At 37.1% G+C, this 508440-nt stretch overlaps 31 protein-coding genes and 1 pseudogene across 61 annotated transcripts; 18 read left to right on the top strand and 14 right to left on the bottom strand.

Moving 5' to 3' along the window:
* Positions 1–5053: 5053 nt before the first annotated feature.
* On the bottom strand, positions 5054–18485 carry LOC127934458 (brain acid soluble protein 1 homolog). Of its 2 annotated transcripts, none has more exons than XM_052531851.1 (2): positions 18322–18485; positions 5054–7336 (listed from the first exon to the last, which is right to left on the bottom strand). In XM_052531851.1, the coding sequence occupies exon 2, from the start codon at positions 7327–7329 to the stop codon at positions 6757–6759; it is 573 nt and encodes a 190-aa protein (XP_052387811.1). In that variant the 5' UTR covers positions 7330–7336; positions 18322–18485; the 3' UTR covers positions 5054–6756. The 2 variants fall into 2 exon arrangements, with proteins under 2 accessions (XP_052387811.1, XP_052387821.1); XM_052531861.1 differs by having other exon boundaries at positions 5054–7341; positions 18322–18475.
* Positions 18486–20369: 1884 nt separating this feature from the next.
* Positions 20370–28342, bottom strand: LOC127934428 (tripartite motif-containing protein 16-like). The gene is made up of 6 exons (XM_052531804.1): positions 22941–28342; positions 22650–22745; positions 22206–22439; positions 21927–22080; positions 21771–21830; positions 20370–21589 (listed from the first exon to the last, which is right to left on the bottom strand). The coding sequence occupies exons 1-6, from the start codon at positions 23529–23531 to the stop codon at positions 21036–21038; spliced, it is 1689 nt and encodes a 562-aa protein (XP_052387764.1). The 5' UTR covers positions 23532–28342; the 3' UTR covers positions 20370–21035.
* Positions 28343–30217: 1875 nt separating this feature from the next.
* LOC127934436 (tripartite motif-containing protein 16-like) lies at positions 30218–42245 on the bottom strand. Its single transcript, XM_052531815.1, has 6 exons — positions 41444–42245; positions 41155–41250; positions 40711–40944; positions 40427–40580; positions 40236–40295; positions 30218–30988 (listed from the first exon to the last, which is right to left on the bottom strand). The coding sequence occupies exons 1-6, from the start codon at positions 42023–42025 to the stop codon at positions 30435–30437; spliced, it is 1680 nt and encodes a 559-aa protein (XP_052387775.1). The 5' UTR covers positions 42026–42245; the 3' UTR covers positions 30218–30434.
* Positions 42246–44321: 2076 nt separating this feature from the next.
* On the bottom strand, positions 44322–53991 carry LOC127934402 (tripartite motif-containing protein 16). Of its 4 annotated transcripts, XM_052531778.1 has the most exons (7): positions 53293–53991; positions 53039–53134; positions 52595–52828; positions 52332–52491; positions 52102–52161; positions 51558–51694; positions 44322–45067 (listed from the first exon to the last, which is right to left on the bottom strand). In XM_052531778.1, the coding sequence occupies exons 1-7, from the start codon at positions 53881–53883 to the stop codon at positions 44651–44653; spliced, it is 1695 nt and encodes a 564-aa protein (XP_052387738.1). In that variant the 5' UTR covers positions 53884–53991; the 3' UTR covers positions 44322–44650. The 4 variants fall into 4 exon arrangements, with proteins under 4 accessions (XP_052387738.1, XP_052387759.1, XP_052387752.1 ...); XM_052531799.1 differs by lacking the exon at positions 51558–51694 and having other exon boundaries at positions 44322–45204; positions 53293–53973; XM_052531792.1 differs by lacking the exons at positions 51558–51694; positions 52102–52161; positions 52332–52491; ... (1 more) ...; positions 53039–53134; positions 53293–53991 and adding exons at positions 47750–47809; positions 47938–48097; positions 48224–48457; positions 48668–48763; positions 48961–49668 and having other exon boundaries at positions 44335–45204.
* Positions 53992–56246: 2255 nt separating this feature from the next.
* Positions 56247–94207, top strand: LOC127934447 (unconventional myosin-X). The gene is made up of 41 exons (XM_052531839.1): positions 56247–56756; positions 65033–65131; positions 67334–67492; positions 73277–73464; positions 75007–75144; positions 75236–75360; positions 75501–75514; positions 75633–75717; positions 76165–76268; positions 76561–76690; positions 76826–76944; positions 77717–77863; positions 77954–78054; positions 78181–78247; positions 78343–78435; positions 78631–78699; positions 79303–79385; positions 79485–79593; positions 79908–79988; positions 82375–82499; positions 82833–82947; positions 83383–83489; positions 84303–84530; positions 84635–84674; positions 84902–85834; positions 86817–86937; positions 87166–87409; positions 87639–87734; positions 87856–87949; positions 88026–88081; positions 88438–88580; positions 88724–88915; positions 89011–89168; positions 89258–89381; positions 89461–89761; positions 90332–90539; positions 90635–90771; positions 91185–91302; positions 92019–92474; positions 92557–92748; positions 93488–94207. The coding sequence occupies exons 1-41, from the start codon at positions 56736–56738 to the stop codon at positions 93587–93589; spliced, it is 6222 nt and encodes a 2073-aa protein (XP_052387799.1). The 5' UTR covers positions 56247–56735; the 3' UTR covers positions 93590–94207.
* Positions 94208–94609: 402 nt separating this feature from the next.
* Positions 94610–100328, bottom strand: LOC127934444 (E3 ubiquitin-protein ligase MARCHF11-like). The gene is made up of 4 exons (XM_052531826.1): positions 99510–100328; positions 98064–98219; positions 97280–97472; positions 94610–96416 (listed from the first exon to the last, which is right to left on the bottom strand). Exons 1-4 carry the CDS (start codon positions 99861–99863, stop codon positions 96106–96108), a joined length of 1014 nt encoding a protein of 337 aa, XP_052387786.1. The 5' UTR covers positions 99864–100328; the 3' UTR covers positions 94610–96105.
* A 2211-nt stretch (positions 100329–102539) lies between these two features.
* On the top strand, positions 102540–133750 carry LOC127934384 (disco-interacting protein 2 homolog C). Of its 4 annotated transcripts, XM_052531767.1 has the most exons (39): positions 102580–102889; positions 110548–110619; positions 110703–110807; positions 111989–112114; positions 112190–112369; positions 112757–112891; positions 113662–113799; positions 113997–114116; positions 114511–114708; positions 115796–115887; positions 116494–116604; positions 116786–116909; positions 117035–117144; positions 117402–117504; positions 117614–117678; positions 117805–117898; positions 118099–118218; positions 118348–118462; positions 119236–119375; positions 119556–119692; positions 120544–120752; positions 121895–122009; positions 122282–122483; positions 122572–122672; positions 123393–123473; positions 123603–123726; positions 124219–124340; positions 126377–126488; positions 126571–126680; positions 126830–126960; positions 127075–127243; positions 127611–127781; positions 127985–128011; positions 130378–130442; positions 130778–130835; positions 130925–130999; positions 131096–131270; positions 131374–131497; positions 132582–133750. In XM_052531767.1, exons 1-39 carry the CDS (start codon positions 102811–102813, stop codon positions 132832–132834), a joined length of 4788 nt encoding a protein of 1595 aa, XP_052387727.1. In that variant the 5' UTR covers positions 102580–102810; the 3' UTR covers positions 132835–133750. The 4 variants fall into 4 exon arrangements, with proteins under 4 accessions (XP_052387709.1, XP_052387727.1, XP_052387719.1 ...); XM_052531749.1 differs by lacking the exon at positions 127985–128011 and having other exon boundaries at positions 102540–102889; positions 130381–130442; XM_052531759.1 differs by lacking the exon at positions 127985–128011 and having other exon boundaries at positions 112235–112369; positions 130381–130442.
* A 556-nt stretch (positions 133751–134306) lies between these two features.
* On the top strand, positions 134307–158061 carry LOC127934375 (extended synaptotagmin-2-A). 2 transcript variants are annotated; one of them, XM_052531716.1, is made up of 23 exons: positions 134308–135122; positions 142776–142817; positions 142938–143072; positions 143240–143316; positions 143408–143480; positions 144045–144134; positions 144949–145004; positions 146529–146649; positions 146735–146911; positions 146994–147076; positions 147197–147245; positions 147690–147779; positions 148246–148341; positions 150762–150824; positions 152004–152078; positions 152342–152428; positions 152857–153006; positions 153805–154184; positions 154291–154389; positions 154484–154615; positions 154737–154842; positions 154995–155044; positions 156668–158061. In XM_052531716.1, exons 1-23 carry the CDS (start codon positions 134742–134744, stop codon positions 156708–156710), a joined length of 2655 nt encoding a protein of 884 aa, XP_052387676.1. In that variant the 5' UTR covers positions 134308–134741; the 3' UTR covers positions 156711–158061. The 2 variants fall into 2 exon arrangements, with proteins under 2 accessions (XP_052387686.1, XP_052387676.1); XM_052531726.1 differs by lacking the exon at positions 150762–150824 and having other exon boundaries at positions 134307–135122.
* A 469-nt stretch (positions 158062–158530) lies between these two features.
* LOC127934350 (receptor-type tyrosine-protein phosphatase N2) lies at positions 158531–179815 on the top strand. Of its 2 annotated transcripts, none has more exons than XM_052531679.1 (23): positions 158531–158825; positions 162597–162647; positions 164068–164181; positions 164322–164412; positions 165523–165640; positions 165971–166265; positions 166783–167115; positions 167192–167235; positions 167484–167806; positions 168474–168560; positions 171382–171461; positions 171574–171638; positions 172169–172381; positions 172468–172665; positions 173502–173649; positions 173792–173865; positions 174436–174513; positions 174707–174826; positions 175105–175271; positions 176284–176337; positions 178184–178248; positions 178355–178428; positions 178514–179815. In XM_052531679.1, the coding sequence occupies exons 1-23, from the start codon at positions 158750–158752 to the stop codon at positions 178583–178585; spliced, it is 2940 nt and encodes a 979-aa protein (XP_052387639.1). In that variant the 5' UTR covers positions 158531–158749; the 3' UTR covers positions 178586–179815. The 2 variants fall into 2 exon arrangements, with proteins under 2 accessions (XP_052387639.1, XP_052387629.1); XM_052531669.1 differs by having other exon boundaries at positions 167481–167806.
* Positions 179816–180726: 911 nt separating this feature from the next.
* On the top strand, positions 180727–183811 carry LOC127934366 (endoribonuclease LACTB2). Its single transcript, XM_052531703.1, has 7 exons — positions 180727–180944; positions 181102–181265; positions 181418–181544; positions 181940–182118; positions 182205–182353; positions 182935–183022; positions 183128–183811. The coding sequence occupies exons 1-7, from the start codon at positions 180823–180825 to the stop codon at positions 183166–183168; spliced, it is 870 nt and encodes a 289-aa protein (XP_052387663.1). The 5' UTR covers positions 180727–180822; the 3' UTR covers positions 183169–183811.
* Positions 183812–184651: 840 nt separating this feature from the next.
* LOC127934359 (solute carrier organic anion transporter family member 5A1-like) lies at positions 184652–197578 on the top strand. Its single transcript, XM_052531693.1, has 10 exons — positions 184652–185673; positions 188656–189099; positions 189261–189393; positions 189489–189694; positions 190272–190436; positions 190830–191028; positions 191117–191276; positions 194053–194288; positions 194367–194431; positions 194509–197578. The coding sequence occupies exons 1-10, from the start codon at positions 185292–185294 to the stop codon at positions 194952–194954; spliced, it is 2436 nt and encodes an 811-aa protein (XP_052387653.1). The 5' UTR covers positions 184652–185291; the 3' UTR covers positions 194955–197578.
* Positions 197579–198422: 844 nt separating this feature from the next.
* Positions 198423–204094, top strand: LOC127934329 (GTP-binding protein 4). The gene is made up of 16 exons (XM_052531640.1): positions 198423–198588; positions 199199–199369; positions 199481–199584; positions 199735–199871; positions 200128–200228; positions 200317–200409; positions 200502–200693; positions 200792–200857; positions 201618–201707; positions 201820–201930; positions 202044–202173; positions 202249–202349; positions 202550–202747; positions 202977–203042; positions 203137–203271; positions 203639–204094. The coding sequence occupies exons 1-16, from the start codon at positions 198541–198543 to the stop codon at positions 203789–203791; spliced, it is 1896 nt and encodes a 631-aa protein (XP_052387600.1). The 5' UTR covers positions 198423–198540; the 3' UTR covers positions 203792–204094.
* Positions 204095–204500: 406 nt separating this feature from the next.
* Positions 204501–207584, top strand: LOC127934338 (B-cell lymphoma 6 protein). 2 transcript variants are annotated; one of them, XM_052531651.1, is made up of 3 exons: positions 204501–205015; positions 205119–205197; positions 206275–207584. In XM_052531651.1, exons 1-3 carry the CDS (start codon positions 204698–204700, stop codon positions 207096–207098), a joined length of 1221 nt encoding a protein of 406 aa, XP_052387611.1. In that variant the 5' UTR covers positions 204501–204697; the 3' UTR covers positions 207099–207584. The 2 variants fall into 2 exon arrangements, with proteins under 2 accessions (XP_052387611.1, XP_052387619.1); XM_052531659.1 differs by having other exon boundaries at positions 204502–205015; positions 206278–207584.
* A 2169-nt stretch (positions 207585–209753) lies between these two features.
* On the top strand, positions 209754–282016 carry LOC127934313 (apolipoprotein M). Of its 2 annotated transcripts, none has more exons than XM_052531615.1 (7): positions 209754–209922; positions 210025–210164; positions 210395–210468; positions 211751–211858; positions 212090–212188; positions 212287–212327; positions 282007–282016. In XM_052531615.1, exons 1-6 carry the CDS (start codon positions 209797–209799, stop codon positions 212313–212315), a joined length of 576 nt encoding a protein of 191 aa, XP_052387575.1. In that variant the 5' UTR covers positions 209754–209796; the 3' UTR covers positions 212316–212327; positions 282007–282016. The 2 variants fall into 2 exon arrangements, with proteins under 2 accessions (XP_052387575.1, XP_052387566.1); XM_052531606.1 differs by lacking the exon at positions 282007–282016 and adding an exon at positions 212415–212542 and having other exon boundaries at positions 212287–212325.
* LOC127934303 (transmembrane protein 71) lies at positions 213104–219870 on the bottom strand. The gene is made up of 10 exons (XM_052531594.1): positions 219761–219870; positions 217367–217417; positions 217220–217268; positions 216880–217089; positions 216246–216436; positions 215986–216168; positions 215807–215873; positions 215611–215669; positions 215056–215105; positions 213104–214962 (listed from the first exon to the last, which is right to left on the bottom strand). The coding sequence occupies exons 2-10, from the start codon at positions 217395–217397 to the stop codon at positions 214939–214941; spliced, it is 864 nt and encodes a 287-aa protein (XP_052387554.1). The 5' UTR covers positions 217398–217417; positions 219761–219870; the 3' UTR covers positions 213104–214938.
* Positions 224711–227534, bottom strand: LOC127934296 (caveolae-associated protein 4a-like). The gene is made up of 2 exons (XM_052531582.1): positions 227010–227534; positions 224711–225546 (listed from the first exon to the last, which is right to left on the bottom strand). The coding sequence occupies exons 1-2, from the start codon at positions 227388–227390 to the stop codon at positions 224938–224940; spliced, it is 990 nt and encodes a 329-aa protein (XP_052387542.1). The 5' UTR covers positions 227391–227534; the 3' UTR covers positions 224711–224937.
* LOC127934174 (zinc transporter ZIP6-like) lies at positions 230437–238094 on the top strand. Of its 4 annotated transcripts, none has more exons than XM_052531394.1 (12): positions 230437–230453; positions 230553–230703; positions 232159–232854; positions 232981–233125; positions 233228–233326; positions 233704–233873; positions 234319–234495; positions 234982–235069; positions 235158–235499; positions 236770–236850; positions 236934–237124; positions 237570–238094. In XM_052531394.1, exons 2-12 carry the CDS (start codon positions 230578–230580, stop codon positions 237720–237722), a joined length of 2268 nt encoding a protein of 755 aa, XP_052387354.1. In that variant the 5' UTR covers positions 230437–230453; positions 230553–230577; the 3' UTR covers positions 237723–238094. The 4 variants fall into 4 exon arrangements, with proteins under 4 accessions (XP_052387354.1, XP_052387347.1, XP_052387363.1 ...); XM_052531403.1 differs by lacking the exon at positions 230437–230453 and adding an exon at positions 231432–231683 and having other exon boundaries at positions 230504–230703; XM_052531387.1 differs by lacking the exon at positions 230437–230453 and having other exon boundaries at positions 230503–230703.
* On the bottom strand, positions 237959–246064 carry LOC127934243 (cytochrome P450 7B1-like). Of its 3 annotated transcripts, none has more exons than XM_052531494.1 (6): positions 245700–246064; positions 243155–243291; positions 241810–242412; positions 239907–240113; positions 239605–239783; positions 237959–238966 (listed from the first exon to the last, which is right to left on the bottom strand). In XM_052531494.1, exons 1-6 carry the CDS (start codon positions 245771–245773, stop codon positions 238649–238651), a joined length of 1518 nt encoding a protein of 505 aa, XP_052387454.1. In that variant the 5' UTR covers positions 245774–246064; the 3' UTR covers positions 237959–238648. The 3 variants fall into 3 exon arrangements, with proteins under 3 accessions (XP_052387454.1, XP_052387472.1, XP_052387464.1); XM_052531512.1 differs by lacking the exon at positions 245700–246064 and adding an exon at positions 244948–245323; XM_052531504.1 differs by lacking the exon at positions 245700–246064 and adding an exon at positions 245061–245323.
* On the bottom strand, positions 247698–249332 carry LOC128022843 (E3 ubiquitin/ISG15 ligase TRIM25-like; annotated as a pseudogene).
* Positions 251367–256123, top strand: LOC127934270 (E3 ubiquitin-protein ligase TRIM63-like). Of its 2 annotated transcripts, none has more exons than XM_052531551.1 (10): positions 251367–251672; positions 252175–252347; positions 252708–252885; positions 252990–253085; positions 253200–253345; positions 253443–253530; positions 253658–253680; positions 253778–253902; positions 253977–254242; positions 255831–256123. In XM_052531551.1, the coding sequence occupies exons 1-10, from the start codon at positions 251553–251555 to the stop codon at positions 255909–255911; spliced, it is 1296 nt and encodes a 431-aa protein (XP_052387511.1). In that variant the 5' UTR covers positions 251367–251552; the 3' UTR covers positions 255912–256123. The 2 variants fall into 2 exon arrangements, with proteins under 2 accessions (XP_052387511.1, XP_052387502.1); XM_052531542.1 differs by having other exon boundaries at positions 252705–252885.
* Positions 256288–256728, bottom strand: LOC127934321 (corticoliberin-1). Its single transcript, XM_052531628.1, has one exon. It carries the CDS (start codon positions 256726–256728, stop codon positions 256312–256314), a length of 417 nt encoding a protein of 138 aa, XP_052387588.1. The 3' UTR covers positions 256288–256311.
* On the top strand, positions 259732–270144 carry adhfe1 (alcohol dehydrogenase iron containing 1). Of its 2 annotated transcripts, XM_052531523.1 has the most exons (18): positions 259732–259864; positions 260257–260306; positions 260378–260430; positions 260727–260780; positions 260955–261109; positions 261186–261382; positions 261566–261643; positions 264012–264117; positions 264666–264818; positions 264976–265074; positions 265482–265560; positions 265902–265998; positions 266202–266359; positions 266658–267912; positions 267995–268035; positions 268128–268286; positions 269406–269491; positions 269567–270144. In XM_052531523.1, exons 1-14 carry the CDS (start codon positions 259812–259814, stop codon positions 266739–266741), a joined length of 1416 nt encoding a protein of 471 aa, XP_052387483.1. In that variant the 5' UTR covers positions 259732–259811; the 3' UTR covers positions 266742–267912; positions 267995–268035; positions 268128–268286; positions 269406–269491; positions 269567–270144. The 2 variants fall into 2 exon arrangements, with proteins under 2 accessions (XP_052387483.1, XP_052387491.1); XM_052531531.1 differs by lacking the exon at positions 267995–268035 and having other exon boundaries at positions 259758–259864.
* On the bottom strand, positions 271587–278189 carry LOC127934170 (deubiquitinating protein VCPIP1). The gene is made up of 3 exons (XM_052531373.1): positions 275447–278189; positions 275237–275323; positions 271587–274295 (listed from the first exon to the last, which is right to left on the bottom strand). The coding sequence occupies exons 1-3, from the start codon at positions 278028–278030 to the stop codon at positions 273658–273660; spliced, it is 3309 nt and encodes a 1102-aa protein (XP_052387333.1). The 5' UTR covers positions 278031–278189; the 3' UTR covers positions 271587–273657.
* LOC127934282 (alcohol dehydrogenase 1-like) lies at positions 280605–291548 on the top strand. 2 transcript variants are annotated; one of them, XM_052531570.1, is made up of 10 exons: positions 280605–280708; positions 284634–284671; positions 286971–287072; positions 287158–287299; positions 287508–287595; positions 288149–288368; positions 290458–290718; positions 290822–290954; positions 291052–291190; positions 291275–291548. In XM_052531570.1, the coding sequence occupies exons 2-10, from the start codon at positions 284654–284656 to the stop codon at positions 291303–291305; spliced, it is 1134 nt and encodes a 377-aa protein (XP_052387530.1). In that variant the 5' UTR covers positions 280605–280708; positions 284634–284653; the 3' UTR covers positions 291306–291548. The 2 variants fall into 2 exon arrangements, with proteins under 2 accessions (XP_052387530.1, XP_052387523.1); XM_052531563.1 differs by lacking the exon at positions 280605–280708 and having other exon boundaries at positions 284522–284671.
* Positions 291549–292503: 955 nt separating this feature from the next.
* Positions 292504–304832, top strand: LOC127934227 (guanylate-binding protein 1). Of its 3 annotated transcripts, none has more exons than XM_052531481.1 (11): positions 292504–293709; positions 299842–300059; positions 300144–300271; positions 300358–300467; positions 302027–302229; positions 302356–302601; positions 302705–302853; positions 303336–303467; positions 303703–303915; positions 304000–304102; positions 304272–304832. In XM_052531481.1, the coding sequence occupies exons 2-11, from the start codon at positions 299870–299872 to the stop codon at positions 304664–304666; spliced, it is 1869 nt and encodes a 622-aa protein (XP_052387441.1). In that variant the 5' UTR covers positions 292504–293709; positions 299842–299869; the 3' UTR covers positions 304667–304832. The 3 variants fall into 3 exon arrangements, with proteins under 3 accessions (XP_052387441.1, XP_052387431.1, XP_052387428.1); XM_052531471.1 differs by lacking the exon at positions 292504–293709 and adding an exon at positions 298603–298851 and having other exon boundaries at positions 303336–303471; positions 303707–303915; XM_052531468.1 differs by lacking the exon at positions 292504–293709 and adding an exon at positions 298604–298851.
* Positions 304833–311829: 6997 nt separating this feature from the next.
* Positions 311830–337064, bottom strand: LOC127934208 (guanylate-binding protein 1). 3 transcript variants are annotated; one of them, XM_052531459.1, is made up of 11 exons: positions 336996–337064; positions 335640–335836; positions 316675–316802; positions 316372–316481; positions 316074–316267; positions 315400–315642; positions 314989–315266; positions 313956–314168; positions 313216–313318; positions 312805–312998; positions 311830–312567 (listed from the first exon to the last, which is right to left on the bottom strand). In XM_052531459.1, the coding sequence occupies exons 2-11, from the start codon at positions 335830–335832 to the stop codon at positions 312346–312348; spliced, it is 1878 nt and encodes a 625-aa protein (XP_052387419.1). In that variant the 5' UTR covers positions 335833–335836; positions 336996–337064; the 3' UTR covers positions 311830–312345. The 3 variants fall into 3 exon arrangements, with proteins under 3 accessions (XP_052387419.1, XP_052387410.1, XP_052387402.1); XM_052531450.1 differs by lacking the exon at positions 336996–337064 and adding an exon at positions 336071–336159; XM_052531442.1 differs by lacking the exon at positions 336996–337064 and adding an exon at positions 335998–336149 and having other exon boundaries at positions 311831–312567.
* On the top strand, positions 337032–345358 carry LOC127934195 (guanylate-binding protein 1-like). 2 transcript variants are annotated; one of them, XM_052531429.1, is made up of 12 exons: positions 337066–337172; positions 337791–337836; positions 337992–338188; positions 338301–338428; positions 338569–338678; positions 338760–338959; positions 339386–339631; positions 339823–339971; positions 341173–341304; positions 341619–341831; positions 343027–343129; positions 343255–345358. In XM_052531429.1, the coding sequence occupies exons 3-12, from the start codon at positions 337996–337998 to the stop codon at positions 343662–343664; spliced, it is 1884 nt and encodes a 627-aa protein (XP_052387389.1). In that variant the 5' UTR covers positions 337066–337172; positions 337791–337836; positions 337992–337995; the 3' UTR covers positions 343665–345358. The 2 variants fall into 2 exon arrangements, with proteins under 2 accessions (XP_052387382.1, XP_052387389.1); XM_052531422.1 differs by lacking the exon at positions 337791–337836 and having other exon boundaries at positions 337032–337172.
* A 998-nt stretch (positions 345359–346356) lies between these two features.
* Positions 346357–364134, top strand: LOC127934158 (helicase with zinc finger domain 2). Of its 2 annotated transcripts, none has more exons than XM_052531352.1 (19): positions 346357–346491; positions 348028–348593; positions 349065–349172; positions 349285–349805; positions 351347–351991; positions 352920–353712; positions 354889–354961; positions 355145–359225; positions 359417–359502; positions 359934–360071; positions 360217–360372; positions 360447–360591; positions 360786–360905; positions 361031–361223; positions 362003–362137; positions 362214–362435; positions 362613–362778; positions 362894–363061; positions 363225–364134. In XM_052531352.1, the coding sequence occupies exons 2-19, from the start codon at positions 348078–348080 to the stop codon at positions 363335–363337; spliced, it is 8379 nt and encodes a 2792-aa protein (XP_052387312.1). In that variant the 5' UTR covers positions 346357–346491; positions 348028–348077; the 3' UTR covers positions 363338–364134. The 2 variants fall into 2 exon arrangements, with proteins under 2 accessions (XP_052387312.1, XP_052387320.1); XM_052531360.1 differs by having other exon boundaries at positions 346368–346457.
* Positions 364135–382278: 18144 nt separating this feature from the next.
* Positions 382279–385219, bottom strand: LOC127934153 (outer dense fiber protein 3-like protein 2). The gene is made up of 4 exons (XM_052531339.1): positions 385171–385219; positions 383867–383977; positions 383109–383219; positions 382279–382787 (listed from the first exon to the last, which is right to left on the bottom strand). Exons 1-4 carry the CDS (start codon positions 385217–385219, stop codon positions 382300–382302), a joined length of 759 nt encoding a protein of 252 aa, XP_052387299.1. The 3' UTR covers positions 382279–382299.
* A 2242-nt stretch (positions 385220–387461) lies between these two features.
* Positions 387462–409486, bottom strand: LOC127934142 (cytokine receptor-like factor 1). 3 transcript variants are annotated; one of them, XM_052531333.1, is made up of 9 exons: positions 407696–409486; positions 401775–402297; positions 396876–397154; positions 394807–394936; positions 394068–394237; positions 392283–392440; positions 390823–390991; positions 389341–389526; positions 387462–388574 (listed from the first exon to the last, which is right to left on the bottom strand). In XM_052531333.1, the coding sequence occupies exons 2-9, from the start codon at positions 401914–401916 to the stop codon at positions 388558–388560; spliced, it is 1251 nt and encodes a 416-aa protein (XP_052387293.1). In that variant the 5' UTR covers positions 401917–402297; positions 407696–409486; the 3' UTR covers positions 387462–388557. The 3 variants fall into 3 exon arrangements, with proteins under 3 accessions (XP_052387293.1, XP_052387277.1, XP_052387287.1); XM_052531317.1 differs by having other exon boundaries at positions 389345–389526; positions 407696–409484; XM_052531327.1 differs by lacking the exon at positions 407696–409486 and having other exon boundaries at positions 389345–389526; positions 401775–402523.
* Positions 406874–422019, top strand: LOC127934133 (kelch-like ECH-associated protein 1A). Its single transcript, XM_052531304.1, has 7 exons — positions 406874–407283; positions 415425–416025; positions 417080–417436; positions 418281–418957; positions 420811–421016; positions 421188–421364; positions 421483–422019. The coding sequence occupies exons 2-7, from the start codon at positions 415816–415818 to the stop codon at positions 421656–421658; spliced, it is 1803 nt and encodes a 600-aa protein (XP_052387264.1). The 5' UTR covers positions 406874–407283; positions 415425–415815; the 3' UTR covers positions 421659–422019.
* Positions 422020–443175: 21156 nt separating this feature from the next.
* LOC127934107 (single-stranded DNA-binding protein 3-like) lies at positions 443176–508223 on the top strand. Of its 4 annotated transcripts, none has more exons than XM_052531276.1 (18): positions 443177–443406; positions 456430–456502; positions 457820–457881; positions 461392–461476; positions 491081–491170; positions 496273–496356; positions 498297–498356; positions 499848–499914; positions 500010–500077; positions 500826–500890; positions 501021–501066; positions 501313–501348; positions 501934–501988; positions 502467–502537; positions 503579–503657; positions 503770–503798; positions 503897–503998; positions 505059–508223. In XM_052531276.1, the coding sequence occupies exons 1-18, from the start codon at positions 443351–443353 to the stop codon at positions 505218–505220; spliced, it is 1290 nt and encodes a 429-aa protein (XP_052387236.1). In that variant the 5' UTR covers positions 443177–443350; the 3' UTR covers positions 505221–508223. The 4 variants fall into 4 exon arrangements, with proteins under 4 accessions (XP_052387239.1, XP_052387236.1, XP_052387251.1 ...); XM_052531285.1 differs by having other exon boundaries at positions 443178–443406; positions 504877–505201; XM_052531279.1 differs by lacking the exon at positions 496273–496356 and having other exon boundaries at positions 443176–443406.
* The last annotated feature ends 217 nt before the right edge of the window (positions 508224–508440 follow it).

The following is a 508440-nucleotide window of genomic DNA, read 5'->3' as shown; positions in this document are numbered from 1 at the left end:
ATTATTGATGTAATGTTTCAACTGTTTTTTTCTTCTTCTTCCCACTCTCCTTACGTAGGTGTTGTCTCCATGGAAACAGATCTCCTCATGTTGTCAGTCGGACATGATTCTTCCGAGTGTATTTCTGACGGGTGGGCGGGGCTAATTATCACATCACTCTTGTCACACTCTTGACAGCCAATAAGGGATGTTGGGATTCTCGGACCTGTTTTATTTACCTGCCAAATACAATTGAATGGAAGCAGTTTCCATGGTGAACAGTGCAAACCTCTGATATTGGGGAAACAGAGATAGAAGAGGGAATGAAAGCGTTAAAACGCTTGAAAACTGGCACAAATACAACCTCAGCTGTGGCACTGTAGGGTGTGTGTGTGTGTGTGTGCGTGTGTGTGTGTGTGTGTGTGTGTGTGTGTGTGTGGAATGACGATGTGTTTGTTACTTGACAAGCCATCTGTGAATAGTTTGCTGATTTTTCCTCAGCACTGGATGCTCACACACGGTTAGCTGACACACAACATGTCTGTCAAGACTTGTTTTTTATTTATATATAATTTAAAATATATAAGGGAAGTGACTGGGGATAGTTGTCACCCTTTTATTATTAATTCAGTGAATATTTCTGAGGGAAGGTTTATTTTTGAAAGCTAATTTCATTTCTGCACATGCTTTTTTTTTGTAATTGACATTATATGGAGTGAGTTGTCACAACTGCCCAATCACTTGTTTACCGCAAAACTATAGCATAAATGAAACAATTCTGAGTGCAGTTTTACACAGAAGGTAACATGTTTTATTTGTAATACTCTCTCTTATTGTTCCTTTACAGTCACAATCCTGAGAATGGTGTATCAAGAAACACCAGTGAAAGCCCCTCCCCCACTAATGTGCAGCTGTTGTGGATGTGTATGTATTCCGGCAGATGGCAGTCCATATTGATCATTCTTATGACATTCTTAATCACAAATTCAGATTTAATTATCATGTTTTCTGTGATAGGAGGAGGGAGGAGCTGCCTCCTCTCAGCAGCCTGGTTCACCACTCAGGTACTGCATTATTCATGAAGCCTTATGAATATTTAAATACTGTTACTGGGCTAAAGACAGGATGTGTTTAATGTAGGTGAGGTACAGTATTCATCATAACTGTCCTGCTTGTTTTTCAGGAGATGATCATTATATTTTATGGTAACCTGCAAGCAAGTAGCAAATTATGGTATATGACTGTGATATTACTAATATTATTGGCTACTTAAAAAAACAACAACCACAAACTCTTAAATAAATCCTTCTCAAACTTTCAGTTTTAACAGTAAATAAGTCAACACATGACAGAAAACAGGGTCAAATAAATGTAATTGGGTCATTAAAAGAATAACAAAATTCTGTCATCATCTACTAAACATCAAGTCGTTCCAAAATTGTAAAATGTTGTTCTTTCTACACAAAATGTGAAATTTGGTTCGAACTTTTGTAGACTGCGTACAAAAACACCTTTGAAAACAAAAGTTTTGAAGTTTGAATATATGAAAACTTAAATGATATTTGAGATCTAATTTTCTTACAATTTATTAGTTTCCAAACAAAAAATAGGAAAAATCTACAGAAAAAAAAAAAAAAAAAAAAAATATATATATATATATATATATATATATATATATATATATATATATATATATATATGGATACATAATATTAATTTAAATTATAAAGAATTATGAAAAAAATAAAATCTTGTTAATAATAAAAATAAAATGTTGTTTTATTTATTTATTTTTTACATAAGCGATTCTTAATCCATTGAAGTTTTGGGATTCTTCCATCTTAACAATATTTAGCTCACACGAAGCTAATGTTTGGCTTCGGAAGATTTAAAATATAATGCACACGATGTAGTTTTGCTATTTTTATAGTGCATTGTGGTGATTTTGTCCTTTTTTTGTGCTTTTTAATTCCTGAAATGCTGTCCTCAATAAAGCAAGACAGGATTTTGTGCCCAAAGATTCATGGCTTAATGTGTTCCCGACATTTTTAGAAATAATATCTATACCCCTGGCCATAGCAGCCTTTGAATGTGTGCACTTGGCCTGCCTCATCAGAACACCCAAGACACCTTCCATCTTCTTCCATGCCATTTCTTGTATTAGGTATACATCAGGCAGTTCTCTGCTGGTGGTCATTCCAGGCACTGATGTGTCAAACTGTCAACTTTGTCATCACCCAAACAAAATCTCTTTTTTTTGTTTCACTTTTTCGGTCTCTTAAAAATAAACCAAACTTAAGTCTTTGCTCCAAAGCATTCAAGATTTAAGATTGTTTAAGTTGGAAAATTTAATTTTGCTAAAAAAGTAGTTAACAGGTAATGGAGCTTAACTATAACATAATTATAATTTAGTATCATAAAATCCTCTAAAAATACAAAGAAAAAAATATAGAACTAAAATATATTACAATTATTTCATTCAAATAAAAATAAAAATCATTTTTGACTGGCACAACAGCAGCACAGTTATATTTAAGCATAGTTTATGCATTTTGTTTATTTCCTAAGAGAAAGAGACATATTTTGTGGTAATCACAACCCACTACAAAAGTTTAAGTTTACCTATAATTTTCCTTTAACTCTTTAAGTCTCCTGAGTTATGAAGGGCAACCTCTGAACAAACTGAAACATATTTTCTTAAGGTCGCAGCCGTCGATAGCTTTTAGTTTGAGCCTGAATATAAAATTTAGCTGACATGCTGTAGAGTTGGAATAATATTTGCTAAGGTCTATTTATAGCAACTAAACACACCTGCACAGGTGACTAAAGTGAACTCTCATCTCAATTTATGTGACACCATTATAGGCTGGAACGAGATTTACACACACTGTGTTTCTCTGTCACTTACATGAGTACAGCTGCATCCGCGTCACCATGGAGATGCAGTCAGCCAATGACAGGCGGCAATTTTCCCTCCAGGGACCCTGCTGATTTGAGCTGGGGGGATCATGGGGGCGTAAACAGGAAGGAAGAACAAGAGGTGGGTGGATAGTGACAAATAAGAGACCGTGTGTAAATATATGCATGTATGTGTGTGCATCTGTGCAGGTATGTGCGTTCTCTCAGCTTTCTTTAGGTAGGCGGGGTTTACAGCGTATGCATTCTAGCTTGTTGCTAGGCAAAAACGGTATCCGTGGTTACCTTCATATCCAATCAGGTGTTAACCCATCTCTTTCATGTATGTATGTGCGTAAGTGATGAAAATATAAGCTTTCTTTCACGGTTATCGCTCCTGGGTTCTGAACGGTCTATATTTTCTCTGATAGTTGGCCACTAGAACTTAAATCTGGTCGTAGAAACAGAGCTCTGGTTTAGATTTAGATTTAGATTTAGGTTTAGGTTTAGGTTTTGGATTTGCAGAACTCATTCTTTAAACTGTAGGGAACAGAACTGTGTAGGCCATAGTCAGTTCATCTGTCAGAACTGTAGGAGTGTTACATTTGGTTTGATATGTGTGTTAAGTGTGTGTGCGTGTGTGTGTGTGCGTGTGTGTCCTCTCCTTCTGCCTTACAGAACCAAGTGACCGGTTGCTATGGGATCAGAGGCTTGACGACTGTTACCAAGGCCCAAAGGCAGTTATACATGAACCTAGTCAACCCAGAGACAAGAGACACAGAGAGAAAGAGAGAAAGGATGGTAAAAGGAAAGAAGATCTGTAGCTCAATTGGTAGAGCACTGTGCTATTAAGTGCAAGGTTGGGGGGTTCGATTCCCCGGGAACACATGATCTGTAAAAATTGATAGCCTGAATGCACTGTAAGTCGCTTTGGATAAAAGCCTCTGCTAAATGCATAAATTTAATTTTTAAATTAATTTTAATTTAAATGTTTAAACTTATAACCTCAAATATATATTCAGGTTCAGTATTATAAAATTCTCTACAAAATTTTAACTGTAAACTTTAAGTTTATTTATTTTTTTTTAAATCAAAATCATCCAAAACGGGCATGGATAAATTAATAATGTATCAAACTAAAACTAAACTAAGTTTGGATAAACTTATTACATACTGTAGGCCATGAGTGTCCATACAAAGAATTAATTACGATTAAACCATTATCAAACACAAATAACACTGTATAAAGAAAACATTTTTTGATTCTACAATCACAAAAGATAGTCAACCAGCAAAATTTAGCATGTCAGAGTCATGAGCTCATTGGTTATTTATAGATCTGTTTTTTTTTCTTCCTCACACAAAATTCCAGATTGCACTATGCACCTGCACATATACATGTAGACTGAACATGTAATACACACGATGCCTCCATATTCACAAATTCACATTTTTGTTGTTTACACATAAACGGCAATGGCATTGTGTTCAAAGACTTGCACTTTGAAACCCCTTTTCAAAAGTTTGCATTATCAGGCCCTCAGAACGCTGTTGTCATATAAACAAACAGGCAATCACAATTTTTAGTTGAAAACTGTCATGTAAATGGCCCATCAATAGATTTGCCGACAGGGTTTATTTACGCTAATTGTTTAATGCTGTAGAGATCGCATTTATAATTAAATTTATGTTTAAGGTATGAAATTATCAATAAATATATATTCATATTTTATATATATTATTAGAAGCCAGTCTAATAGCTTCCAAACGGGTAGTTTGATTATAGTTTAACTAATTTAAATTATTAGTAGCTTGTACAGTGTCAGATTTAGTGGTTAGCTGTACAAGAACATTAGCATTTCTCTTTCAAATCAGTTTCTTCCAGCAGTTGTGAATGCTATGCAAATACAATTCTTCTTCCCCTGTGCCACATAAAAAACTTTGTAAATGCACTGTTTTTAGTTTATATCCTCCAGCAAATGTGTCTGTGCCTCTATTGCAGCATAAAGATGGATTACATAAGAGTTTGGATTTGTTGCAGGTAAAATATTTCCAGATATTTGCTTTGGATTTTTGATTTGTTTGAACCGTTATGAGCATAAAAATGTAATCGGATGTGTTGGGGAAAAACACTGAAGCTGTGAGTTTATGAAAACACAGAAAATCAAGACATTTGAGCTGATTTTCAATCTGTTTCTTTCATTTTATTAATGTTGCTCCATGTATACAAGTACATATATCTCAATTCTTCCGTTTTATTTGTATTTTTTTTCATTTACCAGGGAATTTTTGGAAAGAAAAAGAATGATAGAGAAAGAAACAGAGAGAGAGAGAGAGAGAGAGACTTGGTGTGTAAATTCAAATGAAAAATCACCTGTAGCAACATTATTTCCACAGTAACCAAAAATACACAACAATGGGGCCAACCACTGACATGCAAAACACACACAGCCTCACGCATACCGATACACACAACGCTCACATTGTTCTGTCAGCATGTTGAGAGATCGGTGTGTGTAAAGTGTGTCCTGTTTGGTGAGTTTGGAGGTCTGCGGTCTTTCCCTCTGTCTCTCTGACTTCATGAAATCTGCTGCTTTCAAAGTACAGAAAGACCAATACTCCATTAACACACACACACACACACATGCAGAAAATACATGCTCATACCATGCATAACTCCATACACACACTCACTTCATACTCCCGGATCCCTCCACACATGTTCACACTTTAAATGAACTTTTAAACATCCAATTAAAGGGACAGTTCACCTTAAATTAAAGTTCTGTAATAATTTACTTATCTTCATGTCAAACCTGTATGACTTACTTTCTTACATCTAACACAAAAGGAAACATTTTGAAGAATGTTCACGCTGCTCTTTTCTTAGTAAAGTGGATGGGGACCAAAGGCTGTCTAGCTCCAAAAAGGACAAAATAGCACCATAAAAGCTTCACAAAAGGAGTCCATACGGCTTGTACACTATATTCCAAGTCTTCTTTGAATTTTAAATCGCTTTTTACTCAAAACCTTGCTTGACAGATCTAGTCCCCATTCACTTTTGTGCACGGAAATGAGCAGCTCATTCAGCTAAATTTCTTTCTTTTTGCATTCTCTGGAAGACAAAAAGTCAAACAGGTTTAGGTCATTTTTAGGTGAACTGTTCCTTTAAAAAAAAAACTAATAATGTTAACATTCAATTTTGTGCGTGTGTGTATGTGTGTGTTTGATGCATTATGCATTAACACTGATTTAGTTTCCACTGATATGTGAGAAAAAGAGAGAGAGACAAATGAATAAAGTAGGAAAGTCGGGGGATAAGCAAAGACACAATGCCAATCACTAACTAGAAAGCAGAAAACAGGAAATATGAAACGTATCGGAGGCTGGACTACTACTATTACTACTACTGTCACTCTCTCACACACACACACACACTCACACACACACCAACACACACACACACACACACACACACATATATATTAACCCCACACACTGCCATCACACTCAAATGGAGGGAAGTGAGATTTGGAGGGTGACAATGAATAAATTCCATGTTTTTTTCCACCCCTCACTGAATAGAGGTAGACAGAAAGGTGAGGAGAGATAAAGAGAGAGAGAGATGGGGGCTGGTGGTTTGTATCAAAGTTCAATTGAATATTAAAGATATCATCGTAACTGCCAGTCTTATTCACCATGATCATGTCCATCGCCAACACAATGATCAACGTCCAGCCTGTTAAAATCATTATTGTTACTAATATCATTATTCATAACTATAATTGATTATATAATTTAAAATGGGCGGGCTAGTTTTATTATTTAGATTTGATCTTGTTTTTCATTTGTCATTAATCTTGTCATTAACTGTTCCTTCTGTTAATCCTGCACAGTGACTGCTTGCTCCTTATTGGGGGCGGGGCTGGTCTCCGTGGTGATTGGCTCTGCAGGGGTCGATTCTTTTGCGGGCGGAGCCTCAGTTTTTTTAGACTCGGCGTCGGGCTTGCTCTCCGTCACTGTAGCTACAGGAGGGGCGGGATCTTTTGCAGCCTCTTTTTCATTGGCTGAAGCTGCAGAAGGGGCGGATTTATCTTCTGCTTTGGCAGGAGGGGCATCTGGACTCTTGGCGGGTTCTGCTTTGGCAGCTTCGCTGCTCTTGGCGTCAGAAGCTTTAGGAGCATTAGCGTTCGCCGCTGGCTCCTCCTTCTGCGCAGGGGCGGTGCTTTTCTCCTCCTCCTTGGGTGCGGTGGAATTGCTATCGGTGGTGGGTGTGGCTTCTTTGGCGGCCGCCGTGTCATTGGTTGTCTCAGTGGCAGCAGGAGCTTCCTCCTTGTTCTCCTTAGGAGCTTCTCCCTCTTCCGCCGACGCTCCCTCCGTCTTTGCGTCCTTCTCTTTTGCCTTCTCATCGTTCACATTGTATCCCTTCTTCTTTTTGCTCAGCTTCCCTCCCATTTTACCTCTGACATGTGGAAGAGAGAAACATGACAATCAACACTGGCTGCAATGACTCAGAATGAGTTGTTGAATTCACTAAAGGGTCCACTTCATTTTAACTCTAAAATCATAAATTAAATCTTTCAGCTACCTCTGTTGTTTCTCAAACAGCAGTGTGATTAAGGGTTTTTAAGAAATGGACCCTAAAACATTCAGACTTCTCCTTTAGAGTTTCAGATCTCAACAATGTCTCAGACTGTGTTCAGCTTTGCCAATATGCATGTACCAGTCTACAAGATGAGATTGTAATAAGAACTCAATAAGAATTTTTCCAAATTATTTGGGCTATCATAAAATATTTAAGAATAAACTCTATAATGCTATACCAAAAGGTTTTCAATCTTCTGGATGCCACAGACCCCTAAATATGACCACTTTTAGGGAGTCCCCAATGCTAAAATGTATCTATGGTTCATCTATAGTTTCTTTTATAAAGATCCAATTTATTCTATGAAAATATATTAGCATAATAAATATGCCTCAAATGGTATTTGGAAATAATTCTATTACATTGTTTTTTTTGTTTTTTTTTTACTTATTATAGTACTTTGATTGATTGATTGATTGATTTAGTGTAATTAAGTTTTAATTATTTAGTTTTTCTCTAAACCTTTCTACATAACATCTAGCATTCCTTTGCAGGCTCCAGATTCAAGACCCCTGATCTATATTATACTATACTATAGTAGATAAAATATCTTATGCTGTAGTGTGTTACACTATGCAATGCTATATTTTTAATACTGTACTATGTTAACAGTTATCTAATTTGTTTGTGTTTTTGATTCCGCAGGAATTTTAAAAGAAACATCAAAGACAAAGATTTAAAAGAGTTTTCTATAAAGCAATAAAATAAAAGCAATACAAATTTCTTCTGGGATTATTTGTGAAAATTCAAGTGTAGCATGTCACACACTACATGTCTTGCATAATCAGAATCACATTCGAAGAAAAATCTAATTCTTTTCTTTAAAAGGTACTAGGAAAAAAAAGCAAAAGATGGGATGAATATACTTCTGCTCTGGATTTATTTTAGTAAATACCCCTTAATCCTGAAACGGAGAGCTAATAAAAGCTCAGTAGGCTAATCTCAAATCTCTGAAACAGTCTGTCAGGGTTTCTATCATATTATGCATCAAAACTAGATCATTAATCAGTAATCAGACTCCAGCGCTGATAGTTATCTAGATAGATGGAGGGGGTTTTAGAGGATAGCATCTCTGAGCCTTACTACCTGCAATTCAGAACTGCAGTTACCAAGGCAACCGGGTGCTCACGTGACCGATTCCGAATATGGAGCTGTGCAAAACACATTCTCGCTCTCTCTCACTCCATTCTCCCTGTTGGCTGCTTTAGCGTTCCTGAGCTCAACAACCATCTGTGTAATGACACACTTGCACACACATACAGTTATTCTCCAGACAGAAGGAGAGCAGTAATCAAGTGAAACCAACATGTGAGTTGAGTTCGTGCACACACACACACACACATATGACAATGGAAACATGGAAAGTCTTCCCTTGCAATGTATAAGAGAACAATAGGCACTATCTGTCCCGTCTCCACTGAGTCAAGCAGACAGCAGCACGCTGTTTCAGCTTTAAACAATACGCTGCAGTGTGTGTGCGTCTGTGACATGTCTCATCTGTACAGAAAGCTTGAAATTCACTTCCTGTGTGAAACCTTCTAATTGGTAGAACATTCAATCCTGGTGTTGCTTGTAAACTGTCTATGCAGTGTGTACAAGTAGTAATCAAAAGCCCCATTGGCAAATTCAAACTAAAAGCAAAGGATGAACTGCACTTTTGGCTTCTTCTCCAGTACAGAGCCATGCAAAAAAAATGTTTGGGTTAGTGGAAGATTTGGATTTATTCTGCAATAATTTGAAATGCTCTGCTGTTTTTTTTCTTTTCTTTTCAGAATTTCTTGTGTGTTTTATTGCATGTTATTTTGTATTGTTTAAATCTGCACTTTATATTATTTTAAGTATTTTTTTGAAAAGCTATGAACAGCACATTCGATCAGTTATTTGATTTTATGTCACTTGTATACATTATATATATACACAAGAATACATTAAAAATAGTAATATTGTGAAATATTATTACAATATAAAATAACTGTTTTCTATTTTTTATATATTTTACATTTTAATTTATTGCAGTGAAGAAAAGTTGCATTTTCAGCAGCCACTACTCCAGTCTCATGATCCTTCAGAATTGATCCCTCTTACTATTATCAATGTTGAAAACAGTTTTGTTGCTTAATAATTCTTGTGGAAACCGTGATCCTTTTTTCAGGATTCCTTGATGGATATAAAGTTAAAAATAACTTGTATGATAGTGTAGCTGCACACACACATATATATATATATATATATATAGCTAGCTGTATTGCCATATAAATGTGTGTAGCCTTGAATCCCAAATTGCTTATGTAACTCTAAAACTCCAACACACACACACACACACATTAGGCTAAAGGCAGAGGAGGGGGTTGAGAACTGGAGCAGAAAATCTGACCCAATCACTGTGCTGTAACAGCAGCAATGCATTTTGGAAGCAAACACACATTCATGGTTTCATATTCAAATACAATAAACTAACTTTAGATATGGACAATGGCACGTATATTACCTAATTAAGACTACATATTCAGATATTATGCTTTTTTTCCCCAGTATGTTGGTATTATTAGATGCCTCTCAGTCAGTATTTTAATCATTTATTGGCTTGTGTTGTGTCGTGGCTGAACACCTGTTTGTGTGCAATGGACTTAATCTTGCTAATCTAAATATTATGGACCCTAAATATCTATGTGTACATTTCAGAAAAAATAAACACAAATGAGTAGAAGATAAGTTAATAAAACATATCCTCATTCACCCTCGTAGTATAATCTGTTTTATGTGCATTTGTGTGCTTGTATATTGAATACAGACACTGTTCTTTTAACTCCACATCAACAGGAGGCAGTGTGGAGCCACATCTTTGAGATGTTTTGTTGAGGACTGGAGAGGATAATGTGATAGGTCAAAATTTATAACATGCTATAATAACTTTAGATCTGTCCTCCAACCTCAAATACACACATACACACACAAGCTCTTAACCCAAGAGATGTACTCAAACAAAACGCACACACACACCAGCACATTGTTGGCTAGGGCTCAGGCCTCTACGTAAACAGCAGCTCAGGCTAATGAATAACTCCAGAACACTGAGTAGACCGGGAAACTAGAAGCTCCTTTTTGTTTGATGGGTCGAGATGAATTGAAGAATAAATATGCAGTGATGAGTCATATGATATTTACTGTGATTGTGTTTGTTGAATTGATTATTCTTGTTAACACAGAGCAGGAGTTAAAAGCCAAATGTTGGATGTGCTTTCAGGATGACAGACAGTGTGACTGTTGAGAGAAAGAGTCGGACATATTTCACTCCAGGTAATTGTTTTGTTTAATTTCTAATCCCCCCCCCCCCCCCCCCAAAAAAAGACCATAACTGTGTGTGTCCAGTAAGTGCTACTTCCTTCTTGATTCTTCCTGATCATTGAACATGGTTTAGACTGTTATTAACCATCAGAGAACCATTAACTGCACACTGTGGAACTAAAATCAAAACAGGAAACATGAATTCCACCTGCTATAAGCAGTTTATTTGTATATTTTTAAGTCCATAATTCACTAAAGGAATTACTGTGCAAATTAGTAAACAGCATGAATGCTTGTTGTGAAGGACAAGGCGGACTACTACAATTTGTCATACTTTATCCAAGCACTTTATTTGGCACTTTTAAAATATATTTGACCACACCACCTGTCTGAGTGCCTTGTTAAAGCACTCATATCTGTTATTTATTAAATTATTGCTGTCATAATCATTTGAAAATGTACACAAACATCCTAAAATTTGATTTAATTATTCTGCAAGAACTCTGACATTCAAAAGTTTGTGGCCAGTATAATTTTATTTTAAAGAAATCCCAAATTGTATTGATCAAAAGGGCACAATTCCATTCCATTTTAAAATATACATTTAAATATACATATTTAGAATAAATTCTATTCATTTAAACTGACTATTCATAAGACAGAGAATCTTGAAAAAATTTGTCACGGGTTTCCACAAAACTATCGAGCAGCTGTTTTCAACATTGATAATAATAAGAATTGTTTCTTGAGCAGCAAATTAGTATATTTGTTAATTAGTAGGTACCAGCGATTGCAACACTGAAGACTTAAAATTCATATTTTCCATAAGGAACAAATTACATTAATGACATATTTTTCAAATATATTACAATAAAAAAGTGATTATAAATCATAATATTTTTTTCATAATATTGTATGTTCTTTAGTGTATTATGGAGTGCATTATTCATCAAGTAAATGTGCATGAGAGCATAAGAGACAAACTGGTCTTAAAATCTTACGAACTCCAAACTAGATAATGAACTAAAAAAAATGTGTATCTTGAATAAATGTGCTGTTTACATCTGTTTGAACCCCCAGTAAATGGAAAAAACTTCCAGTTTATTGAGTCTAAAAAATATAAGATAAACCTAGTATTATGACAAGAATGTGCCTTGAGCCTTGATTATTCACATTGTATTGTTTTTACAAGGTCATAATTTTATGGTTATTTTGTTGAATGTGAAGAAAGTATCAGGACCGTGTGTGTGTGTGTGTGTGTGTGTCAGTCCATTTAACTTTGACTTAGAAATGTCTACTTCAGGAACATAAACAGTAGAGTGAGGGAAGATTTGAAATGAACACTACTGCATTAAAACAGTCTCACAACCAGTACTAAGATAAATAGAGTTAAAATGGACAGACAGAGAGAGAGCAAAGAAGACACTGGTTCATTCCAAAATCCCTAAGTGTGTTTCAACAAGAGTGTTTGGAAGTGCTGAGGAGGTTTACTACCTCATTTGGACAGTGTCTTGAGAACTGTGAAAACTTTGACCTGGTAAAATCCTTCATCCTACACACACACGGCCATCGCTCAGGATGGAAATTGCTCTAATGAAAACAACGGCGAGGGAACATAAACACCGCTGGCAGACAAAAACACGCTCGCACACACAAAGACCTTGAGATTCTTTCTTGAGTAGTGCACAGACTCCACATTATTCTGATGACTGTTTAGCGGCTCACTGATGGTAAAATGCACTTTGACTTTGAGTGTGTGTGTTTGTGTGTGCACGCATGTGTGTTTATTTAAGGCTGTCATGTCTCCTAAAAACTGGAGCCAGTCTGAGATAGAAACACACACACACACACACACACACACTATCCTTGAGCCTCACCCTGAGTTGCAGCCTTGTGTCTATGTGTGTTTCAGGATAGTGGGAGATTTGATTGTGTCTTTCGAATACAAACATCCATAAATCACATAACTGACAGATGCCTAATGAATGAAATGAAATGTGAGCTTCCTCACTTGAGCATACACATAAAAATGTATACTGCATCTTTCTTCAAGTATCTTAATTTGTTATATCTTAATAACTTAATAATATCTTAATAATTTTAATAAAACAAGTATGCTAATTCTATTAGTGACAAAACTGTCGGTTGTGATTGAAATGATACCACAACCGAGGGATAGTATGGAAATTATTTATGGATAACAACATAAATAATTTCTACACAATAAATGTCAGGCTTTATTTAGACTGTCATAGTTTCACAAACTGTAATAATTTATGATTGATTTTCATAATTTAAATTTGAATGTCCAGCTTAGGTATAAAGATAAAACAATAAAATGTATATATAGAACACATTTCAAAAACTGCAAAAAAAAATAAGAAGAAGAAGAATAAAAATTTAAAAAAAAAATGAAGTTTTCAGTAAACAGTAAAAAAAAAAAATTGAAATCTTTAATAGAAATGTTTGCACATATATGTGGTGTTTTTTAAAAAAAAAAACATTAACTTTTGTTTCATATATAGGATTTCATATATGACTTCATGAAGTTTAAAAAAAGGCCATATATTGTCTTAAACATCTGAGATTTAGGCTTAGTCTAAACATAACCCACAGGAAACCAGAAAAAAAGGACACATACAAATCCACACAGTGTTTAATGTTTTCATTCTTGTGGGAAATTTGCTGGCCAAACAAGAAGCATCTGCATTGTTCATTAGGCCTTGATTATATAGTCGATGTCCTGAACACAGCACAAAGGTTTTTTTTAAATATGCCTTTACTCCTGTCTGTTCCTTTACAAGGTTCTATACTGTAAATACATAATGATACCAGACTACATTTAACACTCTCAGACAGCTGACATGTATTAATATTTGATGTCATTTATACATTTATGTGTTTTGGTCATTGTCATATTTAGTTCAATGCTCTCATCCAGCACTAATGCTGTGTTTTGTGTGTATCTCTCTCCAAGGGAGTGTAACAGACAGGTGGGGTCAGTGGGGGTCAGGCCTTTGATTGGCTGTTGCCGTAGGACTCATAGGAGAGCTGCCATTCTGGCTCATTCTTACACTTTCTTCAGGTCATCACCATGGCAACCCAGAGAGAGATTCCATGATGACACACACAATATCAGAATCAAGGAATCTCAGCTGCTGCTTACCCAGGTAACAGATGATCATTAACACATAACCATAGAAAGAAATGAACACGTGAAGTTACCCTGCATCTTGTGGGTTGATATGAAGATATTTAGAAAAATGTTTCAACTTTTTTATCCATTCAATACTATACTATAAATATCTGGCAACACAAACGAGTCAAAATCCTGTGATTTCTTCCTCTGCAGATACAGAAAAGACACAACTCTTAAATGCATTTAAATACATTATTAACAACCAGTCGTTCAGTTTGGTTGCATACAAACTGTGTAGAGCTTCTGTAAATGTAGTTGTCACTACCTGCTTTTTGAGTCAATTCGGTTGCTGTCACTGTGTGTATACAGAACAGGATTAGGCACTAAATGACAACCGATTGAGATGCAATGTGTACGTATAGGCATAATTCTAAAAGCCAAATAATTATTCAACAAAAATGGAAAAGTGAAACAATACCAAACTCAGTGGCTCAGTTCTACTGCTCCTCATAAAGCCACAGATCACCTTCAATACACTGCACACAGGCCGCAATGCATGATGGGACAGAACCTGACTAGTGACTGACACTAAAACTTATCAAGTTCTGCAAGCACAACTAAGGCTGCCTGAGGAAAACATCAAATAATAAAAGGATGCTCCACTAATCTGAAGTAGTTAACAACGGTGTGACAGAATGGGTACGTAGACTTTGAAAATCTTTTTTTAATTTTTTATTAAGTGACAAGTCTAAAAATAACAGTGATTTTGAATGCATCTCTAATTCGGGACCGTCTCAGATGTTCTTGAGTTATCTGTCCCCTTCAATGATCTTCCTCAAACAAACACACAGACACACACTCAAAGCCCTGTTTGGCTAAACTGTCTCTGTCTCTATCTCTGTCAATGCCATACTGTCTCTCTGCCTCCTTCCTGTCTCTCTCTTGCTTTCAGGTCTGTCCTGCTCTTCTTCTGACAAACACTGAAAACTGTGATCGCAATCATCTAAACATTCAGATGAAAGCACCTGGTGCACTGAATTCAGAATTAGATTTTAGAGGGCAAAAAAAAAAAAGATGTTGATTTGTGGCACACTTGATGTAAAGTACTTATACATATATTCGGTTGCCATGATGTTTCTAGTTTTGCCTGATTGCTAGGATGTTGTGAGCTATTGGCCAACAAGGATCCAGGTTCAAATCCAGCCCTGTTTGGTTCTCTCTCTCTCTCTTCCACTTTCCTCAGTGATGTGATTTTTCCATTTTCCATTTTCTGACCAATGAATTGCCAAAATGTGAGGGGAAAAAACGGTGGTGTTTTCAAGTGCATTTACTTCATTTCAGCCAGGGTCAAAAATTATAACCCAAGAAGCACTAAGCAAGTGTTGGCAAGTATATGTGGTGAAATTTGCTAGCTGCCCAATAACTGGCTCCTGTGTGTTTTACAGTGAAATGCGGCACTGTGTTTATTTACACATGACCAGCTGAAGATTCAGAATCCCTCAGTGGCTCGGTTCACAGTGAATGCTGCATCAAGCATACTTCATCTCTGAAAGTTTGGGTCGCTTAAAACGTGCATTTTAAAACGCAACATCCTTATCTTCCCAAATTTGTAATCAGAAACAATTATAAATCTGTTTTCAACATTATTATTATAAAATACTTTTTAAATTATTATTTTGTTTTTTTATTCACTATATAAAATAGTATTGTATTATAATTAACAATAATATTTCTTCATTAAATTAATTTTTACAATATAAACTATATATTTTTATATATATACAGTACAGACCAAAAGTTTGGACACACCTTCTCATTCAAAGAGTTTCTTTATTTTCATGACTATGAAAATTGTAGATGTGTTAATTCACATGTGTCAATTCATAGTTTTGATGCCTTCAGTTTGAATCTACAATTTTCATAGTCATGAAAATAAAGAAAACTCTTTGAATGAGAAGGTGTGTGCAAACTTTTGGACTGTGTGTGTATATATATATATATATATATATATATATATATATATATATATATACACGTTGTTGTTGAATGGTCAAGAACTGGTTTTCCTTCTTTCTTTCTTTTCTTCAGATGCTGAACACATGTCTGTGTCCTTCTGCTCTGTAAATATATGCAAAATAAATAAATATCCATTCTTTCTCAGCTCTTTGACTGAAACCTGACTGTAAAATTCATCTTACAATTATTTGCAATCATGAACTACCCAAGATAATACAGGTCATTCTCACTCTCACTGCTTTCTCAGTCTTGCTCTCCTCTGCAATTGCAACACAAAAGTCCAGCTGAGCTTGAAACTGGGCGTCTCGCACTGACATGAATCACCGGACTGCTCTTTTTGTTTCTGTGGGTGACCTAGTCCAGGGAATCTCACTCATTTTAAAACACACATTTAATCAAGATAATTGCTAATTCAACTCATGAGCGCTCAGAACCAAAACTGCAGATCTGTAAATGTTGGCATTTAGTCATGCAGGTTTAATAATGTTTTTGGTGGCTGAGTGGCTCCTGCAATAGTTGCCTTCAGGCTTTTTTGGCTTATTCAATTGCACTGGACATATAAATGAGACCTGGAATGATGTAGACATTCATTTATCTCTCTCTCTCTCTTTCTTTCTCAAGCTTGCACACAGAGAGGGAGATATGCTGTTTCCATAGTGTAGCAACCATTATAACAATGTTTTATGGCATCAATCCAGTTCACGGAAGTTCAGTAATCAATAACAAATATGTTTGAAATAGTTTTACACTGTACATTTTTTTTTATTGCGCTAACACCTAACTATTTATTTTGGTAGGGTTCTGAACATTTAAATCTCAACAATTTGGCAAATGGATACCTCAATTATCAGGCAAAATCAGCGCTCAGTTCTCTTGTTGATTTGATATTTCCAGGTTATAACGCGTGACTCATTCAAGCGGGGGTTTATTGGTCCGTGTGAACGTGAGGATTATGATCACACCGCCCGCTCTTTTTCTCAAATGCACCTCCATCCCATAATATCGACTCTTATCCAGAAGGGGGGGGAAAAAAGCATGGACGCCATTTGGGCGGAGACGTTTTGCACAGTGTGATTTCAGTGTGCGGGGATCTGAACGCTAGATCTAACACATCCCAATCCACCCCCCACCACCACACGAACCCTCCTCAAGAGAGGCGAGCACGAGCGCACGGTCACTCGGTTCATTGTCTGCACCATCGCCGTGAAAGGAAAGTAGATTCCTCTACAAACAGAATTTTGATGTTGAACACATCTGCAGGAAAATAATATTTCAATCATAAATACAATTTGTAGAAAATGTGAGAGATAGAAGGTAAAAGCATCAGTTGTCTATCCACACCCTACGCGCAATGCGCATGTGCTCTGCAGAGACAAAGGATCAGGCAATTACGATTGTAGCTTAAAATAATAAATAAACTAATAAAGGCGCGTTGATATCGAGATAAAAAACCCTGTTCACTGTACATTAGAGACAGAGTCTCTTTGACATCGTATAGCATCACAAATGGTCTCTATCTATCTGTCTATCTGTCTGTCTATCTATCTCTCTCTCTCTCTCTCTCTCTCTATATATATATATATATATATGTGTGTGTTTATGTGTGTATGTGTGTGTCTGTGTGCGCGCTCGCTCGTGTGTGTGTGTGTGTGTGTGTGTACAAAGAGTATAATTAATTATAAGGATTTATCTTGTGCATATTATTTACAAGCTCTCCGACATTATGTGTGTGTGCGTGCGTGTGTGGGTGGGTGAGTGTGCGCGCACGCGTGTGCACCAGTTAGACAGCGCTGCAAAATGTGTGCCAGCTCTGACAAAAGAGGACGGTGGGCATAAATCAATAAATTGTAAAGAGCAGCATTTACTTTGGAAACGTAACCAAAACCATTACTATTACCACACAGTCTACAAAACATGGCTCGGAAAATCTAAAATAAACGTATGCATACGCAATATTAGAATACTCCTTAATTCATCTTATGAGCAATTTTCATTCAAATCTTTGCTTTTAAATAATAATAAACAGCGAGAAAGCTGCGGCATGAAGGTGCAGAGACCGCTCTTGTCTGTTCAGAACACGCCCCTCTCCACTCATCTGCGTAAATTCCGTGGCTTATTTATTGAAATCTTTGCGTGCATCTCAAAAATCATATAAGCTCAGATAATTAATACTCCATTCACCCGCTGAATGACGTGCTGAAAGTACACTTGATTTCGATATTGCCCCGGTTCATTACCGTGAGCTCTGTCTCTTCGATTTGGAGCCGCTCTTATTAATCAGAGACGCTCTAACTAGACAAATTCTTCATGTAACTGAGGCAGAGAGTTTATTTAATCTACTAAAGGATTGAAAGACTCTTACCGTCGGCGGTGGGCTTTCCTGTCACTCCTGTCTCAAGTGTGGGCTGTTTTTCCCAATGTCTTTTTTTCCTGTGCGCGTGGTTTCGGCGGGGTTTAACGGGGCTGTGCGGTGTGTGTCTTGCACTGCATTTCTCGCGCGCACACTCGTATTCGGTTTGGGGGACGGGGGACGGGGGCGCGCGACGCTCTGCGAGCCACTGAGGACGAGACACGGCAGCGCGCCGCACCGTGATCAAATGTGTTGTGACTTATCAGAAGAATAAAAAGAACAAAAATAAAGTTACAAAAATAAGTTGTTGTTTTTCTGTTTTAATATAACTGTAATGTTCCCTTGTGAATCTGGTAGTTATAATTCTGGTCAATGTGTGAAGAATTCAGAATTTTTCATTCTTAATTCACACCAGCAAATATGGAAATATAACCCGTTTACGTTCACGCTCGTGCGAACGGGACAGTAAAATGCTCTTTCATTATTATTATTTTTTTTTTTACTTTGCGCGCCCTCTGGCGGCATCAGTTTATAATGTAACGAACATAAACAGAAAATTATGAGGTGAATACAGAGTTGTAAAAATACAACAACAACAAACAACAAAAATTTCCTTTTTCTAATGATAAATAAAAAATGCTGTCTATAAATATACCTTAATAGAAAATAGCAATGGGAAATATAATGTGCTTAAATAAGACTGGCTCGTATAACTCAAGTGCTTAAGAAACCCACCCTCAACCCATCTCTTTTAGAGAACTACAGACGAGTTTCCCTTCTTCCTTTCATTGCAAAACCACTTGAATGAGCTGTTTTCAACCAAGTCTCTGACTTTCTCACACAGAACAACCTTCTTGACAGCAAACAATCTGGCTTCAGAAGTGGGCATTCAGCTGAGACTGCCTTGGTCTCAGTTGTTGAAACCCTAAGACTGAACAGAGCAGAATCCAAATCTTCAGTACTTCTTGCTTGATCTGTCTGCTGCTTTTGACACGGTTAACCAACAGATCCTCCTGGCCACCCTACTGACAAAGGGCATCTCAGAAACCGCACTCCAGTGGTTTGAGTCTTACCTATCAGATAGGTCCTTCAAAATATCTTGGAGAGGTGAGGTGTCCAAGTCGCAACATCTATCTACTGGGGTGCCTCAGGGCTCAGTTCTTTGGCCACTTCTCTTCTCTGTCTACATGACATCAGGTTCTGTCATTCAGAAACATGGCTTTTCATACCACTGCTATGCTGATGACATTCAACTCTACCTTTCATTCCATCCTGATGATCCGACGGTAGCTGCTCACATCTCAGCTTGTCTAACAGACATTTCTTGCTGGATGAAGGACCATCACCCCATCAACTCAACCTTGCCAAGACATAACTGCTTGTGATTCCAGCAAACCCATCGTTTCATAACAATTTCACCAACAAGTTAGGCACATCAACCATAACCATAAAAAACAGCCAGAACAGCTGACTTTCTCAAACCACATGTTTCTTTTCGTGTATTAACTATAAAAAAGACCCCTAACATTAGCTTGCTCAATTCTTTTTCTATTATGTTTTATTTGTATTTATTATATAATTTAAAAGCCCTTGCTATGTGTACTGTGCACACACATCCGAAGTGTGCGCGCGCACACACACACACACACACACACACACACACACACACACACACACACTGTGAGCACACACCCGGAGCAGTGAGCAGCCATTCATGCTGCGGCGCCCGGGGAGCAGTTGGGGGTTCAATGCCTTGCTCAAGGGCACCTAAGTCGTGGTATTGAAGGTGGAGAGAGAACTGTACATGCACTCCCCCCACACACAATTCCGTCCGGCCCGAGACTAGAACCCACAACCCTTCGATTGGGAGTCCAACCCTCTAACCATTAGGCCACGACTTCCCCAATCTTCATTATCTTCATTTGTAAGTTGCTGTGGATAAAAGCATCTGCTAAATGACTAAATGTAAATCCAAGTAATGATTGTTTTGCTCAGATACTGTAATTAAAAGTCAAATCAACTGTGTAAAATTACAAAATGTTCATACGTGGGAAGGGCATTTCAAGTTGAGTAGTTGTTCTTTCTTAATCTTTTTATTGAACTTTTACAATATTAACATGATAAAGGTACAGGTGAGTAGTAAAAATAAATAAATAGAACAACTCCCACTTCATGAGTACTTATTTTAAACACAAAATAAACATAAAACCATCAATACATGCAAATAATTATTTACATGCAAATAATTGACATATAATAATTGTAAACTTTGTTCACGAACCTTTCTTTTGAAAAAGCTACATTACATACAACAGTTAAAAAAAAGTTAAGTGTTTAAGGTTCTGTAGTGCTCAGGGTTTGTACTGTATGTAGACTAGTGCTTCATGATTGAGATGAGATTCTCATTCTCACTCAATAAATATAGCGTTACAAATCATCTTTAATTTAAGTTTTTATATAATTAAGTATAAATGGTGTGCACTCCCTCTGTTTTGATAATGATAATTAGAGGTTGTTTGTTTATGCAATGGGATCTCTAGAAATTGCTGTAACCAAGAGAATACGATTATGACAGCCACCAATGGATATGATGTGATGTTATTTAACAGAGTTAATTTAAATGCATTTAAATACACAATTTCATACACAACAAATAAGCATCATTGCAAGTGATCAATAAAATCAGTGAATAAATCAATTAATATTGTATTGAAAGTTTGTACCATCTAGATTGTTAGATCACAGAGTGTTGCTTTTGAAAAGAAAAACATTAGTCCTTTCAAATATTTGTTAGCCCAAAACCCAGCATAGAGAGGCTGAGTGAATGTGGTCTGGACTCTGTGGATGAGGGTCATTGTGTCAGAGACGCTGTAGAAGGACAGAGTTCCTGCACTGTGATCCACATACACTCCTATTCTAGAGGAGCTGGACACTACAGGGAGTTTAGTCAATCCGTTATTGTGCCAGATCGACCAGCTGGAGTCAGAGCAGTACAAACTCCAGGACTGATCATTACAACCAAACTCACACTCCTTTACCCATCCCTTCCTGCTGATTCTCTTATATGACACTGATATACCCACCCAACCACTCCACTCAACCTCCCAGTAACAGCGTCCACACACACTCTCTCTACACAACACCTGAGGAAAACCATCAAATCTGTCTGGATGATCAGGATACAGCTGTTCTTGACGAGTGTATTCAATCACTCTGTTCTCTTCAGACAGTACCAGGTTTTTATTCACTGTATTTGGATCCAAAGTGAGCTGATGGGAATCTGATGAAGATAAAACACATTATCTGCATATATCAAGTAATACAAGACTTTCAAACATAAAAAATAAAACATGTAAATCAAGAGTGTTGTGTAGAGTTCAGCACAGTTCATTCTGATTGACGAAATGTAATAAGAATTAAAGTCTGCCTCTTTATATGCATGTATGATTATAGAAACTTACATTTGAGGAATTCCTCACGAGTCTCGGGTTCAGAGGTGGGTATGATGTAGATGTTTCTCACTATGAAAATAAACAGACACTTATGGTAAATATAGTAAAATAAAATAATTCTCTTTTTACATGATATCATTTTATGTCAGGAAATTTAAAGCTCACCTCTACCAGATAACATTTCTATTTCCTCTCTGAATAAATGCTCCAGTTTCTCTCTCAGATGAGACACAGATTTTTCAACATCACTAAAAGAGAGATGAGAACTGATGCTGGGTGAGTTAGGAGATGCAGGAGGAACAGAGAGAGACTTGAAACTCTACACAGACCAAAAAAAAAAACACAAGAGAAACACCAGACACATAAGCATTAGAAACGCAATCTCTGTACAACATATTCTTCCCTTCATGAAGATCACTCTCCTGTCTGTCAGATCTCTGTTACCTGGAGGAAACGGATGTGATTGTCTGTGTGTGAAAGCTGCTCCAGCTCAGCGTCTCTCCTCCTCAGATCTTCAATCTCCTGCTTCAGTTGCTCCAGTTGTCCTTCAGCTCGACTCACTTCAGTCTTTTCCTGATCTCTGATCAGCTGTGTCACCTCAGAGCGGCTTCTCTCAATGGAGCGGATCAGCTCAGTAAAGATCCTCTCACTGTCCTCCACTGCTGTCTGTGCAGAGCGCTGTCAGGACACACAGAGAGAGAAGCATCAGAATCAGTCCATTCACTCAGCTCTTCCTGCTACCTCACACAGTCTGTTCCCCACAGTGGACTTCAGTGGGACTGAAAGAGCTCCAGCACTGGCTCCTCACTGACTGACTGGAGGAGAGTCCTAACTGAGTCTGAAACAGCTCTTCAGCAGCCAGCAGCTGTTCTTCTGCTCAAAACTCACCTTGTGAGACTCTACAGCCTCTCTCAGCTCCTCAATATGCTTCTGTCTCTCCTGGATTCTCTGCTGGTTTGTCCTCTGCGTCTCCTCCAGTTGTCTCTGTATATAGTCAACATACAATTCATTAATCCTTGTAGAGAATGTCGCAAAGAACAGTTAAAAAAAAAACAGCAAATAAGCGGAGAAACTACATTTTCTGTAACTAGTTATAACTGTTTTAAAATGATCTTCCATTTTGCACCTATTACGTGATTACGAAGAGACATTTATTATTCAGCATAATTGAGTTTGTACCTGTTTCTCAGTCCTCTCTGCAGTAGCTGATACAGTGTCGTGGTCTTTGTGTACATCTACCATACACATATAACATATACACTGCTGATCAGTACGACAGAAAATCTCCAGCAGTTTATCATGTAGAGGACAGATCATCTCCTGCAGTTGTCCAGTGGCATCAGTCAATTTGTGTCGCTTTCCAGAGTGAAATTCTTCATGACGTTTTAAATGATTTCGACAGTAAGATTCCAGACACACCAGACAAGATTTGATGGCTTTACATCTTCTCCCAGTACAGACGTCACACTCCACATCTCCAGATCCAGAGTAACACTGAGCAGGACGAGCAGCTTGGCGTTTTGTCTTCTTGAGTTTCTCCAGCACTTCAGCCAGTATTGTGTTTTTACCTAAAACAGGTCTTGGAGTGAAGGTCTGTCTGCACTGAGGGCAGCTATAGACTCCATTTTGATAATCCTGATCCCAGCAGTCTGTAATACAGCTCATACAGTAACTGTGTCCACAGGGTATAGTCACTGGATCCTTTAGTAGATCCAGACAGATTGAACAAGTGAACTCATTCTGAGCCAAAGAAACACTGGATTCTGCCATTTTACTGCACGCACTCACAGCTGGAGAGACATTCGCAACAGTTCGACAGCAGTTTAATTTCGATTTCGCTGAACTGAAACATTTCCTGGTTCCGAAACGTGTGCAAAAGTCATAAAACAGGAGCACTAGATGGCAGTCTTATACAGAAACTCTCTATAAGAGGTAATGATATGGGGTCAAAATAATGCCGTATATATACAAACATTAAAATAAAATAAAGAACTGCATAAGAAAATAAAGTTTTTGGAGAAAAAAATGAAGTTTTGCAAACAAAAATAGAGAATTGAAAAACATAAATGAAACCGCACGAAAGCAATGATTTTGCAATACATATTTTCCATGGTCATATCTATTAATTTATTTGCAACACTGCTTTTATTTTGCGTGTCAGTGTAGTTTGAGCTTGTGATACCGTTTTCCCTTTGTGCTTCACTTTTCTGCGTGTCTCGATGTGTTGCACTGTTTTGACGTGGGGGCGGGGCCAAGGGACGGGGGCGTGTACAACATGACTCCCTGGAAGTGACGCCATCGGCCCGAGACGCAGCTCACTGTTTTGTTGAGCACAGGGGGCAAGGAACTCGACCGGAAGTTGAAGTCGGGTGGGGGCTGCCATCTTTTAGCAGAACTTCACTTCATTTTGGCGTCACTTTGACAGCGAATAACTTTACATCTGAGGCGTTTAAAGACTCCGTTTGTCCATTATTTATTTCTAAAGATACACGACAATGTATAAAGGGCTCCATTACCTTCTATGTTACATTATGGCCCCGTATAAACAGTTTTTGTAAAAAATAGGCTAATATAGCCTAATAGGCTCGTCTCTCTTTCGCATTACCGTACAGACAGGAGGAGAAGCTCGCAGGCAATTAACTTAATATGGCGTACTGGCGTTACATTTTAAAATACTATACAAAATAATTAATCAGAATACTTAATCCTGCTCACTCACGACAAAGAACTCCCCGCTCAAGCTCGCCGTCTCTGCAAGATTAACGATGGCAGTTTGCACGCACAGCCACTTAGAAGATTTACATCTGGCAGACAGGTTGCTGACGTCGTCAAGCTTCGTTTGAGTCTGTGCGTCAGAAACAGAAGTGCTAAAAAACGCTAAAAATAATAATAATAATAATACATTTTATTTAAAGGCGCCTTTCATGGCACTCAAGGACACCTTACACAATTCATTAAAAAAAAGACATTACTCAATCAAACCAGTACAACAACAAACATTAAATCACATAAAAGCCTGCCTAAACAGATATGTTTTAAGACGAGATTTAAAAACTGAGAGACTAGAACTGTTGCGAACTTCTACAGGAAGAGAGTTCCATAAATGGGGAGCAGCAAAGCCAAAAGCTCGTGACCCCAGAGAAGTTGTCCGAGTGCGTGGCTGAACAAGTGTAAGTGCAGAAGCAGATCTTAGAGTGCGGGAAGGAGTGTGTATATGAAGAAATGGGCTTCACTTGTCTCAATTGAGTTCCAATGGGGTCGCTGTGTCCATTTCTTTTACTGTCTATGGTTGAGCAGAGGCTTGCGAGTGGATCGTTTCCTTTTATTCAGTAGCATTAAAACATGCATGTTTTCGTTTTATTTACTTTATTAACAAATGTATATGTGTATTAGCACTGTTTGTTCAAGTTAAAGAAGTTGTTACCATGAATATCTGGCGTTTATTTCTCTCAGTCTGCACACTTTAATAGCATTAAAAAGTGTTTGGATCATTTGGTTAACTGCTTGTGTATTAACAGTGTTTGTTTAAAATCTCTTAACATGTGGGATGATGCCAGCACACAGAAGCGTTCTTTGTTCACATTAGTTCAGAGTTACTGCTATTTTTAATGTAAAATAATGCAATTAAACACTTCATAAACTATAACTTCCATCGTTAAAAAGGTCTTCGACTCAAGTTTCATATTGATCTCGACTTCATTTTTCATTTACATAACTCATGGCATAATTTAATAAATGACTGTCACTGTAAGATAAAAAAAAAGAAGCTTGAGTCTTTTTGGTTTAGTTTTGTTGTGGCCACGAGTTTAAAGAATAAACAAACCCGCCTGACCAGAGCAACCTGAGGTTATCAAAGATTGATCAAATATTTTTATCCATCCCACAGTCCGTTGATAATGTCTTTTTATGTAATTAAAAAAAGGAAGTAAGAGGAAGCAGAAGAGGGGTGAGCGTGGAGGTATCTGGGCTAGGCTAACGGCTAACCCACACAAGCCATCTATCCCCACCATCGTACTGGCTAACGTACGCTCTTTGGACATTAATCTGGACTATATCCAATTACTACGTTCAACTCAGCTGACTGTAAGAGACTGTTGTGTTTTTTTGTTCACGGAAATATGGCTCAGCAACAGCGTTCCAGACTGCGCTATTCAGCTTGACAAGTTGATGTGCTATTGAGCAGACAGAGCTCTCTCGGCGGCAGTCTTTGTGTTATCAATGACATGTGGTGCAGCGATGCTGTTGTGTTCTGCAAACACTGCTCACCCCTGCTGAAGTTTATGATCATTAAGTGTTGGCCGTTCTATCTGCCGAGGGAATATACTGCCATACTGCTCGTTTCGGTTTACATTCCCCCAAACAACATCAACTGCAACAGGAACGATGCACTGCACCAGCACATCAGTGAGCAGCAGACAGCACACCCTGATACTTTTCTCATCATAGCTGGGTATTTCAACCATGCTGACTTAAAGAGTGTGTTTGCAAAAATACACCAACACATTAACTTTTTAACACGAGGTAATAACATTTTAGACTTTGTTTACACCACACAGAGAGAAGGTTACAAAGCCCTCCCCATCCCCCACCTCGGAGCCTCAGACCACATCACTATCATGCTAATGCCTGCATACAGTCAACTCATTAAAGTCACCAAACCAGTTCAAAAACAGATTCAAGTGTGGCCTGAAGGATCGTCAGGGGCTCTTCAAGACTGCTTTGACACAACTGACTGGAATATGTTTAAGCAGGCTGCCACATACAATAACACCACTGACCTCCAGGAGTACTCAGAGACTGTCACTAGCTATATCAACAAGTGTATTGATGATGTAACAGCCACAAAGACAATCAGTGTACAGGTCAACCAGAAGCCGTTGATGACAGGGAAGGTCTACAGGTCCTGAAGGTCTACAGGTCTTGAAGACACAGAACATTGCCTTCAGAACTGGATATGAGGTGGGCCTGAGAACAGCCAGGGCCAACCTGTCCCGCAGCATCAGAGAGGCTAAGAGACATCACTCCAGGAGGATAGCCCATCAATTCAGCAACAGCAGAGCCTGTGGCAGGGGATACAGACCATTACGGACTACAAGCCCCCACCACAGACCTGTGACAGCAACATCTCTCTACTGAACGAGCTGAACACCTTCTTCGCTTTTTGAGCAACAAAACAGCACCACTGCACAGAAGACTCCACCTCCTCCCATCAAACGGAACATTGGGGCCCCCCAAGGATGTGTGCTGAGCCCCCTCCTCTTCACTCTGCTGACCCACGCCATGACTGCATACCGTCACACAACTCCAACCTCTAAGTTTTTGGATGATACGACTGTGGTGGGTCTCATTAGCAATAAAGATGAGACAAACTACAGGAGCGAAGTGAGCCACATGGCCGGGTGGTGCAGTGACAACAATCTTTCTCTGAATGTGTGATATGTGCTCTGTTTCATATGTGTGTATGAGGACTCTACTGCAAACAAAATCTAAGTCAAAGTCCTTTCAGACAAGTCGTGCCACTCGGCCGCCATCTTGGCAACGCCTCCGGGCAGCTATTTCAGAATAACAAGACCAGCTCCTATCTAAATGAATGGGCAGAGAGTCAGAACTGCACTTTCACTGGTCACCGGGACATAAAAACAAGCATGTATAGAAACAGCAGTGAAATATGATAAAAATCGCTGAAAAATTTTGATGACGTTACCCCAAAATAAGGTTTAAAACGCCTTTTTCACCACAGGTTATACCTTTACTACACATGCGCAAAGGTTCCTCAACTGTGCGCAAACGTCAGTGGAACAAGACGATAGGCTAAAATGTTTCCCGGCTTGACTTTTAAAAACTTTCCAGCGGGAGGGGCGGGACATGTGCACACAACCGGCATCTTTGCCGTTACGGATTTTCTTTATATAGTTGTATTGAGGATTGAGGAAGTGGCATGTCTCTTATAAACTGTCCCTGGTATATAATAGAATTGGGATTGGGCCTTAATACGGAGTGGGAAGGCTCTCCGTAGACAGGCTCTGGTTAAGCAAAAAAATAAAGATGGCGTCTGAAAGTTGCGGTCGGTGGTCAGTTTGTGTATAAATGTATGTTTTTGATCAACGTTTTTCTTTTTTTATGCCATTTCTAGCGAGAAATTAATATTGCAGTAATGAAATATACACCTAGTTATCACCAAAGCTCTCTATTTTGCTGTAGATCATTAAACCATTATACTGCTTCAGAAGCCTGTCCGAACTCAGTTATATGAGGTCCCTTCGTGCAAAAACGCTGCCTTCAAAGTCATTGCCTGATTAGACAGCATGTCACCTGCCTAAGTTTTCGGATGCAGCAGTACCTGGATCAGTGAGCTGTCTCAGGCAGATGACGTCACTTCCAGGGAGGCATGTTGTACACGCCCCCTTCCCTTGGCTCCGCCCCCACGTAAAAACAGTGCCACAAATCGAGACGCGCAGAAAAGTGAAATGCAAAGGGAAAACCCATAGACAGTAAAAGAAATGGACACAGCGACCCTATTGGAACTCAATTGAGGCAAGTGAAGCCCATTTTTAGCGTTTTTTAGCACTTCTGTTTCTGACGCGCAGACTCAAACGAAGCTTGACGACGTCAGTAACTTGTCTGACAGATGTAAATCTTCTAAGTGGCTGTGCGTGTAAACTGCCATCGTTAATCTTGCAGAGACGGCGAGCTTGAGCGGGGAGTTCTTTGTCGTGAGTGAGCAGGATTAAGTATTCTGATTAATTATTTTGTATAGTATTTTAAAATGTAACGCCAGTACGCCATATTAAGTTAATTGCCTGTGAGCTTCTCCTCCTGTCTGTATGGTAATGCGACAGAGAGACGAGTGGTTATGACGCAATCGTTAGCCTATTTTTTACAAAAACTGTTTATACGGGGCCATAATGTAACATAGAAGGTAACTGAGCCCTTTATACATTGTCGTGTATCTTTAGACATAAATAATGGACAAACGGAGTAACGGAGTCTTTAAACGCCTCAGATGTAAAGTTATTCGCTGTCAAAGTGACGCCAAAATGAATGGGAGTCAATGGGAATGCTAACGCAAGTGAAGTTCTGCTAAAAGATGGCAGCCCCCACCCGACTTCAACTTCCGGTCGAGTTCCTTGCCCCCTGGGAAAACCAGGGGGGCAGGGTTTCATATTTTATTGAAGCAGCCCTGGACGCCACCATTGGCTAGTGGAACCACACCTGCTGTTAACATTCCATCGACTACCATTAATTTTTTGCATCACTTTGACAGCAAATAACTTTACATCTGAGGCGTTTAAAGACTCCATTTGTCCATTAATTATTTCTAAAGAACCACGAAATTGTATAAAAGGCTCCATTACCTTGTATCTTATACGTTATGGTTCCGTAGAAGCAGTTTTTGTAAAAAACGATTGCATCATAACCTGCGACTCTCTGTCGCACAGTAGAGAAATTACCGTATGGACAGGAGGAAAAGCTTGCAGACAATCTTTTACTGTTTATGAGGCAATCGGGGGGACGTGGAGGCATAAAGTCAAGGGAGATAAGTTATCAAAATACTTACCAAAATCTGCTCCTGTTCACATTCGCCTTCTCTGCAAGATTCAGTGGGTGATTCAGATTTCTCTTGGCACAGCGATTAGAAGACTTACAATTGTCAGACAGGTTGCTCACGTGACATCTACGTCATCAAGCTCAGTTTGAGTCTGCGCAGTACGCCGGACCCCCAGGAAGTGCGTACTTCTAATTAGGTGTTTCTCAAAGTCAAGGAAGGATCCTCGGAAGCCAGTATTTCGAGGATGCTACGTCATCGACATCCATCGAAGGACTGTTCCAATGTCGAGGATCCTCGGAATTTCAACCAAGGACTGAGTCCTTCGTTCGAAAAATATCCTATACACAGGAAAGGATGCATATGTGTATCCTTCGCGCTCTCAAATCACCCACAATCCTATGCGTGCAGCTTTGCTTTCTTGTTCAAAAATTCAAAAATGTCGAATGAACTTGCTCAAACTAGACTGACAGGCAAAATAAAAGTAGCAAAATTATTGCTTTCGTGCGGTTTCATTTATGTTTTGCAATTATTCATTTTTGTTTGCAAAACTTCATTTTTTTTCTCCCAATACTTTATTTTCTTTTGCAATAATTTATTTTTGTCAGCAAAAAGCACATTTACTTTCCTCAATATTTGATTTTCGTTTGCAAAACTTTATTTTATTTTGCAATACTTTATTTGTTTGCGTATATATACATCATTATTTTGACTCCATATAGTGATATTGATTTAAATTCTATAATATATATAATACAAATATGTTGTTTATGCTGATTGTAACACTCATCTTCTTCTTTTTCCACAGGATTATCAAGATTTTGAAGCCTATTATGCTTTTATTTGTGAATGAGAGGCCTTTTAAATGTGAGTTACATTTATGCACTGGGTAGACAGCCACAAATAGATGTGATGTGATTTTACACAGTTTATTTAAATGCAGTTATTTCAATTTAAAACACAATTTCATACATAACAAATAACAAGCATAATTGCAAGTGAATAAATCAGTTAATATTGTGCTGATAATATTCGGAGTAAATAAGAATAAATGTTGAAATTCAAAACATGGCTATGATATCTTGCAAATATTTCTTACTATAATATTTGTAGAAAGTTTGTACCATCTATATTTTGAGATCACAGACTTTTGCTTTTGAAAAGAAAAACATTAGTCCTTTCAAAAATTTGTTAGCCCAAAACCCAGCATAGAGAGGCTGAGTGAATGTGGTCTGGACTCTGTGGATGAGGGTCATTGTGTCAGAGACGCTGTAGAAGGACAGGGTTCCTGCACTGTGATCCACATACACTCCTATTCTAGAGGAACTGGAGACTACAGGGAGTTTAGTCAATCCGTTATTGTGCCAGATCGACCACCTGGAGTCAGAGCAGTACAAACTCCAGGACTGATCATTACAACCAAACTCACACTCCTTTACCCATCCCTTCCTGCTGATTCTCTTATATGACACTGATATACCCACCCAACCACTCCACTCAACCTCCCAGTAACAGCGTCCACACACACTCTCTCTACACAACACCTGAGGAAAACCATCAAATCTGTCTGGATGATCAGGATACAGCTGTTCTTGACGAGTGTATTCAATCACTCTGTTCTCTTCAGACAGTACCAGGTTTTTATTCACTGTATTTGGATCCAAAGTGAGCTGATGGGAATCTGATGAAGATAAAACACATTATCTGCATATATCAAATAATACATGACTTTCAAACATAACAAATAAAACAGCAGAGGTTTATTACATTCAGGTTCACAAATTCTGCCTCATCAACATCATTACACGTTGGTGAGCCTTTGAGTGTTTGGAGTTGACCAGCAGAAATTATAGATAGTACATTTTTTTAATTGAAATGTCAGTTCACATTTCAATTTATTTTCCTTTTCTTTTTAGCAGCTCTATCACAAGGTTAGTTTTAAGTAACATGTCTCTGCAAAAACAGAACCTAGCAGTGAGTGAATAACAGAAGTGACAAGATCAGGAAAACCAACTAACCCAGTAAGTTAAATCGGTTATCATGAGATTATTCCTGATTTGGGTTAGTAAATTGTACTACATTAGCAGGTGTTTTTTTCTTCTTTGAATATTAACAGTTTAAATACAGTATATGTCATGTGAACCAAGAGTGTTGTGTGGAATTCAGCACAGTTCAGTCTGATTGATGAAATATTATAAGAACTAGATGAATAAAGTTTTGCTAGGCCAGAAAGGTTGAAAACATTGTAATAGCTTTAAGTACAATAGCTTTAACAGTTTTAATGTTTTGAAGGCCATATAAGATAGTAAGACAGACATAGACAGATAGAAAAATCAGGCAATAGTGTTCAGACAATGCAAGTCAATTATTATTAACGTCTTGTTTAATGAACTGTTGAATTAAATCAATATAATTTGCGAACTCCCTTAGCCTAATCATTAAAAGCTGCCACTCTGCTTCATTCATCGTGATCTCACTAATTTCCATTATAATCAACGCAGCTCTCTATACTGCACGGTGAATCTCACACCCTATCTATACTTTTGTTATAAAGAGAGGATTTGTGAGCTTAAATAACTCTCCACTGAACAAAATGGCATTTTGAGCAGTAAGTGGATTCTGATTCATTTAATACTCTGTTCAAGAAATTAACATGTCTGTGATACATTACTCACCGCTCCAAAAACATATTGTAAGTACTATAGAAACCTTTGAAACTCCCCTTACTGCAAACACAAATGTGCTGATTTGGTCATTTGCACTGGTGTTCCTAATTATTTGTTCAAAGTCGCACACAGTAGTTTTCAGTTGCAAATACACTGCTTCTCCATAGGTTCAGGCAGGGATGCACAATGTGCACATCAGCTCGCATGCTGAGATTTTTTCTCATGCTACCCCATCTCCACCCCAGTCATTAGTGCTGTTTCTGTTAGCCTTTGACAGTGCATATAGGAACATTTTTGTAATAGCACCACTCTACTAAACAAATTTTATTTCAAATTTATTTCACTTTCAAGACCTATATTTGTTTTTAAGTACTTCCCAGGCCTTGAATCCATGTGTCTGATATTCTAGTACTTTTAAGAAGCATAGGAACCCTGGATAGATACTGAGCCTGGCCCTGGCCCGAGATGCTTAGGCCCAAGCCCGGCCTGTGTCTGACAGTTTATCAGAATTACCTGCCCGTGCCCAACCCAAGCACACCCCTTCTCTCAAAACAGCTTATACTACTGTTTCAGCTATTAAAAATAGTAAATTTTTGTCTGTAACGGCAAAGTGATTCTATTTCTTTTCTTTTTTATTAAGTTAATTTCAAAAACATGTTTGGAGCATTTTGATCATTAAATACACAATAAGTTTTAGTTTTTTTAAAGTAATGACCAAGTGCCCAGCAGCAGACAGTAATCTGATCATATATGTTTGATCAATTTAGCCTTCTCAAATCATTACGACTTGCCTAAAATTAAATCTATAGATAAACTCAAACAGTTCAAGCATATAACAATGTTTAAATATTAAACCTAGATAAATGTGCGCTATATCCAATAGTTTGTGTGGAGAGTGGAAGCTATGCAAGCTTTGCAGGTCATGGAGGTGCCAGCGTGATCACTTGGATGTTTTCCATGGATACGGCGTAATTTTTTCTCATAAGGTAAGAGTAATTCATCATTCATAAGTGTCTACTTTTATTTTGGTTCACTCACAATATCAACAAAACGTTGTGCTTTTATAAAATAAAGAAAACAAACATGATGCGCATTTTGCCATCTGGTCTTGAATGAGAGCGCTTCACAAAAATGAAATGAAACTCAGTGGATACATGCCTCACAGACATGATAAATATATCTATATTAAGCTTTCAATTAGTCAACTGTCAGTGGTTTCCTAATGCATGTGTATATATGTGTAATATTTATAATAGCCTATAATCATTAAACAGTATTGTCACGACCGGAATACAAGGAGACACGGTGAGAGATCCAAATGCGAGTACATCTTTTATTAAGGGCAATCCAAAGAATAAACAGTCCAGGCAGGGGCCAATACCAAACATATCCAACATAAACAAACAAGGACACAAGGTTAGAGCATGACTAGAGACGGACGTGAATTAAACAAGGACTCCAATTAGTTTGTTGTTGGCGTCTGTACTGCGTTTGAGCTCCGTCACTATAATTATTTTTATCGACTATTTTTAACTTAAAAATCTATTTTATACACCATCGTTTCTGCTTATATAACGTGTGAATATATCCTCTATTGTATTCTACAACAAAAACAATCAGAGCGCCTTGTTATCACTAGTTTTATTTTGATCTCCCAGGTCCGCTATTAGCTTATAGCCCGTTAGCATCAGCAATCGTGGTAACTATTTATGCACTGCGCTTACATTGCTAATACTCTATTCACACAGATTACCACTGCTGTACTCACTGTTACTTGCTTTAATGGCAGATGAATGTCTACCTTTGATTGCAGGTGGGGTCGAGGCCGTGGGGAAGCAGATTTGCGACCTTGAGGTGAGGCAGGCCCAGCTGAGAGAGCGGAGAGCCGGGTTGGAATCATCCCGGGCTGACGCTCACAAGTCCGGGGTAAGTATACAGCATGCTATTAACAGTCCCACCACGTCTACTCCGTGTGTTTCTCTGCACAGGCCCGGTGCACCCAGGACGCAATCTTCCCGGATGTCCTTCACTCCGACGCCGGGACACCACGGAAACTGGGTGCATCCACAGCGGAGGACGCGAGCCGGGCCCCGGGCGACAACTTCTCCCCCTCCTGCCTTCGAGATCTCCATCCGGAACCGCTTCGCTCCCCTCCGCGAGACAGGACGCGACGCTGTGAACATCGGAGACTCCATCGTCCGACACGTCTGTGCTACGTTAGCCAAAGGTAAAGTGCACACTCGTTGTTTCCCTGGTGCTCGTGTTCTCGATGTTTCTGCGCAGTGTGGCGAGTGGGGCGTGGCCGAGAGGCGTGGGAACGAGGAGTGAGGCCAGGTGTAGTGATTGGAGATGAGCTACACCTGCGCCCCACCGCCCGTATCGAGTCCCACGTAGGAGATGGAAGGATATAAAACTGGAGTGACGACCGTGAAGGACGAGAGAGGACCAGGCCTGGGACATTATTTTATGTTTTGGCTTTGTGCGCGTCAGTCGCCGTGAGGGGCTGACGCGCCGTTTTGTATTTATTTTGGATTATTAAAATATTTTGATTGTGCGCCGGTTCCCGCCTCCTTCTTCCCGATGAATAGGAAGTCTTTATCGTTACACGCAGATACCCGCGATCCTGAAGGCCGACGAGAGCCCCAGAGCGGTCGTGCTTCACGCCGGGGTTAACGACACCACGCTGCGGCAGACAGAGACACTGAAGAGGGATTTCAGCAGCCTGATCGAGACGGTTCGCAGCACGACGCCCGCGGCGACGATCATTGTGTCAGGACCACTGCCCACGTATCGACGGGGACACAAAAGGTTCCGTAGATTTTTTGCTTTAAATGAATGGTTGTTGTCATGGTGTAAAGAACAGAAACTGCTATTTGTTAATAACTGGAATTTTTTCTGGGAGTAGCCTAGGACACTCCCAGAAAAGATTCCAGTTATTAACAAATAGCAGTTTCTGTTCTTTACACCATGACAACAACCATTCATTTAAAGCAAAAAATCTACGGAACCTTTTGTGTCCCCGTCGATGGATTGCACCCCAGCAGAATCAGAGCAGAGCTGCTTTCTGACAACATCTCCAGGACACTTCGCTCCATGTGACTTGTAAGACAATTCTCAAATAACCATTATGATGAGTTTTGTTCCACCCGCTTAAATGATAAAAGTACTTGCACTGTAAAAACTATTAAGACTGTGTCTGTTCCCCGAATAGTGAGGTCAATATATAAATATAATGTAGGATCTAGAAAAAAATCTTATCGTAATTAAACCAGAAACATGTAAAGTAAATAAACAAAAACAGTTCTTAAAGTTTGGGCTCATAAATATTAGATCACTCACACCCAAAGCAGTTATTGTAAATGAAATGATCACAGATAGTAATTTTGATGTACTCTGCTTGACTGAAACCTGGCTAAAAACAGATGATTATTTTGGTCTAAATGAGTCTACTCCACCAAACTACTGTTATAAACATGAGCCCCGTCAGACTGGTTGTGGCAGAGGTGTTGCAACAAAATATAGTGATATTCTCAATGTTACCCAGAAAACAGGATACAGGTTTAAATCTTTTGAAATACTTCTGCTAAATGTTACACTGTCAGACATGCAAAAGAAATCTAATGTTTCTAATGCTCTGGCTACTGTGTATAGACCACCAGGGCCGTATACAGAATCCGGTAACACTTTAGAATAAGGTTCCATTAGTTAATGTTAGTTAATGTATTAATTAACATGAACAAACAATGAATAATACATTTATTAATGTATTTATTCATCTTCGTTAATGTTAGTTAATGAAAATAAAGTTATTCATTGTTAGTTCATGGTTATTCACAGTGCATTAACTAATGTTAACAAGCACAACTTTTGATTTAAATAATGCATTAGTAAATGTTGAAATTAACATGAACTAAGACTTATAAATGCTGTAGAAGGATTGTTCTTGCTTAGTTCATGTTAACGAAAGTAGTTAACTAACATTAACTAATGGAACCTTATTCTAAAGTGTTACCAGAATTCCTAAAAGAATTTGCAGATTTCCTCTCAGACCTTCTAGTTACAGTTGATAAGGCGATAATCATCGGAGATTTTAATATTCACATTGATCATACAAATGATACATTAGGACTTGCATTTACTGACCTAATAAACTCTTTTGGAGTCAAGCAAAATGTCACCGGGCCCACTCATCGTTTTAATCATACACTAGATTTAATTATATCTCATGGAATCAATCTTACTGCTATAGATATTGTACCTCAAAGTGATGATATTACAGACCATTTCCTTGTATCGTGCATGCTGCGTATAACTGATATTAACTATATCTCAGCGTTACCGTCTGGGCAGAACTATTATTCCAGCCACCAAAGAAAGATTCGCAAATAACCTGCCTGATCTATCTCAACTGCAATTTGTACCCAAAAATACACATGAATTAGACGAAATGACTGACAACATGGGCACTATTTTCTCTAATACATTAGAAACTGTTGCCCCCATCAAATTGAAAAAGGTTAGAGAAAAACGTACTGTGCCATGGTATAACAGTAATACTCACTCTCTCAAGAAAGTAACTCGTAGTCTTGATATCAAATGGAGAAAAACTAACTTCGAAGTTTTTAGAATTGCATGGGAAAACAGTATGTCCAGCTATAGACAGGCTCTAAAAACTGCTAGGGCAGGAAATATCCACAAACTCATAGAAAGTAACCAAAAAAATAATTAACTCGTCGTTATCTTTAGGTTACGACCCAAAACATTCAAGCTGGTGGTTATCAAGCCTTTTATTAAGAAACCAAAACTAGATCCTAGTGTACTGGCAAATTATAGGCCTATTTCAAATCTTCCATTTATGTCTAAAATTTTTAAAAAAGTTGTGTCTGCTCAATTGAGCACCTTCCTGCATAAAAATGATCTGTATGAAGAATTTCAGTCAGGTTTCAGGCCCCACCATAGCACAGAAACTGCACTTGTTAAAATTACAAATGACCTGCTCGTTGCATCAGATCAAGGCTGCATCTCATTTCTAGTCTTACTTGATCTTAGTGCTGCGTTCGACACCATAGATCATGACATACTCATAGATCGATTACAAAACTATACAGGTATTCAAGAGCAGGCTCTAAGATGGTTTAGATCCTACCTGTCCAATCGCTACCATTTTGTTTACTTAAATGGGGTGTCATCTCATTTATCATCAGTAAAATATGGAGTGCCACAAGGATCCGTCCTAGGTCCCCTTCTATTTTCAATATACATGTTGCCACTTGGTAATATTATTAGAAAATACGGAATTAGCTTCCACTGTTATGCTGATGATACTCAGCTATATATCTGAACAAGACCAGCTGAAACTGGGTGTTATATTAGACAGCCATTTGTCTTTTGAAAATCATATTTCCAATGTTACAAAAACTGCATTCTTCCTTCTTAGAAACATTACCAAGCTACGAAACATGTTGTCTGTTTCTGATGCAGAAAAGCTAGTTCATGCATTTATGACCTCTAGACTTGACTATTGTAATGCACTTCTAGGTGGTTGTCCTGCTTCGTCAATAAACAAGCTACAGGTAGTCCAAAATGCAGCAGCTAGAGTCCTTACAAGGTCAAGAAAATATGATCATATTACCCCAATTTTACAGTCTCTGCACTGGCTACCTATTAAGTTCCGTATCAGTTACAAATTATCATTACTTACCTATAAAGCCCTTAATGGTTTAGCTCCAGCGTACCTAACTAGTCTTCTACCATGCTACAACCCATCACGCACCCTAAGGTCACAAAACGCTGGACTTTTGGTCGTTCCTAGGATAGCAAAGTCCACTAAAGGAGGTAGAGCTTTCTCACATTTGGCTCCCAAACTCTGGAATAGCCTTCCTGATAATGTTCGGGGTTCAGACACACTCTCTCTGTTTAAATCTAGATTAAAAACGCATCTCTTTCGCCAAGCATTCAAATAATGTACCTCTTAAATTGTGATTGTAGTTGCATCTGATCAAATGTGCATTTTTATTCATTAGCTTGGGTTAAACTAATTTTACTTTGTTGGATCAGCAGCTATGCTAATGATGTCTCTATTTTGCTTCTATGTTTTGCCACGGGATAGGATTTACACAAGCTCCAGTCTGGATCCAGAACACCTGAGAAGAGATGATGCTGACCCTCAGAGGACCTCAGATGATGCTAACCCTGAATCAACAAACAGAACTAACAAATATTGCTACAAGTGTGACTGCATCATTTAATAATTATTAATTAATAATATTAATAATGTTCATCGTCTAGCTGACTACGTGTTATATAAATGTTTTCTAAAAATCCTTTCAAACGTGCACAAACTGACAGTCACCACCATAAGCTACTACTAAATATTGTAGAAACATAATTTTCTGTAAAGTTTGTATTGTAAAAAGCGCTATACAAATAAACTTGAATTGAATTGAATTGAATTGAATTGATCTCCATGACACATACTAAGACAGACCAGGTATAAATACACAGGGAGAGACAAACGCTAATGGGAATTGACTGAGTGCAATGATTATTGACCAGTGACAGCTGAGTGCAATGATTAGACAGAGAACATGAGGAATGTGGTTCATGAAGTGGCAGACACCGTGGGGAAGGAGGACATCTTGTGGATACCCATGGAACACAAACCAGACACTGTGACAAATATTTCATAGGGTAGCCTATGTGTGCTCTGTGCGTATATGGGCACAATAAAAGGAGAGAAGCTAAATGGTCCGAGCCCAGCTCTATACAAGCACCTACCCACTGGCCTCTGTTACACTAGCAAGTTACAAGCATGTTACTAGTATGATTAGCAAGTAACTATCATGATTCTAGCATTATTAGCATTTTAATAGCATGATTAGCAAGTTACTAGCATGTTGTTAGCATGTTTCTATGCTGTAAAAAAAAAGTGACCAAAACCACTTTTAAACCAGTTTGGGAAACCAGCCAATCAGCTTATGATGGTTTTAGCTGTTTTTTATTGTTTTTTTTTCATTAGGGATTTTAAAGGGACAATAAGTAACTTTTTAGGTATTTTATTATCTAAAATCAATATTTTTATTCATAAATATGCCCTCAATGGTGTACAAATACCTATGCCAATGTTTAAACTAATCCTTGTAAATGAAGAATTTATTATCTTTATATACATGGGACGGGTAGGTCGACGGAGGCTTCCATGTAGTTCCGCCATCTTGCAAAACTATAATAGCAGAGAGGGACAAAAAGTACTAAGCCAACGCGTTTCCACAGCGCGTTTTCGGTCAGAGCCAGAAACGCAGGTGCAGAGCAGTGAGAGGCGCTTGAAACTGCACCGGCAAGTTTAAAAGTCTGGATTGCATTCTTATTATGGACCATACATATGCCGCGCCACAGGAGAAGAAAACATCGTCGCCAAAACAGTAAAAAATAGAACGTAAAAGGAAACGTGACCGTAGATTACAGAAAACAAGAGTTAATGTCGGGGAAGCTTTTTCTAGGTGGAAAGAGCTAATGCTTGATAAAGATTTCAAAAGAGACTCTGAAGTGGCCAGTTTTCTTCTCGACAGGTAAGTCAGTGTTACAATCTATATTATAATATTTTTTTTATATCTAACAATGCATATAATTCAGAAAATATAACGAATAAATTAGACATAACTACTAATTACAATATTTCATGTTTTCCACAGTCAGTAATTCATACTGTAACATTCGTTTGTTAGTTGTCATGTTGCTGTTTGTTTGAAATAACACACCTGTTCACCTGAAGGAAAACTCGACGAAGTGCTATTAGAAGACATCCCGTCAAAGCTTTTTGGTACATATCGCCTACCGTAGATGCAACGCGCATTTGAAAAAGCGAGGCGCTGGAGAGCAAAATTAGTTTGAATGCAAAATACAATTTCACCACTAGATGGGAGTAATTCCTACTTAGTGTCCCTTTAAGCTTTGCTATAGCAATAGAGAGCTTAAATACACCATACATCTTTTTGTATAAAAGTTTTCACCCCCTCACTTTTAGTCTATGGGATTTTAGGTGGTTTTAATATTCTGGTTTTCGAAAATCATAAGTCGGATCAGTTAGAAAAGATATAGCACACAGAGTCAGACCAGTCTGAAGGCCTGGGTTGAGTTTGGTGGTTCTAGCCTGAAACCTCTAGGAGATAGGTGTCGAAATTTGGCTCAAAAGAAGAATAATAATATGTTTAAATAGGAGATTAGTCTGCCTCTTTATATGCATGTATGATTATAGAGACTTACATCTAAGGAATTCCTCACGGGTCTCGGGTTCAGAGGTGGGAATGATGTTGATGTTTCTCACTATGAAAACCAACATACACTTTATAGTAAATATAGTAAAATAAAAATGAATGTAATTATAAAACAGTTTATATTTACGTATACATTCTTTCTACATGATATCATATTATGTCAGGGAATTTAAAGCTCACCTCTACCAGATAACATTTCTATCTCCTCTCTGAAGAAATGCTCCAGTTTCTCTCTCAGATGAGACACAGATTTTTCAACATCACCAAAAGAGAGATGAGAACTGATGCTGGGTGAGTTAGGAGATGCAGGAGGAACAGAGAGAGACTTGAAACTCTACACGGAGAAAAAGACACAATAGAAACACCAGATAAAAACACAAAAACATTTGATAGAAACACAATCTCTGTAAAACAAGCTCTTTCTGTCCTGAAGATCACTATCCTGTCTGTCAGATCTCTGTTACCTGGAGGAAACGGATGTGATTGTCTGTGTGTGAAAGCTGCTCCAGCTCAGCATCTCTCCTCCTCAGATCTTCAATCTCCTGCTTCAGTTGCTCCAGTTGTATTTCAGCTCGACTCACTTCAGCCTTTTCCTGATCTCTGATCAGCTGTGTCACCTCAGAGCGGCTTCTCTCAATGGAGCGGATCAGCTCAGTAAAGATCCTCTCACTGTCCTCCACTGCTGTCTGTGCAGAGCGCTGTCAGGACACACAGAGAGAGAAGAATCAGAATCAGTCCATTCACTCAGCTCTTCCTGCTACCTCACACAGTCTGTTCCCCACAGTGGACTTCAGTGGGACTGAAAGAGCTCCAGCACTGGCTCCTCACTGACTGACTGGAGGAGAGTCCTAACTGAGTCTGAAACAGCTCTTCAGCAGCCAGCAGCTGTTCTTCTGCTCAAAACTCACCTTGTGAGACTCTACAGCCTCTTTCAGCTCCTCAAGCTCCTTCTGTCTCTCCTGGATTCTCTGCTGGTTTTTCCTCTGCGTCTCCTCCAGTTGTTTCTGTATATAGTCAAAACACAATTCATTAATCCTTGTAGAGAATGTCACAAAGAATAGTTAAAAAAAAGAGCAAATAAGTGGAGAAACTACAGCTTCTGTAACTAGTAATAACTGTTTTAAAATTATCTTCAATTTTGGGCCTATTATTTGATTATGAAGAGACATTTATTATTCAGCATAATTGAGTTTGTACCTGTTTCTCAGTCCTCTCTGCTGTAGCTGATACAGTGTCGTGGTCTTTGTGTTCATCTACCATACACATATAACATATACACTGCTGATCAGTACGACAGAAAATCTCCAGCAGTTTATCATGTAGAGGACAGATCATCTCCTGCAGTTGTCCAGTGGCATCAGTCAATTTGTGTCGCTTTCCAGAGTGAAATTCTTCATGACGTTCAAAATGGGTTTGGCAGTAAGATTCCAGACACACCAGACAGGACTTGATGGCTTTGTTTTTGTCCCCAGTACAGATGTCACACTCCACATTTCCAGATCCAGTGTAACATTGAGCAGGACGAGCAGCTTGGAGTTTTGTCTTCTTTAGTTTCTCCAGCACTTCAGCCAGCATGGTGTTTTTACCTAAAACAGGTCTAGGAGTGAAGGTCTGTCTGCACTGAGGGCAGCTGTAGACTCCCTTCTGATCCCAATAGTCTGTAATACAGCTCATACAGTAACTGTGTCCACAGGTAAGGGCCACTGCATCTTTTAGTAGATCCAGACAGATTGAACAGCTGAACTCATCCTGAGCCAAAGAAACACTGGATTCTGCCATTTTACTGCACGCACTCACAGCTGGAGAGACATTCACAACAGTTCGACAGCAGTTTAGTTTCGATTTCGCTGAACTGAAACATTTCCTGGTTCTGAAACGTGTGCAAAAGTGCCAGTCATAAAACAGGACCACTAGATGGCAGTCTTATACAGAAACTCTACAAGAGGTAATGATTTTGATTCAAATTCTATAATATACAGGTGCTGGTCATATAATTAGAATATCATCAAAAGTTGATTTATTTAACTAATTCCATTCAAAAAGTGAAACTTGTATATTATATTCATACATTACACACAGACTGATATATTTCAAATGTTTATTTCTTTTATTTTTGATGATTACTAAGGACAACTTACTGACAACTAAGGAAAATCCCAAATTCCGTATCTCAGAAAATTATAATATTTTGAAAATGTTCAATATTGAAGACATCTGGAGACTCAGCTAATTAACTCAAAACACCTGCAAAGGCCTTTAAATCGTCTCTCAGTCTAGTTCTGTAGGCTACACAATCATGGGGAAGACTGCTGACTTGACAGCTGTCCAAAAGTCGATCATTGACACCTTGCAGAAGGAGGGCAAGACACAAAAGTTCATTGCAAAAGAACTCTGTGTCCAAGCACATTAATAGGGAGGCGAAGGGAAGGAAAAGGTGTGGTATAAAAGTGTACAAGCAATAGGGATAAGTCGTGGCCTAATGGTTAGAGAGTCGGACTCGCAATCGAGAATTGTGGGTGGGGGGAGTGCATGTACAGTTCTTTCTCCACCTTCGATACCATGACTTAGGTGCCCTTGAGTAAGGCATCGAACCCCCAACTGCTCCCCGGGCGCCGCAGCATAAATGGCTGTCCACTGCTCCAGATGTGTGTGTGTGTGTGTGTGTGTGCGTGCGCGTGCATGGGTTAAATGCAGAGCACGAATTCTGAGTATGGGTCATCATACTTGGCTGAATGTCACTTCACTTCATAATCACTCGCCTAACCTGATTTTACCAAGTGAGACATGTTCCTGGGACAACATCGTTGTTGACCCTGGAACAACATTGTGATTAACCAATCAGATTTGAAGAACCAGTTTATAGATTTTGTGAAGTTTACGCTTAAAATCAGTGTTTTGTGCTTGTACATCAGTGTCATTCATCTATCATTTCCTCTGATTTTAGGGATTACTCATGGTTAAGGTTAGGTTTAGGTGTAGGGATATGGTTAAGAATATTTTTTTGGAGTAAAATGTTGTTCCAGGGTCAACAAAATATGTTGACCTAGGAACACATCGGACTTGGCAAAATCAGGACGTGCTAATCACTCCCTGGAGAAGATTATGAAACAAAACACATTGAAAAATGTGGAGGAGATTCACAAATAGTGGACTGCAGCTGGAGTCAGTGCTTCAAGAACCACTACGCACAGACATATGCAAGACATGGGTTTCAGCTGTCGCATTCCTTGTGTCAAGCCACTTTTGAACAACAAACAGGCGTCAGAAGTGTCTCGCCTGGGCTACTGACAAAAAGGACTTGACGGCTGCTGAGTGGTCCAAAGTTATGTTGTCTAATGAAAGTACATTTTGCATTTCCTTTGGAAATCAGGGTCCCAGAGACTGGAAGAAGAGAGGAGAGGCACGCAATCCACATTGCTTGAGGTCCAGTGTAAAGTTTCCACAATCAGTGATGGTTTGGGGTGCCATGTCATCTGCTGGTGTTGGTCCACTGTGTTTTCTGAGGTCCAAGGTCAATGTAGCCGTATACCTTGGCATCTGCACATAGTGCCAAAACTACCAGTACTTATTTTAAGGACCATGGTATCCCTGTTATTAATTGGCCAGAAAATCTATGGGGTATTGTGAAAAGAAAGATGCAATATGCCAGACCCCAAAAATGCAGTAGAGCTGAAGGCCACTATCAGAGCAACCTGGGCTCTTATAACACCTGAGCAGTGCCACAGACTTATCGACTCCATGCCACGCCGCATTGCTGCAGTAATTCAGGCAAAAGGAGCCCCAACTGGGTATTGAGTGCTGTACATGCAGATACTTTTTATGTTCATACTTTTCAGTCAAGATTTCTAAAAATCCTTTCTTTGTATTGATCTTAAGAAATATTCTTATTTTCGGAGATACTGAATTTGGGATTTTCCTTAGTTGTCAGTTATAATCATCAAAATGAAATGAAATAAACATTTGTAATATATCAGTCTGTGTGTAATCACAGTGCAGTTTCACGTTCCAGCACCTGTATAATGCAAACATGTTGTTTATGCTGATTGTAACGCTCATCCTCTTCTTTTCCCACAGGATTATCAAGTATTTGAAGCCTTTTATGTTTTTATTTGTGAATGAGAGGCCCTTTAAATGTGAGTTACATTTATGCACTGGGTAGACAGCCACAAATGGATGTGATTTTACACAATTTATTTAAATGCTGTTATTTCCATTTAAAAGACAATATCATACATAACAAATAACAAGCATAATTGCAAGTGATCAATAATATCAGTGAATAAATCAGTTAATACTGTATTGATAATATTTGGAGTAAATAAGAACAAATGTTGAAATTCAAAACATGGATATGATATCTTGCAAATGTCTCTCACTATATTATTTATAGAAAGTTTGTACCATCTATATTTTGAGATGACAGACTTTCACTTTTGAAAAGGAAAACATTAGTCTTTTCAAAAATTTGTTAGCCCAAAACCCAGCATAGAGAGGCTGAGTGAATGTGGTCTGGACTCTGTGAATGAGGGTCATTGTGTCAGAGACGCTGTAAAAGGACAGGGTTCCTGCACTGTGATCCACATACACTCCTATTCTAGAGGAGCTAGAGACTACAGGGAGTTTAGTCAATCCGTTATTGTGCCAGATCGACCAGCTGGAGTCAGAGCAGTACAAACTCCAGGACTGATCATTACAACCAAACTCACACTCCTTACCCCCTCCTTTCCTGCTGATGTTCTTATATGACACTGATATACCCACCCAACCACTCCACTCAACCTCCCAGTAACAGCGTCCACACACACTCTCTCTACACAACACCTGAGGAAAACCGTCAAATCTGTCTGGATGATCAGGATACAGCTGTTCTTGACGAGTGTATTCAATCACTCTGTTCTCTTCAGACAGTACCAGGTTTTTATTCACTGTATTTGGATCCAAAGTGAGCTGATGGGAATCTGATGAAGATAAAACACATTATCTGCATATATCCAGTAATACAAGACTTTCAAACATAAAAAATAAAACAGCAGAGGTTTATTACATTCAGGTTCACAAATTCTACCTCATCAACATCATTACACGTTGGTGAGCCTTTGAGTGTTTGGAGTTGACCAGCAGAAATTATAGATAGTTAATTCTTTTAATTGAAATGTCAGTTCACATTTCAATCTATTTTCCTTTTCTTTTTAGCAGCTCTGTCACAAGGTTAGTTTTAAGTAACATGTCTCTGCCAAAACAGAACCTAGCAGTGAGTGATTAACAGAAGTGACCAGATCAGGAAATTCAACTAACCCAGTAGGTTAAATCGGTTATCATGAGATTATTCCTGATTTGGGTTAGTAAATTAACAGGTGTTTTTTTTTCTTTGAATATTAACAGTTTAAATACAGTATATGTCATGTGAACCAAAAGTGTTTTGTGGAGTTCAGCATAGTTCAGTCTGATTGATGAAATATAATAAGAACTCACATGAGATATACTGTATTTATAACAAAATGAACAATTTGTCTAACTCTCGCATGCTTTTTAAAACATTTTCCTCACTTCTTTGTCCTCCTCCTCCCACTCTTGCTTCATCTCTAATTGCTGACGACTTTGCCACATTTTTCATTAATAAAATTAAACACATCAGTGCACAATTTTCCACACCACAATCAGTCAAGCTCATATCACCAACAAACATACAATCATTTACATCCTTCTCTTCACTCTCTGAGGCAGAAGTCTCAAAACTCATCCTTTCTAATCACCCTACTAATTGCCCGTTTGACCCTGTTCCATCTCCTCTCCTGTCACTCACATCATCAACACATCCCTCCACACTGGTGTTTTTCCCTCATCATTTAAACAGGCTCATATAACTCCACTACTTAAGAAACCCACCCTCAACCCATCGCTTTTAGAGAACTATAGACCAGTTTCCTTTCTTCCTTTTATTGCAAAAACACTTGAACAAGCTGTGTTCAACCAAGTCTCTACATTTCTCAGACACAACAACCTCCTTGACAGCAACCAATCTGGCTTCAGAAGTGGACATTCAGCTGAGACTGCATTGCACTCCGTTGTTGGAACTCTTGGCAAGAGTGGAATTCAAATCTTCAGTACTTATCTGCTTGATCTGTCCACTGCTTTTGACATGGTTAACCACCAGATCCTCCTATCAACCCTACTGACAAAAGGCATCTCAGGAACCACACTTCAATGGTTTGAGTCTTACCTATCAGATAGATCCTTCAAAGTATCTTGGAGAGGTGAGTTGTCCAAGTCGCAACATCTAACTACTGGGGTGCCTCAGGGCTCAGTTCTTGGACCACTTCTCTTCTCTGTCTACGTGACATCATTAGGTTCTGTCATTCTGAAACAAGGTTTTTCATACCACTGCTATGCTGATGACACTCAACTCTACCTTTCATTCCATCCTGATGATCCGACAGTAGCTATTCGCATCTCAGCTTGTCTAACAGACATTTCTTGCTGGATGATGGACCATCACCTTCAACTGAACCTTGCCAAGACAGAACTGCTTGTGCTTCCAGCAAACCCATACTTTCATCACAATTTCACCATCAATTTAGTCACATCAACCATAACTCCTTCAAAAAGAGCCAGAAGCCTTTGAGTTATGATCGATGATCAGCTGACTTTCTCAGACCACATTGCTAAAACTGTCCGATTCTGCAGATTTGCTTTATTCAACATCAAGAAGATCAAGCCCTTTCTTTCGGAACATGCTGCACAACTCCTTGTTCAAGCTCTTATTCTGTCCAGGCTGGACTATTGCAATGCTCTCTTGGCAAATCTACCAGCCAGTTCTATCAAACCTTTACAATTGATCCAGAACCCGGCAGCAAAATTAATTTTTAATGAGCCAAAAAGAATACACATCACACCTCTTTTTATCAATTTGCTCTGGCTACCAATAGCTGCTCGCATAAAATTCAAGGCATTGATGTTTGCCTACAAAACTACCACTGGCTCTGCACCCATTTACCTAAATTTGCTACTTCAGACTTAAGTGACCTCTAGAAGCTTGTGTTCTGCAAGTGAACGTCGCTTGATTGTGCCATCCCAAAGAAGCACAAAGTCACTTTAACGGACTTTTAAATGAAACTCAATCCCAGCAGCTTAGCCATCTTCAAGAATCGGCTTAAAACTCATCTCTTCCATCTTTATTTGAGCCTCTAACTTTAACACTCACTATTCTAATTCTATTGAGCCTCTAACTTTAACACTCACTATTCTAATTCTAATCTTTTTGTATTCTATTTTCTTTTCATTTATTATGCAGTTGTGTTTGTATGTGTGTGTGTATATATATATGTGTGTGTGTGTGTGTGTGCGTGTGTGTGTGTGTGAGGTTTTAGCTTGAAAACTCTAGGAGATTTAGCTCAGAAGAAGAAGAAGAAGAATGTTTAAATAGGAGATTAGTATGTTGGCTTTCTCAAGCCAACTAAATTAAGGTCTGCCTCATTATGTACATGAATGATTATTGAGACTTACATTTGAGGAATTCCGCACAGGTCTCGGGTTCAGAGGTGGGTATGATGTAGATGTTTCTCACTATGAAAACCAACATACTCTTTATAGTTAATGTAGTAAAATAAAAATGAATGTAATTATAAAAAAATTGTTTGCATATCCATTCTTTCTACATTATATCATTTTATGTCAGGAAATGTAAAGCTTACCTCTACCAGATAACATTTCTATCTCCTCTCTGAAGAAATGCTCCAGTTTCACTCTCAGATGAGACACAGATTTTTCAACATCACCAAAAGATGGAATAGAACTGACAGTGATGCTGGGTGAGTTTGTAGATGCAGGAGGGACAGAGAGAGACTTGAAACTCTACATGGACACAAAGACACAAGAAAAAAACAGATTAAGAGATAGTTTTGATAGAAACACAATTTTCTGTACAAAATGCTCTTTCTGTCCTGATGATTGCTCTTCTGTTTGTCAGATCTCTGTTACCTGGAGGAAACGGATGTGATTGTCTGTGTGTGAAAGCTGCTCCAGCTCAGCGTCTCTCCTCCTCAGATCTTCAATCTCCTGCTTCAGTTGCTCCAGTTGTCCTTCAGCTCGACTCACTTCAGCCTTTTCCTGATCTCTGATCAGCTGTGTCACCTCAGAGCGGCTTCTCTCAATGGAGCGGATCAGCTCAGTAAAGATCCTCTCACTGTCCTCCACTGCTGTCTGTGCAGAGCGCTGTCAGGACACACAGAGAGAGAAGAATCAGAATCAGTCCATTCACTCAGCTCTTCCTGCTACCTCACACAGTCTGTTCCCCACAGTGGACTTCAGTGGGACTGAAAGAGCTCCAGCACTGGCTCCTCACTGACTGACTGGAGGAGAGTCCTAACTGAGTCTGAAACAGCTCTTCAGCAGCCAGCAGCTGTTCTTCTGCTCAAAACTCACCTTGTGAGACTCTACAGCCTCTTTCAGCTCCTCAAGTTCCTTCTGTCTCTCCTGGATTCGCAGCTGGTTTGTTCTCTGTGTCTCCTCCAGTTGTCTCTGTAGAATATATAGTCAACATACAATTCATTAGTCCTTGTAGAGAATGTAACAAAGAACAGTTTCAAAAAGAGCAAATAAGCATAGAAACTACATTATCTGTCCCTAGAAAGAACTGTTTTACAATTTTCTTCAATTGTGTGCCTGTTATGTGATTATGAAGAGACATTTATTATTCAGCATAATTGAGTTTGTACCTGTTTCTCAGTCCTCTCTGCTGCAGCTGATACAGTGTCGTGGTCTTTGTGTTCATCTACCATACACATATAACATATACAGTGCTGATCAGTACGACAGAAAATCTCCAGCAGTTTATCATGTAGAGGACAGATCATCTCCTGCAGTTGTCCAGTGGCATCAGTCATTTTGTGTCGCTTTCCAGAGTGAAATTCTTCATGACGTTTTAAATGATTTCGACAGTAAGATTCCAGACACACCAGACAAGACTTGATGGCTTTGTTTTTGTCCCCAGTACAGATGTCACACTCCACATCTCCAGATCCAGTGTAACATTGAGCAGGACGAGCAGCTTGGAGTTTTGTCTTCTTGAGTTTCTCCACCACTTCAGCCATGTGTCCATCTAAAACAGGTCTAGGAGTGAAGGTCTGTCTGCACTGAGGGCAGCTGTAGACTCCCTTCTGATCCCAATAGTCTGTAATACAGCTCATACAGTAACTGTGTCCACAGGTAAGGGCCACTGCATCTTTTAGTAGATCCAGACAGATTGAGCATCTGAACTCATCCTGAGCCAAAGAAACATTAGATTCTGCCATTTTACTAAACACAGTATATACAGCAACTCAACGGATTAGAACATAGAAATAGAATTATTCAAAAACTAAGAAAAACATAACACAAGCCTGCTGAATTTCACTTCAAGGCTGAGCAAGAAGTGAAAAAGATGGTAATAAATCACACCAAAGGTAGGAGTGGCTAGACTAAAGTTCACACATGAAGAAATTTATGAGCGACCTTTGCTCCCTCACCTTATCATAAACACCATTCAAAGTTCATCTGTAAAAGTAATGGTACAGTTTCTTGTTCCTGGTGAAATTTTCAGTGCCCCTAAAACTTAAAAACTTCTCTTCCTTCAGATAGGACTCTCTCTTGGATGGAGAAATACTCTGTGAAGTACCCTATTCTTGGCACTTACAGTTGAATGGAATGCACTTAACAAGAATACACATAATGGATTCCTTTTATTATGAAACATCATTTAAAGGATAAACAGAGGAATCAAATAGCTATTTTTTTAAAACTAATTATTTGTAAGTACATGGAAAACAATCAACCATCCTTTTAAACCATCCATAAAAACAATTTTAAGCTTTACTGAAACTACAGAAGTAAAGTTTGTCAGGACCAACTTTGATGTTGCTTTATCTGAAATTTTCAAATACAGTTTAAAGGCAAGCAGCTGAACTCTGGCCCTTGAGGTCCACTTTCCTGCAGTTTTGATTCATCTTTGATCCTACTCACTTGTCTGTAACTTTCCAGTGATCCTGAATATGTTGAATAGCTTGTTCAGGTGTGTTTGATTAGGGTTGGAGCTAAACTCTTGAGAGCCAGAGTTGAGAACCCCAGGGTTAAAGTCTGTTTATTGTTTATAGCATGATACTAGAACATTTTAGCATGTTATAATATGTTTTAGCGTGTAGCTAATATGTAATATGATTTCTTTGTCATAGGAATTCTGCCTCTGTAATGCTTTGTGTCATATGTTCTTACAGAGTAACCACAATTTAACTGTGGTATTTGTATGGTAGTAAGACTGCAGTAGCTAAAGGTGTGCATTATACCATATTAACTTTATAAGTATGAGACCCAAAGTGCTAAAACTTGCTAGGATCATGCTAGGAGTATGTTAAAACATACTAGCAAGGTCATTTACTAAAACATGCTAGAAAAACACTAGTATTATGCTCACTAGAAACACATTTTCAACATGATAAATCATACTAGCATTGTGTTAAACCATGTTAGAATCATGCCAGTAAAATGTCAAATCATGTTAATATGTGCTGTGCTAGCTACAAGGTAAACAATGCTAGCAAGAGGTATTCGGTTCCTTCTCATCAAAACAGATTGTTTTTCTCTCTAATAATATTGGTACCTCATTTTCACCTCATTTCCTATGTTTGATGAAAGAAATACAATGCAACAAACTTGTCTGTAAACACTTTATTTTAGTGTCTGTTACACAAATGATAATAGGCCCTATTGGTTGTTATAACCAATAAAAAATCAATCTGATTAAATATTTCAGCTCTAATTATATTGCGTGAACTTGTTTTTAATAATGCAAGTTCAGCTGTAGTACATTGATTGACTGATTAAAGCTGTTTGACAGAATTGTTTTGCAGTCTACTGTATGTATCATTTATTCTGATAATTCACACAGTTTCACAAACGAGTCACCATAAAAGCCAAACCCAGCATAGAGAGGCTGAGTGAATGTGGTGTGGACTCTGTGGATGAGGGTCATTGTGTCAGAGACGCTGTAGAAGGACAGGGTTCCTGCACTGTGATCCACATACACTCCTATTCTAGAGGAGCTGGACACTACAGGGAGTGCAGTCCCTTCATTATTATGCCAGAATGAGCAACGAGAGTCAGAGCAGAACAAACTCCAGGACTGATCATTACGTCCAAACTCACATGTGTCACAACTGTCATCATTATCATCACCCCGTCCATTCCTGCTGATGCTCTTAAATGACACTGATATGTCCACTTCACCACTCCACTCAACCTCCCAGTAACAGCGTCCACACACACTCTCTTCACTCAACACCTGCTGCACAGTGTCAAATCTGTCTGGATGATAAGGATACCTCTGTTCTTTAGAAATGGATTTTATCACTCTGTTCCACTTAGACAGACGGAGGTTTTTATGTACCGTGTTTGAATCCACTCTGAACTGGAAGAAATCTGATGGAGACAAAACACAATCTACATCAAAATAAGAAATCTCATTTTAAAATATTAACATAAATCAATTGTGTTAAATCAATAAAAACAAAACAATGAAACAAGGTGCTGTGAACATTGTTAGGTGTTTTGCAAACTGTTTCTAACCATATGCTTCTCTCTAAACTTCTGCCTCAAAAGATGCACCCATAATTAGCCTGAAGTGTTGGAACAAACAGCTCACAGTCACTTGTGGGGGCATTTTATGTATGGTATTCAAAACGACAATTACCTATAGCACCAAAATTGAATGGAAAACTGTTTTACTATTGATATCAGATGATGAGTTTTCATTGTGGCAAATCTTGAATATTTATATATGAAGGAGTGTGTCTTGTGAGTGTGTGCTTGCTTGTTTAGTAACTTACACTGTAGAAACTCGTTCCTTGTCTTGTATTCAAGGGTGGGAATGATCTCAATATATTTTGCTATGGAAATCAACAAACAACGTTGTGTATATTAATATATACATTTTAATACATGTTGTATTTCAACAGTAGATTATGCATTGTCTCGGCCTCAGACTGCAGAGCTCGAATCAGCTACATTCAACATGGGAGGCAGGTGTGGTTACAAAAATGAATGATCATTGCTTTACCTTTATCATGAATCTTTTCTATCTCCTCTCTGCAGAAATTCTCCAGTTTTTCTTTCAGATGAGACACAGATTTACTAACATCATCAAAAGAGAGGCGAAAACTGACAGTGATGCTGGGTGAGTTTGTAGATGCAGGAGGAACCGAGAGAGACTGGAAACTCTATAAAGACACAGAAAATGTCAAAAGAAACAAAATCTCTGTTCATGATACTGTACTCTTCCCTTTCTGAAGACCACTGTCCTGTTTGTCAGATCTCTGTTACCTGGAGGAAATGGATGTGATTGTCTGTGTGTGAAAGCTGCTCCAGCTCAGCGTCTCTCCTCCTCAGATCTTCAATCTCCTGCTCCAGTTGCTCCAGTTGTCCTTCAGCTCGACTCACTTCAGCCTTTTCCTGATCTCTGATCAGCTGTGTCACCTCAAAGCGGCTTCTCTCAATGGAGCGGATCAGCTCAGTAAAGATCCTCTCACTGTCCTCCACTGCTGTCTGTGCAGAGCGCTGTCAGGACACACAGAGAGAGAAGAATCAGAATCAGTCCATTCACTCAGCTCTTCCTGCTACCTCACACAGTCTGTTCCCCACAGTGGACTTCAGTGGGACTGAAAGAGCTCCAGCACTGGCTCCTCACTGACTGACTGGAGGAGAGTCCTAACTGAGTCTGAAACAGCTCTTCAGCAGCCAGCAGCTGTTCTTCTGCTCAAAACTCACCTTGTGAGACTCTACAGCCTCTTTCAGCTCCTCAAGCTCCTTTTGTCTCTCCTGGATTCTCTCCTGATATTTTCTCTGCATTTCACCCAATTGTATCTGCAGGAAAAGAAAATAATCATAAATCTGACAGATGTTAACGCATGCAACAAACAATTAAAGCCTCATGAGATCATAGTGAGAACTATTTTAAAAATATTTTTTTTACTATGTAGCGATTATGAAGTCATTATGTAGCATGCATTCTGAGTTCGTACCTGTTTCTCAGTCCTCTCTGCTGCAGCTGATACAGTTTCATGGTTTTTGTGTTTATCCAACATACAGAGATAACATATACACTGTTGATCAGTACGACAGAAAATCTCCAGCAGTTTATCATGTAGAGGACAGATCATCTCCTGCAGTTGTCCAGTGGCATCAGTCAATTTGTGTCGCTTTCCAGAGTGAAATTCTTCATGACGTTCAAAATGGGTTTGGCAGTAAGATTCCAGACACACCAGACAAGACTTGATGGCTTTGTTTTTGTCCCCAGTACAGATGTCACACTCCACATCTCCAGATCCAGAGTGACTTTGAGCAGGACGAGCAGCCTGGAGTTTTGTCATCTTTAGTTTCTCCACTACTTCAGCCAGCATGGTGTTTTTACCTAAAACAGGTCTAAGAGTGAAGGTCTGTCTGCACTGAGGGCAGCTGTAGACTCCCTTCTGATCATCCTGATCCCAGCAGTCTGTAATACAGCTCATACAGTAACTGTGTCCACAGGGAATAGCCACTGGATCCTTCAGTAGATCCAGACAGATCGGACAGCTGAACTGATCCTGAGCCAAAGAAACACTGGATTCTGCCATTTTACTGAACACAGACACAGCTGGAGAGACATTCACAACAGTTCGACGGCAGTTTAGTTTCGATTTCTCTGAACTGAACCATTTCCTGGTTCATTGTCTGAAACGCATGCAAAAGTGCCAGTCAAATAATGAATACGACCACTAGAGGGCGGTCTTGTACAGAAACTCACACCAACATTTATTTTTGCACGCAGAAATCATCTGAAGGGAATGCAAGGGGCAAGGAACTCGACCGGAAGTTGAAGTCGGGTGGGGGCTGCCATCTTTTAGCAGAACTTCACTTGCGATAGCATTCCCATTGACTCCCATTCATTTTGGCGTCACTTTGACAGCGAATAACTTTACATCTGAGGCGTTTAAAGACTCTGTTTGTCCATTATTTATTTCTAAAGATACACGACAATGTATAAAGGGCTCCATTACCTTCTATGTTACATTATGGCCCCGTATAAACAGTTTTTGTAAAAAATAGGCTAACGATTGCGTCATAACCACTCGGCTCTCTGTCGCATTACCGTACAGACAGGTGGAGAAGCTCGCAGGCAATTAACTTAATATGGCGTACTGGCGTTACATTTTAAAATACTATACAAAATAATTAATCAGAATACTTACTCCTGCTCACTCACGACAAAGAACTCCCCGCTCAAGCTCGCCGTCTCTGCAAGATTAACGATGGCAGTTTGCACACACAGCTACTAGAAGATTTACATCTGTCAGACAGGTTGCTGACGTCGTCAAGCTTCGTTTGAGTCTGCGCGTCAGAAACGGAAGTGCTAAAAAACGCTAAAACTGGGCTTCATTTGTCTCAATTGAGTTCCGATGGGGTCGCTGTGTCCATTTCTTTTACTGTCACTAGCCGTGTTTCCACTATCGAGCTAGGACCGGGCGTGCTAGTGCGTGCCAGGGCCAGTCGCGTTTCCACTGTCACTTCCGGGGCTTGATCGTGCCTCGCCGGGGCTTCCTCGGGGCCAACGGCCAGGGTTTTTCGGCCCGACGAAATCCTTGGGCCAAAGCGGGCCAGCTGGGGCTAGAGGAGGGGTTACGAACAAAGGCGGAGTTTCTCCGTGTCTGGAGAGCGTCAGCGCGGATCATTTCAGAAAGAAAACAACTTTAACACCAGCATTAAAGACTTTTTAAAATCAGTTGAGCTCAAAACTCACTCTTAGTCAGCAGCGAGTGATTGAAATAACTTGATCCGATGTGGATTACAATCACTAAACAAGGCAGAAATATTTATAAGCGATGTAAAAGACTGCACGATAAACATTAACATTACCATGGTAAATATGACCGCTTGGAGAAATCAGACGTCACAATTGTGTATTTATTAAATAACATTTTATCTGTCGTCTTGTTTCGTGAGTTTAGCTCCACGTTGCATATCATCAAAATATAATAATGATATTTGTTCGGGAGCTTTTATAAAAATAGAGAGTCTGCGCTGTGGATCATTTCAGAAAGATAGCCGCTATAACGCCAGCATTAAACGCTTTATTTAAATAAGTTGAGCTCAAAACTCACTTTCAGTCAGCAGCGAGTGTTTGAAATAACTTGATCCAATGTGGATTATAATCACCATACAGGGCAGAAATATTTATAAGCGATGTAAAAGACTATGCACGCTGGGCATTAACATTAAACATGGAAAATATGACCGCTTGAAGAAATCAGACGTCAGCTTCTTATTCTCTATCACAATCGTGTATTTACTAACTTATATTATCTATCACAAGCCTCGTCTCGAGAGTTTAGCTCATGTTGCCTATTATAAAAATATAATAATGTTTTTGTTCGGGATCCTTTATAAAAATAAAGATATCATTCATTCTTAATGTGACGTACAGGCCACTGTGACTACAAATAAACAGAAACAGACTCTACTGAATAAGCAGGCTATTTTCATAAGCGTTAAAAATAAATAAATAAAATATAAAGTGTATTTATGTGCGATTAATTTTGAGTCTTGATAAATTAAATCATTATGATCAATGTATCACTTATTCTATAGTTAAAACATCCATGCTTTTGAATTTGAATAACAAAGCATGCAAACAAACGGCCGCTTTTATCATGTTCGTTTTGTGATCGCGCATGTTCCAGTGACTTATTTCTTAGTTTTCTGATAACTTCTCTTTGTTAGTGAAATAATGAGGTTGCATGACGTTGTTCTGAGAGGCGTGTAAAGGGCGTGTTTTAGTGACGAGCAGCGGAGCTTCAAGCTCCCCTGTGGAAACCCTGCGCTACTCTGGCCTCGGTGCTACTGGCCCGAGGCTATGAGCCCCGCCCGGCCCGCTTTAAGCCCTGGCTCGCACTGGCCCGACAGTGGAAATGCGGCTACTGAGGGAATGCCGGGCGCCCTCGCCACGGGAACAGCAGGAGGAGCGCGCGAGCGAGGCCAGGATCTCCAAAAGTTCCAGTAGTTTTTGCCGTTCAACCCGCGCGGGGGGCGGAGTCAACATACAGCGAACCGACAAACTCTTGGAGTCACTGCAAACTTGACAGGAGACGAAGCTCTCGCTGTTTACCGAGGCGCGTGTCACACCGGCATACAAAGTGACTTCGCGCCGCGTCTTTACGTCTTTACCGTTACGCTGCGGCTTTACGAGCTCCAGTGTCACTGCGCTTGGGAAGTATTCAACTTTTTCTTACTTTCGTGACTGGCAGGGGGACATATGATAGTTTCCAACATCTGTATGGTCTGAAACAAAAGACGTGTCGCGAGAGAGAAACAAACTGGCTTCAGTGGTCAGCTTCTAGGCTGCATGACACTTTTCGCTCTGTTGTGTTACACTAATGGTTCAGATGGTTGACTTATATGAAGACCTCGGAGATTCATAATTATAAGGTCAATGGATAACTTTTTCACCGAGGTAAGTTGGATATGAAAATACTTTTCATGTAACAAGGACGTTCTGTTTCGGTTCTAGAGAACAAATATATGATAGACACAATACCAAACTGGCGGTATATTTCTATATTCTTTCATACTTCTCAGTATTTGTATGTTTATGCGCTGAAGTTGCTTAAGTTGATGTAATTTATTTAATGTTCAGGACTGTGTGTGTGTGTGTGTGTGTGTGTGTGTGCACTGCACGCGCTCGCGACCTTGCATCTCTCCCATTGGCCCGGTCGAACTGTTGGGTCGTTCCCAGCGGAGCTCACAGACATTTCCTTACCTTTCGTCTCGTTTCCTCCTTTTAACATAAAAGTGCGTCATCTGGTGTTAAAATGTATGTTTTAATGTAAACTTTTTAATTTAAATATTTTGGTCAGTTTTCAAATAATTTGTCAGTTTCATCTTATTTATTTTATAAGGAAAAAAGCAGTTTCATGTCTTTTCTTGTTTTGTTCAACTGGTTGATGGTAATATAGGATTTAGAAAGTAATTAGCATTAAGAAATGCATTGCGTTTTAGAGAGTAATTAGTATAGTAACCTAATTATACTGCTGAAGATCTAATTAGTAGCTAGTAATCAGTTGCTTCTTTAGAGTAACTTACCCAACACTGATAATAATATACATTTAAAAATTTTACGATAGTTCTATAAATTACATGAAGAAATAAATAGAAATTAAGTAGCCTATTTACATTATTAAAAAATTAAAAATTCATTTTAAGCTTTAAAATTGTCATTTTTAAATAAAGTAGTTAGTTAGTAAAAGTTTTATTAGCTGTAACATTCACTAAAATAATAATATTACTTTTGTTATATTAAATATATACACTGAATTTTTTACATACATTTATTAAATGAAAATATAATAAGGCAAATCCATGAAAGTATTGCCAAAAGGTCATTTTGTGTAATGCTCGTCAGGACTGATGTTGATGGAAATGAGAATAAATGCATCCCTTGTGACTTGACTGTGTTATAAGTGTGAGATGAGGATCAGTAGCACGAGTACCTCCCTTAAGCCAGCGTCTCATGAGTCACAAGTGAAGGCTTCTAATGTTGCCTTGAGGTGGATCATTAGTCCTCTGGATTGCACTTTTCACCTGTGAAGGCGTAACACTTATGAAATAAATCATTTCAGTAAAACATACTCACCTGTACTGGCTCTGAAACATGGATTTTAGGACATTATAGTTTTTAGATGGTTAGAGAGGGAAGCACAAAAGCAATGGGCTGCAACTGCACCAGCTTCACACAATAGTGTCAAATATCTGCCAGTTGCTGTGTATCAAGCCTGCGAATCGGTTCTGGACAAAAGGAGCAGTCTTTAAAAAGAGACAGAGTTGTGTGTGCGGAAACAGATTCAGCCGAAACATGCGTGCGGAATGTGGGGAAGAGCGGAGCTCGTGAATGCCTGTCTCACACACAACTCTTTTACATGACTGAGCTCAGAGAGGGAGAGAGACTGCGTGATTCCTGTCTCACACTCTGCTCTTCTGCATGTCGAACCTCTCAGAGAGAGAGTCCACATACTAATCTGCCATTTTTTTTTCAGCTTTTTGTGTTTTTGGTTTAGCATGAATGCACATGCATTTCTGTTTGCAGTTATGGTTGCAAGCCTGCATATCCGTTTTGTTTTAGCTATGTTTGTGAATGGTTGTGTTTGCACAGCAGCGTCGCTGAGGTTATTGCCTCGCTGCAGTCACTATAGGCGGAGTGTATTCAAAGGTAAAGCTCTTTATTTTCCTGTGAACTGGCCAATCAGAGTCGCAGGGACTGTTTGACAGTTGTGTTTTAGTGCAGAGGAGCGTGACTCTGGGAAAACAAACAATCCAGGTTATTCTTTTTTCCTGAAACAAATGTCCTATAGAGGATCAGAGCTACTTTGGGTGCAGTTGTGAGGTCTCAAAAATACAGAAAAAGATGCAATATTGTGAAATATTTTGATGATAAAATAATCAATCAATTGATAAAATAATCCTTTTCTATTTTAATATGCATTAAAATGTAATTTATTCCTTTCATGCAAAGCTGAATTTTCTGTATCATTACTTCAGTCTTCAGTGTCACATGATCCTTCAGAAATCATTCTAAAATGATTAAGGTATTTATTATCAGTGCTGGAAACTGTTGTGTTGCTTAATTTTTTTTTTTACTTTTTTTCAAGATTCTTTGATGAATAACAAGTAAAAAATTATTTATTTATAAGAGCATTTATTTAAAATAGAAATCTTTTCTAACCATGTACACTACAGTTTTTTATTATGTATTATGTTCTTTTTAAGTTTTTATTCATCAAATAATCCTGAAAAAGTTTAGCAGTATCCAAAAAAATATTTGGCAGCACAACTGTTGCCAACTTTGATATTTCTAATAATAAATTGGAATATTAGATTGATTTCTCGAGGATCATGTGACACTTTATAATGGCTGATGGAAGTTAAGCTTTGCATCACAATATATATATATATAAAATTAGAAAACATTATTTTAAATTGTAATTACATTTTGCAAGATTACTGTTTTTTTCTGTATTTTTGATCAAATAAATGTAGCCGTGATGAGCATAAAATACTCCTTTAAAAAACATGACATGTTTTACTGATCCCAAACTTTTTACCAGTAGTGTATTATACAATGCATAGTTATATGTGTTTTATAATAAAACTTTCTAATATAATCTTCACTAACACCCCCAAAGGGAGGTTTTGTCACATTTAACTTACTTCTGGGGACAGTTTTGTTCTCAAAGAGTGGAAAAGTAAACCTCACACAAACTCGGTTATGTACCCCCACAGGTTTCTTCATCTACTTTGTGTCAGGTCATCCTTCTTGTTATACATACACACACACACACACACATGCATTAAATCTTGTGAGTAGCTTAATGATTACACAGCACAGTGATTCAACGTAGCCTTTAACAAGAAACTCAGAACAGGAAAACCCCTTATGCTGATAAAGAGAAATACTGGAAGAGAAAACCGTTAGTGGATTTTTTTTTTTCCCGTTTGTGTTCCATGTTTCTGTTATGAAAAGTAAACCAAAAAATAAAAATAAAATAATTTACTCAACCCTCTATAAGACTTTTTTTGCTCCTTGAAACTCAAAAAGAGAATTGTCAAATGATGTCCTGAATGAATGGGGACTGGAACTTTCAAGCTTTAAAAAGAAAGCAAAACTGCCATTAAATTGCTTTGTATGACTCATGTCTGATATTCCAAGTCTTCTGAAGTCATAAAATAGCTTTTCGGTGAGAAATAGATAAAAATGAAATAGTTTATTTTACTGATAATCTTCTCGAGTGAGCTGTTGTGACTGTATCCAGGCAGTGAACTGAACTCGAATCGAATCACTCTGATTTGTAAATGAATCATTTATACATTTTTTAGCCAGATCCGTTGATTCATTGAAAAGATCTAACTGAAAAGAACTGTTATTTTGCAAATAGCCATTTCTTCTTTCAAGGAGATCTCGATTCAAGGTTTGAAATATTATGCACATCTTCTCGACAAGTCAAATGGACTGTCACACATTTTCAATCTTGAAAACTTCAGTTCCCAATTTATTGTAATTGCATGGAAAGCATTTCCCAGGTCATTCTCCCAAATGTCCCTTTTGTGGTTTATAGAAGAAATAGTTAGAAGTTAGAATGAGGATGAGTACATGATGACAAATTTCCTTTTAGGCTAAATATTCTTTTAATGTTGAGTCATGTCAATTAACACGCAAAACTAAATGTTTAATTTGTTCCTGAATGACTAAAGCATTATAAACACCAAACAAAGGGGAAGAAAACAAGAGGACTTCCTTTTATGATTCATAACAATTACAAACTATGAGGCTTCCCCTTATGAAACAAAAATATATTGCAGTATATTGGAGAATATCATGTAATATATTAGGCATATATTCTTATATATATTTATTTTTTCCAATATATTGCGATATATTGAAAGCGGCAATCATTTGTATATTTTGCAATATATAATTTAATGTATGTATCATCAATATATTATTAAATGTATTCAAATATATAAAATATTAGAAAATAAAAAGGGAAAATAATATATTACAATATAACAATATATTTTAAGAAATATATTGGTAAATATATTTTCCTTTCGTAAGGGTCTAAACTGTGACCAGGTACAAAGTACACCTGCATACAAATACATGCATGCACGAAAATGGTCTTTGTTCTGTGTGAATTTATACAGCTCTCTCCCGCGTTCACTCTCGTCATGAAGTATAAACACACATTTTTCATTCTGCAGAGAAAGAGAAAAGTAGGTCAGGCTGCAATGCAGTGTATATGAGTGTGTTTGAGGGGGGTTGCTTGGTGAAAGAAGTTTGGTTATAAGTTTAGGAGAATGAACTGTCTGAACATCAACCCCAGCATGTGAGAGAACTGAAGTTTAGGTCTTTGGGTTGGAAGTATGCAGGAATGCCCTTCATCACAGGCCTGCCTTCGTGTTAACCCAAACGATATCTGATCCCTCACTTCCTGCAGCCAAATGAGAGAAAGAAACGGGGACAGCGAAAGAGCAGTGGAGAAGAGTGTGTGCATGTGTGGTAAGCTCTAAACATGCTCCGTAAGCAGCAGAGATTACAGAGTAACTCTGGTCTGTTTCATCCTTTACTCCGCCCAGCCTGCTCGCCCTCCAAAACTCTGATTTTATTTTAAGATTTAGTTTAGATTCACAATACAAGGACATGCATGCACACACTGCACTTTTTAACTTCAAAGTGAGGTTTTTCTTTCATCGGAACATGAAACAAAATTAGGAAGGGTCAGTGATGTTTGATTTGGGTGTCTTTGTGCATCAGTTATGTGCATGTGTTGTTTTAGTTGGATTCTTGGTACCTGTTTAAATCCGTGATTCCCTTGAGTCATCTGTTCTAGCACAGGAAGTGAATATTGGCCAGAAAACCTGGCAGACATGTGCAGTACCATTCAAAAGTTTGGGGTCTGGAAGATTTTTTTGTTTGTTTGTTTTTCTGAAAGATAGTAATACTTTTATTCAGCATTGAATTGATCATAAAGACTTTCTATTATTCAAAGAATTATTATAAAAAAAATTTAGGCTTTCATGGTTTGCACAAAAAAAGTTAAGCAGCACAACTGTTTTAAAACATCAATAATATGAAGAAATATTTCATGAGCAGCATATAAGCATATTAGAATAATTTGTAAAGGATCATGTGACGCTAAAAACTAAATGGGTTCTGAAAATTCAGCTTTGACATTACAGAAATAAATTCAAATAGTATTCTGTTTGAAAATATATTAAAATAAAAAAACAGATATTTTAAATTGTAAATAGTGTTTCACACTATTACTGTTTTTATTGTATTTTTGAGAAAATAAGTAGAGGGTTGGTGAGCATCAGAGATGTCTTTCAAAAACGAAAAAAAAAAAAAAATCTTACTGACCACAGACTTTCTTTTTTTTCTTTTCTGTCAATGTTTCTTTGCTCTTCTCTCTTAGTGAGTTACAGTGAGGGTTTTGTGTAGTCAAATAACACCATGGGTATTGAAATATAATTTTAGATCTGTTGGTTAAACCTCACAACAGTTGGACTGAAGCGTTTACATAACATTTAGGTTTTTGTGTCATTTCAAAAGGTCTACATCTAAGCAATAAATTTGACTCAAGATATTTCTGAATGAAATATGACTGGAGTATTTTTAACTGTGAAGTGTGAGCATGGGAGTGTTAAAATCATAAACTGATTACAGTTGTAATCTTCTAATATTTGCAGATAAAGACGAGACGAGGTCAAAGCTGCTTAACTCAAAATATGCTTCTGTCCATGAAAAACACACACACACACACACTCAAGTTCAGTGCCTCAACCACCACGCACTCCTGGATGTCCCCAAAGTGAGGATTTGTAAGGTTTAGCAATCTTTGAGGGGCATTTTTGTTCTCCACACATAAAAAAAAAAAAAACATTGATCAATTCAAAAGTTTCTTAACATTCATTTCTAAACTGTATCTCTAGAGATGCATTACACATTAACCAATCATGTGGAGATGAAATGTTGGGAAGCATCCTGGTTTACTGCAGAGATGGTGAATTGGATTAGAAGTCCTGAATTCCTGAGATAAATTTGGTTTAGGGAGGAAAACAGCTTCCTGTTTGTTTAGGTTAGAGATGCGCTAACTTGATGGGGCTGACTTTGAGTGTTGAGGATTTAAAGTAATTTGAGACAAGAGCAAATCCAGTACAGAGTTGATTTCTCTTGAGACAGTAAACATTGACTGTTAATACTCAAAATGCTCCATGCTAAATTATTCATATTGTAACCTTTAAAAGTTTCATTTCCTCTATAAGTGTATTTCTTTCTTTTTTTTTTTGGCATTTGACATGAGCACATCATTGATAAAATCACTTCCTGTGGCCGAGCTGCATAGACTAGTTAAAAGTTGGTTACATAAAAACGTACTGTAGCTTGGTCTAACTTGAATCTGCAAAATAAGACTTCTTACTCCTTGCCTAACTGCTAGTTAGTTAAACTAGTTCATATAAGACACAGTCTTAAGATAGTGGCAAATTTATGAAACTAGCCTTGTCCTATTTTTTTCTGTTCTGTCTTTCTCAGTTTGTCTGTATTTGTTTTTTGTAGCTACTAACTTTAGCAAACAAGTGGTAGGTTAGCGAAAAGCCTGCATATGTGCATAGTCTGTTAGAAACCATGAAGATGTGCACATGAAAGTAATCAGAGAGAAAATAACTTAAATTGTCTATTTCCTCTACAGACCTTTGTCTTTGTCTTACCAAACAAAAGTGTTTCTGTGATTACTGTGGCCTTTCAGGTTGGAGTAAACTGTGGATTTCTATTAGAATAATCTTTACACTTGGGCTCCAGCTAACAGCTAATTTAACCACTCAAACTGTTGATTAATTTGATCAGTTAATCGGACAAAAGGCAAATTTTATTTCCTGTGTTGCATTGAAATAATTTCAAATCTTGCCAAGTGCTCTCTGTCAAATAACATGCAAACTGAAGGCCATAAAAAATACAAGCCAAAAAAACCTCTCCTGTCCTAAACTCTTGCCAGTAGTTGCGTCAGTATTGCTCAAAACCGTGTTGTTTTGACACTCTTTCCGGTGGAATCAGTCTTAGAATGGTTAAGTTACTTATAGTTGTTTCTGGATATTATGCTGGGTTTGGAGAAAATGTTCAACTGTGTGTGTCCAGCTGCACAGCTGTTCTGTTGCAGTTTAGTCTGATCATTCAGCAGTTCTGTGTCTGTGTGTGTGTGTGTGTGTGTGTGTGTGTGTGTGTGTGTGTTTCCGTTCTTCTAAACTATAAAGGACTGTTGAGTTTATACCACTGCCTGCATTAGAAGTTGAGAGAGGATGACAGGTTAACAATGATGAATTTGAAAGATTTAATAATCCAAATTAACGTTTTTAAGAGTATTTATTGATATTCAAAAGGCTTTCAGTGAGTTTTTCACAGTCTAAATTTAAAACTTGCATGTTAAAAGTTGTTGTTTGTACTGTGGTCAGACATAATCATTTTGTTGTGTTCATGTTGTATTTGATTTATACTTTCAGTCTGATGTTTTCAATGTGGAGAATTTAGTGGTAAATTATATATGTAGTACATTTGAACTAGTATATACAACTACTATACCCATAACGCAATGTAGCAATGGACTGAAGTTCTGAACACAGCGTGTGTGTGTGCGTGTGTGCGTGTAAGTGTGGAATGGAGTTAAAGTTCAGATGTGTCTGCTTCATTGGGGCCTCACAGCCAGTCAGGCCTGTTCAGATCACCATGTGTTTCTTCCATCAGCATGTACACTTTTAGTGTGTGTGTGTGTTTGGCATATGAGAGAGAGGGAGGAATTTGCTATAATAAGGTACAGTTATTGGTAATTATTGGTCTTAATGAGGAGAGCCTTCCAAAAAAAGATATTGCTCAAAGGTTTATTTGGAGGTCTTTTGGAGACCCATGTGAAACTAAAACCAGAGATCTAAAACTAAAAACACCAAGATGTTAAGATCTATAATTAAAAATACAGCATATTTTAACTCAAAAGTTGTCTATTTGATTGTTTCTGCTATTTGTTAGGGATTTTTCTGTATCACAGAATGCTGTTAAAAAGATCCTTTCAAAATTTCTCATTTCATTTCAAGATCCACAATTCCATCTAATGCATGGTTTTGCAAACAGTTGTTGTGTTTCTGCTACTGTTCAAGCATTTTGCCAAACAACATTTGTGTGTTTGATAGGGTTGTCGTGTATGGCTCTGGGTGGAGGATCGTTATGTCCCCAGTACTGTGGACTCATGTTCTGGTGGAGTGGTGGTCTTTAACACCGACTATGGACAGGTAAGTGGGGGTGGGGGTGTATGCATTACACAGGAACAATGGCTTAACATCTGCTCTGTGCACCTTAGATAAAAAACACACTGCTGAACAGGTGTCATGCTCTCATTTTACACAAACACACACTTCTCTGTGTACACGCCTGTTTAGAAAAGACCAGCAGGCTGCTTGTCGTCATGGAGCCCATCAGGTACACAGAGATGACCAGATACTCAGTTAAGCCTGTTTCTTAGCTGAGCACCGTCTGTGTTTGTGTTTTAATGTGTTTTTTAGTCTGTTTCTCATCTTCCCACATGTATATTAAAACACACACAACTTGCTTGTGTTTCTGGCTTTTGTTTCTGGTTTATAGGACCATCAGTGGCCCATCTGTTACCTCCAAGTTGAGATCAGAATCTACATAGCTTAATAAAGCAATAAACACCTTCTGTTTCGTCTGTGCATTTCAGTGTTTTAAGCATTGGTTTTAGTTGTATTGTTTTAATAAAAACAGCATTAATAACCACATGCTAAACAAATATTTACACATTTATTATTAACAATAACTTTGTTATAATAATCAGTTAGCTGGACTTACCAGGAAGAAAATTAAATAATAAGTGACTAAGTGATGTGACATTCAGCCAAGTATGGTGACCCATACTCAGAATTTGTGCTCTGCATTTAACCCATCCGAAGTGCACACACACACAGAGCAGTGAACACACACACACTGTGAGCACACACCTGGAGCAGTGGGCAGCCATTTATGCTGCGGCGCCCGGGGAGCAGTTGGGGGTTCGATGCCTTGCTCAAGGGAACCTCAGTCGTGGTATTGAAGGTGAAGAGAGAACTGTACATGCACTCCCCCCACACACAATTCCTGCCGGCCCGAGACTAGAACTCACAACCCTTCGATTGGGAGTCCAACCCTCTAACCATTAGGCCACGACTTCCCCTAAAATAAAATAAATGCACATTATATATTGAATATACTGCTGAAATAACTGCTTAAACCAGTCTGAGATGGTTTGCTGGTCTTAACTGATTTAAATAAGTGCCCAGCTTGATCAAACTGGTGCTCAGCTGGTTTAGCTCATCAGCAAGTTGGTCTTCTAGGTCTGACCTGTTGAAAGGAGTCTAAAACCAGCAAACAGACCTGCTTGCGCAGACTAGGTGACCAGCTGAGACCAACAAACCATTTTAGGCTAGTTTAAGCTGCTTTTTTCAGCAGGAGAAAAGAAGATAGAAGATATTTGTCACGCCCCTGGACTGTTTTGTTGTGCTCCATGTCCCAGTTTCTCCCCAGTCTGATTAGTTTGATGGTTAATTTGATTCCAGGTGTGTCTCCTTAGTTCCCCGTTATCCTGAGTTTAAAAACCCAAGTCCATTCTGTTTGTATTTGTTGGTCTCCTTGTTGAATGGGCTCCTTGTTCTCCGTTTTCAATGGATTATTAAAGACTATTGTTCGTGATTACTTCAGCGACTGTTCGTTCCTCGAGAATGTGACTATGATATGAGAGTGTTGAAACTTGTGCAGCTATCTATTAAATTGGTTGGCTGGGAAGTTTTGAAAGTCATTGTAAATATTGCCAAATAACTTTGCATCAGTGTGCATTAATATAGAATTCAGTTGTTGTGCCATCGTGGATGAATGCAGTATAATTATCGATTATTCCCTCCAAATTGTGATTATTAATTATGATTATAACAGTTTACATTGAATAATGTAGATACCATTGTTTGATGCAACTGCATGCCGTATTTTTATATGAAAATAAACAAGCTGAAAACACTCTAATTGAAAACTTTTAGTTTCATGTTAAAATATGAATAGTATTATAATTTTATTCTAAAACAATTGAAAAACCCTTAATATATCATGTAGAAAAAAGACATATCTTAAAGGCCTTGATATACTTCAAACGAAATTGAAGAGCGAACTGATATGACTTCATTTCGAACAATCAGGCCAAAACAAAGTTCATTTTGACATTTCAAAGCAACTCCCCCAAGCAAACTTTCTGGGGGAGTTCGTTTGGCTCCTAAACACCTTTAAGTTTCAATTGGTCTGTGGCAGTTACGCAATCGATGGATGTTTTACATTTTTGTTTTACTTTCTTTGTATATTGCTCTCTTTTTTTGTTTCTCTTATGAAAACATGAATACTGTGAACAAAAGACAAACGTACTGTTAACATGTGTTGCAAATGTGTGTTTTGTTCAGGTGTACACCTACAAACAGAATGCCGTGAGCAGGCAGAGGGTTTACCCCATGCACAGCAGCAGTATCAATGGGGTTGAAGACATGGCAACCCTACTGGACCTGCACGATGGGGCCATTCTACACAACCTGCAGCTCCGCTACACACAGAAGAGTATATATGTGAGCAAACACACACAAACACAGCCATCCACACACACATACTCCGTATATTATAGTCTGTTGTTTATTGAGTGTGCATTTGTGTGTGTGTGTGTGTGTGTGTGTGAATGTTTCAGTTGTGGTAAAAGATGCATTTGTCAAGGATACAAGGTTGTTGTGCAGGTGGCTGGATGGCTTTCTGGTCTTTAATGTGTCAAAGTAAAATATATTTGTTTAATTACATGTCTCTCTCCCTTTCACTCTTTCTTTCTTTATACTGCCTCTTTGAGCATTTCCTTACAACAGTGTACTGTGTTCTTCTTTGGGGATGGTTCAGCTGTGTTAGGTGTGTGTGTGTGTGTGTGTGTGTGTGTGTGTGTGTGTGTGTGTGTGTGTGTGTGTGTGTGTGTGTGTGTGTGTGTGTGTGTGTGTGTGTATGCACTGTCGGGATGTGGTCTGTGCCAAAAGCTTTTAGTCCAGTTCCAGATTTCCAGACTCACTCTAAGGAACAGAGTTAACATGCTACTGCTACTCTCTAAACAAGATCACCACTCTGAATTCAAGTCCAATTAATACATAATGATTGTTTGTGTATGGACTCAGGGGGACTTAACATCTGTCAGGTTAACATCTGTCTACACTACTCAGTAGTTGTATTTAAAGGGATAGTTCACTCAAAAAAATTTTTTTGTCAACATTTACTCAACCTCTTGTCATTTCAAACCTGTATGACTTTATTTCTTCTGTGGAGCACAAAGATGAATAACATAAATATCCTGGTCACTCTTTTCAATATAACGGAAGTGGATAAGGTCTGGGTCTATCATACTTCAAAAGGACACAAATGCTCCATAAAAATACAATTAATTATTGCAGAACTAGATCAATGATTCATTGTAAATATCTGATACAAAAGAATGATTTGTTCACAAATCGAACATGACTGGTTGTCTCATGAATGTGCCAAGAAGAGCTAGGGCAGATGTCAGGACTTTAAGTGAAAAATGACTTGAATTTCAGTCTGTTCCCCATACAGTGCTATTGTATGACTATCGTATGAAGTCTATATAGCATACAAAACTATTTTTATAATAATTGTATGGCCACTCTAGCACTTGACAGCCCAATCCCTCATTTACTTTCATTATATTCAAAAGGGTGGCAATGCCATGACTTTTCAGAAAGCATCTTTTATGTTTCACAAAAAGAAGAAAAAAAGCATTTGGGTTTAAAATAAAATTAGGATGAGTAAATGATGAGAATTTTCATTTAGTGCTGAATTGTTCCTTGATATTTTAAACATTTTCAATACACTGGTTTTACAGTCTGATATTATGATGTACTATATGTCCTGTCATTGATTTGTAAAGATATTTTAATTGGTCAAACATTATGATAAAAAGGCTATTTTTTTCACACAACCTAATAATAATAATAATAATAATAATAATAATAACCCTTACATGTCCATGCTCTTATACAGTATAGTAATAACCTGTCATTGAGAATTCTAAAATAATGAAATAGCAGTCATTCCAGGTGGTGATTCACACCACTCTCTCTCTATCTTTGTCTGTCTGTCTGTCATGTGAGGCTGGATTAGATCAGTTTGAGTGTGAGATAACCAGTCAACTATGCGAGTGTTTTTGGTCTGCAGGTATGTGATGGTTATCACAGTAACGTCAGAGTTACTCACTTATAGAAAATACACACCTCCTGTTTCAACATGACTGAAGACCTTTCCCACACCTTATTAGGAGTTGAGAAAAAAGGCCAGAAGGACTTAATTATGTTTTAATGTGAATCTGTAATGCCAAAAAGGTGTGTATTACGGTTAGGACTATCTTAAAAAACAGACGTGCACGTTCTTTATATAAAATCTGAATTCATAATTTATTAGGATCATTATACAGAACAGTTTAAAGGGGGGGTGAAATGCTCGTTTTCACTCAATATCCTGTTAATCTTGAGTACCTATAGAGTAGTACTGCATCCTTCATAACTCCAAAAAGTCTTTATTTTTATTATATTTATAAGAGAAAGATAGGCGGAGCTAAAGAATCACGAGCGCCAGTAGGCTTTTGGGCTGAGAGCATGTGGAAGCTGTGACACAGATCCAGAGGCTGAAATTTAACAAGAGCAGCATCAGCAAAGGCGGTATGCTATGTGGTATGTACTGAAACTGTATATATTTGCTTAGCGGTTTTGGAAAAGGACTAAGTTCCACTTTATGTCGTCTTTTTTTTTTTTTTTTTTTTTTTAAACTGTACATGTGGAAAGTGCAGTTTGATGACAACATTGCATGTTGTTTACTTGATGTGCTTACGCGCTGATAGCTAAGTTAATAACACAGAGATATTTGAAGCAGTTTTACTCACCGCATGTGGTTCCAACACACAATCCTGACCCTTTTCCGTTGGGACTGCATTATCCTTAAGAAATAAACGACGTGCAATCCGAAATGCAGGGAACAAACAAAAACACTTGCACAACTCCGTTGATGCTCTGTAAAAATAAACTCCATCCACTGGTCCCTTAATGCTGTTTCTCTTTTGGTAATCTGTGCAGGGTTGTCTTGCCTTGGCAACCAAAAACACACTTCTTTTGTGACTTTTCGCGACGCTCTCGCTCTGATCAGGCTGTGCTCAGCTCTCAGTGCTCTGCTATACGGGAGCGCGCGCTCTTCCGGCAGAAGAGCGCACACTTAGGACCCATATAAGGAAATTCCGCTCCATCTAACGTCACACAGAGCCATACTCAAAAAAAACTTTCCGAAACTTGTGACAAACCGGAAGAGGTTTTTTTGGAACAAAAATACTCCTTCAAACCTACAACTTAATTTTTGAAACTTTGTCCATGTTTAGCATGGGAATCCAACTCTTTAACAGTGTAAAAAAACTCAGTATGCATGAAATAGCATTTCACCCCCCCTTTAAAAATCATAAACTGTTGACACAAAAAGTGTCACGTTTAAATTTGTGCACAATAAACCAATGCATTCACCAACATTGTGACAGATTGAAAACACATTTTTTTTCATCGTCTTGTGTTCTACTATTAGCTAATTTTTTATATCCATTGCTAAATGTTTTGAATTAAATCTTTATTTTAGAGTAACATTTAATGCAACTAGTGGGGCGCAAATGACACACTTTATCATTAAAATGTTCTCATATAAAATCGCATTACAAAAAATCCCCACCCATCCATGTTTGTAAATCTAATAAATTGATTGGCTAATTAGAGCAGCCGTCCCAGGTCTGCTAACTGATTGGCTAATTGGTGACATATTGGAGCAATCAGGACGAATTAGGGTGTTATTTGTATGTGGTTAGTTTTTGGTGGTCTGTCAAATGTCAGCCTATTTCTCAGGCAACTTTAATGTTATATAAAAAATTAATGCACAAAATCACAGAAAAGTTTATTTTTCTGTTTCCAAGAGGTGATTAGACTAAGTACAAATAAACAGTAACATTCGCCATGCCATTAAAAACACATAAGTCATGATGAAATGAAAAGTGTATGGTTGAGTGTGTGTGTGTGTGTGTGTGTGTGTGTCTCGTCTTGTGGAATGTGTGTGTCTGGCTGAGATCCGATTCCACAGCATTTAAAACACAAAGACAGTTCTCTCTCTCTTGCTCCCTCTCTGATTATAAACAGCTGTGGACTTTTTTTGCCTTACATTTGGACAGAAAATACTAGGCCAGCTTCCCACATCAAAACACACATACACACACAAGGGGGCTGGTGATCCAGAAAATGTCTTTTGCATGTGAGGTTTACCTCTTTTTCATAGTATTGCTCCCTCTCTATTTCTTTTTCAGCCCCTCTTTTTTTGCTGTAGTGTGAGCGTGTAGCAGGAAATAGTTCTGCTTCAGTTGGGCCGGATCATGTTTCAACTGAGTTTAACATTGAGAGGATGTGTGTGTGTAATGTGTCTGAGTTCATTATGGATCACTATGCATAGCCGTCACTCTCGGTTGTCTCTCTAGACTGCAATCTCATGACTGAATCTGTCTGTGCATGTGGAACGTCATATAAAATGTGCTTTCTGCATATTTTAACTTACTGTACTGTGACTGTAGTCTGCTTTATGAGTTCTTTACTGTGAAGGTCTTAGTAGCACCATTGGATTGAGCCCAACAACAACAGAGCGATACAGATGACGTCCAAGCCTCCGTTCCATATGAGAATGTATATTATAGATTTCAGGAAGGGTTACAGTCATTATTTTTCAGGAGTATTTGAGCACAATACATGCTATTTTTGGCAAAGTAGTATTTAGTAGAAAATATGCCTACTGTGATTTTCTCAATCAATTTGACTCAGACTCATATATATAGTTAGATTAAACTCAGATTGAAACCGAAATCTTGATAATCTTTTATTCCGTATTATGATGTAGATCCAAGCTAAATGGCTTCTAGTATAGAAAAACTAATTGCTGACTGGCACTCCATTTATTTTTTCTATTGGAAGTGGATTAAATTGTTAGATTTGTTGTAATTTGCTAATTACTGTCATCTCAATGTGAGTGACAAAGTGTAAAAAGTTTTAAAACACCATGATGTCCACAAATAAATTATATATTGTATTATAATTAAACACTGCAATATCGTGCAACATAACCACATTTCCCTTAAAAAATCACTGGAAATAAATATTGTTCTTATACAGTTTTACATACTGCTTTTTAAACAATAGATGGTATATAAAGTGCAGTATTTGTAGTTAGCAGTATAATAGTATTCCATTCCAGGCATAGATGCTGTCACCTAGATTCTGAGACAGCAGTGCACCTTGGTTTTAAAATGGGAAGGTTTTTTTTTTTTCTCAAAGAATGACTTCATTTTTCCTGTTCTAAAAAAAGAAGGGAATCCCGCCAGCCCATTCTGAGCAAACTGATAACACCTGTGACTCAATAAGAAGGCTTTCCCCTTCTGAGGACCACAAACTGACAGCTTAATGTCTGCTTTAAAACTTCTTACTCACTGTGTCTCTGTTTCCAGCTGTTTCTCGCTGAATTACAGTCTGACATTAATATTGCTATAAAACCTACTGTGTAAATTCATCTCGATGATTTGACTGAACAAATCTCATAAACAAGACATGCAAAAATTCATTTAAACCATCATCTTTTATTGATTCTTTAGGAGAAATTTGATTTTGACACACATTGTATTCAATTGAGACATTAGCATGAAACCGCAAGTGATGAAAGCTTTAATAAATCTGTAATGTTTCTTTCTTCTGTAAAACACAGAAGAAAGATCATTTGAATGTTTCAACTGTTTTTTTTTTTTTATATAATGAACGTCAGTAGAGTCCGAAACAACATTGGATCCCATTGGTTTTTATTGTATGGACAAAAAAACTGACATTTTTAAAAATATTTTCTTTTATGTTCCTGAGAAGAAAGTCATACACGTTTGAAATGACATTTTTTTTTAATGAATTATTTATTTTAAGTATCTTTAGAATGAACTGAAAATATATGTTTTTTACATCTTGTTTTATATCATGTAAATTCAAATTTCATCTTCAGCCATACATGTATTCATGATCATGCATATGGTAAGAGAATTACAGGAGTGTGTCCTAAACCCTGAACATTTGACCGTTAAATGTCAATTTGCACTTATTTGACATTCAAATCAACAGATCCAGATCTCAACAACCAATCCAATCTATTTGCATCAGTGGTTAGAAAAGTTGGTCAGGAGATACCAAAGCACACACGGACATGTGCGCATGCTCATGGTTATTAATTTTTATTTTTACTATTCTTTTCCTATCTGTTTGCAGACATATATCGGCTCTATTTTAGCAGCAGTAAACCCTTATCAGAGTCTGTCAGATCTGTATGATGCCACAGCCATAGAACGATACAGTCGACATCACCTGGGCGAAATCCCTCCTCACATCTATGCCATTGCTAACGAGTGCTACAGATCACTGTGGAAGCGCTCCAACAACCAGTGTGTGCTCATCAGGTATGTTTCTGTATTGCATTGCACACCGTTATGCATTTAACTAACCAGTGGTTCCTGCAGGCTTCATTTCAACTGCTCTGTTTTTTTTTCATTTTCGACTCTCTAATTTTCTTTTAATTATCAGACAGTCTGACTATATAGTTTTCTGCCGTGACTTTAACTCTCAAGTCTGACCTCTTGCTAAGGTGTGAGGTCAAACTCATGGCTGCCCGGCAGCACTCATTACACAAGCATGCATAGGTTAAAGGTGGCAGACTGCTGTTTTTGTTCTTTGCACTGCAGATTTCTCATTGGCTTTAGTGAGAGAGAGCCAATACAAATTGGCAGAATACCTGACCGCTGTGGCCAAGCCTAGACTAAGAAAAGCCCTGAGCATGTACAGACTCAGCAAACATGCGACATTGATAGGACTACCAAAATGAGACAGGCTTTTCTATTACTGCACAAAAATCGAGCTAGAAACCGAAGTGTACTTCTTAACTACAGCTGTATCTACAGTACACACAATGTGAGAATGCTTTCTTTTGCGATTTTTACAAACTTCAACAGAATTTCAATGGAAATCTAATACTTCCTAACTCCCAGACCTGCAGGATGAAACCACAGCAAGCACAAACAAGCCTTGCCTCATGAAAAGGGCAAGCAGTAGGACACAAACAAAACACTGAAAGTAACTTTGCACAGGCAAAAAATATTTGTATATTTAGGAACAACAATTTTTCAGTGATATCTTTACTTTTCTATAATATGGTACATGTCCTGTGACATTTCCATAAGGCACAAATCTCTTTCTCTGTTGTTAAAACTATGAGATAAACTATAATATTTAATAATTTATAATTAACCTAGAATGAAAAATATCAAATTTTACACACTTTGAATGTCTCTATTCCCCTTAAATGATTTATTTATTTATTTTGGTCTGTCCCACAGCAATTTATAAAACAAGTCTGTTGTGCTCAACAAGGCTGCATTTATTTAATTGAATAATAAAACAATTTAAGATAACATTTTTCTGTTGTAATATATTTTAAAATGCGATTTATTCCTCTGATGGCAAAGTTGAATTATCAGCAGCCATTACTCCAGTCTTTACATGATCCTTCAGAAATCATTCTAATATGATGATTTGCTTCTCAATAAATATTTCTTAATGTTGTCAATGTTAAAAACAGTTGTGCTGCTTAATATTTTTGTGGAAATCGTGATACTTTTTTTTTTTTAGGATACTCTGATACATTTTTTGTAACAATGTAAGTCCTTACTCTCACGTTTGGGTCAATTTAATATGCCCTATTAATTTCTTAGAAAAAAAAGAACAGTAAACTTCTTGAACAGTGATGTTCATGTATTTGTATATGGAATATTTATTGCTTGAACAATGTGTTAGTTCATTATTGGGCCAGTAAAGCTTGAAATTATCTCGAAAGGCTCCTTGAATAAGAGCCAGAATGTAACAGCCCTCTGCTGGCGACATCAGCTCATTACAACTTTCAGCTAATATTCATCAACCAGCACTGATATTTTCTTTGTGTGTGTCAGTGGGGAGAGTGGAGCAGGTAAAACTGAGAGCACGAAGATGATTCTGCGCTTTCTGTCTGCAATGAGTCAGCAAAGTGTGGCTCTCTCAACTGCAAAGAGAGCATCATCTCATGTAGAGGAGGCAATTCTGGAGAGCAGGTTTGTACATATATTAAATAACTCAAAACACTCCATATAAACAGTGTGCTCACTCATATGCATGAATGCATCTGTCTCTCTGTCTCTGTAGTCCAATAATGGAGGCCTTTGGAAATGCTAAAACAGTTCATAATAACAACTCCAGTCGCTTTGGGAAATTCATCCAGCTTCATTTCAGCCAGCATGGAAACATCCAGGGAGGAAGAATCACAGACTGTATCCTCTGTTTGGATTGTTGGATGTGTTGTTTGGATGTGTCAACTGTTAGTTCACGTCTTTAGCTTTATTTTATTACCTGTGCTGTGATAGTGTCTCTTTCTTGCATTTGCCTTGACTTCATTTTTTTCATCAACCAGACCTTTTAGAAAAGGTGAGTTTCTTATATTCATGAAACTTTTGCATGTATGATTGTGTCCGGGCATCTGTGTCATTTATGTGGGTCACTGATCATGTCTTTGTTTGACTCTTATTGTCTGTGTTTCTCTCAGAATCGCGTTGTGCGTCAAAATCCTGGGGAAAGAAATTATCACATATTCTACGCTCTGCTGGCCGGAACCAGCGCAGAACAGAGGGGTATATATCTGAACAAATTAATTTATGTTTTGTTGACACCAGTTTTATTTTAGTATCATTGAGGCAGTGCTATAGTATTTGGATTTTGCAGTTAGCTGAAATAGAAAAAGGTTACGATTATATTTTATGTTATTTCAGTTAACAATATTTAATTTCAAGTAATAATTTTTTTTGGTTTTAGTTACTATAGATTAATACAGCAATCCTGGTTAAACACTAATACATAAATTAGCTTTCAAGTCCAAATTGTGATAGATGGCTTTGCTATCCTTTTGTTTGCAAAACTGTGTTGAGATTTCTTTTCAGTTTAGGCACCTTTTGGTGCTGTCACGGTCAGATGAGACAGAGGTCAGGAGGTTATAGTATCACAGGGAATCAGTGCTGTTTGTTACACAGTATCAGTTTGTTTAAGATCTGTGTTTGTCGCTCTCACTCATTTTCTCACAGAGTCGTTCTCCCTTTGCCCTCCGGAGAGCTTTCACTATCTGGGTCTGTCTGGATGTGTGAAGGACAAAGCCATTAATGATACAGAAACTTTTCAGGAAGTGCTGGTAAGACAGTCACAACATCATATGATTACTATTAAGTACCATTTACATTTTTACTATTTTCTCAGGATACTTTCTACTTTCTCTATTTTTTAAGGATTATTTAATGAATCAAAGTTCAAAGAAACAGCATTTCTTTGAAATATACATTTTTGTAGCTCCCTGAAAGTCTTTACTAAAAGTATAAATTTCTTTAATAAAATTGTATTGACCTCAAACTTTTGAACAAGTGTATAAATGTATTAATACTGTTGTCTTGTGTTTTAATGCTGGTTGACTGTGTTTTGTGTGTTAGAATGCTCTGAGGACAATGCAGTTTGGAGAAGAGAACATCAAGGAGGTGTTGAGGCTCCTGTCAGGAATCCTGCATGTGGGAAACATTGAGTTTTTAACAGCAGGTGGAGCACAGGTCTGCTCTAAATCAGGTAAGCGCTCCTCCACTCTCCGCTCTGTTTTTCTTTGACCTGATTGTTGAACTTATGATTGATTAGTATAGATTGCTGGTATGAACTGCATTACATTTATATTAATATGTAAATGCAAAATATGTATATGTTTAGCTCTCAGTAAAGCTGCAGATCTTTTGGGGTTGGATTGTGCCCAGTTGGCTGAAGTTTTGACCCACAGATCCATGATCCTCAGAGGAGAAGAGATCAGCACACCTCTCACTGTAGAACAGGTGGTTTCCCATCAAACACCACAACTTAACTTCTTAACACAATATTTACAAACACTTTTCAATTCAGTACCAGCATATTACTGCTAAGTGTAAGAAAATCACTGAGAGAATGAGTAAATAAATAGTATGAGATTGAGAAAATCAGCAAGATAATACATGATACCAACAGTCAAGTCACACTTGAAAATCAGGGTTACAAATCGGTGGAAAACGTTTGGTAAATTTCCGGAAACATTCCATAATTTTGGAAAACTTTTGGAAACAGCACAGATATCATCAGAATTATTCTGTACTCAACAAAAACATGTCTAGAAACTCTCTCTCCCTCTAGAGGACTTCACGTGTAACTGCATTCTGTTAATAAACATTTCACCTTTCTCACTCCACCTTTTTATCACTGTATGCATAGAGAGGACAACATCTGTATAAGGTCTCACAAACATCCCATCACAAGATGTGTTTGCTTTATTTAATTCATATTTGAATAAATATATAACATTTATAATTAAACATAACTACAGAGCTTTTGACACACACACACACACACACACAAAACAAGTAAGTGGAAGACTGAAATTGACTGAAGTGGAAGTGGAAGACTGAAACCTTTATATATATATATATATATATATATATATATATATATATATATATATATATATTTCCCCCCAGATTAATCAAATGTAAACCTTAATTAAGTATATTTAAGTAAAGTAAAGCTTTATTCTTTGTAGTCAGAATAATAACACAAATATGCCTGTGCGTGTATCAGGCAGTGGACTCGCGGGACTCTATGGCGATGGCTCTGTACTCTCAGTGCTTTACTTGGATCATTCGTAAATTGAACAACCGTATCAACGGCAGTGAAGACTTCCGATCCATCGGCATCCTGGACATCTTCGGATTTGAGAACTTTGAGGTGAGAGCCATTATGATGAGTTTTGAACCTGCTGGTCATGACGAGTGTTATTCTATTCTTTCTGCTTGATGTTTTTCTTCCTCTTCTCAGGTGAACCGGTTTGAGCAGTTTAACATTAACTATGCAAACGAGAAGCTTCAGGAGTATTTCAACAAGCACATTTTCTCTCTAGAACAACTTGAGTACAACAAGTAAGTAAGGTCATTACAAATTTGAACACTTCACCGACAGCAAAACTCACTTCGAAGGCAACCAAGGCACACGGCAAACATCTAATTCTCTGCCATTTATTTCTTCGTGTTTGTTTGTGTTCATAGAGAAGGGCTGGTCTGGGATGATGTCAACTGGATGGACAACGGAGAGTGCCTTGATCTCATAGAGAAGGTAAAAACACAAACACAGACCCATTTAGAATTAAACACTGTCTACATTCTGACGCTATGTATCTGAGTCTGTCTGTGCGTGTGATTTCTCTGCAGAAGTTGGGTTTGCTCGCTCTCATGAATGAGGAGAGCCATTTTCCTAAAGGCACTGACGGCACGTTGTTGGAGAAACTCCATAGCCAGCATGCTGTAGGTCATACACAGACATCATCATTTTTCTGAAGGGCAGCAGGTTTACATGAATAAGAGCTGTAAGCAAGAATGTAACCAAAGAGCCAAAGCAAACTTTTAACCCAACACAGATTTGAATATCGGGCATAAAATCACCCTGAATATTGGAACTGCTGTGTAATCACTAATCTATATCTCTCTCCATCTTATTAGAGGAATCAGTTCTATGTTAAGCCTCGTGTTGCAGTTCACCAGTTTGGAATCAAGCATTATGCAGGAGAGGTACAACACCCCCTTTTTTATTTTTTTATTTTTTTTACTTTTTTATGATTTATATATGAGTAAATTAGCATTTGTAAGCATCTTTCAACAACCAGTGACATTATACTCAGATATCAAGTTTCATAATAGTTTCATATTAGATCATATTTCATAATATGCAGGTACAGGTACAGATGCTGCTTATAAAGTAATATAGCTTGTAATTTTAATGTGCATAGTTTTTTTGTATTTCTTAAGAGTCAAGAGGCATTATTATTTATTAACATAAGCAGTGTTTTATTAAATATATGATTAAATAGACTTTTAATTTAAATAGACTTTTTTAATTACAGCCACTAAGTTGTTGATCATATTAATATACATTAATACATACAATAAATGTAGTTATGAAATGATAACTTTTGCATTTTTAATAAGATAAGTGCATAATTTGGATATTTCAAAACATTTATATTATAAAAAACATTATTTGTACGGCAAAGTTTCATTTGGAAAAAGAAAGATAAATTGTAGTCTCTTCACCTGTAGTGCGCTGGATATATCATGTGTTATGGTATATAATAGAGACATGTCTCAGATTAACATCCTGCTTTTTGTCTCCAGGTTGTGTATGATGTCAGAGGAATCCTGGAGAAGAACAGAGACACTTTCAGAGATGATATTCTCAATTTACTCCAAGAGAGCAGGTGTGTGTGTGTGTGTGTGTGTGTATGCACTGTATGTATGTAGTTGTGTGATTGTTCTCTGTGAGGTCATTTGTTCACATGCTCCTGTTCCATGCTCAGGTTGGATTTTGTGTATGATCTTTTTGAGCGAGTGAACACCTGGACTGGACAGGACACAGTCAAGTGCGGCTCAAAGTATCGCAGACCTACTGTTAGCTCCCAGTTTAAGGTAAGAAACTACAACTCCCATAATGCTTTAGAGTAGGTAAACAGTAACTAAATTTAAATGTTAGTGAAGGTAACAAGATATTTGACTGAATATATTTTACTCTTATTTCTGCAGAAATTTCAAAACATTTATTTAAAAAGTTTAACAAGTCTGTTTATCTAAAGAAAATTCAAAAACTATTAGAGTATTGTCTGTCCATCTTTCAGTTATAATAAAATAATAAACTAACTAAAGGTATTATTTAGTAGATGAAGTGTATTAGGTATAAAACATTTTAACATTTTGTAACAGATTATTTATTTCTGTTTACCCAGAATTCATTGCACTCCCTGATGTCTACCCTTAGTACCTCCAATCCATTCTTTGTACGCTGCATTAAACCCAACAATAGCAAGGTATGTGTCTCACACACAAATGAATGAACATTAAATGTCTGCTTCTTAACCCAAGAAGCAGATTTTGTGTCAGTTTGTGTAACTTTGTATTATGTTCAGGGTGGAATTAATGGTGATATCCAGTTTTGAGTGGTTTCGTTTATTTTGAGAATGCCAGTCGGCTCACATTTATGGGACAGGTTCCAGTGCAGACATCTACAACATATCAAATAGACCCGCACACTATCAGATGGTCATCATGTGTGTGGTTGTATATCTCTCCATTTTCAGTAGCGACAGAAGGATATTACACATCATTTACTCGATGTGAAGATTTAAGTCTCCTTTGAGAGACACAGACACATGCTCTGCACACTTTTCTATTCAGACTGCATTGGACTCGAGGCCATTCAGCAGGCTGCCTATTAACTCTACAGCAGATGTGTGTTTTGTGTATGTTAGATTCTCTTTGTTCACTTGTTTGAGGTCAGTGTAGTGGTGTTAATGGGACGCATCAATTCTTTTGCTTATACTTTTGCTTTCAGATCATGCATAAACTAATCTACGCTGAAGTAAATCAATTTGCAAATTCAGCCTCATGCAGAAGTCAGAAGTATATACTATATCTCAAATTTATATTTACTATGTATACATTATTTAAATTATATATATAAAAAGCACCTCTGGTAAACAAAATAATAATAAGAGAGTAATAATTATAATAGTTAAAAACTGAAATAATTTAAGAGAAATCAAACAGACACGTGATAATTTTTTTGACTTATTATTGTTTCCCTTTTTTCTTTTCAAATAAACTTGACTTATAGTAAATAAAAATATAGATAAAATATAAGCTAAAAATTTATAATTTTTTTAAATTATGTCTATCATGTATAGCATCTATCAATTTATCTGTTTTAAATTTTTAGCGATGTATTTCATATTCAATTCTTATTAAAATAGTTCTTCAGTAAAAAAGGATTATTATAATCATTTATAATATAAATATACAATGTTTTGTTTATTAACTAATTTACAATTATGTATGATATCTCTTTATAAGTCTGGCTTTCTGTCAATTATATTTTAGTTGTATGTCTATGTCTATCTCTCTCTCCGCTGTTCCCCCACTTTATTTGAATGTAAACAGCTGGGGTGGCTTCTGCCCCTTTTCTACCCACAATGCATTTTCTCTCCAATGTCCCCTTCCCTCTTTGAACACAAATTAGCCCAGCATGGGTCTGATCTCCAAGGCAACCAGCAGTGTGTGAATGAGAGCGGAGAGGTTGGGTGTGTGTGTGTATGTGTGTGTGTGTGTGTGTGCGAGCTGACCAGTTGATCACTGGCTCGTTGAGAACATACAGTCGCTCAAAGCTGCTGACGGTCACAGGATGAGAAAGGACACATTACTGTACAGTAAGCTTTCATATATCATTAAACTAAACTGTCAGCCAGTTGTTGAAAAACAGAATTGATGTAGTGATGTTTAGACAGATGCTTAGAGTTTTTCCAGATGTTTGAATATCCATTTGACTGTGACATAGTCTTCAATTATATGAGTGGTCAGATATCTGTTTACCTGTTGAGTAATGAAGATGCTTATTAAAGAGGAGAATTATGAAAACTGTTTGCACTATTCTGATGGTTTGTTTCTTAAAGGGATAGTTTTAGGGATACAGTGAAAGACATTGGGGTCCAAACAACATTGGACCCCTGTGACTTTCACTGTTTGCACAAAAACACTGACACATTTTTCAGAATAACTGCTTTTGTGCTTCTAAGACAAAAAATAGAGAATCCGGTTTGGAACAACATGAGTAAATGAAGATAGAATTGTCATTTTGGGTTGAAATATCCCTTTAATATGTTTTATATTTAGTAGTATTTGTTTTTCTGGGAGACGATTAAAGAGACATGTTGTCCCTCCCCCCATGAAGCACTCTGACATTGATCCTGTCTGCTTTCTCTGACTTGTGCTGCATGTATCAGTATGTTAATGTGCCTCTGACTATAATGAATGATTGTGTGTGTGTGTGTGTGTGTGTGTGTGTGTGTGTGTGTGTGTGTGTGTGTGTGTGTTGGTATTGACCTTAGGCTCACAGATCTCATTCACCACTCATCTCCTCATCTCACTTTCATTCTGGTTCATTCCTCCTTCCACAGAGATGACATTTAGAAGTGGGGATCATAGTGCCCCATTTCCGACCTCACCCCCACACAGGGTCAAAGGTCAGGAGGAGAGGGGGTGGTGATGTCCTATTAAGTGTGTTTGAAGAATGAATCCACTCAAAGCTCAGCCAATCTATATTTGACAGCAGAATAAATTCAGCTAATTTAGATTTTTTTAGAAGGGTGAAGAAACTGTAGAAATGTAAATTGTTACAATGTTTCTGTCTTTCTTTTGCAGATGCCCAATCAGTTTGAGCAGTCTGTAGTCCTCAACCAGCTGAGATATTCTGGGATGTTGGAGACTGTTAAAATCAGGCGTTCTGGGTTTCCGGTTCGGAGAACGTTCAAGGATTTCTGTGCCAGGTTTGTCCCCCAAACACAACAAACTCACATATTTCTGCTAAAAAATGTATTTGTTCTGAAACTTTTTCATTCTGGTTTCCTTTTTTTTGGGAAAATACACAGAGATTTTATTCAAGTTTATATAAGTCTTTACAATACCACTTTTGGCATAGTTAAGTCATTATCCTTTTTTTCAATCCTAACAAGCCTAAATTTTTGGACACATTTTGCACCATTTCACATTTTTCTATTTCTATTGAAATCAATAGATTCACAGTATTCACTCACTTAAAGTCTTGTGTTTAGACTCTTTTGCAGGACAGTTTAATCACCATTTTATTTTTTATTTGTCAGGTACTATGTGTTGATGAGGGGTTTGGTTATGTCAGATGACCCAAAGGGGCGGTGCCTCCTTCTTCTGCAGCTCTATGACAGCAGCAGTGCTGAATGGCAGCTGGGAAAAACCAAAGTGAGCAACAATGTGTATCTTTGTGGGTAGCTGGCATTAAATAGTTTATAATTTTCACAATGCAGTTGAATAAGACAGGTTTAGCAGCATTGCATATAGTGTTCCAATGTATTGTGCATGAAGTTGTATTATAGACACTGAATATTTTTATTTGAATATATATATTTTAAATAAGCTATTGAAGGCAGAAGGTGACTAAAATAATAAATAAGTGGTGATCTTGGTCCTGAGATCACTTTCTCCCTTTTACATTTGAATAAATTCTAACTTGAAAAAAATGTCTTTAAACTTTTTTTGAATGCACCAGCTACCCAGAATGCTGAATAGAATAGGTTTTGTTCAAGTAAAACAGTTTGAGAGATACATTCCTGTACATCTAAACTTAATTTATTGGTTTTCTGGTGTGAATGATGCCTATATATCGGTTGTTTTTAGGTGTTTATGAGAGAAAGTTTGGAGCTGCGGTTAGAGAAACAAAGAGAAACAGAAGTGCTCAAAGCGGCTTCAATTATTCAAGCTCATATACTGGGCTACAGAGCACGGTAAACACACTTACACACAGTGTTGGGGTTAACGCATTACAAGTAACGTGAGTTATGTAATCAGATTACTTTTTCAAGTAACCAGTAAAGTAACACATTATTTTTTAATTTACAAAAAAGTATCTGAGTTACTTTTTCAAAAAAGTAACGGCAGTTACTTTGTTTTCCCATTTATTGACTGACAAGTCTCCTGTCCCCATATTGGGAGAAATTGGAAAAACAGAGGCATTGTGTGAGCAAAATGAATTACAACAGTGAAATGCAAACTCAGAATATGACGCAAACCTGCAATAATTAAATATGTTAAATAACACAAATGTATCTAATCCCATTTTGTTAACTAATGTCTTTGCTGCTGACCTTTATGATCCAGTTCATCCGTACTAATAAGCACAAATTACTTTAGATAAACTATCAGTTGTGCTTCACTGTTTTTGTTTTTACATTTTTTTTTATTTTTATTAATTGCTGAAGAGTGTTGAACCTGAATTTACTTTTCCTTCATTGTTTGGTTTATTCATTACACTTTTTGTTATAAAAGGGCTTTTACATTTGTTATAAATAGAACTTCTTATATTAAAAAAACAATCAAGCCCTGCTCATATTTAAAAAGTAACGCAAATGAAACGCAAAAGTAACGTAACGCATTACTTTCCAGAAATAAAAGTAACTAAGTAACTGAATTTAGGGAGTAATGCATTACTTTTAAAAGTAACTTTCCCCAACACTGCTTACACGTTTATTCACACACTCACTTCCAGTTAGTGCCATCTCTCATGTACTCCCTCTGTTTCTGCTCTCTGCTGGTTATAGGACGCAATACAGGCGGTTGTTGCAGTGCATTGTTGTCATTCAGAAAAACTACCGCGCAATGTATTGGCGGCGGCGTTTCCAGATGATGCGCTGGGCCACCGTGACCCTGCAGAAGAGACTCAGAGGGCAAAGGGCACGACGGCTCTACATTCACCTTTTAGAGGAGAAGAGAAAGAGAGAAGAAGAAGAAGAGAAGAAACGAATAGAAGAGCAGGAGGCGCTAGAGAGGTAGGCAGTTAAATGGCCTGTATTATCTACATTTATGGTTATATTGTTTGTTTCTTAGTTTCTGATTTTCTTGTGATGTTTTTTTTTTTCTTTTTTTTTTCCAGAGAGAGACAGCGCATGGAGTTGGAGCTCCTAGCACAAGCAGTTAGTGAAACAACTGTTTATCAGTCTATCTGCGGAGAAACAATACAAAAAAACTGATTAAAAGAATCTTGTTTGACATGATTATTTATTGGTTAATTTGGATAAAAATTGGTTAATTTTCATTTAAATTACTTTTGGTTTCAGTGCAACATGCATGTGACATACACGCGATAGTCTGTTTATGTAGAAAGTTGGGTAATGCTGTCTTTTCTCTCTGTTCAACACAGGCAGAGGAAGCGCGAAGATTAGAGGAAAAAAATAAAAATGAGCAGATTCAAAATTTCTTGACCGAGAGTGCCACACCAGACAGTATTATACCAGAGAGTAGCCCACTTCAGAACGGCCCACCTGAGAACCCTGAACCTTTCTCTATGGCAGAGAAGTCACTGGTGGAGCAGGTGTTTGATGAGGTGTTCGAGGGAGAGACAAACCAGGCATCACAGGTGGAGGAGATCTTGCGTTTGGAACGTGAGATTGAAGGCCTGCGGCGACAAAAAGAGGCTCAGGAGCAGAGTCTAACCACACAGTCGCTGCATCGTCTGCAGTGGCTGCGTGATCAGGAGCTGCGCAGGCTAGAAGAGGAGGCCTGCAAGGCTGCGCAGCAGTTCCTCACCTCACTTAACTTCGATGAGATCGACGAGTGTGTGCGTAACATCGAAAGCTCGCTGGGAGGGTCCGGAGGCTCACAGCAGGAGGGAGCCAGAGGTGAGGAAGATGAGGTGGATGAAGGGCTGGGAGTGGACGAAGATGGGTTTAAAGACTCTCCTAACCCCAGCGAGCACGGTCACTCTGACGGACAGCGTACAAGCGGAATCCGCACCAGCGATGATTCCTCAGAGGAGGATCCTTATGCAAACGACCGTATGCCTCTGCCCCCTGCCCTGCCCATCATCATACCCTCAGCCTATCATGCTCCGCCCTTCAGCAGTGGCTTCACCTATTCTCACGCTGTTCAGGAAGAGGAGGCGGAGCTAATCCCTCCGGATGAAGATTCGGATTATGATGCAGATGATTGTGATGAAGGAGGCATCATCATGCGGCCTCCCAGCCTCCCACCTCACAATGACCACTGGTCACGTGACCACCGCAGCTCCTTGGCAACCAGCACCAGTGTTAGCTCGGGGGCATATCGCTTCAGCTCAGAGGGGCCACAGTCTTCTGTGAGTTTTTTTTACATGTTATGTAGAGTAAATTTAGGTTTCAATTATATTAGAATAAATATTTTATTAGATTTTTCAATTGAGCTTTTTTATGATTTTTAGTAATTATTCGATTTTCATCAGTTTGGGAATGTTGAGCCCCTTTCACACTGCACATCGGACCCGGCATATTGCCTGAACATTGCCGGGTCGCCTTCTGTGTGAAAGCAACCACATCCCGGGATTGATACCGGCATTGAACCCGGGTCGGGGACCTAGTAACATTGCCGGGTTCAACCCGGGACGAGCTCTGTGTGAACAAAAGCCAGATCTAATGCCGTGTCAGAGTGATGACGCATGTTATCGCGCGACTCTTTTACCGGCTGTTTTGAAGGAAGATCAACGTTCGCGACAAAAAAATATGTGCTAACGAAGCAGAAATCAGTTTTTTCCTCACTTTCCGAACTAAGGCTGAGATCGTTCGCTTGCTTCTGTGAAAATATAACGTGCCTGACGTTTTCGACTCGTACATTACACCCTGATGTCACGTTTCGTTAAGGGATCTTTACCGGTTGTGTGGGGAAGCACGCACATATCCCGGGTAATCACTGGCAGTGTGAAAGTGCAAAATCTAGCGATCCGGGAACAATTGTCGGAACACTTTACCCGTGTATTTGCTGGAATGGCAGTGTGAAAGGGGCTTTGTAGAGCATGGAGAGATCAACACCAAGGTCATAGGTTTGAGTCCCAGGAAAGATATGAAATTAGAAATGATGTACTGTAAATGCAATGCAAGTCACAGTTCTTTTACAATATTAAATTTTTTTGCTGTATTTTTGGTCAAATAAAAGTGGCCTTGGTCAGCATAAGATATTTCTTTCAAAAACATAAAAAAACATCTTACAGATCCCAAACTTTTGAATGGAGATGAATGCTGTATCATGATTTCAAAAGCATGCAATTATGTTGTTGTTTTTTGCTGATGTGCTTTTCTGTTTCTCAGTTTGAGGACAGTGAAGATGACTTCGATAGGTTTGACACTGACGATGAATCATCTTACCGGCGGGATTCTGTTTATAGCTGTGTCACGCTCCCCTACTTCCACAGTTTCCTTTATATTAAAGGTACCTCTTTCTTTATGATGTTTGTTTGATTTCAGAGCTTGGAAGGCAATGTAATAAAATACATATCACTATTTATTTTTCTCCAAACAATTTCGCAGTTAATTTGCACGCGCAAACTTTAGTATTGTTGCTTATTTCAGCTATATGTGCATTGCCTATCTTTGCATTTCATTAACGGAAAGTCTAGACATACCTATAATCTTTGTCATCATCACATGTATGTTGCAGGTGGCCTGTTGAACTCCTGGAAGCGTCGCTGGTGTGTGCTGAAGGATGAAACATTCCTGTGGTTCAGGAGCAGGCAGGAGGCGCTCAAACAGGGCTGGCTGCTGAAGAAAGGTGGAGGCTCCTCTACACTCTCTCGGCGCAACTGGAGACGCCGCTGGTTCGTCCTGCGACAGAGCAAACTTATCTACTACGAGAACGACACAGAGGAGCGAATGAAAGGCATGCTGGACATGCATGAAGCCAAGTAAGACCTCAGGAAGTGCTAAACTTGTCAGTCAAAAAGACAAATTATTTTCTTTTAAAGACTGTAGCCTAAAGACCTGTTCACTCCAAGATAACTTTTTTGTTGTTGCTGTAGAAATGTTTGATTTGAAATGGTACATAAAGCAGCAAAAAGACAACAAAGCATAATTAATTCTGTGTATGTTTGTTCTTCTGTTATTTCTCTCTTTCGTTTTGACTGGTTCTGTTAGAGAGATTATTGATGTAACAGGGAAGGAGAATGGGATTGACATTGTCATGCCAGGGAGAACATACCACCTTGTTGCAGAAACTGCAGAAGATTCCAGGTAAGTGTTTGGTTTATATATATATGTTTTTAAATCGTGTGCTTCAAGCCTTGATGGTTGTTTCATAAATGTGTAGAAGTGTTGAACTGAGCTTTTTAAGCCATCTCTGTGTTGTGTGCAGTCATTGGTTCAGCGTGCTAAGTCAGGTGCACATGTCGACAGAAAAGGAAATTCGAGAGATGCACGATGAACAAGCAAATCCTCAGAATGCTGTGGTTAGTATTACACACAAACACATACACTGAAATTTGTTCATAAGATATTTAGAAAAGATGATTGTGTTTTTTATAGGGCACATTGGATGTGGGAATGATTGATTCTGTATGTGCCTCTGACAACCCAGAAAGGTAAAAACACACACATATACAGTACAGTACTTATATGCACACTCTGTTCTCTTCCTGGCTTGTTGTGTTCATTGTTTTACATTTAAATTATTATATACTGTGTCTTTAACTTGTTTCTTTATTGCTACATTTGATCTAAGAGCTGTTTTTTACTACACTTTGTGTACTATGAATATCGTTGGCTCTATCACAAATTGCTTCTGGATAAAGGAATCTGCTAAATGAATGTAAATGTTTAAACCAAATTTTAACTAGTTTTCCCTTTTATTCCGGGTAGACCATACAGTAAATCATACACATTATCATGTACAGACATTAAAATATTGTAAATGTTTATGCTATTTTTCTCTCTTCAGGCCAAATGCCTTTGTTATAATCACAGCTCATCGTGTGCTACATTGCATGGCTGAATCAGCAGAAGAAATGCATCACTGGATCACATTGCTCCAACGCACCAAAGGAGACACACGTGTGCAGGGACAAGAGTTCATCATCAGGGGTGAGAGGTCACCTACTCAAGTCAAAAGCCAAACTCACTTATTTATGGCTTGTCTGAAAATAATTGTATCATTCAGTTCACTCATGTAATAATGCAGTTACAGTTATTGTTTGAGAATGTTTCGTCTCTATTTCGCTCTCCAGGTTGGCTGTATAAAGAGATTCGGGGCAGCAGTCGTGGGAATCTTAAGTTAAAGAAGCGCTGGTTTGTGCTGACTCACAATTCTGTGGATTATTATAAAAGCTCAGAGAGAAACGCTCTTAAACTGGGCTCTTTAGTGCTTAACAGCCTCTGCTCTGTGATCGTTCCTGATGAGAGAGTCTTCAGAGAGACTGGTCAGGATATTTATATGCACACATAAATAACAGTTAGTTCACCAACCAACCTTTACATTTTTCTCAGACACTAACTTATATTTGTTTGTGTGTAGGCTACTGGAATGTGAGCATATTTGGTCGTAAGCATTCATATAGGCTGTACTCTAAGCTGCAGACGGAGGCTAGTCGGTGGGCCAGCGCTGTACAGACGGTCATCGACAGCAAACCGCTCATCGATACATCCACGCAGCAACTAATTCAAGACATCAAGGTAACACACACACACACATATATGAACATACATTCACGTTTTTGTAACATCCTTTTTTTTTAAATACTGTTGTAAATGTTTGATTTCAGGAGAACTGTCTAAATTCGGAGGTGGTGGAGCAGATCTACAAGAGAAACCCAATACTGCGTTACACACACCACCCTCTACATACATCCCTCCTGCCTTTACCCTATGGAGATGCACAGCACAGCCGTGAGTAAAACACACACTCACATATGCTCAAATAGACCCCAACCTTCTTCATGAACACTCTGTACATGCATGTTTTTAGCTGACAAAGAGAGAAGTTATGGCACGCTGCAGGCTGAGGCCCTCAAGCTCTTCAGTGCTCTTCATCAGCTAGAGATGGAGGACAATCCCATCCCTCACATCCAGGGGCTCCTGCAGATGGCTCATGACCTACGACCCCTAAGAGATGAACTCTTCTGCCAGCTCATCAAACAGACAACACACCACCCAAAGCCAGCTGGCCCCGCCCACATCAGTGGCTGGCGAATAATAGCCTGCATGTGCTGCACATTTAGCCCCGCCTCCAGAAGTATTCTCAAATACCTGAAATTTCACTTCAAGAGGTCAGTGTGAATTTTCTGTGTGTGTATGTGGGGTATTTTGTGGTATTTTGTTCTGTCAGGCTGACAGAGTGAAATTAGATCATAAAATATCAAATCAGCACACTACCATTAAGTTTATGGTCAGTATAAGTTGTTTTTTTTATTATTATTAATCTTATATATAAAAAAAAGCCTATGTAAGCCTCATCTAGTAATTAGTCAAAGAGGGCCTTAAAATATAGGACCAACATTAAAATAAATAAAAAAAATTATTTTAAAGTGAATTTAGGCCTCAACACTACAATGTACAGTAAGAAAATTTATAAATAACAAAAGATTACATTTAACAGTTTCATTAAATTTGTAGTGTTCTTAAAGACTTAAAATGAGCCTTAACGACAACAAGAGTAATTTAAATAAAAAAATCAAGGAAATACACAAATGAATGACAATTTTCTAAAATATTAATCTTGTAAAATAATCATATAAAATAAAAATCTTGGCTGATTAAGCCATTAAGAACATACCCAATGAAAGGAAGATCTAACTATGATTTAACTATGTCACAACTGATTAGACTTTTCTGTTCAGGACACGAGAGCTGTACCCAGGCACCGAGATGGAACGGTATGCAGCCTTCTCTCAAGAAGCCCTACGGCATGTGCGTGGACGTGAGTGTGTCCCTTCACAGGAAGAGCTGAGGGCCATACTGAGCAGACAGGAAATGACATCCACAGTTTACTGCCACGGTGGCGGGTCCTGCAAAATCACCATCAACTCACACACAACTGCAGGAGAGGTACGTAAACACATCCACGCACATATGCATGAGCGCTTCAGAACCACATTAACCTGTGTGTGTGTGTGTGTGTGTGTGTGTCTGATGGTCTCCAGGTGGTTGAGAAGCTGCTGAAGGGTCTCTCAATGGAGGACTGTAAGAACATGTTCGCTTTGTTTGAACATAACGACATCACAGACCGAGCCATAGAGAGCAGGACTGTGGTGGCTGACGTCCTCGCTAAGTTTGAAAAGTGAGTCTCCCCTCCAGTTACCATCCCCTACAGTTATAGAAATATATAGAAAGAGAAAAATATTAAATACTAAATGTATACAGTTAAAACCATAACTCTAAAACCATAGAACACAAAATCTGATGTAAAGTGATTAAAGGTGCTATGAAATGATTTAAAATGATCTAAAAGCATGTAAGCAAACATAAATGCATCAGAGGCAGAGAGAGCTTTCTGATTGGCTAAAAAAAAAAAGAGTGGGTCGCTCCTCACACGTTAAGGCTGGTGTGATTTCTGTTAGGTACCATAGGGAGATTTAATGCATCATGTTACACAGAAAATCATTGTTTACAGCACATTTTATTTTTTATTTTATTTTTTTATATATGGAATAACATGAGGTGACATTCTCTCTCACTGTTTCTCTCATTAAGGTTGGCAAATAAAGGACAGGAAGGAATGGGCTGGAAGTTTTATTTCAAGCTTTTCTGTTTCTCAGAGCCTGAGAGCGTCCCTGCTGACAGTGTGGAGTTTGCATTCATGTTTGAACAGGTTTGATTTCACTTCTGGAACACATAAAACAACTGGGCTATTCAAATTTAACTCATTTAATTAATCACATTAATTGGCACATATACAAATATTTGCAGAGAATATTTTGGCAGTTGAAAAAAATGTGTAGTCATTACAAGAAGTGGCTTTAAAAGTCAATATATTGTCTACTTTCGATGTGTGTGCACATGCAAACAACTGTGTTGTCTCACTGTTTTCAAAATCTTACATCTGTAGCACCACATTTATTAATATTAAGTGTCATGAGTGTAAAAAAATGTATCATGAGTTCCCTGCATTCTGTTAAAGGGATAGTTCACCCAAAAATGAATATTCTGTAATTTACTCACTTTTAAGTTGTTTCAAACCTGTATGAGTCTCTTTCTTCTGTTGAGGACAAAAGAAGATATTTTGAAGAATGTTGGTAACAAAACAGTTTACGGTAGCCATTGACTTGCATTGTATTTTTTCCCACTCTATGGAAGTCAATGGCTACCGTCAACTGATGAGCGACTTTTGTTCTCAACAGAAGAAACTCATACAGGCTGGGAATAACTTGTGGGTGAGATAATGATGACAGAATTTTCATTTTTGGATGAACTACCCTTTAAGTATGCATGTACATAGTTTTTAATAATGAAACTAACAGATCTTTAGGGTGATTTCGTTGTCAGTATTTAACAAATGAAATTTAAATGTCTCTTTCTCTCTCTCAGGCCCATGAAGCTGTCATTAGGGGTCACTATCCCGCTCCAGAAGAGACTTTGCAATTTCTGGCTGCTCTTCGGCTCCAGTATTTGTTGGGGGACTACACTACCCAGAGTGCCTTGCTTGAGTTGGAGCAGGTGTTCCCTGTGGATCGTCTGCATGCTCGAGTACAGCAGTCTGTACGGTGTTTCGCATCTGCCACGCCATCCACAGAGAGAAAGAGGAGCAGCTTTTTGGAAGGCACACTGAGGCGGAGCTTCCGAGGGACACTGGGGCGACAGCGCCAAGAGGAGGGACCTACAGTCATAGAGGCGTGGCTGCAAGATGAGAAGGCGGGGCTGAGAAGTTGTTTGGTGGAAAAATGGCGTAAATTGCAGGGGATGGAACAGGACCAAGCCATGAAAAAATACATGAGTCTCATAAAGGAGTGGCAGGGATATGGATCAACCCTCTTTGATGTGGAGGTGAGCATGTACACACACACACCCACACACGTGTGATCCATCAGCCAGCAGGGTCGCTGAATAAATTCTCTCTGTTCTTCAGTGTATAGACGGTGTGTATCCTGGAGAGCTCTGGTTGGGCGTGAGTCGTAAGGGGGTGTGTGTGTACAAGCGCGGGGAGGCGTGGCCTCTGGAGTTGTTTCCCTACGAGGTGATTCTGTCCTTCGGTGCACCACAGCCAAACATCTACAAGATCAGCGTGGAGGGACGAGAGCTGCTCTTCAACACCAACATGGTACAAACTTTCCTTATTTACTTGCATGTTGTTCCACAGTAAACAACCCTAAAAGTCATAATTTATAGTAACTTGTTGCCGTATCGGTCAAATCTTCCACAAACCTGTGAATAATTTTTAAAGTCTATTTAAGAATGAATCATGTGGTGTGGTTTGGGAATTAGTTCAGGAATGTAATTGTTTAATGTAGTGGAATAAAAATACGATATAATGCATTGACATACAGTAAAATAGAATAAAATAAAATTGATTCAAAAACAGTAATAAAGTAATAATGCTCCGTCAATGTCCACCATTGCCACTTAGCAACCTTCCTAAACTTGATAAAGGCCTGAATGTTCATATGTTTCTTCCAGGATTATTATTTTTGTTAACTAAAACCATGAAAAAGAAAGAAAAAAAGACAGAAAATATTTACAAAAACGTTATTTATATAAAAAAAGGCTAAATACAACAGTCATTGACTGAAATAAAATACATAAAAAAATATAAAAATATGTATTTCTCACTTTTGTTTCATTTAACTTAAAAATATATTTATAAAATAAAAATAATACTAATATAAAAAAAATAATAAATGACAAAAACACAACAAATTAGTTAAATATAAAAATATTTAAAGAAAATATACTTAAAGAAAACTATCAAATGCAAACGATCAAAATATCAAATAAAACTATAAAAGTAATTTAATGATACTAAAATAACACTAGATTCCTCTCTGTGTTTGTCTCTGCAGGTGATGGGCATTGCAAAGCTGATGAAGGCTTACATCAGTCTAATAGTGAAGAAACGTTTCAGCACTTGTCAATCCATCAGCAGCCACGGCAGCAACTGGTGATCTCTCACTTCTTACAAACGCTTTTTATAAATGTGCCTTTGAGGTTAAGCATCAGCAAACAGAACAGTTTACTTAGGAATTCACAAAAAAAGTGACCATTTACTGCTCAGTGCGAAAAAAGACAATATCTTGAGACACTTTCACAACAGACACTATCATGTTCCCACAGACACACACATTGAGTTGTTGTGCTTGAAACTGTGCCACACATACATTTCTGTTCACTGAACCCCACGTTTTACATTGCAAGTCAAGTCCAGTTGCATTTCTTTGGAATTCTGCAGGCAGAAAGTCCAGTCCGAAATATCTAGCACTCAAATCCTGTGCCTTTAAAATACATAGAAATATACACACATATGCAAACACACACAGAGTTCCCTTTTTGTCTGTTTTATATGTACATTGTTTAAAATATATGTTTTATATATATATCTGAGGAGCTGTATATTTTATTAACCTTTTCTGTTGAACTGCAGGATTGTGATAATACTATTGGATTTACTCCCTCTTGTCCTGTTATTTTTCTACTGTAAGCCTATAAAAACACTAAAACAACTTTCTCATTTTATATCTTTACTGTGCAGTAGTTTATGGGCAATAAATATAACAAAAATCAAAGCCTCTTTCATGTTGGCTCTGTGCAGTACAGAATGGGTTTCTCTGACAGAAGACTCATTTAACACTTGTTACATCTCTGGGATGTCTAAATGAAATATTTTGTAGGCTATGCTAATCAGCTAGCACCAAGTCGTGAACGCAGGTCAAGTTTCAAGGAAAGAAACACAATGTGCCCAGCTGGAATCAGTGGACTTTTTAATATTTTCTGTGCTGATTTTGAATGAAAATCTGCAGATATAATTGCATTTTCGGTGTAGACTTGAGCTGCTTAAGAAGATTATCAATGTGCTTACGATGTTAAAACGTATTTGTAATTATTTCACTCCTAACATTTTATATTACTTATATCTTAAATAGCTTCTTAAATTGCTCAGCTAGGGTTTGATATCTTAAGGGCACAATGGTTAAAATGCTTACAAACATCAAAATATCTAACTACCAACTCCATTTCATTCTGTTTCTGCTCTAATACAAGCAATATGAGATGTAATGCCGTAAAGCATTGAAAGATGACAATGTGTAAGATCTTTCTGGGGGTCATTTAAAATCGAGTGGTAATCAAATAAATTGACACAATTTGCCTAGAACAGAATGCATTGCAGCAAATGTTGTTTTTTCAATGTTTTTGCAACTTCTGCAATCCCTTGTGTTTTTCCATTACCTCCTCCTGAAATCAATGTATTTGCAGCCTTGTCTGGTGTGGCATTAATCTCTGAATTCTTTGATTTCTAATAGAGAGTAGTACAGGATCTGTGTGGCGTTCTGACTGTATGCAGAATTTTCAGATCCAATTTGAGCTTTGCATGTGTTGAAATATTTTAACTTTTGCATCTAGACCACATGAAACCGCCTGCCCAACTACCCTATGATTGATTTTTTTTTTTTTTTTTTGTCTTCTCTGCATTTTATGGAAGTCTATTTCTGCCACAGAATAAACAAAGGTAATTGCAGCTCAAAATTCAGACCTTTTTTCTTGCAATTCTGATTTTAAATCTCACAATTCTGACATTTAGTGAACTTAGAATTATGAGGAAAAGTCTGAAGTGGGAGATAAAAACTTGTGAATTTGAAAGTTGAAAATTCAGAATTGTGACAAAAAAGTCCTTTGTGGAAACAAAAAAAAGAATTGCAAGCTGCAAGCTCTCAATTTATGATATATATATATATATTTGACAAAATAATTATGCTCCGTCATTGTAAATCTCTTTGGATTAAAGTGTCTGCTAGATGCATTATTCTAAAAGTCATTTTTTTTTTTTGCATTTATCTTTTTAGCGATTTTTTGAAAAAAATTTCCGCTTTGTCATTATCGTCGCTCATTTGTTTTTTTTGGAGAAACATTATGTATTATATTTAGCATAGTGAATAAGCTAATAGTAGTGGCTGCTTCACAACCAATTTGAAAGTTTTATGCAGCTGCCACTACGGAGCAAAACGTCATGTCGGAGTTGTGGGAATGCGGCTTAATGTGAAAAAGCCTGTAACTGTGGTACCTGTACAATATGGCAGGTGAAGCTTAATGAACAGCTGCAGTGATAAGTTGTAGTTTATCAGTACTGAAATTATTAAAAATCTTAACATAAAAACAATTGGTTTAAAACAAACATTCATTCGTCTAACAGCATTTATACATTTTGTGTGCATTATCATTTTGAATCAGTCTGTGTGTGTGCGGAGAGCTTTGAAGTCTTATTTAGATGCTCAAAGGCTGATTCCGAACTTCAGGCTGGAAACACCTGTTCAGTATACAATACAACTTAATACTGTATTTAATTCAGTTTGCGTATCTTCTAAAGTGCTTTTCAAGTAAGGCTCCTCCCAACACTGAGGCTCCTCCCACTGGTTAGCCACTCCCACAGAGGACGATAGATTGATACCTGAAAGAGTTTCATTTGATGTCAAACTGACGTGACCCTAACAACCAGCTCCCCTGAGCCTTGCTCCTGCGGGGAGAGGTCAGAGGTCACATTCAGGCACATGGAGAGGAGGCGGAGGGGGCATGGAGGCGATGACTCCAGTCGGGTGGTCTGAGAGTTTGTGTTGGAGACAGTATGTGTGTGTGTGAGAGGCAGCCACAGGTTGCGGTGCGGGCTGTGCGTGCTCTCCAGGTCTCGGCTTTTATCGTAGTTCTGGACGTCCCAGAAAAGATTAACAGCCCGCCAGCGTATCAGCACATTGTACACAGCACCACCTTCATGAACAATCAGACCTGAAACACAAGCGTTTTATTAACACTTGTAAACACTTTTAAAAGTGCTGCTTATTGACTTAATTCACAAGCTGGATTATAAATTTGATTTGATATTGATTTAGTTCTTTGTACTGTATGTACAGTATATGGTAGAACACATACATTTTTCTTAAGATAATTTTTTTTTTACTAAGGCTGTGAGCTATTCAACCCTGTAAGTTGGTATATTATTAAAAGTTCAAACTAGCAACAGAGTTCTAATTATAACATTTAATTGCTATATATTTCTGGATATAATAATCAACACTACTGTATATACAAACATTAAATTGCACATAATGCAATTTTTATAATGATATAATTTTACTCCAATTCATTGATAAAATATAAACCTTTAAACTAGTGTCTGTCATAAAAGCAAACATACTTTAAATATCACTAACTGGTTAAGTAAAAATAATGAAAATATAATACAGTGCATTTAATTATAACCAGGTGTTTTGTTTGGATTTCATTATATAATTAATTGAATTTGAAAGATGAAACTTTGTTTCCAATAAAAAGTAAGAAAGCACATAGCTTAGTGTGATTATTAGATGGGAGGTGCTACAAATATGTTTTAATGGCATTTTATTGCATCAGCCGAAAACAGCATAGACTGAAAAATCAATCTTGGGACTTAAGAATTGCTATGATTCATCGAAATGAAGATCGATTCAAATCGATTGATCGTCATTGTCAAACCAGCCCAACTTTACAGGATATCTTAGATTTGTCAGCCATAGATAAAGGGACATGAACAAGCTAAATCAGCATATTAGCTTGAGAAAATTGTGTGGCATAGGACTAATGTGGTTTTTGTGCATATATTTGTGACTCACCGATACACACAAGGTCCATGACTGCATACATGCCATAGCAGATCTGGAACAGGATGTCACTGCGCTGCCATAGTGCTTCTGGGCTCAGTGCTGACCACAGCAGCCATGATACACTGGCCAACAGGAAGATGCCACCCAGAAACACTGCAATTGCCTGAACCTTCTCCACCAGAGTCATGGTGACCGTCTGCCACTGGCCAAATATACAAACACAGTCACTGATGCAAGCTCCAGACTAAGACTAAAGGCTGGGATACACTACATGACTGTAAATTTGATAGGATTTTAAAAACATTTGGAATCATACACTTAACGACTTCGTAAATGGTCACAAAAAAAACTGGGCATCCTGCACTAAGGTTTAAACAATAACAGATTTTAGCTGTCCCGAAAACAACAAATTCAGGCAGAAACATGTGCCTTGTTGCTAAGAGACACATGACAAATGAAAATAATATGTGTTCTAAATGTGCGTCTCAAACTCTGACCGCATGAAATCACAGTCTGATTAAAAATATCTGTAACGATCACCCATTACATGAATTTCTCAAATATGCAGACTTGCTCTGCCTTCTGACCACTAGCACTGATTTGTCCAGACTGTAAATCGGGGAAAAAATCTGGGCAAAAGTTATGTAATGTATTCCAGCCTTAATTTTACCGCAAATAAAAAGTCATAAAAATGCTGTTTTTAATTTCCTAAATGCTTCATTTTGGAATCATTTTCTTAGTCCGGAGCCCTGAACGATATATCATAAATGCCAGTATGTGTGTGTGTGTTCACCTGTTGTGGTGGTTTGATGTGTATAGGCAGGATGTTGAATCTATAGTTGCAGAGTTCACAGCTCCAGGAGCCCTTCTCACTGATCCACTTGAGCAGACACTGCTGATGAGCATGTCTTACAGATCCTGCACAGCGGCACGGGCTCAGCAGCTCCCCCTGCAGACGGGTCAATCAGCCAATCAAACACGTCCAAATAAAGGACAGATTCAGTTGAGCTGATGATTCACTGCTGTATCATTGCTTATTGTGTGCCTTTGTAGATGAGTTGAGCATTACGGTTGTGGAACCATGAACAATGGCACAGATTAGAGGTTTTGTCTAAATGAGGAGAACATTTAGAGTGAATGAAACATATGCACATAATGACAGAGATTCATCTCTGTGAGTGGTCGGGAAATGATTCATCTGTGCATTCGTGAATAATTTCAGAAACATCCTCATTTAGAACTATAATGAGTCAGAAAGAGTATGCAAGACATTCACACACACACACACACACACACACAAACACAAGGCGCCTCGAGGAAGCACATTAGTTGCAGGAAGTGAAGAGCATTAGACACGAATGGCACAGCAGGTATTCTAATGGATCTAACCATCTCACACACACACACACACACACCACACTCTCTGCAATAAGAATCATCAAAGTTTTCAATATTCTAATAAATGCATTAATTATGTAGGCCTAAAATAAATGTTTGTTTACAAGGGTTATATTTATCAGACTATCGTAACACTTGTCACCACTGGATTTAATTGTGAACTGCTTTGACCACCATTACCTGCATAAGACCATCAGGTTGGGACAACCAAATTCAGAATTCATCAACTGCCTCTAATGTAATTCATGAGTTTCAATTTAAATTGCATTAGCCACTTGTGTTGGGATCACTGGCCTCACACCAGATTTCATCTAAAAATGCTTTCAGTACATGAACCTAGGTGGATTCTCAGTGATTGATTAATTGATTGACCAACAGGAAGTTGAAACTGAATTTTGAATTGGAATGATAGGAAGAGAATGAACTTAACTTGTAATTCAAATAAATTCAACACAGATCGTTTTTTTTACATATAACACTATATATTTAGAATGATTTAATATATAATAATGTATGCAAAATGTTTTATTACAGTTGTGTACACTTTATTGTGATATCTGTTTATTTTATACTATTTATGTTTACGCTTCTATGATTGTGATCGGATGCTCGGATAAAAGCATCTGATAAAATTAAAAAAATTAGTGACATTAAGATTAGTTTGCTGCTTACTAACTCAATTAAAATTCCGTTCAAGTTCGGGTATTGAATAGGAGTTTAAAAGACGTTCCCAGCTCATTTCTGAACGGCGCACAATCCTGGCTAAGACGTCGTTGTGACGCAAATATACACAGACCGACAATAAATAACGCTGACGGAACGATGAACGGCCTGACTTCACCTGCTCGGCTCCTTGAAAGCAAATCCGACACCCTGGAGTCGGGATGCAGCTCTCGTTGCTGCAACTGGAGCCCACTGTTTCCGGTTTCCCCAAGCTCTGTCCGACGATGTCCTCGGCCGGTGTGTCCGTCCTTGCCCGCGCACCATCCTCGTTCTCGATCTCTGTGATCGGATCACTCGCTGCCGGTGTTTCAGCACCAGAGCCCGACTGCAGGTCATCCTCACCGAGCTCGCCATCGCTGCCTATCACAGTTTGGACCTGAATCTCTGCGGCGGCGACGGTAACGGTGGTGCCTCCCGGTGGTTCATCCACCGTCTGCACGTTCAGCGGACCCGCCTCTGCTTGCACGTCCATGAACGACGGCACTTAAATCAGAATGAAATAGCAAAATGATGGGGTTTGAGCTCTTACGGCCTCTCTCAGATTTCCCTCCGGGATACTAGGTCTGGCCATATATCTCCGTCTCAAACATCATGCGTTCTTAGAAAGGCACACGCTTGTGTTGAAAGTTGCAGATTAGATGTCCAGGCTGTAGGGCGTGTTGTGCTCGGTGTCTTGTTGGCTGAAAGGAGCTTTTCCCCGGAAGACACATTTCCATTCGGGCGCGGTGCTGGTACACCGAGCGGAGAAGGCACGAGACACGCATAACCACACAGCTAACCTGCTCCGGTCCAGTGTGTGAGTGTTGAATGAGCGAGTAAAGATGAGCGACGAAGCTGTTATTGACGGGAAAGTCGTTTGAGTAAGCGTTCTGTAAAGGACCCGCGAGCCACCCGCCCCGGAGCCACGCGCACTTTGCGCTTATTGCCCTTTCCAAGATTTACCAGGGTAACCATAGTTACCCACTAGTTGAAACAGTGGTCATTTTATATTATGCCTAATATGAAATAAAAGCCATCACTATGAAGCAAAGAAGAAAGACTGAAAGGTTTTTATGATGACGATAGCCAACCTTTTACATTCCAATTAGCCTACATTTTTAAACATTCTGTCTGTAATGTAAAGAATTGTCATCAATGGCATCTAAAGCTAAATCAGTGTAGCCTAAGATTTATATTTTGCCTTTAAAGTGGTGACAGAGTGATAATTTTAATATTAGCATTTTTAATTATTACTACGAAACCGGTTGAATTTCAATATAGTTAAACACGTTCAATTGTGTAATATGATAGATAACGTTTCAAAAATATCAAGGTCACCTTATTATATAAGAAATGTATATATATATATATATATATATATATATATATATATATATATATATATATATATATATATATATATATATAGGTGGGAGAGTAGTCTGAATTAGATTCTAGCATCTTGTGCCAGTTCACACATTAAACTCCTTGCGTCAGCCTCGAGTGTTTTGACCAATCACAGCGACCAGATTTACATACCTCGACAGTTTTACTGTGTTCAGGTTTATGCGTCGTTTTGATCTAAGCATTTAATCTGTACATAAATTACAATATTACTGTTTTAATCCTCATGTTATGTTGTGTGTTTTACGTCTTTATTTTTAAATTTCCTTTTGCTAAAACTGTACCAAGATGCTGTAGGCTATAAGTGAAGAGTCATCTATTTTTCATCAAACAGGCCCTCAAATGTTTACTTTTAACTTGCCACAGATCTTCATATTTACTGATATAAATACAGTGCTGTTGCCAGATGTAAAGTTCCTCAACTGATGTGGTGTTTCTGTCCCACAGGCATATGCTTGCAGTGTTTTATGGTTTATCTGAGGTTGTAATTACCGTCTGGTGCTCAGCTGTTAGGTTTGTGTTGTGTGTTTCTCTCAATGCTATTAGGTGGGCCATATGAAACTTGTATATAACTTGCTTACCACAGGTAATAAAACTGAATTGATCCAATGCTTGCTAAGATTTGTCTTTACTTAAAGGTTAAAGATGCTATTGCTGTTACTTTATGCTTTGCTCTAAGCATGCCCTGTTCATTTTTGACTGAAATAAAAAAGAGGCTATAGAAGTACGGTGGGTTCAATGGATTGCACTGTTCACAGCCTTGGTTTCATCCTGGTAAAATTCAGGCTATGGCATCAACCCTGACAGTGTTACACAACTGGTACAGTGGAAAAACAGGTCTTGAGAAAGATGAGAGGTGCAGAGGTGTTTTGCAGAATAAATGAAAAACAAATGATTCAGAATGTATGACCTTTATTCACCAACTGTGCCTTCACACAACATAAAACACAAAACACACAAAAGGAGTTTGACCAGTAATGTGGGAGACACAACAACACGGATTAATAAAGTAAATAAATAAATAAATATATTTGTTAAGTGACAACACAAAATTGACAAGACACAAGATAGGTTCTGTAAATTAAAATGTATCATGACATGATAATAAATGTCAATATCCATGCTTGAAACAATCGTTGAGTTAAAAGTTGAGTTAAAGATGCACATTTTGACTATCAATTATTTGCTCTTACTGTAGATTTGACTGCTTTTCTTTCATACCACCGTTCACCAGAAGGAGGCATCATAACTCCTCTAAACATTTGGATAGTTCTTCAATTGTGTAGTAAAATTCTTTGACAAATTAATAATATTATATAAAAATACATGAATAATATATAATTGTATTATATATTACATTTACATAACAAATATCTAATAATCATGAATCAAAAATCTTAATAAAACGTGTAGCTAACATTAGTTCTACATAGATTGAGCAGCCTGCTTTTCTGCTTACATAATAAAAAATAGTTTAGTATTGTAATGAGTGAAAAATGAAACGTGAACTAACTGCAATGGTATTCACTTGCTTTCATTAGCCTATAATATCTCACAAAACGGGTGAGAAATTTTATATAATATTATCCTTCAAAAATTCACGCAAATGCCGTTGTGTGTCCCGCATTCACTGAACTCGTGTATGATGGCACTGTACTGTAGGTCCTTATATTTTCACACAGCTGCCGCTTTCCGTTACAGCCGGGGCGCGTGCGCGCGCTGTAGCTCTCTAGTGCGTTTAAACCATAGGTCACGTGAGCAAGACGGTAGCAGCGGGCACGGTGGCACCGCAGTGGATAAGTGGAGACACGGGCAGCTTCGCTCCTGTGCACCACTCTAGGATCAGAAGGAAGCCGAGCGAAATCGAAAACCGAGAAAACCCGACCGGTGATGACGGGTCTCCAGTAACGCGTCTGCTCGCTGTCCATCCGCGCTCACACTCATGCGGTCTGTTTTTGCACCGTGAAATACACGTTTGACACCGTGTGCTCGGGAAACACAGAGAGGCACCAAGGCTTGGATGTGCTGGAGTCCCAATGGCAGACCGTGATTCGTTACCGCTGCCGTTGGAGGTGCGCGCGCGGCTGGCGGAGCTCGAGCTGGAGCTATCGGAGGGTGAGTACGTTAGTTGCCCGTTTGTCTGGTCAGAGAGGGAGAAAGTGAACGAGAGAAGGAGAGACACATAGTACATGTATCAGATTTAAGTGAACGCTTGTTTACGTTTGCAAAACTGGACAGAGCGGTTCCGGTGACCTTGGATGAGGAAAGAAATGTGTATTTTAAGATACTTTTGATACGTTGCTGTTGGGATGTATAAAGAGAGATGTATCTTTTGGAATTTAAAGTCTCTCTCTCTCTCTCTCTCTCTCTCTCTCTCTCTCTCTCTCTCTCTCTCTCTCTCTCATATTCCGTTTCCATTCTCCATTCCAGTGAACTGTTCATAACACGGCCACCGCCTTTGTGAATATATAGGGCACGTAAATCAGTTAGAAGTGAAGCTGCATTTGTAAAGCATTGGGATATTCCTCTGCCTTTCCTTTGTTGTGCATTTTTAAGTAATACGACTTGCTCATAAAGTTTTTAACACTCGGTGCATCTCTTTCTCTCACTCCATGATATTACTTGAGAAACCCATGTGCTATGACATACCCCTGTGATAGTTTTCTGGTCACACGTTTTGGGTTGAATATTAAATGTATAAGTAAATGTATGTAAGAATGCAAGTATATGCAAGCAAACATTCAGAATATTTGTGATGGTCATAAAAACAGCATTTTCATGGGGGCCAGTGAAATTGTTTTATGCCCTGACCTTGGTTTTCAAGATTTTATTCCAAGGACCCCCAAATATAAGGATCTCCTTGTGGGGGACCCCCTTTCTAAAATATAAGGCTTTTAAATTGATTGTTTAATGCAGCTTTATATCTTCACATCTAAACAGATCTGTGTGTAAAAAAAAAAAGTTTAGTTTATTAAACTTTCATTTATTTAACAGGTACCATAACACAAATGGTCAGATTTTTGTGCCAGATTTAGCAAGATAGCTAATTTGCATCTGTAGTCCCTGGGCAGGATGTTGTTACATGAAATTACTGCATTAACAGATATTTTAAAGCCAAAGTTATGATTTATTTTTTTATTGTATTAAGTTAACTAGTCTGTGTATGTATAAGATACTATACAAGAAACATCTTTAATAATAATAATACAATTATTTGTATACAATTTTGCATAATAAATATATTTTCAAAGTAGCTTTACAGAAAAGCTACAACTAGAGGGCAAACTAAATGTGTCAAAACAATTTTTGAGCACATGTACATTGAAGGGATGGAGAGATGAGAATTATGGACATTGATAACAAAGTTATGTGAAAATGCAAATATTTCCACTCAGTTTTTTTTTCACTGACCCCCAAGCAGCCCCTTGTGTACTGTGGACCCCAGTCGGAAATTCCCTGCCATATAAGTCAGTAGTCGGCCCCACTTGTTGAACGGCGTCAAGGAGAGATGTTTGTATATGTTATGCCTGCAATGTGAGAAACACATTTTTCGCAAGCACAAATAAACCATGTTGTTTCTCCTCTCTACACAAAAGAAAAAACCTGCTTGTATAATAATTATACAAGAGTGGGAAAATAGTTTAAAATAGTTTCAGATGAAAGTAGCATGTCACACAGTTGCTGTAATGAGTGGTTCATGAAGACAGTGTGCCACATGGCCAGTTACAGCAGAAAGGTGTCTGGGTTTTGTGGTTTGTGTTTCATGTAGATTGCATCATTTCTCCTAACAGAGAGACCCAGAGAAGGATGATTCCCCTTATTAGGCCACATCTGCCACCATCCCTGTGTGAACGAGACAGCGCTCTGTTATTTTGTTTACTTAAATCAGATATTCAAATAATTCATCATTTTGTTTGTTCCAACACAAACAGTTCAGGAGTTCAGAATGTTCCCATTGACTCCTGACCTGGTCCAGTGAAACAAGGTAGGATACTTAAGGGGGAAATATTTCACAGAATTCCTTGTTTTGAAGCTTTTTACTCTATACTTAAGACTACAATATTTCCATGTAAATATACGTTATATTTTTAAACAAATTAGCGTGTGTGACATGCATTCATAAGCTTGTTGTATATATCCTATTTGTGTGTATGGATTGGGGCATCTGTTGTCACTGTTCTGTTGCTTTGGCTTCTGCCCTAGTTTCCACACATACTGTCATCTGATTGGCTTTCATGCCACAGGCAATTGTTTCATTGGTTCACAGTCTCTCATGCTGTATTGGGACTGGCTCTGTGGATAAAGGCTTATGGGGGCAGAAGAGTCATTCTGGAGGATTAGGGTCTTCATTTGAACATAGTTACATACACTTACACTAATGCACTCATGCAGAATATAACCGTGTGTATGTGATCTGATTTTGATAACTGACAAGTGAATGTCACAATTTGATTAAACCGATAATATGACTTCTTTGTAAACATACTGTTTAAGTAATATGTTGCTGTATCTATTTGTTTTTATAGATACAACACAATAATTGTAGTTCTGTACGTTCTAATAATATTCACCTGGTGAGTAGTTTATTGTAATGGTTGCAAACAGTAGATCTGTGTGTAAATATGGGTGTGTGTGTGTGTGTGTGTTAGAATGACATTGTCACCTGTGTGTACAGGTGTCAGCACAGGCAGAGCTATTACTGTTTACATATAGGATTTTGCAGGACATCAGGTGTTACAGAAAGACTCATTGTATTAGTAATGAAAAGAAAATATACATCATACATTCTTAAAAATAAAGATTCTTTATTGGCATGTAGGCTAGTTCAAAGCTATTGGATGGCTTCAGAAGACTTGAAAAATATACAAAATGTATGGTGTTGTTTTGTCATTTCTGGAGCTTGATAGTTCCCGTCTCCCAGTCACTTATTGAATCATTCTTTTGTGTTCCACAGAAGAAAGTCATACAGGTTTGGAATGATATGAGGGGGGTGAGAAAATGATGACAGAATTACATTTTGGGGTGAATTATCCCTTTTTTTGTTAATTCTTTCTTGGTTGAATTTGTTGAAACGACTTTAAAGTAAGCCATTACTGGGTTGACTTGCTAAAGAGTGTAAACACTAAACACTGTGATGCTATCAAAACATACTGTTTGTTTGAGTGGCCTGACATATCAGCTTAGCTCACCCAGTGGCACAAGTTTGACGGAGGACTACCTGTTTGACCAAGCAATGGATGAAAGGAAAACCTTTTTTGAAATGACTCTTGGTGCCATTTATATGTGTAATTTTAGAATGAGGTTTGGGGTTTAGTACAGCTTTACTTTTCATCTGCTAAGATGTGCTGTCCATGTTTTACTAGTAAACATGACAGTTTAAACTTCTGTCAGATCATCTTCTTGAGCAGGCAGGTCAGATTTTCATAGCCTCATTAGTGGCTCAGAGAGAGACTGAATGGGGTTTCTATGGATGCTGATTCACCATCTCCAGGAGTCATCTATTAGTAAACCCATCACCCTTGTTTCTGCTTTCATAACCAACTCTCTAGTTGTATTACAAACGTAGTCGTTCAGTCGTATTTTGAAGCCTAAAACAAGATTTGTTTGTTTGACTTGTCTTTATTTGGCACTGTTGCTTATGCTTGTGTTTACAATTTAACATTCTTCTGAGGAGAAGCACTATTTTTTGAATATGTTTGTTCAATAATTGCACTCTCTACTCTCTCATTTTGGTAAGAAAGGTTTTTGCTATGAATCTGAATGTTTGATATAGTGTGCAGAGACTATGTGCATGTCAGGGTGTCAGTAAACAGGGTTGGTTGTTCTGTAGTTTCTAGGGCTGGTCTAGCAGGTGGACTGTTCAGTGTGAAGCAGGTCTGTTTGGATGCAAAACTGCTTTTCATTTATCTTCAAAAGAGATGTTTCTTGTTTAGGCAGTTTTTTATGTTTATGATGTTGCCTATTGTATTGTCCAGACCAGGGTTTTTCAAACATTTTGACTGAATCCCTTTTAACTAAAATATTTACATGAAGTACCCCAAGTTAATATTTCAGAAATTGAACAGCCCATTTGCATGTTCATGGTTCCCTGATTTGTTGGTTAATGGTCACACGATATGCAGGTAAACAGGTTTTTATTATTATTATTATTATGAAAAATTTATTACTTTTTTTTGTAAGTTGACAAATGTATTTACTTATTTGACTCACACATTCAAGTCTACATTCACAAATCTGAAAAGGAAAAAAGGTATAAATGTCAGGATTTCTTTAACTGTTCTTTCCAGAAGACCAATGGGCACTTTCCAACAATAAATATGTTGTGTTGTAAAAAGTGAAGTATGGTGACCCATACTCAGAATTACCATCCGAAGTGCACACACACAGAGCAGTGAACACACACACACTGTGAACACACACACGGAGCAGTGGGGAGCCATTTATGCTGCGGCGCCCGGGGAGCAGTTGGGGGTTCGATGCCTTGCTCAAGGGCACCTAAGTCATGGTATTGAAGGTGGAGAGAGAACTGTACATGCACTCCCCCCACACACAATTCCTGCCGGCCAGAGACTAGAACTCACAACCTTTCGCTTGGGAGTCTGACTCTCTAACCATTAGGCCATGACTTCCCCTTCAGAAAGTCGGCAGCAATAATACTATACAACAATACTGTATATGTCAATGGGTTCTCTGAGTGTGCATTTGTAATATTTTGCTTCATAATGTTTATTAAGTGAACAACTAGAACTGCATAACCTTTTAAAGGGGCCAGTTTTCCTTTCTCTTTGGGGTGTTACTAGCTGTTAGTGAATAGATCAGATCCTTAAAGTTGCAAAGACTAAATTCTCAAACCCAAAGAGATATTCTTTCTAAAAGTTAAGTCTCGACCACTCCCTCCTAAAATGCCTCGTTTTAAACACTCCCCCATATGTCTACGTCACTGTGTGGGAAGATTTGCATAACACCGGCCAAACGTTCACGCAGAGAAAGAAGGTGTATCTTTGATTCTCGCTGTAGTATTGCTGCCGTCATCTGCCATGTCGTGGAGATGCTGTGCCTTCCAAAAGAGGACACAACTAGGAAATAGTGGTTACGTTGGTTTTATAACACGGCATCACAGTATGTTAAGTGGCGTAACATTTCGGTCACACACTTGAGCCACTGGATAGCTGGCCAATCAGAGCACACCTTACTTTTCAGAACAATGAGCTTTGTAAAAATCGACACGTTTCAGAAAGGCAGAACATAGAGGAGAAACAATAATGTACAGTATGTGGAAAATAATGTTTTTTTTTCTTCTAACCTTAAATTGCATAAAAACATTTAATTAATCTTTTAGCAGCATCATACCCCCCCCCCCCCCCTTAATACTTAATGTGTGTGAATTTTTATTGGTGGGTTGTCATGTGAAGTTACTCTTTCCACAACTGCAGCTGTCCAAAAGCCCGTCATGATGCTATTTTTATTCATTCTCTCTCTCTCTCTCTCTCTCTCTCTCTCTCTCTCTCTCTCTCTCTCTCTCTCTCTTTCTCTCTCTCTCTCCCTCACACACACACACACACACTTGCATATATACATATACATCTTACTGCCTGAAAGACACCAGTCATTTCTCTTTTATTATTAGAATTATTAATGGTAGTTTTATAAGAGCTGATGTAATCATACATATTGTTGTTTTATAGAGGGAATGTTATACTCTGTCTATAAAGATTTCAGTTCTCTCCTTATTTCCATGCTTTTGCATTCATCTAGAGCTCCAGGCTATCTTAGAGCAGAGTGTGTGTTTGAATCAGATGTGACCTACATAACATTTTATTATGCTGTTTATAATGGTGGTGGCATTAGATTGGTTAGTTTATTATGCTGTTTATGATGGTGTTGGTATTAGATTGGTTAGTTTATTATGCTGTTTATGATGGTGTTGGGCTGTTGGCATTAGATCGGTTAGTTTACGCTCTCACCTGCTAGTCTTACATCTCTAAACAGGAAACCTGCAGAATATCAGCAAGATACTGAAGTTCAGAGTGGTCATCCTTCAGAAATATCATGATTTTACGTGAATTAATGGTGTTAACTTGGGGCTCATTCAGATTTTTATTGAGAAATAATAATGTAATAGTTTTTATCACTGATTTGATTGCAGAAAGTCTACTTGAGGCTCATCCTTTTTAGAGTGTCTAAATCTTTTCCAGTCACACTCAAGTTAATAATTGTGTTACAACCCAGACCAAAATGTCCATGTGTGCTTTTATTATCTGTAGCTCTTCTGTTATCATTACTAGAGTGATATAAGTGTAAAAGGAAGCAATCTGTATGGTATTAATAATCAACTATCAGTAATCAGTTTCAGTTCAGATGAATCTCACACCTTTAGTGAAGGTCTGAACAATGTGGCGTGTGTTTCAGAGAATCATAAATGATTATTGTACTGATGTTATCATGCCCTCTTGTCTTTATCATTGCTGCAGGCCAGCAAGCTGAGCGTGGGTATATACCAGATTTTATAAGCTTGTCTGAGGTCCTTCTGCAGGGTAGAACCCACTCTAGCTCCCCAAACAACCTAGATGTTGAATATAACCTGGATAAAGCAAGATGCTGGAAGCGTTCCTTTGGGCAAAATGAAAATCCATGTCAAGTGTGATGTTTGTGCTCTGCCTCTTCTAGCGGTGTTGATGGGAGAGAAGTAGTGATGCAGATGTGTGAATGAAGAGTTTTAGAAGAGATGTCAGTGTCACACACTGAGCTCAGATTTACCAAAATATCAGAGTCTGAAATCAAAAGTTTCACAAAACAATTCTAGAAAAATATTACAATTTAAATGACAGTTTTCTATTTAAACATGTTAAAATGTTTAGACATATTTTTTTTTTGGCTAATTTTAGTGATTGTGTCATTTAAAAGTTCTTCAGCATTCACCTTTATTGCTCTGAACTTTGACCTATAGTGCATTTGAAAAACCCCTGTTTTGCACAGTGTTTTAAAGAGAACTGTACTGCTGGCTTCTTTGAGCTCTGTTTAACAAGGTGTTTTCTCTCACAGATCTGACTGAATTTACACAGCATTCTTTGTGAACCCAAGTATTTAGCCTAAGTCCCACAGGGTCAACTGTTTCTGAGAAACTTTGCATCAGTTATCCTCCCACACTCATTTGTTCAGATCACATGACATAAAATGCCGATTCTAATGTTCCAATAGTCTGAGAGCAACTAAACCATCGCAATGATATTTGCATGCTTTTCAAATGGAGTTCACAGTTACATTTGGCAGTTTTTGACAGGCAGCCAGATGTAATAAAGTGGCCACTGAGCTCAAACATGAATGTTTGGTGTGTGTATGTATTCGTAAGCTCTTATCTTGGATTTGATTTGAATATGAATGTTTACATTTGCTCAGGTTTCAGTATAAGCATATGTTGTCCTGTCTTTGAATGCATTTATATTATGTAAAGCTCAGTGCAGATTGACCTAGTGACCCATTTTCTGTTTTTCCCCTCCAGGTCTGTGCATGTGCGTACAATCAAATCTTCCTTTCATCTTGAATGCAGAAATGTATTTAAAGTTCTTTTTTTTTTCCTCCCTCTTTTGTCCATAATGGAGGGGTAATCTTGTGAGAAACGGGCCTCCATGTCTTCATTTCATGCGGGTCTCTGAGGCGGCCGCCACATCTATGTTGCCATGGATATTATTTGTGATATTTTTTGGGGATGCAGGCATTAAAAGTGGAAATGATGATTTCGTTTGATTAACCTAACTTTAAAAAAATGTTTTCAGGTGATATCACCCAGAAGGGCTATGAGAAAAAAAGATCCAAACTTTTACAAGCTTACCTACCTCACACACCAGGTAACACACATACCATCCTTTACCAAGCAGCATACAGTTTGTATTGTGTTAAGATTGCGTTTGTTCCTCTATGTTTGCTGTAGGGGCAGAGCGCCGCATCCCTGTCACACCATCTTCATCCTCTTCCTCATCCTCCCGTTACCAACGCCGACGGTCCACTGGCACGAGGGATGAACGTTACCGCTCAGGTGAGATAAATGACATGGATTTACACAGACACACACACAATCTGACTTCCAGGAGACATAATACAGGCTTTTTGCTGTTTATGCCATAATTCCAGCAAACATATATACACTTATTTGCTGATTTCCAACAAAATACAGAAATCTGATGCAGTTGTACTTACATGAATGGGGTCTTTTATCACAGGGACGGCTCCATGTTTTAATAGCCAACGATGTGCAAATCCAGCGTCAACTTGGGCTTTGTTTATAAAACATTCGTCACTTAAATGACCGGAACACATTAACGGACTTGATACACTCCATTTCTGCCCCGGAAAAACGAACTGCATCCACTGTTCATGTAACGCTGGGTTCTTTGGGAAGCTGAACACTGCACTTTCCATCAAATTCAAAAACACACTTATTTGGAGACATTCTCGAACAAATCCTATGCAGCGTTGCCGACGATTTCCCGATGAAGCGCGTTGATGTGCGCGGTCTCGCTCTCCTCTGGTCAACGTGTGCACAGGCATGCTTTTCCGGGAGAAATGCTCATATAAGGAGTTCCATCATCGTCTACATCATTAGATCCAAGAACGAAGAAAAAAAGCCAAAACTTATACCAACCCTGTCATTCTTCCAAATTATTTTTTAAAACTTTGCCCATGTTAAGCATGAGAATCCATCTCTTTAACACTGGGAACAACTCAGAATACATGAAACACCATTGTAGCCCCCCTTTAAGCAGTAACACATGAGCAAGAATATCATCAGAACTTGAAATACGATATAGATTTTATACAACAGTTTAATAAACAAGATGTCAACATTGTCTGTTCTTGCCCTTTTTTGCCAAACATCTTTTAAAACATTAATCTCAAAACTGTATTTATCCAGTTTACATCTGCATATGGAGTTTTAATTGCAACATTTTCATTAACTAAATTATATTTATTTTGAATCTATTTATTTACTAATTAAAATTCAAAAGTATCAATATAAAAGAATGTCATGCAAGACTTTTTTCCATCTGTTATAATAAGAACTTTTCAGAAGGTTGTTCTGTATCTTCAGAACATGTTATTGGGCTTAGATGTAATCTTTGCCAGTGTCAGTATTTCCTCTATGGATAAACCACTGAATAAATAATCTTCCTAAATAAATCTCAGAAAAGCTGTAAAAACTCTGTTTCTTTCTCTCAGATGTTCACTCCGAAGCTGTTCAGGCTGCGCTGGAGCGACACAGTGAAAGAAAGATGGCTGTGCTCTTGCCATCCAAGCGGCAGTCGCTCATCGGTCAAACCTCCATGGACACGTATACACCTCCAGGTGTGTGTGTGTGTGTGCAAAAGGCAGTGAGTAAGTGTGTGTGTGTATGTGACTGTTTTCTTTGTGTCTCTGTAGACTCGTCCTCCGGCTCTGACGCTGAGGGGTCTCTGGGGAGGGCAGGGGGTGTCAGCGTGGACTCCTGGATCAGCAGAGCTCTCCATGGCTCACCTTCCACATCTTCGTCATCATCATCCCACAGCAACAGCTCTGCCAACGCAGCCCGACTCGCAGAGACCAACATGCACTCATACGGCAGTAAGAACACAAATGTTCACATTGCAACCAAATAAACATAGATATTAATCAGTCATATTATAAATGAGTCTTTAGGTCACTCCTTATGAAATAAGACACATTTGGCACCTGATAGGGGTCTCTTTAAACTTCCTTCCCTTATCAAGATCATCTCACTTCAGTCAATTGGCTTCTCATGCTCAACTAAATTTAGCCAGTAAGTTCTATTTGCCTAACCAATATTAGCTTCTAATGTTCAAATTATTCCAGCAAATGAGCTCCTTATGCTTAACTCAAACCAGCCAGTCAGCTTCTTATGTAGTAAAAAGTTATTAGCTTGAATATTTAATGGTAATATGACTGCTTTAGGATAGCTGTCTAATTTTTCCCTTTCAATTTCTCCCCGAGCTGGTCCGATGTCTCATCTCTCTCTGAAAAGGTGGGGCTTAAGAGAAATGGGCGTTTCTGCTGAGAATGGAATAGTTGGCAGGCACTCCAGGGACTACCAATCAGATCGCCCTTGGTCATCTCTGGATTCTGAGGGTCAGTATTTCATGATTCTTTGGACTATAGACTAGTTCATAGCTCCAGTGTTATTTGGTGCCCAGCGTTCTTCAGAATATCTTCATTTGTGTTCCACAGAAAAAAAAAAGTCATGCAGGTTTGAAATTACTTAAGGTTTAAGCAAATGAAGCCAGAATTTTTCAGACAATAGTTAATTATACTGGGCCGGGTTTCCCAATAACGATTAATCTTACGTTTTCTACTAGTAATTTTATGAACGTTCGTTATTGTTTCACGTGCATTTCCCAAAAATGCACTTAACACAGTTGCACGTAGCCGTGCTTTAAGTGATACTGTATAATTTGCTATCCGTTGGTCAAGTGCTGAAATGTCATCATGGTTCGTAATTGTAGTAGACTACACACTCATTTTTTGAAATGTTAACCTAATGCTGCGTTCCATAAAGCTATAATATAATATAATATAATATAATAGTTATAAGTATATTTGTAGAGACTTTATTTTACAGGCCCAAGATGGCTGCATTTATAAGCACTTGAATAAAGTTAAAGGTGTAATGATTGTCCTGCAGGTGACCACATAAATCTGTCTTCTTACGATGCGCTTAGGGCTTTACGATTGCTCCAGAGCACTCGTAGATCTACGATGATTTTCAAGTGCTACTTCAGTTACGAAGCTTTCAGGAAACAGACCATAATATTAATTATTTTTTACAAACAACTTAGGCTCATGTAGCTTTCTGGGAAATGTAGCCCTGATTAGTTAACCTGTTTGTTTGTGTACTGCAGACAGTCTGACGGCCCCTCCTGACATCACCAGCTACATGGCAGACCCCGCCCCCATCTGTGTTCAACGCCCACAGGTCGCCATGATAACCAGGCCCCCGTCCAAATATGGCAATGCTGAGTTGATGGAGACAGGAGATGGTGAGTGTGTGTGTGCACAGGTCTGTTTTTAAATGTGTATTTATTCTGAAATGATCAAGTTTGCCATCTATTTGTTTTATTTGGAAACTTTATTCAGTGTGCATGGAATTCAGTTTATTAAAAAAAAAAAAAAAACTGTTTTTTTTTCCATTGTGAGAATCTATATTAGTAGTGTAACTGCATATATGTGTATGTAGGTGTTCCTGTCAGTAGCCGTGTGTCAGCAAAGATCCAGCAGCTAGTTAACACACTGAAGCGTCCCAAGCGAAGACCCCTGAGAGAATTTTTTGTGGAGGATTTTGAAGAACTTCTGGAAGGTTAAAATATTTTCACCTCTCTTTGAGCCTCCTTATTCGATGTCGAAGATAAAAATAACTGAAAGTCAATGAATAGAAATACAGATGTTTGAGTATCCTGCAGCAGTTCACAGAAACACTTTAACAGTTACTGTAAGGTCGAGGGTCTTGAAATCCATTACTCTCAAATTTTACGCTCCACACCCTGCACAGAGCATCATTTGCTCACCCTTGTGTTGTCTTTTTTGATATCTAAGTCATGAGAATGAGTAAATAATAACTGAATTATATGGAAGAAGCATTTGTTAAACTATTCCTTAAAATACATGAAAATGAATCCTGATGATATAAAAACATAGGTCTCATCAGCATGCAAATGCTTTGCTTACCTTCTCTTGATGTTTGCCACGTGCAGTGCAGCAGCCTGATCCTTCTCTGCCACGCCCAGAAGGGGCGGAGTCAACACCTATACAAGGAGAAGAGCTCGACGGACTCAAGAACTGCCCCGCCTCCCTGGAAGCAGCCCTTCTACGCTGGGGAGCCATTGCACCTAAAGCCCCCTGTTTGACCACTACGCACAGCAATATCAAACAACCATACACACTTACATATGGTACACATGCATGTAAATTCATAGTTGGGATGAATTTATAAATTCTCAATATAACATTAAAACATTCGGTAATACAGCCACGGTTCAATACAAGTTTGTGAATTGCAGGTTTTTCTGTTTTGTGTTCAGATCAGTTGCTTATAAAGTGCATTTGAAACGTTACACATTGCAATGACTTCTAAGCATTTTTATATCTGTTGTCCAACAAAAGAGAACATTTTAATAAAAATGTTTTAGCCCATATCTTCACTTGAATTTGAATTCAGAACTTTTTTTCTGATATAATGCGGCTTCTTATCACAGACTGAGGAAGACAATATATTCTTTACTATAATAAAGTTAATGTCGTTTAGCTATAGATTATAAATATACTTAATTATTCTGAAAATACCAGAAATGGCTTGAAGAACAGGTAAACTATATATTGTCGCAGTCGAGTATTTATTACCGTCATGTTTCATTATTTAAAAGGTTTCTATCTTGTTTTTATTCAGTTACAGTAGTAGTTGTTCATTATAGGGATTTCCTGAAGTGCCATGAGCTCTATTACTGCTGTAATGCACATTTGGAGCTTCTGTGCAAGGGTGTCCTCCGGCTTCTGGTATAATGAAACGGATATAACATGCGTCAACAGCGCGCAATAATGTCCACTCCATTTTATTTTGGGTGAAAATAGGAAAAATAAAACTTAAAAGAAATTTGATGTGTACATATGATAACAAGGAGTTTTTACAGGAGTCTTATTTTAAATAATGAAAAGTATAATTACACTAGTTATATTTATTATTTTTAATCTTAAAAATTATTATTAGTCATATTAATATATAAGCACAAAATGTTGGGCCAAATCGGGCAGACATAAACAACAAAAACAACAAACCTGCCATTATTTATTTATTTATTTATTTATTTATTTATATGTGTGTGTGTGTTTTATTTTTTTTATAAATTACATTATAAATCGCAAAAACATGTATTGAACTGTGGGCTAACTGTATTTTTGCATCACTAATTCATAGTCATCAGTTGGATTTTATTGTCTTTTTGGTGGGTGCATGTTAATATAATAATCTTTATTTATGTGTAGGTAAACTCTGGTCCAAGAGTTTGAAGTTGGCCTTTAACCTTCTCCATAAACTGGGATCCAAACAAGAGCCAATCATTCACCCTGGAGACAGGGTAAGAGTGGATCAATTGTATTTACTTGTTTTCTTATGTATTTTTCTAAAATGCACACTACCATTCAAAAGTTTGGAATCAGTACAATTTTTCTTTTAAACAAAATAATACTTTTATTGAGCAGAGATGCATTCAATTGATTGAAAGTGACAGTAGAGTTACAAAATAATTCTATTTAAAATAAATGTGATTCTTTTGAATTGGCTATTTATCAAATAATCCTAAAAAAATTGTTTCCACAAAAATAATAAGCAGCTCAACTGATTTTAACATTGATAATGATAAGAAATGTTTCTTGAGAACTACGGATCATGTGACATGAAAATTCTACTTTAAATTATATTCACATAGGAAACAGTTCTTCTGAATTTGAATAATATTTGACAGTATTACTGTACTGTACTTTACTGTATTTTGGATTGTCAATACTGCCTTGGTGAGCATAAAAGACTTTGAAAATCATAAAAAAAAAAATCTTACTGACTCCAAACTTTTGAACGGTTGTGCATAGCTCCATTATAAAGACAGAAATCAGATATAGACACATTACACAGACATATACTCAAAAACTGATGAAGAATGAAGACTGTGTATGTGTTACTGTAGGTAGCATTGGTTTACCCCAATAATGACCCAGCAGCGTTCATGGTGGCGTTTTATGGCTGTCTTTTGGCTGAAGTCGTTCCTGTCCCAATTGAAGTACCACTTACAAAGAAGGTAATTTCTACTGCAAAACAAGTCCAGCAATAGTAGCTTAGGCAGTACTGCATATATTCAAAGATCTAATAATTAGTCATTAAATGGATAGTTCACCGAAAAATATTTTACAGTTTTACAAACAATTTTTATAAGAATAAGATATGCCTGAGGTGTGCCCTGCTGTTTTCTCCCCTTAAAGGATGCTGGGAGTCAACAAATTGGTTTCCTTTTGGGTAGCTGTGGAGTTGCTGTGGCATTAACAAGTGATGCATGTCATAAAGGTCTTCCCAAGAGTGCTAGTGGTGATGTCATGCAGTTTAAAGGTCAGAGATGTCACAATGTTTGTTAGAAAAACCTGCACACGAGTCTTCATAGGAACATTGTTATTTGTTAAACATATCTGTTTTTATCTACTTTACATGTTTGTATTATGTGTGTGTGTGTTCAGGCTGGCCAAAGATTCTCTGGGTGCTGACTGACTCCAAACATTTATCTAAACCCCCACGAGAATGGTTTCCTCTCATTAAAGATGCCAACAATGACACAGCATACATAGAGGTAACAGACCATGTGATTATGTGTTAAATGTTTTAAATAATATACTTCTATTTTTTAAATAATATGCTACTGCTCGGAAGTCTGGGGTCAGTAAGATGTTTTTTTTTTTTTTAATGACTTAATACTTCTATTATGAAAGCAAATTATATATTATATTATGGGGCTATTATATGGGGCTTGTATTGTAGTTTTTTGACAATACAGGGATCTCATTGCATTTATAATGAGAGTGGCCATGTTTTGTGGTTGATTGACAGTATAAGACCTGTAAGGATGGGAGTGTGTTGGGAATAACTGTGACAAGAATGGCAATGCTCACACACTGCCAAACACTTACACATACCTGCGGATACAGTGAGGGTAAGATATCAAAATATCATACTTATATATCTTATATCATACTTAAATATCATGTTGTTCCAAAACCGTAAGACTTCATTTTTAAGTGGTTTGTGTTTGTTTGTTACAGCTGAGATTATGGTGAACGTGTTGGATTTTAAGAAAGGCATTGGCCTTTGGCACAGTGTTCAAACAGTAAGATAATTGATTCAGTTTATTGTACGTTGTCATTTATCATGTCATCATTATTATTTTTGTAGCCTACACAAGATATTTTTGTCCTATCTTTTTTGAAAAAGTCTTCTTTTTCTCTCTCTTTAGAGTGTGTTGAATATGTTACATGTGGTCAGTGTTCCATATGCACTTATGAAAGTAAATCCTCTGTCCTGGATCCAGAGAGTCTGCCAGTACAAAGGTACACACCGTTACATCAGTATGTGATAGATGTGCAGGCTTTTGATCTGGCTTTTTAGATGGGGTACCTGTCTCGTACATGTTCAAAGATCACCTGACGCTCTAATCTGAAGCGAAGTCTGCTGTATAAAACAATAGCACACATTCTTACACGTGTTACACATTCTGTTTAATAATCAGTCTTTCTCTATGTGTGTACAGCTAAGGTGGCTTGTGTGAAGAGTAGGGATCTGCACTGGGCTCTGATGGCCTGCAAAGACCAGAGTGACACCACCATGAGCTCTCTGAGAATGCTGCTGATTGCTGATGGATCAAACCCCTGTGAGTGTGTGAATGATGAATAAAACCCCTTTTGAGTGTGTTTTACTGATGAATCAAAGCCTGTGAGCTATTACTTTGTGAATCAAGCCTCTATGTAAAGTATGTCAATTCTCTGTCTTTCATTCCCAGGGTCGATATCCTCCTGTGATGCATTCTTAAAAGTGTTTCAGAGAATGGGCTTGAGGTCAGAGGTCATTTGCCTGTGTGCTGGCTCCCCCGAGGCCCTGACTGTAGCTGTGAGAAGGTATAAATACACTCACACTCTCTTTGCCCAGGAGGCACACACATGTGCACACTTCATTCCCGTGCTCGGGAATCTGTTTTCAGTTTAAACTCATTAAAATGGGAGGTTCTGTCTTTTGTGGCCACACATTACAAACAACATAACCAGGCCTATTCACATTCATACACAGACACACAAAACTATTATAAGAAATACATCTGACTCAGATTTTAAAAGTGAAAACTTCTTGGTTCTTAATCATTAAAATGCATTTAATTGTGCTTGTGTGTGGTCTGAAGTGTAGTGATATCAGACGGATATTGCACTAGACTTTGCAATATCGCTATAAAGTCTGGTTCACATTGCCGAGAATTGCCCAAATAAACAAAAAAGGACGCCTGACCGAAGTGTAAAGTTACCAACCACTCTTCAGTTTATATGTGCCATTTGTAGGCTAGTAAATCTGAAATCAGACACTACCCAAAGTGCAAAATGGATTATAGAAAGTTTGATTGTAGATATCTCGAACCAAATTATTGAATATCTCTTGCAAGACAAACTTTGCCAAATCTGGTTGATAATATTTTTTTTATTCATAAAAGTATATATTAATAAATTTGACAGGATAAATGAGATTTTAAAGATTTGTAAATGCAGAGCTTTCAGAAGTTGCATAAAGCGAACCTCCAGGATGCAAAACCACACAAATCTGGAAAATGTTGTGTCTATGGTAACATAATATTCTGGCAACACATATGGACATCATTTATTTGTATGCATGTGTTTTCTGTCAGGCCTCAGGAGGCCAGCTCTAAGCCAGCAGGCCGAGGGGTCCTAAGTATGACGAATCTGAGTCATGGGGTCATCAGAGTAGACACGGGAGAGAAGCTGTCCGTCCTCACCCTACAGGATGTGGACACGGCCATGCCAGAAGGTACATAGATTACAAAAACATGAACACATGAACAACCCCAAAGCATTTTGATTTAGGGCCAACATCTACCTCATACACCAGCCTAGAAGCAATTCAGCACTGTTTTCCTCATGTGACCACAGACCTCATCAAACGACTTTGTTTCTCGTAAAAAAACTGACTTTTCTCCATCTTTCTCAGCAATGGTGTGTGTTGTTAAATTGGAGGGTGTTCCTCAGCTGTGTAAAACCGATGAGATTGGAGAGATCTGCGTGTCGTCTGTTGCCACGGGAACGTCATATTATGGGCTTTCAGGAATGAGCAAGAACACATTTGAGGTGTGAAAATACATTATAGACTGTATATACATCAAGTTTCATTAAGATTCACTGCCATTCCAAAGTTTTTTTTTTTCATTCATACCTTTATTTAACAAGGACATGATCAAAAGTGACAGTAAACAATGTTAATAAAGAATTATGTTTCAAATAAATGCTTTTCTTTTGAAGTTTCTATTCAAGGAATACTGAAATAAATTTATCACTGTTACTATATAAATGTTAAGCAGCACAACAGTTTTCATCATTTCTGATAAGAAGAAATGTTTCTTGTGGAACAATTTTAAAATATGTTCAGTGTTATTAAATATATTTTAAAAAAAATATTAATTTTTTTTAAATCTATTAATATAGGAAACTGTTTTTTTTTTAAAGTGCAGTAATATTTCCCAACATCACTGTTTTTACTGTATTATACATATTCTAAATGTAAATGCAAAAATGTATTTATTTATTTTTATAAATAATTTTTGTTTTTATAAATAAACTTTTTAAAAACAAAAAAAATCTTACAGACTACTACACAAACTTTTGAACAGCATTGTAAAATATCTTTATTTTACTGTACTAAAGTAAAAAAAAAAAAAAAAAAAACACTTTACCTCATTTTAAGTCTGGTTTTACATGGTTTCTATATTTATGCATTTGTTAGACACTTTTATCCATTGTATTCAAATTGTATGTACGTTTTTTCTGGTTTCTTGGTAACTGGTCATTTGTAGTAATTAGCTGGTTCAAGCTCTTTTGATCAAATTTTGGTAAATTTTAAGTAGAAAGTGTGTGTAATCTTCTATTTAGTGTGTGTGTGTGTCCTGTCAGTTAGTAAATGAGTTTATGTCTCTGTGGTGCAGGTGTGTCCAGTGGATTGTGACGGTGGATTTGTCAGCGATTGCGTGTTCGTGAGGTCAGGTCTGCTGGGATTTGTGGGTCCGGGTGGGATGATCTTCATCTCTGGTACACTTGAAGGACTGATGCAGGTCGGGGGTCGGAAACACAACACTGATGACATCATTGCTACCGCTCTTGCTGTCGAGCCCATGAAGTTCATCTATAGAGGAAGGTGTGTTTAAAAAAACAGAAGACCAAAATAATATCCAACCAGTACTACACCCAGTACTACACTGTTTTAAAACTGAGTAATCAGGAGACCGATCCTCTCTATATGCAAAATACCCAAGCTGTGTAGGGCCCCCTTGCTCTCAAATATTATTAAAATTTTACTTTCGTTTTTGAATTTGTCCAGCGGTTATGAAAATGTGAATGGTAATTTATTTTAATGTTGAGTGCTGTCGCTCTTTCTACATAAAAAGCAGTCAAATCATGTAATGTGAATGTCGTACAGTCTTGCTTGAGACTAAAACACTTAATTTCCAGCGATATCGTTGACTTGATTGCACAGATACTATCTACCATATTTTCTGGACTATAAGTCGCACTTTTTTCACAGTTTAGCTGGTCCTGCGACTTATAGTCAGGTGCGACTTATTTATCAAAATTAATTTGGCATGAACCAAGAGAAATGAACTAATACAAATGAACCAAGAGAAAACGTTACCTTCTTCAGCCGTGAGAGGACGCTCTATGCTGCTCAGTGCTCCTGTAGTCTACACTGAAAACATAGAGCGCCCTCTTGCGGCTGTAGACGGTAATGTTTTCTCTTGGTTCTTGGTTCTAAATAAATGAGACTTATAGTCCAATGCAATGTTTTTTTCCTCATCATGATGTATTTTTGGACTGATGCGACTTATACTCAGGTGCGACTTATAGTCCGAAAAATACGGTAAACTGAACTGAACTGGATGATAACATCACTGGACTGCCTTTAACTGAAAAATGAGTGTTTACTACTGTCATTTTGCATTAGTGACACACTATTTTCCTAATTAATGCTGTACAATTAATGCTTGCTTCGACACAATCTGTATTGTTAAAAGCACTATATAAATAAAGGTGACTTGACTTGACTTAAAAAAAAAATAGTTGAAAGCATACCAAGTTGCGGAAGAGACATTGTTTTCTCAAGCGCTTTCTGCGATCACGATTTGAGACGGAGTGAAACAAGGACAAAGGTGTTCAATCATTAATTCATAACCACCCATACCCCACTCCACACCCTCCGCCCGCCCCGCTGACACAGTTTTCTGTAGGCCCCCTGAAGTCTAGGATCAGCACTGGAGTAATCCCTGTGCTCACTGTGTGTAGGACGGTGGTGTTCTCAGTGAATGTGTTGTACGATGAGAGGATTGTGCTGGTAGCAGAACAGAGACCAGATTCAACTGAAGAAGAGAGTTACCAGTGGATGAGCCGAGTGTTGCAGGTACACACACACACACACACACACACATACACACATACACATAACCAGGCTCAAAATTTCAAAATCATGACGCTCAAAATTTGTATTTTCTGTCCTTGCTGAAAGCAAAAGTGCTGCACTAAACAACAAAGTCATTGCCAAACAGATCATATTTATTCATATTTAATGTATAGTTAAGTAAGCCATAAAAACGTATAAAAACAAAGTTATTAATAATGAATTAATGTTAAAGAGTTATCTGTGTGTGTGTGTGTGTGTGTGTGTGTCTTTAGGCTATAGATGGGATTCATCAGGTGGGAGTGTACTGCCTGGCATTGGTTCCTGCCAACACCCTCCCCAAAACTCCTCTGGGTGGAATCCACCTGTCCGAGACCAAACAGTTGTTCCTGGAGGGGGCACTACACCCCTGCAGCATCCTCATGTGTCCTCACTCCTGCATCACCAACCTGCCCAAGCCCAGACAGAAACAACCCGGTACACAAGCCTTTGTGTACAAGCCCTGTTGTAGAGTATGTGTGGTACATAGATAGTAATGTGTAAATATTGTGTGTATTTGTTGCAGAGGTGGGTCCTGCTTCTGTGATGGTAGGGAATCTCGTTGCAGGAAAGCGAATGGCTCAGGCCAGCGGACGAGACCTGAGTCACATGGAGGACAATGAGCAGGTAAATCCAGATATTAAGATCTCTTAGTGCTGTACGATTAATCAGAAAAAGACCAAAATTGTGATGTGATTTAATTGAAATAAATATGTGTGTTTCAGAGTGAAGTGCGCCACTGTGTTCATTTATATGCGAGCAGCTCATGATTCAGTGTTTTCAGTGTCTTAGTGCATTAAATGATGCTCCATGCAAACTCCATCTCTGCATGTGTTGTGAAATTGGACTGCTTATAACATGCATTTGGGAATGCAATGTGCGCCAACCATTAACCAAATTTGTAATGACAAGTATTTATAGAAATGAGAAGCTACAGTATGAGGGGCATCTACTGTTGTCTTGATGGTTTAACATTTGAAACTGAGGGAATTAAGACATAAAATTATTTGACCTTAATTCTTTGTTCTTTTAATAATTAAATCATATTTTTGCAGTAGTATTGTTTCTGATTTTGCTTAATAATTTATTTAATAGTATTTAATAATTGTGCAGCCCTACAAAAAAGAACAGCAAACCTGGAACTCTTTGATGAAGCTCTAGGGTCTCTTGTTTTTTGGAGATGGAAAGATATGGGCAAAAATTGGAATTGGATCACAAAGTATGTCTGTGTAACAATTTCATGTGTCCTCCTATAAAGGAAAACTTTATAGGAGGACATATGAGTGAGTGTAAGGCATGTGTCTTTTTCACTCTGACTGATTATTCTTCCTCTCGTGTGAATTCTAGTTCCTGTTTCTGTCGGAGGTGCTGCAGTGGAGAGCTCAGACAACACCTGACCACATATTGTACACACTTATTAACTCACGGGTAACATGCATATATTTCTTTCCTGAGTTCCCTTCAGCAGTGAGTGTCAAGAAAATGATTTAAAATAAATTCAAATTTTTATGAATTCATGTGTGTTGTTGTGATTATAATGGTATTTGTGTATTTCAGGGGGCAATAGGAAGCTCTCTGACCTGTCTACAGCTTCACAAGAGAGCAGAGAAAATTGCAACTTTGCTGTATGAAAGAGGACAGCTACGAGATGGAGACCATGTAGCATTAGTTTATCCACCAGGTAACACACGGACCCTGGCTATCTGTATTAACTGTTTATTGCATGATGTGCAAATAAATTTTTGAACTGCATTGCAATAATAAAGTCTGCAGTAATACATCTCTGCTTTTATTTCAGCCAAATTAAGCTATAAATAAATTATTATAATTTTTGTTGTCAGAACACTAGTTAATAAACTTCATACCAGCAATATGCCGAGCTCTTGTTCAGGGTTGAAATCCCATCTGTAGTTGTTTTTTTAGTAGTGCTAATTGCAGCACTTCATTAAATCAGATCAGCTGCAGCTTTCAGTCCTGTTCTGTAAGTCACATTCACGAGCTGCCCTCTCCAATTAAATCACATTACATTTGCTTAATGAAACTTTTAGTTAAACTTATTCCATTAAAATTAAACGCATCATGAATAAGTAAATGTGTGGTGAATTACACCTTTTTGTAACAAACATAATTCTATTTCAAACAGATTTCATGTTCGTGTTTGTGTGCGTTGCAGGTTTAGATCTGATCGCCGCCTTTTACGGCTGTCTGTATGCAGGCTGTATTCCTATAACTGTACGACCGCCTCACCCACAGAACATCTCTACTACACTACCTACAGTTAAAATGATCCTAGAGGTGAGGACACACACACGCACCCTCAGAACATTTCCAACACACCTGCAGTTACATGAAGTAAATTATTAGAGAAGTATTATAAACCCTACTTAATCTTATGTAATGTAAAACTTATGGCATCTAAATTATCAGTATGATCCAAACTTTGCTGAAAACCTGGTGTACATGATATTAACCGTGTATACTTTTTAAGCAAGTGAAAATTTATTTTAGTATAATTCTAAAAACTTACTTCAGGTCATGGTGCACATAATTTGTGCTGTGAAATCTTTACTGATTTTTTTTAAAGTAAATCTAAGAATCAATTTTATATTGCTAGTATATTTCAAGATAAACGCTGGACTAAAGCAGTTTAGGTTTACTTGATTATCCATGCATCATTTAGAAATCATGTTAAAATCTGAGTATGATACATCAGGCTTTTGTGAAAAGTTTTTTATTGTACATGTCTCAAAAACTATTATTTTGATGCATCGCATTATATGTTTTGTCCACGACAATACAACTACAGAACTTTGGTCCTTAAACTAAGCATTAAAATGATATCTTGCTAAAACATATTATTGGGAAATATAAAGTGACAGCTTATGTTTATATGAATTTTATAGAAGTAGTTTGCTATAATGTTAAAAATATCCCTTTTTTCTGTATAAATATCAGCAATAGAACCAAATAGCCTTTTTGCTCAGTTTGCTCATGTTTTCTCTTCAATTATGAGTTCCATATTTTCCTATATTATAAACCTGATGTATCAAATAAGAAACTCGTTAAAAACACATGTGCGGACCTCTTGTTGTAATTTTTTTTGTAAAAAAATGTATTTACAATTTTCAAACATTTTTCAAGTCACCTTTATTTATATAGCGCTTTATACAATACAGATTGTGTCAAACCGGTGATGTCATTGTCCAGGTCAGTTCAGATCTCCTCCATTAGTGTCTATGCAGTCAAGTCAATGGAGCTGCTAGAAATTGTGTCCCTGACTAAGTAAGCCAAAGGCGATAGTGGCAAGGAACTAAAAATCCATCAGTGACAGAAATTGAGAAACCAGGCTCAGTCAGGGGGCCAGTTCTTCTCCAGCCAGATGAAACCAGCATGGTGTGGTTTAATTCTAGGCTCCAACACAGGTCAGATTGAGCAGAGGACTCTTCTGGTTCTTGTGGTCTTGTGCCGATGGCCGACGAGGTCTTCATACTGACACAGTGTGTCTGCCTCCCGAACAATGCTAGGTAGAATTTGGGCAATAAATTGGAAAATGATTTGCTGCTCACTGTTGATTTTGATATTCTAGGTATTATCAAATGGTCACTGTTTTGAGATCACAGCAGATGTGATGTACTATAATGCGATAAGAGCTCTTTCAAGGAAAGGTTGCTATCACATTGCATACCTAGTTTCTTAACTGATGATGATGGTATGTTTCATCATGCTGCAAAGAAATATAGAGCTGAGTATCACCAGCATAACAGTGAAAGCTAACACCATGTTTCCTGATGATGTCTCCCAAGGGTAACATGTAAAGTGTGAAAACAAATGGTCCTAGTACTCAGCCTTGTGGTACTCCATAGTGCACTTGTGAACAACATGATACCTCTTCATTCACTGCTACAAATTGATGATAGTCAGATAAGTATGATTTGAACCATGCCAATGCAATTCCACTAATGTGAACATCATTTTCAAGTCTTTTCACAAGAATGCTGTGGTCGATGTTGTCAAACACATTGCAAAGATGTCAGGTGCTCTGGCTCCTGGTAAAAATGGGACTATGATGGCTGGTGTCTCTTTTTTTACATTCCGCACAACATAATTGCCAATAACTAGGGTGCTTTCATCAGGTTTCTCATTGGGTGCATCACTGAGTGGGGAGAACCTGTTTAATGTTTTGTTATTTGGTACAATAAACTGTTCCATGTCAGGATTATACCAACCCTTTACAGGGTTAAATCATTTATTTTTTATTGTAAATGTGAATCATTTGTAGAATGAGATATAGCTCTCAAAACATTTTTTAATAAAAATGTTGGTGTGTGCAGGTGAGTCGTTCAGTGTGTGTTATGACCACCCAAGCTATCTTAAAACTTCTGAAGTCCAGAGATGCATCAGTGGTTGTGGACTTTAAATTATGGCCTCCTATCCTGGAAACAGGTGAGTTTCTGAGGGACATAAGTTTTTAGAGTTACGCCTGCCAGCTGCTCATCAGAAGTATCTGTGTGTGTGTGTTTATTAGATGACTTGCCAAAGAGGCGTTGTCCACTGTTGTATAAGCCATGTGATCCAGACACTTTGGCCTATCTGGACTTCAGTGTGTCCACTACAGGCATGCTCGCTGGAGTGAAGGTTTGACTCCTCATACTTGTTACTAATGTTTTAATGTATGGACTACAGATGTGGTTATTATTATTATTATCATCATCATCATTGTTAACAATTATGTTAAAACTGCATTTAAAAACCTATAATTTCTGTTTTCCTCTCTTTCTCTGAAGATGTCTCACAATGCAACTAGTGCCCTGTGTCGCTCTGTTAAACTGCAGTGTGAGTTGTATCCCTCTCGTGAGGTGGCTGTATGTCTCGACCCATACTGTGGCCTTGGCTTTGTCTTGTGGTGCCTCTGCAGGTACGGACCACCTGTGCACTCTCCTGAGATACACACATATGCAGACACATTTTCATGGGTTTATGTGTGTGTCTGTGTGTGTGTGTGTGTGTGTGTGTGTATGTATGTTTGTAGCGTGTATGCAGGGCAGCAGTCTGTTCTGATCTCTCCAATGGATCTAGAGGTGAATCCTGCTTTGTGGCTGCAGTCCATCAGTCAGTTTAAAGTCCGAGACACGTTTTGCTCATATTCTGTGATGGAGCTCTGCACAAGATCTCTCAGCTCTCTCACTGACTCTCTAAAGGTACACGCACACACACAAACTCACACAGACATCTCATTAAACAACGTTTTTGTTACTTGAAATAAAATAAACATTGACTGAAACAACATGTTATTTTATTTCAGCAAAGCAGCATTTTTCAATTTCATAAATTTTTACTTGATGTATAAAAAAAAAAAGTAAAACTGAAATAAAAATGTATACGAAATATATAGACATATTTAAACAAAAAAAAAAGAGAAATGAGATGAGAAAAAATTTAAAGGAGAAAAAATGTACAAATAAAAATGAATTCAAAGTATTAATAAATGTATAAGTAATAGTACCTCTGTGATACAAAAATATTAGTGCTTCCTATTTCACCCCTGTATTTTTGTCTCTCTCTCAGGCCCGTGGGATGGATCTGACCCGTGTGCGTTCATGTGTGGTGGTGGCGGAAGAAAGGCCTCGTGTTGTTCTGACACAGTCCTTCTGTAAACTCTTTAAGGATGTGGGGCTGCATCCGCGTGCCGTCAGCACTGCCTTCGGCTGCAGGGTCAATCTCGCAGTCTGCCTACAGGTCAGTATAGGTCAGAATGTGACCCATCTGATTTCATAGTCTTATTGCATCCCCAGTGTTCAGTTTTTTCCTCCTACTAGTCATGTAACTCATTCAACCTTGTATCTTTTTTTTTTTTTTTTTTTTTTTACTATTTTCTTTTTCTTTTATTTATTTTATTTTAACATTTATACATCACATCTTCCTCTCCTCTCCTCATGTAGCCTCATAGGTTGGGGAACTTGCTGAGCAGGTATGAATTAATTTTAACTGATCCTCGTCATTTTATAGCTCAGTAACTAAAACCATATTTCTTAGTCAGGGACACAACCAAACGCCGGAGTCCTGTCATATTCACATTTCTGATTAGTTTCAGCTTAGTTTACAAAGAGTGAGCAACAGCACGGTTTAAATTATTTTCATTGTTGCATAAATCCAAATACATTTGGCTATTACATATTATTATACAAACAAATATCGAGCGTAGTTCTGGCAGGTCACATAAGTCAAGCTCACATCAGCGGATCCCAATCTACCTATAAGAATACGACACCTATCTAAGCATTCATATATAAGGTCATCAGTATTATCAGCAGCTTTGACATTGCTCAATAGCTATTTACCCTCCTCCATCCCTAACTCCTCCTTTGTCAGTCAGGATTCAGCCTCCTGATTCTCCTTCGAATTGGACCAATTGTAAAATGTGTACATAACATTATTGTATTTAATTTATTTTGGTTATGTTCTGTTTACTCTGGGGGGGTTATCATTGCTTACTTTGCTCTCATCCATGTTAAGCTGTATGGATGTGCAGGGAGTTCTTGTCCAGAAAAGATCCAAACTGTATGCTAATTGTCAATCATCTTTGACTATAGTTGTCCTGACAGATATCTCACAGCTGCATTGGAACAGGAGTTTTCCTCCTCCTGGATAATGAATGCCAACAGTTTAATCTGTTTAGCATAAGCTGTTTTTGAAAATAGTTATGTTATGTGGAAAAATAGAAAAACAAACAAAAACATGCCTTTTAAAGTGCTCGCTTTCACTCTGCAATGTAGAAAAAATGTATGTCTTTGTCTTGTCTTTCTATATGATACAGTATAGTTAAGCAATATCACACAAGCAAGCATGCTGTTTTTCCTGAATATTTAGTTTTATATTTGAAGCATCTTTTCGGTTTTTAAATCGTATTTCATATTTCAATATTCAAAATATTATTTTAAAAACCTTACTCCTCCCCGAAATGAAAATTTTGTCATTAATCAGTTACCTCCATGTTGTTCCATACCCGTAAATGCTTTGTTCGTCTTTGGAACACAGTTTAAGATATTTTAAATGAAAACTGGGAGGCTTGAGACTTTCCCATAAACTGGCAAGTAAATAACCGTGTCAAAGTCCAGAAACGTATGAAAAGCATCGTAAGAATATTTCCATCTGCCATCAGTGGTTCAACCTTAACGTTATGAAGCGACAAGATTACTGTTTGTACGTGAATAAAACAAAAATAATGACTTTATATCACCGTATGGTGCATACGCTTTTCTGTATCAGCCGCGCCACAAGGATGTGATGTTTTCTTTCAAATCAAAGCATAAACACGTGAGTGCATCCTTGTTTTGCGGCTGATACAGAAGAGCGTACGCAGCATACGGTGATATGGAGAGAGACAAAGGAGACTGTTGACGAAGGAATTGTTGAATAAAGTCATTATTTTTGTTTTATTCACATCCAAAAAGTATTCTCGTCGCTTCATAACGTTACGGTTGAATCACTGATGGCAGATGGACTGTTCTGATGATTCTTTTCATGCTTTTCTGGACATTGACACTGTTATTTTTTATTTGGCAGTTTATGAGGCAGTCTCAAGCCTCCCGGTTTTCATCTAAAATATCTTCACTTGTGTTCTGAAGGTTTGGAATGACATGGGGGTAAGAGATTAATGACAAAATTTTCATTTTGGGGTGGAGTATCCCTTTAATCTTATAGAGTTATTTATGCAATTGAAATTGCAGTGTAAATACTGTATATCTAAATAACACTTCAGATGCCACTTCTGTAGTGCATAGTACTTTGTTGATGAAACTTTTATTTGATTGGAAACAGCCTGTAGTGTCTTATTATTCTCATTGAATTTATTATTTCTTAGAATTTGCATAAAACATGATGCATACATCTTATTGCCCTTATGAAGGTAAAAATTTAATCAAATTAGATTATAATAATGAAAATGTGAATTTCTGTCACTACTGTTAATTTACCACTGCAAAGAGTATAAATATATGAATATTCGAAAGTCAGCTAACACGACAAGCCTAAACCAGCTAAGATACCAGTACAAAACCAAATATAATCTATTTATAATAATCGACATATACCAGAAAATATTGGAATATTTTTGTCAGTATAACACACTAGGCTATACAGTTCTACAGTTCTTCTACCTTCCCTGTTCCACTGATTGGTTGAATCATCTCCATGCACTATACAGTACATTCTTTCGCTTTGTTCAAAGTCAATGCAAGTTGCCTTGATAGGAACTGTCCGCTAGATGAGCATGATGATTTATGTTTTAAAGTACATTTGATTGCCGTTTATAGAAGTTGATTTAATGTTTGTGCAGGGAACGTCAGGACCTGATCCTACGACTGTCTATGTGGACATGAGAGCACTAAGACATGACAGGCAAGACACACACACACACACATTAGGTATATCATCATATCCATTCTTAGAATTAGTACAGAAATACTACCAATCAAAAGTCTGCAAATTGGGTACAAAATAGTGCCTTAATCTTTTTATCAAATGATCTGTGAAAGAAGGCCTTTTGTTCCTGAAACTAAATATTAAAATGTAAAATAAATAATATTTGATATTAATATTATATAAAGATATATTTTTTTAAATCTATAATTTTGACATATGTTTACTATTATATACTATATTTCTTAATATTAATGTATTTTTGTATGATTTATTTCTGACTGGCCATTTCTAAAGTGTGTGTATGTTTGCAGGGTGAGACTGGTTGAAAGAGGATCTCCACACGGTCTACCTCTCATGGAATCTGGGAAGGTTAGTGAGACCATTAAAAGTTCCTTTATTTGTTATCTTAAATTAAACGTAAACCATATTCAGAAACTTTTTTTATTTTTTTTGTACAGATTTTACCTGGTGTACGCATCATCATTGCTAACCCAGAGACAAAGGGACCAATCGGAGACTCTCATTTAGGGGAGGTTCGACCAGTAACACTCTCTCGTCTATCAGATCAAAAAATATCTTCTCATATAACCAAGTGTCTCACTTGTGTTTCTATTTGAAAATGAGTGCAGATCTGGGTCCATAGTCCACAGAATGCCAGCGGGTACTTCACTGTGTTCGGAGAGGAAAATGTGCGTTCAGATCATTTCGGAGCCAGGTTGAGCTTCGGAGACACTCAGACTGTGTGGGCCAGAACTGGATACATGGGGTTCCTGCGCAGGACTGACCTCACTGATGCAAGTGGAGGTATGTGTGTGTGTTCACTGTATATTGTGCTTTTTCACAGAGATATTTGATTTGAGTGAGCGGTGGAGTTGCTTCATGAGTTGTTTCACTTGTGTGTGTTCAGAAAGGCATGATGCCCTTTATGTGGTGGGAGCATTAGATGAAGTCATGGAGTTGAGAGGTATGAAATACCATCCCATTGACATTGAAACGTCCATCATCAGGGCACACCGGAATATCACAGAATGGTGAGCTCACACACACACACACACACACACACAACAACAGCAGCAGCAGCAATAACAACCACATATTCACACTAAGGCCAGATGCATACACTATGTAAATACACTAATTAGGGGTGAAAACTATAAAAACCATAAAAGTATATACACTACTGTTCAAAACTTTGGAGTTGGTTTGATTTTATTGATGTTTTAAAAAATTTCACCAAGGCTGAATGTATTTAATGTATTTAATAAAACAACAGTGAAATCAGTAATATTGTGAAATATCATTACTATTTAAAAGAACTGTTTTAGCAGCAGTTACTGCAGTCTTCAGTGTCACATTATCCTTCAGAAATAATTCTGATATAATTATTAGATATTTAACACTTTGATAAATTGTACAAATAATTAAATAAGCTACATTCAACATTAACGTGTTTTTTCTAGCAGTAAGGGCCCATTTACACAGAGAACGATAACTATAAAGATAACGATGTAGTGTCCACACCAGCGAACTATATTTATTTATTCTAAGTGCATGTGTGTCTACCTCTTTAAATTCTCGAGCTCATTACAGCATGATTGATTCTGATTGGCTGTCAATGTTTTTTTGTTTTCAGAAAAAAAATCGCTCTCAAGGCGATTCCAAAGATATAATTTCTCTTTGTTTTTATCGTTATAGTTGTGTGGACTGCTATCCTTTAATATTAAGAATGATTTTTAGAACTATATCTTTATCGTTATCTTTATAGTTATCGTCCTTGGTGTGAACGGGCCTTAAGGAGCCTCAGTCTTCAAGGAAGCAGTAGTTTCCTTCAAATGTCTGTGCCCTTTAACCGGATATTTAATTTTTTAGGTAGCTGTCCATAAACTTGTTTGCTCAGCAAGATTTTCTACATAATGTTGCTGACGATACAGTAGTTGACCTAAGAGAGAAAACTGACTGCAGAACAAGAGTTTATGCTAATGCCTAGCGTAGTTGCATTGCTCAAACTTATCAAAAAAGCAAGAATGTTTGAAATTGACCCTGCACTGCTATTTTGCAATCTCACATATTTCCAAAGAGAAAAGTTCAGACTTCCTCTCTCTCTCTCTCATTCAGTGCGGTGTTCACGTGGACGAATCTCTTAGTGGTGGTGGTGGAGTTGGACGGTTCTGAGCGGGAAGCTCTAGATCTGGTTCCCATGGTAACTAACGTGGTTCTAGAGGAACACTATTTGATTGTTGGCGTGGTGGTCGTCGTGGATACGGGCGTAATTCCCATCAACTCTCGTGGAGAGAAGCAACGCATGCACTTGCGGGACGGCTTCCTCGCCGACCAGCTCGACCCCATATATGTGGCTTACAACATGTAGAAACACGCAAGCTGATGAACTCAGGCACAACAAACACGATTTCCAGCACCTTCTCACTGTCAGCACTTCTCTCAGCCTGCTAACTGTAGATTGAACACCCTCAAAGTAGCAAACACACACTCACATGATTCACAGAGGGACTTAAAGACTCCTGTAGCATATCTTCAAGTTTTTATTTTCAGTTTTTTTTTTATGGTTGTCGCCCAATATTTTGCTAGTGTTGGTAATTTTTTTTAAATTGCATATTAAATTTCAATTAAAGTACTGGGGATTTTATAGAATAATAAAAATTGCTGTTGCCAATTAAATACATGTTATTTATTTGTTTTTTTAAACCCGCTGGTCACAAATATACGTGTCATATTTGTGCTTTTATATACGTTTCTTTGCATGTTGTTTTATGCTTCTCTTTGCTGTTGTCTTTGTTGATACACATTTTTGAAGCTGTATTAGTGTCACATACTGACTCATTTAACATGTTTATCATTTTAAAGATACTAATGTTAAGCCATTTCCATAATTGTTAATCATGTACATAATTTTTTTTCAGTTTTGTTTTGTCTAGCTTTTGTAATATAATTTTTATAATTTGATAGTGTGGGCTAATTTATAGGTAATTTTATCATTTTTATGAATAAGATCATATCAACACTGTCATATGCATAAATATAGACCTATGTGAACTAGAATTTGAATTCTAGATTAATTGCCCAGCATCAGCTGATCTCTCCTGTTTCATGTCTATATCCAGAGAGCGAGGGAGGGATGGAAAGAATTGCAGAAAGAGGACATATGCACAATGTGTGTTTATTATATTTTTATTTATTTTTGAAGCTTCCATTTCTTGTAAGATACAAAAGCACTTTGATTATGTCACGATGTCTTTTCATATGCCAATAAAATATTTTCAACTATTCTTATGGAGAATACATGTCTGTCTTGTAAACATTGTTGAAGGACCGCAATGCACTGCCATCTAGTGAACAAAATGCTATTTCCTATCAGCGTTTTCTCATACATCACATCTATTATCTATTAATCCTGTAAAGTACAAAGTAAATATAATATGAAGGGAAGGGCATGCTTTAGGTGAGTTTTACTGCTGAATGGACACATGTATAAACAAAAGGCTAAAGTAGTAATATTTTTTGGTTTATGATTACTTTTTATTCTTATGAGTCGAAATGATTTTACTGAGCTACTACTGTGTATCAATTATAGATATTTAACTTATGTTTTAACGTAAAAATTGGCGCATATAATAATGAAAGGGTTTGGCATCTTAGGGTTTGAGAATGGCTGATTTGGCGCGTTGAGGGTGTTTTTTATTTTATTTATTTTGTTTTAGACTTGTACTGCAGGCTCATAATAATCAGCGTGAAGGGTTTCTGCATTTTAAATTTTGTCCACTAGGTGACGCTAACAGACCGCCTCTGAGAGCTCGTGCGCCACCCTCAGACTATCTGTAGCGAGAGGCTTCCTGTGTAACCCTGAGCAGCGGGTTTGGGCAGAGTGCGCGTTATTGCAGGATGTGGTGAATGCAGGAGGTGGTGCCGCTCACAGCTCGCGCGGTGACGGTTGGGACAACGAGACGTGGCGCGTACTCAGAGACGGACAGCAGCTGGGAGACTCAAACGAGTTAAAGTTCGCTTTGAAGGGCGGAAAATTACGGGCCGACGTCCGCTCCATACAAGGCAAGGTCGGGTGGGGAGCAGTTTAGGGAGCAGAGCTGATTCAATCATCTGAGCTCCAGGGAAGAGCCCGGAACCAAGCGACGCGACTCGTTTTGTTTTCTGAAAAGATTTGTAACGTAAATCGTTTGAGATGTCTGTGTAGAAACTCTCTTGTTTCTTTTTGTTGTTTAGTTTTTAGTTTTGTTGTTTGTTTTGGATTTGTGTACTTTGGAGATGAGTGCGTCAGTGAACGGAGTGGAACCCAAACCCGCACCAGCGGTCAGTCAGAACGGACCGGGTTCTGTTCCTCCGAGCCCCACGAATGTCAACACACTCGAGCCGGGGCTACCGGACGAGGAGCCGCAGTCTGCGGTGACGGACACCACGCAGATGGGGATCAAGTTCGCCAAGACATTCCTGCTGATTTTCCCCATATACGTGCTGGGATATCTGGAGTTCAGTTTCAGCTGGGTGCTCATCATCCTGGCCGCGCTGTTTTGGCTCAGACGGAACCAGGGCAGCAGATTCGCTCGGGTGAACCAGGCGCTGGCGTTTCTGGAGCATGAGGAGCGAGCGGTGCGTCAGACCATCCGGAGCTCAGAGCTGCCGCCGTGGGTGAGTGACACACCGAACATCGCGTTGCTCAAATCTAGTAATGTTTCACACGGAGAACTTCGACCCCAGCCTTGTTCTGTGGCACTTATTCGTGAAACTGAAGTATCAGAACCGTCCATCTTTTATCTGAAGTATTTGATCGATTGATCTTGATAGATTATGCAGTTTTTCCCATATTCAAGATTTTCTTATTTTTAACACACTTTTACTATTTGTATAAACTTACATTGATGTGCTCTCATAATAAAACATTATTATGATGTAAATAATAAATCATACTTATGATATATTAAATATTAGATGTGAATATCACTTATTGGGCATTATAAATTAAAATAATCTTTATCTGTAATAGTAAAATGAAAACTTTGCTTGATATAATGGCATTAAATAATAAAATATTTATGATTAAAAAAAAACTTCAGAAAATATTTGTGGTACAATAAAATAACTTATTATTGGCCATTATTATATATATATATATATATATATATATTATAAATTATATAATTTTTATATATAAAGTAAACATTTTTACTATGACCAGTAAAGATTATTTTTATTAATAAAGACCTGTAAGTTATATCCACATTTGATATATGTATTTCAGCACCACTACAGAATCAAAAACATATTTCTATTTTGGAGACAATTAAATATATATAAATATTACTATTAGCATGTATTTGCACAACACTTTACTATTTATGAGTTTACATGTCAGATTAATTGTTTATGATCACATGAAATGCTCAAAAATAAATATATTGTGCACTTATATATTGGGCCTATCTCTTTCCAGGTGGAAATACCTTTTAAGTTATTCAAAGATGTGCATTGATTGACTGTTATTTTGAATACTAGATGAGGAGTCTATGGTGGGCGTTTCTCTGATAATATAATCTGATCGTGACTTATTAAATCAGAGGCTGCATCCTTGTGCAAAATCGTCAAAGCTGTAAGCACAGACATGGATGAGTTATGTTGTCGAGTCGGTTTCTTTTGGCCTACAGGCTTTGGTGTTCTGTAACTTTAAACAAATGAGTTTGCTGTCTAACCTGAGATCACAGTTCTGGCATATTAGCATGCCTGTGTGCTGAAAGCAGCATTCAGGGACACAAAACTCCAGTGTTCACTCCATTAGCTGTAAATCACAGTCTTGCCATGGCCAGGACAGGCTGTCATTGTTCTTTCTTTCGGTTTCAGGCCAATATTTAGTAACACGAACAGGTAAATCGTGAAACTCAGGTTGACTGATTGTCTGACCTGGGATTGGTTGCATGGTCTGTTTGATTGAGTCAGTGTTACTTTAGTATTATTTATATACTAACTAGCTAACTTTTTCTCTATAATTTTAAATATAAAATTTAATTTGGTGTAATTAAGTTGTTTTAAGTTTTATATATTTTTTATGTTAATATAGTTATTCTTTATTAAGGTTAGTTTATTTAGCTTAAATTATTATTTAGTTTATATTTTAGTACTTTAAGTTAAACTAAACAAAAATCAGAAATGCTCCTTTGGATGAAATAAAATAAGTTTAAGCTTTTAAGTAGTACATTTTCTTTTAATGATTTAATTTTATTTAACTATAATAACCCTCTTGTCAACGTGTGAAAGTGGATTAATCAAAAAGGAAACTCCCTTTACACACTCAGCTTTGCTATAATCATCAGGCTAGTTTTCAGTTCATGTGTTTGAGTGAAGTGGTCTGTCTGTGCGTTTGTGACAGGAACTGGTGATGTATTGTTTATTTGTGTCAGATGATGGCTGCATATGCTGACAAAACTTCTCCTTGGCGGGTGTGGTTTGTTACTAAAGTAACTGCCATTATGACATTTGATGTTATTATTAAGACATCACAAACACACAGTGAGTCATATGCTTTAAGAAATTTAGCTATAGTTAGTGACCTGTCAAGCAGTTGTGGTGCACCACTTTCCTTTTTTCTGAACAATAGTTTGGACGAGCAGATCCTGCGACACTGTCTGGAGGGCAGATTTTATAAAGGCAGTGCTCCTACCCTATTGTGTGTTTGTGTTTGTGCATGTGATATCCATAATAATGAACAAGTGAATCATTGTATCAAACATGGCAATGAAAAGCCAGTGAAGTTTAAGTTGTATTAGCTGGACCATGAAGCGTACACACAAGGGTTTTTGGTTTGTCCAAACCTTTCTGTGTAACTCTTTTTTTATTTTTTTATTATTATTATTTTTTTAAGTGGTCGGCCACTACTTCTGAACAGCTTTGCCAAATCCTCCTGATAAAATCTAAAGTCAAAATGTTTTTCTTAAATATTGTCAAATATGAAGTAATTAAAGTAAATTTATACTAATAATATCTACCACAGGTCAGGAAGATCATCTCCAACAGGGATCCTCAAATGATGCCATCACTCCAACTTTCTGAAAAATGTTTTTATAAAATTTATTCTGAAACTTATTCTAAATCCTTGTTGCAAAAAACTAAGAAAGGTGATGCCGCTTCTAAAAACCAATAATGCAAACATAACATATAATATTTCTGAGCTTCAAAATGTTTAACATTTACAAATAAAACCTCAGAACTTATGCATTACATTAAAAAACCAAATAAAGACTATGCAAGAGATGCCTTTACTGTGTGTGTGTGTGTGTGTGTGTGTGTGTGTGTGTGTGTATAATGACATGGGTATGACACAGGTATTACAAGGAGAGGGTGACTTATGAGGACATAACCCATGTCCCAATTTTTCCAAAACGCTTATAAACCATACAGAATGAGTTTTTTTGAAAAAGTAAAAATGCACAAAGTTTCCTGTGAGGGTTAGGGGTAGGGTTGGTGTAGGGCCACAGAATATACAGTTTGTACAGTATAAAAACCATTACGCCTATGGGATGTCCCCACTCTTCACAAAAACAAGTTTGTTTGTGTGTGTGTGTGTGTGTGTGTGTGTGTGACTAATAGATTTAATTCAGTTTGATTTACTGTCTGATCAAATTCACAAGGGCCGTAAGTAGTTAGTCTAATTAGTTCAGTTCTAGGTGCCACAGAATATGACTAGTTCTTTTCCTTGCTTTGTTAAGCTCCAGTAGTTTTTTTAACACTCATCTTCTGTCTTGATTTCACTCGCGTCCATCCTCTCCTTCTTTCAGGAAGCCCTGTGTTCTTTAGGACAGTATTTCTCTCTCCTCTCTCTCTCTCTCTCTCTCTCTCTCTCGTCATTTGTCTTTAACCAAATAAACTACAACTCGCTTATATCAGCAGATCCCTGCATGGCCAGCTTCATTAATCTTGTCATCCAGTCATCACTGTCTGTAAATTGCTGTGGGGTGTCAGTCTTTCTGTTCTCACTCAGCACAGATGCTCATTTACTTTGCCATTTATCAACCCCGCCAAGCTCTTATTGATCGTGTAACAAGTAAATAGGTCAAGATTTTGTGTGTGTTTAGTTCTTCCTGAAAATTCAGCTTTCATTCATTTACTCACCATAGATATTCTGCTGATAATTCATTGATAAAAGTCTTGACAAGTTTCATTTTCAGTAAAGTATTGGTTGTCAGCCAGTATTACTAATTTGTTGGCATCTGTCCATTTTAAATATATATAATATATTAACTGATATTGGATGTTTTATTGTGCATGCTCATTCTCATTTATTTTAACATCAAGCTGCACACACTTAATACACTTATATTGTATATATATATGTGTGTGTGTGTGTATTAGGGCTGTCACTTTTAGTTCGAAAATCGATTGCACAATCGATCGGACCAACCAAAAAAAGTTTCGAAAATGAAAATAGGGAATCAATTTTAACAAATTTGTACACTATTAAAGCTGCGGTAGGGAACTTTTGACGCTCTAGCGGTTAATAAACAGAACTGCTTGCATCTTGCGGAAGAACATCGTAGCCGGAACTACTTCTCTCTGTTTATGTCTATGAAGAATCACAAAGGTACTGGGTTACTCCGCCGCGGTACCCCCGAAGCAATCTAAAATAGTCCGAATATAAACACTTATTATAGGGGAAGTCGTGGCCTAATGGTTAGAGGGTTGGACTCCCAATCGAGTGAGTGTGAGTTCTAGTCTCGGGCCGGACGGAATTGTGGGTGGGGGGAGTGCATGTACAGCTCTCTCTCCACCTTCAATACCATGACTTTAGGTGCCCTTGAGCAAGGCATCGAACCCCCAACTGCTCCCCAAGCGCCGCAGCATAAATGGCTGCCCACTGCTCCGGGTGTGTGCTCACAGTGTGTGTGTGTGTGTGTGTGTGTGTGTGTGTTCACTGCTCTTGTGTGTGTGCATTTCGGATGGGTTAAATGCAGAGCACAAATTCTGAGTATGGGTCACCATACTTGGCTGAATGTCACTTCACTTCACTTCACTTCTAGGTGCACCCTAGTGATTCAGGACAAGCCAAAAACACGGTTTGGAAAATGGATTCATTGGTGTACTCGCTTATCATATACATTTTTCTACATTTTGAACACAAACAAAGTTACGGACCGCAGCTCTGATTGGTTGTTTTTTGCCGGGAGCGATGGAGTTTCTGCAAATGGCCCAATAGGACCACTGGGAGGAGCCAGAGGAGCTTGATTTTTTTCACAGATTATCGGTCTCATATTCTACTGTCAGGACATAATGACAGGTTTAACAAATATGTAAAAAATATTTTTTTACAAAAGTTCCCTACAGCACCTTTAATTTTAAAATAATTAAACAATAAAAAAAATAGATGTAACAAAACTCAGAACCAAGTAGAAAAAGAAAATAAAGAATTCCTAAAGTGCAGTATGCGTTCCGAAAGCTAGACAGTCCTCTTATGCTGCGTTCACATCAAACACCAATAGAGTGTCTGGCGCGAATATTTCAATGATAAGTCAATGTAAGCGCGCGTTTATGCGCGTCTGGAGGTCTCGCGGCGCGGTAGACGCGAATTCGCCTCATTCGTGCATCTAGTTACAGGAGATTCTGAGTTATGAAAAGGACCATTGCAAGCTGACAGCGACCGGCTTTTGTGGTTAAAAATTTGCAGTAATACCCCCACCTTGCTCATCTGTACCCGAGTGTCCCTGGGATACCAGTACTGATTACCAGGGCCCCAAAGGAAGAGAGGGCCCTTGAAAAGTCTGGAATATATATTTTCAAGAGGAGGGGTCCCATTAGGACTGCCTATGCATAGGGCCCGGGATCTTGGGCAGTGCCCCTGCCTAGTGCAGCCAAGACTAAGTGTTGGTTACGTTCAATAAGAAAAAAAAACCACACATGGCCTGTTCTAAAGTCCATTTAAAGTTTCAATTTTTTGAATAGTTGTTTGAAATGGATTGATCATTATTTAAAATAATCTTGGAGATTTTTGAATTGCCTAAATCATGAATGCAGCCAGGTTGAAGCCTGCAGTGATGTTTTTCTTTTGTTATGGCAGCCGTCCCCTCTTCATATATATTTTTTTCGAGAATATTGCACTCCTGTTGCTTTTTGCTATTCTGCCAGAAACTTCATGCCAGTACATAAGAAATACTCCTGACTTTTGCGTTTCCAGCGCTCGCTTTACGTTCGTCTGTTATTTGACGTTGAAAAAGGAAACAGTCTTTTTTTAGACATGGAAAATAGATTTTACAATCCATTCAATGGACACTTATGTCTTAAAAATCGAAAATGATTTTTTTCACAAAAGTGAAATAAAAAAAAATAATGTGTATATATCAGTCTTGTGCTTTTTCAGCTTCACCAGTCAACAAAAATAATACCGTCCAATCACCTTCCTGCTTTGAGTCTGACACACTGACTGTCTGACAGGCTGGCTGGCTGATACTGTACATGCTTCTCGTATTTAAAAAAACAAAACAAAAAAAAAAACAGTCTATGCCCTTTGACCTGTTCACCAGTCTTGCTAAATCATCTCAAACATGCCTGTGATAATCTTTAAGGAGCTCAAGCTGTCAGTGAGCTTGAGTTGACAGCACAATCTACACCGCTGGCTGACTCAGTTAGAGGTCAAATGAGGTCAAATCTATATGAAGTTCTTTCTGGTAGCTATAGTTACTTTCCGAATGAACATATCTGTGTGTTTGTTTCTCAATTGGGCAGCAGGATTGTGTGAGACAAAGTTGTTTGTTGCTTGCCTAGGAAATGACATCGCTTAACAGATCAGATCTTACACAGACGTTCACACCCATGCAGATAAATCACACACATTACTGCATTTGGTCAGCGTGTTAACATGTGCTGTTGAATCAGCTCTGCATGCTTAGACTAGCTGCCTGCGTCATGTCAGAACTGTGCTATTGAAACTGGAATTTCTGCATAAGAAGTTTCTGCATCATTTACATTCTGTGTACGGATCGCAGGTACAAATCTAGTGTGATGTTATAGGAACAGGCAGAAAGATGTTGAATTATACTGTATTTAATATATTCACAGTGTGATTGTGAATGAGACTTCGACTCTTAACACTACTTTCTTAGCTCTTTGAAGGGTGGGTATATGTGTGTTTGTGGCAGAGATAAGACATGTACAGATGCATTGTTTGTAAGATCAGATCAGATCAGCTCAGCGTCGGCTGCTCTCTGACAGGCCATGGGAATTAGCAGGCTAACTTTAGCTGCTATCTGTTCTCTGTGCGTATAATCAGGAAATAACACAGCTTTGAGTCATAGGCTGGCTTTTTCTCTAATGTTCTCATATGAGAAAGAAATGAAGCCAAGACAAGTCAGAGATTTTCCACTTGGTTTTCCTGGCATATCTCTCGCTCACATTCACATGCTTTTGTGCAACATCTTTCCAATGCAGGTCTTTCTCACCACAGTTTACACTACTCCATGTTGAGGAAAGTAAGATGCAGAGCCTAAGAGAGACATGTTGTCTGTGAGCGAACAGTGTGATACAACATTTCAAATCAAAGAAACTGCGTACAAAACAAAGATGGACATATTTGTGAATTTAACCTGAATTCCAGTCATTTCCAATAAGCCCTTTGTATATGATTATAATTTATTTAAATACTGTCAGTTCAGTGAAGAACTATTTAGACTGATTCAGTTAGTGAGTAACTCTTTAAACAGATACATTTAAAAAAAAAAGCCAATTCATAAGTATCATTCGTTTGTGAATTGGACTGTGTTTTTGATTGACTTTATTTTGTGTTATGGCAGCATCTTTGGAAGAACTCCTCAAAAAACACTAACTGGACATTTACGAAAATGTTATTTGTTATAGAAAAAAAAAAAAATCCTGATTTCAAATCCTGCTTCATAAGGTTGTGAATCCAATAGTTTTGATAGATTTATTATTGGTAATAATGAGAACGCTCTAGTTTTATTGCATTGTTTGCTCTCAGTGATATGAGAGCGCATGTTTTGCTGGTCTGTAACATAATGTTCTAGTTTAACAGCCATATTATGTCATTATAATGTTGTCACGTTATGAGTAATGAGTATAAAACTAGTTAATTGTAAGAGTTTAGAGAAGTGAAAATTGAACTCCTCTGTTTATATATCTTTTTTTTACTACATGCTGTACATTTAAAGAATCATTTGTCATTGTGATAAAGTGTAAAAATATTGATTTGTTAAATGATTTTGAGAACTGTTACTGTCAGCTGGTGATGTGCTGTGACTAATGAATGTGTTAAAAATCTCCATTTTAAATAAATGTTTTGTGTTTCAGGTTCATTTTCCAGATGTGGAGAGAGTGGAGTGGCTCAACAAGGTGTGTGTGTGTGTGTGTGTGTGGTGGAGTGGTTTTATAAAAATAGATCTGAATCTATGCTAACCCAGAAATGTCTCCTCTAGAGTATTAACTCTTTCTCTCCTTCTCTTTTTCTAACAGACTGTGCATCAGATGTGGCCATATATTTGTCAGTTTGTAGATAAACTCTTCAGAGAGACCATTGAGCCAGCGGTGCAGGGAGCCAATGCGCACCTTAGTACTTTTACCTTCTCCAAGATAGACATGGGGGACAAGGTACATGCACATGTTTACCTAGCTATCTAAATACCACAGACTAACTCAAACATCCAGAAAGAAAGACTTAGTCATATTTAAGTCAACTAAGTACAGCTCGGTAAACCCACACACACACACACATATATATACTTTTACACACAAAATAATTTTTCATCTGTCTGCAGCCTCTCAGGGTGGATGGAGTGAAAGTTTATACAGAGAATGTAGACAGAAGACAGATTATTATGGACTTACAAATCAGGTAAAATACACATAGATAAAGTTTACAACTGAGACTCATTTTCGAGCTTGAGATATTGAAAGTCTGTTTGTGTTTTGCTGTATTTGTCTAGTTTTGTCGGAAACACTGAAATCGATGTGGATATTAAGAAATACTACTGCCGTGCAGGAATCAAGAGCATCCAGGTAAGATACAGAGAGTGTGTGACACATGCCTGTTTGTGTGTTGCTTAAATAAAGTTGCTTACATTTGAGAAGGTCCCCATTGCCTCTGATAACAGATATCAGAGTGACCACACATGAGCTTTGATATGAGTTTGGACTGTATGTCAGAAAAGCTACTGTGCTCTGTTAGATTAGAGTTAATGTCAGTCCCTTCTCATGTTTGCAATCAGAAGTTTTTTTATTATTTATATGCACTTTTTGCCTTTAACTGAAGAGGGTAGTGGAGATGTTACAGGAAACTTTATAGAAAGGTGGTGGTATTGGGAAATAACCCAAGCAGAATTCAAACTCGGGTCAGCTGCACATATAATGCTAGTAGTTAATGCATATGCTGTGACAGATTGAGCTGTACTGCTCATTCAGGCAAGTTTGAATCCAACATTTCTCATTTTCATTCTTCCTCCTTACGATTACCTGTCTTCTTTCCAGTATTATATAGACAATTAAAAATGTAATTAAATGTCATACTAATAATGCAAAATATGATAATCTTACCTTGAATTTGTTTGTTGTGTGTATTTGTAGCTTAATGGGGTGTTGAGGGTCATCATGGACCCATTGCTGGGGGACATGCCTCTGATTGGTGCACTTTCTGTGTTCTTCCTCAAGAAACCTGTACGTAAACCACCACGTACACACACACACATTATTGTGTCAGATGTAGAAGAACTTTTCATTGTGTCTTTGTGTCTAGTTAGTTTTTTTTCTGCTACATACCAGTCATTACTTACACCAGGCAATCATACAATATAAAGAATGATGAGAACATGCCTTTTATTTAATAATAACCCACACCCTGAGTTTTTCTCAGAATCAGAACACTGCTCTGACCTGCTCCACAGGAACTGTTCAAATAAGATCTAAAACTATTCCTCTTAAACTTGTGTCATTTATTCATCTCTATTCAGCTGTTCATGTTACCTGGATGTATAGAGCCAAAATATTGATCTAAAGAACTTTCTATTAATCAAAGACTCCTGAAAATAGCAATAAAACAACAGTAATTTTACATTGTGATATTATTGTATTACTGTATTTTCATTGAGGAAGTCTATTGATTTAATAATAAAAAGAAAAACTTAAGTAAAAACCCTTACTTATAATACATAAAACCAATGACTACAAATCAATGTTTTTTTGGTAATCATTTTATCAGATTACATCAGATGCAGTGTTTACGGCATTCTATAACCTTCAATAAAATATGAACACTTCAAAATGATTTGTTCAGTCAAAATTATTTATTGAATTTTTTTTATGTAACTGTTTTAGACCACTGAAGTTACTGTGTAATTGATCAATGACTGTTGCTGCTGTGAAAGATGAAGGATATATTTTGCAGGAAACAAACACAACACAAACATTTGCAAATATAGACACAACCTTTATGTATTAAATATTGTTACCCGGGTCTGTTTCTCTCTCTTAGTTTCTGGATATAAACTGGACGGGTCTTACAAATATGCTGGACATCCCTGGAATAAAGTAAGTGATACACGTCAGCCATGACACGTCATCTTATCATTATGTCAGTTTCAAAAAACTGGAAAGTGGATCAGGCAGCCTCTGAAACACACACACACACACACACACACATGCTGTCACATGACCTGTCTCGAAAAAACATTATGCACACTCACTCCAGTCTCAGAAATGCTGCTCTTCCTGTCAGCCCACATCAGAGGATCCACGTTTACACGCACTTGTGATGGCAGGGAAATGATGGGGTCTTAATAGTCTGTTTTATCTTAAAATCCGCCTACCATCAATGTGCATACAAATGTTGAGTTTAATGTCTTCCCAGAGGAGTCTCTCTCTCTTTTTCTCCTTTTATAGTCATATCATAGGTGGAGCTGATGTTGTGGTTTAGGTGTGGAGATCTTGTCTTTTGTTATATTCTGTCTCTCTCACACACACGCCCTCACAGAAGAGCCATATTTCATGCTCTTTTTCTGGTTAGACATCAGTGCTGAAATCAATCTCAATTCTATAATCTCTGAAGGATAAATTAATCACAGTGTGTTGCATGTTCAAACTGAGATGCAAGTTTATTGTAAAATAATGCTATAGAGACAGTCATTAACAGGGACTATAAACAACTATAAATGCAAGTGCTTGAATGTAAACTGTACTAATGGAGTGCTGGGGGAGGGTGGAGGAAGCAGTATAGTGCTTAAATGTTTCCCCTTGTCCCAGTTGCTCTCATTATTTTTTGTTTCGGAAACCCCTCATTAGTACAACACAATTTTAATGCCTTCCGGTATATATTTTTTGGGTGCGATTAAGACAAAGTTACTTGCTTTCCAGCTTTTGGCTTACAGAAACTGGGAGTGTTAATGAATGAATTAACCACAATTCATTTTGTGATTTCAGGAATTTCAGGAACAGTGAAAAAAAGAAAAGAAAAAAGCTATAGCTGTTTAGGGGGAATGTTTTGTATTTTTTAGCATTTCAGTTGAATGAAAACATTTAAAAATATAAATTATTATATTAATATTAATTTTATTATTTATAATGTTTACTGAGTTTACTGAGGCCCTCTAGTGGTCCCTGGCCACCGTAAGAACCACTGTCTTTTCCCAGATGTTTAATTTTACATGGTTCAAAAAGGGACTGAAGATGTGTGTTTAGTGGAAAAAGAAATTGAAAATTGTTTTTCATATTTGAGCATATATACCAAGAATAGACATTCAACCAAAAATCTAGTTTTTTTTCTGTACACAGTTGTTACTTAGCAAAATGTTTAGGCTGCTGTTTTCTGTACAGTGAAAATACAAGAAGATTATAAATGCAGATATCAAGCTCAATTCACTTAAAAAGTATAATAATAGTGGTCTATACAACTTCAAGTTCTTAGTCTTGTCCTTAAAAATATCACATAGGTTTTTTTGTGGAAAAAACGTCAGAAGCTGTATGAATTTATTGATGGGTGGATAGATTGAATTGAAAGCATTAGAATGGTTTGTTTTCATATTTAACATCCCCATTGCTAATCTTTCTTTCTTTCAGTGGTCTGTGTGACGGCATTATTCAGGATATCATATACAGTTATCTCGTGCTGCCGAACAAAATCACTATTCCGCTTGTAAATGAAGCACAAATTTCCAGACTCCGCTTCCCTATGCCAAAGGTGACACACTTGTACACTTCACACATAAACATGCATACATGTATATAGCCAAAATATTTATGTCATCTGTGTGTTTTTGTTGTAGGGCATTCTACGGATTCACTTTCTGGAGGCGCAGGACCTGGTAGGGAAGGACACGTTTCTGGGTGGCCTTATAAAAGGAAAGTCAGACCCGTATGGCGTCATTCAGCTTGGGAATCAGCTCTTCAGATCCAAAATCATCAAAGATACGGTTAATCCTAAATGGAACGAAGTTTACGAGGTAAGGGACTTATTTGTGATTGCATCTGTCCTTCTCTGACATGTTTCTATTTACCAACCCGAGGTATTTATGTGTGTTTTAGGCATTTGTGTACGATAACCCAGAAAAGAATGTGGTGATAGAGCTGTTTGATGAGGACACTGATAAAGATGATTATTTGGGAAGGTAATGGCTGTCAATCATCAAATATTTACAAGCGATAATACTTCAGGATTCCACCTTAAAGATTGTCAGGATCTGTGTGTGGATGTGTTTTTAATCGTTTGACGTTTCTGTATTCTTTAGCCTTACCATCAACGTAGATGAACTAGAGAAGGAACAGAAAGTAGATGAGGTACAAAAAAAGCCTTTTTTGTCTAATTTTGGCCTTACATCTGTCCAGCTTTATAAAGCTTGTATAGAAAAAAATGCTTAAACTATTAGTTCACTCAAAATTGACTTAACATCATTTACTCAGCCTTGTGATGTTCCAAACCTTTAGGACTTGATTTCTTTTGTGGAGCACGAGTAGAATTTTTTTTTGAAGAATGTCGTGCCTCCTCTTTTCCAAAAATATGAAAGTGAAAGGGCCCTGAATAGATGACAAAAATGATTATACATGTGGTATCATAGGATGAGTAAATAACAGCAGAATGTTCATGTTTGAGTGAACTAAAGTATGAAGTTTTAAAAATAAACGTATGTTTTCATATAACAAATCCCCTCCCAGTTTCATGTGTGTGTGTGTGTGTGTGTGTGTGTGTGTGTGTGTGTGTGTGTGTGTTTTGGGTGTGTTTAGTGGTTTGTACTTGATGATGTTGCTACAGGAAAGCTTCACCTGAAGACTGAATGGCTTTCTCTTCTCCCTACACCTGATAAACTCGAAGAGGTAACATAACACACCCTTATACACCTCAAAGTGATATGATATGACTTCTGTTAACAATTTTGACTTCAGTGATCAATTGACAAATGTACACTAGCCTTCAAAAGTTTAGAGTCAGTAAGAAAGAAGTCTCTTTTGCTCACTAATGCTGGATTTATTTGATCAAAAATACAGTAAAAACAATAATACAGTAAAAATGCAAATATTGTGAAATAATGTCATTTATTCATGTGACCGCAAAGCTGAATTTTCAGCAGCCATTACCCCACTCTTCAGTGTCACATGATCCTTCAGAAGATGCTCTAAAAACATTTCTTTAAATAATTCAAAACAGCCGTTGTGCTGCTTAATATTTTTGTGGAAATTATTTGATGAGTAGAAAGTTATGATCAATGTTATGTTAGGATGTAGATCACGCAAAGCACTGAGCTGGCACTGATTAATGTTTTTCATGTGTTGCTTTTTTTAGGTTTTAAGCAGCATTAAAGCAGATAAAGGGCAAGCCAATGATGGACTGTCATCAGCATTATTGTTGGTGCATCTGGACTCAGCCAAAAATCTGCCAGTGAGCATTAACACACACACACATACACACCCACACTAGCTTTCTTACTTCCTTATTTTTCTATGCTCCACCTTTCCTCTTTCATCAGGTATCACTTCTACTATCACACTTGCCTTGCCTTTTCTCCTTTCACTGTCTGTTTCTTTCTGCTGTCCCACTCTGGTTTCCTGTCGCTCTGGGTAAAGAGTGTTTTTGAGGGGCACGTGGGCAGTGGTTGTCTGAGAGAGCGCCGCTCTGCTGGGCTGGTGTTCTGTGAAAACACTTCTGCCCTCTACAGGACAATGTTTGTGAGTCACTCTGCTCACATTTTCATTGGATTGGTTTGCTTGCATTTGACCTGCATTTGGTGCATGAACACCTGGTTATTTCATTTACAAATGTGTCATAGTTACATCTCGACTTCCCTTTTGCATGTAATATCTTCCTGTTAAACTGTTCAAGCTCTGAGGACTGTTTTGTTTGGATTTGTTTATGTCTTGGTTCATTCTTTCAGCATGCTAGTGTTTACAGAGTCCCTGCCTACATTTTGCATAGATCTAAATAGTCTGTATTAGAGGCGTTAATGCAGTTAATGTTTTTTCAATGTGTAGGTGCACTTTTTCCTTTAAAGAGGGTATTTGTATATAGACCATCAGGTGGTTCAGTGAAAACTATTTGACTATGTTCACACAGTAACAGAATGCATTTGTCAGCCCTGTTTGGAGAGCTAAATGAGGTTATGTGGTCATGGGTATATTGCTGATCAAAGTTTTTTATTGGCCAACAATGATACCAGTATCTAGAAAATAGGTTGGCTGTTTATTTATAGTATAACGGATGTGTGTATGTTTGATAATATAATTTTTTTAGGTATAAAAATAAGATTAAAATGCCTTGTGATGACAAGGGAGACATGCACAAAATAGTTTGGATTATTTATTTTAACTAAGTAAAAAAAAAAAACTGATTTCATTAATTGAAATCAGATTTAAAAAAATAAATAATTGATGAAGCAGTATTTGACAGGATACAATCGTTACTGGTCAGGATTAATTATCTCAAAATATTTGCTGATTAATTGTGTGTAAGAGAAAGTTTGAGATACACTACTATTCAAAAGTTTGAGAACAGTAAGGTTTTCTTTTTATTGGATATAGAAAATATGTATTAAATTAATCAGAATTAACCGTAAAGACTTTTATAATGTTCCAAAATATTTATGTTACAAATAAATGCTTCGAACTGTTCATCAGATCAGAGTCTTCAAAAAATGTGTCACAATTTCCACAAATATATGAAGTAGCACAGCAGTTTTAGCATTAATAATAATTTCACCAAGTCAGCATATTAGAATGATTTTTGAAGGATCATGTAACACTGAAGAAGAACGGAGTAATGAACTTTTGAAGAGACTTCTTTCAAAAACATAAAAAAAATTCTTACAGGCTCGTGTATTGGGCGGATGGGGTAACAGAGATATAAGTGGTGTAGTAGAATATGAATTTTGGAAGCATGTTGAATGAAACGGGTCTCACTCTGCACTTCACTGGATGAAATACATGATTAAGCAATGTCACACAAACAAGAGTGTTGTTCATCATGTCTGTGATACAGGATGATCACGAGTTTGATATTGCTTTTATACAACAGTTTATAGATCATTTATACATACAGATTCAACACTATTTTAGAATAATATAAGGCAAATACTTTGTTTTTGCTATGCACAAGAAGTTCCACACAAAAACAGGATCAACAGTCATGTGTCAAACAAACAAACGGGGTGATGATGATCCAGTGTGGAAAGCTCTAGTGCAGTTATTAAATATCAGCACATTAGGCACACCAAACAAATTCAAGGACAGTAACTGTTGTATAACTGTTTCTGTATCAACCCATGCCTCATTTGATCATTTTCATCTGACAGTGAAAGTGTCTTCTTGTAGTGTCCTGCACTGCAGTGTGACATGTTTTGCGATCACATTATGTTGCGGGTTGATTTGCAGTGAGGTGTGGGTTGGATCGATTCTCTTTGGATTGCCTTGTCTATATTTCCCTTTCATGTTTCTTTCTATCATTCTTTCTTCATCAATGTTGTAAACACCTGAATCGTGTCCTCTCGTGTGTTCACCCTCCAGGCATCAAAATATAAAAATATGCTGATGTGTTCTGTTAGGGTTGTCTCATCATTTGAACAGCCACACAGTTAAAATACAATGAAGCCTCCTCTTTTCTCATATTCATCAAATTAACCAAGCATTAATTCCGAAATCATTCACATTGTTGTGTATGATTGAGTACTTAAGGATGTCTGTGTGTTTTTGTGCAATTATGAATTTAACTCTGCATGCCATCCTAATAATCCTGCTTGTATTTGTATTTGTTTGTGTGTGTGTGTGTGTGTGTGTGTGTGTCTTGTCCTTTTCTGCTTGGGGAAATAGCGCAATCCTTTAGAATTCAACAGTGCAGGTCTGAAGAAGGGTACAGTCAATAAAGCGCTAAAGGTAACCAGTTTTCTCACAATTTACACAAACATACATTATAGACATATGTAGAAGGACTTGGCAAGGTTATGTTGATTTAAGATCTGCAGCAGGTACCATGTGTGCTGTTTGTGTGCTTTGATTAACTGCATGCAGACTTGCGTGTGCATCTGACACAAACTGAATTCAGATTCTGCAACAGAGACTATTTCTCATGTGTAAATCTGCCAGCTTTCCAATCTCTTTTGACCAGTTCTGAATTGTTGTCAAGTAATAATATGAATCTAAATTATACACACAATTGTACAGAAATGCAACATAGAAGACTTTGTTTGAATCCAGACAGTTTTTAGGTTTAATGTCTTGACATTTTGATATAGGACACTGCATTCATAAAGGGAAATAAACTAAATATTTGCAATTATTTTAAACTTTCTATCTAATGGAATATTTCCAACTTTAATGTCTACCAAATCTGAACAAAATCTGTAGCATGCTGTCTATTCTACGTTTTGACAGTAATAATTTTAGCCTGTATTGCGGAGTAATAAAAAGTTTAAATTGCCCTTTTTGTTTAAATGTGCAAGTGCATTATCTGGACCAGCCTAAGATATTGTAATTTGAACAAAAGAAGCAGAATTTAAAGTACCATTTAATTTGATTATAGTTCTTATTCAAAATATGTTATTAAAACATAATCTTGAAAATCAGTTTTGTAGATTTTGGACTTTTCCCATTCAAGTAAATAAGCATATGTTTGTATGGCTATGAGCTACATAAACCGTAAACAGCTCCCTGGTGTCCATAACAGGAGTTTGAATATGACTTGTTGGTAAACATAAACAATCTTATGCAATTATTTGAAATGTTTACGTTTGGTTACACATTTATTCACAGCGCTGCCTCCTCAGCTTTCCATTTAACTCTGTGGTATAATGGACAGCGTGCCAGGTTGGGTTCATAGTAATTGCAGATGTAGATGGGAGTAAATATGATATGGTTGCTACTAAGCATCATTTCAGGTCATTAGTGTGCAAATATCTAATGTAGATTCTACTGAGATGACACTATTATTGTTTAATTTCAATCCTCTTGTTCTTTGCTTTAGTAAATGTGTGGTTAAGGTTGATAATGTTGTTTGTACAGTATGTGTTTAATATGGAGAGGTTGTTAATAACAATTTGTACGCTCTGTCTGTAGTCTGGTAAAAAGGTTGCCAGTATGCCCAGTCCATTCGTCCAGTTTACTGTGGGACACAAATCCTTTGAGAGCAAGGTAATCAGTGACACACACAAGTGATTGCTCTTTATTGAAATGTAGACATGGATAACATAGTGTTATTATTACAGGTGCAAATTTAAACATGAAATTAAAAAAAGATACATGAATATAAATTCTTTACATTTAACGGTAGATGTTTAGCTTTCGTTGTATACAGTATTTCACTGCAAAAGGTGATAATGCAAGTTTGCAAAAAAAAAATTTTAGCCTTTGTGTTTTCGCTGTTTTCAATGTTTTACATTCTTTTCTTGTTACAGACAAGATTTAAAACCAATGAGCCCGTTTGGGAGGAGGCCTTCACATTCCTGATCCACAATCCAAAGATTCAAAAACTTGAAGTGGAGGTAAAGCACAAACATGCACTCACATGCACATGGGCAGTAGTGAATTAATAGTTAAAAGATTTGCTCTAGTCCCTGAAAGGTGAAAGATTTGTCCACTGCCAGGGGGAGCAAATACTGTTCTTGATATTGTAGGAAAGTGTGACAATAATTACAAACCCACTTTTGCTCTTATACTAGCTATGCCCAACTGTGATGTATTTAGACTGGATTTATTCCCCTATATACTTGTACTATACTTGTTTATTTGTTATCTTTTTAAATGTATTCTTATGTGTATTTATTTATTTCTAGAAAAGAACAAATCATAGAAATCAATGTATTAATAAGAATTTACCCAGTTGTACCCTATTCATGAAAAATCGAAACATAAATTCTGGAAGTTGCAGTGTTTACAACAGTGGTGTGTGTGTGTTTGTGTGTGTGTGCAGGTAAAGGATGAGAAACACGAGTGTTCCCTTGGGACGTTTTCTCTTCCTCTGTCAAATCTGCTGCAGGAGGATCAGATGACTATCAGTCAGCGTTTCCCACTCAAGAACACAGGACCCGGTGCTACGCTTAAGATTAAGATGGCACTTAGGGTAACACACATGCATAAACATCTTACACACACATTTTTGTTTAATTAAATTAAAGAATTGAATGAAAAGGAAGGGAAAACTAAAAACATGGGTTGAAGCACTAACTAAAAATTAAATATAAACAATAAATAATTTAGTTTTTGTCTTTCATCAAGCTAAATATCTAAATTGCTCTTTGTAATAATGGATGGAGTAAAAATTCACAATTTATTTCATATGTAAAAGTAAAGTTTCACATATCAGGTTTTGCAAATCTTCAAATCAGGTGTCTTAGCCATTGTACATTTCATTAGCTCTATCAATGTTGTGTAGATTCCTCACCTATAAAAACCTTAAATTAAGATAAATATAACAAAAAAAATATATATTTTTTTTATATATGATATATAAGCTAAAGTGGCCACAGCATCTTAGCCTAACAAATGTATAAATTTTTATGCTTTACACCACACAGCTTCTGTAAGTTTTTGACTACTAAAGAATAAAACTACATAATAAGTTTGCAGATATTTAAGAAACATGCTAAGTTTACATACTTGTTTATGGAATGTCGGTCTGTTTTGGTTTGTGAAACCCGCCCACTGCCAGTTTACCCAATTGTATTTTGAATTTGGACTGAAATACCTAGTTCAACCACTCGGTGTCAATCCTATATAGAGAACCTTTAAAGGCCTCAGGTTAAACATGACTAGCAAAGAAACAACTAAACCTTGACCTATATAGAGGGTCCATCTCAGTGTCACTTCTGAAAACACAGTCAGTAACCAATGCATATCTGTATACATGTGTGTATTTCAGATTCTGTCTATGGAGAAGTTGTCCGGAACGAATCAGCCGTCCTCAAGTCAAATCCGCCAGCCTAGCTCCAGCACGACCCCCAACCCCTCTCCTAAGCAGGCCAATGTTTCAGAGCCCACCCCAACATCCAAACCCCAGCAGCCGACCCCAGCACCCAGAAACCCAAAACCCTCCCCGCGAGTGGAAGCCTTGATAGACAGCAGGCCATTGGAGGACTCCCCTGCCCGTCTGGCTAAATCAGGGCGGAGCACGTCTAACCTTGCCCTTTCTGGCTCTCAGCTACACCTAAACAACAAAGAGCAGACACCCAGCATAGCGTCCGACATCTCCAATCCCAGCACCGCCCTGGATCTCCAGAGGACAATACAACTATTACAGAAGTATGTTTGAACATTTTTAACATTCTTTGTCCTTTCCATCTGATTCCATTCATGGTTTCCATGAGACATCAATTGCACAACAGTTTAAAAAACCCTGTTTTTGCAGTGGCGCCTCGCCTGGTTTCGCTCCATTGGGTGAAATTCAGCTAACCATCAGACACAGTCCCCAAAGAAACAAACTAATTGTCGTGATTCACAGTTGCAGGTAAAGTACATACGACGTTTGATTCATCTGAAGTATTTCAGTGCTTCTGAAAGATGTTTTTAATATGAAAGTATTCATGTTTGTGTGTTTGCAGGAATCTGATCTCTTCTACTGAAAATGGCTCTGATCCATACGTCCGTTTGTATTTGCTGCCTGATAAACGGCGCTCTGGACGCAGAAAAACAAACACGATGAAGAAAACAGTGAATCCTATCTATGATCAAACGTCAGTTTATTCTTCGGCCACTTTTTTTCCTCTTCCAGTCTGCTCTTGCATTAGAAAAAAAAAGTTTTCTTATTTTGCATTAAATAAAAATACACCTTTTGTGTTGGTTTTAAATATATAGGTTTGAATTCAGTGTGTCGCTTGTGGAGTTGCACAGAAGAACACTAGATGTGGCTGTGAAGAATGGAGGAGGAATTCTGTCAAAACACAGAGGGCTGCTGGGAAAGGTGACATCTCGCGCATTATAAATTACTTCATAACATCCTTAACATCATTGTTCTTAATGTATAATATAGGATAATCTTTTCTAGGTTATTTTTTATTTTTTTGGCTCTCACTAATTATTTATAAATGAAAATTGTGTGTGTTTTTCTCCCAGGTGTTAGTTGACTTGAACTCCGAGGATATGTCAAAGAGCTCAACGCAATGGTAAAATTTTTGTGTAATTTACAAAGATTAAGCCATTAAATCATATGAATATGATGATATTGATTACAGGGCTTAAAGTTCTCCAGCACCATGCCTGATTTCCAGTGTGAAAAAAAAAAATCCTACATTTAAAAAAAAAATAATAATAATAATATAAAAAAATATTGTTGATTTGATATCATTTTCTAGTCCATGAGTTCACCTAACAATGGTTATGAGAGGAGCAGCTTTCACTCTCAACCAAACTAACATTACTAGTCAATCAGAATGTTTTGCTCTTTTAAAAACTAGATGCGCATAATATAATATTCAATTGCTGAGAAGCAAGGCAACAAGCTGCGGAATGCTAGAATTATATAGAAAAGCTAATTATAAAGCAGCAGAGCTTTGTAAACAGCTCAGAGTAGTCATTCCATCTCCATAAGAACGATATGATTGCCAGAACATATCTACCGGTCTAATAATGGTAATGTTACCAGTTGTAAGTACCAGACTGTATGTGTGAAAAGGGCTAAACTGTTCCTCTGCTGGGAATTTGAATGGCTTCACGACATCTGAAAAAAACAGTGTGCATTACCTCTTAAATTACTAGATTTGTAATGTAAATCATTTATAAACCTTTGCTAACACAGGAGAATATGTCAACCCATGTCTAAATGTACCATAAATATTAAAATGTAATTGAGTGAAACATCACCAAGACTTTGGCGCCCTCTGCAGGTATTTGTTTTAGTACATATTGTACTTAAGTTGGTTATTTTCATATTATGCCTCATATTACATCATGTATTTTAACAGTGTTGTTCAATACAATCATGTAATTTCTTGGTATTGATATTTTATTTGTGTCAATTCTCACTGTTAGCTTATATGTAAATAGTCATACTAAAGCCTGTTTTTCACTTAGGTCTGTTTGTGTTACAAAAAAAAAAAAAATATCAGAGTACTCCGTTGTCAAAATAATCAGTAGATTACTTGATTACCAAAATAATCATCCAAAGTTGTCAGAGTCATTGCACGCTTTGCATGTGCTTGCCCCGTCTCACCCTGACCCTGGAAAAAAGTTAAGGCTCTTTTTACTGTATGGCAGTGGTAAATATCATCATATTTATATGATTTTCAGTTATCTATTGCCGTAATATGTATACAGAATATTTCCATTACGGCAACATATGCATCAGATGTGCTTTACAGTGGTTATTTACAATTTATCCTGATGCAATGTACCCTATTTAAACATCACTCACAAAATGCACCATTTTGGAGAGGAAAATTATGTTTATTATAATAATGATTCTATAATAGATATTATTCTAGTTTTGTTGTTTAGAAGTAAAAATATTTTTTTTTTTGCTTTCTGATTTAATAACTCATGCTTCATAAGGTACATTTACTATTTTATGTTTGCATTTAAGTAATGAGACATATAAGGTACATTTTCTTTATACAGAGTATAAAATATGACATTTCTTGAATTTTGTCATGAAAATTGTATAGTAAATATATATATATATATATATATATATATATATATATATATATAATCATTAATATTTAGTGTTTGAGAACATGATATCAGAATTTGTTTATGTGAATATGTGTGTGTTTATGTGTGTTTGGCAGGTATGAACTTTCAGTGGATGGGATGAGGCGACAATCTCCTTAGTCAACGGAACCAACTTCTTTCTGCCTACACATACTGTATTTAAAACAAACAAACAAACAAAAAAACTACAAATCTGTACGCAAGACTCCAAACCTCAGTCATGTTTTAGCCTGTGGGCAAAATTTGTACATGTTGGATCTTCAGTTTTTATCACTTTAAACAGATTTACAGTGTGAAAGAAAAGAAAAACGCTATTGATGTTACGTGCACTGACTTAGCAAAAGTGAAAGAGAGAGTGAGAGTGTTTAAAGATTTAAGTTTTAAAGAAATACGGTTCAGCAACATCCGTTGATTATTTGTTTACACATTAATGCTTCTAAACCAAGAGTGACAAACTAACAGTATCCGCCATTCACACATTTATGGTGGAGAGATCATATGATATATAATTGAGCTCAGCCTGTAAATATATATAAAATAATTAATAAAAGAATTTTAGTATTTGGAAAAGTTTGATAAATATTAACCCTAAGAGTTCTTGTTGAACAAGCACTGAACTCATGCTTGCTTTGAAAGTGTTATATATAATAATCTCTGTAAATGTCTACAGATGCTCCTTTTAGGAGACAAATTTACCAAAGAGGTACTCTGCTCATTAAAAAGTGTGTGACTAAACCAAATATGCACCTAAATGTTTTACACACCCAAGTGTTCATATCTATCGAAATACATCTCTCTCTATATACACACACACGTACACGTCTTATATGTTCTCTGGTGTGGTTTAGCTCCCACTATCACAGCACTGGCTGTCAGTGTTCAAACACGGATGGACAGCTAGCTACAGTGACACATGACCCTGGATATCTACTTCTGCCATAACTGAATCTTGTTTGGCCTTTCTGTATAGCACTCAGTCACATGTTCACTCCTTTTTCAAAAACACCTGTTCACCTCTCACCCACTTCGACCCAGCTGCGCTTCCTCAAACATGTTTCTCTCAGAGTTATGTAAAATGTCTCATGTGTAGTCTGGTATTAATTGAAGGTTGTGGTTTTGTCTGCTGCAGTGTCACTGAGCTGGGCTTATGGTATGCAGATTGTCAAACCTCATAGTTTTGACTTTATTCATGTCAGTAAGAATGTGTTTTATTGTATAAATTATTGTGAATATTATGACAGATTATGCTTATTATTATGAATAATACTTCTCACAAAAAGCAAACCTATTCAGTCAGAGCCCCCCTCTGTGCTGAGCTTGCCTTATTGATGTATATATATATATTTCCTGTGCCTTATGACCAACAATATGCTTACCTTAGAGGGTATTTGGCATCAGATATAGGATTGTAAAGTCTCTGTATTTGATCAAGTTTTCTTTTCAATAAACAATTTATTATTTAGTTTGAAAATGGGTGGAAAATCTTTTGTGTGTGTGTGTGTTGATGTTATATTTTAAACACAAATGTTGGGACAGATGGCATTTTAATTATTGATCTGAAATAACTTTGTAATATCAAATATCATTTATTATTTATATGTGATTTAGTTTTCTGTTTTGAATTCACTTAGAATTTTAGTCATTAAGTTGTGTGCTTTTGTCTTTTTTTTTTTTTTAATATGTCTATATAGTTTTTATAATATTTTATTTTACTCGTAGTAATTTTAGTATATGAAGTTAAACTAAATGAAACGTTACCTCGGCAACTACCTATATATTTAATGTTTTTATTTGGTTTTAGATAGTTTTTAGATAGACTTTTTAATTTACCCACAATTAGAAGGAAAATAAAAAAACGGTCTAAGTTTTTGTAATGTTGTCTTCTGCCTCAGCAGCACTAGCGTGCTCGTGTGTCCGTGACGTCAGAGGCGAGTCGCTGTTCAGTGCTGATTCTAGCGGCGCGCGGACTGCGGTGAGCGCTGGCAGGTTTTGCGTACGCTTGACGTCTCCTCTCTTTTTTCACTCTCTCTCCCGTTTCTCCCTCATTCTCCATACCGTCTCCATCCATCCTCCATCAACTCAGACCTGGCGGAAAGAAGGAAATACACCGTTGGAATGGATTCATAACGAGCAGATGAGATGGACGCGTGATCGGAAGAATGGAATCGTTTCACCTTTTTCTCACAATCCTCGCGCTTCGGGCCAGTCTCGCCTCCGCGGCAGATCGAAAATTCGGTAAGTGTTTTATAGTGTGTGTGGAATTCCATAGGGAAGGCGAGAAGAAGCGCGAGCGCGAACTCAGTGTCTCCCCTCCGAGTCGATTCCGATGGTTCGTGACTGTTTTGTGGACAGTTTGTGTGTAATCTGACGGGCGGATGAGATGATCTTCCTTATTGAGCGAATAAAGAATCGACAGGGAATGGAATATCATAATTAAGCTTCATTTCAACACGGGTAAATCCAACAGTCTCTCCATTCTCGGAAATGGCTTGGTTACTTGTTTACATTCAGTGATTTTAAGTCTTGTAATGAGAGACTGTGAAGCTGTTGAACTTCATACAGTCTTTGGGTCATTACATAATTGGGTCCAGAGCTTGAGAAACGATTGTGGACACACGGCCTGTTATCTTATCATGACAAATTCTCATCATGTTATTAGTCTAAACATCAGATGGTTTGTGTGTTCAGGAGGGCCTCTGTCTGCAGACAGTGCAGCAGCACAGGAAATGAAGCATCACAGATTACAGCTCGCCCCTGCTCACAGCATGAACCACAATAACAGAGTTTATACGGGGTCTGTGTGTGTCAGAAACCCAGCCCAGAAAAAGGTCATTCTGACTGTCAGTCATTAGAAACTGCAACCATGGCAACAGGTTGCAGGATGGTTATTTAATATTGAATTGATTGCTGTAGACCACATGAATGGCTGAATGGATGTACATTATAAACTGACATAGTAGTCAGTCAAAAGATCAGGACTCAGAGCGTAAAACAGGAGTTCCAAGACTTTCAAAGGTGAATATATATATATATATATATATATATATATATATATATATATATATATATATATATATATATATAACTGAGATGTCTGGTGTGACTACAACTAGTTAGCCAAAAAATATGAAAACACTTTTGAAATTAAATATTTTTTATGTCCTAATTTATAATTAATTTATTCTATGCTTGAGGTTTGTCAGTTCGAAGGCTTAAGAATTATGTTAAAAAATTAAAATAAATAAATAAAAATTTTACATTTAGAGTGATATTGCAGTTACAGATAAATCTAGTTTATTGATTGTGTAAAATTAATATATGGGCAAATTTAAAACCTGAGTTAAACCGTTGCACAGAATGATTCATTTAATAGTGAAATTCCAGTTTATTCTATAATTATCTGTTTGTTTCCTGGTGACATTTTAATCTATGCATTAATGCTATATTTATTACTGTTTTATTTTATCAATTTTATTCTATTGTCTGTTTCAAAGGAGCCCAAATGTTTTATTTTGAAGAGCCAAAAATCAAACTTGATCATGGGCCAAATGTTATAAGCAAAGAAAAATGTTGCAATATATCAAACGATAGTATATTTAAAAATGATAATAAATAATTACATTAACATTTGTAATTATTTATAATAATCAAGTATCTTTTTTATGTAAACAAAAAAATAATAAACAAAAAATGTTAAAACAAAAATATAAAAAATATTTTTTTCTCATTTTGTTTTTGTATTAAAATAAATCTTTGATTTAAACCAAATATAAACTGGTAGTTGTGTTAAAGTGATACAACATTTGGCGAAAGGTTTTTCTGTTAAATAGAATAATGCGCTCCGAAGGTTTGCCTTTTGGAAATAATTCTCATTCAAAAAAAGGAAGTAGCCTAAGTAATAGATTCTTCAGTAAAATTGTAATTTTGTTTGTCAAAAAGAAATATGCATAATTTTGCTTGGAATATATAAGTTTGCAATATGTGGTGTTGCATAGTGTATTAATACAAAAATGAAAAGATGTCATTGTTTTTAATTGTTGAAGATTCAATTTTAATTCTCTCCTGTAAAATTACAGGAAATTCATGGCAACTGAGTTGCAGTAAATATACAATAAATTATAATAAATTACAGCATTTTACTGTAATAATGCTACTGTAATCAAAGTAGCACTGCTGTATAAATACAGTACATAACTTTAATGTCTTAAATAACAGTATATTACCTGTATATTACTTGCAGTTAAATTCATGCCAATTAGTTGCCTGGAATTTCCTGTAAAATTATAATACATTTTAAACAGTGTAGATACTGCCACAGGAAGTTACAGAGAGGACATATTACACTCATAAAATATGCTGTTTCAGTGTTAACAGAATTTATTGTCTGTCTATCAATCAAGCTTCTGCACTCAGCCCTCAGATGTTGCCTCATACAGAAGCTGACATCACGGTTACACAGGAAACTCACCTCGGTGTCTCATCATTTGAGTTGATGAGTCATGAGTGTCAGTGGATGTATTTGAGAGGATGTCAGTGAGGAGACAGTCTGTCCACCATCATTCTGATGAACTGTGACTGCAGCTTCACACTGCCTCTCCCAAAACTGAGCACGCAAACTGCTCTCCATAGTAACAGAAAGGTTTTAATAGAAATATAAAAGCAAGCATGCATTATGACGTTGTTTATGTGTATATGTGTCATGTGTGGGTGCATCCTGTTTGTGTGAATACAATCAAGCATCTTATGAAGAATGAGATGGGTGTGTGTATATTAACTTTCCAATTGTTGAGCTATTTAAATACTTATATGTGGATTATTTGGATGATTAAACAAGGTATTTATAATTTTTAAAGTAAGTAATAAAAATCAAGTGAACATTAGGCTATATGTCCACTGGGCTGTTTAGCTCATTTTAAATGATTATCTAGATAAACATCTTAGGGCTCTGTTGCTACTTTTTCTTTTTTTAAATCAAATCCTTATTTAATCTAATCTTACATTTAATTCATAATGCTTTTTTGCTATTTAAAATATATATGTATATATCAATATACACAAGCTGTGAAGACTATTTTATGAATCAGACTAAACATGCAGAACTTTCAGAATTTCGCTGATCATTTGAAACGGGTCAGCTATAATTGATGAGTTTTTTTAAACACACAATCATGACAGTCAACGTTAAAACCAGAACAGATGAAGCAAAGAAGAATCAGGCTTAAATAAAACCAGAAGAAAAAAACCAGTCTTCTGCTGAGACACTTGGTGTGAGAGGGTTTGTGTGAGAAGAATTTACTATGAATGATTTGTATGAATGTCAAACACTCTGCGGTAATACCATCACCAGTGAGCAACAGAAATTTTAGACAGTGTCTGACAGTAAAGTTATATCATAATCTTCATGACAGATTTTTGTAACAGCAACATAATTATGTGATGTTTTTGGTTGTTGGTCTTTATGCAGATGTGATGAGGCTGTGTAGAGCTAAGCCATCTGTCTCAGCTGGTTTAATTAAGAAACAAGAAATCCCAGCTGTTAGGATGAGGATATTGAGCAACTGAATATACGCAAAATGCTGTGAAGGGATGTTTAACATTTTTCTGCCCTCCCTCTTCTAAAACCTCATCTGCAGAGATATGTTGTACCACAGCAATGCCAATGGTACAAAGGCAGCATGCAGCCCAGAGGAAAAGATTTGATTGCTCAGATTTCTTTAATACCTCAGGAGCTCTCATTTGTAATTCTTTGAAATGCCTTTGTCATTTGTTGCTTTAAATGCTCAAGCTTTTCAATTTGGGTGGATTCTGATCAGTTGTCAATGTATTTATCCTTTATCCATCTGAAAGTGATTACAACAATATTCTTTCTCTGTGTCATTATCATTGTTTCTGTGATCTGGGCATCACGATTCTAATAGAATTAGAAGAATTATTCAAATTTTGATAACTGTCCTTTTTGTGGCCCTTTATTTCTATTTCTTAAAATTATTTTTCTCTTTCTCTTAGGCTGCCTGTTTGAGGAGGGTCTGTGTCTGAACTATGAAATCTGTCTTAATGGTAAGTCCCACACACACACACACACATATACACACACACACACACACATTCTGCACCTGCAGTCTCTGTAGATGACATGCATCATGCTGTTTGATCGAGCACTCGGCTTTTATTTTCATCTGGATTTAGCAGCTGTGTGTTTGTTGTCTAGCATCATCATAAATACAATGCATTTTACATTTATGTCACAACAAATACAGACTCTCACTCATCCTGTCAAAAACACAAACACCAACACCCATGCTGTGTTTAATATCATTAAATTCTTCTCCGCAAAGGGGTGAAAGTCAGTATTTTTTGATGGCATAATATGTTCCCACGTTCTGTCAATGAGAGGGTAATATGAATGAAATCATTCACATGTGGGCCAGGCGATATCAGCCAATCAGACTTAACCTACTCTCTTACTCATATGAATGGGTTATTTTTAATTTCATTCAGTGTGGCCTGACAGGAGAAGATACATCACTGTTTTCTTCAACTCCTTATTGTTCAATTATTAAAAAAAGAAAGAAAGAAAAGAAAACAGAAATATTCTGGATTTGTGTTCATTATTTAATATTGACAATGAAGAGATGAAAGTAAGTTTCAAGAAATAGATTTAAAATGACCAAAATAACCTGTGAAAGGTGTTGAATAGAAGTAAATAGATGAATAGATAGAAATGGCTCATATATCATAAACATATATAATAATATAAATGTTTATTAACACAAATATTATATATCATTACATATAAACATACTGTTACTGTATAAATGATATCAACAATTATTATAGTAATACACATTAAATAAATATGTGTAAATCCTATTATTAGATAATTAAGTGAATTAAATATTGTACTAATGAAAGTTTCTTTGTCTTATTTGATTCCTTCTTTTTATTTGGAAATGTATAGGCAAAACAAACAGGTAAAATTGGTCATAACAGATGAATTAGTCTGGTATCAATGCAAAAACAGTTTCACAGTATGTAAAAACAAAACAAACGTTACTGAGTAAATCTGTTATAAAATTAGAGTTTAGACTCGTTTATAGCTGATATAAACACACATAATCAGTTTTATGGTTAATTATTTAATTAAATTTTTTCCATTTAATATTTTAATCAAAAATTCTTGAACCAAGAAGTATTATTTCATTTTTACCTCTAAAGCCTACCGAATAATAACACAGAGATGTTGCCCCTCGTGTGAGTATAAAATAAAGGTGCAGATGTAATTTTCTGTGTACACACACAGTGTGATCTTACTATCAGGCAGGTGACGGGGACTCCAGCTGGTCCTGTCTCAATTGGCCCTAGTGACTGTTTCTAATAAGCTGAGACTCTTAATAGATATAAACACACACACATAGCATGACGTATCGTGCACAAAACTGTCATTCTAAAGTGGCTGATGATTTGATTTTCTCTGTAGATGGCATGTTGGGCCGCTGTGAGACTGCGCCACTAACAGACGTCTACACGTATGATGTCACGCCAGCAACGGTACAGAGATTCCGCACGCTGCTTCAGAAACTGGCACACAGAGGTCGGTGCATTAATGTCACCATGGTTATAAAGGCTACACCTAGAGTTCCTCAGAAGTCAAGGATCACATCATAGGCTCTGTGTGTGTGTGACAGTTCATGTAAGATGAGTGTTTGTTCTGCTTTCATTCTGTTCCTGCAGGGTTGTCTTGGGAAGATGATATCACACAACAAGTTTTATCGAACGAGTTCTCAAAACTACGCAGAGTTTCCCTACCATTACCAGAGCCCAGGTAAAGCACACTAGCATTTGCCAGTTAGTTCTCATTTGCATAGACCATGCCCAAACCAGCTCCATATAAGGGCTTTCCACACAACGTATGGCTTTTCATCTAGCATAGCATGCTCTTTAAAGATGTTCACTTCCCTTAAAGACAAATTGCAAGATCCTCGAGCATAATACCATCCTCAAAACCAGCTCAAAGACTATAAAAACCTTTTATATATAGCTCTCATTAGCCAGCTATACACTGACTTGAGATTTATGCAGATTATTTGATTTATCACTGACTTGAGATTTATGCAGACAAACCTTGCAGCTCAAACTATAATGCACCATCTTATTTTTATGTATGTATGACATTTCATCTCAACACATTTATAACGCTACTCAGCATTTTTGTGAATGTGTGGTTATTGGTGTTCCTACATTTTTCCATAAATGTTCAAATAAATTTTAGTACGGAAGACAATTCAAAGGCAGATTTCATGCATGGTTAGTGAATCAGACTAAATGTTTTTGTTAAGCGTTATGAGGGCACATAGATTTTAATAAAATAATAATGTGCAAAGATAAATCATTTATAATTAACTCTGCAATATTCAATAAAAAGTTTCCAATTTTATTACATGTTAATATTTTAAAATAAATTAAATGGAGACTTTTATCTGAGTCTCCTACTTTTCTCCTGCAAAAAAGCCTTTGTCTCTTACAGTTGTAAAACATCAGTAATCTCACACACTGTGCTCAGATTTGCTTTAACTCATTAAACTAATCAAATGTCAGAGTGAGAATTTAATATGAACATTTTTCGTGGTAATCCCCCTAAACCAAATTATCTACTATACTCGCCACGTTAATTTTACAGCTTTTTATAGTCTATTCTCAATTCAGTTATATCAGTTTATCTGAGTAAAAGTTAATTAAATGATACATAATTGATAGAAGTAGGAGGTTTAGCAACACAGTATATTCACAATACATTCATAGTCATAGTTGTATAGTTTCACAATAAATAAAGTTTAAAGAAGCTTTACAGAGAATGTAATTTATCTCTTATTATTACACGTGATAGCCCTGCCAAATGATTCTTATAGTTAGGCTTGTTTTTATATTCTGACAGGCCGCAGGGTTATGGGACTCCTGTTGGAGACAGGAGAATGAAATCATCCGAGGCTGAGGTTAGGAAAACCCTGAAATACCTGCAGCAGCTGCGACTGTTTCCAAAAACATCACACAAGGTGTGTAAGTGTGTGTGTCCCAGGGCTGTGGTTTCGGTTCGCGTTAGGTCAGAAATTCACATTGGGCATCAAATGGTAGAATTGTTTATCAAATCAAAGTAAACAGAAACCTTTGGGCCCAACAATATGCAAAATTATTATGTTACACATTGAATAGGAATATTGACAATTTGCTAAATGCACAAACACAGCAATTTACTAGTATATATATATATATATATATATATATATATATATATATATATATATATATATATATATATATATATATATATATAAATGATAATAGTAGCCGAAAATGGTTTAAATGTGTATATTCATCCTGTGTAGGGGGTGGAGCTTCACTATCATCGCCCAGAATCTGACTCCTCCCCTCCTGAGTTCATTCCAGAGGTGCCCTATCGATCAAAGTCCTACCCTGATCTCAGTCAATACCAGAGTGATGCAGCACAAGCTCCCCAGCAGGAAGAGAGGTCAGACCTGCTCACAGCCGCTCTACAGAAGTATTTCTCCAAGAACAAACCCTTTCAGCCTGATCTGAGGGACAGATCCAGAACGGACCGACTCTACTTAAAAGATGGATCAACAAAGTCTTCCGCCATTGACTCTCTTACACCTGTAGATGGTATGATGTTATTTTCTTTTCCTTCTTGCACCTGTTCACATGCAGAATATTAAAGCTTGTCTTTCCATGGACAATAAAGCAACACACAGTACCATAGAAAAAGTGCAGAATAGACTGTTGCACTCCAACAATAGCTTTATGTGAGGAGCATGCCAAAATTTTATGATTTTGTATGTAATTTTTCATTAATTTAGTAGAAAAAATTACAAATACACATATCCCAGTGTAATGCAAAGAAGGTTTTTTGGGGGGGTTGCTTTTTAACTAGTGACACAGTAATTAGTAATTTTAAAATAAGTAAAAAGTACTTTCAAAATCTTGGTGTGTGGCATGTGGAGCAAATAACATAGAACATATAAAATAAAAAATGCAATAAAATAAAAATTTATTTTTACCTTAAATATTTTTCTAATTTTTTCTAAATAATAGTAATTGTCTTATGAATTATTTGAATTTGATATCATTATCATTACTGTCCAGATCTTAATGTGAAAAAATATTCCCCTTTTTTTCACAGAATCCTTCATCTGGAAAGTTCTGCGTAATGTGGGAAGGGACAGTGTGGATGTGAAGAGTCTGAAGACAGCAGAACTGGATAAACTAGCTGTGCTTATCACAGACGCTCTGCAGGTGGTGGAACAGCAGGCACGTCAAGGAGAAACACCCAGAGACCTGGAGACACAGCAGAGCTCTGAGGATGAGGCAGAAGACATGCAATATGACAACCAGCATCCTGAGAGTTATGCAATGCATCAAACCCCTAAAGACAATGCTCAGAATCAGAGGGAAGAGGATGAGGAAAATTCATCTGTCACTCAGAAGACAGTCCAAACCATCTCGCCTGTGACAGGTAACATGTTCTAAAGCAAATCCATTCACTCATACATAGAGAAGCATTTATAATGATCATGATTTTTCTTTTACAGAGGGACAGAGAGTAGTGGAGGAGAGGAGAACTATGGACAACATGGTAGTACTAGTGATGGTTGTATTAGGCCATAAACATACTTTATGCAAATACACAAACACCAATGTTTTCTGGCCACTCTTAATGTTAGATCTGCAAACCTCGAAATAAAATGTCAAAGTAGAATCTACCTTGAAAGAACTGGTATTCATTAGAATTGGCAACTTTTCAGGTTTTCAGATTTTCCTGTATGGGATTGATTGAATGATAAATAAATACAATTCACCTGTGTCTATTTCCTGTTTTAGCAGGATGTGGGCTTTTTAGGAAAGCTGCTGGAGTACCTGGATAAAACCTCTAACTCCGAACCAGAACCTGTTAATAGGGGACAGGGTGTGTCTGTGGAGACCGTTCGTAGCCGGACGACACAACGAGAAGTGGGGATGCAGAAAAAGGCCATAGAGAGAGTGGAGGAGGTAGAAGGCTGGCTCCATGCAGCAGCTTTAGCACCCTCCTCTGGGCTGAAGGAAAACCCCGCACCACACCGCAAAAACATGAAAGTACAGGATCTTCAGCTGGATGTCCAAAGCAACGCTAAAAATGACATATATGGATACATTATTACTGACACAGAGTGAGATATTTACATGTGAAGCTCTCTCTCCCTCTTTTCCTTTCTCTCTCAGTTAAATTTTATTGCCCAGTTTCTTCACAAAATATTGCCAAAACATTCAGTCAGTTCATAAGCAATACTGTACTGGGAACAATTCCCACACCATGCTGTGTTTATTTGATCATCAACAAAAAAAATACAGTAAAAACAATAATGTAAAATAGAAAATATAATTACAATTTAAAATAACTGTTTTAGGTTTTAATATATTTTCAAATGTAATTTATTCCTGTGATGACAAAGCTGAATTTTCAGCAGTCATTACTGCAGTCTTCTGCAGTGTCACATGATCCTTCAGAAAGCATTCAAAAGTGTTGATCTGGTGCTAAAACATTTATAAGGATTCAGGATTGTTTGAGTAGTAGAAAGTTTGCAAGAATTGCATGTATTTGAAATATTGTTTGTAACATAAATGTACAATATTTACAGTAGCTTCTGGTCAATTAAATGCATCCTAATAAATGCATAATAACATTATTAAGTAAACATTAAAAATAATCTTAAAGTCCCCAATATTGTATAACAATTTTGTGCTTTACTTATTATTATAATTGTTATTGCAGTAGAATTAATAGCTTTTTAAGATCTCTTTTTAAAAAGAAAACATATTTCTTTCTCTCTGGATCAGGAATCTTTCCACTGATAAGGGTTTGGAACTGATGGCTTTGGTGGCTCGTATTGCGAAGATTCAAATGACGGATTTCTCAGAGCTCTCGTGAGTCATGATTTTTTTATTTTGATATCTTGGACAAGAGAATAGGTTTAGAATATAATTGTAAATTTAGAAATGAAGTTGAGTAAAATAAATATTTAAGTTATAATGGAAGGCATATTTAAATCCTAGTAGATTTATAAACATAGTTACAGTCAGCATGAAACGAAAATTTACTGTGTTCTCCATTTTTCTATGTTTTATTCATGTATACGTTTTATCTTTTAAAAATGATTTACTTCATATTTTTTAAATAGAATATCATAAATTGATCTTCTGGTGAAAAACAGGATTTTCTTTGGTGCCTGACTTCTCCTGACTTCTCATTTAGTCCACTTAAACTCAACCCTTTCTTACAATCAACTGCAAGCTCGCATTCAGTTCTGCCACTATTCATCAACGACTGATGCACAGAACCAAGTCCCCAACCTACATTTTTTTTTTAAATAGAAAAAAAAAAAATAATAATTTCACTTAAATGTACATCACAATACAGAAGACAAGATCTCCTTCTACTTCCTTTACATCATTACTTTTTTAAGGTCTGAGAATAATTTAGTGGGTGACTGTTTAGTTTTAAAAAATGCAATGAATTGTATTTATACGTTTTATGGTGTCATGAAACAGAACAATGCAACACAGGTAATGTATTATCCAAGCAACAGGTTTATTGCAGGTTGAAACATACAAGCATTGATAGCAGGTCAGTAATGGGTAAATAGATCAATGCAGAGGTAGTGGCAGTGGATAAGTCTTATCTGTTTCAGGTTAGGGATCAATGGTGTTTGTGAGCTGGATCTTGAAGCAGGAGGCAGGCAACTGAAGACTGTGTGTCTTCAGCCGTTTGATCATCGATGGACCACTGAATAGAGCTGACTATGATGGCTGAAGGTAGAATGGGCTCTGGAGGAGTGGGATCTTCTTCAGGATGATATACACGAGACAGAGCATCAGCTTTCTGGTTCTTAATCCCGGGACGGTAAGTCACCGTGAAGTTGAATCTGGTGACAAAGATAGCCGAGTGAGCTTGACAGGTGTCACAGATACTCAAGATTGTGGTGGTCAGTGATGACTTCAAAAGGATGTTTAGCTCCTTACAGGCAGTGGTACCTTTCCTCTAAAGCCAGTTTAATTGCCAGCGGTTCACAGTTGCCGATGCTTTAGTTGGACTCCTCCGGGGACAGTCAAAGGCACATGGATGGAGTTTGGGAAGCTCACCCTGCCCCTAAGAGAGCATTGCTTCTACCCTAGTTGTGGATACGTCAGTCTCGGCGATGAAGTGGAGTTCAGGAGTAATACAACATACTTTTTGGAGTTGGCTGAAGGCGGTCGTAGCTTCGGAGTTCCAGGACAGAGACTTGGCCCCATTGCGTAACAAGGAGATGAGAGGTGAACAGATCTTACTGAAGCTGATGATGAAACTCCTGTAAAAGTTTGCAAGTCCAAAGAAGCACTGCCGTTCCTTGATGGACAGTTCCTTCCGACAGTTTGTACAGCATAACAAATTACTCGTAGTGGCCTGATGACGTGACAAACTCTGTTTTACATTCATCACCCTCATGTATCCGAACAAGGTTATGTGAACTCTGTAAGTCCAAATTTGTGAAGATGCAAGCTCCTTGTAACTGCTCCAGGGCTGTGGGGACAAGAGGAAGAGGGTACCGGAACTTGACCCTCTGGGAGCTGAGAGCACGGTAGTCGATGCATGGGTGCAAGCGTCCGTCCTTTTTTCCAATGAATGAGAAATTTGAAGCAGCAGGGGAAGTGGATGGATGGATGGATGAATTCTTGCTTAAGAGTCTCCTCAATACACTCCTCCAGGTCCTTTTGTTCCAGGATGGACAGTAGGTAGACTTTACCACATGGTAGTGTGGCCCCAGGCAGCAGGTAGATTGCACAGTCCCGTGGCTGGTGAGGTGGAGGTTGGAATGGCCAGTATTCTTGAAGAATATCTTGCTGCTTGTTGGTGGCAGGACTCTCAATGGTAGTGGAACACACAGCAACATTTCCGGAAGAAGAGATTGATTTCTGAAGGAATTATTTGAATGCGGTCTTCTTGACAAGTTCACAAAGTAGTTCTCACTCCACTATTGAAGTTCTCCAGTGTTCCAGCCAATGAGAGGAGCAGGTTGTGATCAACGCGGTCTCATTCCACCCATTAGCAGCTGCTAGAGTGTGGAACTGAAGAGCATAGGCCATGACTGAAGATTTTCCTTGACAGAGCTGGTAAATTTGATCTTGCACAGAGGTTTAAGTGGTAGTTTGTCCGAAGACATCTTTGAGATGCATGGTGAAAGCCACTTAAGATTTGGAAATGGCTGCATTTCAAAGAACAGAGAGCATTGTAATTGGAACCTGCTGCATTCACTGTTCGGGCCAAGGGACTGGTGGAAGCAGATGGCGAAGAAGTGGTGATGGGTGGCAGATTACACTCTTATCTATTGCAGGTTTGGGATCATTGGTATTTGTGAGCTGGATTTTGAAGCAGGAGGTGGGGAACTGAAGTCTGAAGGAGGTCAGCGTGGATCGCTCAGGTAAGTGCATGCAGGTAGGTTGTCGGGTAAGTGTCCAGGAGTGAACGACAGGACCAGACAATGGTGAACTGAAGTGTGCAGGATTAAAGACTGTGTGGTTGATGAGCAGTGACAGGTGCTGGTTATTAGAACTCCGGAGACTGCGACCTAATGGGCAGAGTGTTGGGGTCTGGTGCTGTGGATGCTGCTGACATATGGTTAAAACACTAATATTAGGTATATTTAATATTTATTGGGCACTGACACAATTCCTCAAAAATAATTTGCTGTGTGTTTGTGTATTTGTATAGTGTTGTTAGCCCAGCTGTGATATTTCAGGTCCGTCCAAATGCTCGGAACATCACTACAGCGGACGTGGCTAATATGGCAGGTTAGTTTAGTGAGAGTTACCTATGCACATGATATACAAGATACGTTTTTTTTTTCTTTCACGAATGCCTCTGTTCAGATGTCCACTAAATTTGATTCTCCTCTTATATCAGTCAGTCGGAAGCATGAATTAGAGAAAGAAGTGGAAGTCAAGATTGTAGAGGCTGGAGTCACTGATGTAAGATTCTTTCCACTTCATTACATTTCATTGTCATCTTTTTCCAGGGTGTGATATTCCCATTGTTAAGTTAATATCCAAATGGAATAAAATACAATTCTGTAATATGAATGTTTAAAATATACTGTATAAATACGGTTGGCAATCAAATCGATGCAAAAATTTAAATTGGTTGAATCATATATGGAGAACCCCCAAAAAGTTATTCAAGGAACTTGCAGAATGGAGCTCGTAAGTCCTGCAAAATAGCTGAAGATGTCTAATAGTTTACCTAGTAACATCTTAAGGTTTTGAGGCATTTGAATCATGTAATAAACCTACCCAGGTTCACAATATGATCTAAGTCACCTTCAAAAGGATGGCGAAAGGTTCTCCATGAGGTTCTGCCAGTGTCTGAGAAATAAAGAACGAAATAATAACACATTCTGACCATAACTGTAGCATTGTCTTTGTAATATATATTGGCTTTAGAAAGACAAATGCACTTTCACATTTTTTTTATTTCGACTTGTCTTTGTCTTTCTTTAAAGAGGAGCAAACTGAATCAGATTCCCACTAAGTACAGTCGCTCCGAGTCTCTGAAGTTTCTGATTTTGACTGTGATTTCCATCATCTGTATAACTGGAGTATTGCTGGCATCCGGTGTGATCTACTGTCTGCGTCACCGCTCTCATCACAAACTCAAAGAGAAGCTCACCAACCTTGGATCTGACCCCACCACTGATGCCACTGCTTCCTACCAGGTACCATAGAGAGTGTGTGTGTGCAGGGCTGTTTGTTTGAGATTATTTCCTGGATTGATATATTCAAAATTTCCATCTCTCTCTAGGAACTGTGTAGGCAGCGAATGGCAGTAAAACCTCCTGTAGAGAAGTTGGATCCTATTCACTCTTCTCGTATAAACAGTTTGTCCTCTCAGCTGAGTGACGGCCCATTGCCTAGCCCCTCTGCACGCACTAGCACCTCCTCCTGGAGCGAAGAGCCCGCCCACTCCAACATGGACATCTCTACTGGTCACATGATACTGGTACATGCATAAACCAACACACGAGAACAATGTTGAAGTTTTAAAATGCAACACAGATGCCTTTATTCAGAGATAACTGGTACCATGGAAAAGCTTATATCTTCATTAACAAACATTAAAACCTTTTTTTTTATTTTTATGAATGTATCATTATGTATTGTCTTGTAAAATACCAATGTAAGGATAAAAAATAAGACATTAACTCCTAAGTATTACAATGTAGTTTTAAATCTTGTTTTAATTTCATTAACTTATTTAAAATCATAAGATTTTTTTTTTTCTTTTCAAATCTATTATTGTTATTTGTTGTTTATTTGTAGTAGCTATTAGAGCGAGGATTGACAAATGAAGTTCATTATTGTTTTATAAAAATGAGAATGCGCAGATATTTCTGGTATGTAAAAAAGCATTAGATTGTTATTTTTTGTTAGTGGTTAATGTATAATGTATAATGTCTTTTTTTTTCATATTTAAAAAGAGGTCACTTATGCTCACCAAGGCTGTATTCATTTAATAAAAAAACAGTGAAAGCATTAAATATTGTGTAATATATATTACAATAGTGAATTACAATTATTAAATTGAATTAAAATAACTATTTTTCATTTGCATATTTTCTAGTTAAATTCATTTGTGTGGTGGCAAAGCAGCTATTAAACTTAGCTGAAATAAATTATTTAATTTCTTAAAAAAATAAACAATATACGGACTCCAAACTATTTACACTGTAGTGTGAGTTTCCATTTCATTGGGGACTAGTGAATTCTCTTTTGCCATTGGATAATTGTACAATACTCTCAAAAACATCCTGAATGTTTCTCTGTATACACACGTAGGCATATATGGAGGACCACCTGAAAAATAAGAATCGTTTGGAGTCGGAGTGGGAGGCTCTGTGTGCGTACCAGGCTGAGCCCAATGCCACCATCATTGGCCAGAGAGATGGCAATGTCAAGAAAAACCGTGCAAGCACAGTCATAGCCTGTGAGTCACACACACACAAACATATCCACTTACAGTCTGCTTTGTTTGTTCAAGTACTGTAACCATTAGTGTGTTATTGAACTTCTGTGATGTAACTGAACTTTTCAGGTTACACAATAAAATGTTTGTTTGTTTTATACAGATGATCATTGCAGAATAACTCTGAAGGTGGAGAACAATCAAGGCAACTCGGACTACATCAATGCCAGCCCAATCGTGAGCCAAAACTACATACAATACTTCAGCAGAAAGCAACAAACTAGCTCAATCAGCACACTACATACAGAGTGCAAACACTACTACATCACATACTAGATAAACCATTAGGTTTGCTGCAGGGTGACTGCATCAGTAGAAAATACTTAGAGTTAATTACTTTGGATAGAAGGCATTGCTTGTCTGAGGACCATGAAAAAACTAAGAAACTGAGACTTGCTTTATCACCATTATATGCTGAAGACACTTAACTGGTTGCTATTTGCTGTCACAGTTAAAGTTATTTAACAAAATATTTAGCTGTCAACCTATCTCTCAGAACCATGCAGTATGGTAAATTTGCATGAAGCAAGTTGTATGCAGTCCAGATTTTATTAACACGTTTGCAACATTAGCTGATTTGCATAAATGAATTGGGATAATGATGCAGACAGTGCATCCAAATAACCAACACTATTAGTGGGCGTAATTCATTCTTTGTGTTTGAATTCTCTTTCTCATGTGTATTATTGAAACCACATTCAGATTATGTAATGCAGAGGGGTTGATTGTGTTGTTTCTTACTCTTAGATGGATCATGACCCACGTAATCCTGCATACATTGCCACTCAGGGCCCACTGCCCTCCACCGTGGCTGACTTCTGGCAGGTAAACTGCATTATTTGTTTGTAAGCTTGCATAAATGGTTTGGGCAGCCTTGTAGATCATGTTGTAGAAGGTCTGGGAGAATCTGTGTGTGTGCAGATGGTCATAAAGAGTGTGTACGGGATGTGTCTGTGTAATGTGTGTGTTCTCGTGCAGATGGTCATGCAGTGTGTATGTTGTGTGTGTTCTCTTGCAGATGGTCTGGGAGAGCGGTTGTGTGGTGGTTGTCATGCTTACTCCTCTCACTGAGAACGGTGTGAAGCAGTGTTACCACTACTGGCCGGATGAAGGCTCCAATCTCTACCACATTTATGAGGTACTGTACATGCAAATATTGAATATACAGAGTGAGGATAGCTATCGTATTTTCCGAAATATGAGTCACACTTTTTTTCATAGTTTGGCTGGGCCTGCGACTTATAGTCAGGTGCGACTTATTTATCAAAAATTAATTTGACATGAACAGAGAGAAATGAACCAAGAGAAAACATTATATTTTTTTTTCTATCCTGCCCACAGTGTAGGGATATTTTAACTGCTATGTCATGCTGTTTGGTATATTAACTCTTTTTTTCCTCATATGTGTGTGTGTAGGTTAATCTGGTTTCTGAGCATGTGTGGTGTGATGATTTCCTGGTTCGGAGTTTTTATCTGAAGAACATGCAGACTAATGAGACCCGTACGGTCACGCAGTTCCACTATCACACCTGGCTAAGTGACCAAACGCCCGAAACCAGCCAAACCCTGCTTGACTTCCGCAGGTACGCCTATGAAAGCATGAGCGTGTGCATGTGTTTCCTGTGTGTTGTGCAAGTCTATGTGTGTTTGTGTGTGTGTGTGTGTGTGTGTGTGTGTGTGTGTTTGTCAGCTCCTGAGCGGTTGCCAGTGTCATTTTTGTGGTCGTGCAGCTAGTTCACTGGCTCCAGTTGCATAGTCACAAAAGTGATCATTGACAACTGCGACTCTGCATCCAAGTGCACCCTAGGATTCCAGCCCCTTTCTTTCTCTTTACCCTAAATCTGTTCAACCTTTCTGTCTGCTAACATCTGACCCATGATTTCTTCCTTTTCTTCCCCTCTTAACTACAGTTCACTGCTCTCTCTGTCTTTCTTATTTATTCAGTGTTTCTCCAATCAGAATGGTTGTGTTTTGTTCCTGGCCCTGCTCCCGCTCATCTGAATAAACCTAGCAACAGGGTTTATAAGCATAAACCAGTAACATATCTGAAGCTAATATGACTGTATGCTTGTTCGGATCAGGTTTTGTCTATACTGTGCTGACCAAACAGCTTAGTAAATAGAACTGTTTAAGAAATTAATTAATAGAATAATGAATAATGTTTGAATGAAAATCAAAAAAGGTGTGTATTAGGGTTAGGTTCAGGGGTTGGGGATGGAAAATATTGTTAGCTTAGTATAAAGTCAATGGAAGACAATAGAAAGCTCTCAACATGAAAGAAAAACAAACAACATGTGAGATTTGTCCTATGTAATTAATCTTCTTTAATCCCTAAATCCTCAAATGCTGGTGTTTTTATTATCATTTTGATGTCGAAACCTTCTTTTAATGCCTTTAAATATAAATATATTAATATTAAAATTTCTTACTGACCCCAAAATTTTGAACAGTAGTGTATTTCATTTTTTTATATATACTTTATTACATAAAATATACTCAGCACTTCATCCTTTTCTATAGAGCTTATAGCTGCATCAGGTTTCATATGTGTGTGTGTCTGTGTTTATGATTGTATGTATGACTTCTTTCCAATAGGAAAGTAAACAAATGCTACCGTGGAAGATCCTGCCCTGTCATTGTTCACTGCAGGCAAGTACAAACACACACTTGAATAATGTGATATTTGATATATTGTTTTTGACACTTATGCTGTAATATTACTTCCAGTTAGAGAAGCCACAACTTCTGTCAACTTTATAAAAAATATTTTATGCAAGAAGTAAAATACATACACAGTAAATAAATCATGTATTCAAAACAAATGTTCACTAAATGAGCAAAAGCAAAGAGGATATTCAATAATTTTCATATTTGTGTGACAGTGCACGATAATAAAAAGAGATATTTACCAATGTGTTTTACTAAAACATAAAATAAAAAAAACGTTTTCTGTTGCCATTAAATATTGGAAACGTTCACGAGTGAAATACCTTACAGACCAACGCTACTTTTGCGTCATCGAAGGGTAATGCCCCTTTTGGGGGAAAACAAACGGATTCCCCTGATACAGAACTCGCTCTAGTTTCTTGATAGCAAAAATGGCACAAACACACACACTCTCTTTGCCGGCAGAGGACCGTGAGCAGTATTTAAAGAAGCTACTGGATACGGTGTTTACAGAGGTGTTCCTTTGAAATGGTCGAAAACTGGATTAATGAAATACAGACTATTCAGACATCTAACGTTACCATTATCTCGTGGAATCACCAAGCATCCTATTATTTGTCATTAACACACTCACAGTTTGATGAACTAGACGATGAGGCCATGTCAAGAGGAGTCGGTGGTTTACTTGGATCATATTTCACTTGATTTAAGCTATTGACAGTTTTGTTGTAGACTAGCTATACTAGTCAGAACGTTTGCTCTCATTAGGCAGGCTACCTTGGCTGTTAACTGATTTTACGTTTGAAATATTCGCAGGCTAGGACTAAACAATATATGTTTGAAATTGCTTCTGACAGGCCTGTACGAATCAGAAACAATGAAAAACAAAAGGTCCCTGGAGCGAGTTCTGTATAAGGGGAATCCGTTTGTTTTCCCCCAAAAAGGTGCGTTACCCTTTGATGACGCAAAAGTAACGTTGGTCTAAAGACAACCATTAACTACTTTTTCAATATTTATTTAAAACCCAACACAAACTCTCAGATGTTCAGCAGGCCATATTCAGGGCACTTTTGGCTTAGTAAACATGGTTTTAAGAGTACAAAAGCTAAAGATGCACCTACTCGCCAATGCTGTGTTTGTTGTGTCATGCGGTGGCCGCAACTACCAAAAGACAGATGGTTGGAAGAAAACATGTTTGGCTGTTTTCCCTGCCCATGGTGTCATAATGACATCAGTAGGAAGACAAAGTCATGTGAGAGGCAGAACAAGTTGTTACAGTTTGACTAAAGGGTAAAAAAAGACAAGGTTTATTAAAGGAACAGTTAACCCAACAATGTATTCAGATTCAGGCCATCCAAGATTTAGATGGGTATTTTTCTTTCATCAGAACAGATTTTGAGAGATTTACCATTACATCACTTTCTCACCAATGGATCTGCAGTGAATGGGTGCCCTCAGAATTAAAGTTCAAAAAGCAGATAAAAACATCACAATAATCCACAAGTTATCCACACTACTCAAGCCTATCAATTAATGCCTTGTGAAGCGTAAAGCTGCATTTTTGTAATAAATCCATTAAGATGTCCATAATCTGTAATATTGCTTTTTCCAGTGGATTAAGGATTGTTGTAGACTGGACTGGTATTTTAAAGTTAAAAGGCTGTAATGATAGATTTGTTTCTTAGAAACACTCAGCTTTTTACTTCAAAATACATTAATTGATGGACTGGAGTCGTGTGGATTATTGTGATGTTTTTATCAGCAGTTTGGACTCTCATTCTGACAGTCTGGCTGAATTCTATTTTTTTATCTTGCTTTTCTCCATCAGTGACGGAGCTGGACGGACTGGGACATACATTTTGATTGACATGGTGTTGAATAAAATGGCCAAAGGTAAAGACAAAGAAAGATGATTATCAGATATCAGTGGGTGTTCAGTAATATTTTTCACATTGTGGAGGTCAGTATAAATATTGATAAAAAATGCTTTGCTTTACAGGTGCAAAAGAGATTGATATTGCTGCTACGCTGGAACACCTGAGAGACCAGAGACCAGGCATGGTTCAGACTAAGGTATATTCACACACATACCCACAAATACTCTGAAACACACAATCTCTTTTCATGCTGACACATGCTGTGTCTGTGTCTTTCTCAGGATCAGTTTGAGTTTGCACTGACGACTGTAGCTGAAGAGGTGAACGCTATTCTCAAAGTCCTGCCACAGTGATACTTCCTTTGTTCCTACTTTTCTCTTTCTGTATATAAACTGGTCCCATTTCTGAGAGGATACATGTCCTAAAGAATCTATTTTGTCTGTAAATTATATGTAATGGTAATTAGGAATTGTGTATTGTTTTAATTTTGTGTAATTATAAAAACTTCATTTTATTTTTCTCTGTCATTGTTTCAGATTTTAATTACTCTCTCATCATGGCTATTTATTTTGCACATTGCACAGAAAACAGGACAGATCTGTTCTAAATATATAGTTAATTGGACCTGAATTTATTAAACTAATCTGTATGTGCTTCGTTATAGAACTGTGTTCTATGAGTTGTGACAACTGCAGTTTATCTGATCATTAGAGACTTGTACAAAGCCTAAACATTTTTCATGGAAACAATTGCTGCCTTTCCAAGGCAAGGAAACGCTCACTAAATCATGATGTTTAACTTGACCCAAACTTTTATCATAAGACTATATACTCTTGGGAAGCACTACCACTTTAATTTGGTGTTAAAATGTTATCTGTGCACACAAAAAGTGTGGACAGCAAGAAGAAATGCATGCAAGACCGGTGCAGTGGTGCTTTATGAACTTCCAGTAAACTTGTGCATAGAAAATGTAAACAAATAAAGACTTAATTTTTATTGTGAGATTACAAATACAGTGATATCCATGCTTTTATCAAGAAGTTTCATGAGTATAAGGAGGAGTTCAGGTCAATAAATATCCACAAGAGCAAAAAACATTCACTTTAATAAGAAGCATCAAAGCAAACAAGAGAATAAGGTTCTGGATAAGGGGCCTGACTCGAAAAACACCTCCTACACCAACATGTAAACCTATATCAGGCTGTTCCTGCACTGTCTGCAAAGATTCATTAGCGGATATGCTGTAAAAGAGATTTTGTGATGGGCCGGTTTGTTTCTGTAACCTGTCTTGACTGTACGAGTAATCATTGTTAAAACCTCAATGATGAGATCGATTCATTACTAAAAAGCTCATCTGTATGACTAAGTTTAGTCTGTGGATATTTCGATTCAACATTAACAGACTGTCAGTGTGTATTGCAACTGAATAACTGAAGCGGTTTTGATCCAGTGCAGCTCCATAATAAAGTTTCATGTGTTTGTTAAGTAAAGGACAAAGTCCTGAGTGTTTAAACACGCATACACATTCATTCTCAACCATGTGTTTACACACAGTTTAATAAACTACTTATTTTGGCATTTGACATTGGTGAAAGCTTATGTTGTTTCAAGCTAGCAGCAGCTAACCCATCTTTGGAAACATCAGTTACAAAAGACCTTATTTATAGTTTTAGCAGGCTGTTTTTTTAAAAGATCCAGTAACAGTGGAGATCACACTTTAACCATAGAGACTGTCTTTGTAGAAATGCACAAACTGTTCATGATAGGAAAAAAAAAATCTATATTTGAGAATTTCTGCAAGTTACTGCATGATGCTGTTTTTTTTTTCCTTTTCATAATTTAAGTTTCTATTGGATTTTCTATACAGTGTATTGCATCATATGCATTTTATGGACGTGTTTTCTGTTTAGGTCTAGATGGGATACAGCCATGGCCAGATTATCCTGCTGTGCATGGGTTATGGGAACAACAATACTGTGTCATTTTTGTCAAGCTGATACTGAACAACAATTAATTACTGTATTTGCATTGCATTGCATCTAATATGTATCAAATGTAATTTATTTTTATTTTCCAGCAGTAGCTACATCCTTTCTAGCCACAAGTTTTCTCTTCTTCCTTACTCCTGGCAAAAGAAGGCATTCATTGAAATATCTCCTCTTTTTATTTTCTTAATTTCACCACAATGAGTACATATTCTTTACTTTAATGCGTCATTGCCTTAATAACATGTATATTAAACACTATTTCAGAAACTGACATCTGAAGACATGCAATGTGAAACGTGTTGGGTATAATGTAGTGGTTGTTGTTTTTTTTTAAATAATTTAATAAAGTGTGTTAAATCTCTCTCTCTCTATTAATTAGAGAACACAGAGACTATATAATCTCACTGTAGTGTTTAAGTGCTCCATTACCGTGATTTAAATATAGAATTTACAGAAGCAAAAGAAACATCCAAACGTTGAGTGGCAGAGACTTCTATTTTGTAAATTGTGACTTTTGAACAGGAAGTTTCCGTGTCATCTGTAGCAGGAGCATTTTCACGGGTCCTTGAAAGTCCTGCTGTGTCTGTGTGGTCCTGGTGAAAATGTCCGCGATAATTCCTCGTATCGAGCAGCTGTCATCGAGGGTTGTTCGTGTTTTGGGCTGTAACCCGGGGCCCATGACACTGCAGGGCACCAACACGTACCTGGTCGGCACAGGCAAGAGGTAACGTACAACAACACTCAATGACGATAAATGTTCTTGTTTGAGTCATTTTCCACGTACAACGTATTTATTGAGCGTAACAAGTGTGTGAATGTTTAATGTGTGTGTGTGTGTGTGTGTGTGTGTGTGTGTGTGTGTGTGTGTGTGTGTGTGTCAGGCGAGTGTTAATTGATGCAGGCGAGCGCTCGGTCCCGGAGTATATTGTCAACCTGCGCGAGGCTCTGAAGCAGCAGGAGACGTCCATACAGCACATTATAGTCACACACTGGCATCACGACCACACTGGAGGAGTGCCGGATATACTCACAAACTTCCACACAGGTCAGTAATATCTGTGTTGGAATACAGCTTTTGACATTTGTGCCCCAAATATGTCGCTATTACTTAATAATGTAATGTAAATGCCATTATCTTAGTATGAAAACCATTGTGTCTATGAGAACTTCTCAATAATGTAGACGCATGTGTTGCAGATTCAGAGCTGAAGGTCAGTAAACTCCCTCGGTGTCCTCCACAGGAAGAAGCGATTGGAGACCAAAAGAAGAAATATTCATATCTTGGTGATGGTGATGTGATAAAGGCTGAAGGGGCAACATTACGGTAAACACACACTAGAGACATTTCTTTTTATCTGTGTTGAAAACTGTTGTGCTTTTTAGTGGAATCTGTAATAAATTTTTTCCAGTATACTTTTGATGAATAGAAAGAAATCTTTTGGGGCAGTGAAAGACTTTACTATGACTCCTGATCAATTTAATCCATTCTTTCAGAAAAAAAAATATTCGTTTCTTGAAAAAATTAATACTGATCCCAGACTTTTGAACAGTAATGTAGAATAAAATAGAATTTTTACTCACACAGATCCTGAGCCTTAAAAGCCTGTATTTACATAAATGCATTGGGTGAACTGGTGTGTAAGTTTATAATTGAAAAAACAGTAGTTTTTTTGTTTATTTTGAGCCCGTTTTTTTTATATATATTTTATGTGCACGTAGGGTGCTGTTTACTCCCGGACACACAGATGATCACATGGCATTATTCCTGGAGGAGGAGCAAGCTGTGTTTTCTGGTGACTGTATTCTTGGAGAGGGAACGGCTGTGTTTGAGGACCTCCATGATTACATGAAGTCACTGCAGAAGCTCCTCAGCGTGAAGGCTGACCTCATATATCCAGGTAAGTGCATGTGCTTCTTTTCAGAGTGCTTTTTACATGACATTTTCCGTGACACTAAGAAGTGTTTGTTCGTGTTTGTGTGTCAGGTCACGGTCCAGTGGTCCAAGATGCTTCTTCTAAGATATGTGAGTATATAACTCACCGCAATGCAAGAGAACAGCAGATCCTAAACGTTCTGCAGGAGAACAACAGAACTGCGTTCACCTCCGGCGAACTGGTTAAAGTGGTGTACAAGGTTCAACTCTTTTTTTTTTTTCTAAATGATCTTAGCTCTTTAATTAGAATAAATCCGAAAGCATTTACATTTCTAGTATTTAAAACATTGCAATACAATTTTGACATTGTCAAGCCTGCAGTCTTCAAGGAGAGAAAAGGAAACAACAGTGTTTATCTAACGTATAAGACTGAACTTTAAATAAATAAATGTAGGTCTAGATCATTAATCATGAATACAAATATGTGACTTTGTGAACTCCTTTGTCCAGATGGAGGACAATCCACATGGCATTCTGAAAGTCATGTTTATTTCATAAATTCAAATTCCCCTTGATTTGTTATGCTGATCATTTAAATTGTAATGAAAACATTTGTATGAAATCCTAAAACTGCAAAAGAAACATGTTTTTACCAGAAGTCTCAGATGCTTGTTCCTGGTTGTATGTGAAGTTAACTTTACATTTGTTGGTTCTGTTTAAGTGTTGACTGCTTTAAAAGACAAAGAATGAGAGTACATTATTTATATAAATGTTAAATTATTATATAAAAAATGTGTACATTACATGATTTTCATGTGCTTTTTTGTTGTCTGTATGTCAGGAGACCCCAGAACACCTGCACAGAGCTGCAGAGTTTAACTTGCTGCACCATTTAAAGAAACTCCACAAGGAAGGAAAGATCTGTCTGGGTATGTGTGAGTGCATGCATGCAGGTGGTACTGGAGCATGTATATGAATGCGCAAATGTGCTCTAATTTCTGACCATGTTAATGTTATTTTTTTCTCCCTTGCAGCTGAAAGCTCAAATGAAAAGAAATGGAAGATCAATTTGTGACAGTTTTTTACCCCACACACTCATCACCTACAGAGACTAATAGGGCTGTCCCTGTGAAGTGAGATGGACTTAAGGGGACACTGGGACTAGTCACTTTTTCAAATGTTGACCTTCTGTGAAAACCTGCTCTGATAGGAGGCTATTTACATTTATTTAGCAGACCCATTCTTCCAAATTGCCTTAACAAATGACCACGTTCGAAAACAAGAATAAATCATGCAACACAAAACAATTCATAAACTGGAAAAAATTTAACAACCCTTGTAATCCAGTGAAATTTAATTGTTGTCCTGGATGTATACTAGCATCTGATGAATGTAGCATCATATAAAGACAATGATGAAGATGATAGTATCGTCTATCGCTGATGCTGATGCCTTCAACGATATCAAGATGATTATTACCGGTATTATTTTTATCATCATGCTCGTGATGCTATCGAATTAATATAAGGCCTTATTTTTTTCCATCATATTTCTTTTTACGTGTTAGTGTTGCACATTATAACCAATCATGATGAACCAAGAGTCATTGCTGAAACACCTGAGTTTTGTTCAGTGTGCGTGTTTGCTGACTGAATTCTGCTCTCTCGCAAATTCTCTCATCATAAACAATAAAGTGTAGCTGTACGTGTGCGATGTAAGTATAAGAGATTTATTCATCATACAGTATAGACAGCTTCACTGATTATAAAAGGAGTGTTGCTTAAAGTGCATGAACTCGCGCTAGTCAGAGATGTTTTTTGTTAATGTTAATATTTTTTGCTTGTTTTCTATGGCTGCTGTTTGAATAACTGAGGAAATGTAAGCATTATAATTAGTAACTTACAGTGTTTCCATTAAACTGTGATCATGTTAAATACAAATCATATTCAAAATATTTTATGATCGATTACACTAACATTAGACTGCTTTTAAACTTATCCTGGAGTTGAATCACTCTCCGGGTATGAAACTAAGTAAATAATTAAATTAAAGCGATAATATTGTGTATTGTCAATCTTCCAGGCTGACAATAGGACAACATGTCGCCCAACACTAGTATGAGCATCAGTCAACAAAAAATTATTTATTCCATGAGAGACTGTACAATAACATGTAAGTGTAAAATAAAGCAGCGTTTATGAGGCTAATTATATAACTGGAATATCAAATCGGTGTAAATGATTCTAAACATATTTTTCAAAAGTACAGTTTGTTTACCTTTCTATACCTGTAATTATTTAATCAGAAAAAAATAACAAGTGCACCTTTAATGTGTAACATTTTATCATTTTAAATGCTGTACACCCCCCTTTCATTTGAGATGTTTAATGGCTGACGCATTTCATTAATTAATTGTATTTTGCTAAACCCCTGTTTAACAAATGTGCAATACATTTAATAAATGTGCTTAAATAAATGATCTTTGATTGACAGCTTGCTTGTTGTTTTCTAAAATGTTGCCTTATTTTTTATATGTCAGTAGAGGGCATCGTTTCAGCCAGCCAGCCTGTAAAGCTTTTGTGTGCTTTTTTAATTAATTTGAATTAAATACATCTTCTAAAGGGTAAAATATAGGCAATTTTGAGGAAAACGGTATTTGCGTTCACCGTGAACCGGAAGTTAAAGTTATTTACTCGTACCCGCTGCGAACAGACCGAATGCGCTTGGAGGCGATAACGGTCAGTCCGTTCCACCCTCTCCGTCCAAGGACAAGGATATTTTGATCACACAGCGAAGATCTGATGGTGTGTCGAAGCCGCTTACAGAGTGAGGCGATAGATTACCTTTTAACGGCGCCTATTGAATTAATCGTGGTAATTTATCTGGCGCGGATAACGGGACAGAATGTGCGCGTGTGATGCGGCCGAGCGCGCGCGCAGCGCCGCTGCAGTATCCGAGCACAGGCGCGTGAGTCCTTGGCCGCAGGTCGACCGTCGCTTCATTGTGTTGTTTTGGTGAATATGTGTCGAATAGAACATGAAAATGTTGCTGTAAACTCAAAGAGCGTGCTTATATATAGTTGTTGTAGCGCATATATGGTTATAGGTGTCTGTTAAGGGGTTTTATATACGAGCCTGCGCAGAATGTCTGCGTCTATACAGCGCTTATAAACGAGTCGGATAGCCGCTGCCCGTCAGGATGTCAACCGGTGCTGGAGGAGGCCTCGCACCCACGAAACCGTTCCCGTTCTTGTGTGGGGAGACTACTCATGGTTTGAAATCTAAGAGCCTCCCCATGCTCAGCGACAGTCAGGCTCCGGAGCAGGACGCGGATCAGACTCTGCTCTCTGCCCCGCACAGCTCGCCCCGATGCGGATCCCCCGTCAGGACAGAGTGTCGTGAGCCGGAGGGTCGCGGCATTGCTGCGTTCTTTACATTCCGGCTGCCGCCGGTGCCGGTGAGGCGCTATGTGGACGGGATCCTGTCGGACTCGCGCTGCTTTCTGTTCTGCATGTGTTACCTCACCTTTATTCAGTCTCTGATGGTGTCCGGTTATCTCAGCAGTGTCATCACCACCATAGGTAACGTACTTAACAACTGGCAGATCTCTCTTCTCTTCTCTTCTCTTCTCTTCTCTTCTCAGTTACATTTATAGTCTTCACTCAGAAAGTCTCATGTCTCAATTTGTCTAATTCCCCCCTATGATCTCCATCCATTCCAATTTCTTAATTTCACCATCTCATTTTAACCCCATGGATTCGTCCTAACCCCCCCCCCCCCCATTACAATGTCTCTCAATAACGTTTGTCTCATCTATCTATGTCTCTTAATCGACTGTCCTGTCATTTCAATCTACATTTTTTTCCATCTCCTCAAAATCCAATTTTTTCAATCTCTTCTCATTACCATCTACCCTAATCTCTTATTTCTCAAATGGTCTCCTCTCCTCTCATCCCAAACTCAGACTTGTCCATCTAATTTCAAACTTCTCGGAGTAACAACTCTTCACTCAGATTCTGCCTTATCTTTCGTCATAACATTGTAGTCTCTAATTTAGTTTTATCCTAATCTCCTCTCAGTCTCATCCCCTCTGCTCTCAATAACCTCTCATCTCCAGTCTCCACCAAATCTAATTCCAGTCTCTATCTCATGTCATCCCAACCTCCTCACAATGTTCATTCCATTAAAATCTCCAGTTTTTCCATCTCATTTCCTCTTAAAGTGCCCCTATTATGCTATTTTTAAGGTTCCTAATATTGTTTTGGGAGTCTCCGACAATAGGAGCACATACATTCAAGGTAAAAAAAAAAACGCTTGTTTTCTTAAAATATGCATTTAAAGGCACAATATGTACGATTTTTTATTCAAATTTCCAAAACCCTCTAGAACAGTGGTATATATTTTGCTGACTTGTGCACTTGCATTATCCCAAATATTTTGAAGAATTGTAAAAAAAAAAAAAAAAAAAAAAAAAAAAAAAAAAGAAGAAGAAAAAAAGCAATCTTAACTAGTGACACTGACTGTGTCTATTGTGTCACCTGCCAGTTACATCATACACCTCGATTTCCATTTTTGTTTTGTAGAAAACATGGAAACACCAGACATTTTTATATGTTGTGCGTTTTTTTTAGACGGGTAACAACCGCACAGAGTAGCATTATAATAGAACTTTCGAATGTATGATAAATCAGCACTGCTTTACCCCTCATATGCATGATTAGAAGAAGCAGAAGCGCTAAAGTGTGGCATAATAAAAGCTCCACTGCTTTCGAGCTGAGTCTCACTCTCGTCTCTCATTAGCAATTGCTTCAGCAGCCTTGTTTTGCTTTGACTGCTATCCGCCTCACTCTGCTTCATACTACGATGTTAATACATTTTTAATACATTATACCTCTTCCATAATCATGGAGTCCCGTCTGATTGCGTCAGTTGTGGGGGTGAAGATGACAACTCCCATGACTCCACACTCAGTCACGGCATCATCAATCTATGCCTTTGTTTCTTTGTTTGTTTTGAATGCGCAATCTCTTACATATTGTGCATTTAATATCACTTCATTTTCCAGAGATTCTCAAACGATTCATTCAAAGCAGTTCTGAAATTGCGTCTCGCTAAAACCCTCCTTGCCGTGAGCCTACTCTGATCTGATTGATCAGATGGCTCAGTCTGTTGTGATTGGTCTACCGCGTCCAGTGTGTGTTGGAAACACGCGGTAACCTTCCGGTCTCTCGTGAAACCAACACGGAAGTGACTAAAACTGCAATTCATCCACTGGCCGCTAGAGGTAGTTTTGGACTGTATAGCTAAATTTGCCCTTTATGACAACAGTGAGGGGGCCGAATTTTATAACTAATTTATTTAAATTATATTAAGCCTTAAAGTTCTGCATAACTAAGGGCGTGGTCATTTGAGTGACAAGTGTATTGCCATTGATGTCACCACTATCAAGCTTGGTGGGCGTGGTTTCAGCAACCAGCTCCCGCCTCTTTGTCCATTTTCGATTATCTGAAAGTGACACATAGTGACGTGCTGCCAAGATGGTGATGGCCGGCCCTGCCCACTTTAAGCTTCAAAAACGCTCTTCAGAAACCTATTGGTTATTTCACGGACAATTCGTCCATGTTTTTATACAATCTGTGGTCTGAAACAATACGCCCAATGCCATACTTCCATTGTTTGAACGCTCGAAAGAAAATATAAACATCTATTATTATCATACTTGTGATTCAGTGGAGCCAGCTGGTTTTTTTTTACTCCCCGTGATTAGTAAAATTATGTGTTTGTGGGCAGGGTCAAGTTGTTCGCTGCCGGCCAAAGTAGAACATAGACGGGAATTATGCAAATGTGTTACCTTGTTACATATAGCCATCACAGAAGTGGGATTCAAATTACTACTGACTCGTTTAGGCTATATAGAGTTGATTCTTTATTTTGGTAGACAATAAGTTCATTTATCGTTCACTTTCGGCTTTACAACTTTGCTGATTGTTTAGATTCACATACAGCTACATTACACCGCATGGAAGGCAATATTGGAAATGGCATAATAGGGGCACTTTAATAACATTTTGATCTCAACCTCATCTCTCAGTAACATTTCAGTCTCATCTTTTCTAGCATCTTCAATTCTCCAGATCATTTTAATCTCACAATTTCAAATATTCAATCGCATCTCCTCTTAATATTCATCATCTCATCTACTCATTTTAATCCCTTTTTTTTATGTTGTCTCATTTTATGACAACCACCTCTTAATCTCCATCTGATCACAGTCCCTCTTCTTCTCAATAACATTTCAGTCTTGTCTCATATGGCCTTCTTTCATCTCACCCCAATCTCAAATTTCTCCATCTAATTTAAATCTTCTCTCCTCTTAACAACATCTCATCTCAGTTGCCATCTCATCACATTCCAATCTATGATTTCTCAACCTCATATCATCTTAATCTCTTCTCAATCTCATCTCAGTCCTCATCCTCTCCTATTAGCAATATCTCACCTCAATATTTCAATATTGGAGTGTGTTTATGAATTTCATAATGAATGAACCCTGTGTTTTCCAGAAAAGCGGTACAGTCTGCGGAGCTCAGAGTCGGGTCTTCTGGTCAGCTGTTTTGACATCGGTAGTCTCCTCATTGTGGTCTTCATCAGCTACTTTGGTGGGCGGGGTCAGAGGCCGCGTTGGCTGGCAGTAGGGGGTGTGTTCATTGCCGTGGGTGCCGCCCTCTTCTCCCTACCTCACTTTATCTCTCCGCCATATCAGCTGGAAGAGCTGAACAACACAGTAGGAGGAGAAGGGCTCTGTGCCAGTGGAAATGGCAGTGTGCAGGAGAAGCCGACACTGTCCAGGTGCCAGCGGGACAGGGAGGAGAGTGAGCACGCCCTGTATGTGGCGCTTTTCATCTGCGCTCAGATCCTTGTGGGAATGGGATCTACTCCCATATACACCCTTGGACCAACTTACCTGGATGACAATGTGAAGAAGGAGAATGCATCCCTGTACCTGGGTGAGTCGAAGTGAGGCTTTGTCTAATGGTGTTGTTGGATGGTCAGCTGTATCAGCTGTTTTTATACCAGACCTGAATTCTGCCATGGAAAGTCTGTAACCACCTACAGTAGCATGCAACAGCTAAAGAAATACTATTATTCTTGTTTTGTGCATGCTTAGCTATCATGTATGTAATGGGAGCTCTTGGACCAGCCGCTGGATATCTGCTGGGTGGGATTCTGATCGGATTCTATGTTGACCCCGGTACCATTGTCAATATTGACCAGAGTGACCCACGGTTTGTAGGAAACTGGTGAGGAAAATCTTCTCTCATTTAATGTTTATGAGTTAAAATCCAGTAAACCCAACAGCACTGTAACCCTCTCTCTGTCTGGCTCTCTTTCACAGGTGGAGTGGGTTTCTCCTGTGTGCCGTAGCAATGTTGTTGGTGATCTTCCCCATGTTTTCCTTCCCTAAAAAACTTCCACCACGGCACAAGAATAGTAAAAGACATGTAAAAAAGGGTGTAGGCGATGTCTCCAGCGATGATGAGATGATGAAGGAAAAGAGCCAGGCTGTCTCATCCTCCATGGGTTTTGGCAAAAATATCAAAGGTGAAACTTAATATCAAATCTAAAATATGATTCGGTTCAGATCAGATCTAAAAACTCTTTACCATCTTGCTAGAAATCTTTAAAATCTGCATCTCTGGAATTTACATGAGCAGATAGTCAGTAGTTTGAACCGCTCACAACACTCTTTTGGTCATCTTTCAAGAATCGTTTTTTATAAAAGGCTAGCAAGTTGGACACGGTAGTTTTATTTTATTTAATTTATTCATTTAATTTCCATATTTTTATTTAAAACAATATCCCTTTATCTTGGTGGCCATGAGCTGTCTGTTTGTTTGTTTTTATCTAGAATTTATATTATTTATTTCTGTTATTAGCCGTGTTATTTTTGTATTATTTATATACTTATATTAGTTTTTGTTTTTATCTGTATTTATATTTTTATTTCATTTTTCTTAATTTCAGTACTTCAGATTTACTTGAGTCATATTTAGATATTTAATTGTTTTTATATCAAATACATATATTTTATTTTGTTTCAGCTTTATTTCAGTTAACTGAATACTAAAATTCAGTTGATAAATCTGTGTTGTTCCTCTCTCTGTCTGTTTCTCTCCAGATTTGCCAAAAGCAGCAGTGCGTATATTGAGTAACGTGACGTTTTTATTCGTGAGTTTGTCATATACGGCGGAATGTGCCATTGTCACAGCCTTCATCACTTTCATTCCCAAATTTATTGAATCTCAATTTGGTGTTCCAGCATCTAATGCCAGTATATACACAGGTACAGCACCAACAAACACACACACACATGTTTGTTTTTATGAAAAGTGGGGACATCCCATAGGCGCAATGGTTTTTATAATGTATAAACTGTATATTCTATGGCCCTACACCAACCCTACACCTAACCCTAACCCTCACAGGAAACTTTGTGCATTTTTATTTTTTCAAAGAAACAAATTCTGTATGATTTATAAGCGTTTTGAAAAATGGGGTCATGGGTTATGTCCTCATAAGTCACCCTCTCCTTGTAATACCTGTGTCATACCCATGTCATTATACAGAGTTGTTTCCTGATATGTCACGAAAACAAGAGCGCACACACACACACACACAAACATATGTCGATCTGATCTCAGTACTCACTATGGGTGTCTGTTATTTGTGTGTGCAGGTCTGATCATCGTACCCAGTGCAGGTGTTGGTATTGTTTTAGGTGGGTACATCATTAAGAAACTAAAGTTGGGTGAAAGAGAAGCAGCAAAGCTGGCCATGATCTCCAGCGGCGTATCTTTGCTATGCTTTTCCACTCTCTTCATTGTTGGCTGCGAGAGCATCAACCTCGGTGGAATCAATATCCCTTACACCACCGGGTAATGGAGAAAACCATCTAGAGATGCACATAAATATCGCTTGCAAACATGAGCTGCACTGAATGATGTTCGATCTGTTTTTTTGCAGGCCAACTCTGACTCTGTCTCACCGAAACTTGACAGGAAGCTGTAACGTCAACTGTGGCTGTAGGATTCATGAATATGCACCTGTCTGTGGCTCTGATGGCATTACTTACTTTAACCCGTGTCTGGCTGGCTGCAGCAACATCGCCAACCAAACCTCAGGAGTGAGTCATTTTTAACCAAGGGTTTTTAAAACAAGGGCTTGTAGTCAAGTGAAATGTAGATCAAGAGTGAATCCAGGGCTTGACAAAACCATGTTGGGTTTTACTTTGCTGTATTGACCGACTGATTGCATGTTCTCGTACTTTAAAATGAATGCTGCTGAACTTTTTTAAATAATGTAATCATAATTTTTTGTAAAATAAGCCTAATGTTACATTATGTTGCTGAAGGGGCCAGGAACCCCTTTAGATAGGGCTGTGCAAAAAATTGAATGCGATTTTCATGCGCATCTCATCAGTAAAGATGCTCCTGTGATTAGAAATATATCTCCAGCACGTGCGTTCAGATCAGGGTTGGCAGGTTTTTACAACAAATCCTGCCCAGTTGCTTCTTAAAACTAGTCCAATACTAGTCAAATCGCGTTTCCAGGAGGTTCCCTGATAAAAATTGCTTCCCGGGGTTAAAATATACATTTTTTGGAAGGGTTGCCTTGGTAAAATTCGCATTTTAGGGGCGAAATATCAAGTTGTTTGTATTGGGGTTGCTTCAAACCGTGGACATGAAAAACAACCACAGACTTGGCAACATTTTCTTGGCCAGGCTGTTTTAAAACGAAAACACAGTAGTGTAAACGGGGCCTTAGATGCAATTGGAACCTTTTTTTCGGATTCCCTTTTTTGTGTTTCACCTTTGACTTTGTTTAAATGGTTTATTAAACTGTTGTAAATTTACATTTATTAGTTTGGCAAACGCTTTTACAGTGGAGTAATACAACAAGTGATGTTGTATCAGTGTTGATCACTGCAATGCGATGATGCATAAGATGACAATAGTCACCGAGAAGTGCCTGTTGTACAAGGTTTCAGTCATCGCTCAAAATGCTATGACAGGAGGATAATAAGAGAACAGAAAAAGTGAAAGCATAGGATTTTTTTTTAAATTAATTAATTATTATTATTATTATTATTATTGGAGGCAGTTAGATGTTCACAGAACAGATGAGTTTCAGTTGTTTCTTGAAGATTGTGAAGGATTTGGCTGTTCGGATGGAGTTAGGTAGGTCATTCCACCAACAGGGTATGGTGAAAGAAAGCATCCTTGAGACTGATTTTGTGACTCTCTGCGAAGGGACCTCGAGCCACTGCTCATTTACTGACCATGGGCTTCTGGAGGGGATGCGGATGCACAGGAAAGAGCGGAGGAAGGAGGGTCTGGAGCCTGTGGCAGTTCTGTAGGCAAGCACCAATGTCTTGAACTTGATGCGAGCCACGACTGGAAGCCAGTGCAGAGAGATTAGAAGCGGTGTGGCATATGCTGTCTTGGGGTCATTGAAAACAAGACATGATGCTACATTCTGAATCATTTACAGAGGTCTGATAGTACACGTTGGAAGTCCAACCAGAAGAGCATTGCAATAGTCCAACCTAGAATAAACAAGGGCCTTGATGAGAAGCTGTGTTGCATGCTCTGTTAGGAAGGGTCTGATTTTCCTGATGTTTTGTAGTGCAAACCTGCGTGATCGTGCTGTTTTTGCAATGTGATCTTTAAAGGTCAGCTGATCATCAAGGATCACCCCAAGATTCCTGGCTGAACTCGATGGGATTATCGTTGATGAGCCCAGTTGGATGGTAAACTGGTGCTGTACTGGTGGGGTGACTGGGAAGATGAGAAGAAAGCATGTATTAAAAGTTTAACAAAAATAAAAATTTTAGGGTTATATGAAATTCATTTTATTTTTCTCAAATCAAGTGTACCTTCTGGTCATTAGATTTTCTGCTCAAAAAGAAATAAATAGAATGGTCTGATTTTTTATGAAACCATTATGTGGGCAGCTCTGCTAATTTTACCCTACTCTTTTTATTCTAAGCCTAAGAAAAACCTCACAGGTAACATATTTTAATTCACTGTTACAAATGACAGCAATTGAAGCTATACATCCTGAACAGAGTGCAAGTAGTACTGCACTTCTCCGGTCAACGGAGGTGCTGGCATGATCCTGATCAGAAGATTGGGGTCAAAAGGGGCGTTTCATGGCTACCCACACATTCGAAACAAATATTAAAGCATAATAAAAAATTTTTTACTCATGAACAAAAATATGAAAAATCTAGCCTAATTTGAGTTTTTCTATTTCTTTTACAAAAAATTAAAACCATTGAACCATTTCTCATTTCTTTTTATTTTCTCTTCTTCTTTCTAGAAAATCGAGTGACCAGAACGTACACAGACCCCAAATTCAGCGTTTTCTGTTTACATTTTTACTGGATTCAGTTGTAAAGGTTTAATTAAATTTAAACATTTAAAAATCATGCCTATACAATGTAAGTCATGAAACATAATAATTTATTTATATATATATTTTTTTTTAATCTTAGGGCCCTATGAAATGTTGCTGTTGTATTTTCTTTGGGTTTTTTCTGTGTCCTTTTAATTTTTCTGAATTTATGATTTAATGCAGATTCATCAGTAGTTTGGACAAACAAAGTGCCATTTTATTCATCCAGAATGTGCCAAATTCTATGACATTCCGCGTTATACAGTAAATTACATTTTTATGACTAAATACGGCAATTCAGTAAACATACTCCTTATTGCAAAAATCAAAGGTCCTAAATACATTATCAGACCCCCGTCTTTGAGTTTTGGATCCCAGACCCCACTTTGATGGTAGCCTAGATATTTATATGAAGAAAAAAAAAATTTTGTCGAGACATTGTGTCAGTCAGTATAGTTGCCAGTTTCCATGTATATCATAATATGCGTATTTCTCATTCTCAGATCAGAAACTATTCGGACTGCGCATGCGTTCAGAGCAGACAGGTGATCACTCCGTCAGGAGGAAACCACGAACTGCAGGTGGTGATTGTGAAGACGTACCTGAACGAGAACGGTTACGCACTTGCAGGAAAGTGTGAGCGGACATGTGGAACGCTCATCACCTTCCTCATCTTTCTCTTCATCGTCACTCTCATAACCGCCTGTGGCCAGCCGTCCGTCATCATCGTGACGCTCAGGTCTGCCTCTCTCCATGTACTCAGGTATCATCTCTTTTTACCTCTTTGTTTTGCTCATCACGGTTATTTCCTGAGCAGGTCTGTGGAGGAAGAGGACAGGCCGTTTGCTCTGGGAATGCAGTTTGTTCTTCTCAGGACTCTTGGTAGGATTGGACAGATTTTATTGAATTCATCTTTTATTTTTTTGACGGTCAACTAAACTTTCTTTTTGTCTCTTCAGCCTACATCCCCACTCCTATCTATTTTGGAGCTGTGATTGACACCACCTGTATGCTGTGGCAGCAGGATTGTGGTTTCCATGGGTCCTGCTGGGAGTACGATGTCACTTCCCTCCGTTTTGTTTACTTTGGGCTGGCGGCGAGCTTGAAGTTCCTGGGCTTCCTGTTCATTTTCCTCACCTGGTATTCGCTGAAGCAGTGCGAGGAGCAGACCCACACACACACACTTTCCCCGCTTGACACGGTGAGCCACCTCATCTGTCACGCTGGAGGTCACAAAGGCCACGCCCGCACACGCTCCTGTCCTGTTTTCCTGCCACGCCCACCAGAACACCCTCATGCTGCCATGACAACTGGACACGCCCTTAGCCGTGGTAACAGTTGCCCTGGCAATGGCCTGAAAGCAATAACTCCACCCATACGGTCACTTGAAAAAGTGGCGGTGTGAGGATTGCAGCCATGCGCACACACACACACACACACTTGTTCATATGCATGCAAACATCATACAATTATGAGGGCCGATTATGTAAATGAAAACGTACCACACCGCTTATAGCCATTGCTGGGGCCTTTTTTTTTTTTTTTTTTTTTTTATACACACACACATACTCCATAGACACATTACCGCTGAATTTGTGTGAAGCACTGATTAGTAATAAAACTTTTTTGACACAATACCTCAACAGGACAAATACCTCTGTTCAACATCACATACAAATGCAAACATACGCTAACACATTTTACATGGTCATCTCATCTATTTACCTATATTATTAGTTGTGCACATACTATTTTGCTTCTCCTGTATAGCAGACAGATATTTGTACTTGTTTACCTCATAGATTCATCCATTCATTTTTCAACAGTGATAGGAAAGAGACTACAAAATTGACTATGTTCCATTGCATTGACTCCTTCTGAATCTCATTAACTACTTCCAAACGTCAAACCCCTCCCCTAAAACAGATTCTCTTCCCATGCCCGGAGTGTAAACTCCTCCCACTGCAAAAAACCCAGATGCCAACCATTTTTTCCACACCCATACTATAAACTTAAAGCAACACTGTGCAGATTGAGCGGTGAATGACATCAAAGTACCACGAGAGCCATAGAGAGGAGACGTCTACCTTTGCTTTGAAATCACTCTTATGGTACTTTGATGTCATTTACAGATCGTTCTGCACAGCGCCGCTTCAAGTCAAACACACCTTTAGGCTAGTTCGAGATGCATCGATGCTGTGCAGACCAACCGGCCTATGACATCAAAGTCCCGCGAGTGTGATTAGAGAGTAGACGACTGTCATCTCATCTCAAGCATCTCAAATAAGCCTTTTATCATGTTGGTCCCTCCCAAACTTTAAACCCCTCCATTAAACAACCTCCCCACCAACTCTTTTGGCTACACCCAGACTGCAGACTCCTACAACAGTACTGACCACTCCAGAATCATAATAGCCCCTCCCAAACTTTAAAAACCCCTCCCCTAAAACAGCCTCTCTACTGACTATATTGACCACTTCTGGAGTGTAGGCTCCCCCCATAGTACTGACCCCACATAAGCTGTGGCCCCTCCCAGCTTCAAACTCCTCCCCTAAAACAACCTCCCTGCCAACAATTGAAGTCACACCCACAATGTAAGCTGCTGTACTGACTCCTCCTGAACTGTTTTGCAACAGTTGGTAAAGTGCACACATCTGTTAAGCTCTCTGTTTCTCTTTTTTTTCTGTAACGTCTGACCTTTTTTCTATCATATCAGTATTTGAAATGTTTCCTTTTGTTGGGTTTGATCGCAAACAATCATCTTAGTAAATAACAAACACAAAAATAACACATATACTATATAGGAGACAAGTCATCTCATGTGCACACACATCATGTATACTCCTGAGGACATGCTCTATCGTCTTTGTAGATGGTGTTCTGTTTGCGCTGACATTGAGCCAGTATTAGTGGTGTTGATGGCAATGCAATTGACTACTGTCAACACCCGTTCCGAGCAGAAATCTGCTTAATTCCTGATCGTTTTCAGTAGAAACAGAGCAGAATACACACAAGCAGGGGCGGAGCGGGGGGGTGGCTAATGGGGCTTAAGCCCCGAATGTTTTGTCAAAAGTCCCGAATCTTTTAGCTTTTTTAAAATAATTTCAACTTTGTTTCATTTCCTCTCAGTCTCTCAGACTGGAGCGGCAAAAAAAAAAAAAGAAACAAAAGCTCTATTACTGTGCGTTGTGGCGGACGGTAAAGCATCACGCATCACTTCGCTTGTTTGGCAACTGCTGATAAAAACTAACGAAGAAGAATATAAATCATCTTCTTCGTCGTTGTCATTAGGGGCTGGTGGGCTTTTTATTTCACCGCCGTCGTAGCGAGCTCACTGACTAACCGCCTGAAATTAACATTATGGACATAACAATTTTTTTTTAAAGGAACTCGTAACAGCAAACCTCACCGGCCAGAGAGAGATTCAAAAGCAATATATCCCAATGTATCAAATGCTAAGTTATTTCAGGGCATGTTTTACAACTGTTCTCGGCACATTAGTGGGATAAGAAGATATATTAATTGAGAAATATAGCTGGAGAACAATTAAATACAAAATAGTTTGTAGGCTCTACTGGGTGAATATTTTTTTTTCTTCTGAGTAACCATCATTTTCCCAGATAGTGTATAGATTTTTAGGCATTCTGTTATCTCAAACAGCCTGAAAAATAGTGCATTTAGCTGACATAAATGGGGGAAAAAAATCTCCCCTGCGGAGTACACCCCTGCAGCCCCCTAGGTTTGGGCTAAGCCCCGAATGTTTACATCTTCTGGCTCCGCCCCTGCACACAAGTACTGAACCACTGCGGAGGAAACTGTGTGTTTCATTTGCCTCTCCCTCTTTTCCCAGCCCTTCTTATGTTACTGTGCACTGTTTGCGAACAGAAGACACATTGATACAATTATTTATTTGAAATTACTTGAAGGTTTGGCTAATCAGAGGCAAACCTGTAGAAAATCTGTATTAATTGTTTTGGTTTACTTATACATGATTTGTGTCAATAAAATCCCCAAATAAAATTATTTTAATTTTGTGCTGTGATTGTTGTGTGATTTGAAATGTTGATTTAACCAGTCTGTGCTGAATATAACAAAGTGCATTAATTTGATGTCATCATTAAGGCAGTTTGGTAAACCAAAGTTTGGAAAATTATCAATGCACTTGAATGCTTGGCACTTAGCTAATTGTTATCCTATAGAACCAAACATGCAATTAACGTAGTTTAAAATTAAGTATTTGTGACCCTGGAGCATAAAACCAGTCGTTTGGGTATATTTTAAGCAATAGCTAAAAAAAATAAACATTGTATGGGTCAAAATTATACATTTTTCTTTTATGCCAAAAAACATTAGGATATTAAAGAAAGATCATGTTCCATTAATATATTTTGTAAATTTCCTACCATAAATATATCAAAACATAATTTTTGATTAGTAATATGCATTGTTAAGAATTCATTTGGACAATTTAAAGGCAGATTTTCTCAGTATTTTTTTTTTTTTTTTTTGCACCCTCAGATTCCAGATTTTCAAATAGTTGTATCTCAGCCAAATATTGTCCAATCCTAATAAACCAATTTACTTTGCTTTTATGTGACGTATAAATCGCAATTTAAAGAAAATTGCCCTTATGGCTGGTATGTGATCCAGGGTAACATTTGTTTAGTGTCAAGTCTGGAGTCTGAAAAAAATCTTTCTCTGAAATCACTTTATAACATGTTTAAATAGTTGACAACCAGAACATCTATCTTAAGTTTTATCATTTATTTTCCAACAAACGTATTTTTGTAAAATGTTTTACCTAAAAACCGCACTTGTGTTATCTTTGAAATGAGTGTGACTATGGTTCTGCAGGTCTAGTGGCTCCTCCCTCCGCCAGGTGACGCTGTGAACTCGTCAGCGCGGGACCACGTGTGTTGCTTTTCTTGACATACGTCCGCTACGCTTTTCGGCCCTTCCGCGTGCTCTGTAGAGTCGCGTGCGCCGCAATCATGGCTCTGTACAACTTTAAAAAGATTATGGTGGTTCCCACCGCTAAGGTAGGAAAATGACAGGGTGTTTTACTCACATGTGTGGTCAAACGTTATAGAGAGTATTGCTGGTGGTGTATATAACGGACATTGACAGTATGTTGCTTGTGTTGTACACGTGTGCGCGCGGCGTTGAGCCATTTAACTATCATGTGTTGTAATTTTACTGTAATGTTTTTACTGGCATCATATTTTAAAATGAACAAGCATAAACATAAAACACCTGAAGAGAGATGAAGACCTTTTGATTAATTGACTAATTTTATAATTGTACCAGGATCTCATGATCATGGAAAACCTTTATTTAAAAAAAAATTCATTCATGGAAAATGAATTGAGTGGAAATTTAGAGAATAGGCCTATGTTTTTCTAGTTGCACTTCAGTTTAAAATGGATTTTTGTCAAGTGCAATTTTTATAAAAACCGTTTAATAGCATGTTTATTATTTAAATCTTGTATAAAAGAAAATTAAGAATCATTAATGCTGGAATAATCATGTCATGGAAAATAATTTTCTCCACATATCAGTGAATCCTGGTGTGTCAGAATGGTAATTTGTTTTTTTATTATTAATTTTTTTTTTACAAATGTATTTATTTGTCTTATTTTCTTCCTGCAGGATTTCATAGATCTGACTTTATCCAAAACCCAGCGAAAAACTCCCACTGTTATACACAAACACTACCAGATCCACCGAATAAGACATTTCTATATGCGCAAAGTCAAATTCACCCAGCAGAACTACCATGATCGGCTGTCACAGATCCTCACCGACTTTCCAAAACTGGATGTAAGTATCACACAAACTTCACAACACACACAGGACAAAGGTTATATGTGTTCATCCTCCTTAATCACCCCGTATTTAATAGATTAATGACTTCCCATATGTGTGTTTCAGGACATTCACCCCTTCTACGCTGATCTGATGAATGTGCTATATGATAAAGATCATTATAAACTGGCTTTGGGTCAGATCAACATCGCTAAAAACCTTATTGACAAGTGAGTCCGTTGAGTTATCAACATCATGCACGTTATTTTTAGCATTCATTTGTGGTTGGTTTAATTAAATAAGTTTTTTTTTTTTTATCTCATCTGTGTGTATTTGCAATTCATTTAACTGAGTAAAACTGATTGTCTGTGCATTCATAGTGTTGCTAAAGATTATGTGCGGCTGATGAAATATGGAGACTCGCTGTATCGCTGCAAGCAGCTGAAACGAGCCGCGCTGGGTCGCATGTGCACCATCTTAAAGCGACAGAAACAGAGTCTGGAGTATTTAGAACAAGGTACAAACACATCCACAGATACTTTCCAACATAAGACAATTTTCCGGCTAGATTATATTGTACAGATACTGAATCATTGAACTTAAATTCTTATACTGTAGTGCTCAAACATTTGGGGTCTGTTAGAATTTTAAAAAAAATCAACACTTGAATTATATACTTCTAAAGGAATATTTGACTTCTTTGTTCAAAGCATAAATGTACAAAAAAAATCATTTTACATGCACATTATAAATGAATATTTATTTCATCACAGTGCGGCAGCATCTCTCCCGTTTACCCTCTATTGACCCCAACACCAGAACCCTCCTGCTGTGTGGTTACCCCAACGTCGGCAAGTCCAGCTTTATCAACAAGGTTTGTTTGTGCATGTGACTGAAGGTTAAATGTCAAGTTTGTGTGCTCTGTTTTTAATATAAAGTTTTAATGGAGGATGTGTGTACAGGTGACCCGTGCTGATGTTGAGGTCCAGCCGTACGCCTTCACTACCAAATCTTTGTTCGTGGGTCATATGGATTACAGATACTTGCGCTGGCAGGTGAGTGTTTGAAAAGTGCATGGTTTTCAGACAATATTCAACTTAATTAAAAAATGATGTTATACCTGATCATTATGGCTGTGTGTTTTTAGGTGGTTGATACCCCAGGTATTCTGGATCATCCTCTCGAAGAAAGGAATACCATAGAAATGCAGGCCATCACCGCTCTGGCTCACCTGCGTGCTGCTGTCCTCTATGTCATGGATGTGTCAGAGCAGTGCGGACACACGCTCTCACAACAACTAGAGCTCTTCAACAATATACGGCCGCTGTTTGCCAACAAGGTAGGCACACATATAAAGATCTCAGGTTAAAAGCAGTGAAACCAAATATAGTTTTGTTGTGCTGAAGGATGGCAATGATGATTATTTATGTGATGCAGCCTCTGATCGTGATGGCCAATAAGTGTGACGTGAAGAAGATCAGTGAACTCTCAGAGGAGAATCAGGTAACTGAGATTCTAAATCTGATTCAGTTCCTGGAGCTGAGTGAAATTTAAAGGGGTTCTGACTGTTAGTGTGTTTAGACTCTCCCATTAACTCATAGTGAACACATCTGTTTAGTTTCAAAATGTAAAAAGAAAAAAAGTAGGTCCAGGTTTATGCATTATATTCATAGGAGTCTTTTTATTTGACAGTCTAATAATCATGAAAAACATGCATCAAGGTTTCCACTGTTTTCAACATTGAAGATCATAAGAAATATTTGAGCGCCAAATCATCATCATAGAAGTATGATTTCTGAAGGATCATGTGACTGTAAAAAATTCAGCCTTGCATCACAGGAATATATATATATTTTTTTAATATAATAAAACAAAATATATTTTAAATTGTAATATGTTTAAACCTGTTTTACTGCTTTTGTCTTGGTAAGCATTAGAGACTTATGCCAAACACACTTTAATTATTTTATGGTGCTTTTTGTTCTTTTATGAATTGAAGGTGTGAAGATTCACTTTTTGTTTAACAAAGTAACCACACACAGATTTGGAGGCAGTTTTCAGTTCCAATTAAACAGAAGTTTTATAATCGCCAGTTTTCATCTTCTTAGCTTCATAATCTTACTATTTCATAATTTGACTAAAATGTTAATTTAATCTCAAACCGTTGCGAGGATGATAGTAGAAATCATGAGAGAATGGTTAGCTGCAGCTGGTCGAAGCTTTCTGCGGTGACACTGAAACTGAGCTCTATGTGTGAATGTAGAAAGTCTTTACGGATCTTACTGCTGAGGGGATCCTAGTGATTGAGACCAGCTCTCTGACGGAAGAGGGAGTGATGCAGGTGAAGGCTGAGGTAAGATCACATCCACTCACTCACAAATGCTCACTGAAATCAGCCTATTCGTTTCATGTTCCCATTTAGAGAGTAAGAGTATTGTAAGCTGATGTAGATTGGTGGTTTGCAGGCATGTGATCGGCTGCTGGCTCACCGTGTGGACACAAAGATGAAAACCAAGAAGGTCCATGATGTTTTGAACCGACTCCATCTGGCAATACCCACCAAGAGAGATCAGAAGGTACATGCTCTTCACACTTCTTAGATGAGTGTCTGCTTGGTCATAAGCATATTTCTTTACAACTGCTTCTTGCAAATTTGCATTTGTAAAAGGTTTTGATTTGGTTTGTGCAGGAAAGGCCACCATTTATTCCCGAGGGGGCTCTGCTCCGTAAGAAGGCTATGGAAACAAATGCTCCCAAACGCAAACTGGAGAGAGACCTGGAGGCCGAGCTGGGAGATGATTACACACTGGATCTACAGAGTAAGATATAAACAAACACATCTACACACAAATAAACTTCCAGACGTGTCTAAAAATGTTGTCTTGTGTATTCAGAATACTGGGACTTGATGAATCCAGAAGAAAAGGAGGATAAGATTCCTGAGATTTGGGAGGGTCACAATATTGCCGACTACATTGACCCAGAGATCATGAAGGTATGAAACAAAAATGCATTAGGTATTCTTTTCAGTACTGTAAACCAAAAAAACTGCCTCCTGAATTTCAGATTAGTGGTTGCTAATATGGATTTATTTTATTTTTCAAAATTGACCTTTTGTGGCCTCCGTATTGAATATTTGGTTACATCCTTGTTTCAGATGATGTTTTGAATTTCTGTCCCTTCTCTCGTTCTCAGAGGCTGGAGGATTTGGAGCAGGAAGAGGAGCTGCGTGAGAAGGCCGGAGAGTACGAATCTGAGGAGGAGAGTGAAGATGAAGAGATGAATGAAATCCGGCAGCTCGCCAGTCAGATTCGCGAGAAACGGAAACTGAAGATTCTCGCATCTAAAGAGAAAGACACACAGGGATCCAGAATGCCCCGCACAGCCAAGAAGGTCAGTCTTTCTGTCCAGCAGTCTTATTCTTATATATGTTTTATATCAGATATTACTTGCATATTTTAGGTTAAGTCACTTCAGAAACCCATATTTTTATTAACACTTGGTAACACTATTTTGTTAACCTTGTTACACATTACATGTACTTACTGTAGTAATAAAGAATGCATAATTGCATGCAACTAATAGATGGTTAAAGATGGATTGATTGGTATACGTGGTGCAGGTGGAGAGAGCGACCCTGGAGAAGGAGATGGCTGATCTGGGTTTGGACATGACCGATAAAGATGATGTAAGAAGTTTCTGGTGTGGATTTTTCTCTTAAGATTTTCCATGTTTCTGAAACTGTATTGGTAACACGCTTGATTAATTTCTGGTCCTTCTAGAGCCATTATGCTCGGAGATCTCGCTCTCTGGTCCGAAAGAGGAAGAGGGAAGTGTCTGCACCACCGACATCGCGCACTCGCAGTCAGAGTGCCTCGAGACCACCAAGGGACCAATCAGGAGTCAGAGATGCCAAGGTAGTGTCTGTTACCTTAAAAAATCATATTCTGAAATCAATATTATAGATAGTCTTATAAATATAATGGATATCAACATAAATTAATTTTCAAGACAAATATGAAGTGAATTTAGGAAAGGTAGTCATATAGCAGATTATAGAGATTTTGATAACACAAAGGATCCCTTTGTAAAGCGTTTCTAAAGGTGTTTATTAATGACTAGTAATTTAACATTGATAAATTGTTATAACTGCATGACTAACACAATACCTGCAAAATAGCAAGCCATTTTTAACTTGTTATAAATGCCTAATAAGTATATTTATTTACTCAAAATCAGATTCCTGACTTATTTCATAATGTCCGTATGTCTTATTTGTCCCAGATGTTGAAGAAGGTAAAGACCATGATGAAGAGCTCGCAGAAAGACATGAACAGGCAGGGAAGGAAGGGTGAATCTGATCGACATGTGTTTGATGACAAACCTAAACATCTCTTTTCTGGGAAGAGGAAGTCTGGCAGCACCAGCCGCAGATAAATGCAGCCTTATTCACTCACTTCTGTCTAATGTATTCATACCTGTCCTTATGCTATAATAAATATGTTATATTCTGTACTTTTAGTAGTTTTTCTGATACAGATGATAATACACCTGTAACCATGATAGAATTAGTTATTGAAATGTATGTTAATTGCATAATTAGACATTTATTCTATCATGCAGAATGATATTGAAATGTACAGGATCATGATTTTGAACTCCTTACTTGCAAGATAAATTATCTAAAGCTGTTGTTTCCAGTGGGAGCCAAATAAACCACCCAAAGTACTGAACCTGAAATTCATGTGTGAAACCGTCAATTAAATTTGAGTTGTGTTAGGCTTGTGATGTTTGTTTTTCTGTGTGGGGGGGTCCAGAACATATGTACATCTAACCAATGTACTTGGATTAAGATTTCTGTATATATTTCTAATGTATTTAAGCAAATCTCAGAGCATGAAGGAAAGTTACTGTATATCAGAAACCGCAGCAATAGTGTTTCATTGCGTATGTCAAAAACAGGAACGCTTTTCAGGAGGTTAAATTAAGCATTTAGATCATGTTTTTTTTTTTTTTTTACTCTGTCTTTGTCCTAGTTACCTGTGAATTCAGTTATCAGACATTTAATTGGCAATAATTATATTGCCACTTTATGATGTTTTAGCTTGAACATCACCTAAATAGGCCACCTGACTTTTATTTTGGCAAAACACCTGAACGAAGCCCCCCCCGGAAACGACATCAGCCTCCACTTGCAACAGTGTCAAAGCGTTCAGACCGAAAATCAAAACAAAACAGGAGAGCCTTGCTTTACGTACAACGAACTTCGTAATTACACTAAACAATTATTGCAACAACGCACACGATTTCCCACGGGACCTACAGGCGGCCCAAACGCGAAGAATGGCGAATTACCGGGCGTTTCACACCCAGCTCGCGACCATCATGGAGACTCTGACTCGCGCGGCGGTGGCAGAAATCTGCGAGCTTGTGGACGACGGTTACGCCGTTTTACACATCGAGATCTCACGCCACCAGAAAGAAAACGATGAACTCCGACGGAAACTGCAGCTCATAGAGTCCATCGTTGCGGCGCGGGGGTACAGCGACGAGAAAACTGTAGCGCGAGACGGTCGGTGCGATAGTAATGCTCGCGAATCGCTAGTGGGCAGAAAAACTCCCGGAGGCGGCGAGTCCAGCAGCCGCGGCACAGTGGCAGAGGTTAGATGACCAGTTGTTTTGGGTATTTTGTGATTATAGTGCAAGAAAATAATGTGTGTCTGTATGCAAAAGCAATTATTATTTGTTTATGGTCGGATTCCAGACGTTTGAGATTCGTGAAGAAGAAGATTTGATAGAAATGCAGATCAAAGAGGAAGGTCTCGAGCAGCCGCCGCTGGGAGGTGAGGTGCCTCGGGTCATTCCTGTTGTACACTACCAACTTACTAATTAAAAAAAAAATATGTATATATATTAATATGCTTGTGTTGTAATTCAAGGAAATAAAATGCTTCACCAGACTTGTGGCAAAGCACACAACTGCAATTAAATGCAAACAAATGTCACGGTTCAGCACAATGAATATAGATTATAAGACGATTTATACTTAAACAACCTCAATTTCAGCTATAAAGCAGTTCTTCAGAAGACAATATTTTAATTATTCAGGTCTATTTTGATTCAGTTCATCAATGTGTCAGTTTGTGAATCATGAAATGACGTCAGATTTATCTCTCCATCCATCCGATGCATCTGTGCAGAAGACAAAAGTGTCATTCAACTCAAATCAGCAGAGTGTTGATTCTGTTCAGTTAAATAAAAGTGCAGATGCTGCTGACTTCATCAATTATGAAACAACCTCAGTTTCTTCTACAGTAGAGTTTTCTTTATTGTTCAGGTCAGTTCAGTTCAGGTTTTTCCGTGTCAGTACACTTATGTCATTATTCTGCTCAATTTTGTTTTTATCTGATAGTTTCAGTACAGTTAGACTGATAACATTTTCTGAATAATAATTGTCTTTAAGTTCCAATTGACCAAGCCGAAGGTGACACATATGCATGCATGCATATTACCTTGCAAACTAAAAGTATGCATATTCCTTTTTTTAAATATAATATATATTTTCAATGGCAAGTGTTACTTTAATTTTTCAGTAATTCATACTTGCCTTTTTTACAACTTTTATAGTAAGATTAAATATTGTTTAGTAAGATATATCATTTTTGCATGTGGTGAAGCAACCAATTAAGTTTTATAACTTGTTTACATTATATATATATATATATATATATATATATATATATATATATATATATATATATATATATATAATTTTTTTTTTTTTTTTTTTTGCTGTCAACCAAAATGTTAAAATTGATCCAAAATATAAGTACATCTGAGGGGACATGAAAATATACTGCATACTAGGAATGTTCATAACTAACCCTTCAAAATGAGTTCATACTGTGTGTGCTTCTCAGCAGATGATGATGACGATGATGATGAAGGTGAAAGTGTTTCTGCAGTAACTCACGACTCTCCGAAACCAGATGTTGCCGAACTTTCGGGACAGGATTCTCACACACTCTCACACTCCCCTGACCATGACACACACTCTCACACTCTCACGTTTGCAGACACACACTCCGGCGCTGATGAGTCCCAGCACTCCAGCGTCGACTTGACTGCTTCAGATAATGCTTCCTTCTCCCTGGCGCAAACCTCGTCGGATACCCGCGCTTCCCAAGTCCACCGAGTGTTTCATGAAGACTTGTGCATGAAGGCTGATATGGATCCGGTATCCGATTGGGCCACACACTCTGTCCGTAACACACTTTCACACTTGCAGACCTCTCCACAGAGGGTTGGCGGGTCAGACTCTCTCATATCCCATAATTCTCCATTGTTTGCTGCACAGCGGCTCGTTGCTCTGGGTAACGTCTCAGGGTTGGGTCTCTATGGCCGGTTGGGTGCTCTACGGACAGGTGAAGCAGGCAAGCGACACTTCATCTGCTCGATCTGTGGGAAGAGTTTCACCACATCGCAGAGTTTGGAAACACACATGCGCATTCACACTGGAGAGCGGCCGTACCGCTGTGAGCAGTGCGGGAAGCGCTTCACGCAGTCCGGGCACCTCACTGCTCACCAGACTGTCCACACCGGAGAAAGACCGTACGAATGCACCCGCTGTGGAAAACGATTCGCTGGGAAACAGTACCTCCGCATACACACCAAGAAACACCACCCTGACTTGCACGCGCTCTCTCATTTACAGACCCACACACAGCAGGACACGTTACCCTGAAAAGATACACATGCTCAGAGTGCAGGACACCACTTTTAATGTGTTAGTAGTCTATTTTATATATTCTGTTTTTGTTTGCAAGTGTCCTGCAACCACTGAGAGTTTAAAAGAAGACATTCAGCCAGTTCCAAGTCTACTGTTGCAGTATTCAGACATTTAAACTTTAAACAGGTCATTCTGCCAAATCTAAAGCAGTGACATGCATTACACGTTATGTATACATACTGCAGGGAGACCATGTGGAAGCCAACATTAGAGTACATTAAGACTCTGATACTTGCAACATGAAATACTCACTATACTTACTGACCTGAATAGCAGATGTACCTAAAATGTACAGTATGTGTTGTTCAAAGAGATTGATCTAAATTAGATATTATTATAGATTATACATTTATATTTGTTGCTAGTCACAGCAGAAACAATTAACTGGATTTGTCAGTGTTGTATTCAATAGAAGTAAACAGTTGAGTTTCAAACAGTTAATTGCATCTCTGAGTCTTTTATTTGTCTTGTCGAGATTGATTAGTTGGAAAAGAAACCGATAATTCTGTGTAAAATGACAGTATATTATTGTGATGTTACTGTGAGGGAAAATCCACAGTACTGATTCATCTTCAGTAATTTAACAAAGAATTATTTCAAAAATGACAGTGACAGCTGATACTCTATAAGTACTGATACGAATGAACAACAGGGAGTTAAGTCCTTTTGTTATCATGCCAGAATGAGCAACTGGAGGAACAAACTCCAGCACTGATCATTATATCCAAATACACACTCATCACCCGGTCCCTTCCTGCTGATGCTCTGAAATGACTCTGTACACACCACCACTCCACACACACACACTCTCTACACAACACCTGCTTCCAGTATCACTCTGTTCCCTTCAGAAAGTTTTATTTATTCATATTTGGATCCAAAGTGAGCCGATGAAAATAAACACATAATCTGTATATCAAGAAATACAAGATTTTCAATAATAAAACCACAACAACACAACAACAATGGTATATATATATATATATATAACTGTTGAATATATATATATATATATATATATATAACTGTCAAACTGTTGAAAGCTTGAATCTGATTGGCTGACAAATGTTCTAAGGTGTGCAATTATTTTCAGAGAAGCACACAGCAAAAGTAGTTTGTCTTGAGGTGTTTTAACCAGGGGCACTGCACAATATCCTGGGCATTATGCATAGGCAGTCCTAATGGCTATAATAACACAATAAAATGTATACATACATACACATTTATACATTTTTACTTTATATACTTATACGTGCACAGATCTTTAAAACTTTAAAACCAACATATCATTTTTCAAAACCTCTCACAATACTCCTCCCGCAGACCATATTTCAGAAAACATTTGAATATCATTAATCAATTTGAAATATGTGTATTTATATGGCATTCACTTTTAAAAACATTTTCTGCATTAACTGTACCTGTACCCACTAACTTTATTTATTTATTTATTTACTTTTTCTGACATATTCAAGACACATCCAACAAAAAGTTTAACATGCATTTTTCTTTTCTCTCTCATGAAATATTTGGGACCACCAATAAAATACTGAATAAAATACTTATCTTACTTTACTAATCTATAACAATCGACTGGCTCTTTAATCCCCTAAAAAGGATATTCCTTACCCACTGCTGGATTCAGGTCTGTTCATAGCTATGATACCATGAATAAGTTTGGTTTGCTGTACATTTCTCAATAGGAGGTTTGTACAGAGACCTCCAGAATCCTTTAAAGTCTGGCTCAAACACTTCTGTCCACCTTCTTGCTCATAATTGTTTTAGCATGTCTGATTGGTAAATTTAACAAAAGTGATAGTACAGCAGCTTTTTATTACTCGTCCACTGGCAACAGTCTGACCACAGTTTGACCTCGGTGTCCTCATAGCTGGCTCGGGGCCTGACAAAATAGGCGACACGTGGCATTCTACTCCTACATCCTCAGGAATTAATAATAATAATAATAACAACAACAACAAACACTTGACATCGATAGTTTTTATTACCACTGTAGATTTTTTTTAATCTTCCTGTGGCAGACACCCATCAAAATTCATTTTTAAATAATTTAGCAAATATTATTTCCACAAACTTATTTACAGTTCCCACAGAGATATGTAGGGAACATTTTTCAACACACTGTTAATAAGAGGACATTGAATAACTATTGAGACCGTGGCAAGGCTGCATTTTGCAATGAAGAGCAATGCAGCCAGTGCTCCAAAGGTCACAATGAACATACTGAATGAAAAATAGAAAGCAGAAGTCTTTATTTCCTTTCTTTTAAATCGAATTTCTGTCTAGGAGAGACAGTTAATGATCTCTTTTGTGATATTTCTATCCTGTGCATTCTGTTGATGTTGTTTTATTACCATCAAAATGTATTTGTGAGACATTGCAAAGACTAAACCATAGTTTCACATTATCTTCCATTTGATTGGCTTTCAATGTATATATGCATGGTTGCGTGGGTAGACATAGTTGTCCAGGACAAGGTCAGATGTTTTCTGGTGTACTTGCACATTGCCCTGACAAACACAATATTACCAGACTAACTAACAAACAGAAAAAGGCTAACAAACCAGGGTGAAAGTCCCTTTGAGCACTGTATTAAAGCATCTCTGTCAAAGCAGTCAGTCTCATTGATGCAGCCATGCTTATGAACACATTATGGGGTGTTGTGGGCTCGGTAATGGGCCTGCTTTACACTGGGATACAAGTCATGGTGCCATGTCTTCCTCCAGCTCCTCTCTCCAATGATGTTATTTCAACTGATGTGGTAAGAGGCTTGAAAAGCCTTTTTTCCCCAAAGCCTTTAGATCATATGTGTGTGTGTTTTCTTATTCCAATAATTTACTTAAAACATTTTTTTCATGTTCAGTATATGGGCACTTGGCACTTTGTGGCAGCAGCTGCCTGGGATGAAGATGATCTTAAGTCCTTCAAGACCACCGACAGCTCTGTTCTTCACATTCAGAAAGGCACTAATGGCACCCTGACAGCGACCGAAGGCTATCGTGTGTGAGTGGAAAACTGCACACACACACTAGATTATACCTAATGTACCAAAAAAGATAGTAAAAAGAGCTATATACAATAAATATGTCTGATTTAAGAACCCCACAAAGTCTATCGATCTTTGTGCAGTCTTTTGATAAAGTAGTAAAAACAAGTTCACACACAGAGACATTTGACTGTTATATACTATATGTGAGGTTTTCAAGAATATAAAATCTTTTTGTTTATCACAGTGGAGATAAGTGCCAGAAGAACACTTGGAGCTACTATATTTCATCTGTGACAGAACCTTTCCTGTTTAGAACCGGTAGGAACCGATGTACAATCTGATGAGTCTCAAACAGTAATTCAGCAATGACTATCCATGCTTTACACTTTATAATGGGTTAATATCAAGCAATATTATTATTATTAAATTAATAATCTTTATCATTATTTTTAGTTATTATTATTTTTTGTAAGAGATCTGCTCTCGCTTAACCTTCTTAAAGGGATAGTTCACCCAAAAATCTAAATTATGTCATTAATAACTCACCCTCATGTCGTTCCAAACCCGTAAGACCTCCGTTTATCTTTGGAACACAATTTAAGATATTTTAGATTTAGTCCGAGAGCTCTCAGTCCCTCCATTGAAACTGTGTGTACGGTCTACTGTCCATGTCCAGAAAGGTGAGAAAAACATCATCAAAGTAGTCCATGTGACATCAGAGGGTCCGTTGGAATTTTTTGAAGCATCGAAAATACATTGTGGTCCAAAAATAGCAAAAACTATGACTTGATTCAGCATTGTCTTCTCTTCCGTGTCTGTTGTGAGAGAGAGTTTAAAACAAATCAGTCTGGATATCTGGTTCGCGAACGAATCGTTCGATGTAACCGGATCTTTTTGAACCAGTTCACCAAATCGAACCGAATCGTTTTAAACGGTTCGCATCTCTAATACGCATTAATCCACAAATGACTTAAGCTGTTAACTTTTTTAATGTGGCTGACACTCCCACCGAGTTCAAACAAACCAATATCCCAGAGTAATTCATTTACTCAAACACTACACTACTAGTGATTCGTTCGCGAACCGGATATCACAAACTGCTTTGTTTTGAACTCTCTCACAACAGACACGGAAAAGAAGACAATGATGAATAAAGTCGTAGTTTTTGCTATTTTTGGACCAAAATGTATTTTCGATGCTTCAAAAAATTCTAACTGACCCTCTGATGTCACATGGACTACTTTGATTATGTTTTTCTTACCTTTCTGGACATGGACAGTAGACCGTACACACAGCTTCAATGGAGGGAATGAGAGCTCTCAGACTAAATCTACAATATCATAAACTGTGTTCCGAAGATAAACGGATGTCTTACGGGTTTGGAACGACACCAGGGTGAGTTATTAATAACATAATTTAGATTTTTGGGTGAACTAACCCTTTAATCACTTTCAATTTAATTTAATATTGCAACAGAGGAAACAACAATCAGACGTTTCGACAGCAAGCCTTCTTCAGAGAATCAAGTTATTATTATTAAAAAAAAAAAAGATTTCTTGTGATTTCATTTGCTTTTTAAAATGTATCACTGTGTATGCAGATTTCGATGCTTTTGTGCTGATCTGGGATGGCAAGTTTGTAAACTGCCCTTCATGCATCATAATATTTCTTGTGGATGAAAACGAGGAAGCCAGTGCTCTGCTGTTTGGTCAGTATCAGTATGTTTGATCACTGTATTCTTTCACCTACATGATCAGAGCAGCATGTTAAACTGGACAGCAATGAAAAGATTTAATTCAATGTGCACCCACCCTGAAACTTAAAGTAAATCTCTAATACTGTATGCGTGCCGCATGTAAAGTCACCAATGCAAAGTGATCTAGTTACACAGCAGACTTATATACATAATGAATGAATGTATTTCTGTCCCCCATCGCAGCTCGTAATGAAGTAACACCAGATGAAGTGATACAGGAATTTGAGTCAAAAATGGAGTGTGTTTTAATGGACGATGTAATAAAGGCACCTCTGAAAAAAGGTTTGTCTTTGATGCATTTGAATCTTGCTCAGAGACTGTGACTGCAATTCCACGGGATATGTAAAACGTGTTTATGATATCTGTATCATTTATTTTAGGTTATTGCAAACTTGATGAGGCTGCTTAAGACACAGGTGGTAAGTGCAAACACTGCGTTTCTACACCGTTTAAACTGAAAATGACATTGTTTTTATAGTTTATATTGCATCATTTCTCACTCCTAAAGGTCACGGGCAGATGCAGAGATCTACACACTGCAGATCTACAATAAATTACTGAATTGATAGAAATTAGGATTCACTGTTTTGGGTTTAGTGACTGACTGATTAAATAAAATCAATACTTCAATAAAACTATTTGTTTTGTGAGTTGAACTTTGATTACTGGTATTAATATCATTATCATGTTCCTGAGATGCTGAATTCAGATATCTCACAGATATGGAGATATCTGGAACAAATGTGTAAATTCAGTCCACCAATCAATGCAGGCCCATAACATTAAATGTTAATTACCGTATTTTCCGGACTTTAAGTCACACTTTTTTTATAGTTTGGCTGGTTCTGCGACTTATAGTCAGGTGCGACTTATTTATCAAAATTAATCTGACATGAACCAAAAGAAATGAACCAAGAGAAAACATTACCGTCTCCAGCCGCGAGAGGGCGCTCTAATGCTGCTCAGTGCCCCTGTAGTCTATCAATGAGCAGCATAGAGCGCCCTCTCGCGGCTGGAGACGGTAATGTTTTCTCTTGGTTCTTGGTTCTAAATGAATAGTCCAAAAAATACGTGTACATTAGCAACAACAATCAACCGCAGTGATTCTGATCAAGTAAGAATTTTAAAAACAACTAATATTAAAGAGCATCCTGGCTAAAGGAGAATGTGTTTGATTGAAGCAATAAACAAAAACTATTATATTATATTATAATGCTTTATTGGTGAAAATGGACAATTTATACATTTTCTTTCTTCAAAATACACTGTAAAACTAATAACCTTAAAATACACATTTGTTTTAAAGCCTATCACTCATGTATTACTTTCTTACCCTCAAATGATGTTTGTGCAAATTACATAAATGCACTTCCTTTTAAGATTATATTTAACAGTGTATATACATGAACCACATCTCACATATAACTTTCACATGCAGTGGAATAATACATAACTTAGAATTACTTATAATTAACTTAACCAATAGGTGGCGTCATCAGCCCTTTAATACTACGGTTTTGCAAGAAACAGCTTAAATCCATTCAGCTTCCTCTCCTTTAAAATTTCTGTGCTTGCCCACAAATAATGATACATATTCTACAAAACATTTTACAGTAAATACTGACTATTTTATAGAGCATTATTCATTCTTGTTTCAGTGGGCTCTTCTCATGGGCTCTACAAAAACATTTACAGTAAACACCAAAGTACAAAATACGGTTCATATAAACACATTAGATAGCTATTTGCTAAGATAAATGCATTTTAATAATTCACTCGTTCACCTTGGCTTGGTCTCAAACATGTTTGTGTTCAGATTTCTAGTTATAAACCTCTAAAACTGAGATGCCACTATTTGAAACACTTCATGTTATCCTTGCTTTGCTTTTGTTTCCTCATGAATGTCGTCGTTCTCTTCAAAACAGAGCTGCCTTAAAGAAAACTCCACTGTCTACAAACTTTGAATCTTTGTAGAAAAGTTTTCATCATCCTAATAAAAATATCAGAAAACTAGAAATTCTCTTTAGAGGATATAAATTCATTCATTTTGGTTGTACAGAGTACAGACACTGCTTTTTACTTACATTTAAGCTTAACTTTTTCTGAGAGCAGTTGCCTTGTGACAAAATTATATACCTATTATACAGTATATCGAGTACATGTTCTTTAGCAGCACTAATTCTCTGCAAACAAGGTTTAAATGTCTTAAGTCCTTGTGAAACAAGAGCTTTAAATGCTATTTTTAGTGCAAGGTTTTTATAATAAATTGAATTATTGCGCTTCTTTTAGCAGCACTCTGTGCTTAAAATTTCAGCCCTCTTAAATCACACAGCATGGATGTGTGACTTTAACCCTTGCAAATGGCAATAACAATCCTCTTGTTTCATATAACAAAGGCACTTGACAAATATGAGGCATCTGTGCAAAGCTAAACTGGCATTTCTTTTGCTACAACTTCTCAAAAGTTAAAGATTTCCTGCAAAGCCATGATATTATTATATTAAGCTAGGGTTTGCAGTAATCTTTATTTTTTTATAATCTGATAATCTGACTAAACAAGCTGGGCAATAACCCATAATGCCCTGGTCACCATGTTGAAGAGTCTAACCAAGCCAAGCTGATTCCTTTACAAACACGACTGACACATTTCACTTCTATGCGCTGTCATGCAGGGCATCTCCACTGACTCCCAGAATCCCTCATAATGCAATCCAGTCTTTCATTTAGGAGAACTGATCAAATTCTTAAACATTTACATTCTGCATTGATATGTCCATCTGTTTAAAAAAATGTATGCTTTTCTTAGCATGTAAAATTTCCTGTGACAGTCATCTGCCGTCTGGTTCAATAACTCTTCAGTAATCGTTATATTCAGAACTCTTTAGCTGATCAGTGGAAACACCACTACAAGAACTGATCTATTACTAATATTTAATGCTGATGCAGGATGTGTGTCCACAAACTGACTTCCTCTGGCCTCCTCTGGACAGACTTCACACAGATGTGTGTAAGTGTGTGTGTGTGGTTCCTCCTCACTCGTTTCTGGAGGTGATGTCCTGATAAAGACACACAATATGGATGTTAAATTCATTATTTAGTCCCATTTTTGTCTCTGCATACAGAAACTTAATCTGTACCCAGGTTCTCACCTCAGTCTTTGCTCTCCTCCAGCGCACTGCGGTTCCAGGTTTAGACATACCTAAGGGAGAGAATGATTTTACAATATTTTACCCATAAATTAGTAGTGAAGTTAGGTTTATAATATAACTATTGACTGCTCACCCTAAATGTAATTGGTTCATGGGAGTGTATTCCTATTATGTTATTTAACAAACTTGATACACAACAGTAATAAATCTTGATACTGATCAAGAAATCAACATGAAAACACACATGCGCGCACACACACACACATATAACATTCATATACAATACGTGTCTTATTGTGCACAATTCATTGGAGCAATTTATTTATCAAATTAAATAAATCTTTATAACTTTAAAATATATAATAACATTTCAGTATATTTCCCATAAACACCTGTTTCATTCTATGAACTCACCAATCAAATGTGTATGAATAGAATTTCCAAAAAGTCCCAAGCTTCATTTTTAATTAATGTATATTTTTCATTGATAATATTTCAGATTATGTAAACATAATAGTGACTAAGCTTGCTATTTTAATTTATTTGTTTACTCACATATAGATGAAAGCAGAACCATGAATGCCACTGCTGCAGAAACACCTCCCAGCAGCCACCTGTGAGGATTATGATGTCATTAATCTATTAGAAGTGAAGCTCCGCAATTTCAGATACAGCTTCTCTTTCTCTCTCTCTCTCTCTCTCTTTATCTCTCAAACACACACACACACACACAGACACACATTTTCATTACCCGGACGAGATGGCAATGCAGAGGCACAATGTAAGGATGAGGAGAAGGACTTTCATAAGCACAGTTTCTGAAACAAACATAATCAAAATAGTTTCCAGCGGTTTCTATTTTTCCATATTCATCAAAAGCTCATAGCAGGCAAGGACTGAAGCTGTAGCTCTTTCATTGCTCTTTCTCACCTGATGTCTTGCTGGATGAGCTATAACTATTGAGCTGACACATGGATGGGGGAGGAACATCCAGGAGGCCGCTCACTGATTGGTTGAATTGTTCATAGGCGGAGCATGACTCATATGGAGTCTCCTCCTCTTCTAGCTGAGTCTGAGGCACTTTATCAGGGGGGGAAACAGGATCTGTTGGATCTATAAAGAAACACACATTTTCAAAAAAACTGAACAGCTGTAGCAATGATTTAAAATAAAACTAGAAGCCTTCTAACCATAGGTGAAGCTGATGGGTGTGTTTGTCTCATAGCTGTTGTCCAACTCTTCCCATGAGGATGTCTGGAGTGGGGTGATGGGGACAGATCTTCTAAATACTCTTTCTTCCAGCCAGGATTGGCATGATTGACTCACATCACTAATAAGACTGGCCAGTGATCTTTTGGCTCGACGCTTTCGTCTGAATATACTAATAAGCATACACATACAAAAAGGGTTCATTATTTATCAGATTTAAAGTTGCATTTTAATCCTGGGTGACACAGGCATTGAGATTCATGACATTCCTTTTTGCACCATTAAAAAGCCATTGGTTATAAGAAGCATTTTGTATAGGCAAAAGTTGTGTAAAATACTTAAGATTAAAATACATTTGTTCTAGAAGTGCTAAAAATGTATTTAATTAAAATAAAATAAAAATATGATTACCTTTTTTTTTTATCAAGCTGAGGCAGTTAATATGCCTACAATATATTGTAAATATAATATAGTCATAACATAGAATATGTTTAACAGGCACTATTGTATAATCTGTAGTGTTTAGTATACAGCACACCTTGAATGAGATAGGACTGAATTCATTCATACTCAATGTTGTTCACACACATCAACAAACACTGTGATAAATCTCACCGTACAAGATTCTCTTTGTATGAGACGCTGGTGTGTGAGGGAGTCAGGGTGACATTACCCTCGTCATCTGTGGTAAAACTGTCCTCTGTTATAACGTAATAACCATTGGCTAGTAGGCGGGGGCTTCGGCGGCATGCGCACACGGAGCCTGTCAGCGGATTGGTGGAGAAACATTCAAAGGAGGAGTCAGAAAAGTGCGAAACGTCAAGACTGAAAGAGAGAAACAGCATTAATGCACACACACATTTTTTACAGATGCATAAATAAGCACTAAACATATTCTTAAAGAAAATAACAAAGAAAAGTCTATAATTGCTGATGTTTGTCTACATGCCTGTACCTGTGACAAATATATTCAGCCTCCTGCCTCCTGGTCTTAACCGGAGAACCTATGACAAACATCAGGTCAGGTGAGTCTTATCAAAGAAAGTGTGCACAAGATAGAAGAAGAATGAGAGAGAGAGACGCGATATGAGGCCATACATACTTGTAACCGCTCCTTTGAAGAAGAAAGACATGGCTCACGCTGCTGCTAAACCTGTAATAATAACAACACATTAATAACATTCAGCCCAAAGAAATTAATAGTACACAATATATCAAAAGTGTATTGCTAATGTGAAACAATTTTTGAACTTTTTCAAAAGATTTTTACATCAAATGAATTTACATAGATTTTACTGAATAATTCTTTGTGCAAAAATTAAGGTTGTGCAAAAAAAAAACATACAACAGAGATAAGATATAACTAAAAAATAAATGTAAATATAAATGATCATATAGCTACTGATATATTTTTATAAACCTGTAATAATGATTGCATATGATCTACAAATGTGTACTACTCATCTGAATTTTTTATGAACTATTGCAATTATTTATTTATATATTCACATACCACATTAAGGTTGTGCAAATGAATAAATAAAGATCAAATAAAAATCAAATGAATATAAATAATTATATACTGACATAATTATAAACAAGTAATGATGAAAGAACATTGTAAAGAATGAAAATGTCTGTCAATAACATAAGGTCGGTCACACAAAATCATAAAGCTCTCTGTAAGCAGGGCCAAATTAATGATATTCACAGATCCATATTTTTTTTTCTGCTATACAGCTAAAGAACCATTAATGAAAAACAAGTGTATAAGTATAATAAAATATATAACTATGTAAGTGTACTTCTTTAAATAATATCTGTTTGAAGTCTTGAATATAATGTACAATTATACATTATTCTAAATAAAAGAAAAAAAGAAAAAGGAAAATAAAATGGTTAAAAATTAAATATGCAATATAGATTATATGGAAATGGAATTACAGGCATTCTTTTCTACAATGGATTTCTAAAGAAATGAGGCCAAATGAGAGGAAAGGCTATTATTTATACTATTTATATATTATATATCTTCTAAATTACTATATCCTTACTTTTTTTCCATGTTAATATTTGTGCAAAATAGATAAAATGTTCAAAAATAAATGTATTTCATGAAATAAAATGAATCATCTAATAAAAAAATGGGGAGGGGTGTCTGACAGGATGTAAAGGGAGTGGGATGGGGAGGGGGAAAAGGAAGCCATGATGATCGAAATGGGGATGATGCTGGCAAAGTAGGTGGGGACCAGTTACTGTACTTCCTGTTAACCACTTCCTGGCTGGATATAAACTGATTGGCTAAACAGAGTGGTGTGCATGCGTGCGCTGCAGCTGCCAGCAGAAAAGCAGTGGCGACTAAAGGCAAAGAGTGAGGAAGGACAATAACACATGCTCTCTCTCTCTCCCGCACACACACAAAGCAGCTCATTTGTTTGTCTTAAAAATCTGTTCCCAGAGTGATCACATGACACACTTCTGCAACTTATTGCTTGTGTTTGAACAGAAAGTCACTAAAACCCTCATACTCATTTCCTGTAGAAACAAGGGAAACAAAGCATGATGAGATGCTGATATTGCATCAGAGTGTCAGTGAAATGAGTAGCTGCAATATCAAAGCTCATTACAGAAAAACCACAAAACCACACATGCATTGCGACACACAAACAGAGCTCAAAATATAAATTAACTATTTACTTCTACTGGCAATTACTATTTAATAATTCATCTATTAAATTTAATAAGAAATTGTGATTATGATCTAACCCATATATGGCTGAAGAGAATATTTTGCAGCATATTGTACAAATGTGCAAACACTATATTTATGTTAATACTGTTATTAACGATTGATGCTGTAATGTCTGTTTAGTTCATTTAGTGGTTTTATGTTTTCTAAAATTGATCTGTTTCTTTGATTTCAGTTCCAAACAATCTTAACGTATTTCGGTCTACTTTGTAGTTTTTATTTATAAATAAAATTTTCTACCTAACAGTCTATCTTCATAAATAATTTGACGTGATAATAACAATACTAGATTACTTTAAATTAGATATCAGAATAATTTATTTTATTTTACTCAAAATAAATACTTGAGAGATATTTATAAGAAATCTGGCGTCCTCATTATTTTCATGCTCTTAAGTGTGTTAGTTTAATTCTGCGTTCAGACTGTATAAAAACGGATCAGACGCGACGCTCCTCAAGTCTTTGTTGCGCGGCCTGAAACAGAGCAGCTAACGTTACGTGATGCGCGAAAAACATTCACTCACATATAAAGCTGTGAGTTTGTATAACATAAGATAATCGCACAATTTAATAAATCTAAAATCTCACAGTGTATAAAGATAATATAGGTGATTATGCCGAAGCGTAATGTGATACTAACATCCGGTTTCTTCTTCTCCGCATTCTTTAACGCTGAATGTGCTCTGCATCTACTGTGCAGAACATATGAAAATACCAAGATACATAAACTAGAGAAAAACAACTCACCTAAACCGCGGAGAATGCAGTGCTGATCAAGTCTGTCCGCTTACCTACAAACACTGGCATGCGTGAAGAACCACGCCTACTGCAAGAGAAAGAGAGAGAGAGAGAGAGAGAGAGGGAGAGAGAAAGAGAGAGAGAGAGGGAGAGAGAAAGAGAGAGAGAGGGCGCTGTTCAAAACCAAACATCTCAGAATACAGTACTGCACCTGTGATGCAAACGCGATAGCCATTGACGTATAATCAGGGCTCTCAAGTTTTGAACTGAGTTCAGAGTGAGATTTTGCCCGCGGTCGCGATGTCGGCAGGGGTTTGATGGGGACGGGTGTCTGATCTCATAAATGACACATATTCTTACAAATAAAATAATATTTATTTAATTCAGCATTTATTTGTGTGTGTGTGTGAGAGAGAGAGAGAGAAAAAATGGTCAGTGCTGTTTATAGTAGGTGTTGGTAGCTGGTTTTGAGGCCAGGGGTTGGTGGCTCCCATTTGAATCACTGTGGTTCCAGGCCAGCCATTTTTCACAGTTCCATCAAGTGCTAAACTGTTCCTGGTTTTGGTCTTGTTTAATCCCACCATGGAGAAAACCCTCTCAGCATAGGTATTTGAATGAGCAAGCACTAACACTAATGCAGCTATTTTAGAAATCCTCCCTGCTTATGTCCCTCACACCTTGATGGACACAGGAGTTATCTTGTCTGCAGACTAAGCACCAGTAAAAAGAGCTGGTGGTTCCCATTGTGATGAATGGCGATCGGGTTGACCACTCCTTCTTAAAGGAACACCTACAGGTGGCTGCTCTACATAACCCTCTCTTTTTCCCTGTTTCCAGTGGGTTCTCCACTGTTTCCTCTATGGTCCTCCACAGTCTCTTCCATGCACCCATCCTCTACTGGCACCCTAACTCCCTCCCCTACTGTATTCTCCACAGCCTCCTCCTCTGACCTAGCCACCTTTTTAGGGAGCTGGGCCCGCATTCATAAAGATTCTAAGAATCCTCTCAGAAAACTCTTAATTTAGCTTAAAAACTTTTACGTAGGAGTCTTAGCTTAAAAGCGATTCGGGACCGATCTGAGAGCAACTCTGAGTAAGGAAAAGACAAAAACGTTTATCTTAGTGAGGAGGCGGGGTTGAACCGGTTGCTATGTATGACACAATCTTTTGAAGACTCTGATTGGCTGGTTGTCCAAGAAGGAAAAAAAAGAGTGATTTTAAGTATAGGGTCTATTCTAATCCTCACTTTAAATTTACATGCGTAATTTTTCCTATTTGACCGTTCTCTCTCTCTCTCTCTCTCTCTCTCACACACACACACACACACACACACACATTATATGTGTGTATATGAATTCTATTTTTTTATTTACCATGCTTTTAATTTCCTATAAGGTATTTGATTGGCTTAGAATGATAAAAATTGTTCCACTCTTTCCAATTACAGTGATTGCCGTCCTATGTAAGTGGCGGTTTGAGTGTTGGTTTTAATGTATCAAACATGGAATCAAAGCCAAGAAGAGCGAGAAAGCCAATCTGGACAGAGGAACAGTGTTTACTGTTAGCCCAGTTAGTGGATGAACACAAGGCCATTCTTAAAGGAAAATTCAGACACAGCAAGGGACAAGAAGCAGACATGGGAGCGTATAGGACAAACTATTAACGGTTCATTCCCCCTGCTTGTGTTCACCTATAAGCCTGCTATATTCATAAATGCAGTTTTTAGAGCCTGCAAGGTGGGAATCTCCAGTGGAAACTAAATGAACTGTGACACAATAAGATGTTCTGAAAGTGCTGTAATTGTTTGTGTGATCACTGCTTACAGAAGATTGTGACAGACCCAAATCATCACTATTGCATTGTTGCATGTTCCCAGTTGCCAAATATCGTAATGTAGTGATTACTTTAATTTATATATTAAATTATATTATATTAAATTATTATATAATCTATACCGTCTTATTAACTCATTGTCATCCATTGTCTGCAACACATTTCTTCTGCCTCTTCATCTTTCTGCCATTTTCTCCTCTGCTAAAGAAACTCTTAAGCCTCTTAAAAGTCCTCGTCTGTGCTCATAACAAATTTTACCTTAAGACCTCTTTTAAGGGATAAGATGCTTTCTGAATTAATTTTTTCTTTACCAGGATTTTTTTCTTTAATTTTAAAAGTAAACGCCCACATTTCTAAGAATTTTCTTAGAATTTTGTCACTAGGAACTACTTTTTGCATTAAGATTCTTTATGAATACGGGCCCAGATCTTTTAGAACAAAGCATGAAAGATTGCTCCTTTGCCTCTTCCCTGACATCTTTGAAATAGACGAATGCAATAATCAATATTATACATTGGATAAAATATAATGAAATAGCCTAGGCAAAACGTTTTGAAAATGGGGACCAGGATGAGGTGCAGTAAAAATAAAAGGAAAGAAAAATTTTTTTTTTTTTAAACTATTATGGATACTGCCATACAAGTATTATGGATAGGCCTATTATAGAAGTCTCTTATATAAAACTGTCAGAGTAGCCCCGCATCCTCTTCAACGTGTAACTTTGGCAATAAAAAAATAATAGTGGGCTAATAATAGGCACAAAAGCTACGGCCGACCACGTATAATGGCCAAAATTGCGTGCGTGTCGGGGTCATAATAACCATCAGACCAAAACATATCTTAGACTGTTTTTAAAAAATGTTAAATTAATATATTGATAAAAAAAAACATATAGTGAAAATCTGTGTCATTGTCTTGACAAGTCTGTAACCGTAACGTTACCTACTTCAGCGAGCGTCTGGATCTGTGTTGCACACGAGCCTGTAAAAATCTTACCCGGATACAGCAATGCTATTTTCTGATTGGCTGATCGGTAGCTATATTTTTTTTATTCGATTAGCAGGTGCGTGTCAGGGCCTTCGGGGAACTCACTTGATTCCTCTACGTTACCTGTTTCACTGTTTAAAAAAATAGCGCCGCAACTTGGTGGGCGTTGTCCTCGTAATGTCTCTGCGTGAGAAATACAAGGTGTGGCGTGTGAGCGTGTGAACGGGTTGAAATGCGTGAGTCTCACGCCCAATGCGTGAGACTTGAGAGCCCTGCCGTATAATATATATATATATATATATATATATATATATATATATATATATATATATATATATATATATATATATAGATACAAACCTGTAACAGTGGTTCTGATTTTATTGCCTGCATGTGTCAGTTACAAGTTGTAAATTTGTAGAGGGTTCATGGGGTTACTATTAATAATTTGGAACCCCAGTTAGGATTTGTCATTCAACAAAAACACAAAAAGTTGTTTTTAGGCCGAACACAGACTCAACAAACCGTTTCCTCAGAATGTGGGCTGATAATTTGAGAAATTCCTCTTCTTCATCCTCCTCATCCTCCTGCTGAAGATGAACATTCATCTGTGAATCTATGTTTGTGATTCACTGTCATGCCTTCATTCAATTTATTATGTGAATAAGAGGTGGGCGATTTAAGCAAACATTTATATTATGATATTCTAGATTTCAGTTAGAATATATCAAAATATACACTTTTTTTTTTTTTTTTTACATATATTTGCTTTTGATGTAGAACAATATTGAAAGTAAAAGTAAGGTATCACATTTGAAGAATACAGTTTTTTTCACAAAGTAGTTTTATAGTTATTAAAAATAATAATTACAAAGAAGCAACTTTTTTTGCTTACTCCATAAACAATGTATTGTTTTGATTTGTCTTTTATGGCATACTGTATTATCATTATAATATTAAATATATATTCATATTTAAACAGTTATTTATCCAGTACATCGAGCACATCTGTGCGTGAGTCTTCTGCTTACTCCATCGAGATGTATATAACTTTAAGTTTTTATTTTACTTCAGCTTACTTTTCCTTGCTATCCTCTTGTTTTATATGTATGTATATAATTACTCCGACCTCCTGGAAATAATAACAAATTCCTTTTATATTTGTGCACACTTGGTAAATTTTGACTTTTACTTCCTTTGTTAATCCAAATATGAGAGTTTGGAAGCTGAACATAGTGCTTCGGGTATTATGAAAATCTCAGTGCAGAAACGCTGGAGCGGAGAAGAAAAGTTACTGTAATAACATAACATAACATAACATAACAATATAATATGATATGGCATCACTTATTACAAATGAATATTTTCTTCTTCCTGTTAAAAGCAATATTTAATCTCAGAGGTTTTCAAAAGTTGACACTATTTCCCTTGTTACCTAAAATGAAAGAAGTACACTTCAAAACAGCAATCTCGGGAACATCTTTTTTTCTTCCATTGATTGTACTGTTAAATCCTTTATTATTTATCATATTGTAATATTTTCGTGTGATGGCAAAGCTGAATTTACAGCAGTAGGGTTTTCGAAAATTCAAAGGAACTTTTTTTTGTAACATTGTAAATGTAACAATCACTCTAAATTAATTTAATGCATCCTTGCTCAATAAAAGATTTCGAAAATGTATATATATATTTTAAATGTTCTCATCCCCAAGCCTTTGAACAGTAGTTTATGTTACATATACTATCATTTATTTTCACAGAAATATTCAAATTTGTTTTGTTTGTTTTTAATTTCAGGAGAACTATGTGAGTGAAAAGCTGAATTGAAAAGTGAGCATGCATTATAGTGTTCGGCTGTCTTTAGATAAACTGTGTGTTAGTGTGCTCCTCATGTTAGGTTGCTATGTGCTGGGAAGAGCCGCTCAGCTGTTGAGATTAATTTCAAAAGACCTTTTTTTGGCTGATGGGACAGTCTTTCTTTCACTCTGCCAGTCTCTGTCTCTATGATGTTGGTGTTTGCGTGAACACAAATGTAATTGAGGTTCAGTCCCCAGCTTAACTACCAATGTTTGGACAGAGTCATCTGCTCCTTACATGGTGATTAAGACACAACAAAGAGTAAAAGGACACATTAGACAGCATGTTTTCACATTTTAATACATTTCACATGTGGCTTATGGTAACAGAAATGATACAAACACATCTGCTTGCACTGTTAATTAATTTGGCAACCCAACACATATACTCATACACTCTCACATTCTGGAGCACAATTTTTTATGAAAAGACCCCCTTTTTCTTCCACTTACTCATGAACTACTTTCTATCTCTGTATTATATCTATGTTTATTTCCTTCCTTTCTGTGTTCAGTCTTCTTGGACACGGGTCGCTCCCGCCTCCGATACTGGACCTTCCCTCTTGTTCTCGCTGGCCACCTCTGTGTAGGTCACATCTGGGCTAGATTTCCTGCCTTTTGGAGGAGTAACAGCAGACTCCCCCTCCGCTCCCTCTTGGCCCTCAGCGACTGTGCGTTCCTTCTTCAGTTTGATTCTGAACGATTCTTTATTAGGTGCTTTCTTAGCAATGTTTTCCTTCAGCCTCTCACTGCCCTGACGGATCTTGTCTCGCTGCTCAGGGGGCACGATCTTCTCACCCAAGGTGTTGATTTTGGTTCCGAGTGTTTGGCCCGTCTTATTAAGGCTCTCCTTGGTCTTGCTGAGGTTTTCCCGTGTCTTCTCACGGGTCTTGTTCATGTTCTCTTTGGAGAACGCTGCTTTGATGTTCTCGATGCCTTTTAACCCGCTCTGTTTCAGACGGGCGCCCCGTGATGACTCTGCTTCTTCAACCACCATGTACTCATCATCAGATGATAGGTCAGCAGGGATTTCATACTCATCTGGCTCCACCTCCAAGTTAGCAAGCCCTGCCCCCTTGGGAGTCTTGGTGACAGCAACAGAGGGAACTTCAGTTTCACCCTGCAGTCAGAAAAGAGAGACCATTATTTAGCAGGAAAACACACTCTGAGTTCACCTGCTCCTAGAAGGTCATGGAGAAGAACTCTGTGCTGTTTGTCTGTATATAAAACTGTATATAGTAACATTCATAAGGAAATTGCAGTTAACAGCTTTGCTGGAGACCTGAATTTTTTAATGCTTTCTTGCAACCCACCTCAAGAATCATGGAGCTGATTACCAAACATTAATTATCTTATCAACATATTTAGACTGAATTATTTATTTCTATTAAAATTAATATTTAGATTTTTACATCGACACATAAATAATCTCCTACATTTAAGCTGAGTTATGGTGAAAAATGTTGGTGCAGTTACAAATTATTTCTTAAGTATTTTTGAGATAATCCAAATACTTATTTGCGTTCAACTGTTTTTGCCTAGTCCTAAACAACATTGTATATGTAACCACGTACAAACATTGTACAGTCTAAAGCCTGGTTACATGAGAGGACCCTTCCCTGGAGGGAATTCTTGTAGTCTGTAAGAATGGATATTTGTGTAGATGTATCTATAAACTTCCTATTCAAGGAATAGCCTTAAAGAGTCTATTCCGCTGTGTGTGCAGCTCTATATAAAGAAACCTGAGAATAACCACATAAAAACACACATGCTTATACTGACACACACACACTCTAACAGACCAATTTTTTATTTTATTATTCAAAACATTCTCTTGAAATATTAGGAGTCAAACAGAATAAATTGCCAGCATTTGTGCATTGCTACTTAGCAGAATTTAACTGAATCATCATTTGTGTCACTTCCAAACCATATAGTCAGGATTGGGGCACCAAATGTAAATTGGTGAAAAATGTAACAAAAATGCAATAGATCATTGACAAATCCACATTAGACAACTACTAATCAGAGATACTCAATATCATAGTCCTCTCAAAAATGAATCTTTACTCACCTTCATTTTACTCCAAATATCACAAATGAAGAAATTTTGAAGAATGTCCGTAAACAGAATTTTGGGTCCCATTGCCTTTAAAAGCATTTTTTTTTCATACTATGGAAGTCAATGGAACATGAAACTGCTTGGTTACCAACATTCTACAAAATATCTTCTTTCGTGTTCCATGGATGAAAAACAACAACATGAAGGTCAGTAAATGATAACAGAATTTTCATTTTTAGGTGAACTATGCCTTTAAGGCCCATGGTCACTCTCTGTTTCTCTCTTTCTGGAAGTCTCTTCAATGGTTAAATCAAAAATATCTTTATGTCACTCATCAGCAATACTATCAGAATCAGAAATAGTTATCCAATCATCTCTAAAAAGGAAGTTCTCAAGTGTGCCCCCTATTGCTATGTGTGAGATTACAGTGCCAACTTGCTGTTAAATGGCAAAAGGATCGAGCCAAACCCTCAATCACCCATAACACACATGCAGCGGTTGTTACGTGTGATTGTGTTTACCTGATAGATAACAACCCTGAACTTGTTGCGGGTGAGCAGCTCATCTTGTGTAGTTTCCACTTTCTTCACACGCACATTCTGTTTCTCCACACGTGAGCATACTTCTTTAACGTGTGCACTCACGCGGCGGGCTTTCTGCAGTAGTTTGTCAACGGTTGTGGCCGTGGCGCCATGGTCTTGAGCTAATTTGAGAAGCTCAGATTGGACAGAGCTCACCGAGCTTTCGAGCTGCTGCTGATGCTCCTCCATGCGCTGCTGGCTGGCCTGGACACCTTCAATGATCGTAGACACGCGTTCTAACAGAGAGAGAATCGACAAGGCCGAGACAGGCTGCCCGGATTCATCCTCGACCCCCGGCATTACATTTCCTCTCTTTTCCATCTCCAATTCTCCCTTTCACACTTCCCTGAAAGTAAAGCTACTGGGCCAGAGATTAATAAAGTGCCAGACGGAATCAAACACACAGTACAGAGAGAAAGTGACACTCCAAGAGAGAGACCCCAGTGGAATCTGACAAACTCCACCCTGTTCACACACACAGATAGAAATGCATGGATATAAATACAACTGTAAGAGGATACTAAGACATTTTTGGAAGCTGTATCACAGAAGCACTGGAAAGCCCCATTAATTCAAACATTACCATATTGTGTGCATGTGTTATCTAGGCTTTTGGATTATTTGTTGCTCTCTCAGTTTTGAAATATCTAAAATGACAGTGACATTCAACAAACGCCAAATGTGTGTGTTTGTGTGATGAGGTGGACTAACTTTTATAAATCCACCCCCCTTTGGCATACTGTCAACTCAACGGAAGCCAACAGCTGTGGAACATGCACACACACACAGTGTAAATTGACTTTAGAGATGTTTGGTATTGGTGTTTTGACCTCTGACCTCACATTCAGGCAACCTGAGATTTGAAAACTACATCTCCCAGCATGCACTTAGAGCCTCTGAAGAAAATAGACTGACTAGTACACTGACAAGTTCATTCAAAAGAAAAATACCCAGAAGATAAAAAGCACTAAAACAAAGAAGTTTTCTTTTAAACTCACTTTATAAATGTTTACAGATTTAACATGCAAAATTATACAGACCTTCTCTTAAAAGCAAATCATTTAATTTACAAAGATTCAGTTGTTTTACTAGGTTTTGGATTGTGCTGCTATAAAACTCCATTTCTGAAATTAAAATATTGTTTTTCCCAACTTAATCCACTTTATTTTTCTAAACGGAAGTAAACTATTTTCTGTGAATGTGCATTTCTGCTGATATTTGCCACTATTTGTGAAAAACTAGAAGAATAACAAAGTGCAATAACAGTTAAACTTTTTAAAAATATATATATTGTGCTACAATCCAGAGTATTTACCATTACAATAATACATTAGAAATATGATAACAAATATTGGTTTGTAATATCAAGCAGCATAAATGGACTGTTTTTGCACAGCGTGTGTCACATTGTGTGTCACACAAAGTGTCACATTGCACATTCAAATGACAAATGGCAGCTTACGTTAAAAATAAGGAGAATGGATGACAAAGTATAAATAGAAAACAATGAATTCTTGTAAGAATGTACTTTCTCTGATATGTTTTAACCTTCAATTGTGTTGACAGGACCTTGCTGTGTAGCTGCTAAGGCTTTATATTGCCCATTATATTGTCTTCCAATCATTAATCTTATAGCTTATGAAGGTAATAGCAAACAATCCAGTATACATTCAAACACTCTATCAAGCTAGGACGTTTTGCATGACAAGAATCACTCAAGTTGTGAAAACATTTCACCATGTGGATGTGCTGCATTTGGACTAGAAAGAATGTGAGGGACAAAGGTGGCAAAAGGAGAGAAGTGAAGTGACTTGTGGCCAAGTATGTTGTTCCATACTCAGAATTTGTGATCTGCATTTATCTCATCCAAGTGCACACACACAGCAGTGAGTAGCGAACCAACACACACAAACACACACACTCCCGGAACAGTGGCCAGCCATTTTTGCAGCATTGGGGGTTTGGTGCCTTGCTCAAAGGCACTTCAGTCGAGGTATTGAAGTTGAAAGAGAGCAACCTTTGGGTTACAATCCAACTCTCTATCCATTAGGCCATAGCTTCCCTGGGAATGTAGAGATTTTAAAGTAAAAACAGGGTGGAATAAGGCCACTGAAATACTACTGTTAAAAGATAGCTGTGCAGCTGTTTTTCTTTTTTTGTGTGAAAGTAATCAGCAGCTATACAATCCTTCGTCCTCCATCTTTAGGAAAGTGACCCAGGTTCTTTTTCTGAAGACGACCTCGTGGCTTTTTTGGATGAATCCTAAAGCAATAGGTTTGAGGACTGAGTGAGTGAGTGTGTGACATGTTTGCTTGTTTATAGCATTTATTTGGTGCATGCTTGTGTGCATGTGATTTGATTTTTACCTTGTGATGCATATTATGATAGCGATGATGATGCTAATCTGTACAGCAGCGATGATCACAGTGTATTATAGCTGTATTATAGCTGGTCGCTGTGATTTTACCGAGACATATTAATGGATCAACATCTTTTGATGATCCTGGATCAACATTAAATGTCCAAAAATACAGAATTAACCTAATTCCCTTAACCTAACCCTACCAATAAGCTAATTTATTCTTAAAATCAATGGGAAATGATAGCTAATAGAAGCACCTAACCCATATTGTAAGCCTAAAACAGATATTTCCTGAAAAGTTATATCTATATTCTGATTGGTTGATTGGAATGTTGTTCCAGGACCAAGGATGTTGATCCAGGAACATGTTGTACTTGGTGAAATCATGCTCGCCTTATTCCTATTTGCCTTTGTATTTTAGGAAGGGTGTCTCAAAGAGATGATCATATTTAGGATGGATTTGATCAGATATCAAAGAGAAAATGAAAAACACAAAAGAGCTTGTTATTTCTGCATTTCTTCATTTTATTTTACTTAAATATAAAGTTTGGTATTTACTGTGTACAGTGTAATATAAAATTAGTTAATCTTGCAAGAAAAAAAACTACTTCCCATGATTCTGAAGTTTGCATTCAATGGACACTTGACTTTGCCACCTTGATTTTGAAATTCACAATAGAAATATAAAACATTTTTAATCTTTGCATTTATCTCATGGGACCTTTAGAAAACCCCTGACAGAGCACATATGTTCATTTCCTTTTAATTCTAAAAATGCTTTAGTTATTTTTGGTTTAGACTGTATGTCATCATAAATAGCTAAATAAACACGAACCTATGTGTGGAAGATTTGTTGCTGGGCGTGTGTGTGTGTGTTCAGATTATGTTCAGCCACACCACACCATGGTCATTAATAGACTAACGTTACGTGTATAAACTTTAATCAGCATTTGGATAAATACAGACGAGCGAACAATGTTACAACTTGGCAGTTTAAACTAGCCAACTACACATCAAAACGAGTAAGGTCAAGATTTTCATAACAGTTCATTTGATTAACTCTGTCAACAACAAATTAAGCCCTCAACAAACATTTACCATGTTAAATACTGTTTTGGTAGGTTTGACTAGAGATGAAGCAGACATATGCGTCATGTGACTACTTCTAAACCAATGATATCAGCTTCCGACACTTCTCTAAAATCACCAGACTGGTTCCCGGAGAGTCCGCTTTTTGATTCGTATAAAGAGGTCTGTAATTACATCGAATCGGTAAGTCTGTCTAACGTTTTTCCCCTTTACTGCCAGTAGTTCGGGAATGGCAGGGACGTTCGTTATGTTTCCGGTTTTATGATGATGACGTTTCTTTGCACACGGTCTAGTAGAAGTGCACGTGGTGTTGTGTACAGAATCGCCGTCTAGAACGCGCTTACTTTCGAGCGCGGTGCGCGGGTGTACTCCCGGTAAGCAGTAAATGCTGTTGATGTATGATCAGACCCTCAGCGTCTAAACTTACAATAAGGACGGGAGAAATTAGGTGTGCAGGAAGGTAGCACTAGCAGCTAGGCCTCGTGACGCCTTTTGTTCTATCTCATCAGTTCTGGTGCATCTGTTAAATTAGAAGAGATTTCATAGATCTCAGAAATAACGATATCGACCTGCATCCCAGTAAGAAACGTCATTATTAAGGTAAAAATGTGTTGTAACAGTGTAAACAAGAGTCAGAGATGCGCTGCGTGAGATCGCCGTGATTTTGCCAAGTTCCTGGATCAACATCTTTTGATTATTCTGGATCAACATTGTTGTCCAAAAATATAGACTATAGCCCAATTTCTATCCATAAACCTAACCCTACCCATAATTTATTCATAAAATCACTGGGAAATGATAACTGATGAACAAGAGTGTAGAAGCACCTAACCCTGATTGTAAGCCTAAAACAGATATTTCCTGAAAAATTATATCTCATTTCTGATTGGTTGATTGGAATGTTGTTCCAGGACCAACAAGAATGATGATCCAGGAACATGTTGTACTTGGTGAAATCATGATCACCGCTGCCAGAAACACCAGTGAAACAAGTGCAAGAAGACAAAATTCACCTGATTCTGATGTGTGCTACTTTTTCCTCAGTCAAAGATAAATAACACATTAATATAATGTCAACTGAAAACTTTTCAGAAGAATATGCTTTTTTATGATTTTGGCCTATTCCATCTAAGAGGTCAACTTGCTGTACATTATATAAAATAGTAAGTCTCATATTTACTAATAATTGCGTGGATTATTCGTATTTATTCACATTTTTGTATGCAAGTGAATTTGTTATTAACCTTGTTCTGATGCCATGTTCTAGTGTTACTAGATTTGAAGTATTTTAGATAAGCGACGTGAAGTATTATAGATAAGTTTATACCCAAGGTTAGTTATTTGTATAAAACAGAACAAACTATATCTATGGGTCTTCTGAATTTTTTTTTTTTTTACAGCCTTCCTTCCTGACATGTTTAAAAGGCCACCCAGAATTTTTTTTATTTTTTTTTATTAATATTATTATTATTTTTTATGAATCTTTTCCTTTTTAACACAAATTGTAGTGAGAAAATGTAAAATATATTTTTGTTTAGCTTTGGTTTTCATTCATTCTTCTTATTTCAGAATTGTAATGTTGACATTGTGGTGGTATTTACAGCATTGTGACAATGATAATATTTTTCTCTGTTTTAGGATGCCAGGATGATTGGCTGGTTGCCACCGCTCTTTTCAGTGATGTCACTGACATTGCTGTGGGCATGTTCACTGGGTGCAGGTTCAGATTGCAAGTCCATGGCCATTGAGACTGATGGTCAGATGGCAGAACGGGCACAACAGCGCCACCTACAGGCTCTGTTTGCCAAGTACGGGCAAAATGGTAGTATCTCCTTAGAAGGCCTGTTCAACCTACTAAAGGGGGTGGGGCTGGACCGCATCCGAAAAGTGATGATGCACCACCATGGCAATGGACATAATCATACACATGAGCATGATCACACGCATGTTCATGTTGACAAACTCACCACACGCACACATCCTGTCACCAGAAAGAAAGGGGATATTGACCATAATGTGGAAAAGAGTGACCCCATCCCAGAATCGAAACCTGATGATCCCTCCTCCGGGAAGAAAAGCCAGTCGGATGCTCATCACAATCTCTACATGAAGATGAATCAGGACTTGACCACAACTTTGACTACGCCATCCTACATCACAAAATCACGGCGGACCAATCGTAGTGCTGACTCTGATTTAACGCAGGACCACGCCCCATTTAACTCCACCCAGAGAACTGTAACACAGTCTAACCACACCCACCAGACTGAGGACACACCTGTCCATACACACGATGACCATGATCTGCATGGACTAGACCATACAAGCCTAGCGGTACATTTACTTTAATTATTCATTTACATTTGATCTAATATCTAATTTTTTTTTTTAACCTTTCCAAAGACTCTTGAAATTCCCTGACATACTCCGCTCACAAAAGTCCCGTCTTTTCTCTTTCAGTGTCAAAATGCATCCACAATCCTGCAGTCACATGGCATGACAAAGGAAATGGGTGTCTCGGTCAAGGACTTCAGTTACCTGTGCCCTGCCCTACTCCTGCAGATTGATTCCAATTCTTGCCTCCTGCACGCTGATGAACATCCAGGTGAGCTTTTGAGGATGTGATTTACATAAAGTTGTGTTTTTCTGTCACAATCGCAATAGTTGATCAGCAGAATCTGTATAACAATTAACCTTTTTTTTTCAGATCATTCCCATCATCACAACCACCACCATCATCATCACAATCATCATCATCATAATCACACTAATGGCAGAAGCCCAAGGAATGCTTCGATTTACATTGGTAAGTCCGAGTTACTTAGTATCTTTTAAGTTCTAGATATAACAAGGCTAAGTTGCATATTCATTATATTTATGTTATGGTAATTGTCTTCCAATGACGCAAATTACATTTTAAATAAGGAAGATAGCCAGTTACCTGAGCAAGAAGGTTCAGCTAATGAAATCATAGCTTTACTTTTGGTTTAGATAAACACACAAACTTGGGGATGCACACTTATGGGCTGATAATTAAGCATCATTTTATGGTGATAACTGATAAATGGATAGTTTTCAAATTCTATATGATTTGACGAAATGCTTTAAAAATAAAACGCTAAAATCAAACAGTATGAATTATTGCAAATTAATTTAATAAATGTGTGTTTGTTTATGTTACAGCTTGGGTAGGAGGGTTTCTCTCCATTACTTTGATCAGTTTACTGGCATTAGTTGGTGTGGTTTTGATCCCACTCATGAACAGAGTCTGCTTCAACTTCCTGCTGAGCTTCCTGGTAGCCCTTGCAGTGGGAACTCTCAGCGGAGATGCTTTTCTCCACCTCATACCACATGTAAGTCACAAACTTGCATCCAAATTTAGTACGGTTGTTTTTAAAGGGTTAGTTCACCCAAATAGCAAAATTATGTCATTAATAACTTACCCTCATGTTGTTCCAAATCCGTAAGATAAATGGAGTTCTTATGGGTTTGGAACAACATGAGGGTGAGTCATAAATGACATAATTTTGCTATTTGGGTGAACTAACCCTTTAAGGCATGATCCTACAGAAATCTATAATATGCTAATTTGGTGCTCAATAAATATTTCCTAATACTATCAATGTCACATTTTGATTCATTTAATGTATACTTGCTGAATTAAAGTATTAATTTCTAGATTTTTTTTTTGTTGTTGTTGTTTTTTGTTAACTGAGCACAAAAATTTGAACCGTAGTGTCTACACGTTTTTCTGTATTCTGCAAGATTTCTAATTGACCTTTGATTGGCACCTGTCAGTCTCAGAGTCATCACCAGCATGGCCACTCCGAGCACCATCACCATGGTGAAGAGGTGGAAGAGGATTCCCTTCGGCCTGTGTGGACGGGGCTCACAGCTCTGAGTGGAGTCTACATCATGTTCCTCATCGAACACTTCCTGACCCTCGGCAAAATGTACAAAGACAAAAAACAGAAGGTCAGCAAAATGTGCAAACAGACAATATAAGTCTAAGATTTCATATTTTATAAGTCTAAGATTTCATATTATTGTCGCATAATTGAGAAGAGTTTGAGTTAAGCAGTTTAAAGTTTTAGCACTGATCAAAACAGCAATTCAGTTATTGGCTGGTCAGTAGATGTAGGTCTTAACAGCAAACACACTGTGCGATGATCATGCTGAATTTCTAACACTGTTAGAAAATTAACATAGGCTATCCTTCGGACACAAGACTGTGACAATGGCTGTCTTTGAACCTCTCTCACTGTACATGCATAAGACCCATGATTAAGAGCCACGGTTATAGAAATCACCATGATTGTTTCACAATGACAATCTTTCGTCTAGGACAGCTGGAAATCATGCAGTGTGTCCTGGGCTTTAAATCATATCATTAATTCCTAAATAAATCACTTAAAGTTTCTTGAATTTCTGTAGTTTAATGTATTTTCTCTGTGTTTGTAGGTGCAGAAGAGGGTTGATCTCGCCACAGAAGTTTTGGAATCTGAGAAACTTCCATCATTAGAAGACGATGATGTCAAAACAACCGACGGTAACTCTTTTTTTATATGCTTGCTAAAGTTTATGCAGTCAGAAAGAAATTTTCATACATTTTGATTTCAATTTTTCTGTAACATCAGCTACTGAAACAAACGGTGGAAGCGCGTGTGGGCGGGGTGTTGCAGAGGAAGAGGAGGTGATGTTGGGGGCGGAGCTCTACAGTGACATAGATTGCGAAAACAAATGCCACTCCCACTTCCATGACACTGTTGGCCAGTCAGATGAGCAGCATCATCATCACCATGACTATCACCACATACTGCATCACCACCACTCCCAGAACCACCACCCGCACACACACACGCACCGACACACACACTCCTACTCGCTCCAGCACTTCCAGCAGGCTGGCGTGGCCACACTCGCCTGGATGGTCATCATGGGAGACGGACTTCACAACTTCAGTGACGGACTTGCCATAGGTAAATTTTACACACACGTAAAACAAATAACACCTTAGATTTGCAGTAAAATTTTATGCATACAGTGTACACTAAATAGGTTTAGAACAAAATTTTGGAGCACTTTTGAAACATGTTTTTGCCTGTATTTACAAATCACATAAAGTTTTATATATATTATACACACACACACACACACACACTTTTAAGATAATAAATCTTTTTTATATATAATATACTTGGAACATATATCTTAATTGGTTCTTAAAGGATTTGGCAATTTGATATACGTAGTTTGTTGTTTTTGGTATTATTTATATATATATATATATATATATATATATATATATTTTTTTTTTTTTTTTTTATACATGTATGTGTGTGTGTGTGTGTGTGTGTGTATATATATATATATATATATATATATATATATATATATATATATATATATATATATATATATATATATATATATATATATATATATATATATATATATATATATATATATATATATGTGGGTATATATATGTATATATATATGTGGGTATATATATGTATATATGTATGTGGGTATATATATGTATATATGTATGTGGGTATATATATGTATATATGTATGTGGGTATATATATGTATATATGTATGTGGGTATATATATGTATATATGTATGTGGGTATATATATGTATATATGTATGTGGGTATATATATGTATATATATATATATGTATGTGTGTATATATATGTATATATATATATATATATATATATATATATATATATATATATATATATATATATATATATATATATATATATATATATATATATATATATATATATATACCGTATTTTCCAGACTCTAAGTCGCACTTCTTTTCATAGTTTGGCTGGTCCTGCGACTTATAGTCAGGTGCTACTTATTTATCAAAATTAATTTGACATGAACCGAGAGAAATGAACCAAGTGAAAACATTACCGTCTCTAGCCGCGAGAGGGCGTTCTGTGCTGTTCAGTGCTCCTGTAGTCTATCACTGAGCAGCATAGAGCGCCCTCTGGCGGCTGTAGACGGTAATGTTTTCTCTTGGTTCTAAATAAATGCGACTTTTTTTTAACTCAGGTGCGACTTATAGTCCGAAAAATACGATATATATATTTATAATATAATTATAATTGATATGTACGTTTGAAATTGAATACAATTTTTACCACAAAAAAGTGCACACAAAGGCTTTTGCATACTCTGCTTTAGAAAAGCATTACAGATTATTTGCGATTTTGAATTTCAGGGGCGGCTTTCACAGAAGGTTTGTCCAGTGGTCTTAGTACCTCAGTTGCGGTGTTCTGCCATGAGCTTCCTCATGAGCTTGGTAAGACATTGTCTGTCATCATCAGTGTGTGGAATTGACAAAAGAATCACAACTCACCTGCCTTATCCTCCTCTTTTACGCAGGTGATTTTGCGGTCTTACTGAAGGCGGGTATGTCAGTACGACAGGCCATCCTGTATAATCTGCTCTCAGCCTTGATGGGATATTTAGGCATGATCACAGGCATTCTGATTGGTCATTATGCTGAAAATGTTGCCACATGGATCTTTGCTCTCACGGCTGGTTTATTCATGTATGTCGCTCTTGTGGACATGGTGAGTAGCACAGAACAAAATAAATTCTGTGAATGAGATCTTTCTACTACTTTGTCTTCAGCAGGGTTATTATTGTTAACTAAACATTTTGTTCATTGAAACTAAATGGAATTTAATTGAATGAAAAACTAAAATTAAACTGAAATATTTTTGTTAAAAAAATGAAATAAAGCATAGTAAACAAAAAACTAACAAAATTAATTAATTCAAATGAAACCTTAAGATATAAAACACAAATTCAACTTGTTCTAAAAAAAACAATTCTAAAAAACGTCCTTATACAGTTCTATTATGATCTTTTTGTGTATTTTTAAGGGAAAATAGTGTTGTAATGTGAATACATTTTTTTTTTAATTGAAACGTGCACATTGTGGTCCTCTGTGTTTATCTAGATGAGACTGTGGTATCTAAAATATGTCTTTTTGTGTGTGTGTGTGTTTTGAAGGTCCCCGAGATGTTACACAATGATGCAAACGAAGCAGGCTTCAGTCACTATGGCTTCTTCCTCCTACAGAATGCTGGGATACTCCTGGGCTTTGCCATCATGCTTATCATTGCTGTTTTTGAGCACAGGATACAACTTGACATTGGCTTCTGACCCGAGGACATTTTTCCATCACTCCTAAAAAATATCACTCCTCAAAAACATGTACTAATGTTGCTTTTTGACCCTAAATTCTGCTTAACCTGGTGTCCACCTGTTGAAATGCTTGAGATTTTGTTTAATATGCGCTTAAATATGCATGAATAATTGTCATCTTATTTGTAACTTGAAGTAAAAAACTATTTATGGGTGTTGACTGTTACAATTTCGGTATAAAAGCGAAACTTGAGAATGTGAAGGTGTTTTATTAGTTTTTATTTGTTTGTTACACAGTGTTGTACAGTAGCTAGTGAAACAGGTTACATTTGTTAATTTTTGCACCCTCTGTCCCACTAACATTCCAGTAAAGAACTGAGTGTCCCATCATGTCTTTGTCTGATTTCTATCTAAACTGTATTTGAACTTGCCAATGATCATATCAGCAGAGTATATTGTGTAATAGTATTGAAGCAAATGGATAATCATTGGCAGATTTGATAACTCAAAAATATATCAAGATCAGTGCTCCTCAAATTTGGCTCGCAAGATCCACTTTCCTGCTGAGTTTAGCTCCAAACCTAATCAAACAAATCTACCTGGTTTTTTTCATAATGATCCTGAAGACATTGATTAGCAAACCCAAGTGTGTTTGATTAGGGTTAGAGCTAAACTCTGCAGGAGCCAGATTTGAGGATCACTGGTCTAGATGATGAGCTGCAGTGCATGAAATCCATTTGTGTTGCATGTGCAGTCTTTGCCACTTTATGAGTTTATAATTGTTATTTACAACCAATGACTAGATAAAACTGAATTATTAAAACTTAAGATGTTTGAAAAGTTGCCATTATGTAACGGTTATGTAATCAAACTGCAGTTTATAGCTGTGAAAAAATGAAAGAAAAACACCCAAGCAAAAAACAGACAGTCTCTAATCACTCAGTTCATTCCTCCCTCTTCATGTTGTCCCCTGGTTTTTTGGTTCTGTATTTGAAAGTGATTTGATTAACAGGGGGCATGACGCCCAGACCAGCACGGCTTTTGTCTAGCATCGCCTCCTGCTGGTTCTCCGACAACTGCATTTCACACATGAGCAGAGTCACACACACAAACTGCTTCAGCTCATTCATTGCGAAAAAACGCCCTGGACACTGTGTGGCTCCGGAGCCGAAAGGCATAAGATAGTACCGGACCTTCTGACCACATTTATAAAAATCTGTTTTTTCTTTCCCATCCTCCACAAAACGGTCAAATCGGAAGCGCTACAGGAAATCAAAGACAAAAGACATCTCAATAAATGCGTTTTCTAATAATAATAATAAAAAAATGAATGTTCCATTTTAAATTAACTAGGTGGATCTAGGGCAGTGATTCTCAAGTTTTTTGACTGCAAGTCTGTTGCAATATTCATAGACTGTGACTTCTTGTCATTTATGATTTATTGGATCAGTAATAAATTGTAATTTATTCCTGTGATAACAATGCAGAATTTTCAGCAGTCATTGCTCCAGTCTTCCATGATCCTTCAGGAATCATTACAATATGCTGATTTGGTTCTCGGTCATTAATAATAATTCCTATTATTAGTATATTTTTGTTGCTCAGTATTTTTGTGGAAGTCCTAAAATAAATTTTGCCCAGCATTCTCCCATGAAAGGAAAATTCTTAAGAACAAAATTTATTTAAAAACACAAATGTTGTAACATAAGTCTTAACTTTTGATAGATTTAATACCATACATCCTGCTGACTAAAACTATTTGTTCTTTCTTTTAAATCATACTTGCCCTAAACTTTTAAAGTGGTAATTTATTGCAGAAAAATTGTCTTCAGCACTGACAATAATTGCTGAAGCCCCCGGTTGAGAAACACTGATCTAGGCAGCTATAAATGCGTGTTACCTGAGGCTGATCATATATTTCAGGATCAAGGTGTGTGCTTTCTGGGTAAAGAGCAACAATGTCATCTTTTCTCAGGTTGATTGAATGCTGGTCACCCAGGCGCAAACAGAAATCTTCCTGAACCACACGGATGTTCATTGATACAGAGGAGAGACGCAAACTCTCATTTATTGAACTTTCTGGGGAGAGAAAAACACAGTCTGAATCATTGTAAACGGACATAGTCACTCTGAAGCTATAAGCAATATTTAGACAATAATTGATATGTTTGATGGGTTACTATGTAAGAATATGCATGTTACCCAGGTTAACCATCTGTTCTAGCTGTTGTCGTGTAATTGTGATGTCCTCTTCAAAGATCAACTTCATGTTCTTCTCTCCAACCACACTGATAATCTCTGCTCTCACTGCCTCAAGGGCTTCTGGGCAGGAGATGAGGTGGTAAAGACACCAGAAGGCTGCTGGGATGGTGTTTCCTACTGCTGCCCACATCATGGCAAAATGATGTGCTATGGACAAAGAAAGAAAAAAAGAAAGCTATATGTATGTGTGTGTGTAAACCACTGGGCATTGGTCCAAACCAATATGGCACAGTCATGATGAGCCTTCACTGCTCATCTGCTCATACACATCCTTCTTCCACATTTCATCAGACAGAAAATGATGACAGAAAGCCCTTTAAGATGAATCAGTTTAGTCAGGAGTCATTTTGGCAAACCCTAGGGCAGGAATTTAATGAATGGGGAACAGGCATGTATTCGCAAGTCTTTCCACTTGAAAGGGGAAGCACCAAAAATTCTAAAACAGTTTGTCAAATTTATGATTCAGTAAAGCGTTTCAAATCAAAGCATTAATATCTTACATTAACTGCTGCCCTGGCAGCTACATGGAATATATATAAACACACACACACACACACACACACACACACACATCACTAATATAAATATATATAAAAAAACACTAATTTAAATACTACTAAAATACTAAAATAATTTAAAGCATTTATTATTGTTTTCTAACTCTGCCAAAATTCACTTATAAATTTTCACTTTCATTCATGAAGTAGACGAGAAAAAAAGTGTCTCCTGGTGCAAAACAAATACTTGTCAAATAGTTTGTTCCCTCCATTGCTACGGTTAGCACCGACAATCACGGATGAATTTCTCCAATGATTTATTATACTCACGTTTATTATTCCTGAAACAGTATAAAAAGGACGGTTTGGTCCGCTTTACATTTTTCTTCAAATAGTAAATGAAGAAAAAAAACAAGCAAAGGGCACTTTCCTTTTAGCTTAACTGACCGAACATCTTACTCGCATGGAAACTCCTGATATAATCCATAACTAACTATACAATAAATATCTTATTTAAATCGTGTATGCTTTATTTTTGTCTTGTAATAATAGTAAGATCTGTATGTAGGTAGAAATACGCAAAATTGCAAAAACAAAAATGAGATCAGAGAGGATTCTGACTAACCTAAAGTAAACACCTATGACTGGCCATTGCTTTCATACGAGATGCCTGTGATTGGCTACAATACTCAACGATGAAAACATATTGTAAATAGAATCTTTTGGCTTAGTAATTGAAAATAACCAGAGCACGCACACAAAAACATACAGGAGAGTTGAAAGCGGGTGACTTTGAGCGGGTACAGAATACCTATTTTGATCTCAAAAAGGTGAATTTTCACAGAAAGGTGAGGAGTATGCATCTATGGAACAGCTTAATTTTACTGAATCAAAACCATACAGATTACAACTAACTGTGAGACTAAACTGTGTAGTTAGTTACTGTGGCTACTGTGTCGTTACTGACTGTTCATAAGGCAAAGTGTACTTACATTTATACACATTCAATTAAATTAAATTAAATATTTAGTGTTTTAGATTTAAATTAAATCGCTTAGTGTTTTAGGTTAACACATGGTTAAGGACTAAATTTATGCTGCCTTTAAAACTACTATAAAAAGTAATTAAAATGTCTGTTGTCTCACAAAACGCTTCTTTTGTGGTACATTTAATTAGTATTTAAATAATTTATTTTGGTGCACAAAATCAGAAGACCAGGGTTCTTCATGTCATGATGGCAAAATTAATATACTTCTGCATATGGGACATTTACCATTAGAAACACACTCAACAATAATTTCAGATTTTATTTTGTGTGCGTTAGTGTGTTTATGTGGGAGAGTCACCTGCTTTATCTCTGTCCTGAAGCATGTCATACTGCTGGAACAGCTCCATTCGTTTCTGTATGAACTTGCATGGAGCCCTCCATTCTTCCATTCTTTGAGGGTAGAAAAATCTTATTAGCTTCTCACGAATCTCTTTGGTTTTTCCCAGCAATGCGATGGGCACACGGGCCATTAGTAAAGGGAAAATGCCATCAAACTTCTCAAAGTCCTCTCGCAGCTGATCCAGACAAAGTTTTTCTGAATGTCCATACAGAGTGTTAAATGTGGTCCGAAACATTACACATTTACAAAACTCATATAGTTCTGCCTCTTGCCAATCTCCATCAGATCCAGACTCTTCACTGGACAGAAAACGGCATCGCAGGACCTGCTGCAATTTTGTCATCATGCTGGACGTGAGCAGGTCGAGGTCAGGCCCCTTCAGCAGACTGTAACTCCGCTGGATGTGGTCACTCATTCCAGGAAAGAGGCCACTCTGTACTGGTGTGTAATTGAACGACCTGGATGCTGCACTGTCTGAAAACCTGTGGAAATCCAACTGTTTCCCGTGTTTGATCACAGACGAGTACAGAAAAGGATTCATTATGAATGTAATGTACTTTCCTAAAGAAATACACAAACAGGTATATGTAAGCCCATAATGCATTTTTTGTATAATTTTTGCATGAGTTTAGTTTAGTTTTTTTTTTTTTTTACTGACATCACTATAATTCCTAATCTCATCCACAACGTGTAACTTGCCTTTGCCAAATGGTGCTACTGAAAGAAATTTCTCAAGTGGATGAAATAAAATAAAACTTAAAGAAGGGGCAGTAAGTTAGTCAACAACCACCTAGCAGTTACCCACATCCTTGTTTTAACATGCAAACAAAGCGGTTTTGAATCAATAAGATCTGTGCTCCAAAATAGCAATATCTGATTCGTAAATAAATAATTATTTTGAGTTGAATCTTTTCAATAAATAATTTAAACCAGTTCACAATGCAATCTAATTCAGATACGATGCTTTTGGAACGATCAATTAGAATTATATAGCAACTACCTAGAAAAGTACAAAATAATAATAATATTAATAGTTAAAATGTCCGTGTTATCTGTCAACTTTTCAAAATTGCTATTCTCACAGTATCCTTTTTAGGGTCTTTTTAATGACCATAAGTATGTGAGCATGTGTTGCAAAATAACATTGCGTCTGAGAGGAGGAGCAAAAGGAAACCTGTGTGCACAAAATATAGCAAAATATGGCAATGTTCATTTTGTTAGGAGTCAGAAGACATTCTCATTTGGAAAAATGATGTGTACAAATAAATATTGCTAAGTAAATGAATGTGCATTTTTCATGTACCTGCTATAAGTACAGTAAAAACATCTCCATGCTCCTGCTGTAGCTGTGAAAGAAACTGCTGAGAGTTTTTTCTGAATTCTAGAGCTTTCCCCAGAAATGGAATCCAGCCTTTAATCAGAGGGGGCTCACCATCCTTCCTGTAAAATGCACACACAATTATTATTATTATTTTTTTACATCTTCATTTCAACAATGTCTGAGAGACTGCCATTCTATGGCATTATAAAATACTCAAACCCCAACCATATAGGTCACCTGCTCTCTTAATAATGTTGTCTGTGGTAAAGCAGTGATATAAGTGTGCTAAACAATTCTTTGTTGCATTTACATTTATTCATTTAGCAGACGCTTTTATCCAAAGCGACTTACAAATGAGGACAGTGGAAGCAATCAAAAACAACAAAAAGGGCAATGATATATAAGTCCTAGAACAAGTCTCAGTTAGTTTAACAGTACATGTAGCAAGGGCTTTTAAATAATATAATAAATAAAAAGAAACAGAATAGAAAAAGAATAGAGCAAGCTGGTGTTAGAGGTCATACACACACACACACACACACACAATTGTATAATAAATGAAAAGAAAATAGAATTCAAAAAGATTAGAAGGGTAGTTAGATTTTTTTTTTAAAGAATAGAAATAGAATAGTGACTGCTAAAGTTAGAAAGTCAAATAAACATTTCAGTTTGTTTTAAATGCCAATACTATTTTAAATGACAAAGCCAAGACTCATTTACTGAGAATGTGATTACTTCTGTGATCTACTGCTAATGTACATCTTCCATGGCCTATTTTCCGAGGCTAACCAGAAAAGAATGGGATGGCTCTTTGGAAATTAGCTCTTTAAACCTCCTTTTGATATTGCAGCTTGATAACTGAATAAAGAAAACACACTGCAGCACATATAGTGAATGAACAATAAAACAATGCAGCCCATATAGTGGGGTAAACCTCTAACTCCCTGACAAAGCCTCAGCACAGAAGCATGAAAAAATAAAACGTATAAAATAAACCCTCTGACCATCTGTGAAAGTGAAAGTGAAGTGACATTCAGCCAAGTATGGTGACCCATACTCAGAATTTGTGCTCTGCATTTAACCCATCCGAAATGCACACACACAGAGCAGTGAACACACACACACACACACACACACACACACACACACACACACACACACACACACCCGGAGCAGTGGGCAGCCATTTATGCTGCGGCGCCCGGGGAGCAGTTGGGGGTTCGATGTCTTGCTCAAGGGCACCTAAGTCGTGGTATTGAAGGTGGAGAGAGAACTGTACATGCACTCCCCCCACCCACAATTCCGTCCGGCCCGAGACTAGAACCCACAACCCTTCGATTGGGAGTCCAACCCAACCCTCTAACCATTAGGCCACGACTTCCCAAGTAGCCTACATGAACAATGAACATTGATACACTAAGCAAACATGTAGTGTGCTTCAGATATGATCTAATAGCTACTCGTTTAAACATGCAAACAAAGCGGTTTTGAATCAATAGGATCTGTGCACCACAAAAATGTCCGATTTGTGAAAGAATCGTTCTTTTCAAATGAATCTTTTCATTTAATCATTTTAACCAGTTCACATGCAGGTATAGCTATACGCATGGTCTCTAGTACGATCAACTTCAGATACGATGCTTTTGGGAAACGAGTAACGAGTAATAATATATTATTTATTACTTCATATTTATATGTTACATGACTGTAACAAATGGAAATGGAACCAATTAAATTATAAACATCTTTATAAATAACATATAATAAAACAATACCTCTACATATGGCTTGACTCACTGGAACTTTTTAGAGAACAACGAGGCGGCGCGTAACCGAGTCACTGAATCGGTTCGAACAGTTCGAAAGAAATTCTTGTCGAGCTACCTACCCATCGCTGGAAGCCTTCCAGTGAAAGGTTCAGTTTCTGAGGTGAATTGAGAGTAAACAAGCTCTCAGTCCTGCAATAAAGTGGGAATTATTCATATGAACCTAGCAGACACTTCATTGCCAACGCGGCTTTGAATGACGATTATAACGTTTACACTCTTAAAATAAGGTTCTAAAAGACGAGGGGGTTAGCAGTAATGCCATAGAACAGTAGGCTAATCCTCAAATTTGGCTCGCGAGATCCACTTTCCTACAGAGTCAGAGATCCACTCCAGTCCTAATAAAAAAAAAATCTACCTGTGTTTTTCAAGGTGAGTTTGGTTAGGGTTAGAACTAAACTCTGCAGGAAAGTGGATCTCGCGAACCAGATCCAAACATTGTTAATAAACAGTTTATGAAAGAACCGTGTTACAGCGTGAATGACATTTTAATAATCTAGAGAACCTTTCCTTTGTGGAAAGGAAAGGTTCAGTAGAAGTAAAAAGTTGTTAATGGAACCATCAATGCTTATAAATATATTATTAGACACATAAGGACAATTAAACAAAGATTTATTTAAACAAAGTATTAATTCGTATTACAATGAAGAAACATCGGCTACATCATGACAACAAGCTGCAAAAGCGGTCAGAAAACTCACCGCTTGCGACTGCAGAACATGCAGAACAGCAGCATGGAGATAAAGCCCAGAAAGATCGTCAATAAACACTCCATTATTAAAGAGCCTCTGAGTGAAAAAAGAAAGAAAAAAAAACCTAGAAGACTGCTCCGAAAAAAGGCTCCACGATGTAGGCTACTGCACGCGAAAGTTACTTTAAAATGTAAAAATTTATTAAAATCACCGCACTAATTAAAAATTAGAATCCAATGCGAGATGAGGGAATAATACAAGAACGAATGCGAGTGTCCAAGAAGATATCCAGAAAGTCCCACCCAATAGAGATCGCTCAATGATAATTAAACATTGCTCAACATACTGGTATTACTTAACTACTTGGCCCACTCAAGCTTTTGTAACATACACGCACAGCAGAGGAGTATGGGAGACCTAACCAGAGCCACCAGTGTTTATTGCCAGATATGCACGCAGCAGCATGTTGAAGACACGCCTCTTCTTGACGAATAGTTAGATAGATATAGTGATTCAAATATATAAAAAATACCTACCTAATAATCAAATTATAAATTTTTTATTGTTTTATATATGTTTACAAATTATTTTTTACATTTACATAATGAAATCGTTAGAAGTCATCTTTTGGTCTCAATGTTTGCTGAGGCACAGGGGAAATTCTGCTAGTGCCTAATTGGAAACAGAAGGATTCTCTTTGTACAAGATATCTTTCTTTCTTCCCACAGTCTGTTACTCAGTGTGTATGTGAGTGTATGTATGCCAGCAGTGCTCCACACATAAAGGTCCCTCTTTTGGGCTGTTCTGTGGTACATTTTCAGTGCTGCCAGTAAAGAAACACCAAATTAGCCTTCGCTTAACTCAGAAGACTGTTTTTGGCAGCTGTGGCCTAATGGTTAGAGAGTTGGACTTGTAACCTGAAGGTTTCAGGTTTGAGTCTTGGTGCTGGCAGGAGTTGTAGGTGGGAGGGAGTGAATGAACAGTGCTCTCTTCCACCCTCAATACCCATGGCTGAAGTGCCCTTGGGCAAGGCACTGAACCTCCAGTTGCTCCCTGGGTGCTGGATATATAGCTGCCCACTGCTCTGTGTGTGTTCACTTCTCACTACTGTGTGTGTGCACTTGGATGGGTTAAATGCAGAGCACCAATTCTGAATGGGTTACCATACTTGGCAAATTTCATGACTTTCACTTTAATGGGGAATACAAATTTAAGACAGACTTGGACTAGTGGGAGTGTTAGGGAAGTCAATGGCAATGTCAAATGCTCAATTATCCACTGCATGATTCATCGTATATAGGATGATATATAAATCTTTAATTTGACATCTTAAAAAATCACACACTTTAAAAAATATATATTTCCAAGGTGCAAATAAAATAAAGATAATAAATAAAGAAAAAAAAAAATAAAGAAATAAAGAAAAATCAAATTTCAGACTCTCTACATCATAATTTAATGTTTAATTTATTGTGATCAATAATCAATCAGATTATTTTGGACAGAGAAAGAGCACAATCTGAATGCAGCATATTTATGTATACAAAAAGCAATTAATGGTGATTAGCAGTCATCTGTGTTTTAAGTACAAAATACATTTGTTTCTTCTTAAAATGCATGTTCATGATTTCAGGAAATTAAGCACTTGTGTCTTTTTGTCTGTCATAAACAGGATATATTTGCCAATATTTAACAAGATAAATTAAAGAAATTAAGATATTAACATAAAAAAATAATGTAAACAACATAACATGATCAGCCTTACACAATCACAGGAGAAATACATGGCATGTATTATTTTAAGTTATTCATATTTTCTTCCCCAATCTCCCACTACAACCATTATATTAATCTGAAACTCAAACCCTGTGATACGGGATTATTATTTGGAAGAGTCTCGATACCATTTACGTTAAGGATCAAACAGTCTCACACCTATTCCTGAATATATACAGAATCCAGCACAGAGAGGCTGAGTGAATGTGGTCTGGACTCTGTGAATGAGGGTCATTGTGTCAGAGACGCTGTGGAAGAAGAGAGCAAATACACTTCTATTCTAGAGGGCCAGGGAACTACAGGGAGTGCAGTCATCTTATTACATTACTGTGCCAGAACTTGCATTTGTCAATAAAGCACATTGAAGACAAGGAATGATTATTAGCTTCAATTCTACTTGCAGCACAATCTCCCTTCCTTCCAGTGCTCTTATATGACACTGATATACTCAACCATCTATATCTACTCCATTCAACCTCTCAGTAACAGCATCCACACCCACTCTCTCTACACAACACCCGAAGGTAAGCATCAAATCTTTCTGGATGATCAGGATAGGGCTGGGTTAGTTTCTATGAACAGTCCGTTCCCTTCAGACAGATAAAGGTGTTTTTATGTGTGTGTTCGGGTCCAGTGGAAATCGCTGGAAATCTGATGGGGAAAGAATATAAAATCAATAATCCGAATCATCTGAATTTTAATTAATACTACAACATGCTAGCTGAAACTCATATTTTCATGTTGTTTTAAGCTGTAGGAATCAGAGAGAGAAGTTCTAGTGCGACTTTCAACAGTCAGTCACTTTTAAAACCTAGATCTAAATCTAGATTTGGATACTTATTTGATTCATCAGTGTACATGTGTTCTTCACAGTGTTTAAATGTACAGCTTGTTTCTGTGCGTGTGTATGTGTGTGTATATGTATGTGTGTGTCACATTGTCTTACATTGTAGGAACTCCTTCCTGCTCTCATATTCGTGAGTGGTAATGATCTGGATGTATCTCACTAAAGAAATCAACAGACATCCTTGGTGAAAACATTTAAACAATTCCATGTTCATTTTATTTCACGTTAAACTGATTGATACATTTGACTATGAATTTCAGAAAGCATGCGTGTCCATTTTTTCCTCTAGCAGATATCTTTATCTTCTCCCTATCTACAGAAATGCTCTAGGTTCTCTCTTAGATCAGACACAGATTTTCCAATATCATCAAAAGAGAGATGAGAACAGACAGTGATGCTGGGTAAGTCTGTAGATGAAGGAGGAACAGAGAGAGACTGAAAACTCACTCCAGTGCACCTGTTTCTCAGTCCTCTCTGCAGCGGCTGATACAGTGTTGTGGTTTTTGTGTTCATCTACCATACGCATATAACATATACACCACTGATCAGTACGACAGACAATTTACTTCGGTTTATCATGTTGAGGACAGATCATCTCTTTTAATTCTCCAATTGTATCGGTACTTGTGTCGCTTTCCAGAGCAAAATTCTTCATGGCGTTCAAAATGAAAAGATTCCAGACACACCAAACAGAACTTGATGGCTTTATATTTTCTCTCAGTACAAAAGTCACACTCCACATCTCCAGATCCAATGCAACATTGAGCAGGACGAGCAGCTTGGAGTTTTGTCTTCTTGAGTTTCTTCAGACAGCATGGTGTTTTTACCTAAAACAGGTCTTGGGTTGAAGGTCTGTCTGCACTGTAGACTCCCTTCTGATCATCCTGATCCCAGCAGTCTGTAATACAGCTCATACAGTAACTGTATCCACAGGGAATGGCCACTGGATCCTTCAGTAGATCCAGACAGATCGGACAGCTGAACTCATCCTTAGTCAAAGAAACACTGGATTCTTACATTTTACAGTCTGTAGATACAAATAAACAGATACATTGAACTGTTACACTCCCTGTTTTTGTGTTAAGAGAGACATTCGTATGTGTGTAAGTGTGACACACCTGTAGGCTATTAGGTGTAAACTGTTCACAATGAAAAGGTCTACAAGTTCAGCAACTGTGAAAAATATAAGGCAATATTGAACGTCCAGGTGGCGCTCTAACACTTTTTCATATCAGTGTACAGTCATGGGCAAAAGTATTGGCAGTGACAAATTTTGTGTTTTGCAAAGTTTGCTGCTTTTGTATTTGTAGATAATTTATCCACATATTTCTATTTTGTATACTGAAAAACAATGATAAGGATATCATATGTTTTAAATGCTTTTATTGGCAAAAATGTAGTTGAAATACAGTGACCCTTGTTCTTCATAACCTCTGCAATTCGCTCTGGCATGATGGATTCAAATCTGGGTCAAATCCTGACTGATGGTGATGCATTCTTGCCTTATTAGTTTTTAGAGTTGATCTCAGTTTGTGAGCTTCTGCTTGTCTACTCGCCTTTTGAGGACTAACCACTGGTGCAAAGTTATTTTTGCCGATGAAGCTCCCTTCTGACTGTTTGCAACATCTGGAAAATCGATTGTTTGGATCAGAAACGGTGACGCTACCATGAGATAAACCAACAGTGAGCATCCTGAGACCATCCATGTGTGGGGTTTAATTCAACTAAAGGAGTGGGCTCTCTCATAATTCTGCCCAAAAACACTGGTACAGTGGTACAGCACCTGGCCGCATGTTGAACTGACAACAGCCGGCTCCTTAACACCAGTAAGACAAAGGAGCTCATTGTGAACTTCAGGAAGAAGAAAGGAAGCATGCATGACCCCATCCACATTAATGGGATGCTTGTAGAACGTGTCTCCAGTTTCAAGCTCCTCCACCTGGTCCAGCCTGGTCAAGAAGGCTCATTTCTCTCATGAGAAGAGAAGGCTCATCTTTTCTTATAGGACACTGAAGAAGCATACACATATTCTTGACCAGTTGTATCACAGTCTGTTTATGGGAACTGCTCAGATGCTGACCGCAAAGCACTGCAGAGGGTGGTGAAAACCGCACAACATATCACAGGGACACCACTTCCTGCTTTTGAATGCATCCAGAGAAAACGCTGTCTACATCGAGATCACAGAATTCCTAAGGACTCCTCTTACCCTGACCACAGACTGTTTAACCTCCTGCCCTCTGTGAGCCGCTTCAGGAGCCTCTGGAAAAGGACCAGCAGACTCAGGAACAGCTTTTTCCCTACAGCTGTCTCCTAACTGAATTCTGCCCACTGAACCCCACCGCACCACTACACACTCCTCATCCCTCCTCATCTCTTCATCTGGTTTACAACACAACAACAACAAAAAAAACAGTTGCACTTGTTATTACTTGCACTACTGTCTGATCATTCATACAGAATACTAAATAATCCATTTATATTTTTTTGCACCTTTTAATGTCTATTGCACTAGTGTAAATAATATTCATATGTTCATAGTTTTCTGCAAATAGGGTACAAACTTATTACACATTCCATCTGTATAATATTTTTTTATAGTACACCTGTCTGTATATCATGCTGATAGTATTTAAAAATCTGTAAATGATGTCTATAGTACTGCTTTATCTGTATATGTATTGTACATTTGTAACATATTGTAGAAATATACCTGTACTTACTGTTTATTGAACTTCTGGTTAGATGCTAACTGCATTTCGTTGCATTGTACCTTAAATGTACAATGACAATAAAGTTGAATCTAATCTCCTTTACACTTAAATAAGTAAAAAAATTAAACAAGAAAAGCATTTCATTAAACTTGTTTGGGAAAAGATGAATGACTGGCAGTGTGGTGGTTTCCACGGTTGTGAGTGTTTTTCCCGCCCGGACAGAGGAGGTTTGCGATCTCGTGGTGGGGGCAGACAGCTGTCCGGTCTCGCGCATTACAGTTCTCATATATGGTCACGTAATCATGGCAACCTTGACGTATCCATTCTAAAAACAGACCAGAAGTGGAAGGAAGGTGACGAAGCGTTTTTGTACGCGTCCCACACGGGTAGACATTACGACTGAATTTCTTTTGTAAGAAAATAAAAATAGACAGACCAGCACACACCAGAGTGTGTTTGACCAGTGCGTGCGCTCCGCGTGATGCGCGTGGGTTTAGACTACTGGTGCCCAAGAACGCGGAGACCATGGAGAGTTTGGAGAGGCAGCTGATATGCCCTATTTGCCTTGAGATCTTCACCAAGCCGGTGGTGATACTACCGTGCCAGCACAACCTTTGTCGCAAATGTGCCAATGACATCTTTCAGGTACCGCCAGTATATACGAAAACTTAAAGTTAACAGCTATTTTTGGAGCATGGTATTTCATAACACCATATTTAAAATAACATCTCAAAAAGCTGGCATGAACATTTGGTGGTTCAAGACTGTCTTGTGCTTGGAATGGCTTAGAACAGCTAGTAAACAGTTTAGACTACCCAAAAGTACCAGTTTAAGCTTGATTTTCTACTGGTGCTTTTAAACTCAGCAGCTGTTCTGCTGTATAATAATGACAACTTATTATTTATAATACATATTTGTGTGTACAATTGGAAAAGTTAGTAAAGTTATGGGTGAAATGGGTGGATTTCATTCTTCATCTTCATCGTAATTGATATATTTTTCTGCTCATTATTGTATAATAATTACAACAGTATTGATAAAGTAATATTTCTTCTGTCAGTGTATTGTTTTATTTATATATAATGCATGTGATTGTATATTAGATCCCCTTGTAAGGAAAATTAAAATGTATTTGTATGTATTTTAGGCCTCAAACCCCTACCTGCCCACACGAGGAGGTTCTACATTGGGCTCTGGTGGCCGGTTCCGCTGCCCGTCCTGTAGGCATGAAGTGGTTCTGGATAGGCATGGGGTGTATGGCCTGCAAAGGAACCTATTGGTGGAGAACATCATAGATATGTACAAACAGGAATCCAGCGGGTACTTTTACTATAACTAAACCTGCTTCATATCCTCTTCTCTAATCATTTATGCTGTATAATAATTCTATTCCATTCAAGCACATTGTCCATTTGTGTATGTGTGTGTGTTGGGCTATAAGTAGGCCAATGTGATAGGAGCTATTCCAGACACAATTTGTGCTTATCAGTTGCCCCAACAGCACGCACACATTTGGAAACACATCTACGTGAACAACAACAGTTACTGTCTCTCAATTCTCTTTTTGGTTTTTGTTGAAGATTCATTTTTTATTACTCTATATATTTATGCACAACATTTTAAACACTAGTTGGTGTAAACAAGGCAATTTAATACAAATCTTTGTTTGTGTGTCAGCAGCAGTAAGCCTGAGCCAGAACTGAAGAATGACATGTTGATGTGTGAGGAGCATCCGGATGAGAAGATTAATATATACTGTGTGACCTGCTCTGTTCCCACTTGTTCGATGTGTAAAGTCTTTGGGAGTCATCAGTCCTGTCAGGTTGCTCCACTCAAATCTGTCTATGAGACCCAGAAAGTGAGGCTGCTTTAAATCTATATTTCTGCTTTCCTCTCCCTGCACCTCTGTATTTAATCTTCATGATGATTGATCAGTTTATGTTTATGTGATTGTGAGCACAGACTGAGTTGTCCGATGGTGTTGCTGTGTTGGTTGGCAACAATGACAGAATTCAGGGCATCATCAGTCAGCTAGAGGAAAGCTGCGGAGCAGTGGAGGTATGTGGTTGTTATATACAGATATATATATTTTTTGACAATGTCATCAACTTTTAGTTATTTCTTACATTATGGTCCATGCATGGATGTCAGTGCATGTGTGTTTGTATGTAGGAGAACGGTCGTAGGCAGAAGTCTCGTGTATGTGAGTGGTTTGATCGTCTGTATGCTCTTCTGGAAGAGCGCAGAGGAGAACTCACACTGAAGATCACCGCAGAACAGCAGGAGAAACTTGACTACATTGGTGGCCTACAGTGCAAGTAAATGCACACATACACACACACACATATATATATATATATATATAAATGCACACTAATCTTAACACACTGCTAATCACAGCAATCACCTGTGTAGTTACAGAGAGCACCTGGATAACACAGCCAAATTAGTGGAGACAGGAATTCAGACGATGGAGGAATCTGAGATGGCCATCTTCTTGCAGGTTGGCCAAGTTTTGGATTGTAGACTTGCGTGCTTTTCTTTAACAAAAAAATGTTGTGTATTAGAAAATAAAGCATGTTTTTCCTAAGCAATGGATTAAGTTTTTAATCTACATGTCTCTCTAACAGAATGCAAAGCCTCTACTACAAAAGTAAGATTTAAATAAACATTTTACCGATATGTATATAAATAAATTGTAATCACTTCTCCTTTATGCCATCTTATTCATTCTTTCTTTTAAAATTCAGGATAGCAGAAGGGAGGAATGTGTCTCATTTAGAAAAGGTGGAACGGGGATATGAAAATATGGATCATTTCACTGCAAACTTCAGCCCTGAACGAAGAGCAATACTCAGCATAGACTTTACCAAAGGTAAATTAACTCTAATACTAACCTTAATCATTTTTTAAAATCTGTTCCTTTATATAAAGTCTTCCTCTCTGTAGATGGTGATGAAAATGAAGTGGATGATGATCAGGAAGAATTAGCAGGTACTACTGTAAATCCGGAGACTCAGACATCTTTAGTGGCTACGCCTGCCCCGGCCCAGCAGAGACAAACCCCTGTACCGACATCTCCACCAACGGCAGCTGACTCCTCCCAGATGTCATCAAAACCAAGCCAATCAGTGAACATCAACCCAGCAGAGAACACGCCCTTTACGCCCACTCCAGACACGAGTCACAACTCTTCAACAGACACACCTGTTCAGGTAAGATTCTGTCTCTCTTACTCTCATCCATATTTGTGATGCCTTGTAATTGTAATTATTTAATCAAATGATTTTGTATTGGTCAGTAAATATTCTTAACTTTGGTTGGTGAAAGACTCAGAAAAACATCTGAGGACATATAGGGATCACTGTTTAGTGGTTGCTGTTTTGGGATCAGGTTCCATTTAGCGGAGATTGAAACTAACACAATCTCATGGCAATTATTTATAATACATATTTTATGTTTTGTCAAATTGGTGTTGGTTGCTATTTAGTATGATCTCATTCTTACATTCTTGGATGATCTGGACACTATGGTCCTAATGAGTTACTTGTGGACCTTCATGCTTATTTTTTTCCCTAAAAATCATACAGTACAAGACCACTGACACCAAAATATGGACAATTTGTAGTTTATTTGGTAACACTTTAGAATAATGGTCCATTAGTTAATGTTTGTTAACTACTTTAGTTAAAATGATCTAAGCAAGAGCAATCCTTCTACAGCATTTATTAATCTTAGTTTATGTTAATTTCAACATTTACTAATGCATTATTCAAATCAAAAGTTGTGCTTGTTAACATTAGTTAATGCACTGTGAATTAGCATGAACTACATGTGACAATGAATAACTGTATTTTACTAACATGTAGTTGTAGTTAACTAACATTAACTAATGGACCATTATTCCATGTTAACGTGTATTTTTATTTTTGTTTATGTAGTTTTTTTTAATTAGTCAAGTTATACTTTTTGTAAAACAAACTAGAACATATGTTGACAAATTCAGTGAATTACATTGAAATATTATAATTTTTTTCTTTAGAATTCAACATGATGAAAATCTAAAATGTTAGCCATGACATACTGAAAGATATTTCTTTTTCAAAATTACCATAAATTTTAGCATAGTTTATATGGTTCTTTATTTATTTATGATGTGACCCAGTCTCTCTAAACTAAAGAGAAATTGAGATAATAAAAATACAACTGCCTGCCTGGAGAGAGTGCAACAATCTTTTCAACAAATTATATTCTAATGAAAATGTTGAACATTGATTCAGGTCTTTTGCCCACATTAATAGCCACAATATGTCTATTTGTGTGTGTGAGTTTTTAGGAATGTCACAATATCATTCTCATAAATGCTTTGGTAAATTAATTTACTTATATAATCAGAAACCAGAAAGAACTGAGTAATAACTGAAAGTGTCCTCAGAAATACAACTAAACAGAATTAAAGAGGAATACAAACAGTGTCCATTTAAGTATGAGCAATAGGCTGGTAGCTTCATAATCTGAACTTCTAGTCAAAAGGATGGAAGTTTTGGTCCAAAAAGAGCTGATGACAAAACCAGAACAATACTGAATTACGAGTGACGATCACAAAATTCTAAACACTAAACCCTGACCTGCCCCGTTTGTAACCATTCGGTCATTTCAAAACCACAGAGAAATGCTGTATTCTGTTATGAGCACAGATTACTATGAAAACCCTTTTGCTCTGTTTTACTGTTTCAATTTCTGTCCAGCCATCATCATCTGTCTCTTTCCATCTCACTTTTTCCTTCTTTTCCATATATTTAGGTAACTGCGGGTCCTAGCCAGACATCTGAGGATGGAACACACCATGTTTTCTCTTTTTCCTGGTTAAATATGCCAAAATAATATCAGACTAAGTTAGTAAACATCACAGTACGTTCCAGAAAAGTACTTCATAACTAATATTTTGTTACTTTGACACTTCATAATAAGTCATAAATATGCATTTAATATCAATGTAGGAATTTGGAAAGATGTTAGGCCTAAATATTCATTGATAATATTTTCTGACTAAAGTAACTGACTAAAATGGAAAATAAAGGAATATTGTGTATAAATCTTGTCTTTTGTATATTTTTATATGCGTGTTTCGGAATACATTAAAAGACGAAGGAAAAGGCATACAACAAGAATAAAAATATTTAAAAAGAGTATTCACATGTAAACCCTGTACATGTCTTACGTCACTTAAACATAAAATCATATTTTAATACGTTATACATATAATGTTTGTGTAAGTCGTGCATTATTTTCCTAAATCGTTCATAATCTTGCGATTGTTGCTCGCGCGCTGGGCCAGTTGTTCGTCTCGCGCCATCTGCAGCACCTCGCGCAACAGGTGAAAAGTCAGATCCAGGGAAATTGGTGGATCCTCAGACCGGCGCTGCCGCTTCTCGAGGCTGTTCAGGATCTCGTTACCGACAGTACCGAGCTTACCTCCTAACCGCCGCTGCGTGAGCTGCAGCTGAAGCGCCTCGGTGCGTGTCGGTGATCCCCGGTTGGCCGCGCGCGGACTGTGAGCGGCCTTGTCCAGCCTGATGAAGTACTCAGCTCCTGAGCGCATCAGAACCGGCAACTGCATGTTCGTCTGTCCGGGGGCGGATCCAGAACGCGAGACGAAGACACCAAGACACACAGCAGCGAGTAGCACGTGCAGCTTCATTGAGGAAAACTCCTGGTTATCTGAATAAACATGATATGATATGAGGCGATCAAATGTGTCCAGGACTCTCTCTCTGTTTACTTTAATACGTGCATGTCTTTTTATACTTTCTTTAATAATTTTATATGACCCATAGCTTTATGGGTTCCATAAATCGGAGACTACTAGAAAATGCTTATATTTCACAATTTTATTTTAAACCTGAAAATATTCCATTCCGTTTGAGCATTTTTAATGACATGCGGGCATATAGTCATCCTGATACGCTTTAATGTTTAATGCATTTCATTTATTTTTTTTACATTTATTTATTTATTTCTTCACTGTATAGTTTCACGTTAAAACTTATGTAAGAACTTATGTCTGGCATTAAAAAAAAAGTAGGCTCAGACATTTGACTGAATTTCATCAGGCCTACTTTTATTACAAACAATTATTTCAATCAAATAACTAACACACATTAAGCCATTAACATAGCTACAGTTTACTTTACATTTATGTAATTGTGTAAAAGGCCTGATTTGAGTTCATACTTACCTCAGGTCGGTGTCCTCTGGAAGTTACCTTGTTTGTGAGAGTGGGTTGTCGGTGCATCTCGAGCATCAATGGGTTTATTTATATGAGGCAAAGAGCATCATATTTCTGAGATGACAGAATCACCGGAATGAGTCATTGAATAATTGGCTGCGGTTCAAGTAAATCCAAAATGAAAATGCTCTTGCATTCCGTCGTGAGTTTAGTTCAAGCTGTAGATTTAATCGAGATTCAGTCTCCTGTGAATTAACCGGGACTTTCTTAATTCGTGTTAATGAATCTGAATCAACCGCCGGTAATTGAGAGACTCTGTTGATGACGCACTGACGCGCCGAGGGAGGGCAGCGCATCTCCACCTGTTCACATCGTTGGCAGCGGCACATATGAGCGCAAGATCTGAGACACGAGTTATCAATCCAGGTTACGGGGAAAACGACCTCCCACGCGGTTTTAGCAGGTTTACATCTTACCCTATTAAAATAATCACCAACCTGGACAAAATGCATTCATTTATTTTCCAAATGGCCTGTCGTGGGAATGAGCTCAAACATGATAAATGCCTAGCCGTGAAACGCGGACTTCATCGCTCCGTGAGGGGACAGTTACTGAGTCACCGCATTATACAGATAATGTATTCATGTTTGTGGATTATTTAAGAGGAACAGGTGTTTTTTCCAGGTTGCAACTGCTTTTTTGTTTGGTAAAATGTTTGTCTAGGGAAATGTGAATGTATACGAGTTTGCATAAATTTGCTAGAATTTGATAACTTTGTTAAATAAAGTTTTCTTTTGGTTCTTCAGCTAATAAAACAGAGAGATCAGAGACCATTCCTTCATCCAGAATCACTCCAGACCCTTCAGATTCCCAGCTCCATGTTGGTGCCTCTTCTCTTCAGTTCACCACACTCATTTTCTGTAGGGTTCAGGTTAGAGGAATGGAATGGCCTTAGCAGAAGCTTGGTTTTGTGCTCGGTGACCCATTTCTGTGTTGCTTTTGAGGTTTGTGTTTGGATTATTGTACGTTTGGAAGATCCAAACATGGCTCATTATAAGATTTCTAACAGAGTTAGGCACTTTTAGATTTTTTATCTGTTGGTATTTGAGAGAATCAAAGATGCCATGTGTCTGAACAAGATGTCCAGGACCTCCAGCAGAAATATAGGCCCATAACATAAAAAATACAGCAGTATATTTCATTGTACCCATGGGGTACTTTTTATCCCCATGTGTTCACCAAACCCATCTTAAGCTTGAAAAATATTTCCTTAAAACCTCCTGAACAACCTATGGTGATGGGTGCTGTTTGACATTTTTTTTATTTTTAAGGTTTTCTGACCACGAGACTCTATTTTTGCGCTATTTTGTGCAATTCTCCAGCTGTGGTCCTTGGAGTGTCTTTAGCCACTCAAACTCTCCTCCTCACCGTGCATTAAGTAGACACATGTCCTCTTCCAGACAGATTTGTAATATTTTATGTTGATTGGAATTTTTTTTACTATTGGAAATGGGAATTTTCACAGATTTAGCTTTTTTCTTAAAGCCACTTCACTAATTTGTGAAGCCCAATTATCTTTTGCTGCACATCAGAAATGTATTCTTTGGTTTTTCTCATTGTGATGGATGATTAGGGGAATTTGGGCTTTGTTTTCCATCCTATTTTTATTTATGTGAAACAGGAAGCCTTATGTTAATTATGTTAATAATCACCCTGGAGTGCTCAAAATTGTGACTATGAATCGGAATATACTTCATAGATATTTTACTCATAAGAATTTCTAGGGGTGCCAATAATTGTGTCCAACTTGTGAGATTATCTCATTTATATAAAAAGTGTTTGTATTTGGTTTCTGTTTTATTATTCTGGTATAGTTACTGACATATTAATTAATTAAGTTAAAGTGGTTCAGCTGTTAGAAAAAGTGTTCTATTAAAATCAATTAACACAAACAGCTGCTTCACACTGAACAGTTCAGCACAACACCATTAATTAATTATGACTTGAGTAAAACACTGACAGCACACTATAAGACAACATGGACATGCTTAATGCATCATTTCATGACTGTGGTATAAATCAATATGTTATATTTTGTAGTATGTTTTCATGCATCTTGTAGGAATCAAATTGATGGATTATTTGATGATTTTTGGTGACTGTCATTGGATGAACAAGTGAATGCAATAAAACTACATGGGCAACTATATGAGACTTTTATGGGCAATAAAATGAGACTTTAATGAAAAGATACTCTATAATAATAATAATAATAATAATAATAATAATAATAATATCTTTTTTTTTTACTTTGCTAAAAAGAAGAAGAAGCAGCCTGTATTAGGCAATTTAATTAACTCCCATTGTGACACATAAATATAAATATAAATATAAATATAAATATAAATATAAATATAAATATAAATATAAATATAAATATAAATATAAATATTTCCACCTCAGTCATGAGCGCATACCTGTCAGCAGGTGGCAGACGAACACAGTGCGAACTGTACGTGTCTGCAGTCGCGCGCAAGCGGGCGCGAGCAGAAATCATGGCAGGCGGTGAGAGAGTCGCTCATTTGATGCGTCAGCTCGCGAGCGCGGCGTAAGTTTAAATCTTTTAAGTTTGCACCGTTAAGGTATTAAAGTGTGTTAGTTTTAGTGAGTGCACGTTTATATTTCTATGTGTATAGGTTATGCATGTTGACTCTTATCAATGCCCTAAGATAAATAAGAGTTGTAAACAGAGCCTTAAAGGGACAGTCCACGAACATAAATTCGAACATAATGAACTCACGAGTCACGCTCATGTTGTTCCAAACCTGGAGGAATTTCTTTCTTATGTGGAACAGAAGATAAGATAATAGGCAGTTTCATTTCATAGCTTCTTTTTTTTCAGAATGTTGACTGATTTCCCCTGTCAAAGATCTCCCTTTTGTTTTCCACAGAATAATCATTTAAACAACTGCTATTTTTTGAATGCAATATCTTTTATAGGTGCAGATGCCCGGCTCATTCTCAAGCATATTCCCACACTTATAATCGAGGTAAAATATTTCAGTGATTTTTCTCTGAATAAATGGACGCTGTCATATGTGAGTGTGTTTTGTGTGTGTAGTTTCTACAGGTGAGGTTCATATGCGTGAACGGAAAACAGATTATGCATTTGAAGTAAGTGCACAACATACATGCATTTAATATTAATAGTTATGCATTGTGAAATATTTTTTAAAACAATGTGAAATATTTTTTTTAAACAATATGAAATATTTTATTTTATACCTTGTTACATGATATACAGTTATTTATAGTGAAACACTTTTCTCTATCAATGTCAGTCACTCAGTATAATTATGAATCTGAATATCCAGGAGTTACATCATAACATCAAAGATCTTTATACTATAATAATTAGAAATATTATTATTATTGTGGTTATCCATTTCATTCTTGTTGTTCCGTTTCAGATGGCTTGTTCAAATATCAGATATGGAGCAGGAGTTACCAGAGAAATTGGCATGGTAAATTGTATCATTATTTACTCACCCTGTTTTTGTATGTGCACCATTTGTAGGCACTGAGCTGATTAAGTAGACTCTATTATTGCTCAACATATTGCATATTTCTCAGAAAGTCCCTCTTCAGTTGATTTCAGTTTAGCTTTGGAGTTCTCAGTCGTTGGTTTTTATAATCAGGATTTGCAGAACATGGGAGCACGTAATGTGTGTCTGATGACGGATAGGACCTTGTCTCAGCTGCCGCCGGTTGGAGTAGTGTTGGACTCATTGACGAAACATGGAGTCAAATATAAGATCTATGAGGATGTGCGAGTAGAACCAACAGACAAAAGGTGAAAATGTGATGTTCATGTAAGTGTTTCAAATTAAAAACAACAATGTGAAAGCAACGTCTCTTTCTCTTTTCAGCTTTAAAGCAGCGATTGATTTTGCCAAACAAGGACATTTTGATGTGTATGTTGCTGTGGGCGGGGGCTCTGTGATTGACACCTGTAAAGCAGCCAATCTCTATGCGTCTCATCCAGAGGCAGAATTTCTAGACTTTGTCAATGCACCAATTGGAAAAGGAAAACCCATCACAGCCTCACTGAAACCACTCATCGCTGGTACAAAGTCAAACTTAATATTACTTTTTCTTTTTTTTCCCTTTGTTGTGTCTCTCTCTCTCTCTCTCTCTCTCTTTCTCTTTCTCTTAACAACCATTCACCATAGAACAAACATTTAAAAACTATTGCAGAAATGCTGATAAATTATACATGTGTTTTTGTGTGTGTTTGTGTATGTGAAAGTTCCTACTACGGCTGGAACGGGGAGTGAAACTACAGGAGTGGCTATCTTTGACTTTGAGGACCTGAAGGCCAAAACTGGTTTGCAGAAACATTTTACTCATTAACATTTCATCATTGTTCTCCATATACAGAGTTCAGAAAGGTTGAGTGTTGAGTTTTAGATTTAAAGGGGGGGTGAAATGCTATTTCATGCATACTGAGTTTTTTACACTGTTAAAGAGTTGGATTCCCATGCTAAACATGGACAAAGTTTCAAAAATTAAGTTGTACGTTTGAAGGTTTGTCACAAGTTTTGGAAAGTTTTTTTCAAGTATGGCTCTGTGTGACGTTAGATGGAGCGGAATTTCCTTATATGGGTCCTGAGGGCACGTTTGCCGGAAGAGCACACGCTCCCGTACAGCACAGCACTGAGAGCACAACAGACTTCACTGATCAGAGCGAGAGCGCCGCGAAATGTCACAAAAGAAGTGTGTTTTTGGTTGCCAGGGCAAGACAACCCTGCACAAATTACCAAAAGAGAAACAGCATTAAGGGACCAGTGGATGGAGTTTATTTTTACAGAGCATCAACGGAGTTGTGCAAGTGTTTGTGTTTGTTCCCCTGCATTTCGAAGATGCTTGTTTTACAAACAAGGCCCAGTTTGACGCCGGATTTGCACATCGTTTATTTCTTAAAGGTCCCCTTCCTCGTGATTCCATGTTTTAAACTTTAGTTAGTGTGTAATGTTGTTGTTAGAGTATAAATAATATCTGTAAAATGCTAAAGCTCAAAGTTCAATGCCAAGCGAGATATTTGATTTAACAGAATTCGCCTACAAAAAACGACTCGTTTGGACTACAGCCCTCTAGTTCCTGCAGTAATAATGTCACTAAAACAGTTTTTTTGACTAACCACCGCCCACATGAATTCACAAACGGGGGCGTGGCCTTGTTGCGCACCGACGAAGAAGGAAGAGCTGTTTGTTTTTGTCGCCATGTCGTTGAAACGCTGTTTTTTTTTTATCTTGGAGTCCAATCATCTTTGTTTGGGCTTCCCAGGAACGCTGTACTTTGAGATTAATGGTTACAATTTATGTTTAACTCGTTTCCCGAACATTATAATGCACATGTAAAACTATGTGCAGCTCATTTTGCTGAGGACAACTTTCTTAATCTCAATCAGTTTAATGCTGGATTCGCACAAAGATTATTCTTGAAAGATGGAGCAGTTCCCTCTTTGTCTGGAGAAGGCATTGTTTATGGACCACAACTGGTAAGTGTATATTATTATTTAAGCTGGTGCGTTTAACAGTTTCTGTAACTTACTACACAAAGGGCAACGCTGTTTAGCTTTGTTAACTAGATTTTAGGGCTGTGCAAAAAGACGAATGCGGTTTTCATGCGCATTTCGTCAGTAAAAACGCTCCTGTGACTATAAATACATCTCCAGCACGTGCGTTCTAGCCCAATCACGTTACCAGGAGGGCAGCCTGCTCTCAGCTGCTGTCGAATCACAACACAGGTAACGCTGGCCCAATCAGAACCCGTTACGTATTTCTGAAGGAGAGGCTTCATAAAACAAGGAAGACATCAGCCCGTTTTTGTGACAGTGAAAACAGCGGTATACAGATAAGTGAATTGTGTGAAAAATACAGTGTTTTTGTACACGCGAAACATGAACACGTTATATTGCACATTGTAAACACAATCAAAGCTTCAAAAAAGCGCGTAAAACGGAACCTTTAAGGATAATGCAGTCCCAACGAAAAAGGGTCACGACTGTGTGTTGGAACCGCATGCTGTGAGTAAAACTGCTTCAAATATCTCTGTGTTATTAACTTTGCTATCGGCGCGTAAGCACATCAAGTAAACAACATGCGATGTTGTCATCAAACTGCACTTTCCACATGTACAGCTTAAAAAATAAATAAAAATAAATAAAAAAAGACGACAAAGTGGAACTTAGTCATTTTCCAAAACCGCTAAGCAAATATATACAGTTTCAGTACATACCACATAGAGACGTTGTTGCTGATGCTGCTTATGTTAAATTTCAGCCTCTGGATCTGATTCCAGATCATAAATATACGCTGAATCTGACTGTTACCATGGTTTGTTTTGGTTGGTTTTGTCCTCACGGTGTCACAGCTTCCAAATGCTCTCAAAGCAAAAGCCTACTGGCGCTCGTGATTCTTTAGCTCCGCCCACACGTCACGCCTCCAGCCGGTCGTGTTTTTCCGGGAAAAATTGGTACAGACTATCTTTCTCTTAGGAATATAATAAAACTAAAGACTTTTTGGAGTTATGAAGGATGCAGTACTACTCTATAGGTACTCAAGATTAACAGGATATTGAGTGAAAACGGGCATTTCACCCCCCCTTTAAGATGACGTAATGGTTAATTAGTTAGGGTGTCGTGTGTAAGTTTGTTGTGTAAGCTTAGCAAATTAATATGTTTGTCTTTTCAGGTATTGCAAATCGAGCCCTAAAGCCCACTTTGGGGATGGTGGATCCCTTACATACTCTGCACATGCCATCAAGAGTGGCAGCTAACAGTGGCTTTGATGTGCTCTGGTGTGTTTACATGCACACACTATTTATTAACTATGTTCTAATTAATAAGGCAATCACTAAACAAGGTAACGGTATTATTAACTGTGAGAAAATGTAAGTAAACTTACAGAAAGTAGTGGTTTGAAGATTCTGTATAAACCTGCTTTATTATCTGCCCATTCGGTGCTTTTATATTTTTGAATGAAAAGAAATAAAATAAAAACGTATTAATGCTAATATATAGTGAAATAAGCAGCCATTACTCTTGTGTCAGATGATCTTTCAGAAATCATTCTGATATACTAATTCTAATATAACACTCATTTTTTGTAGGATTCTTTGATGAATAGAAAGTTAACAGCATTTATTTGGTCATTATCTTGTGTAACAATGTAAATGTCTTTACTGTCACTTTTGATCAATTTGATGCATTTTTACTGAAATTATTTGTGTCTTTAAAAACAAAAAACTTACTAACCCCAAATTTATGTAACTAACGCGTGTATATTTGATATTTATGTTTAGATAATGATATTCATTGTGCTTGGTTTAAATCCTTCTCTTTTTAGTCATGCATTAGAGTCATTCACTGCTTTGCCGTATAACCTAAGGAGTCCCTGCCCATCCAACCCCATCAATCGCCCAGCTTACCAGGGCAGCAATCCAATCAGTGATGTTTGGGCAAGACATGCTCTCAAGATCGTTGCCAAATACTTGAAGCGGTATGTTTCTGTTTTTTGGATTTATAATATGATTTAAGTCATGAGTTTTGGGGTTCATTAACTATTTGGGTACTTTATTGAAATATTTGATTCTGTATTTTTAAATGTTTATATTTAAATGTAATATTGTTAAGATATGAAAACGTGTGTGTTGTAGAGCGGTGCGTGATGCTGGAGATGTGGAGGCTCGCTCCAGCATGCACCTGGCCAGTGTGTTTGCTGGAATCGGCTTTGGCAATGCAGGAGTCCATTTATGGTAATTAAATAGAACTAACATTAAATTAACACCAAAAAAAAGAGTTGATTCTGGTAATGAGTTTGGCAGCATCGAATTGCAACACACTTAAGAGACTGCTAATGGAATCACTAGTGCTGCACTGTAGTACGCTAAATCTCCATATTTGTATGCATCATCAGACAGCACAGGTGGACTGAACTTACTGCTGTGAGAGTTCAAAGAAAGGCGTAGAGATCTCACAGCTCTTGTTGAAAGTTAGTAATGGCTAGTTGGTGATGCAGGCATTGACCTTCATGCCACTTTTAAGATAACATGCATTTAATTTCAAATCACATGTACAATGATGTCCTTCCAATAGGTCTATATAGATATTTGTGGAATTTATATGATAATGTGTTGTTGACTTTTCCTTTTCCCTGTTCAAGTCATGGAATGTCATATCCCATTGCTGGGAATGTCAAAACTCACAGGGCTAGAGGCTACAATGTAGAACATCCTATAGTGGTAAATATAAACTGTATTACACTACTGTTCAAAAAATCTGGGGTCAATAAGTTTTTTTTTTCTTTAGCACCAAATCAGCATATTATAATGATTTCTGACGGATCATGTGACATTAGAGGAATATATTTAAAAATATATTAAAATAATTGATTCAAAATTTTAACTTTTTTTTTTTTTTTTTTTTTACTTGAAGTGATATTTCCCAGTACTGCTGTTTTTACTGTATTTTTGATCAAATAAATGCAGCCTGGTTGAGACTTAAAAAAATTATGACCCCAGACTTTTGAATGATCAGATCTCAGAGTAGTTTCTTTGCGTTTTTTCTTTGCGTTTTCTTTCAGCCTCACGGACTCTCTGTAGTTCTTACGTCCCCTGCTGTTTTTGCCTTCACTGCAAACATGTGTCCTGAGCGCCACCTGGAGGCTGCACAAATACTAGGTAAAACGCATAGAAAGCTAAACTCAAAACAGTGTCAAATAATAACACTGTAATGTGAAAGTAACTTATAAAAATGTCTCGTTCCGAGAAGCTGCTAAATAAATTTAATTAGTTTGTGTTGCTGTGATTTTATAGAAAGTTCTATATTTGAATCATTGTATGATTTAACTGACCATGGTTAATGTTAGTGTGTGTTTTATAAGGTACTGATGTGAGTAACATCAAGAAAGATGATGCTGGCCGTGTGTTGGCTGACACTCTCAGATCGATCCTGTATGACCTGGAAGTGGAGGATGGCTTGTTTGCAATCGGCTACACTAAAGAGGACATTCCATCTTTGGTGAAGGGCACCATCCCTCAGGTCAACATATCACAATGTCAAGTCATCATTTTTTTGCTGAAAGCTCAAATTCTGCTCCATCAAAAATCACCCAAGCAGCTTAATCACCTGAGAATGAGAAATATGGCAGTTTAAAGGACTGGACTCCTCCAGCTAAAGTCACTGTTTAAAAGAAATAAACAACAGCTGGGTACTATATGTTTTATAACCCCAGCTGAAAATGCAACACTTCAATGCTTACAACATTATACTAACCAATATCACATTATATTGTGTGTTATAGAGTTTGTTTGTTTGTTTGTTTGTGTGTGTTTGACAGGAGCGGGTAACTAAACTGTCTCCTCGAGCTCACACTGAAGAGGATCTGACTGATCTGTTTGCAGCATCCATGAAGCTCTACTGAACAGACTGAAGAACATTTTCACATATTGACGTGGTTCTCAGAAGCACAGCCTTTGATTAGCTGTGCTGATTTCATTATGTAAGCAGAGACACTGATCTTAACACTCTGACCTCAATTACTTTTAATCCTTTCAGTGATGTCACTGTCCCGAGCCAGAAAAGCAGAGACAGTAACACACTCACAATCAGATACTGTATTCTGCATGTCAGCATATTTAAGCATAATTATCATTGTGATATATGTAAACCACCCTGCACACACAGAGAGAGTATGCATGCTCTCCATTCAATCTAACTATTAAGGCTGATTTGTTAATCAGTGTGATTTAGACAGGTTGGATTTAAATGAGTCTAATCTAAGAATCAGGTTTAGACTTAATCTAGTTAGCAACATAGTTTTTTCTGCTGAGTTGTTTTTATATCTTAAATCAGTGATGAATTAAAATGGATTAATGCATTCAGATTAATTTGTTCATGCTGTCTGAAATGTTTATCTGAAGTGAGGAACCTTTTATAGGATTTTAAGTTCTGAAAATTAAATAAATATTCATACTTTCCCTATATCACTACACAAGTAATTTTCTTGGAAATGGAGCTAGAAGCATTAAAAACTGAATTTAATGGAGTATATCGACTATTGTGTGAAACATTATGAAATCAGAATATTTCTTACTGTACTGCAGGCTAATAAAATGTATGAAATCTGAAAATATTATCATTTTGTTGTGCCTTTTTTGACATATATGAAGTTTTCTATGTAGGGACCTGTTTCGCTAAAGGACTGGGTATAGAATGTGAAGTGTTGTGTCATTTGTTATTGGTGTGAGTGCAGCAGAGAGCTGACTTTTAGAAGCGTGTGATTGGCTGATCAGAGCTTTGGCTTCTGGAAGCGTGTGATTGGCTGGTCAGAGCTATGTCCTGCAGCATTTAATCTATTAACTATTAAGTGAAACAGATTTAAATAGATTTAAGAGTGACGTTTCCTAGAAAAGCACCTAAACATGATCTTGTAATGAGTGTGCGTGTAAGAGAGTATTTAAAGAGGGGAGAAGATTTAGCACTTGCAGTGATTCTTCTTGCAGTTTGTGTTTTGTTTGACTTCGTCATGCAGCAAATCTACACACAGAGCCATGAAGAGTTTGAGGTGTTCACCACTGTTCTGTCGCCTCAAGGTTAGTCATCTTTTCTTGCTCAGTTTTATCATTTCTGCTTAACTCACGAATATCATTACAGCAAAATGATTGATTCTTTCAGTTTGTCAGAAGAGAGTGATATTCAAGCACCAAGGAGAAATGGTAACAATTGGAGCTGCAGGATCATGGAATACAGTAGTTTATACTTACAGAGCTGATGGTGAAGGCAAGTAATGTTTATGTGTGTGTATTAGATGGTTGTGGCAGCAGACTACAGCGCAGACTGTGATGAAGAGCTGAGTGTCCGTGCCGGTGAGGTTGTGTTGCTGCTGTATCAGGAGAATGCTGACTGGTGTTATGTCCGACTTCAGAACGGAAAGGAAGGATACCTGCCCACAGCCTGCTTCACTACGGTACTCATGCACACAAACACGTACGATGCACAAATGATAAACTACATAGCGCACATGCTGCATTTTTCACTTCAAAACCATGTGTGTTCCCTTGTGGAAAAAGTACACTGTAGCATACTTTTAAAAAGAATATTCATTCTGGAAATAATAAAGCTACTTCAATAAAATATACTTTGGTGCAAACTGTAATATTAATGTTATTTGCAATTAAATGAAAACGTATAATAGTTAAAATTTATATTAAATGCAACTATTTTATCTTAAGAGTGTATTTTTGGACTCAGATAAGTAGGACTTGTTTAATTATGTATTTTTTTCAAATACTTTGTTGTCTTTTTGTAATATGGTTAAAGTGCCGTCAAATGTCCTGACAAGTATTTATGCAAGCTTAAATACATTTTAAAGTAATTTCTATTGTAACCTGAATGTTATGATCTTAAATATATTTGTAATGATGATCTTGAAATGTTGTCAGTTGAAAGGTATATTAACTTGAAATATAATACACAAATAATACATGTGCTTTAGGATGTTAGACAACACGTCAAAATAAGTGTACTTTAAAGCACAACAAAAGATTCTTAAAACACAATGCCTTAAAATGTACTTTTAATTTGACATTAAATTGGACACTTTATTAACATAATGCTTAATTATAATGAGAAGTCATGAAAGTATATGCTAAGTACAGTAAAGTGGTCTTTATTTAATTAATATTGTACTATCTGCAATAATTGTAATTTTATATTTTTTTATTTACTTTTAAGATTTGAAGTACACTAAGTGCACATATAATTATGCACAATTCTTTTCCACAAGGGTTAATAGGGAGTTGGTCCTCACATTGCTGCTGTAACAGCTTCTTGTCTTCTAGAAAGGCTTTCTACTCCATTTGTTTCTACAACCTTCATTTTAAGACGATTATTATATCATTTGCTTTAGAGTGTCACTAGGACGTATCAATTTCAGATGTCAAGATATTGCTTTTGCAACTTCTCCGAGATGCTTGGAACATAAAAACTGGAAACCTAAAATTAATATTTCCTACTGGCACACTACAGTTAAATATATAATGACCTATCTTAAAACTAATGTATATATGTGTATATATATATATAGAAGCAGGAGTCATTGAGGCCCTCTGTAACTCAGCCATCGCAGAGCTTTACACAAACGTCATCTAAAGATCGGATTGGCTGCTCTGGGTGAGTATTTATGATGTTGTGTAACTCTGATTTGTTTTTGTCGTGTTGTGTGATCACTGGTGTTTGTATCTCTAGAGGGCGTTCTCTGAATCTGCTGCGGCGAGCGTCTCTGTCAGGAGTGCCAGGTTCACCTCGGTTGCTTCAGCGGCTGCTCTCTCGTCGACGTAGTGAGGGACATGCTGTACGTTCGATCGGCTCCATCAATCATGCATTTCATCCTGACTGATCCATCTAACCCTAGAGCTCCAGTTTTCTCTTCTAAATGGGTCACAGAACATCAGAAACTAGGACAAGTCTGACACCAAAGTTCAGTCTGCATGCAACTCCTTCAGATTTGGAGATAAAACTGACTTTGGTGTCCTGATTAGGGTTTGGGGCCTCGGTAACTTCGTTGCCAGTTCCTAGCACTGAAACTGTTAACTGGTGTTAAGAATCTTTACCATTACTGCCCCGTGTAAATATGTGAATACTGGTAAAAAAAAAAAAAAAATGTAAAGCCCTGCAAGTTGCTTTGGATAAAAGCGTCTGCTAAATGCATAAATGTAAATATTGTGATTTTTTTTTTATCCGAAATTTCACACTCTTCTTCACCTATGAATGTATTTAATATGTACATGTTTTGACTAATAATACAGAAAGACTACAATGAGAAATTGTGATTATGTGTAAGTTTGTGTAATATATATATATATATATATATATATATATATATATATATATATATATATATATATATATATATATATATATGTAATTTTTATATTATAATGATAGTGTTGCCAAAGTTAATACCAACCCAAAAAAGTATAAAAATAAAATTATTTTTAATCTATAACAAAACACAGAGAAAACGCACTTGCAGAAAACCATTTACAATGGAAGTATTAAAGTATTATGTAGTGTATGTAAGTTTTTGTGTATATATTTTCCATTTTTCCTTTTTTTTTTTTTTATTCGACCCTGAATTTGTTTTATTCTGCATATTACATAAAAATGATACAATGTAATTTCAACCACACCTCAGATCATAACTTACCACACCACAAAGTATCTAAACTAAACTAAATTATTATTATTTATTATTTGCCATTTTCGATGGTATGAATACTGTTAAATGATGGTTTACCCTTGATGCTCTTTCATTTTTATGGACTTTTTAGCTTGTATTTTGAGGACGTTGGCACATAGCTCTGACTGCTGCAAAATGTAATGAAATTAAAAGTCATTTTGTAATTCACAGGCTTTAATGATCATCCCTTCATCAGGCTTAACTAGGAGAAAATATCAACTCTAATTTGGTAATACGTTACAATTAGGTTTAATTTGTGAATGCATTATGTATTATGAACTAACAATGAACAATTTCATTTAACTTCAGAATTTATGAAAATGAAAAACGTACTATTGTAAACATTTATTCATAATAGATTAAAGTTACAGTTGTTTTACAACCAAAAATATGAAACATAGTAATATTTAATTTTTTTAAGTAATTGTATTCAGCAAGGATTCATTAAATTGATCAAAAATGACATTAAAGGCATTTATAATGTTACATAAGATTACAAATAAATGAAATTTTCTTTTCATTAATGATATTTTTTCTCTTTTTTGCATTAAGTGGCACAACTGTTTTCAGCATTGATAAGAAATGTTTCTTGAGCACCAAATCATATAAAAATGTTTTCTAAAGGATCATGTGACACTGACAACTAGACCAATGATGCTGAAAATTCAGCTTTTTCATAATGGATAAATCTAAAATTTAAAAATGCAATACAATAGAAAAGTTATTTAACATTGTAATATAATATTACAATATCACCATATATATATATATCTATCAAAGGAGACTTCTTTCAAAAATCATACTGACCTCAAATTTTTGAACAGTAGTTTATGTAGTTTAACATCAATCAAGATTGAATATATTGTTCAATATTTCATGTTTTCAATAAATTAAATGTTAACATATAAAAACCCATATAGTAAAGTAATAGCACATATTTATATTGATGTGGTCTACTCTATAGTGACCCATTAGAGATAATAGAAAACTGCATTAGAAAGTGATTCAGAAACAGCGGCCACATCGTTTCATACATATGGAAATAACTTTATTGTTATTAGGCGAAAAAGTAATCAAGCATGCAAACAGCTTTTATTGAAAAACAGAGGAGAAACAATCCAGAAGGATGGGGAAGGGGGGGGGGCATATTCAATATCTGTACAGATGAAAGTATAATACAATATATACCACTATTGTACACTGGAATACAATATATCAGGAGGGAAGCAGTCACAAGTCTGTTACATGAAGCAGTCAAACATTTCATTTGTGCTGCTCTTCACACCAACAATATCAATTATGTTCAAGAGCTAATAAACACACCCACACAGAAAAGTGCTCTGGTATATGCTGCCAACTTAAAAATGAAAACTCAAATCTTTTAAAATCAAAAGCTCATAAAGCGTCCATCATCATCACACTTCACTTGGCCTTGGACCAAAGTTAGGCCTCGTTCCAATAGTCCAGTTTATCATTTTCAGAAGCAATCCTCTGTCATACAGAAGTGTGTCATGCACAAACACTGCAGATCAGAGCTGGGGAGGGTACTGTATCTCATTAAGGCTGTTAACAACAGGTTTGGTCACCTGTTTTTTTTGGCAATGCCGGGTTAAATGCAACAGCTCAGCAAAGTTTCAATAGATACGAGTTCAACACAATCTCTAGGATTTTCCATCTGTTTTATCCTCCACCCAGTGACCGAAGCACAAAGCTCAACACCTCTGTTTATGTTTTACTTTTTTTTGGTTTATATGAATCAGTTCCCAAGGTGACAAGAAAAATCTGTCTAGAACAGAATATGGATATCTCAAAAGAAAACTCTTAAACCGTCCTTGACACACATTGCCCTATACTTCAGCCTATTAGAATGGCTTAACACACAGGTAACATTATTACTACAGCGCTGAACTTAAGACTATCCTGAAAATATCACCCACTCTGCTACTTTCTGTTCAGAATTTACCAGAGTCTGCATTACATTCCGATCCGAAGTAAACTTCTATGAGTTGTCTTGTACTGAACAGTTTTTTAAGAAGACAGGACATGCAAAACGTTACAATAAAACCAAAATGATGAGTCTGAACGACTCTGAGCCGCACCAAAGGCAACACTCACAATTTCAAAGGACAATCTGAGATTTCTCAGATGTCCAGATACTCCATGCTGGCCTGCTGAGCTCTAAGAGTGTAGTGGGATGGTTAAGTAAAAGTGAAATGCTGCTGGAACTATTTTCCAGGCTTTTACCACGTAGTGTTCTTTGGATAGACAGCAATGAATTGTGGGTAACACAGGTTAGAGAAGCAACGTAGACAAAGACGGACATATCACTGAATTGATACCTGTTTGTTCCATGTGCCAGAAGTGTGTTGAGGACATAAACATATGATCGAGGAGACCCTGTTATTACTAAGTGCACACAGATGCAGGGCTTAAGTTTAGACTCGGTGAGACAGTCAGTGTTTCAAATTGGATTGTGAATTATTAAGTTGGTAAGAAAGCCATGAACCCAGCAATGAGGGTCAAAGTGCACTTTGATTATTTAAGTACTATGTGGATACTAGCAAAGCTCAAGGTTGATCTTTAAGGGATATTTCAACCAAAAATTTAAATTGTCAACATTTACTCACCCTCATACCATACGACTTTTTCTCTTCTGCAAAACACACACACAAAAAAAAAAAACGACTTTCGGGTCCAGTGTTATTTTGGACGCCATTGACTTTCATTATATTTTACAGAAACATTCCAAAGATCGTCTGTGTTCCACAGAAAAAAGTAAGGCATTGGTTTGGAATGACATGACAGTGAGTAAATGAATAACAGTATGTTCAATTTTAGTTGATCTCTATAAATTAGTGTGCACCATGTATATATTTTAGGTGAATGACACTCAATTTCTGTAATAATCACTCCAAATTTTACATTTTAAGACTGATAATATTTAAGGAATGCGTTTCACACTCGTACGATGCTTGGTGCATATGTAAATTGGCTGCACCATTATTTGTTAGTTGAATCACAGTGTGTGTGTGTGTGTGTGTGCGTGTGCGTGTGTTATGCCAGGAAGCTCACTCTCTGCTATATGGGTGATGAAGTATCAAGACTGGTCCATGGGTTCAAAGGTGCTGGGAGGCTCCGCACCATGACTTTCCATATCCTCCTGTTTGTCAGGAGCCTCTTCTTCCTTCGCATCCTGCCTTACTGCAGCATGCTGGCACAAGTGTTTGTCCATGGATGCCTGTATGCTTGAGACCATCTCCTGCAAGCGCTGCCGTTGGGCCTCGATCACGGCGGGCTCCAGCCCTAAACCGCGCCCCTCGCGTAAAGTGAGCATGCCCGGGGCCACACGCACCAACTCCTCCCCTGACAACGTTAACCCTTCACCTTGAACGCTGCCGCTGAGATCCACGCCGCTGCTGTGCTGCCGCCTGATTGGTGGGGCGGAACCCAACGAGTGACCTTTGCCCTGGAAGGCCGTGACGTTCTGCTCTTTCCTGCGCACAGCACCACCGGCGCCCAGTCGCAAGCCGTGTGCGGGACTTCCCTCACGGCTACGGGAGGCTGCATCTGAGTGGAGCTGGGAAAGGGCCTCCTGGACGAGCTCTTCCACATCAGGGCCCACTGGAAAATGGCCGGCTGTGTCCACACACAGCTCCAAACGCTCCTCTGCAGCATTGAACACAAACGTTTTACCCAACAAATGAGGCAGTGTGCAGTGCTTCCCGTCCAACAGACCTTAACACAGAAATACAGTTCATTAGTTTCTCTAATGTTCTCACAAATGTTTACAATATTCCTAAAAAAACATTATATGTATTGCAATTTATTAGCATTTTTGTGGAATAGCAATGACAAAAGATAAAACAAAAGAACAAAAAACTAAAACAGTAATAAAATATATTTTTGGCTTGGAAGACAGATCATATATTTGTAAAATCAAACAAACTAATAAACAAAAACTTTTAACGTTTAAAGGAAAATACACTTGAATAAGAAATACTTCAGATTCTGAACTAATTCTAGGTCACATTAAATTAAATACATTTGGGACGATGACAAGTAGACGCACAAGATCATTTCATGCTGGTTTTAAACAAACCTGAGGAGTTTAAGCAGCTTGAGTCCTGCTGTCATTACACAATTACTTTTATCCAAAGCAACTTAAACTGCAATCAAGGTACACATTCAATTTTTTTAACAGTTCTTGCTCTCCCTGGGAATCAAACCTGCAACCTTGCAATTGTTAGCACCATACTCTACTGCTTGAGCTACAGTAAAGCAGAAAGAGGGACAAACCAATTATTAAAGTATTCTGAAATTTTATACTAAAATATAAATATGCAGCTTTTCACTACTTTTCTCTGACTACTGGGCATGTACAAATAATCAAAAAAATGTTTTTTAACTCCACTGCATTGCCTTTATCAGCCTGTGGCAGAACAAACAAAAGTCTGGATTAACAGAGGACCGCTTCCACACCACAAACCATGAAACTTATTCTATATTTTTAAGAAAACAAAACCTGTTCTTAATAAGAACTGGTTCTCAAACCCTACACTCAAAATACAGTGTTACTGCAAATGCTTTTTGGCAAGACATATAGTCTCTGTCATGCCAAGCACAATTTTGAAAACTCAATTCAAATTGTGTGAGAAAGTGATAAAAAGACAGATTACCCATGTCTTTCTTCACAATATTGTAGAAGACCCCTCCTTGTTGGAACAGGTGAGGCAGTTTCTTGGCATATGTCCAGATATCTTCACCTGAGAGAAACCGAACAAGAGAGAGGAGAAGAGAAAAACATTAAATAGACAGGCCTCACACACACATTTAGTATGACACAGTCTTCTCATAAAGCAGATCTATAACAGGAGGGTGCGTCTTACCCATAAGTGCTGCCAGGAGACACAGTGATGACATCTCGAGGTCAATGTTTTCCTGAAGTTCCCTGCTACTGGTGCGGCTGAGTCGTGGGTCAGAGTGAGTGTGCGTTTGAGGCGTCTGCGTCTGGGTCATGTGCGTTTCAGGAGAACTCTCTTTTAGCACTTCCACAGAGATGCGGTCACCATGCTGAAGCGCCACGGGCTGGTTCTGGTCCTCGGGACGCGGCGGGGGCAGCTCTTTGGGTGGGAAGCCATGTCGGATGCACAGCTGTCCGGACGACAAGTTGAAGACCTGGATGATGGAATTCTGGAGCTCAGCGTAGGTGGTGTGCGGTTGCAGTGTAAGCATGGCCTGCCGCCCGTCGCTGGTTGTTACACGGATTTTCTTCTCTCCGCTGGAGGCTGGCACTTTGGTGGGCGTGGAAGGTGCAGAGGATGATGAAGAGGAAGGAAATGACAAGCGAGAATCCTGTTGGCGCAAGCGGTCTGTGCTGCGGCGCTGGGACAGGGCCGCCTGCTCGCTGATGCTGTGCTGTAAGACCCTCTCGGTTTTGCTCATCACCAGCTCCTCTTTATGCAGGGTTTTGCCCTTCTGTCCAGTCAGGATGATTTTAGTAGGAGGTTGAGTGGCAGATTCACTCCCGTCTCTCCCGTCCTGCACATGAGCACCTTCGATGGCCACTGGATTGTATTCTTCTTGGCTCCTCTTGGCGGTGTGATGCAAAATAGTGTTCACCACTTTTTGGACCAGAATCTCACTGCCGAACTCACCGGGGAAGTGTTTTGTGACGAGACGCATCGTTACATCATAAACATTGCTATTGAGAGTCTGATCCATTTCGTACTGGAACCAATAAACTGTCTCACGCACCACACGGCCGCCCCACTCCAGAGTGATGGGAAAAGCTTCAGGAAGATTGTCGTACTCCTTGCCCTCCCAGAAGTGTTTGAACCCACAGCCGCACTTCCCACCCTCGGAGCGAGTATTGGTACGGTCTCCATCCAAATAGACCACAGAGCCGTCGCCACAAACGCGCCGCACTGAAGTTCCGTGACACCAGGTGCAGGCAGTGAGTGTGCTGAGTTTGTAGTCGGGCACCAGCACATCTTTTTCTGGGTTATAGGAACAAACCAAACTATTTAAAGGAAAGCTGTAGTTTTTGTCCGCTCGTAGTGTACCGTGAGTCGACTTGGCCAAGTTGTAGAGTTTCCCTCCCGGTATGAGCCACTCTGCTGGCACGTGGAGCTCCGAGAGGGCATTGCAGACAAGGCAGCGGTGGAGACGACCCTCCTGAACGGATTTCTTAGCCGCTTCAGTCACCTCCTCTGGCTGCACACCGATCACTCCAGTGCGTCGATATATGTACTGGTGGACGTCGGCGACTAGAGCAGGGTGGATGCTGTGCTTGTCCATGAAGACGTCCTCCATTGCGCCTACGAGCCGCAGCAAGTACTTCTCCTGCAGGCTCCTGTCGCCGCCGATCACACAGCTTCCACTGGAGTCCAAACTCACGTATTTGTGAATCAGCTCTTGAGGAACACCCCAAGCTTTTGGGAGAAGTGCAGCAGGTAAACGGGGCAAAGGCAAGCCCTTGATGCCCACTAGGGGTAGATAGTGATTTCTGCCAGAGCTACTCCAGGCGATGCAGATGGGCTTGTTCAGAGTGCCATCTTTTCCTCGGCACTGCTCCTCTGGAACCAGGCCTGGCAAGAAGGTGGCGGAGTAATCGCCTGAGCTGCGCATACCGCTCAGTGAGTCCAACAGGATTATGGGTCTGTGCAGTACATTTGCCAGGCCAAAAATGTGAATATTCCTAAGACCCAATGGAACGCCTTCTGGAGGGATAAACAATGGGTCACACTCATTAATAATGTCTTCCCATTCTGCAGCATCTATAAAGTCCTGGAAAAGAGCTTTGTAGCGGTCTATGTTCTGTTTGAAATTGAGCTTCAGGTTTTCTCGAAGAGCATGCCAGAAGAGTTCACGTCCAACTAATGCCCTGGACACGGCATGGACCAGGCAGTGTCCGTCTCCGTCCACATGCACAGGAATAAGACACTCTCTATTTAAGTTTGCTTTCTTGATCTCCTCCAAAGTGTCATGCAGGTAGATCAGGCTTCCTGACCGGTCTCGTCCATACCCAACAGTGGACACATGCTCTTGCTCGATGAGAAATGCCCGGTCCCCGAGAAGCGAGCAGTCGAAGATCTCTCCCTGGTTCATTTCCTTCAAGAGTTTGGCAGTGCCTGTCTGTTTGTCCATGCCATAGCGGGTGAGGACGGGAGACAGCAGCTTGCAGTGATAGTTGGACAGTCCCAACACTTTCACCAGCTCTGAACCCTTTTTAGGAGGGCCTGGCACACCCAGCAAAGCGTTTCTCAGCAAATTATGAAGCACTACATCTGGGTCAGTCACTTCCTCCACATTCGCGAGGTTCTTCTGTTCGTGTCTCTGGCCGCACTCAGTGCACTCGATGCTCATGGAGGTGTGTGCGGGGAAGAAGAGCTTCGCCTGGCACTGCGGGTCCGGGCACATCCCGCATAAAATGCGCCTGTCCTTCTGTTTCGAGCCCGGAATCAACGACATAGTCCAAATGTAATATATCTTCTGGCGCAGCGGTTCACCAAAGCATCGCTGTCTAATCAGTGACGGGAGATTTAAAAAAAAAACTGTCACCTCACGCAGTTTCTGTTTACCAGTAACACACACAACACGGAAGCGGTTCTGTAACACAGTGTGACGCTATGGGCAGCACAAAGCATGCTGGGAGATGAAGTTCTTAACCATCACAGGTCTTCTAACGAAATTATTTGTAAAAATAATAATTAAAATGTATTCTAATATTATACAAAATGTATTTATTTATTCATTTATTTATTTATGAAATACAATATTTGTCTACTACCGACTGGGAGGAATCATACGATAAAATAACAAAAGTGACTTTAACAAAACTACAATATCCACAATACAAAGAAGGTCAAAGGTTGTTTTGTGTTTTTATTGAGTTCAGCAATCTTTACATGGGCGTAAGAATAAATTGCAGCTTTTTAGACATAATACACTGTTTAATTCATTATTTCTTTATTTTCTCTGTAGTGGCGAGTGCTTAAAGTTCACAGGCCGGAAAAAAATAAAATAAAATGTTATGTTATGTTGCATAAGCTACAGCAAATAATATTGTTTATTATAATATGATCTTATAATCATTAATTAATTTATTGTCGAGTTGAGATAATTATCCTTTTATTTTATTTTTATTTATTTTTTGCCAAAAGAGACAACATCATGCTTGAACGTTATTTGTAAAAAAAAAAAAAAAGAAACAAGTTGATAGGCTATTGTAGCAGTATTTTTGTTGAACAATGCAAATTCCAGTATATAAAAAAGTAAAACTAGTTATGCAATTAGCTTTACAATAAAGTTCTCTGGTTAATTTCAAAACAGTCTAAATTGCAATTTCCATTAAAAAATGCTATTAAACATAATGCATGATTTGCCATCTGGAGGAAACTTTCATAAAAAATGACAGAATTACTTGTCGCCTTTTAAGTAATTTCCAATATATCAAATTTCCTTGAATTATGCAAAATGTTCATAAAGAGTATGATAAATAGTACATAAAATGCTAGCTGTAAATCGTCTAAAATGTATTATCCATTGCAGAATGCCATAATAAATCAAATAGAGTTTGTATCAGATAACGCCTTAGATTTAGTAAATAAACAACGCATTTTAGTCACTATTATTACCGTGCCTATTATCGATGTTATCTGATCAAACGGTTCTGTTGAAGTGGAATATCAGATGTATTCAGATTCTCAGTCGTGCAGACAGATGATTAAACTGAGTTTCAGCACCAGAATGATTGATTGCAGTCACACCCTCTGCGCTTCAGAGTAGCGCGGTCATCCTTTATGCGCTTCAAGTTCATTGCGCGTCTACTCGACAGTGAGTGGTAGATTATGATTCGAGCGTGTTCAAGGCAGTCTTCTTTAGTAAATCCTCCTTCGGTTGTCATATTTATTCATATTCATATTCACAGCCTTATATTTAAGTTTTCACCATTTAATTTGCTATAATTATGTTTTTTTTTTTTAAATGTATTTTTGGGTTCAAAGCTATATCCTTTTTTCTTTTTTTTTATGTGGAATGCCGCTAAGTGCCGCTAAATTAATGCATGCCGCTAAATTAATGCATAATTAGGATTATGTTCTGTCTTTCTACTTACAGTAAACATTATTCTAAATCAATTGTATCCATGGACTTATTAAAATCATTTTTTAAAGAATGACGGAATTCATTCACATTTTAAGTGTTATAAGTCAATGTTATCATTTAATATGTACCTGCTATTGGTGTAGGCTATTATATGAAGAAAATCAAAAAAGTGAGGGGGGACAATTATTAAAAAGGACAAAACCAAACAGTTTTTGATGTAATTTCACTGTTTCATAATTTAATAATTGCATGACAAAATAAAGTAACAATAAATGAATAAAATAAATAGTTTTTGTTGTACATGTCCACACATACCACTGTGGTGATTTTTATATAATTTTACTGTATAATTCTTTAATAAGTGCATGCCAAAATCATGGAAAATGCTAGCTTATTCATTATACATTCAAATTTTGAATATTCATAAAAAAAATCTAAAAAATTTTTTACAGCATTTTACACAAGTGCCTAAAACGGTTAACTTTACTGTAGTTTTGCAGGTGGGTTTCTTGAAGCATCTTGTAGACATTGGAAGTTGTATCTGGAAGACCAGATAAAATATTAAATTGGAATAGGCCATATAAATGTTTATTCAAATGAACATATAAATATTTGTAAACATTCACCTGGAAGTTATGACATGTTTATGTTGTGGGTTAAGACAGAGAACACAAGGCATGATGAGAATTACCAAAACCTTCATTAAGCCAAACATAGAGTGAAATACACCAAACCTCATGGTTATCCCAAAGCCAGACAAAAGTAAATAAAAGTCTACAGGATAGTTTGTATGTGGATATAGTGAGGTCAATAGCATTGGTCATGATTATAAAAAAATGTGTATAGTAAAGTAAGATGACAATCCCCACAATGGTACGTCACTACATACGATATGCGAATTTACTAAAGAAGACGGCGGCGCCTTGAACACGCGCGCACCTTAATCTACCACTCACCGTCGAGTAGACGCGCAATAAACTTGAAGCGCGTGACCGTGCAAATGGTGTGACTGCAGTCTGCTCAGCCCCCTACACAGCGATCAGGTAAGGTCAAGGGTGTCAGATCTGCTCTACAGAACATTTAGTTGTGATTTTTATTTAATTTAATATAATAAAAAAATAGAGTTGCATGAATGAATTATTTAGTCATTTCCTTTCAATTTTTGCTTGGAAATGGCGAAATACTCGACTGGTTTTACCAGTAACTTCATACTCTTCCCTGTCTCTCCCTTTCTTTATCCTTTCCTTCATCAAGATATTTATATATCAAACACCAGCCTGTTCTATTTAAGTGTATTGTCACATTCATTAGCTATAACATCATGGCATTCAGCCTAATCTGTAATGCATCAGCAACTGCAGCTAACTTTAATGAAGCCCAAGTATATCAAACTGTTTTTTTCTATAACCTATATTTAGCATGAGTACATGCAAACATGTAACATAATAGCACTCCCACAGATACTCTCACACCACAATCAGGCGGTGTCATCTTGTACAGCATTTTATTTGAGATCCTTGGAGATTTATAACATCTTTAGTAGATTGAAACTTCTTAATTATTGCCCTGATGGTGGAAATGGGGATTTTCAATGCTTTAACTCTTTCCTCACAGCCACTTTCTACAAACCTGATTCCAAAAAAGTTGGGACATTGTACAAATTGTGAGTAAAAAGGAATGGAATAATTTACAAATTTCATAAATTTATATTTTATTCACTATAGAATATAACATATCAAATATTGAAAGTGAGACATTTTGAAATGTCATGCCAAATATTGGCTCATTTTAGATTTCATGAGAGATACACATTCCAAAAAAGTTGGGACAGGTAGCAATAAGAGGTCGGAAAAGTTAAATGTACATAAAAGGAACAGCCGGAGGACCAATTTGCTAAAAAGAGCCTCTCAGAGTGGTAGTGTCTCTCAGAAGTCAAGATAGGCAGAGTATCACCTATTCCCCCAATTCTACAGCAAAAAATAGTGGAGCAATATCAGAAAGGAGTTTCTCTGAGAAAAATTGCAAAGAGTTTGAAGTTATCATCATCTACAGTGCATAATATCATCCAAAGATTCAGAGAATATGGAACAATCTCTGTGCAAGGGTCATGATCTAGAAGCGCAGGCGTTGTCTCTGGGCCAAGGCTCATTTAAAATGGACTGTTACAAAGTGGAAAACTGTTTGTTCTGTGTTCAGACAAATCAAAATTTGAAGTTCTTTTTGGAAAACTGGGATGCCATGTCATCCGGACTGAAGAGGACAAGGACAAAACAAGTTGTCATCAGCGCTCAGTTCAGAAGCCTGCATCTCTAATGGTATGGGGTTGCATGAGTGCATTTGGCATGGGCAGGCTAAACATCTGGAAAGGCACCATCAATGCTGAAAGGTATATCCAAGTTCTAGAACAACATATTCTCCCATCTAGATGTCGTCTCTTTCAGGGAAGACCTTGCATTTACCAACATTACAATGCCAGACCACATACTGCATCAATTACAACATCATGGCTGCGTAGAAGAAGGATCCGGGTACTGAAATGGCCAGCCTGCAGTCAAGATCTTTCACCCATAGAAAACATTTGGTGCATCATAAAGAGGAAGATGTGACAAAGTAGATCTAAGACGGTTGAGAAACTAGAAGCATGTATTAGACAAGAATAGGACAACATTCCTATTCCTAAACTTGAGCAACGTGTCTCCTCAGTTTCCAGACGTTTGCAGACTGTTATAAAAAGAAGAGGGGATGCCACACAATGGTAAACATGGCCTTGGCCCAATTTTTTAGATGTGTCGATGCCATAAAATGTAAAATCAACTTATTTTCCCCTTAAAATTATACATTTTCTATGTTGTACATGTTGTATTCTGAATAAAATATTGAAATTTAAATTTTTCACATCATTGCATTCTGTTTTAATTTACAATTTGTACAGTGTCCCAACTTTTTTGGAATCGGGTTTGTATTTTGTTGAGCTCAAAAATCTTTTCTGTTTTGCACATCAGAACTATAATCTTTTGGTTTTACTCCTTGTGATGGATTATTAATGGAATTGGGTTTTTTTAGTTACTCATATTTATAATCCTGTGGAGCAGGAAGTCATGGCAGGACAGTTTAATTATCCTAGTCACCCTGGTGTGCTTGCTAAAAAAAGAAAAGAAATTCAATTTACATGGGAATATACTTCAGAGATATTTTACTCATAAGAATTTTTAGGGGTGCCAATAGTTGTGGCCAACATGCATTGGAGAAAAGAGCTGGTAGTCTTAATTGGCCGCTTTCAATCACTATTTGATATTTATCCCATTGCCTTACAACATAAACATAAAATATACAAGTGAAAACAGTTTTATTGAGAAGTTGGCTGCATTAAAATGCAGTTCGTGAGCAGGATCAAATGTTTTTTGTTGTTGTTGTTTTTTTTTTTGCAAGTGGAATGCATTATACATGGTTATTCAATGTTTATAAGGAAATGTCAGCTTTTTTGGCAGTAGCATGTGCACAGTACATTGTCTAATAATTGGTCTTCAGTGTTACTCTTTGAGAGAAAAGCCTATAGATAATGCAAAACTTTGCAAGCACAACCATGAACACATATAGTCATGCCCACAAATATTGGCACCCTTGGCAAATATGATCAAAAAAGGGTGTGAAAATTCATCTGCATTGTTAATCCTTTTGATTTTTTATTAAAAAAATTCACAAGAATGTATCCTTTCATTGGATATTAAGAATTTAAAACGGATGGGAAATATCATTATGAAATTAATGTTTTTCACAAATACTCGTTGGACACAATTATTGGCACCCCTAGAAATTCTTATGAGTAAAATATCTCTGAAGTATATTCCCATTCATATTCACAATTTTGAGGACTCCAGCATGATTATAAACATGAATTATACAGCCATTGCTTCCTGTTTCACAGAAATATAAAGTGGAGGGAAAACAAAGCCCAAATGCCCTTAATCATCCATCACAATCAGAAAAACCAAAGAATATATTTCTGATGTGCAGCAAAAGATAATTGAGCTTCACAAATTGGTGAAGTGGCTTTAAGAAAAGAGCTAGAGCAGTGAAACTAAAAATGAGCTTTTTAGCAAAAAAAAAAAAGCACTGTTACTTAAAATAAGTAACAGTGTTAAGGTCCAAAAGTATGAAAGACATCATCAGAATAATCGATCTGCCATCAGTGGATCAACTGTAACTTTATGAAGTGAGGAGATTACTTTTTGTACATAAAGAAAACAAAATTAACACATTTATTCAACAATTTTTCTCCTCTGTTTCTCTCCGCATCACCGTTGCACCATTTTGGAGAATACGAGCTGAACTCAAACGGCGTACACTCTACCTAAATACTTTTCATGTTTTTATGTTGGACTAATTTAAACTTCAATTACATCTTAGGCCATGTAGTTTTATTTTTTATTTATCTTTATTTGTTCAAGATTTATATTGTATTAACAGCTCTGCATTAACTCTTGTATTAACAAAAAAGTGTCTGCTGTTTGTGGAGACTTTTTGAGTAGAAATGCATATTGCAATTTTGTTTTGTTGCAAATAAAACTCCTATAGTCCATAACTACTTTAGTTTTAAGTTATTTTAATATATAAATTCAGTTTAATCATCAAACATTTGTAATACTTGACAGTGACTTGCTTGACTCAAGTTATGACTTGAAATGCTTGACAAAATCAGTGACTTGACTTGACTTGACTTGACTTGACTTGACTTGATTTTAACAAAAATTGACCTGGTTTTGCCAGAGACATGACGGTTAAGATTTGAGACGTGACTTGCACATGTGTGACCTACTCTCACCTCTGATATTTACTGTATTAAAAGGTTACAGTATTGCTTCACTAAATGAAAGAGAGAGGGGAGAGAGAGGTTGCTTCATCCACACAATACCAGACTATAAAAACGAACACCAAAGATTCTCTGCCTAATTTTTGCATTCATTACAGCAATACGACTACACTGGGAAATGGCCACTGCAGGAAAGGTACGTAAACTTGTCTTTTAGTCTCTTTTGCTTTTTTCTGTAGAGCAGTTGATGATTTTTTTATATGACTCCAGTCCCTTTTTACATTTAAGCTTATTTCAATGCATCTATTGATGAGGAACAGTTTACAGTGCAAAGTCATCTTAAAAATAAGATTCTATCGGAACGATATAATGCTAACATTTGAATGAGACTCTCATAAGAATGTTATGAATGCTTTAAGCCATCCAGTATAACTTACACTTAGAAAATATAAGCCAAAAAACTTAAGAAAAATATGCTAAATAAATGTCTTGTTTCAAATGTGATGGCTTGAATATACTTCATTATTGCAATGCACAAACTGGTAAAGTGGGACACTTTCTGATAATTTATATTCTGCATACTTTTTTATTATGATCCAAATGTCTTAGCTGCTCATATGATACTATTCTAAATAGCTTAGGAGCTCAACTATACTATAGACAATAAAAAAGAAAGAAACATTAAACACAGGATGGATGACTCTTCCTCAAACACACAATGACCCAAAAACACATGTTTCAAGGCGCTTATGTCAAACTGGGACACCTTTATTGGAAAACTGGGACACTTAAAACACATTCAGTTGTTATTCAAGTGTAGGCCTTATAAATTAAATACAGAATAACAATATAAACAACAATATAAACAACAACAATAATATAAACATACCTTTTTTTAAGAAGGGGTGCAGGTACTCGCACCCTTCATCCTATCCTCACTCCATTGGTTCAACTTTTGCCCTGGCTTCTGACCTAGCCTATTCTTTGCTTTCCTTATCTCCTTCCTCCCTGTCCTCTTTTTAGACATTGGATTCTGAAATATGTAAAAATATAACATTATTCATTCATGTTTATTTACTATTAGCTAGTAGAGATGATCGGGTCACGTGGCGCTATAGGGATCTGTCACATTTACAAGCACCAAAACGTTATTTATTGTTTGAATTTCGTAATAAAAGTTACAGAATCTAAGAGCTAAGATTTGTTTTTATATCATAAGTAACCCGCTCTATCTAGTCTGTCGGTCTCCGTGTCCTCTTTGCTTCACGATTTTTCTGTGCGTGAGAAAATGGATGTGTGGCGTGAGAGCGTGTGAAAAGTGTTAATTTCGTGTGTCTCACTGTGAATGCGTGAGAGCTGGCGTAGTTTAAGTCAGTCTTTGTTGAAATATCTAGCTAACTAACTAAATATATGAGGGACATATAAAAAGGTAACTCTATTCCTCCATTAGAATGACTTGAATGGCTGTCCCAGTTTGCCAGTAATACCCTGTCCCAGTTTAACAAATATGCTATTGGAACTGGGACAGTGTCAAAATCACATAAAAAACCCCAAGAAGATTAATATGAATGTGAGTTTAAAAAATTCTGATTCACCATTACTTCCTATAACAAAATATGTAACAATTACAAATGATTCATGAGTTGTTTTATTTTTATAACCTTAACATTATTTGCCTCAGAATGCTATGTCATTTTACTTACCATCACAGTTCACTGCAAGGTTGTTAAATATGATGTGCCACACCCCGGAAGTGATGTCATAGCCACAGATTTTTTTTTTTTTTTTTTTATCACATACTTGCTACCGATGAGCTCAGTGTTGATTTTTAGTAAAAAAAAAAAAAAACATATCCATGTAAAGATATAAATTATTAAGCTTACCTGTCCCACTTTACCCATTGTCCCACTTTACCAGTATTCACCCTATATATATATATATATATATATATATATATATATATATATATATATATATATATATATATATGTATGCACTTTGGATGGGTTAAATGCAGGTCATGACTTCCCACGAATTTGGAGTATGGGTCACCATACTTGGCTGAATGTCACAAGCTATGTATATATATATATATATATATATATATATATATAGTATGTTTTTTTCTGTTGTTTGAATTGGTCATTATGCCAGTTTACTGCCAAACGGGCTGCCCACTGCTGTGTGTGTGTGTGTGTGTGTGTGTGTGTGTATATATATATATATATATATATATATATATATATATATATATATATGTATGCACTTTGGATGGGTTAAATGCAGGTCATGACTTCCCACGAATTTGGAGTATGGGTCACCATACTTGGCTGAATGTCACAAGCTATGTTAAGCCAAACAGCTGGACAACCTCCAACCATGGTTAAATCATGTAGATCACGTAGATCACGTAGATCATGCAACTGTGGTTATATAAACATCTATAGACTACTATTAAATAACGAAACTGAACCAAGTTCTTCTGTGTGCCAAAGGTGATTAAATGTCGGGCTGCTGTTGCCTGGGAGCCCAATAAGCCCCTGATAATGGAAGAAATAGAAGTCGCCCCACCTCAGGAAGGCGAAATACGAATTAAGGTGGGAAATGTCCCATGAAAGTTGTCAAATCGCACTGATAATGTTGTACACCATTTTTGGTTAACATGTTTTTCTTGTTTATAAGGTTGTAGTCACAAGTGTTTGTCACACCGACCTTTATCACCTGTTTGAAGGGAAGGACAAACGGGGTTTTCCCACTGTCCTGGGACATGAGGGCGCTGGTGTGGTGGAGAGTGTGGGACCTGGAGTCACTGGTTTCAAAACAGGTCACAAAATAAAACTAAATATTAATACGCATATGGACAGTTTACTCATAAATGAAAATTCCATCATCAATTACTCACACTCATGTCTTCTGAATTGAATCTTTTCATGAATCTTGTTATCTGGTTACCTAACTTTGTATTGTGTTTGTATTGGTTTGTTAATGAACAAAACACTATGTTGAAATAATTTATATTTTCTGGTCAACAGGTGATAAGGTTATTCCAGTCTTCCTCTCTCAGTGTGGAAATTGCAGGTTCTGCAAGTCTCCAAAAACAAACCTGTGTGACAGCAGTTGGTAAGAAATGCAAACAACAGATCAACTTTTCACATTATGTAACATTGGACCACAAAACCATTCAGTTGCTCACATGAATATAAAAATAAATAAAAAAATAAATAATAAAAAAATCATGCATTTAGCAGACGCTTATATCCAAAGTGACTTACAGTGCATTCAGGCTAACATATTTTACCTAACATGTAGCAATAGCCAACAATTAATTGTATGATTTAAGATTTTTGTAAAGATTTTTAGGATTTTAAGTAAAGATCATGATCCATGAAGATATTTGTAAATGTCCTACCATAAATATATAAAAACTTAATTTATGTTTAGTAATATGCATTGTTAAGGACTTTGTTTTGACCACTTTAAAGGCAATTTTATCAATATTTTTGCACCTTCAGATTCCAGATTGGCAAATATTGTCCTATCCTAACAAACCATACATAAATGAAATAATTATTTATTCAAATTTCAGTTGATGTATAAACTAAATTGTAAAAAAAAAAAAAAAAAACCCCTCATGATTGATTTTGTGGTCCTGGGTCATATATTTCATCCACAGGTCAACTAAATATCATGACACTATGTCTGATCCTTCAACACGTCTCACTTGCCGTGGTCAGCCCATTCTGCAGTTCATGGGCACCAGTACCTTCTCTGAGTACACCGTCATCAATCAGATTGCTGTGGCCAAGATTGATGATAATGCCCCACTCGACCGCGTGTGTCTGCTCGGCTGCGGCATCACTACTGGTTATGGAGCTGCTGTCAACACAGCTGGGGTGTGTACAGATGTTGTGTGCACTCAAGCACTTAACTTGGACACTTAAGCCACACTTGAATGAAAGTTTTTGCTTCATATAACAAAACGTTGAATCAAGGGCCATTCATTTTAAAGAAAGAGAGCACAAGGACACTTTAAGAAAAACATTTAATAATAATAATGGTTGCACTTTATTTTACAGTACATGTACTAACATGTACTTATAGTGTACTTACAGTGTATTTATCTAAGACAGTTCTGGTAACACAAGGTAACTACATGGGTTAGGGTTAGGTTTAGGGGTAGGTTCAGTGTTAGTACCTAGTTATTACATAGTTATTGTAATTACTATAATAAGTACATAGTATGTACATGAGGAACAGGACTGTAAAATAAAGTGCTACCATAATAATTCCTTAGATTTATATAGCACTTTTCTAGGTACTCAAATTGCTTTACATTATCAGGGGGTATCTCCTGTTTTACCTATTTAACTAAATTAAATGTTAAAAGTTAATCTCAGCTGTGCTATACAACCAATAAATTAACAAAAAGTTAATACCGAGTAACTTACATTTTAAACAGGACTTAAACTTTAGACTTTAACTGTATTTCAATAATTTAAACACATTAAACACATTCCAATATCTACAGTGCTCTGATGTCAGTTAATGGTCACAAGACATGCAATTATACAAATGAAATATTAAATGTTTTAGTAGTTTTGTTTTATTTTGAATTATTTATTTTTATGATTTAATAAATTATTAGCTTATCATTAACTCACAAACCCCCTGCAGTTCACTCACCCGCAAACCCCAGTGTGTTTTATCAAATTAATCCGTGTAATCAAACTATTTGGTTGAGTGAATAATTCAATGGCTCAATTATAGAAGTTTCTCATTTCCCATTATAAAAGTCTCATTTCAAAGGCGGCGACCTCAGTAGGTTGCATTTTTTTGGACTCATATGTAATTGAAGCTGTTCCATTTCAGAAAAGCAACCATTATATATATATATATATATATATATATATATATATATATATATATATATATATGTAAAATGGTATGCATATTGTGTACCATATGGTTCACGGGCACATTCCAAATGGAAGTGATCATCCCTATCACCTTGGAGTGGAGACTAGTTTGGAGTGAGCAGGGCAAGTGTGTGCCATTATGTAGTCGTTTGGAATGTACTTGGCAAAGGGAGGGACAATGTCCTCATTATTTTCAGCTGGCATGTTCCTGTGGGCAGCAGGGTTGCCAGGTTTTCACAACAAAACCCACCCTAATGCTACATGACTAGCCGAATGCGAGTTGAGGTAGTCCCCTGATAAAAATTGCATTCCGGGGGATAAAAACACTATTTTTGGCGGGTTCCCCTGGTAGAATTCCCATTACAGGTGCTTAATATCATGTTATTGCAGATGTTTCAACCTGCAGCAACAGTGTTAAAGTAGCCCTAATCTGCAGGAAAACCACAGACTTGGCAACGCTGCAAAACAGCACTTCCGTAATGGACACCGGCATAAAAAATATACATTTTATATTTTAAAATGTTTATACATATTAGTTTGAATATATTAGCATATTTAAAAAAAACTTTTCAACATATAAAATGTATGTTTATTTGCAACAGTTATGATAACAACAATAAAAAGACCTTTATTTTGCGTTGTCACTGGAACATGCCAGCTGAAAATAACTAGGCTATTGTCGCTCCCTCTGCCAAGTGGCTTCCAAACGACTACATAATGGCACACACTTGCCCATCTCACTCCAAACTAGTCTCCACTCCAAGGTGATAGGGATGATCACTTCCATTTGGAATTTGCCCGTGAACCGTACGGTACACGATACGCATACCTTTACACTCCTGTAAATGTGAGCCAAAATCATCACAATTAAAAGAACCAAAGACTCAAACTACTTCAGTCTGTGTACACTGAAATTATTTAATACACGAGTTTCACAATTTGAGTTGAATTACTGAAATAAATAAATTTTTCCACGACATTCTAATTTATTGAGATGCACCTGTATATTAATGTATATATTTGTGTAAGATGTTTACACAAGTAATTTGCTTGTGTTTGTGTGAAGGTCACTCCAGGCTCAACCTGTGCAGTGTTTGGAATGGGTGCAGTAGGTCTGGCTGCAGTCATGGGCTGTAAAAACGCCGGAGCCTCCCGCATCTTCGCTGTGGATATTAATGAGCAGAAGTTTGAGAAGGCAAAGGTCTTTGGTGCCACTGATTTTCTGAATCCGAAGGCATATGATAAACCCATCTCTGAAGTCCTTGCAGAACTTACCAATGGAGGAGTGGATTACTCACTTGAGTGTGTGGGCAACACTGAAGTAATGGTAAGACCTGCCTGACACATTTTTGAAAGGTGCATTTATTTTCTAACTTATTTAAAAACTTTCAGTATGTGACGTGTGTGAATTAATGCCTCTTTGACCTCAGAGAACTGCGCTGGAGTCATGTGTTAAAGGTTGGGGTGTGAGTGTTTTAGTTGGCTGGACTGATGTGAAGGACTTCTCTGCAAGGCCAATACAGCTCTTATCTGGGAAAACCTGGAAAGGATCTTTGTTCGGAGGTAATCAAGCTGTCAGTTAATGCTTTCTATGGCTTTCAGAGAAAGAACTTGAGTACATGCTTGTGCATAAAGTACATTTATTTATTTTTATGCAAAGGTTATAAAAGCAAGGACTCTGTTCCAAACCTGGTTTGCGACTACATGAACGGCAAAATAAAGCTTGACGAGTTCATAACGCACAAAATGAATATTGAGCAGGTCAACGATGCCATCAACCTCATGAAGACTGGAGAGTGGTATATTTGTTACTCACATCTTTCTGTTTTTGAGTTTAATTTGAGTAGAAAATAAAGTCCTAATCTTTGTTTCCCACTTTACAGCATTCGATGCGTCCTGAATATATCCAAATGAGAAGCAAATCATCTTCACCCAAGCAGTTTCTAGGCCAGCTTATGCGCTTCACCTTCTTTGCAGTATTTGAGTAACAGCTGGATGCATTCAAGGACTTTAATAGCATATTCCAGCCCTCTGCTTTAACTAAACATTAATGTTTAACATAAAAAAACTGTTATATTCATCTGCAAGGCAAAATGCTTCTGAAAAGTTTAAGAAAATGCCATCTGTGGCAAATAAAAAGAGAGACCAGCATGTAAATCATGTCGTGTGTTTTTGTATAACCAATTTATGATGCTGTCAACATAGTTTATTTCTCTTTTCTGAGCCAGATTATCCAGTCTTGCTTACATAACCATAATGGGAATGTTGAGAAGCACCAGAAAATATGCAGCTGCAGCTTGAAACCAAACACTACGTTTACATGCACCCAAATAATCCGTTTGTAATCAGATTGACTGCTCAATCAGATAGAAAAACGTTCATAAACAAACTTTAATCAATCCGATTGAGCTCGATCCGAATGAAATTTCGATTGGATTGAAGGGGGTGCTTTATTCCTCTTCCAATACGATTGAGAGTGCATGTAAACACTCGATCGTAATGAACCACGAAACTATAAGGACTGCACACGTGCAAGGATGCAGAAATAACTTAATTATATATGACGAACGGAAGGAGCGGCTCTTCCCTTTGAATAAAGCAGGGACGTAGCTTTCTTTTCAGAAGTGAGGGGGACAGACAGAAATTATAATATAAAACATTACAATAGAACATTTCTGTAATCTATATAGCCTACCAGTCAACAGTTTTTGAACAGTAAGATGTTTTATGTTTTTAAAGAAGTCTCTTCTGTTCACCAAACCTGCATTTATTTGATCCAAAGTACAGCAAAAGTAGTAATATTGTGAAATATTTGTACTATTTAAAAAAACTATTTTCTATTTGAATATATTTAAAAATATAATTTATTCCTGTGATCAAAGGTGAATTTTCAGCATCATCACTCCAGTCTTTAGTGTCACATCCTTAAGAAATCAAATCATTCTAAAATGCTGATTTGCTGATTATTAATATTTGATTTAGCAGGCTCTAAAATCTCAATAAATTATATTTTGAAATATATTCAAATAGAAAACAGTTTTAAATAGTCTAGTAAAAATATTTCACAATTTTACTGTTTTGCTGTACTTTGGATCAAATAAATGCAGGTTTGGTGAACAGAAGAGACTTGGGGCCCTATCTTGCACCCAGCGCAATTGACTTTGTACACCGACGCATGTGTCATTCCTATTTTGCACCTGCGCAAAGCGCGCTTTTCCCTCCACAGAAGCACGTCGCTAAACTAGTGAATGAACTTGCGCTCCCTGGGCGGTTCAGCGCAAAAAAGGAGGCGTGTTCCGGCGCAAACAATCCCTGGTGCTATTTTGCTGTTCCATTAAACAATTGCGCCACTGACCAGAAAAAAACTAGTCTAAAGTCAGTGGCGCGTTGCGCGTTGTTCATTATGCTATTTTAAGGGCGCATGCTTGACCATAATGTATAGCGTGCAGAACGCGCATACACTTTGCTCATGTAATCTACACAGATGCAACAGTTATTTTTGCAAATCATAAATTGTTACACTTAAAAAAAATATTAACACATGAGATGACGGAAATCATTGTGGTGTGCCACGAAGATGTGAAAAAATAGGCATAAATCTAGCTTACAAATTATTCAGGCTAATTGTAGTAATTAAGGATCAGACCTGTTTGAGGTCATATATGTATATAAGGACATCTGACAAATTGGTTTGTCCGTCAAGAACCAGGAAAAAAAAATCGATGAAACAATTGTGGCTATTTCCTCCCACGCCTGTTTAACCGACGCTATTTTGGGTGGGTTTCTCCCATCCCCATACAACACAACTTCTCTGTCTTTCACTGCTCTTACAAGAACATCAGTCTCCTCGGCTGTGAACCGCTCCTGGCGTGCGCCTGGTAAATACGCCATAATAATAGCAATCCATAATGGAACTTGCGCACCTGCTTTTAAAGGGAATGTTGGATGACGGTCTGATTGGTTTATTTCACGTTACGCCCAAACCACACCTATGAATAATGAAGCTACTTCAGACCAACCCATTTTAGATTTGCGCCGGGCGCAAGAGCCATTTATCCCGCCGGGAAAATAGCAACAGCGCCGAGACCCGCCCACAAACTTACTTGCGCTTCGCGCTTTGACACTTGCGTTTCAGATCGTTAAAATAGGGCCCTTGAATGTTTGTGGATACTATAGACGGTTTCATCGGGCGCACGCGCCTGGACCTAAATTAACTTCCGGTCTGTGTTATATTGGTCTGGCTGCGGTGCCTTCTACAAACGCAGTTAAAGCCAAGGTGATGAGTAAACTGAAGTTGGGCTCAAGTGGTTGTGCTGCGGTATGTGTTTCCCATACATTTATTTATTTTTGGAGACTCGCCACAATTTTAAAACTGATCGATTTTCAAAAAGGCTTCGTTAAATAAACACGAGTAACGTAACATTACGTAACGTACTGCACATTTAATAATAATAATGCCTTACATTTATGTTAAAATATCAAAACGAGGCACAGTTGTTTTTATATCGCTGTATTTCTGAAGGAGGGCTTGCATGTTATATGCCTGATAGCAGCGTGTGAGCGTACCAGCTCTGCTTCGTTTACAGCTGTTACTGGGGAAACCTCTATTTCTCGCGTTTTATGTCTATGCTTTAAAACATCTCCTGCTGGCAAAGAATGAATTTGCATTTTCATTAAGTCCGCCTGATCCACGCAGCAAACATATTTTGTTTGTTATCAAAAAATATCTACTCTAGAGGGACTTGACTGTTGTTATTGATTCTATTTGGAGTCTACCGGAAGTTAAGTTAGGTCCACAAAAGCGCTCACGCGCATTAACGTTTGTTTATGTTGATGCCGTTGAAACCGTCTATAGGCAACTTTATTTTTTTCTCTAATTTCAAGCTTTTAATTGTCTTAGAAATCTATAACTGCTGGACAATAAATCTATGTCAATTAGCAATGCATTGTTCATATACTACTTTATTTATCACCTGCTGGAGATGACTTGGTGAACCATATATTGTCACAATCTAATGTTAAATGTCTTCGTGTTTCCAAAAGTTTCTGTTTTTCTGTGAAAACAACTGTTTTCATACAGTGATAGCTGATAGATTAATCTACTTTAATACTTTAATTCAGCTCATCACTATAAAAAAAAACCATGAGCGAAAATTTCATTTAAATCTTGGAGGGGACAATAAACATACAATTTCTCACGAGCAAGTTTTGAGGGGGACACCATTAAAACAGGCACAATTGTACTTAAGGATATGTGTACAGAGAGGAAAACGTTACTACTATTGCATGGAGACCGTTCCATTATCTTTCTTCTCAAAGTTTCTTTCTGGTTCATTAAAAAAAGCTGACTAAATTGACCAAAACATTCTTTGAAACATTTTTGTTGTTGCAATGTTTTTGAAGTTGTTTACACAATCAAGCCACCAAAATACAATGGAATTTGAACTTAACTTCAACTTTTATTTATTTATATAGCACATTTTATAGCAATGGTGTTGCTTCACAGTTATAATTAAAACGTGCTTATATAAAAACATTTGCCCTGCCTATCAAAATGAAGGCATAAACACTCTTAGACATACACTCTCACACAACTGTATAGTGAGATCCTTATAGACGTGAAAGAGAGGGGGGGAAAATATTATTTATTACATTAATGACTGATTGTTCAAAAAGTGGATTCATTCAGTTAGGAAACACCTCCTCAGTGTGTTTCTCAAAGACACAATTAGTGCAGGAGACGTTCAAACTAATGGCACCTAATTTATCTATGATGGTTGGTTGATATACCAGAAGGGAGGCTACCCTCCTCTATGATGTTACTTTTCTCAGCACTCCTCCTCAGCACTGAAGGTGAACACTCGATGCTGATTGGTTCACCTGGCCTCCCCTTCCCCTTCACTTAGCGGTTGTAATAACATCAGCAGAATTTGGCACATTCGCGATAGAAAAGCGGACCTTTCATGCAACGTTAATGGTATTACAACTGTAAAATTACAAACAAAAATGTATACATTCTGAGACATGAACTGAAATGAATGGTGAAGTTAATTAACACTAAATCTTCCTCATTATTTGGGGGAATTGTACCCCCCCTGCCTTACCCGAGGAGCCGCCACTGTGTGTGTGTGTGTGTGTGTCGGTGGTGGTGAGGTAAAAGAGGAGCAGGCAGTGGACCAAAGCACTGTGAGGCAAAGCAACTCGAGATGTTTTAAACTTTCTTTTTTTGTTGTTGCTCCATTTGCATTTGTATTGTTTTACTACTTACACAGTTAGTTTAACCATATATCATTATATTATTTACAATACACATATTTCAATTATATTTTAGGGGGTGACAAACATCAAACATCCGGACCCCACCGACTGGCTGCTTTTCTGCTTTTTTGCTTTCCCACATTATTATTTTGTGTCTGTTCTGATTGGGTGGGCCAGCTGTCAGTCTGAGTGGGCCAGTGCCACCCTGGCCCTTATGTAGCCTCACCCCTGCTGCAAACCCCACTGGCTCCTCCTGTAAGATACTAGTTATCTTTTCCACCATAAATGGTACAGAGACTGGGGGTGTTCTCTCATTGGAGAATGCGGTGTATGGAAAGCCTTTTTAACATTTAATCTATAAGCTGTACTAGTATCTTTTTTCAGGTTATTAGTGATTATTTTTTAGATACTAGTCCCCTTTCCATTAAGTACTAGTACTTATTCATTAACTACTAGTGCTTATTTTTTAGTTACTAGTGCTTATTCTTTAGGCACTAGTGCCTTTTGTAAAGTTTCTAGTACTTATTCATTAGATACTAGTACTTAATCATTAGATACTAGTGCTTATTCATTAGATACCAGTGCTTATTTATTAGATACTAGTACTTATTCATTAGATACTAGTACTTATTTATTAGGTACTAGTATTTAATTATTAGACACTAGTACTTATTCATTAGATACTAGTGCTTAATTCAATAGTGACTAGTAACTTTTATATTGTTACTAGTAACAAATTCAAAATTTTTGTTATTGAATTCTATGGGGATCCGTCATTGAGATATCAACTATTGAGCTTTGACTAGTATGTATTCCACTAGTGCCTAGTACTTAATTTTTATGTACTAGTAGTTATTCATTAGGTACTAGTATGTATTTTTTAGATACTAGTACTCATTCATTAGATTCTAGTACCTATTAAATAGACATTATATTAGACATTAGATAGATTATTTTATGGTTGGAAGATCCAAACATGGTCCATTATAAGATTTCTAACAGTCAGTCACTTTTTAATTTTTTATATGTTAGTAGTTGATATAAACAAAGATGCCATGTATCTAAACAAGATATCCAGGACCTCCAGCAGAAATATAGGCCCACAACATAAATACAGCAGTATATTTAATTGTACACATGGGTTTCTTTTTATCTCTGTGTTCACCAAACCCATCTTGAGTGTTTGCTGCTAAACAGCTCATTTTTTAGTTTCATCTGACCATAGAAGCCAGTCCCATTTGAAGTTCCAGTCGTGTCTCATAAATGAATATTCTTTAGTTTGTTTTTGGATGAGCTAGGAGATTTTTTCTTGTAACCCTCCTAAACAACATGTGGTGATGTAAGTGCTGTTTGACAATTTTTTTTTAAGGTTTTCTGAGCCCGAGACTCAACTATTTTCTGCAATTCACCAGCTGTGGTCCTTGGAGAGTCTTTAGCTACTCAAACTCTCCTTCTCACCACACATTAGGACAATATAGACACACGTCCTCTTCCATGCAGATTCATTACATTTTCTGTTGATTGTAAATTCTTAATTATTGCCCTGATGATTGAAATGGGAATTTTCACTGCTCTAGCTCAACTTCGTCACCTTCAAAATAAATAAGCATTGTACACTAGGCTATATATGGTAGGCTAGAAATAGAAAATCAGTTTCTGGTAAATTTTGGCACAAAAAAAAATACTGTATCTTCATATGTAAAACAGTGTGCTAGTTTGTCATTAAGATGCTCTTTTAAAACATCTATCATTATATACATTTGTAATATATATTTATCTTAAATTTATTTTATCTATTGTAAGTCGCTTTGAATGAAAGCTTCTGTCTGCCAAATGATTATTTAAATATTAGGGTGGAACAGTTCAACTTTCTCACAGTTCAGTTTGTTTCACGGTTTTAGAGTCACGGTTTCGGTATAGTTGTATATGCTATGTTTATGGAAAAACTATACTTTCAAAAAATATATATTATCATATTATTAAGAATATTCTAAATACAAGCAACAGCACAAATACATACAATAGAGAAAAGATACAAATAAAATAAACTGACTTTCAGGTTTGTTTTTGGTAGGTCTTGTATTAGTTTTTAGGTACAGAAATTAAAGTAATCAAATGTAAAACAGCATTGCATTTTGGACTATAATTTAAAGATTATTCTTTAAGTAAAAAAAAAGCTTTTTAATCAAGAGCAGGGATTGATTTCTCGGTTGTTGCTGTTCGATTAATATAAAGACTGTCACTTTAAGAGAATGTACTGATCCAGTGTTCATACTAGTATTGAACAAGAGTGAATGATTTGTAGAGGTTTTTTTCATCGCTGTTGTTGTAATGTCTGGGAATCCAAAATGCGGATGCATCAACAGAAACATATATTATCTGAACCCTGTTTGTTTTATGTGTTATTTATTTAAACCATATTACAGATGCTTTGTGAGATTTAAGTTGGACAGCGGTCCCAGCGCGTCGAACCGTGTGTGGTGAACTGAACAGTTCGTTTTTTTCAGTGAACCATAGTAAATATAAATGTAATTCTGACCGATCTGCTCCCTTACTGGCGAAAATGGCTGGGATTTTGCAGCAACTTGCTGCGTCTGTGGTCAGGGCTTTTCTCCTTTCCCTCTCTGCTCCCCCTTTGCGCTCCATTTTTTGCGCGATTTTCTAAGATAAAGCCTGCCTCTGGATATAGCCAATTAGGCAGTGTTTCGCTGATGTTTGGTCATGTGGTGGGTTCATATCACTCCGCGATCGCCTGATTCGTAGATTCATAAGACCTTCAATTAATTCGCAGTTGCATAACAATGGCCAGTCCGCCCCTGCTAGTACCTAAAGAATAAGTACTAGTACTTAATGGAAAAGATACTAGTGTCTTAAAAATAAGTACTAGTAACATGGAAAAATATACTAGTACAGCTTATAGATTAAATGTTACAAAGGCTTGCCATATGCGGTGCTTACACGAAAGTGAAACTAAAAGGGAAACTACACAGGCTCGGATCGGTCACTGAAATCGATCGTTTACCATCAAGCCTATGCTAAAAAAACAACCTCATCGTTGTGGTTAATAAGACTTGAGATTCCGTTCAGTGCACACCGAGAAGCATCGCGGAGAGAGAGAGAGAGAGAGAGAGAGAGAGAGAGAGAGAGCCTTGTGACCATCTGTACCTACTCTAAAGTCGATACATTTTAAATTTAGGGTTACGTAAGTGAACTTTATTTTATTAATTTCTTTGGTATTTATTGAAAAATAAATGTAGGGCATCCATTCAATGTTTTCAAATCAAATATACATTTTGTTTACAGTCTGGTTTTTAAGGACTTGTATAGGTAGCCTAATTATATTCCCATTTAATTAGTATTTAAGGTTTATTTTAACTTTGAATTACACACTCTAATTATGTGAGTACCCTTTCTGAAAGAGTGTGCTTACTCTGAAATTTATGGACCCGGGTAAACCTAACAGTAACACATTCAATCTCAGGATGTTTGTTGTGCCATTCTGTTGGGCATCTGAATCGCATGATGTTGTTGACAAAGGCGATGCTATGCTGAGGCCACTCCCTGTCTGCACTCTGCAGACTTTTGTCTTACTGCTAGACATGTTAACGTCACAATGTCTGGTAATGTGTTTTTACAAATCAATTCAGGCTTTACTTTTCACCACAAGAAGAATAGTGTCCTTCCAATTGGTCCTCATAGCAGCTGAAAAAAACAAACTTTTATTTTTACTTTAGAATTTTATTCAAATTCTGAATAAATTATATGTAGCCTAAAGTTTGCTTCCTTTATAATCTCTAAACAGCTGTAACTAACTTCACTTCATCACGATCTCACAAAGTTTTGTTATTGAAGCTATCTTCAACTGCATGCACAATGAGTCTCTTTACTTTGTGTATGTTACAATGAGAGGACTTGCGTGTATGCAAAACTCTGTTAAAAAAAAATCCAGTGTTTGAACAGCAAGTGAATTCAGATTAATTTGACCGCAGTGGCCAGTCAGAGGTGTTGTAATGATTCCACTGAAGGGGAGCGTAGTGAGAACCCAAGTGCAGTTTATTTATAGAAGTGAAATCCAAAACATCCAAAACATAATCCAAACAAGAAATAAAGACTTGACTAGACTTTTTTTGTTCATATATATTTTTTTACATTATTCTATTTGCAGTAACCATATAGTTGATTTTTCCTTTAGCAAACAGGAAGAGCTACAAAGAGCTAGCATGTCTAAAGCCAGATTAATGCCTTCGCCAATATGTTTGGTGGAGAATGTGAACGGATCACTCAGCACCTGTAAGGATGCCATTCAGTTCCTGTGTAGGATCCATGAGCCGGTGGTGGTGGTGTCTGTGGTGGGACTCTATCGTACGGGGAAGTCCTATCTTATGAACCGCCTGGCGGGACAACAGTCAGGTGTGAGAACGTCGAGAAATATCATCTTAATACATATCAGCTACATGCTAATTATAATAATAAAAAGATGGTTGTCTCATGCAGGCTTTGATCTTGGCAATACTATTGAGTCGAAGACCAAAGGCATCTGGATGTGGTGTGTCCCACACCCCTATAAAGAAGGACACACTCTGGTACTGCTGGATACAGAGGGACTTGGGGACGTGGCCAAAGTGAGGACAAGAATAAAGCTTTAGAAGTAATAGTCTTGTTGATATATTTTGTGGATGAATAGATCTGAAGACACTCTGTGTTTCAGGGAGACTCTAAGAATGACAGTTGGATCTTCTGTCTGGCTGTTCTGCTCAGCAGCACATTGGTGTACAACAGCCGTGGCACCATCGATAACACTGCAGTGGAGAAGCTGCAGTATCCTGCCACACAAACCACTTCCTCTTTCACATACAGTGCAGTCCATAAGTATTGGAACAGTAAAGACAAAATCACTTTCTCTGCTGTGGAGTCAAGACATTTGCAAATATGATAAAAAGATGAATATGTGACAAAACTGCAAATGTCACATTTTATTATTAGGTCTTTCGACATATACATGTTTTACCAAATAAAAAGTTCAGCACTTTTAGAGGTCATCGCACTATTTGATGTGAGCATAAATATTGGAACAGTTCAATAATAATCAGGCAGATGTAAAAGATTAAAAGCTAATATTTAGTTGCAGATCCCTTGCATGCAATCAGAGCAGTGAGTCTGCAACCCATAGACCTCACCAGACTCTTGGTCTTATTCTTTGAAATGCTTTCCCCCAGCCTTTAATGCAGCCAATTCCAACTGTTGCTTGTTTTGGGGAGTTCCTGTCTTTAGTCTCCTCTTCAGCTGGTGAAATTAATGTTCAATTGGATTTAAATCTGGAGATTTATTTGGGCAATCTAAGACTTTTCATTTCTTTGCCCTGATAAAGTCCTTGACTGTACTGGCAAAGTGTTTTGCGTCATTGTCCTGATCCAATATGAAGTGCTTTCAAATGAGTTTTGGTGGCATTTTCTTGAATATAGGTAGCCAAGATGATTTTGTACCCTTCCAAATTAATTCTGCTACTACCATCATACAAAAAGTCATCATTAAAATTAAGATTCCTGTTCTAGAGACAGCCATGCATGCCCATGCCATGACCCCACCTACACCAAGCTTTACAGATGAGGTTGTATGCTTAGGATCATTTGCTATTCACTTTTTTTTCTCCACACTTTTGCTTTACAGATAAAGGTTAATCTTTGTCTCATCGGTCCATCAACTCAGTTCCATAACTCTACTGGCTCACATTTGTGAAGAATCTTGCCTTTATATTTTTTGGTGCTGATGATCAGAGGTTTGCATCTTGCTGTGTAGATAAATGACAGAGCATCACCCCAGCTTTCTGGAGGTTATTGGTGATTTTACAGACATGTATTTTAGGGTTAATTTTCACAGCTTTTACGATTTGCCTGTCATCAACTACTGTTGTTTTTCCTCATCTTTTAGCATCCCAAATTGCTTGCTTTTCTTTCAGAGTCAGCTTCCTCGTCTTTATCCTGGTTTGTGTGTGTCATCATTGAATGCAGAAGGCTTAGAATGCAGAAGCAATGGATATAACTGATAAGACACAGTTATATTTTAATATCTGACACAGATGAACACTTAGAAAGACCTGTGAGGCAATTGTTCCAAAACGTATGCTCACATCAGAAAGGGAGATGAAACTCTGAAAGTGCTGATCTTCTTAGCTGGTAAAACATCTTTGTGTTGAATCACCCAATAATAAAATGTGACATACATGTCTCATACATGTAATATTAATCTTTTAATCACATTTACAGATTTCTTGACTCCACAGAAAACAGAATTTTGTCTTTACTGTTTAAGTACTTATGGAGGGCACTGTATACAAACATACACTTTACAAGATGCTGTTATTTCTTAATGTGCTGCAGCTATGTTGCTGAGCTTGCTGAGAATATAAAGATCAGATCAACAGAAGTAGCAGATGAGGAGGAGGAGGAAGAGGATTTTAAGTTTGTGCAGTTTTTCCCATCATTCACCTGGGTCGTGAGAGATTTCACCTTGGAATTGGTAATTGAAGGAAAGAGAGTGACTGAGGACGAGTATCTTGAATTTGCCCTCCAGCTCAAAAAAGGTATTTAAGAGAAACATAAACATAGCTAGAATTTGAAATATATGTAAATAAACAGTGACTGAATACTGACAAAAGAAAATATTTATTAGTGCATTTTGGTGAACATTTGCTATTTTCTCTTAAAAGGTATGAGCAAGAAAGTCAGCGACTACAACCTGCCTCGTCAATGCATCCGAAACTATTTCCCGTCCCCCAGGAAGTGTTTCGTGTTCCCTTCTCCAGCCTCACCTGAAAACATGACACGTTTAGAAAGCTTGCAAGAGCGGGACCTTGTACCCGATTTTCTGGAGGTCACGGGTCGTTTCTGTGACCACATCTTTCACAATAGTGTCGTGAAAACAGTGAAAGGAGGACACAGAGTTACTGGCAAATGTGAGTGTTTTACTAGTTAAATATGAAGAAAATTCAGTGTTCAGACCCATGAGCTTTTAGAATTGAAAGGTAAATCTGTTTATGTGTTTGTGTGTGTTGTCAGTGCTCGGACATCTGGTTAAGATTTATGTAGACACAATCAACAGTGGTAAGGTGCCCTGTCTGGACAATGCAGTTGTTGCTCTTGCAAATCTAGAGAACCAGACAGCTGTTCAAGAAGCTTTGAAAACATATCAGACTGGGATGGAAAAGGTATGACACACATTATCTTATTAATTCACTCAGTGCAGTTATATCAGACTGGGCTTTACTTATCTAAATTTGGCTTTTATGGGGTTTTTAGTTGAAAATAAGTGTATTTAGGAAGCAACTTGAAATTACTTGATTAATAAAGAAGTATACAGATCACTTCGGCAGAGATTAGTTTTAGAGCATCATCTGTTAACCATTTACTATGATAAGATTCAACATGAAAAAAGTCTTTTGTTAGTCTGTTATTACATTTTTGTATTTTTGGACCCCAGATGTGCCGGCTTTTTTTCTATTTTCATGATAAATCTTTTTTATTAAGCTCCTGTTTGAGAATTCTTCCATTGATCTGTTTGCTTCTGTTTTGATTTAGTTTTTGCTGATATGGAAATTTTCAGCCAATAAATAAAGCTGTGCCTTTGATACACAAAGTTATTCATGTATTGAAATGCCAACAAGCCATTCAAACATGCTGCTCTTTCCAGATGAAGAACAAGTTCCCAGTAAGTGTGGAGGATATTACCTCAGAGCACCAGAAGTTTAGCAGTCTGGCCACCTCTGAGTTTATGAAACTCTCCTTTAAAGATGAAAAAGGAGAATACTTGAAAAAACTCAAGGCAAGTTTCAAATGCACATCTCACAATAATGCAGCTGTTGTTTGAACATATTCTTAAATATGCCTTGTTTCATTGTGCATTATTTTAAATAATAGTTAGCTGAAGTATTTAAATATTGCAAATTATGTGTGAAGTGGTGCACATATGGTCATTCCTTAAACCGTAACTCAGCTATGATAGTATATCATACTTTTTCCAGCATATATATGTGATGCATGTGTTTTTGTATGTTTAGGAAGCTATAGATGAGTACTATGTAGGTTTGCTGCAGGAGAATGAGATGGCATCAGAGAAAAAGTGCAGAGATCTGCTGAAGAATCTGTTCTCTGACATGAATAAATGGCTGCAGGAGGGGAAGTACAGTCAATCTGGAGGATATGAGCTCTACTGCAGAGACAGAGACACCATTGTTGAACAGTACCGCAGAGAACCCAATAAAGGTGTATTGGTGAGGACAAAAAGTGTATCTGTGCAATTGTTCTTTGAATATAGATGAAGGTATATTCTCTAATATATGTCTGTTTATGTGCAGGCTGAGGCCGTTCTGAATGAGTTTCTGAATGAGCGAGGACCAGAAGCAAACAGCATCCTCTACACAGATACAAAACTCACTGAAAATGACAGAATGTTTCAAGGTAAATCTTTACCAACCTAATGAATATTTGTAATTCATAACACGATTTCAACCCTGGAGCAATTTAATGGACCCAAAAGCCCAAACTGATACTCAAGAGCATTTCTAAGGCATCTTAGAGTTCATCATATTTCAAATATTTCTTTCTTATTTTCTATCTTGACTGACAGAGGAAAAAGAAAAGAATGCTCTGCTGGAACAGAAGTATAAAGAGCAAGAGGAGAAACGCATGGAGAGTGAGCGAATGTTGCAGGCAGAGAAAGAGCGGCAGCAGGACCAAATGAGGCAGATGCAGGAGAAGTTCAACAAGGAGCTGGAGCAGCAGAAGCAGGAGATGGACAGAGCCATTGAAAGCAAACTTAAGGAGCGGGAGGAGATGCTAAAGAAAGGCTTTAGCGAGAAAGCTGATCTCCTGAATGAAGAGATAGCCAATCTAAAAAAAGAAAAGGAAAGTTCTGGTGGTTTAATGAAGGAAGTTGTGATGCCTATTTTAGGAACTTTGGCAGAAATCCTTCCAGCTATCCTTAATTATAAAGTGCTGATGAAAGGACTCAAAAGAATATAATTACCCTTTCCATGCAAATCATTGTTACATTACAAATGGGGTCATTACAAAATAGGTTTTGATTTAGTTGTACTGTATTTATTTGTTAACGAGTAATGTCCTAATTCACATACTTAATGTACTGTATACAGTACTGTGTAATAAAAGTATATCCTGTGTTGCTGGTGATGGGAGTTTGGGTTCTTTGCCGGAATTAGTAGTTCATTCGGGTATTTTTCACCTACTGTTTTTCAAATGCCATGAATTCTGACATACTATGCCGTGTGTGGTTTTCTTTTGCATACTATATATCAGGGAAGTATTTGATTTCGGACATAGAGACTATTGGATGAGAAACTAAACTGGGCTGGATTGAACTCATAAACATAAGTTTTATTGTTCGGCAAACATTGCCATATATAAGTCATGGGCTAGTAGGTAAGGAATGTTCACAGATGAAAGTAACCACAACGACATCACCAACCAGTGATGTATTCACCATAGATAAGGAGTAAGAATATATTAGCAAATGCATGCATAATACACACAGCCAGTACTTTTCCCCTGAATTGAGAAATAAGTGCAGGTTTCTATTCTCCCATTAACTAACCTGTTAATAATGTACTGTTTGTACAAGACACAATCACCCTGAATCAAGAAACACTCATATTTCACAGAAAACTGTATTCATTACATTCAGCATATAGGGGTGTCACAATAAACAGCATAGAGTTTCTTCCATCTGATTACAAGCAAACTAAAAACAAAAAGTGAATACACTCTAATTCAGTTTAAGAACATTTGGTCTGTTCGCTAAACTGAAGCACAGAGTACCACAATACTCAAATAAAACTTGTAGCAAATCATAATTGAACAGTACTCAAAAATATATTTTTATATAAATTATAAAATATATTTTATTATAATATATTTACCATCAAATTGCAACAAACCACAGTGTTAAAGAGGAATGTGATGCTGCTACTTTACATTAAATAACAGCTCATTATTATCATGTCTGCCTGCCATGCTCCAAAAGTACCATAAAAGTTGCCCAGATGATCTCTGTAATATAGTTTGTGAAGCATATCATCAGATAACTTGAAATATAAGAACACATCCATTCGTTATCTGGACTACTTACATTATGTTTCTTTTGCCTTTTATTCATACTTGACAGCACTAATCATTGCAAACTATTATTTGGATAACAAGTATCATGGAATTTCTTCAGAATTTCTCATTTTGTGATTCACATATAAATAACAACAGTAGACAGATTTGGAAGTACTTTGGAGTGAATAGGAGTTTCAGTTTCATGACTGTTATCTGTTATCATGTTATCTTTATGAGCATTATGGATGTTGATCGGTGTTGTTATGTAACCCTCCAGAAAATATTTATCCACAATAAAAGCATGCGTGTGTGAACTACCGTTATTTGTGAGTGTGTTTTTGTTCTGTAGTCACTGGTTAGCTGTGTGAGCGTGTCTCTGTACTGTTGGTATCCTCCAGGTTTCAGGTATGATCCATCAGAAATGCTTTTTCCAGCTTATCAAACACCACAAGCAGAACTTCCTCACACTGCATGAGAGACGCTTGATAATTCTGCTGGCACATATCTTGATATTCATCATGAATCTTCCCCTAAATCATGAGAAGCATCGAGAGAGAGCAAAACTGTTTATACTTTTATTGGTTATAAAGACATAATATTGCAAATGGATTGAATCTCCATTACTTGAATCTGTGCACATATTCACTATAATAAAAACTAGTGCAGCACTGAGTTTTCTAAGTTTTGAAGGGCCATACTTTAAAACTATTTTAATTAATTACTTTTAAATCATTGCATTTATTCTAAATGTATAAGATTGTTCAGTTTAATATGATTTAGTGTGTATTATAAGTACATTTAGTATATAGTGCGAGTATGCAAATTAGGACACCGTTTCAAGTTGATCTCTCCATATCCGTCAATTGTCTGTTCTTTTATACACAGTCCATTGATCATTGGTTCTTAGCAGAGATTCACAATTGCCATAAATTATTTCTCTTTAGGAGATTTTCTAGGCACACACCTGTTCCTGTAATTATATGGCCTCCATTGACTGTTTTTGGCTCTGCATTGTTGTAGATATAACAACAGAAGGTTTTTGCCTGCTCAAGGAACTCTGAATCCAGTTCTTTCTTTGTCACTTCCTCCATTCTTCTCATGTTTTGTGTACTAGCTGGTCGAGGAAAAACAAAGCAGTTCCTCACCGCAAAGAAATTGCGAAGACAGCGACGGGGCAGGTTATTCCTTTCAATCTGACTTGAATAACCTAAAAATAAGATAATTATGGAATCATAAGATATTAATTAAAGTAAGTCACAATAAGCCGTTAATGTTAAACAAATAAACATCGAAACAAAAGATACACTGTAAATCACAGCTTCACTTGGCTTATTGATTTTATAAATCTGTTACCTCACAAAGCATATTAAAGGTAAAATATATGTATTAATATGTTACTGGTAATGGTATGGTTAATACCATCGTTTCACTCATAATGAAGAACTGAAACTATATTTTATTGATTATATTATATGTTGTAAACTGTGCACATGACATTATGAGTGCAAATTTACTGTATGCAATGGACACTTTAATGTTATTCCCAGTCAAAATATTTGTTCCTATTCTATTTTAATGTGCGGAGGCAAGTTTTAGTAGGCCATTGTAGGTTGATTGGCACTTCATTTCAGGAACCTATATAGCAACATTGGCTCAGTATTTCCCATATTGTGAAAGATGTCACAATTTGAAAACTTATTTTTTTACTTAATATGTATGCATTATGATGAGTGTTTCACTAGACTAACTTCATATAATTTTACGTAATTTATTTGAATGTTTTTTTAACATTACAAAACAAAAGGATTGTCTGTGATAGCATTTTTGTACTGTATGTTTAGTGTCAACTCTTTTTTTCCCACCTTGTTTTAATTCCAGTGCACTTTCCAGATATTCGTCTGATGTTATTGGTTTATCAGCTTTAATTAGTTCCAAAGTAAAGTCACGAACAGCCCAGACAAATGATGGAAAAACATGCATGAAATCTTTACACACATCCTCGTCTTGACTCACTCCTGCCTTCACACGAATGTTCTCCGTCAGCTCTGTAATGTAACTACATTCAGCACTGTTCAGGAGGAATAACTGTGCTGCTATTTATGAACTTTTTTTATAAAGTGTTAACTCTTGATACATTATATGTGTGTGAGAAGGATACTGCAGCTTTTCCAGTGCCGTGTTGTCAATGACCCCTAAGCTGTTGTACACTAGAGTACTGCTGAGAAGAACTGCCAGACAGAAGATCCATGTGTCATGTTTCTCATTCCCCTAAAACATTAAAAGTATGTGAGTTGCAGTAAGTGGCCACTTATTTACATTTACATTTACATTTATTCATTTAGCAGACGCTTTTATCCAAAGCGACTTACAGATGAAGACAGTGGAAGCAATCAAAAACAACAAAAAGAGCAATGATATATAAGTGCTATAACAAGTCTCAGTTAGGTTAAAACAGTACACGTAGCATGGGATTTTAACTATAATAAATAAAAAGAAAACAGATAGAATAAAAAAATAAAAGAATAGAGCAAGCTACACATACACAAACACATACATATACAATTGCATAATAAATAAAAAGAAAATAGAATACAAAAAGATTAGAAAGGTAGTTAGATTTTTTAAAGAATAGAATTAGAATAGTGAGTGTAATACTTCATTTAGAAGCAAAATGCCATTCAGTTTAGAACTAATATGTAAAGTCCAAATCATTTTGAGCAGTGAGTCTTCTCACCTGGTGATTAATTAATTGAAAGTAAAAGCACAAGACAAGGTGATGGTAGATTTTCATTCCTATAGAGAAAACATTGCTACGGATACTGTGTACTTTTCCTCCTCACATTTTATCGATACCGATACCGTTACAGATACTTATCGATTCTGTTATCAATACTACTAAGTTGCTGAAAATTTCAAGTTATTGTATTACAGCTGAACTTTAACTGTATTAAAACCCCTTTATGTGCAAACATCGCCGACGGCCCCAGTTTATTATTGTTTCACTTTCACAGCACGTTAAACATCACTGTCTTACTTGATCTGGACAAACTGTGCATCAATTGGAAGTTTAAAAACTCTAGCTTCGATATTTGATCAATATTTTGATAAAACATTGTTGCAGTGACAGATATTTAGTGGTTTATGTCAGGAGTGCAAAATAATAAATCCGTATTATCCCACATTTTGAATAGAAATTCACCACTCATTCATATTCAGTCACGTCAGCAGCGGTTTATTTGTGTTCACATAGACTCACTGAACAGCGATTTATAGACCATAGATGCATATCCGCGGAGATATATGGATATATTTACTGATGTTTACTTCATATTTCTTCAGACAGAATCATCTTAAAAGGCAATTACATGGAGCTCTACAAACGCTGTTGAAGTAAATGTGTAACAAACATGTTGGTTTTGATTAGCAACATTCTTCAAAAGTATCTTTTTTTGAGTTCTGCAGAAAAACAAATGTCAGAGGTTTGGGAAAACATACGTAAATGATGAACGTAAATGTAAATATACGTAAATACTTTTAAGTAGGCTAAATTAATAGAACTACTTTTCACTAGTCATCACTATGCAGAAGAATAACAGTGAAGGCTGCAATAAAATGTTTGAGAAATACACATTCAGCAGATCCAAAGCTTGCTGTTGGTCAGAAGGTCTCTTCAGTTAAGATTCCCCCAGTTACTGCAGAAAATAACATGGTGTAATGGTCAATGCGGACATTTACTTACTTTCTCATTGGCTCTGCTACTTGCCAGTCAGAGAAGTTTATTTATTATATATAATAAAGATTATGTCCACTTTCTTGGACTGAATGCACTGCTTGGTGTTCACAGGTGTCTGAGGAGTGAAGTCTGCAATTTCTTCAGCAATGAAACACTTCTTTTGATTACTAGAAAAAATAGAATTATTAAATACATATTAAATATAATTAAAATAAATGTGTGGCATGTTTAGAGAAACAATCTTTTTTATATATAGCTAAGACTTCACTTTGAATTTACACGCATAACTTTTTTCCTGTTTTACTCTCTCCCTCACATTAGCTTCTCATATATATATATATATATATATATATATATATATATATATATATATATATATATATATATATATATATATATATATATATATATATATATATATATATATATATATATATATATATATATATATATAGACGGGAAGACATTAACGTTTTTGGAAACTGAAAAAAAAAAAAATAATAATTATATATATATATATATATATATATATATATATATATATATATATATATATATATATATATATATATATATATATATATATATATATATATATATATATATATATTTATTTATTTATTTATTTTTTTTCAGTTTCCAAAAACGTTAATGTCTTCCCGTCTATTTTCAGGACTGACAACCGCTTTCTCAGAAAACACACGCTGTGTGTGAACTGGACAACTTGTAGTATGCTACATGACTGGTTTCACTGTGTAAGTTACTGCGACGGAGAAATAAACTGTGTATCATCTAAAGGTTTTAGATCTATCACTGCACTGAAGCAGTTTCCGTTACTTGTGTTCGGAGCGTGACGCAAATTCAGTGTCATGCGCGAGATGCAGAAAATGACGTGATTACATATCTCTACACTGAAAAAAATTATACTTTGGGACAAACCTTTGTAATTTGTTACAGCTAAAGGTATTACATTTTCTCAAACTATATTTTTTATTTGGTTGAAACTTAAAAAATGTAAAAAATTACATTGAAACAAAGTACATTTTTTGGCGGGCTCGACTCTCTTTGCACGTTTTTATAGACAGTATTCGAGACGCTACTGAACAGTAAATTGCTGTTTGAACGGGACATTTCGAGACTAAGGAAATGCAGTTGTCAACCACCTAAAGCTTTTATTTCTTGCGTTATTGCATTTTTAACTGTCGGAGATATTAGCGTGTCTAACATATCGGTCACAAACATGATTACTGCACGATTTAATGTGTAGTGTCGTATTAACTCACTGTCATGTATTATGTGCAAATATGCATTTCTATTCCCTCTTCATGTTTCGTTGATTTTCTCCTCAGTAGTCCCAAAAATGTTCTGAATTACTTTTTTCTTTACAAGGATCTTTTCATTAATTTTAAGAATGTTTTTTTTTTTTGCTCTTAACAACAGTTATTCACTGAATACATTCATGAATGATGACTGACATTGTAAACGTATTAAGAAGTAAAACATAATAAGAACAAAAATAGATGTGATGAAGACCAAGTTTCAGTGAAACAATCACAATCCCTATGATGCCTTTAACTCTATAATTTTGGTATGATTAAGTGGGGATTTTTCGCAGCTGGTAGTAGGATGTGATACATCTGTGGAGAATAAGAAAGAAGTTTCCACAGCTTAACAGAGCTGCACACACTTTTATGTGACCAAAAACAAACAAAAAATAATTAGGACATGTTTGTTTAGAAACAAGTTACAATTTTAAAGTTAATTTAGTATTTAAATATAGGATTGAAATCATTTACCTGTTGAGAGTGTGTTGAGTCTGTGTAGCTGGATCACTGAACTCCAGAAAATCAGTAATGAGGTGCTTTGATAGTTACAGATTTGAAAAACAAAAGGACAGGAATAAAGTACCCCAAACTGTAACATAAAGAACCATTTCAGCATGAAAGGGTTCTTCAGAATGCTATGGTTCTAAATAAAACCATTACTGCATGTAAAGAACCTTTAAAGAATCATCTTTTTTTAGAGGGCAGGATACAAGAAATGGCCACATACAGTATACTGCAAATCTTGTCCACTTCTCCTGAAGTGGTTGCTTAAATTTATAGGCAAAACCAAAAGGCTACTTTTATAAGGTGTTCTCGGGAAGTTCCTATTGGTTTTAGAATTAAAAAAAAAAAAAAAAAAAAAAAAACATTTCTAAAACTTGATTCAGATATACATATTAGCCTATGTTATTTTTTGTTTTTCAGTAGTAGTGAAAATATTTTAAAGCTGCTTAAAAATATCAAGTATATATTTTTCATAAATTAACATTTTCAGTTACTTCATTCAGGAATCATGGTAAGAAATAGACATGACACAGGAGTGTTCTGTATTCAAGCTTCTTCGTGTTCAAGAGGTTTATGCAGTGCCAAGGATACAAATCAAAATAATAATTGACTATATTTCACAGAAAATTGCAGTCACCAGATTCAGCATACATGGATGTCAAAACAAACAGCATAACATTTCATCCATAATTAGAAGGTTCCCAGGAAGATTTGCATCAGAATTCAAGGATTTTGTGAATCATCTTAACATTTCATGGAAGAAAGCAGTCACTCTGATAACAGCTTTTGTCATAGTTTATAAAATATCTGGAACAAAGTTCGTTGTTACAGGAAGAAAGAGGTGAGAACCTGCGAACATTTAAACATACAACTTCAATTAATAAATGAACACACTGTCATCACTCCTCTGTGAGTCTGGAGTGTGGCATGCAGGTGATATTCTTTAGCTCTAGCTTCACCGGCCCCGCTAAGTTCCCACGGCTCTTGGCCCTACCCTGCTTGCCACAATACTTTATCCATTTTCAAAACAGTTTTGAAAGCCAGGACATACCAAGACCAACTGCTTTAGGAATAAAACCCGGCAACAAAAAAGTTGCAGCAGTGCCGATACCATCCACAACCTTACTGAGTGTGGAGCGTTGGGACGTTTCCTGTTTATTCATATCTGCTTTCAGGCTTTCAATTTCTCTCTGCATCCTGGAAGCGTCCTGCTGAAAGCCTTGATGTAGAAGAGCTCCCTGTTCCTGAAACACAAACATGTACTGAATTAAGAATGGCTATTCTTAATCTTGACCCTAAACAGCGTTTATATTCCCAAAACATATTACAATGAATATTCCTCTAACCTTTAGCATTACATTTCTGCAATTAATTCAAACAAGCCTTACATGTCCAGTCTCCATTGGTATTACAGAATCCATCTCCTTTAAGCACAGCATTGAACAATTGACACTTTTATTAGAGTACGTATCCTGTTTTACCTTCAGTTTTGCATCCAGGACTCGTTCATTGTCTCTCCTCATTCTCTCATGTTCTTTCTCCATCTGTCTAATGAGCTGATTCACATGCTCATCATGGGTTCTTTGCATGTCTTTAAATGCCTGCTCCTGTAATTGGTTCTGTTCCTCTGTGCTTCTTTTTTGCTGCTCTAGGATCTCATTCTTTAGTCTTTGTGCTGTATTGAAAAAGCGAAAGTTTACACAATACACAAACCAGGTATTTAGTACTTAAAATCCTGAGTTACTGCTACTGCTCTTAACAGTATATTAATAATGTATATAAATCAGTTGTTTACTCTTCCGTGCTCTAATTTAAGTCAATGTACTGTCTTACAGTATGTATCATTGAGAGTCTTGATTGATAGAAATGTGTGCAGATGATTTTGATTGTACCCTCTTTCTCCTGTTCCACTGCACTGAGAGATTGGTCAGCTTGTAGAATCATTTTCCCAGCCTCTTCCTTGGCTCTCAAATATTTACTCAACACTATCTCACTCTGTGGGAAAAAAAAAACATTTCTAATCATTTAAAACATCAATGGGAGTTTTGTTGTGATTGCAACAGATCATACTTGAAGAACATTTTTATCAAAATGTTAATAATTTATTCACCCTCATGTCGTGAAAAACCAAATTGGAGTTAATTTTTTCATAAGGAAAGTTGATGTTGCTATTTTCCATAAAATGTGTTTGTGGTTACCAAACCAAGCTCCAAAATGAAAATGTATGTACCATAAATGTTGCCCAGATGTCTTGTGCACTTTATTAAATATCTTCTGAAGCCATATCATATTGAATGTCATCTGACAACTTGGAATATTGCACATCAGTTCATTAGTCATTCATGGTGTTGTTGTTATTTTTTTCTCTTCATGTTTAAAAGTTTGACAGCTCTGATAATTACAAATTGTTATCTGGATACAAAGTAACATGTACATTCTTCAGAATTTTTAGTTTTGTGCTTCAAGGAAAATAACAACAGCACATAGATATGCAAACCTGGGATTGAGTTAAGGTTTTCATGTTTCAGTTTCACTACTGTTATCACGTTAGCATTAAAGATGTTTATCAGTGGTGTTGTGACCTTCCACCAACAATTAAACGTGAGCAAAAGCATGCATGTCTCAAATGTACCATTATTTGTGAGTGTGTTTTTGCTCTGTAGTCACTGGTTAGCTGTGTGAGCGTGTCTCTGTACTGTTGGTTTCCTCCAGGTTTCAGGTATGATCCATTAGAAATGCTTTTTTCCAGCTTATCAAACACCACAAGCAGAACTTCCTCACACTGACTGCGAGATGCTTCATGATTCTGCTGGCACATATCTTGATATTCATTATGAATCTTCCCCTATGAGAATTTGAGAGAGAGCAAATCCATTTACACTTTAATCATAAAGACAGAATATTGTACATGGATTAAATCTCCATTGCACATTCACTATAATAAATAACTGTAGTACAATTTTCTACATTTTAAAGGTTCATGCATTTAAATACATTTAATGAAATGAAATGAAAACTACACATGCATAAATGTTTAAACATGTAAACCATTTGATTATTCAGTTACATTTAATGGAAATTTCTAAATGTCTAAATACACACAATATTTTTATATGTATTTGTGCATGCATTTTTTAGATTATACTGCAGATTTTGCTAAAGAAAAGGAGATTGTGATGGTTTTCTTTTGATTTGCATTGAGAAATGCTCACAGCATTTTGTAAATTAAAGTGTCCAGTTCAATTTAAGCTTAATCGACCACATTTTTGATGATTTATTTATTTATTAATATTATTATTTCTATAACTGATGAAAACTTAAAAATATTTTCTATGCTAATCAACATTTTGCCAGAGGTGTTGCTGATTGAGCTTCTCTTGTACTGAACCAGGAAGATTCCTTCTACTCCTTCTTAATTGACAACACCAATAGAATACGACAACGGGTTATTTGAGATCAGTAAGCAATTAAATGTATTTGTACGTACAGTTCTTTCCCATTGTCAGTACATACTGATTGTGTAATATGTACATTTTAGAGTATAGAGCAAGTATGCAAATTAGGACTCATAGTTTCAAGTTGATCTTTCTATGTTTATGTCTGCTTGTTACTGTTTTCCTGTTTCTCCCTAACTTTATTTGGTCTGAATGCAGAAGGTAACATACCATGAGCTCTTGATGGTACATCTGATCGTTGTCATTGAAGGACATAGTGATAAAGACTTCAGTGGCCTTCTTCTCTGCAATTTTGTGGATGTCAGACAGCTCTTCCGGGCGCATAGGAAGCTGAGGCATGTTGAGCATCTCGATCATGTACAACTGCATGGCCTCTTCCACTGCACGGACATTCTGGATCTTAGCCAGAGACACAACTGCGTTCTCCAGACATGGAACCTTACCACTGCGGATTGCCTCTACGTAAACCTCAGCAAGATTACCCAGAGCTGTCAGGAAACACAACTTAGTTCAGTCAATTGCATGGTTTTTGGTACACAGCCCATGGATCATTGGCTCTCAAAAGAGATTCACAACTGTCATGAATTTGATCTGTTTAAGGGATTTTGTGAAGGCACAGACCTGTTCCTGTAACTGTCTTGCCTCCAGTGACAGTTTTTGGCTCTGCATTGTTGTAGATATAACAACAGAAGGTTTTTGCCTGCTCAAGGAACTCTGAATCCAGTTCTTTCTCAGTCAGTTTCTCCATTCTTCTCATGTTTTGTGTACTAGCTGGCCGAGGGAACACAAAGCACTTCCTGACCGCAAAGAATTGTCGCAAACAACGACGAGGCAGGTTGTACTGCTCAGTCTGAGATGAGCTTCCTAAAATAAGATAATTAAAGACTCATAATTGAATACATTATAAGTGCTATTTTACTGCATGCAATGGACACTTTATGTTATACCTAAAACTGTTAAAGGTGCTGTTTTTGAAATGTTATAATACATTTCCCTATCCTATTTTAAGTTTTAGTTTGCCATTTGTAGTTTGATTGGCAGTTTTGAACTTTCAACACTGCTGTTTTCTTTTAGCAACCCATCTATCAGGATTGGCTCAACTCAGTTTTTCAAACTAATCAAACTAACCAATGATGTAATGTTTTTAAAGCTTGTTCAGAGACAATCATATATGCAATTATGACTAGTGACTTTCTGATGTTTTTCAAAAAGACAAAAATCATCTGTGATGGCATTAATGCCTGTTAGTAAAAGAGTATGTCCTGTATGTGTTTAATATCAACACTTTATCTCACCTGGTTTGAGTTTCAATGAGCCCTCCAGATACTCATCTGATGTTATTAGTTTATCCCCCCTTTTCAGTTCCAAAGTGAAGTCACGAACAGCCCAGACAAATGATGGAAAAACACGCATGAAATCTGTTGACCTGTCCTCGTCTTGACTCACTCCTGCCTTCACACGAATGTTCTCCGTCAGCTCTGTAACGTAGCTACATTCAGCACTGTTCAGGAGGAATAACACTGGTGCCATTTATTAACTGTGTTTGTTAACTATTAACTCTGAATATGTCATATATGTGTGTGAGAAGGATACTGCAGCTTTTCCAGTGCCGTGTTGTCAATGACCCCTAAGCTGTTGTACACTAGAGTACTGCTGAGAAGAACTGCCAGACAGAAGATCCATGTATCATTTTTCTCATTCCCCTGAAATATCAAAAGTATGTGAGCACTGTAAGTGGCCACTTATTTAGATTTAGTAGCAAAGGCCATCCAGTTTAGAAGTGATATGTAAAGTCCTAATAATTCTGTGCAGTGAAGCCTCTCATCTACTGATGGTGGATTATATTGCTTTATAGAAATCCCAATGCTATGGATGCTTTGTTTCATTCCTCCTCACCTTATCCACGTCACCAAGTCCCTCTGTGTCCAGCAGCACCAGAGTGTGTCCTTTTTTATTAGGGTGTGGGACACACCACATCCAGATGCCTTTGGTCTTTGATTCAATAGTGCTGCCAAGAGCAAAGCCTGAGACAATCGCATTATCAAGTCAAGTCAATTACAAATAAGGTTGTTCAAAATGACAAACAAATCTTTTAGTCCAGACACCAATCCAGAACTGAAGAAATTTAATATCTTTTTTTTTTAATTCAAGTCAGTTTTCTCTTAAAAAACATGTACCAGAGAGAGGATAAAGTATACCATGTGTCAAAAATTTGATTGATGAGGGTCATAAAAGCCATCTGTTCTGGACACCTGTTTGTACACCCCCACCCCTCCCCTCCGTGTACACCCCGGTGACCTAGATATGAACTTACGACCCTAAGAAGGAATTTCGGTGAGGGAGGGTGAAAATGTGTTGGAATCTATGTGCTTTTTTTTTAAAACAGTGGAAAGGGATGAAATCATGAAAATGGTATAAGGGAAGTTTTTATTAAGGTTTTAAGTACACAGTGCATTTCAAGAAAAAAAGGTTATAACACAAACAAAATGGGGACGATGTAATGATTGTTTTCGTAGTTGGAAAAGTGTAAAACGTTGTTAAAGTTGTAACAAATAAAAAAGAAAAAAAAATAGGTTACTGGTTATTTATCTAAAACAACTAAACAAGTCAAAACTATCAGATGTGTTTTCGTTAAGCAACACGTGAAAAAGATGTGAGAGCTTGTAAAAATTTAAAAAGGTGTTTTGTTACCAGTTAGAAAAGAAAGCATTTAGCATTTGTACCTTACCTCAAACTAAAAAAGAAATGAATGTAAAGCGGCGATACAAACCAGAAAACTTGGTGTTTGTCACGATGTTATAAAAAGTTAAAAACAAAAGAAAAAATATGGTAGGCATTACGCGGATCAAAAATAAAATCCATCAGACAAGATACTTCAAATCAAATCTATGTTGTACTTTACCACTAACTACAACTTTAAAAATCGAGAGTGTTACTGACAGAGAGTTAGACGAAAGAAAAAAAGATCTCACAGCAAAGTGTCAAGGCATCTCCGTTGAGCGATACTGACATCATCGCTGACACACTTAGAATGAGGCTCGGGGAATGCTCCGGAAAAAAAACCACGCCTCCGGCGCTAGAGACTGCCCCGCTGTAGGCGTGATAGCAGCGTCAAATAGATTTAAATGTTAAAATAATTAAACTAAGTATTTCTTAATAAATAGACATCAGTCCTTAATTAGTGAAAACTTTAAATCCGTTTAAACATAAGATAAATTTGTACTTTTTAAATGATGTAGCTTTATGCGATTTTTATTTACTTTTAGTCTTAAAAAAATAAAAAATAATAATAAAAAACAGCACTGAAAAAAAGCATTATTTGTTTTTAATGTGTTAAGTTAATTACTCTAATCTACGACTAGTCTAAATTTAGACTATTGCCGTCGATATATCTTTTATTTTTGTCAAGCTTAATTTCTCAAGCTATGACAATTAACACACACACACACACACCCAGCCACCCATCCACACTTTCCTTCTGTCCAATTTGTAAGTTTTTGTCGCGTTATCTAGTAAATAAAACAGACATATGTAGTTAAAAGCATCCCCATTTAACAATATGACAGGGAAGAAATATCTCGTCTCAGGTCGTGCAGCGAAACGTGACCGTGCCGTGCATCTGGTGTCTGTGTGATGTCGCCTGCATATCAGTTAGACATCAGCGGGTGTAAAAACATCTAAAGGTTTTTGGGGGTTTGCAACTCGACTGTAATCTAATTAGTTTTCCGGGGGGTTCTGGTGTTGTAGCTAAATGGTGCACTGCAGGACGGCTAAAGTTTAAAAAAAAAATTGTGTGTAATCAAGGATCAAAGGCAATTTCAAATTTATGGCTTAGGCCTGTGATCGTGAGGTTATCTGACAGTTCATTTAGTGGGTCAAATGGGTGTGAAATCTTTTAACAAGTCAGACCATATAGGAATATGTAGTTTAATTCGAGTTAATTTAGTTTATTTTAGTTACATTTATAATTTTTATTAACCCTAGATCTTTCAACCTCAACATAAATGTACCGAGAATGCAAACAAGTACACAAACACTCACACACACACACACACACACACACACACACACACACAAACACACACACACACACACACACACACACATTTTCCTTCTGCCGAGTTTGTGTCGTGTTATCTAGTAATTAAACCATACATATGTAGTTAAAAGTATCACCCATTTAACAATATGACAGGTAAGAAATATCTCGTCTCAGATTGAAACGTGACAAACTTAGTAGTGATTCTTTAAATCCTGTTTATCCACTCTTTGACATACTTAATCATTGAAACATTTCTATAGTCACATCTTTATTTAACATTTTCTAAAATGAGATCTGGTTTATTTCTATATTAAGTGTAAGTAAGTTGTATTCTTTCGTTGTCATATCTTTTACATTTTATTAAAATAGGTTCAACTGATTCAGGAAGATCACATTTAACACAAAGTCCAGACACATGTTTTTCCTCTTATAAATAATGACTGATTAAGTGCAATGTGTCCAATTCTATGGCGAGAGCTTCCTTTCTATCCCCAAAATTCTCCTTTCATTAAATTTGATGTCTGACATTTTAATGTTTTTATCTGATCCACTACCTTTTATTCCTATATGTGCAGGTATCTATACAAAATAAATATTTGTTTTTGGTTGTATTCTGAACAAACTCTGTAAAATGAATGACAAATTGTCTTGTTGAAAATTCGCCACACTTTAAACTTGGTAGTACTGCAAATGAATCTGAACATATGACTACTTTAGGTATATTAATGTGTTCAACCCACTGAAGAGCCAAAAATATGACAATCATTTCTGTAGTATAAACAGACGGATGATTAGATGTTCTTTCAGGTATTCTATATCTACCCACTTGGAACATATGTGTCCTGTTTCAGGATCTTTAGATACATCTATGTATATGAGTTACTTTAAAACTATATGCTCTTTATTTTTCATCTAAACAAAAGTCCTTGATGTTTTATTTTATTTTAATAAGCCACTCACACTTACTTTAGTAGCCTAAATCATTGAATATGTCTTTTATTTTGTCAATATTAACTTCTGGCACGAAATTCTACATTCATAAATGTATGTTTTTCAAAATCCTTACGTTTAGTGGCATTTAAAGAGGAATTTGTGATGTATTTGGAGACGTTAAAAGAAATGAAAAGTCTCAAAGCAAGATTTTTGTATTCTTCATTGGGGGATTTGGTTTTTCTTAATGTGAAAATCTGTTACTCCCCTACTTTTTCATTCTTTATCTTTTTCTTCAGTGTTGTTTTATTTATTTTACATTTATTTTGTTTTATGATGTACAGAGTGTGAACGAAAATTGAGTGTAATCTCAGACCATATTTGTAAATCTACCAGTAATGTACGCCTTTATATTTTTAATGTTTAAAGCAACGAATAAAAAAGAAAAAAACACCCACTAACACATCCCCCTAACACCTCCCTAATAACGTTGGTCACAAAGGTTTAAATGTATGTTAAAAGAGTTAAACAAAGTAACGTTTTTAATAAAAACACATCAGTTCTTATTTGATGAAAACATTCTACCTGGTTTTAATATTAGACCGATGTTTTTACTTTAAAATTAGGTTAACCTATACCATTTTATTTTCATCTCAACAAAAATTCCTTGTTGGAAAAAATTGTTGTTTTATTTCATTTTAATAAGTCACTCACACATACTTTAGTAGGCTAAATCCTTGAATACGTCTTTTATTTTGTCAGTATTAACTTCTATCATTGCTATATCGTTGCTATATCAATTAAAACATGCGTTTAGGCATACACAAATCTAACTGGAATGAAATGTTTTGGAATGTCTTTGATTTTCTTGCCAAAGAAACTTTAACAACGTTACAGGAGAGGCTAAATATTTCATCTCAAGTAGTGCGTAGAAACGCGTCTGGTGTCTGGAATCTGATGTCTTTGTGTTTACTGTTACGACCATGTCAGATAAGATTGTAAAACATCTAAAGGTTTTTGGGGTTTGCAACTCAACTGTTATCTAATTAGTTTTCCGGGGGTTCTGGTGTTGTAAATGGTGTGCTGCAGGTAACCATAAAATGTTTATGGTTTAGGCCTGTGATCGTGAGGTTAGCTAAAAGTTCATTTACTGGTCAAATGGACGTGAAAACTTTTAACAAGTCAGACCATATAGGAATATGTAGTTTAATTCGAGTTAATTTAGTTTATTTTAGTTACATTTAGAATTTTTATTAACCCCTAGATCTTTCAAACTCAACATAAATGTACCGAGAATGCAAACAAGTACACAAACACAACCATACAATCATAAACACACACACACACACACACACAAATGTAAACATTACAGAAAACATGAACATGCAAACTAAATAAATACTAATATACACTCAAACAAGTAAAAAAATACACAAACAAACAAAATAGGTCACAAACACGAACATATCTATATAAGATTGAAAATGAGTTGTCCTAAGTTTTCTTTGAAACCAAAAGTGTTTGTTGGTACAAATGTCTGACAGAAATGTGTACAATAGATTAGACGTCCTTTCTCACTTTCCAAATGGTGTTGTTAACCATGATGTTTAAAATAGTTTTAAAAAAGTATAATTTTTTAGCTTTCATGCAGGATTCATGTCAGCACTCAAGTGTTTTAACAAGAATCCAGAGACAGATGAAAATAGATGTGTGAAGAAAAAAAAAATGTAAGAGGTTTTTAAGGATAGGCTAAATGGTTTAGATTGTTTAAAACAATTGAGTTGACGCATTTCTCTTGAATGTGTGTATGGTAACCGCTGCATACATGAAGCAGAACAAATACATAACTCATAAACGCATTGTGGTTAATAAAAAAGACTTATTTATCTAGCATAACTTACCTTCTTTTCATAACAATAAACATTCTTACGACTTTAACAACTGCAAACAAACGGTTTGGTTGGAAAAAAAATAAAAACATATTGTGTTTTCTTAGTTAGAATGCTTATAGTTTGTAGTAAAATCACATATATAAGCTAAAAAAAATTTCTTCCAAACCATGCTGCTTTCACACACACACACACACACACACACACACACACACACGCACACACACATCACCTCACAAAACTGTCAACAAGGACCTTAAGTTTTTGTTATAACGTTTAGCTGTAGCTGAGACCTTGGTGGAATTATTTTACGTACAGTTTTGGGGAAGTTACTATGAACGTTGTAATAGGTTATAGATCACAAATTAACCCATTTAAAATCTAAAAGTTTAAAAAGTAATGTAACTGATAACATTTGATTACATGTTTTAAGACTTGTAATGTTTTCAACCGTTAATCTTTTGAAATGTGTAAACAGGACAGGGGTTAACATTAGAGTACTCAACAACTAATGACCGTCAGACTTTTCAAATCCTTCATCACTTAAATTAGGATTGTGATCATTTCATTTTAAAGCACAACCACCACGAAATCAGATTTGCTTGGAGATTAAATACATATTTAAAAACACAACAAGAAAGTTTAACAGCTATGATACTGTTTTTAAATCAGGTTTTTGCACACCTATGAAGGGGAATGCCATGGCATCTAACAACGGTTGGTAAATCGGTTCAATTTAACAAATAAATATACATTGGCCAAATAGGAAATAAGCATACGTCTTTAACTCATGAAACATCTGACTCATATTTTAGAGTATTTAAGGTGGTTTATGAAATATATCAATGAAATCTGTAATCTGTAAAAATATTCAGATGTAACATTTTCATAATTAACCGCAATTTAATTATTTTTCTCACTGACTGTAACTGATTACATTTATTTTTAATCAAATGATATAATTTAGCTATATGTAAATAAGTTGACCCCCTAACACTGATTATGCGTTCTAACAAGAATAGTTGGCGAAAGAGTTCATTACCCTCTTTAACTTTAAAAATGCGTACAATGTCCACAAACAAGGGTTTGCTCTTAAAACAAGCCCCAGACACCGACTTGGAAGCATCGTAACAAGTATAGCCATTGCAGAAATTTGTTATAGAGATTCAGTAAGTTAAACTCTGGATGCACGATTGACCGACTTACGTTTGCCATATTATTACTTTTTCTAAAGATAAAGACAATTATTTGGTTTCAGGACACACGAATCCTAACGCCCAATGGTTCACAAGATAACATGACAACGGTTGCTCCATTACAGCATAGTCAACCCATTTTAGCCTGTTTTAGCACATGTATATCGTATTATTGTTGAATATAGTCGTTTGGTCTAAATATGTGTTAACAGTTATTTTATTGTTGTTATATGTATTATATGTTTTGTTTTACAAATGTAATATGTTTACCTAATAACTCATTCAAGCTATGTAGATCTTCAGGTCAGGGAACTACAATACCCATCACACACCTCAGGCTTCAAACATGCCTGTCGTGAATACATACTCATATTGTATGTGGCAACGCTCTAAATCATTGGACATCTGATTAAACGCATACGCAGATAACCTAAATAAAAAGACTCATATTCTTTTCTGTGATCTGTTTTAGTGATGCAAAGTTCGATTCACTTCTGAAAAATTATTTATTTGGACAGTTTGGTTCAATGAACCGATTCATAGGGTCCTTAAGTCATTTTCGCAGTTACGTAGTACACTTTTTTTTTCTTCTAACAACTGAAGAGTCATTTTTATTTCTGTGAATCATCTAAATAAATGTAATTGTGTGAACACACATTAGCGGTTATTGTCTTTTGTTCATTTAAGTTAATTCTGAATCATCTAAATAAAGTTAACTGTGTGAACACATATTAGCGGTTATTGTCTTTTGTTCATTTAAGTTAATTCTGAATCATCTAAAAAAAAAAAAAAAAAAAAAAAAAAAAAAAATTAATTGTGTGAACACATATTGGTGGTTATTATCTTTTGTTCATTTAAGTTAGTGATGTTTGTGTTTGCAGTTTTATGCACAGTCTCTCTGTCGTTGTTTAGCTTAAACATCAGTTTTTAGTCAGTTACAAAAGTGTCAGGCATTAAGTTTTTGTATTTTTAATTCACCTAATTATGACAGAGTTACAGGTTTCGGGTGTTTTTGAAAGTGTAAGCGGTGAAAACTTAAATGTGACCGTCGAGTAAAGTTGGCTACTCAAACGAAGACAAATTGTGTAAGTGTTCATTAAGATGCAGAAATGAAAATAAGCGTACAAATATTCATAATTACAAGTACAATATAACCTAAAAACACTATAGAACCCTGCTAAGTATACCTAAAATTTTCTAGAGCGGTGAGATATTTACATTTACTGTACATTTATTCATTTAGCAGACGCTTTTATCCAAAGTGACTTACAGATGCGGACGGTGGAAGCAATCAAAAACAACAAAAAGAACAATGATATATAAATGTTTTAACAAGTCTCAGTTAGGTTAACACAGTACACGTACCATGGGATTTTAAATAATATCATAAATAAAAAGAAAACAGATTGAATAAAAAAAGAATAGAGCAAGCTAGTGTTAGAGGTCTTTACACATACACACACACATGCACACACACATGCATAAATAGATATAAACCGCAATGTTTTTCATAGCGTTACACTTTGAACGATATGTTTCCATGACATTGTTAGCTCTTTCTGTTTGAATCTATTTACAGCAGTTTTCACCATCCTAATTGTAATGGTTTGGTCTTATGCTTAGGGCCTTATACGTTGTATTTTCTAGTTTTTGCTCTCGTGTTAGTGGGTCTCTTTGTTCATACAAATCAATATTTCTGTGGATTTGGGTATTAAAATATTGCTTTAAACATCGTCTTCATTCGAGACGTTTACTTAACATCATTATATCATCCTAGTTGATTATTGATTATTAATTATTATCCAACCTTTTAATCATCAAAATATCACGACTGACTTGAGTGATCATCTTGGGCGGAGCCATCTTGAGCGTGACCAATGTTTATGACTTCCTGATGACAAACCCCCATCGTGTACATCATACAAGGGTTGAGGGTGGCTCACTAAAACCAACAAAGGCCGGCTGATAAATGCTACAGTTGCCTGCTGTGAACAACAAACAATACAATAAATCAATAAACCGGAAATTTATCGTGAATTAAAACAGGACTACTGCATTCGGCGACAGTTCTATATCGATTAGGGGCAAAGTTTACGCCTTGAAAAGAATCGAATTCTGAAAAAGTCGTCTGATGCTGCACAACTGACCCATGGAGGGTAAATGGAGCGGCGCTGATGAGGTCGAAAAACTGGAGTGCGCTGCGGCAAACACCAGTTTTGTCAAAGACATTATCGACCCTGATTTTAAACTACACTACAGAGGACAGATGATCGGACTGATGCAAAAGATCCTCAAGAAGGAATGCGACCCAAATCACGATTGTACGGGCGATAGCAAGCGGGAAACAAATCTCAGTAACCAAATGAAACTTGTAAGAAGACTGAAATATACATGGCCTGATTTGACGAGCATATTTTTAACCGGGAGGGACCCGGTGCATGTTTCTGCACGTAAAATTCTGGAAGTGATGTCTGAATGTGAAGATGAGATGGACGTTAATGACGTTCTCTATCTGTGTACATCTATAACAGATCAATGTGTGCTGTTGGCTGCCAAAAATTATGATTCTATGACCTGTGAAATTGTTGCAGCGTTGGTTGATTTTATATTGGACCAAAACATGTTAATCTGCAGAGATTTTATATTCTGGTTAGATTGCCTGTAATGTCATGAGTACTATTTGTTTTTAATGACAATTTGATAATTTTCTTCACTACATCAATGTATATTCAACAATATAGTGTTGAAATAAAAGATTGATCCACTTCACTCGCTATTCTGTTCTCTGAGTTCAGCAACTTTTTTGTTTGTTAACAATTAACAATAATAATTAATAATCAATAATCAACTAGGATGATATAATGATGTTAAGTAAACGTCTCGAATGAAGACGATGTTTAAAGCAATATTTTAATACCCAAATCCACAGAAATATTGATTTGTATGAACAAAGAGACCCACTAACACGAGAGCAAAAACTAGAAAATACAACGTATAAGGCCCTAAGCATAAGACCAAACCATTACAATTAGGATGGTGAAAACTGCTGTAAATAGATTCAAACAGAAAGAGCTAACAATGTCATGGAAACATATCGTTCAAAGTGTAACGCTATGAAAAACATTGCGGTTTATATCTATTTATGCATGTGTGTGTGCATGTGTGTGTGTATGTGTAAAGACCTCTAACACTAGCTTGCTCTATTCTTTTTTTATTCAATCTGTTTTCTTTTTATTTATGATATTATTTAAAATCCCATGGTACGTGTACTGTGTTAACCTAACTGAGACTTGTTAAAACATTTATATATCATTGTTCTTTTTGTTGTTTTTGATTGCTTCCACCGTCCGCATCTGTAAGTCACTTTGGATAAAAGCGTCTGCTAAATGAATAAATGTACAGTAAATGTAAATATCTCACCGCTCTAGAAAATTTTAGGTATACTTAGCAGGGTTCTATAGTGTTTTTAGGTTATATTGTACTTGTAATTATGAATATTTGTACGCTTATTTTCATTTCTGCATCTTAATGAACACTTACACAATTTGTCTTCGTTTGAGTAGCCAACTTTACTCGACGGTCACATTTAAGTTTTCACCGCTTACACTTTCAAAAACACCCGAAACCTGTAACTCTGTCATAATTAGGTGAATTAAAAATACAAAAACTTAATGCCTGACACTTTTGTAACTGACTAAAAACTGATGTTTAAGCTAAACAACGACAGAGAGACTGTGCATAAAACTGCAAACACAAACATCACTAACTTAAATGAACAAAAGATAATAACCACCAATATGTGTTCACACAATTAACTTTTTTTTTTTTTTTTTTTTTTTTTTTTTTTTAGATGATTCAGAATTAACTTAAATGAACAAAAGACAATAACCGCTAATATGTGTTCACACAGTTAACTTTATTTAGATGATTCAGAATTAACTTAAATGAACAAAAGACAATAACCGCTAATGTGTGTTCACACAATTACATTTATTTAGATGATTCACAGAAATAAAAATGACTCTTCAGTTGTTAGAAGAAAAAAAAAGTGTACTACGTAACTGCGAAAATGACTTAAGGACCCTATGAATCGGTTCATTGAACCAAACTGTCCAAATAAATAATTTTTCAGAAGTGAATCGAACTTTGCATCACTAAAACAGATCACAGAAAAGAATATGAGTCTTTTTATTTAGGTTATCTGCGTATGCGTTTAATCAGATGTCCAATGATTTAGAGCGTTGCCACATACAATATGAGTATGTATTCACGACAGGCATGTTTGAAGCCTGAGGTGTGTGATGGGTATTGTAGTTCCCTGACCTGAAGATCTACATAGCTTGAATGAGTTATTAGGTAAACATATTACATTTGTAAAACAAAACATATAATACATATAACAACAATAAAATAACTGTTAACACATATTTAGACCAAACGACTATATTCAACAATAATACGATATACATGTGCTAAAACAGGCTAAAATGGGTTGACTATGCTGTAATGGAGCAACCGTTGTCATGTTATCTTGTGAACCATTGGGCGTTAGGATTCGTGTGTCCTGAAACCAAATAATTGTCTTTATCTTTAGAAAAAGTAATAATATGGCAAACGTAAGTCGGTCAATCGTGCATCCAGAGTTTAACTTACTGAATCTCTATAACAAATTTCTGCAATGGCTATACTTGTTACGATGCTTCCAAGTCGGTGTCTGGGGCTTGTTTTAAGAGCAAACCCTTGTTTGTGGACATTGTACGCATTTTTAAAGTTAAAGAGGGTAATGAACTCTTTCGCCAACTATTCTTGTTAGAACGCATAATCAGTGTTAGGGGGTCAACTTATTTACATATAGCTAAATTATATCATTTGATTAAAAATAAATGTAATCAGTTACAGTCAGTGAGAAAAATAATTAAATTGCGGTTAATTATGAAAATGTTACATCTGAATATTTTTACAGATTACAGATTTCATTGATATATTTCATAAACCACCTTAAATACTCTAAAATATGAGTCAGATGTTTCATGAGTTAAAGACGTATGCTTATTTCCTATTTGGCCAATGTATATTTATTTGTTAAATTGAACCGATTTACCAACCGTTGTTAGATGCCATGGCATTCCCCTTCATAGGTGTGCAAAAACCTGATTTAAAAACAGTATCATAGCTGTTAAACTTTCTTGTTGTGTTTTTAAATATGTATTTAATCTCCAAGCAAATCTGATTTCGTGGTGGTTGTGCTTTAAAATGAAATGATCACAATCCTAATTTAAGTGATGAAGGATTTGAAAAGTCTGACGGTCATTAGTTGTTGAGTACTCTAATGTTAACCCCTGTCCTGTTTACACATTTCAAAAGATTAACGGTTGAAAACATTACAAGTCTTAAAACATGTAATCAAATGTTATCAGTTACATTACTTTTTAAACTTTTAGATTTTAAATGGGTTAATTTGTGATCTATAACCTATTACAACGTTCATAGTAACTTCCCCAAAACTGTACGTAAAATAATTCCACCAAGGTCTCAGCTACAGCTAAACGTTATAACAAAAACTTAAGGTCCTTGTTGACAGTTTTGTGAGGTGATGTGTGTGTGCGTGTGTGTGTGTGTGTGTGTGTGTGTGTGTGTGTGTGTGTGTGTGTGAAAGCAGCATGGTTTGGAAGAAATTTTTTTTAGCTTATATATGTGATTTTACTACAAACTATAAGCATTCTAACTAAGAAAACACAATATGTTTTTATTTTTTTTCCAACCAAACCGTTTGTTTGCAGTTGTTAAAGTCGTAAGAATGTTTATTGTTATGAAAAGAAGGTAAGTTATGCTAGATAAATAAGTCTTTTTTATTAACCACAATGCGTTTATGAGTTATGTATTTGTTCTGCTTCATGTATGCAGCGGTTACCATACACACATTCAAGAGAAATGCGTCAACTCAATTGTTTTAAACAATCTAAACCATTTAGCCTATCCTTAAAAACCTCTTACATTTTTTTTTTCTTCACACATCTATTTTCATCTGTCTCTGGATTCTTGTTAAAACACTTGAGTGCTGACATGAATCCTGCATGAAAGCTAAAAAATTATACTTTTTAAAAACTATTTTAAACATCATGGTTAACAACACCATTTGGAAAGTGAGAAAGGACGTCTAATCTATTGTACACATTTCTGTCAGACATTTGTACCAACAAACACTTTTGGTTTCAAAGAAAACTTAGGACAGCTCATTTTCAATCTTATATAGATATGTTCGTGTTTGTGACCTATTTTGTTTGTTTGTGTATTTTTTTACTTGTTTGAGTGTATATTAGTATTTATTTAGTTTGCATGTTCATGTTTTCTGTAATGTTTACATTTGTGTGTGTGTGTGTGTGTGTGTTTATGATTGTATGGTTGTGTTTGTGTACTTGTTTGCATTCTCGGTACATTTATGTTGAGTTTGAAAGATCTAGGGGTTAATAAAAATTCTAAATGTAACTAAAATAAACTAAATTAACTCGAATTAAACTACATATTCCTATATGGTCTGACTTGTTAAAAGTTTTCACGTCCATTTGACCAGTAAATGAACTTTTAGCTAACCTCACGATCACAGGCCTAAACCATAAACATTTTATGGTTACCTGCAGCACACCATTTACAACACCAGAACCCCCGGAAAACTAATTAGATAACAGTTGAGTTGCAAACCCCAAAAACCTTTAGATGTTTTACAATCTTATCTGACATGGTCGTAACAGTAAACACAAAGACATCAGATTCCAGACACCAGACGCGTTTCTACGCACTACTTGAGATGAAATATTTAGCCTCTCCTGTAACGTTGTTAAAGTTTCTTTGGCAAGAAAATCAAAGACATTCCAAAACATTTCATTCCAGTTAGATTTGTGTATGCCTAAACGCATGTTTTAATTGATATAGCAACGATATAGCAATGATAGAAGTTAATACTGACAAAATAAAAGACGTATTCAAGGATTTAGCCTACTAAAGTATGTGTGAGTGACTTATTAAAATGAAATAAAACAACAATTTTTTCCAACAAGGAATTTTTGTTGAGATGAAAATAAAATGGTATAGGTTAACCTAATTTTAAAGTAAAAACATCGGTCTAATATTAAAACCAGGTAGAATGTTTTCATCAAATAAGAACTGATGTGTTTTTATTAAAAACGTTACTTTGTTTAACTCTTTTAACATACATTTAAACCTTTGTGACCAACGTTATTAGGGAGGTGTTAGGGGGATGTGTTAGTGGGTGTTTTTTTCTTTTTTATTCGTTGCTTTAAACATTAAAAATATAAAGGCGTACATTACTGGTAGATTTACAAATATGGTCTGAGATTACACTCAATTTTCGTTCACACTCTGTACATCATAAAACAAAATAAATGTAAAATAAATAAAACAACACTGAAGAAAAAGATAAAGAATGAAAAAGTAGGGGAGTAACAGATTTTCACATTAAGAAAAACCAAATCCCCCAATGAAGAATACAAAAATCTTGCTTTGAGACTTTTCATTTCTTTTAACGTCTCCAAATACATCACAAATTCCTCTTTAAATGCCACTAAACGTAAGGATTTTGAAAAACATACATTTATGAATGTAGAATTTCGTGCCAGAAGTTAATATTGACAAAATAAAAGACATATTCAATGATTTAGGCTACTAAAGTAAGTGTGAGTGGCTTATTAAAATAAAATAAAACATCAAGGACTTTTGTTTAGATGAAAAATAAAGAGCATATAGTTTTAAAGTAACTCATATACATAGATGTATCTAAAGATCCTGAAACAGGACACATATGTTCCAAGTGGGTAGATATAGAATACCTGAAAGAACATCTAATCATCCGTCTGTTTATACTACAGAAATGATTGTCATATTTTTGGCTCTTCAGTGGGTTGAACACATTAATATACCTAAAGTAGTCATATGTTCAGATTCATTTGCAGTACTACCAAGTTTAAAGTGTGGCGAATTTTCAACAAGACAATTTGTCATTCATTTTACAGAGTTTGTTCAGAATACAACCAAAAACAAATATTTATTTTGTATAGATACCTGCACATATAGGAATAAAAGGTAGTGGATCAGATAAAAACATTAAAATGTCAGACATCAAATTTAATGAAAGGAGAATTTTGGGGATAGAAAGGAAGCTCTCGCCATAGAATTGGACACATTGCACTTAATCAGTCATTATTTATAAGAGGAAAAACATGTGTCTGGACTTTGTGTTAAATGTGATCTTCCTGAATCAGTTGAACCTATTTTAATAAAATGTAAAAGATATGACAACGAAAGAATACAACTTACTTACACTTAATATAGAAATAAACCAGATCTCATTTTAGAAAATGTTAAATAAAGATGTGACTATAGAAATGTTTCAATGATTAAGTATGTCAAAGAGTGGATAAACAGGATTTAAAGAATCACTACTAAGTTTGTCACGTTTCAATCTGAGACGAGATATTTCTTACCTGTCATATTGTTAAATGGGTGATACTTTTAACTACATATGTATGGTTTAATTACTAGATAACACGACACAAACTCGGCAGAAGGAAAATGTGTGTGTGTGTGTGTGTGTGTTTGTGTGTGTGTGTGTGTGTGTGTGTGTGTGTGTGTGTGTGTGTGTGTGTGTGTTTGTGTACTTGTTTGCATTCTCGGTACATTTATGTTGAGGTTGAAAGATCTAGGGTTAATAAAAATTATAAATGTAACTAAAATAAACTAAATTAACTCGAATTAAACTACATATTCCTATATGGTCTGACTTGTTAAAAGATTTCACACCCATTTGACCCACTAAATGAACTGTCAGATAACCTCACGATCACAGGCCTAAGCCATAAATTTGAAATTGCCTTTGATCCTTGATTACACACAATTTTTTTTTTAAACTTTAGCCGTCCTGCAGTGCACCATTTAGCTACAACACCAGAACCCCCCGGAAAACTAATTAGATTACAGTCGAGTTGCAAACCCCCAAAAACCTTTAGATGTTTTTACACCCGCTGATGTCTAACTGATATGCAGGCGACATCACACAGACACCAGATGCACGGCACGGTCACGTTTCGCTGCACGACCTGAGACGAGATATTTCTTCCCTGTCATATTGTTAAATGGGGATGCTTTTAACTACATATGTCTGTTTTATTTACTAGATAACGCGACAAAAACTTACAAATTGGACAGAAGGAAAGTGTGGATGGGTGGCTGGGTGTGTGTGTGTGTGTGTTAATTGTCATAGCTTGAGAAATTAAGCTTGACAAAAATAAAAGATATATCGACGGCAATAGTCTAAATTTAGACTAGTCGTAGATTAGAGTAATTAACTTAACACATTAAAAACAAATAATGCTTTTTTTCAGTGCTGTTTTTTATTATTATTTTTTATTTTTTTAAGACTAAAAGTAAATAAAAATCGCATAAAGCTACATCATTTAAAAAGTACAAATTTATCTTATGTTTAAACGGATTTAAAGTTTTCACTAATTAAGGACTGATGTCTATTTATTAAGAAATACTTAGTTTAATTATTTTAACATTTAAATCTATTTGACGCTGCTATCACGCCTACAGCGGGGCAGTCTCTAGCGCCGGAGGCGTGGTTTTTTTTCCGGAGCATTCCCCGAGCCTCATTCTAAGTGTGTCAGCGATGATGTCAGTATCGCTCAACGGAGATGCCTTGACACTTTGCTGTGAGATCTTTTTTTCTTTCGTCTAACTCTCTGTCAGTAACACTCTCGATTTTTAAAGTTGTAGTTAGTGGTAAAGTACAACATAGATTTGATTTGAAGTATCTTGTCTGATGGATTTTATTTTTGATCCGCGTAATGCCTACCATATTTTTTCTTTTGTTTTTAACTTTTTATAACATCGTGACAAACACCAAGTTTTCTGGTTTGTATCGCCGCTTTACATTCATTTCTTTTTTAGTTTGAGGTAAGGTACAAATGCTAAATGCTTTCTTTTCTAACTGGTAACAAAACACCTTTTTAAATTTTTACAAGCTCTCACATCTTTTTCACGTGTTGCTTAACGAAAACACATCTGATAGTTTTGACTTGTTTAGTTGTTTTAGATAAATAACCAGTAACCTATTTTTTTTTCTTTTTTATTTGTTACAACTTTAACAACGTTTTACACTTTTCCAACTACGAAAACAATCATTACATCGTCCCCATTTTGTTTGTGTTATAACCTTTTTTTCTTGAAATGCACTGTGTACTTAAAACCTTAATAAAAACTTCCCTTATACCATTTTCATGATTTCATCCCTTTCCACTGTTTTAAAAAAAAAGCACATAGATTCCAACACATTTTCACCCTCCCTCACCGAAATTCCTTCTTAGGGTCGTAAGTTCATATCTAGGTCACCGGGGTGTACACGGAGGGGAGGGGTGGGGGTGTACAAACAGGTGTCCAGAACAGATGGCTTTTATGACCCTCATCAATCAAATTTTTGACACATGGTATACTTTATCCTCTCTCTTACCAGGGCTCGACATTAACGCTTGTCCACTTGTCCAGGACAAGTGTATTTTGTGATAGGGCAAGTGAAAGAGAATTTACATTCAGGAAACTGGACAATGAAACGGTTTGCACCTTTCTAAATTTGAAAATATGTGTCTTTCTGTGAGTGAGGCGGCAGATTTTGAGCTGCTGCTCGTTGTAACTGCTTGGTCTGTCCTGAATTATTTAAAATTTGCCTATTAAAGTTTTGTTTTTGTTTTTTTTGAGCGAATTTGAGTTGTGGTATGTCAGTGGAGAGCAAAAACTGTAATGTCGACACAAGAAGGGTCAGATGAGTTCTGTGAGGTCCTGGTAAAATAAGGTAAGTGAATCTTTATTATCTTTTGAAAAGAGTTATATTGTTACCAGAGTTTAGAAATGGGTCACTTCAAGGACATGTAACCTGCAGAAGATAAATACCTGTGTGTGTATTTTTGTATTGCTTTATCACAGATGCTCAAGTTAGATGCTCATCTGATGTTGTGTTGCTGGTAAGTTATGTGTTAATGTCTGTCTTTTAGAGATTTGTCCACATTTTCCTTATATGAATCCAGGTGTGTTATATATGTTTTTATTCTTATAATAGTCTCAAAGTGTTTTCTGAAATATATAATTGCAAATGTTGGTACAATTTAAATGAATTAATGAAAATTTATTTAAAAATAAATTAGGTAAAGCAGTGGTTCTCAAAGTGTCAAGGTCCCTTACGCAGGGGAATAACTAACTTAAATATAAATTAATGTTAATACATTTTAATTTAATCTTTGAGTAAGGTTTTTTTTATTTATTTAAGTACCGTACAGTTATGTAACTTTTGTCACAACCCATTTTAATATAATTTTATTTAAGTTTTTCATTTACCTGTATGTAAGCACAGTGCAGTGTTAATGTTCAAACTGTGTATTTACAATGGTAAAGTGGCAGACAACAATAAATATTCTTATAAAAAACTGCCTCATTTTAAACTGCAGAGCTGTAGATGAATAGTTAGGCCTACTATGCTGCTGAAATTTAATGTTGGTCATTATGGTTGTACTTACAATATCTGAAGTGGTACTTGGTATAAAAAGTTTGAGAACCACTGGTTTGAAGAATTTGTATAAAATGAAATGATGCTTTTTAAGAACTTTTCAGTAAACTATTTCTTCTTTCCCATGGTAGAGTCATGAAGGATCCAGCTTATTCATGAAACACTGGTAAGAAATTGTTACTGTATTTGTAATCTGCTACATTGCACTGTCACTTCTGGTGGAGATTCATTGAGCTTTTGTGATAGGTTGTGATTTTACTTAGTATAATAAACATGTACTTAATTAAAAATATATAAATATGCTATAATATATGGAACATCACACGACCAGAAGTGATGTTTTCCCAACTTTCAGCTCGATTGCAAATGTGATATTAATTTTATACAACTATAGTTAAATAAACAAGCAATATTAACTGACTTATATTTTAGACTAATTATGGATAGTTTTTGCTCCATTTCGCTCACATAAATAGTTGTAAGCAAAGCCATGGCAGAACAGTCCCGCATCTCCAAACAATGTTCAGCCTTCTTTCGCTACTAAATTAATGAGTTAATGATTCAAATGAGTTAATTTAATGAGTTAATGATTCAGTGAGCAATTTAGGAAAATTGTTACTATCTTTATTTATTGAATGAATCAGCCGTTTGAACGAATCAGTGAATCAGCGGCAAATGTCAAAAATATGCTGATTAAAACAAAGCACTGGCAAGACAGTTTCAGAATAAATTACATTTGTTCCAAAAAAAGAAAAAAAAGAATGATTTATTTACTTGTCTAAAGGACAAGCTCATGTCAAAGCTTAATGCTGAGCCCTATAGGCCTACTATTTCTAAGAAAAGCGAATCCATGATATCTTATCTGTGACGTAATTTAAATTTTTTATTTTTGTCAAATGCAAACCACATAATATGGGTTCCTGCGTGTTTTTAACACAACCTGATGTTTTCTCAATATAGAAATATTTTTTTCTCTATTTCTTCTTCTTTTAAAGAGAATAATAATGGCAAAACTGCTTAATAATTTCAGCTTTAGTGCGCTTATTATTTTTTTTATTGTTGCTTTGGCAAGTATGCCATGAGTATAAAAAAAATGAGCATAGATCCTTTATTCACATTTTACCTTTTACTTTATTATTAAATTATATTTATTGTATACATGAACGAAATTATCTCCTTTTAGTGAAGTTACCATTTTGCACATATTCAGTTATCTTATCAGAAGTTTCTCTCACCGGACTGTTGTCCCGCCAGGCGGTTCATAATGTAAGACTTCCCCGTACGGTAGAGTCCCACCACAGACACCACCACCACCGGCTCATGGATCCCATCTAGAATTTCTTTGCCCTCTTTCTTCACATGCAGCTTCCCATTTTCATCATTTTCAATGAGACACACCGGAGCAGACATAAGCCCTCCACACGCCATGACTCTGCGAAAGAAAAAACAAACAAAACATAATGATTAGCTAGTAATTGCATAATCACACACAGAGAGAGAAATGTATGTATATATATATATATATATATATATATATATATATATATATATATATATATATATATATAAACTGAAGAATAAAGACAGGCGGACCGTCAGCAAAGCGATTTGTTTTAACAGCAGAAAGCGAAGGCTATTCAGTTATTAAATACAGAACCGAACAAACTCGATTGTCCGAGGCTCCTCCCGTCTTAAATTATTTATTTTTGTTCCATGAGTCTTTTGCAAGAGTGAAAGTGAAAATAAGCTGGTTCGGTTCGCTCGAGATAATGGCTACATAGGCTTCCCAGAAATCACCCGCTTAACATAAACCGCTGAACAATTGCTGGGTGTCAGCAGTGTCGAAAATTATAAATAACCCAAAAGAGGTAGTTTAAGCACCACGTGAGCCCATTAAAATAATTTCTATTAGAACAAATGCTTTTCTTTCTGCACATCAAACAGTGTCTACCTGTGGGGATAAAAAATAATAATAAACAAAATCCCCCCGGGTGATGCTATCCCACCAACCACCAAAAGAGCCAACAAGAATAACAAATAAGTAAACATAAATAACTAAATTAAAAATATTTTTATTATAAGAACAGCATTCATACGAAACAGAATACCTTTGTAAAATTATAAATATCTTTATCATAAATGTTGATAAATTTAAGCCATTCTTGATTAAAAAAAATAATTTCAATAATTTATTTAAAAATAGATATTAATAATATAACACACACACACACATGTATATATATTGTATTTTTATTTCACATAAATCCTGATGTTTGGATCCTTCATCAAAGATTCCTGTTTTTTTTTTATATATATACAGTTTTAAATATTGTTAATAATAAATATAAAATGTTTGTTAAACAGCAAATCAGCATATTACAATGATTTCTGAAGGATCATGGAACATTTTGATCACAGCAATTAATTACATTTGAACTGATATTCATATACATATACATAGAAAGCAGTTATTTTAAATAGTAAAAATATTTCACAACTTTACTGCTAACATTTCTGTCCCCATCACTTCTGAAATGATGGCCACGCCCCTGCCCTGCTGTCTCTGGGCTAAGCCTGGGATAACTACTCACCCTTGAACCGCCCCTGGCTGACTTTGTTCACGAAGTCAATTCTGCAGCAGCATGATTTACAGGAAATCTCCCCACTTAACGACTTTCTGGGAGGGCAATCTGAGACGCATCTGACCACCACAACCCCTTAGTATTTATGCACAAGCTTCAGTCTGAACCATCAGAAGGCAAACAGAGGTAAGATCTAATTTTTTTCTCCTCTTTAAATTGCTTTAGCATATATGATAAATAAAATATCTTAAAACACATAGTAGTCATACAGTCCAATAATTTGAATTCTAATAAAAACTGGAAAAAGAGCTATAAATGATACTGTAGCCAGGGGGCAGCAAAGCGATGCTTAAACAGCTACGAAACACATATTCTTCATATTCTCCAGTTATTCAACTGTGGAGAAATTACACTTCTGTATTGCTATTATTCGAGCTCTAATGCAAATGAATGATGGGAAGTGCTTCTATAGAAAAAAAAAAGAATAGTTATGACCGTAAAATAAAATTTCTATCTAAATAAAAGATAATCATGAATATGTTTTATTATTCTACAGAGCCTACAAGCAGGGTTTGAGATAACTGATAAATTGTTGTTTTTCATCTTGAACTGAATTTGAAAAGACTTTCACTTTCTATTCCTGCATTATGGATAGGCCAGTGAGCATGCATTTTTTCCCAGTCCATACCTTGCATAGAGCAGAGGACTAGAGAAGATGTTTTTTAGCTGTTTCTCTTAAACTGTATGTTGATGCAGTGGTTTACGCAGTATTAAAGATTTGCAATTTTTCTTCAATTACTGCAGCAAATTTATAAACATTCCATGTGGACTTCACCTGCCTCTAAATAAGGTAATCGGTAATAATTAATTATCACTTGAGCAAGAGTTGTAATACCATGATGCAATTCGTCACAGCTATGCTGAAACACAGGCAACAAACTGTCTCAATATATGGCACACTGTAGGGTAAGTCTATTTCATTTTGTCTGTATGGTTTTTACTTAGGATCATGTCTTGTAGTAAATACATGTCTGCTCCGGTGTGTCTCATTGAAAACGATGAAAATGGGAAGCTACACGTGAAGAAAGAGGGCAAAGAAATTCTGGATGCGATCCATGAGCCAGTGGTGGTGGTGTCTGTGGTGGGACTCTACCGTACGGGGAAGTCTTACCTTATGAATCGCCTGGCGGGACAACAGTCCGGTGAGAGAAAAATGTTGTTATGTTAATATGATAGTGAGAATATAGAAGCTAAATGTGTGTACATCTGTCAATATCTGAACAGTACTGCATAATAATAATGTGATTGTCTCAGGTTTTGCTCTTGGCAGCACTATTGAATCAAAAACCAAAGGCATCTGGATATGGTGTGTCCCTCACCCTAAAAAAAGAGGACACACTCTGGTGCTGCTGGACACAGAGGGACTTGGTGACGTGGCGAAAGTGAGCACAGTCACGAATCACTAACTACTGCTAATAATTTCCCAGTCTCAGTTCGCCATAAACACCTAGGAAGGAGCAGCATTAAGTTGTATTGTGTTCTGAATGAAGTTGCTTTGATCTAAAGACACTCTGTGTTTCAGGGAGACTCTAAGAATGACGGCTGGATCTTCTGTATGGCTGTTCTGCTCAGCAGCACATTGGTGTACAACAGCCGTGGCACCATCGATAACACTGCAGTGGAAAAGCTGCAGTATCCTTTAACTTGCCAAACAAACCACTTCCTCTTTACAAACCACTTTACAAGATGATGTTATTTCTTAATGTGCTGCAGCTATGTTGCTGAGCTTGCTGAGAACATCAAGATCAGGTCAGCAGAAGCAGAAGATGAGGAGGAAGGGGAAGATTCTGAGTTTGTGATGTTTTTCCCATCATTCACCTGGGTTGTGAGAGATTTCACCTTGGATTTAGAAATTGATGGGAAAAAAGTGACAGATGACGGTTACCTTGAATTTGCCCTCAATCTGAAGAAAGGTATTTTAGACAGAAGTACACTGACACATTTTGCAGATGCTTTTTTTACAACTTGCATACTTTTCCAGCTACATTATCAGTTCTTGGTTCCCATGGGAATCGAACCCATGATCTTTGCATTGCTAGAACCATGCTCAACTGTCTGAGCTAAAGGTAGGCTTAAAATAGTTAGTTGCCCATCAGATGGATTAATTTCTTTTCTGGAGCAGAATCTGAATTTAAAAATCATTGTAAATATAAACAGGCATAGGCTTACTGACGCATGATACAGTATGCGTTCAGTGTGATTTTTGACATAACCACTGATGCATGCAATCTAGACTACATACTCAACTGGTATGATACAGATGTTACAGATACTGCAGTACACACAATACATGCATCAGCTGTACGCATTTGTGCAAATCAATGATGTTCTCTTTTCAGGTGTGGGTAGGAAAATTAGTGACTACAATCTGCCTCGTGAATGTATCAAGCGTTATTTCCCTAGCCGGAAGTGTTTTGTGTTCCCGTTTCCTGTTACCACCCAGGAAAACATGACACGCCTAGAGATCTTACAAGACAAGGACCTTGCACAACAATTTCTGGAGGTCACGGGGCATTTTTGTCACCATATTTTTGTAAACAGTGCTGTGAAAAGACTGAAAGGAGGACACATAGTTACTGGCCGATGTGAGTGTTCTACCAAATGAAAAGTTTAGTTAATTTCAGTGTTTAAACACATTTCAGATACAGCATACTCTTTTGATAATCAAACAAATAAAGAAACAAATTAAAAATGTATTTAGTTAAACTCTTCACCTGTGGTTTGAAGATACTGTGGAGCATTTATTGTTCTCTTAACTTTTTGTGTATGTTATCAGTGCTTGGCCGTCTAGTTGAGATTTATGTAGACACTATCAGCAGTGGTGAAGTGCCCTGTCTGGACAATGCAGTGGTTGTTCTGGCAAATCAAGAAAACCAGGCAGCTGTTCAAGAAGCTTTGAAAGTATATCAGAAAGGGATGGAAGAGGTGAGGCATGCACATTCTGATTTAGTTCAGTTGATTTTTATATGGTAATGTTTGTTAATGTGTATTTGGTTCAATTAAATGAGTTTATGTGGTTTAAGGTCAAAAACCTTATTTTCCACATATTGTACATTATGGTTTCTCCTCTATTCCCCGCCTTTCTGAAATGCATAGTTTTTACAAAGCTCATCTTTCTTAAAAGCGATGTGTACACTGATTGGCCAGCTATCCAGTGTGTTGTGATTGGCCGAATGTCCCAAGTTTGTGACGGAAATGTTATGCCCCTTTCCATACGGTGTCTTGGTCAGTTTTTACGCGTTGCATTGCATCGCGCCACGTAAACATACAACCATGTCTGCATTAGTGATCAGAGAAACAACAAACAACAAGCGCTACTCTACACTGCTCAAAACTAGCATTTGAATCATCAGTGGCAAATACTTTACATATGTAAACATACTTACAGACTGTGAGTCAGAACAGCCGGCATTGTAGTTTACTCTCCCAGAATCAGGAAACAGTCCTCCATAAAATGTGCAGCGTAAATCTGAATATTTGGATTGAACTGTTCTGGAACAGTGTTGTAAATACAACTTAACCACACTTTCGCTACCTCCATTTAAAACAGATGTTAGCATAATTCGATAGCGAAAAATGCTTCCACCATGAAATTAATAAGGTGCAAGGCTTTATTAACATGTACACCTACCCTAACCCTCAACCTAACCTTACAGTAGGAGAAATACAGTGTTGGTAGCAAAATCTAATAGATAGCATTATTCCTAAGAACACCAGAACACCGGCAGATGCAACAATACCACAGCGGGACACAGTTACACCTTTTTTCTTTGCTTCAACATTTGGGGGTGTTATGCAAATCTTCCAACACTGTGACATAGACATGTGGGGCGTGTTTAAACAAGGCGTTTTAGGAGGGCGTGGACTAGTCTTAACTTTTATAAAAAATATCTCTTTGGGTTTGAGATCTTAGTCTTTGGAACTTTAGAGATCTTTTCTATTCCAGAACAGCTAGTAACACTCCAAAGAGAAAGGAAAACTTGAAATCGCATCCAAATGCTCCTTTTAATAATCCCATTCAAATATTTTGAATATGTCTCCAAAATCAGAACCACCCATTTTGGCTTGAAAAGTTTCAATTAATGCACAAATACCCTTCAAGTAAATGCACACTATGTTTTTACAGGTGAAAAATATGTTACCAATCAGTATAGAATATTTGACCTGTGAGCACCAGAAACTCAGCAGTCTGGCCATTTCTCAGTTCACGAAACGCTCATTCAAAGATGAAAAAACGGAATACCTGAAAAAACTGGAGGTGAGTTAAAAAGGCATAAAATCGACTCATACTTGTACACTTATGCTTGCATCCTAGTTTATATGTAACTGGGAGATTAATGTCATTGTAATGAATGGGAATAGTAGCTTTCTGCAAGTATTATAGATCTCACTGGATGTGTCAAGTTAGAGATTGTTTCATGTGTTGTCTGGTTAGCACATAAATTACATCCATGAGATTAATGCAACTAATTCACACAGCAATGTATACAAACACCATTTCTTATACTTTCAGCCTTTGTGAAAGTTTACTTATGTATGTTTGAGATTTATATTCGCTTTATGTGTTTATAGGAAGCTGTATGTATGTGCTATGCAGACTTGCTGCAAGATAATCAGATGGCATCAGAGAAAAAGTGCAGAGACCTGCTGAAGAATCTGTTTGTGGACATGAACAAACGGCTGCAGGATGGAGAATACAGTCAGGCTGGAGGATATGAACTCTATAAAAGAGACAGAGACACCATTGTTGAACAGTACCGCAAAGAACCCAACAAAGGTGTAAGGGTAAGGACACTTTCAGTTTCTATTTGTGAGAGTAAGTGATTCAAGTGCATCTAAACAATAAGGCTCTCTTTATATCTGGCATTGACATATGTTCTGTAGATGCATCTGAAGTATCTGATTTTTTTTTTTTTTACACCAGGTTACACAAAAGTGCAATGTCTATTGCCTATTTCAAATATTTAAAAAAATCCACATGACATGTATATGATTATTAGCCTCATTCATTATAACTGAATTTTGTGGTTAATGAAAGCACATCTGCATTTACACTTTAATTGTGTTCACAATCCAGTCTAGCATGTCCCCAGTACTTGATTTTAAGGGGTCATATGAAGCTTTTTTAAAGATCATTATTTGGTGTACTTGATGTAATAGAATGTCGACATGCTTTAATGTAAAAACACACATTCTTTTTTTAAAATCCTGTTCATTATTGTAGGTCCTCTATGCCCCGCCACTCTCAAACTCATCTTTCAAAATAAATGTAAAGACTGTTAATACTGTCCTTAGTTTTACCATCAGTTCAAGCCCGTAAGGGGAACAGAGTGGAGTGACAGACAGATCGTGTGTGTTTGCAATAGACAAGCCACCGTACTCTCACACACAACACACAAAACTCTGCATTTAAACAGTCAATAGAAAATACTTAAACTAAAAACAAAACATTCTTACAGTAGCTGATTCTGAAGCCCAGATTGCAATGTCGTAGCAAAATCAGAATTACATCCTCTTCTAGGTTCATGAAACGGCCGTCCATAAAATGCATGCTGTTCTGTTGAAAATAATCTTAAAGATTCCTAAATGCATTTATTTTCAGAAGGCCAAATAAAGTGCTTTTGCTTTTGCCTATAGATACACACGGCATCTCCCTGACATGACTGCTTCAACACTAACTGCGGTTACTGAAACCACACCTTCTTTCTTTGTGTGAACATTTGGGCGGCATTACACAAATATTTCCACATATTTATGTAGAGGTGTGGAGGTGTGTTTGATTGAGCCATTTTAGGGGGCGTGGCAGAGTCTTAACTTTGATAAAGAACATCTCTTTGGATTTTAGACTTTAGTCTTTAGCAACTTTACAGATCTTCATTATGCACCAAGAGCTTGTAACACTCCAACGAGATAAGAAAAATGTAAATTGCATCATATGACCCCTTTAAGAACCACTGGTCTAAGATATGTTTATGTGCAGGCTGAGGCTGTGCTGGAAGAGTTTCTGAAAGAACGGGAACCTGAAGCAAACAGCATCCTCTGCATGGATAATAAACTCACTGAGAATGAGAAACAAATGAAAAGTAAGTTTATATTAGGCTTTTTGAAGCACAAGATGTAGCCACCTTAAACACTTAAATCTGAATTGCTTAGAGTTTAAGTTATCACCGATCATTTCATTCTCTTTCTATCTTGACTGAATGTTCAGAGCAGAAGGAGAAAGCGGCTCTTCTGGAACAGAAGATGAAAGAGGAAGAGGAGAAACGAATTGAGAATGAGCGAATGATGGAGACTGAGAAAGTGAGGCATGAGGACATGGTTAAACAGATGCAGGAGAAGTTCAACAAGGAGCTGGAGCAGCAGCAGCAGGAGAGAGACAGAGCCATTGAGAGCAAACTGAAGGAGCAGGAAGAGATGTTTAAGAATGGCTTTAAGCAGAAAGCTGAAAACCTTGAGGAAGAAATTATGAAGTTAAAAAATGAAAAGGAACGCTCAAGAGGTGGTGGCATTTTTAAGGACTATGTGATGCCGTTTCTTTGCCCTCTTGTAGAAATGGTTCCCAACCTCCTCATGCAGAGATCAATGTTGAAAAGCCTGACAAAGGGATTGAAACGTTAAAACCCAAAACACAATCATTGTCTCATCCCTTATGAAAAAGAAGTTTATTCAAGTGTGCTATAAGTATAATTCTTTTAAACTAAAAATAGGAAAGTATCCTTTTAGGTTACTCTTTATTTACTTCTCAGAAATGGGCTTTATGTACTCCTCAGAAATACAGTATACTTAAAATGACATTTAAGGATACTTGACTTATACTTAAAAAAAAAATCAAAATATATTTGAGCTTTACTCCTAGAATCCATGTTTTTAATATTATACATTAGAGGGCGCTAGTACACATCTTCTGCACAGAATTTCAAAAAAAAAGAAGAAAAAAAAAGAAGTTTTTAATTAGTAAACTATCAGTAAACCTGCTATATAAGTTTACTTTTAGTATAATTGCAGTACAAACTACAAAAAAAGAAGTAAACTAGTTGTGTTCTCAAAGTTTGCTACTGTTATACTTAAAAGTATACTTTTATATATAATATAACATATTATAAGTGGGCTCATTTGGTCCCAAGGAGTATTGAAACAGTACAGTTACAAGTATAGAACACTGATATTTGTATACTTGCTACATGAAGTATACTTAAAAATATACTTGAACTTTACTTAAGTATACTTAATAAACTTGAAGTATACTATTTTTTGGTAAGGGATATTTTCCATTCACTGACATATCTCAATGGCAGGTTGTCTGATTTTGAAGCCTTTAAAGATTTACTAAAGCATGCGCTCTATAGAGCAGGTAGTAAATGAGCTGAGCATCCTGAACATATGCACCATTGAAAGTGCACAATATAATGTCTTCACTGTTAGCAGCACCCTAAGGATTTGTAAAATGCTGTGGTGTGTTTTCCAGTGCACAATTCATCGTTAGGATAAAAAAAGTAGTCCCAGCTCAAACAAACAACTGATGGTTGGGTCGCTGAAACAGATTGCAATTCCATTACTTGCCATTAGTGGTGTAGAAATTAAACACTGCATTCACAAAAAACATTCACTGGAACTGGCACTTTTTGAAATCCAAAACATGCCTCTGTATGCCGCTGATGGGATGAAAATGGGAAGTCCCTTCCTAAACTAATTCCATAAGTGGAGTGAAATGAATAACGTTTAAATGTGTCAAAATAGTTCCAGATTCTGAACAAGACTTACTAAATGTTGTAGGGAGGAACAAATGTTCCTAAACCTTAGACTAGACTATATCAACTATTAGCAGTTACAATTTCTTACAATATTTGTATAAATGGATTGGAAAGATAGTGGCTTTTTTTTTTTTTTTTTTTTTTTGGAGATGCAAAAAGGAAGTGCTTTGAAAACATTTAACGTTTAAATTGATTTTTTTTTTGGTTCCTGTATTTGCTTCAAAAATGTACTTATGTTGCAATACAGATTTAGTGTAATAGGCCACACATGGTCAAGAAGGGGTTAAGGGGTTATTGATAAATAGCAAGCTGAGATGTGCATATGATTTAAAGACAAGGATGCTCAGCCCCAATATTATGCAGTCTGTATGATCTTATGAAAATGCTTAGCTCTGTAGAATCTTAAATCATCATGACCAATCCCCAGATCAGTATAGCAAGTCAAAGTGAAGAAATCTTTAACCCTTAATGTATTTTCATCCTAATGTAATTTGGTCCTCAAAACATACAGCATATTTTGTGGCATAACATTCCAATATTGTACAATAAAATTGTCTTTCTTCTGAACATCTCTGATCTGGTTCTTTTTCCTGTGCAGTGGTTTACAGATACCCAACCTTATTTATTTTTCTTAAACATAGAATAACATAACATAATGTAATCCCAGCACTTTTGATAAATGTCTACACAATTTTTCATTTTTTCACTTTACATGAACATCAACATTTGTCAGCGAAACAGTTTTGAGGTTTAAATAATCTAATTTTGTGTAATTGTGTTTCTGAAAAACAGTGATCTATGGCATTGCATTATTCTGAATATCAAAGTTTTTGTGTACATTTTTTAATGAAGAATTTGTGGAGTAGAAATTGTTTTTTTATTTTTAAAAAGATCAAATTTGACACTTTTAAGATGCAATAAATGTGGTTATTATTTAATATTCCCACCAATTAGATGTTACTTTAAGACATCTTCACTTTCTTTAAAATTTATAACCTAGGTTCAACATTGAATTTGCGTTCACTATGTTGCTATTATATCATATCTTCAATTAAACCATGGACAACTGAACATTTTTACCTTTTAGATTAGATTTTAGATTACTCTCCTTTACCGGGATTGTGCTTTAAAAATAGATTTAATATTAATAAGAATAATATAAAAAAAAAAAATTCACACATTCTGTAAAACTGAATACAAGGGGTCCTCTTACACCAGGTCAGTGTAACCCAGAGGTCATCTTACCTCTCTTTCGATATTTTCCATATCGGGCAACCAAATTAGCAGATGTTTCTATTGATTTCCTATTAAAAACACAATGGCTTGTGCATCATTATCGTGCACATGCAAAACGTCTACTGTATATCTAAATATTTGTTTAAAATTATTCTACACTGATCTTAATGGGCGTGACTTCCACTGTCTTATATTATAAACAAGTGAATGAGAAAGACAGACATGTAGATGGAAGGACACCCATTTGTTTTTACATTCGCTCTCTCTTTATGCAAATAGAAAAGGGGAAGGGCAAACGTGATCCATGACGATCACCTCCCACTCCCAGGAAAACGAAACTCAGACGAATACGGTAATGATGAGTACAGGATGATGAAGTTGGCTTTGCGTTGTGTACACGTGATGGATAGGTGTTCAAGTTCAGGTGACCTCACTTTTCTCTACTCAAAAATGTAAAGGTATGTTAAAAAAATGAATTAAGCGTTTTATTTGTATGGAAAAGATGAGTACCGTTCTGTTTCAGGCGTGCCTTCTACGTCAGGCATCTAATTGCAAAGCGCGCGCTAATGCAATATTGTCGTTTCTTTCATCAGCCGTTGGATGCGACACTCCAACAGCAAGTGCAAGATTAATTTACAACAGCATCATGCAGAATAATAAGCAATAAGACTAACTGTTGTTATTTTGTCGTAATAAGCAAAAACCAACGTCTGAAAACTTAGTAAATCCAATCGAAAAAGGAACTAAAACGAGGACAACGGCTCTCCGACTGTTCTTTATTACGCTTTAAAAGAGGCTACATAAAAGCACTACAAAACGTTTTACAACGTGAAAAGTGCAATTTCACTGCACATTTATTGGGAAAACTTTCCCTTCATTGGTGAACATAATCAGGAAATAATAGCTGTTCCTCCTATAAACACCCTCTCTCTCATCTCTCTATGGCAGTGAATGTGCGGAATGTGATGTGTGGTAAGATGTGTATTTATTTTTAGTGTCTGAAGTGGTCAACCTTGTTATTCAATGATGAACTGCCTTTAACTGTCATTTTGCAATAGTGACACACTGTTCTTCTAATGAATGTTGTTCAGTTGCTTTGACACAATGTATTTTGTTTAAAGCGCCATATAAATTATGGTGACTTGACTTGACTTGACTTGAATTGGAACCTGACTATTCAAAAGTAATCAAACTGGTATAAATTCCTGGTGCCAGCACAAAACCGTCTGCGTACTTGTGACATGAGGATATATGATGGTAGTATTAGTGTTGGGCACTAATAAAAAAATCTGTATTTACTCTATAGGCTGAAGCAATCGCCTCCTAATTAGACAGGGCTGCCCAACAATAAACAATGTGCTTTGATATCTGTCCCCTGTGTGTGTACCAGAATATAAATATGCAATGAAATTAATTCTTATGTGTATGCAATTTTTTTGTGTAATGCAATATTACAAAGGTAATGTACTTTGCATAGTTTTTCTGGAGAGTTTTTCATTACACACTGACCTGAAACAGTCCTTACATGATCTAAAGCCATTTTTATACACTGTCATATTGACGTGAAATAATCCTAACATGTCTTAAAACATCCAGGCTTCAGACTAAAGAGGTTTTAACTACAGTAATATCAGTTTAAATGCTACCTGACCTAAAAAAAAAAAGATTCTGTGAAGTTAAATTCCCTTGTTTTCATGTTTTTTCATGCCATTTAAATCTGGTTGCTAGACGTTGTGAGCACTTCTCAAATGGGAAAAGAAGTCTTGTTTTGTCTTCCGTGCATGATAATCTTGACCTTGCATTTGTACACCCCCACATTTTCTTTCTCACATGACAAGAACAACTCTGTCTGACAATTACAGAATGCTTGTCTTTCTACTTCCCTATAGCTATTCAAAGGTCAAAATATAGCAGGATTTATATTTGCATACTCTCTAATGTGAGCACTACAAGGGTCATCTGATGAGCTGTGTTCTTCTCTTTCCTCACCTTAGGCTGAATCTACAGCAGTATTTGAAACTGTGAGTGCCAGCTGAAGGCGTTCATGTCTGAATCTGTGAAAATGTCTACAGTACAGTCTAGAGATGCTAAGCTACAGGCGTTTATGCAGCTGTATGAGCTGAGAGCTGCTTGTAACGTCTGTACTCATAAAAAGTCACACGTTTCTTACTCCATCATTGCAACACCTCACCGTTGTTCTCACAGTCTTTTGCTAGTCAGAGCAAAGGTCAGAGGTCACAAATGGAGCCCTGTGTCTGTGCGGCCCACTCACCCACAACCTAGTCGATATGAAGTGTGTTGGTACTTTAAGGAGGATGTCGGGTGCTACATGCATCACAACCGTTGCACTTTTGCCAGTAGCCCAGAAGAAGCCGCGGTGTGGAACTTACAAAAACACACAAACCTTGATCACAAAACACTGATTCATCTAATAACTCAGAGAAAGCGATTGGATGAACATAGCAGGCAAGAAGATGGTCAGTCGAGCGCTCATGAACCTTCATCTTACCAGGAGAAACTCCTGGAAGAATACAGATGCAGCAGCAATGAGATTCTTATTGTAAGTAAAATTAAAAAAATCTACACAACAAAATTGCACTTAATGCAACACTGTACAACTAATGTTTTAAAGATACAATTTAGTTATTTTTCAAGTTAGTGGCCAAGTAAAATAATTCAAAAATGAAAATTGTCATACTTAACTCACCCTCCACTTGTTCCAAACTTGTATTAGTTTCTTTCACCTGCTGAATACAAAATATTTAATATTATTAAGTATATTGATAACAGCAGCCATTGACTTTCGCAATATAATATGGACGTCAATGGCTGTGAGTTCTGTAACTCTTCTTTTGTGTTCAACAGAAGAAAGACACTTATACAGGTTTTTGAACTTGAGGGTAAGCGATGACAGAATTTCCATTTTGGGGTAAACTATCACTTGAATTGTTTTACTTACCTACTAACTTAAAATGGAACAAAAGCCACAATAAAATGTGTACATCTAGACACATATATGTATATTTTGCAGATCTCTGAGCAGGTGGATGATGTGTGTGTTACACATGATGAGAATCTCTGTTTGGACTGTTTACAAGAAGATGGTGAAATCAGGTGGAAATTCACAATCACCACTGAGGTCAGAAATCAGAACCTGCATTAACCAGCATCATCTTACACTCAGCCGTATTGCACACTGGTTACTGATTACCTTGTTTTCTTGTGTGTATTTGTGTTTTGTGTTTGTGTAGAGGTCTTTGGCTCATGTAGCTCTACTGAAAGCAGAAAATGGTGCCGTTTTCTCTTTGAGTGACAGTTTAAAGAACACCTTCCCCCCAATCACATACATCGCAGGCCACCACCTTCACTCCTCTCACTCCTACCAGCTGAGTGTGTCCTTTCTCTCGTTCCGGCCCGGTGTGTATGAGCAGTGGTTGGTATTTGATTTTGATATGCGACCGGTTCTGCTCAGGAAGCTGAAGGTGAGAGTCGGTCAGCAGTTCCATGTCCAGCCAGATGAGGCAGAAGAGAGCGAATGTGCTGAGATTCTATCGGATGAGCGCTGGAACAGTGGAAACAGGGTTATCGTGCCCTTCTTTGCCAGAAAGGAGAAGGACGAGCAGTTACTTAGTAAATACAAACCACCTCAGATTAACCTACAGTTCAATCCCTATGCAGATCACAGTTCCCCACTTCATCGTGACAATTACAGAGAGAGAGCACACCACTTTCTTTTCAAAGAGGAAATTGCAGAGGAAGAGCTCATTAGCAGGTACAGATAGTTTGTAGAAATAATACACCACTTGAAACACCCTTGGGTTATGGGTTAGTGCTTGTTTCAGAATTTTTTATGCCAGAAATGCCCAGTCTTGTTCTTGGAGATCTACCCTCCTGCAAAGTTCAGCTCCAACCCTGATCAATCACAGCTGGATAAGCTACTTAAGATCATCAGAAACACGTGATCATTACAAATAGGAGTGTTGGAGCAGGGCTGGAACTGAAGTCTAAAGGTAGGTAGATCTCCAGGAATAGGATTGACCATCCCTGGTTAAGGAAATCAACAATGCTGAAAACAATTAAACCTTCAGAATCAGCTGCAGTGAATGTTAAGGCTTATATATGCTACTAACCAGTATGTTCATGATTGAAATAATAAGTTCAAATAAAATAACAACAAATACCAGTTTGTAACATCAAGCAGCATAACCTACTGTTTTTGCACCTTTATTTTGGCTGTGCCTGTTAAAAATAAGGTGGATCTTTTTATCTTTTTTGATCAAGGACATATTGTTTGGCCATATTTACTTCTTTTTAAATGCAAATTCAATCCTGTTCTAATTATAGTATAAAATGTGGCCAAAGTTCAACACATCTTGATATAATGTATAGATAAAATGGAGATGTGTATAAACAGATTCAGGTTTGGGTTCACAGATAGATTCTATTATAACTATTGGTTTTGTTCTTCCTAGAGATGTTATGTCCTTATGGAAACAAATATCCAATATGTAATTATAAATATTACCACATGCTTATCTTAGTCCAATAACGTATTTAGCACTTTATTTTACAGTCCTGTTCCTCATGTACATACTATGTACTTATTGTAGCAATTACAATAACTATGTAATAACTAGGTACTAACCCTGAACCTACCCCTAAACCTAACCCTACCCCATGTAGTTACCTTGTGTTACCAGAACTTTCTTAGATAAATACACTGTAAGTACACTATAAGTACATGTTAGTACACGTACTGTAAAATAAAGTGCAACCACGTATTTTATATCATATTCTCATCTACAACCAAAGACATTTTTTCCTTGGTCCCTCATGATGTTTTTGAATCATTTGCATAGAGAGGAGTCAAAGACTACTTAGTATGGGTCACATGGAAACATTGTAAACAAATTAATCATAGAGATTTGACTTATTGAATAGAATGTCTACATCTAATACTTTGTATTGTAATGTTACTTATTCCTCATCACATGAATTTGAGCTCATTCAGGGATCAGAGACACTGAAATCACAGAATGTAATGGCCTCTGAGTTTGATAATACTATGCAGGTATATAGTCTTCACCCAAATTGGTTCTGTGACCTTCAAACCAAGCCAAAAATAAATACATTGTTTATCAGTAGGGATACACTGACTATCTGCTTCATATTGGGTTATAGTCCTTATTAGTGAGTTATAATTGATCTATATTGGATATTTAATTGTGCATGCTCATTTCCTCTGTTTTTACCTTTAGATTACATATGCAATATATTAATGGTTGGTCCTGTTTTCTTTTTCCACACTTGTAGATTAAATGTTTGTGGGAGAGTGTTTCTCTCTGACCAGTTGGGTGATGGTAAGTTTTATGCTGCTGCAGGGAAGCTCTTTGCCACTCTGAAGGTATCCTGCTCTCTCACACCAGACTCTCCTGAAGGGATGATGCTTAAACGAGGGGTGCAGATGGCTTTGGTGAACTGCATACCAGCAAAGGCCAGTGTGCCTGTAGATCGCAGAAACCATGTGTACGAGGCATTGGTGCTCAAACAAGGTGCTGGTGAGGGTCACATAGGTCTTCATCTGTGTGCACAGTGTGTGTCTGAGCTACAGCTGAGGAAAGAAACCTGGTGTAAAATGGAGGTTCAGTTTCAGTTGGACAGACTGACATTCTGTCAGATACACCAGGCTATTGACCACCTCCCGGACTTGCACAATGTTCTGCCTGACTTCAGTAACTGTTGTGTCCCTGTGAACATAACCAAACAGTGTGAATTGAACAACAAGCAGCAAGTCGCCCTGAACTTCATCCTTGGCAAGTGCGAGGTCAATAAATTGGCTCCTCCCTTGCTGATATATGGGCCATTTGGCACTGGAAAGACACTCTGTCTTGCCTCAGCGGCAGTAAAGCTGGCCCTACATTCTAAAAACAAAGTGCTCATCTGCACATATACTAACAGGTAAGTTTCTACGTTATAAATACGTTTGAGATATGTTCATTTTACATCATTATTATGTGAGAAGAAAGAAACTGGAAAAGGAAAAATCAATCGTAGACATGGCATGCATTCCTATATAGTTTATTCAGTCTTATCCAGCAACAGAATTATAATTTAGAGCCTGTCCTCCAACAAAAAACGACCATATAGGTTGTTTGTGCAAGCATTTATTACGACCTATATTTACGTTTTAAAGTTAAGCGCCCTCTAGCTGCGGTAAAAATAATGACAGTTTCACGTTGCGTCTGTCGTCATGAATTGACGTATAACGTCATTACCAATCAAAACGCACGTTTATTTAAATGCAATGTGTGGGCGTTTTACACCGATCTCACAGTATTTCCTACATATTTTACTACTGTAGGTGGCTTATTCGTTTGAATGACCATACCTAACCCCACCCCTAAACCTAACCCTCACAGAAATCATGCTAAATTATGATTTATTGATCATATACATTTTCGCACACGTCTGTTCCCTGGGATCGAACACATGATAGCATGATTACATATCAAGGTATAACGCAATAATCTACTAACTGAGCTACACGAAACGCAAACCAGAGGGCAAATAAAAGAGTACAAAACAGTAATATGAAAACGACCTTTTACCTATAGGGGCGCAATTGTAGTATACGCTCTGATGGGTTGTATTTCAGGGATTTGGACAAACGACCTATACAAGCGTATTGGTTGGAGGACAGGTTGGATAATCAAAGTTACTTACGTGTTCATAAAATACAATATTATCAGTTGTTTATTTAAATTGAGATAGCAACACTTAATTTGTATAGATATGCTTTGCAATATTTCCCCTGTGAATATAAAAGCTCCTGTCTATTAAAATGTACATTTAAGAAATCAAATTTTTTTAACTTTGTTTCCTGTAGTTCTGCAGATTTATATGTCAGCGAGCACTTCCATCCATACATTGCAAATGGACACCCAAACCTCAAAATACTCAGGATAAAGGCAAACAGAGGTGGGGCCTCCATCAAGGCAACTGATGACATCACTCAGAAATATTGTCTTTGCTCTCCAGATAGACAGTCTTTCATCCACCCAGCACGCTCTGATCTCGAGTCACACCGCATCATTATAACCACCACATCGATGACAAGGCATCTCCGTGAGCTGAGGCTTCCTGAAGGATTCTTTAGTCATATTCTGATTGATGAGGCATCTCAGATGCTGGAGGGTGAAGCACTTATGGCTCTGGGCTTAGCAGACAAACGCACTCGAGTGGTTTTGGCAGGAGACCACATGCAGATGGCTCCAAAACTTTTTTCTGTAACCGATGAAAAACGATCAGAACACACATTGCTCAATCGTCTCTTCCACTACTATCAGGATGAGAGCAGCAACATTGCCAAGAAAAGCAGGGTAATCTTTAACGAAAACTATCGTTCCACTGCAGAAATAGTGGACTTTGTATCCACTCACTTCTATGTAAGTGATGGAATCAAGGCCAAAGGAGAGGTCCCTCCCCACCCAAGGTTACACCCCCTGATGTTTCAGCATGTCAGAGGAGAATGCCATCTGAATTCCACCTCCATGTCTTGGTTCAATCTTGCTGAGGTCCACAGTGTGATAAACATGGTGCAAGAGCTTCTGACAGACTGGCCGATGGAATGGGGTGATAAAGAGCCAAGGCAAATCTGTGTTCTTAGTGAAGGCCAACAGGTACAATTCAAAGCATTTATACATTGGACATATGGGAAATGAGTTATGAATAAAATTATTAATGCCATACTGTAAGTGGCTGTTCACACAGAATGCATATTTGCATCTAAAAATGCTAGACGCAGTGCTCAGTAATTGTTTTAAAAAGTGTGCAGAAAACAGTGCAGAATGCGGGGTTCTCGAGATGCACTTTTCAGATATTATCCAGTAACAGATATAATAGTTTCTCCTTCACCATGTTTCCAGGGAGTAAAACAGTTGTCATGCCAACTTTCTGTTGTAAACAAAAGCTTGCAATGCTTGCTCCTCCTCCAGGATCTTCTGATTGGTCCACTGTATTGGAACTAACATTGATGAGCAATGCTGTTTGTAAAAAGTTGAACTTCTCTTAATTCTTAAAGGGGTCATATGATGCAATTACAATTTTTCCTTTCTCTTTGTAGTGTTACAAACTCTTGGTGCATAAAAAAGATCTGTAAAGTAGCAAATACTAAAGTCTCAAACCCAAAGAGATATTCTTTATAAAAGTTAAGTCAACCACACACCCCTAAAATGGCTCATTCTAACATGCCCCCACATCTCTACATCATGGTCTGGGAAGATTTACATAATGCTGCTAAATGTTCACTCAAAGAAAGAAGGTGTAAATTTGATTCTTCGTTGTTGCCACCAGTGCCATGTTGTGGAGATGCTGTTTCGTTGTGAAATCAAAAATACTTTGTTTGGCCTTCCAAAAGAGGACACAACTAGAAACCAGTGGTAAAGTTTTATTTACATCACTGTTCCAGAACAGTTCATCCAAATATTAAGTGTGCAGCACATTTTATGGATGACTGTTTAGCAGCATAATATGACCCCTTTAAAAATGTGGTGCTCATGTCCAACGATCATACGCGTCTACCTAGCATGTTTGCATAAAAAAACAAAGGAAAAGTTGTGCATTGGAATGGAAAAACGTATTCTGTGTGAATTCTAAGTAATGTATAATGTATAATGTGAATTCCTTAACGGTTTGATTTAAATTTCTTTGTCATTTTGAGGAAAAAATATTTTAAAAACACTGCAAAATTATAGTAGTGATAATATAAAAGTTTTTAAAGGCTTGAATTTGGTTAAAGTCACAATACTGATCATCAAATACATCATCAAAACATCCTTTCTCTTTCATTTCTTCAGCTTGAGGTCATCAAAAATCATCTCCGCCAGAAAGGAGCTCATGTTTCTGTTCAAAATTTAGCAAACATTCAAGGTACTGTGGGGTTCAAAACAATACTGTCTGCTGAAGCTCAGGAAACATGCTTGATTAATCAAGACAAAAGTGAAATAATCTCAGTATTACCTTTTATTAATGTCTGTTCATTCATTATTTAATGTTTTATTATTGTAATTATTTCTAAATGATAACTTTCCCATTCAATTTCTGTGTCCTTAGGGAAACAGTTCAGGGTCATCATAATATCAACAGTTCAGACAAGAGACAGGCTTCTTCAGTCAGAGTTAAGCTGCCCAGAGTTTTTTGATGACATCCGTGCATTGAACACTGCCTTGACCAGAGCCCGATCACTGGTGATTGTAGTTGGAGATGCTGGTGCTCTTTGTTGTTTTGGAAAGTGCTCAATAATCTGGAGGTCTTACATAAAACACTGCATCAGCAAAGACAGCATGAAACCAGAAAATTTTACCCAAGACATCCTACAACTGGAAGTATTGGAAATTTCTAAATTTCAAAAGACAGAAAAGGTAGACATGTCTGAGACTTTTGTACCTCTCCAGGCTGAAACTGATGCTATTTTGAAAGAGATGGATGACTATGGTTCCGATGTACAGGAATCAGATGAAGAGAATGAACAAAAAAGACCTTTATTCTCTTCTTCTGAAAAAGAAAACCTATTGGAGCTGGTCAGGAAATACCCTGCTAAATACAAGCATGGAGAACTGGTGATGAAGGGCCACCAGTCAGGTTATGTACTACCCTATGACAATCCATCTGAACACATTCATGTTAAAGGAAGGAAAAACATTGGCATGACTTTCCCTGGGGATGAAGTTGTGGTTGAGACTGGACGAGATCATGAAGGCTGTCTTACTGGGAAAGTTTTAGGTTACACAAACAGACAACCTACATCCTCTGAATTTGTGTGTTTTTTAGAGGATGAAAATTATCACAAACGAACACAGAACACTGCCAAAAATTTGGTGCCAAAAGTGATGATACCCCTCAATAATAACACCACCAAAATACGCATCTTGACAAAGAAAGAGACTCGCAATTTGATTCCAGTATGGAAGTATGCCAATGGCAATTGGACAATTACAGAACATTTTCCTGTTGATGAACAAATAAAACAGGACTATGTTTTTGTTGTGCAGATTTTGGGCTGGAAAGAACACTGTTCCTTTCCGCTAGGCAAAGTTATTAATATTCTACCAATTGGGACATCTTTAGAGGAGGGACTTGAGATTTTAAAATCAGAGTTTAAATTAACACCTCTACTGCAAGAAGATACATTTCTAGAGATGAAAGCTGATGGAACTGATGACGAGAAAAGAAGAGATTTCAGAGGTTTACAAACCTTTACCGTTGATCCACCCACAGCTAGAGACTTGGATGATGCCATTAGTGTTAACAATCTGGGAAGCTGCTATGAAATAGGCGTTCATGTTGCAGATGTGGCTAGTTTCGTGTCTAAGGACAGTTCACTTGATAGCTTCGCAAAACAGATGGGAGCAACTTTTTATGATCCTGGAAAAGAACCTGCATTCATGTTCCCAAAACATTTTGCCACCACGTATTGGAGTCTTCTCCCAGATGAAGATCGCAAAGCCATTTCATTAATTGTCACAGTGGAAAAGCAAACAGGCCTTATCAAAAAAAGGAAATTTTACCTCTCTAAGGTCAAATCTAAAAAGCAGCTGACCTACACGGAGGCTGAGTATATAGTAAGTCAGTGTGATGGCGAGCTAAGATTTGATACTTTAGAGGACTGTGTCAGAGTGGCATACCGCTTTGCCAGAAGCCATCGAAAAGCACGACTCAAAGAAGACTGGAACTATGCCCAACCTGATAAACACCGGAAGCCAGGGGAGAGAGAAGCAAATCTAATGGTTGAAGAGTTAAACATAATGTTTAACCATGAAGTGTCAAAATTTCTGACAGAACACACAGACACTAAACTCTGCACTCCTCTGAGGTGTCTGGCTCCTCCTATGGCAGAACAATTAAACATGATCAGTGATCGACATATGGAAGTTCCTTTGTCCTCGCACCTGACATTTCATATCGACAGAAATCGAGTGGACCTAAATAACATGATCACATTCACTGTGTATTCTCCAGAGTCTATAGATGTTTACCCTAACAATCATCCTTACCCTGATGGTGACTCAAGCCACCTACGTGATGCAATCTCTGTCAGTGACTCGGAATGTCATTTTGAAATTGGTGTTCACAAAGTAGATTTTTTTAGCTATGTGTCTCAGAACAATATTCAGAACTTGACTGCACAATCAAACATGTGGAGTTTTATGCCAGGCAAAAATCGTCGTGCTATCTCCTTAATCCTGACAGTGGATAAAGAAAAAGGCAGACTAGTAGAGCGAAAGTTGGTGCTTTCCCGCATAAAGTCAAGCAGTGCATTGTCCTACAATGAAACTGACAGCATCATCATCCAGCCAGGTGAAAATGAAATGAAGTGTGATTCTCTAGAAGGCTGCATCCTCGTGGCTTATAGATTTGCACTTGATCACAAGCAAAAGAGACTCTCTGGACACATGGGCAGCTACAGTCCTGCTGATCTCAGATCATCAGAAGACAGCAAGTGCAGGTTAATGATGGAGGAGCTGATGCTGATGTTTCAAAAAGCTAGTGATCAGCTGATTAATCACGAAACTCCATTACCGAACACTTTTAGCAATCCAGTGACAGCTTCACCTGAACTGGTTGGGAGACTGAAGAGAGAAAATGAGGAGTTTGGGTCCCTCCGTGCATTGGAGGAACGTCTGGATTCAGATATTGGGCAGAACTCTGGCAGTTTCGTCATTCATACATCTGTGTGGCAAAAGATTGAATCAGCAGCATTGACATGTGACTTTTACAGAATGGCTGATCTCATTTCTACAGATGACATTCATCCACAGTTAGCTCCAGCAATTGCTCAATTAAGGGCCATTACCAATAAAGCATTCTTCATTCGTTCACTCTCCTGCAAAGATGCTTTACTTGGGCACTATTGGTTAAATCTGGAATCATACACACATGCATCCTCACCCATTCGCCGGTACATAGATGTGGTTCTCCAGAGGCTCATGCATGCCGTTATCAGTGATTGTCCTGTTGAGTACTCTCAGATAGACATTGAGCTGATGTGTGAAAAATGTAAAACAGGAGAAATGAGGGCATGGGAGTATGAAAGCAAAGCAGAGTCACTATATCTCGCAGTCAACCTACAAAAACAAAGCTCATACAAAGTGGCTTTTGTCACCATTGTTCGACGTGACAGTGAAAGTTTCAAACTATCATTTCCATTTGACAACGGAACTTTCCCGGACAAGCTTCCTGTTAAGTACAGCAATTTACAACTTGAGGATCAACCAGTATTTGACAAGAATCAAGTGACACTGACTTGGAAAAAACGAATGTACTCAATGAGCATGACCCAGACACCACTGCAGAACATGAAATTCTGTTCAGAGATACAGCAAAACACCTGGCATGCCATTGTTGAGGCAGTACGAGATGAACAGTGGGAAGAGGCAAAGTCCCTTGTACTGAAAGCAGATGTGAGAGATCACAGTGATACAAGTGAAGTGCATATCTCTGGATTTGATCCTGATTGCACTTTTATGTCTGAAGCGGATCATTACACGGACTTCGCACTCTGTCTGAAGGTTGGAGACACTGTGCAGGTCCAGCTGACCTCAGAAAGGGACAGGGGCTACTGGGTGCCTACTGTACAGTTATTGAGTTTGAGTTCAACCTTTGAGATCTGTGTGGAACATACTGACAATCCTATTAAGTGCTTTTCCAAACTTGCAAACCGCCCATCCAAAGGTAACTATAAGGATGTAAAGGAATATGTGGAGACATGGAAGCCCCTATGTGACATGGAGTCTGCGGCAACTGCTGTAGATGACAGTGATTGTGTTGTCATAGACAATGTGCACATAACTTGGATTACATCTTTTGATGATTCCAGACTCTCTGGAACTTTCTCTCTGCCTGTGGAATATGTCAAGAAGTGGGCAATTGAATTTAACCTGGCCAGGTGTTTGCTCTGTATCCGAAAAAGAGGAAGCAGAAAGCAGAACCAAGCAGATCAGTCAGAGCTGGATCCAGAAATCTTCACTTGGGTGGCCCATGGTGTGACAACTAAGTGTTTGGATCCTTCGGAAAACAGTGTGAATAAGTCCAAAATTATTCACTTTATCATAAAATATGCATCCATAAACATTCCAAAGTTCAAGAGGGATGCCACATTCACAGTGGAGATCATCCCAAAACTCATTCCAGAGATGTAAGCATGAGACTCATCACACCACAACCACCATATCACCAAATCTCATTATTCAATTTTTGGATATTTATTTATCGGTTTTTAAAAATATTTTGTTCATTATATAGATGCAAAGTTACGACAACCATGATATGTATTGATGCCTATTTTTTTGTTGTTGTTTTGTTTTGTTTTTTGCTTGATTCATCCAGACGGAAGGAAAGTGCAGTGAATAATTTAACAGCAGCTAATGAACTTGTTAAGAACATTGCACTAAGACACCGGATTCCAAAAGAAAGTATGCATTAAATTCATATACTGTCATATGTTGAGTGAGAGCATGAACAGCAAGATCCTTAAGAAATGCCAAGTGTGCATCATCAAAACAAGTTCAAACACATAAAACCCCTATAATAGAGACCCATATTGAAAATATTAAAATGCTGATTTCATACATACTGTATGTGAATGAGACCCACTGTTCTTTGCAAAACAGTACAGTATATTACATCATCATTTATACTTCATAAGAAACAGTACAATTTTAGATTGATATAGTATGCTTCTGTTTATTTATTAATAATATACCTAGACAGGATGTTAGTGTCTTATTAGCTTCTCTTTTTTATATACATTTTAACACCACAGTGTGAGCGAAAATGTATAAAATTACACTGGTTTCATTAGTCCCTTGGTTTTTAAGGTACTTTCGCTTCTATCAATCCACAGGCTCTAATCCAGCTGTATATCTATATGTGCTTATGAGAGAGGAACCACCAGCAGGTCTGCCTCGACTGAATGAAAGCCAGTTTAAAGCTTTGGAGCATGCTCTGAACAGCAAATTCACCGTCATTCAAGGGCCTCCAGGTTACCCATTAACCATATACAGTTTTTTATCTTAAAGATCCCAGATAGACTCTTAAGTTTATGGACTTAGGAAGGGAGTTTTACTATAATTTTCCTAAATGTTTCTTAATGTGACTGAAAAGTGCCTCTTGTTTATTCTTTATAGGAACAGGAAAGACAGTTGTAGGAGCGTACATAGTGTACTGGTTCTCACAGCTGAACACTAAGAATCCCTGGAAGCTGAAGGATGTGAAAGACAAAGAGAAAAGGGAAGTTATACTTTACTGTGGACCGTCAAACAAGTCTGTGGATGTAGTTGCAGGTAATTATTTTTTTTTAAACTAGAATTTGTGTAAAGGATAAACTTGTATTTATTTGATTGTGTTGTGTGTACAGAATTCCTGCTCAAGTTTGGACATAAGCTGAAGCAACTACGCGTGTACAGCAGACAGATGGAGATGCAGGAGTTTCCCTACCCCGGCAGCAACCTTCAGTTATCACAGAAATCACTGCGCCAAGAGCGATCAAAACCTGAGCTCAAGTACTCATATTTGATATTGTACTCTGTTATTTAATCTATAATGAAAGAGTTATGATGAAATGGCTTAAAAAACTGTCACTAGCTGAAATTTTAAGTACAGAGGGTCAAAACGGAATAAATACTTTTTCACTGTGGAATAATGTTTTTGCATAGTTTATCTGTACAGTACTCAATTTTTACATCCTTTTGTCTAGGGAAATATCACTTCATCACAGAATTCGAATGAGTCATAACCCCTGCTCTCAAGAAATAAAGAAATTTGATGAAAGAATTTCTCATAACCCCCATTCACTGACAGATGCAGACATAGAAGAGTAAGTTCTAATGCGTCTTCCCCCTTTCTTTCCTTTACTTTTAGCATAATCTCCATCGTCATTCTCATAAGCACATCTCCGTATTTAACAATAAGTGTGTTATGTAAATGCATGTGTATCCTCAGATATAAAAAGCTGCTAAATTCTGCACGTTTGCATGAACTGGAAAGGCATGATATTATTCTATGCACTTGCACGGCTGCTGCCTCCCCAAACCTCACCAAGACACTCAGTGCACGACAGATCCTCATTGATGAGTGTGCCATGGCAACAGAACCCCAGACGCTTGTCCCATTGGTCAGCTTTAAACCTGAGAAGGTCAGTGTGACTCTTGACCCATAACAAACAAGCCAGTCAAAAATAATATGAACTATACAGACTGGACGTAAAACTTGCTGCAAACCACATGACCTAGTCTTGCAAAAAACAACTGCCTGCACAGCCTAAATTATTCATTAAAGTACTGCAACTGGGCTTCGGAAGAAAGCTAACCTTAAAAAACACCCTTTAAAGCACACTACACAGAGAATTCAAATGAAGCTGCTGGACACAAATAACTCTTTACCAGCTCACCTTTAAAAACAGTACACTAGAAACTTAGAGGCAGAATAAACAAAGTTTGAAAATCACACACTGCACAGAATTATGCTTAATTATTCATTCAGAACCTTCCATGAGGGTTTTCAGTTCCTGGCCTTGTCATACAATAATATATACCTTATTTTCGGGACTATAAGTCACACTTTTTTTCATAGTTTGTCTGGTCCTGCGACTTATAGTAAGGTGCGACTTATTTATCAAAATTAATTTGACAGGAACCGAGAGAAATGAACCAAGAGAAAACATTACCGTCTACAGCCGAGAGAGGGCGCTCTATGCTGCTCAGTGCTCCTGTAGTCTACACTGAAAACATAGAGTGCCCTCTCGCGGCTGTAGATGGTAATGTTTTCTCTTTGTCTTTGGTTCTAAATGAATGTGACTTATAGTCCAGTGCGACTTATATATGTTTTTTTCCTCATCATGACGTATTTTTGGACTGATTAGACTTATACTCGGGTGAGACTTATAGTCAGAAAAATACGGTACATGTCTTGCAGGTCGTGCTGTTGGGGGATCACAAGCAATTGCGTCCGATAGTGAAGAATGAGCATGTGCGGAGACTGGGCATGACACACTCTCTCTTTGAACGTTACATGGATAGAGCACTACTGCTTGACACCCAGTACAGAATGGTACAAGACAAACACATACATGCTTCACATTCATGCTTACATACTGTACACATTTAATGTGGGATTCTTTCTTCAGCATGAAGAGATCTGCAAATTTCCATCAGAGGCATACTATCAGGGTAGGCTGATAACTAAAGTGGATGAACGGACCAGCGTGCTACATATTAAAACTGAAACAAAAAGACAAAGCAAACACATTCTGTTTGGAGACATACAAGGTGATGAGATTAGTTTGGTTGTTCCAACTGCACGGGGGAACGAGAACTCAAAAGCCAACATTGAAGAGGTTAAAAAAGCTGTAAGTAAAAGATAAGATATGAAACCTATCAAAAAAAGTACCCCATTTACATCAGACGCCAAACTCTGAATAGAACCTACAGTATTTGCGACTACCTCATAAAATACTTAAAATAAAGTTTAGAAATTAGAAGTTGGAATTAGCAGCCCAGATGTGTTTGAATGTGTTCTTATGCAGGTTGAGATTTGTCATCAGCTGGTGTCAGCGGGCCATGTGAGGCAGGAGGACATTGCCATTCTGTCACCATACAATGCACAGGTGGCCCAGATCAGAGATGGACTCAGAAAGTCCAAGGACCCCCAGATGGAGAGAGTCACAGTCACCACCATTACAAAGAGCCAAGGTGACGCTTTTTATTGAAGACTATTGTATTTGGGCTTTTACATAAAATTGTATTAATATTTGTGGTCATATTCAAGCTTCATTATAAATAAGGGAGCATGATAATGTGATTGCAGGCAGTGAGTGGCGGTATGTGATTCTGTCAATGGTTCGCTCCTGCCCCAGCAACAAGATTGAACCTGAACCTTCAAGGGAATGGCTCTCCAATCACATTGGCTTTGTGGGCGATGAAAACCAGATCAATGTGGGGATCACAAGAGCACAGGATGGGCTATGCATTCTGGGTATTCCATATATTACATTCATCTAGTTGTTTAACAAATGACTAAATACATATACAAATATCTAAAAAAATAAATAAATTATGTTTTATGGAAAATAACTCTAGAATCCTTGCTACTACCATTACTATTTTAAGATATTAATATATTTAATTCTGTGCTTTAGGCAATCAGGAGGTACTGAACTGCAGCACAGCATGGAAGAAACTACTGAAACATTATTCAGGTCAAGGCTGTGTGGTCTCTGCAGGCCAGATTACAGTACACAATGTCCGTTAAATCAGATTTTAAAGTTGAATCTTGAAGAATATTACACTTAGTGTTTTTTAAGACTATATTTTTACCCATACAGTCTAAATTCTTCACATTTTAATCAATGTAAAACATTGGCAGCTTGAGAGAAGAAATTACATATATTTTGATGCATTATAATTATACCAACTCTTGTTGATTGATTGTTAAAAAAGATATAATAATTAATATATTTTCACAAAAAAAAAAACATTTGTTTTTAAAATTTTGAAATAGTGTATTGTAACTGTTGATCTGCTGAGCCATTTCTTGGTCTATCATTGCCGTATCTGCATTTTTGTTATTTTTATTTTTGCTTTAAATATAGTAAACCAGTCCTCTGCAGTGAGAAAATTTTTTTTTCAGAATCTTTCTATAATTTTATTATTATTATTATTATTATTATTATTATATATATTTTTTTTTACATTGCTGGGTAATGTCAATTTACCACAGTCCTACTGTAGTACAAAATGCAACAATGTAAGTGTAGCAGCTATATTTGTATGAGTGCTATATCATATTCACTAATGAAAAGAATGTCTTACAAATCACAGATATATAAATGGCTTGTATGTTTAACATTTTTGAGTAGATGAAGAAAGTGATTTTTAAAAAGTTATTTAACATTTAAGCTGCAAAAAGTCAAGCCTACGCAGAGGTCCCATTATGTTTATTTTTTAGGATTATAATTTTTTTATGCTTTTTAATGTTTCCTGGGGGTGTACTTATATTGTTAGTATGATTTTTACATTTAAAATTTAGAAATAAAAGGCATTTTCATATCCTGATTTTAGTCCTCTGGTTTGAATGCTCTGTTTGAATGGGCGTGTCTGCTGTGAGACTCTTGTTGTGATTGGCTGACATCTTTGCATTCGAAATACGTATTACATGTGGAACCCCTCTCAAATACTTTTACTATGTTTTTTTTTACTATTACAGCTGTCAAGATTAACGAATCGTGGAAGTGTTGATTATAGCATTATTTTTTTCGAGCTTTTCACATCACATGAAAGGCTGCGGTGATGAACATTGAGTAGGCAGTCTGTTTATCGCGTGAATGCAGTGATCTCGTCATTGCAACGCATTTGCAATGCAGAAACAGTATTAAACTATTTAGAAAGAAAGTCTGTGTGAACTTGAATAATTTTCTACACATTATAAATCACTGATCACAGATCAGGCATTAATGAACACTTTTACTCACTGTTTGTTGCCGTGCTGTCGAATCCAAATAGTAAAAGTCTGTTTGCAACGCCTGTGCTGACATTGCGACTGTAACGTAAATGTTTGGCGGGCAAAGCAGAGAAAGGGGAGATGACCTTTCCCGTAATGACAACATATGACGACATAAGGGGAAGATTCCAGATCGGCCAGTCTGAGTTCTCATTTTCTCAAAGGCCGAGCAGGCACCCAGAGCTTGGTTTACACCTATCGAAATTGGTGGTGCAGCGCGTTTTGTTATATGCATGTGTTGTGAGATTTTGCAGCGCGTTTCGTTATATACATGTGTTATGATGGATTTGTTTATTTGTTTATCGTTTCATTATTTGCATGTGTTGTGATGATTTGCATCAAAAATGTTTTGTTTTTTTTATTTGCCAGTGTTTTTTCAATTTGCATGTGTTTTCTTAAATTGCAGCGCGTTGAGCTCTCTCGGCCAACATAAAAAAGAGGATTCCTTAATTCCCACAACTAACCACCAGGGGTCAGCACAAACAGAGAAGAGTACTAGAATAAAGTCATTATTCTGCTTAAACCAGCTACCTACCACATATTAATATATTTTACAGGTTTTATTGCAAGAAATTACGAAATCTGTCACTAAAACACTCTTTTTACTACTCTCTTATAGCACAAATTCAGAATCCTGATTATTCGAAACCAGCATTCCTATATCAAATTACTCACCCAAGCTCCTACTGATTTGAAGTTTTATTTTTATTTTTATTTTTTTTACTGTTTTTTATTATTTATTACTTTATCTACGACTGAAAAAGCTTTGACATATGTTCTATTGTATGTCAGTTATATGGCAATGAACACACACTTGAACTGAAGCTCAGTCTGATGGCATGGAGTAGTGTAACCTGTTTGAGACTTTATTTATTGGGCATTGAGGGGACACTGAAGGATTATTTTCCTTGTGTAGATTGGTGAAATGTTATGAGTATGGTAAGGCTTAACATTGTGTTGTACCACTCACAAATCTATTACATTAGCAGATAACTCTAAATGGCCATCACATTACACCCATTACCATATTATAAACAAGAAACAAGATTATGGGCGAGGCAGGAAAGCATGAACATGAAGGGGCGGGGTTTAACCAGACTGAATGAAGTCCTGCATACAATTCACTCTGGTGTTGTCTAAACTCCTCTGTTTCATACCACAAAAAAGCATTTTGACCTAATGGGAACAGCAGCAAATATACAGCAAAGTCACCAAATCTGAAAAGAGAGCAATGCAGGTTTACCGAACTGTACCGATCTGTTACTTCTTTCGATTTCTCACATAATGGCTTTAAAGTTACCCAATTTACTCTGGTCACTTTTAAAATTTTCTGTTTTATACCTCAAAAACATTTTGGCCTGATAGGAACAGCTGCAGATATACAGGTGTCACCAAAAGCCACAAGGCAACATTACAGGTTCCCAAAATTTGTTACTCCTCTCTATAGAGAGGGCAATTGGGCTACCACTTATTTTGTTTTTGATACGATACATATACTTTTAAAGTATCAATACTGATACTTCAAAGCGGAACTTTTTAATTAAAGAAATGTATTAAATTACTAAGAGTAAAATGGGTAATGATACCCACTTTATATTAAAAGCAGCCCTTTTTGAATGCACTGTCAGATGTGAGTGAACGAATAGCCTCTGTGATTGATTGATAGTGGCTTTCAGCATTTGTGTGTTCAGATGAGCAGGAAAATAGTTCTGTCACAGTAATTCACAGTAATTCAGTAATATGTTATTTGTCCAATTAAATGCATATTGTATTTATTTTTAAATAAAATCACTGGTAAAAGACACACTAGAGTACATTTTTATTTGTGAATTAATACTTTCGATACTTGCATCAGTAACATTATTGATATATCGATACCTAAAGGTACAATTTGTAAGATATTTGCAGTAAAATATCCAAAAACCACTAGGCTAGTGTTATATATTTTGTCCAGTTGATTACTACAATATCTCTAATGTTTTCAACTACTTGTAAATCATGAGAAAATTCCCATTCTAAACAGTGACACGGGACAGTGCAGTCACCTGTCAATGACGTTAGTTAATTTTTGTTACCGCCTTTACTGATGTAGAAACCACATGACAACAGTGTCGTGGACAAATGCGGAAGTAACTTCGCGACAAACTTCAACTAGAAAGAAATGCAGATCTCACTCGTGTTTTACTCGACAGGTGAGTTTTGGTTCGTGTCATTACAGAAAACATATGCTTTTATAATGATCAACAAGATTAGTGTTATGAGCAACGCGTCTCTAGACCCGCGCGAGGATGCGTCTGATCCATATTCTGATCGCGTCTTTGCATTGACTTTGTATGTAATCTACTTGCGCAAATCGTTGAACTCATGTTAAATCCATGATTTATCTCTTCGTCTGGTTGATGGCCATCAGCGGTTGGGTAGAAGACAACAAATACCATCATTCCACGCCCCTTCTTAGCGTCATCAAACCACGCGATTGTTATTGTTTTGGTAGTGCGCCCTCTAGTGGCAGGTCCGACAACCTGTACCTTTAAGGATCGATACACCCATCCATAATTAAAGATTAAAGATATTTTTAAATGTACAAAGAGTAAAAGCCAAAAGACTTAATCAAGTTTTCTTAAACCATTCCATTTATTTGATTCTGATGAACAAAGTGAAATTCTGTTCTTTATTTACTGACGGTTTTTCACTTTGAATTCTCCGCTGTCACATTCAATTAAAAATGGCGCTGCTGGATGTTAGGACGCCATTGTGTAGCGTGTCATGTTATAGACGCGACCACAACTTATATTTGAGATCCACACAGTTTGACTGAAGATTATAAATAAATAGTGGCCTACATTTTTGTGTGTTCCTCACACAAACCCTTAGAAAAACTACTCACCAGTCGTGTGGACTACCTTATTGTTTTTTAAATGGATAAAGGCTCCCCTGGCGGGTCCCAATAGTATGTTCCTGCACAACTGGAGGCTGCAGACTCAGGACCGCAGATCTGGCCCGCAGTTCTAGGACCCTAGTTTTTCCTGACAGCGCCACCTACAGTACTGGCCAATATAGCCATGGCTGCAGTTTCAGGAACGCAGTTCTAGTATCCTGTTGGTTTAGTTTGCAGTCACGTTACTTTGTATATAGCATCAATATATTAATCTCAGTAGCATGTTTTTAAATGTGATTTTTGATTCAAAATGCAGCAGAGTTAAATTACTAAGTGTGCTTTGAGTCACAATTTTAAATTTAAACATGAATTTACACAAAATATAAATGAAATATAAATTTTGTAAAATTGTTGTATATCAATGTTAAAATAATTGTAAAAATGAAGAACCTTAAAAGTCTTGAATTGTCTCTTGAATTATACAGTATATTGATTCACTTCCTTAAGGGGAATTAGCTCATTATCAGGTAAGTTAAAGTTGGAATCAGTGTATGGAGTCACTAAATTACTGCCAATATTTTAAAAGTTGTTGAGAGGCAAGACAAGACACAAGAATGATTCAAGAATGTTTATTTATATACATATATATATATATTATAGTTCAGACCAAAAGTTTGGACACACCTTCTCATTCAAAGAGTTTTCTTTATTTTCATGACTATGAAAATTGTAGAGTCAGACTGAAGGCATCAAGGGCTATTTGAGCAAGAAGGAGAGTGATGGGGTGCTGCGCCAGATGACCTGGCCCCCACAGTCACCGGACCTGAACCCAATCCAGATGGTTTAGGGGTGAGCTGGACCACAGACAGAAGGCAAAAGGGCCAACAAGTGCTAAGCATCTCTCGGGGAACTCCTTCAAGACTGTTGGAAGACCATTTCAGGTGACTACCTCTTGAAGCTCATCAAGAGAATGACAAGAGTGTGCAAAGCAGTAATCAAAGCAAAAGAAGAACCTACAATATGACATATTTTCAGTTGTTTCACACTTTTTTGTTATGTATATAATTCCACATGTGTTAATTCATAGTTTTGATGCCTTCAGTGTGAATCTACAATCTTCATAGTCATGAAAATAAAGAAAACTCTTTGAATGAGAAGGTGTGTCCAAACTCTTGGTCTGTACTGTATATACATGTCTTTTTTGTGACAACATCACAACAGCACCAAAGTGAACCCCTTCTCCATCAGTTGCTGCATGGATAGAATGGCTGTAGGCTTCAACTCTAGAGAAAGAGAGAGCGAGAGACAGAGAGAGATAAATAAGAAACATTTGTTTAACATATTCAACTGGAATATATATATATATATATATATATATATATATATATATATATATATATATATATATATATATATATATATATGAAAAGTGAAAGTCCTTGCAGCATGTGGTGCATCTCTTCAATTCGGGCAGGGATCTCCCTTTTTGATTGTTATATGTATCCTGGAAAAGTGAGAGTGTACTTGTTAGAATATTTTGAGATCATGAAAATATCCCTAGTGCCTTTTTTAATCATCTGTCCTACAATGAGCCTAATCGAATCCATAAAATCACTTCATATTGGCCATGCAAAACATGACAGAAACTAACACATGATAGCAATGTATAACTGTATGTGGAGTAGACCTGCAGATTAGGCCAAATTGTAACAAACTATTAAGATTGCCAAATGCCTAATTTATCATTGCAAAACAATGCCAAAACAACAGGCTAACACATACTGCAACTAGCAAGTCAGTGCAGTTTAATTATGAAATATATTTTATACATAAATATGGTAAAAGAACGACTATTAAGCCAGTATTCACTCTAATACATTAAGCTGCAGGTAAATCTTACAAACCTTACATCAACCATGCTCTTGTCATCTGATAAGTTTAATTAATGTGAAGGCTAGATTCGTCATTAAAACACAATTAGGATTTATGAAATCATAGCCACGAATTAACGTCGTATTAATTAATAAAACTAGCTCACAAATTCTTAATTTGGTGGGAATTAATTATTCATAGTTAGCAGTTCTCACTATGTAAACTTTGCACCGTTTAAACGTTATAAAATAAAACTTAATTAAATATCGTTACTCACCGTCTGGTTGCTGTCCACGTCGTCCATCTTTAATTAGTGTTGATTCAGTACAGTAGGTGGCGCTGTCACAAAAATACTAGGGTCCTAAAGCTGCGGTCACAGAATTGCGGTCCTGAAACTGCAGCCTCCGGTTGTGCAGGAATACCCTTCTCGGCGGGTGGACTTCTGAAAATGGTAAGTTCCCAACAAAATGCAATAATGTCCATTAACCACTAGATGGTGCCTAATGATCCCAGTTTGTTAGGTTTTTGTTTCTTTCTTTCTGTCTTCAATGTTTAGGTTCAAAGGTCTCAGCCGACTTTGAAAATCTAATTTAAACCATATTCTAATCATGCTGGAGAGCATGCTCATCAGGTTTTAAGCAGACTTCTGGAGTTCAGGCAGCTTGAGCTCTGCTGTCATTAAAGCAAATGCTCTTTCTCAGAAGAGCCAGAAGCTTCTGTTTTTAATCATTTAAAGGTTCTGTTGTGATGTCATAAGGCTCATAGATAGCATCTTATCCTTTACAACAATAATCAAAATTAAACTGTTTGTTTGCTGGAAGCTGATACCTCTTACCTCATCTGAGATTCGGAAAGACACAGTAACAAAGCCTTAAAAAATAATGGGCTGGTGGAGTTTGATCTTCAAAATTTTCTCATCAAATTCTTCCAAGATCAGATTATCTGGTCTATGCTATCATTAATTTTAAAGTTCTTACTTAAAGAGCTTACGGTCTACTTTAAATAAGCAATTTTTTTCTGCTTATTTTCCCTGAATAATTTTTAAGTAAGCAGCTACCTAAAAGATGATTATTAAATTAAGCATATAAACAAACTCAGTTAATCCTCTTTAGGCATGAAAGTGCAATGTTTAAGCAATAAAATTTACTTTGATAGCAGATTTTGGTATCTGTTGGAGACTTTATAAACTTGTCAAACAACAAATCCTACCATTTAGTCTCCAAAATGTGTAAAGACGTGACAGCAGGCCAGAATAATATTAAAACACATCAGAAAACAACTCCGTTCTGTTCATCTTATGAATCCCTAAAACCTTTAAAAATGGCCTTAATACCATCTGTCAATGTATTTTAGTCCTCGGTTCTCATGCAGTGATGCTAATCTCAGTCTCCTTTAATTCTCAGTCTTAGCCAAAAATCTCAAATGCAAAACATGTTTTCATTTAAAGTTGTTGCACTTTCAAGGCTTATGAGAATTAAGTCTTCACTAAGGGTTGTGAAAATACATGGAAGAATGAGAAAAGTCCCACACACTCAATAAACAAGCACATTGTGCTGTTTACAAAAGTATTCTGACCTCATTATATCACAGTCCACATGGTAGCCGAAAACCACTCACTGAATCCTGCAGTGTGTAAACTGAGAGTTTTTTTTTTTTCTAAGTTTAAATTATAATTAATGGGCTGGATAAAATCTTTTATGAATTATAAGGCATTATATAACACACTTTGTTTAGCACCTTGAGGTATGAAAACAGTGATTGGATGGTTGGGTGCTGTTGTCATTGGCCACATAAACGCTTGCGATTCTGTACTGATGTCAAAATACCTTCTTATATTGAATCTGTTTTATTAACCACAAGTGTGTTCTGTTTCTGTTTGCAAATATAAAACTAATGACCTGTTGACATATTATTTGTTTGCAGTATCAATTGTTTGAGGAAACTGTGATTTTAATATTTCATAACCCTTTATCAGTGGTTATTTGTAGGCTATTCACTGACCCGGTAGGTAGTAGCTGTAAACATTATTTTAAAGGAATAATTCACCCAAAAGTTGACATTTGTTGAAATCTTACCCACTGACCATCCAAGATGTAGATAAGTTTGTTTTTTCATCTTAACAGATTTGGAGAAATTTAGCATTTCATCACTGGAACAGACTCTTTACAGATTTCAATACACGGACTGGAGTACAGTATGTTTGCTTCTCAGGGTGCCTGTGGCTCAGACACGGACACTGATATCTATACATCCTCTGTACTAGATTACATCAACACCACCACTGACAGTGTTACAACAGAAAAACAGATCACAACATACCCTAATCAGAAGCCACGGATGAACAAGGAGGTGCGACTTCTGCTGAAAGCCCGCAACACTGCCTTCAGGTCAGATGACGCTCAGGCCTACAGCAAATCCAGGGCTAACCTGAAAAGGGGCATCAAAAAGGCCAAGTACTGCTGTAAGCTGAAGGTAGAGGAACACACAGATCCAACTCTGACCCCCGACGCATGTGGCAGGGCATACAGATCATCAGGGACTACAAGTCAAGCAACTCCACGCCAATGGTCACAGACGTCTCCTTCCTTAACGAGCTCAATTACTTTTATGCTCGCTTCAACAGCAACAGCAAGGAAACGGCCACCAAAATCACACACTCAGCAGACCATCAACTCCTCAAACTCACCTCCACAGATGTCCACACTGCATTGAGCCAGATTAACGTACACAAGGCTGCAGGCCCGGACGGCATTTCTGGACATGTGCTTAGGGCATGTGCAGAGCAGCTTGCAGGGGTCTTCACAGACATTTTCAACCTGTCCCTCACCCAAGCAACTGTGCCAACATGTTTTAAGTCCACATCCATTGTGCCAATACCGAAACACCCCTCCCTGATATGCTTAAATGACTACCGCCCCGTAGCACTCACACCCATCATAATGAAGTGCTTTGAGTGACTGGTTCTAGCACACCTCAAGGACTGCCTGCCATCCACACTGGACCCAGACCAATTTGCCTTGGTGTGGGTCCAGACTTGGAGACCTGGAAATTTATCTTTTAGGTGACCTGGACATTAGGTGTTAGGTCAGGCCACACCTGGTCCACCACCACCACCATCACACTCAACACCGGCGTACCACAGGGCTTTGTGCTGAGCCCATTCGTTTACTCCCTTTACACCCACGACTGCAAGCTTGTGCATGGATCCAGTTCCATCATTAAGTTTGGAGATGACACCACTGTGATTGGCCTCATCAGAGACAACAATGAGACTGCCAACAGGGAGGAGGTACAGCACCTGGCCGCATGGTGCACGGACAACAACCTGCTCCTTAACACCAGTAAGACAAAGGAGCTCATTGTGGATTTCAGGAAGAAGAAAGGAAGAATGCACGACCCCATCCACATTAACAGGATTGTTATAGAAATCTTCTCCAGCTTCAAGTTCCTGGGGACCACCATCTCGGAGGACCTGTCCTGGACCACAAACACCTCCAGCCTGGCCAAGAAGGCTCACCAGCGCCTCTTCTTCCTCAGGACACTGAAGAAGAACCAGCTGTCTTCAGCCATCCTGGTGAACTTCTACCGGTGTGAGGTTGAGTGGAGAGCCTCCGGAGAAGGACCGGCAGATTTAGGAACAGCTTTTTCCCTAAAGCTGTCTCCTTACTGCCCTCTGACACCACTCAACGGCCCCCCACACCATACACACAGACTCCTCACTCCTCCTCATCACTATATCTGATTTATTTATTTATTTACTAAAAGCAAAAAACAGTAAACTTGTTATTACTTCCACTACTGTCTGTTCATCCAGAATACTGAGTAATCCATTTGCACACTGAAATATTTTCTATGTACTTTACTGTCCATTACACTAGTGTAAATGATGTTCATATGTTCATAGTTTCTTCCTATAGTATACATACATTTTTACATAATCCATCTGTTCTGATAAAGAAACAAACTCATCTGTGAGTAAATTTTAAGTAAATTTTAGAAGCTATTCCTTTATTATCAATTCATCATGTAATACAGAGGGTTATTAAACGCATGCTTTTTGGCTTCAGTTTTGGAATAATATGCACATGCAATTTTTCGATCAATCATGCACAATACGAATGGTAATGTGTATTCAGAAAGTAAATAGCATAATTTTATGTCATATTCACTTTAACTTTTAAGAGGGGGATGCATAATCATACAAAGAAGTTGCTGATTCTCTGTTTTTGAACAGGTGATACATTCCAGACTCCGGGACCCGGAGCCTACAGTCCTGAGAAAGCTCCACCTTTGAACCTTCACCACAGATCTCCGTAATAATGGGAACAGCAGCAAATATACAGCAAGGTCACCAAATCTGAAAAGAGAGCAATGCAGGTTTACCGAACTGTACCGATCTGTTACTTCTTTCGATTTCTCACATAATGGCTTTAAAGTTACCCAATTTACTCTGGTCACTTTTAAAATTTTCTGTTTTATACCTCAAAAACATTTTGGCCTGATAGGAACAGCTGCAGATATACAGGTGTCACCAAAAGCCACAAGGCAACATTACAGGTTCCCAAAATTTGTTACTCCTCTCTATAGGGAGGGCAATTGGGCTACCACTTATTTTGTTTTTGATACGATACATATACTTTTAAAGTATCGTTGATATCAATACTGATACTTCAAAGCGGAACTTTTTAATTAAAGAAATGTATTAAATTACTAAGAGTAAAATGGGTAATGATACCCACTTTATATTAAAAGCAGCCCTTTTTGAATGCACTGTCAGATGTGAGTGAACGAATGGCCTCTGTGATTGATTGATAGTGGCTTTCAGCATTTGTGTGTTCAGATGAGCAGGAAAATAGTTCTGTTACAGTAATTCACAGTAATTCAGTAATATGTTATTTGTCCAATTAAATGCATATTGTATTTATTTTTAAATAAAATCACTGGTAAAAGACACACTAGAGTGCATTTTTAATTGTGAATTGATACTTTCGATACTTGCATCAGTAACATTATTGATATATCGATACCTAAAGGTACAATTTGTAAGATATTTGCAGTAAAATATCCAAAAACCACTAGGCTAGTGTTATGTATTTTGTCCAGCTGATTACTACAATATCTCTAATGTTTTCAACTACTTGTTAATCATGAGAAAATTCCCATTCTAAACAGTGACACGGGACAGTGCAGTCACCTGTCAATGACGTTAGTTAATTTTTGTTACCGCCTTTACTGATGTAGAAACCACATGACAACAGTGTCGTGGACAAATGCGGAAGTAACTTCGCGACAAACTTCAACTAGAAAGAAATGCAGATCTCACTCGTGTTTTATTCGACAGGTGAGTTTTGGTTCGTGTCATTACAGAAAACATATGCTTTTATAATGATCAACAAGATTAGTGTTATGAGCAACGCGTCTCTAGACCCGCGCGAGGATGCGTCTGATCCATATTCTGATCGCGTCTTTGCATTGACTTTGTATGTAATCTACTTGCGCAAATCGTTGAACTCATGTTAAATCCATGATTTATCTCTTCGTCTGGTTGATGGCCATCAGCGGTTGGGTAGAAGACAACAAATACCATCATTCCACGCCCCTTCTTAGCGTCATCAAACCACGCGATTGTTATGGTTTTGGTAGTGTGCCCTCTAGTGGCAGGTCCTACAACCTGTACCTTTAAGGATCGATACACCCATCCATAATTAAAGATTAAAGATATTTTTAAATGTACAAAGAGTAAAAGCCAAAAGACTTAATCAAGTTTTCTTAAACCATTCCATTTATTTGATTCTGATGAACAAAGTGAAATTCTGTTCTTTATTTACTGAGGGTTTTTCACTTTGAATTCTCCGCTGTCACATTCAATTAAAAATGGCGCTGCTGGACGTTAGGACGCCATTGTGTAGCGTGTCATGTTATAGACGCGACCACAACTTATATTTGAGATCCACACAGTTTGACTGAAGATTATAAATAAATAGTGGCCTACATTTTTCATTATAAATTAGTGTTCCTCACACAAACCCTTAGAAAAACTACTCACCAGTCGTGTGGACTACCTTATTGTTTTTTAAATGGATAAAGGCTCCCTGGCGGGTGGACTTCTGAAAATGTTAAGTTCCCAACAAAATGCAATAATGTCCATTAACCACTAGATGGTGCCTAATGACCCCAGTTTGTTAGGTCTTTGTTTCTTTCTTTCTGTCTTCAATGTTTAGGTTCAAAGGTCTCAGCCGACTTTGAAAATCTAATTTAAACCATATTCTAATCATGCTGGAGAGCATGCTCATCAGGTTTTAAGCAGACTTCTGGAGTTCAGGCAGCTTGAGCTCTGCTGTCATTAAAGCAAATGCTCTTTCTCAGAAGAGCCAGAAGCTTCTGTTTTTAATCATTTAAAGGTTCTGTTGTGATGTCATAAGGCTCATAGATAGCATCTTATCCTTTACAACAATAATAATCAAAATTAAACAGTTTGTTTGCTGGAAGCTGATACCTCTTACCTCATCTGAGATTCGGAAAGACACAGTAACAAAGCCTTAAAAAATAATGGGCTGGTGGAGTTTGATCTTCAAAATTTTCTCATCAAATTCTTCCAAGATCAGATTATCTGGTCTATGCTATCATTAATTTTAAAGTTCTTACTTAAAGAGCTTAAGGTCTACTTTAAACAAGCAATTTTTTTCTGCTTATTTTCCCTGAATAATTTTTAAGTAAACAGCTACCTAAAAGATGATTATTAAATTAAACATATACAAAAACTCAGTTAATCCTCTTGAGGCATGAAATTGCAATGTTTAAGCAATACAATTTACATTGATAACAGATTTTGGTATCTGTTGGAGACTTTATAAAATTGTCTAACAACAAATCCTACCATTTAGTCTCCAAAATGTATAAAGACGTGACAGCAGGCCTCAGTAACAGAATAATATTAAAACACATCAGAAAACAACTCCGTTCTGTTCATCTTATGAATCCCTAAAACCTTTAAAAATGGCCTTAATACCATCTGTCAATGTATTTTAGTCCTCGGTTCTCAGTGATGCTAATCTCAGTCTCCTTTAATTCTCAGTCTTAACCAAAAATCTCAAATGCAAAACATGTTTTCATTTAAAGTTGTTGCACTTTCAAGGCTTATGAGAATTAAGTCTTCACTAAGGGTTGTGAAAATACATGGAAGAATGAGAACAGTCCCACACACTCAATAAACAAGCACATTGTGCTGTTTACAAAAGTATTCTGACCTCATTATATCACAGTCCACATGGTAGCCGAAAACCACTCACTGAATCCTGCAGTGTGTAAACTGAGAGGTTTTTTTTTCTAAGTTTAAATTATAATTAATGGGCTGGATAAAATCTTTTATGAATTATAAGGCATTATATAACACACTTTGTTTAGCACCTTGAGGTATGAAAACAATGATTGGATGGTTGGGTGCTGTTGTCATTGGCCACATAAACGCTTGCGATTCTGTACTGATGTCAAAATACCTTCTTATATTGAATCTGTTTTATTAACCACAAGTGTGTTCTGTTTCTGTTTGCAAATATAAAACTAATGACCTGTTGACATATTATTTGTTTGCAGTATCAATTGTTTGAGGAAACTGTGATTTTAATATTTCATAACCCTTTATCAGTGGTTATTTGTAGGCTATTCACTGACCCGGTAGGTAGTAGCTGTAAACATTATTTTAAAGGAATAATTCACCCAAAAGTTGACATTTGTTGAAATCTTACCCACTGACCATCCAAGATGTAGATAAGTTTGTTTTTTCATCTTAACAGATTTGGAGAAATTTAGCATTTCATCACTGGAACAGACTCTTTACAGATTTCAATACACGGACTGGAGTACAGTATGTTTGCTTCTCAGGGTGCCTGTGGCTCAGACACGGACACTGATATCTATACATCCTCTGTACTAGATTACATCAACACCACCACTGACAGTGTTACAACAGAAAAACAGATCACAACATACCCTAATCAGAAGCCACGGATGAACAAGGAGGTGCGACTTCTGCTGAAAGCCCGCAACACTGCCTTCAGGTCAGATGACGCTCAGGCCTACAGCAAATCCAGGGCTAACCTGAAAAGGGGCATCAAAAAGGCCAAGTACTGCTGTAAGCTGAAGGTAGAGGAACACACAGATCCAACTCTGACCCCCGACGCATGTGGCAGGGCATACAGATCATCAGGGACTACAAGTCAAGCAACTCCACGCCAATGGTCACAGACGTCTCCTTCCTTAACGAGCTCAATTACTTTTATGCTCGCTTCAACAGCAACAGCAAGGAAACGGCCACCAAAATCACACACTCAGCAGACCATCAACTCCTCAAACTCACCTCCACAGATGTCCACACTGCATTGAGCCAGATTAACGTACACAAGGCTGCAGGCCCGGACGGCATTTCTGGACATGTGCTTAGGGCATGTGCAGAGCAGCTTGCAGGGGTCTTCACAGACATTTTCAACCTGTCCCTCACCCAAGCAACTGTGCCAACATGTTTTAAGTCCACATCCATTGTGCCAATACCGAAACACCCCTCCCTGATATGCTTAAATGACTACCGCCCCGTAGCACTCACACCCATCATAATGAAGTGCTTTGAGTGACTGGTTCTAGCACACCTCAAGGACTGCCTGCCATCCACACTGGACCCAGACCAATTTGCCTTGGTGTGGGTCCAGACTTGGAGACCTGGAAATTTATCTTTTAGGTGACCTGGACATTAGGTGTTAGGTCAGGCCACACCTGGTCCACCACCACCACCATCACACTCAACACCGGCGTACCACAGGGCTTTGTGCTGAGCCCATTCGTTTACTCCCTTTACACCCACGACTGCAAGCTTGTGCATGGATCCAGTTCCATCATTAAGTTTGGAGATGACACCACTGTGATTGGCCTCATCAGAGACAACAATGAGACTGCCAACAGGGAGGAGGTACAGCACCTGGCCGCATGGTGCACGGACAACAACCTGCTCCTTAACACCAGTAAGACAAAGGAGCTCATTGTGGATTTCAGGAAGAAGAAAGGAAGAATGCACGACCCCATCCACATTAACAGGATTGTTATAGAAATCTTCTCCAGCTTCAAGTTCCTGGGGACCACCATCTCGGAGGACCTGTCCTGGACCACAAACACCTCCAGCCTGGCCAAGAAGGCTCACCAGCGCCTCTTCTTCCTCAGGACACTGAAGAAGAACCAGCTGTCTTCAGCCATCCTGGTGAACTTCTACCGGTGTGAGGTTGAGTGGAGAGCCTCCGGAGAAGGACCGGCAGATTTAGGAACAGCTTTTTCCCTAAAGCTGTCTCCTTACTGCCCTCTGACACCACTCAACGGCCCCCCACACCATACACACAGACTCCTCACTCCTCCTCATCACTATATCTGATTTATTTATTTATTTACTAAAAGCAAAAAACAGTAAACTTGTTATTACTTCCACTACTGTCTGTTCATCCAGAATACTGAGTAATCCATTTGCACACTGAAATATTTTCTATGTACTTTACTGTCCATTACACTAGTGTAAATGATGTTCATATGTTCATAGTTTCTTCCTATAGTATACATACATTTTTACATAATCCATCTGTTCTGATAAAGAAACAAACTCATCTGTGAGTAAATTTTAAGTAAATTTTAGAAGCTATTCCTTTATTATCAATTCATCATGTAATACAGAGGGTTATTAAACGCATGCTTTTTGGCTTCAGTTTTGCCTTTGGTTTTTGAATACTCATTTTTGTGTTTGTTAAGGTATATTAATTTATTCAAGAATTTGCACGTGACTTTAAAACTAAATTGTTAAACACAAATAGTTTTGTTGTCTTTTCCATTTTTAGCATCTCATATGTTTTGATGTGTTACTGAACCCCATAAACATATACATTAATTTTTTTAATTTCATGTCTTTTTACACTGGTGCCCAACTGTAGAGGGTTTATGTTTTTGTGAGCATAAAACACCAAAAATGTGCTTGATATATGTTTTTGGAGCACTAGCTATAACAAGTGGAGTTTTAGCCAAGACTTGACAAACTTACAGCCAGTGATTCAAGGTATGCTTTATTTGTTCAGAAAACACACTGTTAGTCTCTCATGCACAGACACCTCTATACACACACACACACACACACACAGAGTGTTGGATCTGTCCAAGCCTGTTTCTTTTCCTCCTCACCTCCCTCAATAGACCTGTTTGTAGCTGTGGGTTCATCTGTGTAGATACCATGCACTGACGGAGAAGAAAAAGGGGTGGAGATTCATAAGTTCAGTGCTTGTCACAAGCACTGTTCTTTCCATACAGAACACCAGTTTGAAGGACCAAGGCATCTACACCTGCCACCAACCGAATGGAGATGAAGGATTATGCATATTTTCCTTTAATGCTGTATATACTCAACATGTTAGTCTGGTAAAATGTCTCACAATTTTCTCATGACACCGAGAGCTTGAAATGAAATTTCACTGCGTGTAATGTTTGCTCTATTCAGATCCCCCCTCTCCTCCGGATGTGCATTGTTGGTCTCCAAGTTACCCTAAAAGATGCTCTTGGACACTAACTCCAGGCACAATACTTCTAACAGATTATATTGCTACATACAGGTATCCTACACTCTTAAAAATATAGGTTCTTTAATGGCCAATTGATGGTTCCATGAAGAACTTGTAACATCCATGGCACGTTTCCATTGCACAAAATGATGTTTATTGTGGAAAAAAGGTACTTTAGATTATTAAAATGTTTTTCACACATACACAAAAAAAGGTTCTTCTTAAGAACTGATCACTTGAAGTAATGTTCACCTGTATACAGTATGTTAAATGCTTTGTTAAAACAAGCTTATTTTAAAAGTTTGAATTATAAATGGTTGCTTTTAAAAAAAAAATGCTATTTTCATGCTTTAAAAAGTATGTGAAGGCACTGTAAAATATAAGTAAATTGTCCATATGACTTGTGCTCTATATTCCAAGTATTCTGAAGAATCTGCGATAGCGAATCATTCAGACTGGTTTTGTGACCCAAATAAACTGATTTATTGAAAAGATCCAATTCAAAAGAATGATTTGTTCATGAATCGGACATCGTTTCTCATAAATGGGTTTGGATTATCATGACCATTTTGAGTAAATAATGACAAGAGTTCTTGAATGAACTCTTCCTTTAAACGTAATGTTAGAGATTGTGTATTTATATATTGCTTTGTTTTGAATATTGTGCTGTACTTTAAATTGTACACCTGTTGTAATTGCTCTAATTGTATAATTCTGCTTTTGCAGTATTTTAAAGAGTTTATCAGTGTTTCATCTCGATGCGTATGCCATGAGCTCATATCGAGTGTTTCAATTCTTGTCCTTTGTTGGTCTGTAGTGGAACCTGATCCTCCGGTGAATGTGAGCGTGATGTTAATGCCAGACAGGAAGTTGTCTGTGGAGTGGGGTCCACCACCCACTTGGCCGGATCCTTTCAACTTTCTCCTTAAATACACAATGAAATTCCACTGGGGCAAACCAGAGACTGCAAGAACTGTGAGTTTCCTATGTAGACCATGTTCAACTGTGAAAACAACTACATTCCTAGCTGCTAAATACTGAAACAAAAGGCACCAAAAAGAACTATTTAAAAAAAGTCACTTCATGCTAAAGGAAGGACATATTGTATGAAGGTCATTTAATTATTTAACATTCTTTGTTTTCTAGCACGGGGTCTAATAAAATGGTTTTGAGTGGACTGGTGGCAGGAAGGACTTACTACATCCAAATATCTGCAAAGGACTCCCTGGATGATGGACAGAGCTGTGAGTGGAGTACACCGATAAATGCCACCAAACCTACAGTATCCACTGATGTGGTAAATCATCATTACACTACCTTAACCAGAAGTGTTAGAATCACAGTGTTTATTGTGTCACCAAAGGATACATTTGTTTGACAGGCTCAATGTGCAGAATCTTCTAAATTAAAAAAAATAATGAACACCCAGCATGGCTCCATGTTTAAAAAATTGTATAGCTTTATGTAATGCAATCTTTATTATCTAACTGATTTTAACTAGTCTGTGAGTAAAAAACATAATAATTATCATAAATAAATATAAATCTAACATTTTCTAGCAGCCCAAGAAATAATGTAAAAAAGTAACAAAGCTGTACAGAAAAGTTTATTATTCTGCTTTCACTGGAAAATCACTTGAATTTTGATTAAAACGTTTTTAAAAGAGGTATGCTGGTGTTTTTTTTATTTTTTATTATATTATAAACAGTGGTAAATAGAATTTAGTAATATTTTAAATTAGCTCTAATTTCTATATTTTCAGTTTTCATTTTCATTTTAGTTTAGGTTTAAGTAAGTTTGTTACATACTTATTTTTTCCTAGTTTTTTATTTAATTTTTTATTTAAGTTTAAGCTATTTTGAATTAAAAAAAATATTTAAGTTAAAGGTTCTTTGTCTAATATTTATACTTCATTTTATTTATTTACTTTTTAATATGATTTATATAATTTTATGTTTTCATAATTTTAATGATTTAATAGTTTTTGATTTTCAAATATTTCTCTTTAGCTTTAATTCATTTTTAAGCTTTGTAATTTTGGTCATTTAACTTAAAATGTATTTATTTCTGTTAACTGCAACTTATTTAAGTTAGTTTCCAAAGCAACATTTATAATTTTCATTCAAGGTAAAGTTAGGGTCTTTCATTTTATATTTATATTTTATTCAATTTTTATTTCAGCTTCATTTAATTTAACAATTTTAAAATGTTCGATTAAAAAAAATTAAAGAATAAAGAATGACCATGTTTATAAACCCATTCAGAAAAGAATTAAAGAAAACATTCCAGATGTCAGGTAAGGGAAATTGTAACTGTTCCTATACTTTTATTTTTCCCTTAACAAATCCTTTTTTGTAGGTGCCAACAAAAGCCTTGCATGAAACCCTTCAGTCTAATACGTCAACAATCAGAGGCGTTACAAACTCTGAGTGACGAACACCCATGGAGAAAGACGGTGCACGATGCAGGTATGCCGTCACCTTTTCTGGGCTGTGTGTGCCTGGGCCAGGTTTCCGAGTGGCATCGGTGGGAATATTAAAACGGCTGTGCATAGAGAAAGAAGGCTGTCTGTTCAGGTAGATGCTCGGATCTGTGCTGTTGTAACGGCCAGGCCCCGGGGTCATGGATAAGTCCTCCGATGGGCCGCCTGCTTTCCTGCGTGCTGACATTGTGAAGCTGGCGCTGGAGGGTTTGTGGGGAACGTGAGAGCTGAAGAGGTTGGGTAAGGTGTAGCGGTTGGGGGCCGGTACAGGATCCACAATACGGTAGCGTGTACGGAAGGCCATGGTGTAAGACGGAGATCTGTGGTGAAGGTTCAAAGGTGGAGCTTTCTCAGGACTGTAGGCTCCGGGTCCCGGAGTCTGGAATGTATCACCTGTTCAAAAACAGAGAATCAGCAACTTCTTTGTATGATTATGCATCCCCCTCTTAAAAGTTAAAGTGAATATGACATAAAATTATGCTATTTACTTTCTGAATACACATTACCATTCGTATTGTGCATGATTGATCGAAAAATTGCATGTGCATATTATTCCAAAAATACAAATATTGTAGGGAGAGGGATATTTGCAATGCTTCATGGGAGTGGGTGGGCACTAATGTTCACTTGTTCACTTTCAAATTTCTTTGAGGAATCATGAGAACTTTGAAATAAAAAGGTGAACATCTAGAGTCAGATCAGAAAAACCCCCACCTGTCTTTTTTTTGCCCAGCATGGAGTACGATGGGGTACCGTCTCTGCCAAAGCGTGTCATTTTGGCATCTACATGATACTGCGGTCCTGGGCTGGAATCCACGGACACCACTGTTCAAAAGCAACATTAAGAGAAAACGCATCAGAATTTATTGAATTACAGTTCAGCACATGCAAATCAACATCTCAGAAAGAAAAAGAAAAAGCGGTCACTGAGATGGAAAATGTATGCTTTAAAAGGTATTAATATGTACAATTAAGTACTAATAGGTAATAGTATGTACCTTTAAAGTATTAATATGCACGCTTTGAGGGTAATTAAGGTACAAAAGTGTGCCTTTTTGAAAAGGTGCCATCCCAGTTGCAGATTATGTATCAATTTTTGGATTAAAATCAAACATGGATTTTATTAGCTTAATATGCTAGTGAAATAACATTAATCATCATATTGCATGCTGTTGTTTGTGATATAAAGTCCAGATGTGCAAGGTTTTTAGTATGAATGATCAGACTGGGTATTCTCAGATATGAGGATTTTGAGTGTGTATGTAAATCAACCTAATATTTAATACTGCATAATAGACACTAATAAATCTAATAAATTATCAGTTCATATAAGTGCCATGTTTATGTATATCCATTTTATGCATGAACATGCATGTTAAAAGCGTTCTCAGATGATTGAACGCAGCATTAGTTAAGTGGATCATGTCATGTGTCAGTGTGAGAAGTGTTTGATTTCATGTCATGTCACTCACTGTTGCTGCTCATGCGGCTGTGGAAGGAATAGGCCGGGCTGCTGGGTTTGGTGTAGTCATGGTTTATGTAACCGATAGTGGGTGGAAGAGCATAACGCCCCGGTCCGGGCCCTGCGGCCATAAACAACAACATAGAGTGTGCATTTATTACTGAAATTGGTTTGGTTAATTAATGGGAAATAATTAGTAAATACAATACATTATTTTTTAACTTTATGAAAAAAAGCACATAATAAAATGACTAAAAATGAAAGGTATCATACTGCAATTATTTATACGTAAATGACCATATATTAGCTAAAATATACCAACTATTAGCTAAAATAAAATAAAAATAAATAAATAGAAAATTAGAAATGTTGCCTTGCCAAATAAATGAAATGATGAGCAACCAACTGAAATAACTAAGTTGATTTTTTTTTTTACCTTAATAGTAATTTTAACAAAATAATAATAATACAGATGGAAAAACAAAATGACTAAATTTGAAAGTAGGGTTTATTCTGCAAGTAAGGTTATTATCATGAACTAAAACTAGAACTATTAAAAACATTGTTTTTAAATTGAAGTAAAGCTTTAAATTAAATATGAATATCAGATGAAAAACTTAGCTTGAAGCATTCAAATTGCTAAAAGAAAAAAAAGCTAAATCTGAAATGAAAATAAATTAAATCTAAATAATATTAAAACAAATAAAAACTAATAAAGATTACAAAAGCACATAACAAAATGACAATTAAAAAAAAAAATAACTGTAAAATTACAATAAAAATGTATCAAATAAATGAAAATTATAAATATAAGAACTCTAATAAAAATACTAAAATCAGGTCAGTCCGCTTAGGTTGATTCATTTTGTTAGTCAATATAAGGTATACATCTGCTAATTGTGTTCCTCAGAGTCATATATAATAAAACTATGGAATGTGATTCATGTGAGACATAAAATCTCACACATGCTGTGCACATTTCTAAAATGCAGGAGAACCTTGGCTGTAAACTTTCATTCGAAATCGTTTGAATTTTGCTACATAGTTAAATGTTGTTTTCAAAGCTTTGGCCAAAACAAGAAAAGAACAGACCAAAGATGTTTTATTATCAGAATGATATAAGGAGTTGCAATAAAAAACCTAACTGACACTTTCTTTAATCAAACTGCCAATCCAGACTCAAGAGCCAAATAGGAGCATGCAGTGAGCCCTGTGCTAAAATAAATCATCTGATCTCCTCACTTTGCTGAATAATTCTTTCGACACAATCAATTGCACAAATTAATCTACTGAAATATGCTATCACAAACTCACCTCTTTCCCTGCCAGCAATGATGGGGCGCCGTCTCACCACTTCCCCCATGCCGCATATGTTTTCTGACTAGCTTAAAGAGCTGACAGCAAAATCAGCAGCAAGAGTGCTCAAGGAGGTCCAGGAAAGGTTGAAGTTTCAGTTTAGACACACTGGAGAGATACAACTGCGGTCTGAATTATGAATGAGTCTTACAAGCACAAGAAACCTTACCCTTGTCCAGGCTACAAGAACATCCATCTCAATAACTTAACGCATTACAGATTTCCAAACATCCATCACCGTCTACAAAGGAGAACTACAGTTACACCTTGGCAACTTGTCTGTAAACGACAGCTAATGAACTAATTACATGATGTGAAATAGACAGTCAACAACTATTTGAAATGACTATACGGTTTATATTGTAGGATAACTTCATTCTTTTGAGATAAGATTATATACTGTATTAATAGCCACCTCAAATGTAAATACTAAGAGATATTCTGCAAATAATTTCATCGACTTGTGATATAAAAAAATATTTTTATCACAGTAATATTCATAACTTTTAGCTAATGACCGTGATAAAAAATAAATAAAATAATTTTTTCTGAGTGTGGAAAAATTCCTGAGTGTGGAAACTCTTTCAAATATAAATTATTAAAGGTATTTAAGAATGAATTTGGTGAAAATATTCATTCAAATATACATATAAGTTAATGGAGTGAAGTACAGAATATTTCCCATGTTCCTATTAAAATATTTTTTTTTTAAATAATAAATAACAATTAATACATTCATGGAAAATCCATATATATATATATATTATTGTTATAATTAATATGTTATAATTATGTACAATGTAGCATCACCCACCACTATATATATGTATGTCTGTATGTGTGTGTGTGTGTATATATATATATATATATATATATATATATACGTTAAACTGTACGATTGATATAATCTGTCAGTCTCACTATTCATATGGCTCAAAACAAATGAAACGTCTGGAAAGCTGTTCTTGTTTCTGTGGCATAGTTTTACAATAGGATGTTCCATATCATGTTTCTCTGTTACATTAATTACTTTGATTTAACAGTCTGAGGCTACTTCAAACAAACATGGCATCGCTTTAAAACAATCTGCTTCTCTTCGGCAGGTCTAAACTGACCAAATTTTGTACTTGGAAATGTAATTAGCATGCTAAGAAAGTGTGTCTTGTGAAAGCTGAGATGTCATCCCTGACCAGTGAGCAGACATTAAACATTAACCTGTTCTATCTTCAGACTGGGTGACTCGTGTAGAAGCAGCTAACACTACAGATGACCTCTGGCAGAAGGCCAGAGAAGACTATAAGGAGGTGTAGGTCAAGTTACACTGGAATATGAATTTGTATTTAAACATATCCGTCACCTGGTTTCCATAAAGTTGGTACATTAACTCAAAATCAACATATGTTTCAAGAGCTGGATACCTTAAGAGCTTTGAATTAAAGCAGGGAATGTTATTCTGCAATTTGATATCGAGCATATTATTGATCTCTGTAGCATGAAAGTGCCTGAGGACTCACTTTACAAACACTTATTTGTGAAACAATACTCAAATAAGCAGCACAGGGATTCCAGTTACAGTAAGGCCCATGGTTTCAACCCATTGGCCGTATTTTGTTTTAAGTCACATGTTATGGAATCACAGGGCTAAAATGTTGAGGACTCTAAACTCAGTGGCCTAAAGCTTTTTATTTTTTGTTCTTTGTGGGTGTCACTTAGGGAAAAGTGAAATACTGACCGTGGAAGAGGCCAGTGTAAGAGCACTAATTGAACCAGACAACTGCTCGTACACACATTCATCTTTTTCCCTGTAGAGAATCATATTCTGGCAAAAACACTTCTGCTTTGTGCAATTGTTTTTTTTTTTCCTGCCATTTCTGGATCTGTTTGTAATTGTTTTCTTGTACTGTACTTCTTAAAAAGTCAGAAAATACAAACAATCCAAGAATAAGTTCAAAATCAGTAGTTTTCTTCTTTTCATAAGTAATTAAAGATAAATGACTGGATTTTTTTTTAAACTTGAAAAAACTTGTTTTCAGAGAATATACCTAAATGGTTGTAAATTACACAAAGTAATATTAAAACAAAACAAGAAAAACTGAAATTCCAATGTGATAAAAAAAAGGATAATCTCGGAAAACTAGTAGATTCATCTTTCTTTAGCAAATGCCGAGATATTTTAACAAAGCAAAAATACAGATTTACAGGCTGTTGTTTTGTGCTTGTTTTTGGTAAAAAAGGACCAAGTCCATAAATTTTTATCTTAAAGAAGGATTTTATGAACAATATTAGGGTTTAACAATTCAGTCAATAATAATATAATCTACCTACACATAACTTAAGAGTCAAAACATAACTTTAAATTTAAATATGCGGATACAATTCAGTACAAAAATAAAAGCAGTAAAATGTCTCAATATATAAAATTATTTCCAAACAGTTCAATGCTACAAATACAGTTACAGTTTTGTAACTGCCACACACATATATAAACATGAGAAACAACATTAAATGGCCATTTTCTGAGTCCACTCTATGGTTCCAATATGTTAACTTTGTTGTAGTGTTGATCCTGAATATAGTGAATGTCTGTAGGTCCTCCTTTACGATGACAGCGGGACTTATTTCAGTTAGAGGCTTATTTCTATGTATTGATATGTTCAGCATTGCATTGCATGTACCAGTTATTTAAAAAAAAAAAAAACTAGGAGACTAAAAAGTGGCAAGATGTTCTCTGAGGTATACCTGTCAGATTTTTAGGTAAACGGCTGTAAGTGTAGTCACCATTGTCACTCAAACATTCATCAAAGGTACCTTTGGTAAAACTGGATGGTCTTAATATTCTTCCAGTTGTCTTGAATTTGCACAAAACTCTGGCTGAAAAAACATTCAGACATTTTCCATTTGTCCATGAGGCACCTCTTTAACGTACAGGTCGGCTAAAGTTTGCAAGGTCACGGGTCCACATTTAGACCATGTGTCACGTCGGCTAAGCATGGCTTCTGCATAGTCATCAGTAAATGTGCAAAGTATGACCTTTAATTAATTGCTCCCCGATACAATCAAGAACCTGTCTCCACGGATAGCGAGTTGCGAGGATATAGTCCATGTGATCTCCGTGGCTATTATCAAACACAGTTTGTTTTCCTGTATAATAAGGCATTTTATAGAACTGCACAACCGAGGGACCGAATGCCCGACACCTTTTGTTGTTTGAACATCCCGTTTTAAGTCCAGCTGTACTTTATCTTTTCGGATCTGAGCCAAGCAGCAGTCTGGAAAATGTGAATTCTTCCACAGTGTGCTGTTGTTGTTCAATGTTCCTGCCTGCCAGGAGCGACGTGCTATGATTTATCTCCTTGAAGAACCTGAAAGCAGACAATATTACGGTAATCAGATAAACGCCCACAGAACATGAAAGGCTTCAAATAGCCATTCAAAAACAATCCGAGGCCACGGTTTCGGCAGGGATAGTGATGGACAAAAATTATAGTTAAAAAGTCTTTGCTTATTTGCGGTTTAGAGATTTGGATATCCTTAGTGTAATTGCTATGGGTTTATCTCTTGTTGGTCTTGTCATGAAGTAGCAGAGGGTCATCCAATGTGAAGTCAGATCTTTTGGGTCATGTTTTTCATACAATACTGATCACAGCACACTAGGGACAGATGAAAGTAGTTGGGTATATTCTCTCGAGGTAAGGACTATCCCTGTGACTTCCAAAACAAGATTACTGTGCAATCTGAAAGATGTGAGCTCCGGACCGAATTCATATGTTGAATGACACTCGGCGTGCAGAACTTCATTACTCAAGTTTATTGAAATAGTCTGGTTTACTACGGTGGTTTATGAAAAGTTACCTGAAATCATATGAGTCGCCTCATGTTATTTACTTCTGTGGTTACCGAGCAAAACACAGGAAACTCGGTACAATAACACCAGGAGCACTTTAATTCAATTAACCCGGGCAACTCCAATTACTCAAGGGCTTGGATCCAGTCTCACAGAGTTAAGAGAGCAAATACTCTTTGCCTAACAGCTGAAGAAACTAAAGCTGAAGAAAACCAGACACCTAAATGGTGATTAACGGGGTTTGGGTTCAAAAACAACTAGAATGCGAATAAAAAGCTTCTTACCTACCTGGTTGCGTGTTTTGTGAGATTTCTGCAGCCAGACCCGCCACTGATCATAAAGTTTGATACTCATACCGCTGCAACCGTAGGCGTGTTTGCGCACCCAGCCAAAGAACTGCTTCAAATCCCGCCGCAACGTGGAGTTCTGCTGCCCCACCTTCGAGTCACATGACCCTGTCAGCAGCCGCTCTGCGGGGGAAAAACAAAATCAACACGTATCCATCCTGGGAGACAAGCGCCTATCGTACACGCATCAAGCTTATCACAGATACAGAGCACAGTTTACACAGCCAACAAACACAAGTTGGGATAAAAATAAATCCGTTTTCCATTTTAAATAAACAACAGGTTTCTGAGCTCCAGATGTGGGCTGCTCCAGAAGAGTTACTGTGCAGAGGAGTTAATCTGTTAATCTTCAGAAAACAATCCTCTGAAAAATATATCCAACACCCCCCGTGGCTCTCTGGCAAGCCACAAAATGGGGAGATGTATGACTAAAGTAATGCGTTGCATCTGCTAGTTGGTGTCTGCCTGGACTGAGCACAGTCTTGGAAATATGTATCTGATTATAGGATGGACTGCACGACACGTTCAAAATGTGAAAATATGAAGAAGGACAGCGAAAGCAACATCTCAATCCAACTATTCCTGCTACCATTTAACTAGTGCCGCTGGCTATATTTTTTTATTTTCTATGTTGCTTTTTGGCCTTTATGTCATTTTTAATAAGAAGAAGACGGGAATAACAATGCGCCGGATTTATATGTAAGATGAGATGTCTCCCACATGAGACCCGTTGCGCAAAAAGACTGCTAGGCTATGAGTCTACAAGTCCAAGTTGAAAATAATTATAATTTCATGAACTGCATGACTGGATATTCAAATGTATTAGCAGACTTTACTTAGCATGAGTTAATAAAAATCTAACCGTTCATTGTTCATGTTATTCCATTACATTTTATTAACAGACACAACTTTTGATTTTAATCATGTTAAAATAAAAACATATTTAAAATATTATAAGATTAAAAATGCTTTAGAAGTATTTTTCATTGTTCACTAATGTAGCTAACTAAGGCTTAGCTAACTAAGGCTTGGTTCATTAACTTAACATTTCGGCTTTTTGTGGATGCCAAGCACAAAAAAAAAAAAAAAAAAAAAAGGCACATTATCAGAATTTGTGATTGTTTGTGTGTATTTACATTTATCTGCATTTAACAATGGTTTTGAACATGGATCATCCCAAGTCAAATTTTGGATGTATTTATTTTTTTGTTCAAAACTCAGAAATAGTATTCTCTAAATGTAATTATAAACTAAGCAAACTTATAAAAAAAAAGCAAAGTGAAATCCCTGTACTTTGCTTTGATATTTACCATGGTATTTACAAAGTACTTAAAAAAATACCATGGTAAACTTCCAAAAAAAATTATTTCCACTAAGTACTTTCTTTTGCAGGGATCTCTTAAATGATATTTCTCTTACCACTGTGCGGTGTTGAGGCTGCAGTTGGGTGACTCCAGTCACTCCAAATGCCAGCTTTCCTAGATCCCAGAATCCCTACCGGATTACAGCGCACCTGCACAAAATACACTGTGCCTGGCCGCAACCCAGCCAGCCTGCAGGAAGTCTGGTTTCCAACATCATCCACCACCTGCAGAGAAAGACACCCAAAACAGTCTGTTACATCAAACACCTACAGTGGCCACATACCACACACACACTGTTACCCTAACGGGCAAATTTAATGTTCTCTATAAGAAGGAAACAAAGCCATTCACTTTCAAAATCCTTAAGCAAGTTCACACAAGCTCATCTACAAAGACGTAGAACAAAGAAATTTTCCTCTTTTGTGTTCCTAGGGGATATACCAACATATATCAGAGACAAAGACAGGAGGAAAATAACAGGGTCACACACAAAAATAATTGGCCTGCCTTCTGGCTCTACATATACGCAGAGAGCACTAACACTACCCTGAGAGAAAATCTGATTAAGTAATTGCACGGGTGCAGACAGCATCATTAACATGTGAGACAAGGCCATTCAAGCCTCAGTGGTTCCTCCTTCCTGTGTGTTAAAGCAGAGGTATATGGGATTCAAATGCAGGAATGTCGAAACGGCCTGGGCCCCCTGTAATTATTTACAATCCCAGTACCCCTGAATCAGTCCCTTTCCACGGTCCATTTCCAGACTCACATTTCAAAAACTACAAACACGGTTAATATGCATGGCTCCGTAATCCGAGGACCATCATTACTATTGGAACGTGATGAGTGGCAGAATGTTAACATCATCAGGTTGCCGTGTAACAGGCACGCTGGGTAATTATTTCCCTTCGAACAGGCTATGTAAGCAATCTGTGGGATTGAGAATGGCCCGGGCGATAAACCCCGCGCTTTGAAAACAATAGATCGTCTTCTGTGATGCGTGGGCACTGTCATATTTTGACATGGTTAACTATGTAAGACTGTGCAACTGACAGCACAATGATGGGTAAGTGAAAAAAAAAAATTATGTAACCCAACTCTGCCCAGCTTCAGAAGGAAACCTGCCAACTGATTGGATCCAGATGAGTGAAATGGGGACAGCGAAAGCTTAAGTTTATTTGAAGCCCTAAAGTTTAGCCGGACTGTTCCGTGGCCAGAGGACTGGAAACCATGTGCTGTTCTGCTACAGCTGGAAATGACGTTTCGGACAAAGTAATACAAACACGGCAAATTCTACTGAAACATGGCTGTTATCTTTTGAACCACTCTAATTAATCATTGCGCCACTCTACAAATGCTTTAAAATTGAGGAACTGACACTTACTCACAAGCATACACAGTTTGCATTACAAAACAAGTGGGTGTAAAAGTGGGAAGATGGTAATAGTAATCAGAATAATGAGAGTAAGGAGCGAGCCGATGACGTGTGCTCATTGATCGAGTGTGCTACTGTACCTTCCAGTCACTGCTTTCCTCCAGTCTGTATCTGATCTGGTATTTGGCCTGAAAGAGGAAGTCTTTTAGTGCAGGTGGTGTCCCCCAGCGCACGGTCAGCTGGTCCTCCAGGTCGCCCACTCGGCTCACAGTCACATCAGTCGGTGGGTCCGTCGTCACTGAGAGGAAACGACACAAACAACATGTGATAAGGATGGAGTAGCTGCAACAAAAGACTTATATTTGTAACTTATTCTTGAAATCTTGATATGAATTTGAATTGAAATTACAAAGAAAAGCAGTTTGTTGAACTGCAATTTGACAATTCTAAAGTTTTCTTCCACCCTGATCCACAAGCAGTACATTCATTTACATTCAAATATTATGAAAAATCTATCTATCATCCACTCGTGCAACCATTCATCCGTTACTGAAATTCTTTTGAATTTGTACTCCGTTTCATTTCTTTACATTGAATTTACAATTAAAATTCTGCATCTTATGAACTTTAGGTTTGTATGAAATAAAGAGGTTCAAATAGTGTAATGCTTCAATTCTTGACCTGGAATTTGAATTGGAATGACAGAAAGGAATTTATTAATCAGCAATTAAAATGAAGAAGTAAAGAAATTTCCACTCTGTTCCACAAATGTTAATTTCTTAAATATTGTGGTCATCAAAATATAAATATCTATATTCTAAAATGACTGAATAATATATAGTTCTGATCTCGTGGATATCTAGTTTACTCACTACAAATTTGTATCAAGTCTGTTTTTAAGAAATAAAATACATACTTACTTACTCTGGTAAGTTTTGTAAAACTAGCCAATCCCAAACTTTTGCCATTTTTTGTGTGCAATATGCACCAGCTTGGGCGGTCTGCAAGCCGAGACTAGAGACTTTCGATCTTGTGATTCAACTAAGATGAAACAAAGGCTGCTTCTCAATATTCAAGCTGACTAATTTTTTCTGTATTTTTCCGCTTTGCCTGCATTTTGTTCAGGCTGCACTGATAGTGCTTCAATTTCCAAGTAATTGGAGTTTTCTTGGAACTCAAAGCTGTTGTTTAATTAACTGGTAACTAAGATGAGCATGGTCTCTTTTGCTATGGAGGTGGAGGCACTAGGTGTGGTGGCTGTGTCATAACTATGGCATGTTTCGAGGAGCACCCACCTTCCTCTTAATGCACTTTCCATTGAAAAATCAGCCTGCCTCCCCCGTCAGGTACAGTTACACTGATTTACACTCACAAGATATAAAAGTTTAAAACCTTTCTCATCAACTTTTTAAGAATGGAGGCTTAAGTGTGTGTTCAGGCTATTTAAGTTTAATTGCAAATACTTTCTAATGTCTTGCCAAAATGCCCCCCAACTTAGGTCCTAGCAATTCTAATTCCATTTTTATGAAGATGTTTGTTGTATAAAATGTCTGTTTGAAGAGATTAGCTTGGCTTGCACTCAAAGCACATAAGATCTTAAGAATTCAACAAAACAGACTTCATCCTATTCCAGTCAGATTCCTAAACAGTAGCCCCAGGTAGGTCACGGTACTGGGATTAGCGAAAAACTTCATAAAAATTCCATTCGTCTGTAAAGGAAGGCTTTGCAGGTATGTGTGAGTAGGTGGGTAGAGACTGTATGAGGCAAAGGGATACTGACGCTGCGATGGACCGCTGCAATTCGTCATGCCTCCACCCAGTTTTTACAAGGAGTGGCGCTCTCACGTTGCACGCGGTCGCCTCGTATTCTGTGCTGCTCATGAGGAGAACACCTGGGGCTGGGGTCAAAGGTCACGCACACTCACCCACATCTAAGATATCCAAGTAGATGATGTCAGACGTTGCGGTTCCGAGTTGGTTGGAGGCCTCCACCCATATCTCGTAGGGTGTGAAGAGGGCGAGGTCGCGGGGGATGTAGCATGTGTACGGCTCTCCAGCGCTGTAGTCCTCACACTCCTTCTCTCGTCCATACCACCTATAGGTGCGTAAACATGGTTTATTTTCTGATGCGTACCGACAGCTGCATGGACACAATATATCTGTAGTCTGTAATCTATAGCGGGTTCCCTGTATGGAGGCTTTTGATGTTAAGAGCCAATGGACAAGCCAATCATATAGCCTCAAATGTGGGGATGATACTTTAATTATGGCTTATTCCTTCTGGTATGTTAATGGGGATGTCAAAAATTGATCTGCATTCCATCTGCTCATTGGGCATGGATGCCAATTATTAATGAAAAAACCTTAAAAATAAATATTACATTCACATTTAGTCATCTGGCAGACGTTTCTATCCAAAGTAACTTACAAATGTAAGTATTAAAAAGCATTTTTTTTATTGGAACTTCCCTGTCACAAAAAAAAAGTGTATGGCATGTGCTTATCAGGAGGAATTAGCACAGATGGTTGGTTTGAGACATCCTTAAACATCCTTCCACTGTCCTCCAGTGAAGGGGCATGTAAGAACATGACATATACAAACAAGATAAGGCGTGAATTTGGTAAGAGGCATTGACATGATTGTGAATGACCTGTGGCACTGACCTGAGCTTATATTTGAGTGTGTATCGTGTCTTGATGAATGTTTCTCCCTGGCCCCCAGGGGCCCATCTGCAGGTAAGGTCTTTGGTGTTCCTGGACCAGCAGGTAAGATCCATGGGTTTCTCAGGAGGCACTAAAAAACAGAAAAGGACAATGAGTTTTCACTTAGCTGTCAAAGTGAGTTAGTGGAAAGTGACTCATGCCTCTCATAACACCTAATTTCACGAGAACACGCTTACATATAATTAGCTGAAGTATGATAATGCGCATTTGCCGTGCTGTCTGGGGAAGACCTCAAAGAACAGGAATGGCCTCCCCGTATAAGTGTAAAATGAACTCGAAGTGAGGAGATGGGGCAGGGGAGGGATGCTGATAAAATGTCAATGGATAGAGGCAAGTCAGCTGTATTTATACTATGGTGTTTCTCCACCGGTGTTTAATGCGCTCCTACCGAACCTTGTTAATAAAACATCATTAAAGGTACATGCTGTAAATGTTGGTAAATGCTGAGTTAGTACAGAAAATCTGTCAAAAACAGTTGCTTGTTTTGAAGTCAACATGAAACTAAATACAAAAATGAAGGAAGAGACTTGATTTTACATAACTTAAAATATATATATTTATATTTTATTTAAATATTATAAAATATAATTTTGTATAATTTAATTCTATATAATATCATTTTTTTTATAATTTAATAATTCTAGGTAGATGATAGAAAGATAGATACACAGACAGACACCACAGATACATTAAACTGAAAATATATATTATATATTTTTTTTATTCTATTATATAATTACTTATAATTATAATAAATTATAAAAATAATAATAATAACATTTGAGATAATACAAAAATATACCAACAATACATTAAACCGATTCGAAATTACAGAAAAACTTTTACCACTGTTTTTTTATTCTCTACATTAAAACAAAATAATCAAGAAATGTATAAGCAACACAACAATTTTCAACTGTTTTATATTTCAAAATAATACAAAATGTTTCTGGGGAACCAAATCAACATTTTGAAATGAATGATTTGTGAATGATCATGTGATATGAGTACATTTTAAAATACATTAAACATTTTTTAAATTGTAATTAAAATATTTCACAATTTAACAGTTTTTTACCGTACTGTATATTGATATAAAAAAAAAGTAATTTAAAAACAAAAGAAACGTTACGTTTTGATGAAAGATTATGAATACTGTCTTTTTTGGAATAATACGCACAGATGAATCATTCACAATGAGACGAGGAGCATGTATTAAGAAAGTAAATAGGGTCAGTTTTGACTTTGTGTTGACTTTAAGTATTTTCAATAATGGATGAGTGTCTTCAGCTGTCATCCTCATTTAAGTTCAGGAATGGGGCCAAGATTCCATTCAGATGAGAACAAAAGACACTGCGTCTAAGTGTAAGACTGTGATTATGTGAACCAAACCTTACAGAGAAGACCTCAGAGACATAGAGAGCTTGAGTCAACACAGCACTTCACTCACACACAGACACACACACACACACACACACACACACTTATCGTAACCACATCTCTCCATTTCTGGCTTTCCATCTTTTTTCCAAATGACCAGACACTCGCTTCCTTGACTTTGTCTCGCTCTTGTGTGTGTGTGTGTGTGTGTGTGTGTGTGTCTGTGTTTGTAATTTTCCATACTGCCACAATTCCATGTAACTTGACAAATGCGGTACATTTGTTCTGCCATACATGTCAGTTGAGGAAAGCGCCTATAATGGACCACACAGGTGCTAAAAGCATAACAGTAGAACAGATAGCTATCTTAAGAGGCTTAAACAACTCTCTAGTTCATTGGTGGACAGGCAGAAAACATTAAATACTGCAACAACTGTGGCTCAGTGGCAGGGGGTCAATTCATAAAGACTGTCTAATACTTCCACGTCTGACCCATATTCCCCAAGGCTCCAGGCTTACCCACAAAATCCATTTAACTGTATTTAAGTTGGATGCGTGCACATTCGCCAATTAGACACTCTTGGTAGTTGTACAGGAGTAAATACAAACAATATGGTAGAGATACTCACTGCCAACATAGATGCAGGAGCCGGCCAGCACATGACCCCCACTGTTATGGCACACGAGGTTGTCTCCGGAGCGTTGGCGGGACCCTGAGAGACGCGGGAGGGTGACACTGAGCACGGTGGGGCTCAGAATGCTGTAGGTGCTGCTGGGAAGACGCTTTCCGTTCAGCGTCCAGTAGAGTGAGCCTGCGTGAACGCCATGGTCTGGATTCACTGAGCATGTGGCTGTCAGGCTGGAGCCGATTGGAAGGGCCGGATCTTGAGGGTAGATTGTAGCCACCTCTGTGGGAGGGTGAGATAAAGCAGGTTAGAGCTGGAAAGAGGCAGCATGGTTATTACAGGCTGTCTGGATATGGGTGAGCTCACATGATATATGACGTTAAAGGAGGAGACAGACAGACCTCATGACTAACACATCAAAAAAGTTGAGAATGACAGCCTAAATCAGAGCAATGTGGGATACGCAAGATGATTACAAAAGAAAATAATAGGGAACACATACAGTCAGATGGTCCGTCTTCATCTGACTGTACATTATCCCCCTAGATACGGTTTACTAAATAAATAAATGAATTAATATTAAATAAATATATGCACAAGAAACATTGTCTTGAGGTTATTTTGTGAGAAAAAGTTAAGTGTTCATTAAAAAAGTATTTTATAAATAAATGCACACAAAAAAAACATAATAAATGAACATTAAATATATATACACGCATGTAATATTGGTTGAGAAATTATTTTGTTGAGAAAAATTAATTTTGCCTGGGTCAGTATTTAAATACATTTATGGTTTAGTGTCCATTCAAAAAATATTTTACTATAGAATGCACATACAATAAATAAACTAACATTAAATAAATATACAGTACGCACATGAAAAATTGGTTTGAGATTTTTTTTGTTATGTGAGAGAGAAAAAAAGATATAAAACTGGCAGAGTGTAACAAATATTGTTTACCAGGGTCAATGTTTGAATACACGCATGGTTTAATGTTCTTTAAAAAAAGAAAAGCCCACAGAATGCACATCAAATCATTAAATCAACATTAAAGAAATACATGAACATGAAATATTGGTTTAAGTTTGTTTTATAGTATGAGAAAAAAACTATATTGTAAACAATATTGTTTGTCAAGGTCAAACTTTAAATATACATCAGTTCCTGACAGCTGCCTGAATTTTGTGTCATTTCTGTTATATTTTTACATTTCTGCACTGAACAATCCTAGATAATTAGTATAACACGTACTCACATACATGTATTATTTTGTGAACCCTTTTGGAGTTCATTATCACCCTTGTAATATGAAAATGTGGAATCCCTCAAAATAAATGTGTCAGTGCAGAACAACTGAGTAATAGAGGTGATGAGAGAACTGTCATGTGATTACGTGTAATTACATCAAGATGGATAGATAGACTAACCTTAAAAGAAAGATTACATATTCAACACACACTCAGACCGAGAGGAAATAGTGACATTTTTCTCCTTAACAAAAGGGAAACATACAGTTGCAATCAAAATTATTCAACCCCCTTGACCTGCAAGACATTTTGTTGTGGAGAACGACATTTTATGAATTCAGTTCAACAAAGGCATGAGTAAAGTATTAGAGAAAGTTTGTTAATACACTTTTGAGTGATTCTGAGAATGGAACACTGATGAATCATGATAAAATTCAAATTAGCTCTAAACATTCATGTTCAAAATTATACCACCCCTTTTTGCAGAATCTTTTATTATTTAAAATCACCAATAAACGCTGTCTGTAAGTGCTTAGATGCTTCTGTCACCTCTCTAATACAATTTTGGACCATTCCTCGCCTGAAAAAGCTTTCAGATCACTGATAATCTTTGGTTTTCACATTGCCACTGCTTTTTTTTTAATTCAACCAGATATTTGCAAATGAGAATTAAATTCTGGAGACTGAACAGGTCACTCAAGTACATTCTATGACTGATCCCTGAACCAAGCAGAAGTAGATTTGAATGTGTACTTTGGGATGACTGGCCTGCAGGAAAGTGCATTGATCATCAGCTTCAGTCTTTGCACCAAAGGCATCACAATTCTTGTCAAAATGGCCTGACACTTCATCCATGATGTCCTTCATACAGACATGATTTCCATTTCCTTCTACAGTAAAGAAACCCCATAACAGGACTGATCCACCACCAAGTTTGAGGATGGAGATAGTGTTCTTCTGCTTATGAGCTTTGCCTTTTTTGCAGCAGACATACCGCTAATCCATGGGTCCAAAAAGTTCCAGTTTGGTCCCATCACTTCATAAAACATTCCTCCAGAGCTCCACAGGTCCACAGACATTAATTTTATTAAGTTCAAGTTGGCTTTTTGTTCATCTTGATCATGAGTGGTATTCTACCAGATGTCTCAACATGAAGGCAATACTTGTCTAGTGTTCTTCTACACACTGCATTGAAATGGTTTTCCTCCTTTCATCGGGTCATCTTGTAAGTCTTCGGCTGTACATTGCAGGTTTTTTTCTCAGTTGATCTGATTAAACATTTTATGATATTGTGCTTTTTCTTCCACACCCTCAAAGGTTTTCTGGTAAAACACACTTTAAGCTAAGGAATAAGGCTGAGAGCTGTGTCTCTAGGAACTTTCAATGTCTTGGAAATCATCATATAGCCTAATTAATACAATATTTCTTCTCTTCTGCTTTTGTGAGATCTCTGTTGACATTTTTGCTACTCAACTTCAACACATGCATGGGCTAACTGTATGTGTAACAGCTCAAGCTAATTCTGTTTTTAATAGAGTTTCTAAAAGCTTAATTGTGTTTTGAGACAGTTTTATTCCCCACCATGCAAATAAGTGATTTAAAAACAGCAATGTTGAATAGGGGTTGAATAATTATGACATAGCAGTATTATTAAAAAATCTTATAACTCAAATATATTACATTATATATTGACAATATCACTTAATATGCCAGTGAACTGTTATAGATGCAAGTTTTATTATATCCTGGATCTTCAGAAAAGCTTGTATTTGTAAAGTACTGCAGTCTCTGAGGGGTTTAGTAATTTTGATTGCAACTGTACAAATCAGTATGCATTAATGAAACAGAATTATGATAGGGCCTTGTAGTACGCATTGCAAGGTGCTGTTTTGACTTAAGTGGATTTAAAAAAATCTCACTCAAAAACATTTCACTTCAAACCCTTTAATGACAGGGGAAATTACAAGTATCTAGGAAATAGGAAATGAGCAGTAAGATATTTGGTTTCAGATCAGAAGGTCTCGTGAAGTAAGCCTGCATCCTGTCATCACTAATGCAATAGCAGAGAAACTCAGTAAGGCCTGGATGCACATCTTACCGCTGATACGGTGAACAACGGGACCACCCTTTGGACAGTCACACTGTGTTGTCAAACCGCAATGAGCTTTTAAAGGGTTACTTCTGTCTACACATTTTTTATTTTCTTTTAACTCAGTTTATATTAATCTGGGGCTTTTGCATTTAACGTTACCTAGAGAAGCGGGGAGTGTATTCTGTCAGTGGCTGTATTGCACTTCACTTTCTAAATCCCCTGCCTGGCACTGAGGGTGTGAATGAGGCAATATTTAATTAGATGTAATTAGTCTCAATCTTCCCTTCCACCAACACCTGCGAATGTCACGTAAGGGGAATGTGCTAAATGCTTGCATTGTAAATGTATTTCACAATAGCTATTAATAATTTAGCCTTGTTATTTACAGCTCAATTATGCCCTTTGATCCAGTTACATTGTTCCTTGCAATTCATTAAAAGTAAATTAAACTTTCACAAACACCTATATTTCACCAATACCGAAAGTAGCTATGAATAGAATCCATCATCTCTGTGATAGAGTTGACTTGACCTCAACTTTTCATTCAGTCACACATATGCATAACAGAAATAAGCTTTAAGAAACATGATGTCAGGGTTTGTTGTGGTGCATAAGGCTGAACCCTCCACAATGCTCTGACCTTTTGAAATTTAACCCTTGGTATGCTTTTTCAATACAGTGCCATATAATCCACCGATATAGATATCATCAGTTGTTCAATTCGTTAAACCAGGCAATTTACTACAACAGCATTGCAATGTAAATAAAACACTGAATGCTGTTTTCTTAAAATCTTGTTTACAGGTCAATGGCATTCAGATCTATTAAATTTATTAAAAATACATTAGAAAATGCAAAGCAAAATTTCAGTTATATTATGAACTTATAAAGCTCAAGCTTTTGATATTACAGCATAAACAAAACAAATTAATAAATAATAATATTACTAAGAATTTTTGATTACTTTGAAATGTTGTGGGGCTTAATGTAGACTAAAAAAAGAAAGACATTTTTTCTTAAAATGTTGGAAAACCCTAACCACCAGATTAAGGTCCGGGGTAACCAACATGTAAATATCCAATTTAATTTTTAATGTGCCAACAAAATCATAAAAAAAATAATTATATCACAGAGAAGATCAATCTAAACCATCATAACTAGGTGTAAAGATTATTAATAAAATATATTATATTTGTTTATAAAAACAGATCTTTTCTTTAGGCAAAAATGAGAACCATTATATTGCTGTAAAAAAAAAAAAATACCATTCCATAAACATTACAAGAACATGGCACGTTATTGACCTATATATAAAAATAGTCTGTTTTGCAGATGCTGTATAGTTAAAAATTGACTTAGATGATTTTGTTTCATTATCACTGTAAATAACTTAATTTACATCGTATAAGAGTTTTAACTTTTTACCAATTCTATTTACTAATTTAAATTCAATAGCCTGCTGAGCGCGTCAAGTTCCGAAACAAACCTCATTCGATGAAGAAGGTACGTAAGAACACATGTAACACACAGACACACACATACAGGGCTATAAATGTACTCACGGGTGGAAGACGACAACACGCCGGCAGCACAGTGGAGCAAAAACAGTAACCAGATCATCTTACGAAAGAAGTTCGCTTTCTTTCTTTTAGTACAAGAGAGTGTATTTGGACTATGCAGGAATAGCCTATTTGATCCACGCATGCCACACCGAGTCCAGCTCCAGTGCAGCAGAAGAGTTGATCCCAGCGTCAGTTCCTGAGCTGCTGGCGTCTCGCGGATGTTCCAGAAGACTGAACTTTAAAGAATATCCGTCAAATGTTCAGTTGATGTCAGGGTGCATTCGTCCTCTTCATTTACTTTTGGCATCGTTTACCGTGCTGAGGATCTCCACTGCTAGGAAACATCCAAGTTTATACTTTGCAAGCTCCTCCCATGTCTACCCACATAGTTCCAAGTCATTTTTGCCTCTTTCGTTTTATTCCTCCCTTCCTTCAGTCTGTGCCCTCCTCTTGTCTCGAGCAGGTCTTGTAGCTAGAACAGTGTAATATCTGTTTCCCGGTGAATCCCGAAGTTTTGGCCTACCTGTGGGCCAGAAGAATCTCTTAACGGGAAATCTTACCTTTAGCCTTATTATGGACAGCCATTTAAGGCTGAGCAGTTAGATTCTTTGACAACGGACTGGAAGAAGTAGCAACTTAAATCACCTTCTGTACCCCTTATCTCTGACATGCCTCTTATACATATTATTATATTTGAACAGAATGAAATAAAGGGAGATAATGTGACTCTAATAATAATGTATTCTCTTCTGTATTCCAAATTTTCTATGCAATATAAAAAGAAAATGTTATTTTGATTATATTGTATAGCATTTTGCCAATTGTTTTGATATGAAAAAGGTGTGATAAAAATTATGGAAATATTTATATTTATTATAATATAAAAATAGATTAGGTATGAATGTAATTAACCTATAATTATATACAATTATGCAGAGAAAGAATTATATTGACAGTAAGTCAGAATAAAAAAAAACATCTCAGCAATCATACTGCTAAAATAAAATAAATTGCATTAAATAGAATTATTTAAAATAAAATAAAAATACAAGACAATAGATTTCCAAAAGCATGAAAAGCTTAACACTTTTTATTATTTATTTATTTTTCTGTAAAATTTATTCAATGAAAAATGATCAGTTCAATACCAACACCTCAAAGTTGTCATGACTAATGTTTGACTAATGGTGGTTATGAGCAGTTGGAGACGTGGTCCTAGTCATTGAGTCACCCACTCAGTGAGAAAATATAATTTGAAACAATAACCATGACAGTCAGTTCGCCTGTGGGTCAGCAAGCCACAGAGCAGCACTTTATCTGTTGTACAAAAAATGCTTGTTAATGCCCGGTTTACCGTTAGTTCCTCGCTGGTTCTGTCTCGTAAATGAGTTAGTAGACGTTCTTTCCAGTTATCACCATACAGTGCTATAACAAGAGGGATGTCATCCAAAATTTGTGAATGGGGACAAAGGCCATTCATCTCACAGAGCCCTCAAGGGAAGGGAGAGCACATTCATTAATTCTGCCTTCATTCTATACTTTCATGCATATGTCTTCTAAACAGCCGGTCTGCACTTCCAAACACTTTGTTCCTTTAATATATTCTACACTTCTAAACAATTTACTCATGCATATGTATCATGTCTGAGTCAATGCATTCTTAAGAACGTTATATCATATAAATAGCGCACCTCGGGAAATTTACATTTACAAATCAAGATGTTGTAATCACAACAACCTCAGCAGGCTTTAGATTAATGAAAGCCGTACAAACGGATTAACAAGGTATAATTATTTGTGAATGAAGTAGCTGTTCCTGGGAAACAAACGACTGTAGGAACTGACATGCGTGGTCATTTTACACAGAAATAAGCTCCAGATTTCAGAGGAAATGGTCTTACTATCATCTGCCTCAGATCTTTTAAGTCTTTAGGAATATAATCCAGTCCATTAAATAACTTTGGATCAACTTGAAGGGGCGAGAGTGATTATACTTTTCGCTAAATCCTAAAAGATGGGAAAATAATCCAAAACATTAGCTATGCAGATCAACTAGAGGAGAGGAAGGAAAGGAGTTCCTCCAGTATTACGGTATCTGAGTGATGTGTTGAAAGAGTTCTGCTTTGGAGACAGAACAACAAAGATAGTTAGAAACAGAAAAGCAAACAAGAACTTCCTCTCAGCAAATGAATTACAACGTAAATCTCTCGGCCAATTCACTGACCGCATCTGATTGGACACATACTCAGCTAGGTGATGCCTATCCAGAACATGACTTAGACTTCAAGGAATTGTCTGTATCTAAGAGGACATTTATCCTCCAGAAGCCTGCTCTGAGACAGTACAACACACCATAATGAGACAGGGAAGCATTGATTACCAGGACCCTGTGATTTAGTGGGTGAGCTCTGGCATGTGGAACAAATTATCCCACCATAAAGATTTCAGGGGCAATTCTCTTCGGGATGGAGGCTTGGACTCCGAGCATTCAAGCCGAGTGTGAAAGTATTGGCTGCTATGTTTTGAAGCACTCCAAGGAACCCAAATTGGACATGCAGTAATATAATGATGATTACCCAAAGGGGATTAAACCTTAGTCCAACACACCTCAGCATTTTATGTCCAATCAACTTGGCCGACACAGAAACCCTCTCAAAAATGTCTGGAAAGCTGGGAGAGGATCCAGTTCTGCGAAACATGTGCTGAAATCACTGTAAATCAAGCAATTTCCTCTTAATACACAGAGACAGTCACTGACCCCAGCAATACAATCCCCACTGATTGGGAGAAAATGTTTGTTTGAAGTAGGGTCAAAGCATTTCCAGATTCAGTTAAGCTTTGTTTATATTGTAATGTATGTTACAATGCATTATTTCTTTAAATAATGGATAATTGTGAATTAACATGGAATGAAAAGTCAAAGAAATATAAATCAGATCATCGTTTCTGACGGATACCCCTGACATAGTTTCTAAAGCCAGAGAAGCACCTTTGGCATCCCTCCCAATAATGCATGACAGATGTATAGTATATCAACCATACACTCAGTGATGGCAAGATCTTGCAAATGTGAAGCCAAAATTCCCAAGAGTCTTAGAGTTGTTAACTTGCTCTTTCTACTCATTCCATCTGGATTCAATGTGCTGGGTGAAATGCATCGACAATCGAACAAGAAATGGGTTGAGAATGTATATTTCACCATTCATTCTCTTCCTTTGCCAATTCTTTATTCATTCCCCAAATGCTGTACTTACTTCCTCTATCCTCTTTAGGTTAAGCAAATCTTGCAATATTTCCTGCACTCCTGGCATGTGTATAGTCATATCTGTGCTATATAATCTTTGATTGGAAATATTTGAAAAATGAAAATATTTGGAAAATGTACTTTTCAATTCAAATTCAGTCGGAGTGCACAATAAAATTAAATCTAGGCAACTGAGCTGGGTGTCATTCAAAAACAACCATTAGAGGGAGCACAAACACAATGTATTTAATTCAATTTGAGGATTCAGGATTGAGAATTTTACAACAACTGGTAATACAATCTCTAAAGTTGTCAGGCTATCCAAATCATCTTAACTGCATATAAAAAACTAACATGTTATTAAGCACATTTTCAACTGCTAAAAAAATTAAAAGAGTTTCATTTGGTTACTCTTTTTTTTGTGCTAACTAATCAATATGGATATTATTTTGATACAAAATACAAAATAATCTGTGAAGCAATCAAACTCAGGGTGTTTCAAATAATAAAAAATATCAAATAAGAAACAAGTAGGGAGGGTCGCATAATGGGGGGAGCGGGTGTCTTTAAAAAAAAATGTTGTTCATGCAGGTTGTGCATTAGTCAGTCTCATGTTCTGCTGTGTCACTGTGCGCTTTTTTATTCTCTTGGCACTAACTGTGTAAGTGAAAGAGCAAACCTGATGACCTGCACACATTGCAAAGAAGCAGTTTGCATATTATACAAAGGACAAAGTCCATTATCTTCTTTTGCAATAAGAAAGAACACTAAATAACAATTGCACCTGTCCTCAAAAGGCAAATTATGATTTTTGATTGTGGTTCTAAACAGTTCTAAATTAAAACAATTAATTTAATTTAATTTAATTTATGCATTTAGCAGACACTTTTATCCAAAGCGACTTACAGTGTTTTACTGTATACCAAAGTGTGCATAGTAAGCATTGATAGGTGTTATGTTAAAGATGAATATATTATTATCATATCATAATTAGCATTATCAATAAATGCTAATTGATTCAATGATTTAAATGCTTCTGCAGAACTAAGAATGACTAATTCAGTGAAAACACTGCCATAAAAAAACGCTTTGCATATGCACCTGATCTTTGTAACATTAAACTTTGCTGTCCTTTGTTGGAACATATTTGCTCTTGCACCTCAAGCTCTAGGTGGAAAACACTGTTTTACATGGAAAACAATGTTTGCGCTTCAATAACTTCCTTAAGATCATGACAAGGCAAGAATCAGTAAAACAATCCTCACAAATGCCGCTAAGGTCAAAGACCTGGGTGTAACCCAACAAGAACTACGATCCGGCCTTGGAGGAATCCTTACAGTAAAATGATTTGCTATCTTCCAGAAATCCATAAAATCTGATATTCTATATCTGTATATAGCTTTGTGTCAACACTGTTAATGGCTATGTTTGAAGGGGCAAATATGAGGCTGAAGTTCCCCTGTTTGAAATGTGGATTAGCTTATTCATTATTGTGGAATGCCACTCACATTATATTCTGACTCACTAAAGCCAGTGACAATTAAAATCTCAACAAGCCCAAACATATACAAATTTCATCTAGGATTAAGAAGAGGGTTTCCCAGTGGGTGTCTATTTGCCTCTTACATAACAACTTGAAGGATTTTTGGCAAAGAACATTTCAAATTTTCTGGACTGTGAAGCATTCAGAGATGGGTTATCTACGAGGTATATTTAAATAACAAATGAGATTAACTGACAGTCCTCGATATCTTTGCTTTCGGTTTGTTAGTCAGACTGTGATAGGTCCCACTGGCGTTCAGCTGAACAGAGAGTTGCACAGTCATGCTGATGTCAATGGCACTCAGTGTTTGGAGCGCTGCCAGCGCGAACGCGCGCTAGTGAGTGTGCACGAGCCTCCTTCACACAGTCATACTGCGCTGTGTGTTTGGAAATTGGAAGGCTGCTGACGGGCACGCAAGCGTTAGTGAAAGCGTGTGCGCGCGTTTCCCATCGCAGTCGGTTGACAGCTGGAAGGCGGTCGAGCTTCGCCACACAGCAAACTTTCGATTTTTTTCCCTCCCTTCTGTTTTGCTTTGACGTTTTACGCGCCAACTAAGTTACTGGTACGTTCTGTTCGTGAAAGCGTGCGGAGGGCATTCCCTTCTTCATTTATTCATCTCTTATTTGAATTTTTAACAGCATTGTTATTTATATAAAGCACCTATGACAGCACGTAACGTAAGTGGAAGTAAGTGAAGAACTGTCGCCGGTTCCTGAAACAAGGTGAGTGCTTTTAGAGGGTGTAGATAAAGGACTACGTTACATTTGTGTCGATTTACACCAGAACGCTCTATAAAACGCGCGCTTGGCAATTGTCTAAACTAATATGTTATTTTGATTCTTGCATGATCAGCACAATGTTATCGGGGTGCGACAGCCAGCCCACGGTGTGATGTCACAGTTCCTAAAATCATGAATGAGCGCTTCATGTTTTTTTTTTCTCCCCAAATTAAAATACTGACAGATTTGGCTAGTTTGGTTCTCTATAATCCTTAAGCAATATCACACGAGCAGTCCCACTGTAGTAGCATTGCACAAATTCAGCAATAACGTTAGGTAAATAAAAATAAAAACTAGCATGATAGCTAGTGTAATATTATGCAGTAACGTTAATTATAAATATCGTGTAACTTACGTTTCACACAAAAATTAGTGGGTTAGTTCGTATATTTCTTCTTAGTCAACGTAAATTGTTCCGAACGTGCCAAAGTAGAAAGCTTTGGGTGTCACCACGCAACGCTCATGCTAAAAGCCGGAGTGGAACAACGTGTATTAGTGGAGCGGAACGACCCCTCCCTCGCTCAATGCTTTCTGTAATCACTAAGGTCCACTCCAGAGTTTCTATGTTCTGGGCTCTGTACAAGAAACCCGTTGACATCAAACCCGTATGTCTGACACCGAAACTTATACATTTGTGAACCACTTTACCACAGTCTGGTGTAAACTATAATCTTTTGTTTCTTTGTTTGTTTGTTTGTATATTTTGTAATTCCCATATAAAACATGAAACTTGACTGAAACTGAAAATTGCTAATTTTATTCAATACGCCCAAACAACTTATAATCACTTTTGATAAAAACATAAATAAAGAACAAAAATGTTCTGAAAGAATAATTTTACAGAGATAATTTGCTGTTCCTTGCGTAGCAATGTGATAAAAAAAAAAAAAAAAAACGTTTGAGTAAAAAATTTCAATGTTACGTTTTTCTAAAATTTGACTTCAGAAATGCTAAATTAATTCTAAACGCTTTCTATTTTTACTTTTTTTTTTTTTTGGCAATTTGCACAGTGGGCTCTACCTCTACCTTTCCTTCTATGCGGGATGTGGCCATGGACTGTTTTACAAAATGTGCCCTACTAAAACAGTAACATTGAAGGTCCAAATTCAGTACACAACTTATTAATAAAGCATATTTATAGACAAGCAGAATAGCCCAGAATATGGAAGCAATACATTACACGTAAAGGGTTACTCCACCCCAAAATAAAAATGTTGTCATTAATCACTTACCCCCATGTCGTTCCAAACCTGTAAAAGCTTTGTTAATCTTCGGAACACAATTTAAGATATTTTGGATGAAAAGAGGGATGGCTGGTTACTGTCCCATAGACTGCCAAGTAAATTACACTGTCATGGTCTAGAAAAGTATGAAAGACATCGTCAGAATAGTCCATCTGCCGTCAGTGGTTATCCGTAACGTTATGAAGTGGTGAGAATACTTTTTGTATCCGAAGAAAACAAAAATAATTACTTTATTCAACAATTTGTCTCTTCTGTGTCTCTCCGCATCACCGTAGTGCCATTTTGAGGAATATCCGCTGAACGCAAACTGTGTATGCTCTTCTGTGTCAGCCGTGACACAAAGATATGTTTTCTATGTGTATTTACACTTTGATTTAAAAAAAACAGCACATTTGTGCAGGGAAAACAGTGGTGTAAAAAGGCCAAATTTAAACATTGTTTATGTTGCAGACTATATACAGGCAAGCATACGTGGCTGGAATATTCACGCAGCAGAGTCTCATATTAAGCATTTTCCTCCCATAAAAAAAAACATGGTTTGAAAATGCTTATACATTAAAAGAGAGATATTAAAATCCAAAACTCAGCATATACACCTTATCATCATTATTATCATTATCAGAAGAGCCCAGAATATGAATGCAACTCGCAAAACTTCACGTTAAGTGAAATAAGTGGATACAAAGCACAGCATTAAAAAAACGACAGCTGAGCATATAGTAAACGTTTATAAATTATTTGCATATGAAGTAGTTTTTACAGCAAGCTACATACCACAAATTATGTAACTGGTCAGCAGCTGATACAAGCTGCCACTGCAGACACTGCCAAATTAAGTCTGTGGCAGCTGGCAGCAGGAAAGTGGAAATCATGGAAAGTGGCAGCTAAGCATAGCATAGCAGATGTTATAAATTACTAGGCCTACATGTATAATGTTTTTCAAATATAGCTTTTACAGTTCACTTCAAACATTACCTCAGATTATATAACTGGTAGCTGATACAAACTGTGGAAAGTCTGTGGCAGCTGAGCATAACAATGAGTATAAATTACACTCCTGTGAAAATGCTTATAGTTATACAGTAGGCTATATCCACCGAAGATATATGTATGTAGACAGATTTCCATTTATGAATAAAGCTTAATGTTTTCACATATCTCTGGTGGTTATATGTGTGTGTAAGGCCGATGTGTATAAATAGGGCCATGTTTCGACTTAATGTGCAACTTAGCGCGTTGCATTCATATTCTGGGCTCTTTGGCTTGTCTCTAAAAAGCATGCTTTATTAATAAGGTATAGGCCTATGCTTTGCTTGGTATTTTAATTACTGTCTTAATGCGTTAAGCCACATTAAGCATTTTCAAATGCTAGTTTTCTATGCAAAAAAAAAAAAACACTTAACATGAGATTTTGCATTTCGAGTTCATTCCAGTCATATCTGCTTCCCAGTATGAAATATAGTTTACAACATTAAGATGTATGTTGCAATTCAGCTTGCTTGGTTCATATTCTCATCTGATTTCCTGTACCTAGCAACCTAAACTTTATTAACAAATTGTATTATTGAATTTGGGCTTTTTACATTGTGCCTGAGCCACGTTTAGCATTTTCTTTATAATGGTTTTCAATGAGGCACAAACACAATGTCTAATTCTATTTCATGCATGTTGAGTTATTTCCACTGTTAAATTGGATTCTCTTGCTAAATATGGCCAAAGTAAAAAAAAAATAGTTTCGGAGAGTTTTTTTTCAAGCTTGGCTCTTCATGACATAATGAAAGGTGGAACTCCTTGTATGAGCATTTCTCCCAGAAGAGCTCGCCCGCACACACACATCGACCAGAGCAAGAGCAAGATCGTGGCCATCAACGTGCCTCATTCGGCTACACTGAACGGGACCCACTCGAGAAGAATGTCTCCAAAGAACTGTGTTTTTTGCTGTAAGGGAAAGATACCCTTGTTCAGCTTACCAAGGAACCCAGCGTTACATGAACAGTGAATGCAGTTTGTTTTTCCAGGGGGGCAGCAACAGAGCTTTCCAAGTGTGTTTGTTGAACAGAGATGTACAGTAACGAAGTAGAACTACTTCACTACTGTACTTAAGTACTAAAAGGCGGTATCTGTACTTTACTAGAGTATTGTTTTTTTCTCCTACTTCCACTTTTACTTCAGTACATATTTTCGCTGAGTTTAATACTTAATCATCAGAAACGATTCTTGACTCGTGAACGAGTCAGTCTGTTGTTCGTTATCTGGCTCGGCTCGGTGTTCATCTTCAATTCTGTCTTCACATCAGTTCAGTCAGTGAACTGTTTGCGTAAATGAATTACTCCGGGATATTGGTTTGTTTTAACTCGGAGGGAGTGTCAGCCACATTAAAAAAGTTAACAGCTTAAGTCATTTTTGGATTAATGCGTATTGGAGACGCGAACCATTTAAAACATTTCAGTTCGATTTGGTGAACTGTTTCAAAAAGATCCGGTTACATCGAATGATTCGTTCACGAATCGGATATCACAAACTGCTTTGTTTTGAACGGAAGAGAAAACAATGCTGAATAAAGTCGTAGTTTTTGCTATTTTTGGACCAAAATGTATTTTCGATGCTTCAAAAAATTCTAACTGACCCTCTGATGTCACACTACTTTGATGATGTTTTTCTTACCTTTCTGGACATGGACAGTATACTGTACAGTGTACACACAGTTTCAATGGAGGGACTGAGAGCTCTTGGACTAAATCTAAAATTAAACCGTGTTCCAAAAATAAACAGAGGTCTTACTGGTTTGGAATGACATGAGGGTAAGTTATTAATGACATAATTTTGCAAATTGGGCGAACTAACCCTGTAACCGTTTTTTGTTTACAAAAAGTTACAATCAAAGGAATTGTGTTTGTCCTTTAGGTTAATCATTTGAAATGGTAAAAACAATATGTTCAAACTTTTGACTACATTCTTTAATAACTACATAACACAATACTTGTACTTTTACTTTCAGTACTTGAGTAGTAAATTTTTAAATAGACTACTTGCAATACTTGCAATACAAAAATTTTTGAATACTTTAGTACTTCTACTTAAGTGTGGTGCTTAAAGAGCACTTCAACTTCGACTCAAGTCACTTTTTTGATAGAGCACTTGTACTTTTACTCAAGTCTGGGTTTCTAGTACTTTATACATCTCTGCTAACATTTTATAAACAAGGTCCAGTTCGGTGCTGGATTTGCACATCATTTGATGCTGTAAGATTGAGCAGTCCTAGCTATAAAATATCCCAGTCATGATTCAGTGCTGCAGGCGTTGAATGGGAACAAATGTCTGTGTTTTGTTGGTAATCGTGCAAGTGCTCATCATTCTTTAGCTCTGCCATACCTCCAGGAGCTCGGCTGTTTTTGGAGAGAATCGGAAAGCTGTATTTTTCTTTTATAGATATGATAAAACTAAAGACTCTTTGGAGCTATAAACGATGCTATACTACTCTATAGGTAGTCAAGATCAACATGAGATTGGGTGAAACTGTGTATTATGTCCCCTTTAATGTGCAATTTAGCGCATTAATTGCTTTTATATTCTGGGATATTCTGCTTGTCTGTAAACAGTAGCCTATGCTTTATTAAGGAAGTGTCACAGTTTTTTTAGCAGGATACACATTAAGGCACATTAAACGTTCGTGGCACTGTCCGCCGCCACACCCTTGCACTAGTGGTACAGCCCACACTGCAAATTGCAAGGGAAATAAAATTGGCAAAATAGACAATCGTTTAGATAGTCACAATTTAGCAAAAGTAAAATAGAAAAAAAGGCGTATGGTTTAAATTTTTTATTTTTGCATTTACACCATATGGCATAGAAACTGTATTGTAAAGTATTACACGGATCTTGATTGTGCTGTGGCTTTAACCCCAACTGTTTTCATTGACAAAGTAAAAATAGACAAAGTATATGGCAATATTGTGTCTAAAATGTAAGATACTCAGCCTTAACTGATTGTTGAAGTTCAGAACAACAGCACTCTTGCTTGTGTGATATTGCTTAATTAGATGATTCTATTCTCCTTTTTAATTATGTGTATCCCTGCTGATTTGAGAGGTTAAAGTGCTTCATTTCTTCATGCAGAAATGATTGTGTTCATCTCTGTTACAGTCCTAACCCCCCCCCCCCCCCAGCTCGGCACATTCTGCACGTCTCTCTTTGATAATCAGCTAGTTAGAATTGAGCTCCGTGCATGATCTGTGTTCCCATTGACATGGATCTTATAGTGTTCATTGCTCACTACTCCCTGAACAGGGAAAATCTGTTAAATTTTCCCTCACTTCGGAGCATTCATTCACAGATTTGCAGTCTTCACACACGGACATATGTGGCATCATATACCTCGGTAAATAAATACAATTTAAATTCACATCTCGAACACTTCAATGCACTTTGATTGTAACATATCCGCTTGCTTCGAACTGGAATCATGTAATGCCTCTGTCTATGTGCAGTAGTTTACTTTTTATTTATTATTATTTACTCACCAGTAATAACTAGAACTAAGGGATAAAGCACAATTAGCTAGTTGTTATTGTGAAATAAACCTCAGACTGGGTCACCAGGACCTCATAAGACATAATGGCAATGCAGCACTGATCTGACTCTTTAGTCAACTGTCCTGAAACTCTCACAAACTGGCCCAGGGCCACAAGGTGATTCATAGTCCTTAGCTAATTGAACTATCGTTAGTCATCTCTGTGAGTCACACTGCAGTACATTCCTAAAGTGTGTGTGTGTGTCTGTGTGATAAAGAGATACAGAGGAAGAGAGAGAGAGAGAGAGAGAGAGAGCATATCTGACTCTTTCTAAGTTAACTAGTAGATTATGAGAATTGTGCAAGGATTTCAGTGTACTTTATCGGATCAAAGGATTTCCCATCAGCCTGATTCTAGGTCAGTGATCACCGCCCTGCAATGTACCCAGTGTCTTTATGATTCAGTTTTCCTCATAGTCATGAACACTTTCCTGAGTGCCCTTTAACTGACTCACTCTTTTATCAGGACAATGGTGATGTGTCATGGTGCAGTTATCAAGATGTGTTTTGTACTCTTGCTGACACAGTGGAACTGCGCTCTCCCTGGCTATGTCAACTTGTTTGTTCTGCAGAGCACAAAAGTAAAAATTTTCAAGATAGTCTTTATCAGTTCATGTGACCATGTCTGTAAAGCTCCATAAAGAACAAAAACACTGCAAAGTAAAGTGGACACATACTATTTTTTTTTTCAATCTATGCATGAGCAGAGACAATTTTTTTATTGAAGAGGAATGTCAGTAAATAATAACTAAATACGTCTTCGAAAGGCTTTGATTACTGCACACGAATCGCATTACTACTTTTATGTGTTTTTCCCTTTTTGGAGCTTGTCAGATGTGGCCTCTATGAACTGGAGTTCACATGCACTCTTATAATGCACTTAGAGCAGTACCGCAGTCAGGTTAAGAGCTCATGTAAACAGGGTACTGTATGTTAATGAGATTATGCTTATAATCTGAGTAACCATAATTGCAGTAAATTGCACATTTTAATTATACTATATGCTTTAATTACATTTATTGCACTTTTGCCAAAGTGTGCTTTTTATTAAACAAACAGAAATGATACTGTACAGACACTTTCAAAGTACATTTTAAATTATCTACAGAAAATGTCACGTCATTTGAATAAAACATTTCATGTTGTAGGTTGGGATACAGATAAAACCACATTTATTAGGGAGTATTCAAAGTAGCATTGAAAAGTAGGTTTGAAAATGTATCTTAATCCGAGTAATTCCTCTCTCTGACTAATGGTGTTCATGTTAGCAATGTATAGAAACAGCTGTGTAATGGTTCTTTAAAAATATCAACTGATTTGTTCCACAGACACAGCATGTGTGTTTCGAATAACATGAGGGTGGGCAAATATTAACTATTCATGTAACTGCATCATTTTCCAAAGTGGTAGTTAACAAGGACAAAAGTTCCAGCTTGTCACATTCTGTTCTATAGTTTATCAAATACCCTGACACTCAGTGTGGTAATGATTAATCCCACCAGAGCCATGGTGCTGATGTGCACAGCACGTTAATGCTCTCTTTAAAGTTCGGCTTAGCTATATGGCATGTGGGAGCATGACACAATGAGCCTTTATGAGAGATGGAGGCAACAACTGAAGGAGCCGTGGCTGGCAGCGTTGTCTTGTGATAAAACCTGCTTTAAGACAAATAAGTGTGTCCTCGGCACTCTGTATTGTGCAATAATAGCAGCAGAGATGACCTGCAAGTATGGGATGTTACATAACCTTTGAAAAAAATTAGCTTCTGATGAACAACAACATCAAGATCACCAACAGAGACTTTGGCCTTCACTCGAAAACCATGTTAGTGTGCACAAAGGTCTTTTGATACAGAACTATCCAAGCATGGTTTTCAAAGTATTGTCAGTATTATGCAGGAAATCACATGTTGCGTCTGTGAATAAGGGTTGGGCTAGGCATTTTTTTTTTAAGTCTACTTGACATCCGTCAAGGAATAGGGAAGTGAAACATGATTCAGCCAAGTCTGTGCAGCTGTCTACATAGACTGTAATTAAAGACAGTTTCTTGTACTTATTATTAGAGTAGAAATAGTCTCTTCAGGATTTGTGTAATGCGGCCTTTGTATTCCTTGTAATATCGCCTTTTCCATGTAGCGTTTGTTTAGTTTTATATCTAAGATATCTTCCTCGATCTTATTGGCTGTATTCAATTATGCATTTGGTAAACAATGACAGCACTGGAGGGGATAAACAAAACATTTCTCAAAGTTGTTTCTCTGTTTTTCACAGGGTGAAAAGAGCACAAACCATCTCAGAGGACAATAACTTTTTTGGAAGAAAAGAATATTGCCTTTTTAATACTTTGTTAGTTAAGATAACTTCGTTTGTACATCCTCTAGTATATAAATGACTTTTTCCCTCATCTGTACAAGCCAAAGAGCAACATTTGTCTGATTTAAAAGAAAAAACAGAGTAATATTTTCAAAATGCCAACTTGGCTTGATACAGAAATTTGGTATGGTGGACTTCTAACCAGGGAGAAGAAACATGGCTCTCTATCCCCAAGCGATCATCAGTTGTGCCTGTATTTCTTCATGACACGTGGATGGATATAGACATTGTTCCACTGCAGTCGCCCTCCATTTCCTATTTATATCAGTGACATTCTAGGTCTCAGAGAATGATATGTCCAAGAAAGAAGAGGCCCATCAAAGATGAGGATTTCTCTGCCATCGTGGTGCCCTCCATGAGGGGTCATGGTTACTTGGATTACACGGTTGAAAGTCATCCCTATAGAGCCATGGAAATCATGGACGAGTTCCGCCATCATGAGTTGCTCTGTGACCTGGTTCTTCATGTGACTTACAAAGACAAGATAGTGGATTTTAAGGTAAGAGATATGGAAGTCAGTTCTTAAAAGTGCAAAGGTCCAAGTAAGCTTGAATAGCAAGTTTGAGTAATATGTTTAAAATAAGAATTAATGCCATAGAAAATATTTTTGATTGAAACCACAGTGCAGTGAAATAATGTTCTCACAATTAACAACTTATGCATAATGGAGAACAATGTTAGCAGGCAGTATTTTTAGTTTTTTATTTTGGTTGGCTGGGTTTGAGTCAACCTCATGCACTATACAGTTTTCGTCTACATCAGTATCTCAGTTATTCATAAGACTGTGTGGCCAGTGAGAAAACACTGTCTCATAATTATTCATACATGACTCACAGCTTTGAAATATTTTGTAAAAAAAATTACGTGAAAGTAATGGAGGACAAGGGGAGGATAAGAACACATTAAAGTTCAGTGTGAACAGATTCAACTACTTATATTTGTGAATAAGTGTACTCAAAAGTTATTAAAAATATAAAACAACATTCAGTGTGAGGCTAGTAAGATTTTTTTGTTGTTGTTGAAGGAAATCTTTTCAAACTCACCAAAGCTGTATTTGTTTATTTAAAAATACAGTAAAAGCAGTAATGCTGTATAATATGGTTACAATTTAAAATAACTATTACAGTACAAAAGCAAACATTATTTTTATATGAAATACTACACAAAAGCATCACATTATTGCTATAAAAGGGTCTGAGTGTACGCATGTAATTTATTATGTGCTTCAAAAATATGTTTGTGCATTCTTCATTTTGTACATTCAAATTTTCTGATGCCTAAATTCAAGTGTAGCATTTAGGTTTTTAGGTTTTAGCTTAAGAAACAGGTCCAGCGTGTTTTATTTTTTTATATGGTACATCCTTGGCACTGCAAATTACAGTGCACAAAGATAAATTGTCCTCATTACAAGTGCAGAATTATGTTTGTACATGTTAAAGCATTTGATTTTAATTACGAGAACACAGCACATACAGCTCTCATGATTTAGTTTCAGGTGTGTCCTGCCTGCTTTTTTTTAATGCCAGTCATAAACAAGTGTCTTCATTTCCCAGGTGCATAAACTGGTGCTGGCTGCCTGCAGTCCTTACTTCAAAGCTATGTTCACCAGTAATTTCAAGGAATGCCATGCCTCGGAGGTCACCCTGCGAGACGTGTGTCCTCAGGTCATCAGCCGCCTCATTGACTTTGCCTACACCTCCCGCATAACAGTGGGCGAGAAGTGCGTTCTTCACGTCCTCTTGACGGCAATGCGCTATCAGATGGAAGAGGTGGCCAAAGCGTGCTGCGATTTCCTCATGAAGAATCTGGAGCCCTCAAATGTCATAGGTATCTCGAGATTTGCAGAAGAGATCGGCTGCACCGAGCTGCATCTTCGCACAAGAGAGTATATCAACACTCACTTCAATGAGGTGCGTGCCCTGTGGACTCCGTTCACCGAATTGTCAGTTAGCAGCGATCGATAGTTGCCACCTGCTGTGCCCTCTTGAGTAACTGTACTGAGCCATTGACCTGCAGCAGTTAGTCTTTGAATGAATGAAGCCTATAGAGAATGGCACTGTGTAGCTAATTGATTTGTCAATGGAACACACGTCTGTCTTGCAGATGGATATTGATTTGTATAAATTATCCAGCTGTCAAATGAATCCGGCATTACAGAAAAAGTTCCCCCCAAGAAATATAATTTTATCATCATATGCTCAGCTTCATGTCACTACAACCTGCAATATTTTCTTTCTTCGTTCTTAAACAAAAAAAAAAGATGTCATTTAGAACGTGCAAGCTGCTCTTTTCCATACAAGGAAAATGGATGGTGATTAAGACCAAAGTAAAAGTGGTCCACATGACCCCAAGCAATGGAAGCAGTGTACCATTTTAGCAGACTGTGAGTCCTCAGTTATTAACATATCAAATCTAGCATTGAAAGTTTTTTTTTTTTTTTTTTTTACTTTTTCAAAGTTTGGTCACATTAGACACTTTTCAGTGACATTTTACGGACAAAAAAGGTCCATTGTCTTTAACCAATAGTGTAGCAATATATAAAATCAAAAATCCTTGTGTTGGACAATGTGGCAAATCTGCATGACCCACTTGAACCCATTGCGAAGTCTGTGTTTGGAAATCTTTCGCCTATCAAAATGCCATAATTTTACCCCCAATAACTGGCCAATTAATAATTAATGTGAAAGCGCATACATTTTTGGATTTGTAATTTACATATGTCCATATATACATGTATACTTTTCTTTGTCACAGGTAACCAAAGAGGAAGAATTCTTCAGTTTGTCCCATTGTCAGCTGCTGGAACTGATCAGTCAGGACAGTCTAAAGGTGCTCTGCGAATCCGAGGTGTACAAGGCCTGCATCGACTGGGTCCGCTGGGATGCGGAGAGCCGAGCACAGTACTTCCATGCCCTCCTCAACGCGGTCCACATCTATGCCCTGCCGCCCACATTCCTCAAAAGGCAACTGCAGTCCTGCCCCATCCTCAGCAAGGCCAACTCCTGCAAGGACTTCTTGTCCAAGATATTCCAAGACATGACTCTTCGAAAACCCCTGCCGCCTGCTCCTCATCGTGGGACTCAGCTCATCTACATAGCGGGAGGTTACAAGCAACACTCTCTGGACTGTCTGGATGCCTTCGACCCACGGAAGAATGTCTGGATAAATCTAGCTGACATGGGATCTCCTTGTAGTGGACTTGGGGCGTGCGTGTTGTCCGGGCTCCTTTATACGGTCGGCGGGCGGAATCTCTCTCTGCAGAACAACACAGAGTCTGGATCTTTGTCCTGCTACAATCCCATGACTAACCAGTGGACCCAGCTGGCTCCGCTCAACACACCGAGAAACCGAGTGGGTGTGGGGGTCATTGACGGCAGCATTTATGCCGTAGGGGGTTCACATGCCTCTACACATCACAACAGCGTTGAGAGGTGAGTCTGAGACAGGAAGAAAACTCGAAAAGGTTTTGTGTTGTTTCTTTTTGGCTGTGGGGTTTTCCCCCTTTATACTGTATTTCCTTTCTATTATACGTACGCTAGCGGAAACAAAACATTAGCACAGTGCAGACTGACAGATTAAACGTTGGTTGAAGGAGTTTGTATTACACCGAAGACTGCGTTGCACACCTGTCCAACAGAAGAACATTTACACAAAATGTTCTTGTATGAGATAAAAATGAAAAATTATGCAGAAAGGTTAAACGTTACACTTGTGATACATCCTTCATTGGTTACAGAAAGTGTTTTATTTAGATTTAAAACAAACACCGTCTATCAGGGTGTATGTAGAGATCATTTTGCTCAGTTCTTTTCAAGAGCAGTCACTCTTGACTAAAAAGCTCCAGGCAAATCTGTTTCATAACGTTCATTCCACAGCACAATAAGTGTCCTGATTTGAATATTGTATATGTATTAAATAGTAAGCATGGTGGCAGATCAGGGAAGAAGACATGCATGAACTCTAAAGTATTTATAGAGTTTAATCAGTGACTCAAAACAAAAGTGCAGTGTTGTTTGTCAAGTACTGGATGACAGTGCATCTAAATGTCATAACTGAAAGGAGGGACTCTATAGTATTGTGAGAACTATGTTGGTTGCTATATTTACCTTGAACAGGTTATTGGAACATCAAAACATTTACATAAGGAAGCATTTTCTAAACCTAATAGATTAATGCTCTTGCCAATAATGATAAATGAATGAATTAGGTTGAATCAGTCTGGTTTATAAAGGGGTTAAAATCACTTTGCTACAAATAAGTGGATATTTTAATTTTTTCTAAAGTGTTACAGAATGCAAAATTACATGAATAACCAAAGGCTGGAAAACAAAATTAAGACTCTGAACTTACAATAATCACAAGTACAGTAAAAACAGTAATATTGTGAAATATCGCTATTATTTAAAATACGTATTTTAATATTCCTTTGATGGAAAGCTGTATTTTCAGCAGCCATTACTCTTCAGTGGCACATGATCATTTAGAAATCATTCTAATATTCTGATATATTTTTTTTTGTAAGATTATGTACTTTATGATCAGTTTGATGCATCCTTTCTGAATAAATATATTTTAATATATAAAAATCTTACTGACCCCAAAACCTTAAAAGGTAGTGTGTGAATATATAGACATCCTAAAAACAAGATATATTTATGCCACAAACAGAATATGTAAGTGGCATAAACCTCATGCACTTTGAGTTTTTGAAAAGCTTTCTAGTAGATGAGCACAAGTTCAGATTCATAACAGAGCCACGTGAATCTTATTGTGGATCATTTATGACTGAGTGAGCAGCTCAAAATCGGAAAGTTAATCTGTCCAGGAATGCAGAGAGAGGGCGTGTGTATTCTATTTAGGAATTAGAGTTAGACACAAATTCAAACAATGAACGTCGATAGATCATCTATCATTTCAAAGATGTGTGAAATTGAAGCCTCAGTATGTGCCTCTGTTGTGCTGGGAGACAGAAACTCTTGGGTCAGTAACAGTAGATTTTAAATGGAGATATTGCATTGTTGGCAGCTTAAATGTAACTTCTTGCTGAAGGCTTTTTTTCTTTTATTGTGACATTCTTTTGGTCACATGATTGGTTATGATTGGTATTTGGCACTAGATATCATTGTTAGAAACAAAGGCCAACAAATTCTTGAAGTCATGAGCCTGAGACGTTTAAAGAGACAGATTGAAATGTGTTTTGTGTTGACATCCTCATTGCTGTTTGTTGGAAATCATATTCCTTGACAGCTGGTTTGTGAGGACTTCCTGCTTATTGTTTTCACAGGTATGACCCAGAGACAAACCGCTGGACGTTTGTGGCCCCTATGTCAGTAGCCCGGCTGGGGGCCGGTGTCGTGGCGTGTGGGGGAAGTCTGTATGTGGTTGGAGGATTCGACGGGGACAACCGATGGAACACGGCTGAGCGCTATCAACCAGACACCAACACCTGGCAGCACGTGGCACCTATGAACACAGTTCGGAGCGGTCTCGGTAAATGTTCTATATCATTTATCAAATTAATGAGTCTCTGGGAATAAAAGTGTCCGCTTAATAAATAAATGGAATAATAAACCTGAATCAATCATAAACTTTCTAAGTAAATGAACACTTGTGATTTTGAGCTAAGCTGTCTGGTTTTTGTTGTTTGGTTTCTGTTTGTAGGGATGGTGTGTATGGAGAACTACCTCTATGCAGTGGGTGGCTATGATGGTCAAACTCAGCTCAAAACGATGGAGAGATATAACGTCACTCGAGATGTGTGGGAACCCTTGGCCTCTATGAACCACTGCCGCAGTGCACATGGAGTCACGGTCTACCAATGCAAGATTTATGTGTTAGGTGAGCTGGATTGGTGGAAGGGAATGCAACTGATAAAATTATACCTTAAAGGCACTGTAAGTTGCTTTGGATGAAAGCGTCTGCTAAATGCATAAATGTAAATATTATTCCATTTCAGGTGGATTTAATCAAGGGGGTTTCTTGTCTAGTGTGGAGTACTACTGCCCAGACAGTAATGTATGGACGTATGTAACAGATATGCCTGTTGGGCGCAGTGGAATGGGGGTTGCTGTAACCATGGAACCCTGTCCTGTAATCCTGCTAGAGGAGGATGAGGACGAGGAGGAGATGTAATGTCGAAGTTTGACATGTGAACTTTGAGCATGTGCCACCTTGAAGACAGCAAGTGCTGCATTTCCGTCAAACTTCTTAATGCATGTGATGCCAATAAGGAAATTTCCTGTAATTTAGGTTAATTATAATTTTTTTTTTGATCGATCTTCACTAGAATGTGTGTGTGATTTAAAGAGAGGTGCGTTGCTAATCACTGGACTAATGAACCTCTGATCACTTTATCAGGGCTAAATGAATATTCTGTAACTGAGACGCACACACAATCGTTTTGTCAGACTGCTGAACATGTCATTTTGTGAACTTGTTCTATAATAATTTTTAATGTTTAATGTACACACCTGATAAAAACACTGAAATCTTATGAAGGTTTGGCTTTCATTTCTGACAACTTTAGGAACTCTGCTGTTTGTCAGGAGTGTTTGCAGTAACATTTTCTTTGAAGCCAGGATATATATAATGCATTAAATAAGCTATTAAAAATTCTGAAATTAATTTGTAAAGTCTTATAATACACTTAATAATCAGTTGAATGTTCTTCTAAATAATTAAAGAGTATAATGATAATTTCATGTTATAATACTTACAATTCTTCATAGGGTAGTGTAATATAAAGCGTTATCATGATTACTTTTCACCACTAGGTGGCGGACTTCTACTTGCAAACGCAATGGGAGCACCTAAGACAAGCCTCAATACTTGGGGTCTTTGCACTTGACTACTTGTCTACTTACATGATGTATTTTTTTTTATTTGGTCCAATGGGGTGTGAAGACCCCAAGTCTTTGTAGAACTTTTGATTAGCCAATCAGAAATACACATAACACTGTGTTGTAAAAAGAACTTCCACATTTGGATTTTCTATACTTTGCACTTTAAAATAAGATTCTAAAAGTCTGTTTATCAGTAACAGATGACAGTACAACAGTTAAATTGTGGTGCTTCTAATTAAGTAGTTTAAAAGCCGTTACTAACATTTTACAAAATACACAGATTCCTCTTTGCATCAATAAACTACTTTTACTGCCAAATGATATACAATATCTATGCAATATAACTTGTAATTATCTGTAATATCTATGCAACTTAACTTGTATATGTAATTATATGTAATATCTAATTAATTTTCAATTTAAATTTGCATTTGCTTAAATTTACATTTGCTTACATATGCTTAGTCTGCATTAAAGGAACTGAGCTTTGCCATTATTCAGACTTGGAACAGTCTTGTGCATTATGTAGTGGCCAAGACAGCAAGTGTGGGTATTGGAACAGGCCCTTAGTACTGAATGAAGAGATGTGGCTGTATAGTAAATTGACATGATTTTTTTTTTTATGTTTATTTATTGAATAAACAGTGTTAATTCATGAGTATATATTTTGATTAAATCTTTCACAGATTAATACAGGAAAAAAAAAATAATAATAATATATATATATATATATATATATATATATATATATATATATATATATATATATATATATATATATAAAACAGTTTACGTATAATTTATTTATAATAGAGACAATTATTGTTGCGATTTCACAATATTAGTCATGCGTCAGGCTTATTTACAGAAACTGGCTAGCCTCTCTTTGCTTTGTCTCATTCACAGGTTTTAGTGCTTTTATTTCTGGATGTCTCAGGAAAACCAGCAGAAAACTTTTTTTAGAAATCATAATAATGTTAAACATTTGTATTGTTATGGATAGGTTTGTAGCTGCTGTGTTAGAGAAGGGTTTGTGTTTAATACTGTCTCCACATGTTATAGTTTAGTTACATTTCCACGGCGAGACACAATGGTTTGTTTAATCCACAAACGCAGGGGCTCCACTTTATTTCTGTAGGTTCCTGGCTTTATCCGTATCAAATCATGAGGTGTCATGTCAACACTGGCATACTGGGCAAACAGATTCCAATCCTTGGGCGGCTGGCTGGCAAATCCTCACCATGTGGCAGGATGTAAGATGTGTGATCAGCGGGCAGTGGATTTGTCACACACAAACACATGCTGAGAGACACATACGAGTGTGAGTAAGAACCCAAGGCCTTGTTTTGGCTCATCCTGAACTCGGATTGGATGGAGAGCAGGGCCCTTCTCTTCCCAAGCCTAACGATATATCTGATGACTCACATAGCAAAGTATGACGCATTCTTCAGTATGCAGACACATCCACACTGACATGTTCAACAGCCCCTGAATTCATGATCTGGTTTGACACACAGCTGCCTTCTATATAATGTAAGGGACTTGAGACAGCATCATAATGCTCAATGCGTCAATGTACTGACTGGTCAAAACAAAGAAAGCTCAAGAGTGTCTGAAGTCAATGTGAAAGATGAAACATATTATTAATGCTACAGTGTGAAATGGCTGGATGTTTCAGACCACTCAATATATATGTATCATTTAATGCACTTTTTCTATTGGCTAAACTCATTTACAGTTAAAAAAATCTTACTTCCGTGTTGCAAATAAAGCTTGGTATTTTAAATGACAGTGTTCATTAATGTGTTAGTATTTACATCCATACATAGGAGGCGCTAGGATCCTTGCCTTCTTGGGAGATGGCAATGGCAAAATTCTTGGTTCTTGTCCTCGTGGGGGAAAAACTGCCATTAATGTCACCCCTTCGTTTACTGAAAGAGAAAATATCAGCTATATATCAGTCCTGCTTAGACCTCTCATACACCAATTTTGTCATAAAACTGTATATTTAAGATTGAAACTACTTTTTAAGGCTGAGTATTTTTCGTTGTCATCTAGAGTTGTTGACTACAAATCCAAATGACCTTGACAGATGTCAATCATAAACCTAAAATTTGATATTTCTGTACACTTCAGAAACTTGAAATCCTTAACTGTAATATGTAAATGGATACAAATAATAATTGGTTTGAGATTGTGTGTGGGTCTTAGGATATATGGCTGGACTGGAGCTAGAATTTTTATTATGTCTATGCAACAGCCCAATCGCTGCCTGTACCTGAGCTGACAAAAATAGTAATTATTTCCCACTTTTTTATTTTTATAAATGTACACATAACAAATATATCCTTTAAATAATCCTGTATTGCTTTTAAAAAGCTGCTCCCTGAAAGTCACTGAATACTGTATTATCCGGACTATAAGTCACACTTTTTTTTCATAGTTTGGTTGGTCCTGTGACTTATAGTCAGGTGCGGCTCATTTATCAAAATTAAATTGACATGAACCAAGAGAAATGAACTAAGACAAATGAACCAAGTTAAAACATTACCATCTACAGCCACGAGAGGGCGCTCTATGCTGCTTAGTGCTCCTGTAGTCTCTCTCGCTCTCTCGCTGCCGTAGATGGTAATGTTTTCTCTTGGTTCTTGCTTCTAAATAAATGCGACTTATAGTCCACTGCGACTTATATGTTTTTCTTTTCCTCATCATGACATATTTTTGGACTGATGCGACTTATACTCAGGTGCGACTTATAGTCCAAAAAATACGGTAATTCGCACACTCAATGTGGCATTCCACCGCTCTGCATATTTCGCACGTTTCTCTTTCAAGTTTTTATTGCTCCCCACAAGGGAAATCCGAAGTTTACTTCACTGCGGAACATTCATTCACAGATTCGCGCTACGCAAGGGCCTGCAGCGTCTTCACATGCAGAAGAAACTTACTAGAGAAGTGTGACATTATATGTGTCTGCAAATAAATACAATTTAAATTCACATCTTGCACACTTTAATGCTCCCTTCATTTACATTTCATTCATGGTGGCTCAAGTCAAGTGGTTGAGCAGTGCGTTAACAGCGCATGGTTGTGGATTCGATTCCCAGGGAACACAGGTTAAAACTGTTAGCCTGAATGTATTGTAAGTCGCTTTGGACAAAAGCATCTGCTAAATGCATACATTTATTTATTTTATTTTAACTTATTTACGCTCCCTTCGAACTGGAATCATGGTGGAATATCCTGTGATGTCCACTTAACAGGGTACTTACGGTCAAATAGCAATAAGGGATGCATACAAAATGTGCATTATTAGTACAGGAGGACTGGAACTGAGATAAAGCATGCTAGTTTTAAAATGCAACACTCGATTTTACGTAACGTGATCTTTTGTCTGCATGTCCCTGGCCTGGTTGAAGACCCCTGACTCTCGGATAAAATCTACGTTTTAATGTCTGAGGTTTTATATAAGTGGTCCACAACATTAATTTTATCATATCAATTATTATACCAGATAAGAGCTTTTTGTTTTGTATATTTACTAAATATTTTAATAAAATTCTGAACATGGCTTTGAATGCAAATACAGATGCCCGTCCAGCCGAGGATGACCGAAGTCACTTCATGTCAACCATAACTCTGAGAAACACCAGCTGCATAAGCACGAAGAAAGATGCTTATCTCGTTGGCAACGTGCGATACGTGATTCACGAACAGCATCTACTCAGTCTAATAAACGTAACTCGTTCCATTATACACGACATCATCATCTCTTAACGGTATTAATATGGAAGCCGTGTGAAATGGCGAATGATTGAAATGCTGCAAGCAAGTCGCAATCTTCTCTCGCAAACCACATCGTACAAGTTTGAAATCCAAACTGTGTTCAAGACTTATTTTTCCAAACTAAGCTGAGAAGCATGAGTGGACGGTTTCAAGCTCCCCACTGTGTGAATTGATTCTACTATGGGTCTGCCTGAAAGAGAGCTTCCGGAGCCGGGAGAAAATATAGACATTATTCCTGGTGACGCATTCAGATATTCAAACTATATTCGATAAATAATTGAATTGATCACTAAATTGGTTATTTAAATAAGTTCAGTCTTTAATCAATCACATTTCAGAAGGTTACGATCTTATTCATGGCATACATAACCTTAAGCGTCCCTGCCTGAGAAAAATGGAACATTCCACAATTTATTCCAGGGAAAGACTGACAGTTTTTTGGGTCATGAAGCAGCTGTTTAAATCAGTGTATCACCCTCCCTCCGCGGAAATAAGAAATTAGTACATTTGAAATTAGATAACCAGGATTTAAACTTACAAGCAAATACACATTTCGGAATGCCATATACGGATAATAATAATAATGATAATAATAATAATAACAAGGCATATGTGTAAAGCAAAGTTTAGTTATATTTTATAAACTGCCGGTATATATAATAATCGAGTTTAACCCGAATTTACTTCTATGTCAATATTTGTCAGTTATAATTAATACTAAAATATTTTATAAAACCACAATTTGTATTTTCTTCGGAAAAAAAATGTTGTTTTAAAATGTGCTATTTACATTGCATGGCCAGTCGTTTTGTCATTTATGATGAGGTGACCATTACTGAACATCTTAGTTGAAATGGCTATGGATACATGCCACCTCTTATGCCAATCATTTCTCATCAATTATTCAGATGGGAATGACTTCCACTTGCAAGATTACAGTTCCTTTGCCTATGGGACATCCAGTGAGTATCAGCCACAAGATATGCATATTTCACTCAAGAGGATGGGACAATTTTATGCATATTAGCATAAAAATTGTATCTGTGCAGCTAGTACTTGGCGGTGAGAACTGTATAAGGCACTGTTGCATGCTGATAGAGTTTGGCATGAGAATAAATGAATAGTGCATGAGAATCTAAAAGGATGAGGGATAAAGATGTGTATTAATGTGAGAAGAACTTTATGTTTTAATGTGAAAATCCAAGGCATTTATTTAATATTATATACACAATACAGCAACATTATGAGTCACAGTGAAACAAATGCTAAATAAAATTGGAGTCCTGCCTAATTCTCTCTCTGTCTCTTGCTCTCACTCACTGCCACTGTCTCTGCATGAGAACAGCTGCAGATACCCACTCTGCGTAAGTGGATAAAAACTATAAAGCAATCCCTAGAGACATGAGGACATTGGTCAATTGGAGTTAGTTCAGATAAAGATTTAACCTGGATAATCGCTGCTGCTGTCCCTGTTGACATCTTCTCTCATGATTTCTCTCTCTTTGCTGTTTACTAGAAAATAAATTTAGTTATATCAGAAGAGAGAACGCAGATGTTGGTTTTATATAACCCAGGTTTGTGATGTGAAATCATCTAACATACGTGACATAATTCCAACAAGTAGAAAAAAAAATGCAAAAAAATTATGTGCCCTTGAGCAAGGCACCGAACCCCCAACTGCTACCTGGGTCCCACAGCAAAAAATGGCTGCCCACTGCTTTCGGTGTGTGTTCACGGTGTGTGTGCACTTAGGATGGGATAGATGCAGAGCACTAATTCCGAGTGTGGGTTACCATATTGGCCACATGTCACATTCACTTTCACTTAAATGTGCAGATGCTCAAGATCATCAATAATACAGATAGAATTTGACATATAAATCAAAGCACAAAAGAAATGACCTTGACTAATTTATGCTCACCGTGGTCATTTCTCAGATAGATATATGTGCATCTACACTCTGCCGCCACCTGTTAACACTTACATCGCCCTCAGTCAGTGCAAACCTGCTCTGTTAGACAGTGAGGGGCGCAGGGTCCCGCAAGGCCCTGATAGAGATCATATGTGGAGTCAGCATGTAGACAGAATCCAAGACCTCTGGCCGTGCAGAAAAAAAAAAAAAATCCTGTCAGCAGCGGATCCTGGCCAGCCAAACGGCTAAAAGGCTGAGATTTGATTTGATGACTTTGCACCTCTGCCTCCTCTTTGCACTCAATCTTTTTTTCTCCTCTATCTAACCTGTGGTGCCGAGGTGGTCGAAGATGAGCTGTCTGCTGCAGGGTCCTAATCTAATATAATTATGGCTTCTCACCAAATCATCTCTCACGTCTTTGGTTTCTCTGTGTGAGATATGGTAATGGTGAGTGCTCGGACGAGGAGGCTACAGAATTGGTTTTGAATGTCCACATTAAGTGTCTGGGCTCTTTACAATAGAGACAACACACTCAAGATTCATGCGACACAAAGTCCAGCTTCAGATATTGTTTTAGAACGGCATAACTACCTTACTTCCTTTCTTGCTTTCGATTGGCTGCTCTTTCTAAAGCATCATGACAGTATTATGTTATATAGAAATAGATATTTTAAAGGCTATTGTTAAGATTCATAAATCAATACATACAGACATGTTGTGCTCACCAGCGGCTTTGCTGTTGTGTTTTGCAATACTCTACAAAGCAAGATTCTTTGCATTACAGGCCTGCTGTAATGCTATGGGTCTGCTTTTCTGTGTTAAACATCCAAAATATTATATTATAAAAAGTATACCTTTAATAAGACATGTCGTTCATCAAATCTTCCCAAATGGATGCCAATGAGATGATGGGTGCAGAAGGATAAACAGTGGCTGAGGCTTTAATCTAGTGCCGAAAGAGTAGGACATGTGTGGATTACTGTCTCTCTATCCCTCTCTGTATCTCTCCTCTGCTCTCTCGGCACCTTATGACATTTCTAATTGAGTTAAATCTCATTATTCACAGCAGGCTTTGGGTCTGACACCGCATGCATCCGTGTGTCTCAAAACAGATCATCCTTACTTGCCACTGTGGTTAGCACTCTGCCTGTTGGTTGAAAGAAGAGAGGGATTGGTTACTCCGTTGAGAGTGCTTCCTTTATTTTCCCAGACTTCTCTCCCTCAACATTCCATTGAGAATGTGTCCTCGAGTGTGTCTTAGCACACACTAGAATCGCTCTGAATACGTGAAGGTTTTTCAGAGAAATCTGTGAATGAATTACTGTAATATAGTTCTCCCTTAGGAGAAAAAAAATATAGACAAGAATGACAAATGGTACAAATAGTGACGTCAAATTATTGTAGAAAGCATAGTGCAGGTAAATTGGCCTTGAACAAATTAATTGAGATAATTATTTAAGTTTCTGTTTAAAAATCGGGCAATTTTTGGATTACATACGTTGGTGTCTTGACTTTACTTGTAATTATGATTTTATGTCTCACATTTGTGACTACTCTCATAATTGCAGGTTTATGCGATTTCCTCATCATCGTAAGTTTACTTTTATGTAATTTCAACTTTATTTTAAAATATAAAAAAAAATTTTTTTCGTTGCAATTTGAATTTTTTTGCTTTTTTGTTGTTGTTACAATTAGATTTTTTTTCTGAAATCTAAATTGACACATTCTGTTGTTTTTGTTTCTCAGACAGAATAAAAATAAAAAAGGTAATTGCGACTTTTCTTTTTTCTTAGAACTGATATCAAGACAATTTTTAATTGCGAGAAAAAAAATCTGAATTGTGAGATATAAAAACATTTACATTTTTTATCCTGTTGTGGAAATGGGCTTCTGTGTCTTACATGTGGATCTTTATATCACACAAATGCAGCTTACGTTCTCATAATTGGGACTTTATGTCTCACAATGTAACTTTCTCGCTTCATTTCTCTTCGATTTTGATTTTATATCTCCTAATGAGTTTTTTCAATTTAAAGTTCATCTCAAAAATACTTTTTTTTGTATTTACTCCGAGTCTGAAACAGGCTTGAAGTGTTTGTAAGTTTAAACCACACAGGCAAACAGACACCATTTCTTTCATTAGGCTTACGCTGCTGTTTGTTTTAACATACGGCTTTATGTGTGAACGATGAAGACTCCTGTTTGTGAGGAAAGAGCATATTGTAGGGTTTTTGTGAAGTGCTGTCAGGAGTACTCCAGTGTTAATGGCTGAAGAGACAAGACCTGGCCCTTTGTACCTCTCGCTGTCTGTAGTTTGTACACATGCTGTGTGTGTAAGGGAATGGAGGCGGGGGGGGGCCATGGAGGCCCTGAAAAGGGTGGATAAGAAACTCTACAGTACTGGCTCAGGGAAGATTGCCAACAATATTGAGATGAAACACACAGGCCTACAGCAGGGAACTTCATTCAGATCACTTCAGAGACATCTGCTTGTAATGTTTGTCAGTGCGTAAACATGTCACACCAAGGACTGGTGCAAAATAGTCCCAGTTCCTTAAGATATAGGATGAAAGTTGGTTTGAATTTATCATTTATGTTACTCGATATAGGATATATTGTTATTGCATTACATATTTGATGTTAATGTAAAAAGTATTCACAGAAAAATAATAAAAAACTATTTTAATGGATATATTTGTTTTTTTAAATGAATGGAAGTCATCGCAATTTCATTAAGGAAAGAAAAATCACAGCATGTTAAAGGAAAAATGTCTAAATTTATTTAACCCAGCGTTATTATTGTTAACTAAAACCATAAACACTTTTTATATAATAAACTGTAAAAGTAAGGCAACATTTCTCCTCTTCATTTAGTTTAAGTGAAATAATGAATAAATATAAATAAAAACTACATGCACATGAAAAAAAATGACAATAAAATTATAAAAATAGCAAAATTACTACAATTTTAAAAATAAAATGAAAACAGAAAATATCAAATAAAAACTGATTCAAAATAGTAATATCTATAATGAATAACATGTATAATGATACTAAATAATGAATAATAATAAAAGAATAATTAAATTAAAAGCTATAATATTTGTGCATTTTACAGAGCTGAAACATAGGTAAATAAAATGACTACTGTCATCTCCTTTGAAATGCAGTGACTCTCCTAAATCTGTCATTTCTAGGTCTGAGTGGAGGAAAGGCTACAGTCAGAAATAGGCCAGGTTAGGTCGGGCTTTGTTTTATAATCTCACACTGACCTCTTTACTCAGTACTCTCTCTCTCTCTCAATCTCTCCTTCCAACCCCCAACTCTCTTTTTCCCTCTAATTCTCTTTTCCTCTTCCATCATTTTCCCCTCTCTGTTCTCTCCACTGCTTTTAACGGATGTTTATTTCAATCGTAGTTGAAAAAATAGATATCTTTTTTTTTTCTAAATGCACAAAAACAGATGCCTGTTTTTATCACAGCCAATTTAAGTCCCTCCACCACCGACTCATAACACCGATAACTAAGATGCAAGGCATTTTCTGGCCAGCTAGTCAACATACAGATTCACTGATCTCATAGAAAGTAAGTAAAGTGGATGCATGGAATTGTAAGTTGGATTGTCCATTGAAACACAGACCATAACCTCTGGAAAAAAAAAAATTGCTTTTTTTATAGGTCTATTCCAACAGAGCCATTTTATTGATGTCAGCATCCAAATTCCGTCTGTTGCAGGCCTACAGTTTTTATGAGGTCCTAGGAACTGGCAAGCATGGAAGTTAAGACGAGCCAACAGGAAAGACCGGCAGTGCAAACATGTTCATGTGCTGCAGAGGAAAGAGAAAAATATCTGTAAACATATACAACACACACACACATAAGTTTATTTTGGTAGGGACTTTCCACTGAAGATTTTATTCGAACTGTTCTTATACTTTTTACTCTAGTCAATTATTTTAAGGTTTTTGTTATAAAACCATTTATATAAATACATTTAGGTCATTAAAAAATATCTATATTATAATTTTTAAAGGCATTTTCTACATAACCACATATTTAAAGGTACAGGTTGTAGGACCTGCCACGAGAGGGCGCACTACCAAAACAATAGCAATCGCGTGGTTTGATTACGCTAAGAAGGAGCGTGGAATGATGGGATTTGTTGTCTTCTACCCAACTGCTGACGGCCATCAATCAGATGGAAAGATAATTCATGGTTTTAACGGATGAGGTAAAGGTTTATAAACGTTGTGTTTGATGTCATAATTTTCAAACGCAAGTTCAACGATTTGCACGAGTAGGTTACATACAAAGTCAATGAAAAGACGCGATCAGAAAATGCAACACCGATATTGATCCTCGCTCTTCCTCTTGTCCCAAACTCTTCTTGGGTCGTTTGGTTGGCCCGTACGTTTACGGGAGCTGTCCTTGTCGACAGAACCATCGGCAGACAGTAAACAGTAATTATGTTCCATAAATAAGTAACACAATCCACCATAAAACATGCAAGAAGAAATAAATAAGGAACTGCTTGAAGCAAGCTAGTCTTTGCTGGACGCAAAGGGTAACTAACGTCATTGACAGGTGACTGCACTGTCCCGTGTCACTGTTTAGAATGGGAATTTTCTCATGATTTACAAGTAGTTGAACATATTAGAGATTGTTAGTAATCAGCTGGACAAAACATATAACACTAGCCTAGTGGTTTTTGGATATTTTACTGCAAATATCTTACAAATTGTACCTTGCGCAAAGAAAAATAGGTATTGGAAACTGGACCAAAGATAGAATTCATTATGTAAATCCATTATGTAAATGTACTGTCATTTGTGACAGTATGCCAGTAATGTGCAGATTGTTTTATTATATTGGGTTGGAAGCCATGGAAGCAGTTGAGGCCATGCTAATTAAATAGGTCTTTTTATGTATTTCAGCTTAGAAAAAAAAAAGATTGGGGGGCAGAATTTACAAATACTGTATGGTCCTGTTTTATGTTTTTAGCTGCTGAAATCACATTTGTGTAACCAGACTTTTAAATGAAAAACCTAAAGACCTTGTGAAAATTTCCCCATATGACAACTCCCTGATTTATATTATTTTATCTTTTAAGTAGCTATAATCATAGGGAGTGTGATTTATTTTCGTTTTAATTAATTTGTTTTATTATAAAGGGTTTTCTAAAGTCTTTTACTTCCCCCTAGAGACAGACCTGTTCTTTAAACTGCTTTGAAGGTCAGCAGTGATGCAATGAATTTTTTTTTGTGTAACTGTGAATGCATCCTCTGGAAAGAAATCGCAAATAAGCTGATTGGCATGCAAACAAGTCTGTTCAATTAGCATGAAATCTTAATAAAAGCACTTTGAAAATACAGTATTGGAGCTGATGAGAGATGCAGGTCTGTAATTGAGCATGACCTACGAGGAAGTGCTGAAGAGGGTCTTGCCCTAATGATGCTGGAGGGCTTTTTTTTTTCTTCTGGCATCTGGGCAGCATCAATTACAGCATTATCATTTAAATAAATAAATCTAGAGAGAGCAACAGATCAACCTCTGTTTAATGCCTAATTACAAAGGCTCCTCCTCCAGAATACAGGCCCCAGTTAACTATGCAAATAAACCAGCTCCTAATGGCACTCCCACCTAACATTTAAAAATGCCTATGTATGGTAACATCTAAATTAACTGGTTTTACTCAAGTCAAAAATGTTATTTGCATCACTAATCAACCTATATGCATCACATCATACTAAGAAAATAAATGTTTATGGGTTAAATCGGGTAAAATAGCTCTCTATGGTAACACCTTCTCATCATTCAGAATAAAACAGACCATGCGATTTATTTATTTATTGTAGTTTTTTGAAGCCTCATATCTTTTATAAACACAATTTAATGTGTAATTATATTTTTGGGGCTCTTTTTTATTAAAACTACATGAAATCTACATTAAATGTGTGTGTGTGTGTGTGTGTGTGTGGTTGTCTAGATCTTTCTAGATTTTAAAAATTATATACAATTTGAAAATTATTTAATATAATACTTTTCTTAATAATTAAAAAACTACAAATTATCTTTTTATACATTAAACTACCTGTCACCTTAGTGTTATAAAGTTGCTTTTTTTATTAAGCAGTGATTTCAATATTTATATCCCTGATAAAACATGTAAGATATGTTGTCTGTTTATCTCACAGGGCATAAGTAGAAACTTGCTGGATGTGTATGGGTCATACACTCTCCCTGATCTCTGTCATTGCTGTTACACCCAACCTCCACCAGCCCCCTCCTCCCACCTGTAATTGGATGCAACAGTGCTTTCGCTCAGAAAGGGTGTCATTATTCTACTAGGTGCCTGGGACCACATTCACTTAAAATGAGCTTGGGAGATGGGGATGATAGTAGCTAGTGTCTGCTACGTTGAGTTCAGCCTAACAGAAGTTTCAGAGTGTTAGTGGACTGGTAATGATGTGTTTGTGTGTGGGGGTGGGGGTGGGGGGGTGCAAGGGTATGAATATCTGAAGTTAAAAGTGGTAGACTCCTTGATGAATAGATGCATCCCTTGAAATCAAAAAACCAAACATAGCTGATTGTGTGTAGCGATCGATTCCATCTAGTTACACGTCCTCATAAAGCATCAGCACGTTTTCGCCTATAATCATGACTGATTCTGATTACAGAGCTGTGCAGTTCACACACTTTTAGGAATATACTACTGATTTTCAATGGTAATTCACTAGTTGTTTTTACATCACTTTATTAGTTTCTGAGTAGACAGCACATTTTGGTCTCATAAAATGCATTAGAATTGTGTGTTTATTGTGGAATTTTAGAATTTATGTTTTTTTTTTTTTAGTTTTAATAGAGGATTCATAAATTGACCAGTTCCATACAGTTATGAGGATAAGAATGATTCACTTACAAATCATTTGTTTAAAGTGAATGTCAAATAGCTGAATCAGGACAGTACCAAATTAAAAATGAGATTTGTATGATGATTTTTACAATTTAGTACTGCTCTGATGCAACTATTTGACATATTTTCATACATTTTAAACAAAAGATTTGTAAATGAATCATTCTTTTGAGTGAATTGGTTGATCAGTTCCTAAAACTAGTTTTAATGAGTCATTCACAAATAGAACCATTCGATTTCTTAAACTCACTGAGTTAGTGATTCACCGCCCATGGTATTTTGTACTGTGGAATATAGTTAAATATCTGTTTTGCCAGGGCAGTGCTATAACACACACACACACACGCACACACACACACACACACACACACACACACACACGTTTGTTTTTGTGAAAAGTGGGGACATCCCATAGGCGTAATGGTTTTTATACTTGTACAAACTGTATATTCTGTGGCCCTACACCAACCCTACACCTAACCCTAACCCTAACAGGAAACTTTGTGCATTTTTACTTAAAAAAAACTCATTCTGTATGATTTATAAGCGTTTTGAAAAATGGGGACATGGGTAATGTCCTCATAAGTCACCCTCTCCTTGTAATACCGGTGTCATACCCATTCTTTCTTTCTTTCTTTCTTTCTTTTTCTAGAATAAAGCTAAATAGACTCTGCCAAGGGTGGTTTACGAGAATGCATTATTTGTGTGTGTTTGTGTGTTTTAGATGTTTTGTGCAGAACAGTGTATTACAGTGTGTATGTGTGTCCACAGAAAATCTGGAGAGAGATAAAATGTTTATGTGTCCTCCTTGAGCCAGCACAGCAGGTTATTTCTGCATGCATGGTGCATCCACTTATTCTATGAAGAACATCTATCATTTTATCCTGTGATTAATGGCTGGCCTGAGCCCGGCTGCTACTAACACAAATGCACTGAGAGGGAAATGACGGAGAGAAATACCACCAGCTGCATAACGCACACACACATGGACTCTCTTTGAGACCCCATTCTTGGAACACACTTTTCTGTAGACTTCAGAACTGTATCATTCATTCGAACCATGAAATTCTGCATATTTTAATCAGGTTTTCCAGACAGTGTAAACTCTGCCATGGAATTTAAAATAGAGAGATGTAGTTTAGGCATCATTAGAAATGCTTAACCATTGGTCTCCATCACGTGAAGCTAGTTTCTCAGGTTCTGTTACCTGCTCATAGCCCCATCAGTGAAAAAAACAACAACATGTGAGTGGTCCCACTGCTCTTGGCCCCTGAGAGCGGCACAAGAGGCCCACCCATCTCCAGTTTAATTAAATATTTCCCTCCTGAGTCTGTGAGTTGATGCCATGAGCATTATAAATCAAGAATAGGGCATCTGCTGATAGGCAAATGAAAACAGACTCGCTGAATAGACAGCACGGGATGAGCACAGCAGATTAAAATAAACAAAGAGCATGACGTAAATAGCTCTTCATCCTCTCTTTGTCTCAAGTCACTGCCGCTTATTTGTCGTATACACATATATGAGTTATGTTAATGAGATACTGGCAGTGTGTGTCTGTGTGTTTGTCTAAGGTATGTAGTTCACGTTTCCCTGTTATACCCCCACCTCTCCTCAACCTCAGCTGGGGTTGTTATGATCTGGATTGCCCTCACCAGACATACACCAATGATATCTTTTGAACGCTTGCACACTCGTAACACAGTGCACAAGTGTGCACAAGTACATGCAAATAAGCACCCATTTGCATGTGTAGATCCACACATGTAAACTATCGCTGGTGTCATGTATCAAAACTTTATATATATATATATATATATATATATATATATATATGTGTGTATATGTATATATATATATATATATATATATATATATATATATATATATATATATTTATATTTATATATTTATATATATATATATGTATATGTATATATATATATATATATATATATATATATATATATATATATATATATATATATATATATATATATATTTATGTATAAATATATATATATGTATATATATACATACATTAACTTGATGTTGTACAATAACAACAAAAATAAATAATATAAATAAATTATACAATCCAATAAAAAACAACACTAAAAAAAATGGACAATGGACAATGGAAAATATACATCTATAACTTAAAACTATATATAAAAAATGACTAATTAAAAATATTAATAAAAGAAAGAAAATCATATGTGTTTGCAATGGCATGAATGTGAGAAACTGATGTCTACTATGATCTTATTTTGGACACATGGTATATCCACATTGTGAATTTATTCCCATAATGCAGTTCAATGAGCTACGATTTTTTTTTTTTCTTTTATGTCTTATTATGATTCGTAAGAAATAGTAAGAGTAATATGCTATTTCCAATTCAGTTATTGCTTAAAAATATACTTTATTCAGTATTGGAAAGCAGTGTTTAAAATGCTTAAATCTGACAAACAATGAATTATTTAAGCTAATGTGTGCTATGTATTCTCACTAGCATATCACACTGATAACTCAGCATCATGCATGCTTTTATCCAAAGCAACTTACAGTGCATTTCTGATACACATATATATTTTTTTACCAGTATGTGTGTTCCCTGGGAATTGAACCCACAAGCTTTTGCACTGCCAACACAATGCTCTACCACTGAGCCACAGGAACACATGCTAGCATCAAAGTAGTGTTCCAAATAATTCATTCAAGAGGCTCTAAGATGGTTAGTGTGCTGCTTTAGAGGCCACCTAAGTAGGCAGGTCGCAGTGAGGCAACGCACTAGGTTTTGGAACGGTGCTACTGTATCTGGCGTCATTTAGTGCAATACAGTCAATATACTGTATACTGCATTCCTAGCTCACAATGTGTTAGCTTACTTGTCTAACTCACTTAAACTCTCTTTCTCCCTTTCTCTCTTTCTCAGCCACGCACACACTCACACAGAAACATTCATGCCCCCCTCCTACTCGTCCAACACCCACAACACGCAACCGAGAGCAAGAAAGATATCTCACTGACACTAATAATGAGATCCTTTTCTCGAAGACTACCCCGACCAATCCAATTCAATATGGAAAGCACAAACACATTATGCACAACTGTCATGACGAGAATCTGGCTACTGTGCCCACACTGCGGATGTCAAAAATGAGGCACATTTCACAGAGCACTGAAACTACTTTGTGCAGCTTAGCATTATAACTTCAGGGTACATTTAGTTTTAATTCTTAATTTTCTTCATTACAGTGCTCCCAAGGCAGTGCATTGATAATTCTCAAACTTTCTAGTTGGGGGTTGTTCTAAATCGTTAACCTTAAGTGAACTTATGTGAATAACTCATCCTGAACTGCATAACATTAAGCACTCAAGTCTTAAAGGGATAGTTCATATTCTTTTATGTATCACAGAAGAAAGAAAGTAATGCAGGTTTGGAGCGAATTGAAGGTGAGTAAATGTCAAGTTGTTTAATATTTGGTAAACTCAACTTTTAAGTGTAGCGATTTTGGGACTTTTGGAAACTTTATACTTATAAAGAAATGTAAGATTACATATGGCAAATCTCCCTTTTACACTGATAGAATAACATTCTAAAGGTAACTACATCAGTGATGTCATTATGGCATTTACATACTATGTTCATTGTGATTGGTCTTCTATTATTTGTATACAGTTTTTTGCATTATACGTTATTTTTTTAAGTAGCTACTGTATACAGAAATTTGTGATGATAATATTTATGATATCTTAATATCTTTATGCCTTAATGCTGTTAATAAAACAAATTATTGGAGTATGTTTTAAAAGAAAATACAATCTCAGTCTTTCTACTTTTAAAATTTCATGTTTAATCAATGTGTGGCATGCAGATTCTTTGAAATGATTTGTGAAATTTACTAGCAGTTTCTGAGGGAAAACTTCTACACTAAATTTAGCATTTACCAGATTAGAGCTGCATACTAGTATTTGCATACTCCATTTGACTGGTCATGCAATGATGCATATATTTACCTATTTGTAGATGCCTTTAAGTTCCATGCACACGGCCAGTTGGAATGGAAACTAGCGTTTACATGAGATTCTTTGATAACTTTTCACATCAGGAATATTACATACTACAAAAATACTTATATAAGGCACCCTGGAGTTTTAGCATTTAGCTCAATGAACACTTATGGGATTTAGCTGCTGATTACATTGCGAAGTAATATGTCCTGCCAACCTCACTTCCATGTATCTTGTGGCAGGGATGTTTACAGGGGAAAGGGGGAAATCATGTTCCTGTTTATTGACTGCAACAGTGCATTAAAGCAGACTCATAATGACGTATTCCCAAAAATGGTGTTAACATTGATCATTAGATTCATATTGAGTCATTTTTCCACTTTAACAGAGAGAAAGTATGTTTGTGCTGGGAGGAGAATTGTGTGGATTGGGTGATGAGACAGAAATTAAGTCTGTGTGTTTGTGTATTACCTTCTTTACTTATGAGTCTGAACAAATCCCTATGACACCTGGAGAAAGCTTTCCATTAGCATTCACATTCATCTCAATGGCATTTGCTCACTGGTGCATGACAGTCTTTGCTGAGCATTTAGTTTTGGACTCATTACTAAGCCAGTCACCTGAACTGTAAATGCCATGTGACTATATAGTCTAGAGTTTTTGATTGGCGGATGATGCCATAAAAATTCACACGGTCCCAAGTCTTTAATTTGCAACTACCATGACCTGTGATGATTTGTACACTACCATTTAAAAGTTTGGTGTCAGTAAGTGTTTTTATTTTTATTTTATATTTGTATTCAGCATATAGGCATTCAATTATTCAAAAGTGACAATGACAAAATATTTTTGTCTGATAAATGCTGTTAAATTAACTTTCTGTTCAACAAAGAACCATGAATCTTTTTAGATATTAGTTCAAACAACTGTTTTCAACATTGATAAGAATATTGTTACTTGAGCAGTAAATCAGCATATTAAGAATGATTTCTGAAGTATAATGTGACACCCAACGATGGAGATAATGGCTGCTGAAAATTCAGCGTTTCCATCACAGGAATCAATATATTTTTTTAAAAATATATTAAAACAGTTATTTTTAATTATAATAATGTTTTACAATATTCCTGTTTTTAATCAAATAAATGCAGCTTTGGTGAGCATAAGTGACTTTTGTAATGCTTGGGGTAAATACATATATTTGTGCTATTGGTCAGAATAGGCTACATGGCTTCTTCTGAAAGGCCATCGATGGAGAAAGATACATTTTCCAGCATCTACCAGTTCACCTCCCCATGCTAACCAGCCAAACTTAAACTTGGTACATTCAAGAAATGCTAAAGAAAATAAGATAGAAGAATGAGGAACATAGAATACTGTCAGGCATTTTTTAATCTCATTCCTAGTGACTTTGCCATGGTCATAAAATACTGAGCTTCTGAGGTTTGGTGCGTTTCCATGCAATGATGCCATTCACCACACTTGTTCACAGCGCAGCATTTTTCCACAGCCACTTCTGCACGATCTGCCTTTACTCCCCAGGCAATTCATAAGCAGAGACCCTTTCTCAGCGGTCAACAGTCAATGTTGTGTCAGAAATGCAATTGCACCCCTGATTGCCATTTAACTGGGTGTGTCTGTTTATACTTTTCATTACATTGCATGATTAGGAACAGAACTCCATTTGACATCCCATTTCATGCTGAAATACATATCCTCACATCGGCGCTCATTTGAGCTTTTTTATATATAAAACATTCAAGGATAGAAAAGGATAACATTTAGATTTTTTAAATGTTGGATGTTTTGGTCTGATTGTTGTGTCACTGCTGCAGAGGTGGAGAATACAGGTATTTACTATTCTCAGAGTGTCTCGCCAAGTCGCTCTCTCCATCTCCCTCGCCCTCCATCTTTTGCGCTCTCTCTATCTTCACATTGCCCTCCATCTCTCTTTATATCTTTTCTTTTCTCTTTCTTTCACTCTCCATCTCTCTCCTTTGCCCTCTTTCTCTCTCTAGCTCTCTCTCATCGGGAGACGCCTGTGGAATATAGTCATCAACATGAATTTTTTTCCGCTCTCTGGAAGAGGCAAACCCTAACAAACATGTAGTCAGCTGCGCAGTAGCTCTGCCTTTCCCACAATCAAAAACAGCATGAAAACATCACCTCGGCTTCGGCATCCTGCTCTTAACTCTTAAAGAGACAATTAACAATCAGTCACGGCTCTGCTTATTTTCAGATGAAGCAAGTGACTCATTGGTAACAGGTAGATGAGATGTACATTATCCAACATGTCGCCTGGCTTACATATATTGGTATTTACAAGATTTTGCCAGAGCTATTGCCATAAACATGACTCAGCCAGGCCTCATGAACCACAGGAGGAGGCTGGAGAGTGTGGAGGAACATTGGGTAAACCTCATTTGTGTAAACTGAGATGATATGATTAACTCTCCTAAATAGGCCTCCACTGGTGTCCTTGTTGACCTACAGTAGTATCATAATGCACCCTATACATGCTGTCAATCAGAGCCTGACAAATGCATTTCAAAACACACAAAGTCACTTTTTCAACTCAGATTGCTCTATTCTGAATAAGCGTTTAACACTTAGAATCAATTTATAAATAAAAATACACTTGTGTATAGGGGAGAAAATGGTTGATTTAAATTCATTCATTTTGCCAGTAAGATAATATCAATATGAAGCCTATGCATCATTAATTGAATTAATTTCTTTATAATTTTTTATCCTGACATTGAATCAGTGTAATATTTTGACTTATACTTTATATAAGAAATTAGAAAAGAAAAAAAATATTTACATTTTTATGACTAAAAATAGTTGCTATGATGAAGTATTACATTTGTTTATTCTAGACTGAACCAAATGGTGGGATAAAGCTTGGGAATGAGCTCTGTCTGGTAACGTTTAACAATCTAAACACAAGTGATCGGTTTTTGAGGGTTTAAATATCCAGTGCATTTGCTTGATGAGCACATTTTTTTCCTTTATTGATATATTTCCTTTTGAAACAGGAAGTTTGGGTGGGATACATTAAAGTTACAATGAAACAGAAGTAGCGGCAGATCTTTTCTTCCATATTGTGATATACATCCGAGTGTAACTGTAGGCTGGGGACTTCAATTCATCGATTGTTGATCGGATTCTGAGATGCACTAAACTCAAATATTGATGTGAGATTAGCTGTGTCTCATTTCAAAGGCTGCGCCAACATGAAGGTCACATTTATCTGTCATAAGTCAACAAGGATTATAAAAGTAAAAATGACAGAAAAACTTCCATGAAATGATACAGCCTCAATCATAAATGGCTGACAAATGTGGCATCCGGAGGGCGCAGACTTTGAAATGAGAATAGATAGAAGTGTTGTTTTCACCAGAAACTCAACAGAAAGTTCTAAAATTTTAACAACATGAGGCTAAAAACCCCCAAAAAACACAAGTTCTACAAACTGCATTTACAAACTAGATTTGAATTTTATGCAGAATTTAAAGGGCTTGTGTCTCCCTTTTATTTAAAGAGCCAACAGGCTTTAGTTGCATCACAACCACAAACTATGATTTATGGCATGACCAGTGTTTTGGGGTGAGGGAAATTTTAACTTAAGAAACCATTTAACTAGACATAAATCTGTATAGTACAAGAATAAAAAAAAATCTACATTTTTATCTGTATTTCTTATAAAAATGAATGACTAAAACTCTAGATTTGATACCGCGTAGTCTTTAAAATTGTCACAGTGAATTTCAGAGAGAAAAAAAAGATAAATAAAAGAAAATAAAAAATTATGGAAAATTTTTCATACATTTGCTCCTTCAAACATTACAAATAAAGAGCCTTGAAAAACAAATCATATGCACACTTGTTTCAACATGAGATGGTACTCATAGATGGGACTCTGTCTTCTTTTGATAAATACATATATTTATTGCTGAATCATTTTTACAATTGCTTTTCAATTTTACTGAGAGTCTAAATATTAAGATCTATTAACACTGCTTTTCAGTTAAGTTTGTTACATGATTTACACAAGTCTAGACAGTACAACAATCCAACGACTAGAGCGTGCCTTCCCCTTTAAGGAGCCCCCCCTTTTCTCCGCAGCAGGGGGAGGGTGAGCATAATCCTGGAACAGCGATTGAAAAAAAAAATCCACCAGTAGACAGTTTCAAGTTCCCCCAGCAGAAGCTGTGCCTGATTTGTGGCCAATGCTGGAGATGTACGAAAAGGGAGGAAAACACTAAGCGGGTAGCTATGGAGATAGACCGTTTTCCTGGCCGCTTTCTTTGACAGGTGTTGAGTAGGTTAAAAGTCTTCAAACAGAGTCCACCATGTACGCCAAAGGGAAAGGAGCTGTCGTTCCATCCGATAGTCAAGCCAGAGAGAAGTAAGTGAATTTGTGCATTGTCACATACAGAGCAAAAACCTGCACGTTCTCTGATGCCTGCACTGCACTGCACGAGACGGCTAACGAACACTTTGCTAAGTAGTTTCTTTGCAGATTCTGTGCAGTGTTCATCTAGATGTGCTGCACATCTCTTTCGAGGTGTTTTTGTTAATGCATGCGGCTTGTGCTTGCTTTGGATCAACTTTGTCATTGCATTCAGGTAGTAGACGTTACATGAAGGATTGTACCAACCATGTAGATGCAGATGAAGACTTTGAGGAAGATTTGGATCAATGCGTGATGTTGATGCTCAGATGCTTCTTGTGCATGAGACATACAGATCCCAAGATCTCATCTTTGATGCACGTAATCATGTTAGAGCAGCTGTACAAACTAATGTAAAAAAAATAATTTGATTTGATAAGTGAGTTTGTGACAGTTGAAGATTTTAACGTTAAGTTTGTGTTTTAAAACACCCAGACTTGCGCGATACTGTTATTCATTGATCTTAGTTCCCCTTTAAGTTGCTATAAATTCTCAATTTTGTGTGGATTTTTTAGGTTTGTTGTTTTAAATACATAAGCCTTTGTTTATGTTTTTTGCTAAATCAAGAGGAGTTGCAAGTTGCATAGTATGTTGCATAGTATGTGGACAGTGTAGTTTAAACAAGGTTTCCATAAGCACTGAAAACATCAGGTGACATTAAAAGTATGATTTTTCACACAGAGTCATAGAGATTTCTATAGGGATATTTAAGATCTGCCATGTTTAAGCAACCAGATATTGGTCTTAGGGAGTAAAACTTGCCAGAGGATGTTGAGGTCTTGTTGAAAACATGTACACTAATAAGTTTAATTGTTTAAATTATTCATTTAAAAGCTTGATGCCTCTGAATGGAAAGTTGTTCTTGAAATCACAATGAAATGATTTTTAAAACCCTTATCTGGCAATTCTGAAGGACTAGAAAGGTCATGGGTCAAAAAATGCATGAACTCAATAAAAAAAATTTGTAAATCTCAACTAACGTAAATCTAATACCAAATGACAGCATATACTTGTGGAGTAAAACTTTGATTGGTTTGTAAGGCTGTCTAAAAGCTTCTTCTTTTTTATTTTGACTGTCTTAAACTGTAATTGCTGGTAAGTGTCCTTATAGCTAGTTTAAGACATTGCTGTTCTCATAATCTGTGTAATTATTTTTTAATGGTTGCTTTGTTCTGATTGGCTGCACCTGTGATCAGCTTCAGTTGTTCTTTTGAAACCTCTGAATTCAGGATGTGTTGATAGTGACCACTCAAAATGATGAGGATCAGAGTCCCACAACACACTTTAAGGGGCTTAAATGGAAAGTACGAGATGCTCTGTTTTAGATAATAAGCTGAAATCACATCCACAGTTTTATAACGCTCATTTTCATTTGTGTTATACTGAATGTCCGATGACGTTTTTATGTCCAACAATGGCTTGAAAGAATGATGCACCTTAGTAAGCCTAATTCCTGCTGATCTCAGATTTGTTATTCAGTTTGTATTCTCAATAGTCAGGAGTTTTTATATCTAGTTTACATTTTTAATTACAACTTGTGGAAGGGCATTAAAGCACTATAAAAACTGATTTATGAAAAATGGATCCATTGGATGTACACCATCTCTGGCCAAAAGAGCAGATGGATTCTCAGTTTGGCAGCTTTGATGCAAGGTTGCGGCACTTTGTTTTTTTTTTTGTGAAGAGAACTTTTTAGGAACTTGTCATTTTCACCCTTTTCCTTTGTCTTGTACGTCTGTGCAGGGTGAATAATTAATAGGAGGGATGAAAACATGATTTCCTAACGGTGCCTTTGTAGGACGGTTATGTGTGATTCATTCATGTTTAAAGATGGTTTTATCTGAGAGCCTCGGGCGAGATGTCAGGTGTGCTCAAGGCATACATTTGGCAGATTTCTTTGATGTGAGGACTCCGTGTGGGCTGTGTTGTGACGAGAGCGGAACGTGGGGACCTGTTTATCTCTGGCGATACATTTTAGACATTTTCCTTTGGAGCTGTCATGAACTGTCATCTTATTTGTCCTTGCCTTGGTTCATGTCTAATGAAAAATGTCACATCCCTGAGCGAACTCTTCTAAATGGAGGTTTCATCCAAAACATACTTATTTACCCCATGTCCTTCAAACTGTTCTGTTGTTTATTACATGGAACACACAATAAATGAAACATTTAGAATAATTCCAATCCCTGTTCTGTCATACAGTGACATAATGACTAGTCTGTGAAGCTTCAGAAAGTTTGTAAATGCACCATGAAACTAGTCCATATATATAGTCCAGGGTTTATTAGTTTTTGATTTTTATGTAATGTTAAGTTTTTGAATTGTTTGTTCAAAACATTCAAGACTTTGTGGTTGGTAAGATTGTTTTTGAAAAAAGTCTCTTATGGTCAACAGCAAAAATACAAATGCATAGTACAGTAAAGATACATACTGTTATTCCATTGATTATTGTCAATGGTGTCAAGTATCAAGTGCTAATATTTTTGTGGAAACCATCTTACATTGTTTCTTTTTTAATAAGTAGAAAATTCAAAATTGATTTGAAATAGAAACTTTTGTAACATTATACGTTTTTACTGTCATTTTCGATCAATTTAATATGCTGTTGGACTTGCCAAATTTTTTCAATAAATAAAGTTATTGTACAATTGATCAGAAACTAAAACATATTGTTTTATATTACTATTTTTTTTTCTTCTATTTTTTTTTAGTTCGGTTAATGGAAACCACTTATTTCTGAATCCATATGATAACTTTTTCTGAGGAATTTTTTCAAATTGAATAATTCATGAATCTCTGTATGTCTCAAATCATATTTGTCCCATTATAATGTCAGATCGCAAGACATGAAGCCAATGATTCTTGATGTTATTGACATCCAGCCTGTGCCGTATTTGATCTAAGATAAATCTATTTTTTTAACTATTCTTTTAATGGGCTTTTTGCTTCTCTGAAAATAAGGGGAAAAGTGCTATGAAAACAGTGTTTCGCACCTGGCTTTATATTGTAGGCCAAGCAATCTGACCTGTGTTTAATGTTCCCAGCGCGCACGAGACTCCCCACAGTGCTACAAGGAGTCATGGTGAGGCTGTTTTGCAGTAAGACCTTATGTTCCAGCAGTACGGTAACATCAGCTCTTTTTACCTCACTCACCTCAAAACAAACCCACCTATACTGAACTATTCCAACACCACTGGACTTAGCTCTTCTGAGCACCTCTGATTGGCAGAGCTTTCTCCAAAGGGAGACTGTAGATCTGCAGAAAACTGGGAGGGAAGGGGCTGAGAGACTTGTGAGTTGTCCCCCTGAGCATTCCCTCCAGCAGTCCTCTTTTTGGGGCTTTTGAACAAGGAGGCTGAGCTTTAAGACGGCATGCTGCAGGCTCCAGAGGCCCCAACGGGTGACAAGGTCTCCGCCACCCCCTCCCCATCTCCACAATATAGCTCTTTATATTTCTTGTCTTCCTCTGGAGAGAGCGCACCATTTAGATTTTGCTGATCAGGTTTGCATACATTAACACCTCCTCTCAGTTATTTGGATATGAGAGAGCCTGGCATATAAAGACAGATGGATTTGAATGGTGTGTTTCAAAATAAAATAGAATGTTTTTTTTTTTTTTTTTTTTTTTAGCATTACCTGATAAGCCAAGAATCACTATTACTATTGCTTGCACGTTTCATGTTCAGTTTGTAGCCTTTCTAACACTGTTTGTGCTATAAACAAGAACAGTATCTACAACATAACAATTATGTTGCTAAATGAGCAGAGGTAGGCATTGCTTTTCTAGCTGAATTAGTTTAAAATTAATATTTTTACTTAGTTGATCACGTACAAGTGGAGAAATTGCATAGATGGAAAGGCAACAGTGAAAATTGAATGCAGCCAGGGTTGCCAGGTCTACTTAAAAAAAAAAAAAAAAATCAGCCCAATTGGTACACAAAACTAGGTCCTGTTTGGAAACCCAAACACTTAGAGACATCACAAAGGAATGGGTACATGGAACTACAGCTGATAGGATGAGACCATGAGAAGCGGGCAAGAAGTGTCTGGCCAGGCTGCATGGCTTTCTGGGGGAAAATGGCTCCAATTGCTCCAAATTTGTGTCCCGGGGCTCAGAACCTCCTTCCAGAGGGTTCCATCTCAGTCAACCCATGACTCAGACTCCATCAATCCATAGAATAAAGCAGCATTATAAAAGTAGCCCAGTTCTGTGGGAAAACCATGTAATGTAATGTAATTTTTTATTGTTATTATTATTGTTTTTTTATTACAATGTAAGTCAAAACCTAATATTTTTATTTTATATTGTCTGGTCTTGCAGTCAGGCTAGACACTTCTTCTTGCCCACACCTCATGGTCTCGTCCCATCAGCTGTAGTTCCCTGTTGCCATCCCTCTGTGATGTCTCTAAGTGTTTGGGCTTCCAAACAGGACCGTAGGAATCCATAGGCCCTGTTCTTGGCTCTTGCACTCAATGTTTCTGACAACTACACAAGGTGCTCCTTGAAGGTGCAATTGAATGAACGGTGTTCAATAATGCATCAGGGCCAGGTGCTGGTACCCTGTACCAAAGCACACAGTACACCCCTCCACCCAGATCACATGGGCTTCCCTGCCATGAAATTTTTATAAGCCAACTCCTGGGAATCCACAGTGTGATCCAGATCATCTCGTGCTTCCCTCATATTTATGCAGATGGCAGCTGCTGGATGTTCTCTTCAAGCCCAGAGGTCGAACCCCTTTGGTGTTCCTAAACCCTTGTTTATTGTAAGACAGGTAGTGAGCTAAGTCACTAGCAAATTACGAAGTGAACAGTTTACTTGACTAAATTGGTCATGTCAGTCAGAGACATGTAACTGTGGTTTTTACTTCTTCAGAACCAGTGTTAGGTAGTAACTAGTAGGGCTGCACGATGTGTCATTTAAGCATCGATATCGCGATGTACGAATCCACGATAGTCACATCGCAGGATGTGCGATGTAGGCTGTCGTAGTTGATCCGTTAATCATTAACTGTATGGGCCAGCTGCTCCACGGCCCTTGACGAATGTGATTCACGGATTAGGCCATCCTTAAAAATATTTTGGTTTGCAGTAACAGTAATAACAGTAGTCTCTGTTTTTACAAGTTTCAATGTAAATTTTTTTTTTAATTTTTGTGATTGTGATGATGTCGGTATGAATTTAAACAAATTAGCATATCGTGACGTCACTGACTGGGTCTTCAACCCGCACCTTCGGGCGCATCATTGCAAACCTCATTTTGATGCAGGCTATATAGACCACAAACAAATTTAAATCTTTGTCAAACACATGTTTATTGCATGAATTTCAGGTGAGAAGAATTAGGTACTGTTAAACGGTTTGACTTGCATCCACCACTACGTATCAATGCAACCTACGAATGAGAGACCGTTTACTTTGCTTTCTTGGGATTTCACTTTTGTGAAAAAAATCCTGTTTGATTTGAGTGTTTATTGAATCGATTGTAAAATCGATTTTGCATGTCTAAAGTTTTATACGGCAAATAACACCAAATATAGGTAAATCCACGGACAACAGGCAGGAGGAATGTAAAGACCAATATTTCTGATGATTTATTGGTGTGAAGTTATGTGCACAATGACAAACAGGAGTGCAACATTTTCGAAAAACAATAAGCAAAGTGGACTGCCATAATGCAAAACATTTACTGCAGGCTTCAACATGGCTGTGTTTACGATTTGAAACAACAACAAAATCTCATAGGCAATTTTCTTGGGCTGTCAAAAAGAATCTTCTTTCGAATAGGCCTATTCGTCGAATTTAAAATAAAAATCCACATTCGAATGCGCATTCGAATTTAAGGTTTGCATTAAGGAAGCTGCCTTATGAGCCCCAGTACGTGTTCCATTCTATCTCGCCGCGCGCACAGCTGTGTCTACACAACTTTCAAAGACAGACGAGCTCGACACGCAGTATCTATTGTCTCATCTGTCACCTCGTGTACGCGCACCATCCGAGGTATTCTTGATCTTTATTAGTGGTGCACGAGACGCGATGACGATGTATGTGGCATTGCATTATAAGGTTTTGTTGGCCTATCCAGTTGAAGACACTTAAAAAAAACATCAATGTGGAGAAGCTCTTGTTTACATCAAAACGGAAACCAAGCCGTTCACACAGAATGCATATTTCGTGCATTTTCTAGAGGGACACCGTTGGACTCGTGTCTCGCACAAGAGAGCCGCATGTTTAGAAAGATATGTAAAATTAATGTATTTAATTTAATTTTCTAAAAATATCTCGAGACTTTATGTTGGGTTTTTGTTCCCCATCCCACTGCATCTCATGTTTTTAAATGAAAAAATCTATCCGGTGTGACTGGTTTTCCGCCCTTTCTATTTATTTAACAATGCATGCATACATGATGCTGTTTTGTTTATAGTTCTTTAAGCAACTTAATTTTAAATATTAACATTATTTTAAATATTATGTTTTTTTCACAGTCATGTATTCTAATGCTTTGAATAAACATGCAGTAATATTTTGCTCGATGCGCTATTTTGAGGCCTCAGAAGAGAAGCAAAATGCTTTTCTTCACCCTAACTGAAATTATGCATTTTAAATTCAAATACAAACCATATTTAAGTTTAAAAAAAAATCGAATTTAGTTTTTCAGCTATTTTGACAGCCCTAGGCGATTCTAGCCTGAATCTGTATCTGTATGCATGAGACTGTCTGAATACTAGCAGAATTCACATTTCTGTTGTAAAAAGAGGAGCATTGTGCAGAAGTATTATTTGCTGTTATGCGTGTTTGTCCGACACTGCTGTTGCTCTGTGACGCCTGTCCAAAAAAAAAAAAAAAAAAAACCTGGACGTGCTCCGAGAGAAGGTCGTTAAAATCAATTTCCTATTTTCGTTTTTGAAACTTGTGTTGGTTGATTCGTGCTTGATTCGTGCAATAGATTTTCGAACATAAAGTGACAGTCGACACGGACACGGTTTTAGACTAGACGGAAGAAGGGATGGGAAAAGATCTGGGCACAGTTTTTCCAGAACTTCGTGCCAAGTTAAAGCGGTGTCGAGCTGTTTTAATGTATTTTTATGTACTATGGTGCCCACCCGGAACCCGTATGACTTTGAACAGTGACCACGAACATTTAGTTTACTGCAGCCACAGCCATCCTTACCCACCGAAAACCGTTAACTCTGACAGAGAATGAGAGATGAAGCAAACGCACAGGCCATAGTGTGACATCCGTGTAAACATAGATGACGTCACAGGGTTTTTTTTTAATGAAAGAAGATAGCCTTTGTTTGTAGCAATTTATATATATTTACAATACTTACTTAAATATAAATAAATAATAGTATTTTATTGCTTTTGTATTAGTTGTTTGAAGAGTAAAAAAAAATTGGTCTGTCTTAACGCAAATTTACAATCGGCAAGTCGGTCGGACTAAAAGCAAAAAAAAAAAAAAATGTGAATTTGTGTTTTAAAAATGTTTTTGAATGACATTTGGACTCTTATCCATTTTTATAATTTTTTTTTTTTTTATCTGGGCTAGTTTAAATTATTTTACAGAGTGCCTGGCCGAAGGGCTTTGTGACTATACACTAACTGCCTCATTTTCATTTCAAATACCCAGTTTTTCCAGAACTTCGTGCCAAGTTAAAGCGGTGTCAAGCTGTTTTAATGTATTTTTATTAGATGTACTATGGTGCCCACCCGGAACCCGTATGACTTTGAACAGTGACCGCGAACATTTAGTTTACTGCAGCCACAGCCATCATTACCCACCGAAAACCGTTAACTCTGACAGAGAATGAGAGATGAAGCAAACGCACAGGCCATAGTGTGACTTTTGGACTCTTATCCATTTTTATAAAAAAAATTTTTTATCTGGGCTAGTTATTTTATTTTACAGAGTGCCTGGCCGAAGGGCTTTGTGACTATACACTAACTGCATCATTTTCATTAATGTAAAATCAAATATGGCATTTTTCCTGACTAAGCTCTTTACCAAAGCTTGAATGAGTGTCGTTGGTGCAGTTCAAATGTAAGGCTTTGAAATGTATAGTGAAATTCACTGAAATGGCCTTTGCTAAATAAATAATTATGCGAGGATTCCAAAAAACGAAACAAATAAAAGGATTTTGTAATGTAAGTCCATATGAATCAAGGAGATTAATACAAGTCTTGTAAAAAAAAAAAAAAAAGGTATGATAACTTTAGATGCAGAAAATATTTTATTTAGGCTTTTATTTACATTATTAACAATGAAAGGTTAATAGGAGGGTGCATTAACAATCACAGCATTTCGATTTTCTGGTGAACAACATGAAAAAATGAACTGTGATAAGATTAAAAATCTTGTTCCTTTCTGAAAAAAATCATGATATGACATTTTTGCCATATTGCCCACCCCTGCTTCTGTTTGTCATGGCTAAGAGGTAAACCGAAATGTAGCTTAAGTTTATTGCTGACATGTTAATTCTGTAAATCCTTTGTGCCGGTAAGGCCTTTAACTGGACTTTTTTTTGAACCTCTCTTCCACAGTTTTACTGTTTTCGTTGACTCCCCCTCCATCGCTGTCTCTCGGTGGGAGGCATTGTCATCCTGGTCACTCTCCCGCACCAGCGTGTCAGTGTTTGTGCAGTGTGTCTTTCATACAACTTTATCACAGTCATTGACTGGCTGATCAGAGGGAGCTCTCCTCTGCTATTTATGAGCCTGCCACCCTGGGCGCCTCCTTCCACTGACTTATTCACCTCCTCGCTGATGCCTGGGAAAGCTTCCTGCTCACACACAAATACACACTTCTGCCCACTGGATGTGCGTTCGAGAGAAGGCTCCATCAAAAAAGTGCTATCTTAGTATTATTCATATATGATATTATAGTTTTTATTACAATTGATTACAGTTTTATGAAATGTATTGATTTGTGTGATGATGAAATCACAATGTGATTTAGTCTTCTTTTTTTTTTTATAGTACTATTTAGGTTTGAAATAGTTTCAGATGTGTTTGATCTTAAAGGGATACTCTACCCCAAAATAAAAATGTTGTAAATAATCACTTACCCCCATGTCATTTCAAGCCCGTACAAGCTTAGTTCATCTTCGGGAACACAATTTAAGATATTTTGCCGATATTTGACTGACAGTCGAATCATATGTTTGGGGGCGGGGCAAAATACATTAACAGGAGTCAAGTGAGGCATTCGAATACATAATTACTAGGGGTGTAACGATACGCGTATTCGTATTGAACCGTTCGGTACGACGCGTTCGGTTCGGTACGCGGTACGCATTATGTATACCGAACGGTTCGTTGGAGTAATTAATTATATTTGAAAAAAAAAAAAAAAAGAGAGAGAGAGAAATATAATGATATGCGTTCAACAAGGTAGCCCAATAACCCAAACAACGTAACAGGCAACGCCCCTGACACTCCCGAAGAAGAAAAAAACACCATCTTATATGTTTATGTTAGGCTACTCAGCAGGCGCTCGCTCACTCAGTACGCGCTGAAGGCTCGTTGCAAAATAGCCAATGCGTTTAACAGACTAGAAATGAGAAGATCCCCCAATAACCAACAGGTCTGGTGTTTGGGTGCACTTTGGATTCCCTTTAAGCTATAATGGTGATGGCAAGAGAGTGGTGGATAAAAAAACAACGGTATGTCCTATGTCGCATCTGCAACATGACAGGGTACACCAGCGGGATTACAAAAAAAAAAAAAAAAAAAAACAGAATATCTGGGATATATGCGTCAGTACTATCTGGGAAAAGACGAAAAAAAGGAGAAACATGCACGCAGCAAACTATCCCTGCAGCATTTAGAAACTATAGCTTACAGGGAATCCAACCCAAACACCAGACCTGTTGGTTATTTTAGGATCTTATATTTCTGGTCTGTTAAATGCATTCGACATTTTGCAACGAGCCTTCAGCGCGTGCTGAGTGAGCACGTTCACATATCGCTCCTAAAAACGCGTGGAAAACCCTAAGCGCGTCTTTCTCCTCCTTTCCAAAGCGCTTGGGCAGAAGCGCGTCTTTCTCCTCCTTTCCAAAGCGCTTGGGCAGAAGCGCTCATGAGGCATCTGTCTTTGCTAAGCAACAATGACATGCTCTCTCCATGAGACGCGGAAATTTCAGCGAAGGATAAATGGATTTGCAGCTCTAAAAATCGCTTGCAGTAGCTCTGCTACTAAATTTATTTCAAAATTGCAATCCATATACAACTATGATCAGCTGATCCTTCATCTTGGCTGAGCTCTCAACGTTGTTACGGGAAAGGATGAAGCTGATTGGTTAGTTCTTGTCACATGACCCGCGGTGCGCTTGCGGCATTCTGAAAAGTCGAGATGTTTTTACATTTTGCTGTATCTAAAACGTATCGAACCGAACCGAACCGAACCGTGACATCAGTGTATCGTATCGAACCGAACCGTGAATTTTGTGAACCGTTACACCCCTAATAATTACTGATTTTAACACACAAGGAAAATGTGTAATGAACACCTTGCAGATATAAATGGGGTAAATAATGTTTTATGTTCTGATGAACAGATAGCTAACACTTAACATTGGCGAAACCATAACAATTAACAATATATATTTTTTTTAAAACACAATAGTGCTCTCGCTATAATGTTAACCTAAAACGTAAGCTGTTAATGTTCTGCGTTTTTTGTTTTGAGCTGCGCGTGCTGAAGATGACAAGTAGTGTGACGTATTTGATAGCAATTTTTTAATCAATGGGATTCAACTCATAATTTCATATAGAATACGCTTCGTTATTTATACAACATAACGTTAATATTAAGACTTACAAGCTATTTGCAAAAAGGGCGCGAATGCACATGAACATGTCTGCGGGGCTCTGAATGTGAACTCCTTTTGTGGACGCGTTCTTCACGAAACGATGTGCAGAAACATTGCAGCTAAACTCTAGAAATTCATAGCATTTTAGTATAATGGTCTTCTCATTATAATAGTATGTATATAACAGTCCCAGTCATAGTTATTACTATTCTACATTATAGTTTGACCTGCTCGCGCTGTGCGCTGAAGAGATATCACCGTAGTACTACAATGAAGCGCTTGACTCAAAACCAAATGCATCTTATATGAGGTAAATAATATATCCACGATATATATACACCGGCTGAAATGTTTTGAAATCACTTGTACTCTACCTGTCTGAAAAAATCCAGTCTCTAGCTGTGTCAGTTTGAGTCTTGGTAAAGTTTTAAATCCCTGCCGCCAAGATGCTCTTCGATCGTCACGGATTATAGAAAGTGAAACATAAATCTATAGGGGTGGTTTGTATTTATTCACGCACTTTAAAATATTAATTTGAAGCAGATCCTTACAGCTTTATCATAATAGGTTGATATTAACTTATTAGTAGAAAACTGGTAGTTCTATGTGAAATCAGACATTTGAGCTCCACTATATAGTCAAAATGGCATAATCAAAAACCGCCCGTGACTGTATATATATATATATATATATTTTATTTTTTAAATCTTTACTTCAAAGTTTTTGATAGTTTTCGAAAACAGTAAAAACCCTGCATTAGATAATTACAAAATTGCGGTGGTTTCTATGGTTTTTATATTCTTAAATAGTAATGGTTAGCACTCATGCTTCAAAACACTGTGAGTTGTGGTGCTCAAGTTCGAATCTGGCTCACAACATGTTCTGTTTCTCATTTCCTTATCTCACTCTTACTGTATCTATTCATAAAAGTGAAAAAAAAGTCCAAAACAATCTTAAAGGGATAATGTTCTATGGAACATAAAAGTAGGTTTTTTGAAGAATGTTTTAGCTGTTTTTATTCACACAAGTAAGTGGGATCTAAAACAACACTGGACCCTACTGACCTTCAGTGTATGAACAAAAAACAGTATTCCAATCAAATTTTGTAAAATATCACTGGAACATGAGTAAAAAAATGGTGGTAGAATTTTCATTTTTGAGTGAACTATTAGAAGTCATCTTTCCTGTGCAATCAGTGTTTAATTTTACATAAAATGACCAAACCTGTTATCTCTCTGTTGAAACATCGGACTTGGACATCAGCGCACATCCATATGGAATAGCCAATCTTGTGGATGCATTGCCGTACCCATGGTGGAAATTAATGTTTTTGCCCAAATGTGCCGCAGCTAGGCTAAAGCTGTGTTTCTACCAAATTGTGCTGGTCTCTGAATGTAATTTTGCCAGGAGAGCTTTGCAGTGCTTTTTTCTCTCATGTCTGATGGAAGGAAAAAGGAAAGGATAGGAGCAGAGGGATGGTACAGTTTCAGCCCCGCGGTACATTGGAAGCTGGGTAATTGCTAGCCCAAGCGGCTAAACAACAGACATAATGGATACAGAAAATGACAAAAACACAAGAACCGCAATGGTGCCGTCAGATTGCAGTGACAACTCCAGCTTTGCATGCTTTGGCTGATCTTTCTGTTCTTTTCACGGTACAAACAGGCTGTGTAGAGTTCACATGCGTTCGCTGCGGTTGATGGGTGTTTTGTATGTGTATGTGTACTTGTGTAATCAACAATCCCTATTGTTGTTGATGATAGTCACTGATTTTCTTTCTGAAACTGTTTGAATGATATCCAAACTAGAGTGACAGCAAACAGTCAGGCACTGAAAGTCTATATCTCTGTTCTAAAACCTTGCAAACCGCCTACATAAGCAGCTACCTTCTAAGGCTGCATGAAAACCTATGCTATAAATAGTCAGCAACATATAGGAATCTGCACATGGAACTTAGTTGATTTTCATAAAGTTTGTCATAAAGTCTGATGTCAGTGTGTTACAAAGATAATGATGCAAAATTCAGAACCAGGTACACACAAAACTACTTGGCACACACACTGCTTTTTATTGAATGAAGTATATGAAACTTTATTGTTTATATTAAAAATTTTTCTTATCATCATGCCCTGAAAATAACATCTGTTTCTCTCTTGTTCTCTTCTAGGTTAGCTTTATACGTGTACGAGTACTTATTGCATGTTGGGGCCCAGAAATCAGCACAGACCTTCCTTTCCGAGGTAAGACTTTGGTTTTACACACACACACACACACACACACACACACTTTAGATTATTTGACTAGATTCTATGACTTTACTACAGATTTTAGTTAGAAAACACTTTATTATTAAATTATCATCCATCAAGCTGCCTTTTTTTTATTATAAACAATTAATATAAATATACATTTCTAGTTATAAAAATACATAATTGTGGTGATATGGTATCACTTACAAAAGCATGTTTTCTATCAAGCTTGTTCTTTTCTGCGATGCTATAAAATCCTAATTGAATCCACTTGTTCCGTTTGAATGTGGCAGGATGTTGTGCGGCTGCGCTGTACTGCCACAGTAACATTTTCTAAATTTTTCTTACTCCACATTTAAACGAGAACATTAGAATCCTTTTAATTTTGTTGTTTTGTGTAAGGAAATATCGTACTTTAATGTATTGACTTTAATGAGAACATTGACACTCTGCATCAATGTATTGATGTATAGTTGATCTTAACTATGCTGAACCGTTTGCTTTTCTCCATATTTTAAAATCTCAGAATCTGTGCACCAGTATTTGTGCACCAACCATGTGCAAAATTATTAATTACCCATCATAAATTTTTAGGTAATAGCTGTTTATGATAAGCCTTTTAACAGCAGGAATTTTTAGTTGCTGTTTGTTTGTGAGCAGTCATTTCCGTCCATTGCTTTGTAGCCCCAGGGTGTTTTTCCTCCCTGTTGGCTTGGCGGCATCTCTGCTGCGTGGCGGCATTGTTTTCCTGACTTTCTGCAGCACTTCTCAAAAGCACCACAAGTTGGTCAGATGTTTATCTTGCCGTTTGGCAGGCCGACGAGGTGAAATTGACTGATAATGTGTTCATAACCTTCAGACCTGCTTCGGTAATCCACTTTCGGCTGCAGTGAACAAACCTATCCTCTCTATCCTCTTGGATTTTCTTTTTTTCCCCACTACATTTTCCTGTGTAATCATCCACATATAATTGTTATAATAGGCTAATTCTTCCCTCACACTTACCACGGTCAGTTCAGGTCTCCCTACTCACCAATTACAAAGGAGAATGTTTCTTAAATACACTGAGATTATGGCTTTAATGAGAGTCGCCCTGGTCATTTCCACACGAGCAGAAAGGATTGGGAGTGAAAGTGAGCCCCCAAAGCCTGAATGATGTGTGGGAAAAACAGAAGCCATGATTAATTTTGTGGGTCACAGGCTGTAGGTCTCCACATTAGTAGATTAACCAGGATGGGGCAAATGTTACATTATCTAAAGTATCAAAACCCCTCTTTCTCATTTCTTCCCTCTCACTGCTTGTTGTAGATCCGATGGGAGAAGAACATTACGCTAGGGGAGCCTCCTGGATTCCTCCATTCATGGTGGTGGTAAGTCTCATGTGTTTTATTTATATTTAAACATAATGTCTTACTGTCTGTGTGCAAGCTACAGTAGTACTGATAAGTGTGTATTTAAAAATGGACAAAATTTCTCTGACATCTTGTCTAATCTAGGCACAGCGCAAGTTATTTTTCAGTCCTTGCTGAAAGCTCAAATGTTGCATGAAGTTACAGAATTTACAGCTCATCTGCACATTTTTAGCAGTGCTTACTAAGGCAAGCATCACTGCTACTGTTATCCAGACCTCAAATGTCTTGTCATGAGCCGCTCGTTATGGCTTGTTTAAGCAAAAACTTAGGATAAGATTTATGGCTTGTCACTGCATCGCATTGCACCTGCAGGACTCAACAATAAGGATTCTGCTTATCAACTTTGTAAACTTGTCAGCTAGGTACAGTACATCGAGCTTGTTGACTTATGAGATTTTGTGTTGCAAAGAGTGTGTTGCAAATAACAAATCAGATAGTAATGTTTTTCAATATACATTAATGTCCAGAAAAGTGTTATTGCTGCCTTGGAGATTTAATAAAAATAATAATAGTAATAATAATAATAAATATACTTTTTTAACAATTTTATAAATATAAAAAAATTTAAAATTGTTTTTTTTTAAATGCTTTTTTTTGTGTTGGACAGGGCAAGTTAAAATATGAATGATACAGTTAACCTGAAAATATCCTCACTGTTAATACAAAAGCGACTCCCCCATGAAAGAGAGTATATCTGTTACAGACCATCTCCAAGATTGTTTGTATTCTCTTTCACTGTATTGATTTATACTAATCCAGACTTACGTTTGGCTGTGAAACAGCCGTCAAACAGTATGTTAAACCTGCTGTGGATTGACCTGTGGCAGGGGTGTATTATCAGGTCAGGCACGTCTGCCAGGGCCTGGCTCTCCCACCCCACTCCTTCAGACAAAAGCCCAGATGGTGTGGCAAAGACATGGCCCATCCCTCCTCTAAACCCCTTTCATCAACCTTTGTCTCTGCTGCTGTCCTTTGTTCCTGTTAAAGATCCCAAACACAGATTAACTCTTTGCATACCGTTCCCCTTTGTGGCAAGTGTCCGAATCCCCCACTGGCCCAATTTGGTTATATTCTTCTCCATTGAGCGGGGACCAATGACAGACTGAGGGCCAGCGGGAGGCCAGTGGGTCAGGACAGCTCACCGGTCGGCAGTCGTCGTATAGGATAAAGGGGAATGAGTGCTGATTTGAGGAAAGAACTTGAGTCGTTAAACCTCTCCTTCTGTTTGTTAGTGCCTTGTAACTCTTCGAGCTGGCACGAAACTTCACGAATATGCCAAGCTCACGACTCCCCTGTAATTGCTTCTCTAAGATTGCTCAGGTTCATTTGGAGAGGATTTCCTATTTCTCATGATTTCGTTATTTGCCATAAGCCGTGCAGATGTTCAATTACCTGAGGTCAGCGGCTGCCCGAGGGTCAGGATTATCTTGTTTCTCAAATGCAAATAACATACTACTGTACTCCTAATAATACACATGCGAAAGCGCTGTAAAGTCCATATACGTATGGATGTTGCCATATTACCCCTGCTTTTGTCTCGTATTGTCTTCACCATTAGGATTGGCTTAATTGCCCCCAGAGAAGAGCTTAGTGTTTAAGAGAATCTATTAACATGAGAATGTAGTTCCCTATAATTTGCATCAGAGGCACGCGTAAAGCCCGACTCATTGTCATTACGTTGTTTGACTCACAAGGAAGCGCCTTGGCATAATTCGGGCAAACCTGCAGGTGGTGTGTTGAGGTTAGACCATGTGTACGAGTCAACCGTAAATCATTGCTACACAGTTTATTTGGTTTTAGAGGGACCCTTTTCCCTATATAAAATCACAGTACCATTAAAAACATTGGGGTTAGTGAATTTTTTTTTTTTTCTTTAAGAAATTAATACTTTTATTCAGCAAGGATGCATTAAATTGGTGTAAAGTGACAGTAAAAACATTTATAAAGGTAGAAAATATTATTTTAGACTCATTAAAGAATTCTGAACAAAAGTGTAATGGTTTTTGCAAAAATATTAGGCAGTACAACCGTTTCAAAAACACTTATAATAATAAGAAATGTTTCTTGAGCACCAAATCAGAATATTAGAATAATTTGTGACACTGAAGACTGATGGAATGGCTGCTGAAAATTCAGCTTGGTTATTAGAGGAATAAATATATATATATTTTTTATATAGAAAAAAGAGAACCAACCAACTTGTCCAAAGTATGGGCATACTTTATATGAAATATGAGTGTTTAATAATTAAAAAAAATTTTTTTTACTTTAGTTTGTAAACCTTTTTTAATGTATAGATTTAGGATAATGTATAGCATACATTAATTTGTGAAGTTATTGTTACTACTGTAAAATCACAAAGTAGTTTAGAATCTCCTGTAACAATATTTTGGACATTTTAGTTTTTTAAATTATTTTTCTATATATAAACAGTGGCTTAACCATTGTATTTGCAATTATCCTGTACAAAAGAAACAATATGGTATTTTGGTATTTCTAAGGGTTATTTAGTTTTTATAGTTTAACATTTAAGTGTCCGGGCATTTAAGTTTACCATTTTGCCATTTTATAAATGTAAAATCACCTTAAATTGTGTACGTCTGTGGTTACATTTTGTTATCAAGCCATTTATCTGGAGTTTTAGATGTTTCTCTCTCACTTCCTGTCCCCCTCTTTCTCTCCCTCCATTTTCTCCGTCTTTCCATGTCTGTTTCTAGTTTCCTCTTCCCATTAATGTTCCCTTCCCCCACATACAAAGGGTACCTCATTTTTATCCTCTCTTTCTCTCCTTTTCCTGTGTAACACTTTCACTCACTGTACAAGTGCTCAGGAATGTTCTTTATCCTGGTAAATGTTTGCAGGAAAAAACACAAGTAATTTCCTGCACTGGCACGAAAGCAGTCATATCAACATGTTTCCCAATTCAGGTCTTTAATATCACCCAATAGTTTTGTCTGATATAAATATATCGTTTCTTGGTGAGAGCAACAGCAGGCGCGTGTCGGGTGGTGGTGGTTAGTCTTTAGCCTTCCCACCACCGGGTTTTTTTTGTCCAGGAGATTTTATAGGTTATCCATTAAATCGATATCGGAAGACCTGGAGCGATCTAATTTGGGCCAGTTAAACAGGTGCTTAGCTTCAGTGATTCAGTAATTAAAATACCATTTGGACACAAACCTTGTTCCCCTTCCAAACAGCCCTGCAGGACCCAAAGACTCTTAATTGAGGAAATCCCTGGCTTAATTGATCTGTAACCTGCTGTTTGTGCCAAGCGGGTGCGAGCGAAAAAGTGTACGAGTCTCAAGTTTGACTGGACTTCATTTTTACCATGCTGGCTTTGCTGTGATGTAACTTTCATAACGAATAATCACGCTCCGATGAAGTCAAAGCAATTTATTGACTGCTTGTAAATGTTTTTTCTCTTCACATTTTCTCTCTCTTCACATTCTCTCCTGTTTCCTGTTGCAGTGTATTCTGGGATTTGTACTGTGCCGCTCCAGACCGGCGTGAGACCTGCGAGCACTCCAGCGAGGCCAAGGCCTTCCACGACTATGTGAGTGACATCCAGACATGTCTTTTAGCTGAGCCTTAACTTCTCGTCCCATGGTGCTGTGTTAGGGGCGGGGCTTACCTTCAGTATGTTCTCCAAGTTTATTGATGTGATGGTGTTTAGTGAAAGACACTATATAGATTTGCTTACCAAAGTGTCACAGGATACAAGCGCTCCATAAGGTTAAGTTTGCTGAATAGAGGGTTTTCTCGTGAATTAGTGTGTGTTAGATGCTTTATGTGTGTATATGAGTGTTTTGTTCCAGATCATGTTTCTTCCTGGTTGTCCTTTCGAAAAATGCTCAAATGCTATGTAATTGTGTGCATTAGAAAGACAAGTATGGGATGTTTATTTCCGTTTATTTTTCGAGGCAGTGGCTTTCATAAAGCAGCTGCTCGGCGTCTCGCGAACACAGATTTGCGGGGCTTTAATTTGTACAGACAGACATGTAATCTGATTAACGTACTGAATGCTGTGCATTCACAGATGTAATATTTCAGTAACAGTGAAAGGCATAATGAAATGTCAGTTGTTGTTGTCGGGATGACCGCGGGAAGGATCGACGGATGGCTCAGAACAGGTTGACTGTAAATGTCTGATTACGCATACTTTGTTAAAATATAAGAGTTGTTGACAATGCAATTTTTAATGCAAGTTATAATTGTCGTAGGATAAATAAAAATAAATAAGAGGCAAGGGTGGTCTCAAAACTAAATTAAAGGAGTTTATCTGTAAGATGAAAATTGTAGCATTTTTAACTTCAAACCATTTCCCCCGGTTTATTGGTTTCATTGGCTAAAGCTATTTAATTATTAATCAGCCAATATTTGTCCATTTTCAGACTATCACTAAAATGAAAAAAAAAAAAAATTGATAAGGACCAGTGATAGTTCTTTAACTTGTTGTGCGTTCATGTTTCGTCTGCGTATGGTCAGTTCTACAAAACTATGTTCAAACATCTGATGAAGAAGCTTTAGAAATCTCTTGTGCACAAGCTAAGACAGAATGAGAGCGATTAAAAAGAAAATGTGATTTAGTGGATAATGGGATCAGAGTTAGTTCAGAGGGCCTGACCTCTAGTCTATCTACTGAACTTCTACTGAAGCCGTTTATGGAGACGACAGCCCAGAATGGGCCCGCTTAGATTCAGGAGTTATGTCAACATTTGTAAGGAAATAGAACCAATTTCATTCCAGCGACCAACATTGCGCTGACTTGTATAAAACTAAACCAAATATTTGAATAAAATATTTCCAGAGGAAGATGTAATTTGCAGTATTTTACTAATAGCTAATCGCAAATGCTTCATGCATATCATCGCTCATTAATCTTATATGTAATACTTGTTTAAATGACTTGGTTAAACATAATTAAATGTGCACAGCCTTTCCATTACAAATGCAAATATTCCATTTTCCCAAACAACCAGAAAATGTTCTGTTCATGTTCTAATTTTTTTTATTCCGTATTTCTGAACATTACCTTAGTGTGCTTAAAGCAATAGTATATTTCAATCCTCATGTCATTCCAACCCTAGTATTATTTATTTGTATACTTTTTATTTATTTATTAATATTTTGAATTGGCTTTTATAGTCATTTTGTTATCTGCTCATTTAGGGCTGTAAAAATTGTAATAACACAATTAACTGATTTTACTCATGTCATTATTATTATTATTCTTTTTTATTTCTATTTAGCATCAATTTATCTTTTCAGTGTAATTTTAGCGCTTAAGATTATTTTGTTTCAGTTAACAAAATATTTTGTCTTTTTTTTTTTTTAACAACAATTCGTAAGTAATAAGGGGGTTTAAAAAAAAGCGACAACACCAAAAAAACACCATGATGGTTATATGTACACATGCATAATATTCCATGTCTTCTAAAGTGAAGGAAAAGTTTGTTATGATCAACAGACCCACATTTGTCACATTTATAGGTAAAATAAATAGCTAGAATTTAAGACATCAAACCTGTGCCATAGGCTTCATTATTCATTTTGTATGTCTGTAGAACATAGAGTACGAGTCAGTGACTATTTTTGGAGGTCTATGTTACTATACACTAGAGGTTTTCAAGTATTCCACTGAAAAAAGTATTTTGTCAGAATGTGTGTGTGTGTGTAAATGCACTCGTGTGTTGTAGAGCTGCAGTATCATGTGTGTCGGTCTTGACAAGGTCTTTGCGGCTACTAGAGTGTCCTTGAGTTCAGTGATTTATCATGTTCTTATTCTGATCCCTTTGCTCCCTTGTTGGGTCACAGCTCTGTAGAGGCCTGTGCTCTGTGTGTTTGTGTATGTGTGTTTGTCTTCAGGCTTGCATTGCCCACACCTTTTTGGAGTCGGGAATCCTCTCGGTGTAAGATAATGGAATATAACGGTCTAATCCTCTAATACCAGGAATGGTTTGGGGCTAATCCAAGGATTTTGTGGGATTGGTATCTTGGCAGTTGGGATGGAATTTTGGGACGCAACACCTCTAGATGCCAGAGTCATCTGTGTACTCTTCACTGAAGGCATAAAGCTTTGTAATGAGCATTGATTAAAAAACTGTAAACACTACAGATCTGGTTGACGATCCAAGTAAACTGCATAATAGTCCTGCAAAACCTTTTTTTTTTTTTTTTTTTTTTTTTACACTTAACATTTATTATGTAGTATTGTTATTAAATATTTACTGAATATAAAAAGGTAAAAAAAAATCACAATTTTAAAAAAGTTTTAAAGGGGTGGTGGATTGCGATTTCACTTTTTTAAATGTAAGATAGTTTGTAATGTTGCAGTTTGAGCATAAACAATATCTGCAGAGTTGCAGCTCTGAAAGTTCTATGCAAACTGAGATATTATCTTTTAAAATTCTGGCAGGTTTAATGCCTGCAAAAATGGCTGGTAAAGGACTGCAACGAGCTTCTTCCCAGGTCCGTCATGTAACGAACCTAGATAAACCCCATGGCGAGGCCATGTTGTGCTGCTTTAGAGAGGAAGAGGAAGAGAAAAGTAGGGCTGCATGTAAAAATCTGTTCATATATGAATCGCGATTCTGTCTTCTAATGGATTCTGTCTTCTCTAAAGTTTCAAAACCAATGTTCTAAAGCAGTGGTTCTCAATATAGCAATATAGAGGACGTCATTGTTTACAATACAACCAGAGCACATTCTGAGCTTGAGAGGGGCTGGATGTTCTGAGGGAGGGGCTTCATAATAACAGGAAATAAATTGAGGCGTTTGTCAGAGAAGGGACAGATCGGTGTGGAATAATGCTAAATTTTGTGAAAAATTATGCATTTTTAAAAAATCGAAGCATGAACACGATAGACTGCACCCCATAAACACAATCAAGCCTAGAAAAAGCCCAGTAAACCACTGGGACTAGAATAAAATGGCAAAAATAATACAAATATGTAGATCTTTTTTTATTATCTTGATTTAAAAAAAAGGGGAAATTAAAACTAATTTAAGACAAATTGACCTCAAAAGTGTTTTCCACAGTATGTCAACCTGTTATGTTATACATTGGTGCACCTGGGGTAACACGTGTGTGTGTTTTCATTTGTGATGCTGAAATGTTCTGTTTCTGCTTCACCTGCACTGTTTCTCTCTTTCTTTTTCCATTTTATAATACATGGTTTACAACCTGTTACCTAGTCCTTTTCATGTTTAATTTTTTTTTTCTCTTTAATATTGGCAAGCAATATTTATTCTTCAGATTAACATTTTTGTAACATTTAAACAGACGTTGCTTCATACGCATTGAGGTCCGAGTCCTGCTTGCAGCATATCTCGATCACAATCACACTCTTTGTCCCCAGTGTAGATATTTTTGTAAGTGTCATTGTGGTAGTCTAGAATATTAGGATTCCAATTAATCATTCTGATGGTTGGCAGCTGGTATGATTTCATCAGGAAGATTACTGTAGTAAAATATGGAAATTGCATACTTTATATAGATATTGTGTATGCGTGTCTGCCTTTCTTCTTCCCCTCCCCCTCATTCCCTCTTGTTCTCTCTGGGGAAGATTGATTGGGTATTCTTGCTGTTTCCCCCATGATGCCGTTCACTTGCTAGCTTGGGGGAAGGAGAGGCAGTGCGGGCAGTATGACGACACACAGGAATAATGATAATGAAGGAACGCGCACACACATGCACGTTTGCAACGGAGGAGAATTGAGGCTATTTGTTAAGAGTATCCCTAGTTAAAGAATCTATATAGAGAAGAACACACATGTCTTAAATTATTTTCTCTCACTTACTCTCACCCGTCTTTTATTATCCTGTGGATATTGCAGGCAGAACAGAAGAGAGCTTTTTTCATTATAGGAGAATTTTGTCAGCGAATATGAAACATAAACACAAAGGTTTAAAAAAAAAAAAAAGTATTGTTTGCTTGTGCATGTTGGCGCACTGCCGTGAGTTAAAAGTTAAAGCCACTGGCTGTTTATGATTGCTATCCAGTGAGGCGCACAGGACTGCACTGAGCATGCTCGGTAGTTAATATTTGATCCAGACTCTCTGGAGGAGGACTGGAGTTGAGTATCAAGAAGGTAACAGAGGGTAACGAGGAGTATTTGGAAGGGTGCATAGTCTTATAAGTGAAGAGATCTTTTCTGTTCCTAATCCATGTCCTAACTAGTCGTGATCAAGCTTTAAGGAGCTGGAATTTGGTCCAATCAGCATAAAATATGGGTGGGACTAGATGATTTAAATTACATTTTTTTCTTTTGTCACAGTTGCAGGTAGGGACAGAAACTTAAATTAATATGGAAGAGATGTTACGCTTGATGCTTTGTGTCAGGAATTTCTGATTCTTTGTGCATATGGTATACAGGCCCTACAGGTCAGCACTTATTGGACGAGGTGGTATATCAGCAGATTTCTTCACCACACCCTCTAATGACAAGCACTGCGTCAGCTTATTACGGCCGTGTGTGTCATGTCTAAATGACAAGAATGACCCTAAAACAATTTACAGTTTCTGCCTCACTGTGTTGATCACATCCTGATGTTTGAGCCTTAAAGGTGAACTGTCTAATTTTTTACAGTTTTGAAATGTTTTCTCCCATTTGAGCTTGAAGTAAAAAGACAACAAAGTATAAAGAAAGTCTGTTTTTTTTTTGTCATTAACATTTATTTTAGTTAACCCTCTGGAGTCGATTAAAGCGGATATGCGTTATGAGTCATTTTCTCCTTATAACCCCGAAAAGAACTTAAATTACTCTTTCAGTTTTAATTGTACAGATAAGAGCAATACATCAATCGAATCTGTAAAGGGTCTACTTTTTGTTGGATACAGACATATTAACAACAAACAAAAAGGTGTCTGCGCTGATCTTCATTTAAAAACACATCATTAAAATGAACTGTAACTCCGTGAATACTCAATGAAGAGACATGAGAGAGATGCCTATAGAAAGCTTGACATGTCTACTTTTAAACTACCTATTTTCCGGACTATAAGTCGCACTTTTTTCATAGTTTGGCTGGTCCTGCGACTTATAGTAAGGTGCGACTTATCAAAATTAATTTGACATGAACCGAGAGAAATGCTTGGATCTAAATAAATGCGACTTATAGTCCAGTGCGACTTATATGTTTTTTCCCATTCATGACGTATTTTTGGACTGATGCGACTTATACTCAGGTGCGACTTATAGTCCGAAAAATACGGTAAACAAGTGCCGCTGAAAACATATTCTGCGATAAAGTAATCCATATGAAAACAATGCGATGTCCGTTTTCACGTCTCCCTTCATTATATCTAATGTGACCACGCCCCCGCGCTGAACGCGCTATTCAGATTCAAACTGAAGCGCACAGCTTGAATACGCCCACACAGAAGAAAAAGCAGCGAGACTGTTTTTCAAGTTTTTTTATTTTACTGTTTGCTTAACTAATAATACTGAGTCAGTTGCAGGTGATATTAAGAAAGATACATTCTCGTTTCAGAGACCATTTAATTGGATAAATCAGTGGCTACATTTATATGCACCCAATTAATCTGTTTGTAATCAGATTGACGGCTCAATCAGATTGAAAAACGCTCATATAAACACCTTAATCGATCCGATTGAGCTGAATTGAATGAAATTTTGATCAGATTTAAAGGGGTGGTTTATTCCTCTTCCAATACATTTTAGAGTGCGGGTAGGGGATTTTTTTTTTTTTTTTTTGCATGATAAAAATGAGCAGCACAGCGGTTTATATGTATATTTATCCATAAACTGGTAAATATGAATTCTTCTGTTAAAAACAAATAAAGAAACTGTGTAGGAGAGTAGTTATTAAGTGCAAACAGTGAGAAACTCTATATTACCTATAAGTCACTTTTCACTTTCACTTTCACTATTTGAGCAGTGTGCACATCAAAAAAGATCTATTCCAATTTGAAGCTTGTGACATAAACGTGCACATCAACCCAATCACTTTATTTAGCGTTCATGTAAACACTACAATCAGATTCATCAATTGTAATGAATTCAGTCCGATTGAACCAAAAAGTTTGCATGTAAACGTAGCCAGCATAGTGCAATATAAGTCATCAACATGTTTGTTCTGTTTTCATTGAAGATAAAGAATTCAAATGAACTTTAAGCAGATTTTGTTAACTTTTAATTATAGGGCACAAGTGTCACAGTTAATAGTTCAAACCTACAACCTTTCATATACCAGCCCAGATCTTCCACACCAGACTTCTTTTCCCCGTCTCTTTCTCCTGGTCTTCCTTGATCACTCTGAAAACCTTTACTCCTCTACGCTCGTTCCCGTTAGCCTCTCTCGTTCTTCAGACAAATGTTCTTTCTCTCTGGTAGGGTTGGCCGGTGGTGCTGGCGGTACACTCTTGGCGCGGCGTGCGTCTGGTGCTGTTGTAGCGTGTTGGCTGGTAGCAGCTTGTGAGGGTGGCGACAGTACACCAGACTCAAGTACCAGCTGGGCATCCAAACCCATCCCTGAACCAAAAGAGGCTTCCTTGTATTGCTTTTCTTTTCTTTGTGTGTTTGTGGTGGTATGAGTGCCTGTACACACTCAGACATGTTCGCATATGCTGCATGTTTATGTGTGTTTGGACACCGGGCCTACGGCAGGCTGTTTTCTCAAGAGGGGTGCAACACTCTACATCTGTGTACAACGCAATCTATGCTTATTCAGAAGGCACACGCGTGTTTTACGTTGCCCCTTTCATCTGAGAACTGCTGCACTGCCTTGGCTAATGGCAACAAACGAGAGTATCAACACAACAGATTACTCGCTTTCCAGTTACACTGTTACATTATAGCTGTTGACACGAGTTGTGTTCGTTAGCTCTCAACGAGGCACTAATTAATGGGACACACAGTGAGAGGAAATGTTCATGATTGAGAGTGAGAAGCTCAGCTGGTATGGCTGTTGTTTCAGTTTTTTCTTTAATCCAGCCACATGATTGCAATCAAACCACCAGGGTTCAAATTAATGGTCACCCAATATGTCTGTTGCTAATGATTTTAGCAGAATGACCAGTGGACAGTATAATGCTGAGATATTATTAATGATAATAATAAAATGTTATTCAGTTTAAGCATTGCTTATATTTAATAATAACATAATAATATAAAAAAGTGCTTATTTAATTAAATCAAAATTGATGTTTAATAATATTTGACAAAAATGCTTATTTTAAGTAATGTTGATATTTATATAATAATAATAATAATAATAATGAAAATAATGAAAATAATAATAATAATTTTAAATAGTAAAATGTAATGTCACCTTTGTAAAGTATGTAAAATGTAAAGTTTCTTAAACACTTTTTATTATTTATAGATTATTATAATAAAATGTGCCAGTGACGGTAATATTGTCTGATTACCTTTGTCATTCCAGCAGCATCTCATGGTTCCCTGATGATTACACCTGCACCGTTAGGTGTGTGTGTGTGTGTGTGTGTGTGTGTTTGTATGTATGTGTGTAAGAGAGCAAGTGCATGTGGTCCCTTCGGCCTCGCTCTGAACCAACATTTGAACTTGGTGGTGTTGACTTTAGTGTAAAGAGAACTGCAGAAGAAAAAAAGAGCTTTATCAGTCCAGACCAATTTAGCAGGCAGACAATGATTTACCGTTTTTTTATAAGCCTGCAGAGGTGCTTCCCATCTTCTTGACTTAAATTAGTTAATTCACCCATAAAAAATCCAGACGTTAAAGGCACCATTACACCTTGAAATATTTCAAAACACACCAGGCTCAGTTTGCATTAATACTCTTGCGCTGTTTGTCGATACTAGGTGGAATAGGGCTGAAGCGTGGCGGTGGTTTATCACAGCTGTGGTACAGCTAGATCTCAGGCGGAGACCCGCAGTAAGTCTCACTACACACCTCATTTACATTCTATACCACACTGAAACCCCAGCACACCGCTCGCTCTTTCCTTGACCTACTGTCCTTCTTGCAGCATGAGAAAAGCGAAGAGAGTGAGAGAAATGGAAAAAGAAATAAAGCAGAAAGGGAAGGAAAGAAATGAAGGAAAAACAAAGATCCCAGATTTTTTTTCTTGCTGCAAAAGCACCACTGCTTGCACAGTGTAACCAGGCATAACACGATTAAAATCTCTTCTGCTATAGAACATTTTGCCAGTCACCTGGTTTCCATTTTGGTGGTGTTGCACTAGTTATTCTTCTGTGCAATTTTAGTGGCCCCAAATTTTAAAGGGGACATAACACATAATCTCATGTTAATCTTGAGGTCCTGTGGAGTAGTACCGCATTTCCTGGAGGCGTGCCATGAACGGAGCTAAAGAGTCGCGAGCATGTTCGTGTTGTTTACATTATCTGCACTTACGTGTTGATTGCCAACAAAACACAGAAATGTAATTAGTGGTCGACCGATATGTGTTTTTGACAGCCAATGCCAATATCTTGGAAAGCAGGGTGGCTGATATAAAGCCGATATAATTTTATTTATTTAAATTTATATTTAAGAAATGTTGAATAATTTGAAAATTGATTAAAAATAAACATACTTATACATTAGATGACTGTGGGCAAATGCATAAAAGTAATGAAAAGTAAATGTTGATTATTCATTCAAAGATTAGTTTAAATTACCGTATATAAATGCATATTTGCTGAATGCTGACGGCAAACGAGAACGAATTATAATGTTTGCCTTTCTATATTTCTAATAATATATTACTTTTTATACATTTTAATTTCTTTGTTTAACCATTTTATCTGATTATTAGACAGACTTCTATCCATATAATACAGAACTGTTAAGGACAACAGCAAACAAGAGGGAGAATGTGAGCAAATAAAAGTCTGGCGCGTGTCAAAATAAAAGTAGAACGCAACGGCCAAACAGAAAAAATTTATTGGCCATTGCCGATATTAAAAAAATTCCAAATATCGACCGATATGTCAGCCTTGGTGATATATCGGTTGACCACTAAAGAGCTGCAACTAACGATTATTTTTTCTGTCGACTAATCTAACGATTATTTTTATTACAATAAATAATTAATCTAATGTTCTTTTTTTTATTAGCTAATGAATCCTTTGGAGAACTTTACATAAAAAATATAAGTACAACTTCTAATATAATATTTCAACCTTTATTCATTTTCAACCAATGTGGTTGACAGTATAAAATAATAAAGAGGCAAAGAAAATGGTTTTACTATGGTAAACATGAGTTTATGATAGCGTTTATAATTAAACCACAGTAGCCATAAATTTACAGTTGTCTGAGACGTCATGAAATGTTGTTTAGTATCACAAACCATAAAATGTAGTCAGGGTTCTGCTATGGTTTAGCTTGGGTTCCAGAGATCTGGAGCTGATTCGGGGTAGCTCGGTGGTTTGTGACTGTTGTCTCACGGCGCGCTGTCTTTTAAGGGCCGTTTACATATCACGTAATTTCCAATGTAGGCGCGCAATAAGCGCGCTCATAATGCAAGCGGCGCGGTCACGACGCACTCTTTTTTTCCAGGTGCGTCTGCACCGCATCGAGTTAAAAACATATAAACTTTTCAGAATGCCGCAAGCGCAAGAATATCAGACCTGAACCAGGAAGTTGGTCACCAGATCACATGGTAACCAGTTAAACCGTAACCGGAGAGCGCCAAGATGTTTTCCTCTGAGGTGCTCGCGCCAAGATGTTTTCTTCTGAGGTGCTCGCTCATCGCAGTTGTGCTGCCATGGTACACATATCGGTTTTGCAAAGGGAACAAAGGGCCATTTTATTTGTCCTCTTTTTAAAGTATTCCCATACTTTTGATAACCGTGGTCTCTGTTTTTGTCATAGAATGCAACTTTCTCCATTCCCAGTATGCGTTCCCCCGGAAAAACAAACTGCATCCACTGTCCCCTTAATGCTGGGTCCTTCGGGAAGATGAACAAGGTTATCTTTCCCTCACAAACACATTTCTTTGGAGACATTCTTCCTGAGCAAGTCCTGTGCAGCTCTGGTTAATGTGTGTGTGCTCTTCCAGGAGAAGTACCCATAGAAGGGCCATACTCGCGGAAAAAAACTTAACGAAAATGATTTGAAACCAGAAGGAATGTATTTGGCACAGAAAACTCTGTCATACATCCGAAACGTTTTTTTTTGTGGCCATGATTAGTATGAGAATACAACTCTTTAACGATGTAAATAACTCCGAATATGTACAATAACATTAGCATCCCTCCCCCAACTTAAGAGTTTTTCAAAGACTTTTCTTTTGCTCACCAAGGCTGCGTTTATTTGATCAAAAATGCAGTAAAAACAGCAAAATTGTGAAATATTATTCTAATTTAAAAGAACTGTTTTCTATTTGAATATATTGAAAAATCTAATTTATTTCTTTGATGCAAAGCTGAATTTTCAACAGCTATTTCTCCAACATGATCCATTCTAATATGCTGATTTGGTGCTCAAGAAACATTTCTTGTTATTTTCATTATTGAAAACAGTTGTGCTGCTAAATATATTTGTAGAAAGAGTTCTTTGATGAATAGAAAGTTATAAAGAACATAAAATATTAATATTTTTGTACAAGTAAATGTCTTTAATATCACTTCTGAATGCACTTTGCTGGAAACCAAAACAGATAATGCTTTTTATTAAATATTTATTAATTTATTCGAAAATATATAAATATTAAATATCAATATATTATTTTTATTCAGTTCTATACGACAGAATCAGATTTAACTGACTTTTTTGTTTAATTGTCTAAATAATGGCAGAGTATTGTTCCTATAGGCGATCGTCCCTCATGACCCCGGATCCTGGGACCTCCCCTAGACATCCCCTCCCCCATACACCAAATTTCTACACCTTTTATTATTATTATTTAATATTTTATCCTAAAGTAATATTCACTTCAATTATTTTATTATCATAAATACTTACTTTGAGAATATTTCCACAGCTTGGTTGATCACGAAGCCAATTTTCTTTCACTTTTTTCATGCAGAATGTGCTTCCTCTGAGTCCAGTCCACTTGAGCTCTCTGCTAATTTTAAATCGATAAAGTGTTTCCGCCGTAATGTAGAGCAGTACAGCACAGACAATTAGATGCATATGATGCTCCGAGCAGATCTGCCTCCATACACTCCGGGAGGCTCAGCTGTGTGACTGTTGCACACACACTCACGGTGTTGACACACTAATTAGTTAAATCACAAGACTAAATTCTTAAGGATTTTGCATTAGCACAAATTAAGTGTTTGATTGTAATTTCATTCATTCACTCATGCGAATAAAGGCTATTGAAGGTTACAGTGATTAGATGAGTGACCTTACAGTACAGGTCTTTACAGTGCACCCGAGACCCATCGACCCGGGACCTGTACGGGTTCAGGTCTACATTTTAAATGATCAGCGGGGTCCGCGTCGGGTCCAAATCTATTACTTCAGGTCCTGGGTCTGTTTAACATTGTGTGTAATACCCGTGCGATCAGAGTCATCGGACTCGGAGAACACCCGGCCGTGATCAGACACTGCTTGTGTTTTTGTAACTTGCAATTAGTAAAATTAGGAAAAGAAAAGTGTGAGCCAAAAAAAAAAAAGATCTCTCCCTCTCTCTCTCTGCCGTTAGAGCGCGCAGACTCAAGAGTTAATGCAAGTGCACGCAGGTAATAATCATAGACTGTATACATGAATGTTTTCTATGATGCTCAAATTGCATTAAAAAGCATATTTTAGGTTGATCCGGCTATTTGGTAAGACAAAAAGCTGTTATTTTCGCAACAGGTTTATTGACTTGTAATAGCAATTTAAGGTGGAATATGTGACAATTGAGTCCAGTCGGGTCCGTGTCTTCCCAGCGGGTTCGGGTCCAGCTTTCAAATAATAGATGGGTCCGGGTCAGGTCCGGGTAGGCATTTCTCGGATCTACACAGGTCTGGGTCCAGCTTTTGAAATAACAGACGGGTCCGGGTTGGTTCGGTGTAATACATTTACGGGTCTCTTTTGGGTTCGGGCACAAATTTTTGGACCCGTGAAGACCTCTACCCTACAGTCCCTGCCCCTGTTCAATGTTTTTTTTTTAATTTTTCTCCTATTTTCTTTTCCGGTGGAGATGTGATGCTTGTGTTTCATTTCATTTTTCATTTTCCTTTTTTTTGTGTTTTCCTTTACTTTTTTTAACCTTTTTCCTTTCTTACAGGTTGAGATGTGGTGCTCATATGTTTCTTTTCTAGGGCCGGGACTCGATTAAAAAAATGTATCTAATTAATTAGAGGCTTTGTAATTAATTAATCGTAATTAATCGCATTTTAATCGCAGATAAATATTTGACCTGAGAACAGTGAGAAGTATTTTTTTTTTCACATGGATTTATAGTATACCACTGAATAATGACTGAATACATAAGCTTAAGCAACAAAATATTGTTTATTTTTGTTCAACCAAGTCTAGCAGACCAGTGCAATTTTTGCCATGAAGTGTAGCAATAGCATATTTAGAAACAATTTAGAAATAGTACATTTCAGAAATTCAGGTAGCTTATAGGTGCTGGAACCTTCTGTAAAGTATTTTTTTTAAGTAAAACACAATACTGTCAATTACATTCAGAACATTGGAAACACTGACTATTAGAAAACATCTCTCTGTTGCTTCAGAGGCCATAACATACTAAGTCCAACTCTCAATAACCTTGGCCAAAACAATAAAGAGTTCAACATAAACTGTTGCACCAACAAAATAATACATAGTTCAACATAAAGTGTAAAGTCCACGCTAGCTGCTAGCTGTTTTGCGTTGAGGTGAAACTTGAGACTCGATGTACTGCAGTGATATGCGAACGCTAGTTGGTGCTCCAGTATAATAGGTCCGCCGAAACTCATCCAGTGAGTGCGTTTTTTTTTTTCTGTAATTAATTAAACTCTGTTAACGCATTATTTTTGGTGTAATTAATTAATCTCAATTAACGCGTTAAAGTCCCGGCCCTATTCTTTTCATTTTCCGTTTACATTTTTCCTCATCCTTTCTTTTTGCTTTTTTTTCTGTTTCTCTTTTTTAACAAGTTTGAGTGCGGCTTGCAACATTTCCTGACTATTTTTTCCTTTTCTTTCTCCTTCACTGTCCATGGATCGGTTTAATGTTTTAAAATCTGTTCAAGATCTTTAAGACAACTGGTCTAGTTCCTCATGACTTCATCAGAACTTAGCTGAGAATAACACAGTAATCACTAGAGTAATGACAATGTTTGTAAAAACTGCAAAATTTACATTTTATTCAACAAATAGATGTATTTCTCTTTTATCCAAGTCATTACTGTTACGGAGGAATGCGTTTCCTCTTTGCTCACTGATGTCTGTGAGCTTCACCCCCAATGAATTAATGAGGATCTTCTTCATGGAGACGTAGAGGAAGGAATGTGTTCTCAGCTATTCTTCAACCTCTGGAGTTGTTTTTAAAGTCGGCATGAAACGGAAGTTATCTGAGTGAAACGGCTTCTGGAATGTAGGGTGGGATTTCATCGCTTTGCCGGGAGTTTGATTGACAGGGGATCTGAACAACAAGACAGAGCAGGTTACTTTTGGAATGAAACTATAAGTCTTAGATTTCAAATTTGGTCATTTTTAAAGAAATACAAAGAATGAATATAATTTGTGTGGCTCTTTAATGTGACCTATCACTGTAGTGCCTCAGTTCTTGCGGTTCAAACATGAAATTGATCTCTTCCTGCTAGTTATAGCATGAAATACAGACGAATAAACATTAAAATGTATGCCGTCACAACAGTGGAAAGACTTCAATACACCATGTACAAGTACGACTTCTGACGTTAATCTATTAACTTTAAATAATTTATAATGAATACTTCAACACTGTGTCAAAAAATTCGAATTGTCATTTTTGATTTCATGGTGACTTTAGCGTGGACTTTTCTTGTCAGTATAAGCAGATCATGCACACACAGACAGGCTGAAATTGGCCGTGTCTGCATGTACAGAAGGCACACGTTGGGCATGGTGTCCATGGTAACGTTAATGTGCAAAATACTGCTGTTCTTATTGCTCTAGACCATCCTTTGCGCTTCACCATCTTCTGTCATCCAAATTCTTTACCTCACATGATGTCACATGATGACACAGTTATAGTGGGAATTTATTCCATGTTCTATCTTTGTTATCATAGTAATTCAAAGGTCATGATGGTCAACTAACTGACTAATTTAAAGAACACATAATCGATCAGTGAGGTGCGCCTCGACATATGTTTTACTATGATAATTCCTTTTTGTGACCTAAAGAAGACTTCATTGTATCATAAATTACTCAAGGTTGCAGGTGTGTGTCAGAGAGGTCACAGGTCACCGCAGGGCCGATGTGATTGTCACGACTAACATGATGACCAGGCTCTTAAACTCACACAAACATGCTTACACTCTGCTCTGTTAAGGCTAGATTCATTCATAAGAAATTGGCCTCCTGAACTTAAAGCTGAAGCATAGGTATACATTTTATACAAATGTTATTGTATTTTCTTCCAAAAAGTTTTAAATATTTTGATGTTTTGGTAAGCTAGGGTGTTAAAAAAAATGTTTTTTCAGCATTTGTCATATTACTGAAATTAAAAGCCACACTTGTTGAACTATGTTTTCAAACAGTAATTGTTTTTCAATGTCGATGTTGTACTTTGTAATTTCAGTCAGCCTATTTGACTTTTTTTGACTGAATTTTTTTCTTGATTCTTTTCTTTCTTTTTGTATTTTTCAGATTGTTTTAATTTCTCTCGGATTTTGTTTCTTTCTTTCTGATCTTTTTCTTTACCCCCCCCCCCCCCCCCCCCCCCCTAAAGAATCACGAGCGTGAGTAAGCTTTTGCGTTGAGAGCGTTTGGAAGCTGTGACATTACCGTGAGGACAAAACCAACCAAAACAAACCATGGCTAACAGTCAGATTCAGCGTATATTTATGATCCAGAATCAGATCCAGAGGCTGAAATTTAACAAGAGCAGCATCAGCAACGACGTCTCTATGTGGTATGTACTGAAATTGTATATATTTGCTTAGCGGTTTTGGAAAATGACTAAGTTCCACTTTATGTCGTCTTTTATTTATTTATTTTTTTAAGCTGTACATGTGGAAAGTGCAGTTTGATGACAACATCGCATGTTGTTTACTTGATGTGCTTACACGCCGATAGCTAAGTTAACAACACAGAGATATTTGAAGCAGTTTTACTCACCGCCTGTGGTTCCAACACACGATCGTGACCCTTTTTCGTTGGGACTGCATTATCCTTAAGAAATAAACAATGTGCAAATCCGGCGTCAAACTGGGCCTTGTTTGTAAAACAAACATCTTCGAAATGCAGGGAACAAACAAAAACACTTGCAAAACTCCGTTGATGTAATCGGTGCAGGGTTGTCTTGCCCTGGCAACCAAAAACACACTTCTTTTGTGACATTTCGCTCTCGCTCTGATCAGTGAATTGCTCTGCTCTACGGGAGAAGTGCCCTCAGGACCCATATAAGGAAATTCTGCTCCATCTAACGTCACACAGAGCCATACTCGAAAAAAACTTTCCAAAACTTGTCCTTCAAACGTACAACTTAATTTTTGAAACTTTGTCCATGTTTAGCATGGGAATCCAACTCTTTAACAGTGTAAAAAACTCAGTATGCATGAAATAGCATTTCACCCCCCTTTAAATATCATTCATTCTTTCTTTCTGAATGTCTTCCTCTGTGTTTGTTTCTTTCCCTCTGAACTTCTAAAACATTTCATTTGTAATTTTTCATTCAGTACACACTAGCCGTAGCACGCGGACAGATGTCTTGGGGCATTGCATTGTAAGTCTAGTAGTTTAAAATAGACCAAAAATGTTTCTCAAGAACTCTGTGTTCTTTCAATTTGACAAACTTTAACTAACTCTAATAGTTGTTTGGACAGTAGAAAGCAGACCTACATGAAATGCACGCAGGCTGCTGTTAGTTCCAAATTGTTTTCTGCTTCGTTCTTGTCCTCTACAAATCAGAGATGCTGTACCAAAAGTGTAGATTAATACGAATCCATCAGTGACCATCAGTGACTTTCATACGTTTGCATGTTTGGTCTTCCCCGCCTGCAAGGGTTATTAAGGGAGGGCTGATCGTATACACACCCTCTCTTCTGCCCACTATAGCAGTGTGTGATGTGTCCTTCTCTCTTTATCTGGCAGCAGTGTGAAGCAGTCACCTCCTGGCATCTTCTGTTCGGTTCCTGCTGTCATCAACACCATCAGACTGACAGCGAGAGATCGTGTGTGTGCAAACAGTGTTCTCCCATCTTGTTCCTGTTACGATACGCTCTATTTTTTTTCACTGCTTCCCGTGCTCCTTGTCCAGCTTTTTCTCATACACACACACACACACACACACACACACACACACACACACACACACACACACACACACACACACACATACACACACACACACACAGACTCTCTCTCTCTCTCACACACACACACACACAGACACAGACTCTCTCTCTCTCACACACACACACACACACACACACACAGACACTCTCTCTCTCTCTCACACATACACACACGATCTCTTGCATCTCCTTTTTTATCTTTTTCCTAATTTATATTTATGTTGGAGTGTCTGGAACATGTGCGGTTTGTTTATAACGGAAACCTCACTCCCCCTTTCCCCCTTCAAGTTATGGTGTGTGTTTCTCTGTCTTTTCGGTGTGCGCGCACACACACACACACACACACACACTTACACACACACTCTCACACACGGATCTGAGGACAAGGGGGTGAAAACCAAGCGGATTACAAAGCCAGTTTAATCTGGCTAAGGCACAGAGGGAATTTTTCTCTCTCTTTTGCTGCCCCCCCCCCCTCCTCCATCGCTCTCTCCCTCTTTCTCCTCTGATGGTGACAGAGAAGGTGACTGAGGAGCAAAGGCTCTGATTGGTTCAATTATGGTACAGATGAGCCGGCCAGATGCAAGCAAAAGTCATCCATTATCTCGCACAAGACCTCCCAAGCCCCTGCATTATCATGCATTAATGCGCTCACTTCATATTCACGCAGGAGTTATTGCTTCAGACTTGCGGAAAGGAAATGGAGCGACTTGGCTGAGCTATTTTACCTTGCTTTACCTCAGCACTGAACACCTGAGGGGCGCAAATGTCTGTTTGAGGGATCACGGTTTATGTAATGGAGGTCTAAAACATAGTCAGAAGTCAGCGGACAAAGACATCTGTTATTTTTCCTCAGGCCAGACCGCCGCCTCCTCCTCCTCTGTTCTCGTTTCGTGTGTTTCAGAGTTTAAAGTGACATCTCTCATGTCCTGTTATGACATATCGCTCCCTTAAACCAGAGCAGGAAACCCCCTTTTGTTCACGCAACTGACTTCTGTTAGCTACTGGAAACAGACGCATTGAACTTCTGGAGTTTACAGGGAGCAAGCCGATCAAACTATGCCATTTTTGACAGCATGACGGAGTTTGATATGTGATCTGACTGGATTGGAGTGCTAATGATACTTTTACGATGGCACTCTTCCGTCACTAGTGTTTTGCTGTCTCATTTCCTGTCCCTCATCCATGGCAAAGTAGGATTTTCTCACTAATGGTCAATGCTAATTGACAAGACAATTGACTAAATAGCAATGCAAGTCTGTCGTATCACTCTACTGTCTTTTTATTCCTGCATAATAAAAGCTCTAAATTAATATTTAATGTCCATTTATTTATTTATTTGGTAAATGTGATACAATCAGGATAATGTTCAGTAAGCAGATCATTATCTTAAAAAAAACACATAATGGTGATAATGATCATCCTGTTGAGTTTATTATTGCATATTTAGAATTTGATGAAAGCAATCTATATACGTGTGTGTGTGTATCAACAGTCATTTACTCCAGTTTTCTATAAATATTACTAAAATAAACTAGAGTATTTCACATTATTAACATTTATTTTACTGAATATTTACTGTAGTTTACTAAAATCTTAACAGAAAATGTGAATTATGCATTGACAATGTAGGAGTAGCATCCTAATTGGCGTCAAGTCAATAAAGCCTAAATTAGCCAAATATTGGCCATACCAATGCAGTTCTTTTCTCAGTTGCACTGATTCTTCTTTCCTTCTTACTTTCTGTTTTTCACACACACTTTTGTATTTTCTTCTTTTCTCACTCTTTTATCCCTCTATTTCCCCCCTCTGCCTTCTTGATCTGGGATGCTTGGGGGACGGAGTGCAGACAGGACCTGTCTCCATGGCAACAGCTTCTGCAAGCTGCTGACACCCATCCACTGTTGGCAAGGGAGGGGGGGGGGGGTAAGAGCGGGATGGGAAGGAAGGGTAGAAGCAAGTGACACTATTCCTTCTCTTGGGACTCAGCGGCCTGTGTGTTCACTCAAAGAATTAGCATAGAGCAGGAAGGGGGAGGGAGAGCTTGGAAGTGTGTGTGTGTGTGTGTGTGTGTGTGTGTGTGTGTGTCTCTCTCTCTCTCTCTCTCTCTCTCTCTCTCTCTCCCCCTCTCCCCAGGGTCTTAAAGTCTGTGGTTCTAGGTCAGTCTGTAGCCTGGAGGTTTGCACTGTCATTGTTTGTATAATATTGTGTTGTATTTTTTTTTTTTAAGTCATAATGATCCATTTAAAAATATAAAGTGGTAACCATTGTTTCTGCAAGATGTTATTGTTAATTATTCTAACTAAAATTTTAGAGAGATAATTATTGCTTATTAATAATTATATACTGTTCAAAAGTTTGGGTTCAGTAATGAAAAAAAAACTCTTATTGTCTTTATAGTCCTCTTTTGGATGCATTTATTTAATTATCAAAAATACAATAAAACCAGAAATTTTGTGAAATATTACAATTTAAATATGATCCTTCAGAAGTCATTTGAATATACTGATTTGGTGCTCAAGAAACATTTCTTATTTTGATCAGTGTTGAAAGGAAACCATGATTTTGTTTCATGATTATTTGATGAATTGAATATAACATTTATTTGAAACTGATTTTTTTTCTAACAATATCTTCGTTAATAATTTATCCGTTTGAAAAATCTAAACATACTAACTTCAAACTTTTGAATTGTAATATAATATTATTATTTTTTTTTTTTATTATATCAACACTTTTCTACTTTATTGGGTCTGTTTTGTTGTTTTTATTGATGTTATTATTATTTTTATTATATCAAATATTTACAATGAATGTCAAAAATTATAAAACAAATTAATAATTGTTTCTGATCAGATCTTAAAACCTTATATGTAAAAATATTTAGCTGTATAACAATTTAGGTTAGTCACTATAATTAAATCTTAAAGCTTTTTGCACTGAGATTCCATACAGATTTATTATGATTTTCCAGATTAAATAATTGCAATATTGGTGTTGTGGCAGTAACTATGGTTATTATGGTCAAATCTAGTAAAGACAAAGTTTCCCAGTTTGAGACTGCTGGTTTTCCTGAAAAACATGCTTTTATAATGATGTTTCACAAAATGGGAAAATAAATCATGTTGTATTGAAAATACACTCTTAAAATGATTTGTAGCAGTCATACCCTGTAATGGCAGTGTGTCAGCATAGATATGATTACAAATGACATGGAAGTTCCTTTAAACGTTCAAAGTGTGCGTGCATGAGCTGTACTCAAATCAGATCCAGGAGTTAGATGGAAAAGGAGCATCGACCGTAAGGGGGGGGTGAACATATAAAGGAAAACAGAGATCACTCTGAATGTATAGTTAATGCCTAACACACCCTACAACACACTAAGACACACACACTTTTGCTTCTCATTGCGTAACGCTGTCTAAAGTACCAGCATAGCAGAGGAGAGAGAGAGCGAGAGAGAGAGAGAGAGAGAGAGAGGGATGAAATTCCATGACATTGAGGCAGTGATAAAGCTGTATTTGCTGTTGTGTTTGGCATGGCCTGCAGGGATATTTTGAGGTGTGTTGTTATTTATTCATGGAGACGCTGGTGCAGGTTGCCCCAATGACATGCAAGTGCCTGTTCACAAGCTGCCAGCTGCTGAGAGGAAGCCCTGACAACTTCATTCGACTGCACTCTCTTTATCTGCAGCATCTGATCAGGGCCCGAGCAGATTTAAATGCCACTCGTTTGTTCTCCAAGTATTTTTTCAATAAAGTTCAGTAATTATTTACTCCTCCTCATTCTGACTGACTCTCTTCTGTAGAACACAAAAGAAGAAGAAGAAAAAAAAAAGTAAAATATCAAGAAAGTTTTCATACATATTTTGTCAATTAATGAGTTAATTTGATTTATTTACAGGCAGCTCATACAGAATGAAATGCAGGGAAGTGTATTTGCTGCAGAGCGCCCCCTGTTGCTTTCAGCTCTATATTACAGGTGGGCAGTTTCGTAGATGACCAGTAGCATCTGTATGGACCGAGATGTTTATGTCTGCTTTCCTGTCAGTCCATCCTTTGAGCCCTTGCACTCTTTACGGGTTGAGATCCGGCTTTAGACTGGATTAAGAGATGTTGTGGCCGGCTGTTTATCTGACCTGTGTGTTTGCACCCTGCTGAGGACGCTAGTGGAAAGCTAGCTTGGAGGTACCACACAAAAAAAACGGTGGCTTGAAATGTGTGCTTGTCTAAATGGTTTTGGTCATAGTGAGGCCAGTGAAGTTCAAACAAGGCTGAGGTGAGCAAGTGTAGCAAAATCTGTACCATTTGACTGCCAGTGGTGAAGAATGGCTGATCACCGAAAAGTTTATTTTCTTTGCAATATTGTGAACCTAATGAAGAAGTCTTCCTCTCCTATAACTTGTTTTGCCTGTTAGAAGTTTCTTGAAAAGTCTTTGTTTACTGAAGTTCAGTTTGTTTGTATGGGATTGGTCAGAACTTCGCTTCTTAATAAAATTATTTTGGTTGTGGTAAGTTAGTGAGAAGACACACAATTTAGTGATTAGTGAAGTGACATTTAGCCAAGTATGGTGACCCATACTCAGAATTTGTGCTCTGCATTTAACCCATCCGAAATGCACACACACAGAGCAGTGAACACACACACACACACTGTGAGCACACACCTGGAGCAGTGGGCAGCCATTTATGCTGCGGCGCCCGGGGAGCAGTTGGGGGTTCGATGCCTTGCTCAAGGGCACCTAAGTCGTGGTATTGAAGGTGGAGAGAGAACTGTACATGCACTCCCCCCACCCACAATTCCGTCCGGCCCAAGACTAGAACTCACAACCCTTCGATTGGGAGTCCAACCCTCTAACCATTAGGCCACGACTTCCCCAAATTTAAAATCTGCTCCCATTTATAATCAAATTTCCCACAGTGTTCACCCATATTTATTTACAGGAGCAGCTCGTTGTGTCGCTTCAAAAGTGTGAGGAGGATTTGTTGCATGTGTGATCCCAAGTCAGTGTGTAAGGAGGAGTGTGCCTGCTTAAGGCTTTTGGGTTTGGATGGCTCATTCTATGTTAGTTTTATATACGTCACAATTTTTTCTCGCTCTCTACCTCTCACACAGTGGCACAGTCATACCTTGTTTTAGTATGCCATAGGGTGTCACATAACAAAATGTCAGTAGTCACTTTAAATAGCTGTGGAATTAAATGATACTGTGATGATGCAATTGTTGAACATGAAAGTTAAATTTTTATATAAATAAAAAAATTCTATCAAAACAGTAGCTGGGTTTCCATCACACTGCTTTTATGCGCATTTTGAAGTATCTCATTAGAATCGAGTGATGGAAATGTTTAATTTCCAATAAAAATGACAAAACGCAAAGTTTTTATGCTTGCTGGAGGTGGTTTTTGACTTGCATTGACAATGTGCGAAATAGGGTTAATATGAATAATGGGAGATGGAAATGCATTTTACTAATAAATTACTCTAGGCACATCATAAAAGTCATGTGACTTTGCACTATGGGATGGTAAATCCTGACTAACCAGAGGACCGATCTTTTTCCTCAGCATCTGAAATGTTGTTATATGGTAATTCAGAAATGCCAGCAAAAAGTCTGTCATCAAAATATTTTTGTATAATTGCCTCCCACAACTGTTAAACAACTGGTTGCATCACAACATCTCTTAAACAAACAGCAGCATCCACCTCCAAAAACAATATCCGCATGCATTGTGTTTGGTCTGCTCGTTCCGAGGTGCAAATAATTAATCATACAGGAAAATTATAATATTCAGTAGTTTCTCCTACTTTTCTTGATGTATAATTTATCAGGAAGTGAAGATTTTGTTCTGTTGACTCATTGGATAGAAACAGTGCTTGATCACAAATGTTTTATGCGATTATTCCAATTTGGGGCATAAGTTAAATTCGCAGTTTTGGATGGAAACCCAGCTAGTGACATGTAACCTTCACGTATTACTTAATTAGATGTTTCTTCACATTTTTAGTTTAAAAGATATTAATAGCAGTTGCGTAGGTTTTTGTTTTTTGGCATTGTTGTTTGATTCAATATTAGCAACATAATTTACACGAGCAGGTCTTGAAAGTTTCATTTACACAGAAAAGTGCACAAATCCAGTATTTCTGCTTTTTTATGTAATTAAAAAAATATATTGTCAAGTTTGTGTGTATATATATATATATATATATATATATATATATATATATATATATATATATATATATATATATATACCCGAGTACTGGCTCATGGAACTTTCCTGATCACTGCCTGTCAACACTTACTGTCCTATCAAAATAAAGGTAAAAGGCCCAAAATAAAATATTAAAAATCATTGTAGCTTTGTACACTGCATGCCTCTTATTTATATATATATATATATATATATATATATATATATATATATATATATATATATATATATATATATATATATATATATAATATTATTCAGTTAATAAATTTTTTTCATGCATTTAATTGATTAGATAAGTTTTAACAAAAATAATAAGCAGCCCATTTTTTTAAATAATAACAAATGTTTCTTGAGCAGCAGATCACACCAACCCCCCTTTTTATTTTTGCAATTATTTAAAAGAATTGATTCTCTCTCTCTCTTTCTCTCTCTCTTTATCTATCTATCGATCCATCTATATATCTAGATAGATAGATAGATAGATCGATAGATATATACCGGGACATACATACATACTGTTTATTGTCCCAACCCCAGTCATACATCTGTATGTCAGTCGGTAGAATACAAGTAGAGCTAAACTCATCATGTGTTTACTTCTTTGCTTGTGGATTAAGGGAGCAACCAGTGTACTGTATGTAATATATAACTGTATATAATATGCCTTCTTTCAGTCCTCTTTTGTATCTTTTAGCTGGGGCATTGCCTGTAACTCCCCCCGCAACTACGAGTTTAAAAGTGCACTGCCTTATTTTGCATTGCGGATTTTCCATGGACCAAAAGGTGTGCTCCAAGGTGCTGTCGACCCCCTCTTACCCGGGTCACAGAGGAATCGGACACTGTGAGCGCACACCAGAAACTCCTCGGTGCTGTCATCCCTCTCCTGTTTCTCTTTTGCATAACTGCTTCCCTCCCTCTCCCTCCCTCTCTGTGCCTAATTAATGGCATTAATTATATCCAATTAGCAGTGTGGTTTTGGCAGCCGCTTCTGTCCCCTCATTTCTTTTGTTTCACAGAGGTCTGTGACACAGTATTCTCCCTGTGGGGATGTCATTGGCCTAATGAAAGGCTACAAGGCCTGGCTCTCACCTCTTTTTCTCTGTCTAGTTCTGTTAGAGTACTTCAGCACATTAGCCTCATTATCAATAGTTCACAGGGCTGGAGTTAAGTTTGCCGAGATGGATCTGCTGTGTGTTTTCCTACACAGGTGTTTGTCTCTGTCTTATCTGTGAAAGGTGAGAGCGAGTGGGTCAGCACTCACTGACATGTGCGGCTCATGTGAACAGACTCGCTCGTGCTATCTGTGTGTTTGCGTTAAATTGGTTTTCAGGCCGCAGATCTGAGCTGAACGTAATGACCCGATGAACGTGCTTTGGCTCAGAAAGACAGTTTTGGTTAACCTGCTGTCACTAGTCCAATTATCACTTTATAAAGTAACATGTCAGCGACTGTTTTGGTAATCAATTTTATTTGGACAGTGATTAGGCTAGTTTTGAATATCAATTGGGGTGGTTTTGTTACACAGACCTGGCAACCATGATTACCCCACTCGTCATAAATTCTACTACATTTTCTTTCTTTATTGATCTATTACACATAATTAAAAACCAACATTTTAAACAGAGAAATCATTTTTAGGCCTCCAGAGTTCAAGGATATAAAGTCCTGCTAGCTCTGTGCTTGGATAAGCTTTAGTTAGTGGACTAGCCTCACCTCATGACTTTCACTTCACTTTTCTTCACACCTTCTTATACACGCACATCTCCCATTCAGTTAACCACACATCTGTCTGAAGCTTGATTATGCATGTAGGTCTCTCCAGCTAATCTTTATAGACTCAACTCCAGCTACACTGGAGAGTACGGGAGAGATGGGAACAGAGTAAAAGGGATGAGACACACAAGGGAATGAGCGAAAAGCAGGGATATGGAAGTCACCAGAGAGAATGCCAGCAGGAGAGAGTTGGAAAGGAGGCGATGTGAAAGGTTAAGGATGCTGGACCGAGCTGAAGGGTCAGATCCTCACCTGCCTCTTTGCACTCTGCCCGCTGAATCATTTTTAATAACCTGCACAGCTGCTCAGAGGTCCATTGTCAAAGAAGAGTGTATTTACAGGAGCAAGTCATTTAGGGATGCCTCAGGTACCGCTACTCTGCCCGATAACATTTAGAAATTTTATTTTTTTATTATTTATTATTATTATTATTATTCTCACACTTAGTAAATGCTGAAGTATGGTAGTCACACAGTACATTTGGTGTTTCTGTCTGATACTCCTAGTATACCATGGTACACCCACAGACCTTTGAGGTCCATCCTCAAAGAAGAGTGTATTTACAGGAGCAAGTCATTTAGGGATGCCTCAGGTACCGCTACTCTGCCCGATAACATTTAGAAATTTTATTTTTTTATTATTTATTATTATTATTATTATTCTCACACTTAGTAAATGCTGAAGTATGGTAGTCACACAGTACATTTGGTGTTTCTTTCTGATACTCATAGTATACCATGGTACACCCACAGACCTTTGAGGTCCATCCTCAAAGAAGAGTGTATTTACAGGAGCAAGTCATTTACGGATGACTCGGGTCCCGCGACTCTGCCCGAAAACATTAAGATATATTATTATTATTATTCTCACAATTGCTGAGGTATGTGATTATGGTAGTCACACAGTACCATGGTGTTTCTGTCTGATACAGATGTCATAGTATACCATGGTACACCCACGGTACTTTTCATCAGAGCCACATGTGTGTCTATTTTCTCAAGCACTGGTTGTCGAATATTAGTTTTGCAACTGGTGTAAACCCCAAGTGTTTATGCGAACATGCTCGAGTGTTTGTTTACTTATGCAGTGGGTATTGAGTACCGTGATGAAGCGTAATACCCGAGAGAGCATGTTGTGTGTGTATGTTTATGTTTACATGAGTACTGTTATTTAGTGGCTGGTGTAGAGGTGTGTATACCAAAATGAGCTGCTGTTTAATGGCTTGATGAGATGATGGCAGTAATCAGTGAGAAACGAGAGGAGCGCTGAAAAGCTTGGTCCCTCCCTTCTAACACGCATGCACGCGCACACACATACGCATGCACATGCTCTCCCTACTGGCGGGTGATTGACGGCCTGAGGGTTTTAATGGCACTGTTGAGGGAGAGCTGAGGCTGGAGTTGTCATGGCAACAAGGCGAAGAAGGCCTCGTTCTCCCCCTATTCCTCACTCTCTTTATGCACCTGAACAGAGCAGTATCTTACTTGCAGGTCTTGGTTTACTCTCTCTCTCTCTCTCTCTCACACACACACACACAGCAGTTTTCGTGACCCTCCCCTCTGTCTGCAGTATACACAGCTCTTTGTGTGTTTAAGTGTGTGCGTGTGTATGAAGCCATATCAGCACAGTCTTTCTCTCTCCTCGTAAAAGAGCTGGAGCCCGAGCACTAATACTCTCCGGTCGCCCCGGGTTACGGTTCACCACACGCCCCCTTGTACTGCTGTGTTAGCTGGGATTGGTTGGATTGGCGAGGGGGGACTGAGTTGTGACTATGAGTGTGTGTGTGTGTGTGTGTGTGTGGGGCACAGGGGGTGATGCTGTATAACAGCTCTATAAGATCCATAGATCTCAAGGTGGAACAGGTAACCAGACACTGTTCACAGACACTCACCTCCCCTGAGTATTTGATCGGTACCAGCTGCCAGTATCACAACGTGTGTGTGTGTGTGTGTGTGTGTGTGTGAGAGAGAGAGAGAGAGAAAGAGAGAGAGAGAGAGTATGTGTTTAGGAGCAAACTCTACCTCACTCTTCCTACTTGCCAGCCTCTTGAGTGTGTTTTCGTGTGTTGTGGCAACATAAGATGAGAAGAGTATAGCTTGATATTTTTCAACCATTTGACAAAGTTTTTTTCCAACCATTTATTATTGCCATGTATCTTATTTTCAAAAATGTGTGTGTGTGTGTGTGTGTGTGTGTGTATATATATATATATATATATATATATATATATATATATATATATATATATATATATATATATATATATATATATATATATATATTATACATAAAATACATGATTATTTTTTTAGCTGTATTTTTTTCTGACTATTGACTGATTTTTTTTAAATATATTTTTGATGATACCAAGGTCCATAGCTGTTGATTGGATGGAGGCAGATCTGAATGTGACCTTCCAATCTGACATAAGTTACTAGAAAGAAGACTGTAGCTTTCACAGTTTTTTTTATATATATATTTATAATAATTTATATCTGTCAAAAAATATGGTAAAAAAAGAAGAAAAGAAACGTATGCATGGATAAATCATTTACAATAGCATTTGTTTAAAAATCGTGAATTAAGGTGAATTATAATTTTATACAACAATCATTCATAGTTTTTAATTAATTAACTGAAAATGGCAGGTTGAGCTAATTCACAGAAATGAATCAACCTCGCCAAATCTAATGGCACTTTTTCTACTGAAGTCTGAATTACTCTCTTAGTGCCATCATGCTTTTGAGAAACAAGTGAAGGAGGAATTGTGAAACTAGTCTAATGACACGGTCTTTAATGGCCTATTTTATATTGCCAGAAAAATCATTTTCAATATTTAATATATTACAGTGATGGTGCAAATGAATCAATGAATCATAGTTTTGAAATGATCCATTTAAATTGACAATGAAATAAATTGTTTCACTGAAATGGCCAATTTAATTTCATTTATTTTAACTGCTTCACAGAAATGAATCAACTTTAGTAGCCGTTTTTGGTTTTGTCATTATGAAGCCATATTTGTGAGATGCACAACAAGGAGTGATTGTAAAAGTAGTCTTAATTGGTAGGAAACTTAATTTTCAAATAAAAACTCATTACAGTGTTGTCTCATTTTATATCAGCTGCAAAATCCTCGAGTATTTCATACATCAGGCTTCCCCAGCGTTTGTGTTTATGGAGTAAATGGGAGGAGCCATTCCAAATAAGCCCCACCCTCTGACCCAAGGCTCATGTGTGTGTGAGAGAGGCTGTGTGAGTTCGTGTATGTGTGTGTTTGAGGTCAGAGGTGGCGTAGATGTTTGTGCGGCGGCTGTAGAGAGGTTTGAGTTACAGCAGGGGGGAGGGAGTGTGTTAGCCGACTGCCAGCTCTTGCTCTTTAATCCTCCCTCTTTTTACTTTTTCTTACTTTCTACTTTATCTTCCCTTCTTGTTTAGTCTCTCTTTCTCTCGTTTTCACTCACACATACACCGACACGCACAATGCGCCTGTCTCCTTTTCTCTCTCTGATAGAACAGGGCAGACTGCACACACAAGCCCCCAGCAGCAGACTGTTAAAGAGGTTTGAAAGAGGGAACAGGGCCAACGGAGGAAAGGGGCCCCAGTCTCTAAGTGTTCCACTAGCTCAGGAGATTCCGCTTGTGGCTCGGCTCTCTCTGTTTGCTTGTTTTATGCCCCTTTTACGAGGGGATGTACACCGATACACAAGAGCCGAGCTGTAGTGCAGGCCTTTTTTCTGATGCAAATAAACGTCTCGTGTTAACACTCTCTAAGTTGAATGTGCGGGTTTACAGAGAGTGATCTTACTTGTATAATTGCTCACTGATACTTTGCATTCTGCTCTGTTTAATAGCCGTGTAGTGGGATTGTATATCTAAAAGCTTTGTTTGCTGTAATTAAACAAACGGCAATGTATTGTATCTGCTCACTATGTTGTTAAAGCATTAGACAGTTGTTTAAGGCACCTGAAAAAAAACTTTCATTTCTTCTCCTGCCATGTTTGGTTTTATTAGTGTCATGGATAAATAATGTTGTCCTAAAAACATTTATTTGATTGGAAAAGGCAATAAATATTGTTACAATTTAAAAAAAAAACTTTTCTGTACAGTTAGAATTTAATAAATATATTTTAAGATTTATTGCTGTGATGCCAAAGCAGATTCTTTAGCATTGTGCAAAATATTTATTGTGATAAACATAAAAGTTTTTTTTTTTTTTTTATTCTTTGATGAATTAAAAGTTAAAAAAAGAACAGAATACTATTTCTATATTCTGTAAAAAAAATCGATATATTCTATATGAAATCTATAAAATAATCTATATATTAGTATTAAGAATAATAGTAGAAATGTCATTAAAATACTATTTTTGTAAATATTATTTAAACTATTTTTTTGTTTTATCAAATTTATAATAAAAAAAATGTATTAACCCCTCTTAATTTTATTTACCAATTAAAACAATGTTCCCTTTAAAGGAAATTTCACATTTTATATTACTGAATAAAATGCCTGTTTTTAATGTTAGAAATGTTAGACATTTCAAAAATAACTTATATCATTTTCATGTTTACAAATTGTGCATTTAATATTTTAATCCAATGTGTGAAGATATGATTGAGACATGTACATTTACTGCATAACACAAATGACCCAGTTATCAGCATCAGGGTTTGTAAAACCGGTGTTTTGATACCACTTTGTTATTGATGGACCAAACAAACAACATTTGTATTGTATCAGGGTTGTCTAATATCTATGCTAACTTGTTCTCTCTGTCTATTTCCTAGAGTGCAGCAGCAGCCCCCAGTCCCGTAATGGGCAACATGCCCCCCAATGACGGCATGCCAGGCGGACCAATGCCCCCTGGTTTCTTTCAGGTAAGCACAGCTGGTTTCATTCCCGTCTTGCCTTCTTTACCATTCATCACCCCGTCACACCTGTGCTCCATTCATTCAGTCTCTCATTCTGTGTTCACGTGTGCTGCTGGTGGCTCTGTCTGTGGCTGTGGGCAGCTTGACAGCAGCCTGGAGCTCTGCTGTCTGTGTGAGATCATTCTGAACTTCTGTTTCTTCCATCACCGGTAAGATGGAGGCTTAGATCGGTAATTGTTAGTGGAAAGTAGCTGTAGTTTCTTTTCTGGAGCTGTGTTACACTTCCTGTCTCAAGTCTTTGAGATCCCAATGGTTATGATTACTAGACGGTTAAAATCTGGAGATGATTGACTGATTATCAATTAACTGTGTTACAGAACATTTAACTGTTATTCAGAGAGAGAATGAACGAATGGGATTTTGACTCTTCATGTGCTTCTGATTGAGTTTGTTCCTCTTGAAAATATTTTGTTGTGTTTCTTTCATCCCTCCTAAGCTTTCTCCTCCTCCTTCTTTCTTCTACCTCCATCCATCTGCTTGCAGCTGTATTCATTCAATCCTGCAGACCGTGATGTGTTCATGAAGGCTTTATACGTGTTAAATACGATTGTGTTTTTAAGTGGACAGTTACAGTTTTCCATCTGATTGGTTTCTTAAACCGTTTCAAACGGATGGCCAATGGAAACAGATCAAGCTTCACCATCAGTCTCTACAGGAATGTTGAGGTTAAATTAGATTAGATTTGTTCTGGAGAAAATGCGAGCAGTATTCGCCTGTGGAAACATTGCTGCCATTATGCTATGGAGTTGCTTTGCAGTTGCTAAGGAGTTCTGAGTGTTTTTAATGGTTGCTAGGTGGTAACTTGCTGACACAAGTCAAAATAAGCCAAGTCTTTATGATATTATGTTCCCTAGATATGGTCCCTCCCTTCATTCTCGGTTATTTGCCTGTTTTATTGTCCGCCAGATTAAAGGCCACTTGATTTGAGTTGCCATACATGCATGTAGTACAAACTGCAGAAACTTTCAATTTTTAGTAGTTGATTTTATTTTGTTATGTTTCTTAATTTCTTACTTTTTTTAACAAAATATTTTATATATTCTATATAATTCTATATATAGTTTTTGTAGAATGTTAATACTGGACATTTATCAGCTATCGGCCATAAGATAAAAATAATTGAACAAGTTATTGATGCCCAGTATTTGAATATTGTTACATCAATAATAATTAGTGGCTTCAAATTTCTAATCTTAAGAGTACTAGTAATGGTGACAATAATTATGACATGCTCAGATGCCAGTTTTTCATCTGAATTTCCTCTACTTGTCTTGATTGTGAGGTTTTGGATACATTGTGTTAAAGAGGATTTTTTTTATTTTTTATTCCCATTTCCGTGTGTTTACATGAAACGTCCCGTTCACATTGGCACATGCATACAAACATGGACACTCGTAGCCTCATAATCAAACATGCTTGTACACATCCACAGCCCTTCCCATGATGCAGCGGGGGTGGTGGAGCGTTTCCTCATTGATGGACGGGCCTGGCATTTGGCAGTGTTAGTGATAAGGCAGAACCGATAGAGGAGACGCTTTCTGCCTCTGTCTGGAATCTCTGTTGTATGGAGAGGGAAGGATTGGGAAAGGGGGAGGGTTTGAAGAGAAGGAGGGTACAGAGAGGTGTGGAGGAGATTTTTGGAGAAGCAGAGGAGTGCTATTTATATCAGCTCAGCACTGGGGGAGGGAGAGAAGAGGTGTGAGGTGTTCTGGCATATGTTTGTGTGTGTGTGTGTGTGTGTGTGTGTTTGCTGTTCCTCAGATGGGTTTCTACCACATCATTGAGAGAACAGGACTGTGTGGGATTGGGTTCATTCATTAGTTTACTAGGGATGTACAATATAAAATGTTTTTTGGTATAGCATATAACCGATACAGTAGCTGAGATTATGATCAATGCTATGCTGTTGATTAAATAAAAACAGTGCTTTAGTCCAAAAAAGCTTTTTATTTCCAGGTTTAAATCTGATTTTTTTACTCCAGATTTTCCATATATGAAATATGTAAAAATGTTTGTAAAGAACAAGTATTTTTCTCCTCAACCAATAAGTAGAACAGAAAAAATAAATATATTTGCCAGTATTGTCGCTAATATTCCGTGCTTTTATTGTGTAGGAAGTCAAGTGGAAGTGAATGGGTGTTACTGAAGATCCAAGATTGTTTAGCAGAAAAAGGCAGACAGCGAGCAGCAGAGTGAGCGCTAACACTGCTGTGTGAGATGAGGTGTAATGAACAGTCATGACCTCGCTGCTACTGTGAGTTAAAGAGGCCTTGAGCATCCCTAGACCCTCTAATCCTTCCCTCAGACCCACTCTGAAAAAAGGCAGTCAGCCAGGGGAAACACACACACATGTATTCCTGTTGTATCTGCACATGGTTTCTGGGACAGTCAGTGGAGCAGCTCTCATGCCAGACCCGGCAGCGATCCACTCTCACAGGGAGGTCAGAGACGGGTCACGGCTAAATCGGAAACAAAAATCTCCCCAAAACCAGCTCAAAGAGTCCTTACCTAAGCCGCAAGTGTTTAGTAGTGCACATAATTCATGCATGTGTTTATAAACAGGCTGCTTATATCACTAAATGAATGTTGTCCCATGCGATTAAATCAGCCTAGTAATGCTTAAAAGGGATAGTCCATCCAAAAATGTAAACTGTCATCATTTACTCATTTCCAAACCTGTGAGACTTACTCTCTTCTGCAGAACATAGTAGACATTTTTTTAAAGAATGTTGGTAAACAAACACTTTTCATCCCCATTGACATCCACAAGATAGTTTGAAGAATTTTAGTAACAAATATTTTCAGTTCCCTCTGACTTCCAAGGAAGCCAATGGGACCTTACAAACATTCTTCAAAAATATTCTTTGGTATAATGCAGAAGAAAGTAAGTCCTACAGGTTTGGAACGACATAAAGATAAATAAATAACAATGTTTATTTTAAGGTGCATTGTTTCTTTAATTCTCTAGTATGTTAGGCCGTTTGATCACTTCTATTCATACAAAAAAAAGCTTTATTTGTGTATAAGAGCATCTGCTAGGCTACTTGTCGGACTCTGAATGTGCTGTATCTCGCTCGGTTGGGTTATTTTTGGTCAGTGTTGCACCCCGGGCAGATGTGTTGTTCTGCGGCTGCGCTGTGTGTGGCAGCTCTGGTCATCAGCGTGGAGATTTCCGCTCGTGTCGGATGGATGGTTTCCTCAGCCCCTCTGAAACCAGCGGGAGGGCTTCTCTGAGGTCTGAACACTGGCCAGAGGTCAAGAGGCGGTAATAAGTGCGGGTCACTCACAACCACATACAGACTCGACACGACGGAGAATACACTACTGAAACAGCCTCCTCCGCTTCCCCCCTCGGAAGATTATTTTCCTTCTTTCGTTTAGTCACTAAATTGCAAAGACGATCCGTTGGCATCACTATGTTTAGCATATAACCGTATGCATCTGTTTACCGTGCATTTTGAAGTCAAATAGTGAAGACGTTCCAAGCTCAAACAAATAAATAGTTGCACTTCTGTGAGAAACAGGAACGTGTCTGCTGCTGAGAGCTTTGCTTTGTTAGCACTGCCCCCGAGTGGACGAGAAGCGCTATTGCAGCTGTCCAGCGGCCGTCATTCAGAGTGTATGAATACTGTCAAACTAACTGCCCCTTTAGGGCCTGAGAATGGAGATTGAAGGGCTCTCTGTTGATAGCCATGATGGTAAGAGGCAGGTTATTATCTTCACAATGTGTCAGAAGTGATTTTTATTTATCGCTGTTTTGAGATCCTTCCCCAATGAGGCAGGACTGCAGAGTTACCGTGATTGGATGAACACTCTGTAGGGACCCTAATATACTGTAGGTGGACGGGACTGTAGGTGGACGGGACGGGACAGAGAGAGAGGAAAAGATGCATAGCTCCTTTGTTGTTTGTTAGTTATTAGTCATATAGTCTCATGTTCCTAACAGAAACCTTTTAGACCCGAGCTCAATAGATTGTTGATCGTTAATGAACAGTAATAGAAGCTCTGTGCTGGAGTTATATGGAGTAAGGAGTTAATGTGACACATTTCATGGAAATATTTCTGCCACACATACTGTAGACAAACATCACTGCTAACTATTTTTTAGTTGTTTAGCCACCATGATAAAAGTAATGTGTTTGCTAAGGTGTTCTGAGTGACTGCATCCTTTTTTTTTTAAACGTCTGTAAATATTTTTACTTATTTAAAACTAAAATAAAGATTTATTTTATTTGTTGTCATTGGCCAATATTGGATAATTAAATGTGCATTCTCATTTTCTTTCATTTAATTCGTTTTTATATATATATATATATATATATATATATATATATATATATATATATATATATATATATATATATATTTATATATTTATATTTATTATATTATTACTGATCTTTTAATAATGGTTAAATGTAACCTCAAGCAAATGTCAAAATGAATATCCGTAAATTCTTAATTTCACACGAATCATGTTTGTTTGCATTTAATATATTTTTTATGTATTTATTTTGTTTGGAATTACATGTTTTATTGTTATATTTTACTTTATGCTTTATAAAATAAAAATTTTAGTCTCTTTATTCAATTTATATTTTGAGTGACATTGGTTATCATATGAAAATAATTATCAGCTTATTAATGTTTTGACATGAATACATCCATATTTGAAGTGATTAGTATTTTCTGATACACTAACTCAACATAAGCTGAAGGTTTAATGTCCCTCAGTCCTGTTGAGTTTGTATGGTTGGTTTAGCCTGAAGGATGACGTTGAAGACTCATTTAACAGTCTCGAACACATATTTCTTCAAAATTATGAAGTTAATCTATCAAATCCTGCCATGTTTTGTTGAGAACTTAAAAGTAATAGTTATTCAATTCTCATAAAAGCCATTTTTCATTGAACTTCACACACTAGCTTTAGATTTCCCAGCAGTATTTAGTGAGTTTGTGTCGTGAGTGTTTGTGTATGGGCTTCAGCAGCAGCAGGCCTCACTGGACGGCCGTCTGTGCATCTCTCATCTCCCTCTTCTCTCTTAAAGGGGCCTCCCGGCTCGCAGCAGTCACCACACGCACAGCCTCCCCCACACAATGCCAGCAACCCCATGATGGGACCACACGGCCAGGTAAGACACACATACACACCATGTCCTTGCTTGCACACTCGGTATACACACGGTCACACTTGCACGCATGAGAACTGTTGGTGGTGCTGGCATCAACTTACTTGGGCAAGATGAATGGTGTAAATTACATGGTTATTTATAATTATAATACTCTTGGTTTGTTGAAGTCCTCCTCGTATACACATACACAGAAACACACATTCCTAGAACCAGTTGCAGAGTTTTACTTGTTTGTCCTATGTATGGACTCTAGTCAGGGTTAAATGCCATTTTTAAAGTAGTTCAGTCAAAAATGAAAGCTGATTTCAGTTTCATGTTGTTCGAACTCAGTATGCCTTTCCATCTGTGGATCACAAAAGTCGCAATTTCTAAGAATTTGCCGGCCAATATTTCCATGCAACTGAATATATCAGGCTTCAAAAAGAACAAACAAACAACATAAAAGTATGAGCCATTTGACTCCTGTGCTATATTTTAAGTCTTCTGAATATAGATTTGATTAAGAAAAGACAGCAATGAAGCCGTTATTAACTGAAAATCTTCAAATCTGCTGATTCATGATGTCTGAATCATGAATGAATGGTGCTTATGAATCTGACATTATTGTCTTGTTACAGCTGCTTTATAGCAGACTTTTTCTTGAAAGAAAGTTTAAAAGAGCTGCATATATTGTAAGGCTTTTGAAATCTCTTGAAACATTATTGTATTTATTATTAATTATTAATAGAGATTTGAATGTCTTTACTATCACCTTTTTGATTTTCCATTCCCCATTCGTTAAAATTGTATGGAAAGTAGCAGCCAGAACAGTATTAAGAATATTTTTTTTGTGTGTGTGTGTTGCACAGGAAAAGAAAGTCATGCAGGCTTTTTATGGCTTGAGAGTGAAATGATGACGTTAAAAATTTCAATTTTATTTTAATTCACTAAAAGCAAGACTGTGAGGAATAGAACTACAAATGTTGTACTCTTGTGTCTCTTATTTAGCCGACAAAAGTGGAAAACATATGTTTGAAAATTACATTAAACTGTACATCCATCCCTCACAGCCTCGTTTTCATTGGCCGTACACTCTAAAGTCAATTCCTCCTTCGTCTTCTCTGTTTTTTTTCTTTCTTCCTCCCTGTTTCTCTGTCCTGGGAGTGTGAAGTATCCTTTATACCACCCCTCGCCTCGGTCTAGAGTCGACTCCCTGCGAACCAGATAAATAATTCAGTCTCCTCCTCGTTCTTTGAGATGGGTCTCCACTCCTGGCCCTCACCCCACTCCCCCATCAATAACACATTAATATTGTAGAGTGTCCCGCCACACAGCACCCTCGCAAACACATACAATACAAAGCACACTGACTGCGCAGAAAACCAGAACGATTGTGTGTAGATGTGAAAACACATGACCTATCCCTCATCCGTTCAGCACTGACATGTTTCAACAGAGCCCTAAAAGTTGCCACGAGTCTCTCAGGAAGCCTTGACCGCAGAAGTGGCATCAGGTTTTGTCTTTAGAGGCACAGCCACATGCCTCTAATGGTTTGTATGTCAGGACGCAGGGTCCTCGTTTGGGTTGTTGCGGTCTCTTCCCATCCCATCCCGACCAGACTTTCACTTGAGAAGCGTCTAAGTGCAGCCACTCGAGGTCTGACGTTCCTGATGCTCTCCTACGTGTTCGTTGAAAGACTACAAGAGTGTATGTGTGTGCACGTTTAAAATGCAGAATGGGAGCAGTCTGTGTTGATGGACAGAAGGAGTGATGTCAAATTGTACATATTTGATGTCATCTTGTGTTGGCTTCTGCTCTCCCGTGCATCTGTCTGTCCATTCCATCTGCTATAGCCTGGCCTGCTGCACTCATTCATTCTGGTCTTTACAATGCTCTCGCTTTCTTCTTAAATAGGGTAACGTGTTGCTAATGATGCCTTTTTCTTCTTCTCCTTCTCTTAGCCTTTTATGTCTCCACGGTACCCTGGTGGACCTCGGCCGTCTCTTCGCATGCCAAATCAGGTACAAAAAACATCATCACACTGTCATGTTGAAATTGCATACAAACCATTCTTCCATTTTTACACACCTCTTAAGGGTCAACGAAATCAAGGAAATCCTAAAAGTGGGATTTTCTGTTCTGAATCAGTGTTGTTGATGTTATGCATGACTTAAATATATTTTATTTGTTCTAGTGTGAACTAAAACGCAAAATAATAATATATATATGTATATTTCTTTTTTTAAAAACACTGAAATTAATATAAGATATAAATATTAAATACAAATCTTAAAAACCATGCAAAAATATGGCAGCTTACTTGTTTAAGCTTTAATGTTAAGTACAAAAATAAACAGAAATAAGATTTTAAAAAAATAAAGCTATGTATGTATGTATGTATGTATGTGTATATATATATATATATATATATATATATATATATATATATATATATATATAATGAGAAAAACAAAATTACTAAAAATACAATTAAAATATTAACTCTAAAAATAAAAACAACTTAAAAATGATTAAATACTATAATTGTATTATAAATATACTTATATAATATTGGTGCCAGTCACAATGTTACAAATGTGACTCTGGAGCACAAAAGCAGTCATGAGTAGCACAGGTATATTTGTAGCAGTAGCCTACAATACACTGAATGGGTCAAAATGATACATTTTTCTTTTATGCCAAACATCATTAGAATATTAAGTAAAGATTATGCTCCATGAAGATATTTTGTAAATTTCCTACCATAAATATATAAAATCCTAATTTTTGATTAGCAATATGCATTGCTAAGAACTTAATATGAACAAATTTAAAGGCTATTTTCTCAATATTTAGATTTTTTTTCGCACCCTCAGATTCCAGGTTTTAAAATAGTTGTATCTCAGCCAAATATTGTCCTATCCTAACAAACCATACATTAATGGAAAGATTATTTATTAACCCTTATGTGGTCTAGGGTCACAAATGTCATTGAAATTTGTTGGGTAAAAGGTGGGAAACCTAACAGTAGTTGTTTCTATCAAACTTTTACTTACTTAATGCTTGTGACATATGGTCATACATGCCTATGATGCCCCCAAATGCTAATATAAAATGATTTTATTTGCAAATAACTTGTCGTATTTGTGTAAATAGATTTTTAAATTCTATTTACATCATTCTTCGTTATAATTTAAATGACTTCTGACTTACATCAAAGCCAGTTTGTGATGTTTTTCTGGTATCTGCTGTTTTAATATAAAGTACTTTAGCATTAATTACATTATGTGTAAAAAAAAAACTTAAGGCCGGTTGTGTAAAAGTTTATTGAATTTATAGTTTATAATGATGGACTTCCATTGAAAATAAAGAATAAAATGAATTTTATTTCTTTTACATGATTCTAGTATAGATAACTAAGTTTGTCACCTCCAGAGTAAACATGATGTACGTTTTCTGTAAACACACTTCCATGTATTTCACTGACGTTCCTTCATGTATGCCCTCTTCAGCCTCCTGTAGGGGTTCCAGGTTCACAACCACTCCTGCCAAACAGTTTGGACCCCACCAGGCCACAAGGTAGCTTGGTTCTTGGTCCAACACTTCATAACCACAGAGACATTTACATGCAGACTGATGAAAGACATATTATCGACTGTGTAATATTTTAACAGGACATCCTAACATGGGCGGTCCAATGAGAATGAATCCTCCCAGGGGGATGGGTGGCATGGGCCCTCAGGTAGGCACACTTCTCTCTCTCTCTCTCTCTCTCTCTGCCCTTCTCGTTCTTGGCAAACAGTGCCGCACAAATCAGCAGCTGGTACGGCATCTGTTTGACAAATTGGGAAGAGTTCAGAACTAAAGGTGGGGCTAGAAAGCCTCTGTCACACTTAGCCGTCCACCCACGGGCAGCCAGACAGGTGGGCTGCTGTCTGCCTGAGCAGAACTTCGTTAGCATAGTATCATTATCATCCTAACCTGTTTGGTTGGATCCCCACCACTATGGATGACAGTGGATAAAGTTGCTGCGTTTTCAGCCCCACAGCAAAAAAAAAAAAATATTTTTCCCAAATTGTGAACTTAATACCATAAAATAATGCTAAGACAACAACGCATCTTTTCAATTCAGTGTGCATTTTACATATTTATAATAATTATTATTAAATATGAATTAAATATTTTTAAAAGTACATTTATATATTTATTTTAATAATGTTTTTGTATATAATTATTAATGAACGGTATATACACACACACATTTTCAATTAGAATATAATATTTTTTATGTTTTAATTTATTTTAATACATTTATTAGCGTATAATAGAATTCATATACAGTTAGAATTACTATATAGAATGTGTTTGTTTAATTATTAATTCATGCATGCCTGCAGTTATACTGGTGAATGTTAATGCTAGATTCCAGTTTAAAGGTTCCATAAAAAGGGTTGAAATGTTTGTGTTTTTATTTTCTTTGCCCATTGTAGAACTATGGTGGTATGAGGCCTCCTCCCAACTCTCTAGGTGGTCCAGGCATGCCCGGAATGAACATGTGAGTTCCTCAACATGAGAACACTCCCTTTTGCCATTTATTTAATCCTGTTAAATCATGTTTGTTAACCTCCTTCTGTCTCTGTTTTGTATTTCTCTCCTTTTTTGCTCTCCACCGTCCCACCATACAGGGGTCCTGGAGGACGTGGCCCCTGGCCAAACCCCAATGCTAACTCGGTACATTCACATACATTGCTATCTTTGCAGACAAAAATGGCATGCATTATTGCGACACTGACTTTACTTCTGACAACGTACTGTGGATGCTATCAGATACCTTGCTACTTTATTATATACCAAAGATTATTAAATTAATAAATCATAGTATTATAGTATCATAGTATTATAATTATTAACTGTTGTAGTTTATTGTCAAAAAAATATAATGTATTATTTTGATTTTTTTTGGTTGGGGGTTGACAGATAGCATACTCCTCCTCATCTCCGGGCAACTACGTGGTGAGTACCTAACTTAAGTCAAAGTTTTTGTAGAATATATCAGCTGTCTTCTTAATGCATAAAAAAGAAACAACTTTCAAGCTGTCTTTGTAATATTTCCTCAAAATCTAATAACTTGCCCTGAAACTACATCCATTTGTGGATGATGTGGCAGCAATGTTTCAGGAGGTCTTATGGAAATGAGATAAAATTGTTTGCATATGCACTTTCAAATTGACCATTCTAAGAGCATGTTGCAGAGATTTTCAGCTTTTTGCCTCTGCCATTAGCTTAGAGAAAAAGTGCCAAATTTATTCACTCCTTTTGGAAACTTAAAGCACAACCAAGCAGATATTAAAGGTTCTAAATGTATTGATTTTGCTTTAGCAATTAAATCCCTGCTTTGTTTTGCCCCTAGCATTGCCTCTCTTAAAAGTAAAATATCTGCACATCTGCACAGTTAAAGCAGCTTAATAGCTCCCCTGTGCCCAGTGCCTCTTTGATTTAAAAACTGCTCCTCCGCTAGATCTCTGATAGTACGGCGGGTATTATTACATACTGAAAAGTTCAGCATGTGTTTGTTTGTGTGTGTGTTTCGTCTCTCAGGGTCCTCCAGGAGGAGGTGGTCCACCAGGAACTCCCATAATGCCAAGCCCAGGAGGTACAGTAGATCTGTTCTGCCACTATAATCAGCACAGCCGGAAACAGTTTGTGTCTCTCCAGGAAAGAAAGATGCTCAGCACTTCACAAACACCCTATTTAACACCCTCTCCCTCCCCAGCAGCCAATATCACTGCAAGGTTACCTGCACTTCCTCTGGCAGGCAAACAAAACGTGATCAGCGCCACCCCTCCCACTTTGTTAACGTAATTCCACTCTGATTGCTTGTGTTTGTGATGTTGAAGCAGATATTATAGGTGTGAGCGGGGTCTCCCTCTCTCTTGCTCTCGCACTCTTACTTGCACACAGGCCATAAATCATTAAAGAATTACGTTTATTATGGTGATAAATCCCATCCAGCAATGTTCTGTTTTGATCTAGTGTGCTGTCATCAGTGTATGCGTCTGGTCTCTTATTTTGGTGAAGTTCTGGTCTTGGAAACTAATTTAAAAAGCTTTCTGCTCTCTCTTCTCTTCTAGACTCCACAAACTCCAGTGAAAATATCTACACAATGATGAACCCTATTGGACCAGGAGGAAACCGATCCAGTGTATGCATTACTTCTGCCTAGATTTGTATTTTCCAGAGGAGTTGCGGTGTCGTTCAAAAGTTTGGGGTTATTACAATTTTTTAAGATGTTTTTGAAAAAAGTCCCTGTTGATTCGGCGCTCAAGAAACACTTCTTGTTTCTGTCAAATTTTTGGTTGACGGTTGTTTCTTAATGTGTTTCTGCACAAACCGCAGTACTTTTTTTGTTAGAATTCTTTGATTAATACAAAGGAACAGCATTTTATTTAAAATATGAATCTTTTCAAACATTACAGGTGTCTTTGCCTTCAATTTTGATCCGTTTAATGCACCGTTAAATAAAAGTATTAATTAAAAAAAGAATAATAATCATACTCATCCCAACCTGTTGAACACCAATGTAAATATTTCTCCACGTAATGATTATTTTGTCATTTGTAATTTATTTCCAAAGGCACAGCTACACATTTTGGTTCCCAGATGTATTAAGCTGGATTGTTTTACAGCTCTTTGGAGTATTTGATTCTGATTGGTCAGTTGTGGCATTCAGCAGCCAAATATTTGTATATCATGATTGCTAAACTGTAGAATTGATTGTTGTTTGATTGCCTTCATACAGTAGCTGTGCTAGTTTCTCTAGAGCTAGACCGTGCTAGCGCTCATATCACTTCAGTGGTCTCTTTCTTCTTATGTAATGCTACAATTTGAACTCAAATAAATATTTAATGTCCAATTATTTATTTATTTGCTGAAGTGGTCATGTAATAAGCTTGATAATGTACAGTCATTCAGTCGTTATCACAAAATAAACCCCGTCAGTGTGATTTAAGACCTGGATTTACTTGTAATAATACGTGCCAGACTGTACATTATGCTTTATTTATATTAATCCTAATTGTCACATTATGACATTTGTTTTCATAAAAATGCAGAAATTCTCTTAGTGAAATCAAAGGGGACATGCTCATCCTTTTCAGCTGAATGTTTCCGCAGGTTTATTTTATTTAGGGCATTGGATGTGGGATGATTTGGTTAAATATGATTGCTTCTCTGTGTTTCTCAGTTCCCCATGGGTCCTGGTCCAGATGGCCCAATGGGCGGCATGGGTGGCATGGAACCTCATCATATCAACGGATCGTTAGGTATGCAATAAGAATGCAGTGTTAAATCAAAATAATATCTATATCTCGCTTTAATAAACTACAGAAGGCATTTATTTAATAATATAATATATACTATATTTCTTTATTTCAGGCTCTGGTGACATGGATGGGTTGCCAAAGGTAAAGAAGGATTTAGTTTGCGAATCTTTATTTTTTTTTTTAATGTGTTTTCAAATCTCATTCTGAACTGTTTTTGTCAAATGTCTCTTTCACTTCAGAACTCCCCCAACAACATGGCAGGGATGAACAACCCACCAGGCACACCGCGGGACGATGGAGAAATGGGAGGGAACTTCCTCAATCCATTCCAAAGTGAAAGTGTGAGTAGATTCTGACCCAAACCCAGAGACCTGTCACTCCCCTCACCTGCCAATCATAAGCACTACCGTCCAAAGGTTTGGGGTCAGTCCTAATTAATTGTGTGTTTGTTTGTTTTTTAATGAAAGATTACTATTTTTATTCAGCAAATATAAAATCATCAAAAGTGACATTAAAGACATAGTTACAAATTATTTCTATTTCAAATTATTGCTTTACTATTCATCAAAGAATCCTGAAAGAAAGAAAATGCCACAAAAATATTTCTACATTTATAATAAGCAATGTTTTTGACCACCAAATAAGCATATTAGAATGATTTCTAAAGGGTCATGTGACACTGATCATGGAGACTGGAGTAATGGCTGCTGGAAATTCAGATTTGCCATCACAGGAATTAATTACATTTTAAAATCTATATTAAAATAGAAAAAAGCTGTTTCAAATTGTAATAGTATTTCACAGTATTACAGTTTTTTCAGTATATTTGATCAAATAAATGCAGCCTTGGTGAGCATATGCTTCTATGATTAAAAAATCTCTCTGACCCCAAACTTTTGTAGAGTAGTGAAGCTCCTCCCAGCAGGCACTCAGAAGGCCCTTATAATAGGCCAGAATCATCTCATCAAAATAAAAAATACAAATTTAAGATACTTGTAAGTGATATTTATTGAGTACTAGCAATAATTTTTTTATTATAAAAGACCTGCAGTTTCCTGGACAGACACTTTTTGAAGTTTTCTGTCCTTTGGTCATTCATGCATTTTCTTTCTGTACGTTTGAGACGGTAATGACATAACCATCCTGTATTTGCTCTGAGTGGAGTTCTCATGTTCTCACATCCACTATATATCCCCCCCTCCCCTTTGTCTCTTTCCAGTATTCACCCAACATGACGATGAGTGTGTGATTTCTTCTTATTTTATTGTTTTATTTGGGGTTTTCTTTCTTGCTTTGTTCAAACTCCCTCCGACCGCCCGCTCCTTTTTTTTAACCCCATCCCTCCCCTCAATCAACTCCCTGGCACCCCCTGCCCACGGAACTCTGGCTTTTTCTGCACAGCCTTCTGGGATGCCCCACGAGCAGAGGACTCACATGAAAGTGGCCCATCCCAGCTTGTGCAAAATGACCACCGGCAACAGGAAACAGTCCCAGAGCCACAGGAAGAGCTTGTTGAGTGAATCTCCCTGCCTTCCGGACTTCCTCTCTGGTTCAGGACATTAACGGGGCTGAACACACACAGGAAGGCAGGCGTGTGTGTGCGTGTGTGTGTTTGAGCAGACACATGCTTCCCCAGGCTGCTCACTTTCTTAACTCACACCACTTTTTTGATTCATTTTTTTTTTTTTTTATCTTGAATGGATGCAGTGGTTTTTACAGTGGAAAATATCTGCATTTAAATTGTGTAAATGCAAGGGGCAACTCATTATGATGGGTTCGGCAATGAACGTTTTCATTACTCTGTGTATGTATTGTATTATTATCAATTGTTGATTTTGTTTTGATTAATATTATATTGATGGTTATTGTTTAGGTTCTTTTGAAAGGGGCACATTATATGTAAACCGCAAATTCGACCGAAAAAAAGCACACATCCATACTGCACAGTAACAGAGTCGTGACTTTTGCAGGAAGTCTACGCTACGTTTTGTGTTTGCTGTGAAATCTTACCTCCGACAGATTAAAAAGGTAGCCATACCTTTTCTTCTACATCTCTAATATATATACAGGAAATGTAGTTTCCTTGTTCCAGTCAAGTGAACGTCTGAGGCCAAGAGGCGCAAAGCCCAAACCAGCAGCCACTTTAACCTCTCAGACCAGCCTGTGTGTCCGACAACGGGTTTTGGAGTCTCAGTCTATCTGTAGAGAGGAAGTGATGTCATAACACAACTGAAAACATGCGGTCGAACAACCAACTAGCGCTGAATTTGACTCCCAACACATCACCGTGATTCACAACTTATTTATTTGTTGTTTTCGTTCATGAATTGATTTATCGTGCACGCGTCTCTCGCATGCGATCCGTCAGGACATATTGTACACATGTAAATATGCCAGTCTAAGATACCTCCTGAAGATTTGTGTCATTCTGTCCCTCGCCGGAGACCCACATGCTTTCCTTCTGCATGAATCTGAACTGGGTGTCTCTCTTCACATGACATTTCAGTACAAATGAGGTTCCTGTCGACTTGGTGCTCTTCATACTGGATATTTTTTCAGGTGCGGGAATAGAGCGTTCCTCTTCAAACACATTTTGTTAAGTATGTGTTCCTTATTATGTCTAATCATCTTCAAAAACGAGATGTCAGTCATATCCTGAGTTTATGAGATGAGGGGATAATAATAGGACGTCCAGGGACTACTGAATGAGGGTTATATGAACTAAATGTGCTCATAGACTGTGTTTCATAATATTGGCATGCATTTTTTTTTTAAATTTTGTCTTTTGCATTTGGTGTATATTCTGTCGGTCTTTTAAAGGGATAGTCCACCCCAAAATGGAAATTCTGTCATCATTTATTTATGTTGTTCCAAAACTGTGACTTTCTAACTAAAGAGTTTCGATTGCCATTGACTTCCATTGTACACTGAAAGTCAATGGGAACTGAAACTTTTTGGTTATTCTTCAAAATTCTCCCTATACTTTATTTTTTTTTTTTAAATTTCAAAATATTCTTAAAGGAGATCTTCAGTCTATCTTGTTAAAGAAGATATTTTGAAGAATGATTGTACTTGTTTGGGCTCCCATTGACTTCCATTGTAATTCTTGGCCATAGAGTGGAAGTCAGTGGAAATCAAAACTTTTTGGTTACCAACATTCTTTAAAATATCTTCTTTTATTTTAGGTTTGGAATGACGTGAGGTTGAGTGATTATTGGGTGGTCTTGTCCCTTGAAACGAAATGTGTTTTTGGAAGTAGGGGTCTCGGTGAAATGGTTATTAGGGGTCAGAAGGAACCGGTAAATATCAGAGCTAAATACTAAAATCCTCCTGCTGATTCCATACACACATTTATTAATCACACAGCACCTGTTTTTAAGTTCTCCACAGCTGGATGACACGATGCACACAGAGAAACACATTTATACAGCATCTATCTTATTTTATTACTTAGTTTGTTTGTAAATACTGTAAAATGCATTTTGATATCATTGACATGTTTTGATATTTCAGTCACTACCAATGAATACTACAAGATCTTGGGGTTAAAAAAAAAATGTAAAGGAAGAACCCATGTTTGTAGTCACCATTCTCTGTCCTAGACTCTGTACAGATGTACTAAATCATGCAAATGTAAAGTTTTTTCAGCCTCTACTTAGTAAGCGGCGTCTGAGCGCTCATGTTTTAGGAGAAGAGGAAAGTAAGGGGTGTTTGAAGTGGTACCGTTCACTCCTCGTAGACTAGACACTTGCAGGAGGACGTATGCGGAGGGCGAAAGCCTCACGATGCATCCGTTCTCTCTTGGACGTGTCCTCACTTTGCACTTTCCAGACAGCAGCCCACCTTTTAACACATTGCCTATGTGGACATACATGAACACAGGATTTGTCTCTCTATGTGCAAAAGGGACCACCCATTGCAAACTTTACTATGAAGGATTTTTATCTATTTAAATAAAAAAAATAACAAAAAAGGGTTTAAAAACTTGTTCAGAGTAGGGATTTAAAACAAGGTCATAAAAAGGAGGGAAGTGTCCTTCCCGTTCTCTTGAGCTTGTGTTTTCTAGGTTGCGGTTTCTTCTCCTCGGCCAGTAGTCTGTATGTAAACCACTCACGTTGTTGGCCGTCTCTGTAACTCTATTGTGACGCTGTACGATACTGTAACATTAGCGAGGAGACGAGGTGCGGAGGGGCTTCAGATGCAGGAAAGAAAAGAAATCCTCCTCCACTGGTGTTCTTTCTGACAAACGCAAAGCAGTATTGAGTATAAAGCAGTCTGTCTCCTGGGTTTGCTTTGTATTTCATGTTTAGAGTAGTTTGGATCCTTGTCTTTTAGGGACTCTTTCTGTCTTGTGTAGTAAATTAAGATGTTCTTATTGTAAAGTTTCTTTTAGATTTAAAAGTTGCTTATTAAAAAAAGGATGGAAAAAGTGCTTCATTAATGTTCTGTTTTTTTTCTCTCTCTCTGTTTTTTTTTTCATGGAGTTGTCACTTATTTTTTTGCTTGTCCCTTGGTTGTAGATACAAATTTAAGACTAATAAAATAACATAACCCCTTTTACCAAGACATTTTCTTCTCTCCCAGCTCTTAATTTATTATTAAAACAATTTACTTTGAAATGTGTGTGTTCTTTTTATGCATCCTGTTCACTTCACCAGCTTTTTTTAGTTTGTTATGCTCACATTTCATTACATTTAGTTGATCAAAAATTCATAAAAAACATTAATATTGTGAAATATTATATAAAATAACAAATTTTGTGCTGCTCAATATTTTTGCAGAA

The sequence above is a fragment of the Carassius gibelio genome, chromosome A2 (assembly GCF_023724105.1).
Source record: "Carassius gibelio isolate Cgi1373 ecotype wild population from Czech Republic chromosome A2, carGib1.2-hapl.c, whole genome shotgun sequence".
In the NCBI taxonomy this organism is placed as follows: Eukaryota; Metazoa; Chordata; class Actinopteri; order Cypriniformes; family Cyprinidae; genus Carassius; species Carassius gibelio.
Note: the sequence above shows the minus strand (reverse complement) of the source record. Positions and strands in the feature narration are given on the sequence as shown.

What these genes read in the sequence shown, in the direction of transcription:
- LOC127934402 (XM_052531778.1), bottom strand. Translation starts at nt 53,883, where the DNA reads ATGGCAGAATCCAGTGTTTCTTTGGCTCAGGATCAGTTCAGCTGTCCG. An exon ending in CAGAGAGGACTGAGAAACAG is followed by an intron (nt 53,135 to 53,292) that starts GTACGAACTCAG and finishes CTTTTCCTGCAG; the next exon opens with ATACAATTGGGTGAAATGCA. An exon ending in ATCACATCCATTTCCTCCAG is followed by an intron (nt 52,492 to 52,594) that starts GTAACAGAGATC and finishes GTGTCTTTATAG; the next exon opens with AGTTTCCAGTCTCTCTCGGT.
- LOC127934174 (XM_052531394.1), top strand. Translation starts at nt 230,578, where the DNA reads ATGCGTCATGTGACTACTTCTAAACCAATGATATCAGCTTCCGACACT. An exon ending in TAGACCATACAAGCCTAGCG is followed by an intron (nt 232,855 to 232,980) that starts GTACATTTACTT and finishes TTTCTCTTTCAG; the next exon opens with TGTCAAAATGCATCCACAAT. An exon ending in GCACGCTGATGAACATCCAG is followed by an intron (nt 233,126 to 233,227) that starts GTGAGCTTTTGA and finishes TTTTTTTTTCAG; the next exon opens with ATCATTCCCATCATCACAAC.
- LOC127934436 (XM_052531815.1), bottom strand. Translation starts at nt 42,025, where the DNA reads ATGGCAGAATCCAGTGTTTCTTTGGCTCAGGATGAGTTCAGCTGTTCA. An exon ending in AGAAATGTTATCTGGTAGAG is followed by an intron (nt 40,296 to 40,426) that starts GTGAGCTTTAAA and finishes TGGTTTTCATAG; the next exon opens with TGAGAAACATCAACATCATT. An exon ending in CCGTGAGGAATTCCTTAGAT is followed by an intron (nt 30,989 to 40,235) that starts GTAAGTCTCTAT and finishes TATCTTCATCAG; the next exon opens with ATTCCCATCAGCTCACTTTG.
- LOC127934338 (XM_052531651.1), top strand. Translation starts at nt 204,698, where the DNA reads ATGGCGAATTACCGGGCGTTTCACACCCAGCTCGCGACCATCATGGAG. An exon ending in GCCGCGGCACAGTGGCAGAG is followed by an intron (nt 205,016 to 205,118) that starts GTTAGATGACCA and finishes GTCGGATTCCAG; the next exon opens with ACGTTTGAGATTCGTGAAGA. An exon ending in CGAGCAGCCGCCGCTGGGAG is followed by an intron (nt 205,198 to 206,274) that starts GTGAGGTGCCTC and finishes TGTGCTTCTCAG; the next exon opens with CAGATGATGATGACGATGAT.
- LOC127934227 (XM_052531481.1), top strand. Translation starts at nt 299,870, where the DNA reads ATGTCTAAAGCCAGATTAATGCCTTCGCCAATATGTTTGGTGGAGAAT. An exon ending in GACTTGGGGACGTGGCCAAA is followed by an intron (nt 300,272 to 300,357) that starts GTGAGGACAAGA and finishes TCTGTGTTTCAG; the next exon opens with GGAGACTCTAAGAATGACAG. An exon ending in AATACTTGAAAAAACTCAAG is followed by an intron (nt 303,468 to 303,702) that starts GCAAGTTTCAAA and finishes TTGTATGTTTAG; the next exon opens with GAAGCTATAGATGAGTACTA.
- LOC127934142 (XM_052531317.1), bottom strand. Translation starts at nt 401,916, where the DNA reads ATGCGTGGATCAAATAGGCTATTCCTGCATAGTCCAAATACACTCTCT. An exon ending in AGGAAAGCAGTGACTGGAAG is followed by an intron (nt 390,992 to 392,282) that starts GTACAGTAGCAC and finishes CTTTCTCTGCAG; the next exon opens with GTGGTGGATGATGTTGGAAA. An exon ending in AGCCTCAACACCGCACAGTG is followed by an intron (nt 389,527 to 390,822) that starts GTAAGAGAAATA and finishes TTTCCCCCGCAG; the next exon opens with AGCGGCTGCTGACAGGGTCA.
- LOC127934329 (XM_052531640.1), top strand. Translation starts at nt 198,541, where the DNA reads ATGGCTCTGTACAACTTTAAAAAGATTATGGTGGTTCCCACCGCTAAG. An exon ending in TTACACACTGGATCTACAGA is followed by an intron (nt 202,174 to 202,248) that starts GTAAGATATAAA and finishes TTGTGTATTCAG; the next exon opens with AATACTGGGACTTGATGAAT. An exon ending in CAGGAGTCAGAGATGCCAAG is followed by an intron (nt 203,272 to 203,638) that starts GTAGTGTCTGTT and finishes TATTTGTCCCAG; the next exon opens with ATGTTGAAGAAGGTAAAGAC.
- LOC127934133 (XM_052531304.1), top strand. Translation starts at nt 415,816, where the DNA reads ATGATATGTCCAAGAAAGAAGAGGCCCATCAAAGATGAGGATTTCTCT. An exon ending in TCAACACTCACTTCAATGAG is followed by an intron (nt 417,437 to 418,280) that starts GTGCGTGCCCTG and finishes TCTTTGTCACAG; the next exon opens with GTAACCAAAGAGGAAGAATT. An exon ending in CATCACAACAGCGTTGAGAG is followed by an intron (nt 418,958 to 420,810) that starts GTGAGTCTGAGA and finishes TTGTTTTCACAG; the next exon opens with GTATGACCCAGAGACAAACC.
- LOC127934303 (XM_052531594.1), bottom strand. Translation starts at nt 217,397, where the DNA reads ATGTCTTTCTTCTTCAAAGGAGCGGTTACAA. An exon ending in CTTCAAAGGAGCGGTTACAA is followed by an intron (nt 217,269 to 217,366) that starts GTATGTATGGCC and finishes TGTTTGTCATAG; the next exon opens with GTTCTCCGGTTAAGACCAGG. An exon ending in GGTTCTGCTTTCATCTATAT is followed by an intron (nt 215,106 to 215,610) that starts GTGAGTAAACAA and finishes TCTCTCCCTTAG; the next exon opens with GTATGTCTAAACCTGGAACC.
- LOC127934444 (XM_052531826.1), bottom strand. Translation starts at nt 99,863, where the DNA reads ATGGACGTGCAAGCAGAGGCGGGTCCGCTGAACGTGCAGACGGTGGAT. An exon ending in GCTTTCAAGGAGCCGAGCAG is followed by an intron (nt 98,220 to 99,509) that starts GTGAAGTCAGGC and finishes ACCCGTCTGCAG; the next exon opens with GGGGAGCTGCTGAGCCCGTG. An exon ending in ACATCAAACCACCACAACAG is followed by an intron (nt 97,473 to 98,063) that starts GTGAACACACAC and finishes ATATTTGGCCAG; the next exon opens with TGGCAGACGGTCACCATGAC.
- LOC127934384 (XM_052531739.1), top strand. Translation starts at nt 102,811, where the DNA reads ATGGCAGACCGTGATTCGTTACCGCTGCCGTTGGAGGTGCGCGCGCGG. An exon ending in ATGACACAGCATACATAGAG is followed by an intron (nt 117,145 to 117,401) that starts GTAACAGACCAT and finishes GTTGATTGACAG; the next exon opens with TATAAGACCTGTAAGGATGG. An exon ending in GAGAGTCTGCCAGTACAAAG is followed by an intron (nt 117,899 to 118,098) that starts GTACACACCGTT and finishes ATGTGTGTACAG; the next exon opens with CTAAGGTGGCTTGTGTGAAG.
- LOC127934458 (XM_052531851.1), bottom strand. Translation starts at nt 7,329, where the DNA reads ATGGGAGGGAAGCTGAGCAAAAAGAAGAAGGGATACAATGTGAACGAT.
- LOC127934243 (XM_052531494.1), bottom strand. Translation starts at nt 245,773, where the DNA reads ATGGAGTGTTTATTGACGATCTTTCTGGGCTTTATCTCCATGCTGCTG. An exon ending in ATGTTCTGCAGTCGCAAGCG is followed by an intron (nt 243,292 to 245,699) that starts GTGAGTTTTCTG and finishes TGCATTTTACAG; the next exon opens with GAAGGATGGTGAGCCCCCTC. An exon ending in AAATATATGATCAGCCTCAG is followed by an intron (nt 238,967 to 239,604) that starts GTAACACGCATT and finishes GATTTCCTGTAG; the next exon opens with CGCTTCCGATTTGACCGTTT.
- LOC127934158 (XM_052531352.1), top strand. Translation starts at nt 348,078, where the DNA reads ATGTCTGAATCTGTGAAAATGTCTACAGTACAGTCTAGAGATGCTAAG. An exon ending in AAATTTAGCAAACATTCAAG is followed by an intron (nt 354,962 to 355,144) that starts GTACTGTGGGGT and finishes CTGTGTCCTTAG; the next exon opens with GGAAACAGTTCAGGGTCATC. An exon ending in CGATCAAAACCTGAGCTCAA is followed by an intron (nt 360,592 to 360,785) that starts GTACTCATATTT and finishes CCTTTTGTCTAG; the next exon opens with GGAAATATCACTTCATCACA.
- LOC127934313 (XM_052531615.1), top strand. Translation starts at nt 209,797, where the DNA reads ATGCTTATGAACACATTATGGGGTGTTGTGGGCTCGGTAATGGGCCTG. An exon ending in AGCCAGTGCTCTGCTGTTTG is followed by an intron (nt 211,859 to 212,089) that starts GTCAGTATCAGT and finishes CCCCCATCGCAG; the next exon opens with CTCGTAATGAAGTAACACCA. An exon ending in AAAGGCACCTCTGAAAAAAG is followed by an intron (nt 212,189 to 212,286) that starts GTTTGTCTTTGA and finishes CATTTATTTTAG; the next exon opens with GTTATTGCAAACTTGATGAG.
- LOC127934107 (XM_052531276.1), top strand. Translation starts at nt 443,351, where the DNA reads ATGTACGCCAAAGGGAAAGGAGCTGTCGTTCCATCCGATAGTCAAGCC. An exon ending in TGGGTGGCATGGGCCCTCAG is followed by an intron (nt 500,078 to 500,825) that starts GTAGGCACACTT and finishes TGCCCATTGTAG; the next exon opens with AACTATGGTGGTATGAGGCC. An exon ending in CAGGAGGAAACCGATCCAGT is followed by an intron (nt 502,538 to 503,578) that starts GTATGCATTACT and finishes TGTGTTTCTCAG; the next exon opens with TTCCCCATGGGTCCTGGTCC.
- LOC127934195 (XM_052531422.1), top strand. Translation starts at nt 337,132, where the DNA reads ATGCACAAGCTTCAGTCTGAACCATCAGAAGGCAAACAGAG. An exon ending in GACTTGGTGACGTGGCGAAA is followed by an intron (nt 338,429 to 338,568) that starts GTGAGCACAGTC and finishes TCTGTGTTTCAG; the next exon opens with GGAGACTCTAAGAATGACGG. An exon ending in ACACATAGTTACTGGCCGAT is followed by an intron (nt 339,632 to 339,822) that starts GTGAGTGTTCTA and finishes GTATGTTATCAG; the next exon opens with TGCTTGGCCGTCTAGTTGAG.
- LOC127934270 (XM_052531542.1), top strand. Translation starts at nt 251,553, where the DNA reads ATGGAGAGTTTGGAGAGGCAGCTGATATGCCCTATTTGCCTTGAGATC. An exon ending in GTGCCAATGACATCTTTCAG is followed by an intron (nt 251,673 to 252,174) that starts GTACCGCCAGTA and finishes TATGTATTTTAG; the next exon opens with GCCTCAAACCCCTACCTGCC. An exon ending in AAAGCTGCGGAGCAGTGGAG is followed by an intron (nt 253,086 to 253,199) that starts GTATGTGGTTGT and finishes GTTTGTATGTAG; the next exon opens with GAGAACGGTCGTAGGCAGAA.
- LOC127934428 (XM_052531804.1), bottom strand. Translation starts at nt 23,531, where the DNA reads ATGGCAGAATCCAGTGTTTCTTTGGCTCAGAATGAGTTCACTTGTTCA. An exon ending in AGAAATGTTATCTGGTAGAG is followed by an intron (nt 21,831 to 21,926) that starts GTGAGCTTTAAA and finishes TTATTTTCATAG; the next exon opens with TGAGAAACATCTACATCATA. An exon ending in TCGTGAGGAATTCCTCAAAT is followed by an intron (nt 21,590 to 21,770) that starts GTAAGTTTCTAT and finishes TATCTTCATCAG; the next exon opens with ATTCCCATCAGCTCACTTTG.
- LOC127934153 (XM_052531339.1), bottom strand. Translation starts at nt 385,219, where the DNA reads ATGGGGGAAGTGGTGAGACGGCGCCCCATCATTGCTGGCAGGGAAAGA. An exon ending in CATTGCTGGCAGGGAAAGAG is followed by an intron (nt 383,978 to 385,170) that starts GTGAGTTTGTGA and finishes TTATGGCCGCAG; the next exon opens with GGCCCGGACCGGGGCGTTAT. An exon ending in CAGCCGCATGAGCAGCAACA is followed by an intron (nt 383,220 to 383,866) that starts GTGAGTGACATG and finishes GCTTTTGAACAG; the next exon opens with TGGTGTCCGTGGATTCCAGC.
- adhfe1 (XM_052531523.1), top strand. Translation starts at nt 259,812, where the DNA reads ATGGCAGGCGGTGAGAGAGTCGCTCATTTGATGCGTCAGCTCGCGAGC. An exon ending in TTACCAGAGAAATTGGCATG is followed by an intron (nt 260,781 to 260,954) that starts GTAAATTGTATC and finishes TTTTATAATCAG; the next exon opens with GATTTGCAGAACATGGGAGC. An exon ending in GGAGGCTGCACAAATACTAG is followed by an intron (nt 265,999 to 266,201) that starts GTAAAACGCATA and finishes GTGTTTTATAAG; the next exon opens with GTACTGATGTGAGTAACATC.
- LOC127934296 (XM_052531582.1), bottom strand. Translation starts at nt 227,390, where the DNA reads ATGGAAAAGAGAGGAAATGTAATGCCGGGGGTCGAGGATGAATCCGGG. An exon ending in TCAGGGTTGTTATCTATCAG is followed by an intron (nt 225,547 to 227,009) that starts GTAAACACAATC and finishes TTCTGACTGCAG; the next exon opens with GGTGAAACTGAAGTTCCCTC.
- LOC127934170 (XM_052531373.1), bottom strand. Translation starts at nt 278,030, where the DNA reads ATGTCGTTGATTCCGGGCTCGAAACAGAAGGACAGGCGCATTTTATGC. An exon ending in TCTCCTGGCAGCACTTATGG is followed by an intron (nt 275,324 to 275,446) that starts GTAAGACGCACC and finishes GGTTTCTCTCAG; the next exon opens with GTGAAGATATCTGGACATAT. An exon ending in TATTGTGAAGAAAGACATGG is followed by an intron (nt 274,296 to 275,236) that starts GTAATCTGTCTT and finishes TTCTGTGTTAAG; the next exon opens with GTCTGTTGGACGGGAAGCAC.
- LOC127934375 (XM_052531716.1), top strand. Translation starts at nt 134,742, where the DNA reads ATGAGTGCGTCAGTGAACGGAGTGGAACCCAAACCCGCACCAGCGGTC. An exon ending in AAAGATGATTATTTGGGAAG is followed by an intron (nt 147,077 to 147,196) that starts GTAATGGCTGTC and finishes TGTATTCTTTAG; the next exon opens with CCTTACCATCAACGTAGATG. An exon ending in CAGTCAATAAAGCGCTAAAG is followed by an intron (nt 150,825 to 152,003) that starts GTAACCAGTTTT and finishes CTCTGTCTGTAG; the next exon opens with TCTGGTAAAAAGGTTGCCAG.
- LOC127934350 (XM_052531669.1), top strand. Translation starts at nt 158,750, where the DNA reads ATGGAATCGTTTCACCTTTTTCTCACAATCCTCGCGCTTCGGGCCAGT. An exon ending in TAGAGGCTGGAGTCACTGAT is followed by an intron (nt 171,639 to 172,168) that starts GTAAGATTCTTT and finishes CTTTCTTTAAAG; the next exon opens with AGGAGCAAACTGAATCAGAT. An exon ending in ATCTCTACCACATTTATGAG is followed by an intron (nt 174,827 to 175,104) that starts GTACTGTACATG and finishes GTGTGTGTGTAG; the next exon opens with GTTAATCTGGTTTCTGAGCA.
- LOC127934447 (XM_052531839.1), top strand. Translation starts at nt 56,736, where the DNA reads ATGGATAACTTTTTCACCGAG. An exon ending in CAGAGGGGCCACAGTCTTCT is followed by an intron (nt 85,835 to 86,816) that starts GTGAGTTTTTTT and finishes TCTGTTTCTCAG; the next exon opens with TTTGAGGACAGTGAAGATGA. An exon ending in ACAAGAGTTCATCATCAGGG is followed by an intron (nt 88,581 to 88,723) that starts GTGAGAGGTCAC and finishes TTCGCTCTCCAG; the next exon opens with GTTGGCTGTATAAAGAGATT.
- LOC127934359 (XM_052531693.1), top strand. Translation starts at nt 185,292, where the DNA reads ATGTCAACCGGTGCTGGAGGAGGCCTCGCACCCACGAAACCGTTCCCG. An exon ending in CCACGGTTTGTAGGAAACTG is followed by an intron (nt 189,394 to 189,488) that starts GTGAGGAAAATC and finishes TCTCTTTCACAG; the next exon opens with GTGGAGTGGGTTTCTCCTGT. An exon ending in TTTTGGCAAAAATATCAAAG is followed by an intron (nt 189,695 to 190,271) that starts GTGAAACTTAAT and finishes GTTTCTCTCCAG; the next exon opens with ATTTGCCAAAAGCAGCAGTG.
- LOC127934321 (XM_052531628.1), bottom strand. Translation starts at nt 256,728, where the DNA reads ATGAAGCTGCACGTGCTACTCGCTGCTGTGTGTCTTGGTGTCTTCGTC.
- LOC127934366 (XM_052531703.1), top strand. Translation starts at nt 180,823, where the DNA reads ATGTCCGCGATAATTCCTCGTATCGAGCAGCTGTCATCGAGGGTTGTT. An exon ending in CTGGTCGGCACAGGCAAGAG is followed by an intron (nt 180,945 to 181,101) that starts GTAACGTACAAC and finishes TGTGTGTGTCAG; the next exon opens with GCGAGTGTTAATTGATGCAG. An exon ending in TGGTTAAAGTGGTGTACAAG is followed by an intron (nt 182,354 to 182,934) that starts GTTCAACTCTTT and finishes TCTGTATGTCAG; the next exon opens with GAGACCCCAGAACACCTGCA.
- LOC127934282 (XM_052531570.1), top strand. An exon ending in TGGGCAACACTGAAGTAATG is followed by an intron (nt 290,719 to 290,821) that starts GTAAGACCTGCC and finishes CTTTGACCTCAG; the next exon opens with AGAACTGCGCTGGAGTCATG. An exon ending in GAAAGGATCTTTGTTCGGAG is followed by an intron (nt 290,955 to 291,051) that starts GTAATCAAGCTG and finishes TTTTATGCAAAG; the next exon opens with GTTATAAAAGCAAGGACTCT.
- LOC127934208 (XM_052531459.1), bottom strand. Translation starts at nt 335,832, where the DNA reads ATGGCGTGTGGAGGGCTTATGTCTGCTCCGGTGTGTCTCATTGAAAAT. An exon ending in GACTTGGTGACGTGGATAAG is followed by an intron (nt 316,482 to 316,674) that starts GTGAGGAGGAAT and finishes TTGATATTTCAG; the next exon opens with GGGAATGAGAAAAATGATAC. An exon ending in CAAGACAGTTACAGGAACAG is followed by an intron (nt 315,267 to 315,399) that starts GTCTGTGCCTTC and finishes GTTTCCTGACAG; the next exon opens with CTCTGGGTAATCTTGCTGAG.